This window comes from Thunnus albacares, chromosome 19 (genome assembly GCF_914725855.1).
Source record: "Thunnus albacares chromosome 19, fThuAlb1.1, whole genome shotgun sequence".
NCBI lineage: Eukaryota > Metazoa > Chordata > Actinopteri > Scombriformes > Scombridae > Thunnus > Thunnus albacares.
In genome coordinates, this window is record NC_058124.1 from 18,572,040 (window position 1) to 18,979,584 (window position 407,545).

Below are 407,545 nucleotides of genomic sequence, written 5' to 3' on the forward strand. Positions count from 1 at the left end.
TTCACATTTAGAGGCCGTAGCGTGGAGTGATGCAGTTCTGCTGTCATTCTGGTGTGGAGCTCCACCTGGCTGATTGAGTGAGGACCCAGCAGGGAGTCTTGAATCATCTCAGCTAAGGCCTCATGGCTTGGCCTGGCTGGAGCCCTCATGATGTGATACCATAGTGAGCCAGGCCTGAGTGTGTTTGTGCCGGAGTGTGGGTGCACTTGTCTGTGTGGCTCTGTTTCTGTGAGTCTGTGCGTGCATGGATTTGTCTGTGTGAGTTTGTGTATGTCTATACATGTGTATGCATAGCGACGTGTGTACTTATGAACACGTGCGCACTTGTGTGTGTGCATTTGAACAAGTGTATGTGCACTCGGGTGTGTGTGTGTTTGCTCCCGTCTGCTCCCTCCAACCGGTTGATCTTTCACATTTCGCACGGGCAGGAGGGACAGGAGGCTGCCAGCCTGCGCCCGGAGCCTGGGTACAGTACGGTTAGCAATGCCCGGCATTCATTAGCACCTCCCAAGCTGTCTGCACTTTTACCAAACGCTCTAGCTAGCTAACATGCACTGGCTCCCTGCTCCCTGCTCTCGTCACCCCAGTGAAGGCCTTCACCAGGCGTTGGCTCCACTTAGCCACAGCTGAGGCTTCCAGTCTTGGCTTGGGCCATTTCGACTTTGTTACAGTTCAGCACAGTGACACAATAGGAAGCCAGGCAGTTTTGTTAGAGTTCACAGAACTTTGTAAAGGAGGATGTAAATTCCTCTTTTGCTCTTTTACACAGAGTAACTTGAGTCTCTGTTTCATCCTAGTTAAATGTAACACTTATGCAGAAAATAAACCTGAAAATATATTATGTCGAATACATATTCCTGATGTTGTTTATCATTTAGGTTGTTTCCCCTTGGCCAGCGCCTCATCAGTCCTAGGGTAGTGACTTTCTGTGACTCATGCTCAACCTCACTATGTTGTATATCGAAAACTGAAAGCAGGAACAACTTATGGTTGGTAAGATAAATACATATCTCTGATTACGATTTATTGTGTCTGTTAGCTAATAATATGGATATGAATGTACCATATGGATGTAAAGATCAAAGTAAATGTGATGTAAATAGCTAATAATATGGATATGAATGTACCATATGGATGTAAAGATCAAAGTAAATGTGATGTAAATAGGGCACATGGGTGGCTAAAATTCTCACTTTACCACTGCAGAGGCCAGGGTAATGTGGCTCGGTTATGCTTTCAAAAAAACACAAGTGGCAGTGTTTGTCAGTGGGAAGCCAGTGAGGGATCACGTCTTTGTCGCTGCACAACAACAATACAACAGTTTAATTTCTTGTAAAATCTGTGCCATTATTTGTTATAATTAGTTACTAAAAATACAAGTAAACTGAATAAAAAAACAACCATTTTGCAGACCTTCAAAATATATTCATGCATGTGTGACCTGAAGAAGAGACCTCTTACACATAAACAAACACAGTTGGCACTTTGGTAAGCAGGTCACTTTACACTTTACACGATCATATGACTTAATGACAGTTCTCAGGGAAGGAGAGAAAGAGCGGAGAGGGAGGAGGGAGCTAAAAATCTGATCTAAGGACTGAAGCTGTGATTCTTCAGCAGGCAACATTACACAAGGTGTGTCTCACCTCATCACTCAACTCTTTGTCTTACACTTTCATATCTCCCCCCCTCTCTCTCCCTTTCTCATATGTTCTCCCTCTCCTCCATATCCTCTCATTCGATCCTCTCTCTTTCCTTTGCATGCTCAACAGGCTGGGAATACCTCTGAGAGCTGCGACCGGGGTGCAAAGAACACAGCAGGAGTGGTATTTGCCAGTCCTGGCACTTCCCCAGCCAACTCCATTAAAGCCCGAATATACTCCTTCTGAAGTGCTTCTGAACACCTCTTCAAATCAAACTTCAAAAAGTCTTTTATGGTTACTCAAATGTGAACATATGAGCGAAGTTCTGACTGAATTATACTACAAGGTCAAAGGTATTGTTTTTAGCATTATTGCTAAAATCTGTCAAATGCATTGACTGTAGCTGCCATACAAACTGCCTCGAATTTCATGACCATTCGTTTAAACACTAAATTCAGGCCCATTTTCCCAATCTTCTGAAAAAACAGGTTTTGATTATTCTAGCCAGTAGGAATGGCTGGTTTTTTGCTGTTTTTGCTGTTTAAGGTGGTAAATGAAATAATTGGTCACCAGATAAACCGGTGTGTATGCTCAAGACCATCAAGCTGCTTTGACTGAAGAAATTAAAGTAGCTAACCCATCATAAAATTGGCACAGCTTGTATAGCCAGCTATACAATCGTGACACCAGCAACAAGCTGGCAGGAGTATGCTTCGCACACTGTCACATATGGTTTTCATGTTCTCTTCTTCTTTTGAAGTGAATCTTGGCTCACGGTGAATGAAAAGTCAGTTTAACATGCCTTCATACATGATGTTTTGTCTTTTCTTTGGAGTTCTGTTCTTTCAGCGATGAACAATTTATTGCTAGTAGTATGTTTACACAGCAGGTCTACAGGTAGTATGCTATTCAGTCAGGTGAAAACACCTTATCCAATATGCAATAGCTCTCTGATTTCTACCCATGAGCTCACTGAAAAGTGCAAGTGAAATGCTTAGGCAAGAAATTTGTGATACTCTTCATTTCCAAACCACATCGTACATCACTTCTTCAGACCTATCACTGCAGAGGTTTGCAGCATTTGGAGGTTTACTTTTCTTTGTAGCCTTCAGATAATACACGAGGCAGCTTTTGTCAGGCTTTAAAGATACAATCCAGATTTCATTTGACAACACAAGGTGCAATTTTCTAGTTGTCATTACAAATACAATAAAATTCACAACCTAAATGTACATGAAAAACACTGTATCTGCCACATACTGGTTAGCTCTGAGATAAAATGTCATTGAGGGAAACTTTGTGAAAAAAATTTACAAAACCACAGAAGCCTTGAAACTGAAACCGTGAATGCTGAGATTATGCATACAGTCTTCAACAAGATACAATACTTTTACTGACTCCATGGTACTCTCACACTCTCTCGCAATCTCAGAACAACAGCATGTTAAAAAAAAAAGCTCAGTGATGCCAATTAATGCATCTTATAACAATATGATAGCTACTTTAATTATAATATAGAATCATCCTCTCTGTGGCAACAATCTCACCCCAGCCCGCTGCTGCTGTATCTTGTGTTTGCAAATTAGGAGGAGGCAATCAGTGCATCACATGCAGGTTTGGTTATGGAAATAGTAACACAGTAACAGTACAGATAAAGTTAGTTTTAATATTTTTCAACTAACCTTATTTACCTTTATAGTTTATAACTCTTGCCTTGCATGTATCCCCTGTACATACATGATATCATGTCACTTCATCCATCATCGTCTCAGGCAACAGTATAAGTTACCCTGTGGGTCTCATCACCACCATTGTTGTGTGTAAGTCGTGGGTCCTGTGTCACTGAACCTGCAGGCAGATGCCAGAATGTGTCAATCATTCAGTCATTTAATTTCATCTGCTTGGATAAACCTACAGGGTGGTTTGGGGAATGGTTCTTCAAATAGGGATGAATAATACTCCAGAGTTTTAATGGGCTCTTTATGGTTTTATGAAGTACTTCTTTAACTGCAAAGTGCAAGTGCAGCGAGAACAGTGTAGGATGCTTAGTGAAGATTTACTGAAATTATGTAAGGTTCTTATTGTCTGCATGTTTTTTAACCTTGTTAGACGCTTTGTGGTTTGATTTAAACGGATGTAGCTTTAAAATGTATCCAGGAGTATGGAAAATATTTGAAATGTTTTCAAGAGAATGGCTACTTTCTTCCGTTAGGGTTAGGGTTAGGGTTAGGATTAGGGTTAGGGTTGCTTCATTTGAGTTCCAACAACCTACTAGCATAAAAAAAATCAATCGAATCAGACATTCAAAATGTTATCCAGTCAATGTTTGCTCAACCATAACCCTCATAATTCACTCTCACTGCTAGTTGTCAGTCTCATTTTCTTTAGTGGCAGAGAGAGCACCATAATGCGTGCCTGCAGGCTACCATAAATGTTGGGGGTTTTAAAAAGTATGGTAATATGGACTGAAGGTTTGTGCCACAGTTTCATGGTGCTTGTTTAAAGCGCACCCATGTTTAGTCTGTTCTGAGCAAATCCATCTGTTACCCAGATTCACTGTAGCATGCTACACGCCCTGACAAACACTTTTGAAATGTAGTTTCAGGCTAATCATCTCAATGGAAGACAACCCGAGAAAAGCTGTTCTGCCACATCCTGCAGCGGGAGGGGGCTAATGACATGCGATAGGGAATGTATTTAACTACTGAACCACGTCATTCTCAATACACTCATGATAGAAAGATGGATGGGGAGGGAGCAAAGAATCTGAAAACTAATTAACACTTGAGTGCATGACAAGGCTGTCATGTCTGTTATGTTGCTATAATAATGCTATATATATTGTATGCGGTGATTGACTTTTTATATTCGATCTATTCGCAACTGAAACAATGAAAACTGTCATACATCCAGATAAATTACATATTTATTTTGTAACTTTTGTGCACTACTTTCAATTAATGTTTTTCTCCACCAATAAAAACAAATCAGAGATAACAATGCTTGTCACAAACATGAAAAGCAAGTGAGACAAAGCTGTTTTTTTGGATCTGCAAACATCCGCAGTGGCAAAGCTGCGAAAAGGCCACCGCTGACTTGAACTAATTTTAGGTGATGCCATGCGCACAGGACAACCTGCTGGGCCCAAAATGGGCCTTCGCCATGCCATGACAAACAAGTAGTGGGCGAAAAGAGAAAGGGAAAATTGATAAATGCAGCAGCCCACGCCAGTTTTCTTTTCCAAGTGAACAATACCACCATTGTTCAGCAGGGGCTCTGGCAAAGGGTGGCGGTTGATTGTTTTGTAAAATCAACAACTTACAAAATAGATTTCTGAGATTCCTGGCTCCAGTTTCTAATGTGGGTAGATTACATACATCTTTTTAAAAACAATGTCACCCCGCAATGCAAGCTGAAAGCAGGAGGCAAATTATGGTTCAAACATAAAAAAATAAAAGTGACAAAAATTTGCAGAAAGGTTATATGTTTTTAAAAATATATATATTTCTCCAAAACCCTCAATTCTTCATCACTCAGGACGTGCCTTCAGCAGTCTGTGTCTGCACATCTGCAGGCTGCATCAAGTCAGTTCCCTTTCTCCTCCAGCTCACCATGAGCTGTTTGAGCAGATGCTAAATGCGAATAGCGTACCCCGTCCCAGCTTCCCGGATCCACCCCTCTCTCCACATTCAGCCCATTGGCCTTTGTCTGCTTTAATTGAGCCCTCCACTCCATTTAATGGTCTGTTTAATACTTATTGAAACAGAGCTAGTGCTGGAGGTTAAATACATCTTAATGCACTGCGCTAATCCTTTCATTAAAAGAAATGTAAGGCTCGTTGAAAGCTGCAAGATTGCCTCCATTAATTAGGGGGTCTCTCTGCCCCATCGCACTGCCCAGCCAAGCCGTGTGTCACCGCTTTAAATGGTGGGAGAGGACTCCCAAAAGAGAGGCCGCCGACCGTACAAACTGCTATTACAACTGGCAGAAAATGGATAAAAGAGGAACCAGAGTTTTATTTAGTGAGGCGTCAAAAGAAACCGTGGCTGTACAAGCCTCAGCACACTATGGTGTTTTTTTATTTAAGAAAAATAGGAAAGAATTATATAGGTGCTGAAAATTGTCTTTTAAGATGTATGTATCCCACTTTATATTTTGTTCCTGTTTTATCTCAATTTGATTGAACATAATTTCACTTTTTGACCATTTCCTTATTTTTCAGTGTTTGTCAGTAAATATCTTTCACCATCAAATTCACATAGTTTACACTTGTGTGACATTATCTACCTTGAGACTCATTAATGCAAATACTATAGTCACAGGAATTTACCAGCTAGGATCATTTGTTTGTTTTTCACAGGGTGGAGAGTTGGCAGTGGAGCATTTTGATCCCTGCGCTGCTGTTCCTGACTCCTGTACAGAATGGCCCTCTCTCCATAGCGAGGTGGGCAGGCCCAGCGTAGTCTTGTCTGGGCTCCAAGCCATGCTCTACGGGTGAGGGCGTGTGGTCACAACACTCCTACGCCCCGCGTCCAACCCACTCCCTTGCCTTCACCCAAATCCAAACCCATCTCCTTCAAGCGCCCATTCTCTTCCCTTCCGCTGTATTTTGGACCGACTGAGTGCCCGCTCCTCCTCCCTCTTACTTGCTTTACTTCAGGAGGTGCAGTAAGAGCTTGCAGTGTTATGTCAGGAAATAACAAGAGAAGACCTGCTTTAGCCTTCCAGAAAAAGTTCCAGATTGAGTCAAATACATTTCAGGCATCACATGTAGTCTGCTAAACTCAGAAGAGAAATGTTAACCTGCAAATTATCATCCAGCTGACATGATGTCACTAAAGCAGGAGAAGTCTAAGGCCTCTGAGGACAACTCTTCTCTGGAGTCAGATAAGCAGATTGCAGTCATCTTGAACGCTGCTCTCCCACCACCTCCCAACAACCAACCCCCCACCCACGTCCCCCACCCTGCTGCTGCACTCCGCTTTAATTTCCCCGACACTTTGAAAGCTTTTCTCACTGTATATTTTATCACTTTTTCTTAAGACTTGCGCTCAGCTACGCCTCAGCTCCTTTTAAAATACAGAGCCAAAAAACAAGACAACTCGCTTCTTGGATTCTCTCTCTCTCTCTGTCTCTCTGTCTCTCTCCCTCTCTCTCTCTCTCTCTCTCTCTCTTGTTCCCTCTATCCTTCTCTCTCATCCCATTGTGAACAGGCTTATTGGAAAGAGCACACTTAACAGAAGAATTTCACACTGTATTAGAAAAATGCATCTTTTCACACCTGTACATATCTTGTCTAATCTGCTTGCTAACCAGCCCCTCTGAGGGAGGGCCACATGCTGTACAGCAGAGGGACGATGGTGGAATTTGCTTCCACTGCCAGGATGAGAAATAGAATAGACAATAATGTTCGTAATCTAAATTATATAAATGACATTTGGATGAACATATATGAGAACTGTTGTTTCGTTCTCTTCCAGTTGTGTGTGAGAGTGTATTCATTCATCATTTGCTAGACAAGAAAAGTCCAATAAATAGCAACAAACACCATCTATTAATTCCTAACATGCGGTCGGTTGATGTTATGTGATTGAAGTGTGACAAAAAGTTGTGAGGTTTATTTATTTTTTTGTTGCTGTTGTGATGGAGCTGGTAGATCTGTGGGCGTGTAATCGCACCGAGGTAGAGGCACTCGGAGAGAGACACACATTACATCTCAACGTGCCAACAAGTTCAGGAGTGAAATCCTGTGGATGCGAGCACATGTAAAGTCATCATAACATTGGAACAAGGTTATCTGAGAAATGGCAGTTTATGTGGCAGTTTATGTTTTACCTTCATGAATAGAAAATATGCTGACTGATTCGGAGGATTTTGAACATGCGTGAATGCACACACATAGACACATTCAGGCACTCTCATATAAATACACACTGACACACCCCCGTGCAAAACACACTCCAGATCCCCTTGAAATTAATGCAAATATTACAATATCACATTCTCTCTTCTTTCTTTTTTTTCTTTTACAATTGTTAACAATGCCAGATTTACTTTGACATTTCCAGAATCCTTGTCGGCGAGTACAGAGCTTCTCTTTAGTCAGATCACACAAGTCCTCACATGTAGCTATCGATCATTGCTCTGATCAGTCCATCAATTGACATGAGTGCTGTTGCAGGTGAAATTTCAAGTGGACAAGTGTCAGCATGCCCCGTGCACAACACTCAAGCTCCACTGCTACCTCTTTGTTACCCCCTCCTATGGCTCTCAGGTCTCTCTAATTGCCTATACACCCCCTCCGCCCACCCTCCACAACCTTCCACCTTGCCCCCGGGCAGAGCAGGGCCAGAATGGCGGTTGGTGGACCTTGGGAGAGTGGTCTCGGCTGGGGCCCCCTCACTAACACTCAGCCCAATGTGTTAATAGATCCAATGCCATCTTATTTTCGCACTTCTGTGAGACGGCAAGGGGCGGCCAGGCGGGATCGGCAGTCTGCCGCACTGAAAGAGCTGGAACAAGGGGAGGAGGAGGAGGAGTGGATGAAGGGGAGGGGGCAGTGGTGGGATCGCAGCACTCTACCAAGGAGGTCAACAAGAAGGCAGGGGGCACAAGTTCAACTGTGCAACACAGAATGATGGGATCACGATGGGAGGGGTGCAGATGTATGAATGGATGTGTCAAAGTGTGGATGGAGGGATAGACAGGGTAGAGGGAGGGATGCCATTTTCTTTTTCGTTTACATTGTAGGCCTATATTTTTATATTATATATTCCTTACAAGAAGAACAACAGCATCATTTGTTCAAATGCTTAGCATTTTGCATAGCGTGTTGGATAGCATAGATGACTGAAACCTGCCAGTAGAGTGCCTCGCTTCAATCAGACCCCAGAGCTGCAGCCTCACAGTCAGCCAGTCTTCACTACTGACTGGCTCAATTCAGCTGGGAGCAGGCAGACTTAATCAAGAGACTTGAACATAGAAAAGGAGGAGAAAAGGTTATTAGAATATGACTGCCATCATGCTTTCCTGAGGTTTGGGCTTGAGACACCGCAATCCTCTGAAATATCTTCCCTAGACTGCTGATCAGAGGTTACAACAATATATTTTATCCTAGTGTGTGGAAATCCTACACTAAAGATGTTGGATTTGTAACTATTGGATCAGTCTAAATACAAAGGCTGAATATCGGCCTTTGATTTCTAAGGACTACTTCCTCTCATAGCAATAGTGAAATCATGCCACTGAAAGTTGTGAAAAGTGATGATTACGTAATCACTGCTGTATAGGCACATGATCTCTTAGAACAACAGAAGTTCTTTTACAAGGGCTTACTCCAACAACAGGAGAGCACCTACAAATGCTTTGTCCAAATGCTCGCAGACTCCTTCAACAAAAGACTAGATGGGATCTTAAAGGAGCTATGTGACCTAAAATCAAGTCTACAATACACCCAGAAGGATGTGGATGAGTTAAAATCACCTTCTGACAACCTGTCAATTCAGTGTAAAGAGCTGAACAATGACATCACAACAGTCAGCTCAAGCCTTAACAACATGAATGGTAAAGTTTACTTGGAAAATCAGTCTTGCCATTACAATTTGATCTTTGAAGGAATTCTGGAGACTAACCATGAGAAGTGGTCTGACTCTGAGGAAAAGATCAGATACGCTGAAACTTGACTACAAGCATATAGAACTCGGACATGCCCACAATCCTAGGAAACCACCTGGTCAAGGAGAGAAACCAAAGCCTATAGTGGTTTAGTTTCTCAATGAGGAAGTGATTGCCAGTAAACCATCAGTTACTGGGCGGTTCTGCTTTTTGTTTAAAAAGGTTACTTATGAGTCAGAAAAAGAAATGTTCAAAATGCCAAAAGTCCATGGGTTCAGGTATTCACTGTTATCTTTGTAAAAACGGGGTTCATTTAAAATGTACAACGGTTCCTAAAAAGACACCTTGTAGTTGGACATCATGGATCTGTGATAATTGTGCCTCAGTTTTTCCTTTCTATGCACTTAATGATGAAGAATTCCTTGTATTCTTGTCTGACAGTCTTGTTACTAAACATGGGTTTACAGTTGATAACAGGATGTTATTTAATCCATTTGAACTTAACAGAGATGAAAATGTTTGACATGATACAGATTTTGAACCTGATATTAATTTCTTGTCAGCTACTAACATTTCTTACTCTTGTGAATACTGCAATGAATTCCAATTCAATTATGTTATGGAATAATTTCCAGTTGAATCTAAACTATTTACAGTCTTGTATTAAATTATTAATTACACAGTCTCACTAAAAATGATGATCAGCTGGTACATTATTTATCCTCCTTAAATCATGAGGTTTCTGCAATCGCTCTTACTGAATGATGATGGCTTATCAAAGAATCAAAGTCTTTATGAACTGCCATCATATAACTCTACTCACTTCATCAGACAGTCCAGGTCTGGAGGATGAGTTTCAGTTTTTGTCCATCAAAGTTTAGAATATGTTAATCGACATGACCTTTTTCTAAATTCTGATGAAGTGGAGGTTGAATCACTTTTCATTGAAATCTTGTCTTACAAATATAACAAAAATGTGGTCATAGGTAGTATTTATCGACCACCAGACACTGACATTACTTCTTTTCATAAAAGTCTCATTAATACGTTAGAGCTTATAAATAAGGAAAACAAAACATGCCATATTCTTGGGGACTTCAATATTAACCTTTTTAATAGTGAATCTCATTCTCAAGCAGAATATTTTTAAAACAATTTACATACAAGTTATTTTTATCCCACCATTGACAGACCTACCAGGGTAACAGACGAATCTGCTACACTAACTGATAATATATTATTTAATACTTTTAACTATGAAACAAAGTCAAGAATTCTATACACATATATCAGATCATTTCCCAATCTTTCAAATTGTCTTACTAGATGGTCATAAGGTAAAAAAACAATAATTCTGTAGTCACTTATAGAAATTTCAATACAAACAATAAAGCAAATTTAAAGAAATGTTGGAGAGAGTTTTCTTTGAAAAGGTATAAAGGGAGAGCAATGCAAACTTAGCTTATCAAGCATTTATGAAACTATTTAATTCAACTTTCACAAAATGTTTTCTGCTGTTTACTCTTTCTGTTGATATTGGGAGAAAACATAATAATCATTGGTTTACTGCTGCATTGGAAAAGTCCCCCATAATCAAAAACAAACTCTACAGAAAATATATTTCATGGCCAACTCCCTTAACAACCCATTAGAGAAATAAATCATGATTTTCTCAATGATTTAATATGGTTTCAAACAAATAAGTTGTCATTAAATGTCAAAAAGTCTAATTTCATGTTATTTGCAGGAAATAAGAAATATGTCAGTGAGCAAATTAAACTTCATATTGATAATGCAGAAATTATCATAGTTTCATCAACATGTTTTTTGATATTCTGATTGATGATAAACTTCAAAAATTTTGGAGAGAACAAATTGGTTTTGTCTGCAATAAGGTCACTAAATCTCTTTGGATTCTGAGAAAAACGGAAGGTTTTGACCACAATACATGTTTCTTAACATTATATAATAGTTTCATTTATCCATAACATATGCATACATACTTAACATATTGTAATTTGCATGGCCTAGTACTTTTCTAACTTATCTGTACAAAATATTGCAGAGACAATTTATCAGATTAGCAACTTTTTCCAAAGCTGTTGTACCAAGTGCACCTCTTTTAAATTGCAGTTGTCGACTATTTTTGACATTAAAGGTATACTATGCAAGATTTTCTAAAAACAATGTATAGATTCATACAAAAGTAATCCCTCTCAATCCTAAAGAGACCCTGCCCTCTGCCTGTGTTTTCTTATTTTCTTATTATTGTGCTGTGTTCAGGGCCCTTCTGGGCGTCAACCTTTGGGCAGTGGGTGTGCAGCCCCCAGCCAATAACAGTGCGCAGGTGTGAGGTTGGGACTCGTAGAGTAGCGACCAGGTTACGTTGCTGTCTCCATCTCTTTCCTCTGCCCTGCTCTGCTCTGCTCTCCGTCTCTGTGTCATGGATGTATAAAGAGCTGCAGGTCTGTGTGTCTCCTTGACCGGCTGAGCACCACACATGCAGAGCAAAGTGTCCACAGCAGACAGGATGAGGCTCTGCATTCACACAAAATCCGGCAATGTGGCACTTTCCCGCAGGGTTGTGCACAGGTGTGGGCGTGTTTATTTGTGCTTTAGAACATAACCGCTGTGAAACAGTCAGAAAATAACATTTTATATTATCTGATTCACAGCTAGTGTCCACAAATGTGGAAATTTGCCTTCGGCTTCATAGGCAGGTTAAAACACATGATAGTAAATCACAATACATACAATAATAAATAACACACCATACACAGTACAGACAACAATAACAGACATGGTTTCAGAGTGGATGGTGTTTACGAATTTAGCAAAGTTATTGCATTTGGTATGAAAGACTTTTTGTAAAATGTTCTTGGTTGTTGCAGCAGCTCTATAGCATCTTCCTGAGGGCAGTTTTATGAATTCATTAAAAAGGGGATGAAAAGGATCAGACAAAATTTGTCAGGCTTTTTGTCTCACTTGCATTTTATATATACATCCCAGTTGTTTCTGTTCTTTACAATAATTATACTAGCCATGTTTGTAATTCTGGACAGTCTATTTTTGTTCTTAGCCTCCAGGTGCCCATACCATGTACACATAGTAAAGTTAAAACACTGTCATCAAGACTTCTGTAAACAATCTGTAAAATGTTCTCGCTTCTATCGTATGAATCCAGTTTCCTGAGTAGATACAAGCGCTGCATTGGTTTTTTAAAAGTGTATTTTGCGTTGGCTGTAAAACATAAAGTGTGATCAAAAAAGGCTCCTAAATATTTAAACTCGTCTACTGCTTCAACACGCTGATCGTTAATAAAAACAGGTGGAAAATAGTGACAGGCGCTATGGTGACTCACAATAACCAGCTTCTTAGTCTTACTTTCGTTAAGGGCTCTGTCTTCACACGACTTAGTCAGCTCACTAATACGGTGGAAATAAATAGACTGATTAATTGTATCCCCTGTCTGCGTAAGACAGCACCATGTCATCAGCATATTTGTACAACTGGCAGGCTGAATTCATAATTTGCATTTCATTAGTGTACAGGGAAAATAAAACAGATGACAGCACACAGCGTCAAGGCGCTCCTGTGTTCAGAATAACTGTATCAGAGGTAATACCGCCGCACCTCACTCTCTGTGGTCGATCTGTGAGAAAGTCTTTCATCCATTGTATAACACTGCTGTCAGTGTTAATGTCACAAAACCTTTTAATCAGAGTATATTTCTGCATACAACTGCGTCTCCAGTACCTCAGCCTTTCTTGTATGCAAACTGAAGTGGGCCAAACCATTCACTGAGAGATGTTAAAAGATGATTGACTATGACAACCTACATACATTTACATAGGATGCTGCTCAGCACAACTGGTCTAAAATCACTGAGCTCTGCTGCTCTGGGCCTCTTAGGAACAGGGATGATATTGGAGAGTTTTCATGTTTTGGGAACATAATGTTCATTCAATAAAAGCAGGAACAATTTCGTAAATATTGCTGTGAGCTGAAACCTACACAATTTAATCATCTTACTCCTTAATCCATCAGGTCCAGGTGCTTTACTAGGTTTGATTCTAGCTAAGCTGGCTTCTGCCTCTGCCTCTGTCAGTACAATTGTGGAGTGATCAGTGTTAGTGAATATATCAAGGTTATCATTGTCATTAAAATCAAATCTAGAATAAAAATGGTACAGTTCAATAGCAAAAGATACCTTCATTCAGTAGGACATCTTGTTTTTTCCCCTCCAGTACCCATCATAACATTCAGTCCATTCCAGGCATCCCTGGCATTACCTTAACAGAGCTGACTCTCTACCTTTATCTTAACTAAGTCCAAATCCCCATTAATAAAAACAAGTCTCCTCTCCTTAATACACTGTCACATTTCTGTAGAAGCCTCTGTTTTATTACTTGGGTACACTCTAATGGCTTTCTTAGTAGTGACATTGGTCTCACAAAATTTCATGTATTCAGTTAAGGTCTCAGTTATTTCATTAGTATCAATATAGCCATTGAAAAACATTTGCCAGTATGTATTTTCAAAGCAATCCTTGCTTTACTTTAGCTCTGTACTTTGGGGGCCGATGGATAACAAGCATCTGGTATTTTGCCAGAACGCCGATCAAGAATTCTCATGTGTCTCGTCGGACAGTCGATATACCAATGGAGTGTGGGAAAGTGGTGGGCTAGATCATGACTGTTAAAGTCCTCAAGAATGAACACTAGGGTTCTTCAGCATTTGGAAGTTTGAATTACTGGTATTTAAACATTATTTTTATTGCTAGTTTAAAGATGATTTTTACATGACTGTTTTCTCTTGAACTACACATCAGTGAATGCTAACATTAGACCATCCTGGTCTATACCTTTACCTTATTTATCCCACTTGCATTTCATAATCAATAATAGCCTACTATCAAAAGCACATAACAGTTGAAGTTTATTCAAATATGTAGCCAAGTTGATTAAGATATGTTGGCTTCTGAGCCCCAAAAGACAGAGTGGTTATATTGGTTATCTTAGCTCAACCCAAGTGTGTCTCTAAACTGTAGCTAGCGTGCTGCAAAGATACTGTAATAAAGTTTGTTGCCAAGCTGTACTAAATCCTGGGACATAATAGGTGATCTGTTACATGCTGTTTTCAGCTACTTCAATTGTGATTAATCCTGAGAGGATAACGAGGGCAGCCATGGAGAGTAATACCAATAAGCCAGACAAGCTCACTGAAGAACTTGATGTCACTTCATGAAAGGGAGTTAGGTTTCCCTCTTGTTTAAAAATTTTCCCACTGCCATTCAATTGTCTCATTTCTATTTTTCTCACTCTGTGCTTGATTGTCTTTCTTGTTTCTTTCTCACTCAGTGAGCTGTGAGCCTTGAAGCCTGGATACCAGCCTCCTGCCAATTATAAGAGAGGACATTTGAAAGCATTACAAATTTTGTATCCTGCAATCTGTTTATTTGTGCTTTTATATTTTTTTAACAGTTGCTGTTTAGACTCATAACTAAGTTTCGCTCAGCTGACACTTCTATCATCCTCTTTTGTGCTAGATGTTAAGGGTTATGGGTTTTAAAATGTAAAGCTGAGCTGATCTCATTATTCATTGTCATTAGATCTCATACACGACCATTAAGATTGAAGACACATTGTTATTTACTGAATATGTCTGCAATTTGTAGTTGTTTATATTAATATGAATAAGGAGAAAACTGTTTACTGTAACTTTTACATTGAGAAATTGTTCATGTAGATCACAATCGCAACACTGTGAAAATACAGTATTTTACTGCAAACCTAGCTACATTATCAAACTGTGAACCTCACCTACAGCAGAATACTGTAATCATTTTTACAGTAATTAACTGTTAAATTAAATTATGGTAGTGACACTGTAAAAAGAAACTGGCAACTACAGCTGCCAGTAGTTTACTGTAATTATACAGGGACACAGCGTGACTGCCCTCTCAAAGTAGTAAAGGAATAGTGAGATGCATGATATTGTTAAATGGGTGCGAAACTTGTCAGATTGGAGGTAAGGATGGTTCGTTGAATCTGGAGGTCGCAGCTTGTGTCTTCTACAAAGTCAGCTTTGGATTCCTTTAACCATCACAGCCAGTTTTCTCTCAACTTTGAAAGTACCTTTAGGTTTCACTTACGTAACTCATTCAGAGAATAAATGAGAATCTGACAAATCAGAAAAAATGATTCATTTCTGGAACAGTCATATAGATTGTCAAGGCACTCACAAATTATGTATTTAGTTGTGTGAACATGTGAACTTGGGGAAAAATAACAGGTCATTTAAAATTCTGTCTCATCAAATCACTATCAGTAAGATTAGATTCATATTTAAGTAAATAAGTGCTATTATCATCCACATCACACTGGATTCCGCTATAACAAGTTTCAAGTGTTACCTTAGCTTTTGGTTAAATAGCATTAACAGGTAGAGGTGTCATTTAACCACTTTTATCTGCATTTTAGCATTCTTTAACATATTGTATGTTTACATCTTTACCTTTCATGTGGAGCCTAAAGAGAAGCTTGAAAACACATTTGAATCATGATTTTGGCCCTTTACAACACCACAATAACAAGCTTTAATGCAGTTTTAATGGTGATTGACAGCAATGCATAGTATGTTTCAGGTTTTGTAAGTAGACTCAGCATTAAAAAGAAAACACTCCTTCCTAGGCTCACCATTTTTGAGCACAGGTTTGGCAAAAATACTGATTTTTCAACATCAGTCTGAAATGCCATGCAGCCTTGTGTGCTGGGTGAGGGGCATGACATGCATTTTGAGTGGTTGGAACAACTTTGTTTCTCTTGTTCTTACTATGCAGTCAATATTACCGTTGGCTTCTCTGCCTTTACTTATAAACCACAACTCAACCACAAATCAACAACTTCAAGCTGGTTCTCTGGGGGGTAGTCATAAATTGTTCTGGGAAATGTAGGAAGGCTACTAACTGAAGGGGAAAAACTTTCAAACACATAATTTTATGAAGCTTCATATCATACTGTAAGAAAACTGAAATGTACTGAACAGTACCGACTGATGATACATATCAGTGTTGATTTTTACTTTAAGTTTTGGTGTCTCTAGAGGCCTCTTAGTGTGAGGACCTGAGAAGCAACAGCAACAGTCACACTTTTTTCTCATACCATTAATTTTGTTCACAGATGAGCGAGTCACATGCAGGAAGCAAGAAAACCACTTTTCACAAGAGAAAGGTTTTTTTTTTTTGGATGAGTAAGTGTTCTTACCTTTGAGATTTTAGTTTAACTTCAAAAACATGAATTATAAAGATTCATAAAGGAAAGGCAAACCATGTTGTAAGCTATATTCTTTCTCTCCATATTTTATTATAGGTCTCTTCTACCTGAGGGTTTCTAAGTCAGTGCACAAAACCCAAAACGTGATCAGTTTAGTAAAAAAACCAAATCTAACACAAAAAGACCACTGAACATGTTTTTCATGCAACTTCCGCCTCTCAGATGGTTTTGCAGGAGACGTGGAATCCCTTCTTCGCTTTGCAACACCCACACAGTATGAAAACAGTCATCAGTGTCACAGTTGTGAGGGGTTGCTCCCAAGTCACAAGTGTTTTGTTTGCGTTTTTTTTCTCTCGTTACAGTGTGATATATGGGTTTTTTTATGTAATTTATGATAAGTCACGTGTAGCCAGTACATGACAGTACTTTGTTGTGGGTTTGACACCAGAACCATACAGTAACACAGAACAGTTTTAACCAGAGTTAAAAGTGTACACTGTGTTTGTGAGTTTATTTGAGTGAAAGTTTGTGTAGAAGACATTTTTTTTTAATCATGTTTAGCTCTGGTGGCATTTGTCTTCCAAAGCAGGCACATTCAAAATGCAATGAACCTTTCTCTCACTTGTCATTGTGTCAGAAAGCCTGATTAGCTCTCAGGAGGGAAACTAATAGGTCTTTCAGATCCTTTCAGATTTTATTCCCAAGATTTAAAGGTTAGAAAGATCATAAAGTATAAAAGTTCACATAGACACTCTGAAGTGTCAGGAGGAAGGGGGAAGAAAGAATAAAGAGGGGGGGAGTGGGGGGGGTAGAAAGCGAAAGAGGAGCGGAGTTTGGCTCTGAGCCAAGTGTGTCTCAAGCATTTTGGGTCCTCACCTCCCTCTGCCCCTGTCAGGCTGGTCATGGACTCCCTCTCTAGGCGTCAGAGATGTAAAGTGACAGCCAGGGTGGCTTCCATGTCAGTGAGGTGAGACTAGGCTCTCCGGCTAGATGCCCTGACCAGGACCACCCCTTTGGGTCTGCCGCGTGTGAAAAAAGAAAAAAAAAAAAATCCTCACGCTGCAGTGTCTCACCATGATTATATTGTCACTGCCCCCTCCTAACCTGTAAGATATCCCCACCCCTCCTCCTCCCTTCCTTCAGCTTCTCAGAGATCCAACAGTGGCAGATTAGGATGCTGTCATCACAGTGGCAGAGTGCTAAAACATCCATTAAGCTTTTAATTGAAGAGACGGTAGGATGGGGGAAAGGAGCATGTGATGTTGTGTGTGTTGGTATGACAGAGCTCGTCTTGCAGAGGTGAGAAGTGACAGAGACTTGTCAAAGGTCACAGTCGGCCAGAGGCCAGCCCTACTGCGCTGTCAATCCACGCTGCTCTTTTGTGGCGGCGCTCATTGATGCAAAATGAGCAAACAGATAAAATGCACTCATGCTTTTATTTACACCCACCTTTGTACACCACACCTTTTATTTACACCATATCATGCATGCATTAATATAAATTCATATGCACTATTAAAACATTGTTGGTGAAACTAATTATGCATGCACACATCAGCAAGTGCTTCTCAACTGTTTGAGTTTGTTGAAAGAAGGTATTCTGTGTCTTCTTTGTGCCTCCCTTGTCAAAGGCTCACACCTCTATTGTGCTTTGCATCAGCACACACATTCAGACACACAGGGTCACTCAGCTGTTTAGAAAACAGATATTTGCCTATGGACTGATAACGTGTGCAACTATGCTTGTGTGAGCATGTAGGAGTGTGTAGTGTGATTTGGTATAAACTCAAAAATTGCTCTTTGAAGACTTCAAGGTCCTCTCTAATGCCTTTTTACTGAGTAGGTTAATGTAAACTGTGTTGTTCATTTCTAACACTGGCACATATTAAAATTTGCCATTTAAATTTTTGGCACCACCTGTGGTTGTTGGCAAGGGGGTAAGGAAGTTTGAATAATACAGGTTGTGTGATGACACAAATAAGGAATTTGACTCAGCTTGATACTTACACACAGTGCAAAGAGTACATTTACAGGACGATGCAGATACAGACATATGATCAAACTTAACATAATATTATATACAGACAAAAGCTGCATGGATAACAAACTATATACACACATGACATGTCTCTATGCACTGTATGTACAAGGCTGTGATACTGTACAGATAATTCAAAGCATGCTGGAATAAATATAAATTACTCTATTAACAAAGGTGGGTTACAAGTGCATATATCGGGAGTAAGTGTATATTAGTGTATATACATATAGACTGCTTAGACTTGTGTATGGCGATGACATGATGGAATGTGCTTGTTATTGCACAATATTTATCTTATAGTGTAATATGTATATGGTTCGTATGTACAGTAAGTCATTTAGTACTGAAGTGTTGTTTCACAGGAAATTGAAGCGTGATGGCACAGGGCCAGAGACAGTTCTTATGTGGGTTTTTTTCTACTGTAGCACCTACCAAGTTGAGAAGTTGTATCGAGGTAGCAATCATACTTCAAGCAGCTACTCTTACAAAAAGGAGAAGTGCAAGTAGTGTATCTGTTTACAGCTCAGCCAAACAGACCTGGGCATGGAAATTCATTACATCACAATATAAAGACAGTTCAAGTGTTGGTCTATACAGTAATAAGGAACTCATTACAGTATCAAATGTTGTTTTCCCTATTACATGAAATGCATGCATGCACCAGATTTTTTTTTTTCTCTGCATCATGTCCAGTACATGCATGCATTTTTTTCCTATGAATCCATGGTGCATGCTCAGTTTCCCCTGCAAGAACAAAGTAACAATGTGCATGTATAGAGAAGCAGTTACAGAATCCAAATACACTAAGTTTGCATTGCTTAAAAAATACTGGCCATTAATTGTATTGAAAATATTATGTGGATGCAAGTAATGAATTGGCAGGGTTTGCTGCAGGGACTTATTCTTACATCCACATACATAACATACATCCTCATGCATTCTTTACTTTCTGTAATGACACGCATACGCATGCATGACTCACATAAACCCACACGCTGCCCTTTAGAGCTTTTGTCTTCCTGCTGAGAGGCCGTAATGTCAGTGTTTGTGTTGGTCAGCAGGGTCTCTGTCCACACAGTGAGCGGGGTCAGCGACCCCACAGCAGGACCTGGACACTGGGAGAAACACAGGGAGGGGGGCAGAGGGGGTACCAGTTCAGGTTCTGAGGGGTCCGCTCATCTTCAAATCCAAGCCAAGGCCTCCGATGCCAAGCCAGTCTGTCAGGCCCCCCTCTCACTGCGGTTCTGGCCTCGACACCCTGCAGTTATGGAGGCATAAACTGGCATAGGCCAGCATAAGCTTCCTCGTGGCGCTGCATATGATTAACTGGACCATTGGGCAGCTTGGCCTGGGAGAGGCCTGGGTCCTGGGCATGAGTCCACAGGGCACGGGCAAGGACAAGGGAGGCTTTGCCAGGGTGGAAGCAGATCTCTCTTCTTGTTTACATTTGATGAAAATTTTGTGCTGACTTTGAGCAAAAAGCAGTTTTATTCTCAATTGCATCAGATGGATCTCTCTGCCAACATCAGTGTCTCACACTTTGTGAGGCTTATGTATGTATGTGTAAAATTCTTCAGATGCTAGTTAGTCAGGTTTTTACAAGTAGAGAAATGTGCCAGTGAGTCAGAAAAATGTGTCTCAAATGATGGTTGAGGTATCCCATATTTAGTGTATACACATTATTAACAATTGCGAAAATGTAAGCAAAAGTTGGGCCATAATAAATAAAAAAGGGGTTTCTTTATGTTGTTGCAGTTAACATTAATGACAAGGATTAATAAATATCATCATATTATAATACTAACGCACATACATTTACTTTACATTTACTATGTGATGTATTTTGACAATAGTTTGTCTGATAGTTTGTTGATAAAGTGTAAAAAACAGATACATGCAGTTCCAGAAAAGAAAGAGTTAAGCAGCACATTGATGGGTTTTAAAACAGCAGTCCAAAAAGCTGCCTTTAAACATGATCAAGTCTTTCTCCTTCACACCTCCAACTTCACAAGTGTGACTTCCGTCTGTTGCGTCTCTCTCTCTCTCTCTCTCCATCTTTTCTCTCCCTCTTTCTTCCTTCTCCTCTTCTCATTCCTTTAATGTTTTATACTTGCAAATCCCAGCACTGCACTTGCTATGCAGGGAAATTGAGTTCTCTTCACTATCACAATGCCTGTCCAAGATTTCTTCAGCATCAAGGACAGTGTTCACAGCAATGCAGGTACATCTGAAAAATAATTTTCTCTCTGTTTTTGACCTTCCAAGTTTAGGTTTATGCTCTCAGGGCCTCAACGCAGCAGCCCTGGAATTACCTTGATTGGCATGTAGCATCAAATCAGTATTTTATAATTACTCTGACAACAAAATAGAGATATCAGTGACATACCTATATTGTATTTTTAGTTATAATGAAACAAAATAAGCCAACTTTGCATTGTTCCTGCTGCAACAATGCAAAGTTCTGACTATATTAGTCAAAAGGATCTATTCTCAACCCCAATTCCAGAGTTTGAAAGCTAAAAAAGAAAGAAAATTTCAAAGGTTTTTATATTTCTTTGGCACATGGAACTTGAAAACACCAGTGTGGACAGTACCCTGTCTGACACATATACAGCATTACATGTATCTGCATTGTGTGGATGTGGACCCAGATCACCTTAACCCCCACTTGTACTCCCTTCCCCCTCTCCCCTCTCCCCCCGACTCGAAGCCCCTCTAGCCCCTCGCCCCTCTCCCCCTTCTCTACCACCACCCTCTCTTCCTTTCCCTGAGGGCGATGTGGCATTTCTTCCCTCAGCCAACCGTCTCCCTGGCCCTGTGCTGTCACTCTGGATGGCTCCTAGCATGCCGTGCCCCGCTGTGATTGAGCATTACGAGGTGTTTCACGCCTCTGTGCATTAGGCGAGACGGCAGGGAGGGCGTTGGGTAAATGATACGTATGGATCGCAAGGGCAACAGGGTTCATGGCTGGGTCAGGTCAGAGGGAGAAAGGCGACGGTCCTGGCTCCTGTGACAAACCATGCATACATGCACGCATGTGCACACCTGCATGCGTCCACCTGCGCTCAATATATACACAAACATACACACATAGTATACCTGTATGTACATGCACAGGTACACACACCAACATTTGTGCATACACATGTCTGCACATCACGGATGGATTGACAGAAACACTCACTGACATTTTATTTTACTCATAGCGGCAACAACAACATTGGTATTTACAGAGTTATTATTAATATTATATTATATTTTTAAAAATGCAAACGCAACCAGATTGTACACTCTTTCCAGCCCACTCATCAAGAACCATCACAAGGTCAACTGAAGTTGATGCAACTCATTTTCACATTTTAAGATAGTGACTGCTCACATCCCTTTGTTATGATTAACAGTGCATGCTCTTAACAAAAATTTCAACTGCAGCAACATGCTCATAACAGCAGAAGTAAAATTTCAGATTGTTAAACAACACACACTTCACTTTGTTCTTAATCCATCTCCATGCATGAACAGGCGAGGCTTGTTTGAGCTGGTGAGAGTGTGTAATTAATGTGCTGTGACGAGGGGCTTCTGCCCAGTGACAGTGAAAGACCACCTACTGGCTTTTAATACTGCCTGTCAATGTGGCCACAGGACACTCAATACAAGCCTGTTTCAGCTTGGGGGGCTGAGTGGGTGAGAGCTATGCAGAGAGACAGGGATGAAAAAGGAAAACAAAAATGGATTTCATTGTAAAATAGTAATTATTTGAAAGTTTAAATTAATTTAGATTTGCATTTCAATCTTTAAATTGTCTGTTTCTTTCAGCTGCAGTGGCAGCATATTAAAAGTGCAGAAAACTATAAAAAGATCAATTGAAAAAATATATGTTAACATGTCCAATTAATTTGGCCAGTGGACCATCAAGTTATCCAATAAGAGACTTGAAGTTTTTAAGTGTTGATTGAAATTCTTTTACAGTTCATAAGTATCCCAATGATGTTTGTTTCTACAATATAGTGGCAGTTTGCAGTCAGGGTACACCATCTCTGACCTTTCTCCAGATCCTCTCAGAGTTTTATACACTCTGTTGCACCTCTGTGTGCGATGGAAACGTGCTTGATAGCACTGTGGTCTCGCCTGCTTAACCTCCTCACAACCAGCACCTCACCCCCCCTATGAGGACACACAGAGACAAACATGCTATATGTGAGCACCACCAACACACACAAGCATGCATAAACACATACGCACACAAAAATACAACCTCAAACACAATGTGCTTACACACATAAACGCCTACAGTCACACACATTCAGTCTTTCAGACATACCCGCAAAATGACATTTCATTCACAGTTACTGTACATTATGCACGGTCATGCCAGTAAATGTGGGGCGCTAATAGCCATTTGACCTCATTTAAAGTGATTGGCTCCTCCACTAATGGCTTTGCGAACATATGGAGCGACAGAAGAAAATAGAGATATATGTTGAACTGCTCTATATGAACAGTGCCCTGAGATAACTTCTGTTGTGATCTGGCGCTATGTAAGTGGAATTGACTTAAAATTGACTTGAGATGCAATGATTGATTAATGTTGATCAACATAAAATTAATCGCAACTATTTGGATAATCAATTAATCATTTTGTCAGTAATTTTTCACCCAAAAATGCCCAAAAAATGTATCTCCAGCTTCTAAAATGTGACAATTTGCTGGTTTTCTATGTCATACATAAGAGTCAAAGAATATCTTGATATTATTATCTTGATATCTGATTCTGGACTGTTGATTGGACAAAACAAGCAAATTGAAGGCATCATTGTGCACTCTAAGAAATGGTAAATATCATTTTTTCACTACTTATCTAGAAAATAATCAGCAGACTTATCAATAATGAAATGATCATTAGTTGTAGAAAAAAAGTCAACAACAAAGCAAATTTCCAAATTGCTCATTAACAAAATCTAAAAATCTAGCTACTAAAGATGTCCCCACTGTCAAACCATTTTAAAAATGGTGAGAATTAATAGAATTCCTATGTACAGTAACCTAAAAGTACCCAGATGAACTGTGTAGAGTTGTCGGTGTCTCTCTTGTGTCACTTAGTGCCTGCTGTGGTTTCTCTTTGACATGCTCTTATAGGCTCTGCCTTTTGTTTTTATGTCTGTACATACTTCTAACATGACTATTTCAGCCTGAGTAAACAAACACGTGAGCGCACACACGTGTACACACAGCTCCCAGTTCTATTCTACCACTTCACCTGTGATATATAAGACCCAGAGTACCATCCTAGACACTGGAGTTAAGTATAGCCTCTTGTATCCAGGCACCTTGTACAGCTGTAGGGAGAAATGATTCCCCGCTTCCCCCACTTCATGTCTGCCTGTCTCCTCCTCTGTTCTGGGAGTGAGTGTATGTGCCACAACAGAGCTCTCCAGATCAATACGGCCATCCAGGAGCTCTGCCTGTCAGTCTGCCTGCTGGTCTCTGGAGTGTCTGGAGGATTTTAAGTCCACGGTTGTCTTCCTTTGTACACACACGCCTTGCCATATTCTTTCTGTCTCTGCTCCTTCAGTTCGTTTTTTCTCCTCTCTGTCCCTCTCTCCCTGGCTGCCTGCAACCCCGGGGCTTGACAAGCTGGCCAGGCCACCGCATCTGCCAGCACATCTTTAGCGGCTTGGCAGTGAGGAACGTCCATCACAGGTTGTAATCAAACCTGCCTGGAAACTGAGCAGGAGGAGAGAGGAGGAGGAGGAGGAGGAGGTGGAGGGAGTGCAAGTGAGGGGGAGGGCCCCTCCTTCTGCCTGATTAATCATAATGTAATTTTAATTAAAAAGCACAGTGTCAAAGGGTTTAGCTGCCTGAGAAGTGAGCCCAGATTGCCACACAGCAGCAGCCCCCTCAGTCTGCGGGCAGGAAATGCGTCCTGACAAATCCAGGCGCCCGGGCCAAGAAAAACAAAGGCCACCATTACCAGGATATTGTCATTGAGAGAAGAGCAGGGGTGTGGGTGAGAGTTAGGGGGGTTGACATGGATGATGAGGGGACAAGGAAAGGAAGGAGAGCAGGGTTGGGAGGAGATGGGATGTGGGGACAAGCAGAAAAAAGGTTGGGGGTCACACTGTCATGCCAATTGGTGCTTGGTGCAAACGCCCATGTCATGCAGAACCGCAAAGAAAGAGTAGAGGCAGAAGTGAGGTGCGAGAGATTCTGGCATCGTGTTTTGTCAAGGGTGGATATTGTAAGCTTTTGTGAGGGATGCTGTAGGCTGGGGGCCCTGGTTTTTTGATGCTTAAGTTTGTTTACATCCCAGGTGCATGTAGCGTCTACTCAGTGTCAGGCCGGGCTATATTTACGCCACCTGAATCGGGGTTGCTGTGTACCGTGGTGTCGGCTCCAGGCCAAGATGTGGCTGAGACGATGGTAGCTGCTTGAGACAGGGCAGAAGGAGCCACGGTGTCACGGGCAGGGGGAGGCCAGAGGGCTGCAGCTATGTTCAGGGAGAGTTTCTGAGGAGACGTGGGGTGTCAACATGGCTGAGTTGAAAGCGAAGCCAAACACTTGTGGTGGCATGGCATTACCCTGGGTCATAGTGACAGATTAGGAGGATTACAGACATGGGTTAATGTGACTATAAGATGTATTGTTTTGAATACATCTGTGAGTGTGTGTGTTCATATGTAAAATATTTTAGTACGTCAGGGTTGTACTTAAGTACGGTATCTGAGTAAATACTGTATACTTGTAGCATGCCACCACAGTCTGAGTGATAAGACATTTTCTCAGAGAAGTGCAGGCATGTAGCACATACAAGCTATGTGCAAAAAAAGCAAACTAAACAGCAATTTACATTCAGATCCCTTGATGAGTTTGACTTAAGCTAACGCACAAGTTAAGTTAATTTTGATTTCTGTCTCACACTTCATCCCTTAAACATAGAGCTATATAAGAATATGCTCTCCATAAATGATAGATGGAGGGTGACAGTGTAGTATACATTACTTGAGTGAGACAACAAAGGAGATACATACACCCCCAGAGAGGGAAAGGGGCTAAAAGCTCACTGTTCCCCTCATTCTCTCCCTCTTCATGGTTTTGGGGGTGGAGTGGGGCAATGGCCAGGATTGGATGACCTTTGAAGAGGGGAGAAGGGAGGGATGCAGGAGGAGTGTGGGGGTGGTGGTGGTGGGGAGGGGGGGGGGGTCACCAGCATCCGGGTGGGGATGGGGGGTTCCTGGGCTGAGGTTTCGGAGGTGAGAGACCGTGAAGGGCCCTCCACCAGGCCCTAACATGCACTTGATTTCTCCCTCCAGGTGTCGTGTGCCTTACACTCCTCAGATGAGTGGTCTCTAAGCAGCGTAATATCCTCTGAGGCAATTCCTCCATGTGATTATGATATTGTCTTTTAATAAACCAGGAAAGAAATTTAAAATACTGTATAATAATAATAATGATAAAAATCTTTATTTGTATAGCACTTTACATAATGAAAATAAAAAAGTGCTTGATGGAAAAGAAAAAAGATATTAAAATAACAGAAATTAGTTGATAGCTAGTAGTTAAAGTGACAGAGAATGAGAAGACCACTTAATGTAGAAATACAAATTTATAAATAATAAAAAAAGAGTTCTTAGTAGAGATGTAGGGTAACAGTAGACAGCAGAACAATCTTCTTTGGCTTTAAGGGAATTACCAGCACAGTTTTGTTGCTGGTTCTGAAAGCAGATACATATGGGCACCACATCACAAATGTACAGTGTGCCAGACCCAGACCACAGAATGCATTAAAAAATAATGAGTAAAATCTTAAAATCAATTCTAAAATCAATTGGAAGCCAATGCAAATATGCTAAAATGGGGTTATGTGGAGTCTCTTATTTGTCCTTGTTAAGACTATGGTTGCAAAAAAACATGGGTGGGCTTTGCCCACTCACGTCAGAGAGAGTCAAAACTGCCAGTTTTGTCAAACAGAGAATCAATTCTGTCAAACAGAGACTCAGAATAGTCAAATAGAAAGTTACAACTGTCCATTATGAAAAAAAGTGAAAGAAGTCAGGAAATAATAAAAATCAAATTTGTGAAACATGAAGTTGAAAACAGAATTGCACATTTTTTTAAATAATGATAATCAAAAGTAAGGTGAAAGTCAAAGATAACTCCTAAATGTAAAAAAAAAGTGGTTGTCGTATTCCAGGAAGGCCAATTCAAATATCTAATGTGAAATGTTCCACAAATGTTAAAAATTGACAATGAAGTATCTAAATGTGCTGTACAACACAAATTCATAGAACTGTTGCACAAAGTTGCAGAGATTTGCACCACTGTCACACTTTAATTCGAATTCGCATTACTGGTTCTCATCTGACTCTTGTGGTATATTGTAACACTTCTTAATACTTATTTAATATTATACTTTTTTTTACTAATTACTTCCTTATTCTTTCTAATTCCTCCTCTTATTTCTGTTTGTATTCTCCTATTCTAACTTAAAAATATGTTTTAAAGAATGGACAGCACAGAAGAACGGCAAATCATTTTGTTGACAGTCTTTGAATCTTGAATTTAAAAAATATAACTTTTGACATTCTACCACTAATAATTAGCTACAATCTCATGGACAGAAAATGTCTGATCTTCTTATAATTTGGTAATTAGAGGCTAATTTACTAATTTCCTTCCCATTGATGCCTGAATCCCATCCATATGCCTGAGTTAATGTCCCACTTTTTGCCTTTATTCCTTAAATCAACTCTATTGAGCCCTATTGACCAGTGAAAGCTAACAAGTGTTGGAGAGACCTAGAAGTGCAAAGAGAATAATGAGGTCTCTGTATGATCTGATGTGGCCCATATTGTCTTGTGATCTAGAGTGGCGTGCTCCAGCAGAGCACACACAAATGCACACACACACAGACACACAGACACACACACACACACACACACACACACACACACACACACACACACACACACACACACACTCTAGGACACTAACGAGGGTTTGAAGAACCTCCTTCGACACCTGGGGCTGGAGACACAAAGCATGCCACCCGCCCCGCTGAATGGAGAGGCAAAAAGAGACAGATGACATCTTAAACAAGCATTAACACGCAGGTAGCTAACAAAGCCAGCTCGATCTCATTTACATGTCAAAAGGCATTCACATGCTTCAGGGGGGAGGCATATGTACTGAAATGTACAAATGCAAAGCGTGGATGAATTACATAAGCAAGACTGCACATATGTGGATGGGACACAAAAGCACACGCACGCAGGCAGGCAACAACACACCAGTCCTGGCGACTGAGATCATTATGAGGAAGAGACTCTGCCTATTGGATCAACAACTGAAGAGAGAGGCTGAGTCACTTGCTTCCTGTCAGTCTCCTTTTCACCCAGAGCTCCTGGCGCTTCAGCTCCTGGTTCCCCCCTGAACGAACCACCCGCTGGCTGCCTTAACCGCTCTCTAATAAACCCATCTGTTGGGTCATTATTGCGTCCACAGCCATCTGAAGAGGGGAGCAACCCTGCAAAGCAGACAGAGAGAGGGCTGAGCACATGGAGAGCGGGAGAGGAGGAGAAGAAGGATAAAACACAGTCAAGGAGTGATTATTGTTTCACTGTTCTTTTCCAGAGAGTTCAATGGAGGGCTGGCATTTGAGGTTGACTCAGAACATGGGAAATTAAGTTTAAAATGTTTATTGCTTTGTCATTTTTTTGTTAATCTACATTTTTGAGAGAGTAGTAATATCAAGGTTATACACTGTACATTGCTATGATCAATAAAGATGGACAAAATGGGTAATATATTTGTTTGAATAATGATAGTAACAGTCGATTTATCCCTTGCACATTTCCTCCCATTGGATCATTTTAACCTGATTATGAAGAGTAATGTAAAGTATTACTGTCCCTGCTTTTCAGTGATTGTGATGCTGATGTAATGGTGACTGGCAAATGACTTGTTAAAAGAGAATCTAATAAAGATTTAACTATTAAAAGAGGACAGTGCAAAGCAAATTTAGTTTCATTTTAGACAATCAGGATGAATTTGTTGTGCCCTGTAACTTTTAGGGTTAGGGTTAGGCTCAAATAATACATTTATTTTCTTGTACTTATGTGTTTTGCTAAACAAATGTTTAAATTACATTTTAAATGACAACATAGAATTTGCTTATAAACACAAAATGCATAAAATCTCTTGATAAAGAACTGACGTCCCACAACTCCTTCACTGAGAAAGAGGAGGGCTGTCAGTGTGTGTACAACTGTTTGAGTGTGCACAGGCTTGTATGCCCATATGTACGGCACAAGTGTGTGTTGTTCTATTGGCATGGGCAGCAGGGAAGGGCTGGTGAGGCTTTAACTTTGCTAAGCTTTTTCCTGCCAGGTCCCTGGGAGATCCCACTGTTCGTTTATATTGAACTTTGTAGGCCGGTGGCTCTGCCAGGCTCCCCTGCCTACTGCTGTAATATAGGAGCTGCTGGGGACCTGCACAGCCAGCAAGACCTAGGGAGAGAGACACAGATCACACCAGCCCTGTGGTTATTACATTTACTTGTGTGTGTGTGAGTGTGTGTCTTTTTAGAGGGGAGTCTTTTTTCCATACTTTTACAGTCTAGGTGTGACGTCTGGCCATTTAGAAGTGTTTGCTTGTGTGAATTTTGTGTTTGTACAATGTGAATTATTGCAATATAAATCTTTGTGTATTTTCGTGTACCCTGTTTGGTGCATGTGTGTGTATTTGTGTGTGTGTGTGTGTGTGTGTGTGTGTGTGTGTGTGTGTGCATGGAGCTGGCGGTGCTCCACTATGTCCTCTCCAGCTCACACAGCCTCTGTCATAAACAGCCACAGCCTCTGGCAGGTGTTGCGCTGTGGTGCACAGATATGTGTTTCCCAAAGTGACACACACAGAGACACATATGTGCGCACACACATACACACACACACACACATACACACACACACACACATAGGTGAATAGACGTCCGGACACACACCATTGGGAATCCCCACAGGTGAGCCTTAGAGGGCAGAGTCAACACCTTATTATTAAAATGCACAGACACCCACATGTGCACACACACATACACACACACACACAGACACACACACATGCACAGTGACAGCTGTTTAGGGTGTCTCATACACTAGCAAGCTCTCATAGGTTACCAGTCTTGTCACAGATATGAATTTCACTTCTAGATTTTGGTTACGTGAAATTTCTTAAAATTGAACTTCTGTAGGCACTGAGAAATCTTTGAGATCAAAATTCAAAATTGTCTCAGTTTGGTCTAAATAGACTCAGTATGTAGATATTTCTGACATTTTTTCATATGTATATTGCAATTTAATTTCTCATAGATTAAAGGCATTGTTATTGAAAATAATCCCAAAAAAGTTACTCAAAGGAAAATTACGAGATTCTGTTCTGTTTTTAAATTTTTCTACAGAAAATCCTTTCAAAACTTCATCATGATGATTTCCTATTTACAATAAACAATGATTGAAGTGATCCACTTTTTTAATTTAAGTTAAGAAAATGTATAACTGCATGACATTAGAACTGAAAATATAAATCCTCATAATCCTAGCTTCATATTACCAAATGTAATATCAGAAAACATTAGTAAAAAAGGCATATTTTAATCATGTTAATGTTAATATTTCCTCTGCAGTCTACTATGCACCTGTGCTAGGTGACACTGCCAAAAAATTAAATAATATATTTGGTTTGAAGTTATGTGGTTGGTTGATGACATTTCACTCAACAAAAACTGAGACCGTTTAAAGCTGGAATCTTTGTTGTGTAGCGCAAACATGTAGATACAGATTTCATCATCAGAGCTATGGGAAATATGATTCATTGGGAGTGTAATTCATATTTTTCCATGTGGTTATGACTGAAAAAACACAAGCCAAGATTATATGAGCTGTGATTTATACCCAACATCTGATGTTGAATCTCACCACAAACTGCAACACTCGCCGTTTAAAATATAAATATATGACATTCCCTTATTTAACAGTAAATTACAGTGACAATAACAATACACGATAATAAGTAACTTTTATTATTGGGTGTCATATCATAACACTCCTTACATGCTGGATCCTAAATAATAGAGATATTGAAATTCAAATTGTAAGACTTTAGTCCTAAATGAATCTGCAGCAAGTTGCAGTACAGCATTACAAACTCAAAGATGCAAACAAGACTCGGACTAAACAGAAATAAAAATCTCAGCTCTGCCGCCACAGATTGGAGAGATAATCCCTACAAAGCAGTGTGTTTATCCCTTATCCAGAAATAGCAATTCATCAGTGACCCTATAGTGCTATTCTCTGTCCAGGCCCAGCAAGACAGCACTAAATGTTCAAGTGGAGGTAAGTGCCGGCAAGTCCTTTGACAATAAAAGCATGGTTTCAAGCTCCCGGTCAATACAGCTCTTTCCCTCAGAGGGCGCCAGGAGGAGAAGGTGGGGGAGCGGGGAGTACAAGGAGCAGGACTCGGGGTGGAGGGGTCAGAGAGTGTTTGACTGGGGAGTGGGGACTTGTGTGTGTGTGTGTGTCTCCTCTCCGAGGTTTTGGAGAGAGACATGGTGCTCTCTGTGGAAAGGGAAGATGTCGTCTCCTTGCTTCAGTGAACCCTGCAGAGAGAAGGGCTAACAGGGAGGAAGGTCTTCTCAAAGCGTAAGACAAACCAAATCCCCTGACACCTGCTGAGACAATAAGTCCCTGCTTTAAAAATGTGTGACGGAAGGAACAAAATAGGAAAAAAGATATTGTACTAATGCAAAGCTGGGGCTATCAGAAAGGAACAAATATGTCAACAAAAAAAGATACTGATAACACATATTGTGGATGGTTGCGCACTGACATGTAGCCTTGCAGATGAATTAAAATGAATTAAAACAAATCAAAATGAAATGATCAAATGCAATTAAATGTAAATAAACTTACTGAAATGAAGCACGCTGTCACGAACAAAACAAAAGATAGAATAACATGATCGCAATTAAAGTGTTGTGTGATTGTGAGCATGTCATTTACCAAAGCAGTGAACTTCAGACATTTGAATCTGAGTCAGACTAAGTCAAAAATATGAGAACTTAAAGCTGTGAAACTTGACCCACTAAACACTTAACTTAAGAAAACATTCAAGTCTCAAGTTAAAAACCCAGAACAATAAAAATGAAATAAGACAACATAAGGCAAAGCTGCTAGCCTCAAACACTTACTTATCAGGCGAATGCACTGGAAGGACTTGCAGATAAGTCAACTCGCATACCTTCTGAAAACCAGCAATGCATCGTATGGACCTGTGCTTAATGCAGGTTGATTGATTGATACTTCAAACAAGTATAAAAGAAACAGCCATGTGAATGACTCAGAGCAACCTCCATAGATGATCACCTACATGCAGCTAAGAAAAAACTTAATTCCAGCTTAACTCGACTTGACTTGAGACTTGGACTTGGCCCAACACACTTCTCACTGTAATTTCCTGTCTGGTCAAGGCTAAGATAAGAGAAGGCCAAATAACTAAATGATGAACTGCAGGTGTTAAACGAACACCCATAAAACAGTGTCATCAACTCAGCCACAGTCTTTTGACTGAGACATAAATGTGAATCCAGAAATACAATTCAAAGAATGAGCAAAAGTGAATGTGCTCACTTGCACGTAAATGCGTATGTTTGTATAACGCTCCAACATTATGAGGAAATGAAAAGCGGCTTTGGAGCATCTTTTGGCTAGAGTTGCGGCTGTGAAAGAGAAAGGTCACACGTTTCTCTCTCCGACAAAGTTGACCTCATCGTCGAAGCCATGAGACAACAGTGTCAGAGGCTCAGGTCACTGAGGGTGACGGTTTGTGCGAGCGTGCGTGTGTGTGTTTGTGTGTGTGTGTGTGAGTTTTGTCAGAAAGAGAGAGGGGACAGTAAATGTGTGTCTTAAGTGTGAAATGACACGCTGCTAATCATGATGGAGAAAGATTGTTGTGCAGAATTGTGAACGTGACAAAATGTGTGTGTGGTCAAGCAAATACTCGGTTTGATGATGATAGTATGACTGCGCTGCCCTCTTCACAGCAAAAAGATTGACTTTATGTTTTCACTTTAGGCCTCAGTGCTTGAGTAAAGGACACAAAAATCACAAAGGTAATTTGCTCATCTTCATATTTAAAATTAAGGTTTGTGGGGGGGGAAAACATAAATACCAGGAACATGCCTGTAAACTTTTGTTGAATTTGCTTATTGACCTTTCCAGAAAATAATCAGGCTATAGACAGAGAAAACAGAATATAAATAATAATAGAGGAAGTGAGAGTTATGTTTACAAAACTAACTCACATTTTCCGAAAGGATCACAAACACTTACTTAGTGTACTTTTTTGTAAAGGCTAAGTTTTTTAATTTCCAAAAACAGCGCATTATTTGGGGCATTTGTTTTCAGCAGTTGATTAATAGACATTTGGTGCACTGGTGAGTATTTACAGCAACATAACAGTGCATGTGGGTTTGACTCAAAATAAACTAAAGTGACCATGTGCATGTGAATAAATAAAGGAACATGTCACCCAGTGCAGCAGTCTGACTCATTTATGTGTTTTTTATAGTTTTATAGACAATGATGAGGTCTGTGGCACAGATGAACAGGCTATAGATTGACATTGACATCAAGAAAAAGAAAAACAAAACTATCCTTAAATCAGTTGTTTTAGTTGCCTAACCTTAACCACAGTTTATTTGGCATAGCCATCATCTTTCCTTATTCAAAATATAGTTTCCATACATGGATATTGTAGAAAGACATGGTTTAAAAACATCGTAATCCAGTTTACCATACACAAGACTTAAGTACGCAGTGCTTCAGCCACACGTTTTTGAACCTTATATAGCCACAACTCTCAACTGTGATTGTGTAGACATACAGATGAAACAAGGCCAAGTAGTTGAGCAGCCTCCTTTCTGGCAGAAACAGATTCTCCCACACCTCTTCCTGTTCTGTCTGAAGGCTTCTCACAGGTACGATTTCTTGCCCTCGGTTCGGGAACTGAAAATGAGAATCTCCAAATTAGGAGTCAGGGAGTCGTGTCGGAGCCTGACCCTGGATTCTCACCTCCTACCCAGCTGGACCTGTGAATACTGGAGCTGATCTACGGCTCGGCTATGCTTTTCCACTATTCTCTCATCTTTTGTATCTTTTTTTGTACCTTTGTTTGTCTACAATATTCTCTCTCTGTAATGGGTTTTGCTGTTTTTTTTTATTTGTTCTGTGACTCTCTTTGTCTTTGTCTTTCTTCCAACCCTGCTGTTCAAAGAGGAAGGCACAACAAGTTCACCTTCCTGTTATATTCAATGTTCATATTCTCTACAATTTTATATAAGCTCTTTCAAAATTGTTGATGGCACAATAGAGAAGTTATTCTTAATAGACAAAATATAGGAATGAAAATGAGCTTTTCATTTTAATCAAGCTTATGAGTTATTTCCCAATCAACTTTTATCAACTGTTTGCCTCTTTGGCATTGATTTTGCTTACAGACAGACTTAAGGTATATGTGAGCACTCCCTGCAGGACTCCATAGTGACAGATCTGGGACATCGCAGCCCATTACCACACATGTCCTGTCTCCTATAGCGATCATTGAGACCCTCCATCCCGGGCAGAGAGCTGTTTATCGGGGACCCAGCAAAACATGGCCTGCCTGCGCTCCGTTAGTGCCGTGGGGATGAGCTCCATCCACAAGGGCCTGGGGGAGAAGGAAGACGCTGGCTTTGCCTGTCCTGACAAGGAGGGGAGGGGAACAGAGACGGAGGAGCGGAGGTGGTGAGGGTTAGTAAAGCATTAGTGGACCCTGCTGGTGTGCTGGCCCCTGTGAACCAGGCAGTGATTGAGTAGTAGTGCCTGGGGCTAAACGTGGCACCTTTGACAGTGTCAGGGTGGCACTATAGTGGCGGCCAGCTAGATGCTTCTGCTACATTACACACCAAACGGTTGTTGGTGGCTATATTCATGCTGACTTGAATCAAGGGATTATGATGGAGAAACAACGCAGCATATGGATGAGGAAAAAAGAGAGACACTACAACAAACTGGGATTTTTTTTTATTCATGATCTACTGGATATCCTTTAACATTTTACTTGTATTAAAGGATCAGTTTTATTTCTGTTGAATCCTTTTAGTGTATCAATTTCTTCAAAATTTAAGTATGACAGAAACTAAAATAATAATCCTATAATATATTCTGCACATTATCCTTTAACAAGTCTGGTTAGACATATTTGTGGCTGACTGAATACACTGAACCGAAAAGAGGTTGTCAGTGTCTTATGTCTATCTACTGTGCTCTTTTTGCACCGCAGTTATCACACTCAGGGTTTAAAGACTGATCTTGCTATGATAACGACTTGTCTTGGACTATTTCAGTCCGACAGTCTGTCAAATATGCACCCTGTCCCACATTAACATGCACAAAGCACAGCTAAACCCATTAACGATGCTAGCAGGCTGTCGAATCACAAGAACTGCAAAGATCTGGGGATTTGCTGCAATGTGATTAGTGCAACTGAATATATAGCAGCACGTTCTTTAATTTATTTACAATGAGGAACAAGTGTTACGTCTGTTTCCACCTAAACATCCTGTCATTCTTTTGTTTACCTGCAGGTCTCTAAAACATTCTGACATTTTGTTCCCCACGTTTCATGCGACATATAAGTTAGCGTTATCACCTCCACAGGTTTCACTCTTATTTAATCTCTATCAGTCTGTCATTATGTGTTGGTGGGCCGATGCCTTTCATTCACTGCATCAAATGAACATGTGCCCACTTCAACACATTCGTCAAGCTGTCCATTATATTCAAAGCAAACTGGCACTCTCTCGCACAAACACACACGATAACCATTGACAGACTTCTCTCATCACATTTGAAAAACATGCTGCCAAACGCAGGAATGAAAGACATGAAATCACTTTCAGTAGGACATAAAGGCAGCATTGTGGAGTGGCCTGGTGGTAATTACACCACACAGACCCGTACTGAAGGAAGCTATTTAGCAATATGGCCCTGGCCTGGGCCTCTACCGCTGATCTCATTTGGCTGCATTAATTAGTTTGCTCCGAGCTTCGGAGCTGGGTGTTAACGCAGCAGCCCACCGCTTGGCTGGTTGGTTGGTTAGTTAAGATGACTAACACGACAGTCTGTTCAGTTCTGTTGTAAATCTACAGGCCTCCTGAACTTCCTTACACCTCGCTGTTCCCCCTCCTCCATCCTATCAGCCTGAGACAGCTGGGGCTACACAGAGGGCACGACTGCTCCCTGTTCACCACATTCAACATGGTGGCAGCTACAGCAGCACAATAGACTGTGCCGCCTGCCCCATTTGTAGAGGCTTGTTTTGTTTGTGTTTTAAATGAGTTCTCTGATTATAATGATCTCTGAATTCCTACTTCAGAGGAATAAGAAACCCCTGTTTATGATTAGAAATGTGTCTAAATATTAGGTAGCTGTTGATTTTATAATCTACCGTATATGACAACTTCGGATAAATGCAGATTATTAAATATTAAGGGGTTTAGGGAAAACCAGAAAGCATTCAATATGCTTGATAGTACTCTAATTCAATAGTTCAGGAAAGCAAGTGATCTTCAGTAACTTTTTAATGGTTGCCCATGAAAATATAATGCTGCACACAACTCTTCCAAATGGCACTGAAGTTCTCCTTTTCAGCTCGGCTTTGTTCAACACCTCCAATTAGAATAGACAGAATTTACTATTGTACACACAAAAGTCATATGACCAAATATGTTCACCACACTGACCCAAAAAAGGGAAATATGCCTAGATGTCAACTTGATAAATATACAACATATTTGGATCCAAATGCAAGTGATTTTGACAGATCGTACCCCACCATTTCTTCCTATCATATATATGTCTTTCTGGCCTGAATAGAAGCATACTAATTGTAGCTGAATAATAGTTAATAATCTTTACAACTTTATATCTCCTTTGGAAAATTCTTTTAAAGGCAAAAGCTCTAAAACAGTGCTGCTAATGCCTTACAACTCAGAGAACTTTTTTAGTCTTCTAAAGTATCGTGCTCTTTTTCACACCAGAGCTTTTTTGAAGAAGGTGTCAGCTTTTGAAATACAGGACGTCTTATTTTTAGAATGAAACTCCACATTCTCGCTTGCTAGTGAGATTGGTGTTTTTGTGCTGTAAATTTCTGTGGGTTCACAGTAAAATAGCACAGGCAGTCACATGAAGAATTATTTATCCCCCTGCTCTATAAAGCACTATGACAGCCGAAACATGACCCAGCATCTGCATATGTACATACAACACTTTTAAAGGAGAGCCAATAAGAACGCACAAGGAAACCCCCTCCTCATTGACATCTGACCACATGAAAGACACTCTTCACTCTAAACATGCATGTGCCATAAACTCACTTACAGCTTTGTTGATGATATCTCAGCATCTACAAAAGAATAAAACATTGCTACAGTGAGAGGAAATTTCTCATGTCTTATAGTGCTGCGAAACAGCAACATTTACTGTACATGGTATTTGAAGCCGAGTTAAATTGTATTTTGCACTCATCTCAATTCACTGTTTTAATTTGTGTTGTCTTAAAATAACAAATAGTTGCATTGCAAACAGAAACAGAGGAAAGAAAGTATTTAAACCTGCCTGAACCATTCATAAAGCCTTGCACAGAAGACACAGAAGCCGTGTGGCATATGCTGAAGGTGAGCCATGCATGTCAGATAGGTCAGGCAGCAGTAGGTCATTTCCATAAGGTGCCGATGGAGCAGGTGATAGGAGGGTGCTGGCATGAGCGGGGCAGAGGTAGTGGGGCAGATGGACCTGTCTTGCACTGACCATGTATCCCTGCACCCTGCTGGGGCCCCAGGAGGGGACTGAGCAGGCTCCCAGAAAGGAGGGTGTCCCACTGAGACCCTGGCATTGAGCCTTGCCCAGCCTTGGCCTGCACCCATCTCCATAGCCTCCCCCCTCACCCATCCCTCCCTCACCACCCCACCCTGCAAAACACCCTAAACGCTGACCAAGCCCTCAGGGCTCAGGCCAGCCTCCTGGGCTAACAATGGCCCAGACAACAAGCTGGTCTATGGGAAGGCCAGGCCAAATGAGCGTGCCAGAGATGGATTCTTACAGGAAGTGTCACAGCACTGCACCAGTGCAGTTGTGTATTCAAGATTTAGCTACCATGTTAACCTATCTTTACTTCTGCACCACAATGTGTAACACCACAAAAACAAGTTTCAAATGTCAGAAAAATGTATTTATTTTTAAGTTGAAAGAGTAATCTGTTTATGCAGATGTAACTTCTCATCTTTTTATCTGCTTCTTTGGAGGTCCAGTCATTTTCCGTTATGTGGCAAACACACACAGCTTGAGCTGTGAATTTTCTTTGCAAGGTGACATTTCCTGGCTATGTGCAAATAAAGCACACACAGAAACACTGTCACAGACAAAGACTGAGGTGGTTCTCTGCACAAGAGATGACATAATTTCCAATTAAATACATATACTTTTTATTTGACCCATATTATTAACTACAACCTTAAATGAGAGTATGAGGGGTATCATGGAATTATAATTATAGAGAATTATTGTTGACATATTTGAGTATGTTTGATAGTGTGTGGCTGGGGCGATATAGGAAACTTGAAATCTTAAATAAGCTCCTCAAACTATTATTCTCCAATAGAAACTCAATATGCACCACACTGGGTTACAAGTTGTATTTATCGACCCATGGCTGCCTCTCTGCAGCTGAACGAGGCTTGGTTAAATCATGAGGGAGGAGGTTGGTAGGGGGTTGCAGAGCAGTAGATTGGCGATAATTGGTTGAAGGACAGTATACAGTAATAAAGGGTCTAAATAGCCAGGCTTGAGTAATTCCTGTCATGTTTTTACCACTTCTATTTCCATACCAATTAAACCTTGTTGAAGCTGCAATGATGAGAAAATGGAGGTGCAAAGGATGTGGAATAGCTAAACACACCAAAGCTGTGCTCCGCTTATATTTATGTGACTTCTTATTTATTAGAAATGTCACATTTTTCAGATATTTTTTCAGCATTTTCTTGACTGTTTTGAAAAGTGGATGCATTAATATATTTATGAGGAATACTGTAAACCGTGTAACACTGTGTTACTGTTCCAAAAGCTGAGCCATTGTTTCTTTGAGGTGTCCTGTTGAGGATGTGTGCGCAGGCTTTGTGGAGTGCAGAGGTTTCAATTGACATGATGCTTCTGATTAAAATATGGATTATCTTACTTCATTCTTTTGATCTTACTTCATTCTCCTCCGAATACAGAGGAAGTGAGTGGGTTATGGATAGTGGAAAAGAGAGATTGAGAGGTAGACTAGATGGAAATCAGACGGATCAGATGGAGATGGATCTCTGGAGAATATCCACTAGCGCTGTCATCCCGTGATGAGCCACCTATAATCCACGAGGACGAATAGGTCTCATTTCAAAGTAAGATGGGGGGTCGCATTGATTCCACTCGACTGAGAGATCTGATTTAACTTTTGAATGTAAGAGCATGAGCTAGCCCTCCCCAATCTCAGTTCAGATGAAATTGGCTTTGTTGCATTAGATATTCTCTTGCTGGCCAGCGGACCGTGCTCGGTGCAGTGTTTTGTCACATTGTGAGGGCTAAGTTATACAGGGTTGGTGTTACACACACCTGCACAGCTGGAGGGCATGCCCATACATGATGCCACAGCAGCCTTGGCTTAGTTTAAGTTGTCTCCATAGAACAGAGCCAAGTCCTATAACATTACATCTCTGTCTGAAGCAGATCAACTAGCAGCTGCTCAAAAAAAGTATACATTCTAAATATTTTCACTTATGCATTATATACCATTCACCCTTTTGTGTGTTCAAGTTTTGGTGTTTTTGCACAGTATGTAAAAATGTGTGTAACAGGGACAACATCTGTGTGATTTCAACTTAAAGGAATAGTTCGACATTTTGGGATAATTTCTCTTAACCAGGAGCAGCAACTTCAAACCACAACTCCATGTTTTTCACGTAGGTTTTTGTACGAATTAAAGAAAAGATATGTGACATGTTAATGAGAGAGCTTCAGAAGAGCTGATAAGTTAATTTCTTACCTTTAGACAGCTGTTTCCCTGTGCTTACTATCTTTATTCTAAGATAAGCTAAGTGTCTGCTGGCTGTAGCTTCATATTTATCACACACACTGTATAAGAGACTGGTATCAATCTTCTCTCGACAAGAAAGCAAATAAACGTATTTCCTAGTATTCCTTGAGGTGAAGTGTGTGAATAATATGCTTGAATGGTAGAGGAAATGGTGGCAACTTATCTGAGTAAAGGAAGATTGTACTTTTACTGTATAAACACTACTGTTACTAGATAACATATCATCTGTAGTGACTATAAAAAAGAAGAACGGTATAAAGTAACGCTGTTTTTAGGGCAGAACTGCTAATGAACATAAGCAGTTCAAGTGTTTTAATTATATACTGTACATTACACTGCATCATATTGAATGCCATATTTTAAATGCTAAAAAATTGTACTAAGAAGGCACTTAAAAATTCACTTCACAGTTGTATATGGATATACAGTATGCATGGGATTGAAAGGTGAAAAGTATATGAATGCAGGAGCTGTACTATATGGGACCAAGACTGATGTCTGATGAGCGTGTGAGGACAGAGACTGATAAGTACGAGCCAGGGGCCACAGCTGAGGAGTGTGGTCCCCCCTTGTTGACAAAGCAGGAGTCCTACTCCAGGCCTGTGTTTACGTTTCCCTTCGAGTGTTTCCCCCCACGGCGCTCCATCCAATTCTCCTCAACAAGAGAACATGAGGGAGCGGGGTAAAATGAGAGTGGGCTCATTAATGGAAGGGGACAAATTGACATGTGGCGTTTTGTGAGGTGAGTGCCCAACCTCTCGACCGCTGATTACCATTCGCTAATGAGCACCCCGGTTTGTATGTCTCTGCGTTTCTCTCTCCCTGCCTCTCTGCAGAATGTTCTTTCTCCTCTCCAGCTTTGTGCAGGCCTGGAGTGGCCAGTGGACCATAGGTGCGCTGTTAATAGGGAGACGCACACATCAGTAATTAAAGCAGCAGGGGGCCTTGTACTATACCACCTCCCTCCAATCCCCCGTCTTTAAAGCCTGCCCTCCCCTTATAATTCAATCCTGTCTGCCGAATTGATCATTGTGCGGGGCCAGTTTTGCCCCTGGCAGTTTTGTCACTTTCTAATGATGCCTTTCAGAGAGGCAAGGCCTGTGTCCTACCAGCACCAGGACCAGTTGGGGCTAATCGTTCGTTGTCTTCTTGCCAAACTCAGTCCATCTGATGAAAAGCCTTGCATTTATCCACAAGCATACTCCCTAACGTGTAGATACACATGTAATATAAACACACACACACAATCAATCAATCAACCACTTTGAACTGGAGTGGGATGCTCAAACGTATTGGGTGGTGTTCTTGGCTTTAATGAAACCTGAATTTTCCTATCCTCTAACTCATCTTAGGTATCTGTCTCCCCTCCATTATGAAATCACAGTGTATTGAACCTACACACTCAAGACACACACAAGATGAAAGGAAAGCTTTGTCCAACTTTGTGCTTTTCTACATGCATGTGACATGGAGCATGAATAACAGATGCAAGCAAGACGCATAGCAAGAAAACAATTAACTCCAATTGAACATAAATGTGAATTCTGTGGATGACCAGATGTGATTTATGAGTTGTGTTGCCTTAAAGGACACTTAAAGTTGCGTCATGTTGGCCCAGACACACATAATGTCCTTCAGACTATTAAACAAAGCAGAAATGGACCTGTCAATATAGGTCATGTGTACTGCTAGACATGTTGAGCCTGACAGCTGCACAGACACAATATATATCTGTAATCCATGGCATATGCCAAGGTCCCTGTCCAGCATTGGACCCCTTGAATTATCCAGGGCCCTTAACCCTCCCCTAAGGGCACCCTTGGTCGTGTCTACATGTCCCTCCTCACTCTGCTAAGACAATCCATTGGGAATGTCTCTCACTTCTGCAGACCATACTTATTTCAAGAGTGTGCAAGACGGCGGGGAATCACAATCACAAAAGTTAAATTTTACTGATACAAATTTGATTCAGTGGTTGATGGAGAGTTTCAAGGATTCAAGGTTTCATCGTCGTACAATGAAAATAGACTCACCCTAACCAGCTTTCTAGCCTATTCTTACACTTATTAAACTTTATATCTGCTCTGCAAAAGCAATGAGCAATAGGAAATCCTGTGGGTATTGAGCAGCAATGCTTCCTCTCTGTATTCTGATGCCATTCATAGCTATGGCTGTGTGTGCATACAATATGTAATTAAAATAACCCAGCCAAGGTGTTTTAACATGGCATTCTGTGCTTCCCTGGGCCATGTTTGTTCTGCTTCCTGCCCTGTTCAGCTCCCCCTTATCTCTTAGACCCCCTTGAGTATGGTGTTTTACATTTCTGTTTGTAAAACTGTCAACACATCCACTGGCTGTACTAACGTGTGATTTAGCGCCAACAGAGAGGAGGGATAGAGAGTGAGAGAGAGGCAACTGCATGAGATCTTGCACATTCTCAAAGTGGAATATTTTTTCACTGTTATCCCCCTAACCCCCAACTCCCCACCTCCAAAGATGCCTTGATGTTTGTGAAGTGCTTTTCTTACCCTTTAACAAGCACATCATCTCTTCTGCTTTGTTATATTCATTTTCTAATATTGGCCATTGATATATGCATGCTATCTATGCATTTTATTCCAAATATGATATTAGGAATACACAGAAGTTTTGTAATCTGTACCTGTGCAAGTTCCTGTGTTGAGATGCAATTTAAATGTGTAAAAAATAAAATTATTTATACAGAAAGAAAAGAAAATCATCACGCAAGCAATATCTCAAAGCTTCCTTGACTCTGTTATGTGAGCAGAGAGCAAGAGAGGAGAACATGTTCAAAAGAAATTGGATTAATGTGTGGAGTTGAACTGTGTGTGAAATTTACACCTGTCACACTCTTTTCAAATCCTCTTTCATACCTGGGGGAAGTGGTGGCACTTTAGCACTGGAAAATAAATAACAGCTACAAATCTTACACAGAGTCTCGTTTTTTTTATAAGTTATTGTTTATAGAAACTGCTCACATGTATGTATAAAGCCTGGTCACATATAATACATCGCACACATACACACTTGAAACTGTATCCTCCGTAAGATGTAGCTCATTTCACTCTAAACGATAGTGAAATCTGAAACGAAAACAGTAAAAAAAAAATACACGAACAAAATGAAATGTCAAAACAAACATCTTAAAAATGGAACTTAGTGATTGTGGAAAGTGGAAATGTTGGATTTTAGAAATTACTACACACGTCCGCAACACAAGTACACTGTTCAAAAAAAGCTGCACAAGCATCAGCTGTCATACATAACACACCCACATCCAGCCTTTCCACCAGAAACAGAGGAAATCCCACATTTTAATCATAGAAATACTGTTGCCTGGCTTTGGATTTGAGATTTTTTTTTTTTTTTTTTTTTTTTTTACTTTGTTTGGCTTTAATTTACACCTCTGTTTTGCAGCTGTGAGAGGGGAATTCAGCTTCTGTCCCTTTGGAGGGGAGCACTGGCAGCAGAACATTAGCTCATTTTAGCGGCCAGTGTAATAATCTGTGCACCGGAGGGCCTCTGTTGGAAGCTCTACTTTGCGCTAAAGCATTGGAGGCTCCCCTGTCAATAACGAGACAGTCACTTCATTATAGCTTCACAAGTCATCCATTTATTATCTATTGGCCCCATCAGAGAATGATAGAGCAAGGAGTCAGATGTTACAATATATTAATCAAAGATGCACCATTGTGTCAAAATGTAATTTTCTGCTACAGGACTGGAGATGTAATTGTTTGATTTGACAACAGAAGTACATAATGTGCCCAGGGACAGAGCCGTACGCATTCAGGCGCATACACAAATAGTTGAAGTGTGGGTTAAGCTAATGTTTAAATTTAAGATATCAGGCTGTACCTTATGAAAAAAAAAGAGAAGTGAAAGTATGATTGGTGTGTTGTTTTTAAGAGGAACCTCAGTTATACCGAAGCACACTTCTACAATTATTACCAAATGTGCACGCAATAAAAAGTAGAAGTTCTCAATATATTGAAATTTAAAATGAATGAGTGAAATTTTTTGGTGGTTTCCAGGGTTGTACTGAAAATGTATTGTTTATTATCACCTATTTCCACTATTGGTTGGAAGTATTACTTGTCTATTTTTTTTGTTTTTCCTGATTTGATTCCTGAAATTATGAAAACGTTTAGTAAAATCCATTAAATATTTATAAGTGTGTATTTCTCTTTGATAAACACTATGTTGAGTTACTGCTTGTACGTACTGTATTTTGAGGAAGGCCAAAATGTGAGAAGCTGATTTCTAAGTGTTCTGCGTGATCACTTGTTAAAATCTTGTGACTCTTCCTCCACTCAGAATTCCTTTAATCAACTTAAAAAATTCTTTAGTTGCAACTCGGATTGAAAAAAAAAAAAAAAAATTAAAAAAAAAAAAAGAACTGAAAAAAAGGAGATGGCACAACACTTCTGAAGGCCTAAATGTGTGAATCCACAGACACGTCTGCATGAGCGTAGTGGCTTAGTGCCGATTATAGTTGCACCAAATGTTGAATAGGACTTTCAAAAAACACATTCATGAGAAGCTGTGAGAAATTCACTCACACCAGCAAATGCAAAAGCTGACCACAGCCAACAAAAGGAGCAGAGCAAAAAAGCTGCATTAGCGAGCAGGCAACTGTAACTGAAGACAAGGAAGAGCGATGCAGAACACCCAAACACACACACACACACACATAGAGAGAGACAAAAATAAAGATATATGACTCTCATCACAGCTTACAAAATTTTGTACAGTTTTTAATACAGGAGACATTTTACAGAGAAGGGAAGTGTTATTGCGTGAATATTGGTAATAATGGCATAACTGTAACGGATTGGAATAGTATTTCTTCTTCTTCTTTTTTTTTTCTTGACCAAATAAAAACCGTCACTTAACAAGTGGAAACTAAAACCTAACCCCACGGAAGCAAAGTTTGCTGTCACACTCACAACAAGCAGACAGAGAGAGACAGCCCCGAGACCCCGACAAACCCCTTTCACATGTAATGATTATTCCCCTTCATTAAAACTGCTAGTAACCCTGTTAGGCTGGAATAGACTCACTACGGGTAATCGTGAAAACACTTTTAATCAACGCACAGCAACAGTAGAGACCTTGCTAGAATGCATTCACTCCAAATAAAGCAGGCTCTTTATAAACAGGCGCAGCAAAACAGCTAAGACCCTGATAAGACTCCTCACACTCTCCATGGCGAAACCTGCCTGTGAATGTCTCCTGACAGCTCCTTAGCCCTTGTTAGAAAGAATCACTTCCTAATGATTCAACCCAGCTTGGAAACATCAACACACACAAAGTAACACTTGGGCATGCAGTCCTAACATAGCCTACATGCACATACAGTCGCTGCGGTTAACTCGAGGTACTGATGTGTACGGTTATGTGTATCAGCTATGATCACTTTCTAGGAGCTATGGAACAAAACTGATGTCAAATTCAATATAAATTCAGCACTAAATTATTAAGGTGCATTGTTGATAAGAACAGCTTTATCGGCACAAAACAAAACTTTTAAATGAAAAATTGCTCATAAATTAAACTGGAATTTAAGAGGACATCTCTGGTCACAAATAAGATATTTTCAAAACATATTTTCATCATTTTTAGGGTTAATTGTTGTATTTCACATATAAATTCTCCTTTCTGATTACACAATATATTGAATAAACTCATTTAGTGTTTTACAATAATGTTTAACATTTTTCTGGTTGGATCTTGGTGACTGTAAAAAAAACTAATTGGACTGTAATTCTTTTATAGTTCACACCCGTGAAAAGGAAAAAAAAAAAAAAAAAAACCTGCCACCTCTGTGCACACTGTGGCTGACACAAATGTATGCGTGTGCTTGCTCGTAGGCACACACACACACACACACACACACACACACACACATTTGTACGTGTACACATGCAATGCCTGCGTGCGCACACACATACACAAGCACACAAACAGGGCAGTTGACACATGGTATATCAGCAGGCGCAGTTCTTTTGTCCTCTTGCTAGTTTTAGCAACACCACCGCTCTTGGAACACATTGCGCTTTTGTCTTGAATGTGTATGATGCAAATGTAAAACAGAACTGAAATGGTGTTTAATTTGAAATAAGGATGTAAAATCTATTTGGTTATCACTGCTTAAATAGTGAAATATAAAACAATATTCTTTTTTTCTTCTTCTCTATTTTTATTCACCTTTAAGCTAAGGATACAATTCTTATAATATATTATATCTGGATAATACAGGGGCTTTGATTCCAAGAGACCTGCATTGTGGTCTCTTAAATTTTTAACCAAAAAAACAAATGATGACAAAAATCAATGTGTGACTAAGATTTTTTCAAAGTCTTCCCCTGTGACTCATACGTGTTTATTCTCTCACTAGGCAGCAGCTGTATTTTGGTGATGATCTGGAGCGTGGTGTTTGAACTTTGCCTGAGCCGTCAATCATGCCGACCGTAGGTGGGGTTTGAGTCATGGGTGATATGATTTTGACAGGTATGATTCACTGCCAAGGAGCAGGCATTCATGTGCACAAACAAACACACACAATGATTCAATGGAGGCCTAAATAATATGATATTTGTAGGTCGAGGAAGAATACTAATTGTTGTCCTGCGGATTGAGTAAACAGACACTCTTCATCTCATCAGGACTATTCTGGATAAATGCGGCTTACATAACATTTCATAATACATTTCCAATAATCTTGACCAAATGTTCCCTCACTGCATATATATCTTTCTGCTCAGGTATGCTACCCACTCTCTCTTGTGTAAATCTATCTCATCCAACACAGGCTTATCCCACAGATGCTGTCACTCCTTCATCCTGGGTGTGAGAAATATGGGGGCCTAAGGTGCTACTCTGTAATCAGGCTGGACTGTTGTGCCTCATCCTGCCAGCGTACAGCGAGACGTGCTGGTAAGCGCCACAACTTCACAAGGCTGCCGTGTGACCCCGCATAGCCACGGGGTCTCCGCTGCCTCTTCATTTGTCAGACGCAGTGTGGTGGAGCAGCCAGAGAAAGAAGCCCGACGAACACTGAGCAGAAACATAGATACACAAGAGCAAACGAGGTCTTAAACGCTCTGTCTGACATGGATGATCTTCGGTGTGGAATTACACAAATGGATGACGTGGCGTCAAAAATAGTGAAAAGGCAGATGTGACATTGGTTATATTTTCACTTGCATCTATTGGCAGTGAGGACAGATTATGAAATACAGTCCTCATCCAATGCTCTGCGTGTGAACAGCAGATTCCATGGCTGAAGCTTTTTCTGTCTGCCTTCCCCACATGCTCTTAACAGCGCTCTTAACACCTACAATTATATATTTATATCTTTTTTAAAAAATGAAAACATGATTGGACCAAATTACTTACATCTTGCGTCAGTCTGTAAAAAGCTTAACATCTTGACATTGGCTTTTAGTGAAGGCCGCAGCTTCCCAGGAGTGTAGCATGCCATGGCAACAGATGATGAGAGCAGCTTCACCATACCTCAGGATCCCACTTTTGAGTCCGTGCTCCATCGAGGGAGTGGATGTTGAACAGCTTTTGGGTTCAGCACTGAAAAAAAATCATACAGTTCAACTGTTGGATTGAGCCATGTAGTAGCAGAAAAGTCTCCAAAAAATAATAAATAGATAAATAAAGCTTATAGAAAGCAATCAACAGTTCGATCAGTTAATATAAACAACACAATACTTTTTTTAAAATCTAGAAATCTGGATAAAAATGTATGAGTTTATATTTGAAGTACAGAAAAATTTACAATGCATAAACCCCAAACTATAGAACACTTTATAAAGGAGCCTCTGTTGCTTATGCTTTTGTTCCAAAGTCTCAAAGTGCCCCCTAGTGGGTCTTTTCTGTCTCTGCTCTCAACAAGGTCTGGGAAACATTTGACCCGATAATGAGGTCTTGGTAGTTCACTGTGTTAATTAAGAGGGCATTTCCGACATGGGATCACAGGATAACACTCAGTGTCTAACACAAATAGAGTGCATTAGCTGTTTGCTCTACTATAACAAACTCCCAGTGGGGAACGAAGTACTCGGATCCTTTACTTAAGAGTAGAAATACTGTCGTCTAAAAATACTGAATTACAAGAGAAAGTCCTGAATTAAAAATGTTACTTGAGTAAAAGTATTGAAGTATTATCACCAAAATGTACTTAATATACAGTATTATCAATAGTAAAATAGTATCAAAAGTACTGCTTATGCAGAATGTGTTATATTATTATAGTATATTATATTGTTTGTTTCTATCACTAACAAATACATGTGAGAGGATTTTAATGTTGTATTCCATCAATGTGGAGCCAATTTTAGATACTTTGGGTAGATTAATAGTAATAGTACTGCATCAGATTATATTATATATAAGTGTACACTTTCACACAAATGCATAACAAAACAATTAAAACAACAGGATATTAAAATATATTATTTTATGTAAAAGCTTCATCTGAAAAGTAACTAAAGCTGTCAAATAAATGCAGTGGAGCAGAAAGTACAACATTCCCCTCTGAAATGTATGGGAGTGGGATTATAAAGTAACATCAAATGGGAATACTCAAGTAGAGTACAAGTACCTTAAAGTTGTACTTGAGTACAGTACTTGAGTAAATGTACTTAGTTACTTTCCACCACTGCAAACTGCTGTGTCTATGAGGGTAAACTGACTTCAAATCATCAGACACAGGCAGTTGTAATAACACTAAGATATAAAGAAACCAATAAACATTATATTAAATATTAAAATACAGATTAAGACTTTAAGCACGAATAGGCAAATATATGGCATTAAATTGGCAATTACATAATATCTCAGTGTTTTAATCATATTGATCCCTGTAGGCAAATCTGGGTGTGCTCTCACACATTAAATACCTTTACAGCATGAAAATGACCCTGAAAACCACAATTAATACACACATTCTCCTTCCGATTGTGATATCCCAGCCTTCTTCTATTGCTGTTATTCAAGCCACATGGAGCACAAGAAAAAAACTGGACAGTCTGCGTAGAACAGCCTCCAAAGCCATGGCTGATTGATAATACACTGTCTTTCCATCCCTCCATAACTCCTTCCCACAACACAACCTGGCACCTTGTCCCACTGGCTGGCCCTGAAGGAAAACAATTACCAGAGAGGCGGAACAACGATACCCAGAAAACATCTGCTTGTGCCGGCTGGGGCCACTGACATGCCTGAATGTGTATCCCTGCTGGCTTACATACTGCAGAGGACACATGCCTGCCTGGAGATGCCGAGGGGCCTGAGCATACAGGGCCCCGTCTCCTGCTCCACACAGCCTGTTCAAGCCTACCCACCTGCCTCTCTGACTGCCTCTCTGCCTTCTCTCTAGCAATGGCAGCTCTGTCTGAACAGACGAGGGCCCGCCTGTCAGAGCAGTTGTTCGTTTGGGTGAATTCCCTTCTGGTTGGACAAGACGGTGGAACCAGTATGGCTTCTACAGTAAGTTGACACAGACAGGAAGGCGATGAAGACGGCACAATGGGCCAACACCCACACAGTATGAGGCCTCCCTAAGCTCAACAGATGGGAAGGTCCCATTCTGTTTGACAAGCTGGGCACAAGCGACCTGAACAACACTTAACCCTGTACAGTAGGTATACCACCAGGCTCTTAAGGAGCTTGATGGGAAGCCAAACACCCATTACCATTGTTACTGCCTAAGAAATAATTATTTACTGAGCTGGGACAATCTCAAATTTACAGACGCTTGTCTTGTCTATAAGATTCTGCATGACTTGCCCCCCCCCCCTCCTATCCACCCCCCCCATAAGTGGCTCTAAAAAGCAGAAAAACAACTGATGATAGATAGATATGAGCTTAACAATAATCAAAGAGCACAGAAAGACAACAGTTAATTAAACAGTATATGTCATATACATACTAAATGGTACATAGTGGAGTCTTATCATGCTCTCTATGCAACACTTGATCTCCTGCTTACTGACAACAAGACAACAGAGCAGCAATATGGCCTTTGTGCATTATCAACTATGATGTTTTATCTCTTTAGAGAATGTGAATCAAGCGTTAGTTCAAACATGCCTCATTCTACTTAGTGTTTATTGAGTTTATGTTGCCACCTTGTGGCCGTCATGGAGGCCTACTGATCTTTGACCAACAGTAATTTCCTGCTGCCAGTTGGTATCCAACCAGAGCATTGTAATCCCTTAAGGAGGTGACAAGATGATTGGAGGGATAAGAGAGAAAAATACTGTCTTCCTTAAACACTTGTTTAATACCGGATACTTAACAGGCTTCTAAAAAAAATCCTACAGTTAACATAATCTTGTCACTATGCAACATTTAAATACTCATATAATACATTTAATATATTCAGCTGAAATACAGAATTACTATTATACTACTATCTATTACACTACTATTACCAATAATTATTATGATTATTATCAATAGTACTATTTGAATTTGAATTTTATCATGTTCCTGCCATTTTTTCAGTTACACAGTGCTGGTTATATAATAAATCTATTCTCACTCAGCACTTGCACTGCCTGTTCAGCTTTAACGGGCCTGGTTTCACCTCACCTTCAACCAGGCAGGTCGGCCCCTCCCACGGTAGTAGAGCTACTGCTGCTTTCACATACAGTAGGACATATTAAAGACTGCTGCTACTGTAATGATGTAGATGATGGTGTCAATTCAATGCATTATTACTATTTTTGTCTATTTGTTTCTAAGCTGAACCCATATTATCTTATAATTATCTTTGAAGTGTAAAGAAATGAAATTAATTAAATAAAACCTGTCCATACAGTATTTGCTCTTCCTCAATTGCTTTAGAAATAAATGCAACTTTCTAAAATTTAGTTTGGGCTACAGCTAGAGAACTAATAAGACATCAACAATATTACATTATTTTCAGGAAATAGTTGCTTGTTATAGTTTCCCAGAGTCAGAGGTGGCGCCTTCAAATGTTTTTTTTTTTTTTTTGCAATTTTGCTTTAAAAAATACTAGATTATCTAAATAGTTTCCAAACAATTGTCAATGTCAAGTTCCTCTTGCATCTGAGTCATTTACAACCAAAACCTTATTGCACAGGCTTAGATTTCTGCAGGTGGTCCAATCTATAAACATCCTAACATATGTAAATGGATTTAAGTGTTTGAGGTACTTTTCTTGCAGTTTTGATTTGAAGCACTTAAGGCAAGCTCTAACCATTCGCAACCTGTGATGTCTCGGAGACAGGATCTTTCATAGAGCACCTGAAGGCAGCATTTTTTGACATGGGCTCGGTGTAAGGTGTAAGGGGAGGTGGGAGGGAGTGAGGAAGGAGGGAGGGAGGGAGGAGGAGGGTTTGTTTGGTGACAGCAGCAGCGGGTTTGTGCAGCTTTGACTCTGAGCACTGCCTCCCAAGCGGTGACAACCGGAGTGTCTCGCAGCCTCCTCTCTGCAAGTGTTTTGACGGAATAACTTCTCATACAACTAAATGAACCGATTGCCTGTTGTTCTGCCCCAGACTGCTGTGGCTTTCCGCGTCAGAGCAACAACAGAGATGTAAAGCAAGTTGCACTACCCGCATCTTCCTCTTGATATGCTTCTGACATAACGAGGAGCCAAGAAGTGACAGAGGTATTTTGGCATTATTTCGCGACTTGTTTATGTTAATATACCGCCGCCATACGCAGGTGAAGAGCACAGAGACGGCGCTAGAAGCCCTGTCAGCGGCGACAACCCCTCGTTGAGCTGTTTAGAAAAGTCTCTCTCCTATTTTAGTCGGATAATAAAGCTTGTGGAAGCTGCTTTAACCTGCTATAAGTAACATGTCCATCGGTAACTGCAGCTTTAATTGTCTATAAGCGTGAATTGAAAGCAAGCGGATGCACATTAGCAACTCAGGAAGGAGCCAACTTTGAACGTTTTTTGAACTTAAAATTAACCCTGAACCTTAATATACCTGCTAGGTAATTAGCCATGGCGTAGATATATAATACAACTATAATAAAATGACATACCATTCAGAATTCGTCTCAATTAGCAGCTAACTTGTAATAATCATCCTTTATTTGCAGAGATGCTAGGAACGTTAGGAAATACGTCACAGCTGACGTCACAAGGCTAATTAACATGCGCCAACAGGTGCTTTTACCTGAGATGTTAACATGCCAAATGCTGTAGCCTGGTCTTGCTGCTCTCAACGTGCTGCACTGGTAAAGTGCTTTGTTAAAGGTCCTTCAGGACATCCATTTACGAGGCAGCTCATCTCAGTCGAGAGAACAACCAACTGACCTCATAACTTATTGATGGCCCCAGAATGCAGAATGAAGCAACTCAGTGCTAAACATCACCAGGCTGCTGAATTCTGGATTAGTTTTTGATCTGTCCTTCAGACAAGAACACATGTTTCCTTTTGTTTTTCTGTGTTGGACTTAAAAACACTCTGTGCACTTGCTACTGATATAGTCCAGTGAAGTTTTTTCTTAGACAAGCCATATAAAGGTTTTTCTTTTACAGCATAGTCACTCATCACAACTACCTGTGCAAAGGTGTTTTTAACAGGTAAAACCTCTTCATGGAATTTTTGCACCCAGCCCTTAGTTTGCATGATAAAACAGGCTTAGATATATCTGTGGTGCTTCTCATACATACTTCATTCAGCAAGAACAAGATGATTATAACTCAATGGTTCATGAGGAAAAATTCTAATTTTGATCATTCACTGTCACAGGCGGGTATGAGGTCAGAGGTCAGCAGCGTCCCACAGTGCAACATCCCTGAGGCTGGCAGGGATTCATTTTGTGAAGCCAAATAGTCTTTTTGGGTTAGGAAGTTTTTTGACTGACGAGGAGTTAGTGATCAGCTTGACTGCTTCCTTTCCTATCTCGGGAGAGGAATTATCTTTTATTAAAAGAAATGAATATTACTTCAGATGACTCATGATAGAGGAGATCTTGAATGGCTGAATTTTATCTGACAAGTGATCAACACAAAATCTCTTCATTCGGCCTATGTGCTGTAATGCAAAGGACTTTTACATAAATGCAAATAGTGCTGGATTATATGGTGTATGGTAGATGACAAAAACCCAGAGGCTATTAATAAACATTTCTTTTTTTTCTTCCTCTTTTTTTTTTTTTTTTAAACAGTGTTTTTCTTTACACAAAGCTGGTTATTATGGGAAGCTGCGGCTTTAGGCACATTCTCTAAAACGAATAAAAACAAATATGCAAATGGAGTTTATGTACTTATGTAAATACTAAGGTAAATAGATAAAATGTTGGTCTCTGTTATCTGTGGTTTATCTAGACTTACTTCGGTGAAGTTTTTGAAGTTACCTACACAGAAATATTTACTGTTGTTATAACTAGATCTTATTTTCATGCTTGTAAGGTAGATATATTACTACTAACTACATAGAAAGTTTTCTTATTAGTATGATCTGATGTAAAGCCTTGATATAAACACAAATGCTTGATGCAACCTTTAGTAGAGCATTTACTTTGCACTTGAAGGTTCTGATGAAGATTCATATCAAAGGTGTTTCCAACTTTTACTACATCCTTATATCATTCGGTGCACTCATCATCACCTCAGGGCAGTAGAGGGAATTCACTGTTTGTATTTGGGAGAGATGAATCCTTGTGTGCAGTCCACCTGTTTAATTAATCCCTTTCTCCCTTTTTCCTCCGTCTCACTCTTTCTTCCTTTTCAAGGCACTGGAGAGGAAGATGGAGGTCCAGAGTGGCGTTCAGCAGCCGGAGCCCCGCCCTCTGGCCTCTCCTCAGTCAGGATCCAATCAGCAGGATGAATCGGAAGACAATCAGACGGATGCCAGTGGCAGGCCTTCCGCTGACAACAACAGTAAGGATGCACAGCCAGCAACACAGAAAGACGACAGAAAAGTAAGTTGCAGACTCCCACTGCTGCACATCTGCAGCCACTGTGCCTGCAGTGTGTGTGTGTGTCTGAATGTGTGTGATGAGTGATGAGATCCCGCCTGTCTGTTGAGCTATTCTGGGTGACACGTCCTGTATATTCACATAGAGAGACTCTTATTCATACATTGTGTTATCTCTTGTGGTGCTGAAAAGCTAAGTTGTAAAGCTGTTTGCATGTTTTATGTTGTTAAATGATGTCATGCCTTTTGCTCATGCTAGTCAGGAGTGTCGACAACTGCAAAGAAGTGCTGGAAAGACTTGTTTGCTCACCAGTGTTGTTGCAAGGAAAAGTGAAACTGTAAATGTAGGTACTTTTGGTCTTTGGCTTCAGTGGTTTCAAAGGAAGTAAGTAATGTATTGTTATGTTGCTGTGACAACTGCTCTGTATATACCAGAACTACAAAAACCACAGCTATAATATATGCATTTAGAATCGTGCATGACTACATACAAACCTTAGTTGCTTGTACAGTCTCCACATGTGAGTGCTGATTCTTAAACATATCAACCCCTCACAATATCTTGGAACCCTCTGCACGTCCAAGAGTGACAGTAAAAATCCTTGCTGGCTCCCCTCCATCTCAAAGATGTCAATCAGCCTGAGAGACTCTATAGGCCTCGGAGACGAGAAGAGATAGTGGCAGAATAAACACAACAGATATACGAAAACATTCACTTGATGACTAGACTGACTGCTACTGGCAGCTCTGAATGGGATGCTTGTCATGGCTTGCTGTAACAATTTTGAGTCCTTTTGAGCAGACGTTGAGGAGACTTTGGGCAAATGTTAATCGACATAACCCTCAAGGGTCTTCAATTTTGTGAGGTAAAAGGGCTTCAGAAGCATTTAGATAAGATCAAAAACTTTTGAAAATGGAAAATATTATAATTGTGTGTTAGGTGTGGTCGCAGCTTGTCTCTCACTTGCTATAATGTGCTATTGCTTATAAATTTTATGTCTATTTCTTATAGATATCTTAACTAATTTACTAATCAATCTTGAGCAGTGGCACCAATATGTACTTAAGAAGCCCACCCAAACAGATATGTCCTTACCCACAGACATGTCTTTATATTTTAGTATAAAGGTTTTCCCCTCAAAAGTCTGCATGTAAATGCTGTTGTGATTTACCTTGGCTTCATTACTGAAATGCTGCAATAATTGTGAAATAAAAGACTTCCCTATCAAGATAATAGCTTGTAAGTGCAATGCCGTTTGCAGCCAACCCTCTCAAATCTTGGATACATTTTCAGCCTTTTGGAATAATTGCTTGTATAACTTTGGAGTTGTAAAGAATGACAAATGTCTGAGACAGATAATCAATTCATTCCCACTGACATTGTCTTAACAAATAGTGGTAACGGTGTAATGCAGTACAAAACATCTTAAGCTTTTGATGCCTGCCTTCATTCGGATAATGTTAACATGTGTTGAGAGGTAACGTTCACTGGAACCATGCAAATTAAAGGAGAAAGGACAAAAAAAAAATCCCATACCACAGATGTTCCTAACACAAATTCAAAACACTCTCCACAAGGCCTGAAAATAGATTCCCTTATTTCTTAGATGTAATTGTCTCAATGAAACAACAGAACTTCCACAGAAACACTCAAGCAGGGCTTTGTGGTTGCCAATTTGTTCCAATAGTTGACTTTAAAAAGTTTTATCAGAATGCAGAGCTACGGTTTTAAAAGCCCACATTGACTAATACATATCTGAAGTAACTTACAATAAGAGCTCCCAATGATGATTGTTCCCACCACAGTAGCTTGAGTACACAGCTTTTATGTTCAAAACAGGCATCTGTCTTTCTTTGGTTGTGAACCGATGTGGCATGAAGGAGTTAGCGTCTCCAATTTAAGAGAGTAGTGGTTTTCTTACTAGCTCACAGTGGCAAAATAAAATGTTGTTCTTTGATTTTACAGTGGGTGTCCCCAAATATCAGACATTACCCAATAATGGACAACAAGGCCACTGCCCCTGTTGTTAAGCCTAAATTTAAGAGAGAGAGAGGGTAATTTTTTTCATTTTTGTACTCTTTGTTGGTTAATTAGCAGAGGAGTCAAAAGCAACACCTGCTGCAATTTACTGAAGGTGGCTCGGGGAGTGTGTGTGCCTCTGACATTGCCTGACAAACCATTTGGCAGGTTGGCTACTGCTGCCGTGGTGTCATCGATTAGTCCGGAGAGTTTATTCATCAAGGTGTCATCGGTGGAAGTGGACCAGTGTTCTTGTCCTTGTTAAAAGGTGCTTGCCTCTGGCCTGCCGTGTTGTTTATTAGTGATACATCATAGAGAAGGAAGTGGCACTACTGTCTGACCTGTGGGCTCAGGCTCAAAGCTGTGGTGGCTTACGAGGTCATGCACAGTGCAGTCTGCTGTTTAAACTTAAAGGTTAAGGAAGTCAGCCGGTGAAAGTACATTTTTCAGTTTGAATCCCCAGACTATCTCTGGAATCTGAATACCCAGGGGCAAAAAGTCAAGGTTTAACATTCATTTACTCTCAGCAATAAACTAATGAAGTACCCCTTAGTCAGCACGTCATTCCCAAATACTCTAGGCTGCGATGTTATCTGTTTAAGTGTTGAAGTCTGTGGTTGCACTGGAGGGTTTCATGTCTTTTGAAGCAGGCCAGGGGTGAAACAGAGTGTGAAAATTGAGTCACAGAACGTTTTCTATGATGTTTGTTCTTTCACTGATTTTCAGTGTAAAAATCAGTGCATATGTTACATGTTTGATTTCTTTTGACACCTTGGTTGAGTCAGTTGTCCAATCAGACATTGTGCTAATGAGTGTGAAGTGCGCATAATTGCTCACAGCTGTACATCCTGGATTTAATATATGACACCACATGACTGACAGACAATAACAAGTTACTCAAAATACAAGTCTGTTGTGTAACCATGTCCTTAAACTTGAGCATAAAAAGGTCATTGGCCAGGTGGAGACACTGGCGTAAGTGTTCATTAATGAGTCTGCTGCAGTATGAGTTCTTCACTGCATTCTTTGTTGAAGTCTAGATATCATGGCTTCAACTGATTCAGTTTTTTGTGGTTCTTACCTCTGCGTTTTGGGGATAGTTTTCTTCAAAACAGACATGTTTGGTGTCATAGTGGCGTTTTGCGTTCCCACTGTTTCATTCAAGCATCAAGCACAACGGTGTCGCACTTACCTTGGGCCAGATGAATGCATATTTCTGAGTCAAGTTTTCCTTAAATGCATGATTTTCACTGTCAACCTTTTTTTTTGTATTGGCTAGTTTTGAACAATCCATTTTACTTTTTCAACCAGAGATCCTACATTCCACAACAACCTTGCTAATTGTGGCGACTAGCGGGGTGGCTGAATGATGACAACTGAGGTGACGTGATAGCGATGTGTCACTCAAAAGCAGTCTGGGTCAGGTTGTGGTAAAAATTTTGTTCCGGGTCTGGATTCAGTTGTTATTTGGTCCAGATCCAGAACAGAGCCTGCCTATTGAGTGTGTATGGACTATACTCTTATCTCATCAGTATTTGTATCTGTTGGCAGCAGCAACATTCGGTTGGAAAATATTGTGCAGAAAACATACATATTTTTAGTTTTGTTTCGAAAAAAACATCTCAGGTTCTTTCCACACAGCAGCCATGTGTTCTATAGAAGACTCCTCAAGGAATATCAGGTTAAGTTTTTTCTCTCAAGGGCTGAGCAGAGGGTCTTAAAGCTGACCCTGCACTTTAACCTCAACATGACCACTACCACTTGACTGTACCCTTACCCCTGCGTTGATCCGTGACACGAACTGAAGTGCAGTACATGACCTGGAAACCACCCAAGGGATTATTTCAGTTGCATCCCTCGCCATAATAGCAGTTTGTGCTCATTATTCTGCAATTAGCTTTGTTGAAATCTCATAAAGTATCAACAGACTAACACTGAAGATGAGCTACAGTGCTGATTTGAAATATTGCACTAATTGGTGTCATAACAGCCTACTGACCTTTAACTCATTAACTGCACTGGAAGCAGAAATAAGTGGGAAAGCACAAAACCTATGGCCGCACGTAGGAGTTAGCTTGCTGATCCTGCAGTTTTTATAATTGTTCTCAATTTTAGAAGTGTGTGTGTGTGTATGTGAGTGTGTGTTAATATCTGTGCTTGTGCGCACTCACAGTTTATTTCATCTCTCATATGTATGTAAAACAGACTGATCTATTCCTCGCTGTGGTAATTTGTGTTTTCTTTCCATTAGAAACGAGTCATTGGGGATTGAGCTTTTAGGCGTGGAGTGGAATAGTTGTACCAGTGATTATTGCTGTTATATTTGATTACACAAATGAGAAACATTCAGGAACAGAGGAAGCAAATTATATTAAATTACTCCAACTGACGATTTTGTGTGCGCTTCCAAATGAGCGATCAGAAAATTAAAATCCATGCAGATGTTACTTAGCCAGGATTTGAATGAATTTGATGTTTGTTAGCCAATGAAATCAAGTTGTGTAAACTCAAGTCAGATAAGTGGAACTTTCTTGACTTTGTGATGACTTGTTGTCCAGATGCTCTTGGAGCATTTGCTTAATGGCTTCTCACTCATCATGACTTTTAAAGATACCTAGAAAAGCAGATGGCTTCTCACCTTGCCAGGCAATTTGGCTTCGGCAGCAATGACAAGTTGCAATGTTATTCACTCTTATCACTACTTTTTTGTCTTTTTATACACAGCATTAGCTATGTTGCTTGTAAACTCTAAAACTGGGCAGCAGTTTAACTATTAAAGAATTGATTTATCCAAATTTATATAACAATTTATTGCTAATAACCAACACTGTTTTTTGCTGTACAGACAATCTGAATAAAGATGTCAGGTAAAAATGGTAGGTAATAGGATGAAATGTACTAAGACTGGGAAAGTTTTTTGTTTTCTCCATCAGCATTGCTGGAGTGAGCATAGTGCAGTGAGTTGAGGTAAATATGGACAGACATCCTGAACACCACCTCCACAGCCCCCCTCGTCCTCCACTCTACAGATTACCTCGGTGGTAGCTAGCGGGGCCCAGATAATTACCTTGTGTTATTTCTCCTCCCACACTTTGCTTTTGAAGTCGTGGCTGCCTGGCTGCCTAGCTACCTCAGCTCTAATAGCATCCCGGCATGCCATCGATCCCGCACCCCTCCTCCGGATATGAATGGGTAGTGGAGGTGGGCTGATAGATTCGGGGGGGAACAGCCCAGGAGTCTGCCCCAAGCCTCTGCAGGTTTCCTAAAGCACAGGTTAATCAATATGCCAGAATGCCTGATCATGTAAACAGCACAATGCACAAATGACTGTAATATGCACATTAAACTGCAAATTACAATGTGCTCTTTGGAAGCGGACAAATTGAGAACTGGCACCTTGTCAAAGACTGTACATTTACACATGCAGATGGCTGCCTGTTTTTTACTGCAACAAATTGAACCTGCTATAACCAAATGATTTCTTCTGTGTGTGTGTAGAGTGTCCAGCATGGCAGCTCTAAGCCTCCACAATAGTAGGAACCTTTAAAAAGGCCTTAATACCCCATTTTGTTTAGAAAATTAATAGCTTCTCTGCTCAGCTGTGTCAGGAAAAGTAAAATAAATTGTAGCTGTAATAGAGTTAGATATGCTGTGATGTCTTAATCCTTTGACAGCACAAATATTCACTGCCATACGTCAGACTATTTCAAGGAAAATGCCTTTGGAGACGGTTGATTGCGTTGCAGTGAGGTGAGATGTAACCTTAGTGTGATGGCAGAGAACTGCTGAGCACAAACTTGGAAGAGACTCAGCAGCCGGATGTTTCTCCATTCTTCTCTGTTTAAGAGCGTCTGAGATTGACATTAAAATGAGAATAAAGGTCAGTCCATCTAAAATGAGCCTGATCAGGTTAGGCTAACCCATTTTCACTAACTTTGAGGCTAACCACCTTCACTTTTCCAGCAGTTGGGGAAAGGACAGACAAGACTTTTCTTGCTCTTGAGAATCTGCACCATTTATTAACTGTAGCCTGTAGCCTGTACTGTACATTTACTGCCAGACTGACAACTTACTTCTAACCTTTTCTTCTGCTCCGCTCGCATTCACCGTCACTTTTCTGCCATTCACTCAACCACACTCTCGCTACACACACACACACATTACACACTGCCCTATTCCTTAACGGAGCTACACTACTCTTATAACAGTACCTTTCACGTAGATGTCCTTTGAAGAATGAGGAGAGGGAGGATAACATAGGATGTTACTGTGCTTGTACAGTGTGTGAGCAAAAATCGTTAGTAGCCCATTGATATTAATGATTGTGTGAAATTTTAGCAGTGGTGCTCATAATTTTGCAGTGGTGGTGCACCTCTATGCAGAATGAATATAGAGGAAACACTGCTATATTAAGCAATATTTTTTATGTAGACTAAGTATTATGGCCTGTATTTGCAGGCAATTACAATCAGAAACACAAGAGAGAAACACACCTACTGTAAAATATTTATATGTTTATTAATGTCATAAATTGTACATAAGGCAAGATACATGTATTCTCTTTCTCTCTCTTACACACACACACATACACACACACACACACACACACACACTAACTCAATTCAAAATTTTAATGTTTATTTAAAACATTCATCTTTTTTTATATGTGTGTGGAAAGCTTCAATTACAGAACGGAACAAAAACATGAACTTGTGTCAAGTAACAATAGGTCTATAACATCTTTAATCGCTATTCTTATTAGGTTATATTTAACAGACCTTTAACAGGGCAGACAGAATGACTTATACAGATGTTACTAATAACATTAGTAATAGCTGCATTCCATTTGTCTCTGGTAAGAAAAGATCTCCATAGAGGAATGCCACACTGGTCAAAATGGAAAAAAGAGAGTGTCGAAAAGATGAACACAGGTGGCGAAAAACAAATCTCCAGGTTCATTTTGACATCTATAAAGAGGAACCTCACATTTAGAATTTGGAGCTGAGAAATGCAAGGCGGTCCTTCTTCTCTGACATCATTGCCAAAAATAATAATAATGCACGTGCCTTATTTGCTACTGTCGACAGGCTAACGAACCCTCATGTGTCAGTAGCCCCTGAGCTTCTATCACCAAGGCTTACAATGAATTTGCCTCCTTCTTCACTGACAAAATTCAGAAAATTAGACAAGTAGTCAGTGCCTCCATATGAGGTGCAGGATATGTGTTGTCCCTGTGTCCACTTAAAATAAATTTGAGTAGTATAACACACTTCCATACGATCAACCATAAAAACCTGGAGGACATTATACAACATCTGAAATCCTCCTCTTGCTGCCTTGATATTCTACCTACAGGCTTTTTCAAAATTGTTTCTAACTGCATGACCTCAGATCTTCTACAGATTGTCAACACATCTCTTCTCTCAGGTGTCTTCCCACCTGCCCTGAAAACTGCCGTCATCAAGCCGCTCAGAACAATCTAGACACATCACTAATGAGCAACTAAAGGCCCATATCAAACCTCCCATTTTTAAGCAAGATCATTGAAAAAGCTGTTTTTTAACAGCTGAACAACTTTGTGGCACTAAACAACTGTTTTGATGTCTTCCAGTCAGGATTTCGACAACACCACAGCACTGAGACTGCTCTTGTTAAGGTCTTCAATGACATCCACTTGAACACTGACAGTGGCAGAATTACAGTATTAGTGAGTTCCCCAAGGCTCCATTCTGGGGCCTCTTCTGTTCAACATCTACATGCTCCCACTAGCTCAGATTATGGAAAACAACAAAATGCAGCTGGTTCAGATTTCTGCTGCTCGAGTCCCCACTAAGACCAAGAAAGTGGATCAAATAACTCCAGTTCTCAGATCTTTACACTGGCTTCCTGTCTGTCAAATAATTGATTTTAAGATACTGCTGTTGCTTTATAAAGCACTGAATGATTTAGGGCCAAAATACATTTCTGATCTGCTGCTACATTGTGAACCATCCAGACCTGTCAGGTCGTCTGGGACAGGTCTGCTTTCTGTCCCCAGAGTAAAAACTAAACATGAAGAGGCAGCGTTCATTTTTTATGTTCCACATATCTGGTACAAACTCTCAGAAAACTGCAGGTCTGCTGCAACTCTCAGTTATCTTAAATCTTAGCTGAAGACTTCTCTGTTTGCCGCTGCCTTTTATTAAACCAAATTTTAGGATTAATATTTTTCACTGCGTTGTAATTTTTATTCTCTTGTTTTATCTGTCTTATTCCCTTTTAGCTTCTTTTTATTTCCAAATGTAACACTTTTTAATTGTTTTTATATGTCTTCTTAATTGTGTTGCTTTTATATTCTGTTTTGATGCCTTTTATGCTCTTTGTAAAGCACTTTGAATTGCCTTGTTGTTGAAATGTGCTATACAAATAAACTTGCCTTGCCTTGGGCTTTAATATTGTGCCTGCTAGCTCACTTTGATACTATTACAGCTAAATGAAACTTCTTCATCAATGTTACTGATTACAGCTGTGCTTTTCCTACAATGACAATTCAGAATGTCTGCTGTGACAAAGGGCTCTTGCATCAATGACTCAAATCTAAATTATGGAGACCTCCAATTCAGCTGTATTGATTTACTAAAACAAAATAATTGGACTGAATTGCTCAACAATACTTGAGACTTACGTACCTTTTTAAACCTTTTTTTTTAAAACTTTTTGAGTCAAACAAGTAATGATTTATTTAAAACAAGACATAATATGCCCTATTTTCATTGAAGCAATGCTTCAACAGTTTGGTATTTTCCTGAACTTGAAATTCACTCTTCCCGTCTGTGGGGTATTTTGGTAGCCAGCACACAATGCACACTGGGAAGAGATTCAAATGAGGCAGCGCAAAGAGAGTTGTTGGTATTTTGGTATAAATTGGGTCTTAGATTTTAAGAAAACATGTCTCAGAACCACACCTGTTTCTGGCGGCACATGGGTGTGCTGCCACTTTGGTGATTTGGCGCTGCAATAACAGAATCATTCTTAAAATATACACTCTCCAACCAGTAGATGCTTTTCCATTGGCATGGAAAAATAACGTTAATGTGGTTAAAGTTGAAACGTCTGTAAATCAGTCGACATTGATCTAAATGAAATGAATATGGATGATTCTTATAGAATCTGTTTGCTGCAGCTGCTTCAGACTGTATGAAAACCTTCTCCTTCAGTTCATTAAATCCCTGCAGCCATCTTAAGGTAACAGGACAGACATGTTGGAGATAGAGTGCAGTGCCATGATACAGCCATCCACTGTGTGTACTTTCATGAAAACACGTGCAAATGACATGCAGCTACAAAATAACCGCACACCTCAACACACATTAGACTGGTCGGTTAAAACTCGCTTTTCTGTTTGTTTAATAATCTTTTTCTTGGTTGGAGATGGGGGGGCTTATTAATCATATTAATTAATTATATTAATAAAGATGTGTTTCATGTTTTATTTGTGAAATGCAAAAATAAAACACCGAAAAAAACAAAAGCTGTTGTTTCTAAACCATATGACAATACTTTGATGTACAGTAGAGATAGCATTAATCTGATGTGATCATAAATGGCTCTTTATTGTGCTATTCAAATGTAAAAAAAAAACAAAAAACCTCACACCATCTGTCACTGGCTGCATATTTGTGGTGCTGTGTGTTCATGTTGTGCCACTCTGCACCTTCCAGACAACAATATGATTTCCTGGAGACGCGTCTTTCAGCTGTTTGCACATCTGTGTCAGCGCTATGAGACTAGTGATGTGATTGGTAGACAGTGTATTTATTAATCACACCCCATGATCTATATTCACCTTCACCCAGCCCCTTTACACTTTGCACTACTTTACATACTGAACAAAAATAGCAATTGTGATCGGAGATGCTCACAGAGTCTGCACCCCACCATTTTGCGCTTGTTGTTGTGGTATTTTGCATGCTTGCTCAATGCCACACTCTCATGGCTTACTGAGATCGGAGCCATCATTAATATTATTAGTAACACATGCATTTTCTACTGTGACAAGTAGACAAAATGTCTGCTGTGAAAAGGCCTTTATTCTTATAAAAAATGCAGCTCAGCTGGGTCTTCTCTATGTCTAGTATCAGAAAAATATCAATACTGAATTTCATAAACAGATATACAAAGAGAGCCTCCAGCTAATTTGCCAAAACTATAATGAAGCACTGCAGAAACACTACTAAAATATCCAGCTATATGTGTTGAGGTGACACAGCATTTATATCAGCTTGCTGAGCTCAGCAAGTTACCAAGCATAACACATGACTAATACACTTTAAAGTGCTTGCTCATGGGGGAATGCTGGGTCTTTGTAAATAATATTATATAGAGTTCGGTCTAGATCTGCTCTAAAAAGTACCCTGAGATAACTTCTGTTATTTTAATTTTATTTATGCTATATAAATAAAATTGACTTGACTTGACTTAAATAAGGCAAAAAAAAAATGTCACTTGAAAGCTAGCACTTTACATGAATTAATTAAAAATGAGTGTTTGACAGTAGATACACTTTTTTTCTGTCAGAACTTGTGCCTTTTCATATGCTAGAAAGAATGCACTGCATTGCTATCAAGCGAGGTGAGGTAAATATATCGTCTCTGGAGTGTCCAGAACGGGAGATAATTGGGTTAGCTCCTGGTTTGGTGACCAAGGTCAACCCTTAGTCCATGATCTCATGTATTAGGGACAGATGATCATTAGCAAGAAGGTAAAAGAGCATTACAAATTGATTTTTGAATCCTTTGCTCTATTTGTGATTGCTGCATGGATATCTACTGTCCATGTGGATCTGTAGAGGTAGTCATATGAATTTTAAGTCCATGGAACCTAAGCATAAATCATAATGGTGACACATTTTGGTTAAACAGCTATTTACATAGCTTTTACTTATTCATTGGTAACAACAAAGCTTTAGGAAATGCTAATCAGTGTTATGACTGTTATGGTATTTAATGCATTGTATGACTGGCGCTTGCTATTTGTAGAAACTTTATTTGTGTTCCTGCTTACTATTTTAGTCCATTGGCTCTTTAATCTGTCACACAAAAGTAGAGAGGATGATCAAGCGTGTCAAATGTGTATCATGTACTCATGTATCAAGACACAACCTCTTTTAGCAGCTCTATCTCTCATCAGTTCATTTTACTCCTCTGTTCAAAGCATGCGGTTAGTATAAACATAGACAACACATGGGCACTCGCGCATGTACACAGCCACACACACACAACACCACACTACCAGCAGATCACAGGGACCTTATTAGCTGCTGTCACAACACATTTATCCCTCATCTGTTTCTGGGAGCTGTCACGAGCAAAAGGTCGCTCTCTGCTGCAAAGTGGCAAAGTGAGATCCTGGCTGTGTTTTTCATTCTCTCTAATGGAGAGCGATGGCATGAGCCCCAGCCATCTCTATCTGTGGCCCTGTCCAAACCAGGGAGATTTCTGCCCGAAAATAGCCCTGCTGTCAGCTCGCCTTAGTTGCTGGGCCCGCTGAGAGTCAGTTAAGGGGATCAGTGCTTGCTGGAGTGTGTAGCTCAGTGGTAAGACACGGTGCTGGTGACACATTGCATTGATGGGATCACCGACCGCTCCTAATCCCCCCTCGACACAGATGACCTAAAGGGCTCATTGGGCTCAGCAGAGTCACCAGTCATGACTCCAGTCCAGCCTGACTTCAACATCCTATCCTGTTGACCTCCAGCCTTTACATTCACAAATGTCATCAAAACCACATTCAGCTTTGTGGTTGACAGGTGTTCAGGGTCACTGTTTCCAAAAAAAAATTCACCTCTGAGATCTGTGGTGGAGGTTGGTTTACATGTGCCTGCGTGTAAATGTGATTGTACTGTATGTTTTAATGCTGTACACTGTTGAGAAAAATCACATTGTTGTCCGTTTCCTCAAAATATTGGAAAATGTTTTAGGATACATCAAAACAGATGTTTTTTTTCCTGAGAATTTGTTAAACTATTAAGAACATTAATAAAAAACACATTACTGCTGTTTTGCATTTATTTTGCTCATGATTAAATATTTGTTGGATTTGCAATGCCACATTTTCATTTTTTAATGAATTGTGCATCCCATCAATGTGCGTTGTATGTCTACTACAGTGGAGTTGTATAGAAGCATGTCTGTTGTTAGAGGCTTGCGTCTGACTCAGTGTCAAGGCGGGGAACTGTTCACTTTCTCAGTTTGTGATGACTTGGCAGCAAAGGAAAGGTCAAGGAAGACTTGTGCAGAATTGCCAAATGTGCAAGATTAGCAATAGTCAGTCCTGGTTTTCACTGGATGGAATCCCAAGAGGTTTATATCTTGCCAGAAAATATGTTTAATTCTATCATTTCCAGCCATTGACTGCATATCATGTGGCTCTCAGAGTCATGAAATTGCTATGTACAATAGGTTCAATAGAGGATTGTTTATGGTGGAACTACAGAAACATCATATGCAGCTTGACAATCATTGCCTGAAAGGGAATCTAAGTGGATTACATGGTTCACTAACTCAGACAGTGTGTGGTGTATTTTTTGTGGCAATTTTGCATCACAAAGGGGATCTTATTAGGTATTGGATACACATAAAGGGGCCCACCACCACTGGTTTTACTGTATTATACTATACTATACTATACTATACTATACCCTGTATTTTGTACTTCCAAACTTCTCCATCGTCACTTTTCTTTTTCCTGTTGCGTTTCACTGTACCGATCATACTTACATTACAAATAATTTCCAATCCATTCTGTGTTGTCACAAAAAATGGAACTGATACTGATAGATGAGCACTGAACACTTTTGCATTCACCAAGATAGAAGACTCTTACCTGCTAATCAGGTACACAAACCATCTGAAATGTGAAAAAAATAAGAAGAAGACTTGTTAATATGATTATTGTTTTAGGTGAACAACTCCCAGAGGGCAAATTTGATCAAATAACGCTGTTTTTGATGGGTGATATTGTTCTTTATTGTTCCCCATATTTGTGCATGACTTCTTTAGTGTTTAGTGTTTCTTATGCAGACTGTGAATTAATTAAATCATGTCTGCCAAATTTTTGTACATGAATAAAAAAGCCTTTGTCCTATTTTTTCTAAAGAACAAAAGACATATCAGAACCTAGTGGACAGAAAGCTTTTTCAATCAGTTGGAAAAAAGGGAAATGCAGACTGCTTGGCTTATTTTCATATTAGTCATGCTATCAAACTGCTTGTACGTTTTATTTGCATACAAAAATGTATTGTTTTGTTTCCTCCACTTGGTGCCTGGTTTCAATTGGGGGTAGATTCAGAATTGGAGACAGCTGCTGATGCTCTTTTTATTTATTTTCTTTAGCATATGGGAGTTGTTTGTGTACTCCTCATTATATTTGGGCCATGGTGCCCACATATCACTTATACTTGCATATTATTAAGTAAGTATATCAACATTTCCCATAAAAACTGTCTTGAATTAGTGTAATTCTGCATAGAACAGCTCACTCACCACAGTGTTGTCATTGTAAGCAAGAAATGTCCTGACACAGAATAACTGTATTTTTCAGGGCATCTTTGAGACCAGAGCATTCACAGGGGAGGATGACCTCAGCTCTGTTCTGTCTGCTCTGACAGATGCTACACTGTTTAGTCGTGACATATGCGCTCAAATATTTCCATTTGGACAATCTGTTTCCACTCGGAAATGTCGTTTGATTAATTATAATCAAGCTCTTAGCATCAATATTTTTCCAGTGTTTAGATGAGACTTGGCTTGTTGTGTTCATAACATCTTGAGGAAGCAAAAGAACAATATAAGATTTTTTTTTTCTCTTGTTTTAGTGTCTTATTGAAAATCTTATACTGCTTTATATAATCCCAAACAAATGAAAAACCAAAATAGAAACCACAAGATATAAAAGTTGTAATTTATTAAATCTGTCCTATTATATCTATTGTTTGCTGGAAAATTGCATGTCTACCCTCTTATACACAACGTTTACAACATTTAATAGGGTGTAATGATCGGAAACACATGACTGCGACTTTACTGTGAAGTGTTGGTGGTGAGTTATGGGTGAGAGAAGTGGTTTCACTTAATCAGACAAGGACCAGAGCCCAAATGAATGTGAATAAATAAAAAAACACATAAAAATAACAGCAGTGACAATGTTTCCTCTTAAGTCTTAGTGGTTTTAACAATAAATTTATTCAATGGAATCAAACAATGGTTTTATTCCATTGAATTTTAAACCACAATTGTGTGGTACATGACTAAGAAAAGCTGCACTTCAGATGTTTTTTTTTTTTTTGTCTCGTTTTAAACCCAGACAATGTAAGAAATAAAGCAATGTTACATCCATATATGATAAAACATAAAATTAAATTAGTCCTTATTTTTATACAGCAGGCAATATCCGGATATAAATATGTAATTTGATTAATTGTTGGCATGTATTTAGTCATAAACACAACATACTATATATACATTAACAGTCTTCTGCTCAGGTAGCTTATACTCCTGCATTGTGGCAAGTTCTTGGATGAGTCCTGCTTGGGACACCTACAGAAAGCAAGCATTTTTGCACACATATTCATATTCAGTTGCAATAAGCATGCTGCTGTTGTTAGCTGCAGCTAAATAAATTAACTTTACTAGCTACAATTAAGAGCAATACAAGTTTAAATATGATTACACTGCTGCCATGTACATTAACACCTTCAAATTGCAGTAATAAATTCTCAGGGGTCAATTGCTTGTTGATATTGGTTGTTTCTTTCGCTTTATCTTTGATTACATTTTCAAGCCCCGCTGTTGTCATTCAAACCACACTCTTTCTGAGCTGGCAAGGCTGATATAATTTGGAAAATTAACTGTTTTACTGCAGCACTGACTCAGTTGGTGTGACAAATGGAGTATGATACCACCGGTTGGCCCTACCTGCCGGTCCGTGGTGGCTCCATCTTCATTGTCCTGGCTGTGGATGGCAATTCGAAGTCAGTATATACATTGTGGAAAGTAGATGTAAACTAAGCTGCTACAGCTGCGTCCTGTGATAATTTGTTTTCTTCATGGGATGTTTTTGCATGTTTTGAAAGCACAACAAACAAAACACTACTTAGTACTGAGTTTTTTCTTTAAGCCGTCTGGGCGCCCCATACACTGGGCTTTGGCTTTAATCGTGGATGTTATAGACACGCCATTCCCATGACTTATCCATTAAAATGGGCTTTAAAATGAGCTAAATGTTTAAAGATGTCCCATGATATTTTTGGCCACATGTGAAAATAATTTTATGTGGCAGTTCTTATATGCAGTTCGAAAATTTGGCAAACGCAGTACATCTCATTTATCTGGGTGAAAATGAGAGAGCAAACAACCCGTACCTTGGCAAACTCTCGATATATTTAAATTACCTCATTTCAACTACAGGCCTCTGGTCTCTCTACGCGCCAGATGTAGAACCCTTTTTAATGTAAAATAAAGGGTTTCCATATCTCATAAACCCCGTGTCACAGCGGGGAGTTCAGATTCTAATCTCACACAAACTCGAACACACAAATGGAGTCCAGGCCAACTGAGGTACATCTGAGCATCTGTTGAGGTTTAAAACAAATAACTCTGTGCTGGCTGGGTATGTGATTGGCTGGTCGGCTGCTTAGCTCACAGGGGCATCGTTACCAGCTCCGTAAAAATGAGAGCAAACACCTCTATTATGTTCCCCGGGGACTGTAATATATATATTCACACCTTGTTAGACTGTGTGACCAGCCCTATTAGTTGCTGCAGTTAGACCGCGCCTGCCCACTCATTAACACCGCCGATGGAGACATAAGACAGTCATTACCGGAGAAGATAATGGTAAAATACAGTACTAGCTTTTAACTGATTGTGGATATAAAGAGGCGAACCAGCTAATTTATCATGCTGTGCTCTGCCACAGTTGTGTCATAACGATATTACTGTTTTAAAAGCTTGGCTGTATGCAAGCGCACAGGTCAGCCGACTCTGCCTTGTGATGGTGTGTAAATGAAATGGTAATAGAGGGTTTCATCACCACTACTAATTACTGAATGACATTTTTCTCACCAGTGTGTAAGTGTGTGTGTGCAGGCCTGCGTGCCTATGCCTGTGTGTGATAGGCCTAATTAGGTAAACTCCCATTACACTTAAAAGTGCATTACTGCTGCTCTTTTGTAAAGGCTATAATTAGAGTGCTGCGGAGTGTGAGTGGTAATTAAGTTATTTCTCAAGTATTATTAGTCTGCTTGTTATATGAGCCAATGGTATTGAAAAGGATAGAATACATATTTGACTTTGTGCCAGTTCTTTGTTAGCTTAACAGATATTAAAGCAAAGAGCTGTTGCGTGATTAGAGTGTATGGCGATATATGTCTCATGCTCTTCTCACGGGATTTCTGTCTGAAATTAAAATATCACAAGCTAGTGTGAGGCTTTTGCTAGCTGGTATAAAAAAGCAAACACTAACATATTGCACACACACACACATGCACACACATTTCTTGTCTCCGGCTCTCAGCCTGACTTGGCATTTTTGTGCATGTGTCATCCGATGTCTGCAGTAGCAGCAGTGTGATCCTCTGACTAATCCAGATTGCCTTCTAATCCTGACTGCACTCTCCTCTTCCTGCCATTGATTCCATTATTCCTCTGCAGTTTTCATACAAGATGTTTCTGTTCAAGTCCCCAAACATGCTCTCTTTGATTGCCACTGTCCTGTATAGGTATTTTTCACAGCAGACAGTTTGACTTGTCATAGTTGAAAAACGCAGAGGTGTTATTAACATTAAGGATGGCTCTTCTCTATTCAAGTGTTCCAGTAAGTCATGACAGTGTGACAGTGTGACAGTGAGTCAGCATACATAATACCAGGACTGCTCAAACTGAATCAGCTAAAAGGAATTTAGCCATCATTAACTTTATTATTTACACCAGTGATTTTTCTCCCGTGATGTCAGAATGTCTTTTGTGAAAAAAGCACTATTACCTATTACCATCTCCTCTCACTCACTGAGCCTCCATGACTGGTTTCGGTTGACAAAGAAAACAGCAGGAGTGCTGTTTGGAAATACTTCACATTTGAGGCAAATGAATAAGGAAAGGCAAAGGATACAAGCAAGCCCATATGCAAGCGATGTCACAGAGCAGTGCAAATGAAAGGTGCTAACACAACAAATTTAGCAAAGCACCTGAAGGACCAACACGCCGACCTCTATAAAGAATTTTAAGAGGTTGGTGACAGCTCCCATTTCAACATCACTGAAGCATTAAACAAGATGGCCTAGTAAACTGTTGTTGATAAGTGTGTTTTCCTGTTGTTGGACCAACAGTCATTTGTAATTCTCAAAACAAAGCTAATCCCCTTCAGAGCTATCAGGCTTGAGGAATCACAGACAACAGAATTTCAGTTGATAGGAAAATACTTTGACTATGGTCAGAAGTATATTGACTTAGATGCTGTTGTGCTTGACACACAGTATTATTAACTTTACCTAATTTCTAAGATCAGTTAATTAGATAATTTAGTTATTTTTAAAGGCCTGATCTAAAGAGAAAAAAACCCCAAATGTTTCTAAAAAGTGATATTTCTCTTGTAATACCATAAAGAAGCTGAGGAGAATCGACCTGCAATGAAAACGACACACTCACAGCCTACCCCACCAGCTGTATTTGAACAACAAAGAAAGTACAATGCAAACCCAAATTAAGCTAGGAAACTGAACAGGGCTATAGTACTATATGTATGGCTCAGGTCCCTGGGTATACTGTTGAGAAACCTGGGTTCAGACAACTTCTTGAACAGTTAAATAACAGGTATGCATGTCTTACCCTTCTCATCATGCACCGCTGACCTATGGACCAGCAGGGCCACATCCACATTTATGACAGTAACTCTGCAATTTATATCAGAATCCTTGGACATGCAGAGCTGGTGTTTGGGCTTTGTTGGGCTGAGCTCGGAGCACACAGGGGACAGCTTGAGGGAGGCGTTTGAGGAGATAATACATGAAACATGGATGCTGGACATGTCAAATATGGCTGGTGTTACCACTGATAATGCCTCAACAAGCAAGAAAGTATTTCAGTAGGACTTCACATGGGTCCCCTGCTTTGGGCACAACTTTACTTAGCCATAAACAAGGGCCTGGATCACTGTCAGTGTCTGGAGCAATGTCAAAGTTGAGAAGGACAGTGTCTGCTTTCAGCAGGTCACCAAACCAACAGCTGAAGTAGAAACAAAAAGATCTGCAACTGCCTGAGCACAGACTGATCTATGATGAGCCTTCATGCTGGGACTCAGCATATGAAATGGTGGAGAGGTTTCTGAAACAGCAGCAAGCGGTCTGTTCAGTACTAGCAGATGAAATGGCACCTCATGCCTAAAGATTCAGACATTACAATTCTTGAGGCTGTAAAAGAGGCGTTGAGCCCTTTCAGCTCTTACATAGATACCCTTAGTGGTGAAAAACAAACCCCTCTATCCTCTGTCCTGCCCCTAAGTTGGACGATATTTTCTACTTTGACAGTTTAGGAAAGTGACAGCAACCTAAAACGTCAGCATAAAGAAATTGTTGGAGATCTCAGACAAAGATATGAGGACAGGCATCTGCAACTGATACTGAACACAGCCATGTTTCTCGACCCAAGATTCAAGGACAGTTTTTTTTACCTTAAGAGAAGAGGTTAAACAAAATCTTAGGGACAATGTCCATTTACTGCAAATAGAAGGCCAAAGTCGACAAACACCCTCTCCAGGTGCCAAGCAACCAGCAAAGAAAAACTAAAACAGATTTGATGAGTCTGTTCACAAGCATACATGGGGGAAAAAAAAGAGTGAACATGGAGAGGATACATCTTCCAGAGAGGAGGATGCAGAGGCAGAACTCAAAAATGAATTCACAGTATATGAAAAGATGCCTAAACCCGCTCACATGGTAGAGGACAAATGAGAAAACTTTACCTCATCTTGCCCAGTTTGCTAAGAAGTATTTGTGCATCGCCGCTTCAAGCTCAGCTTTAGAGCGTGTATTTAGCACATCAAGGCTCATTTTCAGTCCAAGATAGGCACGACTTATAGAGGAGCACATTGACATGCTGGTGTTCCTAGCAAAAAATCTGAAAGTTGCAAAGAAACTTTAGGCTACAGTAATGAGTGTCACTCTCAGTCACCTCTGTAGAGCATGTCTGCATAGTAATTATTTCCGTTTGTTTTTTTTTATTCATTTGTTACTTGAAAATGCATAAGATTGCACTGCTTTTCTTTTTACTGGAATGTGTAACAATCTCAGAGGCTGTGTACTACCCCAAGAAGAATATTGTTTTAATTAGGCCTAATTAAAGTTTTAATTATTATTAATGTTTACTACAGTCACTCTGCTACTAGCCAAGAAATGAAAAGCCGTAACTTGTTGTTAAAGCCTTTTTATATTTATCTTTTCATAAAAATCTAAAATTTTATGCCCTCAAAGTTGTGTCAATTTTTCCCTGTGGTATTGAAAATGGTATCAAATATCAATATTTTTCAAGGTATTGTAAGTTAGAAATTCCAGTGACAATACTACTTTCTATGCTGGTCTGAATGGAGATATTTTTAGCGCTCTGGGGTGTTTTACTGGACAGATAGACAACACTTTGGTGCACTCATGTGCTCTGTGGCTACTCATATTCAGTCTGTATGGGATCTCTTGCAGCTCTGTGGATCATATTGAACAGTTGCATCATGTTTTATTGAAATGGTTGTAGGCGCCAGGTTGAAAGGATAATAATGTGTGACTTTCTCACAGAGGATGGATACAACAACATAAACAAGGTATATACATGTAATATAAAGTAGGTACACCTGAATAACACTGAAATGAGTAAATAATTTGAAATAATAGAGTAAAGTGTGTGGGAAATCACAGACAAATTGAACCAGTGTTTCTGTGTATAATTTAGTGCTAAATATCATTTGTACCTTTCTGGTTGGATAAGTATAATTATTGGGGAGTAATTTAGAGTTAGTTACAAATGGTAATGGTAATAAAAATGACATGTATCATCTAGGACTGTATTGACACTAGTTAGCCACATTCACCAGCATTAATATGACAATTTATAATGAATTTCGCATCTTTACTTAATATATACAAGTACATGAAATTAATTTTGAATACTGTAAATAAGACAGCCAGTCTGACTTTATAGCATTTCAAAGGTGATCAGTAGGGCTGCAACTAACAGTCATTTTCATTATCAATTAATCTGATCTGAACTAATCTTTCTCAATTAATTGATTAATTGTTTGGTCTATAAACTGTTAAAAAAATTTTGAAAAGATGCCATTCAAAACAATTTTGAGCCCTTTAAAGCCCACTATGATACCTTTAATTAGCTTGATTTGTCAAACCGACAGTCCAGAACCTAAAGATTTTCGGAAGAAAAACAGCAAATCCTCACATCTAAAAAGCTGGAACCACAGGAATTTTGGCATTTTTGCATTAAAAATGACTGAAACACTGAATTGATTATCAAAATATTTGCAGATTAATTTCTGTCGATTTATCTATCAATCGACTAATTGTTGCAGCTCTAGTGATCAGTCTTACCTTCAGGGGAAAAAGGGCTGATGACTGGAGGCTGTCTTCTATATCTATATGTGTAGTTATGAGAAAGGTTCAGGATTTGTTTGTATTGTAATCAGTGTAATAAGAAATATTAAGCAGTTACCAAAAATTAATATCTTTCTGGACTTGTTCAGGAACTTTATGATGCAGCAGGTTCCGGAATGTTACTGACATCATAGAAGGAAAAAACACAATGAGAATTCTAAATGAATTTATTATTGATTACTTCACATTCCTGTGCCACTACAAGAGTAATTATTCATTAGTCAAGCCCATGAATATCAAAGATATGGGTAAGAACACACACACAAACACACACACATAAAATCCTGCTCTAGGTAAGGTAACATTTCCATGAAAAAACTGCTTCATATACTGTACTACAGTACAGTAGGTTTCTTGTCACAATTATCATGATCCTTAGCATACCTCATGAACTGTCACACATTACCAAATGCCAAATACACAACTAACAGGTCTGCTCAATAGGACTGCAGCTTAGATCATATTAATTATAAGTTCATCTGCTGACTAGATAAGCTGTTAAAATGAAATGTTTGAATGAAAAAAAATTCTAATGTTTTCTATTTTTATTTGATAAATGAATTAAATGACTTTGCAATATTGTCACTGATTCATTTTCTGTCAGGCAACTAATTCATTAATTGCGTAATTGTCTCATCACTATTCTTTGTCATTACACAACAGAGCCATGTCACTTAAAAATTACCCCACATTTTAATATTTAATTATTTTAATTTTAGAAATGTCACATCCACTGGTTGGCAACTCCACTCACCATTTTTGTTTTCTCCACCATTTTCACCTTCTTATTAAATTTGAGTTTTTCCTTTTGCAAATAAAGTTGCAGTTGTAAACATAAAACATAACAAAACTACTAAAAATACAAAGCAATACAATACAATACAATGCTATACTTACTTACAAAATAGTAACACCACAAACTGGAATCAACACTTATGTTGCCTCTTTGTGTATTGAATTGTCCTACTAGGTAGGAAGGATTTGTTGCATGGAAGTATGAAATAAACCTGTAAGATGTGTCACTAGAAATATTAATATAATCAGGCAATAGCTTAATTACTGTCTAAATTGTATCAGTGTAGTAGGTTTCACCCCTTTAACTGACCTGCAGGTCTGTGTGGCAGGCAAGCATAAAGGCTTCTCCAAATTATCTATCCTAGTTGGAGTATATAGATTTCAATGATAGAGGAAAAGGAGAGACAGAAATGACTATTTTCCCCAGAATGGATGTTATGCCCAGGGTTAGCAAATCTCATTTACAAATTTCAGGCAGGAAATATCCCCACCTCCTCGTGTCTCCTCTATCTTCCCCTCCCATCACAATAAAAAAGAAACCTCTCATTTAGCAGAACTACGGGCCTGAAGGCTGTGTCACAGTAACCCATGTGAGGAACACACACACTGAATAACAACAAGCCAAGTGATTCTCAGTCTTACTGTGCAGGACTCTATCCTGATCTGTTATTAATAGCTCATCTTAACTTCCTGTTCTCTACCCCGGTAACTTGAATGTTTTGTGTATTTCAAGCATCATACAATATGCATTTTCAGTGAAGTACTGCAATTGTATGACGTGACAATTTATACTTTTTCAGTTCAAGTTTTCTTGATTTGTTGTCTTTAAATAGTGGCATATAAAAACAAACTGTATGAGAAAGCCACTGCATTATACACAAGGCAAAATATGCCATTGATCAGTCATTTTGTAATGTGAATAGAGAAGTTTATAAGCATGAGAAAAATGTAGAGTGTCCGTTTGTACAGTTTCTGTGTCTTTATATTGTGTTTGTGTGTGCATAACCATATTTACAGAAAACTGTCTTCATCCGCAATTTAATATTACCCAGAGCTGCTGAGGCATGATCCCAACATTCCTAGCTCTTTCTTATTTTGGGACGTTTGTTGCAGAATAAAAGGAACGTTTTGAGAGATGATCACAGATGTTCTCCCCAGAGAAATCTTAAGGAGGAAAGTGAGCCTATTTTCAGAGCAGTAGAGAGTGGGACTCATTATGACTCACTCAGAGCTGAAATGCTCTGGATGATGTCTGAGTCAGACATGAGGGCCAGTGTCCGCTGCCATGGTGATGCACAGCCAAATGTAACTGAACTCATAGAGCAATAGTGATGGAAATGAAATGAGGGAAACTTAAAAGGGCCCTGAGGCGGCTACACTATTGTCATGATAAAATTCCCAGAGTGAAACCTGGCAAGTTATAGACTCCTGTATGTAGACTGATAACTCGGTAAAACTCTAATACTTCAGAGTGCACTGAGGTTTTAATACTGGAGATACATCACACACACACGCACGCACACACGCACACACACACACACACAAAAGTATCATTGTGCATGCATTGGTGTTGTGGTTTCCCACCGGAAATGCTGTCTTAGATTGATTTTTTTTATCTAGTTTTAAGCTACATTTTTACAATACACTTTTAAAGTTGTTTTTAACTGTATTTTTTTAAACAGATGAAGGATTTTAGTCATCGGACGCCTGGATTTTAAGTTATCAGAGAGACAGCGGTAGCAGCTGAGTGAAACTATACATCTGTGAGGGACAGAAATGACACCAGCATAAACCTACTGAAGCCTGATGGTGATGGTGATGTCCTTCTGGGTGATCTAAACTTAAATTGGCAGATTTCCTGAAACCTTCATGCAGAGTTAGGCCTTACCCAGCTAATTTCTGAACCTACACGTATGAACCTTAAAGTTCCCTCTAAGTCAACATTAATTGATATTATATTAAAGGTTCAATGTGTAAGAATTGGCCAGAATTTTAGTTTAAAACATTCCAAAATCAGCTAAAATTATCAATAGAATGTGAAGAAATAACAGTTTTGACGTTATGTCAAAGACCTAAATGTATTGTGTTGCAGAGATATCTACTGAAGTTAGCAGGTTAACCAGCTAGCTCCGGCCCCATCAGGCTTGTCTTGTAAAACCACTTTACGTTAATCAACCTCCTGAACCTGACCCGACCTGCAAACCAACCTTTTTTTTTTAAAGCAATCATGTTTACTAAACACCGGTAGGCTCAGCGAGCTGTGGCCAGGGATCCAACATGCTGCGGTTTTGTTGTGAAATGTGCACTTATTACCACCTTTTGACCACCAACAGAAAAAAACAAAAATGGTAAGAGATGTGCCATCGCTCTGGAGCTTGTTTTCTGCTCCTTTGTTGAGGAAATAATGTTGTTTTAGCTGTGTGTCTGCTCAGGAGTGGGCGACTTGTCATTGTGGGGGTGTTTTGTAGTGGTTGACATAGGCAGTTAGCTGTCTCATTAGCTGGAGAGCTAATATCTGCAGGGTGTTTCTACTCAGGAGAGAGGCAAGGCACTCGGGAACATGCAAAAATGTCACATCCTTTGGATTTTTGCAGAAAAACCGGTGTGTCTCACATAGAAATCAGTCCGCAGGCTGATACACCCAACTGACAAAGTAGGGCAAGGTCTCATTTTTTAAGTTCCATTACAACCTGTCCACTCATTGACAATAAAAAACGATTAATACATGTAAATTGCTTGATAATTCTTAGATATAGAGCTTTTAAATCTTAATTTCTTTCAGTGACTAAGGGCATTCCACAGGGTTCCATCTTAGGTCCAGTATTATTTGCTATCGATATTAATAAGATTGCCATGTCCCTTAATACATGAAATTTACATTGTTATGCAGATGATACTATTTTATACAATTCGGCAAACTCTATCCAGCCAATCTGTAATCTGCAATACCTACAGTATGCCCTTCTTAACCTGAAACTTGTTTTAAATGCAGATAAAACAGTTTGTTTTTCTGAGTAGCTAAGGAAACTGACATTAGTCTCCAGATCTATTCTTTACTGCTCTTACTGATTGAGAAAATTCCTCATTATAAATATTTAGGCATCTGGATTGATGATAAATTTACTTTTAAAACCCACATAGACAACTTAAGTTGCAAATTAAGGATGCATTTTTTAATAGGAACAGGTCCTCCCTCTCTGTCTGGCTTGATCAACACTTTTATCTATTCATTTATGAAGGACTACTTCAAAAATTACCATTTATCGTCACACTGGTGCCCAAGACATTTAACGTCAGTAAATACTAATTTTGGAAAGACAGCCTTCAGATATTTTGCCCAATTTATTTCGAATAATTTAAAGAGTAGACAGAAACTTGGCACACTGATATTGATAGAGCAAAAATCAAAAATTTGTTAAGAGGTTAATTGATTTTACATAATATGCTTGTATTGTTTTGGATTTATTTTTATGCCTAAGCCAAGGATAATTTAGAATTGCACTAATTTATAATGTTACCTATATAAATGTATATTTAAATTTCTGCTATTTCATTACTGTTTTATATTGCTATGTCATTACCATTATACTATTTTATTTTATATTTTTACTCTTTTCTCAGGTCTCACTTGCAAATGAGATCTCGATGTCAGTGTGACTTCCTAATTAAATAAAGTTCATAAACATTGAGGCCAAGCAAATTCAGGGACAATTCCAGAATAATATGCTTTTCTCACTTTGCTCCCCAAGATTTCTGTGGGAAAATATTCTGTATCCCATCTGAAAATGTTCTCTTTTATTCAACAAACATGTAACAAAATATGAAAGGCCTGCAAGTCTAGGAATGAGGTGAGGAAGGAGGGCAAAAAATGTATTTTTTACTTTTTCTGTACTGAATACATTAAAATTGAAATAATACCGAAACATCCTAACCAAAATCCTTCAAGACATGAGTACAAATAGGTTCAGGGACTGCTTTTCAATTCTTTTTTTCAGGCTTCCTCAGTTTCTCTCACTCTATGATTCTCACATTGGCACCCTACGGCTAATGGCTAAAATCCAGTATGGCTAGCAGATTAGGAAAAACTTGCACATGCGGTACTTGTCATGCCGGTGCGTCTGAAAGGAGCTCAGTAACTTGAAAAAAAGGAGCAATTGATGGAGATTTCACATGCTGATGAAAGACTGAAACATTAGACTGATGCGTTGAGTTAATACATTTTGTAATTGCAAGAACAGTCTGGAGGAATTTTCCTTTGAAATCCAGTGTGGCTCCACTGGCGATCACCAGCAGCCTCATGTGAGAACAGCAGTCTGTGTGTTTTTGACATGCATCTTGTCCATTGCCTCAGTTCCACTGTACAGTCAGCAGCAGAGGACAGTGATGTAAGGACAGAGCCACGTAACAGACCACCAGATATTAATCCGATGTGCCTGGCTCAGCTCGGGCAGGTTGGCCTTAAGCCAGTGAAAGAGAGGAAAGGGTCAGATGACAGCGCCTGTCCCTGCCAAGTTCAGCAGGGACTGCTGGAGTCAGGCACATATACCTTACACCTCTCTCTCTCTCTGTCTCTGTCCGCCTCTCTTTGTCTATTTCTGTCTTTGTGTGTTTTTATCTTTTTGACACTCCGACTCAGACACACATAAATTAATAGTAGGGAAAAATCAGATGTGTCTTGGCCAACATTTGTATTTTACAATATGTAACAAATTTTTTTTTGACAAAACCCCCTTTACAATACTTAGATTATTTAAGAGATGAGACAGTTAATAAAAGTGAATTTATAAATAATAACTAGAACTGCAAAAAATGCTTATTTTCATTATTAATGAATCTGAAAATAATGAATTGAAACTTTTAGTCAATAAAATGCTAATAACACATTTGATAATGTAGAACCAGTGAATGTACTGGGTAAAATTCTTAATTGATTCAGTAATTATCACATTTATTATCAATTAATTTTAGTCAATTGACAAATTGGTAAATTGATTTATTGTTTCAGCACTAATTAAAAACCCCAAAACAAAACAAATGCATAAAAAATAAAATTGTAATGTCATATTATTGAAAAAATAATGTCCAAATATACATGAAAATGTAGCATACAAAGTATTCATTGGTTTACTGGTATACACCAGTACTCATATACTGTATCTATAATGAGCCAATATTAATTGACAATGTACGGTTAACCAGTGCATTGGTTAGGCATGCATACACACACACATACATGTACACAGACACACACACACCTCTACCTGTCAGTCAGGCGGCTGGAGGCGAGCTCTGTGACCTGAGAGGCAGTGACAGACAGCAGGCACGCAGAGCTGACAGTGCGGCGAGGTAGATGTGGAGCACTGCTACAGCCGATCTGTGTCGCTCACTACCTCGCCTCATAGTCCAGTTTAAGACACTGCCCGCTTGAACCCCGTGAGATATTCTAGGTAATCCATCACATTTAGTCACTTTTTGTGTCACTTATGTAATCATTTTATGTTCGTGTAGTTGAGAGCATGAGTTGTGAAAACGCTCACTTATTGGTACCTTCAAGCTCTCAACAAGTCTCTCTATTTAATGTTATGGTGTATGTTTTATGATTTACATTCCGACACAGTCAGAGTGAGATTACAACATTCAACAGAAGCCTTGGTAACAACTGTAAACAGTCATTTTATGCAGAGCAGGCAACTGATGGTTCCATCTGAGAATATCATGTCACTAAAATGTCATTTATTGATATGGAAGCTGTTGTTTGTGTAAATGTCATCATTAGGTAACACAGCTGGTGTGGTGATCGGCCAGTAAGTGCCACTATTGTAGTGTTTCACATTTTCCCATCCTAAACTGACTAGTGTACCCTGTCTCCTTTTTATATTACTGTAATACTGTCTCTGAACTTTTTGACACAGTGTTGATCTTCTTTGCCGATTAAACAGCAGCCCCCATGATTAGAATTCGCTCGTTGGCTGTTTTTGGGTCTTGGTTACTGCCGTGTCTCTGTACGTCAGCATCACTTGTAAGGGTGTAAAGGATCATGTTTAAATACCAGTACTTCTGACATCTCGCTGGCCAGTAACAGAATGTTCAAACAGTAGTATGATAGCAGTGCAGCCACAAGAAGGAAACCATTTCACAGCTGTGAAAAATGGAGTGAAAAAGTAAATATGTGTGTGATACAAGTGGATGTGTGAGAGAGATGAATCAATCTTTTTTTTTAATATAGTCTGTCACATCATCTTTAATTTATTGAGGATAATGGGAGTTTTAGGCTCAGTGTAATCTGTATAAAACAGATTTTTTAATGCGTTCTTTTACATACAATGTAATTTTTCCTACTCTGCATTGCAAACCAAAAGCTTATGTTACCAGCAAAAACAAGGAATTAGTGTCACAGCGGGAGCAGTACTGGTAAAATGATTTCTCGTCAAGGAGATTTGATGACCACTAAGCATTTCGGTTGTACTAGCTACTAACTGATGACAACATATACTGAATGTTTTGGTTGCCTGTTCGTCTACCGCGCACTGAGCTCAGCATTGGTTTTAGTTCATTTAGGTTAATGAATACACACCGATGGAAACTAAACCAAAATAATTCAGAGATGAGGGTTATCGTTCATTGTCCATCATGATCTCAACTGCTTTCTTGAAGTTTCAAATCAAAAATGACAACTGGTGACAATGAAAATGAAGAAAAACATCCTGTCTCATATATTTACTGAACTGAACTTCCTGTGGTATGTTTTTTTATTTTTTTAACCAGTGACACTGATATCATCATCTCGTTGGACAAAGTGTCTCGCTTCCTAAACTAAATTTAGACTCGGGTGATTTGGGCTTTTCACTCTGCATTTCATCCCGCAGGTTTCACACTTCCCAGGGGATGTTCACATTTCAAAATTAGTAGATCCCTTTCTTCTGATTAATTTTATTCAGAGTAAATCATGTGTGAGTTTACAGTTGTGTGTTTGTGTGTGTGTGTGTGCGTGTGTGTGTCAACAGGCTTTGGTGGCCTGTTGAACCACTTAAAGGATTCTATTTAACGGGTCAGCCGAGCAATTAATCAAGGGTTTAATTGGAATCCCGAGTGGAGTGACATGATTTATGCAAATAAGGTCATTAATATGCAGGCCTGCATTCAGTGCTTAAATTAAAATGGCTCATCCGCCAGCGCAGGCTAGCACTTTCATTACGGTAAATTAGAGAGCGATAATAACTCCAAATACACATATTTATTTTCTGCAGACATTCAGAGCAGGACATGCCCACAGGAAAAAAAAAATTATGAAAAGGCAGAAAGAAGGAAGTTCTTCTATGGTAGACAGTCAGGAGGAGGCAATGCTAATGCTGTTGATTTTACCTCATTAGAAGTAGACTGCTATCTGCAGGGTTTCAATTTTAATTGGATCACCAAGCAATTTAAACCACGTTTGGTTCTTAATTGCTTTTTTGCACTTTATTATAAAAAGTTTAACAGCGGTAGTTTTCTGTTTACCAAATTCTTTGCCTGGTCAGTGCAGCACGGTGATGTACGTGTCTGACCTACTGTATGCTGTTGCCCTTGGTAACCATCCCTGCAGGGGACAGTATGTGATCCTTGCTCCAAAGTGTCCAGTCCACTCACCCTCACTATGTGCTGATGCCAGGGGATTAGAGCCAAGGAGTCAAAGAGTAGAGCCAAAGCCGAAGTCATTCTGCTGCTACTCGTTTCATTAGGGTCACTGCACAGGAATTTTGACTATAAGAGCCACTTATCTTGAGAGATTTTTCACATGCTCAGCAGTTGGGATGAGCATGTAAAACGGACTAGTTGCCAAGTCATTGTGTAGCAGGTGCCAATAATTGTGAAGTCTATGCTGATTGATTAAAAAATAAAGTCTAGTTTTGTGTTAAATAGGGTTGCAACTAACATTTATTTTCATTATCGATTAGTCTTCCACTTATTTTCTTGATTCGGTATTTGGTCTAAATGTCAGAAAGCAGTGAAAAATGCCCGTTACATTTTCCTTACGACAACCTGATGTCAATGTATCATTTGTTTTGTTTGACTATCGCTCCAATATCCAAAGATTTTCAGTTTATTATCACATAGAACAAAGAACAGCAGGGAATACTCAGCACTAAGAAGCTGGAACTATTTAATGTTAAAAAATGATGACTAATCAACTAACTCTAGCATTGAAGTTGTTGATTATGAGTGGAGTCTTTACAGCTCTGCATAGCTGTTTTTCAAATACTTCAAGTTTTTATGTATTTCTAGTGCTGTTTGTGTTTTGATCATCCTTTTATCCACACGCTCACTGCAGAAATCATTTTAATATGCGAATAGGAATATCCAGGGTCAACGGTTAATTATTGTATTTCACCTCCAACAAATATGTAACATGTTCTATGTTGGACTTCATTAAAACTGTAGTAATTACAAAGCGACTGTAAAGTCCATTGAAATCCTTCTGAAAATGAAAATGACAAAATAAGAAATATTGTCCATATGGAGAAAGGCATGTAAACCATCACTGTGCCTTATTCTGTACTACACTGTACAGTATGCGACAGGATAAGTCATTGTGTAGCAGGTGCCAATAATTGTGAAGTCTATGCTGATTGATTAAAAAATAAAGTCTAGTTTTGTGTTAAATAGGGTTGCAACTAACATTTATTTTCATTATCGATTAGTCTTCTACTTATTTTCTTGATTCAGTATTTGGTCTAAATGTCAGAAAGCAGTGAAAAATGCCCGTCACATTTTCCTTACGACAACCTGATGTCAATGTATCATTTGTTTTGTTTGACTATCGCTCCAATATCCAAAGATTTTCAGTTTACCATCACATAGAACAAAGAACAGCAGGGAATACTCAGCACTAAGAAGCTGGAACTATTTAATGTTAAAAAATGATGACTAATCAACTAACTCTAGCATTGAAGTTGTTGATTATGAGTGGAGTCTTTACAGCTCTGCATAGCTGTTTTTCAAATACTTCAAGTTTTTATGTATTTCTAGTGCTGTTTGTGTTTTGATCATCCTTTTATCCACACGCTCACTGCAGAAATCATTTTAATATGCGAATAGGAAGATCCAGGGTTAACGGTTAATTATTGTATTTCACCTCCAACAAATATGTAACATGTTCTATGTTGGACTTCATTAAAACTGCAGTAATTACAAAGCGACTGTAAAGTCCATTGAAATCCTTCTGAAAATGAAAATGACAAAATAAGAAATATTGTCCGTATGGAGAAAGGCATGTAAACCATCACTGTGCCTTATTCTGTACTACACTGTACAGTATGCGGCAGGATAAGTCATTGTGTGGACCAGGCGTGGTACTGAGTCTAATAAGCTCATCAGATGAATAACAGATGAAAAATGAAACCACTTAATTGAAACAATATCACTTTAATTCACACACAGTTTTTATTCCACAGCAATATTTAATCAAAACAGCTTTGCGTGTCACCAACACAAGTGATGACTAGTTACTTTTGTAATAGTTATGCAGCTGTTTTTAAGACACACACCGCCCATTGGCAAAATAAAGAATAAGATAAACATGTTCCTCTTTTTTAATTTTAAAATTTTCCATTTTTAAAACTCTTGGCTTAGTTAATCCTCTGTTGTGCACTGTTTTGGAAGAGACATGGTGTCTTTTACTGTCCAACTCAACAGGAGGCCCAATGAATCAGTCAAAGAGAAAATGTCCAATCCCACTGCATCTGTCAGACTATTAGTCAAGGTATAATGAAGAGCCTAGGTCTGTTCTGGGTTTAATATTTAAGATATGATGACATGGAGCAATCGAGCTGTTTTATAAATGGCATGGCTAAATCTCAAAGGAATTAAAAAATAATCATTTTCAAAAATGATATCATTCACAGACATACCTCTGTCTTAACTGTAGCCATAGACCTGCTCTGACTACTAATCATACATGTCAATAACATCAATAAAAATATGTAAACTAAAGGTCATGCTCTGTGATATTGACAATACTGAAGTCCATGACAATCTTTGTCATGCATATCAAATAGTAAATTATGCTTCACAAACTTGCTCATGACTTTTTGGTTTTATTGTTTGACTCGCCATCTGTGCATTTTTGATAAATCCTACAAAAGGTTTTGGTTTTTATCTGAGCCTCGGAGTTAGAACTTTTACATACTGTAACACAACACATCATCAGCCAAGTTGGGGTTTAACAAGACAAAAACAAAAACACATAAACTTGAATTACCCTGCGGTTTTGAGAGGAGTGGATTTTTAAGAAAAAAATTGATTTTGAGGCAAATTTTCAACCACAGTAGCAGAATACTTAGACAAACTGCTCTAATCCCAACGAGCATAAACACATGCAGGTGAAGGATATGTCTGCTGAAATTTATTACAGTGCAAACTTAGTCTCAAGTTTTGCCTTTTACTCTGAATGTCGACATAAAAAATAGGTTAAAAAAATAATCATTGTAATAAAAATATATTGCATTGCAGCTTTCCTTGGATGGCTGTCTATAAGTCCTTGCACAATGTCCGCTAGTGTGTGTAATATAATATCTTTGGAGAAAGAACTGTCAGTGGACAGCTTCTTTTCATCAGCATTAACAGACCGTCAAAGTTCAAATGCGCTTTTCAGCCAACAGCAGCTTTTTCAAGGTGTTGTGTCATAGAGCAAAGCGAAGGAAATTGATCATGTAGAAATCTTTACTCGCTAATCTTTGCTGTCAGTGTGGATATCATTAATTGAAACTTCTGGCTGCTGTGTATTTGTTTGTGCAACTCATGGTTGCCTTGCGCACCACACTGTATGTTGGGAAACAGATCCAGTGTTTTAATGGTGTACAATGGGGAGCTTTTGACAGCTGGTGTACACAGAGCACAATGGGTTACAGCAAACAAAGGAACGGAAATGGAACGGGCTTTATATACTGTAGCTGGAACAGATGGATCCATTAAAAAAGTGCCTTGATCCGCCAAGATCGGATTGGGACATTGTAGGACTATTTTGTTTAAACTTATATATTGGCTAATAGCTGAGTGGATTCAGTTTCAGTGGTTTCTCCCATTGGCTGTCGCATGCACGCACACACACACACACACACAGTCATGTTTCCATCACTTCAGAGGACATTGTATTGACTTACATTAATTTCCTGGAGACGTATCCTTAACCATAACAACTACATGCCTAACCCTAACCTTAATATAACCCTAAACTAACCGTAACTTTAAACCAAATCTCCACCCTAAAATTAATGATTTACATTAAGGGGACTTGCTTTTTGACCCATAAGGGAGGAGAGTGCCCACAACATGACTGTATAAATAGATTTACGTCCTCACAACATGACGAATACCTGGTTCACACACACAAACACACACACACACACACACACACACACACACACAGACACAAACACACGCATGAATGACTCCAAGTTATTTCTCTCTTTTTCTGTCACTCACACACACCTCTTGTCCTCATGTGTGCCAGGGCTCGCTGGCTGCTTGGGGTTTTCTGTAATTACAGCAGTGAGCAGGGAGCTGTCTTTTGCATGGCAGATGGTCCAGCACCATGCTGCATCAGGTAACCGTGACAACCACCTCCCTCCTCGCAGTTAACAGCACCATCATGGCTCTTTACAGTGACCAAATGTCATTATAGAGTCTGTGGAGATGCAGAGAGCAGGGGATAGACGTGGATGCGGGGGGTTTGAAGGAGAGGAGGGCGGTGGGTGGGATAAGGGAGGGCGTGGAGAAAGAAAGAGAGCGGAGCTTGGTTCTTTCAGGATGCTTTCAGGACCTTCTTATCAAACACACACAGACAGAAGGCAGAGAATAGTGTGACCACCATTGTTTTTGATGGTGAGAAAGAGCTTTGATTTAAATTGTCATTACATTCAGATCATCACACCAACTTGTTCGTTTGTGAATCTTATTCAACCTATTGATGCATCTTTTCTGTCAGATTTGAATGACATCATATTTATGGGGTCAATACCACATTGATGCTTTTAGAAAATGCGATTAACCTTTTTTTTTTAGGGGGTCTCCTATTTTAACATAACCAGTTTTGCCTCCCTCATGCATCAGATATCCGCTTCACATCATCACGCCTTTGTCCTGTAATGCATGTTTTGGATAAAGGGGTTCTTTCACCACATTATCACTAATCAGATGCCTCCGAGAGGGCAGGCAGTGTTGATATACAATCAGTTTCTCCTCTCAGCTTACTCTGCAGCAGATGACTCGGGTTACCTAAGTAGAGGCTCTGCTACGATTTACAAATTAGACAAACTGTCACCTGTAATAGAAACTCTTTCTGTTCATCATGAAGTGTTATTGTTTATTATGCTTTTGAAAAAATGTCAATTGAAGTGAAAATAGAAACTGGTCGAGCTGTGATAGGGCCTTTAAAAGCCAATATGGTGTTGGAGGCACTTCTTAGTAAGGTGTGTGCTTCCTTGCAGTACCAGAGGGAGGCAGTGACACACCTTGGTGTGGCAGGAGGTATAGGAGGCATGCTCTCCACAACACTGAATCATTTGTTCATTCAATTAATCACTTATTCACCTGTTCGCTTGGTTAATGAACCAAACAAGTCAATCTTGTTTTATGCAAAATATCATTTTGTGTTTATCATGTCAGAGCTTCAGTTGCTCGTTTGAAGAAAATCATTTGATTTGTTGTCGCTGTAGAAGTCCCTCATCATTATTGGCATGCTCAAAAGCTATTGCAGCCTGTGCTTCATCAAATATTAAAGTCGTAATGAATGGGAATTTTGAGAGCATCCGGGATCCGTAATGTTACGCATTTCCTGTTGAAATGTTGGGATGAGACATAACGGGAAAATCACTTGAAATGCGTGTAGGGTGACAAAGACATTTTAATTTGATGGGAAGAGTATTTGTATAAATCTAGAACTATGAATATATCAAATCAGTAATATAATTTGTTAAGCTTGGTATGGCAGGTGGTAACTACTAAAGATTAATATTTCTTCTCAAGGACTAAGAGTGCTGGTATTTGAACATAGAAGATAAGCAAAGTAAATATTGGGTATTCATCAATTTAATGGGTATTTAATGGGAACTTAGCAGCAATAATATCTGTTATTGTTTATTTTGTAACTGTTAATGACCAATGCTAAAAGTCATATCACAGGTAATACTGTTAACATTGAAATGTCAGTTGTCTTTCCTTAGAAGAGAAAATGATAGACAGTGGAAACTGCTTATAGTTATAACACCACACATCACACCAAATGATCAACCACTTATATGGATAAAAAAAAGCTCAGGGACAGGATCATTGCGATACAAATGCTATTTAAATGATTTGCCATTATTGCCTCGCGGTAACCCGTCTGCTTCCGGCTGGTTACCTGAGGCTGGTGCTGCATGCACATTGAAATCATGACGGGAAAAAGAAAGTCATTTTCTCTCACTGAAAAACATAGTCTCCTTGAAGCATATGACAAACTGCCAAAAATGAGCCAACAAGATGCAGCAGCGAAACAACAAGCCTTTGAAACAGCTGTACTGTATTTTGAAATAGTCAATAAAATTCAGTAAATAGTGAAGATGTTTCATTACTTTATATTCATGTAATAAATATACAAATGTAAATTAGCTGGTAATGTGCATTAAAAATAAAGAAAAAGGAAATAAAGAAAATCGGTTTTAATAATCATAATAAAAAATCATATAACTTATAGTGATCAATTTGACCTGGACAGACGTGATTACTATAAGCGGTTTCCACTGTATAGTAAATCAGGCCAGAACTATTATCATTTCAGAATTTATTATTACGCTTAGTTTTCTTTTTCTGAATAATTAGGGGGAAGTCTTTCAATGCTATATATTGCAAATGCAATGTGAGGAAACAAAATATGACTCCTGGAAACATGATATGTTTAGAATTAAGTTACAATAAATTATAAAAAAAATAGATTTGAAATTTGAGGATTTTATAAATGGATACACTGCAGTGTATTCCCTTTTATTATCCCCTTTGGGAGTTTTACCTCTTTTACTCGTCTCTCCCTACTTGTCCTTTTGCTTGTCCCTCCATTTCTCTGCAATATTGAAGTTGGCAAGTTTACAGCTGCATGCAGATGTAGCATTGTAGTCTTCTAGCAGGACTTCCCCACGGGTACCCACAGGGAGTTAACAAGCATGAATTAATTCAGTCAAACTCAAGTTAAATCCAGTATATGTTCAGCACATAGCGATATACTGTATAGCACCAAATTCTAGTTTTCATGCAAGTAATTATCAGCAGTGACAGAAAATATCAAATTATTGACTCACGCTGATGGAAGTGTGTGCACTAAATCTCTTTGATGGATGAGCTCTCATTCACATTAATGGAATGATTGAGCTCTGAGTTTTGGTTGAATTTCCCTGGAAAAAAAACACTCCCATCTCCTCTCCTCTTTGCAAAATAGTGTACAAAATGGTTAGCTTTTTTATCAGTTCTCACTGCTCCGACCAATCAATAGCAGGTTTGTGCTATGGTATAATTTCTTGCACCCTGTCTGATCATAAATGTACCTCTTGATCTGCCTCTGCTGAGAAAAATCAATAGCCGTCCAGTAGGCCAGCTGTTAGGTTTTTATTATTTCTTAAATCAGTCAAGTCTGCAGTGCAAAGTTACCAGCGTGGAGGCAAAAGCAACAACAGAGCTTTTAGTTCATAAAACTAACATGTCTCTGAAACCTGTATATGAAGATATTGATCCTGTGCTCTGAAAGCGAAAGGGGTTTTCAGCTTGTATTACAGTATCCACAGCAGTAGTGCTATTGTGTAATGTGGTTTGCACAGTGTGACTACCTGGTTATACAAGGTGGGAATACAGCGTGAAATGTCTGTGTAACATTTATCAGTTTAAGGTTGAAGGTGTTGCTTTTTTTCTAGTTTTCTTTTTCTTTCTTTTTTTTCAAATTGAACTTCTCTTTTTTTTCAGCAATTAAGACTGATTTGAGCTCAGGACATCACAGCCAAATATTTACTGATGACATAGTCGCCTCACAGTTTGGTATGATACACAATACAAGGTTCACAGTGTGACACACTCATAATATTTTGACAAAGTTGAAATGAAATCGCAAGATCGTTCATTTACTCAACACTCTCTAATAGTTTTTCTTGTAGATTTGAATACTTAATAACAACAAATAATTATGACAAAACAATTATGACAAACTGAAAAGACAAACAATCTGAAACAAGCTGGTAACAGAGCAACACTTACTGTTGAGCTCTGCAATGTTCGTTACAGACGCAAGAAATGGAACAATCTAAATAAAAACATGGAAATTCCCCAAAGTATAAAGCTTAACAGTTAGCAGTTATAAGAAGACTCAGAAGAAGAACTTTTGGTGAAAGGTTGATCACATTTGGTCTGCAGTGTACTTCTCCGGACTAACAAATGTGTTTTGTCCAGGCGACCTACAATTTCACAGTGGTGAATAGGGACATACTGTAAAAGCTCAGTAATCTAAACAGGAAATTGGCCATTCAGTACTTTATAAGTAATCAGCAGGATTGTGAAAACACTCTAAAATCCACTGGGAGCCAGTGCAATTGTGTCGGGATATATACTGTATGATCTCGCCTTCTTGTTCCAGTTAAATAATCTAGCCTCAGCATTTTTTCTGCGCTCCAAATTCAACAGGAAGCTACAGTATTGATGGGATAATACTACAGTATATCAGTAACGTAATCACACAGATATTTTTTAAGTCCACTGGTCTGATGAGCATCAACTCGCGCTCTTCCCAGTTTACCAAGAGACAAAAACATTAGTTTCTTTCTCTTATATTTTTGATAGAACAAAATACAGCCACATATTTTCTAAATACTGTAAGAGCATGACTGCATCCTCTGGTACAATGTTGTCAATTTTCTGGTGTTCTCTGGTATGCTAATATTCTGTGTTGGATATTGCCATGCCATCTACTTTTATTGATTATTAACACTGCGTTGATAGAGCTCCTTTGATGATAATTTAATTTGCCAGGCATGCTGATGTTAAGTGCTTCTCCCTGATGTTTTTTAAGTAGCAACACTAATTCACCAGATAATGGACTTGTTTTTTTATGTTTTTTTTTTAATTATTAAAGTACTTACATTTCTACTTTTCCATATGAATTGTCTATTTTTCATGCACTTTTTGTCTGTGTCTACTAAAAACAGTCAGATAACACCATCTGGTCTGGCACATCTGTAACCTGTGTCCACTCTTGTTGTGTCTGAAGAGCGAACTTATCATTATAATTGATGTTTAAAGTGTTTTGATGATTTCCCATGCAGACCTTCTTATGTACAGTGAGTAATGTTCATGGTGTTTCTTATTGATATTGACAGACTCCATGACTGATGTGGGAATTGAAATGAAAGGTTTTGATTACAGTCTGTAACAAGTTGCCTTTTACCACAAACTTCTTTGACTTGGCGAACATAATGAACAAGGACCGAGGACCAAGGACCTGAATTGCTCTGAGAGTGTGTCTCCTGAGTCTTTCTGTCAGACATCAGTCTCTCAGTCTCCTATGAGCTGCCACCAGTCATCTGAATCCAGACCCTCATCTCACCAAGGTCGGGATGAAAGAGCACCTCACCGGAGCCGAGGTCCGTCCGTGCGTGGCAGGAGGAAAGAGAGAAGGCCTTAGTGCGAAATGTCAGTGCTTTTTCTGTGAAGCTAGACTCATCAAAGGAGGATTAGTGTCGGACTGATGGCCTCACTGGACGAGCAGACTCTGATGGGGTAATCTGATGCGTCAGGACTGATATGAGACTTGGAGGAGACACATGTACCAAATATACACTAGCGCACACCCATCCACTTATATGCATGCACGTGCAAGCACACACATATGTGTACAAATGCATAGTCTCACAAACACATTCACAGGTTTTACTGTTTTACTGTTACTTTGGCTGACAGAATAGACAGAAAGGAGCATACCGTGTTTAATGGCTGGGGCCTTTATTTACCTCAACCGCAGAGAGCACCAGGCATTTATTGGAAGCAGGTTTTTAGAGAGAGGCCTTTACTTCTAATTCTTACTGTTTGTCAAGTATATTTGCTCATATTTTAGTACGAAGCCTCCTTGTTTTCTGATCTGCTTCTGTTTGCTCTGTTAAATTTTGGTTACTGCATTACTGGTAATTACGGTAATCCACTTACTCCGAACAATAATTCTAGCGCTTGAGTTCCACCTGGTACGTTTTGGCAGTGCACCACTTGCTCATGTAGTGTTGCTGCCGTCATTATTAAAATATGCGCCATCATCCCTAAATTTTAATGACATCGTGCCTCCTCTGTCCCCCTCCCCTCTCTATGATGGCCGGCTAGAGGGCTACGCATGCAATCATAGAAGTGGAATTACATCCAGGTAACTACTACCGTATTTATGCTTAACTGGCATGAACATTATATAACAGGCACCAGGAGTTTATCCAACCTTGTTTTTTCCCTGGCCTGTTTTTGGGGCCGGCTTTTATTTGTTTGTGTTGACCACGCCTCTCGCCAATATCAGAGACCCGGCTTTTAATTGTCTATCGGACACTATTAGAGAAATACAGTATCTATTTTTGTCTACGTAATTGCTAATAGATGTGAATCATTTATACACAGCATAGTATGCTACAACTTTGCACTGTGGCATTCATCAGAAATTAATAGTTTAGTTTAAAGAAAAGCCTTTGAAATGTGCAAAAATGTACCCAGACTACATATTTTCAGGGTAGAACTAACTTGAGAGCTATTTTTCAACTTTTATGCCCGTTATCATTACAGAGTTGTTAATTCTTACAGTTTTACAGTCCACTGATTGTAAAGACAGCCATGGTGGTAAAAGTCAGCATGCCTAACATCATGACCGACCACCGGAAATAATGGTTAAGAAAATTGATGTTTAAATTTGGTTCAGTTCAAACAGTTTTTTGTTGCACTGACCCCATAAGGATAATTTTAGCCAGCAGCAAGGACAGCAATATCAGTCGGTCGGTTAGTACACCACTTTGGTCCAAACTGAAATATCTCAACAGCTATCAGATGGATTGCCGTTAATGTTTTGTACAGACATTTATGATCCTGGGGAGGATTTGGTGATCCCCTGACTTTTCCTCCAGCGCCAAGATGAGATTTTGTGTGGAATGTCTGACAACCATTGAATGGATTGCCTTGAAATTTGGCAGATATTCATGAAGCCTCAAATGTTAGCATGCTAACATGCTAAACTAAGGTGGTGATCAAGGTAAACATCACACTTGCTAAACATCAGCATATTAGCATTGTCATTGTGAACACTTAAGCTGTTGCAAAGATCAGCTTCACAGAGCAGCTAGCATGGCTGCAGACTCTTTCTCCACTTCCCCTGTTTGTACCATCATTACAGACTACTTGAGAGTCACAATGTGCTCAGTGTGCTGATGGCGAAGCCATGAGCTCACTCATGACTAATGTCACAGTCATTTTGTAACAGATAATTTACAGTTACATCATCTGGCCAGGACATGTCAAAGTTTGTTTTTGGAATACAATTTCAAAGCCTCTGATGACCCACCACCACAATCTGTCAGTGAGATCACTTCATTGATTGTACAAAGATACTGTAGTTGGGGTGATTCACAAGTTGGGGAGTTTTCAGCAGCACCTGTGCCAGGGTCATTACAAGGGTGCAGCATAATGTCCCACCTATTAAGTTTAAAATACAGGGATAGTAACATCTGCAGGAATGTATGTTATCCTTTAAAAGTACTAGAATTTGTTTTGTGCTTTCAGTCATTCTGAAATAGTAGATGTCTTTTTTTTAAATCAAAAGTCAGACATATCATGAAAAATGAAACTGTTCAAATGTTTTCATTTCTTTCCACCCACTTCCCATTTCTTGCTTTCAAAAACATCTCTCACTACAGTACAGTATTTACTGCCTTGGGACTAATGGGAGGAGCTGCGCACCATGTGTTAGTTTGAGCTAAATCAACCATTTTGCAACAAATAAACTGCAAGACAAATAGGAACATCATTCTTAATTTGGAAAGCTGACAGGGCAAGAAATGAGAACAATATGAAGGCCCAGTACGGTGCTCTTCATTAAAGTCTTTGTCCTCCACACATGGCAAAGCAGATTGTGATTGTGGCACTGACAGGCTGTGGACAATTACAAGTGATGTATTTATGGATTTTCAGTGTGATCCAATCTGAAATATAGCTGCTGTCAGTGCTACAAATGCACCATATAGAACTGTGTTACCAGAACTGAATTCAGTCCATATTCTGATATGGAAACCACAGTCGATTCTCAGTAATGGAAAAGAGTCAGAGAGAATTTGTTTATATAAGGGTGATTTATTTTTATTAGCTCTTTCTGGTTTGTGTATTGTTATTGTTCCTGCTGCAGATTTATTGATATAATCTGAATATTTGTAAAAAAGAAAATGTTGGCGTCAGTGTTGCCAAGGCAGATATGTGAATGTGTTTTATGTTTGACAAAAATCCCTTTTGCATCTGATTTATTTGTGGATTGTTCTGTTTTTCTGTTATTAAAAATATAAAAAGAAAACTGTAAAAAGAAAAATTGCCAAGTCAAATAACATGTTTCTGTCAAGCACAGTGTTCAGGAGGTCTTTTAACTAATACCCTGTGTTTTAAACTTTTAACTGAATTTCTATCATATGCTTGTCCCCTCCTGTCTTTCAAAATACTGCATTTATCAGGGAAAACAAGTAAACGTATAGCAATAACTCCCCAGTCCCTTTGAGTTTATGTAACACTTTATTTTGGGTTGCAAACTTTTGATGCACTTACACCCTGTCATTTCTCTTTCTCAGAGCCTGATCTCAAAATCTAAAAAAAAAAAGTATTTTGGTTTATCAGACAGTCTCAGTCCCAGAGGAGCTGTTTTGCTCCTGGCTGAAAGCTGTGTGTTCACAATTTATTGTGAAAATGGATTGAGGTATTCGGCTAGGTACACATACAGTATCTTTTGGAATGAGGCGCTGGTGTGAGCGCTCTCCAGATAGTCCTGGAAAGTATTGCAGAATGGGCTGGCATGCCCAGAATCAGAAATGTTTACAGAGATCACAGAGGAAATGAGGTAATTCTGTGACGCTACTAATGGCAGAGTCTTGACAGAGGATATGTTTCATTTATCCTATCTGCATCAAGGTCGACGTGGCAATTACCACTGTGGGGAGAAGCTAAAAAAGAAAATCCACTGGCCCAATGGTGAATATACAACAAATCACCTTTGCTGTTCAGGGCAGGGACATTTTGAAATGGGTGATGTAAAATGTGGCTCAAAGGCAGAGTGTTTAAGCATGGAGGACGAGAGTGAATGGTTTATTGCCTAGCCTAGCAGAGCAGCTCTAAAAGCCCACTGCAAGCTCACACCTTTTTATGTAGCGTATACTCATGTGGCTGGTTTAGGGGACATGAAATACAGCTCATTCCGTTTCCTGAGGGAGATCTCTGTCAGTACCATTTTTAGTGTCATATTATAATTGACTCACTCTATAACAGTCCCCCTGTTGCATCCTAATATTCATATTTTCCTCTCATAATAAGTGTTGGATGAAGCATAAATAAAAGACAATTAGCAAGAATCCTACCTGCTTTATTAGTAAGAGAAGCACGGCAAGGGTTGTCTCAGTTTGCCACCAGGCCCTTGTCACCCTGTCCCTCCATCCTCCTCCTCTCCTCTCACCTGAATAGCTGCTCAATGCCTCAGTGTTGTCCCTCTTGATCCTTTTACCACCACTTTCCCACTCGCCTTCATCCCCTCCTCATCTTCCTTCCCTCCTCCGCGCTCGTTACAGACTGTCAGGCGAGCTGCGCAGCACACTTGCTGTGTTCGCGTCGGTTGGTCAGCCCAGATTGGCATGCACAGTGTGTCTCCTGGACTGACCTGCCTGCCTGCATCGCTCTCCTATTAAAATTCCTGTGCCAGATCCCCAATGAGGAGAGTGTAGCAGGGTCAGCCTGGCTCGCTGGCCTCTCTCCCCCTGCCTGCCTAATGAAGAGGATGCCTGTTGGGTTCATTATTAAAGCACTGCTAATAACAGACGGAGAAAGAGGAGTGATGGAGAGGTGGGGGTGAGTGAGATGGCAAAATGGAGGGAACGGACACAGGGAGTGGGAAATTGCTAAGGCAGTGAGATTTCCTGCATGAAACAAAGATGCGCAAGCTCTTCTGTTTCTAAATATGCAGTCCACATAGCAGCATTGATCTACTCTTAGGCAGCTATGTGGAAAGCTTTGTGAAACAGAGTGTGGACACCAACATACTGTGCTTCTGTCACTGTCACCAAGACACTGAAATGGTTCCTGAACCTATCAACTATCAACATATTATTACTTAAGCCTCATTAAAACTCATATGTATGTAAAATATTGAAATATAATTGAAAATTGCACAACAAAGAAATGAAATTGTTCTTGCTTTGAACATCTGGATATATTTTTGTAGTTTGTTGGTGGTTTGTTGCCAGTGCAGCATGCACAGTGCAAAAATGGGAGGTGAGGTGCCAAAACACTAGAGGTTCAATCAAATGAGGTAGTGCCAAGTGAGTTATTGGTGTTTTTTCATTTAGTGAGCCATTGTTGTCATGCTTCACTGTGATTGGCGCTGATTGTTTCAGCCTTATGAGACCAGTGATGTGACTGGCTGATAATATAGTTCACCACACCCTATGATCTATACAGTATTAATTAGACCCAGCTCTTTTGCACATTTCACTGCTGCAACTACATTAACCAAAGCGCTTGCATAATAAAAATAAGACTCTTTATGTGTTTTCTCGACATTTTTTTCTCCTTACTCTTTATTAGCAGAATCTATTCTGATCTTTCCTCGCCACAAGAGGACCCCATTTACTAAAACTGCCTTAAATAGTGTCGTCTTGTAGCAGGAAACAGCTGTTTTTGATGTGTCTTTTATGTCTCGTCTTTTTTCCTATTTTTCCTCTTGAATATTTGTTCTCCGTTGGTTCAGGGAACAAAATTATTCAGTAATTTTGAAGATGCTGTTTATTTCTTTTATAATACAATTTTTTAAAATGCTAATTGAATTAAAAAAAACTGCAAAATGTTGCTTAATTGATTCAGTGAATACTGTGAATTATATTACCATAAAATTGTCCTCTCTGCATCTGTTATCTCTGCATCTGAGGCTTCTGGACAATAAAAAAGTGCAAAAATGAAATCCTATGTGTGTTGTCTTGTTAATGCCCATGGGAAAGCAGGCATGTTTACCTACGTCTTTGTTAAATATTCCAATAGTTAGCACTAAAAATCCATATGTGCTCAATGCCTGCTTCTGCATTAATCAGCCCTTTGCCAGAGGAACCATTAATTACACTGGGATTATCATGTAACTATCCAGCAGACTCATATATTAGTGGAAGAAAAATTTCCATATAGATACTTGGTTTTTTTGAGTGCAATAATAGAATTCCTTATAGCTGCCTGAAGCACATCCATTCCAAATGAGTTTGCCTGCTGCAGATGCTCTCGGTAAATGATGTGGGGTATTATACAGAGTATTACCAAAGTCCTCTGAGGCCTAACCTAGGTCCCTGAAATTGTGTGTGTTTGTGTGTGTGTGCGCGCACGTTCATGTGTGGTATGTCTATTCAGGTTTGTGATATTCATGCTTATATCCGCAGAGCTCCTCGCCATATGTCTCTCAGGTGTCCTGTCTTTCAACACAAACCAGGCAAAGGTTTAATGCAAATTACCAACCATAAACAGCCAAGCGTAACAGCATAAATATGTATCATGATCTCAACTGCAGAACCATGCCTTTGAAGAGAGAGTGCCCATCTCGTGACTTGAAAAAGCAGAGGAGAGAAGAAAAAAAAAAAACAAAGTGAAAGAATGCAAGTGTATATTTCCGTAAAGCAGGCCAAGGATGTTTTATTTTCATGAAGTTAGCCAATTAATTAAAGCCGGATATAGGATCTAGTTGCACACAAAGCACTGCAAAAAAAAAAAATGCATTGAAGTAAGATGAAAAAGAAATGCATAGAAGGCATGTCTCCATTTTGGAAGATTGAAGCATGTCTTATTCAGCATGTTTCAGCAAGACTGTGAAAAAGAGACTGCTTAGATTAGCATAATGGAGCTTCCTATGAGCCTCTGATGTTTACAGTCAATCATCGATGGAATGACAACAAGCAGCAAGAACACAGGAATGCTGCTGTAAGGGTTTTCAAGACAAGGAAATGACTGAAATTCCAAGTCTCATCCCCCCATGTAGACAGCAGCATCTGATATCAGCCATAGCCATTATCCTGGTAGCACGAAGGAAAAAATGTTCAACAGTCATATGATTCCAATAGTGAAATAACAACAAGTTTGTTCAGATAAACCTACTGTACTTTAATAATTAAATGGAGAGAGCGTGTGTTTCCCTCTCTGTGTGTCTAATCTTGATCACAATTGGATGTTTCATCCCTGTACAGAAAGTAATCCACCCAACGATCGTAGCAGGCTCTATCCTACTGTTTACAACAGGGCCGGGTCGATATCCACGGGAGATGCTCAAATAAACAAACCATAAATGTCGGAGCTTCTGCTGGCCTCAGAGATTATGGCTGTAACAATGATTAATTTTAACAACCTGAGCTAATTGTCTCCGAAACTTTAGTTAACAGCAAATGTGATCTAGCCCTGGGTGCTTTTCTCTTCTGTAATGAAGAATAATGAGCAACAGAATTACTGCTGGCACTTTTTTTTTTCGTCACAGATTTGTAGAGAGTACAGAGGCCGGCAGGATGTGAGTCTGGGAATGAAGAGATAGACTGTATCTGTCTGTGCGTCTGTCTGTCTGGAAGGAAACGAGCAAGGAAGGAAGGAATAGAGACTTGTGTTTGGCTTTAAATCAAATCTGAACCTCCTGATGAATGCGAGGGAGTTAGCCTTTTGCCTGTGTATGCTATATCAACCTTGTGTCTTTTTGACATTTTGCTCTGTGCTACTTGCAGGCAGTGTGTCACATCTCACCCTCTTAGGAGGCATCCCATGAAGCCTCAGCATTTTTGTCTTTGTTATGATAGATAAAGATATTGTCCTCCTCTTTCTCCTCCTCCTGAAACTCCTCCTCCTCCTCTCCTGTCTGTCTGTTTACTGCCCTTCCTCTCTCTCTCTCCGTTCTATCTCTTACTCTCCCTGTGTGCCTGTGAGCATAAAGGTGTATAACACACCAGTACTGCTGTAGAAAGCAGCTTGGCCTCGAGCAGTGTCTCTGATTCGCCTTCAATCTTAGCTGTGCGCTGGAACACCACCTGAGGCTGGAGATGAGACCTCTCCACAAGTGGCAGAGCTTAAACGCCCTCTTTTATCTACACTATCTCTCCCCTAGTGAAGTGAGGAACAGCAGGGAGAGAGGGAGGACTGGCCTGATCCCTTCTAGCTGTACTCAGACAGAGATGGGCACATAAAGTGAGTGGTGTGTTTATGTGGAGGAGGAGACCTTAACCCCGACTGACAGCACACACCATACTCTGCTGTCATTATAAGATTGTATACCTTTTGAAAAGAGATCTAATCGATCTGATCTGTTTTCTCTTTTTTTTTTGCATCTTTTTCAGCTGTGCATGCTCTACCAGGAGTACAGAATACAATCTTTGTTCTTCCTCCTCACTTTCTCTACCTTCAACTTTTTTTCCATTGTTTGTACTGGAGGAGGAATGCACAACATTGGTATGGCTAGTGCAGACTTGTATGGGATAAGTATTGTTATCACATTCCTCCTTCTCCAAGGTGCAAAAAGACCCTGACCTTTAACGTAATCACTCTAACCTACACAGTATCTGACAAAGCGCAAGCGTATCCATATTCTCCTCTGCCTGCAGTCCACATGCACCCTCAGAGAGTCAATAGATGTAATAAAACTTATTAGGGCTGTTGGATTGAATATGTACATTACACTTGAGACACAGTTAAGTTAGGGTCTCCTACTAGAACTTTAATCCAACCCCCGCTTTCATTCAGCGTGCAGCAGGCAATTCCATTACCAGAAAGGCTGCTGTTTCTTATGCAGTTTCTTGAGAGAGGAAATTGGCAGCTTTCTCCCAGTCCATTCCAGCGTATGTAAGGGGACCATTTCAGATGGCCCTTAAAACACTGAACTGTATTTTAACCACAAACCTTGATGGGGACAAGTTCTGGCTGGAAATCCACATTCCTGGGTGAAAGGCCTTTACATTATACTGTATGTGTATGGGTCCTTATAGTCTATGTATGTGTATGCAGTATGTGTGTTGTGGGAAATTAAGGAGGAGTAGTCAGGTGCAATTTTCTCATTACTAGGCCAACACACTTGCAAAGCTCACACTGTAACCATAGGTTTAATTCCATCCACCTATTGTATTTGCATTCTCAGTTTGCACATAAGAACACCTGAAACGCTGAAAATTAAGAAAAAAACTCGAAATATATCAAAAAAGTTTTTACACTTGGCTGAGGTGGAAAAATTGATGTATTGATAAAAGCTAAATGTGACAAAGTGCAGTGGAAACAGATTTAGCTAATAAATCATGATGTACATCTTGCATGTGACTTAAACGTCCACTTGTGCTCTACTGGAGAGACTGAAAATAATGGCAGATGAAAGTCAGTTCTGTATGGAGCAATGAGGACACTATAACACTTCTCAAATGAATACATAAAACATAATTGCCATATTTCCATTATGTTTTTAGATTGTTTTTTACCATTTGACATCGCACAACGTTTGACTGCCACTCTTTTACTTGCATCATCATGTTGCGCCTGCTGCTTCGTCAATGGTTTAATGGCCACGAATGGAAAAATAACACCACCAGCTATTTATCTTGGCAACCCAAATATTCGCAAAATGGCAATGGATGGAAACATGCATTAACTAGAATTTTCTTTGGTCGATCTTCTTAAAATTTGGTTAAAATTTGTGCTGAATTTAGATGGAAACTTGGCTATTGTATGTGTGGTTACTGTCATATTATAGTACAGTTATTGGTATATTTAGTGCCTCTATGGTATAGCAATTTTCAGGAAGAGAATAATGGAGAGCCATAAAAACAGAGAAGATCAAATGGAGAGTGTTTCATAGATCGGAAATATGCTGTTTAAAAATGCTGATTAAAAAATTCACATACTGTACAGTATTTCTTTCCTTGTCTTACATTCTTTCAGGGGGCATTGTTCAGTACAGTCCTTTTTTCCTAGTATGGATCTTTATGAGAGGATCAATTTAATCCAAGGGGAATGTTGTGGGCAATTATACCCAGTTTGGGGTATTTACTGTTATTGTAAACCAGCAGTAGCACAGTCAGTTTGCTGGATGCATTTTGTAGGTTTATAGGGGTGTGTATTCCCTCTTAACAATAGCTATAAATGACTCATAGAGCACTCCCCTACTCGACCCTGCTTGCAAAGATGTACTCAAGAGGGTTGTTGAAACTGAGGATGAACGTAAAAGGGGACCTACTATGCTCATTTCCAGCTCTTTGTTTTTATTCTGGAACTCCACTTGAGAAGCTTTGCATGATTCTCAGTTAAAAAAAACTCCCTATTTATCTTATACTGGGCCTTTATGCAGTCCCTCAGTTCAGCCTCTTTCTGAAACAGGTAATTTTAGCTCCTGTCTCTTTAAGGCCCCCCTGCCGATGAGCCTACTCTGTTTTGAGCCAGCTTTCTGCACATATCAGAGTCATGTTAAGTTACTGCTGATGAAAACCCAACGTTTCCTGCTTTTGCTGCTTCATATTTAAAGCCTTTAAATAACTAAATAATGGGAGACTATTATTGTGAAGAATTTACATGAAATTAAATGTGTTCCTCACTGAAATAGCAGAGCTTAGTTAGCAGCGCTAAAAAACGGTCAACACAACAAGTTATGGAGATATTTGGAGCTCTTTGTTCAGTGGATTGGTTAGAATTAATGCAGGGAGGATTAGTGCAGAAACAGCCACAGTGAGGTATTTGATGAAGAGCAACAGATGACCAGCACACCTCCAACAGGTAAACTACTTATTTTACTTTTCCCTGCTGTGTAATGGAAAAACACTCACAGCGTGCCAGCTCGATTCAAGTCACGGCTCACGCATTAATGTTAGCAGAGCGGAGCAGTGAACTTGCGCACTGTGCATGGAGCAGATGACCATATAAAGAAATCTGTCATGAGTTGACATCGGCCCAGGCTGAAAGTAGAGAAAACTGTTAGAAACCAAGCTTTCAGAGCAGCCTGAAGCTGGTGCTTTTTGCTCACAAGGATAACTTCGACATACTTTTACCTTATTATTTGATACTTTGACCACATTTAATATGAACATCCAACATTGTAACATTATATATATGTCTGAAAATAAGAAAAGCACAATAGGTCCCCTTTAAATAATTATATGTGGGGAAGTGGAGGCTGCTTTATTGTAGCTTAGAAAAATTACAGAATTTGAACAACTTGACTGATGTCAATAGTACTTACAGTCTCCATCCTCTTTAAATGGATGATGGAGGCCTTTTCATATGAAGTACATCCTCAAGATGTTTGAGAACTGCAATGCTTCTGAAGCTGTGTGGACCAAGGACAGCATGTCTAATGTTAATTTTTTTGAACAATTTTGATCGATAGTAAATCACCAGATTATCATGTGACATCATAGAAACACATCAGGTGGGCCTGTCTGTTCATCACTGTAGAGACTTGTCTCAACAAGCTAATGATGATAAAATGAATCATATATTTTTTTAAGGCAAGAAAGGCATTTTAAAGACATTTACTATACAGTATATTGTCTTGTTAAACTGTCATCACCAAATCTAAAAATTGCAATATTTATCCTTGCACGTATACTCACTGCACAGATGAAATAATGTTATTCAAGAGGAGTAACACCTCCTTCTGTCAATTGGAGCAGACTCAATCCTTGGAGCCGTACAATTCGTTAACTGAAAAGGAAAGAATTACAAGCAGGCCAGATATGAATCCTCACTGCTGTGTATCACTATCCGTTTCATCAAATGAAGCATTAAAGGAACAGTTATCTTCGAAATAAAAGCAAGGACAGTTCTTAGGTTATCACCTCATTAATTTGCTCCATTCTAAAAAGGAGCGGGCAGTATGAATGTGTGTTGCCATCCTGCATTTAATTAATTTCGACCACCTCAGGGTATTGTGAGTCCACTTCTATTTCAAGCGTTTCACTAAATGACCATTTTTAGGCTATTCTACTCACTCTGTTTATCTCTCTTTCTTTCTACCCACTCTCTCACGGTCTTTGGTCATTAACATCTTTATCTTCCGAAAGCACAGAGATAACTTGTTGCTCTCATTTTCAACCTCCTGAGAATGAAATAAAAGCATAGTTGAATCCACAGCAAAAGGGCCTCTGACTTTAAAATTTGATTGCTTATTCTTGCTGCTCTTGTATAGATGTGAGAATCTATGTTGAGGTAAAATATATTTCTTTACTAAAACTGGAGCTATAGAATTGTGAGCAGTAATCATCGTCACAGTATTTAGCATCACAATAGATAGAGATGATAATTTTTGACACAATTGTTCAGCCTTAGTCTGCATTGTCATCGACACGGGCTGTTGTCAGATTGTGTATTCCTGGAGAAATAAATGGCGGCCCCAATACCCCAATCTGCCTCTCAGGGCTTTAAACATACAATGAATTGGATGGGCCATTGAATTCAGCCAGGAGTCTTCTAGTGGCCTATGGGAGGAAACAGGAGCACATTAAAAGTGCTGATGAATCCAATCAGCCTGTTCGCAGGCATCCAACACAGATATGCCGGTGCACTAAGCAGCTCTACTCAAGGGCTTAATTAGAAGGATGCTTGTGTATTGTTTGTTTTCAGGCATTAGTAAAGTCTGTGTGTCCTGATAATGGAATTGGCTGGGAAATGGAATCGTTTGGCCCTGCCTTCATGCTGCTAGGCCTGATACTGCTTGTCAACACCATTGTTTCCTCACCCTCCTGTGGAGCCCCTATCGATGTCAGTGAAGGAAGACAGCTCCGCAGCAGCCAGCCAACCCCTCAGCCGGAGCACTCAGGTTCAACTGTCAACTACAAGGCCCTCCATGCTGGAGAAGAGTCTTCTGTAGTAGAATCTACCTCTAATTAGCAGACACAGTCCTCCCCCTTCAGCCTGACACCTCAGATCATCCCATCATTGCATGTAGAGTATGCAAATTTTTTTTTTTTTTCAGTTCTTCCACACTGTGTTGGAGCCACATCTTCCTTTCTTGACTTCCTGACCTTTTACTCCACAGAGACACCGATGTTCATGGTATAGGCAGTAGGGCTTTGTGATGTGGTTGAAATGTCTTCAACAACTAATTTAAGAAAATGTGATTAATTAATTCATTTTTCTTGGATGTAATAATTTTGACAACAGAACCTCAACCTAATAATAATGTATATAATCAAATCATTACAATATAATACCACTGAAAGTCGATAAAGCTAGTCACTGTATATCCTAAACTTTGAGTTTAGCTCAGTCATTAAGTATAGGTTTGCCACTGCAGACACCCTATATTTTAACCCTCCATTTAATTACTTTGATTATTTATTTAATCATTTATTTATTTACTTAGTTGTCATCAATGAGATGCTTATATGTTGTCAGAGATGTGTAAAATGGTGCATAATTGGATTAACCGTCACTCCTCACTGTAAGCTGTAAAGTCAAAAGCCATAAAAACAATCCTGAAAAAAACTAGAAATATGTACTGCGCTCCACTACCAACTCAGTATCTTCCATTGAAAGTGTTCAAGGAAAATTAATATATAAACCATTACTGACTGTGTACAGTGTTAACAAACAACTGTTGAGGTGTGTTGTCTGCTTAACAAAGACGATGATGTCTTTCAGGTTTGGGGTAAAATTAAAATGTATTTATTTTCATTACAACTGCCTTTGATTGTGGACTGTATTTCCATTAACATTGACTTACATAAATGTAGCAGTTCATGGCAGGTTAGTTAGAAAGTAAACCAGCCAAACCCACTCTCTTGATATGCGAATAAGTGAAGCTTAGGAATTCTTTCACTGGGCGAGGCAGGAATTCAATCATTTGAACTATGGGGCTAGGAAACTGGGCATCCGACACAGTTATGCTTCAGCACTTTTCAATTTGGGCTTGGCCTGCCTCAGCCTCCGGCCTGTAGCCTATCGTTAATGAAAGTCACATTAGGCATCCTTGTCGTCCTTAGTCATCCCCCTCAACCAGTAGGAGGTTTTCATAGCTGTTACCTGCTGCTTCTATCAAGGCATAATGTCCCCTAGCTGCTGTAGGAGTCCCAACTCTGTTATGCTCAAGAAGCCATAAGAAATAAAAAACGGTGTTGGAGATGGTCATCCCTTGTCATTTGTGTTTTTGAATTTGTTCTTTATTATTGATTTCTTTGCAATTCCTGTGGTAAAAATAAATTGCTGCCCTTTCCCTTGTCCTCTCCCCCTGCCCCAACCCTTTCACTATTATCATCTTTAATGATTCATGATGTTTATGCTGTTCTTTGTTGCTCAAGTGCTTTCTTTTGTGGTGTAGCAGAGGTCATGGATTCCTACATTTATGCAGGGAAGATTAGATGGATGTCTTGGGTTTCCTCACGCTGTGACCTTAGCCTCTACTCGAGTGCCTAGCACGGTTGTGGCCTGGCATGGCCTCTCGGACCTTTGCCCTTCAGGGGGAACTCCATACTGTGAGGGCCAGCTCATGTTGCCTACTTGTGAGGTTCTGTGGCTTTGACAAATGGCCTTTTAGTGGACATATTTGCTAAAAACCTTGGTAGTGCTTCCCTGGTGCAAGTTAGTTTTCTCTCTGGCCTAGCTGTGTATAGTTGATTTGGCCACACAAGGTCAAATTCCAGAGCAGAAAGCACACACTGACATGTGTCTGAACTCTCTAGTCAAAAAAGTGTGGCTGTCAAGCAGTGGAAAACAGCTCAAAATCACAAACAACCAGCACCTGTGTTTGTGTGTGAACATGTGCGTCTGAATGCATATTGTATATATACCAATGTACAATATCTATATAAGTTTTGTCTGGGTGTTTTTTGTTTTTTTTGATGCCTCTTTGTGTCAACATCAATTTCTTTTGGCACTTTGACAGATTAACACATTGGCAACAAGAGTCCTGTTTTTGCATCTCACTTTAGGGGCTCCTTGTTTCTCCCCGACTCTTCGCTTGACTTTGTTGTCTGTATCATGTCACCTCTCTTAGCCCGTGGCTCCATTTCCATACCCCAGCTGTCAAAAGAAATCACACTCATTTATCTGCCTGAGAGACGGGATGTGCAAAAAGAGGTCTGCCTGTGTGTTGTGGTCTGATTTGAATAAGGCGAAATGGGAAGGAAACTTAGATGGGTTTAGACTCAAAGGCTTGATTGCAATATTTACTGTTACTGGCTGCACATGGAATGCACAGATTTACACATGGACACGAACACTTTGTCCTTTCTTAGTATGTGTACTATGAGTAATTAAATTTAGTCTGGCAGCAGACTATCCTGCTCTCTCAGTGTTTGAATGGCAATATAAAACAGGGTGTGGGACATGTGGAAATTGTGATCCCCCATCTGCAGTTGCCTGCATGGCTCCTCTTAGCCCCAGAGGACCCATGCTGCAGTAGGAGGATTTGTGTTGTGCAGTGCGGTGAAATGCATCTTAGCACTGAAAATGTTGACCGCCAGACATAAACCAAAGCCTGAAATGATAGTTTCATTAGACCCTCTGAACTTAAGAAAGACTTGCGGTGTGGATTCGGAAGCTATTGCTGTTTTTCTGACAGAATTACAGAGATTGATGTCTCAGATGAGCATAAATCATGAAGTTTCTCGAGCTGACTCGATGTTCCTGGGCGTACCCTCCCTGCTGTTTTCTGATTTATCGTTTGGCCATTTGCAGACTGTTGGTGAACACTCCAGTCTGCATCAAATCATTTGGCCCCTGAGAAATGATGACAGGAGCAGAAAGTGATGTTCATTAGTTGACACATCATTCTTTTCCACACTGTTCATGACATTTACATGATCTGCCAACTGGCTTATTCTGTAGAACACATTGTACTGAGAAGAAATTTGCATGTGACAGAGTATGTCCACGTAGACTTGAAACTTTTGTTTTTACTAATTTTCAGTTCTTCAGTAGTCTCAGTTTTGTGATGATTATCAATCCATAATTCTCCCGCTTCACAAATATATCTTGATCAAACTTGTCCTTACTCTTGGTTATATCTGCTGCTCTGCCGGTATGGTTGTTGTGTAGAAACCGCAGTCTATCCTTAGCTGCTGTAATATGTGTCTCATGACATCTTGACTCTCATTTATCCTCTCATGTCTTGTGATGTGCTCAGCATCCTGTCATTTGCACTTCCACAGGAGCATGTCCTCGTGAGTGTGGCAGGAGGCAGGAAACCACGTTTTTGCTACGGAGGACTATCTCTAATAGAAAATATTCACTTTGCACTCCATCACAGCAGGGCAGGCACGTGAGTTCTTGCACTTAATTGACTCAATTAATTTTAAGTCTGAATGCACACAAGTTCAAGTGCTACAGCTTTTCCTCACATAAGTGCTTTTATCGGCATCTTCCATAGCTGTTGAATTGGCTTTTTAGTTGCTTATACAGCTGGAGGTGAGGAAAAAGGAATCAGGGGCGTTGTTATGTTGTAACCTGAAAAGTTTTAACTGTCCACTATCCCTTGTCTTCATGCTGAAGTGTCTTTAAGCCTTTAAATCTCACTTCTAAATGACTGATCTGGTTATTCACCATGGAAGGACACATTAGAAATACCAGATTTACTCCATGAAGATCAATAGAGCATTTCAGAAAACGAAAGAGATCACATCATCTGACAGGTGGTGTTGCATTGGTATCACAGTACAGTCCTCTCAAAACAGTGACAGTATAGCTGTCTAGCTTTCTCAGGGGGCCAAGAGCCACTGTTCTGACATGTCCCTGTGTCAGCGGTCTGGAGAAGAGCTGGAATGTGTTCATGACTCTACATGCGTACCCTGTTATGCTCCATTGGGGTGCAGAGTGACGGGATCGCTCTGTTTTTCACTGCAGTCCCTCACACCCTGTCTCTCATACTCCGAATGAGTGAGATGGAGAGATAGTGCAGCGTGAGATATGATGCATTTCAAGACATTCGTCACTCTGATGAAGATGTTCATCGCCGTACTATATAATGTGCACATTTTTCCTTTGGCAATGAAGTCCATTGAAAGGAAAACACGTCAATAAAGTGGCTCACTCTAGAAATTTAAGAAAGTAAAAATTCACACAATACCTGAATAATTGCTAGGTTTTCTGTGTTTTGTAAAATCACTGCAAAACATTGTATTCAATGGTGAAAAACTAGTCTTTTCATGTCCTTTCCCAACATTTATAGGCAACTTGTCTCCACTGTTTTCTCTGCCTAGGTATCACGGTCACTTATGTGGTTCTCACCCAAGGCTGGAAATACAGGCGGGGACAAAGGAGGCGTTTGCCCTTTAGAAATTGGTTTGATTTGTCATTGTGGAAGACAAACTTACGCAAATAGGAAAAGGGTGATTACAAAAGCTTGATCCAGCTCTTACGTAAATAGGAAAAGGTTGATTACAAAAGCTTGATCCAACTCTTAACCAAAGGAGAAATTCTGTCTCCTTTTCTGAGAGCATAATTGTCTGTTCTTTAATGGAAATCAAAACAAAGCCCAAGGTTTAATAATGATCTTCGTTCATGACGGCTTCTCACAGCAGTACACCCTCAGCATTTCAGCAAGTCATATTGCAGAAGTCGGCCTCATATGGCAAACTTGCACAAAACTGTGTGCTCATCTCAAAACTATACCGTTTTTCATCTGAGCAGAGAGAGAAGACTTTATTGAATTTAAAGAAAAATGATAACATCATGTGGAGACAGTGTGGAGAGAAAATAGACTTTTATCAAGAAGTGTTGTTATTGGACGACTGCAGCGTTCTCCGACTTGGTTGCAACTTGGTTTGTTTTCTCGTGCTCGTCTTAATTCTTCATTTCCAGCCTCCACAGGGATCTGACGGAGACAACAAAACAAAAAAAGAGATTTCAAGCCTGAGAGGAGAACGGAGTATCTGTATAGAGGGAAATGGCGTTTATTGTCCGTCTTTTGACCGTGACCCTATGGGGTTGTCATCCATATGAGTAATGCATGTGCATGTCTTTATGACTTTGTGTGTCCATTTGTTTTTGGTTTCTCGTGCGGGCCCACATATCTGTCCTTGGCCGCTTGTTAAAATTTAAGTTGCCATGACGATATATGCGCAAAATGTTTACCCTGCAGATCCTCAAGAACCCTGTTTCTTTTATCATCTGTATAAGTAAACAGTTTTTTTGCTCTGTACATGCATTAGTGATGCACATTACGACCTGTGATGTCTGACAGATGTGCATGTTTGAAGGTGGTATCAGGTTTCCTCGAGTTGGAAAGGGGGGTGCAGGCCTAGAAATAGCAGCAGCGGCAGCAGCAGTAGGCAGCTGGGGTCCACGTCATCCTGATAGGTGCTGCAGCAACCAGGGCCCATCTGGAGGGAACACAGATCCAAGGACACTGCAGGAGAGGAGAGGGGGAGAGAAGATACAATGCAAGGCCCTCCTCATTGGCCTTGACATTGGAGGCTTGGAAAGACAAAGACAATTCTTTCTTTCTTTCTTTTTTCTTTTTTTCTTTCTTTCTTTCTTTCTTCCTTTCTTCCTTTCTTCCTTTCTTTCTTTCTTTCTTTCTCTCTTTCTGTCAATCAGACACACACAGAGGGAGTCAGACTTTAACAACCTCTGACAGACAGACAAGAGCCTGCCATGGAAGACTCTACGTCACCTCAAAGCCATGCTCATCTCCTCTCATCTTACTCCCCCTCTCCTCTTCCCGTCTTCTCACTTTGGGCCACTGGGACGGATGCGTCAATGACAGAGACACAGCCAAACTTAAGTGCTGTCTTGTCCCGCCACAAGCCACACTGTGTAAATATCTGTGGTTTCTACTATAGTAGCACCACTCATTTTATTACCATTTTAGATGGCTTATGTGCAGGAATATAGAACCATTATTGCAGAAAAGTCTGCGTGATGTGATCTATAATCTATATCAAGATAAAATAGCATGCTTGTGACATGGCTCTAGGGAGGGCAATGTCGGTCAGTCAGTCAGTCCACCACTTTGGTACAAACTGAAATATCTCAACAACAATAAAAGATCATCATATTCATGGTCACCATAGGATGAATCCTATGGACATTGGTGATACCCTCACTTTTCCTCTAGCACCATCATGATGTTGGCATTTGTAGTTAAGAGTAAAAAGTCTCAACAACATTGAATGGATTGCTATGAAATTTGGTGCGGACAATCATGTCCCCCACAGGATGAATTGAAATAATGATATATGTTGATATATGATGATATGTTTTAAGACACAGAAAAATACTCTGCTTTAAATAATAATTTGTCTCTGATATGGTTTTTATGGAAAGTGAAGCAAATTTTCAACTAAAAGTCATGTTTTTTTTTGCTTGAGTTGAAACATTTCTAATCGTGTGTTTCCCTTAACTTTATATTCAACTGTCCTGCCTCTAAAATTCACCACGTTCTGTCTGAACACACAATCTTGTTTATACAGCTGATCATTTCAAAACATTTCCTCACATATGTTGGTTCACTTCTGATAGGTGTGTCCTGTTCAATTGCATTATGACCAGTTTAAGTTTGAATTTATTGGCAGTTTATTGAAATTGCATTATGAGTAAATTTAGGTTGGTAAGAGATGCATAATGTTTATTGTGCAAATCTACTTGCATCTTTAAGTAGTTTGCACTTGTGGCTCACAGACCTTTAAAAATAACAAGACTAGGTAACAAAGAGTAGTTTGCAAATCAATTGAATACTTTCAGTGAGAAAAAAACTGATTGTTACTGATTTAGTGTTAAGAGCACCATATGTCCTGCTTACTCAGACACAGACCACCTCTCACTTAATGATCATGTGTGGCTATTTCTGCATTGTGTAGGTTGTTTTAATGGCGCAGAGCTCCGAACAACACTCGGGATTTAGTGTGATGGACTCTGAGGCCGGAGGCAATCAGAGGCATCCATCATCCTCGCAGTTTATAGAATGATGGAAGGAGAGAGTGAGAGCTGGACAGAGAGGGAGAGAGAGGTGGATAAACATACAGAGACAAAGAGAGACAGTGATAGAGCGAGGTGAACAGACAGAGTGACAAAGCCAGAGAAGTGGGTGTATAAAAAGCATACATAAGAAGAGGACTAAAATGTCAGTGTGAAAGCATTTGGTCTGGAGGTGTGATCCACTCAGACATAGCCTGTCTCTATACCGCTGTTAAGAGGTTGAAGTACTGTGCATTACATCCTGGATTCCTGTGCATTTGGTGTTCTCTGTGTTTCAGAGTAAGTGGAAGGTTTTCATAGTTTTTTCCTTTTTGTGACCAATTAAAGTCCTGTAGTAAGTTTCAACAAGGATGACTCTATTTTATAATAATATAACTTATCTAAACATTGTCTAATCTATTGCTGCAAATAATGATAATTTTAACTATTAATTTACCTATCAATCATTTTCTTTTTTCACTGACCTGTGGACCCAAACCTGACGTTTATAAATTGATTTTCCTGATCCTAAAAGGGACCTTAGGACAGTCAGACATGCCCCGAAATTGGCCCAAGAATGATTTGACTTGACTTGATCCAAGTGGCAGATGAGCCAAATGGACCAAAATAGAGAGACAACACCGACACTGGCAGCGACACGATGTGCAACCAGTTAACAGGCAGCGGCAGTTGAAAAGAATAGCGTTACATGTCATTTACTTTACATTTAAGACTCTCCTTCTCACCTCAGAAAACAAAATTTTCTCTTGATGATTATGATGCAGCATGTTATCATAGCTTCATGAAGTTTCTTGGAACCACTCAGGATTGTTTATAGTGTTTACAGATGTTCTGAATGGCCCAACTCGAAGATGAATTCAAAAGCCTGCCATCATAGAAAAGGACAAGATCGGTTTAATATTGGGGTATAGGCGTTTTTACATAAAAAGTAGTCGTTGGGTGACACATGTTCACACATGTCCTTCGCAGCCCTGTTGATGTCCTTCCCCGGCTATTGCTGCTGTTATTGTTATTGTTATGATTGTTGTTATTGTGCGCCCCCCCCACCCCCCCCTCCCCCCCCCCCCCCCCCCTCTCTCAACCCAACCGGTCAAGGCAAGAGCCGGGTTCTGCTTGAGGTTTCTACTCGTTAAAGGGGAGCTTTTCCTTACTGCTGTCACCAAGAGCTTGCTCATGGGGGTATTGTTGGGTCTCTGTAAATTAAAGAGTATGGTCTAGACCTGCTCTATGTGAAAAGTGCCCTGAGATGACTTTTGTTGTGATTTGGCGCTATATAAACAAAAATTGATTGATTGATTGACATGTAGTTGTGTAAAGGCTGAAAAAAGAGAGCGTCAGAGAGTTCAGGCACTGCTTACTTTGTCACCTCCACACACCTGCTGTCACACCAATCATTGAGTGTAGTTCAGTGTTACCCCTATGTTGACTGCTTTGGGGTGGTGGGAAGGTGAGTCAGGAGCCAGATATTTCTTTGTTCTCTGTTTACAGAAGGACCGGCTGAGATTGACACTAAAATGAGAATAGCTAGTCCAGAAGGTCAGTCCACCTTAAGTGAGCCTGCTCAGGTTAGGCTAATCCATTGTCGCTAACTTTGGGGCTAATCCCCTTCACTTTTCCAACAGTTGGGGAAACAACAGACAAGACTTTTTTTGGTCTTGAGAAGCTGCAGTATTTATTAACTGACACACTGCAGTCTGTACTGTACATTTACTGCCAGACTGACAACTTACTGCTAACCTTTTCTTCTGCACTGCTCTCATTCACTGTCACTTTTCTGCCGCTCACTCTACTCACTCAACCACACACTCACTATGCACACACATTACACACTGCCCTAAATGAGCTACGCTACTCTTGTAACTATACCTTTCGCATACTGTAGATGTCCTTTCAAGAATGAGGAGAGGGAGGATCCTAGGATTTCATGCACTTGTCGATGACTCAAAACAATTCCACGATAACGTAGCCCATTGATATCAATGATCATGTGAAATTTTAGCAGTGGCGCTCATAATTACAGTTACAGAAATGGCTGGATGCAGCGTCCCCAATTATAAAGGTGTGGGGGGAGGTCGTTTTGAATGTTCAACATCTGACAGGCACTTCAGTTGGAACACACTGGTACCTTTTAGGCATATTGACACATACAGTAGATCCAGGACTCACGGTAACAGAATAACTTGAACCCTGACCAATCAGGTCTCAGGTCGGGTCTTGGTTATTACCTAAGAGGACCTGTGTAGATAAGATTGCTTGTTTTGCCTACCCAATAGTCCAAAAAGCAATCATATTCTATTTACTATGATATAAAACAGAGAAAATGCTCACAGTTTGGTAAGTTTGCACCTGCAACAGTTTGGCTTTTTCGCCTGACAAATGACTCAAACGCTTGAACACATAATTGATTATCAGAATAGTTGTGTACTACACTTCTGTTGGTGATGAATTGACTTATATTTCAGCACTAGTCTAATCCATCCTTCCACCAGACCCTAGTTTGCAGCATTAGGCCTTCATCTCCCCTGAAGTACCCCTGTGTAAATGTTTATGTCCCCTCTCCACTGAGGGGGTGGATGCTGCCTCTTCTAGTTAGTCTAAGCATAGTGGGAGACCGAGGGAAGGCGCTGGGAAAGGGAGCACCAAGTACTTTGGATATCTGCTTTCCTGGTGTAGGTGTTATCGAAATCAGGACACACAGATCATCCCCCATGTCTTTCCATTTGCTTCCCATAGGATGTCAAGATGCAAATTTGGGGCTCTACATCCGCTTCACAGCAGCAGCCCTCAGGCTCACGGTTCAACAGAGCATAAACATGTGTCAGGCCAAGGAAAATATTTGGAGAGAAGGATAACAGACGCAGAATGTTGTGGGGTTTACTTAGAGTTCCAAGTGTGGAAGGGTCATATTATTGTTCGTCAAAGATTCTCAGAGGTCAAAAGACTCACTCAGTAAATATCTTTCTTCTTTCCTCCTTTTTTTTTTTTTGTCTCTGTATGTGCTCCCCTCTGCCCCTCCACATCCCATCCCATTCTCTTCTTTCAACACCTCAAAGGAGGAAAGTACTATTTGGTATCAAAACAAGTTTCTTAAAGAAGCAAACACAGCCTTTTTTGAGCTGGAATACATTAACGGTGTATTGTGCCACCTAATACCTAGAAATAACAGTGCATGACTTGAGGATGGGTACATTGTGTATCCTGTTCATCTCTTGAGACTAGAGCAGAGCCTCTAAACAGGTAGGATCATAACAGTTTGATATGGGTCCCCAGTCAACAGGGATTTCAGAGTAACACTGAGGTCAGTGCAGAAATCTTAACAGTCAGCCGTCACAAGAAAAAAGACAGTATAGGTTTAAAATTCAGGCCGGCTAAAATGACCTATAGTTACGTTTGGGTGACAGACGCCATCCAGTGGCAGTAGTAATTAAGACCCGGGGAAGTGACGCAGTTCAGATGATGTCAATATAAGGTGACAAATTTCCTTATTAGGAGGATTAATTAGATGGCAAAAAGTGGACTTAGCTGCAGGAGACTGCTGTTTGCGTCCTGTTTCCAACCACGAGTTGGGACATTTTTTTAAAAACCGTAACAACGATTGTCGTGGTGTTTACTATTGCCATGATGACGAAGGTTGCCTGATTTTAAGGAAGTGGTAATCACGTTACAAGTGATCATTTTAACACAAACCATGATCTTTTTCGCTAAACCTAACTAAGTGGTTTTTGTGCCTAAACCTAACCAGACCTTAACCACAGCGTTGTCAAACCGTAAAATATAATTATTGTTTAACAGTGATATGTAACGATTTTGGAAAGCGGCATATTATGCTCCTATTTTGGAGATGGCATATCACGCTCTAATGGGTCGTTCTGAAAATGCTCCTATGGGTCGTTCTGGAGTGCAGGTACAATTGACCTATGTGGTCGTTTAATTATGAGGATGTGTTGTAACAGTATACACCACACTCTAAACTTAGCACAGCTGACCCCAAGTACAGTACTGTATTGCTTGTATGAGTGGCTGTCAGCCATCCTGGATATAATGTCACCTTCTGACCCAGTTGCCTTGGTTACCACCTACTCTGTGTCCCTCCAGACTCTCATCTTAGATCGCAGAAGTGTTTTCATAGAGCATTATTAGAAGAAGCAGAGAAGAAAAAAAGTGAGAAAGAGAGAGAAGCAGAATGTGTGGTGTTGGCCTTGCCAGCCCTGTCTGCCCCGGTGCTAGTGAGCGTGGAGGCCTTGGGGGTAAGTTCTCACTCTCTCATTCCTTGCCTTTTTCAACTGAGAGCAGCCTGAAACCTGTCAGACATCCCACGTGCCAAAATCCACACATGCCCTGCCACCGCGTTGCCTTGGTTACGCTTGAACTTTGTGATCTAGTATCGGAGAAGGGATGAGGGTGGGTGAACAGGGGTGCCGTTTGGGATTGTAGGTGGAACTGCTAGTGACCCACAGAGCCCATCTCACCTCTGTCTGCTGCGTTTTTGCCAGGAGTGACAGTCAAAGCCTGCATGTTTGGCGGCAGGAAGGTGACTTGTGTGAGGGGATGAGGATTGGCAAAAGAGAGCGACTGGTACAGTGGAGGCCATTTCACGCAACACAGCTTCCAGGAAGTCAGTCATCAGAGATGCCAAAGGAAAGCTGCATCTCTTTCATAGCTGGCCAAACGGAGCAACCAGGCGTGGAGGGCCCTCTAGAAGACAATATCCCCTAACTAATGCCATCTGGGATGGCTTTCCTGGTCCCTGTGTTGAAGCCTCTCACCCTAAAACCTTTCATTTCAACCTTCATTTCGAAAATGCTTTGGCTATTTAGTTGTTTATGGACTTTGAGTTTTGTCATGTTTTAGAAACCTAATTTTTGTTCATTTGAGGGTTTTTTTCTGCCAGTTTACGCTGATGCTCTGGAGGTTGTCTATTATTCTGCATGTGCTTTGTGTGAAATTCGAATATGGAGATGACACAGAGAGGAAAAGGGGCCTTTTTGGCAGCACTCCAGTCTCTTTTGAAAAAAGGGCTGAGCCAAGATAAAGCACAGTTAGGCCAACAGGAAACCAGGACATTTTGATTTGGATCTGTGCAGTGGGAAATCAACCATTTCTGCCTTCAGTACCCATGTATCCAACACCAGATGTGGGGGCACAAAGCCTTCAGGATGATTAGATACTCACAGACCAGGAAGCTGTACAGAGTTTTTAAATGCATACAGAAAGGAGAAAAGCATAAGACTGGAAGCATGAGACTATTTGTCATAGTGTTTAGTCTTACACCTTGAGATAAAGGTTACACCTTAAGATAAAATTAGATAACTTGTCAGGAAAAAATAACAAACGAATAACAAAAGACAAACTCTTGCCTTAGGGTGTCTGATTCATTCTGCAAGAAAGTCAATATACCAAGCGGAAACCATAAAACCGGGGAATTTCACAGAGAGCCATAAAGAAGCGTATTCCTGTTAAACTTTCTGTAATACAAAAGCAATCTGATGTCTCGGCAATAGGCCACAGTTTGCTTCCTCAACATTTACCGGAGCTTGTTTTTGTTCTATTGTGTTATAGATTTCATGGTGAAAATATTTCCTGGAAAGCAAGGAATTGTTCTGTATGACCATATTATTCCTTAGTGAGAACCTCATGGGGAGGTTTCATCGTAGTTATGGGGTCACACAGTGTTCACAGAGTAATGACTCCTGTGAATGAGGGAGCAGTGTCTTTTTTTTTTTTTTTTTTTGCAGTTCAAGATTCATAAAATAGGTCATTGTAATGTTGTTCACTTCCATCTCCAAGGACTTCACACAACTACTGACACCAAAACCAGGCATGCAGGTAATTTGATGTATTCTCAAAGAACGCTAGAATAGCATTTAATGACAAATATGCATTCATTGTATGAATAGAAACAAAATTCCACGTCTGAACATGAAAATCAACCTTTAGCTGTCTGAACTGAATTGAGGGCGACCCGCAGTTTGATACCTTCTAGTGCTGCGTATTATATGAAGATTCCATTTCCATATGAGGAGCAGGACAGGCAAGAGATCTGTAATTCACAATGGTCCATCCCTTAACACCCTTAACCACGCAGTGTCACCAGGGAGAGGGAAGGAAATCATTTAACCAGTGAAAAATGGACTCAGGAGAGATGCTATGCTCTGGTTCATCTCAGCGTATTAATGGAGCCACAACCTCCACTCACTTTTTCATAGCTGAAGGTGAAACATTATCCCGCCTCGACTTGCATGTTTAGTAATAAATGGTGCTGATAACATCCTGGCTTGCTGAAGTAGTTACATTTTTCTTTTCTGTTAAGCCAAATGAATCAAATGTTTCAAGAAAATAATGCGCATCCTCACATTTGTACCATGTATTATGATCTAAGGTTTATTTGTTGGAAGACATATAAATAAATGGGTGATCCTGGTGCAGTATATTCAAAGTCCTACAGTGGCTCTATAGTGTTTTATGTTAAAAGGTCAATCAACTGTTTTTACACTTTTCATGATACAATTTCGAGAGCTTGAATGGATCCTCTTTAGAGCTGGGCATTATTTAATTTTTTTTTTGTATTAGTAATGATTCTGAGTTGAAGTACCAATGCCAAAACGATTCTTTTGTTTTTGTTTTTTTTATATCTGATCAGAGCAATTTAAATGTTGTATAAACACAAGCAGTTGCAAAATGAAATACATGATGAGTAACTAACTTGACAAAATTATGTAGACATAATAATGATTAATTTCATTATTGATTACTCAATTAATTTTTTGTCTATATAATGTCAGAAAATAGTGATATCATAGTAGTTTATCATTTCCCAGAGTCAATGCTTACATCTTTAAATATCTTATTTTGTCCAAACAAAACAGAAACAGTTTACTTCATGTGTCATGTGCCATATCATATCATGTGAGACAAAGAAAAGCATTCATCACACCTGGCATATTTGCTTAGAAAATTACTATTTGAATAAAACTATTCTTTGAAATAGTTGCTGATTAATTTCCTGTCAATAGACTAATTGATTAATTGACTAATTGTCGCAATTGTAACTTATGATTTAAATCACAAATTGTAAAATCAAAGAATAATACTGTAACAGTACTAATCTGAGCAAACATTTGATGCCAGCTTTCCGTATTTGACAATTTTTAATAAGGTTTTCTACACCACCCTACAGACACATTTCAGTTGGTAAAAAAAAAAAAGTATTGAGGCTCAGTACCCAGCGGTAGTGCTATACTTGCTTATGATGGTGTACAGTTGTATACTTGTGAGGCCCCCCAATCATAATGCCCCTAACCTTCACCATCTCAACCACATTTCTAACCCTTATCCTAATCTAAGCCCAAACCTAATTTTAATCTCAGTAATCGTAAAACCAAGTATTGATCCTCAAACAGCTCTGAAAGTCCCAAAATACCTCTCCAAAGATATTCTCCCTGCCAAGGTGTAGAACTCAAATTGGTCCTCACAAAGATAGATATTCAAGAGCACACACACACACACACACATATACACACAAAGGATATGATTTGCCCTTGTTTGAAAAAATAGGAGTGAAAAAAATGTTTTTCTTCTTGATCATCCCCCTTGATAAATTTTGAGCAAATCAATTGCAGCAGACACATATAGTACATAAACACATGCATGCACTCAAAAACACATAGACAACCAGCCAGTGCATACACACATCTGTTTGCCTGCATGTAAAACATTCCCCCGTGAAGGAGGAAAGGCCTTGTGTAACCAGATCTGATTGGCCCTTATATAAAATGGAGAAATATGGGCAAAGTGTAGCTCTCTGACGAGTTGCTGAAAGTCTGTGACATGAATCTGAGTCTTGGGACCAATCATGCATTCCAGTCAGAGAATGTCAAGGCGCTCAGATCTCAGCCTCATATTAAAACACAGCCCTGCCCCTGTGATATAAAGGGAGGATATCTTGTCACTCATGCAGCATAGAAACCCAGCCATAAAATATTTTAAGATAAGATGAGATAGACTTTATTGTCCCAGTGGGGAATTTAGCTTGGACATCAATGTGTGCAGTATAAAATCCCAGCAAAACAACAACAACAACAACAAAAACAGTAAATACATTCCACCGCCATCACATCCCTCAATTGCACATGCCCATCTACATCAGAAAAGTGCACACAGTACAATATATAACAGTGATCAATGACAAGCAGCTACGGCATATACATATTTCAGCCTAGGTGGTAGCTTTAATGGACAAGGGGACAAAGGAATGTTTAAAACTGCTTAGGGAAACCCTGTACCGTCTGCCTGAGGGGAGGAGCTGATACTGGATAACATGAGTTGGGTCTGAGATGATTTTGTCTGTCTGATTATGTCTGTCTGTTGAAAAATAGCCTGAGGACTAGGATGTTGACGGACTCCTTTGATTTTCATGGCTGTCTGTATAAGGTGGGTAATCTGGGCATTTGACTGTACTGTCAGAGATACCATAGCACAGGAGGCTCTCCACTAGAATAGAAGCTGCACTTCCCAGTTCACACCAAAGGTTCTGAGCCTTCTCAAGAAGTGCAGCCTCTCCTGCACCCTGGAGCGGACATCCTCCACATGGATATTCCACGCTAGTTTGTTATCCATGTGGATGCCCAGGTACCTGTAGGAGTCCACCTGCGCTATGGTATGGTCATGGATGACCACTGGTGAGTGATCACCAAGAGACTTGGGGTCAAACACCATCTTCTCTGTTTTTTTTGTTTGTTTGTTTAATTTATTTTTGTTGAGGATCAGAAGATTTAATGATATATTGGTTTTTCGTATGTCTGGTGCATTAATTCATGTAGAGAGTGAACTGCACAGGTGAGCACCCCTGGGGCACTCCAGTACTGATGGTCATGGGTTCAGACACGGTTCTGTTCACTCTGACATGCTGGGTGCGGTTGGTAAGGAATGAATGGTACCACTTAATGATGAATGAGTTGACATTGAGCTGACTCAGTGTGTTAAGTTATATGTTGGGCTGCAAGGTGTTAAATGCAGAACTGAAATCAACAAACAATAGTCTGGCATAGGCCTTGGGATTCTCCAGGTGTTTAGTGACCATGTGCACTATATTATTCATTGCGCCATCAGTGCCTGTTTGGTGTCTGTATGCAAATTGGTATGAGTCTAACAGTGGGCCTACCTCAAACTGCAGCTCACCATAATTCTATCCATACATTTCATCACCATAGGGGTCAAAGCAACCGGTCTGAGATCATTATATTCTTTAGGACAGGGTTTTTTGGGGACAGGCGTGATGATTGCCTTTTTCTACGTTGCTGGTACAATGTTAGAGTCCGCATACCTCTGAAAGATGGGGAACCAGGCAGGCGTTAATTCCTCTGCACATGTTTTTAACACAAATGCAGAAATGCCATCTGGTCCTGTGGCCTTGTTAATAGTGACATTTTTAAAAACAATCTCCACCTCTTTGGAGTCGATTAACAGCCTATTGACCCCGTCAGTGGAAATGTTTTCTGAAACACTGCTACACTCAGCCGAGAAGTCATGTGTATCAAACCTTTTATAAAATCCGTTCAGTTCATTTGCTGTGGATAGTTCATCTGCAGCATGTAAAGGTTTCTCAGTGGATTTCATGTTAGTCATAGTTTAAGTCCCATAGTTTTCTAGTGTTTTGTTTTGTAGGATTTCCTGTGTCACCTTATGCTGTTGTTATGCCTCCCACAGTTTCTGGTTTAACTCCAATTGTACAGTTCTTAATTGTAGTTAGTCATTATTCTTGAGTGCATGTTTTCTCCTGTTGATACAGTCCTTGACCTCCTTGCTATTAGGCTTGCTATTTGGAAAGACCTTTATTGTCTTTGTGGAATCACAGTATCAATGCAGAATTTAATGTAGTCTGTAGTGACCTCTATAGCATAGTCTAGATTTATTTCCTCAGAGAATGTGTCCCATTCTGTGCATAAAAAACAGCCTTTCAGGGTATCAATGCTATCATCTGTCCATACATTGACAGATTTAGCCAGGGGCTTGCTACTCTGTATATACACTTTTAACATTTCCATAACACTTGTCTAAAGTTTTGTTTTTCCTGGTTTTACATTTTATATATTGTTCAAAACCAGGTAGCAGGGACGTTAGAGGGGCAGGGGCCCAAATTCATAAAAGGCGATTTTTGCAAATAATTAAATAAATATATGCCTGGAATGACTACTTTTGTGACACTGCTAAAGGGACATTAAAATGTATGTATATAAAAAAAAACATGATTGGGTTTGGCTCTAACACTGCTAGAATTCACATGTTATATCATAATACTGAGGCTTGGAGGACATCATGCATTTAAGACACAATTCTAAAAAGCAACACATAAGCTTTAGATGAGGCATATTAGTCACTGGTTTACTTTTTTTTATTGATTTAAGATAAAGACTTAAACAGTTAACATTGTTTTATCATTGGCTGCTTGTTACAGAAGGGGGAAAATGTCCTTAATGTCGTAGTATTTCTTAAGTGTATCATATCATTGTCATCATGTAGCTTGTGGTAGATAAATATTCATACATTTTTCACAACATAACTTTGGAGAAACGTGTTGCATGACAGTATCCATACCTGTTTTGCATGTGATGTGCGATGACAATAATAGTCCCCCTGGGAACCTTACTTCCACACTACTGAGTTCAGTCAAATACAGTCACTTTACCTTGCAGTTATTGCTAACAACACCCCAGAAAAAGGGCACTTTTTCTCCAGGAGGCCAAACGGCAGGTGCCCAAGCCCCCTTTGAGGTCTATCTATGCACATGCCTGCCAGGCAGAGCAATATATAAGCTACAATGGTCAAAAGCTCCCATAATATAAAAAGATAGGGGCATTTGGGGTGCGTTGCAACTGTTCGTGCACACAGTCTACCACTTGGAAAGCAGCTCTAGACACGATACCGTCAGGAGGAACATAAACTGAACATATCAGAATATTTCCAAACTCCCAAGGCAAGCAGAATGGCCTCAGGTTGAGACACCGCAGTTCAGTGTTCTCATTTCAGACTGTTTCCAAAACTGTATACTGCCTACACCACTTGTCATTGACATATACACAGAGCCCGCCCCCTCTGCTTTTCCCTGAGACTTTAGTTCTGTCTGCACGAATGTGGGTAAAACCTTCAGGGATTTCTGGTCTTAACCACGTCTCAGTGAAGAGCATTATACAGGACTCGCGGTATTTAAAGCAGGCTTTTATTCCTTAGCGGTCTTGCATTGCACAGGATCATAGATGGTAGTGGGGGCCTGTTTCCTCCTCTTCTTACCTGCTGTCGGATGCCTCCTGTCCAGCCTCTTTTCCTCACACTCTGTCACTGTGATGATCGTATCTCCTTGGGCAGGTTTTCTGTCCCTGGAGATTTGCATGTTTGCGAAGGGTCAGAAGCACCTTTCGTGTGTACTGTATGGCCAGGTTGTTTATTCCATGATGGAGTGTAGTAGTTTGGCAGATGGCAGAAAGTTCACACAGGATCACTACTGCCACGAAAAGAGTCCAAAAGCACACCACATCTCATTCTTTTTTCTTATTCATGCATGTATCAATGCACATCCTACGTAAAACATCCTGATTGTCTGACAAACAGTTGCTGAAACAGCCAGACAATCACACAAGCATTAAAATACCGCAGCTCACTGGTGTCCGTGTTGCTTGCAGAGCAGCGCCACCACCATTTTATTGTATCACCATATTGTATCATTTTATTGTAATCAGTGACTCTGTTATCCAATAAAACGTATGCGCATGAAACATATTTAAAATTAATCTCTCCCTGAGATAGTGTCTTTAACAACACCTCTGCCTGGATGAATTAGTGCTAAACACCTTCTCTTGGACTGAATAATCGTCATTTATACATAAGGCCAATGGAGGTTGTTGCGTGGCTTGGGGCTACACTTAAACTCTATGAACTGGTGAATACTTGCATTAAAGTAGCGGCTGCGGCCATGCAACTTAATGTACCATGCTTAGGTCTGTTACTTCCCCCTTGGCTTTTACTGTGGCTGTATAATAGTGCAAAAATGTCTCCATAGCGCTCAATAACTTGCATCAGTGAGGCATAGCTCTAAATGTTGATGTATTGTTAGTACAATATATCCTGCCCACACACAGTTCTCAAATTTTGACCCTATGACTAAGTCTTTCATTTAAGGCCTGAGAGAAAATAACAACTCGGTGCTTTTTCATGTGTTTGACAAAAGCAGGAAAAAAAGATACACAAACTTACTTGTTTTTTTTTTCCATGCACAGTTTAAAACCTGGTGATTCAAAATCAGTGCTGCACATATTTGTCTATTTTTTTCCCAGGACCTATGGTTCTATTACACCAGTGGGCCTCTTTCATGCTCCTCTATGGACTCTGCAGTGCACTATAAAAATGCATTTATCCTACTTTGGGGGAAACGGCCTCCTCCTGTTTTATATTAACGTGAACCCTAAACCTGTCGTTGTATATTGTATGTATTAGGCTGAACTTTGGCTTATGTTCTCCCCCTCCAGTTATTTCGTGATGAATAATACGAGACTGGCAAGCTTTCTGAGCACAGCTGTGAGTCTACATTGTTGCCATCACTATCCCTCAGTATCCCCTGTGTGGGATGGCCTCTGACTTCAGTGAAAATCCAACAGAGGCTAAAGGGGACTGTTAATTCTCACTAGTGATGTACAGCTGTTCTTCATTCAAGGTGGTTTGTCTTTGCTCTGCAAACCATTCATACATGTAAATTAAATCATGGCAAAATGCCTTTTGCTTGAATCATGTTTCACAGCGAGAGTGAAATCAGAGAAAAAACTATGCATGAAAATTTGTGCTTTTTTTTTTTATAATTCTCTTTTATAAGTTTTAACTGTTTTATCTACAGTATAAAATGTCAACATATAGTGAAAAATGTCCATGACAAGTTTTGAAAGTCCATGTTTGTGTCTTAAAATTGCTCTTTAAAAGTTGTAACTGTTTGGGAAATATTTGTCATTTTTGCATGAAATAATAACATAAAGAATTAATCGATTACCAAAATGTTTGTTAATTTTCTGCAGATCATTGTAATGACGGACTAATAATTTCAGCAAATAGCACTCAATGTATATTTGTAAAGACTTGTCGTTTGTGTTTTACTGAGACTGTTTACCATAAAAGTATGACTTATTTCACTGTAGTAAGTGCAAGAAAGGTTAACTGAATTATTAATAACTGTTTGAAATTTTGTGAACTCCAAAATGCAAACTTCTCATTAGCTAAAAAAAAAAAAAAACAGTCCTGTTTACAGCTTTGTGACAATGCATTTCTAGCTAATCCAATGTTTTATTTACTCATGCAGGAACACTTAATCCTTCAGTTATTCCTCTAAAATTCAAAACCACTAAATTTGGATAAGGTTTTCTTTGGACAGTGAGTATACAATATACAATAGCAAACACTATCTGAATTTATCTGATGCAGTAATACTGCTGTGTGAAGACTTAATACGGGTTAAAACAAACACTAAGAGGCATTGTTCACCAGAGTTTGCAAATACTAAATTCTTTCACCCCACCCAGGTCTTGTTAAAATACCACTGATCGGCATGTGTGCCCTGTGTTTCCTGTATTTTTTTCTGTGCTCCAATGGCCATGACAGCCTAGGTTACCCATCTCAGAGCAGCATAAGCCAGCCTGTCAGCAGATTCAGCCCTGTGTTTCCTGGACCCTGTTGATACCCAATACATAATGCCACACTGGAAGGCCTGTGCCAGTCAGTAATCCAAGCATCTCAGTGTTTCCCACATAATTAGATTCTATTTGTGGTGGTAGCTGACAACCTTTACTACAGTCATTAATGGCCAGGCCATAGTCTGTTCAGGAGTACAAATAATAATAATACAAATAATACAATTTCCTTTGAAGAGGAAGGGGAAAATTCATTAGTTTTTAATTAAGTCATTTACCTCTCGCTGGAATCTGGTCCACTGCTCGCCCCTTGGCACTTCTAGGACATCCCACCCTCTCCTATTCCTCTCCTCCTCACGCTGTATGCTGAAGACTCAGAGTCCTTAGGGATCATGAAGGTACTGACGGAGGCGAGACCAGAATGATCCAGGGAGTAAAGTCTGTCCAGCCTCTTTGATGCTCCTCAGAGTCTGAATTGTGACAGGAACCTAAATTAAAAAAAGAAAAGCTGCTGTTTAGTATTGGTCAGATTGCAAACAATCCTCATTTCAATGTATCAAATCAAACAGATTTTAATAAACAGATGTGCACATTTAGCATACCTGCTCCTTGATATGTAGAAAGTTGACATGTGCTTTTTGAAATATTTTGGACAGACATGCAAGGTGCCTCTGCCTCCTCTGCCAAAGCTCCAAGGACTGCGCTCACGTTCCTCTGTAGGGTCTCTATGGCCTCGTGCTGAGAAAGCCAGCGTGTGTCCTTCACTTGCTGGAAATGTTGCAATTAAAGACATATTGATTAGTTATGAATAGACAGAAGATAACTACTATGGTATCAAATCACTATTATATCTATACTATACTATAAATCTCACACTACGATTTTCGGTACTCGCCAAAGCATTAAATCAATGACTTCTGCTAAGCTCTCAAGCATGTCGTCAGTAATACAATGAGACCTATAATTATTCCTCTGGTCAATCTTGACATCAGGAAAACGAAAAATGTAATCTTAAGTAATGGCTACGTGACCTTTACCTATAATTTCCTGAAGTAGTTGCACCCTAGAAGAAGCCAGGCTCAAAAGCTCTGGGTAGTTTGTGTGGTGGACCAGTTCATTTTTTATGAGCCAGTAAAGGCACTTGAACCCAACAATGATTGCCTTATGCTCCAAAACAAGTGGGCTCAAAGGAGTCCATCACTGAGATGCCTGTAAATGACAAAACGATTAGAAAATTATTTGAATATACTCAAGTTATATTGTTATATACCTGCTGTTGAAATTAGAACCTACCAGATGCAAGATATGCCTGGCATCTGATGCTATCCTGGTGGTGCTCCATAGTGATGTGCTGTTCCAAGTAATCTTTTCTGTGTATAACTGCTCCAACCTCAACAAAATCCCTCTTTGCATGACCTTTCTTATGTGCAGGCTTGTGGTACCTGCATAGTCAACAAAACATCGCTAAAATCATTTATCAAAATTGCTAAATAGCCACATGTATACCTGATTTTATTCTTTTGTGATATATTTTTTTTTTATCTCTATACACAGGACATGACATAACACAATAAGATCACATGTAAAAGTAAGAATAAGATTAAATAAGTTAAATAAGAAGAAGAAGAAGGAAGATGGAAAAAAGAAATAAAAACATTATTTCTGATTATTTATTCATGATAGCACAAATTATGCAGATATGAAATTTACCATGCTGTGTGTAGTACAGCCAATTCTTAAACTGAGGCATATTCAGCCACTCTGGATCAAATCCCGTGCCTCTGTGCTTGCTGCTTGCTGATGTTCTGTCTACAAGGCACAGAAGAATAGAAATGAGACCCCTTTTCCTGAGAAATCGGCTTTTATGACCTGCATGCTTCTACATCTCTCTGTGTTTGCTGTCAATCTCACTTGTTGCTTCTGCCCTAGCTGGCTCTCCCACAGCAGCATGTTGGCTGCTGTCCTCCTCCTCCTCCTCTCCTACATCTCTCTCTTCATTAGCTACAGCTATTCCCTTCCTGACCCTCTCTTTCTGCTTCAGCTGCCCCAGCAGCACTGGTTGAAGCCTGGAAATATTCGAAACAATTTAATTGGATAGCTAATCACACTGGTTGGACTGTTCAGCTTTCCCACGTGTGTTTTCTTAGGTTTCTAGATACTCTGTTTTGCTTTTGAGTCTTTGAAAATACTTTTCAATATTGGTCGGGATTGAGGGGGCAAACATTCAGCGTCAGAGTTTAAGAATTAACATTAACATTATCCACTTGCACGAGCAATCGATATTGACTAGCAGCTTTGCACAGCGTGCTAACCTCGACAACACATCCTATTCAGGAATTCGGCCAGATGTCTTCTCTGCAGGGAAAAGCCAACAACAATCCTTCCTCCCGCACATGATCATGTTTTGATTCAGAGTGTGCACGGAGAGGAGCGGCTATTCAGATGGGTCAGTTGTCAATGTGTTAGAGAGAGAGAGAGAGAGAGGCAAGGAGGGACTGAGTAAATCAATGCGTTGTACGCAGCTCTACAATGAAATAAGATTTTACCCATTTTAAAAAGTAAAAAAGGTAGAAAATCAAAATGTGGCAGTCAATGTTAATAATATGGTGGGCTGCCACAATTAAATCAATGTATGGGAAACACTGCATCTTATCAAACTAATCAGCACTTTTCCAGCAAGAACACATGTCAACCGTGACAGAAGGGGGTTTCACAACATCTGGTGCTCTAAGAGAGAGACAGGGAGAGAGAAAGTGAGTCAGGATGAAAAAAAGTGTGAGAACAATCTTGATGTTCTGGTATGGAGATCTTAGATCAACACCCCGTTCTGCCTTTTCTTTGGATTCAGGTCAGTGAACGGGCAGTCAGTTGTCAGAGCTTGCCCGCTGAGGGGTGGAGGCTGCTTGCAGTTATGCTGGTGATGTTCTTGATGGTAACATTTGTCACTGCACTCCCTCACATTTTCTCTCTGCTTCTCTTTCCTCTCACCCAACCCTTACATCTTTCCTTTCCCTTTTTGCCAACCTCCTGTTCCATCCTTTCATTTCCCCTCTCCTATTTTGTCACCTTCCTTACTTCCCTCCAGCCCAGTGTAGCAGTGAGAGGTTACCACAGCAGTAAGGCAGCAGCCATGAGTCCAAGCCTTGGCTCCAATTGGACCACTGGTAGCAGTGGTGGTCAAGGGGCCTGGAGCGGCCCGTCCTTCACCCGTGCAAGTCTGCAGCACCACCTGTCCCACCATCAACAACACCCACATCACCACCATCAGTCCACACACACGAGTTATACCTACTGCCCGGTCCATACAGCTGTGAGTACAGCAGTAATTTCTACTTTCTCTGTGACCCTTCATGTCTCACTTTCTCCTGTAGCTTGTTTGTTGCTCTGCTCTCTTAGAATATATTTCTGCTTTCAGTGTCTTGCTTCTTATTTTTAATCACTCTCTCTCTCTCTCTGTCTCTGGTGTCCATTAGTGGCTGTTACTATCAGGGAAGCTCTCATGCACACAGCACATTCTCTCTCTCTGTCTTCCTCTTCAACTACCCCCTTTTTTTTTCTATCTCCCTCCCTTTTGGTCTCAAGCCCTCATGTATATCACTTCCTTTGACTTTTTCTTCTTCTTTCTTTCCTTCACTTTATCTCTTCCTTTCACCCTCTTTTTTCACCCTCTTTCTTCCCTGCAACTTAATTTGTTTTTCCTTCATCCATCCTCTGCATCGACAGTGCAATGAGAGACTAATTGAGGTAGAGACATTTTTTGGACGGCTTCCCTTGTCATTATCCTTGGAATTAATTGCTGTTCTGCAATCCGTTTGATTTGACTTTATTGGTGCGATCTGGTTTTCTAATGTTACGTTCGGGGTGTGACTGAAACCCAGGCGTGAGCCAAATTGAGAAATTTTATTATCGTCATGTTGCTGTCACAGTCACAGAGCTGGAAACAAAGATTTGGCAGCTTTTTATTTCTCGTTATTTCTTCCTCTAATAAATATATTTGCAAGGCTTCACACCAAATCTTTCTCTCATTCTCTTTTATTTTTCATTGCAGCAGTCTGATATTCTCTCAATGAAAGATACATCCTGCGGATGTGCTGGGACACATCATCAGTGATTGACCCTGGGGTCATCGGGTGTTTTAGGTCTTTCAGCATCACACACCCTCTCCCAGTCAATCTAGCTGGAGTTGATCAGACCTCAGCTTGAGTTTGCTCTAGTTGGTGGGTGGGGCTTCTCTTAGGCTCTGAGGAACTTGATGGTCGTTTGTTGGTGGTGGCCCTTGCTGGTTGTAATAGCCTTGACTACACCCTCAGTGACTGCCTTATGTACTTGGTCATGGCGCTTGCGATAGTGCCCATCCTTAAGGGCTTTTGGCAGCCGCTAAGGAGGTGTTCCAAGGATCTTCTTCTAGAACAATGAGGGCAGGAAGGTGTCTCACTTAAGGTTTGCTGGACCTGGAAGGACATTGTAGACAGCTTGGACTAAGAACCTGATGCGATGGAAGTCTGCTTGCCAGATGTTGGACCAAGTAATCTTTCATTGCAGTGCACTTTCCTATCTAGTCCATGCTCTTCGCTAACCCATCCCTACCATCCTGCTGGCTTGTACCTCCTCAATGCCTGCCCACACTTCCTCCTGAACAAGATGTTGCCCTTCTTTGCCCTTGACATTGTTGACCCTGGTTGATGAGAAGTAGCCTTTGCTGCACGCCCTGTTGCTACAGACCCAACCAGTGCCTTCTGCCTCAGCCGTGACTCAGCCACCCCCAGAGATTTGTCTGCACTCTATTTCCTGCCTGTTTGAACCTGGATGCTCGCAGATGCCACTTTTGGATTCCTGGATTCTTTAAAATGTAGAGCTTCATGTGTCTGTAACACCATGAACTCTTCAGCGAGGCCACTGATCGGGAGCTGCAGGATGTTAGTGGTGCCATGCAGAGCAGCACTGCTCAGACTGTGGGGTAGGCCTAGCCATCTTTGCAAGTAGCTGCTGATCTTCTTCTCCAGGGATTCAGCTGCCGTTATGGGCACTGCATACACCAGCGGAGAACACAGGATCTGGGGTAGTATGGAGTGCTGATAAAGCCAGGCCTTGACCCTCCCCAGCCTTCCTGTTTTGTCCACCTTGGTGAGCCAGGCTGTGAGCTCTTTGCTGGTTTTATGGATGGAAGCAGCCTCTTTGAGGCTGCAGTCAAAGATCCTCCCAGACCTTGATTTTGTTGGTTTAAAGCTCTTCCTTGCCCAGGTGATGAGTTTCTCTAGGCCTTGGAGTACCCACCTGCTGCCTGGGACAGATGTAGTAGTGACAGTCAGGTTATCCATGAATGCTCTTATTGGGGGCTCTTGCAGTCCAGTCTTGGTCAAAGGGCCCCTACATTCTACCTCTGCTGACTTGACAAACATGTTCATGGCAAGGGCGAAAAGGATCGCTGAGATGTTGCAGCCTCTTATGATTCCTTTCTCAAGCTGATGCCAGTCTGACGTGCCAAACCAGTGATGACTGTGAGCCTGAAGTTACCATAATAATCCAGAATAGGGTCCTTGATTTTGCTGGGAACATGATGTTGATGTAGGGCAAGCTCAAAGAGTTTGTGTGGTAGGGATCTGTACGCTTTTGCAAGGTCCAGCCACCATACAGTCAGGTCTCCTGTGCCTTCACATGCCTCCCTGATGAGTTGTGTGACTACACCAATGTGTTCCAAACAGCCAGGCACTCCAGGGATCCCACCCTTCTGAACAGAGGTGTCAATATAGCTGCTCTTCAGAAGGAACTTGGTTAGTCGTTGTGACACGATACTGAAAAATATCTTGTATCTTGCCTTCTATGCTTAGGAGTGAGAAGGTTCTGAACTGACTGATGTTCTGTGATCTTGGGGATCCGAACACTCTTGGCACACCTCCACTGGTTGGCAACTCTTCCCCTGCGCCAGATCACCCTTAAGATTTTCCAAAGGTGCCGAAGGAGTTGCAGGCAGTGCTTGTACACGGTGTATGGAACTCCACTGTGACCCTAGGGCAGAGGCTGATCTGGCTCCTTTGACCACCCCCTGAACCGCCATCCAGCTGGGCTTCCTCATGGCGGACTCAATCGCGGTTGTGGGCTCATGAGGGCCATATGTGGCTTGAGCTCCTGGTCCCTCTCAGCTGAGCACAAGGCTGCCAATGTGTTTGTCCTCCAGTAGCTTCTTAGAGAAGGAAAAAGGGTTAGAAATAAAAGCAGAATGCATCCTTGCTCTTTCTTTCCCTCGCCTCTGGTACCACTCTGCCCTGCACAAGGTCATGAGCTTCTTTCTTAAGATGTTGCGGAGCTTTGTATGTAGGTGGTAGCTTTTCCTTTTTGCAAGCCACTGTGTGCTGTTGTTTGTATTTGAAGCTCTCTCATCTTACATATGCACCACTTAAAATCCCAGCAGCCTATTTGCCAACATGTTGAGACTCCCCTGAAGTGCTTGCATGCAATGAGTAAAGGAATTAGATTGGATTTAGATATGATATGATAACAGGGTTTTCCCTTGATTTTTTTAAGACAAAGGTGGCAAAGGCTAGAGAACGTGCGGCGTACACAGTTTGTGCGTGCACCTTGTTAGAGTGTTGCACGCTTAAGTTTTATACCAAGATGAAACAAAAAGATGAAAAATAAAGGTGACAAACGACAGTGTTTATTTTGGCACATGAATCAACAGAAAATTCAGTCACAGATTGTGCAATCTTTCTGTGCACATTTCACTCTCCTGGCTTTTTTTTATAAAAACGTCTAGCAAGATCTCAACCAGTAGGGCTAGGACGGGGGTCCATGACCTGCAATGAATATTATTAATTTACTTGAAAGGAAGGTCTAGATCTCATTCAAGCCTTCTTCATTCAAGACAGTTTATCCATCTCTCCCTGACCACATACTGGGTCCTCGTGTTTTGAGGGAGATGAGTACAGATACCTTTAACAAAGAATAAATGTTTACTGACAATGATCATAAATTATCTAAGATTGTTGTACGGCTAGCCTACGTGTATCAATTACCTTCTGTTCCACCTGTGCAAAAATAGGTTTCTTCTTTGAAAAACCTGAAATTATGCAGTTTTTCATGCATAACCTGTAGTAGGCACAATGTTGGTGGGAAGAATTCATGTTTAAAAAATCTGTTGAGCCCCTCAGCCATTGGCTCATGTCTGGCCTGCATAGATATATCAACAAGGACAGCTGGCATGATTGTTTTGCAGCACATCTGTTGCCTCCTTGCTACACTCCCACCTGGTCTGGTTGCCTCACTTAAAACTAACTATACAGTAGTCCTATTAAAGTTAATATATCTGAAATCTTTGAGAATAAGTCTAATGGTGAGAAATGATTTGTTTGAAAACAGTACCTGCAGTTTTAGCAGTGGGACTTCGAAGGGTTTCTCCATTGCTTTGAGGCTGGCTGTTCTACTGTTTGATGCTTGGTAAAACCAAAATGTGGTCCCAATGGTTAGGGGGTACTTGGCTAGGTAAGGTATGCCTTTCTTTTCCTTAACAAAATCTGAGACAGCTAGGTTTAGTCAGTAAGCAACACAATGGACAGTCGCAAGGCCAGGGAACGTCTTACAGTTTCTTCCTGACCCCTGATTTTCGACTGAATGGTAAATAAGTTACTTTTTCCAGATTCATACCATCTTTATAATAACAACAAAACAAAAACAGCAACATACCAATCATGACAGAAGCACCATCACTTGCAAAAGAAGAAAAAGTGTCCCCGGGGGTAGTTTCTTTTCTGCTGTGACCTGAAGGATAGCCTCTGTCAGAGTGTTCGCATCCCCTGCCTTTACATCTCTTACACAGAGAACTGCAGATTTTACCACAGTACCTCCTTTTGCATCAGATCCAATGCATCTTAAGTAGAAACTTTCAGCACTTCAGAATTTGCAAACAGAGTTAGTTGGAAGCATCCTTCCAGGACTTTGTGCTCAATGTCTGTTTGGACAGCTAGGGCTTGGACAACTTCTTCTTCCAAAGTAGAAAGATGAAGACATTAACACTAAACTGTATGTCATACAATAACTATTCTTCATGTTTTTGTCATTATGTTACCTCCTCTTGAGAGCTTGGTGTGTCTCACACATCTGATGACAGACAACATTATCCAGTCTATAGTTCGTACTAGGCTGCTTTACAAAAATAACATGATGTGAGGAATAGTGTTTTCTGAGTACACCCAACATCCCATCAGGCGTGTTCATGAGCTATGGCTTTTGGGCCATGCTCGGTCAAAGCCACTTGCTCTGTGTTTCATGTGCTGACTGTTAAATATGAACAAGAACAAAAACAGAATTAAGTTCATTTTTACTTCTTAGGTTATTCCTCAGTATTTCAGTAACTTGTATAATCACTCACCCGTCTCTGGTTTGAGTCTCAGACTGACCCTCCCTTTTCTCCTGAACTGTTTCATTTGGCTGGCTGGTTTATTAAGAAAGTGTTAGACTGTAGGAGACAGTGACAGTGTATTAAACTTCCCCATACTGAGTTACTGTCATAGTCTAAAGATGTTAAAATGGCCCATTATAGTCTGTCCCCTCTCTCTTTCCTCCTCTGTCCTAGTCCTTCTATTAAAGAACGCTGTTATCTTCTTCATTTTATTCTGGAAATTAAATTTCAAGTTATTACATTATTTTAGACATCAGTGACAAACAACTGTGTTTATTTCTAGGGGTGGTTATCGTTTGAAATTTATTGCCAAGGCTTTATTACATTTTGGACTGGTTAAACAGATGAAACTGGAATTTCTGCTTTCTAAAATGATCTGTCAATTACCGGCACTCAAAAAGTAGGCTATTGAGGTTCTATATCAAGTCCTATTTACCTCTTTAACCTAAGCTAACCCAGCTTTCATTACACACATTTGTTTGCCTCATGAATAACGACAATTCATCACTTACCTTGATCTTGCAGAAATTGTGAATGTGTCATTCCCCTGTTACCTCCAAACTCAAGTGCTGCGCGTAACATGTGTGCTCTTTGGTATATTCATACACATGCAGGAGTCTGTGGCACAGGTTTTGGCAGATGGTGCATGAGCTATGAGCTCAACACAAGAAATGTGATAACATCCGGGATACTGCGTTGGGCATAAACCTAGTGCATCAAAGCAGTTGCTGATAAAAGGCACAATAGTTTTGGTGTAAAAAAAAAAAAAAAAGAAAGAAAAAACCTTTGCAGTAGCCAGTAAAACAAAGGCCTTCGAGTTAGATAGGCAGGGAAAAACCTGGATAATCATCACTGTACATTGACTCCTGGTTGCACACAGCATTGCTTTTATGTTATTCCCGTGATATCAAGGTACACATTAATTGTGACATAGGCTCTTTTTAGTAAGCAGAGAGGAAATTATGCTATTAGTGCTTCAGCTGCTGTATATGCATAATTTTGTGACAACCATCTTGTCATAATCACCGTTTCCATGGGTTTTACATATTTGTCACTATCATCACAAGCACTGCCATCACCACTAACATCACTTCTACCACCACCACCAAAGGCGAAGAGGAGCAGGGGTGTTTTAACTGTGCAGTGCACAAACAAGAAGCAAAAACATTCCACGAGACAGACATAAACCCTGTGGTTCTTTTGGTGGTGGGGTCTGTCACATGCGTCTTTCTCACAAAGTTTTTGGGAACATCATCACAGTCTTTTCTGTTCACCCCCGGGGAGCACAGTCATCGTCATTAACATCCACTCACGGCAACCAGGAGTGTCTGAATTCATGCTGTTGACCTAAATTGGGCTGGTTTTTCCAAGAGCTAACATGAAGCCACTTTTGTCCTTCTCTGACTGAGCATGGTCATTGGTTTTCTGATTTGCAAAAAAGTCCATCCCTAGACTAAAATATACTTAGCTAGAGTCTCACTAGACATAAATAGGTATAGGTCGTGAACCTCAATATTTTTTTACTGAACGAAACATGCCCGAAGCACAGAGTATCAAAAACTGTCAAGTACCGAAAGATGGCATGATAGTTTTATGATTATTTAAATGATAATGTTGATAGTTTTAGATGGTATTTTATTCAAGCAAAGTTGTTATATATCTGCTTCTGATTAGACAACACTAATCTTTCTTATATGCGAAAAAAGGTTTTGTAGAAAAAATGTTTATATTCCAAAAGTGTGGTTTTGATATCAGTATTGAAACTCGGCTAATCAACATTTTGTATTAACAATGGAATAAATTACCACATGTAATGTGAAATGAATCGCTTGAAGAGATGAACCCACAGAGAATTATCACCCGACTCTGTAGTTCCCCTAAGCTGTACTGAGCTTTTTAGCTTCTTTTAGCTCCACGTTTTGGTTTTATACAAACTTTACTGTTTTCCTTCTGTGTCACTGCTCTCACCAGTCCTGTTTCCAGCGACAGCGGCAGACCAAAAACAGAGCTAAAAGGAGAGAAAAGATTAGGCTTACTATTGTCATGTGGCCAGAAACATGACTCCACATGAATGCTTGTTTGACAGATTTATCAAGTGGCAAAACCTAGAATGAATTGCTGTTCTCATATGAGTAGCCTTTGCCGTAACCATGTAGTCTAAAGAAAAAAGGCGTGTAAATTGATTTGTAATGGGCTGATCTGCCCTTGTATTATATCACTGTTAAAACCCTTTGTAGTCTTAGACATTTCAGGAAATACACATTGGGTGTATCACAAAGCCAGCAGACAAGAGTTTTATAGTGTAAAAAAACCCTGAATAACTTTGAAACAAACAGCACACTCTTTAAACAATAAGCAAATTCATAACAGACACACCTCTGTCTTATTGGTTTTCTTTCATTCTCTATTTCCACTCTGTTCTCCCATGTGTGTTTTTGTTTTTGTGGGATGTTGGTTGGCCACACGTCTCATAATACCCGGCTAACTGGCCTTGGTTACAGATCACTACGGGGTCATCAAACTCTTGCCCTCGTCTTGACCCTCTACCTTCAAACTGTAACAGACTTTGCTGGCCATAACTGGCCTGTTTTCATGGGACAGCAGGGATGGTTGTTTTCTTTTCAGCCTTTTTCATTTTGTCACTGCAGAAAGCAATTTCTCCCCCACTATCATGTCTTTGTCCTGGGCTGTTACGAGTCAACACTTTGGCCTTGAGGAGGATTCACAGTGCCTAGAGACGGCTAATCCAGACACTAACAGTAAACAAAGGCATGGTTCCAGCCTTCAGGTCTGCCTTGTCCATTTTTACAGCTTCTCATATATAGCACATATGTATGTGGAACAGAAATCCCCACAATTTAAAAAACAAACCATAATTTAAAAAACAAACCAATGCAGACAACCCTCTTTTTTTGACAACGTTTGTATTAAACACCCTCCCCTCCTACTTCATTGTTTTTATTGCCTCCATAAATGCTATTGTAATTTCAAGCATATTAGATGCAAAGAATGCCCAACAGAAAGGGAAGAAAAAAAAAGAACTGATAGTTCAGAGTGTGTCTGTCCTCTCAGCTGAGAGAGGTGAGTAAATAAAGGAAAAAAGAAAAGCAAGCGAGGATCCAGCAGAGATCAAGAAGCTTTGCCTCCAGTGGGTTTGTAATTACAATGGAAGCGGATACATTTCCACTCTTAATATGGTGGGATGAAGATTCCTCAGGGGGGATGGTGGTATGACAGCAGCAGAGAAAGTCATATGGAAGTCAGAAGATGTGACTAGAAAGAGAGTCAGGGAGAGATTTATGAGTATTCATCTGCACCTCCTACAAAATATGGTACAGTATATCCCACTAAATTGCTTTGCCAAATATATTTTGGCGGAAGCATAATTGCTGCCTGGATTAAATTCCCTGGCATTTTTGTTTAAGTCTAGAAAGTGTGACATCCTTGTGCTACACAGAAGTCGTGGGAAGTAGTCAGGGTGGATGGTTGGTTATGCAAAACATAGGACTACTTCAATGTCCGTCAATCAGATCACTGTTTTGGTCTGGATTCAGATATCTCAAGAACTGTTGAATGGATTGCCACAAAATCTGGTGACACCCTGACTTTTCCACTAGCCCCACAGCAGGTTAAAATTTGACTGTCTAAAACTTTTCTTTATTACCAAGTACTTCAATTCCCATCAGTCTCAGCTGTTCTTTGTGTTTAGTACTAGTTAGCAAATGTTAACAGAAATCAGAGTGGCTTTCCTACTGCTGTAAAACACATTTGCTAAAGCAAAGTAGTTGTATATACTGTAAATATAATTATTAGGCAACACAGTTGGAATATGTCTATAGGGTTGTAGCGTAGGACCAGAATAACATATTTCTTTTCTAATGATGATTATTACCATGCAAGATTGAGACGGACGGACAGACAAAAAATACAGGGGTGACTGAGTGTCTCACCTAACATCCCACTGTATTTCTCTCTGTACTACTAACCAAACAGCTAAACAGGTTAGGTAACAGCCTCTGTTAGTGGACTAGCCTATAGGTACTTAAATATAATAAAATCTGACAAGCAAATGATTGCATATGGTGTAACTGGATTCCTTACTTGAAACCACATGGGCTAAAGACCCCTATAGCCTTGACTGTGACTAAAACTTGCGTCATATATTTTCTTGTCTATGGAGAATCGATCACAAGCACAATGGCAAAGAATAGGACACATCCTGTGTGGGTACTTTCCACTAATTGGTGTAACGGAGCCCATTTATGGGAAATAGCCACAATGGTTGACGTACAGTGTCAGGTAAAATGTAGACATTGTAAATTGAGTTTCCACTCTTTGGATATTTGATATGCAGCTTCTGCAGTAGCTTTAAGAAATTTTCTCTCTCCATATATACTTTTTCATTTCCTCTGTTTTCTTTCTGTCATTGTAATTCATTTTTACATTCCTAATATTCTTTCACTCCCAAAAGCATACTTTTAATGAGCTAATCCCTTGCAGTGCATATAGCACAGCACAATATTGCTGTGCTGTGCTGTACCCCTAGTGAAAAATATTCTGACCTCATATTTGAAATACTAGATACGTAGTTAGTGCTGTTTAAAAGTTTGTTTTTATCTGTGTTCTGTGTTTATCTGGGATCTTACATACTGTAGACAGTGGTTTGTATTGTATTAAGTTACCAAATAGGTTTGTTTTTTAGAGAGTTTTGAAATGTCTGTTTTGAGGAAGAAAACTGTTTGACCTCTTGAAAACCTAATTTCAGTTATACAGATTACTTCTGCTTCATTAATCTCGTGATCAGCTTGAAATTTTAACAAGCATGTTAATGTTTTTGTAACAACTGATTTTGTTTTGTAATATTTTATTTTCATTTAAGTTTTGGTACAGAATAAAGACACTTCTGGATATTCTCTCTTCAACAATTTACTTCTTTCCATTGACATTTACAAAGGTGTACTTCCCCTCCCTTGATGTACTGTACCTGCTGAACATTTTAGCCTCATTTTACTTGGATAAGTTAATCAGACATTTCTTTGTGTGAGTACTATTTCCTTAAGATAAATTAAATTTGATGATGATGGGGGTCATGATTGCCTAGCGGCTTGGGAAGAAGGCTGCTAAGGCTTCTGCATCGAATCTTGGATTGGCTGGGAAGAAGTACAGTAAAGTGAAAGACTAATGCTCTCCAGCTACCTCTACCTCATCTAAAGTTGTGATGTTCTTGAGCAAGGCACTTACCTGTAAATATAATAGAAGACTGTGGCTTTGTAACTGTGCCAAGTAGTGAGATATTGCTGAAAAAGAGCATGTGTTCTCAGTCAACTTTCTTTGCTGAGATAAACACATTTTTCTATCTTAAGCCCTGAGCTGTTTCATTTCTGATGGTATGCTTCCTCTTTCAACAGATTATCTCAAAAGTGCTTAATATCCAGATGTTTCCAACATTGCTTCAATCGTCTTGTTCTACTCAGTCAGATAGTACACATGTTTATGATAGTGTTTCATTATTATTTTGCATATGAGGCATGCTTGGGAATCGTGGTCTTGCATTTGTCCCAGCTTAATAGCCGCATTGGACTATTTAACTATATATAACTGGGAGGAATTGCGTTACCAGCCTGGTCTGCTTCAGCTAATTGCATCCATGTAGTGTTGTTATAACCATCTTAATCAGAGCTTGTTGTGCAGATGTGAGTACATATGTGTCAGAGAAAGCAAGAGCTGAAGTCCTTTGGTCTTTTCGTGTTGTTGTGACAAGATATATGTGGAAGGAGATGAATTTTGAGCTCAAGGGCCAGCCCGCATTGCGTCTATGTACTGCCGCAGAGTTCATCTCTCTTCATAACATACAGATACAGACACACACACCTACACACGTGCTGCAGAGGACAAAACTAGCTTTTCTGTCCTGTAGGATAACAAGTACTCCACTGCTGGTGAATTGGTGGGAGAACTGTTGGCTGGCCGACTGTTTCCATATGTTATCATCTGCTCCTGTATGGGGAATTCTCATCTCATCAGGCAAAGATAACAAGAGACATTTTTCCCCTAATAAAAACATTTGAGTAGGTTATCACTCTTTTATATGAGGACATGGACATCCCTGTGAACCCCTCAATTTAATCTTTAGGTGTCTCCAGAGCAAACTCCGGTTGTTACCTCATTAGACTTGCCAAGCACACACTAGCCAATCATTCAGTCAATACAAACCTGCTAGTAGGGATTCCCAGTACATCCTCAGATTCACAAGGTCTGAAAACTCAGAGAATGAGACAAAAAGGGACATAGAAAGAGTGAGAGAATAGGTAATAATCATAGAAAGATAGACATAAAAACAGACAAGACAGAAAGAGAAAGAGAGAAATAAGCAAAGAGTTATAAAATCCCTGATTGTAAAGTTCTCCTTTCGCTTTGTCCTCTTCATACACCCCAAACTAAGGTTCACCTATAAGAATGGGGCAACTTCTTTGTTCATATCTGACAAGAATTGGTCAATCAAAGATATTAATAAAAAAAAGACACTTCACACATTCCCTTATTCTTTGCATCTTCACATATTCATCAGGTGTAGGTGTGCCATAACTCAATCCCACCAACTCACCATTTCATCTGTCTCTCTTTGTGAGGCCTAGGCTCTGGCACAACCCTTGGTGTTGTGATTAGCTTAATTGGCCATAACTCACAAACACCCATTTATACATGCTGACAGATGACACAGTCATTTAGCTGAATGAATGGCCTGACTGCTGGCAGTAAGTGAAGGCACATCCTGTGGCTGATGGCCTGAACGAGACAAGTCAGTTGAGGCTAGTTTTCTGAGAGTCGCCCAGGAATGCAGAATGCTTGGACCACTGAGAGTGAAGACATAAGTAAGGTGTGAAGGTGTGACTGAAGGAGAGTAGGAAGTGAGGGCAAGATTTATTTATTTATTTTTCTGAAGAATATTACCTCCAAGAGAAGATCATTTAAGAACTCCTGATAGCAGAGGCGGCAGATGCTGATTTGTACTGTACATGTGTGGTGCTGCTGGGGGAGCCTTGTGGAGACTTTGTGATGAAGTACACTAGAGTACATTTTAGAGTCTGAGTCTCTTTCATCACCCCTTGAATGAAGAGCATTGCTCATTCCCCAAATACTGCAATGATTCATCTTTGCCATGAGCTAGAATGGGCTTTGTCTCAGTAATTAATTTAGCTCTCGGGACAGCAGTTGGAATGAGTCGTGTCTTCAAGGCCTAATTAAAAGAAGATTTTCAAACACATTCTAGGTCACCCAGCTCAGAACCTCCAACCATTTAGGAGGGATTTTTAGGCACCGCCACCTCGTCCTTGGTGGACCATTTTACGTTCTCATAGAGTGTGGGTTACCGAGTGAAAAACAAATGGCTTTATTTGCTTTGTTGATTTCTTCAGGCACCACTCGAAAATTGAGACACTTGATGTTTTGTTTATTACTGGCTACTTGAGTCAGTAACTCAACCCACTTGTGGCTTTGTGCCCTGCGTGTCTTTGCCTCTGCCTGGGGATGGTTTATTTGAAAAATTGGGAAGAAATTTCATGATTCCAGCTTGTGGAAAGTAGCCACACAATTAAGTTCCAATACACAGCTGGGTGAAGATGCAACTGTGCATGAATACCTTTGGTTTAGGATCACTTTCTCTAAAATAACAGTCAAATTGTGGTTGGAAACACACATATTGGCACAACAATCAGCATAGCATATCAGCTGGAGTACTCATTTTATTGAACCAGTCAACAGGCCAACAAACTGGCAGGCAGGAAGTGTCTATCTTATCTGTCCTCATAATGAGAATCTATGACTTTAGTTACTGGCACAGAAAGGCTCGAACAGTACACACACTCACACACACACGCACACACAGGTTCTGAACAATTAAGCGCGAGCTGTCGGGCTTAGTGCCTGGGTCCATTGTAAGCGCTCTAAACCTGTTAGACTGTGACAGACCATTAAAAGGCTGCCAAGGCTTCCTTAATTTGCTTCAACAGTGCACACTGAGGCAGAGTGAGTGCCATGAGTTTGTCTCTGCGTATAGATGACACTCCTTAGCTCACCCACAACCAACACCCCCCCACCCCCTTGTCCTTTGACCATCCCCGCCACCTCCACAACATTTACACAAACTCACACATAGACTCTGACAGTGTAAGCACAATGAAGAAGCTGCAATGTCTCTGCTTCAATTTTTTATGTTGGAATTATCGTATAATGGACAATTTCTATTTATTTAGGGAAATGCATCGAACCATTAAACTACTGCCAACACTAATGTGTTTTCTGAGTCAGTATTTTCTGTAAATTGTTAGAAGCAAAATGTAAACAACAGTAATTATCTTTGCATTGGAGGGCATTGCTATGGTGAACTGAAGCTGGTATCCGTAATCCTTGTCAATTATTATATTGTTAAAATATACATCATTATTATGGAGTACTGTTAAACACAGCACCTTCACATTTATTGTAGACGCTCTCCATGCGTTGCTCATGTTGATCAGTTTGTCTAGCTACACCTGTCTGTCTTTGATTGACTGTTGATTGTGCCAGTAAAATCTGGTAGAATTGTCAGGCGAAGTTGAAATTACATGTTTCACACCATGTTTGTATTTTCACACGTTGGAATCAACATCATAAGCCCAGTAGATCACACTTTTCTAATTGGTTTGTTTTCCAGCGTTCGCAATGTTTGATTCAAAACAATTCTGTCTTTGCTGTAGTGCAAACATTATTTCAGTCACCTGCTGCACAGCAAGACAAGAGACATGTTTGAACCTTAATGCAAGCCAGTTTAAGAGGAATCACAACTAGAATAAGAGAACAAGATCCGAGTTGTGGAAAGAAAACAAAAAACCCAGAATTTCCCTTTAACCACTGTTGCAGCATTCTGGACTCTAACAAGATTAACATAGTCATGGTGACAAAGCACTTTGTTTACCAGTGCAACAATCCATTTCATAGGGAAACCTTGTGTATTTGACATTTCTGAATGAATGCTTTTAGGGTGGATGTTTCACCTAGCAGGCATTTCCTGCCGTGACCAGAGCTTGGCTTTCTCCACCAATAGGAATTAAAGGCCCGGGCCACAGGATCCTGAGTGCCAGACCACAGGAATATCCAGAATCTGACAGAGCTTCCAAGCCCCCGCATGTTTCATTTCCTATTTCACAAGAGTGGGGCGGTCCATGCAAATTCCTGACTGCGGTATGCCACCAGTCTTCATTTAGCAGCGGTTCGTGGTTGATATTAGATGTTGGACACAATAGGAGATGTTAGAACGTGGATTACGAAGGGTGCTGGCAGGTCTTACAGGGATTTAAATGGGTGTCTTCTCTTGTTCAGATCATGTGGGCTGTCATATTTACATGTCATTGCTGGCTTAGTGCTATTTCTTGGTCGTGTTTAATGGCAAATTCAAAGCGTCTCGTCTGTGAAATCGTTCTTCAGCAAATCAGTTTGCACCTGTTACTTTCTGTTTCAGGTGATTAGTCAATGACAGGGCAGGGCAGGGGAACATAAATCACACATCCTGAGCTGTAGATGTGACCTTAATTAATAATGTTTCGCTCTGATCTGTGCCATGGTTTTCAGCTACATGTACAGACATGCTACACACACACACACACACACACGCTGACATCCGTGCACAGATGGGTTTTCATATATGGCTGCCTGGGGCTGTAGCATTGGCTACACCCATAACACCCATAACATCTGTAAAGCATTATGGCTGATTATACTGGTCCTTCAGTGCAATCATGCAATATGGGCATGAGCGTTGGCTGAACATGAACCGTATGGGAAAGGAGATGATGAGGCCTCGACTGTTCTGATGAAGGCGTGAGACCCATGTCTACATACACACACACGAAACAAACCCCGAGACATGAACTTCACACATATTTTATTATTTCTAGTTTATAATGAGGACCATAATTGAATGCATTCATTTCTTAACTCACAACTCAAGCCTCAAAATCCTCCCAGTTGAACACGCTTGAACCGTTTGTGATGTATCTTACATTTCTGTGTCTCTGTTTGTATACTGTACCTATACTTTATTTTTCATTCTCACTATCCAGATGAGTCTCAAGAGTTGATCAAATTGTTTGACTCATCTAGCTTGAAAGGTTGTGATGTGAAACATTAATTTGAATGTCAGGATCTGGTGTTAGTCTCATAGAATCAAAGAGCAAATGTCTCTTCCTATGGTAAGTTTCAGACTTGTACTGTTAGGAAGGAGCACAATCCTCTTAGCTGATGTTAGCTACATGAGTCCCATCACCCTGAAATGCAGACTCTGGAGACTTGAGTGTAAGCAGTTGTGGACATCAAACTTTTTTTGTATGTAGTAAAACTATTTTATCCTTTGAACTCAGTTTTTCTGAGGAATATTGTTCATGTCAGTCTATATCAAATTAATTAGATGGGGCACTTTACCTAACTATATCAGAGTGCCACAGAGGTGCATCTCTGTTTTTATAGCCATTATCCCATTTCAGTGTTTTTCCTGACTCGAAATGAGGCAGTTTTGTTTTTTTTTTTACAGGAAAGTAAATTTAAAAATGTAACTACTCCCAAGCAGATGCACAAGGCCCACTGTGCCTCTCTGCCTAAGCAAAGCAGAGTCTATGACATAGTTAATTCTAGAAATTACAGGGGTTTGTGTTAGAGCTGCAACTAACAACTATTTAAATAATTGATTAATCTGTCGATTATTACTTCAATTAATTGTTTAATTGAATAAAAAAAACAACAATGCGAAAATCAATCTCTACCTTTCTATTGAAAAACCAAAACACATTTTCTTTAACAATGCTTTAGATATTCAAACTGTATTATATAACAAAAAGCAAAGATAAACGTATTCTGTACGTCATGTGTGCAAAAACAGAGCTTTTTATAAATTGCACAGCAGATCTTTACACATTATTGACAAAACAAATACGTGTTAAAGTCTTGGTTTAAAATGGGTGCTAACAGGCTATGTGTTGTCAAATGGCCTCAACAGCAGTCTGTGGAGTTAGAACTGGACCATGGAGGTACACTAGTGCTGCAGAACACACACACACACACACATTCACCCTCTTTCTGTAATGCTCATTTAAACACACAGTTCTTCTTTCTACAAGCTCTTTGCATTGAAATATAAAAATGTTAGTATGTACACATACCCAGGGCTCACGCTGGTTGTCTTCCTACAGGCTATGGCAGCCTTCCACCACTGTAATGGACTTTCTTTCTTTGGCAGGGGACCTCACTCCAAAGTATGTCTGGTTTTGGTTCCTCTGTTTATTATTGGGGTCCTTAGCTTCCCCCTCTCTATTTTATTCCTCACTATTGGTTTCAGAATTAAGGACTGAGCCAAGCAAAGAGACAGGTTTTGCAGATTTAGAAGCTGTAGTCATGGTGGAGATCTGGTTTCATCACATAGACCAACATGCTGCTGCTCCACCTTCCTTTTCACTGCAACTGCCTCTACCTGCATTTTGACTTGCATATTAAAGACTTTCATAATATAAAATTAGCTATGTAGCAGTAAACTAGTCTAGAACATGTAACTTAACTATGTAATTTAATTAGTGGTAACTCATAAATTCAGTTTATGTTAGTTTCTCACAATTCCCCATAATGTTTAGAGTTAATGTTGCTGATTTACCGAGTCCCCTTCATCTATAGCTCCAACATGTCCTCTCCTCAGGTTCTCAATCAATCATCTGACCAGTTTCCCTGCAAGGGTTGTCCTGTTTTCTGTCTAGTCAGACCTGACAAAGTTGCCACGTTTTGTTAGAAACTTGAATTATGTCATGCCCCGTCCACACCCGGTTTTCTGACAGGAGCTCATCATTCTTCCCAATGTGTCTGACAGTGCCACCTGAGGGCCTTCTAGTTCCTGCTCAGTGCTTTCCAATGCTTTTCTGGAGCCTTCAAGATTAATATGTGTGTGTTTCTCTGCCGTCCCGCACCTGTCCACCAGATGCCCTCAGTTTGGTCCCCCTCTCCTGCACACCTGTGGCTCTCCCCTTAATCAGCTCTGATCTGCTGCCTGGTTTCTCAGCTGCTCCTTATCAATAATTAGTGTCCATAAACCATTTTCACAGCAGACATTTTAACACCTTAATGCAGTGCAGCAATCAGTCAAGTTATTAATTACACCTGTGCTTTTCCTGCTATAACATGTCAAAATGTCTGCTGTGAACTATTCATGCTCAGTAGAGGATAATCCCGTTCGATTTAGGTAACAACATGGCCTTTCCACAAGCCAGACATTTCACATATGCCCCACTTGTGGTAAGGATCTAGGAATAGCAAAGCTTTCTACATCCCAAAAATTGTGTTTTCTGTTGCGTTACGAGCATTGCAGCATCACAGGTTTGCTAGTGTGGCTATATACTTTTAGTCTTGAAAACGTCCAAGAAATTTAATAAAAAAAAAGAGTTGAATCCACGATTCTGTTACTGTGCCACGTTTTGACGCTGAGATAAGCTGCCGGGGTGTTTTTGATTTATTTAACAGCACTGTTGTTTTTGAAACTTCCTCTGTGTGTTGTTTTGGCTTCAGCACTTGAACAAGTTTTGTTGGAGGAAAAAGCTTGATGGTTGACTTCTCTGTTGGCTCTGTCAAGACACATACGGAGACAGACACATAAAGGCGCACATGTTATTGCACCCTTTGTTACTACCATAAAATAGTGAAGTTTAATAGGATAAGTACCACAGAGTGTCTGGCCTGCAGTATTGACAAGTGATGAAATGTGTCTGCTGTTCCTTCACCTATTTGTGTCTTTTACTATTTTATATTCTTTCCATCGCTCTTCCTCTAACTGTATCTCACTGTCTTTTCCCACGCTCTAACAGTAAACAAGTGTTTGCTGTGTCAAAGATAGAACCTGTGTACACTACCCTCCCTCCATTCATCCTCTACCAGCAGTCGTCCTTTGTTGTGTGAAAGTTGAAACGTTTGTTGGAGCTGCTTTGCTCCATTTAGTTGGTGCACTTTGATGACTTCAGTACTACTAATTATAGAGGCGCCGCCAAGGAGGCAATCTGAAAGTGCATCACCCTGAAAGTCTTACATTCACTGATATCCAAATGTTACCCAGTGGAGTTGCACCATAATGATAATGTTGTAAATAATCCACTATATGCTTTCTAGTACCTCTGTGCCATCTGGCAGTGTTACACCATACAAATCCCACAATAATGTTCCAAAGAATGTAGTATATGTCAAAGATATGCTACCCATTTTGAGTTGTGCTATAATATATGTATATGTATAATATATGCTACACTTCCTGAAATTGCAGTTAGCTTATGAAGGCATATCAGGCCTTCAGGAGAACATGCACTATTGTGCCCATTAATTGTGCAGCAGTCCTTAGTAATGCATTTGTTCCACCATTTAAAGTTGAATAGACAAAAAACATTTATATAATTATCATAATTATCAACAAAATATCAAGCCTATCAGAGTGAACGGTGGACGTTGTTCCTTGCTTGTCTCTCATCAAATTCAAGGCTTCCTCTACTTTGCCTAAATTTGGCTTTTGTAGGGTCAGTAAATTCCACACCACTTCAGAAACATTAAGAGGATGCCACAGTGCATTGCTTAAAGGTTGATTACCATTAGGAAAAAGGTTTTGCAGCAGTTGAACGTGTACAATGTAATGCAGCAGAGACATATCTCATTGGGCAGCAGGCCTGTATGGTCAGGGTTGGTGGCCCTCACATTTTCACCCTTAAAAAAAAAAAAAAAAACGAAAACCAGAGTGGGAATTTCAACTTGAGCACAGTCTCACAGCTTACCATTCCACACCCTTGTGTGTTTTCTGTTTTGTTAAAACAAATGCATGAGCAAAATGTCTTGTCTATTAATTCAGTGTTATTTTGTCCTGAAGCTTGTCTCTTCAGCTCTCTCGCTCTGTGTTCTTTGTCTCCTGGGCTTCATGCTTTGCATGCAGAGGATGAGACACCGGGGGAGGTTAAGAGAGGAGCTGGAATGGAGTTCTGCTCCATTTACCACCCTGAAATATTCCTCTTAGAACGACACACTCTGTTTTCTCTCTCTCCTTACTCTCCGTAGTGTTTCTCACTCCGCCTGTCCACTCCCTCTCACTTCTCATCTCTGTGTGACATGTGGTCATTTCACTTCATTCCAGGATGGCTTAGCAGTGCTTTAAAACATTGCTGCTGTCCTCCCATCCCATCCTGCTCAATTGCAGGCAGCATTGAGCTTCATAGGCCTATACGGATCTGTTCCTGGTAGCTATAACTCTTTTCCCCAATCTCCAATCTCTATCTGCTTTGGGCAGAACCTTCAGCACCTTTCTCTATTGCCTCACTATTTCACTTCCTTACCTGTGTGCCTCTGACACTTTTGCACATGGACACCAGTTAGCACACATATACATACACTCAAATACTGGCATCTTCCAGTGTATATATGGTTTATTCTTAGGATTATTCAAGATCAAACAGATACAGATCAACTTATTTTCCTATACTCGTACTGATTTTGCACTTAGATCTATTTAGGACATTAACACAATGAACAAAACAAAATGCACATGACACACTGAGTGCTATGATGAAGCTTTAATAGGCCTCTTGTCATGTCTGTGGAACGTGAGTTCTGAGTCATTTTGGTCTTTTTCTGTGACGTATGCTGAGTTTTTCATATTCTAAACAATGTGGGTTTTGCATTTCCTGGCTAGCACATCCGCATAGACAACATCTATTGCTTAAACGTGTACTCTCACTGCCTGTGCATCACTAAATTCCTTATTATGCATCATCTCTTCCTCTCTGTCCTAGACAGTGGGTGTCTGGCTGGTTCATAGAAGGACATAGCCAAACCTCAGTTGCAGTTTATATGTTATATCAGGGTAAGCATGAGGCCACACAGGAAGTCTGATCTCTGAGCTCCACTGAAGTGTTTTCACCTTCGGTGTCAGAACAACGTTGACCCTCCTGTGATCTCAGACTTTCTTCCGAAACACTTTACTTTATTCACAATTTTCAGTTTTCAGACACACACTCGCCGTTGCTCATGCCAGTACACACACACATAACTGCTACAGCTGCAGACCACCTGACTTGAAATGTAGTTTCACCGACACAAAAGCACAGATGCATATACGCACATTTACACACAAGCAAAACGCAGCTATGCAGACACTCACACACACATGCATGTAAAATTCACCCCCATGGGCCTCTTTTCCCAGTACAAAATCATTTATAATAGCTCTGATCTTTTCTCAGAAACATGTTAATCAGGAAATGAGTCGTTGGAATGACTTGTATATACATTTCTCATTTGGAGTTGAGATCTAGTAAGTGTTCGCAATTTACTCTTTCAGGTCTATTGCTTGTCCCTCGTTGGGTACTAAGGGGTGCTGTGAGTCATTTCTACTCATGCATGTCTGGTTTCATATTTCCTCCCCATTAGGCCTGCATTGCTCTCCTCTGTGTTGTGATAGAAGCTAATGACTCACTGGAAATCTGCCTGGTGTTTATCAAATGTCTCAGTTCAGGGCTGGTGGTCCAGAGTCTGTCTGGCCTTTTTACCTTATTATGAAGTATTAGATAAACAGCCAAACCCAGGTGATGAGCCCATCAACAATGACAAAAAAAGAAAATAGAGAAGCAGCTTGAAGTCATATCTTGACTATATCACTCTGCTCTTTGCGCTGTAGAAATGTATACTCTCATAGGGTGAATGTGTTGAATTACCCCAGGCTGTCATCCTTTAGTGCACTGATAAGAATGTATTAAGAAACTGCATGTGTCAAGAGATGAGGTGAACTTACACACATAATGTTAACGTACAGTATCTCATCTCAGAGTTTAGCAAGAGGGGAGGAGGGGTGGGTTTCAGCAAGTGGATCGTATGGTGTGCATACTAAGTCTGGTCAACATCTCAGATTACAATGTTTTGGGATGAAAGCTCGGATGGATGCCAGTTACATTAACATACAAACATAAAAATGTACCTTAATTCTCAGCTTATGTTCCTGACGCTATGATTTCAATTAAAAGAGACTATCCTTTTTTTTTTTCAAATGTAATTTCTCATTGTGACTGTTTGAAGATCAATTGCAATCTAATTGGCTTGTTGAGTTCAGATGTTGTTAATCACATATTCGACTAAGCTATCACAATATGGGAATGAACTGTAAGAAACAGTCTGAAGACAAATTGGGACTCATTCTGCACTCTAGAGTCACATTAGAGGTTACCCAGCCTCTTTTTCTCTCTGTGGTTTGTGCTGCCTTTCTTTTCAATTTTATTTAAATTGCTAAAATCTGTGTCTCACTTGTAGACGTCATACACTGAGATATTTGAAATTATTAAATTATCTCTTTCCTTTGGCATTAATGTGTCTTAGCATGCCTTTAAAATTAAAATAGCTAAATTAGATTTTACTTTTATGATAAAAATTATAATAACTTTCTTTTTATAGCAGTATTAAAGTTTCATACAAACTTCATCATCTGTACTGAGTACTAAGCGATCCTCTGTGATATTGAACATTGATATGCAAGCAACAGTCTGTTCCTAATTGGAGTTATCATCAACATTTAGTCATATTATTGTAGTCAAGGGGATCTCTGCTGTAAGCCCAGATCCACAACCCAAGCGCAGTCTAAGATTCTTGATACTTGATCCAAATGTCATTGTGGCAACAGCATATGTACACTGACTATGCCATAGCTGTGATGGTTATAGTTCTTCTTTCACTTTATCATGAACAAAGTGCCCCAGGGAAGCTGGTTAGTCATGCTACATCAGTAGGTATACATAAAGCATGTAAGATGATCTTCTGGTGCTCGGGTATCTTCCATTAGAACCGCTGCCAAATGCAAAAGGGTTTTTCCAGGAATACCAGGCCCTGCTGTTCACCTCCCTCCTCCTCCTCCTCCTCCTCCCCACACTCCCCCCATTCTTCCAGCCTTCCTCTTCCCCCACCACCCCTCCCATGGTGCTGCGCCAGCCTTCCCTCGAATTCCACGCATCTGGTCATTTCTGGGAAACACCCAAAACGTGACTGTCCAGCAAACCACAAGAAACAAAGCCTCTTGGTTTCTGCAGCAGCTTGAAGAAAGCCAGTAGTCACCCAGGGAGGGGTCAGGCAGTAGAGCGTGATAGTTGTGGACTTTCTAGGAATTGCTTTTGGATAGGAACATTGCGTAGATCTATGTTGTTTAGAATGAAACTCATGGCTCTTTAATTCAGCGTTAATGCTGTTTTTGCATTTAAACAATGTCTTAATGTCTCATTCAGTCTCCCTTTTTAAAAGAGATTCAGGGTATTAGCTCTATAACTAGTGTTGTCAGAGCAGTCAGTGAACAAAAGGGCAGCTCTATCAGTGCCTCTTCAGGCACTCATATCTCTGTGGATGTTAATATAATTTAAATATCTTACAAAAAAGTTTGATTTACTGCTGTGCAAACTTGCTATGTAAGAATTTGACTGATGTGGTTAAATAAAGGCTAAATAAAGAACCTTAACACTCTATGGAGTTGCTCTGCCTCTAACCAGAGACCACACACTGATGTTTTCTATTAGTAGACTTGCCTGATTCTTTAGATAGGAACTGTAACTACTTAACACCTTCAGGGGCATGATACACCCTCAGCTGTCTTCCAGTTTCGTTATTTTAAAGTCTTGTGAATGACTCACTCATGCTCTCAATTTAGAAGGTGATTCAACAAGCACCAGACCTCAGAACAATGGAGCAGATGGGTTTCTTTTATGAACATTTCTGATAAACCCGGCTGCAAAAGTATTAGCAAATATTTTTTCGGAGAGAGCAGAGAGGCACAGTTTTAGCTTCATCGTGACAAGTCAGCCTGTAAATAAGAGTGAGTTCTCACTCATTGTAAAGTACGCTGAATGCATTTGAAATAGTCCTGCACTTATTGTGCTGTTCTGGGTGGCAAGCTCTACTATATTGTACAAAGTAGTGTGAAACAAATAAAAATCAGTCTGAAAATAAGTCTTCTTTAATGCCTCTCTGGTGTAGTCCTTTAAAGATAAATGCTTTTTAAAGTCAACATTTATAAAAAATCTATAGGTTTTGCATGTACTCAGCTGCAGCTACAACACCATGGAGACGACCCTAAATGAATAGATGTTGCATCAGTATTAATAATACAAGAAGAAAGAGAAACTCACTTCCTGTTTCTCTCTTTCTATGAAATAGTTGTCTGCTTATCACCTCTCTGTGACGTCAATTGCCCACTGACTCAGACCAGAGTACTTCCACTACCACCAGAGCAAAACACAAACATCCACGGTTTCCAGTTTTGCTCTGGTTCCACGGAACGAAACGTTTATGTACATACACTCTGCATCACTGCTCTTAACATGACATTAACTTTATAAACTAACCTTAGCCAGCTCATGGGTAAAGACTGAATGTTTGCGTCAGCCAGTTCTCAAGGTAGTTTTCAGTGTTGTCTGTAGGGCCACAGGTCAAGTTCTTTAGTTTCAAGAGTCAAGTCTCAATTCCCTGCTCTTAATTCTTAATGGTTCGACCAATGAATATTAATGGATCAGCTGACCAGTGTCTGTGTAATGGTACTCTCCCGGGTTTCCATTCTGTGTCAACTAATTTGAATGAAAAAGGTAGTTAGTTTGCAGTCAGTAGAAGCAAACATTTCATAATTAGGGCTCAGTATTTAGGATGTTTTCGAATAAAACCGAGCTTGAAAAATCAATAATAAAAAACTTAGTGATAATCTGACAATAATTAGAACAAACACAGTTTTTTAATTACCTTGATGGACTTGATGGTGCATAATCAGCACCTCAGTTGTGTTTTCTCTCCAGTTTTGTCTTCTCGCAGCTGGAAACATGGCAACTTTTAGACAGGTGGACAAAATGGGTGAAAATCGCTTTTAAAGTGATCAACTCTTCTGGCCTACTCCTTCTTATAGCAAAAGCCTTAAAAACAAAAAATGATGAGGCTTATCTATGAAATACAGAGATGACATTCCATGGTTGCTCAGTAGACACACACTGGTATAAAGACATATGAATCGTTTCTGCCTCTGTGCCTTTTTCAGGTTCTGTCTCCCAATGTGTCTTATCTTATTTTCTCTCCGTATCTCTCTTTCTATTACTCTCTCCATTGGCCTTTGTCCGTCTTACTGTCTTTGTTCTCTACTTTCTGCCTTTCCCCAGATGCTGAGAGTTTATGTGTCTAGTTGATCCAGAGGCTGTTAATCTGGTAATCCACAATCGATATCAGCCTCATCTCTTTCCTACAGATAAAAGTGGCCTATCTGATAATTACATTTTCCTCTCCATGTCTGTGAAAGGCTGGCCTTTCCCTCCGTGCTTTGTTTTGGTCCCTGGGATTCTTCTGCTGGTATCGATTCGGTCTGTCCACATGAACTGGACCCGTTCACATGCATAAATCTTCTAAAACGAATATGGCATTTACACCACATTATGGGCCATATCCACAAAGAATGGATTGTGCCCGCTATTAGCACTGTGAATTGCGCAGCATTTGCACCCGCAATCTGCCCCCGCTTTAACGTCCTATTCACGAAAGATATTGCCCTAATGATATGCTGGTGCAAACACGCCCATAAAGTTTTGCAGCTGAGTGAAATTTGCATCTGTTTGAGTGAGCGGAGTGGTTTCCAGGGTTTCAGGCTTTTCCCCACATTTCAGCACACATATTGGTTCATAATGGAATCTGCAGAGAGCATAAAAAAGAGCCTCAAATTGCGTGTCTTTGATTAGCAGAGGTGCACACACACTCACACAGAGCTCTCCACAATCACAAACCAACTTTTTCTTCTCTAGTATTTCACATCTATAACATAATCTACTGAAATGTCCATCAAAATAGGCTACAGCCATTAATGTGAGTCAGGCAGCAACTTCATTAAAACCGGATCAGTCAAGATCTGATGGTAATAAATATTTTGTGTTCTGTTACACATCTACACGGGTCGGTTGTTAAACGTAGATTCCAGGTTCATACAGTGGAATCATTTGTAATAAAGCAGAAATACTTACAGATGATTCCTGCGCTCCATCAGAGCTGTCAGGACATTTTTATTATTGAGTAGCTGAAAGTCCGAGATAAGCCTTCCACCCTATATCCCACTTGATCCCCCCCAATGTCTGAATGAAGATTTCACCCTTGATATCATTCAATATCAATTAGATATCATTCAAGCCTCACAAGCTTGAAGATTTGAAGAGAGAGTCAGTGAGGAGTGAGTGTGATATGTAGTTAACACCAACTATGTGAAGACGCTAATAACTCCATCCTAATTGCGCGTGGCAATAAGCGCTGGTCTTTGTGAATTAGACTGTTTTTACAACGAGGCTTATTTGCATATAAAGGCCAATTTTGTGCCAAATGTATAAATATTACCTAATTTACATACATGCAAATGGAACAAGCACACCATGACGATATTTGCTTGGCAGTGCAGTTTGCATTGTATTTCACTCTTTGCGGGTGTTTTGTGAATTGCACAATATCTTTTTGTCTCATTTGCACAGGTTTAGCGGCCCTTTTGTGAATTTGGCTATGGATATGTGTTGAGATTTTGAAAACAAACTCTTATGCTTGAGTGTGCATTGGAAATTTTTCAAAATTTCTCCCAAGAATATAACACGCATTGATGCAACATAAGTTTATATCAGTATACTGTGAAATAAAGAACATTTTCTACAGTTTAACTCACTTACCTTGAGTGTTGCACTAGAAATATGTAATTAGGTTGAAAGCCTCTATTATTGATTGAGAGGGAGATGTCAGCCTCTTGGGTTTTTGTGTAATGTTCTCAACTGTAACAGATAAAATGCAAAACTAAACTCATCAAAGTCAGGGTTCTATTCTCAGATGTGGAAATTGTCAAAATGTAATTATTTTCAGTCCAGTTATTTCATGCTGTAGTTTTTGGCTGCAGTTTCCTGCAGGACTCTGCTAAGTGAGTGAAAAATGAGGCTCTTGAACCTGTGGCCTTAGAGTCACTGAGAAAGGCTTGAGGACTTTAGGTCAGTTCTTATCCATGTGGGTGCGTATGTCTAAGTGTGTGTGTGTGTGTGTGAAACGAAATATGAGTGGGATATCTGAGCCCCGTGGTTTTGCATTTGTGTGTTTGATCTTGTCTGCAGAAGTATGAGCATGGCTTTGGTTACTTGTAATCAGGCAAATGCTCACTGTCCGGACATTTTTGTAATATTTTTCAGCATAGTCATGATAAATCAAGAGAGATTAGTCCGTCCGTTGTTTACTTTTGTTACACAGGGAAACGGTGCTCCCTTAACTCTCAGCCAATAGGTGGGAGATTGTTGTGCACTGTAACTTTTTAAATGTACTGTTTGTTATTCTAGCTCTTCCTTACCCTCACTCTCGACCTTGTAGTGAAGGAAATCTTCACTAATTTCACACTGAAGCTTTATAACTTTATTATGATCTAATTCCTGCTTTAAGATGAATAAAATATACCTGTTAATAGCTGTCAGGAAATGCAGTCTGCAGTTTATTAATAAGGAATAAATGGGCTTTTGCAGTAAACTAATCATATGAAAATGCATCATAGTTTTTGCTTGTATGTGTCGAATCACATGTAATCCATGTGATTGATTAAAATACTTCTGTACAAAAAGGATGTACAAGATCAAAATATACATACCTACTGATTCTAAAAAGTTGCACGGTTTATCCGATCAATGATTATGAGGTTAAATCAGCTTAGTTTGTTAAGAGACAGTGTTTTTTTCCATGAGGTAGCTCCATGTGCAGCCAGTAGGGGGAATCGACTGCTCACGCTGTCGCCATCCCCCTCTCGTCTCCTCTCCTCTCCTCCTCTTCCCTGTGTTCTCCCAGGTTGTGGAAACACTGCAGCCCGCTGGTCTGTGTCTGGATCCCTCTCACACAGAGCTGCTCAAGACCCTCCTACCGGCTGGGCTGGGGAAGGAGGAGGCAGTCTGCTCTGCTCGCAGCCTCGGACGAGCCCCCTTTACCGCCCTGTCAGTGTTGAGGAGAAGGAGAGAGAGAGAGAGAGAGAGAGAGAGAGGGTGAGAGACTGAGTGATAGAGAAAGCGCACGCGAGAGAGAGAGAGAGAGAGAGAGAGAGAGAGAGGAACTGTGTGACAGAGGGAAAGAGAACGAGGCAGGCTGCTTAGAGGAGTGAGAGAGCCAAGGAAGAAATAAGGAACACATTTTACAAGAGCAGGAAGAGGGAGGATCGCAGACGAGGGACTCTTTCTCTACTGGGCACCTGGGACACAGTCACTGTGTTTTTTTTCACTCATCTTCTCCAGTGGATTGACTAACCAACCGGTGGATTTTTATATACGCTTGTGCCACATCCTTTAGAAACTGGAATCATTTCTCTGTGTTATCTGCTCTCTGGCTGGCTCGACCGGTACAAACTGAGATTGCTTTCTGTGTCTGTGCTCGGCTTCAGTGTTGTGATTCTGCTCCGTGCACAAAGTGCATCTGTCGGCAACCAGTGCTGAGGATATCTCCCCTCTGTCAAACAGGACAGCACACAGCCACCGTCGGATCAGACTACAGAGAGGAGAGAGAGTGTGTGTATGTAAGAGAGGGAAAGATAGAGAGAGAGAGAGAGAGAGCGAGAGAGAGAGAGAGAGAGGGGAAGAGAGACAGAGTCAGAATCACAGTGTGTGTTTGAGCGAGAGGCAGATTAAAGCCCAGGCGAAAGACTGGAGTGAAACAGCTTAAATAGAGAAGTGAACCTATACGTCCTCTCCCGTTTTCCTTGCCATCCCTTTCCTCCTCCTCTCCTCCTCCTCTTCCTCTCCCATTTTCCAACATTCACAGGACTGCCAGAGCTACTGCCACCTGCACCTCTTCACGTCTTCTCTTTCCTCTTCATCCTCTACCTCACCCTTATCACGCGTTACTATCCGATACCAGCCGCTGACGGACACTCTGCTCTTGGTTCAAGCACTTGTGGAAATATTTCCATTGCTCCAGCAGTGAGAGACTGAGTGAGCATCCAGCCGATAACTGAGGCTCCGGACCGTTGAGGCACCGTTCGTCAGGAGCTTTCCCCCGTCAGAGGCAGACCTTCTTCCCAGCCGCTGTCCGGCACGAAGACCCTGCCTTCTCCCTGGAGGACCGGCTAACGACACAGTGGTGCGGACAGCAAAGAAAGGATTCGCATAGCTCCTCTGCTGCCTCTATCCCATCGCTAGCTACTTGGCAGCTCCCGCCCCCGTGTCACCATTCCCTGCCTCAGTGCTAAGGATTCCAGCTACATGGGCAAGCGATTGGAGCAGCAGCCAATGTACCCTCAGTACACCTACTATTACCCCCACTATCTCCAGACCAAGGTACGCCGCTCTTCTGCTCTTCTTGCATTCCTCAAGCCTACTCATCTACTCCTACACTCCTGCCCTGTCTCCCTCCCACCCCTCCCACCCTCTCTCTCACCCCCCACCACCCCTCCCTCCCTCCCTCTCTCCTTCCTCCACCTCCTCTCTTCCACCGCCCTCTTCCCCCTCTCATCCTTGAGTGGAGATGGGATTTGATGGATAGCTGGCCTTGGCTGTGATGGTTTCAGATGGCAGGTACCTCGTTGGAGTTTGGATGTCTGTATCAGTGTGTGTGTCTGTTTGTGTGTGCACGTGTGTGTGTGCATATGTGTCTCTGCTTGAAGGATCAGGGATCAAGGCTGGAGGCTTTGGGCCACTGTTAGTCCAGCCTACTAGACCGTTACTGGGAGCTGTCCAGTAACTTCCATCCATCCTTCACCTGCAAACTGATGAGCTCGTCAGATGATACCCTACAATGTGTAACATGTTGAATCGCATGCATAGTATATACCAAGGTTTTTGTCAGTTCCAGTAACTGACAGACAGCTCTTTTTGTGCTGTCATATAATTAAACAAATGAGAGAATTAGGATCCAAAATTAATTTACTAATGAAGCATTTGAATTGAGCTGAATGTAGGCCATTGTTTAAAAGCTCCAACGCCACTTTTATAATAGAGGCAAATAAAACTTTCAATTATAAAGTTGTTAATTCAATAAAAAAGCGTCTTATTGTAATGCTTTACAAAGAGGGCACAAACAGGTTATGAACCCTTTTTTTTCTATGCTGATGGTCGGTACAGTTCTGACAGAGAGCAGGCATGAGGAAGGCTGCCTATGTTTGCTCTAGCTGTAGTATGCATCAGTGCCTCTGGGATGGAAGCCCAGGCCTGGGTCCTGATGGCTGCCAGGACACTGGCTGGGCACACTACCCAGACATCATCAAGAGATTAAAATGGGAGCCTTTTGGGGATTACTCTATTTGTTTTTCTACCGCATGCGTAACACTAATTTCTGTCCATTATTGGGATGGTGTGATGCACAGCCATGGCTGAATAACATGCTGAAGGTGTGCAGTTATCATTTGTACAACAGGGAAGTCTAAGTTGGTTGCTTAAGTGCTGTTACACAGTACTTGATATTTTTACTTTAAAACAAATAGTACAAAGACACATTTCCACTATTCAAAGGAAATACAGCAGAAGGAAAATTCAGGCAATAAATGCATCAATAAAATTGATAAAACATCATAAGGCTAAATACCATAAATGTATTCATCCTTTGCATGTGAAGCTCAATTGTGGGCCAGTGCGCTTCCAGCAGGGAGGACCTGCCTGCAGCCCCACCTGGCAGTCCGCTAGCTCTCCCCCTGATTTATAGTTTAATACATTTGTGCTGCTGCCATATGGCTTCCCTCTTCCTCCCACCCCCCTCCCCTGCTCCTTCCATCATCCCCCTCTCCCTCCCTCCCCCTTCTCATATCTCAGAGTTGCTCATCTCGGGGGCCTCTCAATCAGGGCATGCCCCTCAATTCTCCCCTCCCTCCCTTCCACTTTTCTTTTCCCCTCTTCCTCCCTCCTCTCGCTTTCTGCCTCCCTGCTCTGTTGCAACAGGGCCCCCTGCCTCCTTCGCCTATGCTGCAGTTCACTCCCAAGGTCAGCGCAGATCCGATCTTGCCACCGTCAGCGATTGATGTATCCTTGAGCAAGCCGCTAGGGTCCTGTGTCATGCAAACGAGACCGACGGTGGGGGCGTGGGGGGGGGGGGGGGGGGGGGGGGGGGGGGGGGGGGGGGGGACGAGAAGAGCGTACATTTCCGTTTATAAATCAGCAGCCAACGTTCGTATTCGTTTTCATGGTTAGACGGCGTAGCCAGTGGCCTCGTAGGTTGATATGATAGAGGCACAGACAGGGTCAGTAGGAGAAAGGGAGGCGGGAAGAGAGGCCAGAGTGTTGGGCAATGTGGCCGAGAGGGCTGTGGAGAGCTATCTCACGCTTTCATTAATGATCATTGATAGCTCGATTACAGAGAGGGGAGAAGGGCCTTGGCTGGCAGGTTCACTCCACAGTCAACAAAATCACATGGTAGTCACTTTGGCCTTGAGTGCATACACACACATTCACTGTGTGTGTGCCTTTTTTGCACACATACACCCCTTTGATTGTAGGCATCAGTCTGGAATCACACAGGTCTTTCTATTTATCTTCCATTGCTGCATTCTCAAGGTATGTCCTCATTCTCCCAAGAGATGTGGGTGGGGGGGGGCATAAATATCTTAGGGAGGGGGAGAGGGGCGTAAGTCATACCAAAGTGTTGCCATTCTCCCCCTCTCGCCTCCATTTTATGACACATATCTGAGATTCTATGCATAGAAAATTTATAGAACATCTGTGCTTGGTTACAACAGAGGACTTTATAGTAAAGAAATGAGCTAAACATTGTCTTAATGGTGTTGCAGAACATACTTCTGACTTTTGGGTCCCTTCATTCCCCCTTTATGTGTGCATTATATTCGAATTTAATGGAGTTCTCTGATGCTGTCCAGCAAGTGCTAGTCAGCCTAGATTAGAATGTGAAAGTCAGAGAATGAGATGAAACAATAACATTTGGCTTTCTATTGATTAGTGCAGTGGGGCGTAGCATGTGCTTCTCTTTAGCTGAATTATTGATTCCTGAAAGAGGATTTGTCTGTGTGTGTGTGTGTGTGTGTCTGTGTGTACACATGTGCGCGTCTGTGTGTGCGCGTGTGGCTTTTATACGAGGTTATGGCTGGGGGGGAGCTGGCAGGATGCTGCTTTGATGAGAGGATCCTTTAAAGGCCCTATTTCTGTCTATTCCCCAGATGATCAGTCCATGGAGTCATTTGCTAAAATTCGGCCTTTATTCCGCCTGTGTCTTTCCGTGTGAGTTTGATGTTTAGCGCTGTTCACAGCTTGCTGTGCATCCAACTTTAATGATAGGTAATAGATGTGCATCATAAATGAGAAAATTACAGTAAAACACCTCATGCCGGCCCTGGCCCCTCCTCTCGCCCACGAGAACAATTACAGCACGCAGATCAATTATTGTTATTTCATGATAGTGTTTAGGGAAGAATATGAATTTCAACCAAATGCGTGCACTAAGTGCCTGTTATTCTTGGCTTGTGTTGTATCTCATTTTCTCTCAATGACAGACATTTTCACTTCCCTTTGTGTTTCATTATTGCGCACGCAACTCTCAAAAGAACTGATAATTTCCCTTGAATACCTGCTGTAAATTCTGGCTTCATTGTGTATATTTAGTTGGCTTTGCTGTTGCTGTTACAGTATGCACAGAAGGTACCTGACACTGCTGTACCCTTGTGCTGTTATACCATTGATAGGCTAGGTCATTACATGCCTAATGTCAGCAATCTCACACACAAAGGCAAACAGCACACAGACACACAAGGATGCACAACAAAAATATATGCACACACACTCTTGTGCTGTGGCAGTGATCTCGGAGCAGGCAGGCGTCAGACAAGTACATACAGAACCTGAGGAGCCGAGAGGGGCAGATTGAGGTAGATTTAGCAGCGACTAATGTCCCTGGCCTTAAGTAAACACCAGTCAATGGAGCCCTTTGAGAGGATCTGTGTGTGAATCTGCCACTGCCATAGGCACCATTTATAGTTAGACATTATACTGTCTAATTCTTTATAAATGTAGGAAGAGATGGAGGGAAGGGCTGTATGCGTGTGAGAGAGAAAGAGAGAGCGGGGCGGTGGACGTTATAGGGAGCGAGGGAGGGGCCAGTTAAAAGCAAGGAAAAGGGTTTGGTTACATTACACGGGGTGATCCATTGTGCTACAGAAATAACAACAGAGCCATCTAAATCCTCCTTTAATGCCTCGATAGAGGAGAAAGAGAAACATAGAGACAACAAGGGAAAGACAGATATACATAGACATGGAGAGCAAGAAAAATCAAAGGCAGAGTAAAAGGACCCGTTTCCAAAGTCTTTCATTAAATCAGTTATCAGTGGTGTAAAACTCAGCTTGCAGCTTAGTCCCCTCTGTCTCCGCTGATGTGGATCTGCTTTGAAGAGTTTATCAAGGGCTTTTAGGGCTGGAAAAATACACTTCTTATATTACATTCACTAAAGCCCAGCCCTATTTTGAGTCCAGGACGATATGTTCTTATTAGTGCTAAGACAGGGGTAGTATAACTCATTTTCCCGCTTGTAATTCATGATGCGTGCCTCACGACTGACTACCCGAAACAAAATACACTCCCAGTCTCGCTGTAAATCTTAACCCATCATGCATCCTCTCTTAGCTAGTTGAGATTGGCAGGCTTTTTAGTAAGAGCTCTATCTTTCTTTCTCTCTTATTTTATGTTTTCTTAATCCTTTAGCCCACATGGTCAAAACATGGAAGGGGGCTTTTTGATCATGAATCAACTCATATGTCTGGTTTTTATCTGCCTATGCCTACGGCTTTATCCTGCCGTACAATTGCTCTATGTGTAACTGTCAGCCAATTGGGCAGTCAACTCCATTTGCTTGCTATGACCTGTGCGTACATGCACGAACACGCACATACACACAGGCAACCTATATAGTAGGGGGTACTCTTAACCCTTCTCATCTATCAACTGACAGCCCAGCCCTATCTGCACACCCATACGTTAAGGTTGTGTATGCATTACTGCTTCCCGTGGCCTCTAATAAGCAACAGGGCAGGGTGCAGAGACCTGGCCCTCCGCATGCAGCCGTCCACATCTCATTATGGCTGCTTTACCAGAGTGCTCTCTCGACATTGATATCCATTTATTTTTTAGAAGAGCAAAGGAGAGACAGCACAAAGCAGAGGGAACATTAGATAGCATGCTCATTTTAATTTTCTATAGGCTGTCTCTGCACAAACGTGAGGAGGAATCTATTCTGTATTATACACGAGGGGTTATAAATGCAGCAGCAATGTAACACATGTGCTCTTATTGCACGGCAGGGTTTATGAGCACAGATGGTGTATGAGTATGTGCGTGCAAATGAATGCAAGAGGAGTCTATCAATAAGTTTGTACAATATGAAGTTACAAGTTGTGAAAATATATGTGAGACCGTGTGCTCGGTAAGTTGTCTAGTGATTAGAGTGAAGGCCTCAAAACCAGATCACATTTTTCTTCTCTACGACCGGCTTGTGTTGTATTGAAGTGTCCTTGAGCAAGACACCGAACAAAGTACCTGCTCACTCACTGGAGGTCGCTGTGAAAAAGAGCATCTGAGATAAATGGCTAAAATATAAAATGATGTGCTCGGTGGTGGAGTTCTTGCCCCAGGGACTCTTGTCTCTGAACTCTCCTTCCCTGACCATCTGGAGATAACAGGCGACTCGAGTCTGTGCTGCAAGAGGGAGGAACACCTACCTGTGTGGTGAAATGGGGCATATGGGGAGGTTGGTGGTGGAGTGAGTCGGACGAGTTCCCTTCAACCGGAAAACCTGGGTTAAGACTCTGAATCCCCACTAGCTTCCAAAGGTACCGCTGTGAACAGAGGCACACATACACACACATACACAGACAGAAAGAGAGAGAGAGAAACCTTACTGGGATCATTCTTGTATCAAAAAATTGTTGATCTGAACTCTTATCCACAGGTGGTCCGTAGTGTCTGTGCATATTTGGCATAGTTTGTGTTAACCGAAATTCAAACGTGTATTAGATAGATTTTGGCCCAGGATGTGGCGCATTTCCTTATGAGGAACTGAAATGAAACACACACACAAGAGGCATGCAGAGACAACATCAAGCGAGACAGCGAGAGACAGGAAAGATGTTGCTTCAGATTTAGAGCCAGATGAAACCAGACACATGATGTGCCCTTCAAACCCACCAACGCGGCAGGACTCTACAAATACACCTGCTTTTTTCTTCTTTCTTGTTTTCACTAGCATTTCTTTCTGTAACATAGTTCTGTAACAGCCTGGAGCTGTCTACTCTGGCCCACTGTTTCACTCTTCTGTCTCCCTGGCAAGGGCCTAGCCTGGCGTTTTCACGCTCTATTTTCTGTCTCCCCTTTTGCTTCTGAGGACGGTGGGGTACAGTCTTAGAATTTTGTCTCTTTTCATCTTTGACTGTTTATGTACCCCCCCCCCCCCCCTCACTTTTGTGCAGATCACTCTTTCTTGCTCCTATTTTCGCCATGCCTCCCTTCATCTTTAAATTCTCTTTCATGTCGTCCCTCTTTGTAATTACTCTTTCGCATCCTCCATCGCTTTTTCGTCCCTTTTCCTCTATTTCCGGGAGCCCCTGCTGGCTGCTGGGCATGGTGTCCTGCCATCTGTGCAGGATGACATGAGTGGCTAGAGAGACTCCTCGTGTATAGACCCCTTTAATACATGCAGTCCACATTAACATAAAGAAGACATATACAGTACATTTAATATAATAAAAGTCAAACACGCCTACAGTAAAAACCCCTCAACTACCATTTCACATGAATAAAAGTGCTCTGTGGATAATGGTATTAGCAAGAATATACTATAATTGTTAGGTCAGTAATTTTGCAACATCATTGCCAATATTTTCCAAGAGAGAGGAATACATTTGAATGAATATGTTTAGCCAAAGATTATCAACTCTGTTGATTAAGGGATAAAGGGATTATAAACTTTGTTGAAACTTATGTTGGCTTTTGTTTCTGCTCAATAGATACCATGTTTGGATAAGACTGAAATGTGTCATTTCATATCTTTGTCTGGATTTTTCTCCTATAGCACTACAATAGCACTTTTCTACACAGGGCAAACACTACCTGTCTTATATGAGCAATTTAATACCGATCTGATAATGTGGTCTATTTGTTTCCATTCATAATGTCAGTTTACAATTTGCAGTTAACTATAGTTTTACAATTTGCTTGCCTTAGATGTTTCATAATTTGCTTGCCTTAGATGTTTCACAGCATCTCTTTTTGACTCCACTGTGTGCTACTGTCTATCCCCAAATTAAGAGCGATGCAAAATGTTTACAAATTTGAACCGTGAAAGTGATGGATTAACTCAAAAACTCTTTATTTATGTGAGACACATAGCTGAAAATCAGAAGTAGGCATATCTTTTTTGACCCTATGCCAGAGGAGGAGAGTGGAGAGCAAACAAGGAAGGAGAGGAGTTGGGCCGGGGTAGAAGAACAAGCTGGTAGTGAAGGACGTCATGCAGCAAGTCACGTGCTAGAGAAGGGTGAGGGAGGGAGAGGTAACTGCACCTCGTGAGAGACAGACAAGCAGTCAGGCAGAGAAGGGCTTTTGTTGTTTTAGTGTAACTGAAGCTTTCGGTGTCTGCTCCGTTCGCTGCCCTACCTTTTGGCATGCTGGCTCACATGAAGAATGCTCAGGTTGCTGTCGTAGCGACAAAGGCAGTGGAAGAGGAAGGGTAGGAGGAGGTGGAGGTGGCAGCTCGGCTTGGTAGTGTTCACTGACTCAGACTCTGCCGGGGTAATTGCTCCTGCATTTTTAACGACTGGCTGCTGCGTACACTTTGAGGAGCAGCCCACCAGAGGATCCCTGCAAGGCTCCTACTGCAGCAGAACTGCCTTTCCCACCCTTCCTAACTGAGGGCATCTCCAGGAGGCAGAGGCCTGCTTCATATGTTCATACCTAATCAGACATAAATGTCTCTTTATTTTCATGAGTGATGCTGTGAATTTAATATGTTAACCAAATGAAGACGTTGTGCGTGTGAAACACTGCAAAAAGAGTATTCCCATGATGATTCTGATGGCACTCTCGGGAGAAAGGAGAGGCCGCGCAGACATTCTCATCTGGTTTCAGCTTATTATTGGGTTGTAGTCCTAGTGTGTTGTTATGGCGAACTGAGAACGCCTAATAGCAATGAGTTCATTATCAAAACAGTCTGCTATATAGGAGTCAGTGGGTATTCCATGAAAATGTTTTACTGGGAAGTCCAGCAACAGGATCATTTTTCTATATACAGTGCACTATGCTGTATAGTTGAAAAGTTTGATCTCTTTTTTCAGATCTGGGTTTTTTTGTTTTGTTTTGTTTTGTTTTTTGGGCACCAGAGAATCAACTAGAAGAAACTGGATAAACCACCTGTGCAGGGAAAAAGAGAAAAACAGAAAGATCAACAGTGTTATTTTTCACAGTGGTCTTTTATTAACCTAATGGAATCACAGTCTGACAAAGAAAATCTTTTGCCAGTTTACATCTCACTTTGAGGAATTTGCATTAATTTCCATTATGGCTGCACAAACAGATGACCTGGTGTCTTCACCTAGATATTTAGATGTGGAAACCAGAGGGGACCCTAGCCACAGACATGCTAATGGTAGTGTAGCCTTACCACTGTGATTACTTTGGGCAGTCCTGGTCACCCCCCTCCTAAACACATATACTGACTGCCTGCAACATTTACTCTACACAGCTGCATTAGTAGTGGCAGGCTCAATGAAAATACCGTGTCACACATAGCTTGAAAAATGGCTCCGGAAAAAGCCAATTCTGCCATGAATGAGGATAAGCAAATAGGCATGAGGGCTTGAATAGCTGCCAGTCCTGTCAGATTCCCCCTCTCACCCAGCCACAATGAGCTCCTATACAAATAAGGATACGTGCACCAATTTAGCGCAGCAGATGAACCTTGCGAAGCCTTGTCGAGCAAGTGGGGGATTACCAAGAGCAAACAGGCCTTTCTCCTGGCTTTATTTGAGTTAAATGACTCAAGCCGCCCTCTTAGATTTTGCCTGAATGGTTTCTTTGGCAGACCCTTGCTGTGCCCCAGCCGCTTCTGAGGCCACAACATGTGTGCATTAGTCAGCATATGGAAAAACACTGAGCGGGACAGGTAGGCGGCATGAATTAGATTGCAAGGACACTGATGCAGGGTACAAGCAGAGCCAGCGCAGTCACAGACCAGGATTAATGGAAAGAAGAGGATGGGAGAAAGCCCTCGGCATGATAGAGTCCAATTGGAGGAGAGATTATTATTCTTCACCAGTAATTAGTAGCACATAAACAGCCATTGGCAACAGAATTAAAAAGTGGCATTATGATATGTGGTCTCCATACAAGCTGCCGGTTTTCTCCCTTTTCAATAGTTAATCATGTTGCCTCACAGACACCCCCTGTGCACACACAGAGAGGGTAAGGGTTCAGTTTGTAGCAAATGAATGCGTGAAAATGACAAACCTATTGGAGGGTTTGATGCAGAACACTAGTTTCCCCATGTGCAATCTGCACCGAGGCAAATGCCTGCTCCTGTCTCTCTCCTTTCCCCTAAATTATTAAGGTCACCCACATTCGTGAGAGATAGAACAGGACAAAGAGTGTGTGTGTGAGAGAGAGAAAACGCACACAGGAAGCAATGCTTTCATATGCATTTATGTAAGACCGCCCTTACTTTGTGTCTGTATTAAGATATGCAGAAAATTACAGTGACATATTTTGAATAAATGCAAATGTTAGCATTTGAGTACTTTTACAGTTGATGAATACTGATGTTTTCATCTTTCTGTATTTTTTTGTCCTTGGGCTCTTATGAAAATGTTAGAAAACAGTGGCTTTGAAAAACAGTTAGTTACTAATTCCCTGTCTGCTTTCTCTTTCTCATTAGCTATCTTGAGTACCCTGTGGAAGACTTGTATCCATTATTTATCTCTCGCCCCAAAAAACAACAGCTGCATGCTTGTGTAACCGCCATATGTTATGCTTCTCCCAACATATTGGGAGAAATCATGCTGTATAGGGAGCTTTATATCAACCCATGGAGGTCTGTATCAAGCCCTGTGCAGACGTGCTGCACTTGAATTATTTCCTAAATGCTTTGTTTTTAAGGCTATCAATGGAAAATACAGTAGAAACTTCCCACAACAGTGAGACCTACATCATGCAATTAACCACAGTGGGCCCTTGCTTCGTATTTTTGGATGCTCCAGCACCACTGGAACTGTCAGAGGGAGGGAGGGTCACATTAGGATTCAGCCGATAAAGCAATAAACCCTTGTAGGAGCTGCAGTCGGCGCCATTCAGAGCAGATTCTGTGTCCTCAGCACTTTGGGCCTGCAATTAATCACTAAGCTGACATTACCCCGCCTTCCTGCAAACGTTGGATAAACACCCCGGCAATGGTGAGGCAACGTTTTCCGCCACAGTCCCAGTGTAATCGTTAGGATGACGCTCGTTCCCTCTCAGAAATGTTTAGGAACTCTGTGCCCCAGTTATGCAGACTTCCTGTAGAGCACGGGATGATCTGCTGATCTGTTTAGTTATAGATAGCAGTTTAACAACCAGCCGGAGCTACAGCAGGCGGCCCCTGCTCCATCATTCCCCACTCAAGGGTTATGGAGGGCACCTGGCTCTCATGGCTGATGTGTAGCAGCATTAGCTAGCATGTTGCATCTGTTTAGCTCGTGTGTGTTCGGCATTGTCCATTTCTCTGCTGGTGTGGCTGCATGGCAGTTGCCACAGTGATTCGTGAAATGGGAAGCCTCGGAGCCTGTTGAGGCTTTATTAGGAGGATGGCTGGCAGTGTGTGCTGTATTGTTACCATAGTGATAGTTGCCAGTAGTGTGTGCTTACCCAGCCCATTGTTTGACAGTGGGTCAGACAAGGTTACTGTAGGGTAACCAATGTGACCCTAAGGTGGGGTTCCGGTAGGCTATTATTTTTGATTTGGTTCCAGTAGTGAAATACCAAACTTCATCTAACTCACTTATCTCTCACCAACTCATTTATATCTATTTTTATTCTAAATGTGTAACAATGACAGTGTAAAACATTCGGGTTGTAATCTAGTAATCTGTAATCTGGTAGTTATTTGGATGTCAATCTTTTGGGCTGTAGCTCTGAAATACTAATTAATAGTTTTACAAAACAATCCTAAGTGGAGGTCCAAGAGTCTACTCAATTGTTTGTGTTCGTTTATAAGTACAGATAAAAGTATTAACTATTATTTTCAACATCAAGAATTCAGTTTGATGTTAAAGACACTTATAACTTTATTCATACCTAAATAGGTCTTAAAACTGGTTGAGATTTTGAACCCCGAACCTACATAACCCTAACTCTAAACTATCCTGATTGCAGTTTAGTGTTACAAAGTATGTTTTATCATTTAAAGCATCTTCATTTTTAAACTAATGTACTTAATCAAAACTCAACTAGCAAGAGCTTTTTCTAATTTACATATCCATAAAGCATTAAAACACCTTATACACATTCAGGGAAAGTGAGAAAAGGTTCACACCCCAACATACACACTGACCCACATTATCATGTGCATACATAACAGCCCGAGAGGAAACATGAGAGAGCAGGACGTTTATCGTTGAGGAAGGAGGCAGGAGGGCTGTATGTGAGGAAGGGAGGGAGCCCTGTTGAGTGCACTGAGTTCACCGGAGGGGACTGACACACAGTTCACCCTACCGTAGTCTGTCTCTCCTTCTCTCTCAACCATGGTTGATCTGAATAATTTATCTCATATAATTTATCTCTCCACCTCTCTATCGCGTTCACTCTCGCACACAAACACACACACACACACACACACAGACTTGCAATTATCTCCCCCCTCTCCACACAAACACACAAATACACACATGGCTCAAGGGGTTGGGTCCTGGGGCTGGTGTGGAGTGAGCGAGCTGGAATCTGCACACAGGGAAACCTGATAGGCATTCCCTGTGCCAAACACATGAGGTCACCCTGGCTGACTGATCCTGCCTGCCAGCCAGCCTCCCTCCATCCCTTCCACTGCCGTCAGATTAAAACCTTGTATCTCTGAGAAATCAACTGCAGGACTTGGAAAAACTTGGGAGAGTTTCTCATTGAGGCGCATGCATTTCATGCGCCCTGTAGGATTGTTAAGTTTTTATAAATGACCATGCAAACTTTAAAGAACACTGGTTTTTCAAAACTTGGGTCTTATTTCCATAGTTTTGGCCATCATTCGGATCCATAAGTGTACTCAGCAAGTTAATGTTGTGATGTGGGAACATGGCAACCTCCCCAAAAACACATAATATGTGGAAAAATGGGCAAAATCATGACAGTCATGCAGGTTTTAAACAAAACCTCTAGTGAGCCAAACTTACTTGGAAAAGAAAACATATGGTAAGATTAATACCGTCCATTCATCACAGTTTACAGACTGACTTTCAACTTTGATCTGCCGTACACTCATTGTGGGCAACGGGGGATTATTACCAACATTTCAGTTGTATATCAAATTTGGTTTTACTTTTAAATAAAGCTAAACGTTTGGCTTCTTTACAATCTGCCTGCTTGTCTGACTATTCGTGTTTCTTGCCCCGTCGCACTTCATTGTAGCGATGTCATCATGTTTCCAGATCTTAGCAATTACTTAATTTGAATTCAATGTTATCATAATAAACCAAGTAACCAATTTTGGCCAACAACATGAATATAAAAGAAAAGTTATGGTATAATGAACTGGAATTATTCTTGAAGTTCATTCATCCACCAGTGGCAAGAGGTTTAATTCAACAGCGCCACCAGTGATGCAGGAAACAAAGTAAAATAAATAGAAAATATTAAACTTTTCTTGAACTTTCCTACAAATTTATGAAATACTTGACCCTGGGGTAAATGGTGCAAAGTATCTGTTATATAGTTAGCTTGTTGTCCAGTGTGAAAAACGGTACATTCTGCAATCTCTCAAAGTTGACATGTATGAAAGGTTGGAATCTTAAAATGGAAAATGTGTAGCAAGCGTAAGCTCTAGAGACTTGTCTTTTATCCCAAGCAGCCTTTTGAAATACCCACCCAAACCCAAACAATACTGTCAACTCAAAGCACTGCTCTCAAAAGGACCCTAAACATGTGTTCTTTAGATCCCAGCTCCTGTTCTCTTGTCACACAAGTATGCAACATGGACAACCGCATTCAGTCAGTCTTATATACACACACACGCATATATACACGCATACACACACAGACACGCACACATGTTAATACATACACACATAGACAAACTCCCACCCCCACACGACATAACAGTCACCTCTTGCTCCCACGCATCTCATGTTCTCCCCATATTATGTTAAAATGGACACGCATAATTGCACTGGCGTGGTTTGTTGTTTTTGTTGGCGGTTATCAACAGCCCTCATGATGTCTCCGACAGAGGTAATCATTGTTACAGGCACCACAAATCTACATCACAGCGCTCGCAAATATGCTGTTTCTGTGAGGTCCCATTGTCAAGATGAAGTGGTCTGGTTTTGGTGGGGTGGGGAATGTAATTTGAATAATTATATAATTACAGTAGGTCATATGTTTTTCAAGTATTGTTAAAAAAGAATTATGTAAAGGCTAATGTAAATGCTAAGATGACATTTGTTGTAATGTGTGCAGTAGTAGTGCTAAGTTACTCTTGATAGTGCTTATTGTAGCGCTTTATAGTGAAACCATTTCCCCCCCCCGACACAGGCCCAGTGGTAAAATGGGGTGAAATGAAGCGTAGAGAGAAGTCTGGGCATGCCAGACAGCTACACCTGTACTAACGCCAGAATACAAGCACTGTCATTCTAAGACCTAAACTAAAACACTATAATGACATTTCAGCTGCCAATATCACTGTGGTGAGACATTTACAGTACCACCAGTGTTTAACATTCACTTTTCTGTTTCCCACTAGTCACAAAGCCGAGAAAGTCAATATCAGACCGCTTGCATGTGTCTGCTTTTATTTTCCTGCTTGTAAGCATGAAATTTCTGTAGCTGTGTAGTGGGGTTTTACATGTTTTTGAGCGCTCAACTACCCTGAATAACCTTCCTTCAGGAACTGACTTCGACAAGTCATTTGAGGTTGGGTGAAGTTTTAAATAAATCTGCGGCTTGTGGCGGCTAGCTGACTTTATATGCTATGCTGTATAAGCTAGCCGGGCACGGCCTTTGCCAAGCGAGTGCTGTAGCAATCATGTTTCCAAACCGTATGCAGTCTGTACATGTAGATGTTTAAGCTGGCTAAATATGACACTGAAACCACAGAATGTGAGGGAAAACAGCAGCTGTTAGTCTATGTTTTTACTTGATAACATGTATTTTTTGAAAAAGCCTGTTGCCTGAAATCCTCCAATAGATAATCCCAACCTCAAATATGTTGTATTTAGCAGAAAACAGTTTTAAGCCTGTAATTTAAATGCTATCTACCAGCTTTGGTTTCATTGTTGACAGTCATTTTATAAGACTACATACAGTATTTATTTGTGGTCATTCTTTTTCTCTCTTTTACACACAATTTATCAAAAGTGATTTAACAAAGATATTCTGTATAATTGTGTGCGGTTCCTTTTTTTGTTTTCTCTCCCTCTGTTTCTTTCTCTTTAGCAGCTCAGGTTTGTGTTGTGGGTTAGAGAGGGTGAGTTAATGGAGAACGTCAAACCAGCTTGTAGCGCTGCCTTGGCTCTGACCCGTGCAGATTGTGGAGTGACCCCAGTGGTGCTGCCCTGAGCCTGCAGTGGAATCCAATCTCCTCGCCGGGATATGGTGCATGTTTTAGCAGTCCGGTTTGATAACTTTGCCCCCCTGTCTCCTCCAAAGTGTCTATCATTCTTCTGATAAAACCTGGTTTGTTTTCACCTGTGGTGACCCAGGTTAGTCGGGTTTTTTTGCTCGCAGGCGGCAGCGGTACATTTGTTTAATCACATTAGACCCCTTTCTGCTCCCTGCTCTTTGACTGGATGGAGACAGGAAAATTTGAAGTTTTATTTTGTCTTTAGAAGTTAAAAAAAAAAACCTTTAAGATATACTGTATAGCTGGTACTATCAAATGACAATCACACACACTGGCAGGTTTTATGTCATTAGATCTTTTTTTCAGGGTTTATGAAGTGATTGAAGTGACGAACATAAAGCCGCAGCTAATCAATAGGAATATGTCTTACACTCAATCAGTATTACAATTAAATCAATAGAACTTCATTATACTTAAATTATCATTTTATATTCAGCACTCTAGAAGAGGAATGATTTTATCATCTTAAAATGTCTGCCCTCATCTCACGGTTTCAGATTGTACTTACTCTTCTTCCAATTACAAGCCAGGGAGGGAGAAATCGATGGATATAGAGAAGTGACATCGTTAAGGCATTTTGAAGGAAGCTGAAATCACACGGGGCATGATAGCCGGGCTGTTTAATGAGTCATCCAAAGGAGTGCTTCTCCACACCTATTTGTTTTCTTTCCATTTGGGCCTTTTGCTTTCCTCGTTGGTGGTAATTGTCTGGAACACACCGGCTATGACACAGCTACCCTACCTCACGCTGAGATGCATTAGTGCCGTTTTAAATGTGACGCAGAGTGAGACTGCACCCCTGTAATTCGATAAAAGTGAATGCAGGGAGTTATAGGAAGAGGGAGGGATGGAGGGCAGCAGAATCACGACGCGGTTTGAGAGTAGATCGTCAGCAGCCTTTCAAGGTTAAAGCATCAGCTGAAGGTCTCTCTTTTACTTTCTGTCTCTTCCTTCTGTCTTTTTCACTATCACTTATAGATAGACACATTACTTTCTCACTATTCAGCAGGTGCTTTAGTGGCCAACAGTACTTCTTTGCTTGAGCCTGAGCAACCCTACTCAACTTGAGCTCCTCAAATCTCCTCAATCTGGCTTCTTCAGAGAAACTGGTGGCTTGTTAGGAGAAAAAAAAAAACAGATGATCACGGAGAGTAGTTTGGAGAGAAAAGCGTGTGGTGAAGCGAGTTTACAAAGGAAGAGATTAAAGGGACCTATTATGCTCATTTCCAGCTCTATATTTTTTTTATTTTAAAAAACAACTTATTTTACTTTGCCCTGCTGTGTAATGGAAAAACACTCACAGCGTGCCAGCTCAACTCGAGTCATGGCTCGGCATGACTACCCCCAAAACAATGGAAAAATGCCATTATGTTAGCGGGGCACGGCAATGAACTCGCACGCTGTGTGTGGAGCAGATAAACATAAAGAAATCTGTCACGAGCTGACGTCAGCTCAGTTTAAAAGTAGTGACCATTGAAAACCAAGCGTCCAAAGCAGTCTGAAGCTGGTGCTCTTTGTTTGTTTGTTTACCTCATTATTTGACTCTTTGGCCACCTTTAATATGAACATCAGACATTGTAACATTACAAATATGACGTAGCGTAATAGGTCTCCTTTAAAGTATTACTACTAGTAACTGACAGAATGGAAGGAAAAATGGAAATGTATGAAAAATGATGAACATGCTGTCTTTGAGTGTGTTTTAGCATCAGTGCAATGACATTCAAAACAAGTTGGAGAAATTGTGTTTAGATGTCGGGGAAAAGAGAGACATTAGAGATTACAATCAGACATCAGCAACCTGCTGAGACTCTTCAGTCTAACTCTACTGAGAGCAGATAGTTAACTCTATTGCTTCTTCCACAATGGCTGGCAACTTGAGAATTCAAAATAATTAGAGTCAAATGGAGAAGCAATTAGAAAAAAATGGTGGATGGATAAATGGGAAATGTTTTGATGAGCAAAGACACTTTGTTGGAGCTCTGAGGAAATGTAGTGCAGAAAAAAAAGTATACATGTATATAAAGTGTATTTGTCTTTGTTTTTGTGTTGGGTACATGTTTATTCATCCCTGGGGAAGTATCACACATATTCACACTAGGGTTGGGCAAAATGGATAACATGTTTTATCATGGTATGTCACTTTATATTGTCATACATATGTCAGAATTAAGTGCATTTTCCAGAAATTAAATTGAGAATTTAAGATTGAGAATCTATTGAGTTGAGGATAATATAATCATATGGGAAATGCATTTGGTTTTTGGCTAACTCATTGAATTGTATGCCTGAAAAATCATAATACTTAATTACATTTATTACAAAAATTCTGTAAATCCAATATATTCCTGCTGATATGATTTTGCAACATTTTCCACTATGGTCATAATACCATCGGAGATTATAAAATAATAGCTATATATGCTGTCATATCGTCCACCCCTAATTCACACTCTTTATTCCTCCTTTTCTTCAGTCTTCTAGTCTTTTCTCTTTGAGCTCTTTAATGTCTTTTCAGCAGGTGTCGGTCCAAAGGTTTGCCTACGAATGATATGCAGAGCACCTGTCTTCATTTCTTATTTTCTTGGTTTTTTTCCCTCCCTTTATGTAGGACCGGATGCAAACTGCTCCATCTTGTACTAATAAATAAATGTATACTAAATTTACATAATACATACAATGCAAAATGTATTCCCTAAAGCCTCACCCAGTGATTGCTGACTGGCGAACAGTCGTCAGTGCATTATGCAGTGGCATCTTCGTCACTGTGAACACACTTATGGGGTGTCCTTTTCAACCGAGCACCCAGTGACACTACGTCCTGTTCAAAGAGCGAGCAGAAGGAGAGCAGGTCTGGATTGAAGGGTGAATATATCCTGCCGCACTTGAGTCTCAAAGCATGTAAAAGGTAGCCTGACTCGACTGCTTGCACTTGTTTGCACCGTTTGCTCCCGCATGCATGAGTTGGTGTGCTTCAAGGTGCCTCTTGGATTTCAGGAGGGGCCTTTTAAAGGGAAAATTTGCCAATTTTCAGCCAGCATTGTATAATTACAGTGTGGGTAGTATATGCAAATGAACAATGTTCAACTCCCCTCCTGCACCCCAGAGCTCCTCGCTCATTTGCCGGCAAACGTCTTTGGAGATCTGCCTTAGACTACAAACTACGTTCCCTCATTTTCTGTAATGGTGCCTTCAAGGACGGTCAAATGTGGGTCTCCCAAAACACTCCCGTCTACCATGTTACGCTGAAAATCAGACACAAAAATATCATACTACTAAATACTTTAAAATATCAGCATATTTGGAAGAAAACTAGTTTCATGATAAGAGGCCGAATATCACGCTGTGGAATCAGACACAACAGAGTGTGGAGGAGAAAGCTTCTCCTTGATTCCCCAACACTAACACAAACAAACAACTAGGTTTAAAATATAATGTCGGAGCAGAGATGTGGCATTACTATTACGACTTACGAGGCAGAATATAGTGCTGTGGAATCAGACACAACAGAGTGTGGAGGAGAAAGCGACCACGGAGGCTATGGTACAGCGGCAGCCGAGAGAGAGGTGCTGCAGTCGGACAGGTGGCCGATGCAGAGAGAATGGAGACAGAACAGAAAACTCTGCGCCTCAACAAACTTTACGGTGCTTTGGTAAACCAGATTTCTGTTTTTTGAAAGAATATTATATAATCGACAACTCATATTCTAAAATAGCTAGAGGAAACAGTGTTGGCTTGCAGTTTTTCATCTCTTTGTCTACAATTGTTTCTCAAAACAAGCTGAAATGAAGACAACAGATTCAGAGAGATTTTTTTGACTGTCCACTGGCACCGTGCAGCATTCAGTAAGTTTGCAATGATCCACATAAGATTAACTGACTCCAGCGCGCAGTTTGTTTCATGATCCTTGAACAGCGCTACGATATATCCAGACTCAATGACGAAAAAAGTTTTGTAAGTGAAAGTAAGCCTCAGTAAAGAGATATAATGCTCACTAATTTTGTCTCTAAAACTTTGTCTCTTTGTCTCCGCCTGCGTTCTGTGAACACACCGTCATTAGATGATTGGATGGGATGCGTGCAATGCATTCTGGTTGTTGTAGGATTCCCCCCTGTAAGAGCGGTATGGGGAATCTACAGCCTTTTTCTCAGTCTTCTCTAGTCATAGGGCACCAATTTTAAAAATAATGGCACATTTCTACTACATAGGTGACCTAGTTTTAAGAAATCATCATGTCCACAGTGGTGAATTTACCTTTAATTTGAAACCAAAGAAAGGCAAGTCAATATTTTTTCAGTTTGCCTGGGAAAAAAAAACAAAAAAACCAAAAACAAACGCTAGCTGCTTTTGTTTTTGGTCCCAGCAGTGCTGAGAATATTAAGCCTGCCCACCAATTAGGGCATACCCATTCTTACAGCCCATGAATTATTAAGAGCAGCCCATCGAATAGGAGCGGTGACGGAGGGCAAGAGAGAGAGAGCCAAGCCACCTGAGCACCACAGCTGCATTTGTTAAAGCGTAAGCTGTCTGTTTACTGTGCCAACGCTGTTATAATTAAAGTAAAAATAACCTCCACAACACCAAGCTCCAGTGATTTTAATTATTTTCAATCTACAAATTGGATAAATGCAGCATTTATTCAACAACACACATGTATGAGGAGGAAAAAAAAAGAGAGAAGGAATAGGAGAGACAGATAGGATAATGTACGGTATTGGATTGCAACTTGCAACACGGGCTACCCTCAAGGTCAACCAATTCATTCCTGCTGTAGAATTTATTGCCTGGTAGTAGGTAAGGCAATGAGGTGCTTTGAACCTTGAGCTCATGTCTATATAGAAGGCCTTCACAGCCATATACTGAGTGGGTGGGTTGGGGAGGGGAGGGGGGGGTTCCTGCTTGTTAACTCTCTATTGAGGGCTCCAGCCAGCTCCAGTGTCTGAAACATGACCCCACGGTCAAGGCCTGCTAATGTTTCCTGCTTTTTTTGGGGAACACCAAGTTAATGTTCCCCGGGACCATCACCTCATCATAAATACTATAAGTCTTTGAGACGGTGCCGATGGGCTGTAACTCGTGAGGAATGACGGGAACGCTGCGAAATTAGGTGCCTGTCAAATGTGACTCCTGGCGATTGTCAGTACTTAAGATGTATTAGACGGAGAAGGGGGAACTGCTTTGTGTGGGAGCCCCTGCCTTACTGGATAACAGAGCTATCATTATGCATGAATAATTGGATGCATTCCTTTTATTTTTTTTTCCCTCTCTTTTCACCAGTGGGCTGTTTAATGTAGCAGAGTTGTCAAATAAGTCTGTCGCAGGGAGAAAGAGTGAGCCAAGACTGATTACTTTATGTGAATGACTTTTTTCTCCCTCTCACAGAATTGAAATAATTTAGAGCAGTTACGAGAGGAGTGGGACTGTGGAGAGAGGGATATATGTGGATATTGTGGCACGGTGGGGCTTTTAAGTGTGTTGTGATTTAGTTATTTATTGTTTTGCTGCGGGGAACGAGGCGAGAAGAGAAGGCTGCTCTCTGTGATGTCTTTAAATAGAGATCCTGACTGCCTACTTGCCTGCTCGCTTGTACTCAGAAATGGCTAGTTCAATCTCCGTTTGGTAATATACATTAGCCATGGTCCTGTTTGTCACTGGAATAGCTTAAGTGCCCTTTAGCTGGCATTAGATTCAGTGTTTTCTTCTCTGTTGCTCCATTGTTTCTGAAAAACCACCGAGCAGAAATAGTTTAATGTTCGTACAAGAGCTTCGCTTTCCTCGTTTATCAAAGCGACTCCCTGTCTGGAAAGCACATACAGTATATAATGACATATAATACTGAGCTCAGGTTTGAGTCCAGAAATTGCACGGAAATAATCATCAATGTGTCCATCAATGTGTCTTCTTTCTCTTTTTTCGCTTGTCTTTTCTCTCGAACATTCTGTTTCTCCCGAGGGGGTTTGACAAACCAGCGATTTCAACAGTGTAAGAGAACATGCAACAAGCTGCGAACTTGTAACAAGGCTTTCTGGACTCTGTTGTAAGCTTCCTTGCGGTAGACGGATGAGGCAACAATCAAAATATCATATAAACAGATTTACAATGTTAGATCCCAGTAGCATATTGATGTTAATTATCCACTCAGAACAAATAGCCACAATTATTAACAATCAAAATACACAGTCTTAAAGTGCTAAATATACACTGATGACTGTTTGACTGTATGAGATGTGGATTCAAGTGCAGAGGAAAGGACGGTGTTTCTAACAGATACCATACTAACTGCAGTTTCCATTAAGGACAGACAGTAAACAAGCGTCGTGTCTGTCAGTAATCAAAGTTTTGGCTAAATCGATTTGCTAAATTTAGTTGTCGTATGCAAAAATAGACTCACTCAGAAGTGCTGAAGTCTGAAGATTTAGACCGCTCAGTGTCAGAGACAGCTGCCGCAGAGTCTTCATGAGCTGCATCTTTTTTCCTTTGACTGCATCTCCTTCTGTTTTTCTGTGCTGCCCCAAAATCATGTTATATTTTCTCAAAAAAAAACAAAAAAAAAAACAATAGAGAAGTCTGGAGAAAGTCAACCAGAACTGGGACCAGACATGAACTGAAAGGGCCTGTTGGAGCTCTACAGCGCCGTTTCCTCGTCAGTCAGTCGGGAGTTGTTTACTTTTCCAGATCGTGACTCAGCCTCATTATCTTTAGTCCTTGCTCTACACCTGCCATCCAGCTGTAGCCTCCACCAGATACTAAACATCAAATTGTCTATTGATAGTCTTTTGTTTTGTCTGCTTTTCTTAACATTTGCTTTAATTGCCTCAACCTGTGCCTTCAGAAAACAAATTTGTAACTATATGGATCCTTTAGTGAAAGATCATTGAAATACTTGTATGAAGCAGAGCAGTTTACCATGTTCTACTTTGGTGACTGAGACGGATTAACGGATCGATGAGCCTTGAGATGAGCATAAAATATGCCTGGCAGAGGATCTTTGGGGCTGATGGGATTGTAGCAAGATAAGTTGGGCTGCCTGTGGGACGTGAAGCAGCCTGTAACTGATTAATTATGCATTTTGCAGCACATTCTTTCTTAAGCAAAAGTGAAGGAATGCCACCCTGGCCTGGTGACTGCTTTCTGTGTGTGGCAAGCCTCACCTCCTTGTCATCCGCTGGATGTCTAAAATAAAAAAAAAAACAGCATGAGGTTCATTGTAATGGTAATGAAGCATCCACGGTTGTGGGCCGACCCCTTCATATTCATCCCCACAATGACTCTCCTGTCTTGGATATTTAAGAGGTGGTCTGCTGCTGGCGGACGGCTGAGCTGAGGAGCTTCCTGTTCATGTGGTAATCTGTGCGGCGGTACAATGGAGAGCTGGGCGCTGTTCTCTCAGAGCCCAGCCCCACACATTCAACCAGAGAATGGATGGCCACACAACACAACAATAACAGTCTGCTGCTATCATCTCATGAAAAGTCTCCATTGGAGGGTAAATAAATAGTTTAGAAACCTTTTAGCAAGTACAATAGGCCAGACCACCGCTGATTTTCATCTTTGATGTCTCCTCACAATTTGCCCTGGCTTATGAAAATATAATGTCGGGCTGGAAAAACACAGTGCTGAAAAGAATGTAGAGACTCAATTGTATTTTACCTTGAAGGACATCTGTAAGGGTCTTTTTGGAAAATGAATAAAAACATGAACTGGGATCATTCTCGTCATGCAAGATTTCAAATTGAAATGAAATAATAGCTTATTGTCAGATTCATTAGTTGAGAGAGGATTCCAGAGTATAAGCTCTATGTTCCAGTAACTATTTTCCAATTGCTTGCAAAAGTGTGCGCATTAGACTCGAGGGTGACATCTTAAAAAGAAAGAAAGAAAAATAGAAAGTCCAAATAGCCTCTTTAATTTGCAAAAGTTGAAAAAGCCTTTATTGCTATTGCTACTCTGTATTTCCAGAAAGTTGTTTTGAGTGAGAGCATCTCGGTAAGGGATCCTTATAAAACCGCTTGAGCAATTGTCAGAGCGAAGAACCATAATCCCTTGCTTTGATTCATAAAGTGTCTTACAACATTGCTGATATGAGACAATTGCACATCTTGTCTGAAATTTATGGTCATTCAGCTTGCACTGTGATGCTGAATTAGACTCCAGAGGAGCTTCATGAATAGATATAGTACATAAGAAAAGACTGAGTGGTGAAAAATATGCTGTAATAAGACACTCTCTTTCTTACTCATACATTCCCATTGAAGCTAGAGAGAAAAAATGTATGTGTAGCAAGTCTCACTGCCACTGTGAGATCCCTCAGCATACAACATAGACACGACAGACAGATCATAAAGAAGGTCCTTTTATTCACAACCGCTTGCACACACTTTAACATAAATACGCCACGCTTCCACCGCGCGCCTCTGGTTGCCCGGCTTCTTCTGTTGCACACGGCCCGTTCGCTTGAATCACTCAGTCCCACGAATACAGGCTCTGCCAAACAACATCTGACGACCAGCATGCCGTCTGTCTGTGGTGTGCAGCAGTCATCTGAGGTCCAGCACGCTACTGCATTTAAAGGGATAGTATAATTAGCCAACAAGCACCAGCTGCACTAATCAACTCACCCAGCACTGCTCTCATGAGCCATCTCCACAACTCTGTCGCCTGCAGCTGAAAGCCAACCGAGCTCACCCCGACATTATGAATGAGCGGTAAACCTTAACTTTCTTCACTGTCAGTGTACCATAAAGTGGAAAGAATTAATAACCTCAGTTACCTTTAAAGATATAGAGGGACTGATAGTATCACTGTTGAGTTTGTTCTAACCTGCTTGAACCCAGATGGCCTGTGTTTATCTATACTGGCTGTGATCCCTTACCGTGTCCAAGTGTTGCATGCATTAAAGTCTTCCAGCAGCCTGGCGAGAGCACAGCAGGCCAGAGTCACTGAGGCAAGCAGTCAGGCAAGGGGGAAACATTACACCATTACACTCACCTGTTCCACAGCCATGGTGACTTATCTCATGAATAAATCACACTACCAAGGTCCGGACAACTCCGACACCGCACCTCTTCTCCTTTGGCAGACTTCTGCATCCCTATCCATCTTTCTCTTTCTGTTTGCCTCTTTTTTTTTTCAACTTTTCTCTGCTTTCTATCTCCCTCCCTCCCTCCGTTCTTACATCTCTCGCTCTAGCTGGCTGCCCGACAGTGCTCACTTTATTTATCACGCGATTGTGACACTTTTGGATAAAGCTCCACACCCGCACTGATTGAACTCTGCTTGTGAGAGCTGGGAAGCACAGATCATTCCCCTTTGGTTTCCAGTAAGTCATGGGATTGACAGCTAGGGATGGTCTGCCAAGAAGAGGCTGACTCTCTTCCTTTAAATCACTCAAAGAGGCGCTTCTGAAGGGTCAGTAACTCAGTGGTCATGCCAATATGCCAAACCAACAGAAATACTGAAAGCACCTACTTTGAAAATAGAAAAATCAAAAAATAAAAGTGTGTAGGGGTATGCATTTGAGATCCTTCTTTGATGCGTAAACCTTACTTTTCTTGACACGTCTTTCTCAGTATGACATATCCAGGTGCACAGAGGCAGAATAGCAAGCGGTGATTCCAAATATGCTACAATGCGGCATTGTTCTCACATTGACCCGGAGTAAAACAATCTCCTGGATAGCCTCGCCGTCTACTGGTGACAGCAGCCTTGCAGTTTGTGAGCTTAGGCCAGAGGAGGCGGGCGGATACAGGGGTTTTTGTGTTGAGTAATGCTGGTATTCCTTCAAGGGGGATAGTTGCTTAACACACTGTGCAGAATCTGGCACGGCATCTTCTTTGGCCTACTAAACTCTGCTCAACACTATGTAAAAACTCCCCAATGGCTGTTAGACAGGGAGGAGAGAGGGGGTGGAGAGAAGGAGGAGAGAGACTCGGAGGAGAAAGAAGAGGAGTGGGGGGGGGGGGGGGGGGGGGGTGGGGGGGGGGGGGGGGGGGTGAGGAAGGAGAATTGGAGGACAAGCAGCCAGATGAGGATTGGGATGGATTTAGAGATAGATGAGAGCTGACTGAAGGGATTGGAGAAGGTGAAGAGAGGATGGATGGAGGACTAGCAAGGGATGGATTCAGTTATGGAGGGTTAGAGAGAGGAAAACGGAGGGGGAAGATGGTCCACAGTACACTGGTTTAGTGATGAAACACTTAAATGTATGGTGAAAACAAGCTATTTTGGCTGTGAGGAATCTTTTATCCCTTGTCAAAATACTGTACTTGGACTGTAATGGTGAACAGAATGGAAATATATTAGTTAGACGGTGATTTACTGCTCTGACAACATGTACTTGTTCAGTAAAGGTGATGAGTCAGTGCCTGAAGTACACTATTCAGCCCACTTCAAAGGATAAACTTGCAGCAAATAATGTTGTGACAAATTAGATCTCATCCAGGGCCACAACAAAGTGACAAAACGACAAAATGCCTCCGGGTAGGAATGCATTTGTCAGATGTTAGCAGAGGTTGGATTCTTTGAAGGACGCACTGCAAAAGTAGCCTCATAGAGAACAAAACTACAGTGCATTCAAGCGGTCCTCGTCAGTGTGTAAAATCAAAACATTTATCACCAGGTGGTTGCCCTTAAGCAAAGAAAGCGGTAAACTGGTTTTATGATACCGGAGTTTACAATATGAGCAACATGATGGAGTTGCAGCGTAGCACGTTAATTGTAAATACATCCATATAACTTCAATGCATCTTTAGCACCCTTGTGATTAACAACATGTCTTGGCTGCTAACAAGAACAAGCACAGGGGGAATTTATGCCTGGGTGCCATCTTCGGCAACTCGCAGTGGCTTTTTCATTGGTATACTTCATGTAATTTACTGTATGTAACGGTGACTAATAATCTCTCGACTGCCTTAAAAATACAACCTAACTTTACGTGTTGATGAGGATCAGTTGAATGGATCGTAAATAATTTGAAATCCTCTTGTATTTAGATAGTGTTCTCAAGTGCTGATGTAGCTTTTTTATTTTCATGGTAAAGCGTAACATTTGTAGTGCAAATATTTGGGTACAATATTCATCTGAAACCCTGCTGAATGTGCAGGAGTGTTTTTTTTTAAAGAAATATTCCTACAGATTTGATTGCCTGCTGCTTAACGACCTTTTCTCAAACTCATCCAGAAGTTCACATCCATCAAAATCTCATTTACAGCTCGCCTCGCAATTAGAGAATGGCAGGATAATGTTCTATTTCAAAGCCGTTTTGTTTTTCACATAATAATGTTTTTTTTTTCAGTTGTCATATAAGGAACTGGATTTATTTTGCACCTGATTTAACTTACAGTATGTTTATACAGTCTGAACATTTGAGCTATAATCAAATGGAATATGGGCCACAAAGCCAACAGTGAATTATTACATATTACAAATCTGGTCTGTTGTTTTTACATCAACATCACCACCTTCCTCCTGCTACTGCTTGTTCACCTGGTTTTTCTGGCTCGGGTAAAAAGAAGGAACACAGTCCGTTTGGTTAGGAGCCTTGTGCGAAATCCCTGGATATGTTTTTCAGATGTACGTCATAAAATAACCCTATAAACTACCACAAACCGACCGTTCTCCATTCCCTAGCTGATTTGTTATGGCTGTCTCAAGCTTTCCTGCCACAACAGCGGCTGGTGTTTAGTGCCAGTATTTAGTCTGGCAATTGCCAGAGACGCTTCAGTGAGTATATTCCTTGGGGGCCAAAAGTGACATTCCAGACCCAGTGCAAATACGTACTTTGCATGTGAAAGACATTGAATATTCAAAGTGAAGGGGATGTGTGTTCTCTCCTGTGCATATTTCTATACCTGTCTGCATTTTTAGCGAGTTTATCTTCATCTTTGTGTTTGTGTGTTGTTTTCACGGATCTTATCATCACCTATAATGCCTTCACATTTTGTGTGTCTATGCCACTTTGTTTTAGATTATCTGTTTGTGTATGTGTGCGTGTTTCCCGGTGTGTGTGTGTGTGTACATTATCACAGATTTAAAAGCATCAAAAGAGTAAAGGAGCTACATATACACACAATGAAGTGCAAAAAATATCAAACTACATGCACATCTGGTAGACTGCTCACTGTCAGCACAGAGTTTATTAGAGATGCGTTTCAGTTATGGACCTTCGTCAGGCATCAAATTCACAATAGACACAACAACGTCTTTATACTACAGTAAAGCCACATGCTGCAACACAAATCATAAGGAAAGCCTAATCTCGAACACCTGAAACAATTTCCACATTTGTAATTGGCAAGTCTAGTCAAGTCAGTTTTATTTACATAGCGCCAAATCACAACAGAAGTTATCTCAGGGCATTTTTCCCATGGAGCAGGTCTAGACTGTACTCTTTAATTTACAGAGACCCAACATTCCCCCATGAGCAAGCACTTGGCGACAGCGGCAAGGAAAAACTCCCCTTTAACGGGAAGAAACCTCGAGCAGAACTGGGATCTGGGTGTGTGGCCATCTGCCTTGACCGGTGGGGTTGAGAGAGAGAGAAAGAGGAGGAGAGAGAAAAAAAATAATTTTTTTATGTGTACTTGTCTCAGCTGTTTGAGATTTGTCTCTTCTTTTAATTGGTCGTAGCAGCCTGTAGTTTTAGTATGAAGATGATGTTTTATATTGTGGATTTGACGCCTCACACGGGTCACTGACTTGGTTAATACACAAAGCTGCTCTTTGTGTTAGTGTGTCATAGCACTTACTGAGCACTAGTCTTTAGTTTGTAAAAAAAAAAAAAAATACTCTGTATGAGTCTGCTATTTGTAAAAGCAATGTTAACATCACTATGCAAACATTACATAGTACCTTTTTAACATATGGCTGTGGCCACACAGTCAAACACACACTGAGTTTAGTGTCAGGCAGTAACTCATGGACTTGGCTGTTGGGGACCTTTGAGCCTCTTTGCCGCTCCTGCACCAATTACGGCCTTATTTATGAATTTGAGCACAGTTGACCTTCTGGAAGAGGAGACGTAAATTTGTTTGTCTGGTGAACAGCGTAACGAATGGCATTCTGCGACAGCTCAAGCTTCCTCTCTATCAATCTGTCCCCTGTCTCTCCCTCTCTCTCTCTCTTTCTCTCTCTCTCTCGCTGTCTCTTTCTCCCCGTTTGGCATTCTCCACATTTCAGCAATAACTCTCATCAACTGGTCAGCCTTCTAGTCAGTCATTTAGAATTGGAAGTCAGCCAACAAGTTGTTCCTCCTGGACTGTCAAGACAAAAGCCAGAGGACTTAGAACAAGCATTTCTGATGTATATTTGAGACTTAGAGAGAAAGAGGAAAGAGACTCACAGTTGTGTGTTTGTTATTCCCTCTCTCTCCCTCTCTCTCTCTCTCTCTCTCTTTCTTGATCCTGTATGCAGCCTGCGAGAACATTTCAGGGCAGGATGCCAGGCCATGTGCGTGACTAGATTGGTAGACATTTGTCTCAGTAAGAGACAGGTCACACTGAAAAGAGCCTACCCCGCTCTCTCCTCCCTTTTCCACATCTTCCACAGTCCTCTGTTTGTGCTTCCACTTCCTGTGAAAAACATAACTGACTCCTGAAGAATGTGCCCAATTAGAGATGGAGAGTGGAGGGGGGGGGGGCAGTCTTCACTCACTGTGACTGCTGCTCTCTTTCTAATATCTGGCAGCATAATGTTCAAAAGTCTCACATGCGCTGAAATGCAGGAGCAAGGCTGAGTCTAGTAATGGAACACAACACAGCTATTGACATATCTTGTTGGTTGTCATTTTTCATTAAAGTTAAATAAACTTTAATTGGCTTTGGCAGCAAGTTCTAACAATGACCACATTAGTTGAATTTATAAATCAATAACTCAATTACTTGATCAAAACAGAATTTTTCAGAAATGCTAAACATTTGCTGTTTCCACCTTCTACTATATGAGAATTTTCCTCCTTTTTTCAGTTTCATATCATAGTTTTATATCGAATGATTAATTGAGCAATCCAACTTTTCCATTTGCCAAACCTGTCAGCCCAAAATTGTAGGATTTGTTTAAATTAGTGACCCACAGACCAATCTGTAACCATTATTTTATGGCTTATAACCACAGTCTATCGGTGGTTCAGCTCTGAGAGAATGGGTGCCAATGAATGTCCAGTCGGAGACCAAAGTTTAGAACGTTCTCTTCCTTTCTTTTTCCTACACTCTCTATCTTTCTCTGTCCTTCTCTGGCTTGCTCCGTCTTTAAATGAGTGTCTCTGTCCTCCCACTCTCGCTCTATCCATTCTGCAGTCTCCACTCCCACACTGGCTAGCTTGCAAACAGACCCAGCTGGCCATAATGATGACAAATCAGCCCAAATATTTATGTCCATCTAGTTTCACTTTGGCTCTGCCCACGGCTCACTCTCTGCTCTTTTTTTTTTTTTTTTGTTTTACGGATCCCTCTGCGGTGTTCACCGCAACTCACAGCCAAACCGTCGTAATCACTCTCCACAAACACACTTCAGCCCCGGTTATGTCTCCTAAACACCGGTTGACTGTAAGTGTCCACAGAGAACCAAGTTTACGGTTGTCGAAGGACTGGTATAAACATAGAGGATACGGTGTGCTTATGTAGATTTTTGTGTGGGCCTGGTTACCAACCTGTTCTGTATATGTGACGTGCGCTTTATCTTCCATTGGGGAAATGCGTGTTTGTTCCAGGTGCTACTCACGTTGCAGAAACTAAACAAGGATCTGAGTCGATGACCTCATTGGGAGTTTCAGATGTACGAAGCATGTAGGAAATGGATTCTTAAACTGTCTGAACAGTTTGTTACTGGTAGAATTTATAACTATAACAGATTCTGTCAAAAACGCTTTCTTTGACTTATATTTTAAAATCAAAATGTTTGATGCATAATACTGTATTTAAAACTTTAATCCAGGAGCAAAATACATTTTTTATTTATTTATTTTATATTTGAAATACATCAGCTATTATGTGATATTCATCATATATCACCCGATGATTTGCCTCAAGGAAAAATAATCAGTTCCAAGGGCAAACTGTGAGATGCAAACATTATCCTGCTATGTTTCATCCTTCCTCCATGTTTCATGTGTTGTACAATGTTTAGTCAACTTTAGTATAAATCGTTGTATATGTTTCAATGATTCTAATAAGGTTTAAAAGACAGCCAACTGATAAACAATGAGCTTCTCTCATTATCAATTTATTATACAGCACTGAGGCATTATGATATGACAACTTCCTTCTTTTTTGCCTTCACCTTGTCCTTAAAATTCTATTTTCCTGTTATAAGGAGAGGAAGGTGCATCCTTATTGAAAACAAGAATCTCTTATCCAGGTTGTATACTTGCATTCGTGACTAATTATTGATCCCACAGTACTTCTAAGAAAGAGAGTACCAATTAAATTCTTGCCAAGAAGTGTAAATAAGTGAAACAGCTAAAGAAAGTACATCCCAAAAATCACTGTATATCTAATTCCAATTCCAGCATTGTGCTATCTTTAGATGCCAGAATCAAGCTTCATTATCAACAAGTTATATTACTTTCTAACATAAATGCACCTTTTCCTATTGATGAATTATGAAATGATTCATTTCAGACCTGCCGTACTTCCCCGTTTTGTCACTCCCTCGCAGCTAAAACAGATCCCTCAGTGTTTTTCAATAGGGATGCTACATAAAGCATCCCTTGTTTACCTCCATAGCTCTTGTCCCCTCTGTCAGATAACATGTATGCATCCTATCTCTCGCCCCTGGGAAAAATATTGCCTCTATTTTAACTCTGGGGCTCTGTATCCAGACACATGGGTCCTGACACAGAACACAACATCCGCTCTTATCTGCCGCAAAGAAAAAGCGTGAGGAAGGGGACCCAGTGAGGGGAGAGACAAAAAAGAAAAGAGAAATAAGAAAGGAAGTTAGAGAATGAGAAAACATTATCATGCAATAAATAAAAAAAAAGGCAAGAGAGAAGCTGGAGCAGAGAAAGAGCTCCATCTCCTGCTACGAGAGAAACTGTAGATGAACCAATCAGCATATTTAAAATTAGCCCCCTGCGTCATTGTCCACAGCAGTGTTGGCTTAAAAACATCCTAGATCCCCAGGCTTCTTGTTTCACTGTGGAAGAAGGCCTGCAGGCTAGTGTAAGCCCAGAGACAATCAGACAGTCAAAATGATTTGCTTTCCTCTCTTTCTTTCTCATGAACTCTACTCTTATATTTTCTTTTTTTCATCCTTGCTTTCTGTTTTGACTGTTCTCTTGGGTTTTGGCTTCAGCACTTTCATACCTTCCCTTTTTTTTCTTTCCCTCATCCCCGTTCTTTCTCCCTGCAAACCCCCTCCATGCCCATGCATACAGAGAGCTCCCAGTCCTTCCCTATTAGGATACATTTGGCTATAGAATCAGCTGTGTTGCATTCCCAGGTGAGTCGGGGATGATTTGCTATTCACTCCTCTGGCTATGGGTTTACCTCGACAGACATAGACAAAGAGAGAATGAGCGAGGCATGAAAACGAGAGGCAAAAGGAGGACAGGCAATAGCTCTCTTTCGCCTGTCTTTCGGTGTCCCTCCCTCTTCGTTCGGCATTGAGATGCGGCCACTGTTCTCAAAACACATGTTTAAGGGCTAAAGGTTTGGAAGCAGCTATCCAGGATGGATGGGGGATTTGTGTTCCTCCCGTGCTTAGAGGCTGCTGTGAATGCAGCCGACCGCCGAGCTAGCTGTTAGTTCTGGCAGTTTGGAAGGGATGCCTCTGGGAATATGCTTGTCTTTAAGAGTCTTTGCAGAGACTTTGCCAGCATGAATTAATGGAGGATGAGCTGAGAGGCTTTTTTCTTCAATTTAAGGAGACTGCTTGTCATTTTTTGTGGCAGGTTTTTGTGTGTCTATGTCTGACTGGAGTGACTCATCGAACGCAAACACACAAACGCAGAAACACACAGAGCAGGGAAATACACACACACACACACACAGACAGGAACACGCAGTCACACACGTGCACCCTCCTGCACGGTGACAGCTGATCTGGAGTAGTGGTGTCCTGGCCGTGGGGGGTTTGGGCTGGGTTGGGTCGGTCTACTGATATTGACAGCGTGGCCTTGTCTGGCCCTTTGCCAATGTTGAGCTAGCTCTCGCTGGCTGCTCTGGCCTCCTATAAATCAGGGCCAATTACCACGCTGGTGCACAGTCGCCTCTCTTACAGTCACAGCCCTGCCCTGCAGAGTGCAAGGAGGATGGGAGGGAAGCCACATCCCTGCTTTCATTCCAATTACTTCTATGGCTTCCCTCCTCTCTGTTTGGTAAACCTTGTGCACACGCATAGTATGTTTCCACATTCCCGATAGGAAGAATGCTACCTTATGCAAAAATATAATCATTTAGAAAACTGGAAAATGAACTTCCCAGGTGCCATTTAGGTGGTTCCTGCAAAGATCATATCATAAAAACACTGATTGCATTTGGATGTGTATTGTAATTGTAATCAGTTATTTTTTTTCTCCAAAATATTATATAAATACATTATTTATCATCATTTCTTTTTTTGCACACACACACATAAAGACACACATAAAGAATTTATCGTGGTACTGTAAATACATGAACATGCAAATAGGACAATAGGTTCAGAGCTGCATATTACTCTGTGACAGAAAGGTCCGGCTATGTTCTGTAAAAAAAAAAAAAAAAAAAAAGTATGTCGTCTGTGTGTGGGTGTGTGAATATGCAGCGCAGCGCCATGTGCCCTCAGCCTATGTAACGTACGCTAGATTTATCATCCTCACTTAATACACTCATAAACATTCCCTAGCATGTCACGAAGGCTGTGAACCCCCCCCTGCACGGCTGGCTCAGTAAATTGGGCCTGTGTAAACCATTCTGCCCGTCTAAAATACAGTGCGGCAAATTGAAATCCCCAGTAAGCCTCTGTAGCGGCATGTCACAGCTGGGTAGGGAGGAAAGAGAATGGAGGTTTTTCTCATTTACCACCTGGAGGTTTTTGAAGTGTCATAACCAGCTATTCTCCCGCACTCTCTTTCTCCTCTCTCTATCTCTCTTTAACGCTTTCTATGTTGCTTTTTTTTTTTCTTTGTCCCCCCCCCCACCCTTTCCCTCTATCTCCCGTTCCCTCCTGTCTCGAGCTGAAATACCCCTTGTCAAGTGCTGTATTCAATCCTCATCATTCTGACGTATGAGGCCTGTATTTATTATATATTTGAAGAGGCTGATCTAACAGGCTGACAGGGTGAGGGTAAACAGCAGTCACGGAACCATCCGGAAAGAGAGACAAGCTCGGTTATTAACCTCCAGTGGGGCGACCAGAGGAGGCCAATGGAGAATTTGATTTAAAACAAAAAAGGGGGAAACGTTCCTTTGTGTGTGTGTGTGTGTGTGTGTATTTGTTTGTGTGTTGAAGCAACAGCAAATTGTGTGCTCGCTAATTTCCCTCCCACGCTTATACAAGTTCACTTACATCCCCCAGCGCATGTGCATACATACACAACACACACACAAGTACAACACTATGCTGGACAAAATCCAATAACACAGCCTGTTTTTATTCCAGAAATTGGAGGTGTCACTCAAATACAAAAATGGTTGTCCGTTTTGCCTGCATACCTAGAGGTTTTGCATTCCTCAAGAATGGAAACTCCCCTCATCCATTTGCTTGGAAAAAAAATAAAAACAAAAATCTCCACCATTTAATCCTCAAGAATCCAACATTAAACTCATTCACCCCATCCCACCAGCCACCCAACAGTCACCGTTCCTCTGAGACCTTCGGCACCCAATCCGTTCTTTATCCCGAGAGACTCTTCCGGCCTTTTTCTTTCCCCTTGGATAACCTCGCTCTCTTCCTCGCTCAACACTGTAAGTATATTAATGGGCTGGTTTTGACCCTCCATGCCTCATTGTGTAAGATTTCAGCTTCTGACCTTAAAAAATGAAAGCAAATCGATAGGGTGGGACACATGAATTCCAAAGCCCAGGATGCAAGCCAAGCTTGGAGCCCAGGGAGGAGGAGGAGGAGGAGGAGGAGGAGGAGGAGGAGAAGGAGAAGGAGGAGGAGGGTTGTGTTAGTTACTGAAGGGCTAAAACAAAGAAAGAAAGCCTGAGAACGAGAGAGAGGCTTTCAATTAACCTTCAGCGCTGACAGCAACTCTGTGCAGTGTCTGCTGTTTGTGCGGGTGAATTTGTACGTGTCACACAGTATGCTAAGTACTATGTGTATAATTTAAGCTACAGTGAACAAGCAAATGAAAAAAAAAAAACTGAAGAGGCGAGGGGAGGGGAACATAAAGTGAAAGCCTTAGAGTCAGTCAGAGGCTTGAACTACAGCTGTGCACGTTCCAGTGACTTTGAGTGGGAGAAAGTAACTCCCATGGAGCACTCAAGTGATTAAGATTCCTCTATACTACTGCCACAGCATGGAAAAACGTGAATGACTGGAGACTAGTTTTGCTTTTTTTTGCAACCAAGGCTACCAAAGCAGAATGAGGCACAATCTGCTGAAGCTGAGGGTTAAAGTGGAATTTGTGTGTTTCTGTTTGTATGTGTTGATCAGAGCTGAAGACTTGAGATGCGACATATTTTTTTTCTCACAAAACCGAGGACTTGAGACTTGACTTTCTTTACACTCAACTCCCCAAAGGCTTTAGACAACAAAGATTCAGCTCTGAAGTTTTGACTTGCTGGTAAAAAAAAAAATCCAGAATAATAAAAAGTCAGAAAGCGACAGCATGCCGTGCATAGCCATATAACATGCATATTTGATTGTTAGGCCTATGCACTAAAAGGACTTTAGTGGTCTCAGCCATGTGAAAAACACTATTAACAGCTTTAAAAGGAAACTGTTCAAATGTTTACGACTTTTGGTCAGCATTCAGAAACAGGACAAGCAAGTCCATTTTATTTATACAGCCCCAAATCACAAACATACGACACCCTCTATTTTAAGAGGCCTCGGGAAGACCAACAGAGGAGGGATCGAGGATGGACAGGCATGCAAGAAATGTGATATGTAAGAATAGTAAAAATTTGGATAATCGAGAGTTGACTTGGAGTTTCCCCAAATGTGACGTGGTTGTATCTGTAGAGTTCACTGCACATGGCTCTTCTGGCCTCTATGTGAAAAAGTTATTTCTGTGTCATCACTTGACGTGTGTGCATGTGTGTATAGCACAAAAGTTAACGTGTGTACAGTGTGTGTGTGTGTGTGTGTCCAGCACAGCGAGTGGCTGCCCATCAGTTCCACTTAGCTCAGCGTGGTAATTGGCCGTCCATTGATGGACGTGGCTCCCTCTTCACGCTCCAGAGACCCCGGCTCTTTGTCTGAGGAGTGGGAGGCGACACGCTGGCATGGCACACACGCTTAAAATAGCGCATCAAATCAGCCATGCTCCGGCAGCCACTGCTAACGTGTGGGGTAGAATGGAGGGCTAATGGTGTGTGTCTTTATGTGCGTGTTTAACTGTGTGTGTGTGTGTGTGTGTTTGTGTTTTTACGGCGTGGTATGAGGTCTTGAGATTCTCTCTGGGGAGGATAAGGGGTTAACGTGGTTAACTGGAGCCGGTGGTGGTATTTAGTCATGTTCCCCTCTCTCTCCCCTACCATTTTTTTCTCTCCTCTCTTCCATCCATCACTCACTTACTTTATTGCAGGGTGCATCGTCTCTTTCTCTCTACCCCTCTTCCCTCTACGCTCACTCTCTTCCAGTGCTTCTCTCTGCCTCTCTCTGTCTGTTTCTCTTTCTGCTCATGCCCACAGGGCCCCCGGTTCTCTCGCTCTGTCACGATGTGCAGTGTCCCTGCAATAGAGATATAAATGGGCTGTGAGCAGGGGGCCCTGACTCCTATACCATAAATCTACACTAACAGCACAACAGCCACATGAGGAGAGCAGGGGAGGAGAGAGTGAAAAAGAATGGGAGGGAGTGACATATTTTATACATTTTGAATACATTTTCGAAGACGGGAGATTATACCAGAAAAAAAGACGTTCACATTGAGATGTTTATGAAATAGTCTGGAGAGGATTACTGCATCAAGATATCACACCCTTGGAGGTGTAAATTGTTTTACAGTGTAATGAAATTGGTTTTGAGGGTATGAATAGTAAGCAGGAAGTTGCCATCATTTAAAACCGTTATAAGCTGTCGGAAGCCTTACGAACCTTAATTTCAGAAAATCTCCTTGGTGAAATGTTTACTTAAAATTAAAACATGTAGAAAAGTTTGCAATCTAGACTTCAGGCCTGTGTATAGAAAAAAAGTCTTTACACTGACAAAGAGCTTCTTAAACTTCATATCTTATTTATCACTATATACTGTAAAAAGTTGGGGAAAGAGAATTAAAGGTTTTGATCATAACTTGCACACTGTATAACTCCAGAGGCAACCAGACAATTAACAACTGCCAATCAAAAGGTTAATGAGATGCAGAATGAACACACCTGAGGAGCTTTTTTTTGACTTTTTTGTCATTGTGCTACTTTTTTTTCCCTCTACATGAAAAAACTTTCCCTGCACTGTGTTCTTGTTATTTGAGACTGAGGTTAGATGTTTGTTTTCTTGACATTGTACTCATTAATATCTGCTGTTGGGTTTTCATCTCTTAGTGACCTTGATCTCATCGCCTCTCTGCCTCACAGCTGCCCTGAAATGTCTGCTCTCATAATTGCAGTGACATTGAACTGGTAGTGTCTGCTGTTCCTGCAAAAGATATATTTTTCTTACTTCTTCTCTCACGTTGCCTTCTGCTGTCATAAACATTTTAGCTTTTATTTTTTTTCCACACCTCACCACCCACTGTTTACTGTTTAGCCCTTTCGCTTGTCATCCCGTCTTATAAATTAAACCTTTGTTTTTTATTAAGTCTCTTCTCTCCCTTCTTTTCCCAGCAGCCCTATGCTCCACCCCCTCATCCCATGGCTCCTCCCAGCCCCAGCACCAACAGCTGCAGCCAGGGAGGGGCGGAGCAGCTGAGTAAGACCAACTTGTATATCCGAGGCCTGCCACCTGGGACCACCGACCAGGACCTCATCAAGCTCTGCCAACCGTAAGTACTGGGAATAGGGATATCACTGAAGCTCATGCAATATGCATCTCAATGCATTGCCAACTATCTAATACATTAAAGATACATATGAAGCAACTACAAATGTGATTTGACAGTTTGATTCAACACATTGCCATCCAACAAGATACAATTAAATGTGATGCAAAAGAATGATGCTATGCAGTTTAGAGGGGAGAAATCAATCTAAATATCAAATTATTGGTCACATTTCTAAATAATGAAGGCATAGGGCCTCTACTAATAATAATACATAAATAAATCAGATTTCAGCGATACAAAGATGTTAGAAACGATGCATCGCAAGTACATCCCAAACTGTATCTGATGCACACTTTTTTTAATCAGGGCGATTATGCCGGTGCATCGATGCGAATCGATGAATCTTCCCATGCCTAACTGGGAACCATTCCAGTTAAATACAGAGGTTACATGCCCACACAACACTACTTGTGAAACCTGATCTTTTTTTTTTTTTCTTTTGCATCATTATGTGTCTCCCATGATGATGCCTAATCGCTGGAATGTGCAGTATATGATATACACTACATACTTCTATATATTTCTCCAACTCCCAGTTCTTAATGTCAGTAGAACCTCTTTAAATGTCAGCAACTGTAATGAATTCAATGTGGAAACTTCAAGTTTCCATGTTAATCTTTCCTTTCTGTATATCTCATGTTAATGTAAACTTTAAGATACAAATAATTGTATCTGTTTTCTTCTGTGAGACAGTTTATAGTGTAAATAATAGCATAGAACATTATGGGCAAAAAGCCAAATATATTCTGAATACATAGAGGTACTAATTTAAACTGTCATCTTCAAATGCATTTAACGGCCCAAACATCTTCAGTTGAAAATGATAAAGATGTTTCATGTAGAGGGACAAACTTTTATAACAGTCCAGACAAGCCTAATGGGGAGCTGAACACAGACAAGATCATATTCCAGTAACTAACTAAATAATTAGCTGCGTAGAGAATGTTCCACTTAGACAAGATGGAAAACCAATTTGTGTTTGGAAACAGTGAAGATTTTTTTGGTAGCTGTTGCCATCAAAACATGAAGCTAGAAGCCAAACGTCAATCTACACATTGGTCCACCTGGCAACCTGTCATAGTCAGCTGGCACTTATTTAATACATCAACAACTATTTAACTTTTTTAAAATAAAATATTTATGTATAGAGTACAATTGTGTTTTCAAGACGATGTGTGTATGTTTAATAGAATATATTTGAAGTATTGCATGTGCTGGATCGATGTGACTCATGCTGTATATGTAGATATTTAATTTTAGAGAAACGACGTGTACTTAGACCCCACAGTTGTCATAATGACAGACAAGCATTGTTGTATGTACATGTATGACATAATAAAGCTCCTAAATGCCAAACTGATCAAACTAAAAGGCTCACCTCGGAGAAGAAAATTACAGGCATGAAAAAGGTCCATGTACAATACCTTACACACCCCATTAAACTGCTACCAACTGAGTGTATTTTAGAGACACACACAAAGGTACTCATAAAGCCCTGCCAAATGTTCTTGATAGAGAACACACACACACACATATACACACACACACCTGCCTGCTCAATAAGGCCTAATACAGCTTAGATTAGACCACCTCCCCCAGGAATCACAGACCAAGACCTCATCAAGCTGTAACACACAGTCACAGGGGCTTTCTTTTTCTCTGTGTCTCCATCTCTCTTGCATGCGCACACACACACACTTACACACACACACACACACGCACACGCAGACACAAGCAGCTTTGTTCGGCTCCATTAGGCCCTTTCACGTCTAAAATGGTGAAAAGGGGGTCAAGATCATTAATGGAGACAAGGCCAGCAGATTGTGAAATACAGGCCATGAGCGAGTCTGTCTGGTTGCATAACCTTTTCTTGGCCATATTTCCAGAAATGTCCTGGTCAAACGCAGCCAATTATTCAATGATCCTTCGGAGACGGGAACATGCTGTCCAGTATATTTGGTAATGCTCCCAGTAGCCATGTCATAAGTCATGCATTTATTCTTGATACTGACCCATCAAAATTCCTTTAGCCTGAGAGGCGGGCCGATAAGATTTGGAAAAGCACTCAGCGTTTTGACATATCTCTCGCTTAGCTCTCTCATTCACTCGATTGTACAGAGTGAGGACAGTTTCAATTTCATTTCTAATTCCATATGATCTTGAATATTTTTAGCATAACTATTTGGAAGGGCAAATCATGTTGAAGCTTATGTAAAATACCCTGGGAGTGTGCATGTTTGTGAGTGTCGATTTGCATTCTAATATATAGCTTTCCTCCAGTGTGTTATGGAAAGCTACAGACTCTTGTTTGTTATTGCTTGGGACCTGCCTTGCCGTCCTCTAGTGGTTGTCCCCTTATTCAACTGTTTCCACAGCTCCTCTCTCTCTTTTTTCTTATATCTTCCATTTTTTCCCTCTGTGCGTATCGCCTGTCTGAGAGCCCCCAAGGTTGCCCGAGGTGTGCTGTGCCAGTGAAAATCCAATGCCACTGAAACTTTAATTAGCCAGACCGTGTTTCAGTGGCAGGCGGGTGGCAGCATTCTAGAAAAGGTCATGCGACTGTTCTGCAGTCTGCAGCACCCAGGGTCCCCCTCAGGTTTTTTCCCAGATGCCCAGTCCCCCTCCAGCACCCAGCACCTCCTCTCCTGGCACTCAGCCCCGTCAGCTGTCCCAGGGAGACTCCATGTTTAACATAAACGCTCACTCAATGTGGCACTGTATTTTTAGGGAAAGCAAAACTGGGGGTTCAGTCACATTAGTCGTTTAAGCAATTTTTTCTCATCAGTATCACGGGCTTGTCTGCTCTCTCAAGACTCTGTGTGTGTGAATGCGTACTCTTCCACAGATCTTTGTGAGTGCTGGCAATGTGACGAGTTAAAGTTGATTCTTAGGCCTGGGATTGTGGTGTCACACACATTGAAAAGCAGCTCTTGCCACCCTGTTTCACCACTATCTCAAAAGCCAACATGCTGCTGTCAAACTGATGCATTCTTGACAACAGGCCATATCGTAGCTGCTGATCGGAGACTGCCTAAAAGATGCCAAAAAATAAATGCCTTCAATTGTGGTTGTAACCCTGTCCTTACGAACTCCAATTTTTCATTGCCAAAATCCTGCCGCATTATCAGTAACCGTCATCAAGAGCTCCCATCCCCCCCAAATTTCACAGTTCCTGCTTAGGAAAAATAAGTTTCAATTTAATTTTTCAATTTTACTCTTTGTATCAGTGTTAATTCTATAATATTGCCTCACAGTGAAATTTACTGATTGCTGAATTAAAAAGACATCTATATGACTGAAGACAGTATTGTCAATTTGCAACATTAGTGCAAAATCATTACATATATACATTACATTACATAAATATTTCATACAATGTATGCTGTATGTAATCAGCAGCTGGGGGGTAGTTATATACTGTGACAATATTGCATTGTTTTTGGGGCTAAATTTTGTAGTTCTTTGGTGATGCTAGGTTGCATACTCTGTTTCCTGATGGCTATGTTTAATGTAGAAGCTCTGTATCTGCAGATGTCTGTAGATGTGATGTAATTTTGTTCTTGATCTTTAGTTGTCCAACACCCCCAATCTTACACCACCTAGTAATAAAGCCTTGGACTTCAGACACACAAATATGCAGTTAACAACAACTAAATATGTAATTATGTGAGTTACCATGGCCAAGATTTCTTTCATGACCGATCAACTTCTTCAACCTCCCTGTGGTCACTGGGAGCAAAAGTAAAGACTGAACAACAACAAAGTTCTCACAGCAGTTGGAGTTACATGCTGAGAGCTGTTGAACGAGTAATTAAATGGATTTGGAGGGTGCTTAATCTCTGTTTTATTCAACTGGCTGGATGTTGGGTTCTCCGCAGCCGTCAGCCTGATATATGGGCATGGAGAAGAGGCCAAAGGAGTGGAGAGGGGATTTGTTGGCTGAACACCCAGATAGTGAGAGGCCTTCCTACTTGCCTGGCTTTGAGTGGATGGATGGAGGATGGACGGATGGATGGATGGGTGGATGGACGGACGGATAGAGGGAGAGAGAGAGGGATAGAACAGCCGTTTCTGTGAGAAAAATTCCTTGGCCTAACCAGCCAGGTTGAGGCACCGGGCCAACCCCAAGCCCAGCACTTGCTCCATCCAACCCAAAGATCTGTGCAGCCAGCACATCCAACACAGCCAACAAAGCCAAACCCCAAAACACTGTGGGGCAGAGCAGACTTTATAACCCGTTTCTCCAACCAGCGATTAAACAGCACCCACATTTTTCTTGTTTGCAATCCACCACCCAGGAGAGGATGCAAGCAGGTTGTTGGATGGAAGGTTGAAAGGAAAAAAGAGAGGGATTTCTTTTTTTTTCCCCCCACACCTGGAATAACAGGGACAAAGCATTTCGCATTTTCTCTGCCAGCAGCCCGAATCCATTTTAGTGTCAATCTCAGCCGCTCCTAAACAGAGAACAGAGAAATGTCTGGCTGCTGAGTCTCTCTCGAGTTTTGTTCTGCCATCTCCCCCGCCCCCACCCCCATCCCCCACCGCTGCTGCCACCCCAAAGCAGTCAACCTAGGGGAAACACTGATAACTCAAACTACCAAGAAAGCCAAGGACCCTGGAGGTCCCTAAACCCCCCAACTACTCGCTCCTCCTCTTCAACCCTTCCTCTCTCATCTCATCTGCTTCCTCCCACCCCTCCTTCTCCTTCTGGTTCTCCTCACCCAAATTCAGTCATGGCTGATCCACAGCTGCGCCTTCAGTCTCACTGGCTTTCGCCTCCATGGCAAGGCCTGATCAAACGAACAGAGAGAGTCAAATCAAGAGCTAATCACCACCAATTGCCCAAATAACCTTTCCCGTGTATACTGAGAGACTGGTGGAGAGGGAGCTGGAGAGGGGGGAGAGAGAGACATGAGGTATGCTAAGTAGAGGAGGTAAGGGGAAGGGAAGGGAGGGGTGACCCTGGGACCACCTGTTTTTATGGAGCAGAGTCCCTGGCGTTCAGCAGCGTCACATTATCCCTAATGACTCTCCAAGGTCCAATGTTGACACTAGCTGCCTAGCTATCAGAGCCAGCCTGTCCCATGGCTCTGTTTCAAAAAACTGTCAGAGAGTAGAAGTGTGAGCAAAGACACTCCAGTCCAGCCTCAAAGTCCCAAATTTCCCATCACCCCTAGAGTACAACAGATAAATCAGCCAATATTATCGACTGTTTTCTTTAGCGTTTTTAGCTTACCACAGATATTTTGGTATTGGTATATAATGTCCATGCTGTAAAATGTATTTAATGTCTATAATACAGGCTTGCTTACACACATTACTCACACGTTTGTGTATTTGACACTTGTATAGTTTAACTGTATTTATTTGTAGTTGTTGATATTCATTTAATTTAGCATGAAAGTTCATTCTTGACCTTGGAAATAGTGGCTGAACTATATCATCGTAATTCAAGGCCCACTCAATAACTTTTTCCAGAGCTTTCAACTGCATCTCATGATTTATAACAACACCATATCTATGAAGACCATCCCCTGTAAAAGCTCAAAAATGGTCTTTTGAGTTCAGATTATTTCGTGAAGATATTAATTCAATTTCCAGTGAAGTTTATTGGTTGAAATGTACAAAAGCTGTATTTGCTATTAGTGTTATGTTTTTGACAAGCTCAGTACATATCTTGGTTAAAACACTAATAACAAAAATTACAATATCCTTAAACATAAAATTATTACTATTATTATTATTTCTATTATTACATTAATATTTTATTTGTCTGTTAAAGAATTGATATTGGTCAAAGTATTGAATATTGATATTGTTAACAGCCTTAAAAATCCAGTATTGATCAGGTTTTAATCTGCACTGCCTGTAATTTTTATTTTTTCCTTTTTTTCTCTCTGAATCTTATGTGTCTTTGTTGCTTAATCTACCTCTCCAGCTGTCTTTTTTGATCTTACCTACACACTACAGTAGTCTATCAGCAGGGTCAAGATGTGCGTCACTCAAGGCATAACGAGATAGTGGTGCTTCACCTCCGAAAAAGTAGCTAGAAAACCACAGGAATGCCCAAACTAAACTACTCCTACAGCCACAGCTACATGCTGAGCAGAAGCATCTGCTATTCCTGGAACCAGAACCCTCCATACCCACTTTTTCTATGTATGAATGGCTCTCTCTCTTTTCTCACTAGCCCCCCCTTTACGTTGCACTCTCCTCTCTCCACTTCTCTCTCGATCTTTTCTCACTGTTGCACTCTCTCTCCTCTCTCCGTGTTTCTTTCCACTCCTTTCTCTCTCTATCTCTTCTGCTCTCTCACATCTCTTCATCATGTTATCATATCGTCTCTCTACTTGTCTGCTACAGCAGAAGTGACATAGTCATTTCACTGGCCGGGCCAAACTAACTAAAACGCAACGCCTCTTTCCTCCCCAAACATCGATTTTAGAACGAGGGCGAGCGGAGAAGCTGATTTGGCCTTAGGCTTATTTTTTGAATTATTTATACCCCCATTACTGTATACATGACACGTAGACAGTTCGCCTATTTAGTGCCTGGAAAGAGCCTCCCTCTTACTTTTGCACTGAAGTTGACTCTGTTAACAGTGAAGGCTCTAACAATATATTTTTTAAAGCATCTTTAGTTTATCACATTCTTATTAAGTTTTAGTTTAGGCTTAAATACACACAGTCTTCTGTGTACTTAGCTGTATTTCACCTCAGTTTGCCTCCAGGAACTAATAGCATACCAATAACCATAGCAACTGATCCAGTTGCTGTTGTAACATGCTGGTCTGTGCAACAGTCTTCTGTGGCCCCCCCCAACTGTGTTTTGCATTTTATCTGACTCCAGCCGTATACAGCGGAGGACAATTTTTAAGCTCTAACAGAAGCAGCAGCAGACTCTCTGGTACAAAAAGACTGATTGACGTGAGGGACAAAACCTGAGATCTCTGGACTTTCCGGCTTTATCCCTCCATCCCTTCCTCCATCCTCTCTTCTCATTTCTCTACATTTCCTTCTACTGACTTTCCCTTTCATCTGAAATAGTATCTAGAAAACAGAAGCAGCACCAGCACCGATGAGATGTGTTCATTTGTGCGTGTCAGACAGCAGTGCATAGCATGTGGGTTTGACAGCTTGGACACTTCCAAACAAACAGGGGCTATTCTGCAAGGCTGGCTCTGACGAAGACCAGGGTGTGTGCATGAGAAGGAGAGAGATGGTAACTAGCTACACTCAGAACAACAGGCTAATGATCCCTGCTGCTGGTTATTGTCGTTTTCTTGTTTTTTCTTGATGCACACTTTCAATAAACACACACTCTACCAGTGCGTGGTTCACTTTCTCAGTTTGAAGCTTTCTTCGGGCTTTGTGTCACTGTAACAAACATATTACCCTGCTTCACAGTTTCAGTTCAGTTTTTTGTTGTTTTTTTATGTGTGCATCCTGTAAAAAATTCACTACCCATGGATATCCTTAGTCTACTGGTTAGAGTCTATGCAGGAGAGGGGTGACAGGGTCATGCAAAAAGGGCACAAAAATCCACATTTTCTCCAGGACAGAGCACCCACTTAGATTCTCTGAAGGTGACCATAGAAGAGAAAAGAGATTTAGATAAGAAGATCAATATGAATCCCATATTTGTTAAATATGAAGCTACAGCAGCTACAGTCAGCAGCTGGTTAGACTGGAAACAAAGGGAAATACCTACCCTGGCTCTTTCCAAACATAAAACAAATCCTGGAATCATGTCATCCCTGTGAGGTTGCCAGTCAACCAGCTACAACTCCAGGAAGTCACTGCTCCCAGCCAGGAAACAGTCAGGAACACAATCCTCCATAAAACTGTAACTTATTGTTTTTATGCTCCAGTTGTTGTACGGATTATAGTACATCTTGAATTAAACAAGACGTTTCTGCAGTGTGTTCAGGCTTTACTATGCTCAACAATGTTGTGTGATTGGTTGTGTTTTACAGCGTGTATACATCTAACTATAAAGCAAGGACTCTCTGTCTGTCTGTCTGTATGTCCTTCGCATATCTCGAGAGCCGTTCATCTGATCTACTTCACACTTGGCGGGTGTATTGCTGAGCACCCAAAGAAGTGCAGGGTCAAGTGCAAGCTCATTATACTCATTATAACCGATAAATTATTATGGATTATTCAATTTTGACGGCGCGTTTCTATTTTAACCGGTGCAGCTTCTCTAGCCTTTACGACACTGGTTCAGCACTGGTTCTGCACTGGTTCAGCAACCCAGGAAACTCACAGACCAATTGCATGAATTGCAAATCATCCCACGTGATGCTACTCAGCCAAACAAATCTGTACATTCCGATAAACACACAAGCAAGAGATAAGACAAGAGACTGTCAGTCGCAGAAATAATCTCTGGTTTAAATGCCCGACATGACACTAAAAATCTCCAGTTTAAATGCACGATGTGATGCTAAAAATCTCCTGTTTAAATGCCTGACATGACGCTAAAAATCTCTGGTTTAAATGCATGATGTGATGCTGAAAATCTCCAATTACGTGATGTTATAGATGTCCAGTTGGTGGTCTCAAACAGTGCTCTCCTGCTGCTTTTGCAACTTTTTGCCAAATACCAGAGTTTGAGCGTTGGCATTCACTTGTGTTATTCTGACCCATACTCACATTTGGCTTGATGACTCACTAAAAACCGCTCCCTTAATTTCGCAGGCAGAAGATCTGGTGAAGGAAGTGTAATGAATTAATTCCATTTAACTTGAAATGTATCATTTTGGCAAAAATTTTGAGTGTTATATGGATTTCATAATGACAATGAGCAGGTAATTGATTATGCATGAGGAATGTGCAAAGCGAGATATAAATGAGCCTTCAAAGTAATACAAATGGAACAGACTACACAGATTGGTCCAGTCTCATCCAAAGTGACACAGACTAAATTCTGGGAACAATTAAACTCATGGAAACTCTATAACAGTCTGAAATTTAAAACTTTAATTCATTGAAAACCCCTTAATGCGAGGATGAATAGTTTTAAATTTAACTCTTACAATGAATTCTTAACACATGCTAAAACTTTTAAATCACCTTCTTTTCTTTTATAAATTGCCTCACTGGTGTCTAGCCGCTCTATTGCAGCTTGCAGCTATAATCTTTTCCTAGGAATCTTTGAATGGTTCTAATCAACTTGTCATCCATTTCACACTTGCCAGGTGAAATGAATGGTCATAAAAAGGAATCACATCAGTAGGGAAATGAGGAAAATTTGAAATCCAAAAAGTTGATGACAGCTAATGACCACAGAAAGTTTGACCATGGCCAACTTCAACAGACAGATGTGATGACACACTGGCCAAGACACTGTGGTCTCTCAAATCTGTAGGGAAAGAATAAACTTCAAGTTGCATGTTGATTGTGTTGTTTTTCTATTATTATACTTTATATTATGATACCCAAACTTCCTAGATGTTCTGCGGCATTGCCAATTTTGTTTTTTGTCCGAAGAATGTGACATTTGTTAGTAGTTAAGAAGAGTTAAGAAACGAAAGAACAACCACTTATGGCTGGATTACCTTTCTGTTCCAACATCCTTCCCACATATAGAGCCATTAAAGGTTCGAAAGTAAACATTTGCCAGTTGCCAGAGTAAATTCGCCAACAAAACACGAGGGAATCCCAGCACCTTAAAAAAACCTGATGAAATTCTGCCAAGGAAAAGATAGAGTACTAATGCCAAAAGGGAATTATCCAATTTGTTGAAGGGTTTTGATTTATTGCTGCCCATCCTTGCCAACACAGTGTTTTTATATTTATACTGTAATGCTTATATTTAGCTTAATTTAGACACCATTTCCCATTAGTATATTGGAATAGTACCATTTACAGTACATCTTTAGTGTAAAGTATGACATAAGTATATCAATTAATTTGAATAACCAACCCAGACAACCTATAGTTTTGATCAAACAAACTATTTTTGTGCTTGAGACAACAGAGCAGAGGGTTGAAAGTAATGTTTGTTGTCACTTTGCTAAAATAAATCATAGTCTCCATTGTGGGATATAGATAAAGACCATAACCCACCAAACTGTCAGCTCAGAGGTCAGGAGAAGAAGTCACTGATATAAACTCAGTGGTGGTGGATTGAGCAGCTGCTCTGCTCCCTGCCAGGTGTCCATCAGGATAGTTTTTGTCCTCTGTTTATTTCTCTCTTTATGTCCAGCTGTCCTCCTCTTTGTACACAAACCTTTACTTTCATCAGCCTTCTTCTTCTTTTACTCATTCCTTAAAAAAAATGTCCTTCATCTTTCTCAGTTATGAAAGCGTTGTGTCTTATCCTGCACGACTCTCTCTTCACTTTGTCCTTCCCATTTCCAACTGTCATCACACTTTATCCTCTGAGAATCTCTCTTCTAAGTGCAAGTTTTTTACAGTATAAACAGTGGATCAAACAGCTGGCTTCTGATCATAAAAGACAACTTTCAGTTTTAACTACCCAAAAGCAAATACATTTCAAATTCTGGATCAGAACATATGCCAACGAAAAGAGATCTGAATCTGAAAAGTTGTTTGTAGACAGTTTGAGTGAAATGCAATCACTAACATCGGTGGGATACGGGAAAATCTGAAATATAACAGTTGTATGTCCCTGACATTGTTGTCAGTTCACCGTGTCATTCACACTCAGACTGCAAAGCATTAGAAATAAAAAAAAAATACATTGATGGTTAAGGTTGCAAGATCCCCACAGATTTTCAGTAGTCGCATAGCAACTGCAGCAGCAACAACATTTCACAAAAGCATCTGTTTAATATTTCCATCCAAAAAGATGCCCAGTGGACAGGAGGCCTAACCTCTGTCTGAGCCACGTAAATGTGCGAGCTGTGGGACACGTTAGCCGCTGTAAGACAGGGGACGACAGTCAAGGGCAGCTGCCACACACTGCTTTTACACAGCAAGATGATCCCTACTGATTCTCAGTGACAAGTCACGCATGCACACACTCATTTATATATAGTACATATGCACACAAATGCACTTTCTCTCTTTATTTTTTATCTTTATTTTTTTTTTTCACTCACTCTTCTGCATGAATGCCAGAGTGTGTGTGTGTGTGTGTGTGTGTGTGTGTGTGTGCTGTTTGCCTGAGATTTTCCATTTTTATCTGTCATCCTCTTTATATTTGGCTCCTTCTTGCATCCTGTTTCTCCTTTTTATCTTTGATATAAAAGTATAAAGAAGTCATGTTTCTTTTCCCTCGTTTTTCTTTCTGCTCTGTCCTCTCTATGTGTCTGCCACAGTGACACCTGTCTCTTGCATTCGCATCAAAGACTTAACAAAATGAAACACATCGTGTAAATTTTTAGTTTATCTCCAGTGGTACTAGAATATGTGGAATCTTCACCATATGTAAAATATGTGAAAAAGAGTTTTGTTTTTTTTGTTTGTTTTGGGGTTTTTTTCCTGATTATTGATGTAAACAAATTATTCTGGAGAAGAACAATAAAAAAGATAATTCACTCCACTGGCTGGCAAATATTAGTTCAAATCTAAAAACAAGATAACAGGCTATTTCCTGTGATGTCACAATCATCTTGCAGCTGTTTCTCTGACTAAAATTGGCCGACAGACTGTGTTTGCACAAGCATTTTTTTATACCACTGATGTCTGGAACAACTGGACTTTACTAGAGACTGGCTCATCCTGCAAACTTATTATCACTGTCGATGATAAACTGGTGTAAAGGTTGTCACGATCTGAACTAATCGGTCAAAATAATAATTTGAATGCTGCTCTGTGCACCAATATAATCATTACACTTTTTTTTTTTTTTTTAAATTGTGTATTTCTTCAGCTTATGAAACCCCTCTGGGAAATATTTACTGCACAGAGTGAATAGTAAATCTGGATGATGGGTGTCTGCTGCAGCTGCTCCTACATGGCTGCACCTTTTCTTTTTCAGATACATTCCGCTAATTATTTTGCATAAAGACCTACAGGAGGTGATAAATTGAAGTTGATTTGCTCTCTAAAGTGTGCCTTGACGCACCTGCCCTATCCCCCTGCACAGGTGCTTTAAAGGTGCTGAATAGGCCTCCTTGGATTGTAGGAAAGTCGAGCCTGTTCCTCATGTTATTCATTTTCTTCACATCTTTTCTCCTGTTATATAAATGTTTAAATGTTTTCTATAAGATGGCTTGGGGACTGTCAGGCATCCAAATGTCTGGTGAAAGGTCAGAGTTTGTGAGCAAAGGTCTTGAGATGCTTTAGCTGCAACACTAGCTTTAATTTATGCAGTCACTTCATCAAAGAAGAAGGAATCAGTTTTCTCAAATGGTAGATATCCGCTACATTCAGGTCCGCATCTGCAGCCACAGATGGACAGTCATATGTAGGTACATGTGCACACACATTCATCAGACATTTATACAAAGACCTTTAGAGAGTACAGATGGCAGTAAGTGGTCTTAGATCCCGATTCAGGTTTCATCTACCTACTGTCTAAAGCATTACACACATCCTGTTGTGTAATGACTCACACACACACACACACACACACTCACAGACCTTTTGTAGAGTGTGTCTAAAGGCTGAGGGTGAGATCTGAGTACAGCACTTGGGTGGTCCGTCCATCCGTTCCAGCACTGGCCTTTTCTGTGTACCAGCAACACCACAGTGACGTGTTGTGGTTCTGGCCAGCTCTCCCTCTGCCCACGTACAGCAAAGAGCCACTTCACTTTCCCAGCTCCGATGACGGAAATGGAATACGCCTGGATCGTTTCATCCAGCAAGAGAGCGAGGAAAGAAAGTAATGCAGCGCTGGGATGTCACTGCACTGTGCATGCTGCTGCCCTCTTAAAAACTGCCCTCAGCTCAGCTTCAATTTTATCGCATTTCAGTGCTCAGACAGCTGTCAAACGAATGACATGTTTTACATCCAACACAATTTGTACATTTTCGTCAGCTTAAAATAGCTCATAAAGCCTCTATTTTTTATAGGCGGTTTCATTTCTGGCGTCTTCTTTTCTCAGGGTTGATCCGATATTGCATCAGAATGATTGCCATGAGATTCCTATTAGGAGGGGGAAAGAGGAGAAAAAGAGAGAGACAAAAGGAGAGAAATGAAGGATACAGTACGGGAAGGGGAAATGGAGAGGATGGTAGAGAGACATTAAGAGAGAGAAAGAGAGAGAGAGAGAGAGAGCAGGAGAGAGGAGAAGATTTGTGAGGAGGGGGGAGGGCCGAGGGCCAGCGGAGTCAGAGATAAGAGGCTGCGAGAGTGATTGAAATAGGATTAGTGGAGACAGGCTCTGCATCCCGGCCACAGCATCACAGTGTTAAACCTGCGCTTCACAGGGACTGCCTCTGTCACATCAAAGCCTCCCCAGGCCTGCCTGGCAGAGAGGCGAAGGAGCCGCCAGCAGGGTCGTCCACACAGCCACACACACACACACACACACACACACACAGACACACACACACACTCACGCCACATACATGAACATGCTGATCACATTCTCCATCCGTCTCCAATATGTCTCCATTATGGGCACGAAGCTGGCTCCTTCCACCTCGCCTTTTCATCTCGCTGCAGTGTCTTTGTGGTGTGTATTTGGACCGCGGATAGGATGCATTGATGAGCCATCTTTAACATTTAATGAGGCAAGCAGTGATGAGTTGGCATTCGAAAGCTACTGTCTCCTGTTTCCCCAGAGTCCAAACAAAGTTTTAATGAGAACTTTTCCCCAATTTGTGCCAAAAGTACTGAGCTTTTTAACTGTTTCCCAGTCTGAAAGCATACAAATTTTTTACTGAAGCAGGGCATACACCTGCGTGAAAATAAAGGAATAAAGGAACAAACGCACACATGCACAATCACCTTCAGTGACTGCTTCAGTTCAATGGCTTGCATGTAGACCTTGGAAAATCAACACAATATCAATAGTGTGATATGAGATTCAGTATCATACTGTTTGGGATCTTAAATAAAATCTTAAATTTCATATTTTACAGGATTCAAGGCTGCATTATAGTTAAGTGATATAATTTTCTGATCTTATATGAGGTGTTTTGGTTCATAAAGCACCAACAGTATTTCTTTTAACATCACAGTATTTGAGGGTGTTTTTTTTTTTTTTATCTATGAAAGGTTTCTCAACTAACATTTTGAGAAAATGAATCAAATCACAATAAATATCTCTGTCTTGATTTAAAATCACATATACCATTTTCTCTTCAGTTTGCATCTCGATAAACACTGAAATACTGCAGTTGTAAACCCAGCTCTGCATGTTCTCTAATCAAATGAACAATCACCGTTCCATGTTCATCTTGTGTACTTATGCTTGAGTGTGTCTCAGTGTGATCAAACATTGCACGTTAGTCCTGTTCTGTTGCAGTGGATTATGGTTCCCTATAGCTAAAATGGCCTGTTTATCTGCTGAGGAGAGACAATCCTCTGATTGGTGAGTGTTGCCTCTGTGTGTGCATATTTGTATGTGTGTGAGTATGTGTGTGTGTACTCATGCGGTATCTGTATTTGTGTGTGTGTGTGCGTGTGTGTGTGTGAGTGAGCTGGTAGTTTTCCTCTTGGAGCTCATCAGTTCATATCCACCACCCACCCCACCGCAGCATGCAGTAAATAGAGTCTCCGCCACTCGTTGAGAAATGGCACAATTATCCCCTGCTGGTGAAATATGGGCCGGGATGCACCACTGCTTCTTCCCTACAGAATGTGTGTGTGTGTGTGTGTGTGTGGGTGTGTTTGTGTGTGTGTGTGTGTGTGTGTGTGCGCGCCAAACATACAGAGTGTAGCTGTCTTTCCTCTGCTCACTCACGGTGATGTGCATTCAACACACAGGGAATTCATATACACAAGTGTAATCGTACAAGCAAAGCTGCACACGCACAGTTGCACACATGCTCACGCACATAAAGCTACACACAGTATATCCACACATGCAGATTGGCACAAACATACTGTACTTACAGTGCTAAGACGCTTTTCACCCTCCACACAATGCAGCTTGTTGCAGTTTTAGCTGAGACAAGCAGATAGAATAACTCACTGTCAGTCAGTCAGTGAGGTCAGTCTTTCAATTCCAAAAAATTCTTAGCAACCCACTGTGCATACACAACTGTGGAATAAATTCATGTCGCACCTTTCAGTTTTGAGGGAGTCACACTGGTGACTTTTTGTAGTTTTCATCTCTTGTCAATTTCTTTTTTTTGTACTGGGTTTCGTAGAGCTAAATATTGCATTTTACACAAGTTACACTTTATATGAATAGGTTGTATCACAAATTCTTGCTTTGCTTTATGTATAGAAATTGCCAAAATTATAGGAAACATTCATAATGTGTTCACTTTTTCAGTTTGCAAATGAATAGTGAAAAGATTAAATTTTGCCACACTGTTTCAAAAGATGTTCAACCTGATTATTCCAAAATAAAATAATTTAGTATTGTCATTGGGTTATCTCACTGGTGAAAGACTATTTTGTTAATGATGTAGTTTTCAGATGTGAAAGTTATTCATCAGAATTTCAATGTTGCACTTTATACTAATATAACAACTTATCTTCTAAAACGGTTCAATGTGCTTGTGTGCTTTTAGACCTTTTAAAAATGTTCAGTGACTCGCTCAAATGTCAGAGGGCTGCACATTCATTTGAAGTCAGCCATACACATAATGTTATTAACCTCAAGTGATTTCTCTTTCCAGTGGCTTTTGACATTTGTGCTACTTTGCAAATTGCTAGTTGCAACTAAATGGCAGAGAGTATGGAAAATAAGACATCTACTTTAACCATGGGATGGCAATTGTAGTGAACTGCCCCACAAGTGAAAGGTCCTTTAGGTTATTCTGAATCAGAAACGCTACATCTCCTGTTTCTCTGTCTTTACAGGTATGGAAAAATAGTGTCAACCAAGGCCATTCTGGATAAGAACACCAACCAGTGCAAAGGTAAGTTTGTCTGTCTTGTACACCCACCCTGTTTTAGCGTGCCAGCTATCACTCTTTAGACTGTGTCTTGTCACAGGAACAGCAATCCAAGCCCCCGCGTAAATTTAGACATCAGCCGAGGAAGCCTTGCACCGTAAATCAGTTGCAGGAAGGCTTCGGGTAAACAACCTGCTCTTGGATGGCGCTGCCCTGCTTTGAGGTTAAGCAGGCAAGCAGTCGCTGTCTCAGTCCCTCCCTATCTCCTCTTCGATTTCCTGTTTTCTCATATGAAAGACAATCTTTTGGAAAGTGTGTTTCTGTAAAAGGTCCATTAGTGTCTGCACAGTAAATGGTGCGCACATGCAGCAATAACATTAGCGGCTCATTTGAAATTGTTTCTGGAGCACACATGCTTGAACATACACGTGTACTGGACCAATTAGAGAGCTAACAAGCTAACTGGGATTAGATAAACTTTAATTACTATCATTGTCACACTCGCATTCTCTGGCTTTTCACTTTGCTTCAGCCACCTGCTTCACATGGCTGTAAATACATTTCACTTTGTTTTTCTTTTGTGTGCATTTAGTTGGTAATCAAGACCAGCTTAGTCTGGAGTGAAAAAAAAAAAAAAAAAGAGTCAAAGAAGGAGAGTGAGGGAGAGACGAGAGCGATAGAGAGATGAGGAAAAAAAAGATTAGTGTGCTACTTGCCCCGAGGTGTCTGGCAGCACTGTTTAAGAGCTATTGAAGTTCCATCAATACTTTTAATTGCTTTTTGTGGTTTCCCGGGCTCTGAAGTGTGGCCTTTCAAGGTGAAGCTGCCTTCTTAACCCTGCTCCACACCTGAGTTTATCCTGCAAGGCATGCTCTGGGTCAAAATGTTGAGGAAAAGAACCTCTGCCTTTTAGAGGATAGAAAAGAAGGCTGATTATCTTGACAGTCTATTTTTTTGTGAGTCCTGCAGGCTATTAAAGACAAGACTGGATGCATGTTAGTAGGAAGGATCTATCTATAGGTCACAGGACATAGCACAGGGTGGATTAAAGAGGAGAAAGACAGAGTTGAGGGAGGTGAGGTGGATTGAGACTGGGGGGAAAAAAAGAGGAAAAAGTGAAATTCTTTCAATTTCTGTGATCGAGCTTGATCACAGGTTATCCCTCACCGTGTCCAGCTGACCTGAGTTATGCACAGTGCAAAAAAAAATCTGCTCTGCTTGGCACCGTGTTGTGTGGGAGACCATGTTTCCCATAAGTCACCCTCCTGGAATGCAGCACTGCTGAGATGCCAAAAAGCAAATATAAGCAGACGTATTTTATGAGTGGAAAGGATGGTCCTGCTCTGCACCCAGCGAGAGAGAGAGGGGTGGCCAGAGGTGAGATGTGCAGAGCGAAGGAGTGTGAGTGAAAGAGCTGAGTAACCTTGAACAGAAAATTACAGTTCTTTAGTGTTTGAAAGACAAATTGAGGAGAAGAGAAACTTCACAAAAACATCATTTCTTCTGCAACAGTTCCGCTTTTTTTTCCACCCATACATAGTATGTCAGCGTCTCGTGAAAGGTGAGCGGGTATCAAAGCATAAACGAGCCAAGCAGGTGTATCGAAGCCTGATGGACTGGCGTTCGTCTCAGCTCACGGTAACAAAGCAAAAGCGGCACATCGCCCTGATCTAGTCATGCGCTGTTTCCAGTCATCTGACCCGCTGACCCCGACACTTGTTTAAATGTCAGAACGGCGGCTTATCACCACTGTGCCATCGTCACACACCGAGCATCCCCTCTCCTCCTTCTCCTCTCCGTCTCCGTCTCCTCTCTTCCCCCCCTTGTGTTATTTGTGTTTAGTTCAGCTCAGTGAGCGCACTGCCAAAACAATGTGAGAGAAGAGATCAGGACCAGTCATCTCTGAGAGTGAGTTAGCGAGAGGGAAAGATCGACAATCAGCCAGTGGAAAACAAAGAGGATAGCATATCTCGTACTCACTCACTAACTTCTCTACTCTGCTTTTTTTTTTTTTTCTCCTTCCCTTCATTTCATAACTACAAAACAGTTTTTGAATTTGTTTGACTTTATATATCAGAAGATTCTTTCTAAAACATATTCACACATTTTAATATTGTGTAATTTTATTATATTTTGTATCGGTGCAGTATGATCAATTCTACAAATAAGGCAGATTAAAAAATTAACTTTCCTTTCTCATATTATTATAAACCACTGTGCAGTGTTTTGGCATCTCATAAACCTTGAGTTTGATAGCTTATGATTATGAATCTGCAAAATTTGAATGATTTGCAGCATTGTAATCAGATGAATTACTTTTTTTTTTTTTTTTCAAAATCTAAAACACATGAAATTGCCACAACCTATAATTTTAGACTAACCATGTGGATTCCATGGAAATTAATTAAAATGTAATCACACACAGGCTTATGGATTGATGGGGTTTTTTTTTTCTTTTTTTTTCCGAAGTTGAAGTCTATTGTTGAAGCAGCTGACTATTAGAACTGGGCTATATTTTGTTGAAAAGTTTTTTAGACATCTCTAGACCATGTACACAGTAAGTCTTGCTCCAGTGACATTTTGATGACTATATTTCAACATGCAACAGACAGCAAAAGCTGCACAAAAATGGTCAAAAACACATTTTTTAGTTTTATATGATAAATGCAACTGCAGCTTATTTACTTGCACCTACAACCTGAATCAGTATATAGCCACCTTTACATGCATCTGCACTATGTGTTAATATACTAGATGTTGAATTTCACTATTCTTTAAATGATCAAATGTACCTAGCTATGGCAGAAGTGTTTTGTTTTTAATACCTATAAAGCACCTATGAGATTAATTAAAAGTGAGTACGTGAGAGATGATGGGAAGATGGATAGCTGGTGATATGTGAGGTGAAATAGTGAGCGTGGGAGTGGAACCTGTGTGTTGTGGAAAAGCAGAAAAACAGCAATGACGCTTTCTGCGCTTACAGGTCAGGTGTTAGGGAAATGAATTTCCTGCGTAAACAAACCGACAAAGGTGTGGTGCCCACGCACATACATGAACACACATTGTTTCCCTACAAGCATACATCTATCTATATATTTGCCCTCGGAATACGAGTGTGTATAAGTGCTGTAAAGCCCTGTTTGAAGTAAAACTACACACCAAGACTATGTAATAGACTTCTCCCACGCACTCAAACACAAAGGGCACACTCACACACACACACACACACACACACACACACAAAGACTAATCGTCCCCCCGCACGCACTCCCCATCCATCTGCCTGAGGTGTGTTAGGCTCTTGCAGCAGCAGTGACCATGCAACAGATCTATCAATCCTCTTCCCAACATCACAGCATGTGTGCCTGCCTGTCTGCCTGTTCTGGCTGCTCTCCTCCACCACCGCACCACGCAGGCCTTTCAATGAGCCTCTCTATCTTCCCAGCGCTGACTCACTCCCTCGCTCCCTACCTTACTCTATGACACACACATACAAGCTCCCAGGCAAAAACACACACATTCGTACTCTTGCAAGGGTACATAAGAGATGCATACAAACTGTGCATGCAGATAAATACACACACATGCTAAACCAGTTCAGAGAGAAATGGGAACAGGAAGTTGTGAAAGGGCTTTAGGGCTGTCAAGCGCTGTGGGTAAGAGGAGGCATTCAGCTCTTCATCTGACTCTCTGGCTCTCATGCTCCTCCACACTCTCACTCTGCTACTCCTTTCCTCCTTTGTCTCTGTTTTTCTCTCTTGCTCTCACACTCTATCTATATATCTGTCTCTGCACTTTCACATTTACTGTAGAAATACAGCAGAGATTTGGGGTTTGCATCAGAGGCGTATTGGGGGATTGAGGATGGCAGAAGGGAGAGAGAAAAGGAATAGATTGCGAGATCCCAAAACCGCTCATTTGCCATCCATGCCCACAAGGGCCTCTTAAAAGGCAGCGGCGGCATTTGAAATAAAGCAGGGCTGACCGAATGGAGACATTTTATTTTTCCTGCCAGAGCCCGGAGGCAGAGGAAATGACCTCAGCCCTTTAAAGGACCTCCGTTTCCTCCTCCGCCGCTGGGAGATAAGGCTGTGCCGAGATTCACCGGCCTGACTGGCGCTCTGCCGCGACGGCCCACCGCACTGAATTGTGGGAGATAGATGAGATGTGAAGATAGTCTCTTGTGGCTGTGCGTTTGGCAGTTTGTTGTTGTTCATTTCTTTGCCCTGTAACTTGCCATCCATTTTATATGAGGATGCTAAAAACCCACAAGGGCATTACATAAACTCACATCTTATAAGAATTACTGTCACTTTTACTCTGTTATGTGGGTGACTTGATGTAAAATACGCTAATTTCCTGTTCTTAAAAATTTAAAACAATAGTGAATTTATGGCAGAATGTCCTTACATACTGTACCTAAAATGTGGACACATTAAACCTCATGTCTTTTGAATATTGAATACTGAATACTCAATCTTGCCTTGATGGGCTGCATATGCAGCCTCCGTATGGTGCAATTTAAAAGCCTGTCAGAAGCTTGACCATTACAATCTGAAGCATCCTTTGCCCTTACCACAGAATCAGCCTAATGGAGAAATATAGGCAATGTTACATTCTATAAAAACAGATTTATTGCTGCAGTATTGCATGACTGGAGTATTGCATGACTCCAAGCATAAGGGCTATTGATGAATGAGGTGACGCTCTCCGAAAAGGCCTGTTTTTCATTGTCATGCGTATCTGTGTATTTGGGGTGGGCTGGGCAGGAGGGGGAGGGGGGGGAGAGAAGTGGGGGAGGGGTGCATCCGTTATTGGTTTCTCATTAGAGGGCCGAGATATAAACATTTGTCTATGTTGTACACGGTGCCGGCTCAATTAAGGATTCTCTTTGCCGCCCCCTCTGCCCTTTGAAAGTGAATTATGTGCAGATGAGAATCTCGACTGAAGTGCAGCCAACAACGGACCTTTTCCAAATGCCTCTGTTCCCTCAAAGCCATTCCAGAAAGAGGCGAGATCGGCTGAAGGAGAGAGGGAGAGAGAGCTTGTGCCATTTCCTGCTTGCATTGCGTATTAATGACTCTAATTAGCAATAGCTGAGGGATAATCACATTGATTTGGACAGATTCAGCATGCAGAACCTCAGTGGATAACACCCGCAGCCTTTGTTAGCACCCCCCCCACACACACACACACACATACACACACACTCCCCACCCCTTCTACTCTGCTGCTCCCCTCCTCAATCTCCATTCCAGTAAGTTCCAAGTTGGCTGTTCACCAAGTAGGCGTCTGATTGGCCAAGTTTGTCGTAAATAGAGGCAGCCGGGCCATCAGCGCCGCATTCCTTGAGTTCTGACCTTTTGTACCCCCTCCACTTCCTGTGCTGTTTCTGCATGCAGTGTGGTTGTCGTCTGTATATGTGTGTGTATTTTTAATGTGTGTGAGCTCATGGTGGAGGTGAGATCCAGCAGCCACAGAATCACAGATCAAAATAGACCAAGGTTTCCCAAGATTATTTTGGCATACAGATTGAATTTGGGGAATTTGTTCATTTCTAAAGTGTTACTGTTGACTGTCTGTCATCTGGATCTAAACAAAGACAGAAAAATCTGTAATAAATTTCAACAAAGTACAAACAGGCTCTTGGGAATCTGCAGATTTTTGTCACCACCGTGGCTTTCTTCTTCAGACTTTGGCTTAATCCATTTCACAACGCATCCCGGAGCACCCTTTCGTGTCTTGTTTGTTGACGAATGCCTCAAAGGGCACTGGTGGAAGGTGAGGGGGCGTACCTCCAGTCATCTCTTATCCTGGACCTAACCGGTGGATGGCGGGGGAACCACAATGAGCGATACAGCCTTCCACTGACCTGCCAAGGCCCTGGCCCCTGCACATCCCTGACTAATGATCATACCCTTGATTAGTTAAGGAAGGCATAAATCATAACCGCAATGAAGAGGAAGACTAGCTGAGGGCGGCCAGGCCGTTCCTCATGAATGACTAACAGATGCTAGACAAAAGAAATAGGTTGCGTAGTTGTTCAGAGGAATGGGACACTTTGTCTTTGTCCAGATTTTAATGTTTGTCTCTACCTGGAGATTTTCCCCATGTTCCGAGGGCGCTTGATTTTCATTGATCCGGCTTTGTTCAAATATTTAGCCTGTCCTCTCATCTCGCTGGCGGCGCTTTCAGGCCTAGTACCTGACTTGATTACATTGCTTATTACGAACTGCTGCTCAAATGGGGGATAACATGGAGATGCGCAAGATGGCACCCAGCATGAATACTAAAATGAGTCATTTCCAGGTATAGCTGGCATGAAGAAGGAGCAGGTATTTTAAGATATTGTATAGGTGACGTGAAAGAGAAGTGTGAAAAAAGGCCTGCACCTGCTCTTTGTGTAAAAGTGTGCTTGTACTGCTTGTGGCATTTTCACATCAACGGGTACCATAATGAGCAGCTATTCAAGGTTGTTTGACATTCTAACCCAAGTGCACGTGAAAGTGTGTGTGTGCAAGTGTGGGGACACTTGAATTTCTATTAATATACAGTATGTTAACATGTGTACTTGTGTGTGTGTGTGTGTGTACCTCCATGCGTGCATATGCTGGCATTTACCAGTTTGTGTTTGCTTGTTCAATTGTAAGTGTTAGTGCTCAGCCGTGTAAGTGCCTTTGTGTGACTATACATGCTGGCTTGTCTATGTGATTCTCTGTGTGTGTTCTTTGAGATATCCGTGTGGGGGTTCTGTATAGCCACTCAGTTTTTTGCCACGGGTCTCATTTTAACAACCTCTTGACAAGTAATTAACACCCTTCAGGTCTCAAACCTTTCTCGAGGGCTCTTCACATGTTGCACCAAACACGTCGGGGCTTTGCTATTAAGCTAGCAAGCTGATGGAGCTACCGGGGAGTTGAGCGGTGATACCATTTTTAGATTTGAATGAACACCATGTCTGCAGTTTACTTTTTTTTTTCCCTGTTTGTTTAAATCAGTGAATGGCAGGAATGAGGAGATATTCTTTAGATGCTTGACTACTTTATTTTTGAATGCCTCTTCATCTCTGTGAGCCAAGTTAGACATTTAGAAGGTAATCTTTTATCTCCAGAGAGCTCAGAGGTAATGCTGATGATGAAACCAGACTCCATTTGCCTTGATGCCAATTTAACACCACAGTTTGGATTGTAACATAACTGCATGCCTCTCCTCTAAACTAACACACATAGTTTAAATACTGCCTCAACTGTCACGCTGAATTTAGAGCTGAAAATGTAGTTGAAGCCATATGGCGCTGTGCTATAGCTAATGAGTGTGAATAGATATGAATTAATTAAGGAACAAAAGGAAAGAGAGTGGAAAAGGAAGAAAATGATGAAGAGTAAAATCAAGAAGAAAGGAATGCTGAGATAGGGAGGAATGATTATTGCGAGCCCATATGTTCTAATACTTGAATATTTGACCTGTGAAAATGTAGCGTTCACATTTTTTCACTGCTTCAATGTTGCCAAAATAGCCTCAGGATAAAAATGTTTACAGTGTGGTTTGGCACTCACTATAAAATTAGCTCCTCTGGAATTACAAAAATTGTCTTGCTAGCATAAATGTTAAACACTTGCATCCACAAGTTTCGCAATATGCATCAATTCGGTAGGTGCAAGGCTATGATACAGAACTCATCCATAATACTTGTACAGATATTGGTTGAGGAATTCTTTTTTCAACCTTGTGTTCTGTTTGTCTTCAGAACAATGAGCTACCAGTGGCCTCCTTGGCCCTTAGCCCTGGCACTCTGCCCTTTGCAGATTCCGACTGCAGCTCTCTGACAAGGACACTACACCTGCGAGAGAAGATGACAAGAAATACAATACAGCCAATAGGCTGGCTGCTTCAGCCCGAGATGAATGCCTTAGCTATAAATCCATGTTGCAGAGTTGATAAGTTAATTGCCTGTACTGCTATCTCCTTGCCAGTGTCTAATATAAAAGAGCCCTCTGTGAGAGTTATTTTACAACAAATGGGTATTGTCTCCAAGCGCAAAGCAGGCAGGATGGCGACATTGGACAAGAAAATGAGGGATCTTTATTTTGAGTTGTTCTAAGATTTGTGGTCTGTGTCTGTGGGTGCATATAGAAGATTTTAAGCAAGAGTGACCATTTGTTTGCTTGCATGTGTGTGCTAATTTCATTCAGACTTCATGAATTTGGAGTTGTTTTGTGTTTGCAGATGGAAACACAGTTGTTTCTTTTATATGTTGTTGAGTGTAGATGAAGCTATAGTAGTAATGGAGAAGTGTTTCCTACTGTATAACTTGTCACTCCTCTGTGGTGTTAATGCTCTGACGGCAGTGATGTGGTCAGAAGTTTGTAGCCCAAAGCTAACATTTTAATATACAACATTTAAAATTGCAGATGTTTCTCTGTGGGATGCGTTGACTGAAAGATACAGTATATTTATGATCCTCCCGTGTGTACTCACATAACCACACACGCAAACAAGAACATTGGAGATCACACACACAAGCTTTTGTACTCACACATTCACGCACACAGTACCGCACGGTTTAGTGGAGGGAAGCCACAAAATTTATCATCAGTCAGCCACTGGTGGCGCAGGATAAATGGAGGAGGACAGAGGAATGCAATCCCAGTGAGGAGGCTCTCTTCTGGGTTTGGAGTTTGACCAAGGCGGTCTTGGCTTGGCCGCAGTTAGTCATGGATGCCATCTCACTATTTAAAACCCCTGTGCTCTCCCTCAATGTTTGCACAGCTCACCACAGCCTCCTAAAACCACTACCCACCCTCCCTGCAGGGCAGAAGGGCTGGTCAAACCCCCAAAATGGACCAAAGACATCTATAAATGTACATGCTCTAAAGTATTTCAACAACTTTTCATTATGTACGTGGGTTGATCTTTCAGAATTGTGTCTTGAAGGACGTGTCAGCACCAGTCAAAAGTTTGGACACACCTTCCCTCTCACTTGAGTCAGGAAATGTGTCCAAACTTTTGACTGGTATTGTAAAAAAACAACAACTGTGATTTCTCAGTGTGAGAGTGTCTGTGTCACTGTAACAGTCAGTTTGTCCATTATTTTTGTACAATTAACTGATTCATCATTAAGTATAGTAAATTCCAGAAAATAGTGAAAACTACTCATCACTATTTTGCCGACCCAAGGTGACATCTTCAAAACCCAAAGATATTCAATTCTATAAAAAAAGAGGAAAGCAGCAAAAACTCAAAGAAAAGGTAATGTGTGGCATTTTTCCTTAATAAATTACATAACTGATTAATTGATTCTGAAAATTGTTGTCAATTAATTCTCTGTTGATTGAGTAATTGATAAATTGAGTAATCTTTGCTTTATTAGATACTACTTATTTACATATATACAAAGACAAAAAAGTCTGAGCTTACAGTAAGACATTTGTACACACACATATCAACAGTTCGAAGGCAGAGCGAGGTCAAAAGCATACACATACTATAGGACGGAACGTGATGCGGCACTACAGCTGCACCATGAATCATAAGAATCATATTACAGGCATTGTTATGCATATTTGTCCATGGAGTGGCCCATCTATCTCCTCCATTAACCATAATTACTTGTATACATGCAAAGTACGAATTATTAACATATGTGTAACCACAATGATTAATCACCCATGTGCAACAGCAGTTTCAGAACTCTTCTTGATGACTCACAAGGACGTAAACAATTACACTGTTTGCCCCACACACCATTGTAATGCTCCGTGACTTGTCGTTGATTCATTATTCATACTTAGGGCATTATTATTCCATTGTATGCGGTGCAAAATGGGATCATTAGCACTGAATATGAGAATGTGAAAAATGGAAATATTGGGGAAGATGGTGGTGGGTATAGTGGGTAGGAAACCCCAAACAATCCAGACTATTAGCAGATAAAGAATGGTAATTTCCCCACAAGTAATTAGGATTAGCATAATTTGACAGTGAATGCATGAATGATGCATGGATGATTGATACCTCGATACACGCACTGTAATGAGTCCCTTATCTCTACTCTCCACTGAAGACTTTTGTGCAGCACGTAGCCTGAGGTGGCATCGACTGTAGTTCTAGACCTCCGCAGGGGGGCCATGTTAGGGAGCATCCTGCCTCATACACACACACACACACACACACATTCATACAAACACAATCACTAGGGCTACAGTAGTGTAGCAGCAGTAGTACCATAGCACCATCCTGTAATAACTGATTGAAGATGGTCCTTTTATCTTGACAGCCTTCCTGTTAGAGCCAGACCAGGAAATATGATATGGCAGCTCATGTTCTCTTTATTCCTCTCACAGAGACTATACATACAGTATGTGTGTGTGTGTGTGTGTTTGTGTCATCCTGCGAGTGTGCTTGTGTTCAAGCAACTCTATGTGTGCGTGTGCATATTAGTGTGCATCAGCAGCCATGCATGTAGCCAGTCACTTTGAGCTGCTTTTAAGTGACAGCTATCGATTGGATGTTTGTGTTGTTGCGGAGGCTTCAAAGCAACACCTTGCCCTCTGCATCCCACTTGAGGTAATAACTCTAGAGTGCCCGCATTGAATACAGTAGCAGTACAGCGTGTACTTGGCTTCAATAAAGCATTCTCAAGCAACATCTGCGTGCATTTGTGCGTAGGTGTGTTTTTATATGTGTTTTAGTGTGTGAAAAGTGAAATTAAATGTAGCAGTGTTTTATGACTCTGCTGCTTCTTTGTAACTTAATCGACTTTTCTTCAGTTTTCTTGCTCAATGAATAACCAAGAATCAGTGTAACTTACCGTAAATTCATGCACCATCACGCTTATAGCCTTGAAGGGGGTTGGTGCACACAAATTACAAAAAACATACTATCTCAATCACTGCTGGTATTGATATTGGAACATAAGATTGTGTCCACTCCTCCAATTTTATTTGTGTACATTGTGAACAGTTATAATAGGAACTACTTTCTGTCCACATTCAGTAGAACTTAAACCCAATACTAAACCTAAATACATGTATTTTAATATGTAGACCTAATTTTCAACCTATACATCTCTCTTTAAAAGTAAAGATGAGCCAGAATGACTCACTTAACTTCAACAGTGTAATACAGAAACTGGCGCACAAGTATAGAAGACGAATTCGAGCGCACACACATACATAAAACTGACTTTTCTGTGACCCCCCACAACCGTTGTGCCTGATAAAAGCACAAATAGAGACTTTGTGAATATCTCCATGTCTCTCAATTATTATTCTCTTTTCCAACAAAACAACCCTTAAACAGTTTTACCCTGTGGCTACAGATCAAACAGTCCACATTACAGTATCATTATGCATATATCAGCTACAATGACTGCACAGGGGAAGAGCAAACTGGTTCTATTACTGAAGGCAGCTCAGTGAGTGTCAATTCAGTCCTCTTCAGTGCATTTAGCTGACCCCAAATAACCCTCTTCCTCACGCTGCCTTTCTTTTGCACACACCCTTTCTCTCGCTCGCTTTCTCCCCGCCTTCCCTTCAGTTCTTCCTCCATTCAGAGGCGCCTGAATATAGGTCAGCGTTCTCTAAAATCCTCATACTGCTGAAAGTTTGATATGTGCACTCCAGGTGGTAGAGGGGTGAATATTAAATTTGTAATTGGGGGTCCCAAGTATCCACCCTTGGAATATTCTAATTATTAAAGAGAATCAGCCATCGCCCAGGGGGCCTCAGTAACTTTTTGTCTGGTTCTCTTAAAGTGCTGTTACAGTAATATGTTCTTAGATCCAAAGAGGGAGGAAATGGTGGGATGTAGCATCTGCTTTCTCTGTGTTTAAAGGGCTATTCCGCACAAGTTACAAAAAATAACCTCTAATGGTATCTAGCCATGCATATAGTTTTGGTTTTACCAGCCCAGGTCTGAAGATACTGTCCACCGATGAGTTTTCTGCCTCCATCCCGCTGCAACTGAGGTGAAGGGAATTTCGCGTGTGGTGCTCACAGAATTGAAAAATTGCGTTTAAAAAATTCAACAGTAACATGTTTTTCAGTCACACTGGATAACCCACATACCTCACTGTGAATAATTTTCATTGAATTTTGGTTTTTTTTTTTACCAGAGAAACACAGACATGTGACAACTTTAAGGGAAAACCCCAAATAAAGAGAAACATAAAGTGGATGATTCAAAACTGTACAAGACACAAAGTGTTACTGAATGGTTTAATGAGTATGAAAGTGAATCAAATGTCTCTGAGTCTTAAAAAAAAAAAAAAGATGGAGAATGAAGGATTTCAAAAATGCTTTAAAAGACATATTCTATGTGGATTGCCCAATAGACAGTGCTTCCAAAACCGTCATCAAAACACAAACAGAGGGAATATCTTTAGAAACATTGGTGCTCCATCCCTCCGAGGCACGTGAAATGGGAGGTATCACATCACATTCCAGGTCTATATTTATATTCCGGGACTCTACTAGTAAATCTTTTTATTATTTACAGTCCAAATAACTCGTTACTTATCTTATACCGGCTCTTGCAGCAACCCAGTTCAGCTTCTGTCTGACACAGGCTGTTTTAGCTCTTGTCTCTTAAAGGCTCTCTGTTCTTAACGGCCATCTTCTGGAAGCTACCCCTCAGCAGACTTCCACTGGCTTCAGAGGCTACACAAACAAACAGTAGTAGTAGGATTTCGCCTCTTTTTCTCGTTTTTTTACTTGAAATGGAAACTTCTCAAAAATGCTCGAGCCTGAATCCGATCCGGAATATGCAAATGGGCGACTCGCTCGAGCAGCCATAGCAACCTGTTCACAGCAAGGTCTGTAGATCATCCACAGTAATGGGGTAACCTTGTCTGGAAAGACATGTTGTTGTTGAATTTCAAAGTTTTATTTTAATTTTTTTTTATTTCTGTGTGCACCACAAACAAAATTCAATTCGCCTACTGTGTATTGTATTTGGGTGGAGGCAGAATCTCAGAGAAGGATATCTCAAAACTTTGGCAAATAAAGCCAAAGCTACTTGCAAGTTGAGATACCAGGTAAGAGAGTATATTTTTTTTTGTAATTTGGTTGACCTGAACCTTCAAGTACCTTCAAGTGCTTCATAAATTTTTATTAGCCGCTCATATGTGAGTCATATGTTTACTGAGGTAAATAAGTGCTTGAATGCACTGCCTATTTGCAGCCCCTTTAGAAAATAATCCTTGATCCATCTGCCACCTGTATTTGAATCTGGACATTTCACTGTTGCTCTTCATATTTCCACAATTAAAGAGCCACCCCTCCCAGACCCACTCTAACAGCTGGCCATTAATCAGTCCTCGTGCTCGATTTCTCTTCCACCACAGGTTATGATTTTCACATTACTCCACACTCCTTCACCGCCATCCGACAGGAAAATGACCGAACTCCCACCCCCTCACCACCACCACCACCACCACACACCGGCACACACCTCGTATGTCTGTGAAAGCAAGTGAGATATTTGCTGTGTGTATGAAAAGAACCACACATAGGCCATGTGTGGTGAGAAACCAAGGTGTTATGTGTTTTTGTGCATGTGTGTGCTTTCGTGTGTGTGTGTGTGTGTGTGGGTATATGATCGTTTGTAACATGATGGGGTAACCACTCTGGCGAGTCTCCCCCCACCTCACACCCATTATCCTTTTCTAATTACACTTTCCTTCTGAAACAGTGGATCAGAGGGCACCATTGACTGCTTTTAATCCTCCACCAAATTTTAATTAACACAGACGTGACCCCCGTCTCTGATACATCCCGGAGAACGTCGGGATCACAATAACTCATAAATCACAGCCGCAGATTTCATTCCCTCCGCTTTCCACTGCTGATGAATTTCCAGATGGGGGCTGGTGGCTGTTAATGTCAGGAAAAATATGAGAAAGAGAGACAGAGGGAGAGCGAGAGTGCATTAGAGACAGAGAGGGACAGAGGACAGACAGGAAGAAGATGGAGAGAATTGCTATATTTGTGAGAAATATAAGTGTGTTTATGTGTATGTAAGAGAGATGGAGTTGGAGAGAGAGAGAGAGAAATGGCAGCAGCTCTGCTATGCTGTTAACCTTTGAAAGATTTGTTACCGGGGAGAGGATTATGAAGGCTGTGAAATGGGGTTGTGTTAATATGCCGTGTGTTGAGGAACACGATGTGGGCCAGCCAGCTTCACAGTCTCCGAAAATCAAAAGGCTGAACAACTGAAAACTGAAAATGACTCAGTGATGTTCTGAGGAATTAATTGACATGTCTCTCTCTGTATGTGTGAGTGTGTGCATGTGTGCGTATTTTGTTAATCACGGACTTTTCAGAAATTACCATTACACGAATTATTCTACGTGGATAAATGAATGCATATGAGTTGTCATTAAACTACAAACTACAAATAAGATTTTCTCCTCAACAAAATTGAAACAGTGATGGTCTTTATTCTTGATTAGCATGCCACTTATTGCTTGTGTGTTTTTGTTTGTTTGTGTGTGTGCGCGCGTGTGTGTGCGCATGAAAGTCTGTTTGTATTTGTACATCCATACATGTATCAGTGTGTGTGTGTGTGTGTGTGTGTGTGTGTGTGTGTGTGTGTGTGGAGGTGGAGGTGGGCAGGGTGCCGGGGTTTGTTATTACTAAATCGCTCATCCATGCTACTAATTAAGATGCATAGCATCCCCCTATGAACGTCAGTGTCGCTAATTATCAAACAATGTAGTGCTCACTAGATATGAGAACTGGCAGCCTCTGTAGTCATGTTACTAACCTATTACTGCTACAATTACCAAGTACCTGTCATTCTCCTTGTTAGTCATCTGCCTTCATTTTTTCCTTTGCTAATGCCTGTCTTTTTTCTTCTTCTCTCCCGCTCTCCCTCTCTTCTTTTCTCTCTCCAGGCTATGGCTTTGTGGATTTTGACAGCCCAGCTGCGGCACAGAAGGCTGTGTCGTCTCTCAAAGCCACTGGGGTGCAGGCTCAAATGGCCAAGGTAAGCTGTGTTTAAAAACAAGTTAGCATTGCCGCTTCCTCATGCATTATCATTAGCACTTTGTTGCGCACAAAGCTCCCTCTAGGGATTTAAATCATACACTTAACACATTTGATGGATGTCGATGGAACTGAAAGCTCCCGCATACAAACTGGTTCTGTCTATAAACACATTTTTATAGAAAGTAATTTTCCACAGCGCTTTGATGTTTAATGACAAACTTGTTCGTTCTAATAGAAGAAGTCTCTTGAATGTGGGCTGTTAACAATATTTGTGTATTTTTACATGACAAGTTGGAAGGCGCCTGTGATGTATGTAGGTCTGTTTTATTTCGCTGACACACTCTGTGACAGGCTGAAGCTGTGGTCTCGTACGCAGAATCGAGACTTTGCTTACGAGTGTGTGTCTCTGGTTACAAGGGGTTATGTGAACTTACTTTTTAGTGTGTGTGTGTGTGTGTGTGTGAGTGTGTGTGTTACATTATTCCACTGCAAACTAACTTTGTTGCCAGTATGTAAACTGGCCCTGCTCTAACTGAGGTTTGACCAGCCGCTTGTTCTATGTTCTGCAGTATTATTATCTTGCTAAAGTGAAAGCAGATGAGACAAGCTGTTTCAGTAGTACAAAGTGGGCCCCAGTGAGTTACACAATGGAGCCAGGTTGACAGACAGAGATTCACATGGAGAGATGTAGCTTAGTTAAAGGGGAAAACACACTTGGCAGGGTTTGTACTACTTCACCACCTTTTTTACCCTTGGATTGTATAATGAGACTGTAGGTAACGCTAATCTGGGCCATGGTTAGTGTTACATATTTGGCTGTCTGTCAGTTTTACCAGATTGTTAACTGGCTAACTGGCTGGTTAACTTACACCCCAAAAGAAATGTGGTGCCCAAATCAGCGAGATCGTTGTGTGTATGTCAAACTTCAGTCCATGTTAGCGGTGATCATACTTTTCTCATCAAAATTTTTCATTCCCTTACTGACACGGACCGCTGTGAGAATCGCCATAGACTGAGGCTCAGCAGGACGCTCTCTCCGGGCATCTATGATAGACGAGCTCACGTGGCTATAAACCGGGCTATTTTTGTATCAGCTGGTGTCAGAATATCTGAATAGGTGAACAAAATGTCAGTAGCATTAAAGCGATGAATATGGTGATGACTATGAGTGATTTTCTCACTCGAGATGGTCTGCATTTGATCTGATCCAGAAATCCCCCCCCCCCCTTGAAGCCAAAGAAGCACTGATGAGGTGGAGAATGGTGATGGCGCCAGTGAAAATGACAGAATTGATGATAACGATGAAGGTGGCAATTATTTTGATCAAATGGGATGAGATCTGACAGGAGGAGATGATATTCTGTGCGGTGCTCAGGTGTGCCATTTCTCAAATGCACCATTTGGCCGTTTCCTCTCTCCCACCAGTGTCCTTCTTCCAATATTTATAAGAGGGCAGGCTCTCAGAATACAGATAAGAAGCCGTGCTCTTTGCCCATCTCATTTTAAGACCACACTTTGCATTGCTCCTCTTCTCTCAGTCAATATTTTCATGAGAGAGGTCTTGTGTCCCAATACAAAAGGAGCTGACCTTTTTAAGAATGTTTGTTTGCATATTTGTGTGTGTGTGTGTGTGCGTGTGTGTGTGTGTGTGTGTGTGTGTGTGTGTGCGTGTGTGTGTGGGCACATTCACAAAATCTTTTTCTATTAGCATTTGCGTATTACAGTTTATTTTTGAATGTTCCCTTGTTCAGTTCACATAAATGGAAAGGCCAGCATTCTGTTCTCCAGCTCTGTGCTTTTTATCACACTTGTGAGAGACATTAAGGAGTGGTTTGCTTTTATGGACTCCCTCTGCATCTCTCTAATGTCTCTTTACCAGGTATCACTATCATCACTCTACCGGCTCCTCCTCCTTCCTCCTCCTCTTCCACCTCACCCCTTCCTCTTTCGTTCTAACCCCCATTCCTTTGCCGCTTAATGCCGCTTTCTCTTACTATCTTTTTCACTCCGCGCTCACACACTCATGCATTCATAAACACATTTGTATTCACATCCACCATGTGTTCCCCTGCCAAACATCCAATGAGTGCAATTTATTCCCATCAATAATTAACAGCAGGCTGTCTTTGTGTCTGCCTACCTGGCAAGGTGTTTCTGACACCCTCTGTTCTGTCATGGCAGAGCAGTGTTCCCCAAGCGGGGCCAGATGTAAAACCCAGGTAAGCATTGAGGGAGGTGTAAATCACAAAGACGATTGCTAACGCCACAGACGACTCCCACAATGAGAGCATTCAGCCTCATTCTCTCACTCCTTCTGCTCCATTTTGTCACATATTATATCTCTCCACAACAAAGTAATAAACGGATAGCAAGTCAGAGCCAGAGGCTTTGAGCTCATTAAATAAAACAGTCGCAGTAATCAAGTTGCGCCTTTTTTTCCTGTCGTGACGCCATTAAAGCACTTTTATTGAGGTGCCTTATTTTAGGAGGCAAGAAGAGAGAAACAGAAGGAAAAAGGGAAGCGACACTTGATTTCCTCTTCTTCCTCCAGTGTAACAGCCTGCTGTCTCTCTCCTCTTACTCCCCTTGGAATTTGAAATACCAAGGCAGCAGAGATGAAACATTGCCTTCCTTTTGTCTTGTCCTCCCCTGGGGATGGTGACAGCGAGAGGGAGGAGAGGAGCCATAATTAAGACACCTAAAGGACACTTCCCCCCTGCGCCTCCCTTCCTGTCACTCACCTCTGCACAAGTCACAGATAAGAGCACTTAGCATAGGTGTGGAGTATGTGTGTGTGTATTTGAGCGCACATCTGTGTATGTGTGCCTGTGTGCTTTTTTTGTGTGTGTGTGTGAACTTGACTGTGTGTATCTGTGTGTGTGTGTGCGCCTGTGCTTCTGCATATATGGTCATTTGTGTGCTTGTGTATTTGTGTATGCCCAACCAAATACACATTAGTTTGTGTCCATTTCCATATAGAGTAAAAACTTGTCTTCATGTGGGTGTGTGAGTGTGTGTCAGCGTAATAATACAAAACAGTCATGATACATTGTTTATGTTAGCAGAGAGCTGGGCAATAATTCACTTCTATCTTTTATCAAAATTTTGTGGAAAAGTGTAGTGACATTGTGATCACGTTGTGTCATGATGTTGACAGATTCCCTTTAAATTCATGAATCAGAGGCTGTTTCTGTCCAAAGTTAAAGAAAAAAACATCTACAAACACTTCTAAAGCTCTCAAATGAACATATCGTATCTAGTTTGTTTAATCTGTACACAGGCAGAAATTTTAAAATTAAGCTAAGCTAATAACTTCCTGGCTCCAGCTCCTTCTTATCTAACCCTTGGCAAGAAAGCAAATATGCATATTCCCTAAAATGTCTGACTATTTAACAATGGTGGTCCAACACAAGTGACTACTTGATACGCTATATATTGCAGGATAATACATCATGACACGAGTCTCGTCATTTTAATGTTAAATAGTTGTACACTGGCAAAAAGGTTTGATGCAGAAAACAGTTACAGAATCTTTAAAAAAAAATGACGATGTGCAAATCATAATCCATACAGAAACACACTGTGAATCATAAGAAATTATATCAATTATAATTTATAACAATTTATTGTGGTAACAATTATTTGTCCCACCTTTTGTATGTGTGTGTGTAAGTGTTTGTATAAGAGAGAGAGAGAGAGAGAGAGAGAGAGAGAGAGAGATGGAGTGTGTATTTGCCTCCTTACACCTTGGACTCTATTCTCTATGTCACTTTGTTCAGGTAGCTTTCTGAACTGAGAAAACTGACATGTTGAGCAGACAGAATGATAACAGGTAAACGCCGTGTCTAGCTTTGCAGATGCAAACCTGTCAACCAGCCGCTCGCCTCACTCTCCACAGGCTGCCATTTTCCCCTTGAGCCAATCAGACTGAATTATGGGAAGGGCGCCCTCGATTGTGGTGTCTGTGTCTGAGAGGTAATTCCGCCTGACAGCTGCTTGCTTTCAGACAACAGCCAGTCTTTATGGAAATCATCCCTCCCTATTCTCGCTGCAGTCGGCTTCTGCTGATAACAGTCCGGATGAAAACAAAGCTGTGCTTTTCTACTTTCTATATTTTTAAATCTGTTCTTTTTCCTCCCAAGTATGGACGGCTTAGAATTAAGAAAACAACTCTAACATACTTTGGAGTCTGTCAATGTACACCCTGCTTTGAAGTTATACATACTTAAGGCCAATATAAACTTAGAGCTGACACTTCCAACCAAGAATTCTATGATTTTCACAAAGATAAATGTGGATTGATGTTAGTTGAATTTGTCAAATTTATCCATCAAACATCTGGTAAAATTGCTTTCTTTTTTAATTCATGACATGTTGAATGGGATTTTCTACCAGTATAATGTTATGTTTTGAAAAAACAAATGAATGAATGAAACTCACAAAATTTAACACTTTGATTATCTGAAAATATCTATAAAATGAACTATGCCTTCTGTCAGTAAGGTGTCAAACATGAAGCACTGGTATCGATTTTGGAGAGTTTTCAACAATACCCTGATTTAAGCAGTGGGAACAAAGCCCGTGGTGCAGTGTGTCTCCATCAGTACCCTCTTTCCAATATCCAATATTTATAAGGTTCACAGAAGCTACAGGCAGACAGAAAGGCTCTGCTTGCCCTTCACTTCACATTACAGTGGGGAAATTATGCTAAAAGCATCATTAAAGTGCCTCCATGAAGTGAATCCCAAATGTTTATGATAGCACAGTGCTCGTACCGGCCCATCAACCAGTAGTCACCAGCGGATGCTTCAGATGGTTTAACGGTGTGAAACGAACCGGAGTGTTCAGTCCTCTTACTCCCTCTTTCATTTATTCTCACTTCCTTTCCCTTGCTCTGTCTCTTCTGCTGTCTTTTCCTTTCTCTCCTGGGGAAGATTTCCTGTCAATATCACATTTATATTCATGTGAAAAGCGCGGATCTCCCTCTGGGTGGTCTGCAGTCAGTCAGCAGTCTTCTTATTATCCTTTAAAGGTGACTCCTCTGACGTCTTAGCGCCATTGACATTGTGGACCCCACGGCTCGGCTCAACATGGAGTGACCTCTGGGTGATAATCAAAGGGACGGCTGACAGTGCTGTTACAGTTGGTTGCTGACAACAGCTAGCCCAGCCTTCCCCCAAGCATGGGTTAAATATGGGGAAAATGTAGGGGGGAACGCATAGCATTGTGAATACAGCAGGATAACTGGACAGACTTTGGGGATACAGGTGCTCACTCAGCAGCATCACTCACCTCTCCGTTCAATGTGCGCCACCTTGAATGTGATGCCATTCCCCCTCTGACATCCACCGCAGTGTTTGTTCGCAAAGCATATGGTGTCAGAACACAGTGTGGAGATCAGCACTTTCCCCCTGCACTGCGCATATGAAGATGCCATCGACAGGCGCATCCTTATGATTATAGTTACCCCCTTCCATATTTTTTTTTCCTGCGCTCCACATTTGAACACTGTGTGTACGTATCAGAATGGTGCTAGTCAGCATGTTGGCATACGGCGTATATACTGTACTTCACTCATTTATTGTCATGTATACTTTCATCCTTTGGCAAGCACCTGTAGCTTTAATATACTCCGCCAAGGTGACAGTATTGCTTTCACTGCATAGCACAAAGCTAATGCTGCTTTCTCTCTGCTCCTCATCTCCCTGAACATATAATGATGGACCTAGCCATGGTGACGATTCCCCATACTCTTTTTATGTAAGTTAATCTTTCATTTAAAGAAATTAACCTTGCTTCAGTTTAGTTTTTAATATTATTTTCAATACATTGGCAGATAATTTAGCCAATAATTGATATATTCATAATATTTAATGTTTTTTTTGTCTAGTCTACCTTGAGAAAAGACATGAAAAAAGGAAATATTGATATCATGCAAATATCTGTAGTGCAATGAGATGATCTGACTAATAAAAAAAGTTGCAATCAACTGCCACCGTGTCATTTTGTACAGTGTAGTTAGCTGCGGTGGAGCTCAGCACACCATCCCCTCCCCGCTTCTCCTGCAGAAGTGATAGTTTTGAAGGACAAAGCCAGTGAAAGTGAGACGGACCATCTGATGAGCACTGGCTCCCAAGCACCTCCTTTGGCTTCCACTGTCTCTGCCGTCTAATTACGCTTCAATCATCTGCAGGAGCGCTGCGTGCGGTAAATTGTTTCGCCGAGCAGTGCGGAGACGTGCCGAGCTGTGAGCGTGAGAGAGAGAGAGAGTGAGAAGGAAGGGACACGGAGACTAAGTAGAAATCAGTGAGGGCTGGAACGAAAAAGAGATGAAGAGGAAGGGTAAGGGAAGAGTGCGAGAAAAATGGAGTTGAGAGGGAGACAGAAATGGACAGACGCTGCAGAAAGGGAGAGGGCTGGATGGTGAGAGTAAGAGGCCTGCCAGCCGTAATGTCGCCGCAGACAGCCTGTACAGCAGGAGACAGGCCAACGCTAATGAACAAAGTTACAAACTTATCACTTATCAGGCATTATCAGAGATGGGGTGAGAAAGATTGATCGAGAAATGGGGGGAAGAAAGAGATGGTTGGCACTGCAATGGATAAACATCAGCATAATAAATTCTGCTGTAGATGTATATGACTGCTGTATATGATATGCTGCTGAATTATCACGGATAAAGAGAAATCATTTGGGCAATATTGCAGTTTCTTTTTAAAAATTACACTCTGTTGTTAGGAGTTTTTTTATTGGTTTCCACTTTAGCACCAAAAAAAGGGATCTAATTAAAGTACAATTTGGAGTGGTTGCATTTATGTATGTGTGAATAGCTTCTATTCTTTTCCCAAATTACTCTGAAATGGCCTTGTGTCTAAATTGTTGGCTTAAAAAAAAGAATAGCGCGGGCCTGCATTCTCAGTATGTTCAATGGTGCCATGCTTGCTTTGAAGCAAACATAAATATGGCTTTTTCAGGCTTGGTAATGGCCACAGTGTGCAGTTATTAGAATCTCTTTGATGTGGCAACTGTGCCAACCTGCTCGCTGTCTCTGTGAATTGATCTGGCTCAATTAGCAGGCCCACAGAGACGACGTTCAAAGGACCAGGCTTCCACACTCAGCAGTGACACACATAGACCAGGTGAAACGCTTTGCATTCATTTACTCAGCTGGCCCTGAGAAGACAACCTGTGAATAGATGTGAATATTGGAAAATCAATGGTGCAGCTTCAGTGTTGAGGAAAGCTTTCACCAAGAATGTTTGGTGTATTCTTTATCCAGTTCACTTCCTGATGCTGTAGGCTTAATTTTGATTGAACTAAGCAGATATGTTCTAAACCTCTCCCCACAATTATACTGTATTACATTCTAGCTATTTAGTGAATGTCTTCTGAATGCATATCCAGGTATTTTATATGTTAAACTATGTGTGCATTGTACACCTCTCTTCGAGCCTGCCTTCCTCCCCTGATTCAGCTGACCCATTTCAATTTGTCTTCATCAGTCATACCAATTAACTCTGGGATTAGATTCCTCAATGCCAGCTACCCACAGTCCTCCCTATATCCCACCATCTATCCCTCCATCCTTCCCCTACCTACCTCCGCCACAGTATGCAGTGCTGTCACCTCACATGTTTGTGATCTCCAACCTCAACAGCCGTCCTGCACTTCTCAGCATTTTGGCTTAGGTAGCACTCTGTTGATATACATAAAGAGAGAGCACAGAGCACTTTTCGTTCATTGAATTTTATGCGTCAGAAACACCACTACAGGGCAGCTTATTACTATCCTCCGGAGAACTGTAATTTTACCTTGATGGGGACTCATGAAGCCTTTTTTGTCAGTTTCTCTCTGCTGCTTATATTCTGCCTGAGAAGTATAAAAAGAGGGCCTTTTCCCCCTTAACACTCTAAAACTAGGCACAAACGTGGAGCATCTATAATTAAATGGAAAGCACTAGGTTTGCTAGTGGCAGAAAGGCAAGGACTCCAAATGACAAATGAAAGACAATGATACACCTACACACACACACACACACACACACATACATATTGAGCTTATCTAAAAAAGAACAGTAAATCATTAGATTATGAACAAAGATACATGTGGTATCACAGAGCGTCCCCTACTCACTATATTTGCATTGATTGAGTTAGAGTGAATGTATGCATGAATGCAGCAGTAATGAATATTTTGACTCCTCTCCCGGCCAGCTCATTTTGTAAATTCACACAGAAATGACAGTCATTATGCTTTTGCATAGTTTGTTTGATTTTCTCGATCAATGCAGCTATGATCAACACTAGGGACACTATTCTTTCTTTCTATTTATTTCTTGATTCATGTAATATTTTACTGAGGTAAAACTGCAACATTGGCAGGTTGCGGTGGAAACGGTAGTTTGACAAGTAGGGCCTCAGTAGCACAGTGCACACACTGCAGAATCAATTATATAGTGGCATGCATATGAACTAAAATGTATGAAGCTTGCAAATAATAGTGAGAAATTCCTGTACAAATACACCAAGCCTTTTTCTAAAAGTATTAAAATCTAGACAGTAACACAGTTGTTGTTGTTTGTGATCATGTTAAGTTGGTACTACACACACACACACACATGCACTCACACACACATGTACATGCGATGCGACTATATTAAAACACAGGACCTTTAATTCATTAGATTCCCTAGAAGATGTAATATGATTAATGTAACCCTTCCACTGCAGCAGCATAACTCCGTATGCCAACTTTAAGCCACTGCTTACATCTAGTTGCACGCTTGTGTGAGTTCACATTGCCATCGCTCTGAGAGTCACTCTACATAGATCATACTTAATGGTAGTTCAGGGTGCTGCAGCACAGTCAGATTAGAGCCTGTACCAATGCTAACACTTGAAGTGTTTTGCCAGACATAGCTGTGCTGCTATTACAGATAAATAACACAATGTCCTATTGCAGTTTCCATTTAGTGTTATAAATCATTCTAATCAAATAATTCTATTTAATTCCCATAATTGTTTTTAGATCAGTTGCATACTATCCCACATTCCTGTTCCCTTTTCCTTAGCCAGCTGTCCTCACACCATCAACCACAATTTTCCTCATAGTGACTCCTCTCTCTTTCCCTCTATCCTTACCTTCCTTTCTCTATCGCACCCTCACTATCTTCCTCACTCCCTCCCTCTCTCTTTAACAAATTCTACGGGCATGCCATGTTAAATTACACTGACTGTTTCCATTTCCAGTGGCTTCAATCATATGTGAGAGGTCTGCAGGAAGAGAGAGCAGAGAGTCCAGACAGAGCAGAGCAGGGTAGATCAGGGATTGGGGCTCTGTCCTGCTGAGGGTTGATGAACCAGCTCTCTGACACCAACATAGTCCCTCATTCTGCCTAATGAGGAAGAGCAAAGCCAGAGGAGCGGGTCCCTTTTCATCCTTTTCATCTCACTGACACTGCTCCCATGAGTCTTTGTGTGTGAGTGTGCGGACACGGCCGTGCAAGAGATAGATAAAGACAGGAAGAGATAGAAATAGAGAGAATGAAGTCCCACATCAAAATATCAAATGCTCTTGATTGTTCTCTAGTAGCACAAGAAATCTTCCTATCCATACGATGTGTATTTTTTGTGGGTCTTTATCCAACACACATCTTTTATTGTATGTCAAAGAGATAATGAGGAGAAAAATCTTCTCTGACCTTTATTGCCCAAATGAGAAACACAGGAGGGATCTCTGTCTTGTCTCAGAGGTCTAAAAATTCAAGGTCAGTGTAGTTTATCTAAGCTCAAAAGGGGCCTGGCCCTTAAGACCTCAGGCCCTGTGGCACACAAATATAGGAGAGGAAACAGATGCTATGTAGTTGGATGGTGTGGAGGATCCTTTACCCATGCGCTTTTTTCTACAGGGTCTGGACATAGCAAGAGATAGTCAGCAGTTCAGAGGAGAGAAATTGAGAGCAGACAGGTAGATGTATGGCACACGGGTGTCTTAGCCCGCTCTGAGGTGATTTCACATCATCGCTCTCCTTCAAAGTGTTTTACATCAAAAACATTACGTCAGTGCATGCCAGAAAAACCCACTGTGTGGATTCAGCTCAGCATGTAGCAGGCAAAGAAACTCACACTGACAACTTTGCATTGTCTCTGACTCTTAAAAACTCTGTTGTCTTAGGATTGTTTTTTTTTTTGTTTTGTTTTTTTGCTTAAATTGTCACTGTCGTGTTGCACAGCACAGTTTCAGCTTGCATTTTTGATAAACAAGCAGTTTATTTGAGAGCATTGGCTTTAGAACATTTCTCATGCAAATTTTACTTTTCCCTCACATTTATTTATATCAACTTTTATGTAGAAATCACTGCTGCCCTTTTTGTCTCTCCACAGTGTCAATATTATGTTTGCATGCCTTGTAACGTCTCTCACTCTCTCTCTTTCCAATTGCCCTGTTATCTCCGCTTGTCTTTGTTATGTCGGTCGCTGTTTCTCATTCCTCCATTCCAGCCTTAAAAAGCTGTTGTTCCGTCTCATTCACTTTCTGTATGTTTGATGCTTGGCCCGAGTGCTAGTTTGTTCTGCTTTGCTTGTGATATCACAGCATTGTTTTCATTGTTATCTCAGTATTTGTCATGCCATCTTAGTGTTGCTTCTGTGTTGTGCGAGGGTTATCTTGCTGCCATTTCTGGTTTTATCTTTGCATTATCTTTTGGGTTATCTCAGCGCTGTTGTCCCCATGTTATCGTATGCCACAATCAAGGCGGTGACCTTTTCTCTCTGACAGCATCTTAAAATGCTCTCAGGGATGTGTTAGCAGTCCCTTTTAGGTTTTTCTTGCTGCCATGGATGATTATGGTGCTTTTTAAGCTTTCGCATTTCATCTTCACATTTTTTGGTTGCTGAACATCGAAATCTTTGATTTTCTCAGTTTGTTTTTGTTGCATGCCTTCTTAGCCTGTGTGTATGCTTTTTAGCTTCTTCTTGGATATGTACATTTTCATATGTGTCACGCATGTTAAGCTCTCAGGGATGTCTTTGTTTCTGCCAGTGCCTGCGATTTGTCTGCTGCCATCATTTGCGTATGCCTGTGTTTACATGGCTGCAAGTTTGTGTTGTTACATTTGATTCAGAGCATGGTATGATTCATAGCAGATGGCTGCCTTCTTCCAGCGGCGTGTGACAGCCGAAGAAAGTTAACACTGCACGGTAGACAAGATAGAAAAAGGGAGGAAAAACTAGGGATGTGATTACCATCAAACCATCAGCTCAGTAGAGGGAGCATCCATCCGCATCCTTCTCTCTGCTCGGTATGTGACATAGATACAAAATGTCTCCCAGGCTAATTTGCAGAGCAGTACACACTCTTCACAGATTCATTTTGAAGTTAGCAGTCAAACAGAATCAGCTCTTTTGCCTCTATACAGTGAAATAAGACTTGGAGACCCCTTAAATATGTACTCCAGGCTGTTTGCACATCAGTTGATCTGCTAAAGCCTCTTTTCCTTCCCTTTTGCTCAGCTTGTGCAGTGTCTTTTGACAGTGACGTTTACATCTTCCTCTGGTGTTCTTATACAGTTCCTTTACCGGATATCTAAACGGAAGACCCTTTGGCCTTGTCAGTCTCAGCAAGTCCTCATGAGAACAAACCAGAGATTTGTATGCCATATGTTTTCATAGCAGTGTTATGGTCCACACTACAGCAACCACTGAACCACAGAGCAGTTTGTATTCCATTATTAACAGGGTACGTACACCTCATAACTGTCAGAAAAAGGAAGAGGCAGCCTTGACAAGCTAACTGGTGGGGAGGCAATGCCATCTTGAATAATGATCAGTCTCTCTGAAGCCCTTTTGTGCGATTAAGTTAACATATAATGATGCTTTTGTTCACTACACCACATCACTTCCTATCTGGACTTTCTGCCCCTTGATTTGAACCAACTGTGTTGAGACACAGCCCAAACTCCAAAGGAAGTACTCAAAGGTTTTAGTGGAACAAAGAACACCTTTTACCTAGAACCTTTTGCAAATGGTTATTCCAGGGAAAACTGAATATTTGGTATTAGTAGGCAATGTGATATTTTCAAAATTGTAGGATTATTCACAGTAATTTTTAAGGAAAAGTCATTTTGTTTGGAGAAAAAAAGCCTGTAGAAAGGCCTGTTTTTGACATTTATTCAAAGACAGGTACTTGCTTCTTTGGTGACTCTTATTTACACATTGTTGAAAGACAAGTCAAAGAAAATACCACTTCATCCTTATTTATTTACATGTTTTACCCTCAGCTGGCAAGACATATCAGGCATTACCACCCCCCTGTTATGGTCATTCTGGAAAAAGGTTGCAGACGTTACCTGATCAGTGTTTTGGCGATCAAACCAGGAGCTCATAATGAAGGATATTTTCTCCCCTGTTACTGGCTTTGGGCAGTGATTAGTAAATGAACTGCTTTCATTTTCACTAAAGCTTAACCCTAACCCTAACTCTTTTTAACATGTCAATTAAAACATCTTAAACATTTCAAAAAGTAATGGTAACAGAAATGGAGGAAAAAAGAAAGGAAAAACAAAAAGCAATAGATATAAACACAGAGAAAAAAAAACACCCCTCCCTCTCAGGAGTCCTGGAGGCTAGCAGTATGTTGGACCAGACTTTGTTCCAATCAAAAAATCAAGCTGGGTCCAGATCTGGGATATCAGCCCTCCATAAAGCATCCAGTGCCAGGGGTCTATAGGCGTACTGTGAGATAAATCAGTAGAGTTTGGAAACCAGGCTGCTTGTGCCTCTAGTGCTGTGCAGAGTTTTATGAAGTGGGTGTGGTGTGAGAGGACTTTTCCATGGGACTCCACTGGCCTTTAGAGCCAATTCTAACTCTAAATAAAAGAAAAAGGAGGGACATGGTAAATCAAATTCTGTACATACATCGTGGAAGGAACACAAGCCCTCGTCTCCATAAATATCCCCCATTGTATGAACACCTTTCTCTTTCTAACGAGAGAACTGAATAGCATGGCCACCAATCAACAGTTTGGCATTATTAAATATTGGGAAGCATGGGTTCCATACAAAGGGGCAGCCACACAGCCTCTCTGCTGCCCTCCATACAGTGAGCAATTGCAAGACAATGGGTCTGAACTTATGACGACACTGAATAATGGGCACATTCCAATGCAGAAGATCTTGGAGGGAATAACTAGCCATAGTAGTCATGACACTGATGCCTCAGCCAGAAGCCAGGTTAATAAGGGTCTAAGCGTAAAGGCCGAGTAATAGTGTTCAAAATTTGGAAGAGACAGACTGGTGGTCTGTTGCTGCATTGTAGAGAGGTTGATGCATGGTTGCTTACCTCAACAATACTGGGTTGGCAGGGGAAGAGGTAGCATTGAGCTCAAGAAATTAATTCTGGGTAGAATGTTCATCTTGATTAATGATTTTATTGAGTGTGTTACCAAAGTTATGTTTAACTATTGTTTGAACCAAAGGAAAAATTTCTATCCCCAGGTATGTAAAATTTGACAACTGGAATAGATAGAGGGACAGGTGCATCTATCATCGCCCGCCTCAGCGGTAACAAAGCAGATTTCTGCCAATTTATTTTGAACCCAGATAGCTTACCATATTGATCAAAAATAGACAGTATTTGTGGGATACATTTTACGGCATTGTCAACATACAGTAGCACGTTGTCTGCTTATAGTGAAATATGATGATGTGTCCCATTAATAGAGACCAAGGACAACACAAGTGATTGAAAAGATTGACAAGTGCCATTGACTCAATAGAGACCACAAACACCAATGGACTTAGGGGACAACCCTGCCTCGACCCTTTCAGGATGGCTAAAAGGGGGGAAGCAGTTCCCCCGTTAGCACCAGAGCTGCTAGATTATTATGTAATACCCTGATCATGTCAATAAAAGGAGTGCTGAAGCCCATCGCCCCAAGCACTGACCATAAAAAAGGTCATTCTAGGTGGTCGAAGGCCTTCATTGCATCCAACAAAAGGACCAGGCCAGCCTGGATTTTATAAAGCCCATCTGATCGCTATGCACTAGTCATGTGACCCTGAAGACGTCAAGACAACACTTTGTCAGAAATCTTTATATCTGCGTTAAGGAGTGAGACAGGCCTGTAATTAGCACACTCTGCTGGGTCTTTGCCTTTTTTAAGAAGCAAGGTTATTAGAGCAGTTTTATCGTTTCTTGAGAATGAGCCCTCCTTAATTGAGAACTGTATCATATCTGTGAGCAGAGGGCTGAGCAAGGTCTAAGCAAGGTGCAAGGTGGGTGATATAATTCCATCTGGACCTGGCAATTTGTCCCTGCACATGTCCTTTGCCACTTTCTCAATTTCATGTAGTATAACAGGTGCATTCACATTTTCAGATTCACTGTCAGGAAGACACTCCATATGGACAGTTTTCAAAAACCTTTACATGCAGATTTATCAAAACCAATCACTGAGCTGTACAGTTCCTCGTAGAAAAAGGCAAAGGTTATGTTCACATTTTTGGGATCAGTTAGAACAGTGCCATCTATAGATTTGACAATGTTTTTTCTTGTTTGTTTTATTTTATTTAATGAATTGTATTTTAATTAATAAGTCTGCGTGGATCTGTGCATGAGAAATTCTGAATGGCACCTGAGAAGAGAATTAATTTCTTTTTTAACCAGCTTTTTGGAAAGAAATAGAATCGCTGTAGCTGCGTTGTAGAGTAGTGTCAAGAAAAGCATATTTCCGTTCTAGTTCTTATACTTAAGCTGCAAGTACCTTGTTTTGGACCGATGCATACAGAGTGGTATTGCTTCTAATAAAGCCCTTTACGGCCTCCAGACACCGGACCCTTATTAAACCTTAAAAACTCACGGAAATTAATCTCAAACTGAGACTTATGTATGTTTCATCACGCAGCAGCGAAGAGAAAAACTAGCCTTGAAAAGGATCTATGTCTGCCCGACAAAAAAGAGCAGTCTTTTATGGAAGCGCCATTTGGCACATCAAGTGCCATATGTCAGTCATACCTGTGTGGGCTGCCCGCTAGCATAACACATCAGAAGCATCATGTTGGTCCTGTTCTCTGCCCCACCTTTTCCATCAATATTACTGTCACATACTTCATTGAAATCTGCGCCCAGAACCAAACAAAAGCCTGTGAGATCAAGAAGAGTTTTGGTTAATAGGTCATAAAAGCCAGCATCGAAATTGTTTGGAGCATGGGCAGAAATCAATGCAGTGCTCTTCCCATCCAACCATCCAATACAAACAATAATCCATACAGTAGTTATTTTTTATTGCATTTACTTTAAAAAAAAAATTCAATTTAACTTAATGTCACAATCCTGGCAATACGTGGTACCCTTGTTTGGGCTGTCCACCAATATCTATCCAATTATCAATTTCAAATATCAAGTATTCATAGTGAGCTTCATTATATAGTAACACAAAGGCTGTCACAAGGAAATTAGATGTTTTTGTTTCATGGTTTAAAAAGGTTGCATCTGACTTACAGTAAGATGACTTCTTTTCCCTTGATAAGTCACTTCAGCAATCCCCATGGAAACGGTTACACCCCGCCTCAAAAGCTGACAGCCAGACTTGTTGTTGTTGCCTCAAGCGTGATGGAGAAGGGGAGAAAGGGGGAAGAGCAGGAGGGACAGGGAAGATGGGATCTGAAGAACCAGGGGAAGTAGAGATGTGACTGCAATCAAATTATTGGCCAATCAAGTCATAACGTGAGTAATTCAAGGCTTACATCGACAGCCTTAATCTGATTGCTCGTACATTAGGGTCTCAAAGGAGGGCTCTTAGCGAGCATGCTCAGTGGGGGGTCTTGGAGGAAAAGGTGCTTTGATGGGAGACAAGAGATATTCACTTTTGGTGGAAGAGTGTGTACGCATCGGTCTGTGTTTATGTGTGGAAGACAGAAAGAGACAGACAATCTGTTTAGGTTGTTGAAATGATGCCTGCCTCTCTACCTTTTGGAGCGGTACTGTAAAAAAAATGAGGAAGCTAGGCGAGGGGTAGTGGGAGGTTTACATCGCCTTTCTGTTGCCATCTGCTTCAGTGCCATTGTCCAATGGCAACATCTCTCATTTGCCCAATTACAGGGGAGGATTATGATGTGTTTGTTTCCTGCCCATGGGCTCCCTGGCCACATCTGACTCATGTTTTAGGTAGAGAAAGATATTCTATCCTTTAATGAGTCTTGCCAGGACCGCCTAGTTAAAGTCATATTATTGTTTTTGCTTCTACAGTAAGTAAACACATATGGTATTTATATAAAATATAATAAGATACTGTAAATTGATTTAAATGCCACATCTGCAAACCTGGATTTTACAGGATAATCTGGAGGGTTTTCCGACAAACCTTTCAGTGTGATATCTATGAGGCCAACAAAACCTTATATACAGTAACCGATGGGGGGAATGTAGCTCACTAGGAGAGCTTACACCTGGAAAAACATGACGATGGGGCCAGCCATTGAACGGAAGGGGCTCTTACAAAAGGCCAGGCCCTCAGAAAGCGCGGGGTTTCCGGCATCATACACTGGTGTTGAGTGCTAATCGTGCTCAGTTTCAGAATCCCGGGGCCTCCGAGAGAAAAAGCCTGGCATGTTTCCGTGCAGATTTACATGTTGCAGAGTTCATGAATTAGTGACCCCCCTCTCCTCCTCCCATCACGCAAAACACATACACACGCATATACACTCCAACCACCCCCTGCGCTTGGGGATCTGCATTGTCGAAACAGCTGCCAAGGGAACAGCTTGTCTGGGAGAGAGAGAGAAAGTGAAAGAGGGGAGGGAGAGGGAGCACTGGGGAGAGGGAAGGTAATCAGTTTTTGGAAAAATACTGCCTCTCCATCCCCTGCCAAGAGTTAGTTTGTGTTGTGGCTTTTTTCTGGGCCAGCGTAGCCCTGGCACTGTGACTCCAGCCACCCACCCCTCTCTCCGCAGTTAATTCAACAATGGGGGGTTTAGGTCGTAAACTGACAAAAACAACAGCCAAACAGAATGGGGTTTTGAAGTGTGTCTGTTTCTGTGCATGTGTGACTGTGCTCTGGGAGTACTGAAACTTTTTCTTGTTTCAGCCATATGCTTATTAGTGGGTGACAGTCAGTGGCATCCGTAAAAAAGGCTTATTGTTGTGATACCACAGCAAGTATCCATTAGTGAATAATCACCCTTTTTTTTCAGAGTGCTGGCAATCTGCCGTCTCACAATATTGTGGCATGTGTCCCCACTCTCCCACACACTTAGGATCCTATTTTAACCAAGTGCAATGACAAGCACAAGGTGGTAGGTTTTAGGCGCACGGACTGTGTGGGCGTCTCCATGTTCACCTGCTATTTTGGTTCATGCATGTGTAGCAGCGCAACGTGCGAAAGGGCTAGGTGAAGGTGAATATAAGTCAGCGAATATGGTGATTTTTAAATACTTTCTTAGCCAGTCACATCACTGGACACATAGCTCTGAAACAGTTGTGCCAATCACAGCTAAACTTCATAACGACAGCTCAACAAACAGAAAGCTTTTCTTCAGGAAATGTCTGGATGGTTCAAAGCATCACAACATGAACACACATCACCACAAAGACAGACGGAGTAGTTGTTTTCATCAGTTAGTTACTATAATAACTTTAGAATAAAGATAGAATAAAAATTAAGAAATTTGGTAAAGCCGTTTACGTGATTATATTGGACAGACGCTATTTCAGCAATAATTCAAATGTATCTCACCTCGTACACGGTTTGCACCGCAATGTGTTTCAAGGATAAAACATAAGAGGCTACTTTTGAAAGAAAAAGAAAGTTGGAAAAGAGGCTGATGACCCCTGCTAACCCGACATCTCCTTCATAAAAAAGCAGAATATTAAGTTATAATCAACCAGTCTGATGTGTATAGAGGTGTGTGTGGTTATACTTTAGCAGCCAGGTGTCATTTTCAGGTGATTTAATGAAGGTAAACACAGTAAACGGCAGCGCGTATCGGCACTGCGCTCTGGCGCGGCACTTCTCAGAGGCTGCAGATTTATGAACATATCGGTCCTGCTGCCTTCAGATGCTGCAGGGATTTAATGAACTGAAGCAGAAGCTTTTCATACAGTATAAAGGAGCTGTGGACAGTAGAATCACCCACATTCATTTATAGATCGATACAGAGTGATTTACTGATGCTCCAGCTTTAACCACATTAAAAGTTATTTCTGTGCCAATTTTGGTTGGAGAATGTTTAACTGAAATAAATTACTCAAATTTTAAGCTTTAATCCGTTGTTGCAGCTCTGCAGCAAGTTTGATCCTGTTGATAAAATCACCGAAGCAGCAGCGGATTGATGTTGCGCCATAGAGGTGGTTCTGGTATGTTTTCAGAGCAATGTCTGCAGAACCAAATTTCAATCAAAATACAACAACTGCCTTTACGCTGCTTCATGTGAATGAACCTCCCACCTGCCTGCGCCTCTCCTCCTACCTGTGCAACGTGCGCTCTGCGCCGGTCACCAAAATACCACACAGATGCACAAAGCGAGTTTCAAGGTCAGGAAAGCGATTAGAGCCTAATACACATGACTATAGTGACGCACATAAAACAGCGGAAAATAGACTTAAAACGTAAATGAACGCGTCAAGTCATGGTTACACACATGAGACGCGGCTGAGATGCAAGCCTGCACGGAGCCTGTGCAGACAACTGCATAGATTACAACGAGAGCCTATCTGTTGCGTATGACTTGCGCGTGAAAAACGCGTCTGACACGCTTGCTGTCTAGACACAGGGTTATTCTCAGGAACAAATCTGATTCCATCACAACTGACTGACTAAAGCCATTATACCAATACAACACCAGTTGAACAAATGTAACAAGATTATGCATGGTGGATCTAGTTTGACACACGCCACGTGCCGTAGACCGAGGATGAATAAACAGGAGCGTTCTTCCCCATCTCTAATAAAGCTTGTCAGCTCAAGAGGAAGTGACAGGTTCAACAGTGTTCCTGGTTAACACAACAACCTATGAATAACCTCATCTCATAAAACATATGGCCCTTCCATCAAGCATGCCACAAACAAGACAGCACATGTGAATTAGGGTGTCAATCAAAGAGGAGCTAATGGCGGCAATGCTTGTGCGTAGCTTTGAATATCAACGTGATATGGTTAAAAGATATTCAACAGTAACTTTTTCCAGCTTTGATTACAAGATATCTCAATGTATTTATGTGTGTAATGTATTATTATGTGTTAATTAATTGTATTAAGTTATTAACCAGTTTTGAATTTACGTTAAGTTAACATCTCAATCAATTTTATTGCACACACAGAGTAGCACAAACTGTAGATGTCAATTAAAAAACAAATAAGAACTAGAATAACGGACTCAGTAGAGTTCAGATCTCCGCCAGGTGTGCGAGTTTTCTCATATAGATGTATGCAAAGTTTTTAATAAAGTGTTTTTGTATTGTATAGTCTTAGTTTTCTTTAAGATGCATAGAATAGTGTAATGATATTGTAACTGAGTGTCCTGGGTTCGCCTAACTTATCTCATCTCGCCCTCATCTCATATCGTGCCTAACTTTAGTGGATCATAACATATCAGGTATGGAATTAATCTGCAAGCAAGTAAGATGAGACCAAACTTTTCTATGGATATCAGTTTTTGAGCCATGACAAAGGCCAAATTTTGGCCTGCAACAGACTAGGTAAGCCTTGTTTTTAGCCTAGCCAATTGCCAGGAAATGCCTTTTGCTATGTCGTAACGCAAATTGTAAAATGGCAGCGACTGCTGGAAAGACTAAAGTCTAAGTTTTACTATAGGCTCATAAGAAATCACATTATAAAATAGGTTATTTAAAAATTGTGAATACTGCAACCACAAGAGGTCCTTGAGCATAGAGTCATAAATGTGCACAAAAAACATTAAGCTGATGGGTTCAGTAGAATGCGAGAATGGCTCTGGACAGATACTCACACAGACACATGCACACACACAACCAAACGTGTGATCCCATCCAGGATTATGCTTGATGGAAATAAATATACATAACCTCACAAAATAGGTATATTATTAATGTTATAATTTACATCACATCACTATGAGTTTCTAATAGTAATAGTAGCTTAATATGTGTGTTAAATACAGGAGACTACTGTATATAAAGTGGCTAAAACTGTATGGTTTTATAATGAGAAAGTATATGTGACCTGACTGCTTCATATTGCCAATATTTTACAGACAAGATGTTTTTCCAGCCTGTAGCCTGGGAACCAGTTAAACATGTTTGACTGAATAATCCGAGAGCCAGTGCTCACCGATGCAACATCAATTAGGCTCAAGTGAAGGGTCGATTAGTTTTCAAAAGGATGGAGAGGAGCTGCACTGAGAGTCATGTGAACCTGGTGCCTTTTCTCCGGCTATAGGCATGGGAAGAGACAGGAAGAGAGGGAGCCAATGCAGTAACCAACACAAGGGAGAGTTAGCTGTTTACATGTTGTGCAGATGTATACAAGTGTCCTCTGTCAGACTTTTAATCACTTTGGAACCTTTCGAAACGCTGTACAGCAGCAGGGGGAATAGCTTTCACTGTTTCTGCTGTTTAGGGAGGCAGGGAAGGAGGGAGAGAGGAAGGAAGAGAGGAAGAGATATGATTCAGATGCTCCGCTGGCTACTTTTCACCCCACTCCTTTTTCTTCATTTCCCTCTCTTCCTCTTCTCTCTTCTCTCCTTGCTCTGTACAAAGGTATGTTTAATACATAAGGGTCTAATTGCTATCACAGCTGCGGCTCCATCGTCTGTCTGTCTGGGTTTTGTGCTGGGTACTCTATCCTTCTCCTCATATTCTCCAGAAAGGAGAAAGGACATAGTAATGGACCGCTGTCCCCAGGCTTTGTCTTTTTTTTAAATGTATTTTCAGTATTTTTGTCACCTTTTCTTATTAGATCATTCATCTGACTTTTTCCCTCCCTCCTTTTACGTAATTGTTGTGACAAAAACAAAAGGCCTTTACCTTGTCATTACTCATTAGTACCTCACTAGAATTTCAGAAGTTTTTTTTCACCCAAATTACAAAAAAATGCATATTTTCTTACTTACCTCTTATGATGTCTGGCCATGTAGATACATGTAGTGTATCTGCATGGCTTACTTCCATATGTGAGTGTCTCATGCCAAAATTATGAACATTTTTTTGTTCTGCTTTAATGTCAGACTGACATTAGCCCGTTCATTTGAATAGAGCTAGTCTGCAGCAACAGCATGTCATCCAGTAAGACCCTGCATTGGACAATCACATACATGCAAACACAAATTTCTTGTGGTTTACTTTGTAATGTGAACACTATGTTTCTGCTCTTTACCTCTGCAATTGCTGCAACGAAAGATAAAATAGCTGATAATTTTTCAGAGTTGTAAAACCTTGTCTATGAGTATAATAAACCGCTGTGCAGTGTTTTTGTGTCTGAGAAGTCTTCATATTTTCTAATCTGTGAGTCAAACTTAACTTCCAGGCTTTTATTTCATGTCTCACCTGTGCCTCAAGCAAAACAATCCCCACTAACTCAGCCCCCTGTGTTAATGCACGCAAGCTATGTTTTAACACATAACGTGAGATGAATTCCTCATCTTTCAATTTTTTACATATTTACTAATCAAAATAAACACCATATTTTTTATGCACAAGAGCCCTTGAATAACTCACAAATGTATGTACAATTTGTGAACACAATTTTGTGTCCTTTGTGACACATGATGCTGCCACCGTTAGCAGCCTGTGTGTAACCAATGCTCAAAAAGCACTTTTGTGAAACTGGACCTTGGTTTGCAGTCACCATTGTAGTTGAGGTCAATGCTCTGTGCAGACCAGTGAAGTTCACACTAAACTAATAATAATGATAATGATAATAATAATAATAGTAATATATTTATAGATCTTGCTTTGTGTCAGGAGGTACCCACATACTTTAGGATATAGTGTACCTCCACCTTACCTGATTGATGGGTAATCAGTTGTTGTGTTGCTTAGCTGTCTTTTATTTCTGCCATGTTTTTCACCATCCTGCCGGCTCTCACCTCCTCCATACCAAACACAAGGCAGCTCTCTCTCTCTCTCTCTTTCCCTCGCTCTCACACTCTTTCTTTCTCCCTCTGCATTAATGGATGCAAATGGAGGTGTGTGCGGGGGAAAGGAGCTGACATTTATGCCTCTGATTAGAACATGCAGCCCCAACGCTCTGTAATTGATTGCAGTCGCGGACAGCACACACTCACCCATACCCTCTCTTAAAGGCCTGTACCACTCTCTGCATCCCATTTGTGTGTGTGTGTGTGTGTGTGTGTATGTGTGTGTTTCTCTTTCTCTGACCCACACACTTCCTAACACTCAGTTGGGCATATGATATGCATGTACGCACACACTCTGCTCATGCAGTTACAGTATACACACATACACACATACACACACACACACACACACACACACACATAGTCTACCACGCTGCATCCATTTGAATAAGAAGCTTTTAATGCTTACTTGGTTCGACTTCAAGGCCAAGTCATTGTGGAGAAGCCGAGCTAACACGACTGAAGATGTTGATCCGCTTCCTCTGGATCAATGGGCGGGCATGACCTGTGAACTCAGATAATCCTGGAAACCATGTCAGAGTTCAGGGTGATGAGGTGATGTTTACGTGACGGGTAAAAGAGTTAGCTCAAGGAGGCAAACAGTGGGAAAGACGTAGGAGGTTCAAATGTTGGAAAAAGGGTGGAAAAAATGAGAGAATGGGCAAACACGTCTTGGAAGAAGAATTAAGGTGGAGAGAGAAGAAAAAGTGGAGGCTACATTTATGAAGGAAGGAGGAAAACAAAGCTTGCTGTGAAAAGAGATGGGAGAGCAATGAAAGAGTAGGCTGAGGGAAGAAATGTGCTGAGTAGTGTATCCTTGTTTTTTGGAGTGTGTGATTTGTGTGTGCGCACGTATGAGAAACTGTGTGTTTATGAATACATGTGCAGGCCCGTTTGAGTGTGAGCTTATGCGCTTGTGGTCGCGTTTGCATTCTGCCTGCTCGCTCACATGGATCTTTGCAGGCGTTTTCTGTGCGTCACTGTCCATATGAATGTGTGTGTATATGCACATGTACATCTGTGTGCAGGTGTGTGCATGTGTGTGTGTGTGCGTGAGGAGCAGTAGGAGAGTGTGGTAAGGTGCTGTACAGTAATTAGCATCATTCTCACCAGGGAGGTGCTATGTGTGGAGGATCCATTAAACACATTGCAGGGACAGAAACTGAGCCATAGCACTGTTCGGCTTACTAGCATGCCTCTCCCACTGTAACACACACACAAACACAAATACTCCTAAATCACCTTGGCCTGCCAACACAAGCACCACATACAGTAGCCTTACACACACACAAAATTAGTTATATTCAATCATGTCAATCTGCACCAATTTTGAGATGAACAAAGCATGACTTAATTACATTGAGGCAACAGGGCACCAATATAAACAAAGATTTATAATATTGTATATTCTATTCATATCCTATCATAACCTAAAACTGTTTAAATTAATACCATAAAGATTTTTACCAGGCTAAAATAATAAGCAAATTTCTTTTTTTGACATATTCAAAGGTGGACGAGATTAGATCCGTCCACTTCATCCCTGCACACGTACCCACACACGTTTAGAGACACACTTAAAGATGCACCATGACACACGCACACATGCTCACAGGGGTCGAGCGGGGGTGTAAAATTATGCCGCGTTAGCTGGCATGCAGTGTTTGTGCTAATGAAGCTCTCTGTCCACATAGGCTGATAACTTGCTGATGACTCGATACTTCTGCCAGAGAGGTCTGAAGCGCAGTTTGAATACTGAAGCAGGTGTAGCCTGTGGTAGCTCTGTATTATTAGCTGATGGTGTAGTTTTTGTTTTTGTTTTTTCATTCCTTGAATATTGGGATGGATAAATATAAGACCACATTATTTAAGTCATTTCATAGTAGTTTATTTGATTTTCCTGGGCCTAATTGATTGTTTTTCTGTCATTCATGGTCATTTTTTGGCCATTCATATATATATTCATTACATATTTCTCCAAAATAAGTTAGAAAAAGAAGGATATCTCATTGCATTGTTTGCCATCCTTGGTGTTAATCTCATATTTTATTCTGACTAATGGCCATGATAACATCTTACCTACCACCTTCATTCCAGAGATTTTAGAAAGATGCACCAGGAAGTGGATCCACTGTGCTACGCAGTTTGCTAAATCAGCTGCAGGGATTTCTGGCTGACCTGCTGCATCACCTGACCCGCTACCCACATAAATATTTCCCTGTAAGCCCAATTATTACATGAATTGTAGAATGAAGGATATCAGTTCACTTCAGTGAGGTTGAAGTTTATTAAGCCCATGGGTGGCAATTAATTTTCTATGTTCGTGTAGGTGTAAGTTTCAGTCTCTGTCATCCTGTAAAAGTAAGCCCCACAACACCTTGTTTACTTCCACTTACCTCCCATTTCTCTACCTGTCATAGCTAGTGGTGTTTGTTGCTTGACTTGTTTGTTGCACATCTGCTTGTCATCTCACTAAGGAGCTGATGCACAAGTTGAGCCTGACCTTACAGAAGCAAGTGCTTTGTCATTTAGAAGCACACACACACACACTCACACACACTCACACACAACGTCCCCTATCCAGCACAGGGCACAGTAATTAGTTAGTGCCCCCAGGACTTTGACAGGCTCTTTCTGACAAGAGGAAAGGGCAGGGTGACATTTTTTGTCAGCAACGTGCTACAGTTATTTGTGCAGCATACTTCACAAAATTACCAGAGGGGTTGAGAGTTCAATTCCCAGAGCCCACTCTGCTGATAGAGCCTTCAACCTTTTTAGACAACACTTTGCGTACAGATGACATGCTGGTGTAAAAGGGCCCGGCTCTGTATGTCCTTTGGGACGCCAACACCTCATCTTCTTTGTTTAGACTTTAACGGCTTTGGGAGAGTTAACGCCTCCTAAGCACCATCTATAAATGATACATTCTCCACTTGAATGCTCAGAAGCCGATGGACTCTTGCAAGGGGCCTTATGCGGTGGAGTTTTATAGCCATTTCTTGATTTTGAAGACCGGGCAGCCATATTAGTCTGGTGGTATGAGAGTAGCAGCCTTTTTGCTTGTCCATAGACATAACAAACGAGAGAAAGAGAGACTGGAGGGAAAAGAAAATTAACAGTGAGACAGACACTGAGACAGATGGTAAAGACCTATAAAAAGAGGGAGCTGCAGCCTCTTAATCTTATCTTAATTTTTCTCAGTAAATAAATTGAATCTTAATGGTTGCCGTTAGTTGAAATTACTGCTCTGTGTAAAATACTACAATCCTCGGCCAGACTCTCTCGCTCTCTCTCAGCTCATAGAACTTTAAACACACTACGCACCTTATTGCCTGGACTGTCCTGGCTTGACCCACGCTGCTTGAGCTCGGCTATGATGGCTGTCAGTTTAGATTTATTCTCCTAACAACTTTGATGGATGGGCCAAGATCATGACTAACTGGCTGCCCACTAGCTCCCCAATCCCATGACCTCATCATTGGCAGGCTGGCAGGGTCTTGACTTTCAGTCATGCACAACCACTTATTAGGGCTGTGTGGCCACTACCACCTTACCAAGTCCTCTGATACTGCTCTGGTGGCTAAAATTCTTCTTTTTTTACCTTTACTTCTGTTGTTTCTGTTGTTGTTTTCTGATTGACAAAAATGTCAAGGCTGCCTTCTCCTTTCACCACAAAGCTTTCTTTAGAGTGCTTTCTAGTTGGAAAAGGTTCTCAGAGTCCTGAATAAAGGGAACAATGTTTTTCTCAGTCAACACGTCATTATGAATGGCTACAACAAACACGGACAATGTGCCAGACAGATGCAGATCATCCGTGTCATCGCTGTCAAATAATCTCGCATCTATAGGAAACCTACAAATCAAATACAAGAGATAAAAGATTAAAAAGATGTGCTGTCTCCTCACAGAAAGCATTTCAGGCAGCATACATAAGACACAACCTGTGAACACGGTGAAACTGAACGTATCTTTTTAAGTGCCACCTTCCTTTGATAATGTAGAGTTATATTGACAGTTATCTCATTCTCATCTGGAATGTGAATAAGTCTTTACATCTCTTTAAATTACAGTGGTTGTTGAGTATCCTGCTCCTGTAAAGTGTGATAGATTGCTACAATAGGCTCATGCATTCTGAGTTTCTCTGCACTCTATTATCATGTCAACATTCTCACTATCAGTGACCTTGTCATAGGGGCAACATTGTTAACACCGTACCACTGCACCTGTACCTCTTTGCAGCAGTAAAGCTGTAATTTAAACTTGGCCTCGACTATGGATTTATTTTTGTTTTATTTATTTATTATTTGCAGGAATTCCTTATTATGCTGCAGCAACAGCCATCCTCCCCATCCAAACTTCTTTACCCTCCTATTCATCATTTTCTTTTTTCCATTCATCACCCGGCTTTTTCCTCATTTGCGTGCGGCCTCTTGCTGGCTCACCTTTTCATTCTTTTCGTCCTCTTCTTCCCATCTTCCATCTCTCTCCACCTCCCCACTGTCTACTGCACTCTAACAGCTCGGTGTGTGCATCATCCGCTGTCATGCGGAGGCATCACATCACATGGCAGGTTGGCAGGCTGACCTTGTCCTGCACTTCCTAGGATCTACACTGCAGCCCAGCTAATCCAGCTAGCGTGGCTGTCCGAGGAAACATCTGCTATTTTAATTACCAAAATGATGTATTTTAATCCCCCTAACTTTATCCAACTGTGGAAAGCAGTAATGACTAATGTGTGCATGTTTGCGTGCCTGTGTATGGGTCTGTTGGTGTGAGAGCGTGTGTGCAAGAGCAACAATGTGTTTATTTGCTCTGGCAATTATTTCACAATTCTTAATATCAGAACAGAAATATGAGTGAATTCTCACTCAAAGGATGTGGACGGGGCCATAGAGGGCAACAGAACAACACCAGAGAGGAGGATGTCCTTAAATCTAAATTTGGTCCTTAACTGGATCCTGTGATCTAAATACACACAGATGGACACTTACACAGACACAAAACACACACACACACACATGTGTCCATGACAGGCTGGGATGTGGAGATTTAAAGCTGGCCTGTCTGTGGTGTCTCCCAGTGAAATCTGGCTGTACTACTTAAACTGCACCCAGAGAGAAGTAAACACAGGGAAACCAGATGGTCACTGCTCTCAGCTCTGCCAGTGGCAGCCAGAAAACGATCTGTACAAGCAGGCAGAAATTATTTACATACTGTACCTGTCTGTCTGTTTGTCTGTCTGTCTGTCTGTCTGCAATGTTATGAACTGTACACTGTGGGTCAGAATTTTTTTTTTTTTCGTGCTGTATAAAGGGATTATGATCAATTTTGGTTGAGATTTTCTCATGTCTTACCTCATGTTGTTATACAGAACTCTGACTCTGCAGGGTGGCTGCTCATATACCTCTTGCCAGGTAATAGTTTTCCATACGACTGGAAAAGCAAAGCCCTGCTTTACAGTGAACAACCATGGCCATGATGCTCAAGTTTTTGTTTTTTTTTCTCCATACAACAGGAATGGCTTTACAACTAAGCAGGACCATAATAGTGCAGATTATTGTGGTTATCCCCTCCTGTGAGGTTACAGCAGAATTGCATATAATCACAGATTGGCACGGTGCAGATAAAAAGCATGCCTTGCCAGGCAATAAAATTTCAGTAAAAATGATTTTCCTGCCTTAGATTTCTTCTTTGGCTTTGTTTTGCTTCACTGTTTCAGTCTTATACTTGTTCACTGTAATGAAACTAAACAAAAATGCAGTTGGCAGAATGCCCTCAATATAAGCCTTGTACCAACAACGTTTCATATGCATACGACTTTACCAACGCTCCGGGAAAAGCAATATCTGAGTACAAAAAATAACTAACTCAAAGAAATGCAAGGTGAAAAGGCCATAGACGCCCAGCTGTAGGCAAAAGGAGATATAAAGTATTTTTGTATTTGTGAGTTTTATATTTCACTTTGTGGCGTCTTTCTGTCTGTCTGTCTTTCTGTTCTGTCTGTTCCTTGGTTTATCCAATACTACGCTTTGGGTTGCACTCCAAGTCATAGTGTGAGACCTGTTCTTTCAGCCCAGACGCCATTTTGGCTCTGGCAGAGGTCTGTGTTTTTCATCCAAGTGCTCTGTGACAGAGTGTAATCAAATCTTGGTATCCTCCTACACGGGACGCCAGACATCTCCCTCTGTCAGCTGCAGGAGATTTGTAGGCTCATCATGTTTTGGTCGAGGCAAGTTTTCTATATACCCACTGCCCGAGGGGAGGTGAATTGGATGTGGATGGAAGGAGATGGTGTAGATGGTGGAGAAAACATTAAATGCAACCCTCAGCAGTTTTCTTAGTCGCCTTGTTTAGTTTGGACAAATCTCAGAATGGTTGGTACCTGCCACAGTGATATATTTGCTGGATTTCTCTATCAGGAGAATCACCCAATAGCTTTTGTTATATTTGTTATGTTTCTGATTATTTTCTTAGATTTTTAACTCCGGCTTTTTAATATTAGCCACCACGCACTGTAATTTGAAATGTGTCACAACTATAACACTCCACCATCCATTATTAAATGGAAAAAGTGCAGCACAAACTGGTGGCACCATGGAAAAACACTCAGTTAAGATGTCAGTGGCGTTGCCTGCCAGACCAAGGGTGGCAAAGCAGTCGAGGCTGAGAATAGTGTTGATTGATGGGACTGAAGGGGTTGCAGCAACCATACAGTGATTGTGCAGGGCAGCGCTGTGTGTGTGTTTACATCTATACTGTGTGTATAACACAGACCAGTTGCACAAGTGTGACTGCATGGCATGCAACTGTTCATATTACACACAGTTTTTGTGTGTGTCTGTGTGTTTTCTTGTGTGGGTGAGTGAGTTTGTGCAGAACTGACTGGGTAAGTGTTGTAGTGGTTCAGAATACAAACTTGGCCAACACATCAAAAGCGGTGTGTCATGTTGGAGCGGCTTTACTCAGGGCGCCGCTCACTCACTGAACTTCCCAGCATTTCAGCTTGTTTACAGTGGCACATGCCAAGCCTCCCCTCCATTTGAAAAGCCTTCAGCATGTCGTTAACTCCTTCCCAAAGGGAAACCTCCATTTTTTTTCCCTCCTGGGTATACAGCCTGTCAGAAACACAAAAGAAGAAAATTGCCATTGCGTTGCTTCAGGAGGTACTGTGTCTGATTCTGATACTCTGTTGTTTGTGGGTTTTTTTGCAGAAAATTGACAGACTTCTAGTGGTTTTCATTCCTTGTCTGCTGACTGTGTATGTGCGCAGCAGGAGCAGTACATGTTGGGTGGAGAAAAACAGAAGCTGAAATAGTCTGAGCTTAAAATCAGATGTTAAGTCCCTGAGCATAAGAGAAAGCATCCACGTGGTACAAATAACAGAGAAAGGTGAGAGCGAGAAAGCAAAGCAGAAAGACAGGAAGATCGGAAATTGCAAGAAAGAAGTTAAACAAGAGAAAGCGATGATAAATCCTCTTGAAGTGCTGGGGAAAGTTTCACGGATTTGTCTCTAAATAGCTTTAGAAAGTATCTCAAAGGCCTGGGTGTAAGACAGATCTCTCATGGTGGGCTGTGCCCCAGCTGGGCGTTGGAGCTTCCCAGACCTGCCTGGTTATCCAGGGCCTTCCAGGAAGTATCCAGCAGTCCAGGGAACATGCTGGGGTCAAACCACCTCTGCTGGCACAGGAACTGTTAGAACAGAGATCACAAAGAAAACAAGAGGCAGGAGAAGTCATTATCTGTGTGGAGGTCCTATCTAGAACTCTCCAGGGAGGGATTGGACGGTTGGAAGAGAACAGCGTATTGCTGGGCTTGAATTTTAGGTTTAGGAAACTAAGCCAAACTGCTGACACAGGGCATTAATTTTCTGTTAATTATTTTTCTGCTTTTTAATGAACTCTTCTTGTGTTTAGAAACTTTGTTCCATTTTATTTTCATCTAACATTCATGCAAATAAAACAGCGAATTATATAAAATGGATGTAAGGCAAGGCGGAGATGTTTTGCTTTCCTTCACATTCAAATGTGTGGATATCTACTTTTAAAGGACTGGGCTGGTGATTTTGTATATTTTTTTTATTGTCAACAAATCTCATGTTCAGAGTCAAACCAACAATGAACTCATCCTACTTACATATACAAAGTCTGATATATCATATTCCTCTGTGCCTTAGACCTCCGTTGTTGTCCAAAAAAATGTTAATGGGCCACGATGTTGTACTGGGCAACATGTTCCTTTGTCCCTGAAGATAGTGGCTACAGTAGCCTGTTAGAAACGGTTTCAGTACTTTGTACTGAAGTTCTTTGAGAAATGTATGATGCACAGTCAAGAAGTTGTGTTATGTAGCACAACAAGCTAGTGAAGCTGTAAATGGAACCACGTTTCCATGCATGCGCCGTGGCGGTGTACTATCTTATTGCTATTTTTACTCTTTGGAGCTGTTTCTAATCAAGCTACTGTAGTCACTGTCTTCAGTAATGAAAGAACATGTCACCCAGTGCAGCAGTGTGGCTCATGGGCGTGTTTTTAATAGTTTTGGAGATATTTCTTTGTTGTTTGTTGAGATGAGATTTGTTGACAATAAGAAAAATATAGAAGATCGCCAGCCAAATTCGTTTAATGATTAATAGTAGTAATAGATATAAAAAAAACTTTATACCGACACAATAACACATATAGTTTCCGTGTTGTGGTGAGCTTCCTCAGGTAGGTAGGGGGCTCTCCACATCAGTGTCACATCCTGGAGGGTAATGTTTACAGCGGGGGAGTGAGTGACGATTAGAAGAATGGAGGGAGACAGGTTGGGCACATTTCCTCCCCGGTGTCCCCACGATGCCTAGAGTGCAAGAGAGAGGTCACACAGCAGCAAACACACATTCACACCGAATGTGTTGACACTTTAGTTATCACAGAAGAGAGGAATCTACTTTTTTTTAAAGTTAATATTATATTTTAGTAATTCTGTTCATCTTTATTGTATTTCTACTTCTACCTCTTTAAATATGATATCCATTGCATGTCTGTCTGACCTGGAGGATGTATACCTCCTCTGCTGCTCTTCTTGAGCTTCCTTCCATGCCAATTTTTGTCCGTTAAATGTTTTAACAGAAAAATCGAGTACGAGGGTAGATGATGACACATGTTTTACAGATTTTAAAGTCTATGAGACAAACTTAGATACACTTAAATAAAAAAAATCTATAAAGATTAAACTGATTTGACTTGAATCTGGCTAAATACACATACAGGAGAGCAACAGCAACAACAAAGAAGTAGGCTGGACCAAGTAGAGCAAAGTGGATTAGGACAAAATAGAACCAAAAACAAAACACAGCCACATGGTTGCATAGTTGCTTTTGTCTGACAACAGTTGCCTGTTCTGCGTTTGACTCAGAGGATACAGAGACAAACAGTGCGCCAAGAGCCTGATGAATGAAGTCACATTTGTAATGTGATACAAAGCAAAACTCTTTCATCAATGCAGGCTGTAAACATGGATTCTCTCTACATTGAGATTTTCTTTGGCCCCGACCAAAAACGAGCGTATTCACTGGAATGTTGTTGACATTCTGCCTTATTTACAGGCTGCAGTTACTTTGCTTGTGGTGAAGGCCTTGTTTTATATCATATATGTATATACTTTAAAACCTGAACATATGCACATATAAATGATGATGTACAGACCACACACACTCGCACGCAAATGCATACATGTGTACACAGATTGGCATGCATGTTGCACTGTCTTAAGTAATCCTTAACAGCCTCAGTTCATCTCAAACAGCTTCCAGGTGTGCTCAGCTGGCACACATTCCTGCAAGACACAGAACATTTACCCGCATTTACTCGTATTCAAGCGCACACTTTTACACACGCACGCCCACATGCAATCGTACACATGTCATCCAACGGACGAAAACAAGAGAAGCTTCTTTTCTCCCCCCCCCGTGACAAGCCATTTCACCCCACCGCCGTGTGTAATCCTCAACATATCTGACAGAAGGATCCTATTGTCACCAAAAACCGTGAGCCCCTTTCATGGATGTCTAATGATGTTTTATCACGCTCTCTGCATCATGTTCACATTTCCCTGCATGTTTAAAAAAAGATTTAAAAAAAAAAAAAAAAAAAAACCACAACCCTCACTTCAGAATACTTGTGTCAGTTAAAGGGGCGATTGATATGCTGTCTTCCCGGCTCCCACCCTCCCCCTCTGTCTCTCTTCCTCTCTTCTCCTCATCTCTCCCTCTTTTCAAGATCTTACATTTTCACTAAAGTCCCCTTCTCTCTGTTATCATTCCACCAGAGGCTCTCAAAAGGAGCTTTGATATTGAAAGCAGGCTTGGCATGAAAGGCAAGGGTTTAGGAGAATGTAAATGCTGGGGGTCTTTTTAAAGGAAGAGATCTTCCAGTTAACGAACACCTCACGCTCCGGCACTTTCTGCACTGCTGACTTTTTTTTTTTTTTTTTCGTTGCATGTGACAAAATAGGGATGAAAAATTGATTTGTAGATGTCTTTTTAGTCATTTGTATGGATTTGGGTCAATTGAAGTTGATGAAATATTGTGACATAGACTAAGGCAAAAACAATATCAGAATATAATTGGAAGATATTTGATGCATGCTGAACTATTCAGCTTTTTTGTAGCAAGTATAGCAATTTTATCGCTGTAAAGTATGAAACTACTATTTGGAATTTGCTGTGTTTGTGTGTCATTTTTGGGCACCAGAGTGATCCATGTTGGGATTTTTTTCTTCTACTTTCTGAGCTTTCATGTTTTTTCTTAGCAAATTCAACATCACTGAGGTCCAATAATAAATAGTAAGATGCTGCAAAATGGCTTAATCCTATCCAGGCAGGCAGTTTCCCCCCTGTCATGGTTACCATGTCATCCCAGATCAGATTGACATAACAGGAGCCAAAGTCTAATGTACTTGTCATCATGTGCAGTCCCAGCACATCCGTGATTGCACCCTGCTCAGAATCCAGCTGTGAGCCTCAGTCAGAGCTAAGACACAGCATCCTATGGCTACCCCTACTCTCTCTCTCTATCTCTCTCTCTCTCTCTTTCTGTCTCCTTTGCACCCTGCCAACGCATCACATTCCTTCTATCCAGGCTTCCCTCCTGTGGCTTATGGCGCTACTTCAACTATCTGGCAGTCAACTTCTGCTGCTCACAACAAGCACAGTTGACCAGTTTGTCCCAGTCTGCCCTAGTACATCTTCACACTCCTGTGTACTTTTTTGGACAGGAAAGAAGTAGTGAAGAAAAAAGCATGTCCAGAAAAAAAAACAAAAAAAAAACACAGTTACTCCCCACACTCTCCCATACACTGCCTTCTTCAAATAGCTCTGCTCCTCACTAATGAGTCCCTGGAGGGTTGTACCCCGCAATCGCTCTCTTCAGACGCCATTACGGCCAATGTGGCTTCAAAGAGTTGGGTGAATCCATTACAATAACTGGGGACTGCTACCTGCCTGGATAGCTTTAGACATTAGCAAAACCTGCAGTTTGCTAATGGCACTGAATAGACTTGACTTGGGAACAAGAGCCATGGGAGCTGTGGAAGTTCATATCCTGGAGTCTGGACTTCTTTTTCTTAGATATTTGCTTTGATGTCTCAGTTGATGTAGACTTAGATAATAGGGTTAGGGTTATTAATAGGCTGTACTCTGAGTGCATTATTAAGCAGTGTTTACTTTCTGCTCCTCTATTCCGTTCTACTTTGTTCTACTCCATTTTTCAACTTTGTTATCAGCCTCTGCCCTTTCAAGGTCACAGCTCGTGATGCAGATAATTCTATGGCTAATTAAAAACTCATCACCTTGGTGATGAAAAGATAATATGATTAAAAAAATCACATATAGACTATAAAAACCACTCATTGTAAAACTATGTGACACAATGACGGTGCTGCTAGTTTGCTGCTGCCAGCTGACATGATGTGCAGAGGCAAAATGTCAAGTTAATGCAGCCGGTCACCCATCAAGTAGGTTAAATTAAATGCTAGGCGGCAGTGTGGAAGTCCCAGTGGTAGCTGTCTCTCCGCCAGCCCTGGTGAGGTTTCTCTTTCTGGGATGGCTGAGAAGGGTATGAGGGTTTCGATGCCCCGCTGTCACCCGCTCACATCCCGCCATATCTGGCAGGTGTTGGACCCACGGGAGCGCTGGCTGCACTCATCTGGCCTGAGAGCCCTGCAGGAGCTGTCAGTCTGCTAGGCTACCTCACTGCTCTTTCTACCTCAACACTACTGATGTAGACCTGAAAGTCATACCACACACAACGCTGTACTGTGCAGGGACTGTGCTTAACTACACTGGCTCTCATTGTATACTTTTACTTTAATTGCAATCACTAAATGATTTTACAGACTTGCTTTTACTTTTTCTAACTATTTTACTATTTTATTACTTATTACTGGCAAAAATGACTTTGCATATGGGTGTGTGTGAGATGTATGAAATGAATTAGCAGTAAAAAGAGAAAGTGCGCAGGAGACTTTACTCTTATTCAAGTACTATAGTATTAATAAAACATGATATGTGATATATTTACACATGTAAAACTTTATGAAACTAAGTTAAAAAGACAAAGGCTCACAATGACAATGATAACATACTGATGTTTAGCATGTGTACAATATAATAATAATTTATAATGATACTTACCATATGCACCATCTTTGTTCAGTGTGTTGCATGCTAACATTAGCTAATTAGAGGTACATCTTAAGCTGATGAGAATGTCATTAGTTTTGCAGGTATTTGGTTATAAACTGAAATACTGGACACATAAAAAATCAACCTGATGATAGAGCTAAATGGAAAGTGAAGTCACTGGAAGTGACTCAGTGAAGTTGTTACAATTAATCCAGAGGACATAAATGTCTGTATCGATTTTCATGATAACTCATCCTACACCTATTGAGACCTCCTTTGGGGACCATGAATGTCAGTTCAAAAGTTTGTAGTTAGTTTGTAGTTTGTAATGTTTAAATAAAATCTTAAGATATATAAAATATTCAAAGCTCAATTGTTACATTAAATTGCAATAGGAAGCATGATACCTTCTTCCTTTATACATGGTAGTGAATGAAAAACAGCCTGTGTCCACATCATCAAAACTTCATAACTTACAAACATGAACACACATCTTGTCCTGCAGTTCACCGGTGAAAAGTGCACTGCTAACGTCAGTTAGCAGCTACGTAGCTAACTAGATGCTCAGCTGCAGCACATTAAACAGCGTATAAACATACCTGCAGATGTCACTATGGACCCGTTAGATCCTGGTTTGGTCGCTGCTCTTCAAAATCCCTGTTAGCGACACGCTGTCTGTCTATGACTTTTGTTTACTGTATTTTAAATGAGATATTTAATTTTGCAATTAATCCGCGGTACACATGTGTGCCGAACCGTGGGGGGCGATTCGTACAGATCACGGATCAACTATGATCCGTTGCACCTCTACTATATACATCTTTATATACAATCAATGGTCAGATCTACTGAACAGGATGCACTGTAGGAGGCTTAGCAGAGAGCAACAGCGAGATATTTGATGCAAATGGAAAACCGGTAGTTCACCCTGCTGTTAAACTGATCTTTACAGCCATCTTTTAAAGGAAAACTGATATAATAGTGCCAAATAGGAACTCTATGGGGAGTAATGGGGGAGGTTTGCTGCCCTTTGCACCAGTGGCCAGTTAGGTCATCAAGGATGCCCATCTCCAATTTGCTCAATCTGTCTTCAGCCCTCTTAGGCCAGGTTGTTGAACGAATACACCCATTTTTCAACAATGGTTTGTGTATTTTCCACTGTACTGAAGAGGCAATTTCCTTTGCAGCTCAAGTGGCAGTTGTCTTTTGCCTCCTTGTTCAATTAGAGGGGAGGGGGAAAGAGAGCTGGAGGGTTGCAGTAATACTTCTGGTCAAAATAAAAGCTTTTTGCGGAGACATCATGTCATCCATCTCCCAGTAAATGATACATCTTCCTCTTACAGCAGTCTGAATGACCTTGTTTGTGTGGCCCTGTTAGTAGTGAGGGAGACTGCGGGAGGGAGTCTGGAAATGAGTCTGGTCATTGTCTAGAGATGCAGGCAAGCACAGAGAGATAGGGACAAAGACAGAAAGAGGAGCTGAGAGAAAGTGCACTGGTCTCATCTCTGACCTGCTGCACTCATCAGGGAGGCACTGACACCTTGCACCTTATTATCCAGACACTCATTAGACCTGACCTTGGATCACAACATTACAAAACTGCATTGAACTGAAGACAAAAAAAAAAGGAACACATTAAACAACCACACTGTTATTGCATGTGAGGGCGGAAGCAGTTATTCCTCCCATAAACATTTTCTCAGAGAATTAAAGTTTGGGTTGGAAGGAAGATTAATATGGGGCGAGGAGAGCGTGCCAGCGAAAAAGCAGGCTAGTGGAATTTAATGAGTTTTGTGTGTCGGCTGGGGAGCCCGCTCGCGCCACGCTAATTACGCTCTGTAACGAACTGAGATCTGGGGAGCATCACAGGAAGACAAAGGCTCTGAGCAGTCCGGCAGCAAGCGGCAGGCAAAACAAAAGAGCTGCATACACACATTTCAAGCCCACATGGACAGACAGAATGAGTGTGAGAGACAGAGAGATGGAGGCAGTTTTCTCCCAGCCTTCCCTGGTTACCTCCCCCATGTTAAGGGTAATGAGATGTTGCTGGAGATAGAGAGTTTGAACCTGACAAACGAGCCTCTCTATTAGGCTCGCCAGACATGTGGTGCAAACTCCGGTGGTAGAAAATGAGTTGTGCAGAGACGGTGGGATTGTCAGGATAATTAAATCAACCTCTGTTGACTTCATGCTGTTCCAGCCCTTTAACTAGATAAACAAAGAACACATACACATGCTCACACAGAAAAAAAAAAACATGCACATTATAGGCAACACTGCCCCCTTTTGTTAAGGAGGCCAACTGCAGTGTCTGATCCCCCCAGGGTTCAGTGTAAATGAGGAAGTCCCAGCTCTTGAAGCGGGTGTGTGTCTCTTTCCTTCATTAAGCTCCCAGTGCCTACAGGGAATCTAACACTCTTCCCACGCATCAGTGGCCACAGCGCACAAACAGCAAACAATCAGGCTGACTTTCAACTGTGACTTTCAGCAGAATAAAAACCAGCCTCACCTCCTCCTCTCCCTCTCTGTCTCTCTCTCGCTCTCATTCGCTTTCACCCTCTCTCTTGCAGTCTCTTTCAACTTGGAAGGAGAATTTGCTTCTGGCACAGTTTAAATGAAACTTGCCCTCTTACCAATGGATTCTAAACTTTAATATTCTGGCTCTTTGTTGGCAAGTGTATATCAAACTTTCATCGCGCAATATGTATTGTTATCACCCTGTGCTGCCTCTAACCCTCACTATAAAATGTTGGTCCGTTGCTCTACTCAAAGCCCAAGTTACTGTCAGATGAGGAGATTGAATTTCAACTTTAACTCATTACTGTATATAAATCATGCTCCTGTAATTTGAATGTTTTGCCAAACTCAGTTCACGTGTATCCCCTCGCCTGACATCATACTTCTAGCGTTGCCAACATACGACAGCATTCAGACTCCATAACGCCTTGTAATTTGTTTGTGTGTTTACGACAGAACCCTGCCAATTTTATTAAAGCCAGAGCAGCCCGATGCGTGACTGCGGACCTCGTCGTCCGCCATGCTTCCCTACTGTCTCGTGTTCTCTCTTCCAGCTGATTTTCCCGTGCAGAAAAGCCCCGTAGCCCCGTCTGCATTCCTTTCCAATTAAGCCAGCATCATCTGATTCCAATTACTCTAATTACAGCAGCCAGGGATGTGAGTGAGAGAGAGGGAGAGAGAGGCAGAGAAGAATAATAAGAGAGAGAAACAGAGCAAGAACATCATGGTGAGCCTTCACACTTAAATGTGAGTGTAGCTGGGCAGCCTTAAGGTCACACAAATGGTAACAACAACAACAGTAACCAACAACAAAAAAAAAAGTGCTTACAAAATCACAGCTGCAAAGATTTTAGCGAACACATACTGCAGTCAGTAATGCTGGAAACACATGATAGTGACAGACCGTGTAATCACGCCACACACACACTTAACAAGGTCAGGCTAATGGAGGGACATGGGTGTTGTTAATCACACTATGACGTGATTAACACTAATCCCCTTGGTTTGTCTTGTAAAAGGACATCGTATAACAAATCCCTCCCTCCTCTCTGAAGTCATGTTTGACACCTGCAGGCCGCCGTAGCAATCTCTGATGTCATTGCACAAAATGACACCATTCATACGCTAGCGTACAAATGCCCAGGAGGAGATGCCAGGGTGAGGGACTGCCCTGTTTTTTAAGACCTTCCTGGGATTTTAAACACATTTCTCTCTCTCTGTAAGTCTGTCTGATTCCCATAGCGCCTCCGTGAGCCTCAACACCTCTGTTCCCCTCTCCGCATACCTTCCCGCCACCCTCGGCCTAAACACTTTACACCGTAGAATCAAAATCAACCGAGACATTCATTCATTAAATCTAATCATTTTCAACCTCAGAGATGGCATCATGTTTGTTGCATGCAAATATAGTGTGGCAAAACGAGTGCATCGCATATACACATACATAATCGCGTACACAACACGTCGGCTGTCGTCATGTTAAGATGAAAGTCTCATTTGACAGCTGTGGCATCAAACGGCGGGCCGTGTTAATGATGCAGCCACTCTCAAATTAAGAGCTCATTAGACGCTGTTCAGATAAGACACTGATGAGCCAAGACGGTTTGTTGAAGGATTTATAAAGTAGACTAGTGTTTCCTACTTTATGTTACTGTGTTTATTGTGCAGTCTTGTGCAATGGGCCTTAGCATTACTTCCTAAAGGCGTGCTGTTGTGTTTTATTAACGTATTAACTTAGTTTCAGACGAAAACCCCTGTCTACTTTGACACAAGCAAAGGATCTCATTGCTGCGATGACAATGGCATTGAACATGATATTGTCCTTTTGAATGACAATGATAAATGATGGAGTGATTATGGAAATGCTAAAACCTGTAGGGACACATGTGACAGTTAATTATCTGAAGACATAAAGCAGGTGTTGACATCGGATGACTGACGTGTATTCAATGTCACACCGCATGTGATTTTCCTCTCTACTCTCTCACTCTCAACCCATGATGACCTCCGGATAAGGTGACCCTCCGCCATCTTGCAGGGTGCTCTCCCTTCTCTCCATTTCCCTTTCTCTGTTCCTCCACAGTCTAGAGTTCGCTCGCTCCGTTATGCTGTCATGTGGACACTGATGTCTCTGTCTCTTCTGCCAAGACCCATGACACCTGTCTAGACACTAATATGCTGCTGCCTTACAAACCAGGGACTCCCCCTCCTGATTACCCAGGAGCCATCTCTCTTCCTCTCTTTCTGTCCTTTCATCCCTGCCTCCCGCTATGACTTCTTACAGTTAAGTTGCATTGTAGTATAAAAATCATTCTTATAGTGCTCAAGATCACCTCCATACAGCCAGGTTGTCTGTTTGCACTTTGTCCTTGAATGATTAAAAAATATATCCTCCTCGGTATCAAATCTGTCTCTGGCCCACATCAGAATATCCTCCTTGAGGACTTCAGATTTTGCACGATGTAAACTTGACTAAATATGGTTACATCTGAAAAGCTTCTTCTATTTTTGTCAGGCAATTTTCTAATATGATATGGTGCTGTTTGCCTTGACCTCATGCTCCTGACACTAGTTTTTGAAAAGCTTGGATTCAATAGCGCAAATATTTTTTAACTGCAGTTGTTTTTACAGCATTAATTCAAAAGAATTTGTTCAGAATTGGTCAAAATTTTTTTAAAAAAGCATTCTGTCAACACAGCACTTTGGTGTTAACAGGCTTATTTCCCCACCTTTCCTGACTTCTCCTGAGCACTGATAAAATTACCAGCATAGCTATTATTGTTATTACCACATTCCTCGCTGCAGTCCTTTCTTCATACCTCCTCCCTTCATGGCTTCAACAATTCCCTCCCTCTGTTGTCTGTTTCTCTCTCTTTCTCTTCTCCTCTCTCCATTGTGTCCCTCCACACTCCCTCTCCGGAAAGAGGAAGCACGCTAAGGAGAGTTTTTCCAAGTTTTCATAGAGCGGGAGTGATGAAGCTATTGAACTCTGTGGGACACCCTGGGTGGGTCATTAGTTTGCTTCCACTGTATCATTAGTGTCCATAACAAACACATTATCTCCTGCTGCACCACCCCTCTTCCAGGCCATTTAGGGTGATAATTAGACTGTAACAAGCAGCCGTCCCCTCTATATAGGTCATCTACTGCTAATGACGCTCTCACTGAAACACACACTGAGGAGATTGGGTTTGGTTTCAGAAACTTAAACTGTACTATTTTTGATGGGTCAAGAGAATCGCTTAACAGCATGGAAATTACCAGAGATTCTTTTTGTTGTGTAACAATTGCAGGTCAGGCACGATCAAGCTTTTATCGCCTTCATAGGGTTTTGGTAGTTTTGTCAGTATTGCAGTAAAGAGGCATTTCCTTTTGCCGGTTCTTAAACCTGAAACAACACATGTTTAATGGGTAGCAAGTAATATGACTTACTGTAGTGGATACATGTAATATTTGCTTTAGTAAATGTAATTATTATATGTGAAATGAAAGATAAGCAAAATCCATTCATCCATCCATCCATCATCCATACCAGCTGACAAGATTAGCAACAAACCAGCAAAAAAAACCCACAAATATAGCAAATTTCACACATCACCAAGCAGTCTCACACCTTCTAACTTTGCATAACACATCACGGCTGAACAGATTGTGGTTAATTTGGTAATTGTTTAGACTATTAAACACTGATTTGAATTTAGTCTTAACCATACTGTGTCAACACAACCTATTCATAAAGGAAATATTATACGCTGAAGTCCAGATGTAAATTTATGCACATGGTGTAGAGCCCAGAGGCAGCTGTCAGCAGGGGGAAAACAAAAAGGGCTGCTATGCAGAACACATGGATCATTCTGTAATTATGTGGTGGTTAGTCAATACTGTCAGCTTTTCTGTCATGTTTCATTAACACATGCATGTAATTTTTCTGCCATTTTTGCTGTAATCATAAACAAATATTGCAAAAGCTGATTTTATAGGATTTTATGGCAGCCATGTTGTGGACTTTGATGCTCTGAATCTTTTGTCTTTGCTTGTAAAGGGTGTGTAGTTACACAGTGTGGGTAGGGCTGTCACGCCAACGCCTCTTTAAGATCCCTCTGTCACAAATGAACTTGAGGATAAAATAAAATACGACATGGTTTTTTAAAGGAATATATTTTGTATGTTGAAAAATGAGCAGAAGAATGAGATTTATGAGGGTTTAACTTTGTTCTTCTGCCAAAAACAATTAAAAAACATGTTTTTTTAATATGTCCGAAGGCTCTGACACAAATAAAGTAATAACACTTTTTTGTGCGGTGGAAAAAAAAGTTATAAAATCAGGAATTAATTCATTTGTGCAAAGTGTATGTCTTTATGTATGTATTTCTTTGTTTGTCACATGATCCGTCTATTCATAATCTAAATCTGGTTTATAGCAGTTCTCAAGAACCTGTGTTTTGTGATGGAAATGGAACTAATACCCCACATCACTGTTTTGTAATTGAAAATCATTGCATCAGTTCCACCACTGAACCTTACTGATGTCACATAAATGTTGATTTGTTCTGAGTGGCTTTCCCTGCACAACACTTCCATTATTGCTTTTTTATTACTTTTGTTGTTGCTGTTTTCCATTGAGAAATAATTCTTTAATATATATTTCAATATTTCTGCGGCTCTCGCCTCCACCGTGTTGTCATTTCTCTGTGCAGATGTGACAGAAACTAAGGCGAGGTATTTCTGCCACAGTTAGACATATGATGCTCACATCGCAGTGTAGTTTCACGTGGCAGCCTTAGTGTTCCCCGGTGAGTAGTGGCACATTAAGGAATAACAAATGAGTCCATGACCCAGGGTAGTTATTCAGGGTGTGTTTGTGGAGCAGGCAAACAGCCTATGCTATTTGCTTTGCAGTAGATTCATAAGTGAAAATTGCATTGTGCCTCCATTTGGAGAGCAGGTGATGGAGTGTGGAGGGAAACAAAGAGATTGTCACTCTCCTGGTTTCTGATGATGCTGTACCACTCTGCTGAAAGGCTCACACATCCTGCCTGTCATCTTAACACTGAATCGGACTTGTCAACATACTGTATGTGTCTGCTTTTTAAACTAGATTGAAAGAAGAACTATGACTGCGTGCAAGTGGTTGAGCATTTATTAGTGCTGAGTTTGTGAGAGAAAGTCACCGATGCATGCTGAAGCACATGCATGTGACTCTGCCTTCCTTCCTATCTGTAAACTTTGATCCTCTGACCCAACCGGTCTGCTGAACACATTCTTCACACAGACGTGTGCTGGGTAGACAGACGAGGGGGGGGGGGGGGGCACAGGGATGCAGCCTTTTGAAGTCACTTAACATCCACCGCCACGGCTCATTTGACCCATGCACCATGAAGTTAACATGCATGACGATTTTATGATGCGGTGAACCTCGTCAAGGGCAGCTCGGAGGATCGCATGTGGTGAAGCCCTGAGAAAAGCATGCATTGAATGAGACAGCGTCTCTGAAGTGGAGAGGAGGCTGTGTCATGTTGGAGACACATGGGCTTTTTTAGGAGTTTTTAAGTGCATAGGTCACTGTGCACCATATCTGTGATCTTGAGATCTTAGAGCATTGGTTCCCAACCTTTTTTGTCTGGCGTACTCCCACAGCTCTGTCAGAATTATTTAATAGTTTTTCACTGCAGACAAAACAACAAATGTCAATCCATATTTAGGCTTGGTTTCTTTCTTTTATTCAGTAGATTTACTAAATTTTGTATTTGTATTGGAGTGGAAAAAACTGGACATTGCAACCTTTTTTACTTTTAGCTATTAATTTCTACTTATCTGATAGCTTGCTCATTACTTCTCATGTTGTTGATTGTTACAGTAAGTATATCATTATGTATTTTTTATTATTAATATTCATTACCAAATTATAATGCGTATTAAGTATAATATGTGTACGCTCAGCTATTATCTTAGCTATTTTATCAAAATTAGCTAAGCTACTTTGCAGTCTTTCTATGTACCCCCTGGTAACTGTAGTTACCATAGTTACCGGGGAGCATATGACCACATATAGGTTATAGGAAGAGCTTTTCAAAGTCTCCATCTCCATTGCCTTTAATAACACAGAGCTATGGTCAGTGGTCTACCACTTTGCTCTTCACAGTTCCCAGTAAAGAAAAAAATACAAAATCATAGCCCTATTTGTTCAGCTGTTTGTACTTTATGTTTGTGAGATTACTTTAAGTAGTTGAATTAGGCACTAAACAAAAAAGATTCATAGTAGGAAGGTAAACAGCATATGAAAAGTTGTGCACACCACTCCCTGATAAAATCAATGCGCCCCAGTGGGAGTCCCTTCGATGATGTTTCTAGATTTTTGTCCTGGGCGTCTGGAGAAAGCCTGCTCACAAATATCAGTATCATATTACCCATAACACAGTATGTCATGTGTTCAGTATTCTATCTCATCTCTGCTCAAAGCAAATGATCAAATGTCCTAAACTGTGGGGAGTGCACTGGTAAAGGAGATCTAGTGAATTAGTGTGATAGTGACTTCAGGAGGGAGGAGAAGGTAAGAGGATGAAAAACATACAGTATATAAAGGTTTCCTAGGTTTAGAGGCAAAATGAGAAAAAGACAAAAGAGGCAGGAGAGAGGAAGAGGTAGAGCTTTTGTACAAAGTGAAAAGCCATTCATAATTTACAGATAGAGTAGGTTTCCTACCACAGAGGTCCTCATGTTGGTCAATAGTGGAAATCAAACAGCTCACCACCATTTCCTTTTAACACCCCCCTCCTCTCCAAAACCAAAATTATCACCAGCACTCTCCACCTCCACATGATGTCAGCCAGGAGGAATTCAATCTCAGAAATGATATCATGAATGATGCATAAGACAGAAAAATGCATTTACCCTGGCGACAACACAATGAGCTGTTGTTGCAAACACCATAATGGAAAAATACGAAGGTTACGGTGATGAAAATGTATTATGAAACCGGGAAGACATTTGTGAAAGTTGTCTACTCTGGGGCTGAGGGAGCATGACCCTGAGCATAACCACAGCTTATAAGGAAATTCCTCAATATTTCTACAAAGGGAAGATGAATTTGTCTTGAAGTCCTCAGGGAGTGTTGCAAAGAGCATCTTTGTGTGCATGCGTGCATGCCCACTTATACAATGTGCGCATGAGTTTGTCTCCTTTTGCTGGAGCACAGGGGCAAGGCCGGTGTGCCCGTCTTCCATGTTAATAATGGATTTTTGATATGAGCTCCACATGAAATTTTAATCTCTGGAATAGTAGCTCACCGAGGGAGATACAAAATCAAATCAGGGGGTCGTGATTAAGCGGGTGAAGCGCATATCGACCCATTTAAATTCACATTAACCCGGCATCAAAATGTATGAGCCATGACATTGATGGCAGACATAATTTAGTGGTGTTATGTCTGTTTTGCAAAGTAAAGGTGTGATCTCTTTCTCACACATCTGCAAAAGAGAGAAAATGACACCTAATATGTTAGAGGACACTTTCTGGATGCTCGGAAATGTGAAAGGATAAGCTAACTAAATGTTGCTTATGAAGCCAAAGCTTAAAATAGCTGTTCCTCTGTGTCATAGACCTCCACTGAGTCTAAAAACTGTTAAAATCAGTATTGAGTAAGACAATATTGAGCCATGTCGTTGCAATGGGTGACACGTTCGTTTATTACGATAAACTCAGGCACTGTGGTTAGCACCCTACAATCCCACATACACCATCCATGTCATAAATACTAATTAGAGCACCAACTGTGTATCAGTTCACAATAGATACACTATTTACTCCTACTTGAGTGACACTTGTTAGAAATTACAGTGCCCTGTTGTCATAAGCTGATGTTATGATTTTTTAAAGCTAGATGCTTGTGACCCAAGATTTAAATCATCAATATGTATGAATGGGATTGGGGCTAAATGCCACTGACAGGATTGGGAAGTACTGAGAGACCGATGTTGTTTTTGTCTCTTTCCATGGGATTTATTGACAATAAGAAAAATATAGAATTATGTCAACGTTTCCCTTTGGAGCCATTAAAATCACACTTCATCTTCTTTATGATGGTAGTAACTATATATTTGTTTAGATGGCATACTATCAAAGACTCTATCAAGAATTTGACAGTGCAGTGTTTTCTGCACAGTATAGGACTCTCCCTGCGTTTTTGCTTAAATTTGTATGCAACAGCCCAGTTAAGAACATACTAAAACCAGTTTTGTGACATAGCACTCACTGTGCCTTGTGCTGGATGAATATTTTACCAGCAATGCCAGCGGAGTGGAGGACCAGCTGAGAGAGAGAGAGTAAAACAAAGCCCACCGCTGTGTTAGCATACTCACAGGCTCAATAATGTATCACCCATTTTTGCTCCTTACACAGCATCTATCATCTCAGAATAATATAGAGTAGCTAGAAACTCATTTTCCTTAAGCAATATTACGACAAAGATTGACAACGTGTGAGTGTTTGTGTGTGTGTGTAGAGTCACATGTTATGCGTCTGTGTGTGAGTTTGTGCACGTATGAGGTGCGGTGCTGTGCAGGATGTGTGTAATTATGTGAGTGAATGAGTGTAGATCTTAAAACCAAACTAAACACCTCAGTGCCTCTGGGCTGCTAGGACACACTTAGTTGTCATTGGCTTGCATTGCACTCATGGGAAGAATTCTGTAGCTGAATAATGTGATGTATTAAGCTGTGCTCTGCAGCAACGTATGGTAATTTGTACAATTTTTATTTAATCAGGTAACATTGTATTCCAGCCAAATGGAACACTGCGTGAGCAAGGTGAACCTCTAATCTTTTGCTCTTAAGCTTCATATTCAGCTGTTTTTATCTTGTTTATCTTTTGGGGGGGGGGGGGAAACTCTTTTTAAAATAACTTTTTGCCATTGACAAACTTTGAGTTACTTTTTGGTGTAAAAATGATACCGAAAGGTTAATTAATGGGCATTTTCTAAGCCACCATCTGTTGTTGAGTGCTATTCACACTGTAACAGATGAGTGGAGGATCTTCTTGCAACTACTAAGACTAGTCAATCATATGAACATCCTCAATGTGAATAAATGAAAGGACTGAGCAGTGTGGCAGCTTTTAATGAGAATGACCACAGATCAGAAGAGAATTCTGACCTCTGTTGTCTCAATAGTATGTCAATACACCAGAAAAAGGGGAAGAGGGGAGGTAATCATTTCTTGATATGTAAGTTATCGGTAAAATAGACCGTTTTGCCCAAGAGCAGTATGTGCAGAGTACAAAAGATTCTTGTCTGTAAAATTCTAATTGTGTCATGTATCATAGTGACAACTATACAATAAGGTATGTCTCCGTTAGAAATGCACCAGTCTGATATTCCTGATCAGACTGACCTTATTAAGCAGATTGAGTATTGGCCATGACATGACCAAAGCCACACTAAGTATAGTTTCTTTGTCAATGTCATTCTAAAATTACTTTCTGTTAGTTTCTGCTATCAGTTACATTCATTCAGTGATAGCAACCTGCCAACTGAGGTGTTAAGTGAGTTCCATACAGAAGTATACAGATTTCAAATTTGGCAAAAAGAGAGCACTCACATCGGATCACTAAAAAAGCACTGGCAGATACCTCGAGTTGCAATATTGGAATTGGTATCAGGAGAGAAAACGTTGGATTGGTGCATCCCTAGTTTACATCCACCAATATAAATGCCAGAAATTCTCAATTAAATGCCACAATGTATCTGAATAATTGGTCATCACATATGTAACCTTGTCATGTCTTCTTGAATATATCCACATAAAGGTAGCTGATAGAAACATGCAGTAACTCGCATTATAATTTGCCAAAACTTCAAAAATTTGCTTAAATTGTAACTAGAGCTTCCTCCCAACTCACTCTCAAACCTGAAAGTTTACATGCAAAAATAATTATAGCAACCACTGAGGTGGTTCACATTAAAGAATTAGGGGAAAGATGTTATCTATTGCATTCTTTATCTCAAACCCCTGCCGATACCCGTTTATCACTGCACTATTAAAAGCCATGTTTAAATGACAGGTGTTTTAGGCTGTTTGTCCAAACGTAATATGGTAATTGGATTGAAAATGGCCGCCCTGGGTGATGGCACAGATCCTCTGTCTCATGGCCCTTTGTTTCAAACAGACGGTATGAATCAGGAATGTGAATTTTGTCAGCCCCCTAGTGAGCAGCAGAAGGACCTCACGCATTACCAGCTTGCGTTCTCGCTTTCTTTCTTCTGCTCTGTAACATGCTGTTCTGTGATTGAGAGCGTCTAGGTTGGAGACATTTGTGTATATGTTGGATTATAATGTGAGTTTGTACACCTCTGTGTGTTCATAAGCATGTTTATCAGATATAGAGCATTCAAGCCTGTCTGTAGAATCTGACTTTGATGAATGTATGTCGTCATTGTTGAAAAGACACTTTGAACCCTTTGAAATGCTCCTGTACTAATGCAAGATAGATAAATCTTAGTCAATTTATATTATGTTTGCATTAGCTGCTGTTTGTTTAATGGACAGCAATTTACCAAATATTATTCTCACATCAGAGTCTGACCCTGACCTTGAAACCTTCTGTACACTTATAGTTTCAAGTTTCCTGCAGCTTGACTCTGCTAACAGTGTTGTGAAGCTGCTCTAAATGGTTGCAGTGGACAGAGACGTATTGAGTACACACCATGTTGTAAAATCTTGGATGTGGATGGGATTTGAAGTTTTAGTGTCATAGCGGGGCTTGATAACAGACAGAATGGCAGAGTGTTGAGGAAGTGTTTGACAACAGCCTCTACAAAGGGAAAAGTAGAATGATCCTGCCATCCGCTGATCAGTAGAAACAGAAAATGTTGGGAAGCACTCATCAAAGGGCAGTAAGCTGCCCAGCTGACTTCCCCTGCTGTTGTCTGACCAGCTGACTAGCCGTCTGACAGAATGATAGCTCCTTTGTAGTGCTACCTTTGTGTCTCCGAATTCTCTGGCTCCTCACAAATTAAACTCAAGCTTTTGAAGTGAGTTGATGTGCTCATATGCTTCTCCCCTCTCAAGCATCCAGATCCCACATCCCCCCTGCTCATCTTTGGGATGCATTCCACAGATTCAGGTTCCCACTGCAAGATCTGAGTGCACATCCTCAATTTATGTACAAGAGAACAGGTCCCTCTGGCATCTGCAAACTTGTCAGCAACACATCCTTGCAGCAGCAGCAACACAGCAACTACTGCTTCCTTGCAGTTTGCTCCAACCAGACAACACAGAACCCCATTGTCTTTGGCTTTAATTGTGCTCCTCCAGGCTGCTGGTTAGTCACACACCAGGCCAGAGTGGCATACCTGAGGGAAGTGAAGAGTGCGGTGTTCTGCCACGGATTGGCAACCACATACACATCCACGCACAGCCTCGTAGAGTGTGTACCGGTGCTTAAGGGAGCTCCCAAGAAGCCCTGTAGAGCCAATTACACATACAACTCTAATCTCTTGAGCAAGCTGAATGGATAGAGAAGGAGAGGAAGGGAGGAAGGAGCAAGGATGAAGGTCGGAGGAGATGGCAATAGCGAGGGGAAGGAAGGACGAGCAGGAATGGATTGACAGAGAAAAGTAAGGTTGAAGTGTGTATGAAATGAAAAGTGTCGACAAAAAGAAGGAGAAGGGGAGGCTATGGAGAGGTCAGTGGTATGAGGAGGGGAAAAAAAGACAGAATGGGGTGAAGGAATCCAGGGGATATACTGTACTGTAGTAACAGAAAAGAATGAGTGTTGGCAAGAGAGTGAGGGCATTTCCGAGCATCAACATAGCGTTAGATGCAGTGCCCCAAGTCAAGACACATATCTATCTGTCTAACTTTTATCAGTTAAATGGATACAGCCCTAAGAGCCCCATAGGCAGAACGTGAGACTTCTAACGGCTGACGTTTTCCCTCAAGCATTGTCAAAAGGCAACAAGGGCTTCCTTTAATGTGTTATATCTGCCTGTCATGTCAGCTGCCATCATCTCTTCAGCTTTCTCTTTCTTACCTTTTCACTCTTTCACCTTTTGCACAGAGATCTATAACTCCTATTTTCCCTTGCCTTTGTTTTTTTGCATAACCCAGATCCTTGCCTTCCTTTTTTCCCCCTCTCTAATAATATCCCCCCTCCCCTGTGGCATGGTAATGTTCTCAGAAATTACAGTGAGGTAAACAGAGCAGGGTGTTGAAATGAAATAACCGCTACAGGGCTGTCAGCTCCAGCAAGGGGGCTATCCGTCAGCAGGAAATGACACATCGGCCGCCCCCCCCCCCATCACACACACAGTTGGATTCTTCCTGTCCTCCTGGTGGCAAGGTGAAGGAATTATACTCATCAAAGGCCCAGCGCAGCCTGGAGCCTTTCCATTAACCTTCTACAACACTGGTCAATGGCGAGGGGACAGACACAACTGCCATCACACACACCAGAAACACGGATGCTTACGCTTCTGGAAGGAAGGAAATGATACAGACACAGCTTTATATATATATTTGATGGAACAGACGTACACGCATAATTACTCTGAGATACGATACATACACAGGTGCACACACGCACGCACACCTCAATTACCGTTTCATTCATAGCCTGACAGCAGAGCGTACGCGAAGGCTGACATTAAAGGAAATTAAATCTCCTTGTGGAATGGGCCAGCCCATCTCACCTCCCGTCAAAATGCTCCCATTTCCACTCCTCCCCGTAACCTTCTCATCTGGGTATTTAGGGCTTTGTGGTGCGGAACGTCATCAAAGAGAAAACTTAGCGAGGCGGCCGTGCGTAGACGAGGCCTCCCTGTGATAATCCCCCTGCAAACGGAGCCCTCTACTATTAGCCCATGCACACAAATTACTGCTACACGTTCTGTTGCACTCTTTCACCGCATGTACTGTCACATGCTTATAGGCGAGAGTACTTTCATTCAAAATCACACACACACACACACACACACACACACATAAACTCTCATATCATTGGCTTAGCCCAGTGAGTGAGTCAGTTAGTTAATTCTTTGATCCAGACCTCCTGTCTGCATTGGAATACGAAGCCTATTTGACATAATCCTGAAAAACATCGCCTCACATAACCAATGATAGGCTACTCAAAGGAAAGCACAGCTGCAAGGCTACACACACCAAAGGGACTTAGCAAGAGAGTGACACGTGTACAGTAGATTTTTACGGGCAGATTTAATTAAGCCTCATTCACTACCAAATCCTGTGTTATACAAACTCTTGCAAGCTATTTCTCACTCACATAAATGTGATAAACCTGCAGAAAAAGGAGGCGTTTAGTTTGTCCTAAAGTTGGGTAATTGAGTTCCTGGTTAAAGGGGAAAGAGCTGCGGTTTTCCTGCTTTCACGTTCGGCGCCGTTTTCTCCCAAAGGCTTTAATGAGATCAAACATGTCCCGTCAGATAAGACGGCTAATTAATCAGGGGAGGGACCAGTCTTCTCCTCTGACAGATGGAGAGATGGAGGCAGGACGCTGGTGGAGGCACTTCCTCTCCTCCTCCTTAACCTCTTCCTCCACCATCAACAGAAAGCAAAAGAAGACAGAGTGAGACAGAGTTTCCTGTGGAGAAGCATAGAGCCTGTAAAGAGTCTCAAAAATGGTGTTTACATGCACGCTGCAACTGAAGTATCTCCACAACCCCCCACTGAGAAGAAGACAGACTTCTCGTATTGAAGTTGCTTTTTACAGTATTGCTTATGCGTGTGAAATAGATCTCTGAAATTTCAGTCAGACTGTAAGGAGTAAGACTTTCCTGAATTAAATGTAAAGCACAGCTGGTTACAGGTTTACAAGTCTGCATATAAACAGTCATGGTGGTACAGGAAAGAGAAACATATTCCACTATGCTGTAGTTATGTGCCGTTTATGTCTTTATTTTCATTGGATGAAAGTCAGTCAGAAGCTCATCCCCTATTTGGCCTTGCTTCCCTTCTCTTGTCTTGTTGCCAGTTCTTAAGGTTTATTAGACTAGACTTAGCTGATTCAACTAAGACATTCTTGAACTAATGGAACTAACATTTTCCTTTAGCATTCATATCATTCCATAAATTTTTATAGATGATTGTCTTGCTAAATTGCCATTCTCATTCAGGGTATATTCAGCAGCCTACCTTATTAGATGATAGACCTTAAACCATCACAGAGATTATTGCCCTTCTACTTGGCAATGCTTCTTTCAAAGACCCACGCTCATATTATTGATCTGACTTGGTTTAAAATGTAGCCTCCTATTCAAAGGTTTTACTGCCAACCTGATAGCTTTCAATCGGCTGATGAGAGGCTGTTATTATTTTTACTGAGGATGAGAAGGAAATTTACTTTTTGATTATTCGCCATCAATATGTACATTTAAAGTACAGCTCACAATGGCTGCACAAGATCCATTATTGTTAAAAGGTTTTCATTTTCAGCTATGCTAGTGCCGTGGCTTTAGGGATGACAGTGTTGTCCGTCCGTTTATCCGTCTCAGGATAAATTGTAATCATTGTGGTGACCTGTCCATTTTTCATCTAGAGCCATCATCAGGGAAAAATTTTTTAATTTGCCCATTGGTACAGCCTCAACTGTAGTTTGTGTTTAGTGCTAATTAGTAAATGTTATCATGATAACACGCCAAACTAGGATGATGAACATGGTTAACTTTATTCCTACTACAAGGCATGGATGTTCGATATGAAGTAGATGTGATGAATGAAAACTGGTAGCAGATCAGTCTCTGGCTGACTACCTGAGTGGAAGGATGGATTTGATGTAATTTGATATGTTAGAGGAGAATATGCGTCAAATGCATACAGCATCATAAAGATATAATTAGAGATAATGATGATATAATATAGTTTCATGCTAAATTTAGAGACTGACTGACTGACTTGAAGCATAGATGGATGGATAGCTGGGGGACACACATGTGGATGCCTGGTTCAGTGACTTATTGACTGATAGGGCTGGGCTGCTGTGTCCAGCTGTTCTACTGTAGAGCTCAGCAGGCCCTCTGCTACCTCAGGCTCAACCCACAACCAGCTGTGCAGCTTCACCTCGCTAGCAGCAGCCCCTGGGCACTACAATGAATATACTGTTGTACAATACACACTACACAGCTTCCCTCTCTCGCTCTCTTTAGATCTTTAAACTTAACACTGAAGTTAAAAAAAACAACCAGAAGACTCCATGAAAACTATTGTGAATACTATACGTTAATACAGACTTGTGTGGCGTCATACAAATCCATAATCTAGCCTACATACTCACCCTTTCACACACATACAGCTAGGCGCACCATGAACTGTTGATGTATCCATATTGCATAAGCAGATGGATGTATAAGTATGTCAATATAACCGAGCGCAATGCGAGTTCAGAAAGAGTTTGGTTGCATTGTTGACAGCATTGCTACATGTTACGTGATGGCTCACTACACAGAGCTGATGCATATTTCACAGCTCCTAAAATTGATGGTGATACATTATTTCTTATACCATCTTGTCTTCTCCTCTTCTCCCTTCCCTTCATCCTCTCTCTGCACCCGCTATCCTCCCTGCTATTCTACCCTCTGGCCCTGCAGCAACAGGAGCAGGACCCTACCAACCTGTACATCTCCAACCTGCCGGTGTCAATGGATGAGCAGGAGCTGGAGAACATGCTGAAGCCCCTGGGTCACGTCATCTCCACGAGGATACTGAGGGATGCCAACGGGGTCAGCAGAGGAGTCGGCTTCGCCAGGTATACTTTAATAATGATACTAATATGATATGGAGGCATCAGTCTCCCTTCTCAACATATTGCCCTGCTGCTACTAAGCACTGTAATTGACTTTTTAAGTAATAGATGTGCAGTACATGTCTGCGTACACTATACCAGGGTCAAATATTAATTCTATACTTACTGTACATATTTGTTGTGGTTTAGTTTACCCAATTTATGTGTACCCTCCCGACTGGTACTTCAAGAAAGCTCAAACAATAACCAAGAATAATTTGTAAATGGATTGTGACCCCTCTTATCTGTGCAGACACATGCATACACTGAACAACAAACACACGATCGTTAGCATGCATTTGTCTACATATATAAAGACACAGGCTTATAAGTGTGTGCCTGAACTCTAGAAAGACACTTGTCAGATGAATCCTCCCCTCCAGGCAGTGGAAACTTTAAAAGGTGATTTGTTTCTATTCCAAGCCTGTCTGGCTGTGCGTCTGGCAGTGCCGGTGCATCAGTGTGTACGCACATGCCTGTTAGTTTATACTTGTGTCCGTGCATTCATGGGCACCAGCAATTACACCCTTACAGCATAGTCAGGGCTGCTGTATTTCCACCACCAGGCTCATCACTGAACAGTTTATTTCTTTTTCTACTTAGAAAAGTTTCCACTTCAGCTTGTTAATCCCCCAAAGTCATAAACCGCTCTGTCCTTGTCCTCGGCAGCAGCCACCAGGCTCTCATTCCTCTCCACACATCCCTCCCTTGTTTACCCAGAGGAGGCCACTGACGGCAGTACCGCCATCTTGCAGGGATTTTTCTTAATCACCTGCTCTGGCTGAACTCGTCTCCTATTCCCTGCTCTATTACCGAGGGTTACAGCAGGACAGACAGGCGCAAACACACACACACACACAGGCACTTGTGCACAAACATGAACATATGCACATGCAAGCCTCCACACACGCCTACACACCTGCGCATAAACACACATGCATGCGCGCACATATACCAACACAAACATTCGACAGCAGACTCTCACACGTACACACACAGACAGGTAGGCAGCCTCCTGCAGACCAGCAAGCAGAGCACAGCAACAACCTTCCACAAGCCACCTGTTCAAGCAGCCCTCAGTGGGAGGAGGAAGAGACATGATGGAAAGGGAGAGTGGGATGGCAGGAGAGAGAGGGACGGGAGTGTGAAACAGTGGCCAGGTAAAAAGAACTTATCATAGAGGTTATTATAAAGAGAAAGAGAAGGTGATGAGGAGGCGTGGCCGGGCACTATGTGACGGAGAAGGATTGAGGAATAGAAAGTGAAACGAGTGAGTGTGGGAGAAAATGTGAGAAGTGAACGGGCATAATTTCAGATAGATAAGGAGAAAACAGAAAATATGAGAGAGGTACAAAGGGTGTGATTGTTTATGTCTAGATCAAGAAATAAAGGAAGGTGGTGGTAATTGACAACTAAAGGTGAGAGAAAAAAGCCAGAAAGAGGCCTGGACAAAGGAAAAAGAGAAAGCAATGTATTTTATAAATTGTGGACCTCCTGTTAGCTGTGTCAACACACAGACAGACAGACAGCTGCTAAGGGTTGGGCCATGAGGGGCATTAGAGAGAGTAAACTGAGCTAAGTGTTTGTGGGCCGATCCATTACTGTTATCAGAGCCCATTACTCCAGCCCCAGCACTAATCATTGCAGACAGCAGCACCTGATGCCATTAACCAGCAGCACAGAGAGAAAAGCCAGCCTGCCTCAATGCCTACCTGGTTTGCTCACTGACTGACTGGCTACCCCAACAACCTGACTGACCGTCAGACAGTCTGGCTAACCGGTTTGTTTCCCAATGACTGCCTAACAGGCTGTCTGCCTTATTTACTTCTTGTCTCTCCACCTGCTTTTTTGTCTACCTACCTGCTCTACTGCTGGGAAAAGCGAAGGAGAGACGGTGATGAGGAGGAGGCAAACAAGGAGTAGCCAGAGGGATTGTGTGGAGGATGGATAAAAAGCATTAGGGAATAGGAAGAGAAGCTAAGCATCAACACTTCTGCCAGATTATCACTTAAAACTCTGGAGAAGCTTGATGGATTCGGTCTGATTCTGAAGCCCCTTTAAGACGGACAACAAACACATCCCGACAAATAATATCAAAACAGCTTTTGTTTTAACAATGCAATACACAAAATCATAAATCATTATTTCACAAGTACTTAGTGGAGTGTGCACTGGCTTGTTAGGCATGAGAGGAAAAAGAGAAAGAAGAGGTTAGCTGTGCTTCATGCAGATCCTCTCTGTGTCACTGAGCCTCTTCGTAAAGTGAGAGCATTAAAGAACAGGTTATTGGCATGTTGATGTAACTGTGTGGAAGCGCAGTGATGTGTGTGAATGAGGATTAGGAGCATTTAATGATTATCTTTACAAAATTAAGGGGGGTTGTAAATGAAATAACTGTGTTTTACTGATCTGGATTTTAGTTAGTTGCTTAGTGATAGTGAGATGTTAAGGCCAGTTGTCATGATTAGTGATCAGCTGACGAAGACTGGTTAAAAGAGAGAGGGAGAGCGGATGGATACAGGGTCAGCAAGAGATGAATGACACAGGGAAGTGTGAAAGATTACATATTCTAAAAAGAGAGGTAGAGAGAGAAAGACGTGGTGATGTGGATAGGGCAGAGCGGAGAAACAAAAGGATGGACAGAGACGGAAGGAAAGGAGGGCAAGGAAAGTGAGAGAGATGGGGCGAGAGAGAGCGAGGGTAACGGTGAAAGATGGAGGAAATAACCAAGGTTGAAAGACGGGGAGGAATGAGAGAGACGTCAAAAAGAAGAGGTGCAGATGGGCTGGGAGTAAGATGGATGGGATGGAGAGAGCGATAAAGAAGCTATGGTAAAAAAAAAAAAAAAAAAAAAGAAGGATGGAGGTAGAGATTGGAGAGGGATGAGAGACAGAAGACAGAGAAGTGAGAGGCTGACAGCATGATATGAGTATTCTTGGAGGTGAGAGCGAATAAAGCATGCATATCTGGAAAGCAATGAATTTTGCACATTGCAAAAGCGTATTACCATGAAGGCATCACTCAAGCTTGCATTTAAAAACTCAAGTCTCATTTTAATAAGAGTCCTTTGTGCGTATACGTGAAGAATTTGCATAGTAACATTATGTGCAAATTAATGTAAAGCGTATGTTTTGTGACATGTTATTGTAACTTAAAACAATTGAACTCTTGGATAAATAGAAATCTCCATAGGGAAAGAAAAATCATTGTCCTTGACTGATGTAGATTACCAAATGTCAAATTGTGGTCACTCTTCTACAAATTCATTAAAAGTTTTTTAAAGTCAAATTGAAATTAACTGTAATTTTATTGGTGCAAAATCTGTGTGGGTGGGCACTAAAAATACCTTTATAATATTGCTTATTGTTAGCCTCTACTTAGTCCCATCTTTCATCTGAGCGCTCCTTATGTTACTCCATGACTCATCCTTACTCCCTGTTGTGAATCACAGGCTATACCAGAGTGCTAAGGTCTACATGTTGCTGTGAGTTGCCATCACCACATCTGGACCTATTAAAGAGTGACGGCAAATGTTAGCAAGACCCTCTTCCTTTATATAACGTGGGCAAAATCACACTCAGTGTCCAGGAGCTGCCGATGACCCAGCTGGTGTTAAAGTAACAGCCAGGAATCAGTGGTAATGGTAGAAAGCTACCACTCAGAAAGCCAGTTAACTCAGCTTGCTAGCTTTCACTTTCCAAATGGAATATGAACTTGCTAATAGAAAAGGAGAAAATACATCTTTTATCAACATCCATAGGCTATAGGGCTTCTGTAGTGCACCACAGAGAGAGTCACATGTCTTCTAGCAACGCCGGCTTCCGGATGTCAGTCAAGTGCTGCTGACTCAGATGCTTGAAGCTTGAAGCTTAGACGGTGTTTCTACAAATATGTCCAAAAGATGCCTGCCAACATACAGTACATTTTATATATGTTTGATATACAGTATGTATGTGTTTTGATGTAATGTGTGTAATTGCATTAGTGTCTGTGTGCTTCTGATGTGAGAGATCAGAGCCCCTCTGCTGGTCAGTCCGCCTGTAGACGATTGATCCAGCAGACGGGAAAGGGGGAACAGGTCAAAATTTCAAAAGCTTTCTGTATCCTCTCTCTCTCCCACTCTAGAAATCAATTATGATACTATCCATAAGCATGCCATTTTTACCTTTTCCTACCTTCTCATCTCCTTTTTTCCTACATCCCTTTTTGCCTGTTATCTCTGTCTTTCTATCCTTTGTATTTTTGAGAAGAAGCTGCATAACAACTACTTTCCCAGCAAACCCTTAATTTCACTATCAACTACAGACAATGACTTTCCCCAGCAGATAGTCCGACAGACACTTAGACTTTCATCTTTTCAGCAGTCTCTGCCATTTTATGATATGCATTAGGACATAGCAAAAGGCATTTCTGGCAATCGGCTAAGCTAAAAACAAGGCTTACCTAGTCTGTTGCAGGCCATATTTCGGCCTTTGTCATGGCTCAAAAACTGACATCTATAGAAAATACAAATATATATATCTATATAAGAAAACTTACACACCTGGCAGAGATCTGCACTCCACTGAGTGCACCCTTCTAGTTAACTAGTGTGAAGTATTCCAGTGCATGATAGAAAAAAAAAAGAAAAAGAAAGAAAAGAGAGAAAATGACTGCATCTCTAGGGTTGCAGTTTACCGTAGAATACATTTTGCTTATAAATGGTACCATGGTCTAGATGCCATGAAGAAATTCAGTATATCTCGCGTTTTGTGGAAATCGGTGTAGAGGCTGCCAGTGTTCTTCTTTATGGTCTGCTTTATTTGCAATAATTATACTTTTAAAGACCTACTAAGTACTTTTATTTGTGAGAATGGATTTGTTAGAGACTACAATGGTCAATTTCAGCCTTCGCTAAAACTGGATATTAAACATTTCCTAAAATAACCCTTTTGTATCACTTTTTGTTACAGGATGGAGTCCACAGAGAAGTGTGAAGTAGTGATACAGCATTTCAATGGAAAATACCTGAAAACCCCGCCAGGAATTCCAGGTGAGTCTCCCTCCCTTGCTTTACATTACTCTCACATCACCCATCTCTTTCCTTTCTTTCTTGGAAAATCATCACCTTTGCAATGAGAAACCCTCCTTTCTAATTCAATTATGGTAATTTCTCATCTCAGATCTGCAGGACAGCTTGATAGATTGTATATGCTGTTGTTTCTGACACCTGAAGCTAGCTGTCTTGGCTATGGCTGAATAGCTGACGGTTCTATAGGTCTCTTCCTCTCTCCCTCTCCTTCTCTGTCACCATCTCTCTCCCTCCCTGGTGGTGCTGCTGCTGCAGGCTGGAACTTCTCAGGCAGGAGAAAGCCCTCTTAATATTCACACTCATGCCTCTGTGCTGTTCTTTGCAATCTACTTAAGAGCTTGCACTCGCCCCTCTTTCCTCTCCTGCTCGTGCTCTCTGTTGCCGTGTCCTCTCTCCTTCCTATCTGTCTTGTCTGCAGTCACCCAAAACACTGGAAGAAGCTGGCCAAGGAGAGAACTGGCAGGGAAAGAAAGAATGTCACCAAATGGAGACAGATTAAGAGACAAGATTGTATCTTATTGTGTGTTAGCACAGAAAGTTGTCTTTTATTCAGTGTCCAAAGTCATCATTACTGTCCCACAAGTTTAAAACAAAAAGACAAAGCACTGGAAAGGTTGGAAACAGTGCACGTCTCTAAGGGAGTAAGTGTGACAAGAGGCAGCAGCAAAAAGAGAAGCAAGGTAGAGGGAGAGTAGAGCTATGAAAGAAAGAGTCAGAGGGAAAGGCTAGTATGAAGAGGAAAAAAAGTGCTGTCTAAGCAGTTTTGGGGCCAGGTGCTGCGGCGCTCAAAGCCTCCTGTGCGTCCCAGCAGGACGTGCGGGCCAGACAGGGTGATACCGAGGAGATCTCCTTCACCCTGTGGCAATTTTATTAACAATTCTCATACCTCCAACCAGCGGCACAGAAAGAGGCCCATAAATCGCTCTCCACTATTCAGTAATATCTCAGAGAGACTGGATTTAGAATCTCCATATATGTTCAGCCACTGCATAGCCAGCGGCCATTAAAGGCAAGGTGAGTGGTTATATTGAAGTTGAGCCGTAATAGGAAACCTTTAAAGCTGTAATATCAGGCTGACCTTCCCCTTTAAGGGTCTATCTCCCAGCCGCTCAGGGTTTATAATTGTTAATGGATTGTCCAGGCTTGTGCCAAGCATGGAGATTTACTGCCTTGATCTAGGAAATCCTTCTGTGGAATTAAGAATGGTTAAGTTTACAAGATCTGCTCTGGTCTGGTGCTACTGTGTTCCCTCCTGAAAGGTCCATGAAATCTCCCTTTTCCCTTGCTGCATACCTGAATGTACACACAAGAGTACCAGTTGCAAAAGAAATTATTATTCATTGTGTTGTTGTCATTTGTGAGTTGAGGTAGTGCACACCATAATGAATTTAATGAATGATTATGATTTACTACAACTTGAGTCTTATTTTCGTAGATTTTGCAGTCATGTCTATCAGTTGTAATAATAAAATAAAATATTGCTGAGATGTGGGAACCTGACATTGCTGCAGCAAAGCCTGACAGGGAAAGAAACCCAAGCAGTAAGGCTATCTGACAGCTTGTAAGCAAGCCAACAGTCTATCTTGATCAGAGGTACTGAAATACAAGTCTTAGAGGTCCACTTAATGCATGATGATATTTCAGTCCAAAAACTCTGTACTGGAGACACTGGTATAAATTTTCATTTAATTCATTTGAGTCTGTATGTAGTAAGTATGAGTTCTTCACTGTATTCATTGTGGAAATGTTTGATTTTACAATTATTCTGCTGGAATCTGGAAACAACCTTGCGTCTTGTGTCGACTAGTTAGGATGAATGATGACAGATGAGGTGATAGCGATGTGACACTCAAAAGTGGTCCAGGTCAGGTTGCTATTAAATTTTCCATCCACCTATTGAGTATTTATATTCAAGATGATCTAAACCAAGTAAAACCAAAAGTGAGCACATCAGAATAGTCAATAAAATCCCTCATTGCAGAGGAAAACTGTGTTCACAGGCAAGTGCTGCATAGCAAGTAGAGTTGGTCAAAGCTGAACCATGAAGGGGTTTGTTTAATCCTACCTGATCATTTGACTATTCATGTTCCTTGCCTTGTCTGACGTCTTTTTTTGCATTATCATATCTCAGATTTTAACTTGGTGAGTACAATGTTAGTATTTCTGATAATAATATCCAAAATTACATTCAAAAAGTGTAAGACCCAAATAAGAATTAAAAAAAGAGTTATCCTTTAAGTCTACAGTAATTGATATGCCTCAGATTCTGAAATGCTGTCCCTCTGATGATAGTTGTATTCTTGAATACTAATAGATAAAGGCTTATTCTGCCATTCCTTTGATAGTTTTCCTCTAGTTTTTAGTTCATAGAGGAGGATAGGGATTGAGGAAGTGTGTTTTTTTTCCTTCTCTGACACTGTCCATGCTGACTTGCTGTCTGCTAAATGGAGATCTCTGGACATTCCTCTGTTATCAAACTCAGATGTTCCTCTGAGGAGGACCTCAGGGCTGTTTCTGTTTCTCACAGAGGCAGCCAACATCCCCTTATAGATGTCTGTTTTTGTGTGTATATGCAAGTTATATGTTCTTTACATCTGTTTCTGTGTGTTCTGATTCACGTGTCCATTTTTAAATTTATGCATTTTAAAACCGGAGCACATACATACTGTATTTGTGTCCTGACTGTGTCTGTGTCAGTGTGTGTGTGTCATGTTGGTGGTATTTCCCCAGAGCCCCTTGCTATGCAGGGCAGCTTCTTCATCCATCCTGCTTTGACAGCTCAGCGGCACCCCCCGGGGGGGGGGGCCCTGCCACACACAGCACAGCAGGAGCATGTGTGTGTGTGTGCGCACATGCATGGATATGCTTGTGTGACAGCCATGACTACTACTCTGTGTGAGCCTTGACACATACACACACACACACACACAAACCACATAAGCACAAATATAGTCATGCACCACTAACTTTGACCTGAATGGAATGTCAACATCCATATAATGCTAATGAGATCCCTTTTTTCCACCATTTAGCGTTTGAAACATTGCCCACAAACACACACAAAGTAGCTGTAGTAGCACACACAGGCCTACACACATGCACAACAACACTCTAAACATGCACGCATGCACATACACATGTACACACTCTTCTCAGTGTACCAAGCTTGTTCACCAGTCCTCTCTAGCCCAAATCTGACAAGCCTCTGCATTTCTAGTTTAGCCACTCAATCACACTCTGTCAAGAGATTTCCGTGTGTGTGTGTGTGTATGTGTGTGTGTGTGTGTGAATGATGGGGGGTGGGTCTAGTTATAGCTGCCCCCCTCTACTCAGGTGTGTCCAGTGGTAATACAAAAGGATATTGAGTTGTAACCTTGCTGTCCCATACCAGGAAGTAAATATCTAGATGTCAGGTGCCAGGTCATCTGTTAAATTCAACTGACCATGGGAAAATAAACGGACAGGAAGTCACCATATTGGCAGGAAGCTAACATTGAGTTGCAGATAACGCAAGGGCACAGGAGGGAGGTTGCAGAGAGGAGGATCATGGAGATGCTAACAGAAGGCAGCTAATGGAAACATAGATTGTTTCCATACACTTCCTGTTTAAATTTTAATGTACAGTAATAACTTCTAACTTCCTTGTGATTACATGAGATGTTGAGTTGATATACAGTGGTATGAGATGATAGCAGATGGTGGCTAATGATATTTAAATGACTTCCGTATTCTTAATGTTTAGTTTTTAATGGAATCATATGTAATTTTCTAGTGGTTACATGTGTTATTTAGGTAAAATATATGGTGTAATGCACTTTTGATTTATGTTATAATTCAGAGTTGACATATACAACATGTACAATATCAAGACTTATATTGATTGAACATCTTTTATGACTGTAACATAAGTAATAAGTGCAGTAAATATGAGATGCACTGTTATATTTTTTTGTAAGCAATTAAATGCAACAACGAAAAAGGTGCTTACCAGCAACTACAATTTAAAACTAGTCCATGTGTTCCAAGTTCTACAGAAACAAGTACTACCATGCTCGCATATAGATGCATCTAATCAGCCATCCATGTCAGGTTTGTTTGGTGAGGCCTGGTTGATATGAGAGGTGCGTAGCAGTCGTCCAACAAGCCAGGCCTGCTCCAGCCACTCTGCTCTGCCCACGTCTGATTGTGATTCAGAGAGAGGGACATGATCGATAGCCCTGATGGAGCACTACAGCTGTTTAGCTATTCTGTGCAATGCGGCAGCCGCTCTCCCTGTCGCTGTTGTCGGCCGTGAGCGTGCATACACTCGCACACAGATACGAACTCTTACATAGATACATACATGAATATATATAAGATGCATGCATGTGTTTTCACATACGGATATACAGTATTTATATATATATACATTGTGACACAAAGATGCACTTAGGCTGCACACACAGATAGACAGATGGACTTATACACTCATGTAGACACAATAACCTCCTTTCTGAAGAATGAACAACTTCATAGTTTAGGTAAGAATAAAGAGTTATCTTTGTTTTTCAGTGGATGTGGATTTACTCAATACATGAAATAAATGGAATTTATGAAATGTGACTACAGCAATAAACTATACTGAAGTGAGCCCAGTGAGCCCACAGGGACGCATTATGATTTACACTGCAACCCTGAGCACTGGGAAAGTCAAAGGAAGCGCAGATAAAAAGTGATTTAATCCGCTGGCTCCACTGAGCCTCCCTGATTAAAGCCCTTCGTCCTACAATGCATTAAACAGCTTAGAAATGACACCCTATGGTAAATGTAATTCGAACCGGAGATACATTAGCCATTGTTTGGTTTTGGCATGTGAGTAATCTCATGTACATCCTATATTGTGTGTCGGCGTTTGCAGAAAGGAAATTGATAACATTTGATACACTGTATGTGCTGTGCTGCTCAGTCAAATTCATGCTCTTTGTGTGATTCAACTTATTTTCATTGTCAACAGTCAAACAAACAGCTAAATAAACAAGGAGGTGTGTTTTCAGAAGGACTAGATACCGGTTGCCAAATGACTGCACCAGACTTTGATGAATCTAGCACTGTCATGGATGTCTAACTGTGCAAACAGAGATTCAGACCAGACTGAATGTGCAGTACAGTGTAACACTGCAGCTTCTTCCTTTTCACTTCCGTTGTTGTTGCTCACTCCGTTGTCCTGCTGCCAATATGGCAGCAGAGCTGATAGCCAGCTCCAATATTGTCCAATAGATGCTGGATAAATAATGAAAACCACATCAGGAAGCAGCCACAGTGGCCCTGGGAGATGGAACCAAACGGAAACATGCAATATGTACAAGCTTTCCTGCTTCTTTTTTTCACAGCACTCTGGCATTTCTCTCTCTAACATTATCTGTTTTCACAATTTCTTTTCAAACCGCAGTGACTGTCTCTGTCTGTCCTCACTCACACTCTGTCTTTCAGTTCCAAAGCACACTATTACCCCCATTCCACCAACTCAAACCTAGTTCTGGTCCTGGGCTCTGCCGGTGCTGGTTCACATTTGGTTCAACTAGTGAACTTCCAAGGACCAGCTTGCTTTTCCACAGGCTAGAGAGCCAAGTTGTTACATAACTGTACACACCTCCGGTTTCCTAGCAACTTTAACGCCAACTTCAAGCGCTTCACACTCCAACATAGTAGGTGGCAGTAATGCACCTTAATGCTGGTCGCCACCTGCCATTAAACGGAAAAAAGAAGAACTTCAAGCACAACAACAATGGCGGACTACATCACAGCTTTACAGTTTGGATGTGTTTGAAATCGCATACTAAAGTACTGCCAACTACATACTCAATCAGTACGGACTACATACTGCCTACTAAATGAACAATTAAGTTTGCCATTACCAGCAGACTGTTCACACTGAAGTATAAGACATGACGTGGTCACATCACTGTATCACACGACTGACAGACAGTCTCACCTGGCCAGCAGCTCCTCACATCTCTAAAAACATTGCAGCAAATTTCCAAACAGTCGTTATTTAGATAAACTGGACAAATATTGGGAATCTAAATGGTTACTTTCTTGCCTGAAAAATATTAAAACTTGATTAAAAGTGATTAACATCTTCTAGCCTGGTTCAAAATCTCCACCGTCATGCAGTCTGAAGAGATGCAATGCGTTTTGGTTTTGGTTGGTCTCAATAATCCTGTCCCTGACATAAGTGGTTCTGTGTTCAAGTCCAGCAAAGCGTTGGTGCCGCTCTGGGACCAGTTTTCCTGGCCGAGAGCCGGTTCTTTGGCTGTCGAAACGTGAAGAACTGGTTCGAGATGAGGCACTGGCTCTGAACCGGTCCTCAAACTGCATTGGTCAAAGAGGGGAATGTATAGTGTAAAAAACTTTGAGTTAGGCCCATAGTAAAAGCCATGTTCTTCATGGGGACTTGTGGGAAACATCAGATCTTTTCTCATGCAAAGCACTCCTCATATGAACATGAACGCGTTTGGAAAATCCAGATCCAATTCCTGGTTTTCTGATCCAGATGACTCCCAGGCTCTGATGGAACCACCGCAGCTGTCAGGCTAGTGCCAGACAGAGTTCATGGGGGCCACTCTTTGGCAAGCCCCTCTTTAAACATAACACAGCATAGACCAAAAGACAGTCCTGAACCCCAAGTGCTGGCCCAACGACACATCCCGTCATTATTTGCAGAACACAAGGCCTGTGCCACTGCTGGTGGGGGAGCCGTTGCAGAAAAAGATTCCCTCCCTGTTGGCATCCTCACCAAGGCAACGGTGCCAAGATAGCAGAGACAGCCCACAGTATTAAAACGTCCCTTGCTGAATTAAGGCAAGTCCCAAATCACTTGGTAAGTCACAAAAAGCCCTTCTGAAACTGTCAGTCATACTTGAGTAATCCATGTTAATTTCTGCAATCCCTCCCACATTCCCCTGGCTAATAACTGGCCTGTCGGCAGGCCCATTTCTCTTCCCTATGGCATGTAGATTTAACGCGCAGCCAAGTAGGTTGGTGGCTTGGCTGTCAGTGTGTCTCAGACATGGCTGCCTCTCCAAGTACACCGAGGCACTTTTTTTTCCCATGATGCATCTGTGTGTCATGTGTGGGTGATGATCTGTGAATTGTTTATATCTAATATTTTCCTTCTACTTTTTTGACAGAAACAAAAGGTCAAATCCATTATGTATTGATAATTCATTTACTGCTGCTCATCTTGCAGAGACTGACTGTCAACCAGAGTAAACTAGCCATATTTCTGTCTCTGTTTGTGATCCTCAGCGACAATAAGACAGCTTTTCAATATACACTGCCACAGATAATAATTAGCCACCAAACCTCCCTTTCAAATGCAATTCTCAGGATATTGCATCGTAATGAAATCTGTCCTCTTAGTATGAACCTTCCACCCTCCCACCCCTGACTTCACCCGCCTCCCATTAGAGTCAGGACACACAGGAAGTTATTATTGGCATCCACAGTAAATCAGACAGCTTCCTGAAAAAGGATCAATTTCCCCCGATGCACTTTCTCATTATAACCTTATCTCGCCCACAGACAATAATCTGGATTTGTCACGCTTTGTTTGTTTTGCCACTGAACTGTATCAATCATGAGCGAAGCCAAGGGTTAGCAGAGAGAGGAGGAGAGAGAAGCCGCTTTGAGTGGATCTGTCACTGAAATATAAAGTATTCACCTGCTGCAGTCCCCATCCACAGAAAATAATATAAGCCCTTTGATTGGCTTCAAAGTTTGTTTAGGCAGAGAAGAGCAGCTCTGGCTCCTGTAAGGGTTTAGGCAGGAACGATTGACTTTGCTCTCCACTCAACCACATCTAATGTGGAGCGAGACAGAATGGAGGAGAGTTACCATGAGAAAAAGATACATAACGAGGGAGAGTAATAGAGAGAAGTATAGCAGGAGTGCGATGGAAAGAAATAGATTAAGAGCTGAGGAAATGTGACAGGAATAAGAGAGGGAGATGAAAGAGAACAGATGGAAAAGGGCAGCGAGGGGAAGAAAGTGATGGGCGACATAGGGAAGCAGAAGAGAGAGGAGTGAAAGTTGGATCAACCCCGTGCTTTTGGAAGGTTAAATTTGAGTAAAGTTTAGGTTGCTGCATCTGCAGCAGATGAGATGAAAGGATGACATTGACTGCGCAGCCGCTTCGTGAGCTTGACCCCCACGACCCCGGCCCAGCTGTCGACCATGTTGATCCCCCTTCTACCTTTCTCCCTCTCACCCTTCTCACATCTCTCCTTGCTCTTTTTTTTGTTGTCCTTACTTTTATACTCTGACTCTCATCTGTCCCCCCCCTCTCTTATCTTCCCTGCCGCCACTGTCTTTCATCCCTCACTTGTGTCCTCCCCTCCTCTCTCACTCGCTATTCTACGCATCACACACACATTCCTGCTCATCCCTCCCTAACGCTCGTCTATGTTTCTGGATGTAGCTGAGTGCACACAATGTAAGTGCAAGCAAAATAAGCACCTGAGGCTGCGTTTATTTATGAAGAACATTTTCCTCTCTTCTTTGTTTGACATGTGTTCAGTCTGTTTCATTGATGCGTTTGCCTTTCTTTTATTCCATGGATATACTCACGGTGTGGATAGTTGACAGTAATAAAGTTTTTTACTTGTCGGCTGTTAAATATTTTATACTTTGAAGTGAAACAACAACAAGGTTGGGTCAGAAATGAATCCTGGGCTTGGTGAAAGAATGCTCTTGAATGTAAAATGTCTATGAATTTGTAATGCACCCAGTTATTAAGAATGCATTTTTTTTCACATTTTGCTTCATTGCAAATTGAATTGTTTTTAAATGTTCTAGGGCAGATAAGAGTCGTCCTCTTCTGTGAGGCCCGATATGAGTCTCCAGTTGAGGTGAAGTGCAGAGTTGTGATTTCAAATACAGCACAGAATGCAAATGTATTATTTCATAATTCACTAAAATTGAGAGGGACAAGGGTCTGCTAAAAATTCATCATATACAGTAAGTACATTCATCTATTGCCGAGTATATTATGTTCTGTTTCTGTACGTGCCAGCAACCAGCACTACCCAGTGAAACCACTTTGGGGACACAGTAGTTACTGGATGTCGGAGTATTTCTTATTCTCTTGTGACTTACAGTCAGGCAAGGTCAGGAATAAGGCTGCTGACTTTACAGTCATGGGCAAAATCCTCTAGATTTTGGGTGGAGCTCTTACTAGATCTAACTGCTCTCTCCACCACTCTTGGAAATGAAGTCTTGCGATGTGCACGTTATCTTCACGGATCCGCAGATTCCAGGTTATAGCCATCAGTCAACTTAATCTAATGCAGGACCTGAGGCAATGCATTTCTTTTGCAAAGAATAATATTCAGCCTCTCAGCAGATACAGTAGGTCACTGAGCTCATAGCCTTTCGGCCAGCCTGCCCATCCTCCAGAATGAAGATTAAGTTTGCTGAGGAGGATAATCATGCTCCGAGGTCTCTGTGGTATGCAAGCAATTCAGCTGGCTTGCTGTCTGTGATGCACTGGTTGACTCCTCTCTCTCACCCACACCTTTCATTAGATTAGAGTATCACAACACATGATTTTTGATCGCAGCTCTCCAGTTTTTTTCACTATAGCCTGTTTTTATTATCTTGTAAAGTTTAAATTTGGTAGTCAACAAAAGTAATGAGGCATAGCCAGGTCATCTGACTGACCAGAATTGACCTCAGGACTGATTGTGTCCTGTGTGTGCTTGCGTCAGGGAAGCAGGAAAAAAAAAAAAAAAAGGCAGGCATCAGTTACACCCGGCCACGTCACTGTCACTGTCCCGGGACACAGAGGGCAGTGAGATAAATCTAGCTGCTGCCCCCAAAATAGAGCGCGAGCCTCCATTAGAACAGGACGCAGGCTGTGTGAGAACAAGCAGAGGTCACTGTGGTCAGCAGAGTTATTTCTGTAGCACCACCGGACCTCCAGGAATGGACGCCCATTCATTCATCCGACTGCCTGCCAGCAGGGCAGGGGACACACACAGAGACACTAAAAATGCATACACACCTACAGGCTCTGCCAATGGACGATTGGTGGGAGTAGGACGTTTTCCCTTTGGTGAAACTAACTGTGATGGCGTCCGAGTTGCCAATGTTTTTTGTCACCTAAGGCTATTTGTGTTTTTTTCTATGTGTATTTATATGAGAGCAGTCTGCTGGTTTTGGAGATGAAGGGCGATGGAAACACACCTGGTTCTGAGTGACCTCATGTCTCAAACGCCCTGTCTCTCTGTGTGTGTCTGTCTCTCTTTTCTTGGCTGGCAGTACAGCACATCATGGATATTGGATCACATTTGTGGTTTATTTCTCCTGCTTTTGCTCAACTTATATAGAAGATTTACAGTAGCTTACAGACATGGATGTACACTCTTTTACCATGGCAAAAAACACAGACAGTGTACAAACGGAAAACACACTAGCATGCCAACAGAATGATTTCCTACAGTTTCCTTTTCCTTTGTTCGTCGAGCCTCTCTCACTTTCTTTCTCCATCATCCTCTCATACATCCACACACACACACACACACACAAATACACACACATCAATAGTCCATTAGGAGTGTGTTGCTTTCATTACCTCCAGCTTGGCCCTGAGACAGCCTTCAGAGTGGAGTACAGCAGAGCAGAGCTGGCCAGGATTGGAGTATATATAGAGGGAAGTCTGGTAATTGCCAGCTCTCTGTTCTCTCTATCCTGTGCGTCAGGTGGAAAGTATGAATCCGTGGTATCTAGGGACCACCCCTGCTGCGCTGCACCGCATCTCGCTACAACTGTCTGTCCCCCCACCGGGCACAAGTAATAGGAGGAAAACAGAGAGCTTAAAGGCCTCAGAGAGTCCAACAACTGCCACTCTAACAATACACACCACCATGGGAATAAAAAAAAAAAAAAAAAATCAGGTAGCCCACACTATCAGCAGAGAGGCACCTAAAGATACATGCTTGCATGTCTTGCTTGCTACACAGTAGTAAGTGCTGTTACTGTAGTACGGCTTCCCTGTTGAACTGGAATATTTTGTTTGTTTAGTTTCATCTGACAGAAGGCACAAGGAAGGGTTTGAGGACTCCTAAAATATTTTAATGTGCTGTAAAACTTCAATTAAATACAGACTCCCAAATAAACGCATAATATAATGATACTGAATAACAATAAAGAGGTTATTGGACAAGTATTGCTCCAAGCCGTCAAACAAACACCAAACCCTGTAAGGCAGCTAATCAGAATCAAACATTCAAGAGTCAATTTCAACAGTTTTTGCTTGCACTATAGTAGAGACAAAATTTGTATTTTTTTTACTACACATTCATCAAATACATCTGTTTGAGATAATGTTTTATACAAAACGAGCATCAGTGATCAAAGCCTTATATTGCCAGTTTCATTGCAATGTTGCAAGGTTAATTATTTGTATTAGCTGCCGAAGAGCAGATTGTATTCACAAGCTATCATGTTGGAAAATGTCAAATTAGCAGACACGGCCGTTGCTGCATAAAAGGTCTTTTTTGATGCCAAAGTGTCCTTGAACATGATAACAGAGAGGATTGTCAAAACAGTCAATACTTGCAAATGCATTACAGTGTAGTAATACTATGACTGACAAAAATAAAGCTGATAGCAAGTTCATTTTTATACCTTAGTGAAATTAATGGAAATCAATATTATCAAGTTATAAAATGGTCACAGTCATGTAAAATATATACGATAGTCAAAAATATGCAAAAGACATACTTTCAAATGTCGTTGGAGAATAAAATGCTCTTCTATTCTATCGTACTGTATCTAGCCACTCATTAAGGAAATTGTATTAGACTACAAAAGGCATTGTTGTCTACAGGTGGAGTAAACAAAATGACTTATTTTTCTTATTTTTCCCATGTTAATTGTACTTACAGTATCTTCTAAATACAAGTGTATAATGGTGTTTTCAAAGTGTGACCTTTACCAGCCCTTACCATTTGTAGAGGTGTTGACTTAATGGCCTCTTTGCTGCGGCAGTCTCCCAGATAGCATTGATGTAGTTATGATAATACCACCACTAGGCTTTCCCACTCACCAGACCCTGTCCTGATCCTCTTACACATAGACACACAGATTTATGAATTACCTTGAGCTAGTCATATCTCTCTTTTAGCCCTAGACGTAATCTTGCCACAGATGCATCCAGATCAATTTTTCAGGATGTCTTATTTGTGGAAGCGAGCGGCAGGCTCGGCGCAGCGGGGTTGAGCGCGGGGTGGTGTATCCAATTTCAGGCTGCAAAGCAAATGGCCTTGGAGATCAAGGATTATACAGCAGATTTCTAAGTCGAGCTGGTATTGATTCGCTGTGCCCCTGGTGAACTCCAGATTGTACCTTTTCCATGTAAGCTTTTAAATGTTGCTGCCTCGTCAGTATCGCCCCTGATCTATAAGACTACAACAACTGACCCTTATAAATATGGCCTTTTGTTTTTCTAGATGTCCCTAGATATTGCATGGACCAGTGATCCAGTGGAAAGTGCATATGCTTAATTTTGTTCAGGATAAGGTATAATTTGTAGTTATAGGGTTGTAGCTGGTGCAGTTAGATGTATTAAAAGAGCATAATTAGCAGCACTTTAAGAGAGGAAAAATACTGTAAGTGTGTTGAATCACAGCATTTGAGAGATTTTGACATCTTATTGTGCGTCTATACCTCTACATTTATGCAGCCAGAATTTTAGTCAGGTTTTTAACAGTTATGTCACTGCTTCCATTATATCTGCCCATGAGGATGATTGTCAGATATTTACTTCTTCTTTTTTTGCTATTCTGGCAGTCCTCATCTCAGTTAATTTGCTTTGCTGGAGCCCCTCCACACTACAGCTGGTACTGATGAATGTCTGACCACCCAGATGCTGAATTTTTCCATAGAAACTTTACGTTTGAAATTCAGATCTGTGCAGCAAAGGCATTAATCACAAGAGTTTATATCAGTTCAAATGCGTTTTGATGTTCTGTCCCATACTGAGCAGCACTCTTGGCACCCCGCTGCGACTTCACAGTCTCCATCTCCTTCACCAGTCTGAGGCGCAGAATTAAAAGTTTGTTGTCCTGCCATTTAGCCATCTGTTCCGCAACTTCCGCTGCTCTCCACTGTTTTCTTCCTCTCCATCACACTTTCCTTCACACTCTTTCTCTCTCTTTGTCTCTCACACATACACACACATTGTAAACCAGCGAACACTGTACACCCACTTATTTGAGGTTTGGTAATTGCTTTTAGACAAGCTGAAAAAAGGAAAAGGAACATTTTTTCAAAGTCTAATTATTTAACAATACTCTCCCCCAAAATAAGGGAGGGAAAGACAGGCAAAGGGGGTTGTGATGGGTCTTGGGATCTGGTTAACTGGTCAAATAGGCCCATTATGGGGTAAAATCAACAGTGGGGAGTGTTAGATGTGGGCAAGCAAAGGGGAGAGCATGTCCAAATCCCCTCAGTTCACACAGCCATTACAAACAAGAGTGGATTAGCCAGGAGACCCCTGCTGGGACACTGAATGGATGAGAATGGGAAAGATGAGGGAGGCCGCTCCTCTCCAGCATTATCTAAATAACAGGCCGGGGAATTCAATAAGTACCGGCCTCATCAGACCTCATCAGCTCTCCCAATTAAGCTGCACATCATGGCGGCTGGCGGGCTGGTTGCTGTTGGTGACAGATGAGAGCCAGCGTGGGGATGTACTGCTTGCCTTTGCAGCAGTGCTGTGCTGGCTTAAATTCCTGACATTGTTTAAGTGGATGCACCAGTGTTTGTGTGTGTGTGTGTGTGTGTGTGTGTGTGTGTGTGTGTGGGACAGGTAGGTTGTTTCCGAATCACAAGCACAGATGAATATCATCAGTGAAACAACAGTACTTGCTCTTGTATCTAACTGCTAATTTACGGTCCACACTGACACTCAGGCCCACTTCCGCTGTGCTTCTTCTGTCTGTCCTTGATTCTGCATTGATGAGTACCTAACAACCAGCCTCAACTTCAAGTAAGAGGGAGTTACCTTCACCACGCTGGCGCTCGTGAACCCTAGTGATATCGATATTGTGTGTCAATATCGCTCCCCTCCCACATTACCTCCCTGTGTTTCCCCAAGGGTCAGGACATGTAGAGAAAAAAACACGACTCTCCCACATCGATTGGGGCCCATTAACGCAGGCTGAGAAAAACAAAGCCTTTCATCACGTCTGAGATGTTTAGGCAAGGACTTACACAAAGTTGTTCTCCACAGGTCAGAATTTCTCTCTCTGGTTAGCACTGTGATATCACTCTCTCAAGGGGATGAAGGGGCAGAGCTACTGAAGCTAATATAAATAATGCTGAAGAGTTTGTGGTTTTCTTCACTCTGATTTTGTACTTTGTTTTTTTGTTTTTTTTCTTCTTTGAAACAGAAGGAAGGCTGAAAGCAAAACAGTAGAGCACTGACACAGGAAGGAAGCGGGGTCAGATTTTGGCCAGGGATTGTTTTGTTTTGTTATTTTTATGGCATTCCTGCTTTAACAGTTTACGCCCTTTTGGTTGGTTTAAACAAAATTTAACATTGGTTATTTATGACATAATAAATAGACATATACATGAAATACACCTTTAATGATTTGCAAATAAGATGGACTTAAATATCTTTTAATTTAATTTATTTCTCATTTACTGTGAGTGAGGAGATATTGACATTTCCCTGGAAAACAGTTGATATATTCAGTGCGCACAAAGAAGGTCCCACTTTGTTATCAGCAACTTTTTCGGAAAGAGGGAGAAAAAATTAATGTCAACACTGCTGGAGAACAAAGGGAATACCTAAGAAATGAAAGAATTATGAGCTTTGGGAATTTCTGATGTACTGTTTGAAGTCGGAAGTACAGGGTTCTGTCTGACAAAGCGCAGATGAGTGCAGTCTTAACTTGGGGCCTAACTCTAGCTTTTTAGTCTCGTGGTGCTGGTTTTGTAGTCCATCATCTGTCCCGTACAGCTAATCTTAAATTACCCAGCCAATTCATAACCAGGTGTGTGCCTACACATTTTATCAATGATTATGAGAATATTGTAACGCCAATACCAATTTATAACATCATAAATGTGCTTCTTGCCATCTTGCCTTACAGAATATTAAAGAGTGAGTCATCTGACATTTTAGTCAGGTGTCATTCACAAGAGATGCCTGGCAAAGGTCATCAAAAAAAACATAGCTTTAAATAAATATCATAATCATCAAATGTTGACACTGTGAAGGAGTTTACCCCAGTTTGTCTTTTACAGGTGTGAGAATAATTTTCAATATACCAAGACCGAGGTGTTTCATAAAATGATTTAGGAGGGCTGTCGCTTTTTCGAAAAGTCAAGTTTAAATGAATTCAAACTAAGAAGTTATTTGTTCAAATAAATTCGAATACAACCTGCTTTGACTGTAATAAGCATATGTGGCCAGCAATGTCAATCTGTCAGTGGTCAGAGAGAGTGTCTTACCGTTATAGTTTCCAGTGTGTCTTGAGGAAGCACTGTGTCAGACAAGGTTGTAGAGTTGAAGTGGTTCTGCACATTTCTGCCTCTCTTGTGTGGTAAGCTAGCAGGTGAGTCCTCAGTTCTGTTGTCGTTGTAGAGTGAGGCAGCTGATTTTTACAAAGTTGGTAAATAGCCTTATCTTTATGGTAATATTGCCCTCTATGGCATTGCCCTCAAAATACTTCCACACACTGCTTTCAGATGATTCGATGTTGTGATTATCCCATCAGGACGGCTTTGCTCATTAGTGTCCTTCTCTATTTTTATTTATTAGCTCAGTTTATTGATAGGTCAAAGAGCATGCAATAGGTCAAGCTGGTCGTGAATTTTAAGAACACCCCCTGCTGGATCACAAGGCAAACGGTCTGTTGCACTTACAGACAGTAAATTTTCAAACAGGTTATTACAGTTCAAATATTTCATTTTTCCACTATGTTCGAACAAAAGTTCGAATTTCGAATAAAAAGTGACAGCCCTATGATCTACCCCAACTTCCCATGTCACACGAAGGCAGAATAAAATGAGGTAAAAAAAGGAACAAAGAAGAAACCAAAAAGCAATTATGGGGTCTTAAAGATAGCTGAAGACTCTGAGAAAACAAGGCAAAAGAGAGGGAGCATGTCAATGAGAGTAACAGATTTTTATGAGGGGGGAATGGCAGAAAAATAGCACAGACGTTCCTTTGCTGCTTTTGGTGTGTGCATATGTGTGCATGTGTGTGCATGTGTGTGCGTGTGTGTGTGTGTGTGCATGGCTCCTTTTTTGAAAGTGAAAGAGCAAAGAGAGCTGCACCTGCACCTTCTATCAACCAGTGGAAAGCTCCTTTCAGCACAGCTTTAATTACAGTCTCTGCAGCTCTGCTCGGCTCAGACAGACCGGTCTCCACGCAGCCAACCAAATCCTCTCACACATAGCTGCCTTCCTCTGTCACAGAGTCGCCTGATCCCTAATCAGCCACGGTGCCACTCTTCATCGATCCCCAATCAGTTACAGTAAAGGGGACGCTATGGAACCCCTTCACACACGCACACCCTCCACCCCTTCCCCCCTTATTAGTCTGGTGGCCCGCTTTCATTGATCATAAATCAACGTCACTGGCAGCATTGGTCGTCAATCACCCCCCCGTGACATTATTGATCCAGCTGGTCCCACAGCTATAGGCTTGCCCTCAGCCCTCAGCCCACATTGCAGCCCGGCTGTGGCGTATCGATTCCCCCTCAGATACAGTATTGAGGGCTCTTTATTGATAATTCATTTATTGTGCTGTAATTTCATTTTCTTTCCTGTCTATACCGTTGTTACTGGAAGCCCCTACGGTGGAAACCTAGTTAACGGACACACAGCCTTTTGTAAACTTGCGTCTGTGAGCACCGTGCTATTCTAACTGATGTGGCTTTCTTGCATTTGCAGCTTCAAGCATATTTTCCATCTCCGTTTAAATGTCATTTTAAATTTGCAGGCAACGGTAGCCTAAAGGTTAGATAACCCCACTTATATGGGGGTTGGGATATGATATGAGAGGCAAGGTACCATTTGTCTAGACACCTAACATCCAATTTTTTGTTTTTCATTTTTTGAGTTTCATGCTGGCCAACAACAGAGGACTCTTTGTAATGCGCTTTGAGTGTGGATTTGTGTAACTCTATGAATGTCAAGCAGCACTGTGCTGAAAAATGGCATGCATGCTCAGCAAAACCTTGTATTGATAAATCAACATAAATAAATTCTGCTGTACCATTATATGGAAGCTGCATAAAGATAAACAAGAGGCTAAAATAGTTCAAATGCTCGATGTAAATAAGGAAGCCTTCACTATAAAACCATACCTAAGAACATAGACTACAGCACATCGTATCTTTTAAGGTGAACTTGCAGAGCTCAGAACTGATTTATTCTGATTCTTATACATGCCAGTGTCATATATACTCAGAAATATTTGCTCTAGATCTTGTGGATGGGCAGTTATGTTGAATTACAAAGCGCCCATCTGTATGATTCATCTCTATAGATGGGAGGTTTCACAGGTCACTGGAGGCGTTGGCAGTGTTATACTGTGCTAACAGGGACACAGCTAGCTTCACTGTCTGCCCACACAGGCGGTGACACAGACAGTGGCAGCACAAGTCAGCCCCCACAGGCATAAGTACAACAACAGCTGCCTTCAAATCCCTCTACCATGGTCAAAACTGTTTGCCACAATGCTAAAGAAATCCATTGAAGTCCTACTTTTCATTTATGCCATGAAAACTAATTTTTAGTTTTCTTGTTAGTGTCTGATGGGGGTTTCTTTCTTTTTAAGTTCATTTATTTCATGGGAGTCTTGCTCTGCTTTTCAATGAAACATTTGCATTAATTGTTCTTACTTATGCATTGGTAATGGAATGGTTGCATGAACTAAAATATGTTGATTGCTAGCTTTTCATATTTGCATAATCAAAACACTTACACTAGTTTTAATACAATCCATAATACATTTTCATGTTTTTTTCTCAGTGTAGTTTAGAAAAGGGGTAGTTAGAAGCAACGCACTTTTTTTTGTGGATTACAGTAGGTTGTTGTGCTCTGCCAAAGTGCATTCATCCATTTGTGTAATATGAAGATAAATTAGAGACCAAATCATGGCTGAGAACAACCAGCAACTTCAAACTGTCTTGTTTTTTTTTTTTAAATGTTCATCTGTAGTCCAGTGTATAAAATGTGAGAAATTTGATAATTCAACAATGTAGCATGATGGGATTACTAGATTATGTCCATGAGGATTATCAGTAATCCAGGTCATACAATATACCATGTATGCTGTAAGTAGTACGTCAATGTAATTTTTGAAGATTTTTCATCTGAAAGATGCTTACTTGATCATTTCATCAACAAAGAAGTGATGACGCATTTTGGATGACTGTTATAACATCTTCAAGACCAAACAGCAATTCCACTTGGCTCACTGCTTGTACATTCATCTAACGTATTGAGTCACGTCGCCTGTTGCAAATTGTGGTGTTTTCTTAGCTGGGATGATATTTCGAATCCACTCTACAAATAGTGTTTTCAATCTCATACTGTATTCTTACAATTTTGAACCAACCACAATGTGGCCGCTTGTAATTGGCACCCTGTCCAGCTGTGTAAAGCGGCCACTGATACCAGAGACTAGCAACAAAGATGTTGGCAGTGTGGACCAGTGCATGTGTGGCTTTAGCATTAGAAACATCTGCCACCACCACTTTAAAATTGCAGCTGACTACAGGAACCAGCGACGCTCAACTATGTCATTTGGAATGAATGCGGTCAGGACTGTCTGCTTGTATAAATCTTATTTTAACATATGGATGGAAGATTGTGAGCAGTTCATTAGAGTTGGCAAACACACATACTCTAACTTCTTCTCACTCGCACACCTCTGTCTGCTCCGCTGTTTTTAGTTATTTGTTTACTCACCATGGCAACCTTAGTGTCGGGAATCGCAAGTGGAATTAGCTGATTAGGCTAAAATGAAATTCTCCTCTAACTGTTTTACTGGTACCTCAGTGTCTCACTGGAGTTGGCTAGCAGCTAAACCCACAGCCTGTTTGGCGCTGCGCTTGAAGCTCACACATTTACTGTAAGAGCAGATTAATTCAGAGTCAATACTCAGAAGGTGCAATCATATTCACCCATATTTTTATCTGCTAAAATAATTACAGCTCTGTATTTATGCAGAATATTCTTCACCTTTTATGTTAAAAAGTTTCACATTTGTGTCTTCATTTTCCTGGACTCCCTCTTAGGCACGCACAAAAACATGTACACATCAGTTTTCTAAGTATTCCCATTCCCATAAGATGGTCTCAATCAATTTTAGTCGTCTGCTGCATTATAGACTGACTGTGTGTCAGACACACATGGAGCTCATCTCATCCATCAGCTTTGTTTATTTGTCTGAAAAGTCCATGAATAGACAGACAGACAGACAGACAGACAGACAGACAGACAGACAGACAGACAGACAGACAGACAGACAGACAGACAGACAGATAGATAGATAGATAGATAGATAGAAATTTAGAGAGAGATACAGAGCCAAGAGATAACCACGAAAGAGAGAGATGCGATGGAGGGAGACGGACGGAGAGAGTGAGAGATGGATTAGCATGTCAGAGGCTCCCTACATAACATTACTCTTGTTAAGTGTGCAATAGCTCATCGATCAGGCTTCTACTGCCCGTATCCAGGGCTCTTCCCTCCACTTCCCTTCCCGTAATCCATAATATCATCTCAGGCCTGAACTGGCTGGTGTGCTGCAGGAGCCCTCTATGGGAAAGTCTGAGTAAGGGCTGATCAATAGCTATGGAGCATGTGTAGCAGACGCGGGGCGAGAAGCGAGGCGTTGTTGACATCCTTCCCCCTACACTCGTCTCACTCACTCATCTATACAGTATGGATTAGAAGGGGGGGAAAAAACTGGACTCTACCTGTCACTTCTACCTTCAGCGGATCTCTCTCGCCTCTGTCTTCGCTGTCTCCCTGTGTCTTTTTGTCTCTCTATGACACTGTATCTGTCTTTCCATCTATCTCCCTCTCCCTCTCCTCTTTGTCTCGCTCTCTGCCATGCTCTCCTCTCAGCACCCGCTTCATTTATCAGGCCGTGTCATTGAGCCATGTGTGCCGTCCCTGTCAGCAAATCGGCTGGCAGACTGTCTTCATTTCCATGCTGAAGGATGCAAGGCCAGCGTGGCAGTTGTGAGAGCTATCGACTGCGATCTGTCAAAGTCCTGCCTGTAGGGAAGTTGCTGCCGCCTGCCTTCCTGGTTGGCGGCCATTCTGAGTCCTTTTGACTCTGAAAATGGCGACGTAAATGCTACACCATGTATGTTCTCATCTGTCCCGTCCACCTGTAGTCAAGTTTGTTTCTATTGTAACTACTGGCTCCACTTGCTTTTCTTCATCTTCATCTATTTCTAGAACCATGTCCCTCGTGCTTGCCTTCTCTTCTTGTATCTGTCTGTGTCTCTTTCTCTCTCCCTTGCACATCTCTTTCCCATAAGACATCCTCCTCAGTCAGGGCAGACAGGTCAAGCTGGCTGATGGGAATCAGACAGTTGTTGATCCAATTAGAGATCCCCTCGAGCAGCATCAGAGTACAGCAGAATTCCAATAAAATACTGTCTTCTTTCTTCCTTTTCCATGTTCTCTCTAAACATGTCTTTGCAGTAAAATACAGGGAGCCATCCGAATGACTTTTCAGACATGTTTAATTCGTAGAATGTCAAGCCAAGAACCTGTAGAAACCTTTAACCAAAGTTGTCATAGAGAAGTGGAAGCTTCCTTTCAACTGCAGCTTTTTCAGAGTGACATATTTTGGTACAAGTGACTGAACAGTTCTCTCTGTTCGCCCTCTTTAGGGCTTTGCACACTCTCAGAGCAAAGCAAGGCCAACACAGTTTGACTCCAAGCCCTTGTGAGAGGCCTCTTTTGTAACTGTCTTGATGGTGAAAAGCTAGCTGTTTCACAGAGCAAAACCTTTTACCCAGCCCCTCTGCAGCTCGGGAGCATTCCTGCATTGATTTCACCATTCAGGCCAAACAGATGTACAGTCCAATTTTGAACTGCAGATGAATGTATGACACGCTGACATTGATGTATTATAATACATGTGCTGATTTGCATTCATGGATCAAGTGTTATTCAGCTGGCCTTGCGAGACCATCCGGAGCACGCAAGCTCCTTTTGTCTTCAGATACCAGGAAGAAAAGGAATGGTGAGATCTGGTGTTCTCGCTGCTCTGTTATTCAGCAGAAAAAAGGCTGATTTCCCCCAGATGCCGGCCCAGGAAACAACAGTAACAGCAATAATTACTTATGCACGCAGCGCTAATAAGTGAAACTTGCAACAAGCTTCAATTTAAATGGCTATTTTTATTGCACCATCTCGTAGAGAAGTACATCTGCACGTACTTATTGGTTCATTTTACTGGGTGGTAATGTGTCTATTGATGAGCAGAAAGCCATGACTATCTCTTCAGAGCCAAATGCATACTCTGGAGTATGATAGAGCCAAGGCTGCGATCAAGCGAGGCTAGCAGCACAGATGTCTTACTTTCACTAAACTGTTTCCAGCACTGCTCCTCTTGCTTTTGTGAGTGTGGTTGTGCACATGTACACATGCATGTGCGTATGTCTGCAGTCACCCCTCGTTAACGTGTTTACCAGTTCCTAGGGCAACCCACATTAAAAAAAAAAACAATTAAGGGTTCCCATAGAGCACCTTGTTAGCGGCAGTTGTTGACCTCGAACCAAAAACACTTTATGTCTTTTTCCCATGATTTAGGATTGTTACAGGGTAGCAAATTGGTTCATAACTGAGCTTTTTCATTTTCAAGGGGCTCCCTACAACAAACGCTGGAGCCAGTGTGAAATGTGTTGTACTGGGAGCTTGTGACCTAAAGATGCAGCATCAGCAAGCTTGTATGTGCAGCCAGTGGCCCAGTTTACCCTAGGATGTGCCAGTGATGACGGTTTGCGGTGAGAGGTCTTAGAGCGGTTTTTAGGTTGGCAGCAGTTTGTCTGGTGTGTGTATTTCTGTGTGTTTTCACGGGTTGCAGCAGAGAGACTTTAAGGGCAAAAGAAGGGTGTGTATGTAAGGGCCATAGAGGGGTAAATGTGTTCACAAGGTGGGTGGGGTGGTGTGAGGCTGTTGATCTTGGGCTGGAGTCTTAAACAAATTGGCTAGTTCGCTGTGGGAACTGGGGATGTAGTTGCACAGGGAACGTCAGCATGCTCTGTGTCAGATTCTCCAAATTTCTCTGATAGCTAATTATCTCCCAGAGTGCCGGAGGAGAGGTTTGGAAGAGCTTTTGTTGTTTTTCTTCAGCATCTCTCTCACTCTCCCTTCCTGGCTACATTCTCCTGGGCAGGCTCTGAAAAGTTTGGTCCCATAGTAGCCCCTAAAGCCACATGAACACACACACAGAGTTTTTTTTTAGAGAAGTTTGTTTGTATTTGGCCCTACAGTATAGTAGCCTTCCAGTCACATAAAGGCACACACACACACACACACACAGACACACACACAGTTTTGCTATCTCGACAGCCCTCTGCTCATTTGCATATCAGACACCTACTGTAACTACAAAATAATTCTCTCCAAATGTGGCAGCAGTTACAATAGTGACATGTCAGAAAATGGAAATGAATAAACAAATCATCCCGTAAGCTCATTAATGCCCAAATTATTTCATTCAGCTTGTCATAACTTCACTTCACTTCAGGTTGTTTTATTGCTGTCATTGCTTTGTCAAATCCAGACAGCATCTCATTTCTCTCTTGTCATATGATACTGTATTATTATCAAGGCCCGAGCACCTCTAACATCTGGGATCGGAGATTAAAGCATCAACAATTCTCCCGGTGGGTGTCATTTCTGGCACGGCGTGATGAAAGGTCCCGTTGCTCACCTCCTGCAGACAGCCTCATCATTGGCCTGTGTCGTCACAGAGCGGCCGTGTCACGAGCTGCCAGGCCTGTAATGTGAATGCGATGACAGGGCAGCCGTCAGGTTCCTTCTAAGCCAGCAGGTGCAGGGCAGCAGTGGTTCAGTGTTTGGACAAGCTCGCTGGCTCAGTGTGTACTGTACTGTAGCCGAGCTGTACAAGCCTCCCAGGGAATGAGTGTTTGATCCTGGTGTAGGTTCTCACTCTGGCTCTGTTTTTCCCCCTTGTTTCTTCCCTAGTCACTCACCCATTTCTCTAATCGGTTTCACTCTTTTCCTCTTTTCTTTCTTGTTTCTCTCCCTCTCTCCTGTGTTTAGTTTAGTTTATCCTCCCCGCCAACACTATTACCACCATCCAAGTGTCCCTGCCCCTCTCTCATCTCCACAGTCTGTTTCCAGAGACAGATTCCAATGCCGCTGACGCAGACTGAAAAGGGGACGGACATTGTTAAGACCCCCAGATCCCCGGCCAAGAGAGCCAACCTTTTCTCACGAGAAAAGCTCACTAAGGCCTTTTTTGTCTTTTCTCTGCTTTTTTTTTTTTTTTTTTTCTTTCACTCTCTTCTTTCATTGAGCCTGTCTTTCAGTATCTACAGTATCACATCAGGAGAGTACACCACCTGAATCTGTTTTGTCTCTTTTGGTGCTCACCTGCAGCTCAAGTGTGAGAAAGTGCCCTTTGAGAAGTTATCTTTACAGCGACGTAGGTCATCGCAACACTTTCATCAACCTTTTATTGGCAATTATTCATACAAAAGGCTGTTGATACAGAGACAGCTTAGATGAGGTCGCCATACAGGGAGCTTTTTTCGTGTTTTAATTGGATTTGTAAGTTATTTCATGTCATGTTTTCCTGCTGGTTGATTATAGACACCTGCCAGCTCTGAAGTGACGGCACTTATGTCAATCCTCCATTACTATTGTTCCTATCGTGTCAGAAATGGTTATGCTGCCCCCAGTGTTCACTCATAGAACAGTAATATTAATATCTATGACAGCCTTTACTCAAATAGTACAGCGCAGTGAGATGCTTGCAGTGATGGTTGTGGAGTGGAAAAAGGCATAAAATTTCATATAAAAGAGAAGATGGGTGTTAAAGTAAAACACGGAGGGATTATGCATCAGGAACAGGAACGCCTTCTAGAAATAAGCTTTGGCTGACAGAGCGGTCCTGCATTACCATCTCAGAGGTATTTACAAGAGCGATTACTGTGATTATTATTTCAACAATACCCTGCAATGCTCTTTCATGGGCTGCCAGCCTGGGCCGGGGTAGGGAGGGCCTGCCAACATCGACAGTCTGGGAATTTGTCTAGGAGCTCCATAGGAGGGCAGGGAGGAGGGAGGAGAGAGAGACAGAGACGCAATGGTAGGAGAAGAGAAATGGGACGCAGTTCAAAAGGGCTTCTGTAGGGTCACAGGATGCAGTAGTCTTAACATGATTTTGTCCTCTGTCTCTCTCTTTCCCTCCGCAGCTCCCACGGAGCCTTTGCTGTGCAAATTTGCCGACGGAGGGCAGAAGAAACGCCAGAGCCAGAGCAAGTACCCTCAGAACGGAAGGCCGTGGCACAGAGAAGGCGAGGTAAGTTACACCCAAGCAGATGCTGTTCTCCTTCAAAACATGTCCCAAAACCATATAGACCATATATTTACCCTGAAAGAAAATTCTTCCATACGCTGTGCAGAACAAATTAGTGTTGTAGTGCAGATATCTCTGCACGCCAAGTCTCTAGAAATTATTGTTTATTTCTACATGAGATAATAGTTTTTTCTTTAGTGAACAATGCATTTCACATCCAGCTTCTCAGGTTTGCTCATCAAGATGCCAACACATCACAGGTGCTATATTTAAAGCAATGAGATCACATGACCAACAAACTGAGCGAAATTTACAAGAATATATCAGAGCACTAAGATTCGCAAATATTAGTATTCATAACAAATCATAACTTACAGTTTGACTAAAAATTCTTATCACCAGGTCCACTTTACTTGTTTTTTTCTGGAGCTTTCAGCCACATTGTAACTCCTGTCTATGCGTCCTTGATCTTACTCTGGTCATCCACTAACTCCTGGTTGAAGACTTTGAACCTGTAATAAGATGTGACAAACTGTTATTTCCAAGGTCAAGAATGAACCTTCAAGCTAATACAGTATACAATGATGGCATAAAGAAGTACAATATTTTGAAAGCTGTTAAAGGAATTTGCACCTCATCACAGTATTCTCACTAATATCCACTGATTAAAAGATGACTAAGAAAATCCTACTGTAACAACAAGTTCTCAGCTGACAACCTTTGCTATCCTACTGTAGCTTTCTGACTAGTTGTGTTAATTCTCACTGTATCAGTACCGGTACTGCAATTACTATTTGAGATTCACAAATTTACTGAACAAATGCAGCATGCTCAACAAATATTCTTCAAGAGGTGGGACTGAGACTTGGCCAAAATGCAGCATGATGACGCACTAAACAAGGTGTTTACCTCTGATGTAATGGCATTTCTAATAACAGACCCCTCCCTGCTCATGAGGCCCCTAGAGAAGTTGGCTACAGCATCTGGCTTTATGTAAACCATCACTGCCTGTCATATGTAGTTACTCTAAGGTATGGAGCTGTTTAAAAAAGAAAAAAAAAATACCCCAGATATTGATCAAACTGCCCCTGGATGTATAGGCGCTGTCATGTAAATTGCATCTCAAGCCAAACGCCTGACTGAGTACGTAAATTCTTGCCATACACCAGAATGCTGGGAAACCTGAAATTGGATACAGTGCTATTGTAACATATTCATCAGCAACATGTGGAGACAAGGTTAGAGTCTCTTCATATACTACCAAGCAGCTATACTGTGAAGGACACACAGAGGAGACAGGTAGAGGAGTGTTTCAGAATGGACTATATACAGTAGAATAGAGTGAATGCCTGCACGCACACACACACACACACACACACACAAACATTCAGAGAGGCTGACAGTTGTGCTGAAACGGCAAGGTAGGGTAGACCATGCTAGATGAAATGTTTGTCCTTCAGAAAACACATGCTCTCTGTGTGTGTTTGTGAGTGGGTGGGTGTTGAGAAGGGCTCGGTGGAGTTCTACACTGGCCGTATGTGTGTGTGTGTGTGTCTGTCCATCACATGTTCAGCAGCCCTAAAACCTATAAGCCAGTGAAGCGTGTTTAACCTAAATCACATTGCTACATCCCCTCATAGGCCCACACATTGACAGGGTCAGCTCAGCTGACTTGAGGTAAAGTGAGATGACTGTGTATGTACAGAGTGTGTGTGTGTGTGTGTGTACTTCATCATGAAGGGTGCCATAAGGATCAAGAAAAATTCTTACACGGCCAAAATGGAGAAAACACCCCTTTTGTCCTTTTGCTGTATTTATTCACCACCCCTTACGTTCTCTACGTTATACACATACTCTATGACATTATCTTAAAACAGCTGCTTACTATGTTGTGCTTATCTCCTGCTTATCTCCTACATAATACATTTGTATACAACTAATTTGGCAATGTTTTTTTGTGTGATATCCTTTTACCTCACAGAAGTCATAGGGGTAGTTAGGGAGAACGTTTGGGTGTACAAAGCTCAACTTTGACACCAGAGACTGAGATTTATGTCCTGCATCCTAGGTTTAGGCTACTGAAATATTTGGTTAAGGTTAGGGAAGGATTATGATTTTAGTTGAATATTGATTAACTCAATGTGTTGCATCTCGCGCTTTAAGTCAGCATTGACTTTATAAGTATTTACTCTTTCCCTAACCTCAACCAAGTGCTTAGAGTTGCCCATTAAAGTGTGACCATTAATGGTCATGCTTTAGTTGCTCAGAGTGTCTATTCAAGGTATGAGCATAAATTTTAGGAGACGAGTTTGGTCTCACATACACACGCACAAATATCTACTGGCTATCAATAGGATGTCTGTCTGTTTTTTCCTTGATAAAAGCACAATCTTTGCACAACCCTACAAGCTAACCTTCAAAAGGCAGAGACACAGACTTCAGTTCAAAGGCTCTATGCACCTATTTTTGTGTTTATCTTGGTTTAAAGTTCTTTGACCTCTGTGACAGACAAACTGTTACGTCCTTCCTCTGCATCCCTCCTTCTCTCTCTCTCTCTCTCTCTCCCTCTCCCTTGCTCTCTCTGGCACTCTCACCCCTGCCATGTTGTAAATGCATGATGGCATGACTGAAAGGTTGAGGTTTAACTGTCTGAATGCGAGGCAGTGTGTGTGACAGAACATGCTTGAGCGTCCCTGAATTTACTTGTTTTTGTGTCTTTATGAGCTGATGTTTTGCTATCCTTGAGAGGACCAGTCTGAGATTTAGACCTTCAGATTGAGAATATTTTTACAAATTGAGGTTATTTTAGCCCCCAAACTTCACAATGCAATATTTGAGTGAAGGGTTATATTTTAGTGTAAATTAGACCAGCTTTAGGACTCAAGTTTAAAGGTTTAAGATTAGAATAACGGGGTTTTTTTTATTGTTTGCACTTTGTCAGTGGTGGATGAAGAATCTGAGTATCTGTATCTGATATTTACTGTACTTAAGTATCAAAAGTAATTTTCTGATGTTAATTGTACTTAAGTATTGAAAGTAAACACTGTTAACAAAAAAGCAAGCAGTCAATATTTTGAGAATTATGAAGTTTATTCTTTTAAGCATGTACACCACCTTAAAAATGGAGCCTACATTACACTTGGAAAAAAAACGAGGTCTTCACAGCTTAAAGAATTAAAAGAACAAAATCCAGTTTTTCCTTCCCTCCCATTCCTTCATTAGTCTGTCCTTTCCTCCCTCTTTCCTTCTTCCCATCCTTCGCTACGGTAACAACCCAGTCATTACTTGAAACTGAAAAATTTGCTGTTCATCTTCAAAAGAAGTTGGTTTTCAAAACTGTGAGAATCCAATCTCTCTCTTCTTGGGCTGAAGACAAGTCCTGCAATGCTAAATAGACTTTCACAGGCTGCTGAGGCAGGTATAGGCGTGTTCAGCTTCACAGACAGCTTGCACACAGCTGGGAAGGATTTCATCAAGTCCATGTGATCTGCTGAACAGGCCAAGTATCCGTCCAGTTGTTCGGAGCTGTCTTGTGCTTGAGACGACTGCAGGGCAGAGAAGAAGTCATCTTCATCTGATGAACTGGACCTGGTGGCGTCATGTAGCTGCATGGAGGGTTCTTCCATGTGCTGCTTGACGTATTCCATTCCTGAAATATAGTGAGGATGAAAATATAACTGATAGGATTAATACAACTTTCTAACTTGTCATGACCCCAACCTAAGGTTTATTACTGAATAGTTTGTTTTGAGGTTTATATTCAGTTTCATGCACTATCCATGCATCCATAATTGTTTTTTGAATTTGTCAATATAACAAACTGTCAAAATGTACATGCATAAACTTATTTTTCACTATCCGTCCACAAAGTCCATGTTGTCCAAGTTGTTCAGAATTTTGGAAGAAGAATCACAGCTGTGATAAACTCACTGTCTCCTGAAATGTGGCCAAATCGATTCTTTATTCCCACTTGTAGAGCACCCACCAGAGGCTTGCAGTACTTCAATGTCAACTTGACTCGGTCAATTCTGACAGTCAGCAGGTTGATTGTTGGAAGTAGCCACCGCATCTGGGCATTCGCTTCTGCTTGCAAGATGTTGGTTGCCTGGGCGACTGGGCTCATGGCAGCGGCATACTCTGTGAGGAATGCGAGTTCAGCTGGTTTAAACCTTTGATGAAAACAAAAACAACAACACTGTTTTATAACACTATATAACCATTTCATAGGTTTCAACAAATAATTGCCGACTGAGTAATTAACTATAATGGACCAATAATAAGTGGAAGTTGGGATACAATGTGAAACAGTTGTTAGTGCCTAAGAAAGAGTGGGGAAACACATCAGCAGTTCGAGAGACATTCAAGACATTATGTTCAATTATGATGAAATAATAAAACATGCATAATTCTTACTTACATTGGAACCTGTAAGTATATGCAGATGACTCTGATGGCCCCCCTCTCTATTGTCTTTAATTATCCTCAGCAGTCTTTCCACTGCCAAGAACAAGGAGTTCCACCTGGTAGCATTTGGGCACAGCAGCTGGAGGGAGCAAGCATATTCAACAGTTTTGGCTGCAAGTGTGGATCTTCCACCTTTGTTCGAAAGTGCATTACAGTTGCCAAATTTTGAACGGTACACTTTGGCGATATGGCCAACTCCCCTCATGGCCTCAGTCACTGCATTCTTCATTCCCTTGGAGGCATCATCAATCATGGAGTGCAGGGTCAGCCCTGACATAATTTTTGCATTAGGCAGCCATTCCTTTACAAAATCTTTAAATGGTTCTTGTTCAACAACACAGAACTACAGCCGTTGGTCCACATACTTCACTACAGCTTTGTCAATGGACCTCTGAGACACAGTCCTGGTGTTCACTAATGTGGTCTGCCTGCTTGTGGAGGGAGTCTCATGAGCCTCTTTTCTCTTTGTTGATGTCAGCTCTCCATATTTTTTAAGGTGGTATACATGCTTTCTCTGAAATAGTGAGAGAAAGACATAACATAACAACAGGATTTAAAAGCTACTCAACAACATAATGAGTCAGTGACCATTATTCAACATATTACCACTACCCAGTGTGCAAGTTAGTTAATGATGTGCGTCAGCTAGCCCTAGTTCATGCCACTGATGTAAACATCGTTTCTTTTTTTTGTGTTTCAGGATTATTGATATGTCTTCAAGAGTTTTGTGTTGAATCGATTTTGACAAAATTCTGTGGTAAATGTTATTGAGTGGAAATCAAAAGCTTGGACCACTGATTCATCAAACCTGCTCGCTTGCAGTCTGTGTTTCAACATCATTAGGCTACCAACTGTCTTCCAATTTTATTTTGTAGAAACAAAGATGCTTAGGGGAAATGTATCAGAGTAGTAAAAAGTATACATTTTATTTAGGAAATGTAGTGGAGTAAAAAACTCCCAAAAAATACTTAAGTACTCTAATGAAGTATTATAATTTAGTAACATTTCACTGCACTTTGAAACAAATTAATGGATTTAAAATGTTTTAATCCAACTCTAGTTCTAACCTTGTTACAAGTGGTAGATAACTTACACTACATTCAGATCACTACATTCATGATGGCAAAGGGTAAGGAGGCCAGAAAATCAAATACAGAGGAAAAAAAAGGCTTTACACATTTACGACCAATGCAAGTTTCTCATAATTAATACAAGTTGTCAGCCAGTAGAACAGCAAAACTGTACAGATTGTATATATACCTGTCTGAGCTGCGATGCTTTCTTTATGCATTTACACCTGTAGAATCAGCAGGAAGACCCTCATAAGTATAGTGTGCAGTGTGTGTGTGTGTGTGTGTGTGTGTGTGTGTGTGTGTGTGTGTGCGTGTGTGTGTGTGTGTGCGCATCCATGTGGTCATTGATCAGCTTTGCAGAGAGGGCAGAGGGAGACGGGAGATAGGCATCACATGTTAGCCTGTTTATCAGCGCTGAAGCCATTCCTCACCTCGCTCCCTTTGGCAGATGGATGAAGAGGAGCAACAGCCCACACCATCCATTACTCTCTCTCTTCCTCCATGTCTCTCTACCTTCTCTCTCTCTATCACAACAGTATATCTCACTCTGCTCTTTCTCTCACTCTATTCATCTCTCCCGGTCTTTCTTTTGTATCTTCTAGCACTTTCTCCATCCTGTCTCTTTCGTTCCCGCTTTGTCTTTCTGTCTCTTTCTCTCCGTGTTTGAAGTCGTCCCAGATCCCACAGCAACATATGGAGAGAGAGAGAGAGAGAGTGAGTGACTCACTGAGAGTAAGAGAAAGAAAGAGAGAGGGAACACATTGCATGATCAGTCAGGAGTTACAAGGGGTTGAGTGCTGCAGGGTGGCTGGTGGTGAGGATTGAGAAATATATGACAGATTTTCTTGTAAACTACCCAAAGTGGGAGTCTGGAAAGTGCTGTCTCTCGCTGTCTCATGCTGACAAACATATTAGTCACTGCATATTTTTTTACAGCACACACACACACACACACACACACACACACACAGACACAAATGCCATGGGTGCTCATTCTCTTCTCTCTCCCTCTCTCTTTCTTTTCACTTGCTCGCTCTCTTTCACCAACACACACTCCTACACACAAAAAAACTTTCAAAGTCACACTTCTCAAGCACCTACTCCTGGGGAATGAGTGTAGATGAAAAAAAAACATCCAGCTCTCCACTCTGTGTGAAAGCCTGACAGATGTCCGTGTGTGTATGTGTGTATGTGTGTATGTGTGTATGTGTGTGTGTGTGTGTGTGTGTGTGTGTGTGTGTGTGTGTGTGTGTGCGCGCGTGTGCGTGTGTGTGGCCACAAGGCAAGAAAAAAAAATAGAGAGCGAATCTGTGTACGGAAGGCAAAAAATACAAGGAGGGAGTGTGTGTGTGCGTGCGTGTGTGTGTGTGTGACAATGGCTTAGCTTTCCTGTATATGAACTGTAGAGCACAGGTGTCCTTACAGCTGCTTAATATAGGCCGTCCTCACTCAACTCCTTGTAAGATCATGAATGCATAAATGAACATACACAACTGTATTTTTTTTGTTGTTGTTGTTCAAAAAAGCTGCTTTATTTGTTTGATAATACACATTTACATTTGCATTGAAAAAGCATTAGTAAAACAAAATACACTTGCACACCCAAGAGCACAGATAAAAAGATATTAATGCAAAATAATTCTTCCCAACTTGCCCAACTTGAATTAATGATTGACTACGAGAGGCAGCGAGTGAATCATTCTCCACAGCTTTTTTTGTACAGTAGATTTGGAATCTGGCTGCCATTGTACAACATTTTGACATTTTATCTAAAGTAGGAGATTTTTTTTGGATGTGATCATGAAAAAAGCTTTAAATTCAAACAAATTTTCTCTTAAATGATCATAAAGTGAAGAAGTGTAACTTCATTTTCACCTAATTTGTCACGCAAAGTGACACACTTTGTTAGTTTTTGTTTGCAAAACCAGGTCTATATGTCTGTGGCGGCTTTCCTCAGAGCCAAACTTTGCTCATGGAGTCTATGCAGTATATAGTCAAATTTTTTTGTTTAGTTTTGGATCAACCTCAGACAAACAGCATACACAAACTGTCTCTGTCTTTTCCTTTCCACTGGTTGCGGCGGAGCCCAAAGCTGAAACTGCATCAGTAATCAGTCATTGGCCATGCAGGGTCCCCGGGATCAGGAGATCCTCTGCTGTGGAATTCATCAGCACATGGAACCAAGGGCAGCACTTAGGGGAGTTATCAGCCTCACCAGACAACTGGCCATGTCTGCCACTGCTATTAGCGCGCATTTGAACACACACTTACACACACAAACAAGCAGCTAGGCATGTACAGTAACAGGCATGCAGCAAGACTTTTTTGATCTTACATTTAGTTTAAAGTAGTGTATAAATGCGTACACAGAGAGGGACATTCATATACAATGAGGTAAAAAAAAACACACAAATACAGCAGAAGATATTTATATAGCGCAGGGGCTGATGCAGTCCCTTCATCCAGCCTTTACAGCTTTACATATAATGTCTCTGAAAGCCTTTTTTTAGCTTGATGTGCGTATACTCTCTCACATAAATTGAACACAAAGGCCTACCACCATGCATGCACACACACACACACACTCTACACATCCCCTGTACAAGCGAGGGCTTATTCATTCGGTGAAGATTCTCTGTTTTTGCTCACTCTCGTGGGTTTGTTCGAGGCTCACTGATCCCCCTGCTCCTCTGAGCCACTATTTCCTTAACAGTATGGCTCGTGTAGGTAGACCTTTGGAGGAACAAGGGCAAAAGTGCGGTACAGAAAGATGGGAGGAGGGTAGATTAAGAGATGAGGTGGGTGAGGGATGAAAGGAGAAAGGTAAGGAAAGATAGGAAGAGAACACAAGATGATGTGTAAAGAAAATAGAGGGAGAGAGACTAAAGTAAGGGAGAGGAAGGGCAAGAGAAGGGAGTGTGTCTGTGTCTGTGTGTGTGTGTGTGTGTGTCTGTGTGTGTGTGTGCGTGCGCATGCTGATGAAATCTGCCGTCCTCAGCAGCCTCCGGTTAAAAGAAATCGGATTAGCTCTCCTCCGGGAGAGAACCTTCAGGAATGCAGATGACGGATTGCGGCGCACAGGTTTCTCTCCTGGACTCTAAGAGGGCCTCACACACTCACTTGTACACATACGCACACTTACACATGCATGCACACACACCATCGGTAGACAAAGAACTCTGTTTTCCACTCACTCCCTTTCTCTCCAAAGGGCATTTCTTCATTTCCTCTCATTCATAAAAACATGATTGTACGTGATGGAAATAGAAAAAGAGGTGTCCTCGATACTAATTCACTTTGCGCTATTGACTAAGCCTTTTCCCACATTGGCTTTGTCACTTGTCATTTTTTCCAATTTGAAATGAGTTGATTTTTATTTGATTTAATTTATTTGGAACAAAAAGAATCACGATCTAAATCACTTTATTCCCCAAGTACAATAAAGGTACAGTGTATTATCTTGGGGACAATGGTGCAAGAACAACACATCCTCACAATTAAAGAGCCACATAGCTCGATTGTACCTGCGCTCCAGAACCAACCCAACCCACCACCTCTGATTATGGAAATTTGTCACCTTATATTGACAAATTTTCGACCTATACTGTCGTTTTTCTTTTGAGGACGGACTGTGGAGGAACATATTGACAGATTTCCCAGAGATATAAAATGCATACTCAGACACAATAGTTAGTGACAGTGACAGAATGCAGTCCAATTTACAAGTGTCTATATACCATTTAGAGGAGATTAATCTTACCTGACTAAGGTCTACTGACTGTTACATTTCAACTAAGTAAAGTGAGCACAAGTGACTGTGCAGGATTTCTGCTTCCCTCTCAGTTTTTGATCCTTCACAACTGTCATTAAGCCTTAAAATAACAGTTCTAAAATATGCTTTTTCACTTTATTGCCAAGAGCTAGATGAGAAGATTGATACCACTCTGATGCTGTGCACTACATATGAAGCTACAGCCAGAAGGCAATTAGCTTAGCATAGCTTTAAGGCCTGGTTCTTTCCAAAGATTAAAAAAAATCACCTAACAGCACCTCTAAAGCTCTCTAATTAACATGTTCTGTCTTGTTTGTTTAATATGTTCAAAAACTGAAGCGTAAAAACATACATGCATTATATGGTGTCTCATCTAACTCTTTGAAAAAAAAAGGGTATTTATGAAAGTGTGGAACTATTCCTTTAATCCTGTGCAAATAACAAGAACAAAACATATATACAAATGAAGGAAAAATTGTTCTATATGTTCTATCTACCAATTTTATTATCTGTAATGTCTCAATTGTCAAATTTTCTGTTGTAGTTTAAAGTTTTGAGGTTTTCTTTGTTTTGCTTTTTCTGATCCAAATCTTTTAATTTGCATTAATTCTGTATATTTATTGTTTCTTCTCTTTCAGACTGGCATGGCATTAACATATGATCCCGCTGCAATGCAGAATGGGTAAGAGCCTGACATTCAATCCATCCTTACCACCATCTAATACACTCACCTCTTGGCTCATAGGACCCCAGTCAATACCAGTGTCATACATAAAGATTAATGTAGTGTCTGCACTTTGTTACTGTTTGATTAAGGAAATCTATATGGACTTCAAATATCGGTTTTCATTGGTGGGGTCGGGTGAAGAATGGCAAAGGATGGCTGAGTGAGCCAGTGTGTGTTTGTATCTGTGTTTCTTCATGTATGTGTGTGTTCCTGTGTGTTTCTGTGTCTTCACGTCATGACTTAATGGTACTGTGGAAATAAATGACCCGGCAACGTGTTTTATTTTTCCCCGCAGTACTGAGGCAGGATGGAGAGTACTGAGGCTCCCCTCTATCTCCCTCTGGCCCCAGTCATTCACAGGAAGCCCCTCGCTCCCCACTTCCTAAACCACTTATCCCCCAGTGACTCAGAGTCAATCTCAACCAAAAGCTGGATGAATAGTATCACTCACTGCAAATCCAACAAATTAAAACCCCACAGATGTTTGTATTAAGCAACAAACCCACTAGAAAAAGGGATGATTCACTCTTACTACAGTCTACCTGAAAATAAGTGTAGTGATCATATTCCCAGCAATAAGGAAATGGGGTGAATTCATTGGCTAAGAATGTAGAAATAGTCATCTTAATGCAATTCAGAAAATGACAGATAGGGTGAATCGGCTAGCAAAGAATGTAGACATATATAGTCAATTAAATTCAAATTTTAATGCAAACTTGAACATGAAAATGCAGTTGAACTAAAACTGAAAATGAAAACAGAAATGCTTCTTCACATTTGTCAGACTGTGCTTACTGGGACATCAAAAATTCAAGTGCTAATGGGATCAGTGAATTGAAAATATAATTATAATGCAAATTACATATATATAATGCATATATATTATATGCTATGGTGGGACTGAATTTACATTTCCTAGTTTGCATTAATATCTGAATACATTTAACTGTGTACTGTGTTCATAGAAGTCCTGGAAAGTGAAGTTTTATTCCTATCTTGAGATGAAATCCAGCCTAAGACGACATAACACTATTATAATGCTATTCCAGCTTTTAAGTCACACATGTGAAGGGCATTTGAGAGACAATTTTTAACCCTTGTGTTTTGTTGATGTTGGCCTTAATTCCAAAATGTGTTAATAATTGCAAATCCTTCAAAAATGTGATTTCTTTTCTTCTGACCTTTTTAAAACCAAATATTTTAAAAAGTGTTAGTGGTCACCCTTCCCTTTGCCACAATGTGAATTTACACATTTGATGGAGGTGACAAAATACATAAATTACCATAAAGTGTTGTATTACAGTAAGTAAGGAAATATTCATGTTTTATGTTATATGGGCCATGCACTTATAATTATACAGTATATATTCCTTTTGTTGGACAGACAAAAATGTACAGTACAGTATGTTATCATGCATTACTTATGTTTTGGGTCAGTTTGACCCTGTTAGACCTCTTGTGAATGAACTGCAATGAGAGAAATGTAGTTCAAAATCATGTTTATAGGCAATTCTCAAATTAGGAAAGAAGTCAAGTTTGTTTTTTGAGCTGTTAAAGGTGGCCTGGGTTGCAAGACCCCAAACACAACATTAAGGTTAAAATATATATAATGAAGAGCTGATCTATCTTTAAGTCTTGTGCATAACTTGTCTAATATCCTTGGCCAGTAATATGATCTTCAGCTCAGGCGACAGAGACTATTGGACATCTCACTTAGCCTCTTAGGGGATCAGAGTGTCTTTTGGTTGCTATAAACCTTCAGCAAGGAGATAAAGTAGCGTAGCAGACCACCTCGCTTCTCAACAGCTCAAGTCAAACCTCAGCTTCTTGAAATGCAGGTGTGGAGTTTTCTCAAAGCTCAGTGTACAAGCTTTCTACTTAATCCAGCCTGTCAGCCCGGTACAGTGTAGCCTTACTACTAGAATCCACGTGGAAAAAAAAATACAGACAACCTCCTATTTTATACGATGACAAAGCTCAATTTAATGTGATAAAACCCGACTTTTCAATTGAGAACGCTATAAGACACTTCATGAAACTTTTATGTGGCGTGCGAAATACAATATATACGGCCAAGTGTTTGCTCTGAACAAGCTATAGGATAAATCCACAGTGTGTGTATGTGTGTATGTGTGTCTGTGTGTGTGTGTCTTAGTTTGCAAGTGTGTTTTTCTTTCTTATATGGACAGAAAGACCTTTGTATAGACAAAGATATGTCAGTTAACACCCCACTTTTGTGGTAAAGTAATAGAATTTAATATTTGCATTATGTTCTACTGCCTAATATGAATTTGACAAATTGATTCTGCTGTAAGAACATTGTCTTACTGTGTTATCTCCTCTCTCTGCTCTCTATACTGTTCACTCCTCTTTGCCTCCCTCTCCTCCTCTCTTTCTTGCCCTCCTTCTCTCCGTTCCTCCTCAGGTTCTACTCCTCGCCTTACAGCATCGCCACCAACCGCATGATCGCACAGACCTCCATCACGCCCTTCATCGCTGCTTCCCCCGTTTCCACATATCAGGTGGGCCATAATGCACAGCATAATGGGAGATTGGTGTCTGTGTATGTGTGTATGTGTATGTGTGTGTGTGTAATAGGAGGGTTTGCTTTGTGAGGGGGATAGAAGAGAGGGGGCGGGCTGCAAAACAGCGTGAGGTTCTCTCTTCTTCTCTAATCGTTTCTTCGCTGCTCCAGCTGTGCTCGATGACATCTGTTTCGTAGGCGGCAAACACAACAGGCATCAGAAAACAAGCACCGAAAAAGGGATTTAAAAAAAAGGCTGACAGGGTAGAAAAAAAAAGAAAATCACCCATCAAGAATGAAAGTGTCTAGGAAAGAAAAACACTCCTCCCTCCCAGTTTCCTGACCTCCTCTGTGCTCTCTCAGCTGCTAACGCAATGAAGGAGTTTTTTTGTTTTATTTTATTTTTACTAACTTTGATACCATCGCTTCCTGTTCCAAAGTGAATTTCCACATTCCTCATGGCTGTGATCTGTGGAGTAATGAAACAGAACAGAACAGGAAAGTGAAAATTGCCTGTGTGAGATGTCAGGAGTGTTAACCGTTTTCCGTCACCGCAAATTTTACGCAGCACCCTTTTGCTGTATCTAAACATCAAGAGGCTTTGCTACTGTGCCCTCCCGCTCAGACACTATCGTTTAACATCAGGTCTGTTTGGTATGCGGAGAATGACAGACGAGGATAGTGAGCGAGAGAAAAGAGATGAAGGATAGATGGGACAATAGGAGGGACAGATGGAGAGAAAGACAACCAGGGAGAGGAGGAAGGATAGTCGGGGTGGTAGAGATGGCGTTGGCTCGGGTGGTGGGGGGCAGAGGAGCGGCGTTGCTGAAGGTTGCTGTGCCCGTCTTTGAGGCACGCTTGATTAAACTCTGGTCCAGTACCTGCGGTGGAGGAGTAGGGGAGAGAGTAGGAGGGGGAAAAGTGGGCCAGGGCGCGTCTCTAATCCGCTCTCGGAAGGCTTCCCAAATTGATTTATCAAAAACAATGGCCAGGCTTTTGAGGAATATTAATCCTCACAGTTTCAATATCGGGCAGCTCTGCCGCCGCTTCCTGTAATATTGCCCTTCAGCCAGTCACGGCAGGAAGGTGAGTCCTTCATCTTCTGTTCAAGTACAAAGAGACAGAGGAAAAAGAAAAAGAGAAGACAAGCCAGGCAGCCATATATGCCAGACAAAAGGAAATCACTTCCTTTTATGATGGAAACTATTGCCTTTGTAATGAAAATCTCAAGGTGCATAGAAATGACTGTATATGCCATTCCTCCTTTTATGTTTATGTTGAGTGGATATCTCTTGAGCTGCTATTTTGATGGCATTGATTTATCAAATCTGCAAATGACCCATGCCAACAGCTGTGTTCTTATGTTCTCTTGAAGGATCAGTGCGTAGGATTTAGTGGCATCTAGCAGTGAGGTTGCAGACTGCAACCAACTTTATACCCCCCGCACTCACCCCTCCCTTTCAAGCATGTAGAACCAACAGTTGCTGCGAAACTCACAAAAAATGCGAAAGGCCCTCTCTAGAGCCAGTGTTTGGTTTGTCTATTCTGGGCTACTGTAGAAACATGGCGGTGCAACATGGCGGGCTCCGTGGAAGAGGATTCTCCCCTTATGTAGGTATAAAGGGCTCATTTTAAGCTAACGAAAACACAACGATTCTTAGTTTCAGGTGATTATACACTAATGAAAACATACTTATGAATATTATATTCCATTTCTGCCAATAGATTCCCCTAAATCTTACACACTGGTCCTTTAAGCCTGGCTCCAGTGAGCTTGAATGATGATTGGCTTTGTTTCCTGGAAAAACAGCTTTGATGATCCACATGACAGGAACCAGTCCAGGCCAGATCACTACCAAGATCTGAGCCTGCACCGCCAGCCAGCCAGCCGTAGCCTGGTTTACATCACTGGCTGCTGGCTCTGCAGACTGGCTCACTGGCTGACTAAATATGTGGCTGGCTGGTTGGATGTGTGACTGGCCGGCTCGCTAACTAGCTAACTGGCTGCCTGTTTGGCTTTAAGTGTGACTGATTGGATGGGTGGCCAACTGGCTGACCGTGCGGCTGGCCGATTCACTTAATGACTGACTGACTGACTGACCATCTTTTTGGCTTGTTGGCTGACAGGCTGTTTTAAATGGTAGCACAAGCTGTGAAGTTCAGCCAGAGGTTGGGAGCTTCTTAGGTCATGCACATAATACCATTCACTCACAGTGAACCTGAACCTACTGTAACTGTAGAATAACTACCTGAACAAAAACCCCTCTATCAGAGCTGCTTTAAACCTTTAGGGGCAAATCCAAATCATGTCTTGAATGCTTCAAGTTCTGTTGATGGTCAGGTATTTGCCTGATGCTGTTTTATCTCATTTCTATTGTTCTGCAATTTTACCAGGTCAAAACTTCAAACTATTTTTTGATTTTGAGTCTCAAGTCAACTATTAGGATCAGTCTCAAGTCTTAAATCCCTATTATTATAACTTAAAGGCTCCTGTAGATTGTGTGATAAAAACAGTCTCACAAGGTCATTGCATGAAACACTCTGAGTCATAGTTCTAATAAAGTCTCTCTAAAGTTTGTAATCTCTGTCAAACTGTAAAATATCAGTTTCTTGGTCAGATGGTGCAATGAATGTCTGGTGAATTGTAGTGCAGCAAGGTACATTTAAGAAAAAAACAATAGGTTATAGCAGTATTTATATTATGGGATTTTGGTCCTAAATGCTTGACACTGTCAAAAATATTAAAGCAGATCTTATTTCCTCTCCAAAACTCTAAATTGGCTGACGGACTTCGGATTCTCAGTACAATTTGGTGGATGACCAAATATTTCACCACATCTGTCTCACGTCTCTCACGACAACTTTCATCAAAAACAGCCCAAAGTCACAGAGTGTAAAGGGGGCCTTAAGTCTCAACTCTAAAAAAACCACAGCTCTGCTCTCTGTTATTTAAATCACATGATGGTCATGCAGTATCTCAGTTGGAAAAATGCTGAAGATAAGCATGAGGATGAGCTCCTCCTCTGTCTGTCTGGTCTCCTGTTCAGCTGGGGGAGAACAAATATTGCCAAGTATAAACAAACAGACTTGGCTTAATGTTATAGAATATCAAGCTTGTTTAGGTACGGATCCAAATCACACGTTTGGGTTGGCTCAGAGAATTGATTGCTCTTATAGCAGATTATGCCATGTTTGTTTTTGTTTAATCTAATCATTTTACCAGGATCAGTGGCCAGCCTGTGTGTTTGTCTGCTACAAGCTGTCTAATTCCTCTCTCCAGCACATCTAAAAGCCCTGTTTGTTCCTCCATTCCTTCAGTCTCTTGATCATTGTCCCTGTCACTGTTTCACCATCTCTTCATCTTTCTCACTGGTATTTGTAAATATGCATGTCTATATATTTTCCCAGCGGTAATAACTTGGCATACCTGTGAATTCTGGCTCCCAAAAAAAAGAAAAAGTTCTGTCTCCCATTCCCAAGTTTCTTTTAGATGAAATAATCCTACTGGGATTTTGTGGTAGCTGTCTGTTCCTAGAATTTTCACAACCTCTCACCCATCTTACACTATGACTGGATATGAAATGAATGTTATTATGATAATAGAGAAGGGGTCTTATTTATGGGCTCTGTGCACAAGTCATACTGTTGACAATAATGAGGAGGTATGAGGGAGATTTGCTGCCTCCAGACTTCAAAATTCTTTTTGTAATTCTTTGGCACAACTTAATCTGTGTGAAGTTCAGCCATTTTGGTGCATTAAAACCAATGCAATCATTCTAAAACCTCCAGACTCGAGAGTATTTGAACATATTGTGAATATTTGAACAGCGTTTATTGCTCTATGCAGGATACTGCTTGGATCTAAGACTGAGGAGAATTCATATTGTCACCGTCATTTCACATTTTATGTCTTTCCCCTCAGGTCCAGAGTACGTCATGGATGCCTCATCAACAATATGTTATGCAACCTACAGTAAGTACTCTACCATTCACCTGCAGTAGCTGCTCTTGACTTCCCATTGGGACACACCCTAAGTTGAAAATCCAAGGTTTTCCTGGAGTTTCCTCTCTCTGCACATTGTTGAGCCAGCGTTGTTGAAAGGTTTTAGGAGGAACTCGATAAGAGAAGCATATTTTACAATCCTGCTGAAAATAGTTTACAGCATTGAGAATTCTTTGTATTTAGAGTTATATGATCGATCATGAAAATAGATTAAGACACATTCTTCCTCTGTTGCAGGTCAAATGTTAAACCAACATACATGCACTCGCATACACATATACACACAAGCATTGGCATTACATTACCACATGAAAACTTCTGATAGCTAAATGATTACACCACTTTTGTCCTGCTGTTACTATTCAAAGCTCTATAAAGGCATATTATCCCATTCTGATAGCCACATTTCCATCTTTCCTAAGCCTACAAACATATTTAGTTCTATTTTTTGGTTGGGAGTTTATAGGTTTTGGTTGTGCCAGGAAGCGATTCAGCATCATTTACCAGACCACAGCACAATACAGACAGGCTGTAGACTGTTGCTCATGAGTTACCAGGCCTACACAGCAGACAGGGAAAAAATGAATATTAATTAGATTTAGTTCACCAAAAACACAGTCTGCCAGAGTATGTATGAGGTAATCATAATGCATCCAATGGTATTCAGTCACTCTGCTTGAAGAGTTTAGAACATTTGTTTTCTTAGAGTCCAAAGTTTTGTTTTTTTGGGTCATTCAGCCTGCAAAGAATATCTGCACTAATGAATGATTTAATATATTCTTCACGGGTAATATTATATTCTCCTTCTATTAGTGAATTAGTGATTTGATGGATATTTTACTTTTTCAATTCAAATCCAACAATCATTTCAAGAAACTTTAGTTTTTCAGAGCCTTAGTTCAGCTTTTATATTCAGATTTCTGAAAATAGTTTACAACGTCCTTGTTCACTGTAATGTACAAACAGTATTGTTTGGAATATATCCCAGAATTGCCTCTGTAATGTTATAGCAACAAAGAACATTAGTAGTTTAGTCAATTATTTTAAGGTTGAGCTTTTTAATTGGTCCTAGCTCCATAATTGTTCTCATTTTGTTGCTTAGAAGTTTTAAATCATTCTGCCAGAGGCTTTCATGTTTGCTTGAGGCTTTTTTGTGGCCCCTGAAGCATATTCACTATGCTTTGTTCTCCTCTGCTCTCAGTTCATGCACTGATTAATACTGGGAAGCAGTCACAGGCGCGAGTATTTGATTTGTCAAAATCTTGAAAAAGCATCACTGTATCACAGACAATAATTAGCAAAATAGACGTATTACTTACAGTAACATCTGCTACATTACAGTGCAGTTCAGTACAATAGAAAGTGCATTATGGCACAGTACATAATAACTATGTAAATATTGTACTGTGGTTATAATAGATTTAGTATGATATTTTCTCTCTGGAAAAGAAATTGCCACCCTGAGGCTTACTTGAGTTATTTTTTGCTGATGTTACCTCTAATGAATCACACAGCCGGATAATTTAAATGCTTCAGTATCAAAGTTCACTATTCTGTGCTAATGAGAAAATGAATATGCATGCAGATGAGAGGTAGCTTCTTACAATTGCAATTTTTGACCCCCAAGATGTTTAGGAAATAACACACACTGTTTTTCAAACTTAGGCTATGGCCCCTATGCAGGTGCTTGATATGTTGCTTGGTGGTCTTTAGAGCATTGTCCATGGTGTCCCTTTAAAACTGGATCACAAATATAAACCTGAAAGACTTTTAATAATATGAAAAACAGGATAGGGATTGTGCAAGATTGTTAAATTATTATAATTTAATATAATTGCATCATCATTCAAGTTTTAATATGCATCTTTACCAGAAAATGTAAAATAGTAATGGAGTTTATTACATTAATCAACTCAGTTTATCTAAGCAGTAAGTGTTATTTTAATATATAATGTCCATTGATAAGCAGGAAATAATTTAGACCAGGGTTCACCAAGAGGGCAAGCTAGGCACCATGACATAAAATAACTAATATCTTTTATAAGCTATTGCTGTCACTACTTTCAATGAAAAATTATGTCTTCCTCAAGGAATCCATGAAAGTATCAATAGCATTGTTAGCCTGAGTCCCTGTAACTGAACAAACTGGGAAACACTGGACTATGCAGCTGAAGGTCCAGCACTCACTCAGTGGAGGAGTGCTCAACCAGCCGCGTGGCCCCCTGCTGTGGCCATTTACTACTCAGTCCTACCCATCTCACTTCCACTCCCGCTGTGGGACAGTGAACATGTAATCTGGTCACAGCAGGTCACCAGCCCGACAGACACACACACACCACACCCAGCTGCAGCTATCCTCCAATTCACTCAGTTTGCCTTTCAGCCACACGACCTCCTGCCTTTCCTACCAGCATCTTAACTCACTCAGCCTCCTTGTCCCCGCTGTAGCTTGCTACCTTTGCAGTTAGAGCTGCACTTTACAGGTGACACTTGTTTCACAGAGGATTAGAGCTAGCTCGCTAACAAGCTAACTGTTTTTACTGCTGCTGCTGAGTTTGCCTGTTCTGAGAGTGAAGATGTCATGGGTGCTAGACAGCATTAAGGTGAATGACAAGAGTAGCAGAGACTTCCAAATAGTGTAACAAGATGTCTGCTTGTGTGCAAGTGAGTATGTATCTCTGCATGCATGTGTATTTGCACATACAGGTGCATTACTGTATATCTGTAATCTGTATTTCTGCGTGCATCTAGACTATACTGATGCATGTGTTTATTTACATGTGCATGCCATTTCCTCAGCTTCTGGCATCTTCTCTGGCTCTCGAGTCATATGCTGTTATGGTTTGTCAGTCAGCACACAGAGAACATATACAGTCTCATCCTTTATGTTTGTGTAACAGCTCATGTTTGTGTAATTCATGTTTGTGTGCACTGTATGTGTTATGTATTGCCATATGTGTGGTCCATACTGGTTATTCCCAACCAGCCCGTACGGTTGCCTTATGGCCATCCATCTTCCAGCCTTATGTCACAGGGCCTCTTGGAGCCATTGGCAGTAGCCAGTAGCCACATTGTACTGTTGTGTACATCTCATCAGATCTTCATGCCAGCAGTAGCCATGTGGCCATATCTGTCCCCATGGCCCAGTCCCTATTGTGATCCGGTGGCTTTCTCTGTCACCAAACGGCTGCTAGGCGCTAACCCCAGCTGTCACAGCCATCAGTGGATCATAGCTACCAATCTGTCTCCCTTTATGACCCACACTCATATCCACTACCAGCTACATACACAGCAGACCACCCTTTACACACACAGCCTGCCACCAGCTCAGTGAATCACATCAAATTAGCCGAGCGGGCTAGCTTCAAGAGCTCGGGGGTCTACTCAAAGTATTAAAAACCAATTGATTGTGCTGCAATTTGGCGGCTCTCGCCACATGTCGCATGTTAAACCAATGGAGCGTTGTGCAATGGCGTTCCTGGTGTCCAGGCAATATGGAGGCGGCCAAGCATGGAAGGGGAAGAGGTCACAGCTAGCTGTCAGACTGTGTGGGATAGGATAGTAAGAATCAACATGGTTTATGTGTCTAGGTATTGTAAAAATGAATTTGTTATTTAGCAAGAAATCATGCCAGGAAACAAAGCATAACCAGTGAAAGATCAACATTAAGTTCCTGTAGGAGGAGAAGGACATCATAAAATAGAAAACATATAAAAAGAGTCCACAAGAGTAAAAGTAAAAATAGTAAAACACGTAAATTTTAACTCTGTTTCATTTAACAGTAAATTAACAGTTAAGCTTTTATATTAGCAACACAGTAACAATGTCAGTTATACTGCTCTGGAATTTCCATTAGTGGTTGCAGAACGTTCATCTAAATAAGACAATTGAAAACTTAAGGAGTCATATTTTGCCAGATGTGATGTCAATAATTTAAGCTTTTCGACTTAATTGAGCATAGCGTTAGTTCAGGCAAGTCACAAAGTCAAGCTCAGCTCACAAACCCAGCGACATCAGCTGATGACTCAGCTGATTCCCTCTATGCATTCAATAGGCAATCTCATACAGGGCGCCTTATTTAAGCTGCTTTAGTCTGCCTACCTTTGCTGCTTCCTCTGCAAGCCGCTTACAACCAACCTCCATCCCAGCTCCTCCTTACATGCCTTGTATCTTACATACATACATGTCTGATTTAAACAATGTCACTTTTTGTTGTCATTGTTGCCTGCTCTGTTCTGTACCTTGAGTCTTTGCTGCTGCTCTCCCTGCCTTAGGTTTTCCATGTAAGCACATGGAGGTGCAGGGAGCTGCCAGAACAGAGCCATACAGCAAAATATAACAACTGCAAATGGCAATAAAAGTAAAGTGGTCTTGACTGAAGTTGTTTTTTACCAGGACATCCAGCATTTGGACCAAGTAGCTTATGAAAAATAAGGTGTGCCAAATTAGTAGGTCACACAATGTGTTAGATACATATTTAATTAATTTAGGTATTTCTAATTATCAGATCTGACTTGGTATTGGCAGATATAATCTCTGGTAAACATCTCTACAGACCAAGTTATAATGTTTATGGACCATACATACAGTACTTAATAACATTATGTGTTGAGGCACGTGCCAGACTGTCATTAGTTACTTTTATACTTACTTGGTATCTGTACTTTTTACTTGAGCTCATCACCACCTTGCAATTGGATAAGGAACTCTTAACAAATTATTTCCTTACCTTAAAAGTGTTAAGTGCAGTAGCTCTTATTAGGACACTAGCTTGTTTGTAAAGAGATGGAAAGGGTCAGTAGAGCGATATATTGTTAAAAACATTGTTAATTAGCTGCTGCTGATGCAGTGTTGCTGCATGGATTTGTTTACTTTTCTGATGTTTTTCTGTAATTTATTCTGTTAGTGATCTCTAAACTTAGATCCATTAAAATAAGGGTAAACAAGAATTTGCAGGAACTAATAAATGATGTATTAAATGGCAGTATATAACACTATGGCAGAGTTGAGAACTTGACCCAGAGTTTGCTTATTGCACAGTGCACTATGTACCGCTCTGGCAAAGGTGTTTGTTGTTATCTGACTAGATTAAATTTGACAAGTCCATCCATACGAAAGTGGACTCCCGTAGAGGAGCCAGCACTTTGTTAGCAGTAAGAGAGAGAGTGAGGAAAGAAACAGTTTTCAAAATTTGTTTATCCCCAATTAATGGGAGAGATGCACTTGGCACGGAACTTGATAGAAAGTGACAGTGCTTTTTAAAGTGGACAGCTAAATGAGGTTGCAGCTTGTTCTTCCAGGCCTTGTTCTTCTTTCTTTTTTCCCTGTTTATTATTTGTCTTCCCTTCTTTCTTCTTCTCTCATACTGTCTCTCAGATCCTCTAATGCGTACTCTGTTTGGCAGTTAGGCGTGGGATGTCAGAACAGCATGACTGCTTGCCTTTTGGGCTCTGCTCTTTGGTCAGCGCAACTCAAGTCAGCAGACCTTGTAGAAGAGTCAAGTCAAGACAATTTCATTTATATAGTGCCAAATCATAAGAGAAGTTATCTCAGGGCACTTTTCATATAGAGCAGGTCTAGACCATACTCATTACAATATTATTTACACAGACCCGACATTCCCCCATGAGCAAGCACTTGGCGACAGCGGCAAGGAAAAACTCCCTTTTAATGGGAATAAACCTCGAGCAGAACCGGACTCTGGGTGGGCAGCCATCTGCCTCAACCGGTTGGGTTGAGAGAGAAAGAGACAGGGGGAGAGGGGAGAGAGAGAGCAGGATGAAAGACAGCATAGCAACAAGCAAGTTCCACATAGATATGTATAGTTATAATAATGGCAATAAGAATGGTAATAATAAGACTAATAATAATAATTATAGCAGTGGGTGTTGAGCAGGATCATGGAGGCAGTGAGTGGCTTGTAATCACAGATCCAGATTCTACAGCTCCGGAGGCAGAAATACCTGTAGAAAGCAACATGAGGAGATAGGAGAGAGACGAGAAAGCACAAAACTACGGGAGAGAGAAGATGCCGAGTTAGTAACATGCATTAATAGGACATGAATGCATATAGATTGAAAGGGAGAGGAGTCTAGGCCTATAGCAGCATAACTAGGTGATGATCCAGGGCAAACCTGAGCCGGCCCTAACTCTAAGCTTTATCAAAAAGGAAAGTTTTAAGCCTATTCTAAAACGTAAAGAGAGTGTCTGCCTCCTGGACCCAAACTGGAAGATGGTTTCACAGGAGAGGAGCCTGATAGCTGAGGGGTCTGCCTCCCATTCTACTTTTGGACACTCTAGGAACCACAAGTAAGCCTGCATTCTGGGAGCGCAGTGTTCTAGTGGGATAATAAGGTAATATGAGCTCTTTTAAGATATGATGGTGCCTGACCATTAAGGGCTTTGCAGGTGAGAAGGATTTTAAATTCTATTCTCGATTTTACAGGGAGCCAGTGCATGGACGCTAATATGGTAGAAATATAATCTCTTTTCCTAGTTCTTGTCAGTACACGTGCAGCAGCATTCTGGATCAGCTGGTGAGCCTTTAGAGACTTGTTGAGGGTGTGTGATGGTCAGTGGTGTCAAGTGCTGCACTGAGATCTAACAAGACAAGTGCAGAGAGAAACCCTTTGTCCGATGCAATTAGGAGGTCATTTGTAACTTTCACCAGTGCTGTCTCTGTGCTATGATGCGCTCTAAATCCTGACTGAAAATCCTCAAATAAACTATTGTTGTGTAGAAAGTCGCACAACTGATTGGCGACTGCTTTCTCGAGGATCTTAGAGAGAAAGGGAAGGTTAGATATGGGTCTATAGTTGGCTAAAACAGCTTGATCAAGGGTAGGCTTTTTAAGAAGAGATTTAATTACAGCTACTTAAAGGGCTGTGGTACATAGCCTGTTACTAATGACAGATTGATCATATCTTGTAAAGAATTGTTAAGTAAGGGTCAAACTTCCTTAAGCAGACAGGTTGATGGTTCAGATGAAGAAATCGTTTGAAGTTAGTTTGGAAAGGTCGATGGGAGAAAAACAACCTAAATATATCAGGTTTTACAGCTGTTTCTAAGGTTCCTGTGTTTGAGGTGCCGGTTGAGGGCAGAAGGTGATGAATTTTGTCTCTAATAGTTAGAATTTGATCATTAAAGAAGCTCATGAAGTCGTTACTACTGAGAGCTATAGGAATACATGGATCAATAGAGTTATGACTTTTTTTCAGCCCTGGCCAAAGTGCTGAAAAGTCTCCTCTATTAATGATGAGTAATAGGCAGCTCTGGCACCACAGATGGCCTTTCTAGATGTTTTAAGATTATCTTGCCAGACTAAGTGAGATTCTTCCAGATTGGTGGAACTCCATATCCTGTCCAAGTTTTCACGGAGGAAAGGAGGAAACTAAACGCCCTAAAAGACAAATACACACATGCAGCGCACACAAGCCTAAAACACATATTGTTTAAGTGCGGAAACCCATTCTTGATGCTAAATCTCACACATAAAGATTATCACACACACGCAAAAACACACACACTCAAATTCACTTCACACTGCCAAAGAGTGTGGAGTAGCTGCACTGCCAGCCAAGCGCAGCATTGCTGTCTTTCCCCATGACTTATCCACCCACTTTTTTTCTCCTTTGCCTCACTCTGAACTGTATGCGCTTCAAGTGTGTATTTGCTGGAGTGCACTGGCCCTTACGTACTGTAGGTGAATTATTGAATTCCTCTCGGTTGCACCCCAGCCAGTTCTCCCTGGCTCCAGCTTTGAATAGATGCTCACTGGGCCTCTTAGAATTGAACCATAACTATCTGTCCTCATCTGATGGGGGGAGGGGGGGGTGAATCAGAGCACTGTGTGATACCCATCTCCCCGCTTGACATTAAAAACGCTCCGCGGATTCAGAAGGGGAACATTATGTTGGTCTCGTGGATTTGACTGGTGAGGCAGAATTTGAGACGGGGCTACAGTTGTCCTTGAGTTGCTCTGACTGCTCTTTTTATCCTCCCTCTATGTTTTCATCCCTCTCTCCCATGCATCCTCTTTCTCTCTCTCTCTCTACTTCTTTCTATACAACTCCTTCTCATTTCTCCCTCCTTTTTTGCCTCGCTCCATCCCTCCCGCTTCTCTTTCTCCTTCTGTCTCTCTCTTCTCTACTGCTGTTTCAGAGGACAACTGCAGCCACTGTGCCTGTGCCAGCAAAAAATCATCTGTTCAGGGTTAAAGTTTCATTCATATAAGAGAGATATTGTTGCAGTGCCATGGGGTGACTGACAGAGAGATTGAGCAGTCGCATTTTTCACTGTGAGCTTTTTGCCTCGAAAATTTGCGATAGTGGCAAAAATACGTTTTGAGACAAAAGCTGATATGCTTTGGTGAACAGGCTTTATTAGCTCGCTGTTTTTTAAATTGGATTTCTAATCTTTTTTTTTGCTTTTGTAAATAGAGCAAATATTCTGGAGAGATCCTTGTGTGTGAAATGATCCATTTGTCTATAAAAGGCAGTCAGACAACAGCTGATAAACGAGTGCAGTCCGAGCGTGGAGAGGAATGGACCTCCCATGAAGACATGACAAATACTGTTACATGCTTCATCTAACACCCTTATTCTCTTTCGCACACACATATATGCGCGCACACACACAGAATACATAGCACAAATCCAACTAAATACAGTGTCCTTGTCAATGAGGACATGTCAGTTATTACTTTTTGATAATAACCTCATTACCATGAGTGTTCTGATTAAATTAATTGTTTGGATGTCTCTCTTTCTCACACATGCTCATGTACAACAATTGTTATGAACAATATCAATCATGGCCAATTAGTAACAAATATGTCACCATATTTTAATTGTAGCCTACAGCACCACCCATTCCAACTGGTGTAATTTTGAAAATTCTGAATCGCGGTGGTTTTTATTGTAATTCAACCTGCATCATCTGAGATATTGCACATGATGGACAGACAAATAAATCAATAAATGGAAGGGAGCTGATCCATCATCCCTCTCATTTTCATTTCATTGTGGAGGACAAACAGATACACAGTAGATAAACATCTTTGCCAGAGGTGAGAAATCCTTCATCAGTACCAGGCTCCACATATTAATCTGTTAACATACATTGTTGTGGCCCCTCGGCTGCTTCATTTTCACAGTAATGATTTCCCTGTAGGTTCTCATGTTTGCAATTAGGCTTTTCAAAACCCTTAAAAATGAGATTTCAAATTTCAACATGATGGCAGAGGGCTAGATAAGCAGCTTTCTGCATCAGTGTCAACTTGTGTGGCACTGGGCTTCATTTATTGCTATTCAACAGCGTGCACCGCTGTTTTTCTGCTCCTTCAATCTAACTGTCGGGTAAAACGAGCAGTTCACCTTCCTCACTTAGTCTATGGTACTCTTATAGACAGACTGTGTCGGTAGTAGTAGGGCAGCCCTGGTAGTCTTATTTGCCCCAAGGAGGGATTCATGCTGCGGATTAGAGCAAAAGACCCAGGATGTTGGCTCTCTTTTCTGGGCTTACAAGAACAGAGAAGGTGCCTGAGGGCGTCTCCAAACTGTGGCCATAGTTGAGGTAGGCAAAGGCAAAGTTATGGGTAGTTTTTGTAAAGTCTGAATAAAAAACAAATAAAGAAGAAGGTAATTAAGAGCCCTTACAGTACACACACATTCAGATCATGTCAGAGCCAATATTGTGTTTTATTTTGTGGTTTCTATGGATACAGTTTCATATACCCATCAGGTGGGCAAGCCTGTAGTATTTAGGGTCCCTGGCATTCTGTACTGTATATAGTTACCAGTCAATCATCAGCAGATGTTCTATTATAACACCAGGCTTTCCAGACCAATAACGACTGACTGAACAAGCTTAGTCTGTGTGCGTGTGTCACTGGAGATGGAGAAAAGTCTGCAGTACTAACCCTTCAGCAGAATTACTGAGTTCCATGGCGTGGAGCTGGTGCAAGTATCCAGCAGCGTGTGTGTGTGTGTGTCACATTTACGCAGACACAAAACACACTAACATACACACCAGCATCAGTATCCAAACCACAGAACCTCACATGGAGAAACCCAACTGTCAAATACACAGAGGAATGTGTTGAGTCAAGCGCGGGTCCTCTTTCATGTGGACAACACAAGTGATGCTTTGTTTGAGTTGAAGACTCAGGGATACAGCCGTGGTCATTGTTTAGCATTTTTGAGGCTTTTAATGTGCCTTTTTTCTTCTGTGTTGAATGAAATTGTCCTTTTTTCCCACCGGTGTTCATGTTTCACCTGTCAGAAAGCACATTCTCTTTGAAAACTTTTTTTTTTTATTTCTTACTTCTTCTTCTTCTTTAGGCTATTAGTGATTTTGTGAACATTGTCCAAACAGTACAGAACACTGGTTTCCATAACCAAAGACCTTTCTACTAGCAGTGAAACATCATCATCACCTATGAGGTGAGGATCGGTGTATATAAGCTTCTCTTTGTGGCCTCGGGCTGTTTTCAGTCAGAGCGAGGGCATTGCTACCGCCCGAAGGTAGTGATATATCAGCAACAGTTTGAAGCAACACTGTAGATAGGCAATAATGTTGGATATTATAACCTGCAGCAGCAATAGAGATGATCAAAATAGTTGGCTGTAGGGGTGCTCTGATCAGAATTTATAGATACTGATCATGGTTATAAGTCATCAAAATCAGCCAGTTTTTACAAGATTTTTATCCGGAGCCTCTGCAGAAGACATACAGTAAAAAAAACACATAACCCGTCTCTCGCTCTAAGGTTTCATGCTCCTATTTTTACTCTAAATACTGTTATTTTATATTAAAGATGGATACTTATTGCGACCAGTGCTTCATTACATTTTGTAATACTTGATTACACCTCCCAAAATAAGCAAAGGTATCCTTCTTTCCGTAAAAAGTCTGGCTAGGTCTCACTCAACTGCTTCACAAAACAGATAGAAAACATTAAAAAGGCTGTTTTGTATATCTTTTAGACACACAGATACACACCAAAAAGTGACATCTCAGTTACAATGCTTGATGGTAGTCATCGTCAGTCCCAGTGTGATGTTGCTTTCACATTCACAAAACTGGATGAAATACTGCAAGAAACTAGCGATCAAAGTCACATTCAAGCAAATTGGCTTCTGTTGTGGGCATACAAAACCAAAGAAATAATCCTCAAATACTGTTTTATTGAATAACAATATTCTTTTTTTTTTTTTGTAATCTCATACCGTGTTATCAGACTCCCCCAGCTAGATACTAACAGCCCAAATATACTACCCACCTAAATGTGCTGTATGTAAACAGCTTACTAGGCGAGGTGGAGATCCTTCAGCCATAATGGCTCAGGCAATAAAAACACTCACTATCTGTGTGACATTTATGTATTTGCTTTGCCTATTTTACAATTGTTATATCTGATCAGCAAATTCAAAGACTGAGAAATGAATATCAGCTGATACAGATCAGCACTCCATCAGTCGTAGCAGTCGCTATTTACTTGTAATGAGCAGTCATTAAAAAACACTGCTGGTTGTAAGATTTTTTACAAGATTTCTTATTTACTGTACATGGTCTCTAGTCGTTGAGTGTATATCAACGTATTTAACAACCAGGACGCTGATATCATCTGTCTCCTGTCTGGAGCAGGATCAATACCATCTTAAGCAAGATGGGTTTCTCACAGACACACATGTAGTCGCACAGGCACACACACACACACACACACACACACACACACACCATAACATGTGCATACATTGAGGAGATCTGTGAGGATCATCTCATACATTTGTAACAGATACATCTGCAGCATCCATTATGTTTCTCTCTCTTCATCTTCCTCTCTTTTTTCCACACACACACACACACACACACACACACACACACACACACACACACACACACACACACAGAGGACAAATCAAAAAATATATATTGTCTCTTTGTGTCAGTCTCTCTCATTTTCTTTCTTCTCTAGTCTGTCTGTGGACAGACACACAACCAGGTAGACACCCACACACACACACATACACACACACACACACACACACACACTAAAACCCCCTCTCTCACAGACACTCAGTCTCACAAACACAGAAAATCGAAATCACAAATCGGCTTAACTCTCCCTGACACGTCTGTGAATTAAGCCTTTCCGTTGCTCTCCCTTTCCCATTATAAAGGCATTGTCAGAGGCTGAATCAGTAACAGGTAGCCCACAGCTCCTGCTGCTTCCCTCTCACTCCTCTCTTTCTCTTCCCTTCTCCCTTCCTCGCCCTCTCTCTTTTTCTTCCTCTTTCTTTGTCTTCTCTCGCTTTCTCACTGTGTGTCCCTTGGCTTCCCCTCTCCTTGCAAATTCTCTCTCCTCCCTCCCTCCCATCCGCCTCTCCTCACCGCTGTCTTCCTCATGACCTCCATCAGCTCTCTCCTTAATCATCTCTCTCCTGTCCTCACAAACACTTTCTACCGCTTTCCTCATTTCCCCTCTACTTTTTTTTTCATCTATCACAGCCAGTAGTAGAACGGAACTAAGTATTAGGTATTTCCATTATGTGCTAGTTTATACTTCATTACATTTTGCAGGGAAACATTGTACTTTTTACTCCACTACATTTATTTGACAGCTATATTTACCACCTTGTAAATAGTCACCTTGTAAAATACCCAACAGCATATAAAGTAGTTAAATTTAATTTCACCTTGACCAAAGACATCATTAAAATACTGCTTACACATAAAGGCATCAGTAATAATAAGCCAGTTATATAATATATAATAATATAACAATGACAATATGTTTTTAAATGCGCTACTTTTACTTTATATTGTTTACATTATTACATAAACCTGCAATAATATGTCACTACATCTCCAGATCTAAGCAATGAAATTGATGAGTAAAAAGCTATCATAACATTTTGAAAACTACAAGACAAATAAATGTGTAAAAAGACAGCAAAATTGAGAGCCTGAAAGCCAAAAAATTATCTTTAGGTTAATCACTATGAACGACACCTTTCACATCACACATTTTATCCATTGTTGTAAAAATATCGATTACAGCCACTTTTAGTAAAGGATCTGAACATTTCTTTCACCACTAATTGCAGCTCCTCAACTTCTGTTCATTCCACCCGGTTTCTTTCTTTTTGTCTAGAGGTGAAACTCCGTGAAGGATCACATGAAGCTTGCATATGGAGTTGAGGAGGGAGAGGAAGAAGAGGAGGGGGAGGAGGGAGGAGAGAGAGAGAGAGAGAGAGAGTTAGCTGACTGTGTTGTGAATGCAGGGAGTAGACAAGCAGAGCGATTCTGACAGGCTGTGTCTGCACAGTTTGTTCTCCAATAAGCCCACACAGAGTCACCAGTGGGGTGCGCACATGCACACGCACAAACACACACACACACGTATACGCTATTGGAGTTGCACACTTATATACACACACATAGACACTTTCTATCTTTTTCACACTTGTGCACAAATGCTGTTACACAGAGTGTGTTGCAGGCTTACCCGCAGACACACATAGGCACACTTACAGACGCACACACACACACAAAGTGAGAAGAGACGCGAGCCGAGCAGAGGAAGAGGGCTTGGTTTTGAACGCGTTCCTCCCGAGGCATCAGTGCTGGGGAAATGGAGCTATCATGACAAGGGATGAAAGAGCAACAATGGTTTCATCACTTTCCCTCATGTTCCACTGCACCGTGAAAAAGAAGCTCCTAGCGTTCTCATCTGCCCGTTAGGGAAAACATGCCACGCATTATACCAGGAGGGGAGGCTCGCGAGTGAGTGAATGAGAGACAGGGAGGGAGTGAGAGAGGAGAAGCATCCTCTCTCAGCAATCAATGAACGCAGATATTGACCATTTTGATGGACCAAAGACAATAGTGTGTATTGATCTTGAAAATATCCCTGTGTTCTGTCGCTGTTTATTGACACTGTCCCCTTTCCCTTCTTCTTCTTCTCTGGCTGTGTTTATCCTTATATCACCCCTGCTTGGGCCCCACCCTTTTTTTTCTTTTTCTCTCCCACTCCCACTCTCTTCACTGCTTTTATCATTTTGACAATTCCAAAAAACTTCCCCAACTTTCTGCTCCTTACTTCCTGTTTGCTTTCTCTCTCCTGCTCTCCATTCCAACTTCAACTTCCTTTAACCTTCCCTGCCACCTCCGTCCTTCCTCTCACCTTATTTTCTTTTCTACAAACACTCATATCTACCTCCTGTCATTTGCAAAATCAGTTCACTTGTTCTGTCTTTTCTTTTTCCATTGATTTACTGTATATTTCAAAAGGACTAGCAATCGCTTTGTGCTAACAGGGAAGCTAATGAAGCTAATGGGGATCTGAAAAGAGGAATTAAAGAATATACAAAATCTCCTCTCTTCTGTTGCTCCCTTCTCCTCTCACTTTCTCCTTGTCTCTTCCTTCCTTCCTCCAGGGTGCAGTGATCACGCCAGCCATGGACCACACTATGTCCATGCAGCCTGCCAGCATGATGGGCCCTCTCACCCAGCAGATGAACCATCTGTCCCTGGGCACTACAGGAAGTGTGAGTATAATCCTCACTGCACTGCAATAATGGATACCATCCACATACCGAAACACGAACACAAGCGTGCTCTTACTGTCTATAGTTGCCGTAATTCGGATGAGAGAAGCTAAGAGTTGATCAAAATGCTGATACACTCATCTGAGGCGGTTTCAGTTGTTACCGGCAGTAAGCTTTAGGAGGATCAGGAAGTGCTTTGTGCACTTTCTGCTTGTCTGATAGGTGGAAACACTACTCGGGGCTGGAAAAACAACTGAATTCTCATGATTTTTCCGGAAAACAAACAATTAAATCTACATTTTTGCTTACAGTTGATACTAAGTTACAATAGCCTCCTAAAACAGGCTTATTCTGCCACCAGCAGTTGGTTTCAGTTGAACATTCTGTGTCTATTGTTCTATTATTGTATTGTGTTACATTGTGACATCATAGCTGTGTCCAAAATCATTCCCTTATTCACTCATTCACTGCTCCCTGTATAATAGACAATAAATACTTAACTTAATAATGAGCAGCAAAACAAGATTTCAGGGCACTCACTAATCATCATCATTTAGCATCATCACCATCAGATGTAGAGTCACACGGTAATTTTAGCATTTCTAAAATGTGGAGAGTTGCATTGTGGGATTGTTAGCATTTTGATACTCAAATACAATGGCGTAGGGTAGAGATAATAGGGTAAATAGTGGGTGATTTTCAACACAATCTCAGTCTTTTGTCACATCTGTGACCAACCAAATATTGACAGCCATATTTTACCTACTCCCCAAATGCTGTTGTTAGAGCATTATCTGTAGGTATTCTTTTTATTACAGCTGTTTTGTGAATGTTGATTAATTAGTTTTTCTGCAGTTTACTGCTAACATGGCTATTATACCACGTTGGCTGCCCGAGGCTAATACAACATTCTAAGCCACTGTTAATTTACTGATGGGCTAACTGTTATGTTTTTTTACTCCTTTTACTTCATGTGTGTGTGTGTAGATAAATTACCATGTAATTTCCTATGGAGAGTTAATGTTGATCTTTAAGTTGTGATACTTTGTTTCTTCAGGGACATGTAACTACTTTGACAACTATGGTCTCTATGCTTTTAAAAAAAAAATCAGGTTCCACTCATAATGTACTAATTCATCTTGACCTTGGTCTAACTCTTATTTGGATGATCTCATCATTTCATCATCATTCCACATTTGCCAACTCCCATCTTCAGATTATAATTGACACAGCAATTTACATAGCATCTCTTAATCTTTTATTAAATTACCATCACTTTGGAAAGCAGAGCAACCAATTTCATCATGTATTACTTGCTAGATTGATAAATGAATGTAAATGCAGGGAGTAGCATACACGTAATTTTTAGGGTTGATGAACCCATGACGTAATTTTGGAAACTACACCTATTCCCACTGCAAATCTGTTCATAGACAGGTACTTAAAATGTATTCATGGCTAAGTGTTTCACTGTTATTCTTTTTCATCATATAGTATAAGTCCAGCAAGACTAAATATCTAAAAGTACATCCGCTCTCAAGAGTTGAGACAGAAAATTAAGTGTTGAGAAAGAAAACAGCAGGTCTCCATTACGCCATAGGTATGGGTCAGGAGGATAATTTGGAGGCCTCTTATTTTTGGGAAACATTATTCATTTAGTTCAGAAACAAAGTACACACTGAGTGAGACAGGGATTTTACTTTTCTTTTCAAGAGAGCCAAATCGTCTTAGGCTGTCGCCACATGTGCTCTGCCATGGAGCTGCCGTATCATTTGTTTTACACTGCATGCATTCACCACCAGATATTGGGAGAGCACATTTCCTCCCTGATCTTCCACATTAAACAGATTTCCTGCGAAGCTTAACAGTGTGACAGGGCTCTCTGTTCTCCACCTTCCTCACTTTCACCCTCTAATTTGTTTCTTTCTCACACTTTCTGTCTCCCTCACTCTCTAAATCACACATCAAATCTATCACTCCATCAGTTTTCTTTATTCCACACACAAACACACACACACATGCTTACAGTCACTGCCCCCTAAACCAGGAACTCCCCCCTGTTTCAGGATCAAGTCGACTTAGAGGTGTCACACAGTTCTGAAGCCTGACTTCCTGCCCTAACCCTGCTGCCCGGGGGCAGGCAAGCAGGCAGCTTTGCTCCGGCACTACGTTTGATCTCTTTGTGTGTGTGTATGATTGGAACAGTGCTGTATTGTACAGTTACCCATGTGTTTCCAGGTGAGCTGTCAGCGACTGTGACGCCATGTTGGCTCTGTCAGGAATGCCCCCTCCCTAATCTGCCCCAGCTGTGCTAACAGCCTGGATTAGAGACAGGCTAATCTATGATGATGGCTTCTGATGTTTGATGGGTTGTATTATAGCAGAAAGTGGGTTAAGGCACTCTCTCTCCTTTTTTTTTATTTCTAGTTTACTCTCTCTGCCCCTCCCCTTTCTGCCTGCTTAGCTTTCCTGAGGCGATATGCTGTGTAGCATAACTTTTCTATGGCTGAGCTGCACACACGGCATGCCACACTTGATCATCTCTGGGAATTGAGACGTGTTTCCTATAAAGCTCATTCTTAAGCCAGATGTGAAAACTCTTTCATACTGCCTGATTGGGAAAGTCTGTTAAAAGAGGGGTTGGGAACCAGGATCTTTAACTATCCATGTAGTAAACTGGACTTGACACCACATACTCTCAGAGCACATTCCTCGAGTGTACACGCATGTGGTAGGGTTGTTTTGATTGCCCCCACTGGTCACGTGACTTAACATTCGCCACAGAAGAGCACCTGCCATGAGCAGCGTCTCCAACGTCAACAATTTATCATGCCTCTGGCCGCTGAAGGAGAAGCCACACCTCAGAATACTCTTGGCTGTTCCAGGACTCTCTGCGGCTGTTTGTGTATGGCTGTGGCTTTCTTCTCTCCAAGAAAAGAACCAAATGTTCCCGGTCCACCCAAGCAGTGGAACTGGTGTGGTGACCGTAGCTTTCCGAGAACGCTGTGTTATTTTGCGCCGTCGAGAGTGTTGATCGGCACGGAGGGTCAGGCCTATTAAACAGGAGTGGCAAGGAAATCCTCTCCTCATAATGAGGAAGCATGGATCAGTGCTCTCTGATGGTCACTGCTTTGGAATTCGGCTTCTTCTCCAGAAAATGTTCTGTCTTAAAAAAACATCTCTACTCACTCAGCTCAGTTTGGTGTCTGTCGGTCTTGGCAACATGATTACAGAATGCTAGAAACCTCAGGCTTACTGTTTATGGATGGCACACATAAACATGCCATCCATGCTCCTCACTGATTTATTTTATCATGTTTGGTGCATATTGCTCTGTTACTGATTTATTTACCATCTTGGAGCTCCCATCACTTAACAGGAGTCTATCTGTCATGGCTGGTGTTTGCACATGCCACTGTGTCGCTGTGGATGTGCATATGCTCTGTCATTTTAGTATTTGTGTGTGTGTGTTGGTGTGCATGTGCGTGTGTGTTTGCACGCATGTCAATGTCTGCGTTTGTGTGTGAGCGACACAGTGTTTGACATGACAAGAGGTGACCTTCCCTCTGTGTTCTCCATCCTATTCCTGTCATGGCATGTAGAACCCAGGTCTCTGTTGTCATGGTGACAGTGGTGATTGACAGCCTCTGTGTCCCTGGAAGACAGATTTGTGTGAGGAGCTTTCCGCTATTATCTGGGCTGTTTCCCTTTGTTTTCTTTTGGGAAGTATGAGTACAGTATGTTATTCTGCATTTCCATAACTGTGCATGGCTATATTTAACCTTCACTCACCCGGGAAAAGTTTACTGACCATGCACACTCTTTTCTTGTAGCTTCACATTCAGACAGTAACACATGTTGACACCTGGGTGATTCCCAGAGCCACTGAGCAGAGGTCCTTGCAGGACCTTGAGGGAAGTAGTTAAGGGAGGGACATGCTTTTATTGCATTTTTAAATTTTACAGTGCATTTTGAATGTTTTAGAGGGCTCACAGCCAAGAACTATGGTGCAAGAGTTTTGCCACACTTTAAATTTAATGTCCTGAATTTGAAATATGTGATCTATATTCAAAGTTTGTTTTATGAATTTAAATTATGTACTCTAAATCTGAATCGTGTGCTAAATATTAACTTAATTCTGAATTTGTGTGAGAATTAAGGGCATCGGCTTACAGGAAGCAGCAGACTCAGGGGTGCAGTCAGATCTTATGCCTGAAACTTTGGATCTGGATAATAAAAAGACCAGCAGCAATTCTGTCATTTGAGACTTATCGATGCGTGCTCTATGGTACAGAGGGAAGCGGTTACTGCACAGTTTGGGTTTATTAATAGTGTTTTACTTTTACTTCAAGCTGCATCAAGCAATCTTTAAAGTAGCAAAAAAATCACATGTATAATTTGGGGTCAGTAATAGTGATGAATGATGAGTGAATGTTGGATTTGCATGAATGCTAATCTAGCCTCCTATCTACTGGATGTGTAAATAGATTGCTAACACCTTCACCATTTCAACTTAATAAGAAATTAAATTAAATCACTGTCATTGTTGTGCTTGTTGTGCTGCCCACAACTGACCAAAAAAATCTGTTAATACTGCTTTAAAGATAAAAACCTGAAAAACCTTTACCAAATTTAAAAGCCTAAATAAAAAAAAAACACATCTTTACACAAAAATTGACACTTATAACAAACGAGCACTACGATATAACAACTGCATCTATACTTAAACTTAGTAAACCAGTAAAATCATATACTGTAAAAACCTGCTGATAAGAATGTGTTTAAAGAGGTGATTTAAAAGATGACACTGACAATTTGCCAGTATAAATCTCCTCAGGCAGGGTGTTAACATAGCCTAGGGGCCGAGATATGGAGGGCTTTTCTTGGTGAAGTGGTACAGTGCTGTGATTCACAGCTGCTGGTGTGCAGCCCCAATAGTTCCCATCATGTTGGAGTCCCACAGCTAAGATCAATAGTCATCAGAGCCCATCCTCACACCGCTCTGCCATTAATAACCTACACTGAGTAGCTGGATGCTCTTGCCTTGACCAACTGTTATCCTCCACCTTGCAGACGATGCAACAGAACAGCACGTCACCAAAGATGGGATTGATAGATGTGGAGACTGACAGAGAAGTGGATGATTTACTTAAACATTTTAACATGCTAACATGCTGTGCTCCATTACACCGGAGTCAGAACTACAATCTAGGAAGATTGTATTCTTGTTAACGTGGAAAACTGAATGCAGAAAATTATCTCATCATCCTTTTATCCATCAAACATAAGCTGCACCTTCTTACAGTATATTAAGCTGTTGCCCAAACCACTGTGGTACCAAAATGGGTCCGTCTATGGTATGGATTTTTGTCCTGGCATTGCTGCATTGCGGTTTGACTTTAGACTGTAGTTATAGGTGTATGTCATGGAGAGTGATGGTAGAGAAGAGACTTAAGGATTCTACTCACACCAGCCTCGTTAAGGAGCTATTCAGGCCTCCCTTTCATCAAACATACACACCCGCCATCTGCTTCAGGCGCAGGTGTGTGTGTGTGTGCGTGCATGTGCATAGATGTATATGTGTGGCTGTGTGCTACAGGACTGAAACACCATTTATTGCCAATTAGGGATGCTTTATATTGCCCAAACCTGTCCCCTGACTATGGACAGGGAAGTATTAAAAGAGTTGAGATTGGACAAAAACCATCTTTATCACCATAGCAACCTATTTCACTGGAGCCGGGCTTGACATCCCCTGACTTGCCACAGCAGCGACTGCAGAAATATGCCCTGCTCAACCTGCCACATTAAATAGGTTAACTAATGGTTATGGTAGGAGAAAAAATCTTATCTTATTAAATTTTCTTGTTAAATCTAATTTAAATTCTTTTTGCAGTCCTGCAGAGAAATATAACATTTCAAATGGACACGCTCCCTTTGACAGGGAGATTTTGATATTGCTAATTATCTCCCGCTTCCCTTCATTTGCTTTCATGCAGCCCTCACAGGTGAGTTGGCTGAATAAGTAAATGGGAAGGAGGGGTGAAGACAAAAAGTCTGAGGAAAATTGGTATGCATGGTTTCGATTCACCAGGGAGAAGGTCACTTCAACAATCTGATAGGCCCTTTTAGACGATAGCAGGTTGAGTGCGAGAGAGAGAGGGAAGTGACAGGAAGGTGAGGGGGAAGAAGGGATGACACAGAGAGGTAATGTGGTAATGTGTCAGGAAGTCTGGATATGCCGTCTCACCCCATCCTGAGTGTGACAGCCCTGAAGGTGCGATAACCTTAAATTCACACAGTCACACTCACATATGAACGCACACTAACATCCATCCTAGGGCATCCTCCTGGCCATGTGTAGCGACGGTGGGGGAGTTAATCACCCATGTCCATGGCCTTTAGCTGCTCTCATTAGCGGTGAGCGGTGGAGCCGTACCCGATCCATTAGCAACGCTGCCGGTAATGACACTTCACCAGCACCGCCGGGCCCACAGCCAAGAAAGGCTCCACAGCTCCTCCACATCCCCTCCATTACTGCCTCCTATAGCATACTGCCGCTACACTTTTCGTACTGGCAGAGGGACTGAAAGGCAAAAGGAAAAAATAAGACAGAAGAACGGGATAGTACTTCCCTTTTTCCTTGGTCCGGAAAAGCAGCAGGAAGACGAGGAGAGGCGGAGAGGCAGCCTGGTGGCTTTTATCTGGGATCACATCCGTTGGCGCTGTACTGCAGCATTATCGTTCCAAGCCTCTTTGTCTTTGTCTGTCTCTCAAAGGCACACACACAGACACACACTCACACACTAACACAGACATGCATGTATGTTCCCAACACACACACACACACACACACACACACACACACACACTATACACAGCTGCATGCTGGAGAACACAGTTGGACAGACAAAGTGATAAGTCATCTTTTATGCACAGGCATGTGCTAATTAAAAAGAAGCACACACACTGGCAATTCAGGCTTTCACTGGCATGCGTGTTCACCACCACCACACACACACACACACACACACACACACACAAAGTATTCACAGCAAGTCAGAGAAAAAAGGCTCACACAAAGTGCCGTGTCTTCATTCATATTGCATGTGAAAGCCCCGTGGCTGTCATGTAACGGAACCTGTGTCACATCTGTAAAATGGCCATCATGGAGCGAGCTAGCACCCAGTTAAAAGCCAGGGCAGGCATGTCTAAAGGAATATAGGCCACAGGCAACAGACCTCCTGCTTTCTCTTCCCTCTCTCTCACTCCCCTTCATTCCCTTTAGCTTCTTTTTTTTTTTTTTTCTTTTTTACTTTTTATCATCTTCTCAGTTGTGGCCCGGTGCATTTGCCTGCCTGTGAAGTCTTGGTGGAGCAGCAGGATACCTCTTCCTCCTCCTTCTCGTCTGCCTATCTCGCAGGCTGTCTTCTGCTTTGCTCTGCTCTCTTAAGCGTGCACACATATTCTTTTAGCGCCCTCCAAAGGACGCTGGGGGCACAGCAAGCTCCTTTTCCCAGTGGTTTGGGATGGCATTGAGATAATATTTTTTTGATATTTGGAAAGTACTCATTGTCAGCTATCATATTTTATATCTGTGCTTTTAATTTGTGTGTTTCATGTTATATTTATTTATAATCATATTATATTCATGTGCAAGGATTTTGATGTGTGTGTGTCTTTTCTTTGTGTTTCAGTACATGACTGCTGCAGCCGCCGCGGCGCCTATGCAAGGGACCTACATTCCCCAGTACACTCCTGTGCCTCCAACAGCCGTCCCTGTCGAAGTAAGACCCACACGCATGCACACTGTACTTGCCAATAATCAAAAATAATCTGTTGATGTTTACCCAAAGGAGGGCCTTCATTTCTCCTGACAGCCAACTCACTTACACCCACAAGCGCTCACATGCCTATTTCTAAACCTGCTCACCACATCAACAGACCAAAACAGTCATTAAATAGACAGATTACATTTGAAGCGCACGGAAAATTGTTCTTATTCCCCAAACAAATGGCCTCACACCACCAGTGAATAACAAGCATGAAAACTGCAAGCAAAGCAGGATGAGTCAGAAGTTTTATAGTATTTGGGAAAGACATTTGAAGTGCAACACAGACTTTGTCACTTCCTCAGCGGCTGTCTGAGCTCCTGGCAGGTCGTGCAGTCCAGCCAGAGAAATGATGAACGTGGAAAGCGGGCGGGCAGGCGGGCAGGCAGGCAGGCAGGCAGGCAGGCAGGCACGCAAGCAGGCAGGCCGGTGAGGAGAGCGGGCCGGCTGTCTGGCGGCTGACAGTGCGGTCGTATTTAGATGGACTATCAGTCGTGTATCAGATGACAGCAGCTGAAGTGAGACACAGTGCCAGCGGTGCTGTCTCTCTTTCTCTCTACCCACAGCCAGTTCGGGCTGGTAGGTAGTTGGAACACACGCATCCGTCAGCTACGGAGCTCTGGTTAGCCCACCAGCCACAGACACTGACAGTTTCCCCTGACAGACCCATTAGTTCCTCCTCCCCCTCCTGCAGTATCTCCCCCTCCTTACAAAGTTACTGGCTTCCTCATGAAGGAGCGGGACGATGGAGAGAGATGTAGTTGTAGTGTAGCCCAGGGCGCCTCTTACCTATTTCATCCTCACCAGCGTCCTCTCAATGCCAGCGTCAGCAGCGGGGTGTATATCACTGTATCAGCCGGTGTCTGGAGGGCTGATGTATGTACAGGACACAGTATCCTTGAGAGCTTGTTAAAGGTGATTGAGATGACTCAGTGATGAGGGCTATCGGTAATGCCAGACACATAAAAAGGCCAAGGGGTTGTTTTGATGAATTCAGTCCACACAGCCATCCTTTATTATCTCATATATAGATGTAAAATCCTGCAAGGATAAATAGCACATTTTGTACTAAAGAATTTTTTATTTATTATATACATTTGTCTTCCCATGCAATGTCAAATCACAGTAAGGTGATGTTACCTCTGCATTCTGCATTTTGTGTTTCATATTTTATTTAACAACTTCAGTTCAGATTATTCATCTTTCCTCCCCATAAGGTAGCTTCATTGTTAGATGAAAGATGCTTTTTCTTTCTTTCACTGCTTAACTGAACTGTGTCACACTTGACTGAAATATTCAAATTTAGGAGAGCAATTATTGTATTAATTTTTGTACTGTGCAAAAATGGAAAATTCTAGATGTCTTCACCAGTATTTTATATGCATTTCCCTGTTATTTGTCTCAACATATACATGTATTGGTATAACACTGAAATTGTTTAATATGTCAGTTTTATATGTCAATTCAAATCAGTTTTATTTATTATATTATATATCATCTGTACAACATATAATAACTTCAACCCTTGATTCGGTTAAGGAAAAATTCCACACACACACACAAAAAAAACAAACTTAAAAAGACAAAAAAAAGACAAAAGTCAGGAAAAACAACAAAGGAGGGATCCCTCAGACATGCAACAGTACAGATGTACAATATGTACACAGTAGACAGAAATAGTTGTAGCGGCTTTTTTCTTTATACATTCACATACATTTCAGCAGGAAGTGTCAAGCGGTGCAGAGAGATGCTTGTTAAAGTTCCACACTGACACATTTTCCCCTGTGTGTGTCCTCAGGGAGTGGTGACGGACGCCTCCCCCCAGACAGTGGCTCCCTCGTCACAGGAGGTGGCTGGCCAGCAGCAACAGATGCAGGTGGACAGTGCTGCCGACCATGTTCCTGCTTACTCATACCAGTCCAAGTAAGTCAAACAGTGAAGCGGGACAGTTGCTGTCTGCTCTTTTCAGACTAGCTTTTATTTATCAGTCTCTAAAATATATCATTATTTTTTTATTGTGATATACACTATATCATATATACCAAGATACTGAGGTATCGATTCCTTTAATAAATCTGGGTGTATTAGGTTATGGTAGGCAATGTTTAAAATCAATGAGCAGGGCTTGCTTCCAAACTGGTTGTGATGTCACAAAATCATGCTCTTGCATACGTCTCAAACAAGATTTAAGGGGAGCTCAAAGAAACTTTCCCCCCTTCAGCAGGCGACTATAAACAGCCATCTAGTATCAGACATACATACATCATTCTGTACAGTGAAGCTCAGACATCCAACTGAAGAAACAATAAGTAAAACTCATTTTTGAGTAAAGGGGACCTTTAATTTTCCAGAAAATATATTGTCTATATATATGTTTATAGATAATGTTAACTTTAAGGTTAAATTACATATCATATCCGTATCACTTAGTCTTAGACAATGTGAACTGATGTGAGTCAACAGTGCTTACTAACACATTAAATCTTTTATAAACAGCTTTTTCACTCTTACTTGTAAAGACAAGCTTCCTCCATGAATTATTTGGCGCACTGAGGGGAAAATATACAAAATCAGCATTTGTGAGATGTTTTTCAAATAACAAAGGCAGTAAATTTGCATGCTACTGTATTTCTCTTTGACACATATTTTTGTTAAAGGTCTTATATGGAAGAATTGTGAAGCATTTTATATGTATTAATTGCCAATGAGTGAAAATCCAACGGATGTGATGTTTCGTGCGCGCTCCCGCTAACGTCGACAAACAACCAGCATCTACCACGACAAAAATTTGTGCTATCCAACTCAAAACACCCTGCAGATATTAGCTCTCCATCTAATGAGACAGCTAGCTGCCTCCGTCAACCATTACACATTTCACAACAAAACGCGATGACAAGTCGCCCACGCCCGAGCACACACACACACACAGCTAAAACAGCATTTCCTCAACAAAGGAGCAGAAAACAAGCTATAGAGCAATACCAGAACATAGCTTAACCCTTGTATTTTTTCTGTTGGTGGTCCAAAGGTTGTAATAAGCACACATTTCACAACAAAACCACAGCGCATTGCTCCACCAACCACCCCAGTCGGATGGTTGATCAACGCATATTTTTGCGGGTGGGGCAGAGTGGATCGGCTCTCACCAGCCAACGGCCACAACGCAGCAGGAGCCTCTGTGTGTTTGCTTTGTGTGTGTGTGTGTTTGGGGAGGGGGGGGATTGCTGACTGACGGGGAGTGAGAGATGCTTTGCTGAAACGTGCAAAACACGACGTTAGAGATCTTTTATGTTATTATGAGAGGTGTAAGCAGGGAAAAAGACATCACCTGCAGTAGTCTTGCTCCGCTGCTCCCTCTGCGTTTATTATCATTATTATTATTATTATTATTACACACTGCCATTATAAAATGACTGAAATTATTCTTGGCTGCTGCTGTCATTTGTTCATCATTTTTTGGCAGCAATTTGTGCTTTTGTGATCTGATCAGAACAGTTGAGTGTGCTTCATTTTGCTGCAGTCCTCTGACTGGACTGTCAGCCGTCAGTGCTGCTTTTATGTGTTTGTAATATTCTACTTTGATTACAACCGCACATCTCTCTCTCTCTTTCTTTTTTCTCCTCCTTCATCAGATAGCAACAACCTGAGAGAATGTTCCTGTGACAGCGTTGCCTTGAGACAGAAGGTGGCTGCACTGTGAATGTGAGGAAAAGAGAAAAGAAAGAGATTGCTTCCAGATCGCCCAGGCACCAAAAAAGAGACACTTTTTTCATTTCCTACCTGGCCTATGAGAAAAAAACAGCAAGGAGGAGGCAAAGAGTGCTGAGGAAGGGGATGCGGAAATTGCTGGGCACAGTGCAAAGAAGTGAAATTGTTTTGTCTGGGAACCTGCCTGAAGGGCTGGGCTGAAGCTAGAAAAGTTTCTCAAAGAAAATTCTCAACCAATTAAAAAAAAAAAGAGAAAAAAAAAAAAACAAATACAAAATGACAAAAAAAAAAGGTTGAATGCGAAGGTAGGTGATGAAGTTTATTTTGTAATTAGAAAGGGGGAGTCAAGTTTGAGATACACACAGAGATTGTCTTCCTCAGATATTAAGCTACAATTTCTTTTCACTATTTTTTATGTTCTAGTGTTAAATTTTAGTTTTCTAGATATATTCGAAAAACAAAGTGTTTTTTCTTTCTTGAATCTTCATGGCCTTAATTTGAAGGGCGCCAGAAACTTTTTACAGAGTTAAAGTCTGACGTCTGGTTAGGAAAAAAAAAAAAAAAAAGCAAACAAAATCAGTCTCTTGGACCACTTGGAGGGTACAAGACACTGGATGAGTTGTTATAAAGAGGAAAAAAGAATCTATCACATAAGCTGTACAGATTTAATAGAGAAGAGCTTTTTTTCTTTTCTTCATTAGAAGAAAACTTTGATAATTATTATGTCAGAGGTAACTAAGTGTCAGAAGAAAACAAAATGTCTGTCGGGGGAAAAAGACTCGAGGGGGGGAAAGATGAAGCTTTGAAGAGATTTTTCACAATGAGGAAAAAAAAGAAAACATAAGAAAACATGCTGCATTGTGGATGCAGTCTGTTGCAAATGCTGAACTTGTTTTTTATTATCATAATTATTATTTTACAAGGCAAAGTTGCTGTCAATGACATTAGTGCTTTTTATCTGCCACATTTTACCTTTTTTATGAGCTTTAAGCTGTTTTTAGCCCGCTTTGCTTGTCACACTGCAAAAAGTTAAAAAAAAAAAAAAAAAAAAAAAAAAAAAAGGAAAAAGAAGAAGAAAAAAATATAAAACAAATGAAAAAAAAAAGCTACAGAAAAAAAAAAAATCTGGCAGTGAAACAAAAACAGTAGATACAGTAGGAGCTTACGGTTTAAACCAATCAGTGCAAAAGCAATAGAAGAAATTGTTGACAATTTCTGTAGTCTTTCCTAGTTGTGGATCAAATGCAGCCCATGGATGGCCATTTTTATACCAAAGATGAAGAGACACTCTGAACCAGAGTTTTGTTTTTGTTTTCCTTTCCATTTTTCAGTTTGATTTTGTTGTTGTTGATGTTGTTGTTGTTGTTGATGTTAATGTTGATATTGTTGTTGTTGTTGTTGCTGTTGTCGTCGTTTTTTTATTTGACCTTGATGGCCGGACCAGTCCTTACTATCCTTCTTAACATCTTCTTTTCACCGGTTTTAAACTCATTTTTCCACGGTTGTCCATGGAAACACACACATACGCACACACACACACACACACACACACACACACACACACACACACACACGTAGACATATCTAAACATGCACACACATACACAAACTCATGCACACATCAAACAGTATTTAAATATGTGATGCAACCGGTGGCAGTTCTACCAAAACTTCACTTCCTCTTATTGTCTTTTCATTTCTTAATATGTCTCATCACTTTTTCACGATGCTTTCACACACACACCGTGGGTGCATTCCACCTCTCTCTCTCAGATCCTGCAGGGAAAACAAACAGATTGGGGAATGTTGTTTGCTACGCTCCGTGATTGTCGTTGCATTGCTTCCAGCTTCGTCTTCTCAGTGATTTCTGTCTTCAGTCTTTTTATCACTTTGATTCAACCATAACTAACTCAACCATTTCTCAGCATACTGAGCGTCAGTGTTGAACTGGGAATCTCCCTGCTGCTGTTTGGCCTCGTTTTAATCTTTGACATCTAGACATCAGAAAAACCCAGGTCACTTTTTTTTGAGTATTTACCTGCTCAGAATACCAAATGAGTGTCGTTTACTGCATATTGTACATCAGGTAAGTTCTTAGACACAAAAAAAATATACAAAACTGACTTTGAAGCTTTTAGCAATGATTGCATAAACTTTATGGCACTTAATGGTCTTAATGGTGGATTAAAATAGTTAAGAAGTAACAAATGCTTGAAGTTAGTCATTTGGGGGAAATATGTTTATTTTCTCTCTTTCCGATAAATGAGAAGATCAATGTCACTCTCGTGTCAGCAGTCGGTTAGCTTAGTTTAGCATAAGGTGGACAAAGCTAGCCTGGTAACAAAATTCGCCTACCAGCACCTCTAAAGCTCACTAATTAACACTTTGTTAATATATTTTATATTTCCATATTTTGTTTGTTTAATCCGAACAAAAAAACAAAGTGCAAAAACGACACTTTGTGGTTTTACTGGTTTTATGTGCTGGACTGTTTCTTAGCTGGGCACAGTAACTCTCCGAAGTCTTGACAGCGGAGACCACAGGACGTTTCTGTGCCCCCACCCCCCCACCCCTGAGAAATATGGCACTATATCTTTAAAACGCATCCGAACAGAAGCAAAGTTGACGACATCAGTAAAAAAGAAAACTTTGCTTTGTGAGACCTCTTTCCACCATTATACTACCAAAACTCTGTGACACTAACCGAGCATGGAGGAAATGTGTGTTTAAAGGCTAGATAAGGATTGTCTATCTTGAACATCCACCTGATCATTTGTCCAACACAGGCAGGGAAGGTCAGCACACCTACGGGAACTAACTAGGCTCCTTACCAGCCATAACAAGATGTTGATGGCAGCTCCTTCCTCGACCTCACAGCTGAGTGTCAGTTACACCCCTAGTTTTCCCAATTTGTTGCACAAACAAACCTGTCTCATCTCATCGGGTCTTTCCATCCCAGAGCTGCGTGAGGTTTTACGATGACTTCATCTCTGAGGATTGTCCCCCCACCCCACCCCCCCTCCCCGCAAAAATTGCCTGCAGGACAGTGGCCATTTCTGCCTCCACTACAGCAGCCTATGTGTGTGTCTGGTGCGCTGTGTGTCTGCTGTGTTAGTTCACTCTGCCCCACAGTGGTGCTACAGCACTAAAAAGACCCAGTTTTTCCCTGCTTCGCTGGCACCATTAATGTGCCATGGCCAAACCAGGCTCCTTTGCTCTCATTTTCCCTCGCTGTCATTCTCTCCCTCTTCCCCCTCTCTTGCGCTCTCTCTGAGGTTTCTTCTCTTTATTGGATGGTGCAGAAGCAGAACCACAAACCAATTTCAGTCACTCTCGCAATGAGGCTTGACGGGCCCAATTTGTCTCCCTCCAGGGCAATAGGATCCACTCCAGTGTCCCTCAAAAGACCCCTTTCTTCCAGACAGAGAGGGAGCTTTTTGTTTGGTGACAATTGCAATTGAGCTCCTGCAGTTCCTGTGACTCATTCAAATCTAAGTCCAGCGTTGCTGTGCTGCATTTTGGGAAACGATGGCATGTTGTGCACATTATAGGCAAGCTATGTCACCATGTGTGGCGATGTTTGTACATAACAATCAAACTGTACATTGAGTGCCTTTTAACAAAGCTTCCAAATGATTCCAAATTATCTGTGTGATAGTTTAAAAAAAGCAAAGCACATGGAAGAGCTTGTTAAAGAAGTTGTGCTAATGAAACGCTACACAATATCGAAGCTACTCTATGGTGCTAAAGAGGAAGCTGTCTCGGGCTTGTGCCTTCATTGTGTGCACTGATCTCTGTGACGAGCTGGCCACCGTTGATCATTTGGCCATGAACTCTCGCTCAACAGGCCACTTGATGACAGACAAAAGAACCAAGCACACAGGTTCTTGTAGTGAACTACACCGGTGAAGCCATATGTACATTTTTTTCCTCAGTCACACTGTAAATACTTTCTGTACATTCATAAGCCTGCCACATGTCTTCCATCCACCAACGGAGGTCAAAAGCCAAATGTGTCATTCAAACTGTCTCTAAATGACCGCTCAGCTATTTATTGTCCAATCAAATCAACACCTGCCCTTTCCCTTTCATCTGATCTGCCACTCACCACCTGCTTTCACTTGCCTGGAGGCCATGATTTGCTCTTATCTTCCGGCGAAGTTTCTGCCACATTACAGTTTATGTCGGCTAATGTTGGGTTGTAGAGCTCCCTGGACGTGCCTGCATTGCTCATCTGTTCGTCATTGTTTCATCTGCTCTCTGTATTCCATCTCTAAATCATTTAAAGTGTCCTGATTAAACAACAGAGCTGCTACACTATCACTTTACCAGTTTTAAGCTAGTGTGTGTGTGGGTTTGTGTGCATGCACAAAGAGTTGTTCTACTCAACGGTTCAACTTTTAGCAAGGTTATGAATACGGCATAGCTATAACCGAGTTCTCTAGACTTTTACAGCTGCTGTTTTATAGAGTACAGAAGACGTTTTTGAAGCTTAATAGGACTCTTAATGTGGGAGTTGCACATCGGAGAGCAGAGCGTCCTACAAATGGCCTGAGATTCAATAGTAATGGCATTATGGAAAATAGGATTACAAATAGCCAAGAGATTATGGAAAAAATGCACAACAAAGAATATCCGCTCTATTTTGCTAATGGAGATTCAAGAAATAAAAAGAGGAAACTGTTTGCTACTGGTGTACAGTACCTATATTTCATGGAGAACCTGAAAGATTACCCGACTGAACAAACAGAAATGGCTTTTTCTTAATAGCACAATGGCATAATGTACCTTTTCAGAATACCAATATCTTCGTGGAAGTGTACAGAGGGCATGCCTGCAATTTTAAGGAGGCTGTAGCAGAAACGCTCTGCTCCCAGTCAGCCCATGTGTCAGCACAAACCAGGAGCCAGCTATACCAAGAGAGAAAGTGTATGCGTGTGTGTGTGTGTGTGTACTGTATGTGTGTGTAAGAAAGGGAGAGGGGGGGATCATTAGCTCCTGTTGCCGGGCAGAAGTGGTCATAGCCGTGAGTTTCTTTCGTCTTCACGAGGCAGTGTGTCAAAGAGGCGTTGTGCCGTCCCTCTGTACAGGTCTCTGGGACCAACTGACCCCTCACTAATTAGCAACACACACTCTTCCTTTCTTACGCCATCACACCAAGACAGACTCTGTCTCTCCTTCTCCATATAGTTGCCCATCATTTTGTACCTTCCTCAGTCCTTCCTCCATCCATCATTTTGCTTCAGTCACATCCTCTGCCTTCCTCTTCCTCAAGTCCTCGTCAGCATCTTTTTAGCTTTTGGGGGGAAAAAAAACTGACAGAATCCAATGTGCTGCTCTTTCATCATCCTCGGACCTATTTCACCAAATTTGCAACATGCAAGCTGTGATCTGATGACATAATGTCCTCTCACGTTGATTTTTCACATGTTTTACCAATCAGAACACACACCATACTTGCAACCGTGCATGCAAGGGTCTTGGAGGACTTACAAATATGTTCGCAAATTGCGAACATCATGTTCGCGAAAACATGATGTTTCCATCAGTTGCGATCTGCATGTAAGATAGTTTTAGTGAAACAGGTCCATGGATTACAGTCAATACAGCTGCCACCATCTCATTTAGCAGGACAGCGAGTTGGAAGGGTAATGTTCTTGTTGGCAAGTCATTCATATTGCTGAGTAAACCTTGGCTCCACTGGTTTTTAACTGCGTTTACAGTTTGCATGCTCAAGAGTCAGGTTGATATTGTTGGCAGCCATAGTGCCAGAAAGTCAAAGCAAAGTTTATGCAGTCTTTATCTTGAGAATTTCATTTTAGTTAAATATATTTTTGCGAGATTAACCATTTATCTGAAAATATCTAAATTGCAGTAAATGACACTCATCTGGTTCCCCGAGAAAAAATGTTCAGAATTTTTTCCATCCTCTATTTGATTCCTGGAGAAAGAAGGATGCTGCACATTTAGAGCGAATGTGGGGAAATGCAACATTTCATTCCCAGTCAGTCCCCTTGGATAACTCACACTCTCAACCAGGTAGATCTGATCTTCTATGAGCTCACCTACTCTGAGATACCTGATAATTACAGATCTTGAGATTTTACGTACATCCTGGTTTTCTCCAGGGTCAGTCTTTCAAGGCGAGGTGCTTACTTCACTGCCTTTTTTTAAACAGTTTCCTCAATCCGTCCCTAACTCACCGTCTCTCACGATCACTGCCGCCATCCCGAAACCTGACAGGATCCAGACAGTCATTTATGAAGCGTGGCTTCCACACTGTCACAGTAAACTCATTAGATGTATTACATGTCATACTTGGTTGTCGCGAGGCTCTTGTGGATTCATCCTTTGTGAACGGAGACAAAGCCATTCCACATTGATTCTCGTGTGTTAGGAAAACAGTAGTTCAGAGTTACTCTCACAGCCTGTCTCTCACAGTGGAGTGTAAAGGAGAACTGTGGCTCAATAACTCATCACAGACCAGCACATACACACTCACACACACTCTCCGCACACATAATGCAGTGGGAAAATTGCTCAAACTACCCCCCGCAAGAGCGAGGCCCTGTGCTTTTTAATTGATGCTTCGGTCCACCTTTGATGAGAGCTATCGATTGGCCACACAACCCCAGGAGCACAGCCAGCCAGCCAGCCAGCACACCCCTCATGGAGTTCAAACAGCTCCCCGAGAAATACAAAATCCAACAATCACTAGGAAATGGCCGACCAAATTGTTTAGAGATAGCCGGCACAGAAAGTGCGTTAGGCGTGGGATTCATTAACCAGATAAAAAAAAGAGGAAATATTTATTAGGACAGCAGAGCGGTTTTTAATTTGTTTTTTTTTGTTTTTTTTTTTGTTAGTTTTCTCTTTTTGTTGTTTTTGTTTGTTTTTCACTTTTCTTTGTTTCAGCGCCGAGGAGGACATGGTCACGCCTCGCACACGCTGCTCGGTGTGTGTGATCTTTGAGAAACTATCTGTACATCTGTGGATGTTAGGATTTGACTTGGGTTTTATGAGTTGTTTTTTTCTCTCTGATGAAGCTTTCAATAAAAAAATGTGGAAAAAAGCATCACGGAGCGCTGTTATCTTTCAATCTGCATCACAAATGATTGTGTTTCATTGCAACTAGCTGTTTTCCTGTCCTCAAGCCATTATTATGGAAACATTTATTATGCACCAAGCGTCCTCCAAGGAACACACACACACACACACACACACACAGAACACACCATCTTCTCCGTAGCCTATTATCTATATGACTAAATTGCAGTGGGAAGCAAGAGGAAGCCCTATTATTATCATCCAGCCTGATGGCACCTGCTGCGTGTTGACCTTGGGCCCTCACATCCTCTCATAATTACAGCCTTCACAAATGGAGCTAATACCTCTCGATGGGATTTCCCCCCATCGCAGCTCGCACACACTTGATTGGGCGTAAAGTGGTCATAATCAAAGATGGAGAAGCCTGCTGGAGGAAGAAGTGAATCGATGGCAATCAATCTTCCTCTTCACTCTCATTTAGGCCCAATCAATCGCTGTCCTTGTCACCTCCTAGGGACGCCTGTACTGTCAATACAACGGCTGCACAGTAGCCAAGTTTTCACTCCCTCAGACATCTCTGCAAGATCAAGGCAACAAGGCCGGCCAAGACAAAGACAAAGGACGTCTTAATAGAGAACAATTGACTGGCTGGGTTGGACTTAGTGTGTGCATGTGCTTTCTAATGCGCATGATTGGGCTGTCAGGAGTTACAGCTTCCTCCTTTGCATGTGCTGATTTGTGAATTTATGGAAGGAACTCAGGGCTTGACAGAGATAACTGTCGGTTTGGTACATTTACAGCAATTTAAAACATTTTACTGCTCTGTGAGACCTCTCTGTGGCACCGTGGTTTTCTTCACTACACACTATATGGCTGTTAAATCTGGGAAAATGCAGCGGGATCCTTTATCGAGTGAAATGCCACAGATTCAATCTCACTCCCTTGGAGCCAAGCAGTCTCCTTATCTGGAGTTATAGAGATGTAGCAGCTGAGCACCACAAGGGTGCAGCATACCAACACAGATGTTATCTGCTGTGTGTGTATTTCACAGAGGAGTGAGAACCCCCCACTCAGCCAAACACACACACACATACACATACACATACACATACACACAACCACCACCACTGGATACAGATCAAGGACATCTCCACCAGGGAAACTCAACACTACAACACAACCAGCCTTCCCAAGCCATCAAGCATTTGCCATCTGCTGAGTATAATATACGTAGATTAGAAAGAAAAAGCCAGATCGTGCATTAAAATATATCTGTCCTACTTTCGGTACAAATTGTCTGATTGATGTGTATTTATATAAGATAAACATGCTCTTTGAGGGGTTCCTGGATGCATTTGATGTTGATAAGGGAGCTGATGGCAAATCCTGGCAGGAGCTTCACTGTGACAACTGTGAATTACATTGAGACAGATAAATCCCATGCCCGTTTAAAAATGCAGACGTGAATGAGCAAGCTAATGTAGGAATTCTTCAAATGTTTGTTTTTTACAGTACAATAAATGTTAAAAAAAAAAAAAAAAAAAATGACAGCAGGAAATAAATGAGATGTCAGCTTATGTGTTGAAGAAAAACAACCCAAGGAAAAATCATTTATTGGTTCATCAGCAGATTTCGCCATATGTCTTCATCAGGGTGTCACGATTGCAAACCCAGCGTTCTCTAAATTGCCCTGATGTAATAAACATGACCCTAGTGGTGAAAATAAAGGCCAGTAATTAGTTGTAACCATTATCTTGGTTCTGAAGTTTATCTATTCGCCTGCAACAAATGCTTTGTAAAAACCTCTGGGGTGACAAGGTTTCAGGTTCCTGTTAGTTGAACACAATTGATTTTATCCCAGACCAATCTAAATAGAGTTTTCTGTGGAATTGGGTTGATTGGGACTGGGACCTTAATGACCCCGAGCTTCCAGGTGCAGTCAGAGCAGTTTTGCATTCAATCAAAAAATCTGTGATCGTCAGCAACCAAACACACACCTGGTGCTCTGTTATTAGCTTATACTCCTTTAAGAGAGACGTAATTAACCAAAGGGGGGGATATGCACTGCTAAGCTAAAATCTAAATAATGCCCAAGAGGGGGTTAGTGTGTTTTGAGGGGGACTTCATTATTCGCTTAATCTAGGAATATGTGAATGCAACATTAGGCCAGTAAACCTCATTACAAGAAGCTAAATATGGATATCTCATTAGTGGGGAGATGCATGACTCATATTTGACACTATCTGGGTCTATTAGATTCAGAAAGCGTTATTGCGTAAGTAACATGCCTATAATCTGAGCACAAATCTGAAATTGTTAAAGGATGATTACAATTTATTAGAACTGGGATCTTAGTTTTGGTAGTTTTCATTCCTATCAGTAATATTAATATTGTACTTACCGCTTTAATTGCGGAGATGTGGGATTGCAATACATTGTTAAAATGTCCAAGAGGGCAAGAAAAACAAGCAGTCAGATGATCATTCAGGTTGTAGACAAACTCCCAGGTTTGGCAAAGGATTGGAGGACAAAGCGAAGGTGAGCAGTAAAATTATTAACCAAACTGTTTGTTGTAAACATCCACCACAGTTTACAGACTGACAAGAGTTGTGTGTGCACAAAATTCTCCTATGCAAAGAGGAATTATTACCAACTTTTCAGATGCATTTGCTTTCAGTTTTATCTCCAAATAAAGTGGTTTAGATAATCGGGCTAAATTGTTTTACAACTTGTCCGATATTCTAAACACACGTTTGTTGCTGCTTTGGACTGGAATAACTGAGGGAAATTCTTATTATAACTGATAAAAATGGTTGCCAAAGCTACAAAAATATGACTCAAGTTGTGAGAAAGCAACTTTAGTTTAAGACCTCATTTATCAATAACTTTTATATGACCAATGGGCATCAGCCATGTTTCCAACTGCAGCAAACAGCTGTTTTCAGGAAAAAAAAAATGCTCTCATGTACAAATGGGCCTTGCATGAAACGGCAGACAGACAAAGTTAGCAGCTAGATGGTGAACATAGGAGAATGGAGAATGGAGAATGTAGCAGCTAAAGAGCCAGATATTTTCTTCAGGCATTGGAGGGGACCAAAACAGAGCAAAAAGGAGTGGGCGTATTAGACTTGCATTCGTCATGTGTTCAGAAATAGGTCTCCAAAGGAATGCTGATGTTGTTCTGTGCCTGCTGGATGTGTAAATATGCAATTGTTTGCTAACACAATAGCCATATCAACTTTACAAAGACATGTGTTATTCCTGTTGTGGACTTATGCCTTAAAGGAGCCAAAAAAATGGATTATTGTTATTGTTCCAGCTGAAGAAGGAGCTTTATCAAAATCAGCCCATTCGCACATATTGATAAACAAGGTGTGAACATCTTCGCCAGATGTGCTCCTCAAGCTGACAAGAGAACAAATGAAAAACACGGATGTCTTGTCCCACATCCACAATAGAATCCATGTGGCAACACACTCAGTAAGACAGCAGCTCCATTTCAATATTCCCATAATGAATTACTATCATTGTGTTGCAGGAATTGGGAGCACAGCCAAAGCCTATTGAAGTTTACAATGACATTAGTGGAACAATTGTATCCCAGGGGATCCTGGGGGCTGCACAGAAGGCATTGTTCCCCAGGTGGCACTACAGCGGGTCTGTGCCAAGGGCCCGGCTCTGTTCTCAATATGCTGCTGACAAAAGGTGTTAATTGAGGATATGAAGAAAATCCGTACCTCATGATTTTCATATTAATGCTGCCTGTCATTAACCCTAATGTAACCACTCAGTTTGACTCATGTTTGAACACACGGAAGGTCCGAGACAATCACACACCTGTCCTCAATTTCAGTTTTACTTTCAAATAAAGATCGTTTTGGCTTGTTCACGACCCGTTTAGTGTCTTGTAATCGCTATGGTGAGTACAATAACTAATAAAATAAATAAGATCTATCCTTAAAGGAAACTCAAAGTGAAAGGGCAACTGTGAGGAACCCAGGTGTTTCCTCAAGCAGCAGAGATGCAGCGGAAACAAGAGAGTTTCTATTCTCATGTCAGTCACACCTATTCGAGATCTACAATTTCAGAATTTTTATTTATAAACTTAAGACAAATATCTATTCAGAGGCTAAGAGCTGTTCTGTTGGTCCCCTCTGTATGATCTGGTTTTGGCCAGTAAGAGGAGTTACGCCAGCCTTCGTCGAATTCCAATTGTGGGAAGAGATCTTAAACAGTCGTGAGTCATTTGTGCATGTGTTTATGTGAATATGCTGAGATGGCAGCTTCCCAGCATGCCGGACACAAGAGCTGACCTTTACTCTCCTTCCCACTGAAGCTGAACTAGTGACAAAAAACAATGACAATAGTCTTAACTTTAATGTCAGTGTGTAGAGGCTAAGAATAACATGATATCTCCTATATGTTCTTAAAATATAAACATGTTCTCCTACCTTAGACCCTAGGGAGACAAATATAAGACCTGCATTTACATACACTGTATGACTCTCCAGTGTATTATTTTCCTGCTCTTGGGGGGGGGGGATCAAATGATTTGCTGTGAACACAGTACAGCTATTTCTGGAAGGAATATTGGGGCATCTATACTCGGATGATTGTTGCTTAAATGTGTGTGCAGTTCAATGATCTATAGCTTCCTGTTTTACATAAATATTTTCAGACAAGAAGCAGTCACAAAGAAACTGATGTTGTAGCTTTCAGAGAGTCAACACTTCTTGGCTTGGATACGCTGCAAGTCAGTGCGCAAAATCACAATCAATCAAGTTCCTCCTACACTGAGATATCACAGAGATCCTATGGAACACATCTGAAGGTTCGTCCTCAAATAAAACTCTAAAATCCCCTGATCCAGTTTCCAATAGGGATTGAGGGAACGCACCTTTATCCCTTGCCAGCCACTGAATGAAATAAACCATGCAAACAGAAATTCACCTTAGCAAGAGAATTTCCAAACACACCGTCATGAATGGAGATTGAGTTTTTTTTGAGTGTGTCGTGTTTGTGCCGTGTGCGTATGAGTGAAAAGAACAAAGGCGTGGACGGAGATAGAGAGGGGGAAACTGGGAGGTCAGGGTTGAAAAAAATTGGAGGAGAGCGATGGCGAAAGGAAATGAAGAAAGAAAGATGAAGAGAAGACGTCAGAAATGGGAGCAGAGGGGAAGGAGATGGAAAGAGTGTTGAAGGAATGGGAAGTCGGTGAAGGCAAGAGACAGGGTGAGAGAGAACTAGATAAATGGAGAGAAAACAAGAGAAGGGATATATAGGAAGAAAAATAAAGAACAGAAAGGATTCGTCATTTATTTCCTCACTTTATCCCCCCGTGGTCCATCAGACCTTGAGGGCCGCAGGATGAGGTCCTAATAGCTCACTATCACCTCCAGGCCAAGTGATGTGATCTACAGCAACAGTGTGCAGGTGGATAAACAGTCCCCCCAATAACAAGAGAGAGACCACACATGCTCCAGGGGCCAACCCGGCGCCCCAGTGCAGCAGATTTGTGGAAGTGTAATGGGAACGTGTGTAAGCTACTGAAATGTGAGGCCATAAAGCACAGCTCCAGCCCCGGGGGCCTCCAGAACACCTCATCCCCTCCAGATGTGACCCTGATGTGTTAGGACATACTGTATATGATTGGAAGAAATATGAGGTTTATTTTAGCAATGTACTGTAAAACATCCCTCTCTATAGAAACGCTGAAGATTGAGCGTGAATGTTAATTCTTGAACTTGGAAATAGAAGTTTGACAAGTCCACTTGCTAGCTTTTTCAGAACTTTCAACACCATCTCACGATATTCCTCAGCAAAGACAGTGAGATGGGGTTTTGCTCTGTTGTCATGTGATCATGTGATGTGAAGTTCAGTAATGGGTTTACAGTATGGAGCTTGGGTCATGCGCTCATGCTGAGGAAGACTGTGAGATGTGGTTGAAAGCTCTAGAAAAAGCTAGTCATTTTTTTTGTCAAGTTTAACGTTGTGTAATCTAGAGAAATTTCTTTCAAGCAAAAAAAAAAAAACAGTTTGCACCAGTAGAGTAAGAAAAAGTAACTTCACTGAATTGTTAAAAAACTAGCATAAAAATCAAGCCATGCCAAAAAATACTGAATACTATTAAATTCTGTGAACCAATCATAAACAATGTGACATGCCACAGTAAGCGTCTTCATCTGAACCCAGTTCATTTTGCTATATTCTTCATTACTGTGGCTAATTATCCGCTGTATATTTAAACATACACTTGTTCTGCTCAAGCACTCTTAGCTCTCTACTTCTTTTAGCAACTTTCTCACTAATCACACAGTTGTTTACACACTTTTCAGATCTGCTAGTTACTTTAGCTTAGCAGTTAGCGATGGATTTTCTCTTTCCCTCTCAATCTCCTGCTCTCTCTTGCCTCAGTGTGTCTTATGTTTAGCTATTCCTCTGCCTCCTCTGGTGATAATGGTACATGTGATAAATGTAGTACATTTACCGTGTTGGAGGCCAGGCTCAGTGAGTTAGAAGCACAGCTCTGCTCCATGGAAACCTAGTCATTAGCTGCTGTAGTTAGCCGACCCCCAGTAGCCAGTGCAGGTGTCAATCAAAACGTGATCTGCCACACCTACACAGTCACGAGAAATGGTCTAAACAGCAAAATTAGTTGTTTTATGAAATAGGTTTTCTAATAGTTATGAATGTTTATTTTCACCCAGATTTTTGTGGATGCTGAATGAGACATTCAACTGTGATGTCATATATTCATTTTTACTATTTCATGCCAAACCTCTAGAGGCTTTAATACATATTTTGGATAATTGTTGATTGATGATTTGACAAGCATGTAATCCGCTTTTCAGACTTGTTTCTCATCAGCTGTAACTGAAAAGCAGATTGGATATGTTACTAAGAAAGTTCAATAAGCAAGATTATTTTTCTTGGACAAGAAAAAATAAGATTTATCATGTTTTTAAAAACAAGCCATGACTGAACTGAATTGCCTGTTTCTGCAGTGCAGTTTCTAAAACCGATACCTGTAACTAAAGTAACAATACTATATATAATATATATCAAATAAAAATATATATATAAAATAAAAAATATTTAATATTTTACAAGTATCACCTTAAAATACACAGTGTGTGTAATAATGTTTTTCTCATCTTATCCTTTGTCTCATATTTCCTAATACACTCTAATTCTGTTGTTGGTCGCCCTGTTTCCCAAATCACATGGTGTTCAATTCATCTGTCAACTGGATAACCCTTTGCCCTCATCAGGCTGTGTGTTATGAGAGCATAGTGAAAGAATGGTCCATATACCACAAATGTCATGCCCTCTCCGGCAGCAATAACAATAGAAGGTGGACTTAAGGGCAGGGTTAAGGGCAACAACCAGGGGAAATGCCTCACTATAAATACGTCAGAATTGCTGTGTCTGAGTCTGTGAACGGCTGGCGTTGACTGACCGAGGCGGTTCTGGATTTAAGACGCTGCGAAGGGGTGTAGACTGTAAGCAGAGGAATGAAATGATTGCTGCTTATTCTGGGTCAGTGGCTATGCACCATGCACACAGACCTATACACCTCATGCAGCTTAAGTTGATATACTGCCCGGGCATATTTTCTTCTCTCACACAGATGCTTACATACTGCTCACCAAACTCAATGCAGTGTTTCCTGAAGAAAGGCCAGCAGAATGTTTTCTAATCTCTCCAGAGTTATGGTACATTACACATGTTATGGCTGCGGCAGACTAACCCTCTGCTGAACTACAAAGAAACTCGACATAGGTGAGGCCGGAGTCAGAAGGGGGCCCAAACTCTCTTAAGTACTCCCACATGTGGTGTATTTAACTCTGTATGTGCGTGTGTGTGTGTGTGTGCACATGTACATTTTACTGTGTAATTAATTTTTAGGAATTTAGCTGACCCACATGGATGTATGCATGACCTGATTCCTGCGTTTGACTGTGATTGTGTCTGTATGTGTGAGCCACAGATTGTGCTTGGGGACTAAACAGAGCAAAACAGCCATCAGTGGAGATTATCTGTCTCAAAATCAGGGGTCTCAGAACTGTCTGGTCTAGTTTTCCCCTGAAAAATCTAACTTTTCCAAGCAACGTTGTTAACCTGAGACATAGTTCAACTGGCGACATGTTAAAACGGCGCCCTGCTATGTCACCATATCCCTTGAGCCCTATATGAATATAAGACCAAGATTGTAAAAAGCAGAGTTTTCTCTGAGCTTCTTCCTGCCTCTTGGACACTGCAAGTGACTGACCCAGACATCACATTATTTTTATTTTGTCTGTATTCAGTATGATTTATAGATTATATGTTTTTAACTGTTTTGGACAACAACAGAGGTCTACAGCACGGAGGAATACAATATATCACGCTTTGGATACATGCTTGTAAGTAGGATGAGTTCATTGTTGGTTTGGCACTGCACATGAGATTTCTTGACAATAAGAGAAATATAGAAAATTGTTAGCATAATTAAAGGATAAAGTTTAAGAATAATGGAATATTGCCAAGCAGTTGGCATTCATGCATAGTAGTATGTTTTTGAGGTCCTGGCATGTGTGCAGTGCAACTACCCCACATAAATAATGAATGAGCTGCATTGGATGTCAAGCTCAAGCCATGTAAACCTCATCGCACTTGTTCATCACTGCCCACATCATCATGATAGGAACTGAGGCTAAAATATCTCTAAAAAATCAGATCTAATGGGGAATTTCTATGATGAGATGAGCCAGAAGACCAACAGAGCTATGCAGAAGTACTTCACCTTCCCTCCCTCAGTTTTTCACTGCTGTGCTTTAGGAGCTGGCCTGGCATTTTAATACTCACTCTTTATTGCTTTTCCTCCTGTTGCCCTGTCTTTCTGCCCAAATGTGTGTGTGCGTGTGTGTCTGTGTGTGTGTGTATCTCCCTCTCTCATAGCAAAAGTCTAGCAGAACGCAGACCTGTTGCCATGGTACCAGCTGGACAACAAGTGTACACATTGGTGAAGATTAAGACGTGCAGGCTGGAGTTGGCATCAAGCAGGCGAAGGGCTCTGCTGTGGCTAATGATGCTGTATTACAGTGCCAGAACATTCCTTACTGCTTTTCCATGAGACTACAGAGGGATTTCAAGAAGAATTAAAAGAGACAGATAGAAGGAGAGAGACGGGAGAGGCATGGAAAGAGTGGTGATGATATACAGTACTGTATGCCTGATGAATACAACTGGCAGCTGCTGTAGTCAGAACATCTGGAGTTAGGGGCCTCATTAGATGACAGATGAGGGCTGGATGAGTATGAGTGTCTCTATAAAGTTAAAATAAATACAGTCCTCTCTGGAGGCTTCGTGTGACCAGAAGATCCTGTGATGAGCTGTCTATCTATTACAGATTACTGAAATCTACAACATAATCTGCACACTGGTATACCAGAGAAACACTAACCACACGGCACATCTTCAGTACACTGCCTGACAGAATAAACCACTTACTATCTTATTTTCTGACGGCATATCTAACTGTACTAAATGCCATCTATAAAAAGCCGAAGAACATCCACTATCGAGCAGCGAAACTCAGAAGGCTGCTTAAAAGGTTAGGTATTAGGCCCAAAAACAGCACTGTTAGTACAGCTGTGTATTATTTAGTCATAGTTATCTGTAGACAATGTACATGGAAGTGCTAGTCCTGACTATTTGAGCTATAAAAACAAATATAAAACAATTTGTTCTTTCAGGGTGGTGTGTACTCTTGTAACCATAGCTGGCAGCAGAGAACCTGTGGAAGCAAAAATGGCCATATCCCTCTTTGTGCAACAGATTGGCTCTAAATTAGGATATCATAATTTACAGTCATGCAAGCTATTCTTTCAAAATATTTTGCATTCTTTGTCGCTCCACTTTCCTCTTCCAGCACACCACAAATTGTCTCAGTCACAAAAGGTCCACTTGAAAAATCTAAGCCCTATAATTTTCTGGCTGATTTCAGGTGACCACACTCTTTCCTCTGGACAGCAGTAGCAGCAGCGGTTTTCCTGTGAGTACAATACACCGATCCTGCAACACCCAGCCACTACTATCATTGTTCTAGCAGTTTGGCCAGTGGTCAGATAATGCAGAAGGGGTCGGGTCAGATGGAAAATCTCAGCATGATAAAGCCAGATGGACCGACACACACACTCACTTTTTTCTGTCATCCTTATCAGATTGGAAGCGTTCAACCTTTCCACCTCATGTGCCTCTAACAATGTCTCCTCTGTGTGCTGAGGTTTCTGTCAGGAAAAATTCACCTCACCTAGCAGCTGCACTTAAAACAAAAAGCTTAGGCAGCAACTTGAGGTATAAGTTGAGCCATAATAGCAATGCATTTTAATGAGGCTGGACCACAAAGCCTGTCCTGGAAATAGACGCAGCATAGTTCATTTCCTCTGCAGATTTTTAGGCCAGGGCCAGCGTGCGTGAAAATGGGCTGCTGTGGAGAAAATGTGCTTTTATGTAGAACACATTATGCCAGAATATATAGTCCTGAATGGATAGCCGTGGACTGCTTTTCCCACTCCCACTTAAAATTTAATCTTAGCTCACTGAAAGCACATTTAAGAGAACCTTCCTCTGCTAATCTATTATGGCTGAGGGCTGGTCTGCTCTGCTGCCTGAATGAGACGTCTAAATGTTGCAAATTCGATGCAAGATATTGAGCCTTGAATTCCCTGTCCGGCTCCCATGGATTTCTTAATGTTGCATTAAAAAAACATCACGAATCGCCTTTCTATCTCAACAAGTGAAATTTCAACATCCATCTGAAACATTTAAAGCACTTTGAGTATGATCTTCACAGCTAGTGACAGAAAACAGCTTGAGAAAGCAGCCTTTACAAGAAAAAGACAAGCTCTGTTATCTGTGTTAACAAAGGCCAACACATTACTGACTGACAGTGTTGGTATTGTGAATGCAGCTGCTGATTATGTTGTAAGACCCCCTTTTTTTTTTTTTTTTTTTACAACGTGGTAAACACTCTTTCTTTCCTCTGTGTCCCTCACTCACTCTGATGTCCAGATGCACAACCCAGCAGGAAAGATGGGATTTTAAAGTTGTGTGCACCAGGAAATAACGTCCGGGTAAGTTTGGTTCTGTTTTGATTTCTAAATATATTCTGCCAAACACTGCATCTTTGTTTTGGTTTTTCTTTTTTACCTGTTTATAGCAATGTAAACACTTGATACCAAGAAAGTATTACTCAGTGTTGTTTTGGGCGGTTATGATTGTGGTTGGAACAACATAATCGCTTGGCCAGATTTTTAGGGAGAGTACGATTCATCTGAGAAACATCATATTTCAGATTGGACTTCATGATGAAATTCCAGCAAAATATATAAATAATTAAAGACTCTAGTGTCTTACACTTGCACTGGAGCAGAACTGAGAGCTAAAGTCTGATTTCCTCAAATACCTAAATCATCCTGGTGTCAGGAGAGGTGGTGGGAGTGCTCTGTAAGGAAATTCCTCACAGCGAGAAAGCTGGCAGTCACTCTGTTTGGATAAGCACACTGGGATCTGGCAAAGAAAAAGCGAGGCGGTTGGCTCTGGAGTGAACCCCGACTTCATTAGATCTGATGAGTAAATGTGAAATTGATGCCTTTGTCTAAATGAAAAAATCATTTCATGTGGAAGCAGTGTATTCAGCAGGCGAAGGCATCAGTATTCAGCCTTGACATCTGTAAATCTGTGTAGTTTGTGTTCGCCAGAGAATATTTTATGATTTTCCATCAGCGGCTTGTTCTGAGCCTCATTAGCTGCACTATATGCAACTGCAATACAGTGGTTGTACTGAATAAAGCCTACGATGGCTCTATTAGAGGAGGGATGTAATTTTCTTGTCATTTGCATGCTGTGTTGATGCGCGGGCTATGAGGGAACATACAGAGGTTCAATCTCACTCTATGTCATGCACAGTTTGTTTAAAAGGCAGAAATTGCGAGCAGGTTTTCCGTGATCAAAGTCATCCACAAGAGCTGAGTGGATGGGCCCGAATTTCCATGGAGTGGGTGAAAATAAATGCATGTTCACAGTCACGGTAAATTTACAAACCGGCGAGGGAAAATGACTGCTTCGGCCGAGGAAAGCTTATGGAATGAGGCGTTAAATTAAATCCATTTGGACGATTGACGTCACAGCCATGCATATCAACTGTTTCTTAAAATGTTTGACATATTTCTCACTGGGCCAAGAGAATGAACATGTTGTTGATTGTTAGTGATATCAAACACATTCGGAGCACTTTCACACTCTCAGAGCATTGTGTCTAAATATAACTCCTGCATTAACACTGGAATAAAAAAGATCTCGGTGCCACTTTGTTTCAACCCCCCCCTATCTAGTATCAGTAAATAAACAATCAATAAATGGTTCCTAACACACACACACACACTATAGTGTTCTTGTAAATATCAGCATATATGAAGCATTAATAACTGGTACACAAACAGACAATGAATGATAAAATGAATAAATGAATAAATTATTCGTTTAGAAATACTTCTTCACTCTCTCTGTATGACAAATGAGCAAACTCTGTCACCTGATGAAGGCCACAGGATGCAGCTGGAAGCCTCGGAAGTGAACTCTGAGTTAAGGTTTGGCTTTGACTAGATTTGACTATTATTCCCACGATCAAGAATGAACCTTGAAGGTCAACATATCCTCATAAATGACGAGTTTAAACATCGATCATTCATCATCTGAATGATTTTTACAACTGTAGAAACAGTTGATTAATGTAACAGGTTGTAAGGATTTGTTCTTCAGCTATGTAATGTCATTCATTAACTGTTGATATAAAGTTAATGAGTTAAGAATGCTTCATAGGAAAAGTTATGGTTCCTGACAAATGCATTAAAGGAATAGTTTCTCATTTTGGGAAATATGCTTAATCGTATACTTGCTGAAATTTAGATGAGAGGATTGACACCTCTCTCATGTCTGTAAGGTAAATATGAAGCTGGAGCTAGCAGCTAGTTAGCTTAGCTTAGCACAAAGACTGGAAACAGGGGGAAACTGCTAGCCTGGTCCAAGTTAAAAAAATCTGCTCACCAGCTCCTCTAAGACTCACTAATAAACACATTATATCTCATTTGTTTAGTTCATATAAAAAAAACAAAGTGTAAAATCAAAATAAACAGCCTGGCTAAGAAATTGTTTGGCACATTACCCCCCATAAAACCATGTGTTGCTTCGGTTATGTAAGGATGAAACAAATTAGATATAACCAGTTAATTAGTGAGTTATAGAGGTGCTAGAAGTTGGATTTTGATACCTTTGGACAGAACCAGACAAGCTGTTCCCCGTGTTTCCAGTTTCCAGGAGGTTGCTTTTATCATTTTACTTATTTATATTTGCATGCATATAAAACAGCATAAAGTCCAGATGATAGAAAGAAAACAGATGGACAACTGACCTCCCCTCAACTTAAGAGAACAAAGGAAAAAATAACAAAATAATCAACGCAACATGATTTAGCAAAATACAAAGAAAATATGACATGAAATAGGTTATATCCCAAAATGTTGAACTGTCCCTTTAATAAACATTCAAAAAGTCCTAATATAATCTTACAGTGAGGAAGGAGGTTGGGTTAAAGTACAATGTTACCAGGATATCCACATTACATACATAGTGTGACCTTGCACATAAAAATCAAATCTATCTTTCTCTTTATTGCTTCATTTATATCAATCTCTCCTTTTCTCGCTCACGCACACACATATAAACACAGAGTATATGGTTCCTCCATTGTCTGGCGTTGTATACCACGTGGCCATGGTTCAGCTCCTTGTCCTTATCAGTGTTGGGTCATGGTGGTATTTCCTGCCTGTAACAAGAGCAGAAGGTGGCACAGGATGAGCGCTGCTTCCTGTGCTGGCACACCCAACATGTACCCACTGGCCCCATCCACTCTGCTCGGCAGTCAGAAGAAGTGCAGGGCTTGCTAAGTTGCTCCCGATATATACAGTGCATGTTTTCAGCTAATAATTCATACATCTGTTTGCCTGAGATCAAAGATAGCTGTGTGGTGCTGACTAGCGGTTAGCTGAGAGCAGTTCATTTGCAATTCATTTGATCTCTACTGGGGTAGTGGGTGATTTTAAAGGCGTTTGTGCTCACTGGACAATATGTGAGAGAGTGACAAAAAAAAAAAAAAAAAAAAAAAAGGAGGGGAGGGGTCCTGAGGTAGACCCACATCAGTGCTAGAGTGGGGGAAATGATACTTTAGCTTTAGTAATTCTGCGGGCTGTCTCAGTCATTACAAGATGAGTTAAATATTACAAGAGAGTCAGTCATTTCTTCTAATATTTGCTCGAATGAATATCCTTAAATTCCTTGTAAGGTAGAAAATCTACTCAAACAGCATATGAGATGTTAGATCACAGGACAGTAAATCCTTATTTATATCCATAATGATTCAGACACTGCTATAATCCTAAGATTAAGAAGTGATATCAACTGAAACTGCAATTTGAGGGCCTTCAGATAACCAGTAAAGCATTACGATCAATATATAATCAAAATACTTCATGACCGTGCTTTCAGAGGAGGACTAATATCTCATTTTTTTAAAAAGATAAATATCAGGAAACCAGTTTTCTCAGTCTAAGATATTGTCAAATGTTCTTTTGATCTCCACCAATTAAGCGTTTGCTTCTTTGTGTCCCAGCTTCTTAAGAGTCCCTGCGACTCCAGATGGGGCTTTCTGGGTAGGGAGGGCTCTTTGTGTGACATTACAGTAATATACCATCCGCTAGCATTTTTATTGTGGAAATCTTGTTTGGCTGGAATGTTGTTTCATCCCGATCTTGGCGCAGCCTTTCCCATGGGAAGTACACAGAGGAATCTTTGGTCTCATCAGGGGGAATCTGCAGATGTTTGTAAATATGCACGCGGCTGCTGAGACCAGGGAGGACTTGCCTTCAAACACTCTGATGTCGAATGTTTATTAGAAGTGGGTTTCTTGGGAAACCATGATCACTGGGCTCGCTGACTGAATGTACTTGGAGTGTGGCCTGTTGCATGTCATTACAAACTGGCTTTTCTTCGCATACGCCCATCCCCTCCATCTCCGAGCTGCATCCCACAAGGAGTAAATCAGTGGATGCTGCTTGTATATTACAACCTTCAGTGGACCACTGACATTTTTTCAGTTCAAGAGCTTGATATTTGAAACCCTTGCATTTGGAGGGCAGTAGTAGCTGCAGAAACTTAATTTTATTAGTCAGTTAAAAATGATTCAAAAGTCTAAAATTTATACTTCCATGAGCAAAGATGATCTTATAGCCACATGTATTCATACTTGTATAGTGACCACTCTTGCAGACAACCTGAGAAATGGTAGTTTTGTTTTACATTTAGACTTATCAGTAGGAAAAGCACAAGTTTAACTAATAACGTTGTCTCTGTTCTATTCAAGCGTCCCAGTAAACCATGTCAGTGTGATAGTGAACCAGCATAAACAATACCAGGAACCTGAAACCCAGAAAGGTAAATGGAGTTCAGCCATCATTCATTTTATTATTAACACTCGCTTTCCTGCTGTGATATGTCAAAATGTCCTGTGTGAAAAAGGGCATGTTAGTAATGGAAGATGTATTCTGATTAATTTATTTTTTTGGCCAGTGCAACAAGCTGTAAAACACAACATTGACACGTAATCAACTCGCAAAGTTAACATGACAAATGTTTTAGCAAATGGTTCTGCTTATCCAGCACGGCACCACATTTGCTTCCATTTAAAGTTGTGTTTGTGTCCAACTGTTGATTGTAAGTCCAATTTCCACTCTCTTTTTATATTTGTTTTGCTCTCCACAAACTGGCTCTTTAGCTGCTAAATGCTCCACTATGTTCACCATTTAGTCACTAACTTTGTCTGCTGTTCGGAGCTGGGCAGGTAGCGTACCAACAGTTTATTTGAGTTTTTTTTTGGGGGGGGGGGGGGACAGCTGCCTGCTTCTGGAAACACTGATGAAAACTGTGAGAGTCAATCGAAACAAGGAAACCAGACATTAACATGCTCTGTATAGCTGAGTGGAACTGTAGAGTCAGGTGATAATTATCTCTACAAGTAACATCATTCCTTTCACAATACACATAGTCATTTGACCCATTTGTCATATAAAGCTTTTGATTGGTTCCACTTCAAGTAAAAGTAAATGTAGGTCATAAAATTATTTTTAAAAAATCATATTTCATAAGTATTTTTTTATGTAAAAACTGCAAAATAACTTGTAAATGTCTACGTTGTGCTGTCAAATAAAAGTAGAAAAGCATAAAAAATATACTTTTTTCTCAAATATAGTAAGGTAGAAGTATAAGATAGCATAAAATTGAAGTATCAGTAAAGTGCAAGTACTACAAAACTATGCATTAGTACAGTACTTGAGTAAATATTCTTATTCTTACTTTCTACTCTCCACATGACTATGTCAAACTGCTGTATTGCTGTGCTGAACAGGTCTGCAAACACACAGCACTGTAATTCATATGGCTTTTATATAATAATAACAATAAACTTTATTTATATAGCACTTTTCTTGACAAGGTTACAAAGTGTTAAAAAGAATTAAAAAACAGCAATTAAAATGAAGTTACACAAAAATATAAACTGTCAAAAGTGGGAAAATTAAAAAACAGCAACATATCAAACATTCATGAAAGCTTTCCGATAAAAGAATGTTTTAAGAGATTCAAAAGACACTAAAGATGTTGCCTGTCTGATCTCGTTAGGCAGACTCTTCCACAGTTAAGAATAAGAATAACCATAATTATTAATGTAGAGATCACCTGCAGTGCATATGTTTCCTTCCTAGTATGCATGAAATTCTTTGATACACTACATCTACTCCCTCACAACACAAGACACTATGATTGCATTTGTGTGTAACTGTATCCTCAGCCACATTAGGGACCCATCTTGAAACATTTTATTGGGGGACAGGACAACTAAATCATCCCCTCTTTGCTTAAGTAGTCTGTTCCCTGTAATCGAGGTTTGGTGAAGGGCATGACCATCATCTTCATCATCTTCTCTCTTCTCTCTCACCACAGAGGTAGTTACAGGCTCGGGACCGGTGGCAGGACAGGCTTTAGGCTGGTTTAACTCTACACTGCACAGATCACAGCATGATACCCCTTGAAGCCATTAGATACTTTGGATGCATCCAATCTGTGGTAAAAAGCCACTGGTTGATGTGTGGCATTATGCTTTAAGGAAAAAGATGGTTTACAATATCATGTGAGGAAGGAAGATGTGGGTGGTTTTTTTTTCTTCCTCTTCCTCTTCTTCCTCTTTTGCAAGCTTTTTCGGTTTTCGGTTTCCTGTCCTCTTGTTGCTTTTTTGTGATCTTTTAAATTTAGCATGAGAGCTTGTTTTCAGGTTAACAGTGTGTGCCAATTAACAGCACTGACTACAATTGTTTTACATAATATAATAGTTGTTTTTTTTTAATTAGCACTGCAGAATACCTAAGTAATAAACTTTTTTTTTGTTTGGCTTGTGTGAGATGTCCAGTACCATATAGGCAATATTTATGGCTTATAGAGTATCTAACCTGACTTTACACGAGGTCTGTAACTTCACCTCAACACATGAGCCACACTGAGAAACAGGATGTTGCTTGTCACACTAAGATGGGAGTCACAAGCTGCAGCATTTGCTCACATGTTTGCTTCCCCCTACAAAGCATTCTCTTTCTAAAACAAGATTTGACAGCGTTTTGGACACCTATCGATGTTCTGTCAGAGAACAATAGCCCTAAAAGTGTTGCGATACCAAAGGTTGTAACCTTTGGAGCTTTTACTATTAAATAAACTTTCCCTTCCTTCACAGCATCTGACTAATGCTGGGAGACAAAAGCCTGCTCACAGCTGTGGAAGACAGAGAGAAGTTGCTGTTGTCAGAATAGGCCATTGTGACTTCCGTTTTACCAGTGGCACAGAGAAAACTGTGCCAAATCATTGTGTGGGGGTGTGTGTGTTATTGTGTATGAGCCTCAATCTGCACTACTAACTATGTTGTTATGTGTGTCCGTATGAGTGTGAACACAAACTCACATGCCAACTGTGTTGAGTCAGATTTCCCTACTATTTCACTCTAGAATTTGTACTACGTGCAAAAGAACATAGCAGGAGGTTGTGTTTACTGTAATATCTTAACCATACATGGCCTGGATTCCTGCTCATATCTGTGGGTTAACGGTAATATTATTCAACTGTATTAGTATGCACACTCTATTAAGTCACGTTCCTCTTAGGAGTTTCAGTTGTGAAATGTCTGCACATGATTCTTTGATGATAAAGTAATTTTTAGCCAACTAGCAGTGTGCCTCTAGGCATGACTATGTCGATCTGTCAGACAGTCAGTTCACCACTTTTGTCTAGACTGAAATAACTGAACAACTATTAGATGAATTAATGGTCCACAGAGGATGAATCCTACTACAGTAACTTTTGCAATTCCCTGACTTATCCCCAAGTGCCAAGAGCAGGTTAAATTTGTCACTTGTCCTAAGAAATATCTGAATATCTACTGGATAGATTATCACAATTACATTCATAGTTCCCAGAGGATGAATCCTACTGACACCGGTGACCAATCTTACTTTTTTTCTAGTGTTATTATGGGGTTGTGGCTTTGGGTTGAAATGTCTCTCCTTGGTTTATGACTTAATTCCTGCTAAACTAATGACAATCTTATCAGCCTCAGTTTTATATGTTTAGTGTTAATTAGCATGCTAACACACTAAACTAAGTTGATGAATGGTGAAGACCCTTCAAAGCTAGTAGACTATCTTTTGCAGTATTACTGTAATACTGTGAGAAATGATATGAACTCTGGGTGAAAGTGTTATCTGCAGGATGGAAGAGGCACATTCACTTGACAGATTGACATTCAAAAGAAGCAGGAAAAAAAAAAAGCTTCCCTGATCTGAAAAAACATTTCATATTCTGGCTGCGTATGCAGGCCCCTTGATTATGTGCAATGTATCTGAAGAAGGCACTGATTTAAAATTACCTGATTGTTTTGTGCCTCTATTCTCACAAGCAATTTGCAAGTTGTATTACATTTCTCTCTGCTGCGCAAATATACATGCCCGAGCTTGTGGGACTCAAGAGCTGTGTTTAAAGATGTTTTTCCTTTGGCATGAGCTGTATTTGTGCATTTTATGCTGCAACAAAGTCTTGATTGAAAGAGGTTTACAAAGACGGGCGGCGTGAGGTGGCACGCTGGCAGTGGTGTGGTGATCCAGCCAGTTGCTTGCTTTTACAGCCAGTGGATAAACAACAGCCAGCAAATCAGTGACTGAACCTTCTCAGCTGAGTTGAGAGCAAGTATGCTTAGATAGATAAATGTTCCAAGCACCTACAGGATGGGTATTTATAAATCAGTTACCTCCAATGTGCCACATACAGGCAAATTCCTTTTGTTGATGAATCTGATCTGCTCTGTGTGAGATCTTCTTCAACTGTTGACAGTAAGGATTGCCTTGCGATGTTAATCTTGATGTACTGTACCGTATTAATGAAAGATTACCCATACCCACTGCAATAGTGGCGAAAATTTAATGCCAACGGGCAGTGAAAGAGGGCCATGCTAATTAGAGTGGGCAAGCTAATTAAAGACATATTACCAAGCTGTCAAACTGGATGATAAGTCATATATCACATGATTTTAAGACTATGCCTCTTCAAAAGCAGGCATCCTGACATGGAGCTAAGAAGGTTTGGAGGCTGTTAGCTCACTGACACCTCCCAACTTTGTGCTGCTAAGATGTCAACAACTATTTTGTGGTGATAAAAAGAATTCATATTTTAGTTTTCCTGGCCCCTTTGGTACTTTTGGTAATTTCCATAAAATGCAAAAAGTACAATCTGCGATACTATAAATATAAAATAAAGAAGTGTGACTGCTCTAGAATTGGGTTAAGTAAGTATTTGCATGTCTCATGTGACAATCTAAAACTCAAAACTTGAGCTTTACAGTCACCTGCTGTAGGGGGGGAGGCATCCCTTGTGTAATGCGCTGCCATGTATAATTTTAGGCACCGAGAACATGTTGTACAAAGCACAAATTTAAAATGCAAAATCTCGTGTCGAAAAGCTGTAGCACCATCCAACCTCGAATTAAAAAGATAATTTTCTTTCTCATCAGAACAGCTTAAAACAAAATCTAAATTCATTCAAAACCTATTAGAGTTGAACTAACTTTCAAGTGTCTTTTTAAGTGCCATAAATTCACAGTTTCTAACGGCAATTCAGCGTCTTTCCAACTTATATTTGCACCACCTCAGCTCAGTACTGAGTTGTGACTCAATATTCCTGTGTGCCCTCTCATTTTGTGGCATATTTCCAGTTGGCACTCAGTGCGGGGGAGAGAGATCTTGTAAGAAACGTAAGAAATGTGCATGCGGTTATGCGTATAATCCTGTGTGTGGGAGAGACTCTGCACTTGTGATATCACTTTATTCCTACAGAGATGCAGAGAAAGGTGCAAAGAGACTGACATCTCAAAATAATGTAATGTGCTGAACACGGCCTGTTTGCCATCGGTGTTATCTCAAGGCATGCGTCCAGAGATTTGTCATCAGGTTGCTCTGTTTGCCTTTCCACTCGACCAAAGCAGTTTACAGAAACGCCAAGCACCTGCTATTGAACATAATACCACTCAGGATGTTTGCCTGGCGCTTGTTTATCTGTGTTTGTGCAATGAGGTGGAGAAAAAAAATGTTCAAAGGGAGAGACTCACGGTAAAACTTGTGCTGGGGGGAAAGCTAAAAGTAACAGGCAAATGAAGTAACACTAAAAAAAAAAAAAAAATCATGTTTAAATAAGCTTTTCTTGGCTCACTGAAGTGTTGTGTGTTTCCTGTTGAAATGAAGCGGATAAACTTAAAAATATAAAGGACTTTATTTGGGTGTTGTGGTCAGAGCAGAGGACGCTGTTGTGACCCTCTGGGCTCCCACATGTGCTGAGGTCAGCAGGGTATGGCCGTTTTGGGCTCACAGCGCTGTCGGATCTCCACCTTGTGGCTTGGACCCCATCTTGCAGTGCTGAATGCCTGCCTGGCATACAGAGCTTGAGCAAACACATATGCACACGCCCAACTGCCCACACCAATCCAGAGCCACAAGTGAAGTACGGTCAGTTAAATGGGCTAAAAGAAATCTCTCCCAAACATGTGGACACACAGGCAGGTAAAAATCTGTCTCCCACATCTGTATCCTCACACATAAAAAAAAAAAAAAGTTCTACACTAAAACGGGCTCACCAAAAGCAATACGAGAGCTGTTACTAAAGCTCAGTGGTGTAAGAAGGAGTAGGTGTCCTGTGTGGAGAGTTATAAGCTCCGGGGTCATGGGGTCAAGATTGAAACCTGACATCACGGCTGGAGTATGCAGAGCAAAAACACATGTCTGCAAAGCTCCGGCAATAGACGGGTAATTTATGGGTGTTATAGTGGACTTAACCTCTGTGTGTCTTCAATAAAAACCAACACTATGAGATATGAAGTGACTCTCACCACCTCTTATGTCATCCTTGATTAACCGTGAGCCTGGAACCTCTCCAGGAAAACATGTAATGTAATTTACTGACTTGAAATGGACACCTAAATGACTCCAGCGTGCGGCTAAGTGTGTAAAAATTATAATTTTGTGATCAAATGAGCTGAGCTGAGCCAAACATTAAATAAAAGAGAGATGAGAGAGTTTGACAACTCTAAATAAGATCTGAAAGGTGTGAATACTTTGAAGTGAATCACGGGTGTTTGCATACGCTTGAAGCTTATAGGTGAAGTTTCTGGTTAAGCTATTTCAGAGCATGTCATTTCAAGCCTTGCTCTGCTGGGTTTCAGCCTCTTAATGACATGGTTCAAGACTTCGTGAGCCACACGAGCATGACTGAGTAAAAGAAGAAGAAGAAGAAGAAGAAGGAAAAAAAAAAAAACTGTCCAACCCCTCAGAAGATTTCCTGTTTCATGAAAAGTGCACAGTATGTGAGTCATATAGGGCAAGTCCTGCCGGGTGTGTGTTTACTCTGACTCTACACGGAGCTGAGAAGGAGCAACAGGCGGACCGAAGAAAGTCCGCGGTGTCTGGATATTAACGCGTTGTCAAGGTTTCGGAAAATTAATGAGAAAGAGGGGAGTGTATAGTCCGTCTCTAAATGGAGCTACTTCGGTTTTCCGCTTTTTGGTGTGGAACGATACTCTTTGGTTGTATTCTGCTCGAACAGGCGGGTGAGTTGAACTTTACACCAGCAGAAAAGTTGCCAGAGCCCCGCGAAGATCATTTCACTGACATTTATGAAGCTTTATCGAGCGCTACAATGTAAACAAACTGCTTCTTTTACGAATAACTTGTGAGATAATGTTTTGTTTGTTTGTTTACATAGGCCTACGGAGCGTTATTACAGCATGTATTTAGTTAAAACAACACAAACTGCCACACTGAGGAGCTCAAAATGCCTTTTTCTTACTTAGAACAACTACAATATGTCTTCTATTAATATCTGTGTACACGAAGACATGAATCTCCTTTTGGCTATCACCTGTTGTACGTCACGACCTTTTTAAGCTCCCCCTCAGATGAGCTATCTTCATCTTTGATGTGCGTCCACATTGTACAGGTCTAGCAGCCCCCCCTGAGGAAGACAGCGTTTTACCTTCCTCTGTCTCAGACTCAGTCCCAGCGGCACCAAGTGGCTTTGGCTGCTCCTAATCCTCTCTCCCCCTCTCTGCAATTATACGTAGCCCTGGGTGACAATTACTACCATTCATCCCTTCCATATAGCCCGCCTCCTGGGTTTAAATGACAAGCTCTTTCAGAGGAGTTGTTCTAATGATATAATTACTCCGGCTCAGCCACCCTTCCCACCACTAGCACTCAGGCATGGACTATCCCCTCAGTGCTGATTTACTTCAAAACACCTCACCAGCCCGCCGGGCAAAGTTTTAAATTACACTGTCAAGTAGTTTAGTCTGGAGTTCAAGTGTAATATTTTGATGTTTTTATTTGTCAGGGAGCTCTTTGGTTAAGACGCAGCCAGAATGCAATATCCGTCTGCAATATCCTGCGAGCTTCTTGTGAAAGTATGTCACTCTGGCAGTGTCTGTGAATCTGCAGGAACAGAATGCCATTGATGCACTGTATGGTGCTCTCTCAATTTGCTGCTCTTTCACGCCGCAGATTGTACAGTATTTCTGTTTCTGCAAGCCGCAGGTCTAACGCTACCCCGCAGATTGAGCGAAATGACACAGTAGGCTTTTTGTGCCAGGTTAAGAGCACACACACACACACACACACAGACACACACCACATTTTCCTCATGTCAGTGTGAAGTGAGTTTGCAGGAAACAGACACTGAACAGATTTCTTTACAGTTGATTTTATCGAGATGTTTGCTTTCACTTACACTTCCCAGCTCAGAACATCAGACTTTGTGGTCATGTGATTGAACAAAGTCTTGTCATTTCCATCTTCGGCCAACAGATACGACTACAGATACACTCCGTTTGTTTGTACGTGGGAGGTACTATTTGAGCTACAGTAGGTCCGTACAAATTAACCCACTTTCTTTTTTGGTTTGGTAACAAGTTACATATTCTCGTGCAAGGAACAGGTTCAACTTCCTGTGCACTTTGAGTCAGTCTATAGCCGAATTGTGGTTATGTGGTTTAACTGTAGCAGCGCTGTCATTTGGTTCTCACTGTAAACTAACATAACTGAAGATCTGGAAGGAGTGAAGTGCTGAAGCTCTTTTTTCACCCTCTTCTCCTTCTCTGTTTACTCAATAGACTTGCAATGAGTGGCCTAATCAACATCATCTTCTTAACCATTTGGCCCTACATTGTGACACTTTTACAAACTCTTTATGTACGAAAAAATTCCAGTATGATTGTCTGTAAGCGACATGATGATGTTTCCACTACTGGGTCTAGATTGATGCTGGAAAATTTGTAATATCTTCTTTTAGGATGATTTCCAGCTCAGCTTAAATCCACGAGATCCACTTTCCACTCTTACTTTTATGTGGTGGTAATGTTAGTGAAGGGAACACTCCCTTGTAGGAAAAGGAAAATCATAGAAGAGAGGAGCGGAGAGGAGGGATTGTTCACCTTCTTTGTTGCTCCATCTCTCTTTCCTCTGCCAAACAGAAGCATGCTGTCTATCTCGTTTCTATCAGAGATAGCCTTTGCTCGTGATGAAGGACAAGCTGCTAACTGCAGTTGGAGAATTTCTACAGAATACAAATATTCACCAACGCGTACACACACGCACACACATTTCTTTTCTCTCTGAAAACATTCATAGACGCTGATACACAATGGCGTCTTTTTTTTTTTTTTTTTTTCTTTTATATTCATGAACAGAGTTGGCACAACACCTTTCTAGATGGGGAGCCGACTCATTGGCTTGACAAATTAGAGACTTCTCAGCAAGGAGATGCATCCGTGTTTCCTTTGTTTGTTGTTCTTGTCTGTCTGGCAGTTGTCTCCTTAGATGATTATCAAACCCACAGGCACTCATCACACAATCCTGTCTGTCTCACTGGTATGGGTCTGCCTGCCGGCAAAGTCAAGTCTGAACAAGACCAAAGGAGGTGGATGCCACTGCGCGCTGCTGTTATTGTTCAGACTTCACAGGGGGAAAATCTGTCCACCCCTCTAGGAAGAAATAGTCCAGATTTTCTTGTGGTTATGTTGAATATCTGCTTCTACTTACTGGCAGATTCCAAAAGACATGCACTCTTTAATGAAATAAATTTTTGTCTTGCTTTTCATGCTAATAACTATCATGTATATTCCTGTTATTGATCACGATGAAAGTGTTTTGCATCTGTGAAACCGTTTTGATGTCAAATGACTTTTGACTGCTTAAACAATCCATTAAGTATCCAATTGCATACAAGGTAACGGTCTCAAGTCTGTTTTATGTTTTTACTGACTAGACTGAACTGTCTTTCCTCTCTCTTACTTCCTCTGTCTTCTCCAGAGGCTACTATAATGAAGTTAAAAAGGCTCTGCAAGTTCTGTGACGTACGAGCAACCAGCTGTCCTGGGAAAGGGAACTGCATGGTGGAGTGTGAGATCACGTCCATCTGCCCCGATGATGACGATGTGTGTGTCAGTATTTGGTGAGTGTCCACTAGTTCAAACATGACACCTGTATTTCCAAACCACATTCCCAGCTTAATGAAAGACAGGGGGCATACATTTATGATTACGTTATAGTTATATAGTTGTAGTTAAGTATAATTATAGTGAAATGAGCTTTCACCTATTATCATACTATTATACTACATGTTCAAACAAATATGTGAGGAAACAAGGGCACAATGGATTCTCTTGTATTAGGCAGACTGGGCATCTTTTCCTCCCTGAAGCCAAAAAATTTCTTCCTTGAGATGACCTTTTCCTTTGAACACTTTGTCAGTCAGCATTCTGGTGAAAACAGTTGGCTGGATTATGACAGCACATGAGTGCCGAACCACCCATCAGCACTGAATCTGACGCTGAATGTGAGAAGCAGCAGGAAGCTGCAGGAAGCAGATTTCTGTTGGTGTTAAAAGCTTAAGGCTGCGCTGCTGTTTCTCATTATATTAGCAACGTAGCGGGCATGTTATGAGCTGAGGTTAGCAGAAAGCTAATGGCACATGGACAGCAGCACCTCTTTAAAATGTTTCTCATAAGAACACGGCCAACGCTGCACAGCAGGGAAGCAAAATTTAAATATTTATATTTGTGCAACTTCAGGTTTTTTTCCTTGTTTCCTGTTTATAATGATATGTCAAAAATCTTGCTGTTTGTAAACATGACCTCTGAGTTGCAGTGATTTACATAATGCTGAGACTGTGGACTGCCTAAAGAGACAAATATGCCATTTACAGTCACTACTTTATCACTGTGCGGCTGAAAAATTGCATTATTTGCACGACTGCGGGCATGCCATCATCACCTTGTTTCTTGATAACACAGATATCTGAAAACTCTCCAAAAGGGTTGTGTATAAAGACTAAAAATCGAACTTAACCCAGTAAACTGGTATTCTCTGTGTGCTTTCGCTTTCTAAGGAGGAAGAAAGATGACAATGTCACCTTCGATACGATCTGTCACAACCCAGCTCACAAGCTGTACGGCCTGGTCCTGGAGGATTACAACAACAGCAAGTGTGAGATGAAAGAAAGAAAGGGCATGGGCTCACAGTTCTTTATCTGTTCCTGCTCTGAGGATGAGTGCAACGAGCACATCTTCTTTAACCCCTGTAAGTTGAAGCAGCATTAGTTGATCAATTATTCACACATCCAGCAGATACAGAGAAACATTAGCATTCATTTGTCTTCTTTCTGGAGACACGATAAATATCTGTCTGATATACACTCTCCATTTAGCTCTGATCTCGTCTCCACCTACCCATGAAGGAAATATTTGTCTGCTTAGCTCTAAAATGCTCAACCATAATAATTAATTATAATAATAAACTTTATTTATATAGTACTTTTTAAAGTTTTGCAAAGTGTTTTACATGGTAAAATTTAGATCAAACGATTCATCACTATAATTAAATAAATTCAGGCAACTAAAAGTACAGAGAGTGAAACAGAACACAAAAATGCAACAATAAAAGAAGATAAGAGTGAAATAAACAGAACTGATAAAATATATTAAATTGTAAGACCAAAACAGAGAGTTGATATTAATAAAAGGCTAAAAAGTGATTTAAAAGACATTTTTTTGATTCTGCAGCCTCCGATCCTCATGTTAACCAACTAGATGTAATTTTGTCTGCAGTTCAAGTCACACAGTGGGTTCATCAGAACTTATTTGCTTAAATAAGTTTCCCTCTGTGGATGGAAACAAGGTTAAAGAGAGCGGTTAGAGTGACACAAAACAGTAAAGTGGCTAAAACGCCCTGTAGAGGTGAGGGGAACTTCAGAGTCTGGTGATAATTCTCTTGTGGGTCACTGGTTACAAGCCCCCAATGTCACATTATGCATAGTTATTTCATCCGTTGTGGATATAAAAATATCGATTAGTGCAGCTTTAAGTTACACAAAGTTACATAAGTCTCTCATTGCTGCACGTATCTTGCATCAGTACTTCCCTATTCACAGTGGAGCAATAATGCAGCACCACTACATTAAGCATGTAAGAAGTGTGACTTTACAGTTTGTACATCTACACAACATAACACGGTAACGTCATAGTCATGGTCGACCTAATATTATTATTATGCCAGCTCCTATCGGCTTGTCATGTAAGGCGTCATGCATGAATGCTAACACGTGTGCACTGTAATGTTCTCCAGATACATGATTACAAACAGCTTTTGCAGACACTGGCTTATAGGCTCCAGTTACAACATTGGCCCTGGAATCAGATGTATTTTGACTACAGCATCCAGGCAATAATAACACCGAGGTACATTTCCGAGACCTGGCTCTGCACAGAGAGCCAAATTGAAAGCATCTGCACAGTGCAGACCACGTCATGGAAATACATTCGCTCACTCTAGAGAATGTCTGTGCACACTGACTAACATGAGACAGTGTTATAATGAAGGAGCTTCAGTAGAAATAAAAAAAATACAAGGCGATAATACCTGTACAGTAAATATGTTGAAAAGGAACCACTCAGCCTCAGCATTCAAGTGAAACTGCTGTACCCCTTAATCTATTAGCCAGTGTCCAGCACCTCTGAGAGAAGGGTTATGATGAATTAATGTTTTAGTACAATTCAATAAACATATCAAATTTGGTATTTAATAGAGTTAGAGGAAATATACACCAGTTTAAATATGCTCGTGTTGCCATAGTAACAGTAAACCCTTTTTAACATCTACTGCCCTGTGGCCTAACAGTGTTTTTAACCATACTATCATGAATACATTCACAAATACGATTGAAAATACCAATAAGGGTAAAAAAGGAGACATAGATTGTGATGCTAGACACATAAACAAAAAAGCTTTTAAATAGTTCAGTTAAATCTAAATGATTTAATTAACGTTTAATGATGAATTCATCTGTATCTGCATTAAAAAATGTTATGTCAGCTGTTGTTTCAGGTGCATGGTTGCCTCTTAAGGATCTACAGAGACAGTATCATGGTTGGGGACTGAGACTTAAAACTAGCAGGAAAGATAGTTGAAGCTATCACAGATTGAAGTGTGCAAAAGTGTGCCATATTTAGAGAGCCAGGTTGACTCGACCGCACATTATACATAATATACATTTTACATAGATAATTTGATGAGCTGGAGAGTTTTTTTGTCATGTAATGAAACTAAAATAAGTTGTTGTTGAATGTCTGTTAGGAGTCCCGCACCTCAAGAGCCATTATGTAATACAATTTTAAGACCTTTGTTAAGTTTACAAACAGAACTTCAGTACAAAAACAGGTAGGACCTGAGGCAAAAACTTAAATTGAGGCGGTTTAACCAGCATCACGGTCGTCAAATTGACAATTTCTTCCACTCATAGAACATTTTCTCCTGAACATTCAATATTTCATACTATAAGTGAGGCTCTGACCCAAACTGTCTGAGAGAGGCCAGGAGGCACAGTGACAGGTTTGTTGTGAGGAATAGTTTCTCACTCTATGAAAATCAAAACAAACTGGCTGAGGCCATGTTGAGGATTTCAGACATGTGGTTTCCTGTTTAAAAAAAAAAAAAAAAAAAAAGAGAGAACCAGTGAGCCTGACTGAGGAGTCAGCTAGATTCGTCCTCCCTCATTTCAACCACCTCTGCTCCTCACAGCTAGCCTCTAAATACAGATTCATTTGTTTTTTAGTTCATCCATCTGGACGCTTAAATTGTAAACACATTTCTGGGTGAAACCTGTTTTCATGTCACATTTTGCAACCACAGTCTTTAACTCAATTTAAAACTTAAGGTAAAGTAGAAGCTGTGAATTTTAGAATGGAAAGACTTGTGTGGCGCTCACTCAGAACAACAACACTACATATAAATGCTTAAATTTAGAGGTCATCAAACTGGATTTTCTCATTTAGTATGTTGTGTCTAGAGATATACTGTTTATAGGACGTCTTTTACAGCTGCAGCTTCAGAAACTGGACCATAAACACAGCACAAGCATAAACTTTCACTGTTTGCCAAAACCGTAGCTCCCAGACACACCACCTACTAAATTATAAGAATCAGACATAAACTATAAAGAGACACAATATGTGGTTGACTGGGTCATGGTTTGGAGCGGTTTGCATTTATGGTCCAGGCGCTAACTTTAGCTTTCTTATGCTTATAGACATTCCACAGGGAAGAGTCAGGTTCCTCTGCTGTTCAGAGAATATTACTTTACTCTTGGCTAGATGTTGATACAATCTGCAGAGACAGAATTTGAGTTTTAAATCTTTTTATTAGGGGAGACAAATCGTTACATGTTTATGAAGGTTCCAAAAAAGCACAAGTGAAAAAAGGCAGTGTCTCCAAAGAGCTTAGATCATGTTCTCACAGAGCGGAGAGAAAAATACAAAAGATACATCTCCCACTTTTTGTCCCCTTGTCTTGCTCATTGTGTTTTCTACTACATCCTCTTACTTAAGTTTTTACCTTTTGGTCCCTCAGACAAAGATTCCCAGGTGGTGGCTGTCATCTTAGTGAGCTTGGTTCCACTTCTGGTTATGGCTGTTCTCGTCATCACTTCCTTCTACTGTTATCGAGTCTACCGCCAGCGCCGAGCCAGCTCCAGACGCAAGAGAGGTCTTCCTCTGGACTTCAGTGACGCTCACGCCATAATGATAGATGACGAAGGTTCGGACAGCAGCTCCACACACGCCAACAACCTCAACCATAACACTGAGCTGCTGCCCATCGAGCTGGACGTTCAGGTCGGAAAAGGACGCTTTGCGGAAGTTTACAAAGCCAAGCTGAAGCAGGGCTCCTCGGTCAGCGAGGAGCAGGGCTTTGAGACTGTGGCTGTCAAGATTTTCTCATATGAGGAGTACGCCTCCTGGAAGAATGAGAAGGAAATTTTCTCAGACGCAGACTTGAGACATGACAATGTGCTTCACTTCCTGACAGCAGAGGAAAGGAAGGTGCAGAGACAGTACTGGCTGATCACAGCGTACCAGCCTAGAGGGAACCTTCAGGAGTACTTGATTCACCATATTGTCAGCTGGCATGACCTGTGGCTCCTCGGGGGTTCGCTAGCCCGTGGACTGGCGCACCTTCACAGTGACCACACCACATGCGGTCGCTACAAAGTGCCTATCGCACACAGGGACATTAAGAGCTCCAACATATTAGTGAAAAGTGACCTGACCTGTTGCGTGTGTGACTTTGGCCTCGCACTTCGCCTGGATAACTCTCTATCTGTGGATGAGCTGGCCAACAGTGGGCAGGTAAAGCTCTCTAATCCTAAATTAGAGGTTTTTATTTGGATTCACTTGGCTCTTGATCCTCTCAGAGATTAAAAAAAAAAACTCTACACTAGACATGGCCATTTATTTCTTTAATGATATTTATCAGACACTGAAAAGAGCCTCGCTATCAGTCAAACTTTTCATTTCTAATCATCCTCCTTCATCACTCAGGGACACCATCTCTTAATATTTGGTGCTCTATATCTTGGCCACAGGTGGACAGTGCTGATAGAAATAGTGCTGTAGGTGTTCTTAGGTTGTCATTCTATTATAGTCACAAGACAAAGAGCCTTGTTTGATTCTTAATGGACTCATTATGCTGATGTAATAGGCCAGAGCCGTTTCAGACTGTTATGAAAATGACTCATTATGAAAAGGCATCACCCTTTGCTGCTCAGCACACCTAATGCATTGTAATGCCCTTAATGCATCTGAACACATTTTCCAAGGTGGTAATTATGTGAAGACAAGCAACGAGTTGTCGAGCTCTGAGCTACTTTTGTTTTTCCAATTATTTTAAACATTAAACATGTTTTGATTTAAATAAATGTGAATATGACATCTCACTACAGCACAAAATTACCACCTGCCCACTTGATCAAGGCAAGTAAATAACTGTTACTGCAAAGATTGTCTACTTAGCCTGAGATTTTCACAACAACTCCCCTTTAATTGTGAAAATGCAGTCATTGCTTGAAAATGTTATGGTTTGCCAGCTCTCCTTACCTGAAGCACCATGTTTAAGCCACACAAAACAATATTATACATTCCCTTACAGTTCATGTCGGTGGTACCAAGGACTTAAATGACATGGAAAACTTTTTTATCCCTGTCTGCTTTTGTCACAGGTGGGGACAGCCAGGTACATGGCTCCAGAGGTCTTGGAGTCCAGAATCAACCTGGAAAACATCGAGTCTTTCAAACAGGCCGATGTTTACTCCATGGCTCTTGTACTGTGGGAGATCATCTCCAGGTGTAGCGCTATTGGAGGTAAGATATGATCACACACACGTGACTTTATGCAGTTTTGATCAGAGACGTTGGAGAAAAGTTTTGATGCCTCAATTACTACATGGTAATGTTAGCCTTTGAATTTGTTAGTTAATGCAGTAGTTTTGGATGGAAGCTGCTGACAGCTTATATTTTGTGGAAAAGTTTAAAATGTTTACATGTATAAATAGTTTCATCATACTTATCCCGTAGAGCATTCAGACCATGGGACATCAAAACCTCCACTGAAACCTAATCAAAACATTTTGCCTTTTTATCTTGAGCAACTTAAAGTAAATGGATAAATTAGGCAATAAATTAATCATTAATTTGAATAAAACATTACTGAAAGATTAAGTGAATATATAAAATCTGCAAAAAATAACATTTTCATTTATAAATTTTACAGACACACTCTCACTGTAATGCAGCTGAGTTCAAGGATGATATAGACAACAAGCCAGTGTGCAGGCCAAAATCAGTTTAAGCTCTCTATATTGAATTTAAGAATACGAGTGTATAGCTTGCCCCTCTTCCAAGAGAGGTTAAAAATACTGGCACAGTCAGAGAACAGTAGGCCTGGAGTCAGTGTGTTTCTCAGAGACACTCTTATTAGATATAGTAGATACAGTAGACACTTAAAAAGCCCCTGAAGATAGAGTCTTTAAAGGAATAGTTTGACATTTTAGGAAATATGCTCATTCACTTTCTTGCTGAGAGTTAGATGAGAAGATCAAGAACACTCTCACAACTGTCAAACTGTTAAATTTGAAACTATAACCAGCTACAAGCTTAGCTTAGCATAAAGACTAGAAACAGGGGAAACAGCTAGCCTAGCTGTGTGCAAAGTCAACAAAGCCCACCTACTAACACCTCTAAAGCTCACTAATTAACATTTTATATCTCTCATGTGTTTAATTTGTACAAAAAGTAAAAACACCAATTTTGTGGTTTTGGTCTTGTTGTCAGCGTGAGGTTGCCAGTGAGCCTGGGGAGCCTTCATTAGGCCGCTGCCTCCAACACATAATCCCCCATAAAACCACAACTTGACAACTATGGGAGTGGTTTCGATCTTCTTACCAAACTCTTGGCAAGAATAAGCATATTTCCCAAAGTGTGGAACTATTCCTTTAATCAATATTGCACCTTGCAGCTCTCAGCACCCATGTTAGTTTTTCTTAGTGTTTATTATGATTAATTATTCAAGATTCAAGATTAACTTTACTGTCCCACACAGTGGGAAATTTGTCTTGGGCTCTTCACTCATGCTGCAGCCATAAAAAGACATTTCATAAACAGAAAAAATACAAATGAGCTTATAAATAACAAACAAAGTTCTAAAACCACATTTCACATACAGAAAATATACAAAGGTGATAATAAATAACATACCAAGGTTCTAAAAGTACCTAGGCAAACAGAGAAACAGAGAAAATCCCCTTTTCATTAAAAAACAAGTGACTGTGAACCTCCTACCAGAGGACAGTAGCTGGTACTCAGTGTGTAGAACATGAGATGGGTCAGTTACTATCCTGTTGGTTTGCCTTAGGGTAGCCTGTTTGTAAGTAAACTGCAGGGACATATGCTGTTTTATTTATGTTTATTTATGTTTTAATTATGTTTGGTGGATGCCTACTGTAAACAAGATATTCAAGTGTACCTGGTCAGTAACATCAAACCTCCACTGTACACACAGTAAACATCACTGTGACCTTTAGTTAATAATAGACATAACTACGTTCTCCTTGGTAAATTAGAGATTAGCCTGGGTTGTTGCATGTAAAGGAAATCAATAGAAACACTGATTGATGAAATTCCCTTTGGAGCCTGTGTAAGTATCCTCTAGAAATACAGTAAAAACAAAAATTGCTTCCGCAGCTCGCTTGACCTCTGAGGAATACGAGCACATTGATGACTTTACCAATTAGGAGTGCAGTGACCAACTCCACCTTGAGTTCACTTACTGGATGTGTGTGTCGCTTATATCCCATTAATGTGGGAACAAAATCTAAAAGTGTCACACACACACACACACACAGTCCGTCTTATAGAAGTCTCAAGGATCAGCTTTCACTTTACTAATGTACCATTGCTTCTGTTTGTCATTCTGTTGCAAAAACAAGGCCAGGATATGTGCAAATAATAGAAATGGGTGATTATCTGAAAGCAAACCACAGGGCAGTATTTCATGTCGACACTCAGCCATTTGTTTTCACTTCCCTTAAGTGTCTCTGCGGAGTAGCTTGTTTCTGTGACTGGTCCTGTCTCCATTGTGTCAGAGCATTGATGGAAAGCTTGATTTGGACATGAACTTGTCTCCTTTAGCTTTTTCCTGTTTTGCCCCCTGTCTCCCCTCGGGGCCCCTTGAAGTGTATTGCACAGTTACGTTGCCCAAGAGTCCTGTGAAGAAAAAAACATGGCCGAGTGACCCACGATCCCCCTCGCTTTTCCTTCCCAGCAGCAAGAATATGTTTGCCCTGTGGGTACACGTTTGAAAAGAAAATAGACTATTTCCTGTTTTGCAAAGAGCACAGTCCCAAGACAGACTGTTTTTTTTTTTTTAGTGTGAAGTTAACTTTGTAAGTATGGATGTCTTCTTTTATATGAGGATGTTTTGCGGGTAATGTCTCTTGAGAGTGGACCAGGCAGGATACATGTTGGTAGTGATGGACTAAACGAATTCAGGCTCACTGGACGGATGTTAATGTGGCTTCTCTTGGTTTCCTCTTGAGGAATTTGACACACAACAGCTTGATTCATTCCACACATCTTCCTCCCATCCCATCCCTTTCATTCATTTCTTACATCTTACTTTCATTACCTTACTTTCCATTTAGATATTAACAAAAACTGTAAAAGGAAGCAAACGTTATTTTAGGCACATTTAAATACTGAATGTCCTTGCACAGAAACTCTTTGTCATTCTCTGCTTCTAAATTTGACACTCTCAACCTCTTAACACTTCCCTCCCCCCCTCTGTCTGTCTATCTTTTTCTCTGTCTCTCTTTTTCTTCCTACCCTGAGGCAGGTGAGACAGCAGTTAATCACTCTCCCACTGCACCGCAACACTGTAGACGACCATCCAGCCTTACTCATGCCGGCACAGACAGACAGGGAGGACAGGCTAGTGTAGATTTACTGGAGAGAGGGGAAGCAGAGGGGTTTTCATCCCACCCTTGGACCAGAATAGAGATTATAGACAGAGACAGCTTGGGTTCAGTTCATGTGTTTTTCTGTGTATGTCTACCCCCTTTTTCTTTTCTAGACTTGGCATCTCTCCGAGATGAGCAGAGGGGTGAAATGTAGTTCATTAAAGCCAAAAACTTAAGGAGACGTACTCATGCTAAAAGGTTAAAACTCTGTACAAACACAGCCAGCCCTCTTCTCTTGACAGATCCTGAGGAAGGTGGAAAGAATAAGCCATGCAAATGAGATGCAGTAATTTGATTTTGCTTCACTGGCAGCTCAAAAAAAAAAAATCCCCATAGATAGTACGCTGGCAGAGATCTGGTATTGATTCTGGAATCAGAGCACCACGAGAGTAAAACTGATGTGTTTACAGAGTGCACTTAAAGAGTTCCATGCTTTCATGCTGCTAGTCTCTTGTTTTTCCTGAAGTTGCCAAGTTATAACTGGAGGTCTGTGAGTCACTCATGACACCCTGAGAACTCACCTCTTTTGAGACAAAATGTGAGTACGTGCACCCAAACACGCACAGATTCAGAATGACGCATCCCAGGGCAGCGTTATAATGACTGGGGTGAAGCCTTGCTGCTTGCCTCTTGTCTCAGATGCCACCTGTGTACATGTGTGTGGAAGACAGATGTCTGATCAGCGCCCTGCGTCTCAGTGGCAGGCAGCCACACAGCCACTCTGTCAGAGTTCCTGGGGCCGAGGTCTGATCTGAGATCTGCCGGGCGAGAAGAACAAGAACGACAGCGCCAGTCAGCCAGCCATGAGCCATCACTTTGCTTTCTTTATCTTCCCAGACTACAAAGGCAGAGGAAGAGTTAGAGTGAGAGGGAAATGGCATGATAAGCACACCTTTGAGAGAAGGAAAAGTTGGATTCAGGGCTCAGGCCTTTTTATCTTTGCCTCCGTTCCCTAAAATGTCTCTCCTGTATAATTTAGCCAGTCCAGATTTAAGGCTTGGAAAGACTATGAGGGCGTTCCTCAGGCGGGTGGGGCTAAGTAGGGGGATAATAGCGGAGTGGCGTTGAACATGGAGCTGTAGACAGAGAAATGCCTTCAGTCCCTAGAGGGAAAGGTTGGGCTAGACTGAAGAGGAGGAGAGGTTAGGGCAGCTGCTTTCCAGATGTCAGGCCATCAGCCCCTTCAGGACTGGAGGGCCTGACGTGTACTGTATATACTGTGTGTGCGCGTGTGTTTTTGTTACCTCATTGGGGACCTTCTCCGGTATAAACACCAACCTTGTTGAGACCAGTAGTCCTCATGGGGACCAAAGCCCAACCCTAATGTGGCAAAACGTCATTTCTGAGGTCCTGGTTAAGGTTGTGGGTAAGGTGTGAATTGATGTTAGGTTAAGCTTAGGGTTAGGCATGAATTGGTTATGGTTAAGGTCCGGGTTTGGGTTAGGCTGTCCACAATGAATGGAAGTCAATGCAATGTCCTAACAAGGATAGCTGTGCAAACTTCTCACTCAGTGGAAAAAAAGAATTGCAAGCATTTTGTGATACACATGAAGTATTAAAACACTTCACATCCTGACAATATATTTTCAATATGGAAACATATATTCTAATTTTTCACTTGGGAACTTCATCATGGTTCCCATCAGTAGCCATGTAAGCCCATATTCATCGTTCTGGCATGTAAACCCACATTTTCTATCATGGATACTATATATACGTTTGCATGCTCATGTTGGCACACACACATACACTGTCTTTCACTTATTCATGCACTGAAAAATACTAAAACATCCTTCATTAATGAACACATCGAGACCACCGAGACGCATCAGAATCTCAAATCTCTCAGACTGTTTTGTTCCACATCTTGTATTGATTGCACTTTTACAGACAGACAGTGCCTAATGCTTTCCCCAACTCTGTGTGTGTGTGTTTGTGTGTGTGTGTGTGTGTGTGGAGCTGGAGGTCCAGCATCTTTTGAGGACAAATTTTGGACTTAAAACCACTTGACTGGGGACAAAATGTTCGTGTCCAATTTGGTTTCAGTGAAGTTGCATCCAGCGTGAGCTAAAATGGTTTTGGTCTTCTTTAATGGGGTTAGGTGAAGGTTGGGGCATGTTATACTTAATGGTAGTGTAAGCCTCCAGGCTAAGTTGATGCCATATGTCCAAAAGTAAGCTCTGCTAATGTGCATTGTACATGCATGCAATGTGTGTGTGTGTGTGTGTGTGTGTGTGTGTGTGTGTGTGTTGATCTGTACTAAATGACTTTAACAACCTGCGAGGAACACAAAACAAGTGTCACAGCCACCGCAGCCTAATGAAAACCAGCAGAGAAGGCTGTGAGTTGGATTTGTGTTGTTGCAGACTCAGACAGACTTTGGGAAACAGACAAAGTTGCTGTGATCACATTACTAATTTATTACCACGTTCATGTCGAAGATCTGTTTTTCTGCATTATTTATGTGTTTAGGTGAAAGAATTTCTGTTCTTTTTTTTCTGTATTTATGCTTTGTTGAGCATAATTGGACAAAAATGTCAACTTGGATTGTTAACAGGACAAGTATATCAAACAAGATATCAAATGTGTGCTCGCAACTGTGCTGTAAAGATTCAAGATGGTTTGTATGTCTCTTTCTCTTTTTTGTTTTGTTTCGTCTTGGCCTGCTTCTGTAATTGAACATTTATAACTAAACATAACAAGTTAATGGTTGATATATCAATATGTAGCACAGCATCTGGCCGTTGTATGAAAGACAAAACTGAAGGATGAGAAGTTTCATTGAGAAGTTTCCCTACTCTGCTGTTGTTGCTAAATATAAGTGAATTTCTCTTGGCTGCAGACTCTCAGACAGTTTCTACAGGCATGCCTGACAACTGGCATGAAAAATAGACATTTAAGGATGAAATATGTGCAAGCTTTGCAAATTTCACATCACTACATTTCAGCTGTCGTAGGAGACATAGTGCATGTTCCCCATAGTTACTGTGCTGAACTTGTTATACTGTATTGCTTTGCAGAAATCTTGTCAATATGCAGTGTGTGACTTCTGCAAACCACAGCATTCCTCACTCGCCCTGTGTTGTGTTTTGAATAGCGTTTGCTAGTTCGGAGTTTAATTTAAGGTTTGCCCATGAAAAAAAAAAAAAAAAAAACATTTTTCCTTTTAGAGAAGGATTGGCAAATCTTTCCGTGCTGGAATACACAGTTTTGTTTACACTGCAAAGTGCCCAGTAGTATGATTTCATATATTTTTGGACCCATTGTTTGAGGATGAACACATAAACATGTTTGCCCAACAGTTTACATAGTGGATTTGCAGTGTAGCACGTAGTTATACTCTCCCTCTAACCTGTCAAAACAAAAAGAAACATCTGTCTCCTTTTATTTTAAATAATGACTGATGTTTGGGTGGGGCTGTGTTAAAGCTTTTACACCAAACCAGAGAAACTATGCATGCAAAATATAGGACATTTCAGCCTTTGAAAAGAATTGCGTTAGTTTGTGTCCCAGAAGTCTCCGATTCCCGTCTGCCAGCTTCTTAACTTCCTGTGAGCTTCTTTGAAACATGATTTCAAATAGTGAAATGAAACTCATCTGTTCTGAAGTGGATGGTCTACTTCAATATTTTCGTTTAATCAATGTGGTGTTGTGGATTCCTTAATTCCTTTTATTTTTCAGTAATCTTCATACAAGATGTGTCAGTTTACGAGACATGTTTGCCTCGTGACTGGGCGGGTAACTCCAGAGCTCGCTGACTCTGATCGACACTGCTTTGTTTCAGTTATGTAAACTCCGCGGGACAGATTTACGTGCAGGAAAATGCCGGACAAACCTGCTCTGCACCTTTCACTCAGGTTATGTTTGCAATCTGTGTGTATTTAAAGCCTGATGTAATAAGTTGTCATCTAATTACACAATCAGTAAGATTTGCACGCTTAGAAAAAATAAATGGAGCAATTAGAGCTGCCCCCTGAAAGTCAATGAGTTGAGTCATCTGTCGGATACCCCTCGGTCAACTGAGATTCTTCAAGTCAAGTATGTTGGCAATTCAAATAAGCCGCAATTCAGATCTTGCACCATATGCAGCTGTCTTTTATTGATTTTTAAAATCCTCAAAAATATGCTCCCATGACTAAAAAATCATTGCTGAAACTCATGCCAATGGATTTTCTTATTGCCCAATAGTCCCAAAATGAAAAAAAAACAAATAGTTGAATCTGCGTATTGAACAGTCAAATCTGATTTGACTGACAAAACTCTGAGTCGGGTACAGCTAGAAGCTACAACCAAAACAAGTTAAACGACAATGAAGGTTGCAATAGACTAAATCCAAGCAGTAACTCTGCTAAACCCTAAACAGCCAGTAACAGCCTCTGTATTTTATAGCTTATGACACTAAATAGCAGCTAGGAATCATCAGATGTTACATCGTATTTGTTTTTGATTAACATCACCATTGTTAATCATAGTTCCTGCTACACATGATACATTTCCGACTTCTTGAGTATTTACCGTCATTTATCATTCTTGTGTAATAATGACGCGGACTTACGGTATGTTTAACTATCAGAATAATCTGCTAAAATGAGTCACAGTTGGAAAAAACAAAAGCAATGTACTGAATGTTCTCCAATCTGTCTTTCTAAATGGTATCCATTCTGACATACAGTAGTTATTGCAACAGCTGAGAAGCATTATTGTGTTCAGCTACAGTCAATAGTGATCAACAATTTAACGTTTTCAAAGCAGTGTAAAATAAAGAAAGCAGATTTTCTGTTGTCTTTTCCTGTTTGCTGTTCAACGGTTTTTGTCCGCCTTTGTCACGGTGTTATTCGTGGAATTTTATGTGATTCTCAAACTGCTGTTTCATCTCCTGGTCATCTTTTAATTATTGAAAATCCACTAAAGGCTAATTATTTACTTCAACATTCCTCACACAGTCATGTCCTTCATCAGACTTTTCTTATCTCGCTGGATTTCCGAAACTTGTGTTTTCTTTATACAAGCACTCCACGCTTCAAAGCCAATTGGAATTTGATTTGTTGTTTTACTCCAAGGATATATTAATTCATGTAAAGATAAACTGTCTTTGGAAATTCTTGACCCACAGTTTCCAGAATATATCTTCCAAGCCAACACTTTGAAATCTTGCCCTGAGTAAAACTGGTAAATTGCCTTTGACAAGCACTCTGGGTTTTGTTGTGTAAGAGAGCTGACACAAAGCCAGAGCTGTGTTGGTGAGATACTTTAAGCCCATTGATGCTGAGAGTAAAAATGTGATAATAATAAGTGTTTCTCTTCAGCAAATCTCCCTCTCGGCCCCTCTATCAGCAGCACAGGATTCTTTAGTTGTTTGTGCTGCCTCAGTGCTATTTAAAGTTTGCAACCTGCAGTTTTAATTTAGAGCGCACAGTGAATCCTTTGAGAGGTGTTGTTGATGTGTGTGCTGTGGGGCACTGCCATCTGATCTACCCTCTCTGTTCAACAGAATTGCATCTTCCAGTAGATGTGAATGAAAGTTTATTGCTTGTGTAAAACATCCAAGGCTCACCATTTTGATGAGGTCACAGGCTAATTTTTTTTTTTGTTCCTTTCTCTTATTTGTGTGTTTGCATACAGAGGTGAAAGAATATGAGCCACCCTTCGGGAACCTGAGGGAACATCCGTGTGTAGAGAGCATGAAGGACAGCGTTGTCCGAGACAGAGGAAGACCTGAGATCCCCAACAGCTGGATAAACCATACAGTAAGAGACACCACACACACGCATATGTACACGCCAGACATGTTTTAATGTCAATCGGAGAACGTTATGATGTCCTACGGGGTGAGGTGACTTTATGACCATTCAGGTTCACAAAGCCCTTTCAATACTTGTTGGATAACCTGAGAAGTTAATGATGCTCAACTTGAAAATAATTCACTCTATTTTCATGCTGGTGAAAGGCAAAGGTGCAAACACAGGTGAATTGTTAGTTGAATTTAGCACGTTTCATTTTTTTCCTCGTACATGCACTTATTTGATGACTTCAAGATTTCAAACTTACCTCCTCACCCCAAGGGTGTGGCACAGACATGCCTGGATTAATTTTCTAGGGGGCCCTGGAGAAAAACTGAGCTGCTAGGCCCCCTCACACTCCCATTTCTCTCACTCTCTATGTAATGTTAACAGTTTTTTATGCTAGAATACTACCTGGCCCCAGTTTTAGCGTGTGGTAATTTGATTAAATACATACAATAACAAACCTGAAGTAAATCTTAAAACTAGTTGTAGAGAGTGAGAAGATTAGGTAATAAAGCTGAACCCTCCTCACGTCATTAGTGCTGCAATGATTAGTCGATTAATCGATGGTAATTGGCAACTATTTTGATCATCAGTCATTTTTCAATTAATCGACTAAACGAGAAAATAATCCGCAGATCAATCAATAATGAAAAGTAACTGTTAATTACAGCCCTACATATCATGCGCTTTATTCGTGCACTTTCCTAAACCATGTTTTAAATTAAATTAGCACAAACAAGTTGAGACACAATCCTCTTAATTGTTTCCATTCAAACGAAACTAACATACAGTAGGCAAGGAGATCAGATTTATCAATTAAGCACAATGTGTACCTGCGCAGAAGAGTTCCCATCTATAACTCTAGTGTATTATTCTCTATTCATGATCCCGTCTTTTTCTTTTATACAGACACAGATTGACACACAGATGGAAACACATAAAAACATATGAACATTCATAGAGTTTCAGCTTTAGGGAAGGATAATATTCTTTGTCAGTCTTGCCTCAAGTCAGTATTATTGACTGATGATATCTGTGCTCCACTGCTCCCCCTGCAGGGCATCCAGCTGGTGTGCGCGTCCATAGACGATTGCTGGGACCACGACCCGGAGGCCCGTCTGACGGCCCAGTGTGTCGCTGAGCGCTTCGACGACATGGAGTACCTGGACAAGCTGTCCGAGCGCTCCAACTCAGAGGAGAAGATCCCTGAAGAAATCATTGTGGTGGATGAGAAGTAGAGCTCAACAGAAACACTGCCCCCACCAGGGTGGCTGAGGACTTACAACCAAGCAGCTGGGAGAGAAAGAAATTCCAGTGGATCCGTTGTTTGCTATGGGTTCGTCAGAAATGTGCGACGGAGGAGCAAACTGGAAAATCATGTAGATGAAAGGGAACTGTTAACAGAGATGGACCTGTTGGACTTTGTTTTCTTCTACATGCTTCAGAGACTGGATCAAGTCATAAACAAACAGGGATGTCACATTATAAAGCTTGTTAACCAAATACTATTTGCACTTTATCAGTATCTATGCACACCAAATGATATATATTCAGTGTCTATTTTGTTTTGACAATACATTTCAGGTATATGGAATAAAGGGACGACATATATTTAGAAAAAAGGGGGCAAAAGGGAGCTATTTAAAATATTAAGACTATTAGTAACACTAATATCCCCCTTACAGTGTATTTGTATCATACTAAAATGGTTTCCTAGTTGCCTTGGATAGATGTCAACGTGACTGGATGACAGTACGATGCAAGATTCAAGGTGCAAGTATAATTTTTTCTGGCATAAAATGGAAATTACCCACATGAAAGAAATAGAAAACTCATCCAAGGCAGTAATCTGCGGGGAAAGCTGATATCATAACTGTAAAATAAAGACAGCAAAATCAGCCACAAAGGAAAAAGGCAACTGCGTGTGTGCGTGTGTATTACTCAGAGGACTCCGATCTAAAAAAGAACGTCTGCTTAATCAGACCAGGAGAATAAAGGGAAAAAAGATACTGTGTGTGTATTAAGGACTCTAAACTGAAAGTTCCAGACTGCTGCCTATCTGCTACAAAAGCACTTCTTCTGCTTTTGTAGACATTTTGTGACAGAAAGGGGAATTCTGATCCTGTGCTTAGAACAGATCTATATCAAACTCATTTTTGTATAAAAGTGTAAAGCCATAAAATAAAAGTGTTACAGTATTCATTGTACCAAGTGGTGTCTTTAATGCTAACACATTGCTTCATACTTTTACTTTCAGATGATTTTTCTTAACTGACTTAAGTGTTTTCAACAACAGTGTCCTGTGAGATGATCGGCAGTGTCTGTCAATCACTGACTTGCATCATACAATGTAAGCCATCACTTCCTCCCAATCTGGACTACTCTGCAATTTTCAGCACTGCGGTTATTGTATAGTTTCATTATGACATTAGGTTGTATAACTCTTATAATTTACTAGTATTACAATTATTAGCTAATATTCTACATAAAAATGTACTTAAAGCTCCATAAAGAAACATTTTTGACATTTCCAACATTGAATCAAATGACCTGTAATTCTAAATGTTGCTAATGTTGTTATTTCAACACTGCCAAATTTAATGAGTACATACATTTTTTTCATGGGTTAACAAAAGGTTAAACTACAGGGAAAACTCCACTAAGTTGAGACTAAAAGATCAGTGAATACTAGACAAAACTGAGGCTAAAACACCACCAACTAATGCCCCAAACCAGGTCTAAACTACCAGTGAATTTTAAGTTTAATCTTGTTTATTTTTCTTATTCCTTTCATTTGCCATCAGTGGGAAAAAAAAACATTGCAAGCGTAATATGATACACTTGAAGTATGAAAACACTTCACATCCTGAAAATATACTTTCAGTATGGAAACATATATTCTAATTTTTCATGTGGGAACTTCACTCCTGCTGGTTGACAGGCTCATTACAGGAACATCGTGATCATGGTAGCCCATCAGTTGGCATGTATGCCCATATTCATCATTCTGGCATTTAAACCCACATGGATACTATATAGATATTTGCATGCTCGTGTTGGCACACACACATACACTGTTATTCACTCATTCATGCACTCAAAAATACTAAAACATCCTTCATTAATGAACACATCAAGACCACCAAGATGCATCAAAATCTCAAATCTGTCAGACTGTGTTGTCATCTTCTATTGAATGCACTTTTACAGACAGACAGTGCCTAATACTTTACACCTACAGTGTGTGTGTGTGTGTGTGAGTGTTGGATGAGACCAAGGTAAGAGGTTCAGCAGGTCCACATGGTGTTTGGCAAGGAGTGTGTCTGCGGTGTATGAAGCTGACAGGCCTTTCATCGTATGCCCACAGCTGACTCTGACTGTAAGATTTGTCTGTGTCTGTCTGTGACTTTCATCCTACCTGTCTGTCCAACTATTTGTCTGTCTGTCTGTATGTCTGTGTCTGTGTCTTGCAGGCAGCTGCTTTTAATTCATCCATTGGCTTCCAGAATCAATTTTGCCATGCTGTTAAAAAGGCTCCACTAAGCAAAAACAGACTTCTTAGACTGAACTATAAATCAGAACCCACAGCAGGATGAGAATCTACCAGGAAGGGGAGGCATATACTATGTATGAGTGTTTAGCTCTCCTCTGTCAAGCCTTAACTAAGTGTTGTGTGAGAATTTCAGTTTCCAGCACTCAATCTATTACATCAAAATTGCAAAAAATGGACCAGAAACCTTCCTTTCACTCAAAACGCATTAACCTAGACTGCAGTTGTGAAGCTGCTCCACTGAAAATGCATGAACTGTTCAACAAATGCTCTCATGAACAGTAAGAAAGTGATTTATCAGCTACAGTGGGCTGTCGTCTCACAGGGAGATTTCCATTGCCCTTCTTGCAGTTTACATGCTCTATTTACATAAACTATGCCACAGGCACACTTGGTGTAGGTTGCGCTACAGATAAATTGGACACCACCCCAGGATATACATGCTGATGATAAATGATTTATAATTTTACATTATAAATGGATTACCACAGGGGCGTCAAACATAACAAAAGTAACATTTGTCTTCATTTTTCACTATCAAATAATGTGATGCCAATTTTCCTGCAGCACAGGAGTTCTCAAAAGGAGATTCTTTTTTTCTTTTTTTAAGTGAATGCCTCTAAATGCCTCCTGAAGCGTGTCTTTTTTTACTGACAAAACATTTGTCAGTGTCACTGTAAGAATGACATCTTCATTCCAATAGTAAATTCAAATAAGCTTTTACTATTTTTATTGCAGAAGTAATAGAGAACCTCAAAAAGGTAACTGCAGTTAGGTGCAGTTTGGTTAACAGCCTGGGACAAGTGTAAAGCAATTACATATGAATCATGTAACACATGGAGTCATTCAACAATAATCCTGTTATGTTTAATCCTGTTATGCCAGTTCACATTCCTGTACCTTGCAAATTAATTCACTAAATTTTGGCTTTAGTAATAGTTGTAGGAGAATAGTAATAAAGAGAACAAATTGATGACATTTTTTCATATTTCTTTCAGGTTTGTTTTTTAAACTGTAGGCTATAGATGATTTTTTTGTCTCATCAGCATTAATGATAATCATATCTTCAGTCAGTTGGTACAGATTCTCCTATCTGTATCACAGTGTTTGCTGTAATTAAGGTGAAATGTAAGCATGAACACACAACACACACTCTGCAACACTACTGCAGAATATTCTTATTGCCTGCATTTTGTCTTTGCACCAGTAGAGGGCGTAGTGGTTCCACTGGATACTACAGACAAAGACATCATTTGTGTCTTGTGGAACCAACTGGGTTAAAGTGCTGAGGTTCTGGATCCAGTGTGCTTATATTTCTGCTTTGAGGGGGGAAAAAAGGGAAGCGTGTGCTGTAAAAATGAAGGGACTGAGCTCAAGACTTGACAGGTCTTTCCATTACCAAGAGTCATACTTTGTAGTGCTAACCAGTCACCAAACACTAGAGTCATTTTGTATCCTGGTGGGACCTAATTGCATTTAAACAGCTGCCGTTGGCAAGCGTAACTTAACAAATTTTTCTCCGTCTGATTCTCTCACTCTGTCGAGTCTCTCTCTTCATTCCTCACAGCGCTCTCCATCACTCGCCTGTCACAACATCTCAGGAAGTAGAAGCTCAAGCCACCAGTGTACAGCCCTCCATTAGTATTACTTCATACCTGCGGCACTGAATGTACTGTGCCAACAGCAGGCAGGAGCATTTAGCCAAGATCAACTCGTCATTGCTTCCATACAAAGAGGCAAACGCTCACACAACCCTTACGTGGTCTTAATAATGCAGAAGGAGATACTCTCCTGCCAAAGTCACATATCATTCCCACATGCTGGTTGCCATGGTGACACCTCATACATCAATCAAAGATGCTGAGGAATGCGTTGGTTGGTGGGAGCGATTAACAATATTTTAAACTCCAGTAAGGAAATGACCAGGAAGACAAATGACTCCTTGCTCTGAAATCACCTCCTCTCTCCACTCTCCAGGTCAGTTAACATCAGAGGCCATTTCCCCCACTAGCCCAGTCATTTACAAATCCTTTTTTTTTTTTTAAATTCCAAATACCTATATGGTTTGCTTGACATATTATAAAGCAACTTTTTGTATTGGCAGCAATAGTGGCAGCAGCAGGAGTCACACTCTTGAAGAAACTTTAAGGCCCTGAGCCACAATAGCATGTGGCAATTGTCCAGGGGATGATGTGCCTGTTAAGATAAGAGCAGCAGGCAGCTGAGGCCCCAAGATGGAGAGACGAGACTACTGGTGTATTAGGAGCCATTAACCCTGCTGTCCTCTCAGACATTTTTGTCTGATGGCAATGGACTTGATAGCGCTGATATTACTTTAATTTCCTTATGCCTGAATGAACCATCGTGTCATTATATTCTCAGCTTGCAAGCCACTCAAAGACCTTAATAGAAAAAGGCAACTTATTGAGGAGAAACACAGCTGTGTCACAGTATGTTTGATCCGAAGGTGTTTGGCTTGTGAGGGTACATTAAGAGTGCTGTTTGCTTACATTAAACAAGACCCATGCTTGGCAGTTATATTGCAGTTTCCCCTCCAACAAAAGCTGGAATGATTTGATCATTTGAGCCTACAAGGAGCATGCCAGTCCATGTAATTCCCTACATCAATCACCCCCTACATGGTGTGATGATGATTTGGGACTAATTTGGCTCGGTGTATATTTTAATCTGTGTCCCATATCAATTTGTCCTTTTAAAAATAATTTACTGATTGCTGTCCCATTCCAGTTAATGTCGCACAAGAGACTGCAGCGAACCATGTGTGACACTGATAATCTACAGCCACGTCTATTATTGCACAGTTAAAACCTGTTTGCATTTCATGGTCAGCTCATCATGAATAAAACTGCACCAAAAAATTTCTTTGACCTCAAAGGTCAAAGAAAGTTGAAGCCAGACAAGAGCAAATTGAAAAAAGACAAAAAGAAAAGATCATATTTTTAAACAAAAGTTATAAAAGTTTGTATAACTAGTAAAGTCAAAATATGACTAAATAATAGTCATTAGAATTCCACTACACAGCTGCAAAATGTATTTAACATACTGGTTAGTTTTATTGTAATAAAACACTGGCTGCTTCACACTGAACTGAAACATTATGGCTTTGGAAGAAACCCCCTCAAATTGTTGTTTCTCATTTTGGGAAATACACTTATTTGCTTTCTTGCCAAAAGTTAGATGAGAAGATTGATACCACTTTAAGCTGGGGGAGACGATTAGCTTAACATTAAGACTGAAAGCAGGTGGAAAAAAGCTAGCTTAGCTCAGTCCAAAGATACAAAAAGCCACCTACCAGCAATTCTCAAGCTCACTAATTAACATGTTATAGTTCCTCTGTTTCATTCATACAAAAACAGAAGAATAAAAACTTGTCATGACCATGAGGTTGCTAGGCAAGCAGTGGAGACTCCACGGCAAACAAATGAGATAAAATGTTCATCGGTTAGTTTTAGAGGATTGACTTTTGGGCATGTTTCTTTGTCTGGAAATACATTTCCATATTCTAATATCAATCAAAAACCTGTGTTATCACGCAAAGTTGTATGTGTTGACTAATAACATTGTCTCATTACGCCCTCATTTAAAAAAAAGGGAAAAAAAGCAAATGTTTGTGGGTTAAAACTATAATTTTTTAATGTGTGCACTGTGTCCTTCTGGCTGACAGTAGAGGCATGGTCAATGATTACGTCACTAGCACTGAACAGCCGGCAGAGGGCTGGCAGTCTCCCTCTTTCTCTCCCCCCCCCTCCCTGTGTTTATCCTCTGGTTTCTCTCCTGCTGGTCCTGCACCCCCATCTCATCCCATCTCTCCCATATTCATTACAGAGGCCAGCAAGGTTTAACTTTATTTGGAAGGCGTGAATGGTGCCCTGTCAGGCAACCAATCGAGGGCAACCAAGAGGAGAATCGATTGGACACGGGCTGAGCAAAGAGATGCGTAGGCCTGACCAAGGCGCCACTTTGTATTGAACCACCTTTACGGAGTGCTCTTTGGTCAGAAAATAGACCAGGGTTGGCCTTTAATTTAATGTATTTCCACATATAAAAAGGGCATGAAAACAAAAAAAGAACAAGCATCAGTCTGGAGTTCATATATGCAGAAAATCTTCACAAAAACCGAAGCTAACGAGGCATTGTGCATCACAGAAATACCACAGATACCTCACATCACATGTAAAATCATAGACTGTAAAGTAAAATGTCAATTCAAGATGAAAGTGCAGTGAATGCAGGTATTGGAAAGACATGTTGTTACCACAGAAGAATAACATAAGTGAAGCAGCTCTCATGTCTGCTCCTCTTGTTTTGAATGCGGCTGCTGTAATTTTGCCACAGAGACTTCAGGGCTGTCATTGAAGCAATATCACATAAATCTGTCATCTTCTGAATTGAGACAGCCCATGTTGGCCACTCAGGAAAGTGAAAGAAGGGTCATTTGTCAAGCTGAGGCAGCTGGGAAATTGGGAAGCATACTTCAATTTTCAACATGTGAGTCATATTTTTTTTCTTCCCTGCGGGGATAATGTCAGACTAAGTTCAACTGTTTTCTACGCACTATATCTCTCATATCTGAATGGCAAGCCCCCTCAAAAGACATAGTGAAGAGGCTGTTCTAACCATACCAAAGCAAGAAAAATGTTGATAAGGCAGCAGTTATTCTGAAGAGGTAGGAATGCAAGCCAACGTTTCAGAGTCTGACATTCTGCCTGCAGACAGTTGATATCTCTGTTGAGCGCAGGTTAGTAGCTCACTTCTCATTTTTTCCCCATCTCTCTCTCTTTCTCTTGCGCTATCAATTGAAACTTTCCTATAAACTTTTTTATGTAGTATGCCAATCGGATTTGAAGCATCACCGCAGGCAGTTTTAGTTGTGTAGACAGGTCAGAATCAATCTGGATGAAAGTGGTGAATTGTGTTTATTTACGAGCCGTTTTCTATATAGATACTTTTTGAGTGTTCTTCTCAGAAAATAAAATAAAATAAAAGTTTTCTTTCCTTATTCATGTGCAAAGGCCTACTTTATGCACGCAGATGCAACAGACTTTTTATTAGTTCCATAATTGCATAATTATTGTATAACTTCATGGGATAATTATTGTGATTAAAGGCCTGATTAGAAATTAAAACAATAGGTTACTGTGCTATCATTTCAAATTATGATTTGGGGTAAAATGAAGATGCAGGGATTCGACTTTTATCAAAACAACTATGATACATTCTGATTTATTTTTTATTTACGTTGTCAAAAATGAAGCTTTCATTGACAAAATTGCTTTTCTCCCATTCTGGTGATGTGGTTGATGAAAGTATTTTTGCAATCAAATAAGAAATCAAAACATATTTTCAATCAGAACTGTCATTGTCTCTTAAGCTCACAGCCTCTTAGGGAGAAATAACGTTTCATCTGCTTTGGAAAATGACAGATGGATGCAATGAATGCAATAGCATCCCGAGGCAGATGCAGCCTTATAAATTGAGCTCTCTGATCTCCCAGATGATAGATCACACCATATTCTGTTACAAAATACAGTAGCTTATCCCGCTATTTCATATTTTATCACAACATGCAATTTTCCCCAAAGAAGGAGTCTGGGCTTGCCTGTGCAAGGTGCATACGAATAGCTAAGTAATGCAGTGCTATAGGTAATCACAGTGGATTGCCCATGACATTATCAAGATTAACAATCCTATCATACAAGGTGAAACCCATGGCCAATCCCCTGCTGGCGCACCTTCCATCAATGTCAAGATTAAGTTGTTGTGCCATTGTAGAGTATCATCCGAATGCGTTGCCTGGGACTGAGTGGGTCATGTTCACATCTAGTAGATTTAACTGCTTCTCTGTGCCCCATTGACTGTTGGAGGAATGAGGCATGCTCAGTGTGAAATGATGTGTCACTGATGAGGCCGCACAGGTAACCCTCTGCACTCTGTGAAAGACCCCACATCATTAACTCAGGTCATTAATCACATTTTCATGTTTTTTTTTTCATCTCCTCTCATCATCAAGACTAGGACTCTATAGATGTCATTAAACTCTGTTGTCATAGAAACCTATTGAAGCCTGTTTTTGAAATTCAACGAGGAATTATATTTATGACACATGAAACTTGACCTTGAGCCAGTTATTATGATGCTGAACAGCTTCTTAGAGAGTATTAAAACAGACTGTGACTATCTGTTGGCAACAGGTAAATAAATAGTTCATAACATTTAAAAGCCATACCTCATTGGGATGCTAAATGGTTTTCTTTAAGTGCTCTCATTTCTGATAATGATCGCGGTGCAGATGGGTCTGTGCAGTGGCGATCCCCAGGCGCCGGCTAATCATCCTGTTACACTGGACCACACAGAGAGACACTATAGAGTCTTTAAAGCTTTCTACTCTCTCAATGAACAAACATCCTGTTCTGCCATGCTTTTTGATTGAATGGATTTTCCCCCTGTAAGCTTGTGCGTCATGTAGATGATGCACAAGCAGTTAAAGAAGAGTAATGCCAAGTGAATTAAAAAAAAGGACAATAAAAACTTAACAACAATGCTCAAAGCAAGCACAACAAGAAAATCCTGGTGTTGAATTTTCTCTCTGTGTGCAGTTTGTTAAAGAAGGAATCTGGCTAATCAAAGACTCTACATACTGTAGGTGTGTGAATGTGTTTGATTCTCTAGGTGTTATCCCTGTGATGCATTGGCAATCAATGTAGTACGTTTCCCTGCTACAGGCAAAGTGCATGATGGGAAGGGCTCCAGCAACTACTAAAAACCTGCAATAGGAATAAGTGGGTATAGATGATACATGGATCTATAATTCCAATTTTTGTGAATTTTTTCAGCTTCT

The 407,545-nt window shown here is 40.9% G+C and overlaps 2 protein-coding genes and 3 long non-coding RNA genes across 13 annotated transcripts; 2 read left to right on the forward strand and 3 right to left on the reverse strand.

Moving 5' to 3' along the window:
* Nucleotides 1–26,083: 26,083 nt before the first annotated feature.
* LOC122970537 lies at nt 26,084–51,937 on the reverse strand. Of its 3 annotated transcripts, none has more exons than XR_006399235.1 (3): nt 51,849–51,937; nt 47,211–47,396; nt 26,084–28,095 (listed from the first exon to the last, which is right to left on the reverse strand). It is a non-coding gene; the product is annotated as an uncharacterized LOC122970537 (long non-coding RNA). The 3 variants fall into 3 exon arrangements; XR_006399236.1 differs by having other exon boundaries at nt 26,084–28,118; XR_006399237.1 differs by lacking the exon at nt 26,084–28,095 and adding an exon at nt 33,840–34,359.
* On the forward strand, nt 51,188–350,366 carry rbms3 (RNA binding motif, single stranded interacting protein). Of its 7 annotated transcripts, none has more exons than XM_044336701.1 (16): nt 51,188–51,465; nt 53,547–53,735; nt 128,131–128,355; nt 193,209–193,366; nt 209,324–209,382; nt 224,255–224,346; nt 277,232–277,389; nt 282,378–282,457; nt 306,976–307,082; nt 317,027–317,070; nt 319,541–319,637; nt 323,562–323,612; nt 338,084–338,194; nt 345,892–345,981; nt 347,825–347,949; nt 349,659–350,366. In XM_044336701.1, the coding sequence occupies exons 2-16, from the start codon at nt 53,562–53,564 to the stop codon at nt 349,660–349,662; spliced, it is 1,575 nt and encodes a 524-aa protein (XP_044192636.1). In that variant the 5' UTR covers nt 51,188–51,465; nt 53,547–53,561; the 3' UTR covers nt 349,663–350,366. The 7 variants fall into 7 exon arrangements, with proteins under 7 accessions (XP_044192636.1, XP_044192642.1, XP_044192637.1 ...); XM_044336707.1 differs by having other exon boundaries at nt 349,663–350,366; XM_044336702.1 differs by having other exon boundaries at nt 193,212–193,366.
* LOC122970538 lies at nt 155,382–164,525 on the reverse strand. The gene is made up of 3 exons (XR_006399238.1): nt 164,103–164,525; nt 162,170–162,286; nt 155,382–155,463 (listed from the first exon to the last, which is right to left on the reverse strand). It is a non-coding gene; the product is annotated as an uncharacterized LOC122970538 (long non-coding RNA).
* LOC122970539 lies at nt 179,665–181,124 on the reverse strand. Its single transcript, XR_006399239.1, has 2 exons — nt 180,286–181,124; nt 179,665–179,856 (listed from the first exon to the last, which is right to left on the reverse strand). It is a non-coding gene; the product is annotated as an uncharacterized LOC122970539 (long non-coding RNA).
* A 28,329-nt stretch (nt 350,367–378,695) lies between the features above and the next one.
* LOC122970177 (TGF-beta receptor type-2-like) lies at nt 378,696–399,336 on the forward strand. The gene is made up of 7 exons (XM_044336242.1): nt 378,696–379,063; nt 381,819–381,960; nt 382,897–383,087; nt 386,412–387,187; nt 388,057–388,198; nt 396,973–397,097; nt 398,195–399,336. The coding sequence occupies exons 1-7, from the start codon at nt 378,991–378,993 to the stop codon at nt 398,372–398,374; spliced, it is 1,629 nt and encodes a 542-aa protein (XP_044192177.1). The 5' UTR covers nt 378,696–378,990; the 3' UTR covers nt 398,375–399,336.
* Nucleotides 399,337–407,545: the final 8,209 nt, after the last annotated feature.

Coding starts and splice junctions, on each gene's coding strand:
- rbms3 (XM_044336707.1), top strand. CDS start 53,562: ATGGAGGTCCAGAGTGGCGTTCAGCAGCCGGAGCCCCGCCCTCTGGCC. Junction 277,390..282,377: donor AGAGGAGTCGGCTTCGCCAG/GTATACTTTAAT, acceptor TTTTTGTTACAG/GATGGAGTCCACAGAGAAGT. Junction 338,195..345,891: donor CCCTGGGCACTACAGGAAGT/GTGAGTATAATC, acceptor TTTGTGTTTCAG/TACATGACTGCTGCAGCCGC.
- LOC122970177 (XM_044336242.1), top strand. CDS start 378,991: ATGGAGCTACTTCGGTTTTCCGCTTTTTGGTGTGGAACGATACTCTTT. Junction 381,961..382,896: donor GATGTGTGTGTCAGTATTTG/GTGAGTGTCCAC, acceptor TCGCTTTCTAAG/GAGGAAGAAAGATGACAATG. Junction 397,098..398,194: donor ACAGCTGGATAAACCATACA/GTAAGAGACACC, acceptor CTCCCCCTGCAG/GGCATCCAGCTGGTGTGCGC.